General features: G+C 41.8%; 5 protein-coding genes across 15 annotated transcripts; 3 read left to right on the top strand and 2 right to left on the bottom strand.

The window, feature by feature from the left end:
* Positions 1–10,457: 10,457 nt before the first annotated feature.
* NPTN (neuroplastin) lies at positions 10,458–43,723 on the top strand. Of its 2 annotated transcripts, XR_011568746.1 has the most exons (10): positions 10,458–10,500; positions 11,050–11,397; positions 16,236–16,407; positions 19,665–19,759; positions 30,788–30,921; positions 34,015–34,288; positions 34,586–34,679; positions 41,284–41,305; positions 42,114–42,188; positions 42,716–43,723. XR_011568746.1 is itself a non-coding variant. In XM_019968245.2 (9 exons), exons 1-8 carry the CDS (start codon positions 10,473–10,475, stop codon positions 42,172–42,174), a joined length of 1,134 nt encoding a protein of 377 aa, XP_019823804.1. In that variant the 5' UTR covers positions 10,458–10,472; the 3' UTR covers positions 42,175–42,188; positions 42,716–43,723. The 2 variants fall into 2 exon arrangements, 1 of the variants encoding a protein (XP_019823804.1); XM_019968245.2 differs by lacking the exon at positions 34,586–34,679.
* REC114 (REC114 meiotic recombination protein) lies at positions 43,724–155,858 on the bottom strand. 2 transcript variants are annotated; one of them, XM_019968249.2, is made up of 6 exons: positions 155,685–155,858; positions 128,537–128,626; positions 61,835–61,918; positions 53,790–53,981; positions 46,588–46,665; positions 43,724–43,974 (listed from the first exon to the last, which is right to left on the bottom strand). In XM_019968249.2, the coding sequence occupies exons 1-6, from the start codon at positions 155,841–155,843 to the stop codon at positions 43,810–43,812; spliced, it is 768 nt and encodes a 255-aa protein (XP_019823808.1). In that variant the 5' UTR covers positions 155,844–155,858; the 3' UTR covers positions 43,724–43,809. The 2 variants fall into 2 exon arrangements, with proteins under 2 accessions (XP_019823808.1, XP_070653154.1); XM_070797053.1 differs by lacking the exon at positions 46,588–46,665.
* On the top strand, positions 134,540–135,014 carry LOC109564153 (small ubiquitin-related modifier 1-like). The gene is made up of 2 exons (XM_070796773.1): positions 134,540–134,726; positions 134,774–135,014. Exons 1-2 carry the CDS (start codon positions 134,540–134,542, stop codon positions 134,803–134,805), a joined length of 219 nt encoding a protein of 72 aa, XP_070652874.1. The 3' UTR covers positions 134,806–135,014.
* A 72,661-nt stretch (positions 155,859–228,519) lies between the features above and the next one.
* Positions 228,520–270,685, top strand: HCN4 (hyperpolarization activated cyclic nucleotide gated potassium channel 4). The gene is made up of 8 exons (XM_019968244.2): positions 228,520–229,545; positions 253,554–253,977; positions 263,494–263,655; positions 265,680–265,898; positions 267,835–267,981; positions 268,079–268,319; positions 268,746–268,910; positions 269,022–270,685. Exons 1-8 carry the CDS (start codon positions 228,755–228,757, stop codon positions 270,476–270,478), a joined length of 3,606 nt encoding a protein of 1,201 aa, XP_019823803.2. The 5' UTR covers positions 228,520–228,754; the 3' UTR covers positions 270,479–270,685.
* Positions 270,686–289,263: 18,578 nt separating this feature from the next.
* Positions 289,264–530,823, bottom strand: NEO1 (neogenin 1). 9 transcript variants are annotated; one of them, XM_070797044.1, is made up of 29 exons: positions 530,440–530,821; positions 457,607–457,924; positions 449,554–449,829; positions 445,510–445,663; positions 430,539–430,675; positions 386,571–386,725; positions 384,908–385,028; positions 353,737–353,956; positions 346,993–347,147; positions 342,514–342,662; positions 341,992–342,130; positions 339,083–339,132; positions 337,988–338,135; positions 334,848–334,958; positions 333,583–333,777; positions 326,333–326,428; positions 323,410–323,633; positions 323,189–323,327; positions 321,019–321,126; positions 315,707–315,901; positions 314,996–315,028; positions 311,734–311,802; positions 307,317–307,464; positions 303,502–303,740; positions 302,862–302,954; positions 298,696–298,854; positions 294,672–294,935; positions 292,528–292,664; positions 289,264–291,832 (listed from the first exon to the last, which is right to left on the bottom strand). In XM_070797044.1, the coding sequence occupies exons 1-29, from the start codon at positions 530,564–530,566 to the stop codon at positions 291,749–291,751; spliced, it is 4,443 nt and encodes a 1,480-aa protein (XP_070653145.1). In that variant the 5' UTR covers positions 530,567–530,821; the 3' UTR covers positions 289,264–291,748. The 9 variants fall into 9 exon arrangements, with proteins under 9 accessions (XP_070653145.1, XP_070653148.1, XP_070653147.1 ...); XM_070797047.1 differs by having other exon boundaries at positions 353,737–353,896; positions 530,440–530,820; XM_070797046.1 differs by having other exon boundaries at positions 323,410–323,585; positions 530,440–530,819.
* Positions 530,824–576,716: the final 45,893 nt, after the last annotated feature.

Raw genomic sequence — 576,716 nt, 5'->3', positions numbered from 1 at the left:
TATGAAGTATTGTCCAGATAACAGGAAGGGATTAATTCCTATTTTGGTGTATTTTATCCTAGTAAAAGTACATTACATTAAGTGGTGAATCATTGGAAAGAACTGTTCTGTAGAAAGTTCCATCCTCAGTTCCTTTTTCATCCTCTGAGTGATCTTATCTCTTTCCATGGCTCAACTTCCTCCTAAGCTGCTAATTCCCAAGTGTGTATTTCTAGCCTCTGATTCTCTCCTGAATACCAGATGCATGTATATGTTTTTTATTATAATATCTGAACATCTCACCAGCATAGCCCATCCTGTATGTGCCTCCAAAGCCAACTCTCAGCTTGCCTTCCTTTATTCCATTTATAGTATCACTCTCCACACCACAGTCAGTAGTTTCAGTTAATTCTATCCTGTAAACATATCTTACATCCATCATCTTCTCACCATTTCTACAGCTTCTCTAAACTAGTTCAGACTCATTTTTCATTTGGATTAGTGAATGAGTTTCCTAACTCCTTTCCCAGTTTGGATCCATTCGGCATACAGCCACCAGTCAGATCTGTCATATCACTTATTCTGTTGAAAGAAGTCCAAGCTCTTAGCCTGTAGGATGCTTGTCACTTTCCCTAAATTGTGGGGTCTTGAGGCTATAGATATCTTATTTTTATGAGTAGCATGAACATTTGACAAGTGCTTGGCATGTAAAATCACTCAAAAAATCTTGAATTTTTTTTAGCTTTGTTTAGAACTAATTATTTCTGCCACTTCTCAATACTGTATTCAAAACTATTTCCTTTTGGCTAGAGCAAGGCCATGTCCCCCAGCTGACAAGGCTACATTCAGATTTTATGCCTGAGGTTTCTATGCATATATCAGCCCTCTCCCCTCAGTAAAATTAGTAACTTCTTTTATGATTTTGTTGTCTTTCATATGTCTTTTATAAAAGTGGCCATTGCCAATTGTATTGTAATTGTTTTTCTGTCTCATGTTTTACAAAATTGAGTCCCTTTAGGAACAAGGTTTATTTTAGTTGTCCCTGTGTACAGTCCTTGCTAAGTAAGCCCTCAGTAACTTTCTCTCAGCTTACAGATAAGTTGAACAAATATTAGATAAAAGTCATTATTATGAAGTCACAGTGAGTGGCACCTTTTCACATTCCTTCTTTTGGTTATGAATCAGACTCATCACTAGGAGAGTCTTTATATGGTTTCAGAAACATCTGTGTGGTTCCTTTGCCCCTATTTTCTTATATCTGAAAAAGCTAAAAATCTAGCAGTTTCAGACTCTCTAAGACAGTAGTTGTTGATGTGTGGTCTGCGAATCAGCAATACCAGCATCATCTGAGAACTTGTTACAAATGCCTGTTCCTAAGCCCCTTTCCAGATCTACTGAATCAGAATTTCCAGGGATGGGGCACAGCAATCTGTGTTTTAACAGGTAATTCTGATGGCATGATAGTTTAAAAAATCACTGCTCTAGGATATTGCCATCTAAAGAAAGTGTTGCCTTTAATATATAATAACAAAGTTCCCAGTGTGATTTCCACTATAAACTGTCTATACTTTGGAAGTAATTCATCATCTGGGAAGACTGTAACTGACTGTATTACCTAACATCTTGGGATGTGATTCAAAGATTGAATTTTCCTGTGTGCAAAGTGTTTGATTCTGGCTTCTGGGAATGGCTATTTAAAAGAAGGTAAGAGAGGGACTTTTTACCTCTTCAGTCAAAATATCTTTTAGATTAAATTCACACTATCAGCTCCAACTACTTGTGTTTGCTGTCATTCTCATGGGCTATATGAGGATGAAAGAATGAGATAAATAGTATTATCCTCTGGAAGAATGTGCCGAATTGTGTTATTTTTAATATTTAAATCCCGGTTGTTGGATACGTTGTCAGGGACAAGAAAGTGAGCTCATTATCAAAAATTATATTGAATCTGTGATGGTGCTATGCATCCTCAGTCGTGTCTCACTCTTTTAAGACCTCCTGGACTGTAACCCACCAGGCTCCTCTGTCCATGGGATTTCCTAGGCAAGAATACTGGAGTGGCATTTTCTTCTCCAGGGGATCTTCCCCACCCAGGGATTGAACCGGTGTCTCCTGCATTGACAGGCAGATACTTTTACCACTGTGCCACCTGGGAAGAAAAAACTAGTAAACTAAAAGAAAAATAAATTGTGTTATCTTTACTTAATTACTTTGTCTGCAAATTTCACTTGTCTAATACAGAAATTTGCAAAGAAAGTAATTAGTGGAGATTACTAATTGCCCATGGCTTTTTGTGGTATAAGTAAGGATCACATAATGTATTTTTCTCTTAGTTTTACTAGTTTGTTTTTGTTTTTGGCAGTGGCTACAAGTCTTGTGGGATCTTAGTTCCTTGACCAGATATTGAAATCTTAGCAGTGAAAGCATGGAGTCCTAACCACTAGACTGTCAGGGAATTCCCCTCCACTCCCTCCTTGCTTTTGAGAACGGTTTATTTAACTGCAGTATTCGACCTTTCCAGAATATTGTTTTCATTTTGTCGTTAATAAATCCTAAATGAAGGGTCAGTTGAGGCATACTCTTCAAATACTCTGTTTCTGTGTCTCTTCTCCAAAAACATTGTTTCTGGCTTCAAAGTTCCATTTGGGTGTGTTTCTACTGGCCCACAGGTAGTTTTCACCATCTCTTGGGATAAGAGCTTTTGTTAGTGTTTGCTTAAATATGTAAGTAAGGGTTTCATTGTTTGAAACCAGACCTTTCATTAAGAATGTTTTTTGAGATACTGCTGGTTTGTATGCATTGTCTGTTTCCTTTGGATGAAACATCTGTGGTTTTTAATGGCTAGCAAAACTAGCTTTTTTCCTTTGTGTATTAACAGTTTGAGTACTGTTTGTAGAGTTAAAAAGTAGATTTTCTGCAGTTCCTGAAAAGATGAGCTTGACAGCAGTTTGTGGCTACTGAATTTTTCCCCCTTGGACACATCCTTAGTTGAAAACTAAGGTTATGGTCATTTTGATGTCACAGTCCAAATGGGTCCTTATCTATATTTAACTTCACTTTCTTTGCTCAAGATTAAGTTAAAATGCCTCTTTCCTCCCTGATGTGAGGAAGAAGTGTTGTTAGTCTCAAGGACTGTCTATAACAATGAAGCTGTTTACTACATTGTTAGTAAAGGCATTAGACTCAGTGGCTAAAATTTTATGATAGATAGCCTATAAGCAGAGTTTTCAATTTCTTATTGCCCATTTGAGGATATTCTGGGACATAGGTGAGTGTTACTGAGCCCCTTGCTGGAGCATGTTAGATATGCATGAAGAAATGCAGGAGGGGTGAGTTCTGAGCTGATTGTTCTCTCTGCTGTCAAAAATTTCCAGTCCTTCTTATTTCTTAGATTTGGTGTCAAGTTCTGTTTTTATAAGACCCTCTTTTTTTTTAAACTAGTATTCTAATTTTTAAAAATTTAATGCTGCAGTCTTACTTTATTTAATGCCCCTTTCTATTTAAAACATGTTGAAATTCTCTGGGTCATTGGTTTTCATACTTTTTTCATTTGGAAAATTGAAAAATTCAGAAAAAGTGTAATGAGCAACTCCCATTCCCCCTGGGTGAGTCTGAATTCTGTCCCCCCAACTTTTTCAACCCACAATGTTTTTGAGGTGCTTCAGTAATATCCAGAAATGATTTAGGTCAGCCTTTAAATTACAGAGTAGAATGCTTGCATAAAAGAGCCATCTTATATTATTATTACATTTTTAGCTCTATAGGTTACAAAGTAACTTTACTTACATTGTTCATATGAACCTCATCATGACCTTATGAAGAAGGTAGGAATTATTATCCCCATTTTTCAGATGAGGAGACTGAGTTTGAAGAAGTTGAAGAAACCAACCCAGATGTTGTAAACCATGGCATATATCCTTATAAGGTGAGCTCTCAATTTAAATAGAGAGACCCTTATCTCTCCACACATCCAGTAGCAAAATACAGTCAAAACTCAGTGTGCAACCTGGTGTCTGGGACATCTCTCCCTATATTATATGCAAATTTTTGTGTGTATTTTCTGGTAAGAGACAAGCCTGTGACTTTTTTTTTTTTAATCATTGTTGTTTAGTCGCTAAGTAATGTCTGATTCCCTGCGACCCCATGGACTGTGGCCCTCCAGACTCCTCTGTCCATGGGATTTCCCAGGCAAGAATACTGGAGTAGCTTGCCATTTCCTTTCTCTAGGATATCTTTCTGACTGAGGGATGTAACCCACGTCTCCTGCATTGCAGGCAGATTCTTTACTGCTGAGCCCCTAGGAAAGTCCCTTTTAATCATTCTATGCCTTCCTGTGTGTGTGTGTGTCACTGAGTTTTAGTCCCATGGACCTTGATAGGTCATGCTTGTTTAGCTTATGACAGGGAATTGACAGCAGGACTGAATGAAAATTTGTGTTGAATGAACATCAGTCATATTGAATGCCTATTTCTTGTCTATCCTAAAGTAACTTAACATTTGTAGAACCTACAGATCTCTTCCATATATGTCACATGTCTTTTACAACTACCTTAAGTGGCATCATTCCCACTTGAAGAAACTGCTCAAAGTTAAGAGAATTTAAGTTGTGGAGGTACTGACTCAAAAGCTGACTCTTCTTAGAAAAAAAAACCTGATATGATCAAAATCCTGTAACTACCATTTTATTTGACATTTTTGTGAATTTACAGTTTGGTCTGCCTGATATCCAGTATCTTTCCATATATCGTTGCCAAGCAGCTTAATTTATAATTAGTAGGCTAATTTACTTTTTGTTTTTTTAAAGGAGAATCTTGTACTGCCTCTTTTTATTCTCATTACTTTTGGGCTTTCCATATTGTTCACATTATCTTAGATTGAATGACTTGTAACTGTGTCATAACTGCTAATTCCCTGAGTCCACACTTCTGTTACCACTCCCCTTATTTTTAGTTTGCTCCGAGGATAGGAAGGAATGAAGAATACCCAACTTTTTCATTGCCTTCTGCAATTAATATTTCCATTCTGGTTCTTATTTTTAAGGTTAAAATTAATTTTTTGCGGTTTATTGATGAAGTTGGATTCTAAGTTGGAGCTCCTTTAAGAGAAAATTTCTACTTCCCAGACTGTTGTTGGAACAGTGCTGAAGGCTGCTGCATATGGCTTGTTCAGCATAATTTCTATGGAGACATAGAATAATGGCTAACATTATTGAGTGCTTACTAGGTGCCAGGTACTGTTTTAAGCTGTATGTCAATTTCAAGTAATCCTCACAATAACTCTTTGAGGTTGCTACTATTAGTCCAGCCTACAGATTAGGGAGAACCTCAGAGGTTAGGTCATTTGCCTAAGGTCATACAAGTGGTGACAACACTTCCAAGTAATCCAGATTTAGAGTTTGCTACTTTTATCCACTAAACTGCATAGTCTCCTATTTCTCAAAACAGAAGGCTGACTAAAATATGCCAAAACAGATTGTTTTAGCCATTTGGATGCTATAATTTCAGAATAAAGGATGGCCCTGGATTAGAAGCTGGTGAATGGAGAAGATCTTACTTTCTAAGCCTTTGTCATGACTCCCTGATAGAGGTAGCTGTGAAAGGAATAGGTGTGACTTTGGAAAATGCTTTGTAATTGTTGCTGTCTCTCACCTGCAGATCAGACTGGTCCATGAAATGAGACCCGTATACCTCCTTCCTGCTGTGGAGAATGAGGTTATCCCATTTTCATCCACTCTCAGGGCCTCAGGCCTGCCTTACACTTGGTTTTAACACACAGAATGAGTGCCTGTGGACTTAGGACCTATCTTTGGTGTTGAGGGATAGTGTGAAGGATTAAAATAAGCAGTAAGAACAGGCAGGCTTATTGCAGTTAAGAGTCACTTAGATTTGAAATACGATACCTATAACCAAAGCTAGATACCAGTCTGTCTTGCTCAGAGTCTGTCTGCTTTTTGGGGTGCATGGTATGAGTGAATGGGGGAAGGTGAGAGCAGCTCTCTTGTGTCCTTGGCTGTCATTTCCTCTTTATTATGAGGCACGAAGGAAAGAACAGCATGAGCCACCCACAGGGAATTAGTAGTGGAGAGGGGCTTGAAGGGAACAGCTGGTTTTTTTTTTTTTTTAAGAAAAAGGTGACAAAAACAGGCTAAATTTAAAGGCCCGGCCTTGGCAGTAGTCAGCTGAGAGAGGAATATAAGTGGGTCTTACTGTCTGTTCACTGATAGCCCTGGAGGAAAATGAGAATATTGGCTGTAAAAAAATCACTGATGGTCCCTCATGTATGGGGCTAGGATAGCATTTTTGCTTCCTTAGGGCATATGTAAAAGCAGTTTTCTTGGGATTGGGCTCAACTTGTTCCTCTGTGTTCCCTTCTTCTTCTCACCCTCTGCTACATATCTACACATTCAGTTTTCCCTGCCAGAGAGCTCCTCCTTTTCTCCGGCTGCTAGCCCCAGCTGTCATCTTCTCGTCCCATCCCCAGTTACAGTTTTACTTTAGGCTTTTCCTGGTTTTACTGTCTTCATTTTTTAATACTATGCCTGCCACCCTCCTCCACCCTCAGCTTCTAGTTCCTCCCTCCCACAAAGCTAGTGACCACTCTTTGGCTTCCCTCTTTATCATTATTGAACTGAAGGAACTGATATTAGTACTTTGTCAAACCTGTTTGAGTTCTGAGCCTAGTTACCTATTACAGTGGCTGGAGATGGTGGTGGAGAGGGGGCCAGAGGTTGTTTTTCTGAAATTAGGCTTTTTCCAAAATATTGGATGAGCTTTGACCTGGAAATCAAACAGATGCTTTTCCTGGTCTCCTGACTTTGAGCAGTGTGTGCTCTCATGTTGAGGGCATGTATTTGTTTGAAAGCCATTGGTAATGAAAGGCAGGGCAGTGAGTCACGCTGTGAGCTGCCTTGCCTCCTGCTGCTGCTGAGAGCTGGTTCTTCTCTTCTCCTGAATTGGAGCTAATTTTGGATGGATAATGAGGTAGATGGTTGCTAATAACTTTGCCTTGCCGTGATTCCACAGTACTGTATAGAGAGAGCATTGGTTTTGTTTTGTTTTGTTTTGTTTTTCCCTACTGCTAGGAGGAGAAATAGATTTGTTTTCATGATTTTTGATGAGTGTTCAGCTATCAAGGAATTCCCTACTTGTTTTATTTAGAGGCAGTGTGTTTTTTTTTGGAAAGAACGGTACACTAAAAGCTGAGGACCTCTGTTTTGATCCTCACTCCACTCAGGATTAGCTACCTAAGTGATCTTGATCAAATCATGAACCTATCTCTGCACTTGACCTATGAACCTTGTGAATTTATGTGAAGAAAATGAAATGTGATATGTGTGAAAGGACTTTGTAAGCTGTTTCATAAAATTTCAGGTGCTGCCTTTTAGTATTTTGGCCACTAACTACAACACTAGAGAAATGCCTTTAATGTCTTTTAAGCTCCTTCCTATGAAGCTAGGCTTCTTAAGAGCAGAGTGGTAGAATCATCAGAACTGTGGGGGAAGTCTTGCTTCTGAACCATCTTTTGTTTTCTCACTCTTCCCTACCCCTTCTCACCGTCGTCCCGTACCTCCCTCCCCCGCCCCCCGCTGTCCCCCACTCACTCACGTTCACATAATTGCTTCAGGATTTCTTTGATCCTTGTGCTGTTCTGTCTCCATTCTTTAATAGGATTATAATTTTAAGGAGGTAGTCATCATAGTGTGCTGCACATTCCAGTGGAGGAGTCTTGACTTTTCATACCCAGAATTAATTAATTATATTTAAGTGGTGACCAAAATATCTATAACTTTTCTGGCTCAGGGAGACACATTGACTGCAGTTGTGGTGTTAAGAGACCATACTTTGGCTTTGGACACACCTGAATTCCAGTCTACTCTTTCACTATTAGCTTGTAACTATGGGAAAAGTACTTAGCTTTTTTGGGCTTTGGTTTCCACATCTTCTAAGGGGATTATAATTGCATCTGTGCTATGTTGTGAAGATTAAATGAGATAATATAAAAGTGCTTAGCACATTGTCTAACACATAACACATACTTAAAAAATGTTATCTAATGATATACATGTCTAATAATAATAAAAAATAATAGCCTCAAAGAGCACAGATAGATGTCTGTTGTCATTGTTTTAAGGGATTTTTACTTTTGCTTTTAGATAAGTTTGCTTAAATATATATCATTGTTTTTGTTTAGCTGACTCTCTTGCAACCACATGTACTGTAGCCCTTCAGGCTCCTCTGTCCCTGGGATTTTCCAGTACTGGAGTGGGTTGCCACTCACTTCTCCAGGGGATCTTTCTGACCCAGGGATCAAACCCGTGTCTCCTGCATTGCAGGCAGATTCTCTGTCGCTGAGCCACAAGGGAAGCCCTGAATATATATAATATAATTTACTAGTCAATAATCAAGGAACATTATCGACTTGGTCCCCTTCCCTGTATACAAGTAGAAAACTAAATCAGATCAGCACTTCCTTAGAAGTAAGTCTTGTCCAGAAGTTGCAGTGTTGGTTTGAGTGACTTTCTTCGTTCTGGGCAGTGGAGAATTGTGTTCAGACTGTTTCTCCACTGTCTTTGAATTGTGGTGTCTTGGGATTTATGATTATTTTGAAATTGGATGGGTTCTTGGTGGTTCTGGACATACTTGCAGGTATTCCTTCTACATAGCATGGTCAATAAATTGAATAGGCTTAGATCTAAGCTTGTTTTGAAGTGCAATTCAGAAGAAGGGAGAAAAAAGACAGGAGAAATCCACTAACAACATATTTCTAGAGCATAATTAGGTACATTATCACATCATTCAAGTGGACATAAACTCCCCCAGTTCACAGAGAATGTGAGAATAAGAGCATTTGTGAATTCCACTTAATGATCAAGAGTATGATTAAAGGAGAATAATACTTTTTTCTGCTTTCTAGGGATTTACTGATAAACAGTTTTCTTTAGTGATTGAGCCAGTAGTAAAATGAATGAAAAGGTAGTGTGAAAGCTAAAGCATAGCTCCTTGGGTACCCTTTTTTTTTTTTTAATTTTATTTATTTATTTGGCTGCTCTTGGTCTTAGTTGTAGCATGTGGGATCTAGCTCCCTGACCAGGGATCGAACCTGGGCCCCCTGCACTGGGAGCTCAGAGTCTTAGCCACTGGACCACCAGGGAAGTCCCCTTGGGTACCCTTTTATGTGGAAGTGAGCTCAGCCTTTCATGCAGTGGCTTGGTGTCTTCTTTCCGGAATTCTGAAACTTCCCCTGCACTTGAGAATGATATATTTTTGGCTTCTTGGCACCTCATAACTAGTTCCTTTCAAGGAACTGATATCCGGTCTCAAAAGGTAGTTTAGGCATGTCATTTTGAAGGCAGAACAGTTAATCTGAGGCTATTAATGACTGCTTTCCTATCCTTCCCAGATTCTGAATCTTGTATCAGTTCAAAGACTAGTATGAATTTGGAGTTCTTGACCTCTAGTTGAGTAAGTGTAGTATTTCCCATAGGGTTCTGAGGTCCATTGTGTACAGTTTATCTCCAAAGGCAAATATGCTGTGGATATAAACAGAAAAATTTCCACTTAGCAACCTCCATGTTCAGCAATCCCATTATATCCTTGGCTTTTTGTCTATAGGGAAACTGTTCTATTTAATTCATACTTCTCCTCTGAAATGTTCTTAACCTGATGTTAGTAGATACTGGCTTTACTCTGCTCATTGCAGAGGATCTGGCTTGGGCCTAAGAGAAATTGCCCGGCGAATCAGAGTACCCTCTTTTAGCTTCTTGCCTGTACTTTAGATACTGAATTATTAGTACCTTTTAGCTTGAATTGGTAGAAATGCTGAATGGACCCTTGATGGAGTAAATGGGTGAGAGAGAGTATGCTTGCACTGTGATATGGACTCCATTCCAAGTTGTTCCAATAAGTCTGGATTTTTTTTTTTTTTTTGGCTCTCTCTTTGCCATTCTCACCTTATCTTATGCAAGTGTAACCTCAAATTATGGGCAAGTGAAAGCAGACATCAACTTTTAGTTCCTGTGCAATGCCTGGCAATGTTGGTGAGGCCTAGCCTTCACCGTAGAGTTTAGTTTAATACATCACTGTACAGTTTTCATTTTGAGCTGGCCTCTAGGAACCAGGCAGCTAAAGAATGTGAAGAGAGCCTGTCAGATGCCATGGATTTTTGTTGTTGTTGTTCTGGTTCGGTTTTTGTGTCATGATTATTTTTAAGACTGACTTTTCAGGAGATTTTTCTGGTTTATAAATTTATGGGATTGTGGAGGGAATAGTCCCTCCAGACACTGGCAATAAGTTGAGTTACTGTTGGTTCCACTCCTGAGCTGACCCTGATAGTAATTCTCACTCTGAAATACAGACTGTCTTGCTCTCCTGTACCAGAGGATTTGCTTTCAGATAGAGGCTGCTTCACAAACAACGGGGTTATTTGTTTGCCGTGGGCCCACGGAAGAAGAGGATGCGGGGAAAGTCTAACCTGAATTCAGGATAGGATCCTGCATGAGTGAGAAATTTGCTAGCCTTTCAGGTGAGATTTGGACTCTGACTCCCAAAAGAAGGTGTCAATAGGTCATTAACGCTTCTTGTTGTGACCCATAAAAGACATTGCATTTCTAACCAAGTGTTCACCCATCCAAAAGAGAGACCCTGACTTGGCATATAAACCTATTGCCAACTTCCAGTTATCTTTCATCACTTGCCTGAGTTTGAAAAGGTAATGGTTTGTGTTCTATGGAAAGAGACTTCCCTGAGACCTGAGGCTTTCTCATTCCTACTGGCTGGGCCCATTGCTAAAATGCTTTCCAGTGGGCTTGCTTCTGCCTGGCCAGCACCTGGGCTGCCCCAGCTTGTAATTAGCCTGCCTTTGCTTCATAAGCTTCTCAGGGTGGTTCTTCTTCTAAAGGCTTGTATGAAATGCTATTTACTGTCTCTTTATAGTTTAAAAATGAATTCTTTTTGTTCTTTGCAACTCATTTGCTTTTTTTCTTTTCTTTTCTTTAAATTACTATTAACACCTGTTGATTCTTCTTTTTTTCTGATTGGCCTGTCACTGCATTCCTGCTCCCCCTCCCTCTAGCTGGGTTTGTCAAGTCGCCCATGTCAGAAACTAAGCTCACTGGGGACGCCTTTGAGCTGTACTGTGACGTGGTCGGGAGCCCCACGCCAGAGATCCAGTGGTGGTACGCAGAAGTCAACCGGGCAGAGTCTTTCAGACAGCTGTGGGACGGTGCTCGGAAGCGCCGTGTCACCGTAAACACCGCCTACGGGGCAAACGGCGTGAGTGTGCTGAGAATAACCCGGCTCACCTTGGAGGACTCTGGGACTTACGAGTGCAGGGCCAGCAACGACCCCAAGAGGAATGACTTGAGGCAAAACCCTTCCATAACATGGATTCGAGCCCAGGCTACCATAAGCGTGCTTCAGAGTGAGTCCAGCACCCTACAGTAGTGGTACTGTAGTCACTAGAGGTGGCCCGCTGACCCTTCCCTCTGCTTCCTTCCCCTCTTCCCCAGTATGATCACTCACCCCACCCCTTGTCTTCGTTTTTTCAAACCCACGACCCTTCTGGTTGTAGTGTATGAAAATATCTGTGGCAACTTTTTTTTCTTTTGTATCTTTGCTGTCCTCTTTACCTCCCTTACCCCCAACCCTTCTCTGTGTCTCTCTCCTCAGGAACAAAGAACTTGGGAAAATCTGTGATTGTCCAAAATCACCTGCATTGGGAAGAGGTGGGGAGGGCGAACTGGGGAGGCTAACAACAACAACACAAACCCTCGAAACTCACGAAGCCAGGCAGTCGCACCAGGGCAGTGTCGGATCGCTTCCTTCCCTCCCCCTGAATTTTGTAGTAGGGTTCCTGCTATCCTTTGCTGATTTATTATGTGGTGCCTTTCTATTTTTATTTCTCTCCCCAATCTAACTATTTTTTATTTCTCTGTGCATCTGTTTGAAGCTCTCTGAGTAGCTGCCTTCACCTCTATGGTTTTAAGTTTGTGTCTGCCCAGCCTCTTCCCTCACTGTGACTTGGTGTCATCCTGTCTATGATGGGAATGTTGCCATGGGTGTGGTGTGGTGATGTGTTTTGGTTGTTGGGTAGCATGTAAGCTTGGATATTTCCATAGTTCTAGCTCTTTTTCTTTTCTAAAACAGTGGCATGTGCTTCTCTGATAACAGCCCCCCACTGCAGCAGTATATTCCTCATGGTCCTGCCCATCTAGTCTCCTGTTCTCTAAAGAGCAGTGGCCTTAGATTTCCTCCATATGTCTTGCTGTTAGGAACCAGGTGACACTAAGCTGCAAAGTATTTTTCTTTTAAATCCCATCATACTGTTTCAAAGTCAGAGTTGGATCTGTTGACAGTTTGATGACTGACTATTGGCACAGTAGTCAGTGCCACCCTATCATCCCAGAGGCTGGCAACCCCAGAAGTAGTTTGGAAGCCATTCATACTGGCCTTTTCTTATGTCTTGAAAAAAGAAAAAGAGGAAACTAAATTCTAACCGTGTTCCTCTGAGTGGTAAGAGTGAGCGGAGCAGTTGACTCAGAACCCTTCTCTTCATCCTGTAGTAGCAGGTACAAGTGAGACATCAGACACAGGAGCTTTTGTGGCCATCTCTTTCTGAATAGTTTACTGCTTGTGTGGTAGGGAGGAGAGGGAGGGAGAAGCTACCACAGAGCCAGTGCTTCTGGCCAGGAAGAGTTTTAACCCACATCTGTCCTGATTGTAATTGAGGAAAGATCCTCTGGGTTTTTCACCTTCTTTTCAGGGACTCAGAGCCCCTAGAGCCAATTCTGGTTTAAAGAACTGACTGACTTAGATTAAATAAAAACAGTAAAATACATTTATGAGGATATTGGCAATAACACAGGAGGTCATCTGAAATGGGTCTTGAATCTCCTTCTGTGGAAAATAGCAAGTTAGTTGTCTGTTCTTTATAGCAGCTCAGGAGATGCCTATGAAGAGGACTTCGAGGAGAGGTAGAAGAGGCTGCTGCAGTTGGCCCTGTTGAATCAGAGAACCTGCTTCTGGAAAGGGAAAAAGAAAACTTTGTCTATGTGAAAATGGGGAACATTAACCCAGTGATTTTTCTTTTATTTAATAATTTTTTTTCCCCTTGCACGCCTCCTTCTCCTGCCCCCATGCTCCTTTCCTTGTAAAAACAGAGTTACCCAAATGGCCACAAAGGTCTGCAGAAGTTTGTAGGCATGGACTGGGCTGGGCATTTGGTACTTGTACTTGTAGGAGCCTGACTCAGGTGGACTCATAGTTAAAAGGTCATACCTTGGGGCTGAAAGAAGATGAGTCTTTGGGGTACCTGCCTCTCATTCTGGAGAGTATATAGCAGTCTCCCAGTTTACTTAGAAATAAGTTTCCTAACTTAAGGGTATCTGCATGTGATTGAACCAAACCCTGGCTAGTTTAGATTCTCCCCAGACTTCCCTATAAATCAGTTAATCCTAGTTAACTGATTCAGAGAGCTAATCGTCTTCACTTTTTAAACACCCTGAATTCCACTCTAATTGGACTGTTTTATGATTCAGCATCCTCAATGACATTTGTCTCCAAGGGCAAGTTGAGATTTTCTAAGGATGACCTCCTGGCAGTAGAAGTGTGCCCAGTTTGTAGGTTCTCTCTCTGTCTGTAGCATGTTCTACATATGAATGATGACTAGGGTAAGGGTCTCTGAACCAGTGCTTCTAAATAGGAATAAGTGGCAGGTAAGAATTTTGAGCTTCTCCTAAATGTTCATCTCTCTTGGACTGTCATGAGTAATGCTCAACCACCAATGTTTGATCGGAAATAAAAGCCCCACCTTCATCCTGGTGCAGAATGCAGTTGTGGCACTGTGACCAAAGAACTTGGTCTAGTACCGGTTTCCATATATAGCAATTATAGGAGGGAGGTTATGCCACCCCACAACCCTCCTATGGTGCAGAATCATATTTAAACCTATTAAAATTATCGACTTGCTCCCTGCTGACTCTCTCCTGAATCTTTAACACCTAAGGGAAAATGTGCTTTCCTTTGCCTTTTGAGAATTCTTGGCAGAAAGTTCACCAGGTTGCTTTCATCAACTTCTTAATCTCCCTGAGCTGCGTGGTCATTTGCATCACCACAGGTAAGAGTAGCATTTACTTTGGCCTCCTTATAATTTAAACATCTTGAAGCTCTTGGCCTCAAAGTTTACCCTTTCTCAGTGCAGTCTGAGAGGAAGAACCAGAAGATGAGTCCCAAATGGGACAGAAAATAAAATTGGATAGTAAAAATTCAGCAAAAAACTAAAAGTGTGTTTGGGTTTTAATGTTGCCTTTATATTTTTTAATTTCTGTGGAGTACTGGTTCTCTTTATCTCTTTTGTTTTTGCTTGGTTTTGATTTTCCTGGAATTGTGATGCTTTCTGCTGATGGTGTATGTGCGCCTTCCATTGCAGGGTTTGCAGCTGTTCTGCTCGACTTAAGGCCCAGGGATTTGGCTTCTGTCCAGTGTGTTTTGGAAACCATGGGACACCACTGCGCTAATGTGTTTACATGCATCTGCTTCTGTCTTAGTGGCTGCTATGCCTCCATTATCTGTACATAGAGACCCTGTTTGGTGTTACCGATAAGGACCAGTGCTGATTGGAAGATAACCACTATCCTTTTGCCAAAGTTGTAAAATAATGAGAACCAATTTACTTGAGCAAACTTGAGGATTTGCTTTATTTATCACAAGTTTCTTTGACAATATGAGCTCTACAGTCAGAAATGTTACACTGATTAGGAGGTGCTTGGGCATTACACTTTTCAAGTGTCCCATGACTTCTCCGTCCTCTCCCCCTTCCTGCACAATGAACAAAGCTTGGCTCAAGTGAAGAGAGAGAGTTTTGTCTTTAAGAATTATAGAGTCAGCACTATACGTGTATAAAATGGTGTCAGGGAGCTGCTAGAGAGTTGTAGACAGGAAGTAGCCAGGTGCAGGAAAATGAAAAGTTAGTCAAGGATTTCTAGGAAATAATTGGGGAAAAAGTTAAAGTGCAAATATCTCTGATTGTGGATTGGAAAAGATTTTAACTGTACTTGAGAATGATTGACCTAAAGTAGAAAAAGAGCTAACCATGGGAAAGGATTAAAAATAGTAACAAGAAAAGACCACAGACTTCTTGACTTTAATATAGTGATGGAATTCAAAGTGCTGTAAAGATGAACCTTTCAGGAATGGTATTGATACAGTGTGCCTTAAAATATTTCTGCTCAGTGTATTATAACATTTGACACAGGTTATTTTTGTAGATACTAAATGAGTGATCCCAGGTTATGTAAGCCTAGGTAGAACCCGAGGATGAAGTATATAACTTTCTCTAGGGTGGAAAGTGTTATGGGGGTACTTTTGGCTTGGAGGGGGAGGGATAAAGAATTTGATCAGGTGTGTTTTCTAGGCCCAGCTTTGTCACTAACAATAATTATGGCCTTGCACAAGTCATTTTACCTTTTTAGCTCTTAAAGACTGGGATTCATTGAACCCTAAGAGCCTTTCAGCTCTAAAATTCTAGGAGCCCATAATACCAGCATATACTATATTCTAGTTATGATTATCTTAGAATGAAAAATATTTTAAAGTGCAATTCTGAAAATATTTTGTCTTTGGAGTATATGGGCTGGAGAGAAGAACTGCTGGTTCCTTAGGAATTTTCTCTCGGCAAAATTTGGAAAATGCAATAGACTTTCAGTAGGAAATTTGTCTTTAAGATCTATATTGTCTTTTTCTGCATAATTAATGGCCATGGCTGGTTTGCCATAGATTTATCAGATTTAAATGTGGGAAAGCCATACATGTATTGCCTAACTATAACTATTACTGTTTCAAGGCCTAGTGACTCCATAGGAAGTTTATTAGTTATCTAAATGATACTGCCTTTGTCTTCAGAATTGCAAGGTGGAGCCTGATTTTCTAATTGAAGTCGAATTGGTTGGTGGTTCTTATCTCAAAAAATGATGGTATTCAAACGCGTAAGTGAATTGTTGCCAGTACAAGCATCCATAATACTCCCATTCTTTTCACGTCTAGGCCAGCTGGTCTTCAGGCTGTTGTCTGCGCTAGTGATCATTTGCTTATAATCATTGTTTTTCCTTTATTGACTTCCTCCAAAGTGGTAAAGTGAAATTCCTTATGTGGTCCTGTCTGCCCTCCCTCTTCTAGTCTCCCCAACCTATCCCATCCTACTCTCAGGCCAGGGCTGCGGAGAATGGAACTATGGCTTCCTATCATTGTGCACTCTTATTACAGAACCAAGGATTGTCACCAGTGAAGAAGTCATTATTCGAGAAAGCCCTGCGCCCTCTGTTACCCTGCAGTGTAACCTCACCTCCAACTCTCACACCCTTACATACAGCTACTGGACAAAGAATGGGGTAGAACTGACTGCCACTCGTAAGAATGCCAGCAACATGGAATACAGGTGAGAGGGGCTAGCAGCTCCTGGGAAGATGAGATGGTACATGGTTGAATTTACTTTACATTCATAACCTGTAATTAAGCTATGTGGGAGAGCCATGATACACATGGTCCTCCTCTAGAGAGTCTAATACAGAGTATATCTGGGGTGAGGCTAGAATTTCCATGGATTTCCAAGTAATTTCTAATGAGCAACCAGGTTTGAGAGCCATATTTCTTCCTTATGATAACAGCAACTTGGGGTAGTAATGCTAGTCAGTAAAAAAGCCACAATTAGAATGCAGGTCTCTTGACTTAATCCAGTGGTTTGAAGAATCAGATTGAAATCTGATCTAGGATTCTTAGAGCAAGATCACCATAAGTATTCTTCCCACTGAGTAGATTTTCTGGTGAGTTAGCTTTTAGGAGTGCTTATTATGACCATAACCTGATCAGGCCCAGTGGATATAGGGCTCATTCAGTTCAGTTCAGTCTCTCAGTCGTGTCCGACTGTTTGCGAGTGATCTGGAAAAGGATGGTACCCTGTAATTACCCTTTGGTGAGAGGGGGATATTTGCTGGCTGAAGTTATCCAGCACCCGAGAATTTGGTACATTTTGAAATATCTAGAACACATGGCACCTCACCTTTCAGGATAGTTTGTTCCTAGTTGAAAAGGATCAGCTAATCCTATTTGGCAGGATGATGCAGTGCGACTGAATAGTGCACTGGAGTGAGACCAGGAAAACCTTTGTATTCAGTGATAGCAAGGACGTTCTGCAGTATTTTGCAGAATTGAGATCATTTCATATCCGTTAAATAATTGACTCACATTAATTTGTGGATCCTCTTCCTCTTTTTTCAGGTAAGAAAACTGAGACTCAAAGAGTAATAACACTTGACTCCTTGCAAGGCCACATACTGTATCTAATAAGTTGCAGAACCAAGCCTAGGTTCCAGGTCTTCTGACTCTTTTAGAATCTGGATCATTCGGGATTTTTGTTTGTTTTTCTGTTGTGCTATACCATTTTGTAACAAGGTAGTTAATCTGTTTCCACTGTAGTTTCTTCTGATATAAAATTGGAAATATAGCCTGAGATATGTCCTGATAGTTTGGAAAAGGTTAATTGAATAGCAATATTGGGTGGAATAAAAGGCATCTGTTCTTGATCTGTCCATTAATTTTGCAAGTTTGTTTTTTTTTATAATACCTCTTTAAAGATATCAGATATCCAATCATATTTCTCTTGGGTCTTGCCCTATGTTACCCCTAAAGCTTTGAGCTGTAACTTTATATAAAGTTTGAACCTGATTTTATAGAATGCCTCTTCTTTTTCCCTCAGCCTATTTGAGGCTTTCCAGGGTGTTCTGCATTGTCACAAGTGTTTTGGGAAATCTGTAGAGTAACAACTCACATTTTGTAGAGTAACAGTTGAGACCTTTGGGCCATCTCATAAGTCAGCCATGGAGCCTGTCACAAACTGTGCTTGTGCTTAGCCTGCAGGGGACATTTTTTATTTGCTTCAGTTGCTTCCCAAAAGCTAGTTGAAGGAAATGTTGTGGGGAGATTTTGAGCCCACTGGCATGGCCCCTAGTTTGGGAGTCATCTTCTCAACTTACTACAGTAAATCTAAACCCTGAAGATGCTGCTGCTGCTGCTTCTCCTCCTCCCCCTCCTAACTCTGGGAACATTACTAAGAGCAACTGACTTGTGTCTCTTTTCTTGTTGGGAGCATATTGATGTAAGAATAGTCATTTGTATCAATTTGAGAAGACTGTTGACGGTTCCTCTTAGAATCTTATGCTGCCATGGGTATGCTGAGACAGTCTTGTGAGAGTGGGGTGTGTCTTTCCTCATCCATAGTCTCTTGTTTCTTTTTTGAGATGAACGGTAAGATGAATAAATGCGTTTGGCCAGTGTTTTGAGGTTAGGAGTTTTTCTCAGACATTAACTAGTGCAGTGGAGATGGTCATCACAAGTATCATGTTTTAACTGTTAAGCAGAAGAGTAGGAGTAAAACAATTATTTATATTCTCATCTGGAAGCTGATGTTTCTCTGTTGTCTGTAATTACACACTAGCATTTTTGCACATGTTTGGGGCAGCGGTGTATGTAGGCCAGTGTGCAGTTAGCTGATAAGAAGCTGACCTTCAGGACCAAGAAAGCCTGTTTAGGATCACCCTTTAGAATTCAGAAGAAGTATTGTTCTCATCACACACACTTCTCACAGTCTTTCCTTTCACTCTGCTCAACTTGGTCTGGATCTGTGCGTAGTTGTTCACTCTTGTTTGTGTTTATTCATTTTTCTACTGTAGTCTAGGCACTGCGTTATGTGCTGGGTATAGAATTGTGCACCAAATTAACAATGCCTGTCCACATAGAACTTGGTCTATTGAGAAAACAGACATTCATCAAGCAATCACATAAATAATTAGACATTGTGATAAGTGCTGTGAAGGGTTACAGTGTAGTATGAGAGAATGTCAGGGAGAGGGATGTCATTTAGATTGGGGGTGAGAGGAAATGACATGTAAGCCGAGACTGATGGAAGAGGAGTTGGGGAGATGAAGAGTAAATGGGATGAGCATTCTATAGAACAGAGCATCTTTTGTCAGAGTTTTGAGCTAGGAACAAGTTCAGCACATTGAAAAACTGAAAAGAGACCTCCAGGGCTAGAAAGTGGCTGAGATGACACTAGGGAAGGGCCAGATCATGCAGAGCCCTGGAGTTCTAGCTGTACCTAGAAGAGTTGAGCTGCATCTCTGTGGCTGATGCTCTGATGGCATATTTTTTCCCCCCACTGATCCTATTCTGTTACTAGACTTACTGAAAAGCATGCTACTAAAATACAGGATAGGAAAACAAACTCTAAAACAAACTCTTCAGCAAAGTGCAGAAACAGATGCTTTCTTTCTGCTCGTATTTATTTGACTGGAACCACAAGGTGAGCAAGAACTTTTTGGTGATGGGCCCATCTTTTGTATCTAAGTGTAGATTTTAGTACTTTTTTACAGCTCTTTTGATTACTTTTTTTGTAGTGTATTTCTCCAATAGACTGAAATATCTTAAGGTTAGGGACCATCTCTGTATTCCTGGCACCTAGTAAGGAGTAAATCATTAATACACAGAGGGAGGTTTTTGCTTATAGTTAGGAGGAAGTGAGTTGCATGCAGGGGCACAATTTGGAGAGCAGGGTCCCTGGTTGCCCCTTTCATTCTCCTTTTATTGTGTATTTTGACTGTTCCCAGCTTCCTCACTTGATTTTTCTTCTCATCTCTGCAGGATCAATAAGCCGAGAGCTGAGGATTCAGGCGAATACCACTGTGTGTATCAGTTTCTCAGTGCTCCTAAAGCAAATGCCACCATTGAAGTAAAAGGTACAACCCAACAGAGGCTGCGGCGTGAGCCTCTCACTCTCCTTCTGAGACACTATCTTGGCTTGGGCTTCCAGTCTTCAAGCTTTCTTGTTTTCATTATGGGAGGCAGTATATAATGTTATGGTTAGGACTGAAGGCTCAGGAGCTCAACTGCCTGGGTTTAAATCCAAACCCCATCATCTAGCTGCATGACTGTGGCAAGTTATTTAACTTCTCTATGCTTCTGTTTTCCTCTCTTTTAAAACCTACCACATGGCACATGGGTTGGTTAGAGGGAATAAATAAGTTGAAGTTGCTGTTTTTGTAGTTCAAAAAATACTTCAGTGTTGGCAGCTTCATATGGTTCATTCTTAGGTAAAGCTCTTAGAATAGTGCCTTTTAAGTATATTGTGTAGTTATCTCCAGTGTGCCAGCAGGATTTGGCAAAGTACAGTGTGCAGGGTGAACATAAACTATTTGTAGATAATTCATTAGAATTTTAATAGAACCTCTGGGTGCATGGCATCTAAAGATGAGATTGTAGTTGGAAGTTGCACGGAAGGCCAGTAGAACTGTAAAAGAGTTAGAGCTAACTAACATTTAACCCAACTTTCTTGTATTATTTCAAAGAAGCAACTGAGACCCAGAAAAGTGACACTGGTTCTGTGTCATACCATCAGTTTGTGACAATGCTATGATAGCATGGAACCCAAGTCTTGACTCCCATCGTCACGTTTTTCCATTTTATAAAATGACCATGGAGAGGCAGGGCTACTGTTTGAGGTCAGACTGAAGAGATGAGGGTATTTTCCAGGGCTTTTCATTTTTGCTTAGAAAGGACCCAAACTTGTTGTCTAAATCTATAGGGTGATCTCTAGAAACTGGAAAGATAAATTTAGGAAATGGGAATGACCTATATGTAGCAGGTATTCAGCTTTTCCTTAATTTATAGCAGGTATTCAGATTTTCCTTAAAATATTTGGAAGACTAAAAATTTGGACTCAAAAAAAAAAGCTTGGACACAGTCAAAGTTTCTATTACATGGTGTTACTAAATGAAAGTAGTGTCTTGGTGACACTTGCCCTGACTTGTGTCCTTGTTGACGTAAGGATGGGCAGTGCCTCTAGTGGCTAGATTGAATTCTAAATGCCTGCAGGGATTGAGTCACAGTGGCATGGTTACAGCCCACACAGACCAGAGAATCTTGGATTAGATTAACTCCATGGCTTTTCTTTGAGAGATCTGGGTTTATCTTTGTTTTTAAAGAATGCCATATTTGTTCAACATAGGATGAAGGTGTGAGAAAACCGTTTTCTCTAAACCAGCCGAGGGCCCTTCCCCACCCAGATGAGCTACATGGGTAGATGTTTGACTCCTCCGTAAGAGAGTTAAGGCCCTGCAACATTCCAGACTGAGCCTTTGGCACAAAGTTCAAGTGCAGAGGAAACAAATCAGGACAGGTGAGGGAGGGAAAGTGGTGTGTCTAGTTAATCAAGCTCTCCAAGCCTAAAGAATAAATTACATACAATTGCAAGTCCTGACTAACTCTGATCATATTGATTAGGAGTTAATGATTTCTATGCAGCACTTTCAAGAGTGGAGAGAGGTTATTTTTCCGTTGGGTGGCTGCTTGAGAAGGTGGGGTTCAGATGCCCCAGAGGCATCTTTCCTCACATTCTGTTTGGCAGGGAAGTGGTCTTGAAGCTGCAGGCAGGAGTGTCTTCTGAGGAAGTTACAGCATACACAGTATCTCACCATAATGAAGGCATGTACTGTGCTCTGTTGCATTTGTACTGTACAATAGTCCTGTGAGGAGGATTGGGCGGGTGGTATTAACATCCTAATTTTAAAGAAGTAGACCTTAAGAGAATTCTGTTTTATATAATGCTAAAACATATTCTGTAACTAGCTTGGGCAGATACGTTAGTCTGTTAAGAAAATTCATATGGAATTCTAGTTATTCTCTCTTCCTACTCTCCCCTGACACCTGGATGGAAAACAGCTGAACACTTAATGTCTTTCGGGTTAGGGATAGTTTGGTCTGGTAAAGCCTGAACATTTAACTTTTCTTGTGTAAGTTTGAAAAGGTTTTCCATAGACCCAGGATCATATTTGAAACTAGCTCCTGATTGTGGTTGGGGTAGAAAATTGCCTTGAATTTAGAGCAGTGTGTGTTATTCCCAAAGCATTTTCATGTAAACTCGTGTTTTTTTTTTTTTTTTTTCTCAGTTCCACTAGGGTGGGATAAGTGACAGTTATCTTTTTATAGCTATAATGATTTATAAAAACTCTACTAAGTAGTAGGCAAGAGGTGGTGGTACTCAAGAACAGAGAAATTCAGGGGATTTTCAGGAAACGTAAGTGACCTCTGCCAAAAGGAGATTCATAATCTTGATTTGTGGTTTTAACTAAATTGGCATTTAAGGGCAATGTAATTCAGCCCATACGTATATATTTTGTTAGCACTTAGTCTACACTCAGACCCCTCTTCCCCATCTGGCTTTCCCTGCAGTTGAGAACTTCCCAAGGTGTTGTTTGGCCTCAGCCCTGTGGGGAGTTAAGGACTTTAGACTAGCCAGGGACAAGGCATTGTATGTCACATGACCAAATCATGAGTTACTTGTTATGTACAAAAGAAAAGGCTGAAGGAACCACAGGGAGGGACACATATTTGGAAACAGACCTGAGGTGGCAGTGCTTTTCTACCTTAATCTGTAGGTCCCTGTTGAGAAAGGAATTTTGGGGATGATTGTATATACATGTGTAGTAGGGAAGGCCTTGCAGCTGAAGTAGAGTTTGTTCTTTCTTTCTCTTTTTTCAAAGGACAAGCATGAGGCACAGTGTAAACAAGAAGATACTATTACTGTTGAGGATTACATTTCTTAGGTATTTGGCAGGTGACCCGAGCAGATGCTGGGGGAGGAAGATGGAGCAGGGCTGGCCAAGGGGAGAGGGAACAGTGATGACTAGACCTTATAGGATGACCTCTGTCCCATAAACAGCCTGTCTTGGGATCTTCTCCTTCCTTTTTGAGCCTTTCAACTCCTCAGAGTCTTCTGTCTTCCAGAGACTCCTTAGTCATACAACATTTGTGAATGAATAGATGTTGGATTTTCTGTCCCTGAAAATTTTCAGCTTTTCTAGTGCTTATTCCCTCTCTTTTCATCTTACTTTCTGTTCTGAAATTAAAAAATGTGCTTACAAAAACAAGTTAAAATTTTCTGTGTAGTTTACAAAGTTGAAAAAATACCTGTCATGACTCCCAGACCCTGTCCGCACCCTTTAATCATTTTGATTAATCCAACAAACAAGGAGTTTGAGTTTTATTGCTGTTTTTGGAAAAAGATTTTGGTGGTCTTCAAATCCTCTGCAACAGACATGCCATCACCTCTTGTGAAAGGTCCATCCCAGCACCAAGAAGGTTTGGGTCTGGTGTCTTATTAAGCCCATCATTGTGTCTTGCTGCTCATTGGGCATTTTAAATGAGTTCAATCTTTTGGTGACAATGAGAGCCAAGATTGATCTTGTTTTTCTTGTCCCTACTCATTAGCTTTCTTTCTGTTTGAATCTTATGACTAAATCTTAGGGTTTCTGTGAGTGACCTTGTCCTGACTCCCTGCTTCTTATGCCGTTTCATGGATTTATGACTGATAATATCAAAGTTCAAACTGGCTGAGGCAGACTGTATGGTGATGGTGACAAATATCATTATTAAGAGTAATAATACATCTCTCACATTTGTACAGCACTTACAGCATGCAGAGTGTTTTTGTGCTCATTTGTTTGTTTGATGGGCAGCTAGTTTGACAGGTGAAGATGCTTTGAGGTTGTGTCATGGTTAAGTTCAAGCTGATGTCAAAGCTGGTTGTCTCAGAATTGCCCTGACTTGAAAAGTCTCTGAAAGCAGAGCTGCTTGAACATTTTGGACATCAACCATAGCCCAAATAACCATACCTATTCGTTCTTTTCCTCTCTTCAGGGTGCTACCCTGACCTACTTTATTGTTAAAAGATTAAGAACAGCTAACGTTACTGCTTGCTTACTGTGTGCTAGGTACTGTGCCAAGTACATTACTTGTCCCGCTCCTCTCTTGTAGTCTTCACAACACTCTGAGGTAAATGCCATTATTCTCTCTACTTTCCAGGTGAGAAGATTGAGGCTCAAGGGCGTTGATTGACTTGCTCAATGTGACAGAGTCAACCAGTGGAGCCAGCGTCCTCACCCAAGCACTCTCATGCCACAGCACATGTTCCTAAGCGTTATGCCACACTGCTGTGTTCAGAGCATATTAAATAACAATGTAAAGGTGTTGACTGGGAGAAGAAATGGGTTCTAATCCTGACCCTGCTTTTAAAAACTTTCCATGACCCTGACTAGTCACATTCCTTTTTTGGGCCTCAGACTCTCCAAGTATATGATGAAGTAGGCTGAGGTAGATGATCTTGAAGGTTCTATAAGGCTCTAAAGGTCTGTGGTTTCCTTATATGGACACAGATGAGAAGCTGGGTTAGTGAAGGAAGTGATTTCTAAGCTTCTTTTCCTAATAGTGACCGTCAGGTTCTTAACCTTGCAGTCCAACTGTCACCCCAGTGCCCCCTGTACTTCCAAACATACATCTCCCTGCCTCAGACACTCCCTCTAATCCTCTCAGACACTGAGGCCAGGAAAGGTGTTAGAGCAGCGGTTCTCAAACTTGATTTTAAAGTTATGAAATGTGGCCTAGGCATCAGGCTTATTAAAAGCACTCCAGATGATTATAGTGTCTTAGTGGAGACTTCAGTGCCTGCTTACCCAGTGGTTTCACCTGCAGGAAAAAGAAAAGCCTCACCCGCAGAAGGCAGCACTAGTCCCAGACTGCTCTAGTCTTCACAGTCAGTGATGAATCTACTCTGCTATAATTATTGAGCCAAAAAGCCAACATCTTTCTTGCTTCTATCTCGGCCATCTTGTATTGCTTCTTGGGCTTGGCCCTTGGCTAGCAGTAAATCTTAACTCTCTGTCTACCTTCAGCCAAACTTCTATTTTTGCCTATAGAAAATTTGAGGTGTCTCTGGGATTTGATAGGTTGCCTGAAGGAAGCAGAGAGACCATCTCTACAGTATAGTGTGTTGTATGATGAGACACTGTACAGTATCTTTTAAGGATGGAGTTCTCTGAAAATGAGTTGCAAGATTATGAATTTGCTTTGGAAAATGAGCACTAAATGAGCAGTGCAGGTAAGGGGCCCCATACCTTGATCCCTATCTCAGCTCTGTTGTATTAACTTTATTTAACCTTCAGTTCAGTTCAGTCACTCGGTTGTGTCCGACTCTGCGACCCCATGGACTATAGCATGCCAGGCTTCCCTGTTCATCATCAACTCCCGGAGCTTACTCAAACTCATGTCCATCAAGTTGGTGATGCCATCCAACCATCTCATCCTCTGTCATCCCCTTCTCCTCCTGCCTTCAATCTTTCCCAGCATCAGGGTCTTTTCAGACGAGTCAGTTCTTCGCTTCAACTAAAAATACCTCCATTGCCTAAGTTGACACTCTGTACATCCACCAGCCTAGCAGAGAAGCTGATGTTTTTCTCTTAAGTGCCTGCAGCTTAGGCAACAGAACGTACTGAGGAGCATGCCTTTGTCCTCAGCCAAAGGCCCAGATAATGGGATTGGGTCAGGTATTGGTAGGTAACTTAAGACTTGGAACCCCAGTGTTGCCATTCATCAGGATCTGGAAGGGTCCATCCAGTAATTCATGGGATTTAGAGTGTGTAGCTAAAAAGGCCAGATCATGAGTTAATTTCCAAGTGGGTCTGTGATCTGTTTTAAAGATTCATTACTTCTTTGCTACCTAATCTGTGCCTTCCTGAAAAAGTAAAGTGAAGTAAGCAGTATTTGCTCTGTTCAACTCCTCAGACCTACCTGCAAACCAACAGGACCCGTTTAAGTAGTTCCTTATTAAATGGCAAGCCCATATAAGGCGAGGCACCATAATCAATATAAATATGCCATTATTCAATATAATTTGTCAGTATCTGACATGAGTAAACTTTATTAGAGCTATGAACAAGAGTCCTGTTTATATCAGCAAACAGGGAGAAGACGTAATATTCAGCATCTCTTTGATTTCTTAGGACTCATAACACCTGCTTTAGCCTAAATTTTCCCTGGCTGAAAATGAAATTTAAATATTTATTTTTGACACTGGGCTCCAATAGTGTGCTAGATTGATAGATGTAAATTAATCCTCCTAAGACCTCTGTGAATTGTATTTTATTCTCATTTTACAGAAGTAAATACTGAAACTCAAAGGATTTTAAATGACCCACCTTGGGTTACTCAGTAATAAAGCCTCAATAGAGCCAAATTTCTCTGAAGTCCAAGACGCTTTACGTTATACAGTAGTTAAATTATAGCAAATAGGTCAGTCCCTCTTTGGGTCTAGAGTGTTCTAATACATCTGCAAGCAAAGATAACATTTGAGCAGTTTGCTTTGCAGTTACCAGTAATACATGTTGTATATTTTTATTGTTTGTGGACTCTGTTCTAGTTTGGTTTATTTCCCATTCTGTTTGGTAAAGAACAAAGAACATGGCCTCTGGAATCAGACATCCCTGAATTTGGATTTTGGCTTTACTTTTTATTTTGGCTTTACTTTTACTTTTTATTTTACTTTACTTTTTGGCTTTACTTTTTATTAGCAGTATAATTTTAGATCTTAAATAACTTTACCAAACTTAAATTTTCTAATCTATAAAAATGGGGTAATATCTGCATCATTGGGTGATTATATTAATCTGTTGCTGCATAATACAGAGAAGGCAGTGGCACCCCACTCTAGTACTCTTGCCTGAAAATCCCATGGCAGCCCACTCCAGTGTTCTTGCCTGGAGAATCCCAGGGACAGTGGATCCTGGTGGGCTGCCGTCTATGAGGTCACACGGAGTCGGACACGATAAGCGACTTAGCAGCAGCAACGGCTGCATAAGTTATCCCCAAAATCAGTAGCTTAAAACAACAAATACTTATTACTTCACAGTTTATGTGGGTCAGGAATTCTGGAGCAGATTAGTGGGGTGGTTCTGACTCAGGGTCTCTCAAATTGTTGGCTGGGGCAGGAGGATCTGTTTCCTAGATGACTGCCTCAGTGACTGTGCAGAAGGCCTTAATCCCTCACTATGTGGGCCTCTCCATGGCCTGTTCGAGTGTCTTCCTAGTATGGCAGCTAACCTCCCCCAGAGTGTGTGACCAGGAGAAAGAGAGAAACAGCATATGTGTGCACAGAAAGCCACTTTGTATTTTGTGAACTAGTTTCCAAAGTTGTACACCTTTTTATATATATATACATATTTAAAAAACATTTTATAAATATATGTATGTATAACATATGCTATATTTTATTCTTTAGAATCAGGTCACTAAGTCCAGCCCACATTCAAGGGGAGGGAAATTAGGCTCCACCTCTTGAAGGGAAGAATATCAAATAATTTGTGAACTATTTAAGAGGTAGACTGTGTGCCCTAAGAGTCCCCTTCTTTGACCACTGCTGACATGTGTTCTGAGAGTTCAGTTACCTTACTTGCTGTTAGTCTGCCATCTAGCTCAGCTGGTGGGGCAAGAACAGGCTTTCTGATTGAGCAGCTCCCCTAAAGAACAGAGAGAAGTGACCTACTTCATTGACCCAAAGGCTGAAGTGATAGTTGTTACATTCATTCCTTATAAGAGTAAAGTGATGTAACCTGCGTTAATTTCCTGTCTGCGTAGTACACTAGTGATACTTCAACCAATCCAAGGGTGAATAATCAGGGCATTTTTCTTTTGAGTACATTAGGAAGAGGGGATATTATTCCTAAGCTTCACTCAGTATTCTTTGCTGAGTTGAGAAAGCAGCAGTAGATCTAACCATGAAAACTTGCAGGCTTTACTCTGTAAACAAGGCCAACAAAGGGTGGGGGCGGGGGGCCCGAATTCAGTTCCTATTGTCTCTGCATCTGATAGCCTTTAAGGCACCTTCCCATCCGTAAATAGAAGCCTCTGTAGAATCTGGAGTAGATGAATGAAAGGAGGGTGTGGTGTTTTCAACCTGAGCACCAAGGCAGGAGTGAAAGACCAAAATCCAGGTCTTGGTCTTCAAGAGTAGTAGCTTTTTAGACTGTATAGCCATAAACCAACTCAGGTTTTAGCCTTCTAAGTGGTTCTTATGTATAATCTTGGGGATGAGTCTCCAAGGCAAAATCTGAGGTTGCTGAATTCACAGCACTATTGGAATTAGTCAAGTAAGTGAAAGTGAAAGTCATTCAGTCGTGTCCGACTCTGTGACCCCATGGACTATTGAGTCCATGGAATTCTCCAGGCCAAAATACTGGAGTGGGTAGCCTATCCTTTCTCCAGCGACTCTTCCTGACCCAGGAATCGAACTGTGGTCTGTTGCATTGCAGGCAGATTCTTTATCAACTGACCTAACAGGGAAGCACTTAATTGGGCCAGAGTAAATAGAGTTGAGTATTCTCTCTGGGGCAAGGGAGAATGAAAGTGGGAAAAAAAATCACATGCAAGCTGATTTCTGAAAGTTATATCTCAACCATTTCCCTGAACTCTGGACTTGATATTCAGCTGCTTACTTGACAGCTTCACTTGGATGTTAAATAAGTCCTACACTTAACATTTCCTAAACTTTGAACTCCTGTTTTTTTTACTACCATCATTGCTCTATCCCTAAGCAAAACAAAATAAAAACAAACCAACAACAAAAAAATACCCATGCTAATTCTTCTGCAGTCTTCCTCATCTCAGTAACTGGCAGTTCCATTCTTGAAGTTACTCAGACCAGAAACACTGGGGTCATGCTTGGCTCCTTTTTCTCTCACTTTCTACATTCAGTCCGTTAACAAATGTATTAACCTATAAAATATCCAGAATTCCTCCCTTTTACTGCTGCTACCCTCATCCAAACCTCCCCCTCCCCCTTTCTGGATTGCTTTCAGAACCTCCTAATTGATCTTATTTCCACTATCCTCTCTCTACAATTGTTGTCCACATAGTAGCCAGAGGGAGCTTGTTAAAACACACAGATAATTTCATACCTACACTTAGTATTCACCAGTGGCTTCCCAGCTGACTTAGAGTAAATGCCAAAGTAATTTCATTGTCCTACAAAGTCCTATCCAATCTAGGCTCTATTCTCTGATTTAATCTCTTACCATCATCCCCTTGGTTATTGTTTCAGCCAAATTCCTCCATGCTGTTTGTTACACGTAACAAGCACACTTCTGCCCCAAAGCTTTTGCTTTTCCCTCTACTTGGAGTGTTCTTCCTGCAGATACATGTGGCTTACTCCTTTATTTTTTTCATGACTCTGCTAAAATTCACTTCATCAGAAAGGCCTTCCCTTGCCACTCTGTGACAAATCTGGCATATAATTGGTGCTCAACAAATGTTTGTCCAATGAATGAAACATACTAGAGGTACAGTGTGGTAGCTCTTCTGCTTATTGTGTCTCCCTGCTGCCCCATGATGGTGTGTTAGTATGCTGTGGAGCTTGATCCTTGGAGTGCTTAAGAGGTTCTTAATATTTACTGACTGCAGAAAGCTCTGAGGAAGAGTGATCAGGTTAAACATTAGGCCTGAGAGGTGACTGATTCACTGTGGGAGAGATTTGGGATGTTGAGAACTTGAGCCCGCCTGACTCATTCCCTTCTGTAGTGAGGAATTGTGCCTGGGAAAACAAAAAGACATTTCCTTTATAATATCCTGTCTGGAAAACACCTCACACTGAGTGGTAATGACCGGGCTTTCATTTGGCAGGTTGTAGAGGTGGCTTGGGGCCTTGCTCGTTCTTTTCCTATCCAGGTGCCTCAGGAGGTGGTCTAGGAAGCACAGTCTGAGAGGAGCAGGACATTGGATTATTTTTAAGCCAAGAAAAACCAAGCCAATCAGAAGGAAAACCTGGGATTCAGCCCGTGGTATAATTATACAGGCTTTTACAGTCTCAAAATGACATCTATCTGTCTATGCAAGACACTGAATGTAGGCAGGGGCTAGAAATAACTCCATCTGATAATGGGTATAAAATTCAAGCGTAGAATAAATAACTCACAAAACTGGAATTTGGACCAGGCCTATTGATTCTCTTTCCCATTTTGGCCAACAAAGTGATGTCTGGCCTACTTTGAGTTTTATTGCTTTCAGATTAGTAGAACTGATGTGGTAGGGTGGAAATTTATAGTTAAGATCAAAGAAGGCCAAATTCAAAGAATTAGCTCTCATCTCAGGCTTCTTGGGTCCTTGAACTTTATCTAATATTTAAACCACATATGCTGTTTATTTCTTCCTAAATGATCATGAAAAGCAGAGACCAACAGCTTCCAGCATGTCTAGAAATTTCCCCAAGATTTGGTTCATTGAGATAACTGCAAATCAGGTGTATAAATCAGATTCTTAAGTCGTTAAAACAACCTCATGAGACACTGGTTGACTTTCTTGTTCATTTCTTTCTTCTCTTGTGAAGACTAGTTTGCTAGATTTCCTCTTTTCTGGGAGAGCCTTGGCTATTGATATTCTTGGGTAGTTTCTCTAAGCATTCATCATTCGTTGCTTTTATATACCTTACAGTAGGACTTGATTTTAGGTGTTTGATTTCAAGGCTCTCTCATTGCCTTAACATAATGTATAGCATTTGATATAATACATAATTACTGCTCATGCAGGTGTTGTGAGAAAAAACCATGACTGGCAGAGAAGATAATAACTTCTGTTTGCATTTCTTTAAAGGATGGCTTAATTTATGTAGTGGCACCTGTGTTGTCTTCCAGTAGGTTGTAGAACCACCCATATTATTAGTAGAGCTTCACACATAGTAATCCTGGTACCTACTTTGGTGGGTGGGAGGTTAGGGCATGGGATTGGTTCCATTGCTCTGTTCTGACCTGAAATGCATGTTATCAAAGCTGAATATGAGGGTGGGTCTAAAGAGTGACTAAGAAGCAGGGCTCTGAGCCAGTAGTTGGGGCTTTGTATCCTGTTCAGCATAGGCTCCCATGGTAACTGCATTCAACACTTTCTCACAGCTGCTCCTGACATCACTGGCCATAAACGGAGTGAGAACAAGAATGAAGGGCAGGATGCCATGATGTACTGCAAGTCAGTTGGCTACCCCCACCCAGAGTGGACATGGCACAAGAAGGAGAATGGTATGCTCGTGGTGAGTAGGAGGCAGCCCTGGTCCTCTGTATGTGGGTGTCTGTGGTTGCTGGAGTTTCTCCTGGGGTGCTCCAGACATCTGGACAAGTTTCTGCAACCTGCCATACTAGCTGTCATGGCTTGGGTCACCCTTTCTGGGGTCATGGTTATATCATGAATTTGAAGGGCACTGATAGTCTCTGCTTAGCATGGAATCCCGACATATGAATTTATTAAAGCTGTCTGGTAAAAGGCTTGGCTCTTTGCCTTCAAGATAAGACACCAAGAAGAGCTAACCCCAGTCTTAAAATTTTACTATTATTCTAGTCCATTTATCCTAGAGAAAATATTGTTCTTGTGGTCTTAATGTATTTTTCTTGATTTTTGGGAAAGGCAAGGCAGTAAGAGCAGTTAATAGTATTATATATTCCCAAAACATATTAAATTACTGATTAGGAATTGAGACAATGTAAGGCAGCCTTAGACATTGGAAATCTGACAGTATCTGCTCCAGAAAAGGTCAGAGGAAACATCTTTTCCAATCTGTGGGATGACTCCTGATGGTATTGGGAGAGTCAAAACTTCAGACTCTTGATTAATGCTTGACCAATCTCCTGTTCTCTCAGATGGGATGTCATACCTTCCTCTCCAGGCTTTGTATGCCTAGAACTCTACTTTTCAGGCATCCTCTTTGATTGTCAGTCTCAGAATCAGAAGGGACCCTAGAGATCATGTAATCCAGGTTCTTTAGAAAGATTATAAATATTAACCAAGGTAAATTGGTGGTGGAACCACAAAAGTTTCTTCCATATGATAATACTTTAAAAATACCCTTTGAAATTATAAGCAAGGTGAAAAGACAGCTCTCAGAATGGGAGAAAATAGGAAATGAAACAACTAATAAAGATTAATAAATTAATCTCCAGAATATACACGGCAACTTACGCAGCTCAGTGTCAGAAAAACAACCCAGTCAAAAAGTGGGCAGAAGAACTAAACAGACATTTCTCCAAAGAAGACATAAAGATAGCTAAAGAACACATGAAAAGGTGCTCAACCTTGCTTATTACTAAAGAAATGCAAATCAAAACTACATTGAGGTATCATCTCACACTGGTCAGAATGACCATCATCAAAAAAGTCTACAAGCAGTAAATGCTGGCTGGAGAGGGTGTGGAGAAAAGAGAACCCTCTTGCATTGTTCATGGGGATGCAAACTGATACAGCCACTATGGAAAACAGTATGGAGATTCCTTAAAAAACTAGGAATAAAACTATCATATGACACAGCAATCCCACTACTGGGCATGTACCCTCAGGAAACTAATTGAAAAAGACACATGTACTCCAGTATTCACTGCAGCACTATTTACAATAGCTAAGACATGGAAGCAGCCTAGATGTCCATCAACAGATAATGGATAAAGGAACACATTTGAATCAGTTCTAATGAGGTGGATGAACCTAGAGCCTATTACACAGAGTGAAGTCAGTCAGAAAGACAAATATCATATATTAACACATATATGGAATCTAGAAAGATGATCCTGATGATCCTGTTTGCAGGACAGCAGTGGAAACACAGACATAAAGAACAGACTTATGGTCACAGAGAGGGAGGGAGAGGGTGGGATGACTTGAGAGAGTAGTATTGAAATATATACATTACGTGAAATAGATAGCCAGTGTTAATTTGCTGTATGATGCAGGAAATCCAAAGGCTGGTGCTCTGTGAAACCTAGAGGGGGTAGGATCCAGAGGGAGGTGGGAGGATGGTTTAGAGGGAGGGGACATGTGTATACCAATGACTGATTCATGTTGATGTATGGCAGAAACCATCACAATATTGTAAAGTAACTATCCTCCAGTTGAAAATAAAATTTTAAAAACCCTTTGAAGGCTTGTGGACCAAAGATCATAAGTGAGAAATGTGGAATTAGTGAATGAGTAGAGCAGGTGTTAGAGGAGTTGGCAACTTTTCAAATCCTAGGGTTGACGTTTCACAGAATAACTCTTAATTTTGAAGGCTATTAATTTCTCATTTTAGCAAAACCCATACTTAAATGTAGACATGATTTATGCTATAGCTAGACATCATTCTGGGGATTATATTTACCTTTCTTCTCTACTGTTTCTGGTTACCCTTTAGTTGCCTCATGTGAACTGACACAAGAGTCAGATTTTTCCCCTGCTAGTATGCCATGAGATCAGTGCTGCAAACCTGTTCCAGCTCCACCCAAGCCCCTGGTCATGCTCTCACCCCTGCCTTCCCACACATGCCTGGAGCATTCCTGTCTAGCTTGGTCAGCTCTCCTCTCCCACAATCTAGTTTAAATGTTAGCTCTTCTCCAACTTCCCTTGACTCTTTCCAGCAGTGTCCACTCACTCTGCAGTGTGGCTCTATACATACCCTCTGTTGGCACTTCTTACATGTTCCTGGCACCATCCCTTTGGAGGTCTGGTTCCCTCTGGAGGTCATTTTTATGTCATGCTCTCCCTTTCTCACCTTCCTCTTATGTTAGATATAAAACATGTAGCATATATTCGTAAATATCTCTTGACTAAACTTTCTTTTAACCTTGTAATTCTGAAAGGAAGTGGAAGTTATGAATTTCCTCCATTCTGACTAGTAGCAAGTTCTTAGCATTGTTTCTAGAGGAAGTTTAGGGAAACTTTCCAGAATTCACCAAGTGTGAAGTAGATGTGCTGAATCTGAAGTAATCAAATAGGCCTGATGTTACCGGATACATACCTGACCATGGAGCTCACACCCTTTCTCCATCCTCTTTCTAGTTATGGAGTTCTTATCTGGTGTTTGGAACAACATCCTAGATTAAGTCATGTTTTCTGGGTCTGCAGGGAAGGATGTCCCTTCACGCCATTAAAATTGGAGAAGTCCTGATTCTGCTAGAAGCTTACTGATTGGTTGTTGTTGAGATTGAAGGGAAGTCAGTGATCAAGTATTCAAAGTTCCTTGGACAAAAATGACCCTAGACACTGCTCCCTGATCCCGTTCAGTGTTTTGCTAAGGATGGAGAATAGTCTCACCCTGTGGTGGGCACTAATTCACCTACTCTGATCTTTGTGTGTTCTCACTTTTTCTGCTCCTGACTAGGATATTGTCAATACCTCTGGCCGCTTCATCATCATCAACAGGGAAAATTACACTGAGCTGAGCATCACTAACCTCCAGATCACAGAAGACCCTGGCGAGTATGAATGTAATGCTACCAACTCCATTGGCTCTGTCTCCGTTGTCACCATCCTCAGGGTACGGAGCCACCTGGCCCCACTCTGGCCTTTCTTGGGAATTCTGGCAGAAATCATCATCCTTGTGGTGATCATTGTTGTATATGAAAAGAGGAAGAGGCCAGATGAAGTTCCTGACGGTAAGAGCATCCCTACAAAATAGCTGTAATGTTGGGGCTGGTCCTTGGGGGTGGTTTCCAAGCACCCAAAGAGGACTATAAGGATGTTGGGATTTAGTCCCAAAAGGAGAGAAGGAAAAATTCTTATACTGGTTCCTCATTCCCTACCCCTAAGATTAGCCACTTTGAGCTATAATTACTAGCTCTGTCCTTCTATGTGGGTGTTCTTGAACCCCAGTCCCTTCTGCCCTTCAGGCCCCTTGTGGGGAATGGGCAGTTGTCAGTCTCTTTGTTCAGCTCTGTCCTCCTCCAATACAGATCATCAGGCAGATTGAGCTTGAGGAGAATCCAAGTCAAGCCTAGAAGCCACCCCAAGATCGCAGGCCACCTGGCCTTTTCAGGCAGATTTAAGGTATCTGATTGGTTGTCACATGGTTGCCTGGTATAGCCCCTATAGGTAACTGCACCAGTCCAGTCAAACTGTTCTTGGGAAAAGCCATGGGAACAGGTCACCCTTTGGTTCCCTTGGTTGGCCCCTTCAGAAGGTTTTCAAGGTTCCTGGTGAAGCAGGCCCCTGCCATTTGGCATTTTTGTCTGTCTCACAAAGAATGGTGGAGAGCATCTGACGCATCACCACCCCCAGTTAAACAAATAGCTAAGCAGTACTGCCTGGCGTCCTTGCCCAAGGTGGCACTCTCGGGCTGGCCCACGGTCAGAGAAGGGAGTGAACAATAGCAGCAGAACTACAGCCAATTGTTAGGCATTGGAAAGAACGAGAGTCTTAGATTGATAGACATACTTAGAGTCAGAAAAGGTTATGGAAGTTTTTATGTTTTTTGTTATGGATATTCCATTTCTAACTCTGTGATTGTAATTGGTGGGGGAGACTACTGATTAAGACTTGGACCCATAGTACTTCAGATTCCTAACTAGCTCCGCAGCTCCATCCTCCAGCCCTATAACATCACCAGCAAAAACAAATAATTGACCAGCCAACCATGATCACCACTTGCCTGTCACTGATTGGACTGAAAGAGTGTGCCCCTAGGCTCAGTGGAGGCCAGCTTTGGGTGACGGGGAGGATGTCAACCCCAGTCTGGCTCTTTTGGGCCCATGCTGTGTACTGGAGTGCTGTGCCCTGCCCTAGAGAGCTGTCTGTGTTCTTGTGGCTGGCCAGCAGGATGCACTGCCTGCCATGTGTGTTAGTGGAGAGTGCTAAGGGAGGTCTGGTGCTCCCTTAGAAAGAGTGCAGCCCTGAAGGCATGCCAGTGGCTTCAGGTTCTCTGGAAGGACATGTCTGAGAGCAGCAGCCACCTCTCCTTTTCCTCTTTGCTCAGCAGCTCCTCAGTCTCTTTGCTTGCACTCGGTAGAGGGAGGATTGTAGTGAGGTTGGTGACAAGGTGTTTTGTTGAAACTAACAGTGTATTTGGATTTCCATCCAAGTGTACATTTAGCAATGAACTAGATGGAGGAATGGGATGGACTCAGCTGGAAGCAGACGGGCCTTTGTAAATTCCTGGGCTTGTTTCTGTGTAACTAAGAGTTTCCTGGGATTTTTTACTTTCCTTCTCTTGGGTCCACAGAACTGCTATTCTGTGAAGTACAACTGCTTTCTTAGGCTTATCGTGTATGAGTAATGCTTGTTTCTCGAAATTTCTCTTTCTTATTACAAATTAGGACTTCCAAAGCAGAGTACCTATGTTTAGATCTGAGAGTAAAGGGAACGAGTTGGCTGTCAGTGTGTTTCCACTGTTGGCTTACTAGGAGTGGTTTTGTCTTACTCCTGAAAAGAGCCTTTTCATTCCCTCTGAATGGTTTTGCTTTGTTAAATATCACCTTTCTTGGCTTCTGTTTTGGAAAGGTTGAGATGCAAAAAGTCCGTAGAAAAAGGTAAAAATAGCTTAAAAACTTGATTTTTTGACTTTTAAGACAAGGCTGGCTGCCCCTCTATTGGCAGAGTGACACATTGGCTTAGCCTGTCCCTGTCAGAGATTCGAGTCATTTTTGCAGGAAGCCATTTCACTTAGCAGGTTGCTGTCCCAGCATGTATGGAAGACCTCAGTGCTAACCTGAGAATGGTTAGCATTAATTCTGACAGCTGCAAGCACCTGCCCAAGGCAGCAGCTATCTTTTTTGTAAGAGCTCTATGGCTGTTGAACACAAATGGGGATGAGTTTCTGATAAGAGACATCTGTGGCCAGCAAAACTCATGAACAGCTTCCTAAGGGGAAAATACTTCTTTTAAGATAATTATTATGGAGAGTGAATGAATCCTATGTAAGAGATGACTGCAGGGTAAGTGCAAAGTAAAACCTTCTTGCTCTAGTGTCTTAGAAAAATGCTGTAATGCAAGCAGCTTTTAACTTTGTTGTTGTTGAATTGGTGTGAAAAATCTGGGATACTGGGATTATTGCAGTGTTTGCCTTCTCTCCATTCCCCTCCTGATAGCCAGCACGGTCCAGGCTCCGTTCTCTGTCATGTCCCTTGCCCTTGCTTGAGCATTTCCATCCCATAGTTTTCTCCTTTGTCTTCCTCCCTCTTTTTCTCAGACTCCTCCCTATTCCTGCCCTCCCCTTTTTTCTTTTCTTCTGGAAGTAATTTTTTTAAAAAAGTTCCTCCATGACTTTTCCTTATGCTGTGTCTTTTTCTTCTTTAGCCAGTTTCCCCTCAACTCTGTGCAATTCACAAGAGCAAACTCACCTCATGTGCTTTCCTCCCATCTTCCCTGCCTCAGATTTACATACAGATATATGCATACACTCCTTTTGGGAATGAATGAAGAGGTACATTATACCTGATACAGATTTGGGATTTTAGAGGTGATAAATTTTTTACCTATCAAATGACCGTTCATAGCTCTGTGTATTTATACCATTGTGAAAAAAAATTTTTTTTTTTTTTTTTTAAGAGGCCTGACATGCTTTTTCTCTGCCAATGGGTATACTGTTATCAAGATACAGCAATAATGTATTTCTAACTCAGCCTTTTTTATGTGAAAAAAGTTTATATAAAGGTCATAGTATTCATATTTGGGCAGTTTGTGAGTTTTTAGTAACTCAGCACTATATTAGAAAAGCACTAAGGGAATAATACAAAAGTATAAAAACACACGAATTTCAACTTACATAGTTCAGGCTATGTTTCACTAGAAAAGCAAATACTGCTTTAGAAAATACTTAGGGTTAAGGTTTAGCTGCTTTCTAGGTAAAGAAAAAGGCCCATGACTTTTTGTCTACTAGAAAAAGTAGAGCATTTTTGGGACATTTTTTAAGTGAAACTTATATCTAAATCTCCTAGGTCCCTATTATAGTGTCTTTGAGGATTAGTGCCCCAGTAGGTTGTCTTGTACGTAGATTATCTGCTTGTCACCTTTTACTGTCAATATTTTTAGTAACAGATGAGTCATGGAGCCAGGTGAGGGCTTTGTTTTTTGTTTACACACCTCCTGACTACATTCTTTGAAAATGTTAGATGATATTTCTCTAAAAAGACTAAATACAACTAGCATCCCTCTAGTCTTCCATCCACCTTACTGCTGGACACATGTTTGAGCACACCTTGTGGGTTGGTTCCCTGCTGACTGAACCCAGAGGGTGATGAGAGTGTGCTTTCAGCTCTCTCCCCAGTACCCTGAGGAGATGGGGAGTGAGCCTGCTCAGTTGTTGGGGCCTTCAGTTCTACTGCACATTTTACTGACCTTTAATGAAAACAGAAGCTGATTTAAGAAAAGTGCTGGCATCAAAAAGAGTTTTCTACATTCACCATTAGGGAGATAACCTTTATAAGCAAGTATAGGCACTTTTCCTTTAAGTTACTGGTACAAAAAATATTTGCAGTTTTGTGGGAACCATTTTTAGTGGCTGTGATGTATCCAAACTCAGACACTTCAGAATTAAGAGCTAGTCTAATGTGCCAAAATCAGTTAGATGATCAAAACATTGATAGCATATGAAGTTTTACAAAGGCCAGGAATGTTGGGAAAGAAATACGAATTTTAAAAATGATATGCAAAACACATGTTGTCTCTTAACCAGGGGTCATCTGAGCCAGTCACAAGTTACCTTATGAAGAAAATATAATAAGACTGAACAAGGAAGCAAATTGGAAGTAATTGTTAATCTTCCTTGGATTTTGTGCTACTCTGCTGAGATCTGGCAAAATTTAAGTGGTTTTAGAAACCATAAAAACTCATCCTCAGTGAGATGAGGCAGTGAAAAAGCAGCCTTGACCAATCAACTCATTTTGACATTAAAGCCATCTTTTTTGAGATGGTGGTATATCAAGCAAGCTGCTATTTACTAGGCATCGCAGAGCACCCTTCCAGATTCTGGGGCAATGTAGGGGAAAGGGAGTGAGGGTTCTAGTGCATTCGATTGGGTAGACAGCACTCAGCAGAATCAGTGTGTGCAACAGCCCCACCAGGAACTTCACTCATAAGATGGATTCCAGAAGCATCTTGTTTCCATTATCCCCCAGCCCTCTTCCTCTCATCTAGTCAGTGGCTGTAATACCCAGCTGGAGAGAATAGTCATTGTTTAAGTGGCTGTCTTTTGGCCTGAGGGTTTGGGGGTATGTTGATACTTGTCGGTTACTATGACTTCTTTTTTTTCCCCCTCAATTGCATCAAACCCTTAAAACATGGTGGTAAGTGAGTGATATGCATGCTTTTGGAGTTTGTTTAATCTCCGCTTCAGTCTATACGATGCACAGTTCATAATGTTAACACTTTTCTTCAAGTTTACTTCATTCACTTTCACAACTAATTTGGATTTCAGTTTGCTGTTTAATCCTCATTTACTTTAATTTTCGTACCTTTTTTCTGTAGTTCTGTTCTTTCCCTCTCTTCCGATTTCCCTGTTAGAGGTCAAGTTGTTATTTTGTTTGACCTGTAAAGAGAGAGTGGTACTGCAGATAGTGGTTCAGGTTAGGGAAATGGGAGACTTGAGGCTCTTTGTTCCTTGTAAATGTGAAAGTGAATTTGGGGAGAGAGATGAAGGGGCTGTGAGATGTAGACACTGTTGTGAACAGCAGCTGCTCCCACTTGCAGGCATGGTGGCAGCTACACCAGAGCCACTCTTGCTAAAACCCCTTCATGCAGCCCTTTGCACGTTAATCGGCTTGTTGGGCTGGGAAATGACGTTATTAATCAGGCACCAGGGTGTACATACATCCGTATTACTGAAGAAAGAAAAGCTCATGGTGTGAAGTGCTTCGGTTGGTGCTGACAGCGTCACGCTTTGAAAAGATGAGCTTGGCGATCGCGATTCCCTCTCCCCTGCTTTTTTTCCTCTTAAAATTGGGAGTAGATTGGTGGTATTCTTGAATCAGCTATCTTGCTTTAGAATTCTGTGTTTTCGGGTACACAGCCAGAGCACTAAAAATACTTCTAAGTCTGCTCCTGCCAGTCCCTGCAGTGCTTCGTTCCTAGCATGTAGCTGAGCTGGCGTGGCCGGGACGCTGAGAGCATTGGGCGGTTGCGCTGAGGGAGGATCCAGGCCAGGCTCGTGTGTCTCAGTGCCCGATGCATCTCTGTACAACTTCACCGTATAACAGCGCACAGCTGTCTTGGGTGTCTAAGTCTTAGTTCGTTCTCTGTACTGTTCAATAGTGTGTTGTTTTTAGTAGTAGAATCCTGTGGACACTGGTGTGTCACTAGCCTATTGTTTTGGCTGATAAGTCATTGGTTTGTGGTTAGTTTTGTTTCCGTTTTTGTTATTTTTTGTTATTTTTTGTTATTTTTTTTTTGAAATCCTTTTTGCTCCAGTCACTGTGTGTGCTGGCGGTGGCTTTGCCTCTCCGTTGCCTCGAAGGAACAGGTGGAGCAATGTCTCCCTCTGACAGACATTACTCCTGACGTGTGCTCCTGCAGATGCCTACACTGAGACTGTAATCTCCATAACTGCTTCATGTGCACCAAGCCCCCTTGTGGAATCCTGCTGAGAGTTTTTCTAGAAGCCTTCAGTTCTGAATCATTTAGTCTCCCGGACTTTTGTAAAATAAAAAGAAACTAAGAGCACTTAACTTGTTCCCCCACCTTTATGGGCCTTTAAAAAAATCTTGTGTGTCTGTGTATATATATATATACACACACATACACGTATACACACACACATGTATAACCCTTACTAAAGGGGACCAAGTTGCCCTTAGTTGAAACAGGGAAGAAAAACTTGGTAAATCAGAATCAGAAAATACCAATTTAAGAAGGCACTTAAACTCAGAAAATGTAAGTGTTTTGATTAAAAAAAAAAAAAAAAAGAGATAACTCATGGCTCATCTGGGTTCAGGTTCTGGTTTTGGCCAGGGCACAAGAATGAGCCTGTTTTTCTGTCTGAAGTCTTTTCTAGAGGGATGTCAGCACTACTCAGCTTTCTCTGGTCTGTCACAGAACATCTTCTGGTCTGCATACACTTGCTGCTGGCACAGCCCAGCCTGACTGACCCACTATTAGGTTGAACTGTTGTGGCTTCCTCTATCTTATTCTCCAGACTACAGACTCTCGTAAAGATTACAGAACAGCAAGAACAGTGTCCTGTGGGGAAGAGAGGATGTGTGGCTAAACGTGTGGCACATACACATCCATCTTACATTGCAGGATTGAGTCAGAACTATGCATGCATTCACCACAAGAAAACAAACAGCAGGATTTTACAACTGAAATGTTGGTTTGTCTTCTCATCTATTTAAGAGTGAACCACTGGAACTTGGGGACAAGATGAGTATTATAATATTGCAGCCTATCTGTCCGCTACAGTTGCAGTTTTTCATGACAAGCATTCAAAGTGTTAACTAAAACCATTGAAACAACGTACCTGCCATTAAAAACCTGAATCTAGAAATAACAACTCCATGAGTGTTTTGCACCTCCAGATGGAATGGCCTTGAATAAATGCTATGAATAGCCATGTTTGCCACTTGCTGTTTGCTGTTTTATTAACCCTGATGCAGAGTCTCACAGTTTTCTCCCTTCTTCTCCTGTCTCTCAATGGATTATTAAAACCTGGATACCTGTGTAGACGATGAACCAGCTGGGCCAATGTAAGTACTTTGTTGGACTTTGGTTCAGTAGTTTCTGGTTGGGTTATTTTATATTTGCAGTTTAATTAAAGGGCATAGCTAACATTGTAGGGGAAGACAGTGAGTGGAAAGCAATGTTGCAGTGTAGACTTCTTAGCTGGACATGGAGCTGACTGATAGCCCTTTGATTCCCAGGACAGGCTGTACACTTTTGTTCTTAGTAGCAATATAAAGTGGAATACCATGCAAAAAAAATGTTTAAAATTTTGCACACCCCATATGTTTAAATTGATACTGTGGGGGAAATGACCATTGTATCTGAGGCTTCAGGTTTTGTTCAAGCTAGACTATAGCACGGATAAACTGCCTGGCTCCGTTAAATGGTGGGTATTCAAGAGAGACAAAACTACAAATTTCAAATCAGTCCAAGATTTGCACTCTTCCCTAGAGCTGGGGACTAAGAAGTCAGAGGCAGAAGTGTGCCCAAATTAGTTAAGTGCCAGAGAGCACAGCACTGCCTGTATATAATTAAGAGACGAGACAGTGGTGTTACGTAGAGAAAAAACTAATCACTCGCTTTTGTCATAGTTTATAAATCAAAGCCCATGTTACCTGGGTATTATCTGCCTTGGGAGTCAAAAGGATCAATTAAGGTTGTAGGCACTTTACACAGGGTGTATTAATTTTGTATTAATATCGTGCAGTAAAATTTCTTACTATACCAGGGATGGCAGTAAGTGAAAGAGTCCCTGTATTTCCATGTGTTGTACTTTGAAAAGTTGCTACTGAGCTTGAGTTTAACTCTTGTAATGCAATTTTTCCTCCAAAGGAAAACCAACTCTACCAACAATCACAAAGATAAAAACTTGCGCCAGAGAAACACAAATTAAATACTACTTATAATGTAAGTATGGACTTCTAACTTTAGAAGTTTTAAGTTAGATTCAAATGAATGTGCCTCTTTTGACTTTATCACAAAGTCTTCAATAGCTGATGTTATGTTTTATGTTGCAAGATTTTTCAGTTGATTTCAGAGCTTCCAATACTGATGGAACAAGTTGTCTGTCCAGTGAAGCAGCTGGAAAGGAACATTTTCAGCTGAGTTGTAAAACATAGATGCTTTTCAGAGTGTGTATGATGTTTCAAAGCATCACCTTACCACTTTACTTCTTTAAAAAGAGGTAAAAGTTAAATTGTCACCTTCTTAGGTGGATTATTCCTGAGGCCAGTTGGTCCCACTTTGCTTGTGGGGGCAAGGCAGAAATGGTGGCCAGGCCCAGCTGGGCCAGAGTGCCTGCTGCTTAGGCACATGGAGATCAGAATTTCACACCACATCCCTGAGCATGCTGTTTGAACCAAAGCTTTATGTGGTGCTTGGTGTCCTATTAAGTAATAGTGCATGTTCCCTTTTAATTTCTACTTTCTTCACAGATCTTTAGGTTCCTGAAACTGGTGGCAACATGACCTGCTAAATTTTCTGCTTGGACCTCTTTGGTTCTTTCCCCTTTCAAGTGAGCAGCACCATGACGACTGTCTAAAGCATGCCTTATTTAGCCTCTCCTGTAAGGGTGATCTAGCCAGGTACATTTTAAACAATGCTTCAGTGTAGAAGGTGTAAACTATTTTGGGCTTGATGTGCTGTGAATGTTGCTTTTATTTTATTTTTTTGTTAAAATATTTAAATAGAAGTGAAAAGGTGACCCCTGAGGGTCAGATCATGCATGCGCCATTTTTTACTTAATGCAGCTGTTAAATTGGCAAAGCTCTAAAATGCACTGCTGCCATCTAGTGATACATTTTTGTAAAGTTCCGCAAAACATACAGATATATACAGTATATAAATATATATATATATATTTATATTTTTTGGGGTGGGAGAAATCCAAAATAAATGCTTGTTTCATTTTTAAGCTGCTGATACTCATTCCTTATTGTATGTTGTCAGATGAGGAAACTGTTCAGTTCTGGTACATAAAGATGAGTAATATAAACTGAAATCTATAATTTTAAGGGCTTAACATGACTTTGATAAGAAGCTGGAACAATTCACTGAATGGATATAATGAATTACAGTATATATGTATGATTGCTTTTAAAATGATTATTTTTTTTCTTTTGTTAAATCATGTAAATTCCTAAATCCTTTTGCACTGATGTGTTAAAACCTAATTGTACATTGAGTTAAGGCAAACTTTTATAATTTACCTTTTGTTTTCAATGATCTTGAAATGTTAAAGCATGGTATTCTATGCAACTAGTTATTCTTTGAGGTTGACACTGTATTTTTTCATTGATTGAGTGTAGATTTTCACACCCAGCAGGGGTCTCACGCGGTGCGTAATTGGTAGATGCATGTACTTGTGTTTTGTGTAATTGCTGAAGTGCAATGATGTAAAAAGTGGATTCACCTGTTTTTAAAAATAAAACTGATAAAAGGTGTTGGAATAATACTCTTTATTCTCTATAATCTTAGGAGGAAGCATTTTTTTCCCCATTACTCCCAATTTCTGTAGATACACAGAATGTTAACCACTCAGCCCTGTCAGCTTTTTTAGTTCCTTTTCCACTTCTTCCACAAATGCCGGGAAGTTCTGATCCATGAGGCACAAGCGTAGAAAGGGGCCTAACCCTTCCGCATTCCATGCAGATCGTTCATAAACAAGTGGCAGCTCCTCTGATGCCATGAGAGACTGTGGGGATTCCAAAAGAGTAGTTTATTAGAGATTACAGGGGAAAGCAACAGCCTGAGTACTAGAACACAGAAAAACTGCCTTAAGGTAAGATTTGGGAAATAAGACACCAAAAATTAGTGTTAATTAGCTTTGCAAGTTCCTTTACATAATGTTTCTAAATATACATACAAAGTGAGGTAAACTTGTATCCTTAAGTATTTCAAGTATACTAATAAAGTGATTTGCAAAGATACTGACTGCTTTAATGAAGAGTACAGTGCTGATTAAGTTTGTAGATTGAGAAGTCTTATCAATGAATGAACTCCACTTAGTTCATCCATCCCACCTAATAGGTGGAAGAATGGGTGTGAGCTGTTCATCATATGGAAATTGGGTTCTGAATGTAATAAATAGGTTACAAACTGACTATCCCAAGGACACAGCTTGCTGTCTTTCTCTGGTTCTGTCCATGAGGCTTGACAAGTAGAGGCCTGTGTCCATTGCTACAATCACGGCAGAACATTTCCATCACCCCCAGAAATTCCCTCACTGCTATCTACTCTTAAGGTCAAACCCTCAACTCTTAGCAACTATGATCAGTCCTCCATACTGTATATAGTTTTGGCTTTTCCGGAATGTCATATAAACGATGTCATATACAACTGCACGTTTTTCACATCCTTATTTGTCATCTCTGTCTTCTTTGGTAACCTGTAGTATTTTAAAGTCAGTTGACTAAGCTGCCAATATTTAAACATTAGGAGAGTTCAAAAAAAAGCCTGACCATGCTTGGCAGTTTGGAAGATTAGGCAAAAGATGCACCGACCCAAGCAACGAAGACGGCTTCAGCTGTGTGTGTGGTCCACCTGCTTCTGAGCCTTGCCTTAGCCTTCTTACTCACTCCTCATGTTAATTCTGCTAGGTAGGTAGGTTTTCTACCCTTTCCATGGACTGCATGGTTTGGTGTATATGTATATAGTTGACATTTCTCAAGGAACTATCTATAATAGAAACTGACTTTTCTAAATTCAAACCAGCTTTTCAGACTATCTAAAGGTAGAAAGAAGGAAATGAAAGTCATATGAAGCCCTGTTCTCCAGCAAGAGCCACTATTAACATGGTAGTGTATCTCCTTTCAAACTTATTTTGTGTGTATGTCTTTACTACAAAAGTCAAATCATGTGTGCTGTTTTGTAGCCTTTAAAAAACAATGTACTATGAATATCTTCCAATGTCAACAGATTAAGACAGACATCACTTTTTATTGACTATATTTTATCTCATTTATGGTTATGGTACTTTTTAACCACTCAGTATCCCATTAGTGAATAATTGTTTCCTATTTTGTTACTATTAAAATTACTGAAAAACATCTTTGTATGTATATTTGTGTAGATGAAATGGTATTATAGGTAATAAGATATTAAATTTTATCTACATTGCTAAATTGCTTTCAAAGAATTTTACCAATTTATATTCAAAGAATGACTTGTTTAGAAGGTTATAGCAAACAAGTAACATATCTGAGCTTCTAGCCTGATGCTTTTTCTTTATACATGGTTCTTCTATATAATGTAAATAAACTCAGTCGAGGTTCATCTTTTATAGCAACTGATACTTCCCGAATAAGGATATCACACCCTGCTCTGCTCATGCTTTTCTGTGGCTTAGTCACTCTGATTCAGTTAACCTATAATCCTGGTGCAGATACAAGGCTACAGACTGGGAACTATGAAGTCTGTCCTGCTTCTGGACAATGAGGTTTCTAAATTTTTTCTGTCATAGTTGCTGACTTACTGAAAGACATGAATTCTTATTTAGTCTTCTTACTTTTCAGGTTTTAAAATCTGTGATTGCCCATTTATTTTGCGTGAGTGGTGTGCCAGGTGGAGAAAACACCCATATCTTCTTCTTACACCACTGTTAGCACAGTTTAATAGATAAAGTAGAAAGGAAATTTATTAAAATTGGATATTGATGAATTCCATGCAGAATTTTAGGGAAAGCCTAAACTGTTGGCTGAGAACCTGCTGTGTAAAAGCACAGCAGGGAATGCAGTGAGGAGGAGACCAGCCTCAGGAACCCTGAGCCTGAATGAATAGTTCTGCAGGAGTGTTTGGTAACAGCAAAATTCAAGTGGAGAGGCCACGTGCAAAAGCAGTTCTGTGGTAAGAGCAGAGTCTTCCTGGGGCTCCATACATCCTTAACCTGAGATCCTCACACTGAAGATCTGCCCCTACAGAAACTATGGTTGATCCAACTTAAAATTCGTATTGATATTTGTCTTAAAAGAGTTTCCAAATTTCATTTCCAAAGTTAAACTGAAATTCTTAGCTTCATTCCTCTTTTAGGAAGGTGGTGAATAAATTCTTTATCTCATGCATTTAAAGTCTAACATTATAGACCACTTTCTGTCTTTTATTTCCTCAGGAAGACAGTTCTTCAGTATGTGCCATCATGTCTAATCTCACAACAAGGATAGGTGGAAATGGCCTGTCTCTGTCTTTATCGTCTTCTATAGTAACATTTTAAGTTACTGTTCTAGAACAGTGGATTGAACAGAGGGATACAAAATTCTTCGGGATCACTGTTTTTCCTGACATGAAAACTGAATATGGAAATAGGCCCTACCTGAGCTAACCAGGCCACTGAGGTCCTTCCTCCTGGACTGCTTGTGCCAGCCGGTACCCACTGCTGCTGCTCTGAGTTCTGCAGTGAAACAACGTGCAATTAGGAGACTGGCTGAACATAGTCATAAATTCCGTAGGCCATTGAAAAAGTGGAACACATGCATTAATGTTAAAAGAAAGAAAATCAGTAAAGGTACTAAAGTCATTGTTGGTGTAGTCTGTCCTGGTTTAAGGTTGGCTGTTAACCTGATTTGCCACAGCAGAGATACAGAGATAAAATTTGAGGCGCCTGCTCTGTGCCTGGTGTTCCTTAGGTCTCACAGGCTGGTAGTGCCTTTTCCTGCCTGATGCCGTGGCATACTTCTGTCTTAAAAGGCCCAGCCCAGGACCGTGTGCTGGTACTGCAGGGCAGTGGACATTGCCCAGCTTCTGATGATCATGATTTGTCACCTTCTATAAATTATTACTCGGGTAATATACATGTTCCTTGTAGAAAAGCAAAATGGGGGCAGGGGGAACACTATAGTTGCAAGATAACAATATCTTGTAACTTTAAAAAAAAATCTCATTTTAGACATTCTGAGGTTATGAATAAGTTCTTCTGTTAGTAAATTCCTAGATATATTCATTCAACAATGTTTGTGTCTACTGTGCACTAGACATTGGGAGGAAAAAGGGAAGGGAGCCACAGAAAATAAGGTAGAGAGAGGTCTGGTCCGCAAGAACCAACAACCCAGTAAGAATCTAACAAGTAAAACAACTTGAATGCAACTGAGGAAGTGCTGGCATGGAGGGGAGTATAAGACTTCAGGCTTGCAGTAGAGGGCAGTACAGGAAGGGTGTGTGTGTTAATAAGCATGAGGGGTAGGAATGCTCCAGAGCCCGAGCTACTTCTTACGGGAGGGGCTGTTCTTGAGCAGAACTCAGGATGTTTTCTAGGCAAACAGAATGAACAAGGTGTAGGAGAAAGCCTGGAGGCATAAGAGGCTGCTTCTACCTAAAAACAAAAACTTCTCCAAGAGCCCCACCACTCTTCGTTCCTAGCCACATGTCTGCAGGCTTAGTTGTATTCTGGATAGCAGTGGTACTTATAGTACTAATAATCTCCAGACAGTTGAGCTGGTGGTATCACACGGAGAATCCAAGGCCCTCCCTGGAGGGTGTGTATCAGCAGTATGTTCTGACTGCTAAAGTAAATGTCCTGCTAATTTCAGTGGGTGTTAGAAGAAATGTGTATCTGGAGGCATCAAAAATGGGGTGGTGGGACAGAGAGGAAGAAAAGAACAAAGGAAAGAAAACTAGTCAGGAATACTAAATAAAAATGAGCTAAAAGGTAAGGAGCTTTACTGAATCTGGAATCCTTAGGCAAACCCCATTTTCCCTCATCCAGAAAAGTCCGATTCCACTGCCTGATATTTCTTCCAGCTCTAAGGTTTTCCTAGGAGACATCAGTTCAGCTCACACCATGTTTTTCAAACAACTAGGAAAGACTAAGCAAAATTCATATGCCACATACACTGATCTACAGCCAAGTGTGATGGAAGCAGTGGAAGTCAGCTGGACAGTCCTCCACCTAAGTGTACACAGATGGCAGGTTCTATGCACACAGGAACGAGCCCTTGGCTGCCACCTCCTGGACTTCTAGTGCTAACAGAGGAGGAGCTAGGAACTGTCATAGGCTGGATTGCCTCAGAAGCCCTCAGGTTGAAGAAACACCTGGTTAGGCCACAATTAGCAAAATTACAAGGCAGAGGCAAGACAGGAAGTGAATCAAGAACTTGAAATAAAAAGATATGGAAAAACCCCTAATTTGCAAAAAAAAAAAAAAAAAAAAAAAGGAACAACTATTTTAGACAAAAGTAATACAAGTACTGGGAAAAAGACACCTGAATGAGGAGACCAGCAAGATGACTAAAGCTTGGCCAGAGCTTGCACCTCTGGAGCTGGATTCTGAAAAAGGGAGCATGATACCAAATTTGAACAGCGGTAGCTGAGGACAAGCCTTAGGAGTTTTCGTCTCCTGCTCTGCAGCCTCAGACACTCCATCTCACTATGGCCTTGCTGATTGGTGAGTGCTAACCCTTGAGAATAAAAGACTGACTGGTATGCTTATTTGTTCACCTGCAAAGCAAAAGAGATCTGAAAAGGTAACATGACTGGCAGTAATAATGAATCATCTTACTTAAGTATTTGCCAGGGTGCTTTATAGACACAATTTCAGTCTCACCACGTGGTAAGTGACTTGCATGAGAACACATAGCTACTGACAGGGCAAGGATTCAAACCTAAATCCATTTGGATTCCAAAGCCTATGGTCTTTGGACATAGTGTAGAGCACAGCACTCTACATCTCATCTACCCAGAACACCAAACTACAGATCCAAGGAGGCCTTGAATACAGAATCAAGAAGAGACATGAACATTTTCTAGCCACTTTGGGGATATTTCTACCTAGGTGTTTGGGATGAGCTTAAATAGAGAGCCAGGGCCTTCATCTGCCACTGTAGTTAACGACCCACGGCCTACTTTAAGGTACTGTCTCAGTTTTTCTTTTCATATTTAGATAATAGTATTTAGGTTCTACCCTGATGTGTGTGTATCTTTACTATATGTATGTCATGTATATCATTACCTTTATAGCGCATTCTAGACCTAGTTCCCAAATTTGGGGACCCTGTTTGGTTCCTGTTGCACCCCATGCGTGCACTGGGTACTATAAGCTCAGTCTAATAGCTGGTCAGTGACACCTACAAAGAAAGGCGATCTATTTAAGGGGTAAAGGATCGTAAGCAACAAAGTATCTTATAATAAGCCATATCATTCCATTTTTAGAGAGGGGATTCTTAATAGAAGCTGATGAGGCAAAATGTTTTAAATTAGATCCAGTGTTTGTAAGAAAACCAGCTTTAGTGTTAAGACATGTTCACAAAAAGTCATGCAGGAACAAAGGGGAAGAATTCTAAAACATTAATATGGCAAACTAAATACAATCAAAGGGAAACCATACAGTACTTGTTTAAAGAAAAACATTTTATGATAAATAATATAAAATCTGTTTGCCCCAGATACGCTATGAAAAGAAAGTTGGTGATAAAACAGTAAAAATGAATTGTCTTGGCCCAGTTAGTTTAAGGGGAACTTACAGGATGAAGTAATGGAAAGCCAGGTTTGGAAAGTCATTGCTCAAAATAGAAAATAAAAAACCCAGCCTGAAACTGGAATTTCATCCTAAGAGCAGAGGTAGCTTATGCTAGCAGCATGTGGGACTCTGCCAATGAAATGCTTGAAGATGTACCTGCAGGAGAAATTCTGTAACTTATTCTCAAAAGTTTTATCACAAGACTTCTTTACATTCCTACAAACTACTGAGGCCCTCAGACAGCTTTTGAGTTACATCTATTTGATATTTATATGTTAGGAATTAAAACAAGTTTTAAATATTCATTTAAAATTATAAATCCATTATATGTTAGTATTAAAAACATTTTAATGAAAATAACTTTCCTAACAAAAATACAGTTTTTGCAATTCTCTTTTAATATCTAGCTGGACTCATATTTCTCAATCTGACAACATGTTGCTTTGGTTGAAATACATAAAATCTGGCTTCATACAGATATATAGATGGAAAAAGTTATTTTTTAAAAATGTTTTTCAGCTAATTGTGGATACTCTTTGGTCTCACATCAAAATTCAACAAATGATTAAAGGCTAATTTCAACACAGAATCTTAAATCATAGCAATGAGCTTTTTATACTCTTGTTATAAAACAACAAAATAAAGAAGATTCTTTGGTCTGCAGAATCTCTGGACTGGTTTCCATAGCAGTTGTGCCGGTTTACATTCCCACCAAGAGCACACCAAGGGTTCCCTTTTCTCCATGCCTTGTCTTTGACAACAGCCACTTTGATAGGTGTGAGGATATCTCATTGCGGTTTTGATTTGCATTTCCCTGATGATAAGTGACGCTAAGCATCTTTTCATGTGTCTGTTAGCTATCTGTTTTGTCTTTGGAAAAATGTCTATTCAAGGCCCTCCGTCCATTTTATAATTTTTTTTTAATGTTGATTTGTATGAGTTCTTTTGAATATTTTGAATAGTAACCCTTTATCAGATATACCATTTGCAAATATCTTCTCCCATTCAGTAAGCAGCCTTTTTTATTTTGTTAATAGCTTCCCTTGCTGTGCAACAGTGATCACAAAAAACAGTGACTTTTTTTTTTTAGTTTTGCTTTTATTTCCCTTGCTTGAGGAGATCCATAAAAATATTGCCAAGATGTCAAAAAGTGTACTGCCTATGTTTTCTTCTAGGAGTTTTGTGGTTTCAGGTCTTACATTTAAGTCTTTAATCCCTTTTGATTTTATTTTTGTATGATTTTATATGATATGAGAAAGTCCAGTTTTCCCCAACACTGTTTATTGAAGAGAAATTAAAAAAAAAAAAAAACAGGACTAGCATATGATACAGTAATCGCACTTCTGGGTACTTTTCCAAAGAAAATGAAAACATTCAAAAAGATATATGCACCCCTGTGTTCACTGCAGCAATATTCACAGTAGCCAGGATGTGGGAGCAGATTAACCCTAAGTGTCTATTGATAGATAACTGGATAAAGAGAATGTGGTATTATTCAGCCATAAAAAAGATCTTGTCACTTGTGACAAAATGGATGGACTTAGAAGGTATTACGCTAAGTGAAGTAAATCAGAGAAAGACAAGTACTGTATGATTTCACTTATATGGACATTAAAAGGCATGGATAAACAACTAGACTCATAGATACAGAGAATAAACAGATGGTTGCTAGAGGAGAGGGGAATGGGAACAGTAAAATAGAGAAACAGGTGAGGGAAGTTAACAGGTACAAAAACAAACCGAATCCAGTGATGTAGCGCACACTTTGGATCCTTCATCCGTGCATGGTTCTGCAGCACAGGTCTTCCACATGTTGAAAGATTTTGTGATGTACTTATTTAAAAATCATGTTCGTTACCAGTACCATCAAGAAAGTCTTCTGGGTTAGGAAGCTGTGAAGCTCAAGTGGCAGGTACAAGTTTTTCAAGATTCTAATTTTCACTTGGAAAGGTTATTTCATCATTGTCAATAAATACTATCAATTGTTTTCCTGAAGTACTTTTCTTGTAGTTACTTGAAGTAACTACATTCACTTGAGAAAATGTCCACCAGCCACCCAAATCTAATCATAGTTCGTCTGTTGTTAAGTAATAATGGTGTTCCATAAAGAGAAGCTGGTGCTGTCATACAGGTGCTTTCCTAGGAGAAAGCCATCGTGCTGCAGAACGCAGATGGTTTTGTTAGTTGGTTCTTACTGCAGTGACAGTGAAGAAAGAACATGACTATTGGTACGGCTAGATGACACTGCCTTGATCTATGCTAAGGTGACAGCAGCTTTGCTCACAATGTTTCTGTTCCATTAAATAACAAGTATCAATACAGGAAAAAGGACAAATAATATGTGAATGTTATTGCAAAAATAATGTGGCCTTTGTGGATTCCTGAAAAGGTCTCAGGGAAGGGTCCATGGATCATACTCTGAGAACCACGGTACTATAGTAACACCCATGATACACCTGAGACTCCCAGCTAATCTAATTTCTAGCCTTATACGTATCTACAGTGAGAATCAACCTTGAATTTAAAAAATAACTCAGTGTCTTCTTTGGAATAATGTCTATTCAAGTCCTCTGCCCATTTTTTAATCAGATTGTTTTATTTGATACTGAGTTGTATGAGTTCTTGTTATTTTGGGTATTAACTCTTTACTGGATGTATCATTTGCAAATACCTTCTCCCACTCAATAGGTTGTCTTTTTGTTCTGTTGATGATTTTCTTTACTATGCAAAGCTTTTTAGTTGGATTTAGTCCCATTTTGTTTATTTTTTGCTTTTGTTGCCCTTTCCTGAGGCAAATGAAAAGATGCTCAGCACCACTCATCATCAAGGAACTGCAAATCAAACCACAAAATAGTACCTCACAACTGTCAGAATGGCTGTCATCAGAAAGACAAGAAGTAAGTATTGGTGAGGATGTGGAGAAAAGGGACCCTTATGCACTGCTGGTGGCAATGTAAATTGATACCTACTATGGAAAACAGTATGGTGCTTTCTCTAAAAATTAAAAACAATTATCATATGATCTAGTAGTTCCACTTCTGGGTATTTATCCAAAGAAAACAAAAACTAATTCAAAAAGATATTTCCCCCTTATGTTTACTGCAGCGTTGTTTACAGTGGCCAAGCTATAGAAACAACTAAGTGTCTGTCAATAAATGACCGGATAAAGATGAGGTATGTGTGTGTATATGTATACACACACACACACTGGAATATATACAAAATGAGGTGTGTGTGTATATATATAGGGTGGGCCAAAAAGTTCGTTTGGGTTTTTCCCTATGATGTTACAGAAGAACCTGCATGAACTTTTTGGCCCACCCAATATATACACAATAAAATGTGTAGTATCTAAAAACAAATATAAAATGACTCATAAACACAGAGAACAAACATGGCTGCAGACCTGGGGGGATAGGCAAACCGGGTGAATGAGATTATGGAGCACGAACTTCCAGTTACAAATGAATGGGCTTCCCCAGTGGTCCAGTGGTTAAGAACCCCCCTCTGCCAATTCAAGGGACATGGGTTCGGTCCCTGGACTGGGGTCCCACATGCGGTGGAGCAGCTAAGCCCATGTGCCACAACTACTGAAGCCCACGCGCCTAGAGGCTGTGCTCTGCAACAAGAGAAGCTACTGCAGTGAGAGGCCCACACGCTGCAACTAGAGCAGCCCCCACTCCCTGCAACCAGAGAAAACAAAAGCCCGCACGGCAATGAAGACCCAGTGCAGCCAACAATAAATAAATCTTAAAAAAAAAAAAGAGTCATAGGGATATAATGTACAGCACAGGGAATACAGTCAATAATACTGTAATGCTTTTGTGTGGTGACAGATGGTAACTAGATGTTGTGATCATTTTGTAATGTATAAAAATATCAAATCACTATATTGTATACCTGAAACTAACACCATAATTATATATATGTCAATACAAGTAAGTCACTCAACATTAGATATCTTTAAGCTACAAATGTGGTGGACTCGGCAAATTCCACTGTGATTTTGGCCCCCCCAGAGCATTACCTTCTCAGGTTTCTCATCCACCTACTTGCCTACTTACGCCATGCTGTGGTGGGATGCTCTGCACACAGCCCTTCCCTTGGCCAGGACTTGGCCTGAACTCCTGGCTGATTCCGTCGGGTACCTGGACGGTGATGTACTGGGCTAGGTTCTGCACGCAGCTGTAGCAGTGTTCCAGTGCCTGCTCTCTGGAGCCTCCACTAAACTGTACCCGGAACATACGACTCTTGTTCTGTGTGACAAATCAAAAGTTATCCTCAGCAACCCTCGTCATATCACTTTACTTTTATTTACTGTGGGGTCTTCCCTTTGTTTGCAGGGGAAGGCGTGTCAATAAGGGAGCAGTTACCCTAGATTGTTGATGTGGGCATAGAAAAGCCAATAATTAGTTTTCTTTTCCCTTTTGGGAGCTGTGCCTCATAATATATTCATTTCCTTCAAGGGACTGACATCAGCAAAAAATGGAAAAGCCCATCATAAAGACTAGGAAGGTCACTATACTGACTGCAGTAAAAGATCCACGTTTTATCTTACTTTGGAACAAAGATTGCATACCGTCTAATTGCTTAGGTGGAGAATCAGTGAAGCTAACAGTCCTGGCTGAACAAAATTTTCCAAACCTGAGTATATAGAAGAGCTAGCCAGATAGATACCACATTAAACAAGCCAGTGAATCTGAAAAACAAAACGGGATCTGGGGACAGGCAAATGCTGACAGCCAGTGTATCTCATTAATTTGCAGTGCCCTTTTATCCTTAAAGAGGCCAGACTTACCTACAAATCACACAGACAAATCAATCACATGCTGCCTTTAATTAGCTGTATGATTTATATCCCCTGGCAAACCAGCAAATGTGGGAGAGATGCAATTAAAAATTTTAAGTGTGGCAACCACATCAAATTTATTTTACTGTAAGTTTAAAAATAGAACTAAATTGTAACAATAACAACAATAAACCTCTTATTTTAACAGAAGTAGCTGCCTTTTTTTCTAGTCTGATATCTTGTCTAGTTTTAGAAGACGCAGCTTACCCAAAAGCCACCCCAAATAGGTGATGTGTATTGTGTACCTTTATTCAATTTCTTCTGCAAAGAAATTCGGATGCTAACATCGTAATAGCATTTTGTATTTTTTAAATACACAAATCACATTGCTAACTGGAAAATGTTTCTAACTGTAGTTAACAAAATCCTGAAAGTTTCTATAAGCAGAAATCCTTGATTTTCTTGTTCACAATTTACATGATTTAAATTTCTAGATAAAACCATCAAACAAAGCCGTATCTTTAGGATACAGAAAACTGGGCATGGCTAGGTAGTGGTAAGGCGCCATGCCCACAGACACTGCTGCCCCTTTTCTGCCTCTCTCGGGTTCTCTTCATTTTTAAATTCATTAACTTTCTTCCCCTGAGTATAAAGGTTAATCCATTATCATTGCCCCCTCCAACAATGAAAAAATATGAATATTTTTGAGTATTGCCTATTCATTTCCTTAGTCATTTTTCTCTTGGATGAATAACCCCAAATTATCAAGAGTCTTCGAAAGCTAACCCCCTGAAGGAAAGGGAAAGAACTGATGAGAGAACTCCACATTCAGTTTTTGGTAATTCTATGAATCTTACGTGAAACTGAGCTTTCTTGTTTACAATTAATTAGCTATTTCCACCTCTCGCTAGTTGAGACTGTACAAATGGGACATCTATATGTAGCACCTTTGTATCAGCTATCTCCATGATGATTCTGTAATTAACCTTTTGAGAGTAATCACATAAAAAATTGCACCTCATCACTAGATGAAAACTATATAAAGGAACAGATAATTATTAAGTATATAAGCAGGGCAAAAATCTCAGACCACTTGTCTAGAGGTATCTACCTATCTATGTGAGTGTACACAACAATGAGTTTGGACAGTTAGTGTTTCTTTGGAATGTAGTTCCAGGAAATGACAGGGAAAGTTGTATGTCTGACAGCCTAACTGATGATTTGCTCCATGTTCCTTCTATAAAATTCTTAGACAGAATTTGAGCTTATCATCTGAAACCAGAAATACCACCTCAATACATGTGGACCCAAGATAAAGCCAAGGCACATCAGGAGAAATCTAAAATTGAGCTACATCTTCATCCCACATCCTCAGCATCAAAATACCATGACAGAAAACCTGCCACTTGGTTAACCAAAGGACTCCTAGGTTGAAAATCTTGAGGCGATTTCTTTTTATGCCAGAATTAAAAGTCAGAAAGAGCTCTTTGTTGTGAAATGAAAGTCTTTTATGCATATATAATAGCCACGAACTGTCCCAAATAGACTGTCTCTGGTGTCTATCATCTAAGGAAACTACTGGCCGTGCCACATGGCTTGTGAGATCTTTAGTTTCCCAGCCAGGGATTAAACCTGGGCCCTCAGCAGTGAAAGCACAGAGTCCTAACTACTGGGAAGCCAGGGAATCCCCCAAATTACTATATTTTAAGTGCCTTCAAGAAAATTATAGAGTTACCAAGGGAACATTTCCTGCAAAGATGGGCACAATAAAGGACAGAAATGGTATGGACCTAATAGAAGCAGAAGATATTAAGAGAGGTGGCAAGAACACACAGAACTGTACCAAAAAAAAGGCCTTAATGACCCAGATAACCGTGATGGTGTGGTCATTCACCTAGAGCCAGACTTCCTGGAATGTGAAGTCAAGTGGGGCTTAGGAAGCATTATTATGAATAAAGCTAATGGAAGTGATGGAATTCCAGCTGAGGTATTTCCAATACCAAAAGATGATGCTGTGAAACTGCTGCATTCAATATGCTAGCAAATTTGGAAAAGTGAGCAATGGCCACAGGACTGGAAAAGGTCAGTTTTCATTCCAATCATAAGAAGGGCTGTGCCAAAGAATGTTCAAACCACTGCACAATTGTGCTCATTTCCCATGCTAGCAAGGTAATGCTCAAAATCCTTCAAGTCTGGCTTCAGCAGTATTTGAACCAAGAACTCCCAGATGTACAAGCTGGATGTAGAAAAGGCAGAAGAACCAGAGATCAAATTGCCAACATCCACTACGTCATAGAAAAAGCAAGCTAATTCCAGAAAAACATCTGCTTCACTGACTACACTAAAGCTGTTGACTGTGGAATCAAACTGTGGAAAATTCTGAAAGAGTTGGGAATACCAGACCACGTTACCTGCCTCCTGAGAAACCTGTACACAGGTCAAGAGGCAACAGTTAGAACCAGACATGGAACAGCTGGTTCAAAATAGGGAAAGGAGTACACCAAGGCTGTATATTATCACCCTGCTTATTTAACTTATATGCAGAGTACATCATGTGAAATACTGGGCTGAATGAATCACAAGCTGGAATCAAGATTTCCAGGAGAAATATCAATAATCTCAGATATGCAGATGACACCACCTTAATGGCAGAAAGCAAAGAGGAACTAAAGAGCCACTTGAAGGTGAGAGAGGAGAGCAAAAAAGCTGGCTTGAAACTCAACATTCAAAAAACGAGGATCATGGCACCCAGTCCCATCACTTCACAGCAAACAGGTGCAGAAAAAATGCAAACAGTGATAGACTTAATTTTCTTGGGTTCCAAAATCACTGCAGATGGTGACTGCAGCCATGAAGTTAAAAGATACTTGTTCCTTGGAGGAAAAGCTATGACAGAACTAGACAGTGTATTAAAAAGTAGAGACATCAGACATCACTTTGCCGACACAGGCCCACATAGTTGAAGCTATGGTTTTTCCAATAGTCATGTACAGATGTGAGAGTTGGGCCATAAAGAATGCTGAGCACCAAAAAATTGATGCTTTCGAACTGTGGTGCTGGGGGAGACTCTTATGAGTCCCTTGGATAGCAAGCAGATCAAACCATCAATCCTAGAGGAAATCAACCCTGAATATTCATTTGAAGGGCTGATGTTGAAGCTGAATCTCAATACTTTGGCCACCTGATGAAAAGAGCCAACTCACTGGAAAAGACCCTAATGCTAGGAAAGATTGAGGGCATGAGGAAAAGGGTGTGAAAGAGGATGAGATAGATAGCTGGATGGCATCAACTCAATGGACATGAGTTTGGGCAAACTCCAGGAGATAGTAAAGGACAGGGAAGCCTGACGTCCATGGGGTCACAAAGAGTTGGACACAACTTAGTGACTGAAGAACAACAACAAAAGTGGTGACTTATATGTTAAAGTGTTCCCACTCTCCTTCAAAATACTTAATTTCAAGTTCTTACAACTAATAGAAAATTTCTTGAAGAAACAAACGTTAAGGATTAGTGTTTGTCTCTATACACTAATCTTCATGTACACACAAGAAAATGAGGCTTCACCTTCTGGGAAGCATTGGGCCCATTAAATACTGACTCACAAGTGTGAATGGCATCTCCATGCAGAGATCTTAAGCTGCAGGCTCTGTAGCTAATGTTACAGGGTATCAGCAACACGAAGACATGGGCCCAGTCGGTACCACGTAGGAAGACAGCCGAGGAGATGTGAGAATCCTCACAAACATGGCCATGTCTTCCTGCTGGTTTTAGATTCACCCAGATCTGTAAGAAGTTCCCCATCATCACTAGGACCCCAACTGGAGCAGTTTATCCCACCACTAGCAGTGAATTCCTCTAAGTAGAAATTGGAGGTGGGGGAGTACGGAAAAAGGACTTCAACATTTTCTTTGATCCTTTGCTTTGAAACCAAGGGGTGATACTTAAGGCTGAGGCCAGAGAAAACCATGAAAATATTCTTCAGTGAGTTATTGGAGGTGAGTCACAACAGTGGTTTACCATTATTCCTTTGAATCAGTCTTTTCACATAAGGAATTACATGTCGACTGTTAGCCAATCAGCCAAGATCATTTTGATTACAATTACTGAAAAAAAAAGAAGCCCATGTTACAAGTAGGCAGATCTTTTACAATCTACTTATTTCAGCCAAAGAGAAAAGAAACATCATCTTTATTGCCCCTTGAATTTAAGTTATGTTAAATTTCTGTTAAAGGAACAAACATTTTATTTCTAAATATTTCTATTTATCAATTTACAGAAAAATGTTTGTTTTGCAATACTTGTTTAACTACAAGTTATCCAAGTCAAGAAACAAAAAAGTTGTGTACCCTTTGCCAAATAAGGCAAAAATCACAGTGTGTTGGCTCAGTATTAATATATCAAAGGATTAAAAAAAGTGAAACAAATAATGATTTTGATAGGAGTTAAAATTTAATATGTAATCCTGATAAAAGTTTTAGTAAATAAACTATAGTTGAAGGAGTATCTCCCTAACATGGTAAAGAATATCCAGTCAACAGCCAGAAATGTTCTTAATGTCTACACACTTGTTCCCATTCAAGTCAGCAAGATGTCAAGGATGACTGTGTAACTGTCAAATTACAGTGTTCTGGAAGGTCTAGATAATCCAGTAAGGTGAGAAAAGTATGGGAAGAAAATTATCATTGTTTGCAGATTATAAAATTACTTTCCTAGAAATTAAATTACCAGAGCTAATAGCAGTTTAGTAAGGAGGCTAAATTTAAAATAATTCAGAAAAAATCTAGTACTAGGCAGCTAGAAATATCTTTGGATAAAGAATACCATTCCAATAACAACAGGCAAAAGGATCCTAAACTTGAATATTTAAAAATCTACATATAAAGTATATGGTATATACATCAATAATCACTTTTCAAATTATATAACTACACAAAATACATGCATTTAACATGTAATCTCTATACACAGAGAGTAAAGACTTTGAAGAGAAAAATGAGGCAAAAGCAGTAGACGGTGATTCACAGAAGGAATACAGATGGTTGGCTAACACACACACAAAAAAATATTCATTCTCACTAGTTAACAAAGAAATGAAAATTAAAGGAAGATGCTCATTTTTGCTTATCAAATTAGAAATTAGTTTTTAAATTTAAATTATATCACCCTGTTGGAGAGGATTTGGACAAATAGGCATTTTTACAGATGTCAGTGCTGTAGAAACAGGAACAACCTATTTGGAGGGCACATTTACGAAATACACATTCATACTTCTAGTACTTTTATCTCAAAAACTCTGTAAATAAATCCTAATGAAAATCAAAACATTTTTACAATAGTGAAAAATAAGGAATTTGTTAACCGATTCATGGTGCACCCAAACAATACAAATACTAGGTAGTCACGGAAAATCATGTTTCAAAGACTAAGAAATGCCTTGGTATAATGTTCCAGATACAATGTTAAGTGAGGAAAGCAGGATACAAAGCCCTCTGTATACCACAATCCCCAAATTATAAATTATCTATATGGCAGACACTGTTCACTGCCATGAGGCAATCCATACCAGAGGCTGGAAAAGCCAAACATTCATTGGCTAATCTTGGCAGATCGGGATGACCACATTACGCTGTTCTGGTCCCTGAGACAGAAGCAGACATCTTTCAGGGACCATGGGAGGTAGAGCGCCTTACAGGGAAGTCTATGCTTTCCTTATAAAGGGAAGAGATGAAGCTGGTTTCCCATGAATGAAATACGACAGCTCTAGTAGCCATTTTGAAAATGTGAAGGCAAGGCCAAGGGAGCTGCAAAGGCGTTGACTCTGGCACAGCAGAGCTGCTGAGCCAACTGCCAGCAACTGCCTGCTTCTGGCTTTTCTATTTAGTGAAAAAAATAACCCTTTATTTTGTGGGGTGGGGCCATTACACCTGGATTTTTGGTCACATGCATCTGAACATTATTCTTACTGATACAATATATATGCCTAGTAAAAACTTTAAAATGTTAATAATGATTATTTTTGAGCAGTCAAATTATTTTCCCCTTTACAGTTATTTTTTTAAAAATTAATAACAAAAAAATTAAAACTCAAATATCAGACACGTGGCATAATATAGCTTTTTAGAAGACACATACATTCATTCAACATGACACCATCGATAGGAGACCAACGCGGGGTCCAGTTTTCTGACAGCTAGTTGGCTACTGGCCTATGTTGCATTTAGTCCCCTCACGTAAAATGAAAACGGGCTCCTGCGTGTTTTGAGTACGTGCTTCGGACCCCTTTGGCCGTCAGATGAAGCCAGAGGACCCCTACTCAGAAAAATGTTTTTAATCACATAAAATATATAAGTTCAAAGGAAACCAATTATACTGAAGTATACTTAATGTATCACACTATTAACACTAATTTATACTCTAATAAGATATATGCTTCCTTATTAATATACTCAATAAAAAGATCCAGCAGCAGGACTAACCACCACCATAACACTGGGGTGTGATGAGCATAAATGACATTGAAGATTTCTGAAACAGCTAAAAAGTGATATGAAGACATTTGATTTCTACTGGTGCAAATGTGGTCTGATGCCAACAGGCATCGTTGAACGAAATTATAAATTTCAGTTAAAGGTCAGTGAAAATCCATGCAGTTCATGGACCCTCTGAATTCTCTGGGGATCCTCTGGAGTGGCTGGTGCTCTTGAAGACCTCTTTCAACTCTCAGTCTATGAGCCCAATAAAAATTAGGATCTTTTACCTGAACTTCAGTTATTATCTAGTCAGTGAATATTAACAGATTGGTTTTTACAGTTATTTCTGAAAGAAAATAATACAGGTGATTAGTTTTCATGTTGCTTTCATAAGGATCATTCTTTATGTTTAATACAACCAAGTAAGCAAATAAAAAGGAATTTTATTATTTAGTATTAAAGAGAGAAAAATGAAAAAACATTCAGTGAAGCATTTGAAAGCACACCCCCTTTGAAATCTAAATAGCAAGACAAACAATGATGTAACTCCACCTTCTCCCAATTTGTGCTGGGAGATGGAGAATGGTCGCAGAGCTCTGTCAGGCAGGTATTGACAGATCAATCACAGCCCTGGTTCTTCAGCAACATCCCCTTATGAACCATGCTTCTGCCTCTCGATAGTCCTTGTTTCATGTTTTGCTCAGAATGCAAACCTTTCTTAAACAAATGTGTTCTTCCCAGTACCATTTCACCTGCAAAGAGAAGCTCCTGCACCCACTCCGGTACTCACTTAGCAGATGAGAAGTGTATGAACAGTTGCTTAAAAACAGTTGGCCACACAGAATCTTACCTTTATGGTTGTTCCAAACAACAGACAATCCATGCGTCTTACAATCTTCAACCAGTTCTTGCTACCAATGAGTGAAAACCCCTCCTGAAACAAAATAATTAAGCAAAATTAGCAACAGAAGCAAAAGAGACATAAAGAATAGCTGTGATGCCGCTCCTTCGTATTAGAAAGTTATCTATCTAGTTATTCTATAACTTAAGCACAATAGAAATGACTCAATATCAACTGCCAAGGATGGCCCTTCCAATGAGTCCCAGTATCTCAGTCCTCTTCCTGAGTCATGATCAACATTAACAGTCTCAGCCTGTATTGCTTTTCTTAACCTTTTCATATTGAAAATCAACAAACCATTAAAGATATTTGCTATAAAATACAATGTTACGCCTCTAGGATTTGGCAAAATACAAGTTTATAATTCCTGGAAGCCAAAGGTTTCCATTATACTAACTCATTAAGTTATCTGCCACATCCCCAACTATACAGTGAGATTTCTCTTCATGAGAATCTTATTTTCAGATTCCTATGTATGGAAAAATGGAAGCAGTTTGGTTTGGGATGCTGAATGTCTAGTTCTTCATTTCAATCTGAAAAAAAACAAAAAAGGCAGAGAGAGCAGTAGAGGGAGGGCACATAAATCTCAAGGGAGGGACAACTGCTGGATCCTAACGGTGTAAAGATAGACTTTTCGGTAGCTTACTAATAATGTTGACTGTGGCCGCTCACGAGAAGTGCTTAGCGTTTAGTACTAACAACTCAGTCGGGGACGGGATAAACTGACAGCGTGCAGAATCGAGCAACTGCATCTGCCTCACGGTGTTGGTCCACCACAGCCAGAGGGGGCGCTGGAGGGACGTGGGAGGTCTACAGCTCTTTATAAAAAAGTTTTCTGAACTCTCATCAAATCTCTCTTCCTAGATTTGAATATGATGAAAGCTACAACCTGCAAAGAAATTTTTTGTTCAGGAAAACTGTGGGTTAATTCCTTGACTTTTTTTTTTTTTAAAGGAGAAAAAAAAAGACCATTCTAAAATGTTGATTCTAAGAATTCTATTATTAATAGGAGTCTTTTTTTTTTTTAATGAAAAAACAAGTCAGGCAAACCGTTTGTGATTTCTTTTTAAAACTCTCAGAAGCAGCAAAAAGAAACATATTCATTATTACCCCCAACATGTAGAAACTGCTGTTTAAAATGGAAGTATGTGGGAAACGTGCACACATGCATTGCTAGGAGGAGTGCAAACTGGTACAGCCTTATGGAGGGCAACATGGTGTTATCAGAACTATGGATGCTTTTACTCTTCAACTCAGCAACCTCTGCTGGACTGAGGATTCCCTTCACAGATCAACTTGCACATACGAAGTGATGCATGGATGGGGTTAAGCATCTCCATATTTTTAATGGTAAAAGATTGGAAACAACTCAAGTATACATCAACAGCAGACTGGTTAAAAAAAGTATGACACTCTATGCAATGAGATACTAAACAACTGTAAAAAACATGATGTCCTACATCAGTGCTGTCCAGTAGGAGTATAATTTGAACCACTTATGTAATTTTAAACTACTAGCTACATTTTAAAGGCATAAATAAACTGGTAAAATTTTAGTATTTAATTTAATACATCAAAATACAGTAGGAAGTGGCAACCTACTCCAGTACTCTTGGCTTGGAGAATCCCACGGACAGAGGAGCCTGGTGGGCTACAGTTCATGGGGTCATAAAAGAGTCAGACATGACTGAGCGACTAATATATCAAAACATGATCAAACACTGTAAAACATTATTAAGATAGTTTATGTTCTCTCTTTTTTTGGTACTAAGTCTCTGAAATCCAGTGGGGTCGCACAGAGTCGGACACGACCGAAACAACTTAGCAGTAGCAGCAGCAGCAACAGTGGGATTCACACTTATACCACAGCTCAGCTGAGATGCTGTATTTTAAATGGTTAACGTGAAATGCAGTCCTACCAAATCAACAGAGTTTAGTGGGATAATATTTTACAGTGCTTTAATTTTTAAACTTAAATTTTAAATAAAAGTTAAAATTCTGTTTTTCAGTTGCACCAGTCACATTTCAAGTGTTCAGTAGCCACAGATGGCTTACAGCTCCCTTCCCGGTCTTTATGTGTTGATCTGTGAGGTACACTGTTCTGCTGGAAGGCAAGCTACAGAACAGTGTCCATGATGTGATATCTTTGTATAAGGAAAGGAGGGAACATACAAGGTATACTCTTATTATTTGCGTGCATTTACATTTTAAAAGGGCTTCCCTGGTGACTCAGTGGTAAAGAATCTGCCTGCCTGCAGGAGTCTGGATCTGATCCCTGAGTCAGGGAGAAGGAAGTGGCAACCTACTGCAGTATTCTTACCTGGAAAACTCCAGGGGCAGCGAAGGCTAGCGAGCTACCATCCACGGGAACGCAAAAGAGTCAGTCACAGCTTAGCGATTGAACAATAACAATAACATTTTACAAACTGGAAGGAGGAGTACACAAGAGACTAATACAAATCATTATCTGTAGGGAGTGAGAGTGAACAGTACGGCCGGGGCAGAGGTTGAAGTGAGATTTTTTACTATTTATCTTTTTATACTGTTTTGATTTTTCAACCACATTAAGCCTCATATGCATGCATGTGGGAATATTTGGGTAAACAAGAATTCCCATTCCAATATGGCATAAACTCAAGGAAGAGAAGAAAGCAGGACCTAAATAAATCCATCTATGGGAACTCTGTACTATCTTTACAACTATTCTGCAAATCCAAAGCTATTCTAGAATAAAAAGTTTATTAGAAAATAAATGAGCGGGCCCTGGCCCCGGCCTGACTTCTAGTCCTCTGACTTCCTACCTCTAGTCCACTGTGGGTCCCCAGAGACTTCACTTGGCTAGCTCACACATCCCTCCATGTCAGCTCGGCCAGACTGGGAGAGTTTTCTCCACAGACACTGCCATTCCCATATGCGGCTGCCTCCACGTATGGCATCACACATCCCAGTCAGTCACCACCCCGAGTGATCACCTGGCATCCCACTGGGCTCCTTTCCTCACTGCTCCCTCAACACCAGTCAGTGCCCAGGTCTCGGAGAGCCAATCTCCAAACAGCCTTCTCATCCCACCACCCTCCCAACGTACACTGTCCCTGCTGCATCAGGCTGCTCCTCACACACTGATTTTGTTGTAGAGCTTGTTCCTGAAGTGGCCTTCCTTTTTCACTGGTCTTTCAAAACCCCACTTTATCCCAACCAAACCCCACAAGGCAAAGCTGGCTGACCTCTCAGAATTCTATGCTCTCTCAGGATCTTGTACTTACCATGCTATATTGTAATTAGTTACATTTCTTTGTCCCTGATAAGAATGAGGAGGAATCCCTAGGCAGTGCAAGGCAGGTTCTAGAATGTGTCTTATTACCCCTTGAATCCTTGGGAACTATCACAATGTTTAGCAAATGTCACTAGATTAGCTCCTGCAGCCCCTCAGTCCAGGACTCTGGAGTGGCTGTGCCAGAACAGGTATGGCCTTCCTCCCTGACAACACCTTTGAGATGAGCCATTTTATGGCTCTTACTCTTCCGCTTAGCCAAACCACCCTTCCACAGAACTTCACACACCTCTTCCCTCTGCCTCCTCTCCCTGACTTTTTACCTAGTTAACCTCTAACCACTGTTCACTTCACCCTAACCCAAATCTCGGCTGGGCAACCCTAGGACGCTTTCCAATAGCACCGTACTGTTTCTTTCATAGCATTTATCAGTTTGTGTGTGTGTGTGTTGATTGTTCGACATCTATTTTTTCACTAGACTATTAGCCCAGACAGGCAGGGGCTACGTTTGTTCCACTTACTATTATTCATACAATGGGCAACCTTGGTGGCTCAGTGGTAAAGAATATGCCTGCCAAGGCAGGAGACTTGTGTTCAATCCCTGGGTCGGGAAGATCCCCTGGAGAAGAAAATGGCAATCCACTCCAGTATTCCTGCCTGGAGAATCCCATGGACAGAGGAGCCTGGAGGGTCACAGTCCATGGGGTTGCAAAGAATCAGACATGACTTAGTAACTAAACAGTGACAACAACAAAACACGTAGAAGATGATTCAGCAAGTTTTAGTGAATGAAAGAATGAAATTTCATGAAAATCAACAAAATATTTCATGCCAATGTAATTTCTTGGGAATGAGATCCACAAATTTATTACCTGTCCAATGATGCAGAACATCTTGCTTTTTTTTTTAAACACTTCATCTTATTCAAGATTCAAAAAGAGCTTTTTCATTCTAATGTTTTGGGATTTAGTAAAAAGAAGTCTGTATACCTAATGACACTTGTCATTCATACATTCCTACATTTTAATAGTTGATCTCCTTATCTCTGAAAATCCCCCTCTTGGAATCTCCTTGAAGGAGACGGCTCCTCTGTGCCACCTCTTCTAACCTTCTCAGGTAAGTGACTTGCTCTGTGCTCCCGCAGCACACGGCACCTGCTGCTACTGAAACACACCCCGTGTCTGAGCTCCTGCTACGGCCAGCCACTGTGCTAGGGTTTAACAGAGACACAGAGGCTGCCCAAAAGGAAGGGAGAATGCATCACACTCACCCAGGGAGCTCGCCTGGGATGCTGTCCCCCCACCAGCCAAAGGAATCCACTGTTAACTGATGAGTCTGCCAAATGCCCTGCAAGTGCTGGGGTAGAAAAATGGTTTGGAATTGATAATGGGAAGGAAGAGAAGTGGAATACTCTAGGAAATACCAAATTTATTATAAGACAAAAAGAAGAGAAGCCAATATCAAGAACTTGAGTCTAGGATAGAGGAGTGTGGAAGCTTAGAGGAGTGAGACTTTCTAGTGAAGAATGGTCAGCAGTCAGGTGATGTCCAGGGATAGCATAAAAATAAGGGCTAAAAATCTGCACTGAAATCAGCGGTCAGGAGGTGCTGTGCAAGGTAATGTCTGTGTACCTGTCTGTCATTCTGTCCCTCCCCTTCTAGTTCCCCTTTTATCAAAAACTCCAAAGAACATTCATCTTTGTATCTTGCATATATGTTGAATAATAAAAGAATGCCAATCGCTGACACCCCCTATTTCCTCCAATCATACTTTGACCCATCCCCTCATGCTGTCCAGCTCTGCAGTCTCCTTGAGGTGCAGTGGCCAGAACACCACACGACTCCAAGGTGGGGGTTACACCACACTTTATATAAAGAGAGCCTCAGGCTTTGACTTTCACGTATTATAAATTAGGAACCTCATTTCCAGATTTTAGTTATCCATGTTCTCCTTGGTCCCTGTCATTATAAGTAAGAGTTACAAGTATTATAAAGATAAACCAAAATGATCACAATAAACTGTGGAAAATTCTGAAAGAAATGAGAATACCAGACCACCTGACCTGCCTCTTGAGAAACCTATATGCAATCAGGAAGCAACAATTAAAACTGGACATGGAACAACAGACTGGTTCCAAACAGGAAAAGGAGTACGTCAAGGCTGTATATTGTCTGTCACCCTGCTTATTTAACTTATATGCAGGGTACATCATGAGAACGCTGGGCTGGATGAAGCACAAGCTGGAATCAAGATTGCCAGGATTTCTCCTGGCAATAACCTCAGATATGCAGATGACACCACCCTTATGGCAGAAAGCAAAGAAGAACTAAAGAGCCTCTTGATGAAAGTGAAAGTGGAGAGTCAAAAAGTTGGCTTAAAGCTCAACATTCAGAAAACTAAGATCATGGCATCTGGTCCCATCACTTCATGGCAAATAGATGCGGAAACAGCGGAAACAGTAGCTGACTTTATTTTTATGGGCTCCAAAATCAATGCAGATGGTGATTGCAGCCATGGAATTAAAATACGCTTACTCCTTGGAAGGAAAGTTATGACCAACCTAGACAGCATATTAAAAAACAGAGATATTACTTTGCCAACAAAAGTCCGTCTAGTCAAGGCTATGGTTTTTCCAGTGGTCATGTATGGATGTGAGAGTTGGACTGTGAAGACGGCTGAGTGCCGAAAAATTGATGCTTTTGAACTGTGGTGTTGGAGAAGACTCTTGAGAGTCCCTTGGACTGCAAAGAGGTCCAACAAGTCCATTCTGAAGGAGATCAGCCCTGGGATTTTTTTGGAAGGAATGATGCTCAAGCTGAAACTCCAGTACTTTGGCCACCTCATGCGAAGAGTTGACTCATTGGAAAAGACTCTGATGTTGGGAGGGATTGGGGGCAGGAGGAGAAGGGGACGACAGAGGATGAGATGGCTGGATGGCATCACTGACTTGATGGACGTGAGTCTGAGTGATCTCCGGGAGTTGGTGATGGACAGGGAGGCCTGGAGTGCTGTGATTCATGGGGTCGCAAAGAGTCGGACACAACTGAGTGACTGAACTGAACTGAACTTAGAAACCTCTCAGGTCTGACTTCACCTACTAGTTTGAGCAAGCAAGTCAAGAGGGTACCACAGTGGGCACTGGCATTTAGCTAGGTAAATTAGCTTTAAAACCATGCTGCTGCTGCTGCTGGTGCTAAGTTGCTTCAGTCGTGTCCAACTCTGTGTGACCCCATAGATGGCAGCCCACCAGGCTCCCCCATCCCTGAGATTCTCCAGGCAAGAACACTGGAGTGGGCTGCCATTTCCTTCTCCAATGCATGAAAGTGAAAAGTGAAAGTGAAGTTGCTCAGTCCTGTCTGACTCTTAGCGACTCCATGGTAGATATGATTATAAGGGCTGGAAAGAAAATACAGCATTTAACTTTTATGGAAATAACAAGAGAAAGTCCTCACATTTGCTACAAATATCCTGACTGAGAGGAAAAGAGCACAGGAGAATACGGTTACAAAAATAACTTGATGACTAACCATTTGACAATTCACAATACAAGCGAGTGCCCAAGCCCAGGGTACCAAAAGGTACCATGAATGTGAAGCACTGAGGTGCCAGGTGACTTATTTGAAAAGGAGACTCTGACTTAACCATCATGATTGTTTTTCTGACTCACTTTCCTTGGAGCTCAGGGTTTGTGAGGTTCAAATTACACTGAAAGCAGGAAAGAAAATATCCATGATAAAGGAGCTGCTACAAAATATGAAGGTGATGTGCAGAATAAAGCAAGCAAGCAAAATAATTGGATTTTTTAATCTTAAAATGTCAATAATCACAACCAATAGCTATTTATTAAGCCAATAAAGAACAAAAAAGTAACAAAAAATAATTTATAGTTGGTATAAGGATAGATTTTGATCTTAGATTTGAATATGGACTTTTTTCACTACATTTAGAAATACACAATATTGTACTTGGAGAAGAAATACTGTCTTACTTGGAAAGAACTACACCACACTTACCATGAAGATAAACACCTATCTCAGTTGAAACTAACATACCCATTCAATAACCTGCCTCAATTTAGAGTTATATTTTCCTGCTTTGTAAGAGGTATTTAAACAATTTGGCTTTATGCTGAAATACAGGCTGTTTTGAAGGTGTAAGATAAATAAATATTAATGAATAATGTCAACAAAACAAAGACCACATTTTAGAATGTTTAACATCTAGAAATCACAATATGCCGTGAAAAGTCACAATTTGTCCCAAAAATATTTATTAAGGGTCTAATGTGCCAGTTACGTACCAGATTCTACGATTCAAAGTCAAATAACACATGGCCCCCACCCCCAGGGACCAACAGTTTGAGGAAATCAATCAACGAACCATTCAGCAGAAACAGCCAAAACAGACGCGGCAAGTTCATGTTTCTGCAGAAGCACAGAGAAGAGGCCTTAGATGATAAGGTCCAGTGGAGATAACCCCTTAAGCGATTCTTAAGAGACTTATATTTTGAAATAATTTATTTTTAAGTTTGCAAAATAGATTTTCCAACATTTATGACAGTACAGAAAACAGTATAATGAACCACCACGCACCCATCTTCCAGTCACAATTTTCATAATATGGTCAATCTTATTTCACAACTCCACAATATCATCAAATGTCTTTATCACTATTCATGTTTCTGACTTTATTTTATACTGCTTCATTTTTTTTGAATAGGGGTCCAATTATGATCTACATACTATGACGATTAATATGTCTTGTAAGTCTGGTAAACTACTGATTCTTTCTTTCATCTCTTTTTTCTCCTTACTTTTCTTTTTTTTGAAGAAACTGGGTCATTAATCCTCTAAATGAGAGATCAGCTGGGTTGTTTTATTTTTCTTACTGTAAAGGGCCAGTGAGTAAATATTTTAGGTTTTGTGGAATCTGTAGTCTCTGTTACAAGTATTTACGTCCACGGCTGCCCTCTGTAGCATGAGAACAGCCACAGCCGATGAGCATGACGGTGTTTCAACAAAACTTTATTTGTGGACATTGGGATTTGAATTTCATATAATTTTCACATCTTGCACGATATTATTGTTTTTTTCCAACCAGTTACATAATGTAAAAACTGTTATCTCACAAGTCTTACACACACACAAAAAAACCAGGCAGTGAGGCAGGTCTGTCCCATGGGCCATACTTTGCCGATCCCTACTCGAGAGTTATCCTTGCTAACTTTTGTAGTTGTATCCTTATTGTTTTTTAGTATATACCTCTGTCTCATAATTCTTATAGACTGGTAATCAGATCAAGAAGCTTGATCAGTTCAGGTTTGATATTTTTCCCTTAGATTTTGTACCTACTTCCTACGTGGTCATGAGTGATTCCACAGAAATGTCTTCTTGGCCTTTTTTGGTGAAGTTAGCAGCCATTGATCATTTCTGCCAAGACCCACTGATTTCATCAGTGGTGGCAAAACAATGTTTTAGTTTTTTCATTCTTTTCTTTTCTTTTTAAAATATCTTTATTTTTGGTTTTGGCTGTGCAGGGTCTTGGTGGCTACCTGCAGGCTTTCGCTAGTTGCAGTGAGCGGGGCTACTCTCTGGTTGCAGTGTGCGGGCTTCTCACTGCGGTGGCTCCTCTTGGTGCAGAACATAGGCTCTAGGGTGCACAGGCTCAGGAGTTGTTGCACACAGGCTCAGCTGCCTCATGGCATGTGGGATCCTTCAGGACCAGGGGTCAAACCGGTGTTCCCCTCCACTGCAAGGCAAATTCTTAACCACTGGACCACCAGGGAAGCCCCTCATTCATTCTTCATTTATGAGCTAAAATACATCTATAAAGAGAAAGTGTTTCATCAACTACTTTGTTTCTTTAGGTAAAAATAGGAAACAGGATAAATGCTTGATTTTTTTCTTATATTTGCCAGCTTTCAAAATAATGAGGTGGTTCCCTAGTACTTCCCTGGTGACTCAGACAGTAAAGCGTCTACCCACAACGTGGGAGACCTGGGTTCAAACCCTGTGTCGGGAAGATCCCCTGGAGAAGGCGATGGCACCTCACTCCAGTACTCTTGCCTGGAAAATCCCATGGATGGAGGAGCCTGGTAGGCTGCAGGCCATGGGGTCGCAAAGAGTCGGACGCGACTGAGCGACTTCACTTCGCTTCCCTAGTACACTCGAATGATGACAATGAGGTATTTTTTTTGAATTATCATTTGAAACTCACAAATTAAAATGTATTTGCTGTTTCAATCCATTGAAGTTATTGATCCTCTTTGGTTAGTGAGAACCTTCTCAAGTTGACTTCTGAATTCTGAAAAGCCTTTACTAATCTCAAGGCAGCAGAAGCTCAGCTGATTCCTTGTTTCTTCCTGTACGGAAGATGAAATCACACAGGTCTTCAGCTGTCTGTGATTTAGCCTCATATACTCATATTCTGAGGGTCAAAGAAATGCCTCATCTTCTGGTTGTGTTGTAGATGTCATGCATGGTAACTGGCTTTGTCTTCCTATTTCATTCATTTTTATGGAGAGATCTGAGAAGATTCAGGGCTTCCATGGTGGTTCAGGTGGTAAATAATCTGCTTGCAACGCAGGAGACCTAGGTTCGATCCCTGGGTTGGGAAGATTCCCCTGGAGAAGGGAATGGCTACCCACTCTAGTATTCTTGCCTGGAAAACGCCACGGACAGAAGAGCCTGGTGGGCTACACAGTCCATGGGGTCACAAAGAGTTGGACACAACTAAGCGACTAACACTTTGAGAAGATTCAAAAGCTATGATGCCATTTCTGGCCAAGAAGGAATATGAGAGTCAAAAATTATACTTCTGTCATAAACAACTAGAAAGCTGGACAAACTACTGGCAACAACTGTGGTCAGACGATGGAAAGCAGGGAGTGCAGGACTGTGATACTTGATAAAAAGGTAACAAATGAAGTCAGCCCTAAACAAAGGGAGGGATATACCTTTTCTTAGACTAGATTATGACAGTGTTAAGATTTAACTCTCTCCAAGGTGACATACAGACTCGAGGAAATGCCAGGTAAAACCTTGTAGAAATTTATAGATCTGACTCTAAAATTCACATGAACACGCAAAAGACCTAGAATAAGCTGGAAAATGGCAGAATTGAAAGATTTACACAACTAGTTTCAAGAGCAGTACAAAATTAGGGTAACCAAGACAGTATGGCTTTGGCATAAGAACAGGCATGTCATGTCACAGAGCAGACTCCAGAAACAGACCCTCACATACACGGGCAATTGATTTCAATAAAAGTACTACATTAGTTCAATGAAGAAAGTACAGTCTTTTAAACAAATGAAAATAAATAAATTCAAAAAAACCAAAAAATTAAAAATAGAACTCCCATATGATCCAGGAACCTCACTTCTGGGAAAAAAAAAAAAAAAAAAGTGGTATTGGGACAACAAAATTATTCATATGGGGGAAAAAACCCTTGACCCTTACCTCACACCATTTTAAAAAATTAACTGAAAATAAATTCAGGCCTAATAAATAAATGACAGGCAAAGATTTCTTTTATAGGACACAGAAAGTATGAACCATGAGGCAGCATTTCATAAACTGAACTGAAAAATTTAAATCTTTAGCTCTTCCAAAGACAATATTAAGAAGATGAAAAAGTAAGCCAAAAAGTAAGCCATAGTATGGGAGAAAATGTTCACAGTACATACATCAAATAAAGGTCTTGAAATTCAGAATATATATATTTTAAAAACCTCTGACAGAATATCCAGAGAAAAACCATAATTCAAAAAGACACCTACACCCCAGTTTTCACAGCAGCACTGTTCACAGTAGCCAGGACATGGAAGCAGCCTACATGTCCATCAGCAGAGGATACATACAGACACTGGGATATTACTCAGCCATAAAATGGTATGAAACTGGGCTATTTGTAGAGACATGAAGGAACCTAGAAAGTGTCATACAGAGTGAAGTAAGCCAGAAAGAGAAAAACAAATATATATTAACACATATATGTCAAATCTAGAAAAATGGTATGCTGCTGCTGCTGCTAAGTCGCTTCAGTCGTGTCCGACTCTGTGAGACCCCACAGACAGCAGCCCACCAGGCTTCCTGTCCCTGGGATTCTCCAGGCAAGAACATTGGAGTGGGTTGCCATTTCCTTTTCCAATGCATGAAAGTGAAAAGTGAAAGTGAAGTCGCTCAGTCGTGTCCGACTCTTAGCCGCCCCATGGACTGCAGCCTACCAGGCTCCTCTGTCCATGGGATTTTCCAGACAAGAGTACTGGAGTGGGGTGCCATTGCCTTCTCCGAGAAAAATGGTATAGATGATCTTATTTGCAAAGCAGAAACACAGACACAGACGTAGAGAACAAATATATGGATATCAAGGGGGAGGAGGGGGGTGGGAAGAACTGGGAGATTGAGACTTAACACGTATGCACTACTGATACTCTGTATAAAATAACCAGTGAGAACAGCCTGTCTAGCACAGGGAGCTCTACCTAATCTTCTGTGGGGGCCTGGATGGGAAGGAAGTCCAGCAGGGAGCAGATGCATGTATACCTACGGTTGGTTCATTCTGCTGTACAGTAGAAACTAACACACACTGTAAAGCAACTATACTCCAAAAAAATTAATTAAAAAAAAAAAACTTCTGACAACTCAATAGGTAAAAGGTAAAACTGATAAAAAGATAACAAATGAAGTGTTACCTTTTGATCATCCCAATACAAAAGAGGAGGTATTAATGGCTAATAAACACCTTAAAATATACTCAACATTCATTATCAGAGAAATGTCAATTAAAATCACAATGAGATACCATCACAAACCCAACAGGTAAGCTAAAATTAAAAAGATTAACAATACCAAGTGTTGCCTAGGATAAGAAGCAGCTGGAATACTCATGCATTACTGGTCAGTTTATACTGGTACACAACTACTTTGGAAAACAATTTGGCAGTTCCTTATAAAGTATAAAACATACTTACCATACTATCCAGCAATTTCACTCTTAGGAATTTTCCCAGGGAAAAAGAAAATACATATCTACACAAAACCTTATACACTAAAAAAAAAAAAAAAAAGGAAACTTGTGCAGTAATGTTCATGATAGCTTTATTCATAAAAGCCTCAAATTAGAAACAACTCAAATGTCCAAGAACACTTAATTGGATAATCTATAGAATATTCATAAGATGGAATAAAACTATGCAATAAGAGAGAATGAGCTACAATAACATGGGTGAATCTCAAAAACATACTAAGTAAAAAAAGCCAGACGCGTAAGAGTTCGTATTATACGATTCTGATTATGTGAAACTCTAGAAAATACAAATTTAATCTGTATTTTCTACAGAAAGCAGATAGGTCAGTAATTACCTAGGATTAGATGTAGGGGATATTTACAGAAAAGTTTTCTCCTTTTAAGGGTCATAAAAATGTTCTACATACTGACTGTAGAGGTAGAAGTTATCCAAAGGCCTTTTACTGTATATAAGGGGAGGGGAGTCTATGCCGCTAGCATCTTCCCAGGATCCTCGGCTGACTTCTGAAGGATAAGTCTAAATTACTGGATTAAGAAGAGGTAGTACAACACGAGCAAAGATAGAGGCAAGAAATAACTTAGGATTCAGCAAGTACAAACTGCTCCATGTATGGCTGAAGGGACGTGTGCATAGACAGCAACACTAGGAGAGGAGGCTGGGAAGACAGAGGCTTTGAAAGGGGCCTTTTCTGTTAGGTCAAAATGTTTATATCTACCAAAATGTCCACATAATTCTTCTAGTTTCTGTCAATGTGCTGAAATACACTGATTTTTTAAAATATTAAGCTATCCTTGCATTCTTGAAAAAACCTACTTTTGCCTGGTGCACTGGGATGACCCTGGGGGATGCGATGGGGAGGTGGGCGAGGGGTTCTGGATGGGGAACACATGTGCGCCCGTGGCTGATTCATGTTGATGTTTGGCAAAAACCACTACAATATTGTAAAGCAATTAGCCTCCAATTAAAATAAATTAATTTTAAAAAGAGAAAAAACCACTCCACTTTGTTGTAACATATTATCCTTTTTATGTATTCAATTTGCTGTTATATTAAAGACTTTTACATTCACAAAAAGGTCAGTAAGAGAGATTCTCCTATAATATATTTCTGTAAATTATTCTTCTGATATCTTTCTTATCAGAAAAATTAGGAACTTCTTTCTTCTTCTGTTGTCTGCAAGAGTTTGTACGAGACTAATATTGGTTCTTCCTTAAATGTCTGAAAGAATTCGCCAGACAAATTATGGACCTTGAGGTTTTCTTCATGGGAAGGTCTTAAATAATGGAATTTGTTTTCTTAATAAATATTGTATTACTTAAATTTTCTATTCTTTTTTCTATTCTATTCTGTTTTGGTAAGTTGTATTTTTCAAGAAATTTATACATTTCATCCAACCAACCAAACTGCATGATATAAAGATGTTAAAAGTGTCTTTTAATTTCTTTAATGTTTAATGCTCTTCAAGTGGTATCCCCCTTTTCATTCTTAATATTACATTTTCTCTAGTTTTTAAAAAATCAGTCTTTGTTATGGCTCATCAATTTTGTTAATCTTTTCAAAGCACTTAGTTTTGGCTTTGTTGGTTATTTTTCTATATTTGCTTTCTGATTCATTGATTTCTTTTTTGTTTCTTCCCTTCTGTTTTCTTTACATTTGATGTGCTATTTTTCCATCAATTTAAGCTCTAAGTTTAAATCACTGATTTTCAGTCTTTCATCTTTTCTTATCATGGAGATTAGATCAGATAAACAAAGTGCCTGAAGAACTATGGACAGAGGTTTGTGACATTGTACAGGAAGCAGTGATCAAGACGATCCCCGAGAAAAAGAAATGCAAAAAGGCAAAATGGTTGTCTGAGGAGGCCTCACAAATAGCTGAGAAAAGAAGAAAAGTGAAAGGCAAAGGAGAAAAGGAAAGATATACTCATTTGAATGCAGAGTTCCAAAGAATAGCAAGAAGAGATAAGAAAGTGATCCTCAGTGATCCTCAGTGATCAATGCAAACAAATAGAGGAAACCAATAGAATGGGAAAGACTAGAGATCTCCTCAAGAAAATTAGATACCAAGGGAACATTTCATGCAAAGATGGGTACAATAAATGACAGAAATGGTATGGAACTAACAGAAGCAGAAGATATGAAGAAGAGGTGGCAAGAATACACAGAAGAACTATACAAAAAAGATCTTCATGACCCAGATAACCACGATGGTGTGATCACTTACCTAGAGCCAGACATACTGGAATGTGAAGTCAAGTGGGCCTTAGGAAACATCACTATGAACAAAGCTAGTGGAGGTGATGGAATTCCAGTTGAGCTATTTCAAATCCTAAAAGATGATGCTGTGAAAATGCTGCACTCAATATGCCAGCAAATCTGGAAAACTCAGCAATGGCCACAGGACTGGAAAATGTCAGTTTTCATTCCAATCCCAGAGAAAGGCAATGCCAAAGAAGGTTCAAACTACCGCATAATTGCACTCATCTCATACACTAGTAATAATGCTCAAAATTCTTCAGACTGGGCTTCAGCAATATGTGAACCGTGAACTTGCAGATGTTCAAGCTGGATTTAGAAAAGGCAGAGGAACCAGAGATCAAATTGCCAACACCTGCTGGATCATTGAAAAAGAAAGAGGGTTCCAGAAAAATATCTATTTCTGCTGTCTTGACTGTGTCAAAGCCTTTGACTGTGTGGATCACAACAAACTGTGGAAAATTCTTGAGATAGGAATACCAGACTACCTGACCTTCCTCCTAAGAAATTTGTATGCAGGTCAAGAAGCAACAGTTAGAACCGGACATGGAACAATGGACTGGTTCCAAACTGGGAAAGGAGCACATCAAGGCTGTATATTGTCACTCTGCTTATTTAACTTATATGCAGAATACATCATGCAAAATGCCGAGCTGGATGAAGCACAAGCTGGAATCAAGATTTCTGGGAGAAATATCAACAACCTCAAATATGCAGCAGAGAAGGTGATGGCACCCCACTCCAGTACTCTTGCCTGGAAAATCTCATGGATGGAGGAGCATGGTGGGCTGCAGTTCATGGGGGTCGCGAAGAGTCGGACACAACTAAGCAACTTCACTTTCACTTTTCACTTTCATGCACTGGAGAAGGAAATGGCAACCTACTCCAATGTTCTTGCCTGGAGAATCCCAGGGACGGGGGAGCCTGGTGGGCTGCCATCTATGGGGTCACACAGAGTTGGACAGGACTGAAGCGACAGCAGCAGCAGCAGGAGATATGCAGATGACAGCACCCTTATGGCAGAAAGCAAAGAAGAACTAAAGAACCTCTTGATGAAATGAAAGAGGAGAGTGAAAAAGCTGGCTTAAAGCTCAACATTCAAAAAACAAAAATCATGGCATGTGGTTCCATCACTTCATGGCAAATAGATGAGGAAACAATGGAAACAGTGACAGACTTTATTTTCTTGGGCTCCAAAATGACTGCAGATGGTGACTGCAGCCATGAAATTAAAAGATGCTTGCTCCTTGGAAGAAAAGCTATGACCAACCAAGACAGCATAATAAAAAAGCAAAGATATTACCTTGCCAACAAAGGTCCATACAGTCAAAGCTATGGTTTCTCCAGTAGTCATGTATGGATGTGAGAGTTGGACTATATAGAAAGTTGAGCGCCGAAGAATTGATGTTTTTGAACTGTGGTGCTGGAGAAGACTCTTGAGAGTCCTTTGGACAGAAAGGAGATCAAACAAGTCAATCCTAAGGGAAACAAGTCCTGAATATTCATTGGAAGGACTGATGCTGAAGCTGCAGCTCCCATACTTTGGTCACCTGATGTGAAGAACTGATGCTGGGAAAGATTTAAGGCAGTAGGAGAAAGGGATGGCAGAGGATAAGATGGTTGGATGGCATCACTGAATCAGTGGACATGAGTCTGAGCAAGCTCCAGGTGTTGGTGATGGACAGGGAAGCCTGGCGTGCTGCAGTCCATGGGGTCACAGAGTTGCACAGGACTGAGCAACTGAACTAGCTGACTAATCATGGAGAGTGGGGCCATAAAGAAGGCTGAGCGCTGAAGAACTAATGCTTTCAAACTGTAGTGCTAGAGAAGACTCTTGAGAGTCCCTTGGACAGCAAGGAGATCAAACCAGTCAATCCTAAAGGAAATCAATCCTGAATATTCGAAAAGCCGACTCATTGGAAAAGACCCTGAGGCTGGGAAAGATTGAAAGCAGGAGGAGAAGGGGATGACAGAGGGTGAGATGGTTGGATGACATCATCGACTCAATGGACATGAGTTTGAGCAAGCTCCAGGAGATAGTGAAGGACAGGGAAGCATGGTGTGCTGCATTCTATGGCGTCACAGAATCGGACATAACTGAGCGACTGAACAGCAATATAGTTTTATAATGACTACAAAATGTCCTCTAAGCACTCCTTAGAATAACAAATACTTGACTTTGGCACTTACATTACACATACTTTAAAATGTGCACTCCATCATTTTGGGTACAGTGTTGTATGTATGTTGATTAGGCAAGACTGTTCATTGGTTTATACTCTAGTGCTTACTGACTTTTGTCTGCTCTACTATTTGCTATTAAGAGAAGTATATTAAAATTTCCCACCAAGACTGGATTTGTCTACTTTTTCTTAAGTATTTTTTTTTGTACGTTAAGAAATTTTTAAAGTTTATCCCAGTCATTTACCTCTGCTAAGAAGACTTTCTTTATGCCTCGGCCCATCCCCAAAGAAATACTGACCCTCTGGGTCCCTATACCTTGAGCACACTGTTGCTGCGGCACACACCACTCTGTCCTACGCAGCTTTCAGCAAGGCCCATATGCACACTTGTATCTCTTAGCTCAAGAATAACAATCAAATGCTTGAAGAAGGTCAAAAGGTACAAATTTCCAGCTATGAAACAAGTCATGAAGATGTAACATATACCACGGTAACCATAGTTAACAATATTCTATAGTATGTTTGAAAGTTGCTAAGACAGTAGATCTTGAAAGTTCGCATCAGAAGAAAAATAATTTAACTATGTAAGATGACAGATGCTTAACCAGATTTTTGTGGTGACCATTTCTCAGTGTATACAAACATCAAATCAGTACATCGTATACCTGAAACTAATAAAATGTTAATGCTGTTTATGCCTCAATAAAAGTAAAAATTTAAAAAGAGTGATATTCAGTAGGCATTTATCACTGAATGAATAAAAATGTCCAATGACATAAAAGAAGTCATGGATGGATTTCTTATAAAGAAATATAATGATGAATTACAAACTCCCAGGAACTAGATTTGAAGTACTCTTTTCAAAAAGGTAGTTACAGATAACACATAACACAACTGAACTATGTAAGGCCAGGAAAATGAGAGTAAGTGGGTCATACAAATCTACCAAAGCCATTGCAAAGTGAAACGACCATCTGGTTCAGAGGTGTATCCAGCACAAAGTGGAACGAGGTGGTGGTGGAGGCGTGCCACGTGCAGCTGCTGATGAATCGATCCCCTAACATTTCCATGGCTTTGGCTATGTGCACCAATCCTTACTGCAAAATGTCCTTAAGATTTCTTAAGGAAATCTATGTAATTTGCTCAAACAGTCGATATGTCTTTAAATTTTTTTAAATTGTGATAAAAAATACATAAAACCATCACAATCACTTTTAAGTGTGTGGTCAAGTGGTACCAAGCACACTCACACTGTTGTACAATGTATCCCCAGAACCGTCTCATCTTACAAAACTGAAATTCTGCACCCTTTAAACAATAGCTCCTCCTTTCCCCCTCCCCCGGAAAACCACCATTTCCCTTTCTGTCTCCATAAATTTGACTACCCTGAGGACCTCGCAGAAGTGGAGTCATATAGTGTTTGTCTTATTGGGACAGGCGTGTTTCACTTAGCATAATGTTTGAGATTCATTCCTGTTGTAGCATGTGCCAGACTTCCCTTCCTTTCTAAGGATGAATATTATTCCATTGTCAGATACACCACATTTTCGTTTATCCATTCATTTGTTGATGGATACATGGGTTGCTTCCACCTTCTGCCTATCTACTGTAAATAATGCTGATAAAACAGGGGTGCACAAATATCTCTGAGACTCCCTGCTCTCAATTCTTTCAGATATGTACCCAGAAGTGGAACTGCTGGGTCACGGGTTGTTGCTGTTGCTGCTGTTCAGTCGTTCAGTCCTGTCCGACTCTTGGCGACACCATGGGCTGCAGCACGCCAGGCTTCCCTGTCCTTCACCATCTCCCAGAGCTTGCTCAAACTCAACTCCATCAAGTCAGTAATATCATCCAACCACTTCATCCTCTGTCATCTCCTTCTCCTCAATCTTTCTCAGCATTAGGGTCTTTTCTAATGAGTCAGCTCTTCAAATTAGGTGGCCAAAGTATTAGAGGTTCAGCTTCAGCATCAGTCCTTCCAATGAATATTCAGGACTGATTTCCTTTAGGATTGACTGGTTTGATCTCCTTGCAGTCCAAGGGGACTCTCAAGAGTCTTCTCCAAAACCATAGTGCAAAGGCATGAATTCTTTGGCGTTCAACCTTCTTTATGGTCCAACTCTCACATTCAGAAACGACTACTGGAAAAACCATAGCTTTGAATATACATACAGACCTTTGTCGGCAAAGTAGTGTCTCTGCTTTTTAATATGCTGTCTAGGTTTGTCATAGCTTTTCTTCAAGGAGCAAGCGTCTTTTAATTTCATGGTTGCAGTCACCATTTTACAACCCTACTAACAGTGCACCAGGGTCCCAATTTCTCCAAATCCTCATAAACATTATTTTCTGTTTGTTGTTTTATAGTGGTCATCCTGACTTACGTGAGGTGATTGTCCTCGTGGTTTTGATCTGCATTTCTCTAATGACTGGTGATATTAAGCATCTACTCAAATACTTGCTGAAGATTAGTTATTATTCAGCTTCCCAAACGGGCAGCAGTACATGGAGCAAAAATAATTACCTTTCTCTAGCCATAAGAATCAGACCCAGGGGCCCTTTCTATAAGTTATAGTAGCAGAGAGATCTAGTCATCCTTTATGCCGAAAAGTTGCCTACAAAATACACTGCAGAAGCGGTCATTCCAATATATTGAGCCAAAGGCTTATTTTACAGTTGAAGTAGATGTCTATTGTTCCCACCTGCCCAGCATACCTTCTTCCTCCTTCAGGGAACAGATCTTGACCTTCCTTTGGGAAATCACTTTATAACCCATGTGATTCAGACAAGACTGACTTTCTTATCTGGCCCAGATCCAGGGGTGAGAGGTGACTCAGGCCTCACCTGTCAGCATATCTAATTGCTTCTGACCCAGGTGATTAGTTTATGGATAAGCCTGTGATATAAATGAGAAAAATCCAAGTAAACCCTGAAGTTGTTGCCAAAACTGGGAAGGAGGGATACTCTTTCCATTGGAATTGTAAGGGTTAAAAAAAGGCCTTACGTTGCCAGGGACCACCAGGAGAAATCCTTCCTTAGAGGAAAGCAGAGCTGAGAGATAAAGACAGAGACACAGAAACACGCATCTACACAGCTAATGATACTGTTGGAGCCCCTAGATTCAAGGTCCCAGGGGCTACTCCTATCCTTGGACATGAGAGCTCCACAGGGCAATAAGTCATTTGGTTTAAAGGAGATTGAGTTGGGTTTCTGTTATTTGCAACCCAAAGAATTTAATTAATACATGGATTAAAGCAAACATAATTTTCTTTTTAAGAGTTCAATTATCTATCCAGATTTCCCTGTCCAATTGTCACACCATTTTCAAAACTCCACATCTTCTTGTTTAACAACACACTAATTAACTCATTTTTAAAAATCTTACTCCTATTCAATGTCTTGGCAGTATTCACCATAGCTGACCCCCTCTTCCTTTTTGAAACACAACTGCCTTGGCTTCTATGACCCCACACTCTCCCAGCTTTCCTCCTATCCCTGACAGCTCCTTCTCTGCCACCTCCTTTGCTATCTTAATCTCCTCAACCTCCTCTTTCCATTGTTCATCTTTTTTTATCCCCTCCCCAGGATATTCTCACCACATCCACAGCCTCAATTACTATTTAAAAGTCTGTGATTCCCAAATCTTATCTCTAGTGCAGACCTCTCTATGACCTTCAAAGAACCCCTTTAACTGTTAAACAGCAAAGAGAATGTTTATGGAACTGACATCTCTGCTTGAGTGTCTCAAAGACACCTCAAATTCCGACTGTCCAGAACCAGAGCTGTAGTAATCACAAACACCCGCTGCCAGGCTGGCTCTCTTCTGGAGCCCCCTAACCAGAACGAAGGATGCCAGCTTCAGCTGAGCCAGAAACCTAGACGCTCCCCGTCACTCGCCTCTCTACCACTGCCATTTCCAACCTGCCACTAGTTACTGATTCTACTTTTAATATCTCCTTAATCAACCCACTGAATCAACTCCAATCATCTGAGTAAGGGCCACCATTTTCTTAATTTGTAACTAGCTTCCTAAAGTATCTTCTTGCCCATCCAGCCTTTTTGCTGCACAACTGTGAGATAATTTTCACTTAAAAAATCACAACTGTCACTCCCCTGTTTAAAATCCTTCAAAAATGTCCTCCTGTAACAGAGCAGGATGAGAACAGCCCTTAGCAGGCAGCCATTGCTGTGCCTCATTACTCTGCACCTGTTGCTAGGGAACAAGGTTTGCTCAGCCATTGCTCGGTGCCTCGGTGGGCCCCACCCACAAGCAACCAACCGTCAATGAGTACCTGTTAGTGTCCTGCTTGGCTACTGGTCAGCGCCAGAGAGGGCCCACAAGCAACCAATCGTCAATGAGTGCCTGTTAGTGTCCTGCTCGGCTACTGGTCAGCGCCACAGTGGGCCCCACCCACAAGCAACCAATCGTCAATGAGTGCCTGTTACTGTCCTGCTCGGCTACTGGTCAGCGCCACAGTGGGCCCCACCCACAAGCAACCAACCATCAATGAGTGCCTGTTAGTGTCCTGCTCGGCTACTGGTCAGCGACACAGTGGGCCCCACCCACAAGCAACCAACTGTCAATGAGTACCTGTTAGTGTCCTGCTCAGCTACTGGTCAGTGCCACAGTGGGCCCTGCCCACTGGCAACTGTCAATGAGGGACCACGGGGGAAGTGATTCAGTCAAGGCTTAGTGGTGTGGTGGTCATCAGGTGGAGAGTGAGGTAAGAGGCAGATTCCGGTCTTTTGCTGGAGGCCCCTACTGTTCACCCAGCCGTGGGCCAGTAGGTGAGTTGGAGGGCCCAGGGAACAGACTGGGACTATATCCTGCAGACCTCCAGAGCCCTCACTAAGGCCCTCCATTAGCCATGACCCAGGCCCTGAGGCAGAGAAGGCAATGGCACCCCACTCCAGTACTCTTGCTTGGAAAATCCCCTGGACGGAGGAGCCTGGTAGGCTGCAGTCCATGGGGTCGCTAAGAGTCAGACACGACTGAGCGACTTCACTTTCACTTTTCACTTTCATGCATTGGAGAAGGAAATGGCAACCTATTCCAGTGTTCTTGCCTGGAGAATCCCAGGGACGGGGGAGCCTGGTGGGCTGCCGTCTACGGGGTCTCACAGAGTCGAACACGACTGAAGTGACTTAGCATAGCATAGGCCCTGAGGAGCAGTGAACGTCTCATCTCTCTCTCTGCGACCTACCAGCAGTGGCCGTCTGCCTGGGCTGCAATCTATAATACCTGGGGTCTCCCATTTGTGCAGCCTGAGGAGAATGAGGGCCAGTCTGGGTTGGGTGCCTGGTTCCCTCAGGGACGACAGCTGGGCAGGATGTGGGAACCTGGACCTGAAGGAGCTGCCAACTGAGCTCTGCCTCCCCTTCGTCAGGACCAGGACCTTGGAGGGTGAAAGCTGTGCCTTGGGACTTTACCCTTTCTCGTCAGGACAGAGAATAACATTCATCTGGTAGAGGTTTACAGGAACATTGTTACCCGACCATGACCTGACCTCAAGAAGTCTGCAACAACCAATCACGCCTCTCTCTCACCTTTTGCTTTGAAAGGAGCTTGCTGAAAGCTTTCAGTAACTTTGGGGTTCTTAGGGCATGAGCACTCATCTCCTTGTAGGAATCTTCCTCTGTTCCAAACTCTAACGTTTAGTATTGATGGGCCTCACGGTGCGTCAGGCACACAGGCCGAATTTGGTAACACTATCTCAGGATAAAACCCAGCTCTTTTCTATGGTGTGCAAAGGAATAAGTGGGAAGGGTGAAGTATATAAACACCTACATATCTAGTTTATAAACAGAAGACTTTTGAAGATCATAAACTGCCAAGAAATCTTACGGACTATTAAGAACCTGAAATCTCTTAAGACGAAGGTCTAAAGACATAGAAGACACCTCTGCTCTGGTGAAGTTCTCTCAACCCCCGCCCCCAAAAAACTGCTGGGAGCAGTGGAATCCATAGGTGTGGTCTCAGAAAACTATAGCACCTTGGGGGCTTATACAAATCCTTCACAACATCTCTTTGAGTAAGCTTCAGCCCAGAATGCTGTCTCATTTCCACTGCATGGGGTACTTCATTCATCAATATATTCTCCAAAGTTTTGTTGGTCTACCTTAATTTACTTTTTCTTAGGACTCAGCCTGGTAGCAACCTTGTCTCCCTGGGAAATGTTTCTGTATCTCTATTTTAACATAAAAAATACACATATGCATATGTATACACACTGCTACTGCTAAGTCGCTTCAGTCGTGTCCTACTCTGTGCGACCCCATAGACGGCAGCCCACCAGGCTCCCCCGTCCCTGGGATTCTCCAGGCAAGAACACTGGAGTGGGCTGCCATTTCCTTCTCAAATGCATGAAAGTTAAAAGGGAAAGTGAAGTCACTCTGTCGTGCCTGACTCTTAGAGATCCCATGGACTGCAGCCTACCAGGCTCCTCCATCCATGGGATTTTCCAGGCAAGTGTACTGGAGTGGGGTGCCATTGCCTTCTCCGTGTATACACACAGATAGAGTAATATATAATGGAAAAAAGCCAAAATGTTAGAAAGCATTTCAAGTAAAGAGTAGATCCTCTTCGAAATGCAGATGGCCAACTGGCACGTGAGAAGAGGCTCAGCATTAATAACCAGCAGGGAAACACAAAACTACCACGAGATATCACCTCACACCTGTCAGAAGAGGTATCATCAAAAAGAACATACATAACAGATGTTGGTGAGATGTGGAGAAAAAGGAACCCTCATACACTTGGCGGGAATGTAAATTGGTGCAGCAACTGTAAAAAAAAGTATGGAGATTTCTCGAAATACTAAAAGAACTACCATAAGACCCAGCAATTCTACTCCTGGGTGCATATCTCAAAAAAACCCAACAACACGAATTCAAAAAGATACACGCTCCCCAATGTTCACAACAGCATTCTTTACAGTCACTAAGATATGGAAGCAATCTAAGTAGCCATCAAAAGACAAATGGATAAAGAGAATGTGGTGTATATATGCAACATATATACTACAATATCTGCTGCTGCTGCTGCTGCTAAGTCGCTTCAGTCGTGTCCGACTCTGTGCGACCCCACAGACAGCAGCCCACCAGGCTCCTCCGTCCCTGGGATTCTCCAGGCAAGAACACTGGAGTGGGTTGCCACTTCCTTCTCCAATGCATGCATGCGTGCTAAGTCGTTTCAATCGTGTCCGACTCTGTGCGACACTATGGACAGCAGCCCAACAGGCTCCTCCATCCACAGGATTCTCCAAGCAAGAAAACTGGAGTGGGTTGCCATTTCCTTCTCCAACAATATATACTACTCAGCCATAAAAAAGAATGAAATTCTGCCATCTGCAGCAACAAGGAAAGGATGGACTTGGACGGTATTATGCTAAGTGAAATAAAGTCAGAGAAAGACAAATACTGCATGATATCACTTACATGTGTGATCTAAAAAGTACAAGAAACTGGTGAACATAACAACAAATAGGCAGACTCTAAGATATGGAGAACAAACTAACGGTTCCCAGTAGGGAGGGGAGGAGGGGTTACACACGGCTTAGGGCAGGGAGTCACAAACTATCAAGTATAAGGTAAGCTACAAAGATACACTGTACAACACAGAACAGAGCCAATATTTTCTAATAGCTATAAATGGAGTATAACCTTTAAAAATTGTGAACCACTATATTGTATACCTGTATCATAATATAGTAACTCTAAAGGAAAAGGAAAGTGAAGTCATTCAGTTGTGTCTGACTCTCTACGACCCCATGGACTGTAGTCTACTAGGCTCCTCCATCTATGGGATTTTCCAGGCAAGAGTACTGGAGTGGGGTGCCATCTCCTTCTCCAGGGGATCCTCCCAACCCAGGGATCGAACCCAGGTGTCCTGCATTGCAGGCAGACACTTTACCCTCTAAGCCACCAGGGAAGCCCCTAAATTATAGTAACTATACTTCAATTAAAAGTAATAAACTTAATGAGATTAAAAACTCAGCTCCTCAGTTAAACTAACCACATTCCAAAAGCTGATTCCAAAGGCATATGTGGCTATTACCACACTGGACAGTAAGAATTTTCATCATCAGAAGTACTTCTATTGGACTGTGCTTATCTATGGTAATACTCATTTAAAACCAATTTTTTAAAATGGTAAATTAAAAATTAGTAAGTCCTCTTCTTTTCTCTGTCCTCAGCCACCCACTTCCCCTCCCTGAGCAACCACTGAAACCAAGTTTTTATAAAGCCTCTAGATAAATAAGCAGATACACATACATGATATATTTTATCTAAAGTGTACACATAGTCTCCATTTCTGTGGATAATCTTTTTATATCCTTTGCCCATTTCAAACAGGATTATAATTTATTATTAACTGAACTGTTCACATTCTTTATATAATCCAAGAAATGAACACTTGGTCTTAACTTGAAAATTTTTTATTTTTAGTTTGTCATTTTTCTTCTTCTTCTTCTTTTTTTTTTTTTTACAAAAAAAAACTTTATGGCCATTTTATCCATGCAGAAAATTTTTATTTTTTTAATACAGCAAAACTTTATCAATTTTTTATAGATTCTGGGTTTCTATATCTGATTTAGAGTGGCCTTCCTTACACCACTTTAAATTTTTTTTGATTTGCTTATGGATTTTATCCCCTTCATGGATCACTGCCTTGTCGTGGCGAAGGGGCTCGTATAACTCAGTGAACCTATGGCCCTGTAGGGCCACCCCAAGACGGACAGGTCACAGTAGAGAGGTCTGACAAAGTGTGATCCACTAGAGAAGTGAATGGCAAACCACCCCAGTATACTTGCTGTGAGAACAAGGAGATCTAACCAGTCAGTCTTAAAGGAAATCAACCCTGAATACTCATTGGAAGGATTGAGGCTGAAGCTGAAGCTCCAATATTTTGGTCACCTGATGTGAAGAGCAGACTCATTGGAAAAGACCCTGATGCTGAGAAAGATTGAGGGCAAGAGGAGAAGAGGATGTCAGAGAATGAGAGGACTGGATGACATCACCGATGCAAGGACATGAACTTGGGCAAACTCTGGCAGATGGTGAGGGACAGGAAGGCCTGGTGTGCTGCAGTCCATGAGGTCGCATAGAGCTGGACACGACTAGGAGACTGGGCAACAACAATGGATTTCACTGGACGTGCCAAAGTTTTCCACGTTTATACAGTCAGTATCTCTTGATCTTTTCCTTGGTAATTTAGAAAATCCTTTCTAAGTTTCTAACTTCAGAAATTTATATAAGTACCTTCTCTTAGACCTGTATCGCTTTTGATCTCCTAAGGGGCACCTAAGTTTGACACAGTCATTGGTTTCTCAGGCATGTAAGTAAGACAGGATTTACAAAACACCTTTAGTTATTCCCTGGGTTGGGAAGATCCCCTGGAGAAGGAAATGGCAACCCACTCCAGCACTGTTGCCTGGAAAACCCCATGGACAGAGGAGCCTGGTAGGCTACGGTCCATGAGGTCGCAGAGAGTTCAGACATAACTGAGCGACTTCACTTTCTTTCACTTTCATTCATTTACATTTATACCCTCAAAGATTTACTGCTACAACCATGATTCTACAAATGAATGGATTTAGTTTTGATAAAGAAATAAATATGGCTGAATTAAACTATAACCAAGTATATCCACATTATTCACTGCTGATATTAATTTCTGATCTAGTTCCTAAAGTATTAAATACAGCACTTCCGTTGAAATCATTCCTAGTGGCACTTAAGCCATGTTGTATCCACACCACAGGCATCTTTTTAAACTTTTAACTTTTAGATTTCACAAGTAGTAGTAATTACAACAGTGCAGTGAGCCACCTGAGCTAGGTATACCACCTCTTGCTATTTCAGTGCAGCTTAGATAATACTAAGTGACATTAAAAACAGAAACAAGACAATGTGGCAAAGCTTTTTCAAAAAGAGAAGGGTCACAATTCAGAGTCCTATTTCTCAGTTCTCTATCTTCCATTATTAGAAAATGTGTGTGACAAAAGACCAAATGCAAACAGGAAAGCTTTTAGCTTCTAAGAAATAACAAAGCTTTCCTTAACTTTAATTTATGGGCCTACTATAAGTTTTCTGCATAAAAAGACTAAATCAATGCAAAAACATTTATTTATGAAAAGAAAAAAAACAGCAGTCAGGCATTAATTCTTTTCAGTTTGGAAAGGATGTTCTCTATACAAACCACATTTCTCAGGCATGCCCTCCTCAAATGCTCCATCAGTAGGAATAAAAATAAAAAGAAAGCCTTTTCAAATTAAGGAGTACAATGTTAAAGAGCTACAATAAGCAAGATATAATCAGAATTTTTCTATGAACTATAACCAAGTTAAGACAGAACCAGAGCTGAACACTGGGTAAGAAATGGCTCTATTTAGGACAAAGGGCATTGGTTAAAAAATAATAATTGTAAAAGGATCCCAACCAGCTTGCACCAGAGAGATGGTCAGATAATGTATATACACAGCAACAGGAAGAAAAAAACTGTTTTCATAAGAATCTTGGTGGATCTAGCAAATTTGAGATAAACAGGTTAAGTATACATAGTAGGTCCTGACCAATAACACATACATATTTAACTGGTAAACAAACTGACCAAATGCCAAATCAAATTATAGAGAAATTTAAAACTTTGATACATGAAGAACACCACAAACGGTGAATGTAGGATCATTCACTCAGGGGCTCCTACGACATTGTAGGAACAGTGCAAGGTAAGTGCCATTAAAGGATAAGTATGACAATGAGAACTCACATCCTAGTGAGCGAGGGAACACGAAGCAGGGAAGGGGGCAAAGAGTCATCCTAGAAAATGAGGACAGCAGACACAAATGCACAGAGGAGTAAGGGACGTGGCACGACCGAGGAACACAATGTGACTGTTTGGCTACAGAAAAGAATGAAATTTTGTTGTAGAAATTTAGACAGCCCAAGGTCCAGGGTTTCTTAGTCCAAATTAAAATAGAATACAATAAAAGGCTTATATTCTCTAACAAAATCCATAAGTTTTTTTTATGCACCATATATGTATAATTAATGCTTAAATAAATAACAAAAAGCAATGTAAACAGATCATTCCAGGGCAGCCCAATGTGTAAAATAAGCAGTAATCTGCTCCTCTCCCTGCCTTCCTCCAAAAATATATTTCTGAGGAAGAATTTTAAATGACCAATTTCCAAACTTTGAGGGGAAACAAAGCTAAAGAGCATAAATCTCAAGCTATCTAAAGACACTCAAGGCGAGGGGAAACAACGGCTAGTTGTGAGTGGGAAGGTAAGGCAGGATTCTTCCTGCCAAGCAGGACCACAGCCAGGAAGGTAACCAACGTCAGCAGGCAGCCCAGGGATGGACAGTAAGAAAAGGACAGTATAAGGACAACTGGTTATCCATATAGAAAGAAAAAAAAAAAAAAAAAACAACTCTGTGTTCCTACAACACACTATACACAAAGAGAAATTCCAGGAAGACTGAAAAACAAATGGATATGAAAATATTTCTGCAGAAGCATTTCTGAAGCAAGATATAATAGCACAAAACACAAATACATTGATAAATCCACCTATGTAAAAACTAGAAACTTACGTGTAGGTAAAGCCACCATAAACTAATCAAAACACACCAGTGGCACACTTTTCCTGGGGATGGCCTTCATCACTGCCTCCTGTACAATGTCATGAACCTCCATCCATAGTTTTTCAGGCACTCTGTAATCAGATCTAATCCCTTGAATGTATTTGTCACTTTCATTGTATAATGTAAGGGATTTTATTTAGGTCATACATGAATGGTCTAGTGGTTTTCCCTATTTTCTTCAATTTAAGTCCGAATTTGGCAATAAGGAGTTCATGATCTGAGCCATAGTCAGCTCCGGGTCTTGTCTTTGCTGATTGTATACAGCTTCTCCATCTTCGGCTACAAAGAAAAACATCTACTTCTGCTTTATTGACCACGCCAAAGCCTTTGACTGTGTGGATCACAACAAACTGTGGATCACAACAAACTGTGGAAAATTCTTAAAGAGATGGGAATACCAGACCACCTGACCTGCCTTCTGAGAAGTCTGTATGCAGGTCAAGAAGCAACAGTTAGAACCGGACATGGAACAATGGACTGGTTCCAAATCGGGAAAGGAGTACATCAAGGCTGTATATTGTCACCCTGCTTATTTAACTTATATGCAGAGTACATCATGCAAAATGCCGGGCTGGACGAAGCACGAGCTGGAATCAAGACTGCCGGGAGAAATATCAACAAACTCAGATATGCAGATGACACCAGAAAGTGAAGAACTGAACAGGCTCTCTTGATGAAAGTGAAAGAGGAGACTGAAAAAGCTGGCTTAAAATCCAACATTCAAAAAATGAAGATCATGGCATCCAGTCCCATCACTTCATGGCAAATAGATGAGGAAACAATGGAAACAGTGACAGACTTTATTTTCTTGGGCTCCAAAATGACTGCACATGGTGACTGCAGCCATGAAATTAAGATGCTTGCTCCTTGGAAGAAAAGCTATGACCAACCTAGACAATGTATTGAAAAGCAGAGACATTACCTTGCCGACAAAGGTCGTCTAGTCAAAGCTATGGTTTTTCCAGTAGTCATGCATGGATGTAAGAGTTGGACTATAAAAAAGCTGAGTGCCAAAGAATTGATGCTTTTGAACTGTGGTTTTAGAGAAGACTATTGAGAGTCCTGTGGACTGCAAGATCAAACTGGTCAATCTTAAAGGAAATCAGTCCTGAATATTCATTGTAAGGACTGAGGCTGAAGCTGAAACTCCAATACTTTGGCCACCTGATGTGAAGAAATGACTCCTTAGAAAAGACCCTGATGCTGGGAAAGATTGAAGGCAGGAGAAGAAGGGGATGACAGAAGATGAGATGGTTGGATGGCATCACTGACTCAATGGATGGATATGAGTTTGGAGCAAGCTCTGGGAATTGGTGATGGACAGGGAAGCCTGGTGTGCTGCAGTCCAAAGGGTTGCAAACAGTTGGACACGACTGAGCAACGGACCTGAACTGAATGACACACAGGGAAAAGCAATCTGCAACCCATATACGAGTCCATGTTGAAGGACTACTATCCAGAATACGAACAGGTCTAACATTGATGAGTGAGAAACAAACAAGCTAATGTGAAAATGGGCATGGTACAAAAAAAAGGCAATTCACAGATGAGGAATCCTGAGTTGCTAATCTAAAAAATGCTAAAGCTCACTATAACTAGGAAAATAAATATTTTAAACATGAGATTCCATTCCACATCTATCAGATAAGCAACACTAAAAATTATTACAGGGCATTTCAAGCACATATAAAAGTAGAGAGAACAGTAAAACAAACAATTCATGCACTCATCCTTCAATCCAACAACAACTCACTCATAGCCAATTTTATTTAATCTATAGTTCAACTGCCAAATCTGAAGTGCATTCCAGGCATTATAGCACTTTATTCTATAAATGTTTTTGTTATACTGTTAAAAGATGGGAGAAAATTAAGTCATAACTATTAAGTTATAATTCACACACAGCAAAATCTACATTTTAAAATTTACAGTACTATGAGCTTGACAAACAACCACGGCAAAACGTCAGGTAGAGGGAACGGCACAGTAGGCCCTCTCCTTCGCTGGCTGCTTTTACTCGCCAAATGCGCTCGAGATTCACCTACGCTGCTGTGTGCATTAGCACACAGAGGACTGTGTGTGGACAGGGCTACCTGGATGTACCACAGTGTTGTTTATGCATTCAGTGACTGAGAGACTTTGTGTTCTTTCCAGCTTAGGGTGATAAATAAAGCTGCTGTAAGCACTTGTGAACCAATTTTCATGTGAAAATAGGTTTCCATTTCACTTGAGTAAATATCTAAGGGCCTTCAGTTAGGTCATACGGTAAGCATATATTTAACTTTATAAGAAACTGCCAAACTCTTCGCCTAAGCCCTTGCATGATTTTGAATTCCCAACAGCAAAGTGTGATAACTCCATCTACTCTGCATCTTTACAAATAGTTCCTATTGTAGTTTTTGTTTGATCTTGGCCATTCTAACAGACATATAATGGTATGTCACTGGTGTTTAAATTTGCATTTCTCTAGTCAATGTAATCGATTTCAGTAAGAATTGACGCAAATATAGAAAAACATTAGACTGGCTGAAGCTGGGTGCAAGGTGTTTTATTTTTTCCCTACATTTTTCTATTTGAACTATTTTAATATTCAAGTATCTTTAAATAACCCTTAAATCTTCTGTAATGACTTGTAAATAAAAAAACCAAAATTACTTAACTTCACTACCAACATATGCCTTGAAGGGATCATCCTTTTTCAAATAATAGTCTGCAAATAGTTTTGGGAGGGAGGGAATGGTAATGTAAAGAACTGGCTACAATTTCACAAAATCAACACAAAATTAACACAAAATTTTCAATATTTTTAATTCTCTGACAGATTTTCAGTACTAAAACTTTAAGTGGAATCTAGGCTGAGTGCCGAAGAATTGATGCTTTTGAAGTGTGGTGCTGGAGAAGACTCTTGAGAGTCCCTTGGACTGCAGGGAGATCCAACCAGTCCATTCTGAAGGAGATCAGCCCTGGGATTTCTTTGGAAGGAATGATGCTATAGCTGAAACTCCAGTACTTTGGCCACCTCATGCGAAGAGTTGACTCACTGGAAAAGACCCTGATGCTGGGAGGGATTGGGGGCAGGAGGAGAAGGGGACGACAGAGGATGAGATGGCTGGAGGGCATCACTGACTCGATGGACGTGAGTCTGGGTGAACTCCGGGAGTCAGTGATGGACAGGGAGGCCTGGCGTGCTACGATTCATGGGGTCGCAAAGAGTCGGACACGACTGAGCGACTGAACTGAACTGAACTGAACCCTAATTAGTGGGATAAAATGTTACTGTGGAAATTTAGTCTTCAGCTTGTTATTTTATTTTCATTTTTTCCATAATATTTGTTTCTTAATAACGACATGGAGTCCAGAAAGTATATAGAATGTTAACGGTCTGTATGGGCTTCCCAGGTGGCTCAGTGAGTAAAGAACCCACCTGCAGTGTGAGAGACACAGGACATGTGGGTTCAGTCCCTGGGTAGGGGAGATCCCCTGGAGGAGGGCATGCAACCCACCTCAGTATCCTGGCCTGGAGAATCCCATGGACAGAGGAGCCCATAGAGTGGCAAAGAGTCGGACACAGCTCAAGAGACTGAGCACACAAGCATGCAGCCCGCATAAATCAAAATTACCTTCTCTCCTCCCTAACATCACTCTTAGTGCAATACTTTTCACAGCAGAACTCTCTTGATCCTGAGGGTATTTACAGAATATGATCTTAACAAAACTCATTTCACAAGAAAATAAACTCTATTCCTGAATTGTATATATTTAAGTATTTACCGCTCCAATGATTACACTGCATCTTTGCATCTGCTCTCCATTAAATGAAACATTTATTTTGAAAAATAAACCATGAAATCAGCTTTCTTAAAAATGAATCAATGCTGTCCTTCCTCAATAAGACTGGAAAGACCCAGAGGATAAACTTTCATCATTTATTTTGGACCTTCCTATAAATTTTTATGCAGAGACATTACTTTACCAACAAAGGTCCAAATAGTCAAGGCTATGGTTTTTCCTGTGGTCATATATGGATTCGAGAGTTGGACTGTGAAAAAAGGTGAGCACCAAAGAATTGATGCTTTTGAACTGTGGTGTTGGAGAAGGCTCTAGAGAGTCCCTTGGACTACAAGGAGATCCAACCAGTCCATCCTAAAGGAGATCAGCCCTGGGATTTCTTTGGAAGGAATGAAGCTAAAGCTGAAACTCCACTACTTTGGCCACCTCATGCGAAGAGTTGACTCATTGGAAAAGACTCTGATGCTGGGAGGGATTGGGGGCAGGAGGAAAAGGGGACGACAGAGGATGAGATGGCTGGATGGCATCACCGACTCAATGGACGTGAGTTTGAGTGAACTCTGGGAGATGGTGTGGACAGGGAGGCCTGGCATGCTTCGATTCCTGGGGTCGCAAAGAGTCGGACATGACTGAGCAACTGATCTGATCTGATAAATTTTTATGCTTTTTACATTTTAAGCCATAATATGGAAACACAAGGGGTTTCTGCGATGCAGGAGACGCAAGTTCAGTCCCTGGGTTGGGAAGATCCCTTGGAGAAGGGAATGGCAACCCATTCCAGAATTCTTGCCTGGAGAATCCCATGGACAGAGAAACCTGGTGGGCTACAGTCCATGGGGTTGCAAAGAGATGAAGACAACTTAGGGACTGATTATGGCATGGCACAATTATATCAACTTAGAAGGCTTCTAAGAGCAGAATGGCCTTGGTACCAAGGAGAACACAGGACAGGAGCAGCTCATGTTGCCTAAGGAGGTCATGGAGACTTCAATAAAGACTGATTGGAAAAAAAAGTTGAAGGATTTGCTGTTAATCATCTGCAGTTGGGTGATGGATGCATGGGTGTTCATTATACCGTCCTCTTTACTTTCGTGTATGTTTGACAATATCTAGAATAAAAACTTTCGGAGAAGGCAATGGCACCCCACTCTAGTACTCTTGCCTGGAAAATCCCACAGACGGAGGAGCCTGGTGGGCTGCAGTCCATGGGGTCGCTAGGAGTCGGACATGACTGAGCGACTTCACTTTCACTTTTCACTTTCATGCACTGGAGAAGGAAATGGCAACCCACTCCAGTGTTCTTGCCTGGAGAATCCCAGGGACGGGAAAGCCTGGTAGGCTGCCATCTATGGGGTCGCAGAGAGTCGGACACGACTGAAGCAACTTAGCAGCAGCAGCAGAATAAAAAGTTTAACTTATATCTTGAAGCATGAATAAGAGCTAATCAGTGAGACAAACAAGAGCATGTCAGGCAGAGAAATTTAAAAGGCAAAAGACAAGTAAAACTACAGTTTCCATGGAATCACAAGGTAATTTGAGGAAGTGCAAGAGTTAAAGACAGAAAATTCAGGCAGGGTCCAGATCATTAAAGTCCTTGCATTCTACCCAAGAAGGTTTTATCCTAAGGCAACTGCAAGCCACTGAAGCAACCATAAGGAAGAGAATGATCTGATCAGACTTGGGTTTTAGAATGATTACTCAGATAACAGTACAGACACTAAATAAGAGATGAAAAGTGATCAGTGGAAGGCTACTGAAATAACCCCGGCAGAAGATAAGCAGGGCCTAAAATCTGTAATTATTTCAAAATAAACTTTTAATTAAAAAAGAAGAGCAATAATGAGGGCCTAAACTTGAGAGAGTGGTAATAAAGATGAAGGGAACACAAGTGTTAAAGATATTTTGTTTTTAAATATAATTTATGAAAAATTATCTGGTGATTCTTTGTCAATCAAGCCAAATGATTCAGCATGAAGGGCTGAATTTGACAGCAACAAACTGAATTTCTGTGTGAATATTTAACATTTCTATTTAAAAATTTTCCACATGGCCTTGCAGCAATTAAAAAATATTTTTCCACAGTACTTCCTCCTCCGAAGGGGTTTCTGTTCCACTAAATGAAAGGAATCGGAGTAAACTGACTTAGTGGTGTCAACACCTGAGCAGGTGTTCCACGAGAGAGCCTGATGTCCTCACTGTGCAGACCAGGTTAGAATGGCACTGCAACGGGGGGAGCTCAGCTGAGTGCCACCATGCAAACACGTAAACAGCCAAAAACCAATTTTCAAAAAAATAAAGATGAAAGTCCAAGCTAAAACCAAAAGCTAAGCTAAACCACAAAGTTTGAAGTTTATAGCATTTATTGCTGATTTTGAGGTCTCCGTGGATTTTATAAAACATCCATCCTACAAATAACTGGCACAAAACAGCAACCTTTGACAGCCTCTGTACTTCTTTCTAGCTCTCATAAACATACACATACAACAAGGTGGCAAGTCTAGTCTCCTGCACAAGAACACAGAAGATGGCAACCGAAATAGCCAATGCCCATCAATATAATCATTTCCTGTGATCTCTTCATTTCATTCTGGTTCCATGTCTTTATTTGGCCATATTTGTTAACATGAAATAGAAAAAAAAAACACTTCATGGTGTGAAATCTTCTGTTTCCTCAGTTACAAATGTTGAACAAAGTGGAAACTCATTTATCCTTCCTTGACTATTTGCAGTCCAAATACTGCTATTTCTACCCTCTGTTCCCAGCACTAGTAACTGCTGAAGTCAGGAAATCTCATTACAATTTGCCACCTCACCATGCTCAGGCAAGTTGACCTACTTAGCAGTTTTGTCTACTATTTTTTGCCTGATTGTTTTGACAGGAGGAAATAAAACCTTCATCCCCAAGACAAAAAAATAAATAAAATAAAATCTTAAACCACAAATTTAGCATTCAGTAGATCCTCCAAACACCTAGAGCAAACAGGATGGAGGAATAAATGATCCCGGGCATTGGACATATATATTGATTCAGAAACTAAATAAGAGAAAGTCACATCAAGGACTTCTGCACAAAGAATTGTCATCACTATCTAAAAAGACTCACACAACAAATTGGGGGAAAAAGCCGAAAGCAGCAGCATGCACAGCACCTTACGGCCCCGTGTGCTTCATGCGTCCATTAATAAAGTGCTTCAGAGACAAATAACATTTCCAAACCAAGCAACAGTTTGAGGTACAGGAAAAACCAAGTTAATGTTGTTTTTATAAGCCACGTTTAAGCTGGTGATATATTTTGTTATATGAAACAAGGGAGTTTTCAAAACTAATAGTCAAAGAAATACACTTACTATTGTGTAATATTCTAGGGAACTGAGAAGGTATTTACTGTATGGCAGAATGTGAGAATACATGCTGCTCTGTATTTCTATGATTTATTTTTGGCTTTCTTCTGGTCACCTTCATTCTTGGTGCTCCCTGTAGAAAACAGTGAACAGTCTAAAAGAATTAACTCTCAAGACTGCCCCTGAAAACAGCCTTTGATCTCTAAATAACCATAGGCATTTAAAATAATTGACACTATTACCATTTGTATCACATTTTATAGTTTGGAAAACTATTTTGTATACAGCAGAGCAGATAGTATTTCCATTTTATGACTGAAGGCAGTGAAGGTAAGAATAGTTGGATATTTTGCCTAAAGTTGAATTTTACGGTACATGAGGAAATTTAAAAATCCTGATAGTCTAACTCATAAAATGGTGTTCAGTTCAGTCCAGTTCAGTCTCTCAGTCATGTCTGACTCTTTGCGACCCCATGAATCACAGCACTCCAGGCCTCCCTGTCCATCACCAACTCCCGGAGTTCACTCAGACTCACGTCCATCAAGTCAGTGATGCCATCCAGCCATCTCATCCTCTGTCGTCCCCTTCTCCTCCTGCCCCCAATCCCTCCCAACATCAGAGTCTTTTCCAATGAGTCAACTCTTCGCATGAGGTGGCCAAAGTACTGGAGTTTCAGCTTTAGCATCATTCCTTCCAAAGAAATCCCAGGGCTGATCTCCTTCAGAATGGACTGGTTGGATCTCCCTGCAGTCCAAGGGACTCTCAAGAGTCTTCTCCAGCACCACACTTCAAAAGCATCAATTCTTTGGCGCTCAGCTTTCTTCACAGTCCAACTCTCACATCCATACATGACCACAGGAAAAACCATAGCCTTGACTAGAAGAACCTTTGTTGGCAAAGTAATGACTCTGCTTTTCAATATGCTGTCTAGGTTGGTCATAACTTTCCTTCTAAGGAGTAAGCGTCTTTTAATTTCATGGCTGCAGTCACCATCTGCAGTGATTTGGGAGCCCAGAAAAATAAAGTCTGACACTGTTTCCCCATCTATTTCCCATGAAGTGGTGGGACCAGATGCCATGATCTTCGTTTTCTGAATGTTGAGCTTTAAGCCAACTTTTTCACTCTCCTCTTTCACTTTCATCAAGAGGCTTTTTAGTTCGTCTTCACTTTCTGCCATAAGGGTGACAAAATAAACAGCAATCTATAGAATAAAGTGAATATCCACGAGTCCATACTGATATAATCAAATGAATAAATAAATAAGGGTAAACCTTTTTTAAAAATAAGGGAATTTCAACTACTAAGTGTAGAAAAAAATCATAAAGTTACCATTTGACAAACACCGAGGAATAACCATTGCAAGCAAGAATCACTGAAGGATGCTAAAATGAGTGGACAGAAGTACGATAAGAAACAGGAAACTTGGATACCTCAGAATGTCTCTCCAAAAGACATTTATTAATTCTAAAGGGAGAAACAATAATGTTACAATTACATAACAATGGAGAAAGCTGGTAGATACCACCTTAACCAAGTAATCAAGGTTCCCATCACTGGTAATGAGACATATCAACATCATGTACTGTCTAGGATGATGAACTGAGAAAGGCCAAACATCTCTGTCTTTCACAGACATTCAACAAAATAACTGTCCAGTAGAAGTCATAAATGACAAAGACTGTCCCAGACTAGAGGAGCTCAAGGAGACATGACAACTAAATGCAATGTAGGATCTTGGGTTAGACCCTGGGCCAATGAAAGGACGGTGGGACAGCTGGCGAAGTAAGAACGAGATCTGTTAATTAATGGTATTGTGTCAAGGTCAACTTCTGCTTTTGGTCACTGTCCTGTGTTAAATGTGGGCTTCCCAGGTGACTCAGAGGTAAAGAATCTGCCTGGCAATGCAGGAGATGCAGGCTCAATTCCTGGGTCATAAAAATCCCCTGGAGAAGGAAATGGCAACCCACTCCAGTATACTTGCCTAGCAACTCCCATGGACAGAGGGCTACAGTTCATGTGGTCGAAAAAGAGTTGGACATGACTTAGTGACTAAACAACACATGTTAAATGTTAAGGGGAAGCTGGGTGAAAGGTATACAGGAATTTCATGTAGTATTTCTGCAACTTTTTTGCAAGTCTGAAATTATTTCCAAATAAAAAGATTTTTTTTTAAGATTATGGTGCTGGTGCTTATAATCTAAACCTCACCATTTGGAACTAACTGCATTTTCTTGGCTTCAAGTATATAAATTTGTGCCTCCTTAACAAGTCCCACCATGAAATTAAAAGATGCTTACTCCTTGGAAGGAAAGTTATGACCAACCTAGATAGCATATTGAAAAGCAGAGACATTACTTTGCCAACAAAGGTCCGTCTAGTCAAGGCTATGGTTTTTCCAGTAGTCATGTGTGGATGTGAGAGTTGGACTGTAGAAAAAGGTTGAGCGCCAAAGAATTGATGCTTTGAAGTGTGGTGTTGGAGAAGACTCTTGAGAGTCCCTTGGACTGCAAGGAGATCCAACCAGTCCATTCTGAAGGAGATCAGCCCTGGGATTTCTTTGGAAGGAATGATGCTACAGCTGAAACTCCAGTACTTTGGCCACCTCATGCGAAGAGTTGACTCATTGGAAAAGACTCTGATGTTGGGAGGGATTGGGGGCAGGAGGAGAAGGGGACGACAGAGGATGAGATGGCTGGATGGCATCACTGACTTGATGGACATGAGTCTGAGTGAACTCCGGGAATTGGTGATGGACAGGGAGGCCTGGAGTGCTGTGATTCATGGGGTCGCAAAGAGTCAGACACGACTGAGCGACTGAACTGAACTGAACTGAACAAGTTCCACCAAAGTATTAAACATTCACAAGTATTAAACTGCTTTAAAGGTTTAAAAAGAAGAGTTTAAGTATTAACAGTAACAGTCAAAGTAAAATCTGCTCATTGTTTCTTTGCTAATATTGCTGTGTTTAGTCACTCAGTTGTGTCCGACTCTCTGTGACCCCATGGACTGCAGCCTGCCAGACTCCTCTGTCCATAGGATTTTCCAGGCGAGAATACTGCAGTGGGTTGCCATGCCCTCCTCCAGGGGATCTTCCCAACCCAAGAAGCAAACCAGGGTCTCCTGCACTGCAGGCAGATTCTTTACCAGCTGAACTACCAGGGAAACCCAGCTACTAGGGAAGGTAACATTAGTGATCTAAAAAATTACAACTGGTCTCCAATAATAATAATAAAAGATTTGCTATTTTAAAGGAATCCAAGTAAAGTTGATTCTATTGAAACTAGTGTAGACTTGATCAATGTGGGAAAAAAAAATTTATACCAAAGATGTGTTTTCAGAAAGACTAAATTCTATAATGTCTTAACAAGATAAGGAAATCCAAAAGCTTAGCTGAGAACTATGACCAAACTCATGCTATGTAATTTGATAGGAGGGTAACAGGGACATACAAGAATTATTTTGTTACATTCAAAAATGATAAGAAGAAAACTTTTTAAAGACTTTTTTTTTGTACTGTAAAAGAAAATTTAAGACCATGGTATTTACCATGTTCTGTTTGAAGTTATGACATTGATAGTAAAACATACCACAGATACCTGCAAGCTACACATTAATGGAGACTTTCAACATTATGCAATACAAATCGACCAGAATTTAGCCCCCAAGAGGCACTTTTCCTTCCAAACTACAAATCTTGTAAACTAAATGGGAGCTCTAAAAATAAAGACACAATCTATGAAATCTGGCAAATTTGACTCAGATATTAGGAAATGAAAAAAGGAGGAGAGGAAGGCACTCGGGTTTTAAGTGCCAAAATAACTTTGTGACTAGCTAGTGTTTTTCAAAAGTATTATTCCCAACTTATGACTCACTTTAGAGAAAAGATGAGAAAAAGAAGAAATGGTCAGTATTAGTGGCTTTGTACGCTTAGGATTTTCATACTAAATATAAAATAGAAGCACTTTTTTAAATTGTCAGTAATTAGTCTCTGAAGAAAGGATAAAAAATACATAGAAAGACCACAACGATGTGCTACAGAACAAAAGTATAATTATAGTTTTAAAAGCACAGCAGGCTAGATAAGGCCTTAAATTCCCTATCAGAGTCATTACCGTATCAGTGAAGCTAGAGATACACACTCACTTTCCACAAAACACTTAGTATAACAAAGTAGCTCAGGTTTAGGTCAAAGATCACCCAATTAGAGTGCCTCATTTGTCAGATCCACTATAGTAAGCGGATTACTTTTATCTACATAAATGTTCTTGATTTGTATTTGGATATTCTAGCCCACTGACAATAGATCACCCAACTACTAAGACATAAGCTCATCTGAAATACCATGAACAGCCAAATCTCGCAGAAAAATGCAAAGGAGAAAAGGCATACTTTGGCAGAATACTGTTTTAGTCGGAAAAAATTAGAAAAATAACCTAAAAGCTTTTATGCTTCTAGGGATGAGAACCTCTTGAATATGGGCATTTAACTCACACTTTCACCCCAGCACATTTAAAATGCCAAAACAAGTCTAAAATAGGAGAGAACATCAATACTGGAAGCTAGGAATGGATGCCATTCACATGACGAAACTGTTGAAGAATTTCTGTAAGACATGTTAGATAGATTTGGATGGAAGAACAATGTCAAGAGTCAACTAGTGACTTATCTTCCTGAAAAGAAGTGCTGTGACTCAGAGAGAAAGCAGAAGCAATACTGGCAAAAACACCAATAAGAAGGACAAGAGCTAGGGAAAAGGTGGTCCACAGGGAGAAAATAAGAATCCCTCCAGCTGGAATCCAGGTTACCACTACCAACCAAGGGCACTGGAAGCAACTGCCCAGGACGGGTACTGCAGCACACCAAATGGCCATCTAGGAAGTTTAAGAATGTCTCCCGTAAACAGTGGGCAGAAGTAGCAGGAAGGCGGATGAGTGACTACAGCATACCACGGCCTGTGGCTAGCGAAACACCCACTGAGGGGGAAAACAAATCGAGAAACAGAAGTAAGCTTTAATTAAAACTGCCTGTGTGAAATTTAACAAAATTCTTAAAAACTGTCCTTTTTTGAGACAAGAGATGAAAGATCTGATATTGGAATAACAAGCTAAAGTTTGGCTAAGAAAAAATCAGTGAGAGTTGGAAGAAATAAGTCATAATAAGAAGAAAAATGTGATCACAGAATCATAAAAAGCATAAAAGCGGAATAAAAACATAATAACAGAAGCAAGAACTGTATCAATGATAACCTAATAGAAAAATGAGAGGATTTCAACAGATACTTGACAAAAGATAATATCCAGATGACCAATTAATGTAAGAAAAAACATACAATTTCATTTGTAATAAGAAAAATACAAATTCAATCCAAAATGAGACATCACTACACACCTACTCAAACTGCCAAAATAAAAACAAATATCAAGTTTTGTCAAGAACGTGGAGTGCTTTCATTCATTATTAGTGGGAGTGTTAACTGGCACAGTCACCTTGGGAAGCTCTCTGGCAGTATCTACCAAGGCTTCATGTAGGCATGCTCTCTGAACTTTCCCTCTGAGGATATCCATGGACTAGTAGCAACACATCACCTAGGAATTTGTCAGAAATACCAAAATCTCAGACCATACCCCAACCCTGCTGATTCATATTCAGCATTTTACTAAGAGTCCAGGTAATTATTATCAACATTAAAGTTTGAGAAGTGTTCTGTAACTCATCCATTTTGCTTCAAACTCATCCATTTTGCTCCTGGTCATATATATCCTACAAAAATATACAGTCAGTCAGTCAGTCAGTTGAGTCGTTCAGTCGTGTCCCACTCTTTGCGACCCCATGAACCACAGCACGCCAGGCCTCCCTGTCCATCACCAACTCTTGGAGTTTACCCAGACTCATGTTCACTGAGGCAGTGACGCTATCTAACCATCTCATCCTCTGTCGTCCCCTTCTCCTCCTGCCTTCAATCTTTCCCAATATCAGGGTTTTTTCAAATGAGTCAGCTCTTTGCATCAGGTGGCCAAAATCAATACTGAAGTTTTAGCTTCAACATCAGTCCTTCCAATAAACACCGAGGACTGATTTCCTTTAGGATGGACTGGTTGGGTCTCTTTGCAGTCCAAGGGACTCTCAAGAGTGTTCTCCAACAAGTGTTCACCAAAAGAGATATACTAAGATGTTCACAGCAGTATACTTCTAATAGCTAAAAATTGGAAGTAACTCAAACATCATCAACAATACAACTTCTAAGCAAATTGTGATATATTCCAAAATGAGAACAGACAATCTACAAATGCAAACAATAATAAGGACAAGTCTCATATATATAATAAAGAGTGAAAGAACCCAGACAGAGGAGAGTCCTGTATTATTCACTTTATACAAAGTCCAAAAACAGGCAAAAGTAATCTGTTCTGTTAGAGGTCAGAATGGTGGTTAGCTTTTGGGAAAGTGGTGGTCTATAATAGTGACTGGAAGAGAACATAAGAGAGGTTTTGGGGTTTCTCAAAATGCTGTTTATTAGGTACAAATTTCCAGTTATAAAATAAATAAGTGATGGGCATGTAACATACAACATGACTACAGCTGAACAATACTGTATTGAGAATGTGAAAGTTGCTAAGAGTTGCTATCTTAGGAAAAAATTTTATAACCATGTAGAGTGAGAGATGTTACCTAGACTTACTGTGGTGATTATTAGACAATACATACCAATGTATGTATTGTATGTATGACAATACATACCAACATTGCATACCTGAAACTGATAGAATGTTACAACGTCAACTATACCTCAATAAAATGTTTGTTTCTTAACCTGGCAAACAAGCATATGAAAGATGTGCTTCATTAGTCATCCAGAAAATGAGAATTAAACCACAATGACATACCATTACCCAGACACTAGAATACCTAAAGCTATAAAAATTGAAATACAAAGTACTTGCTAGCAAGAGTACAGAATAACATGGACTATCAAACAGACTTGTTGGGAAAGCAAAACCATGCAATCACTTTGAGGAAGAGTAGAGCAGTTTCTTACGAAGTTAAATATTCACTTACCACGCAACCTAGCAATTTCATTCTCAGGTTTTACCCAAGGGAAATTAAAACATATGTCCACACAAAGACTTCAAGTACATAAATGTTCACTGCAGCTTTACTCATAATTGCCCCAAACAAGAAATAACCCAATATCCATCAACAGGTGAATGGATAAACAAATGTGATACCGCACATAAAATGACAGTCTAATCAGTGACAAGAGAGGACAAGATACACACAACAGCGTGGACAAGACTTGGAAACACTGTGATGTATAAAAGAAGCCAGACACAAAAGAGTACGTACTATATAGTTCTGTTTACAGCAATTGTTAGCAAAGGCAAAACCAATCTGTAGTGACAGAAAGCAGAGCAAAAAGACAAAACAGTTGCCTGGGGCGAGGGGTGACAGGGTATGAAAAAGTTTATGGCAATGAAAGAAATGTTTCCTATCATGACTCTGACGGTGGTTTATATTGTTGTATACATTGATCAATACTCAGTGAACTCAATCAGTACATTCAGTGTGTATAAGCTATATTCCAACAAAACCCATTTTCAAAAAAGCCAATGACAAATCAAGAAAAAACATCTCAACATACATTTAAAGATAGAATATTCTTACTCTAGAGAGATAATGACAATAATACCAACAAAACCCTAGTAACTCAATAAATAATATGAAGGACACTGGGTTTCCAGGATGCTGAAAAACTTACAGAAACACCTGAGGACTGACAGCTTTCAACTTCAGAAAATGATTTAGATGTGAACCCAATGCTTGTAAACATCCCTTTAGTCAGAAGCTAATGGATACATTTTTCTGGAATGGTAACAGGAATCCCTGCTTTTTTCAATTTAAGCCTGAATTTTGTAGAAAGGAGCTCATGAGATGAGCCACAGTCAGCTCCACCTCTTCTTTTTACTGAATAACTATGGGAAATAAATGGGGAAACAGTGGATACAGTGTCAGACTTTATTTTTTTGGGCTCCAAAATCACTGCAGATGGTGATCGCAGCCATGAAATTAAAAGACGCTTGCTCCTTGGAAGAAAAGTTATGACCAACCTAGATAGCATATTGAAAAGCAGAGACGTTACTTTGCCAACAAAGGTCCGTCTAGTCAAGGCTATGGTTTTTCCTGTGGTCACGTATGGATGTGAGAGTTGGACTGTGAAGAAAGCTGAGTGCCGAAGAATTGATGCTTTTGAACTGTGGTGTTGGAGAAGACTCTTGAGAGTCCCTTGGACTGCAAGGAGATCCAACCAGTCCATTCTGAAGGAGATCAGCCCTGGGTGTTCTTTGGAAGGAATGATGCTAAAGCTGAAACTCCAGTACTTTGGCCACCTCATGCGAAGAGTTGACTCGTTGGAAAAGACTCTGATGCTGGGAGGGATTGGGGGCAGGAGGAGAAGGGGACGACAGAGGATGAGATAGCTGGATGGCATCACTGACTCCATGGACGTGAGTTTGAGTGAATTCCAGGAGATGGTGATGGACAGGGAGGCCTGGCGTGCTGTGATTCATGGGGTCGCAAAGAGTCGGACACAACTGAGCGACTGAACTGAACTGATGGACAGAAGTTTGTAACACTGTATAGGAGGCAGGGACCAAAACCATCCCCCAAAAAAAGAAATGCAAGAAGGTAAATGACTGTCTGAGGAGGCTTTACAAATAACTGAGGAAGAAAAATGAAAGGCAAAGGAGAAAGGGAAAGACATACCCAACTGGATGCAGAGTTTCAGAGAAAAGCAAGAAGAGATAAGAAGTGTTCTTAAATGAACACTGCAAAGAAATAGCAGAAAACAACAGAATGGGAAAGACTAGTGGTCTCTCCAAGAAAATGGAATATCAAGCAAACAATTCATGTAAGGATGGATACAATAAAGGACAGAAATGGTAAGGACCTAACAGAAGCAGATGATATTAAGAAGAGGTGGCAAGAATACACAGAAGAACTATATAAAAATGTCTTAATGATCTAGATAACCATGATGGTATGGTCACTCAGCTAGAGTCAGACATCATGGAGTATGAAGTCAAGTAGGCCTTAGGAAGCGTTACTATGAACAAAGCTACTGGAGGTAATGGAATTCCAGTTGAGCTATTTAAAATCCTAAAAGATGATACTATTAAAGTGCTGCACTCAATATGCCAGCAAACTGGAAAAGTCAGCAGTGGCCACAGGACTGGAAAAGGTCAGTTTTCATTCCAATTCCAAAGAAGGGCAATGCCAAAGAATGTTTGAACTACTATACAATTGTTCTCATTTCACATGCTACCAAGGTTATACTCAAAATCCTTCAAGTTAGGCTTCAGCAGTATGTGAACTAAGAACTACCAGATGTACAAGCTGGGTTTCCAAGAGGCAGAGGAATTAAACTGCCAACATTCATTGGATCATGGAGAAAGCAAGAGTTCCACATAAATATCTACCTCTGCTTCATTGACTGCGGTAAGGCCTTTGTGTGGATCAAAACAAACATCAAAATCTGTTGGAAAAATTTTCAACAGATGGGAGTACTACTAGATAGACCACTTTTCCGGTCTTCCTGAGAAACCTGCACACAGGTCAAGAAACAACAGTTAGAAGTGGACATGAAACAACAGACTGGTTCCAAATCGGGAAAGGAGCACGTCAAGGCTGTATGATGTCACCCTGCTTATGTAACTTATATGCAGAGTACACCACGCAAAATGCTGGGCTGGATGAATCACAAGCTGGAATCAAGACTGCCAGGAGAAATATTAACAGCCTCAGATATGCAGATGATACCTCTTTAATGGAAGAAAGCAAAGAGGAACTAAAGAGTCTTTTGATAAGGGTGAAAGAAGAAAGTGAAAAAGCTGGCTTAAAACTCAACATTCAAAAAAGTAAGATCATGGCATCTGGTCCCATCACTTCATGGCAAATAGAAGGTGAAAAAACGGAAGGAGTGACAGGTTTTATTTTCTTGGGCTCCAAAATCACTGCAGATGGTGACTGCAGCCACGAAATTAAAAGATGCTTGCTCACTGGAAGGAGAGCTATGATGAACCTAGACAGGGTTATTAAAAATCAGAGGCATCACTTTGCCAACAAAGGTCTGTACAGTCAAAGCTATGGTTTTTCCAGTAGTCATGTACGGATGTAAGAGTTGGACCATAAAGAAGGCTGAGCGCCAAAGAACTGATGCTTTCAAACTGTGGTGTTAGAGAAGACTCTTGAGAGTCCCTTGGACTGCAGGAAGATCAAACCAGTCAATCCTAAAGGAAATCAACCCTGAATATTCACTGGAAGGACTGTTGCTGAAGCTCCAATACTTTGGCCACCTGATGGTTAGATTGCATCACTGACTCAATGGACATGAATTTGAACAAAATCCAAGAGATAGTGGAGGACAGAGGAGCCTGGAATGCTGTAGTCCATGGGGTTGCAAAGAGTTGATCATGACTTAGTGACTAAACATCAACAACATGAATCCCAAGTATAAAAAGGCTATGGCTAAGGAAAAAAGAGGTTTTTCTAGAGCCTGGCAAAAATGATGTCATCAGACAACAGGGTCAGGGAAAGCTCTGCTGAGATTCACTGTATCTACTGCTGCCATGAGTAGTCACCTTGCTTTTAATAAGATTCTACTGCCTCTGCCAATTAATTAAGGAAATTAATGTAACTCCACTCTGTATGAATGTGTTTTCTCCCTCCATTCATCTGAAATACATCAGTTGGCATCATAAGTGAGACTGGACTGGCACGGACATACCACCACCCTCGTTTAAAAGTTTGGAAGGAATATTGGGAAGACAAGTGAAGAAAATATGGGTGGAGACAAGAGAGATGAGAGCACTTACATGAATTTTTCCCTGGAGTAGTCACAGAGTGGACACAGTAGTAAGTAGTGACTCCTTACTACTGTAAGGAGAACTGTGACTGTTCTCCTTACCTCTGAAAAGTTGAGCCCAACGGATAATTGAAAAGAGGAAAGACAAGATAGCCTAAGGCCTAATTCACCTGGTACCTCACTAAGGTGGGGAAGATGATACAGATCCCCAAAGGAAGCTGAAAAGCCAGGGGAGGTGGAGGAGATTCGATGGGGGATGCTCTCACATGTCTCTGGGATGGGTAGTCAGCAACTCTTCAGACCAGGAATGCATAAGAGCTGAAATTTATTTAATGGGGGAAAGTATAAAATCGGAGCAGCAAAATGCTTTATTAACTCTTGCTAGCCCAACTCTTTCTGCAGGAGAAATAAAACACAAAAAAACTGGTATTAATTGATGCCAGTAGTTTTAAATGTGAGAAGTAGGTAACAATAAAGTTATGAAGGACTTTGTCTTCCTTGACCCTTCCTGAAGAAGTGACCAAAGACTGGTTCTAATTTAAAGAATTTACTTGATTTTAAAAGTTTGTGCCGAATTTTTCCTCTCAGGAAATTTTGAAATTGAGACTGTGATATGGACAAATTTTTAAAAATTAATTTATTTATCTTCATTGGAGGTTAATTACTTTACAGTATTGTAGTGGTTTCTGCCATACATTGATATGAATCAGCCATGGGTGTACATGTGTCCCCCATCCTGAAACCCCCTCCCATCTCCCTCCCCATCGCATCCCTCAGGGTCATCCCAGTGCACCGGCCCCGAGAACCCTGTCTCATGCATCGAACCTGGACTGGTGATCTATTTCCATATGGTAATATACATGTTTCAATGCTATTCTCTCAAATCATCCCACCCTCGCCTTCTCCTACAGAGTCTAAAAGTCTGTTCTTTACATCTGTGTCTCTTTTGCCATCTTGCATATAGGGTCATCGTTACCATCTTTCTAAATTCCATATATATGCAATAGAATACTGTTTTGGTGTTCTTCTTTCTGACTTACTTCATTCTGTATAATTGGCTCCAGTTTCATCCACCTCGTCAGAACTGATTCAAATGCCATTCTTTTAAATAGCTGAGTAATATTCCATTGTGTATATGTACCACAGCTTTCTTATCCATTCATCTGCCGATGGACATCTAGGTTGCTTCCATGTCCTGGCTATTGTAAACAGTGCTGTGATGAACACTGGGGTACATATGTCTCTTTCAATTCTGATTTCCTTGGTGTGTATGCCCAGTAGTGGGATTGCTGGGTCATATGGCAGTTCTATTTCCAGTTTTTTAAGGAATCTCCACACTGTTCTCCATAGTGGCTGTACTAGTTTGCATTCCCACCAACAGTGTAAGAAGGTTCCCTTTTCTCCACACCCTCTCCAGCATTTATTGCTTGTAGACTTTTGGATAGCAGCCATTCTGATCGGCATGAGATGGTACATCATTTTGGTTTTGATTTGCATTTCTCTGATAATGAGTGATGTTGAGCATCTTTTCATGTGTTTGTTAGCCATCTGTATGTCTTCTCTGGAGAAATGTCTGTTTAGTTCTTTGGCCCGTTTTTTGACTGGATTGTTTATTTTTCTGGAATTGAGCTGCATGAGCTGCTTGTATACTTTTGAGACTAATTCTTTGTCAGTTCCTTTGTTTGCTATTATTTTCTCCCATTCTGAAGGCTGTCTTTTCACCTTGCTTATAGTTTCCTTTGTTGTGCAAAAGCTTTCAAGTTTAATTAGGCCCCATTTGTTTATTTTTGCTTTTATTTCCAATATTCTGGGAGGTGGGTCATAGAGGATCCTGTTGTGATTTATGTCAGAGTGTTTTGTCTATGTTTTCCTCTAGGAGCTTTATAGTTTCTGGTCTTACATTTAGATCTTTAATTCATTTTGAGTTTATTTTTGTGTATGGTGTTAGAAAGTGTTCTAGTTTCATTCTTTTACAAGTGGTTGGCCAGTTTTCCCAGCACCATTTGTTAAAGAGATTGGACAAATATTTTGTAAAATTAACTGAGTTAAAATTAATGTTTGACAGTTCCAGAGCTCATTTAAATAGGAATATAACATTTTCACTGGTAAACAATCTATTCCTTTAGGAAGAATATTTGAGCTGAATGTGAAAAGTGAGACAAACCAAAAACTATGAACCCCATTTCCAGGATGACCTGTATTTCCCAAGAAAATAAAATTAAAATTGTCTTGGAGAAGGCAATGGCACCCCACTCCAGTACTCTTGCCTGGAAAATTCCATGGATGGAGGAGCCTGGTGGGCTGCAGTCCATGGGGTCACTAAGAGTCGGACACAACTGAGTGACTTCCTTTTCACTTTTCACTTTCATGCATTGGAGAAGGAAATGGCAACCCACTCCATCGTTCCTGCCTGGAGAATCCCAAGGATGGCGGAGCCTGGTGGGCTGCCGTCTATGGGGTCACACAGAGTTGGACACGACTGCAGTGACTTAGCAGCAGCAGCAGCAGCAGCAGCAAAGCCATTTAACTTCTTGTTACAGACATAATTTTGTTTAGGTGAAGACACTTGGGCTGGATCAGAACCCACTGAGATAAAAGGGAATGCCTAGAAACAGAGGCTAAAGTATTAGAGAATAATTTCCCCCATTTGGCTATCTTTGCTTCCCTGATAGCTCAGTTGATAAAGAATCAGCCTGCAATGCAGGAGACTCCAGTTCAATTCCCTGGTTGGGAAGATCCCCTGGAGAAGGGATAGGCTACCCACTCCAGTATTCCTGGGCTTCCCTTGTATCTCAGCTGGTAAAGAAACCGCCTGCAATGTAGGAGACCTGGATTCGATACCTGGGTTGGGAAGATCCCCTGGAGAAGGGAAAGGCTACCCACTCCAATATTCTGGCCTGGAGAATTCCACGGACTGTATGGTCCATGGCTCCGCAAAGAGTTGGACATGACTGAGTGACTTTCACTTTGGCTATCTTTAAGAACCTTGGAAAAGGAATACGTTAAGGCTGTATATTGTCACCCTGTTTATTTAACTTATATGCAGAGTACATCATGAGAAACGCTGGACTGGAAGAAACACAAGCTGGAATCAAGATTGCCGGGAGAAATATCAATAACCTCAGATATGCAGATGACACCACCCTTATGGCAGAAAGTGAAGAGGAACTAAAAAGCCTCTTGATGAAAGTGAAAGAGGAGAGTGAAAAAGTTGGCTTAAAGCTCAACATCCAGAAAACAAAGATCATGGCCTCCGGTCCCATCACTTCATGGGAAATAGATGGGCAAACAGTGGAAACAGTGTCAGACTTTATTTTCCTGGGCTCCAAAATCACTGCAGATGGTGACTGCAGCCATGAAATTAAAAGATGCTTACTCCTTGGAAGGAAAGTTATGACCAACCTAGATAGCATATTCAAAAGCAGAGACATCACTTTGCCAACAAAGGTTCGTCTAGTCAAGGCTATGGTTTTTCCTGTGGTCATGTATGGATGTGAGAGTTGGACTGTGAAGAAGGCTGAGTGCCGAAGAATTGCTGCTTTTGAACTGTGGTGTTGGAGAAGACTCTTGAGAGTCCCTTGGACTGCAAGGAGATCCAACCAGTCCATTCTGAAGGAGATCAGCCCTGGGTTTTCTTTGGAAGGAATGATGCTAAAGCTGAAACTCCAGTACTTTGTCTACCTCATACGAAGAGTTGACTCATTGGAAAAGACTCTGATGCTGGGAGGGATTGGGGGCAAGAGGAGAAGGGGACAATAGAGGATGAGATGGCTGGATGGAATCACTGACTTGATGGACGTGAGTCTGAGTGAACTCCGGGAGTTGGTGATGGACAGGGAGGCCTGGCGTGCTGCGATTCATGGGGTCGCAAAGAGTCGGACACGACTGAGCGACTGATCTGATCTGATCTGGTCTGAAGAACCTTAGCTTAAGACTCTGGATTCTGCAACTTTTGAGTTGAGAAGGGAGATGTTGACAAAAGGCAGATCTTTATAGATTTATAATTGTAAACAGAATAGATTTTTAAATTTTTTATTTATTTATTATTTATCTGTTCAGGTGTGCGGGGTCTTCGGGGCTGCGCGTGGGCTTTCTCTAGTTGCGGCGAGTGGAAACTACTCTCTGGTGGTGGTGCACAGGCTTTTCACTGGAGTGGCTTCTCTTGTTGCGGGGCATGGGCAACAGGGTGCACAGGCTTCAGTAGTTGTGCACGGGCTTAGCTGCCCCATGGTATGTGGGACCTTCCTGGACCAGGGATCGAACCCATGTCCCTCCATTGGCAGGTAAATTCTTTGCCACTGGACCATCAGGGAAGTCCAGAATATGTTTTTAAACTTAGAGAACTATTCCAAAAGAAGTTATGAAGTCCACATTTTAAAAAAGGGGTTTGAGAGAAAGGAAACAGATGGCAGCTCACTGAAGGGTAAGTTCACTATGATCAGTAACTCCAGCACCTGGACAGGAGGAGCCAAGCAGGACTGAGAGGGTAGCAAAGAAGCAGGTGGAGAGAGCAATCTTATACTTAAGGGTGGCTGCATGAGCACGGTACAGAACTCTGTGCCCCAGAAAAGCCACACCTCCATGTCCCTAGCCTTAAAAAGGCTCACAGGGCTCATCCTGCCCTTAATGCAAGCTGAAAGAAGAAGAAAATCATGTGGAACATAGCAAAAAACAAAAATAAAAAACACCTGCATTCACCAGCTTAACTGTATGTGTGTGTGTGTATATGTTTGGAGACGTATCATAGTTTTAAAAACTTAATCCCACAGTTAGTTCAACAATAATAAAAACCCAATCAGAAAACAGGCAAAGACCAGAATAAGCATTTCTCCCAAGAAGATAAATGAATTGCAAGCTAGCAAATGAAAAGATGTTCAATATCATCAATTATTAAGGAAATGCAATGAGGTATGACCTTACACCCATTATAATGGCTACTATTAAAAATAACTGAAAAAGGAGAGACTAAGAAGACAACAGGAAAAATATCAATGAAACTAAGAGCTGGTTCTTTGAAAAGACACACAAAATCAACAAACCTGTAGCTAGACTCAACAGTCAACAAGAAAAAGAAGACTCAAAGAAAATGAAAAATGAAAGAAGAGACAACTGACACCACAGAAATACAAAGGATCATTAAGAAGTACATTTGAGCAACGTAATGAACAATTATATGCCAACAAACTGGAAACCTAGACAAGAATTCCTAGACAAGCTACCAATACTGAGTCATGAAAAAATAGAAAATCTGAACAAATCAGCTACTAGTGAGATTAGATCAGTAATTAAAAACCTCTGAAAAAATAGGTACCATTTCACGCCAGTCAGAATGGCTGCTATCCAAAAGTCTACAAGCAATAAGTGCTGGAGAGGGTGTGGAGAAAAGGGAACCCTCTTACACTGTTGGTGGGAATGCAAACTAGTACAGCCACTATGGAGAACAGTGTGGAGATTCCTTAAAAAACTGGAAATAGAACTGCCATACGACCCAGCAATCCCACTGCTGGGCATACACACCGAAGAAACCAGAAGGGAAAGAGACACGTGTACCCCAATGTTCATTGCAGCACGGTCTATAATAGCCAGGACATGGAAGCAACCTAGATGTCCATCAGCAGATGAATGGATAAGAAAGCTGTGGTACATATACACAATGGAGTATTACTCAGCCATTAAAAAGAATACATTTGAATCAGTTCTAATGAGGTGGATGAAACTGGAGCCTATTTTACAGAGTGATGTAAGCCAGAAAGAAGAACACCAATACATATGCGTTAGTATACTAACACATATATGTGGAATTTAGAAAGATGGTAACGATAACCCTGTTTGTGAACAGCAAAAGAGACACAGATGTATAGAACAGTCTTATGGACTCTGTGGGAGAGGGTGAGGGTGGGATGATTTTGGAGAATGGCATTGAAACATGTATAATATCATATGTGAAACGAATCACCAGTCCAGGTTCAATGCATGATACAGGATGCTTGGGGCTGGTGCACTGGGATGACCCTGAGGGATGGTATGGGGAGGGAGGTGGGAGGGGGGTTCAGGATGGGGAGCACATGTATACCCGTGGTGGATTCATGTTGATGTATGGCAAAACCAATACAATATTGTAAAGTAATTAGCCTCCAATTAAAATAAATAAATTTATATTTTTAAAAAACCTCTTAAAAAATAATCCATCAGGATCAGATGGCTTTACTGGTGAATTCTATCAAACATTTAAAGAATTAATATCAAACCTTCTCAAACTCTTCCAGAAAATAGAAGAAGAGGTTCCAAAAATCAAAAAGGCAACGTTTGCAGACTCATTTTATGACGCTAGCATTATCCTGCGGCCAAAACCAGACAAGGATGCCACAAGAAAAGAAAATCACAGGCTACTATCCCCGATGAATGGAGATGTAAACATCCTCAACAAAACATCAGCATGCCTAATTCAGTAATACGTTAAAAGGGTCATACACCACGATCAAGAGGGATTTATTTTAGGGATGCAAGGATGGTTCAACATCTGCACAGCAATGTGATACACCACATTAAAATGAAGCATAAAAGTCAATAGATCATCTCAATATATCCAGAAAAAGCATTTGACAAAATTCAACATCCATTTATGACTTAAAAAAAAACTCTCAACAAAGTGGGTATAGAAAGAATATTCTTCAACATAATAAAGGGCAAATATAACAAACCCACAGCTAACATCATACTCAATGATAAAAGCTTCAGCTTTTATCTAAGGTTAGGAACAACACAAGGGTGCCTGCTCTGTAGCCACTTTTATTCAACATAGTATAGTAAGTCCTCTACTTATGAACACATTCTGTTCTGAGAGTACCTTTGTAAGTCCAATTTGTTTGTAAGTCCAACAAAGTTAGCCTAGATACCCAACTAACACAATCAGCTATATAGTATTGCACTGTAATAGGTTTAAAATACTTTTCACAGAAATAATACATAAAAAAACACAAAAATTAAAAAAAAATTTTAATCTTAGAGTACATTGAAAAGTACAGCAGTACAGTACAACAGCTGGCACAGGGGCAGCATCAAGTGAGCAGGCAAGAAGAGTTACTGACTGGAGGAATGAGAGGAGGTGGGAGATGGTAGAGCTGAAGGATCCTCAGCACTACGAGATGGGGGGGCAAGCTGCAATTTCACTCCTACCTGATGTTGATGGAACACACATGTGCATCTTTGCAAGTTCACAACTTCAAGGTTCATATGTAGGGGACTTATTGTAGTGGAAGTCCTAGCCAGATGAGTTAGGCAACAAAAAGAAAAAGGCATCCATCTTGGAAAGGAAGAAGTAAAATTATCTCTGTTTGCAGAGATAATATCAGAGACATGATATTGTACAGAAAACCCTCAAGACTCCACCAAAAAGCTGTTAGGACTAATAAATTAATCCAATAAAGCTAGGGGATACAATATCAGCGTATAAAAATCTGCTGCATTTCTATATGCTAATAATAAACTATCAGAAAGAGAAATTACAAAACTCATTTACAACTGCATCAAAAAGAATAAAATACCTAGGAATAAATTTAACTAAGGAGGTTAAAGACATGTATACTGAAAACTGTAAGTTAATTAATGAAAAAGAAGACACAAATAAATGGAAAGAGTCCACACTCATGGATTCAAAGAGCTAAAAGTGTTAAAATGTCCATAGTACCCAAAGCAATCTACATATTCAGTGCAATCCCTATCAAAATTCTAGTGGCATTTTTTTATGTAAGTAGAAAAAACAATCTCCAAATTTTAATTGAACCACAAAATACCCTGAATAGCTAAAGCAATCTTGAGAAAGAAGGTCAAAGCTAGAGGCACCATGCACCCTGATTTTGAACTATATTACCAAGTTATAATAATTAAACATATGATATTGGCATAAAAAAAGATACATAGATCAATGAAACAGAATAGTAAGCTCAGAAACAAACCCAGCATATATGATCAACTAATTTACCACAAATGAGCCAAGAATACACAATGGGGAAAGGACAGTCCCTTTAATAAATGGTGTTGGGAAAACTGGACAGCCACATGCAAAAGAATGAAACTGGACCACTATTTTACACCATAAACAAAGAATAACTTAAAATGGATTAAAGACTTGAATATAAGGCCTGACACCATAAAACTCTAAGAAAACAGATATTTATAGTAAGCTCCTTGACAAAGGTCTTGGTGATAAATTTTTGAATCTGACATCAAAAGCAAAAGCAACAAAAGTAAACATAAACAAGTAGGGCTACATCATCAAACTAAAAAGCTTCTTCACAACAAAGGAAACCATCAACAAAATGAAAAGGTAACATACTAAATAGGAGAAAACATTTGCAAATCATATATCTGATAAAGGTTAATACCCAAACATATAAAGAACTCCTACAACTCAATAGCAAAAAACCCCAAACAATCTAATTAAGAAATAAGCAGAGATCTGAACAGAAATATTTCCCAAGAGGACATACAGATGGCCAATGGGTATATTAAAAGATGCTCAACATCACTAGTCATTAGGAAAATGCAAACCAAAACCACAATGAGGTATCAACTCATACCTGTTAGAATGTCTATAATGAAAAAGCCAAGAAATAACAAGTGTTAGCAATGATGTGGAGAAAAGGAAACCTTTGTGCACTGTTGGTGGAAGTGTGAACTGATGAGGAAAACACTATGGAAGTTCCTCAAAAATCTAAAAATAGAACTTTTAAATTAAAGGTTAAAAATAGAACCATATGCTTCAGCAATCCCACAAAGTACTTATTTGAAGAAAATTAAAATCCTATCTTGAAAAAAATATATGTACCCCATGTTCACTGCAGCATTAATTTTAACAGCCAAGATATGGAAACAACGTCAAGTTCCATCAATGAATGAATAAAGAAGATGTGGTTTACATATACAACGGCCTATTATTCAGTCCATAAAAAAATGAAATCTTGTCATCTGCCAACGTGAAAGCACCTTGAGGGCATCATACTAAGTGAATTAATTCAGACCAAGACAAATACTGTATGATCTTACTTATACATGGAATCTAAAAATAAAAACAAAGAAACAAGCTTTTAGCTATAGAGACTAAATTAGCAATTGCCAGGGTTGGGGTCAGGAGTGGGAGAAATGGTGAAAGGGATCAAAAGACTCAAACTTCCAGTTATAAAATAAGTAAGTCCTGGGGATGCTGACTGATGGTGAAGCTGAAACTCCAATACTTTGGCCACCTGATGCAAAGAACTGACTCATCTGAAAAGACCCTGATGCTGGGAAAGATTGAAGGCAGGAGGAGAAGGGGACAACAGAGGATAAGATAGTTGGATGGCATCACCAACTCAATGGACATGAGTTTGAGTAAACTCTGGGAGTTGGTGATGGACAGGGAGGCCTGGTGTGCTACGGTTCATGGGGTCGCAAAGAGTCGGACACAACTGAGCGACTAAACTGAACTGAAGTCCTGGGGATGTAAAGTATACCAAGGTGACTATAGTTAATAATATAGACAGTTGCCAACTTATGGTGATTCAATTTAACAATTTGACTTTATGATGGTACAAAAGCAATATAAATCCAGTGAATCTGTACTTTGAATTTTGATCTTTCCCTCCATGCTATCAACATGCTGTACAGTACTCTCTCATGATCCCTGGCAGCAACAGTGAGCTGTAGCTCCCCCAAATACTACTTGATCATGAGGATAAACAACCACTACACTTAAAATCATTGTTTTTCACTTTCAGTGCAGAATTCAATAAATTACATGAGATATTCAACACTTTACAAAATATGCTTTGTGTTAGATGATTTTCCCAAGCTGTAGGCAAATGTAAATGTTCTGAGTGCATTTAAGATAGGCTAGGCTGCTGCTGCTGCTGCTGCAGCTTCAGTTGTGTCCGACTCTGTGCGACCCCATAGATGGCAGCCCAGCAGGCTTCCCCGTCCCTGGGATTCTCCAGGCAAGAACACTGGAGTGGGTTGCCATTTCCTTCTCCAATGCATGAAAGTGAAAAGTGAAAGCGAAGTCGCTCAGTCGTGTCCGACCCTCAGCAACCCCGTGGACTGCAGCCTTCCAGGCAGGAGTACTGGAGTGGGGTGCCATTGCCTTCTCCAGGCTAGGCTAAGCTACTGAAAGTAAAAGATGCTTGCTCCTTGGAAGAAAGCTATGACTCCTTGGAAGAAAAAATATGACAAACCTAGACAGCATATTAAAAAGCAGAGACATTACTTTGCTGACAAAGGTCCATCTAGTCAAAATTATGGCTTTTCCAGCAGTTGTATATGGATGTGAGAGTAGGACCGTAAAGAAGGCTGAGTGCCAAATAATCAATGCTTTCAAACTGTGTGTTGGAGAAGACTCTTGAGAGTCCCTTGTACAGCAAGGAGATCAAACCAGTCATTCCTAAACCCTGAATATTTATTGGAAGGACTGATGCTGAAGCTCCAATACTTTGGCCACCTGACGCGAAGAGCCAATTCACTGGGTAAGACCAATGCTGGGAAAGATTGAAGGCAGGAGAAGAGGCAACAGAGGATAAGATGGTTGGATGGCATCACTGACTCAATGGACGTGAGTTTAAGCAAGCTTCAGGAGATGGTGAAGGACAGGGAAGACTGGTGTGCTGCAGTCCATGGGGTCACAAAGAGTTGGAATGACTGAGCGACTGAACATCAACAAGGCTAAGCCATAATGTTTAGTAGGCTAAGTGATTAAATCAATTTTTGAATGAATATTTTAAATTTATGATGGGTTTATCAGGACATAATCACATATTAAGGAAGATCTGTGCATATTCAGACGTTGCTATAAGAGAACAGATCTTACAAGTTCTCATCATAAGAAAAAAAATTTGTTAACTATGGAAGGCGATGGATGTTAACTAGATAACTATGGTGATCATTTTGCAATGTACACAAATATCGAACCACTGTATGCCTGAAACTAATAATAGTATATGTCAATTATATACTACAATTAAAAAACCAAGAAAATAACAACCATAGTGAGGATGTAGAGATACTGGAATCTTTGTGCACTGTTGATGGGAGTGTAAAATAGGGTAGCCACTGTGGGAAAAAAGTATGGTAGTTCCTCAAAAAGTAGAATTACCCTATGTTCCATTAACTCTTCTGGGTATACACCCAAAAGAACTGAAATCAGTCTCAAAGAGACATTATACACCCATGTTCATAGCAGCATTACTCACAGCAGGCAAGAGGTGCAAACAAACCTGGTGTCCACAACAGAAGAATGGATAAACAACGCGTGGTGTATACATGCAACGGAAGATTATTCAGCCTTAAAAAAGAAGGAAATTCTGACACACACTGTAACTAAATGACTCTTGAGGACCCTGTACTCAGTGACACAAGCCAGTCACAGAAAGACAAACACTGTATGATTCTACTTACATGAGGTAACTAAAGCAGTCACATTCAGAGACAGAAAGTAGACTGTCTGTTGCCAGGGCTAAGCTGGGAGAGGGGCGATAAGGAGTTATTGAATGAGTAGAGTTTCAGTTTTTCAAGATGAATTCTGGAGATATGCTGAACTGGCAATGACTGCACAAAATGTCAATGTCCTTCATGTGTGCTTAAAAATGGTGAAGATGGTAAGTTTCATGTGTTTGTATTTTATCAGGATTAAAAACAAAGTTGAAAAGCCCACAATATATAAGAGAGAATCTGTTCAAAATCCAAGACTAGAAAGGGGAATCCAGTTGAACTTGGGCCACGGTAGACTGAAGATGGAGCCAAGGTCTCCCAGCCTTTTGGTTGTACCAACCCTTTGAAATAAGTAACAACAGAATGGCCTAGTGGTGGTTCTGCATGGAGCCTTTTGGCAACAATATTCTTACATGGATGCAGGTGCTAATTTAACAGGCAAAATGGAAACCTATGGTACTACTGTGCCAAGCTACAGTTTAATCTGAAGCATTAAGTTCCCATGGACCTCACAGTAGGTGGCAAAGAACTATGAAGTTTAAGGGAAATCAAATCTAAATAGCTGCCCAGGTCCAAGCAGAGAGCTCAAAGCCTGTTTGGATTTCGATAAAATAACATCACAGAGGGAGCTGTTACCAGGCCTGAGCAATTAATCTTTCTGAAAAAAGTGAGTTTGTACTTTTTCGGGGGGAGGAGTTGTGCAGCTTCTACAAAATTTGATAGTATAAATACAGTGCATTTTAATCCATGCCAATAATTAGATTCTCATACTAAAAAGGAAGTGGCTAAAACTTTCCATGGCTATCCTATCCCTACCTTTTATGGGAAAAATTCTAAAAATATATCACAATCCAGATTAGTATGAAGGGAGAGGGCATGTAAATGTAACACCAACCCAAAATTGCAAATGAAATGTGCTATAATCTAAAAATGTTTCCTCTTCTATGTGTTGGTTCCTGTGGAATCCAGAAAATACTGACTACACTACATACAAAACTATCCTTTGATTTAGGGGCAAAATGTTTATTAAATGTTGTGGTTCAGTTGCTAAGTTGTGTCTGACTCTGTGACCCCGCCCTCCATGGACTGCAGCACACCAGGCTTCCCTGTCCTTTACTGTCTCTCAGAGTTTGCTATAATTCATGTCCATTGAGTCGGTAATGCTATTTAACCATCTCATCCTCTGCTGCCCTCTTCTCCTTTTGCCTTTAATCTTTCAGAGCATCAAGATCTTTTCCAAAGTTTTTAAAAATGTGTTATTTTTATCACACACATATACATAATATAAAAATAAAATTTTTATAATAAACACTGATGTGTAAGAGCTGAATATTTTTAAAGTTTTTAACATCAACAGAACTAAAACAGGAAAAAAACTTCTCAATAGATACAGAAACATCATTCAGCAAAATTCAATGCCTATTCATGATTGAAAACTCTCAGCAACCTAAAATAGAAGGTAACTTCCCCAATCTCATAAAGGGTTACTGACAAAAACCCTACGGCTAACACTATACTTACTGGTGAAGACTGAATGCTTTTCTCCCAAGACCAGGAACAAGACAAGGGTATCAACTCTCACTATTTCCATTCAACATCATAAAGGCTATCCTAGCCAGTGCAATCTTGGGGGTAAACAGCAGGGAGTGGGCGGAGTATGTAGAGTGAAAAGAGGAATGTAAAACTGTCTATTTAGACAACAGATCACCTATGTAGAAAAAACTACAAAACATCTACAAAAAAGCTGAAGAATAAATGAATTCAGCAAGACCACAGGATATAAGGTGAACATGAAAAAATTCAAATATATTTTTACTCATTAGCAACAAATTATTAGATATTGAGATTTTTAAAAATTCTATTTTAACCTAACTATAAGTATTTGTGGACAAATTTAGCTAAGTATGTATAAGACCTATTGTGAAAACTATAAATTCACTGCTGAAAGAGTTTATGAATAAATGGAATAAATAGAAGATATAAATAAATGGAGAGTTATAACATGCTCATGGGTCAGAAGACTCTATTAAGATGTCAATTCTCTCCAAGATGATTTATAGATTCAAAGGAATTCCAATCAAAAACCCAGCAGGCTTTTTTGCAGGAAGGCTGACTCTAAAATTTAAACAGAAATGCAAATAACAGAACAACTTAGAGAAAGAACATGGAGGAATTACACTACCAATTTCAAAAATTACAACAAAGCTAAAGTAATCAAGACAGTATGTTATTGGAGTAAGAACAGACATTTAGGTCAATGGAAGAGAAAAGAGAGTCTAGAAATAGATCCAAACATACACAGAAAACTGATTTTTTAAAAAAGTGCCAAGGTAATTTCAATGACAAATAGACTCTGCAATAAATGATGCTGGGACAATTGTTATATATGTGTGAAAAAATTAACCCAGACCCTTATCCCTCACTATATATTAAAAATTAATTCAAAGGTTCCAGAAGTAGGTTCCCTAAGATCCATGATTATGTTCCATAACAGTAATGTTTTCAATACCATATTGCTTTAATTGAAGAGAAGAAAGGATACTATACAAAATAATAATAAACATTAATGTTATGCAATGTTACAAAAAATCATAATGGGCTATTGGCCTAAATGTAAGGGCTAAAATCATAAAATTTCCAGAAAAAAAAACATAGGAAAATATCATTACAATCTCAGAGTAGATGGAAATTTCTTACATAGCATACAAAGAGAATAAAACAGGACTTGATTAAAATTTTAGGCTTTAGCTCATCAAGAGACACTGTTAAGAAATGAAAAGGTAAGCCACAGACTGGATGAAATATTTGCAGAACACATTTCTGATAAAACAGCTATAATCAGAATAAGAACTGAGAAATGAAAATCAAAACTACCATGAGATATCACTTCACACCAGTCAGAATGGCCACTGTCAAAAAATCTACAAATAATAAATGCTGGAGAGGATGGGGAGAAAAGGGGACCCTCTGACACTGTTGGTGAGAACATATATTGGTATATCCACTATGGAGAGCAGTATGGAGGTTCCTCGGGAAACTAAAAATTGAGCTACCAAATGATCTAGCAATCCCACTCCTGAACACATATCCAGAGAACATGGTTTGAAAGGATCACATGCACCATAATGTTCACTGCAGCACAGATTACAATAGCCAAGACAGGGAAGCAACCCCTATGTCCACTGACAGATAAAGAGGATGTGGCACATACGCACAATGGAATAAAAGAATGAAAATCAGCCACTAAAAGAAGAAATCACACTATTTGCAGCTACATAGACGGTGGACCTGGAAATAATCATGCTAAGCGAAGTCAGACAGAGAAAGACAAATACCATATGATATCACTTACATGCAGACTGTAAAAGAAATGATACATGTGAACTTGTTTACAAAACATAAACATACTCACAGACTTGGGAACAAACTTACTGTTACCAGGGGCAACTGTGGCAGGGACAGACAGACTGGGAGTTTGGGATTGGCCTGTCCTCACTACTGCCTTTAGAACAGATAACCAACAAGGACCTACTGCACGGCCCAGGGGACGCTGCTCAATATTGTACAGCAACCTAAAATGGGAAAAGAATCTGAAAAAAGAATAGATAACATATATGTATAACTGAATAACTTTGCTGTACACCTGAAACTAACACAACACTGTTAATCAACTATCTCCAATATAAAAATTTTAAAAAAGAAATGCGAAAAAAGGAAAAAATAAAAACTTATTCAAATATGAAAAGGCAATTAAACATGGAATAAGATAGAAACAAGACACTTCAATAAAATACACAAATGGTAAATACACACAAAAAGATGGTCAATATCATTAGCCTTTAAGGAAATTAAAAATAAAACCATCATGAGATACCACTACATATGTACAAGAACAGTTACATAGTTAAACTTGACAATACCAAGTGTCAGTGAGGACATGGAATAACCAGAACCCTCATACACTGCTTGTAGGAATGCAACCCTGAAAAACAGCTTTGCAGTTTCTTATAAAGTTAAACACAGATGTACCATATGATCCAGCAACAGTTCCTGTCTTGGGAATTTACTAAAGAAAAATGAAACAAAAGGCTGTATGCAAATGTTTATACCAGCATCATTCATAACAGTAAAAAAATGGGACAACCCAATGTCTATCAAAAATTGAATGGATAAACAAATTAGGCTTATCCACATAACAGAATACTATTCAGTAATGAATGAACGCTATGGATGACTCTCAAAAGTATTACACTAAGTGGAAGAAGCTGGACACAAAAGGACTACATATTGTATGATTTTATTTATATGAAATTCTAGAAAAGGCAAATCTATAGTGACAGAAAGCAGATGATTGGTTTTGCTAGGTGCCAATGGTGGGCAGAGAGAATGAACTACAAAGAAGCGCAAGGAAACTTTTCATATTAATTGAAATGTCCTATATTATGATTGTGTGGTGGTTATACAAATACATATGTTCATCAAAACACATCAAACTGAACAGTTAAAATTAATTTTATTTTATGTAAATTATAACTTAATAAAGGTATCTTTTGAAAAAGTGTTTAAAGAAAGATTTTTACAAATATTAACCAAGTTATACACATATGTGCAACATGTACCAAATGGTAGACAACTCAACAGTGATGTCTTAGAATTTTATAAACTTGGTCTTGTCACTGCCATGCAAAAATCATTCCATGTATGATATAAAGTTTGTAACAACAACTACTACTGGTGCAAAAGAATGGAGCAGAGACAAGAATAGGATGGGACCCTATGTCTGAGGAGGTCAAACTGCATTACTGTCACCATCCAGCAAAGATCCATGACAGTGACAAGGAGAATTAGTTTGTGCTAGACATCCATCAGTTCACCATCTGGAATATCCTACTTTCGAAGTTAAACAAGAAATCTTGTCTCTTGGCAACTGATATAAGCCCTAATAGTGGCTTATAAAGCACAACTGTCCAAGTAGTGCTACAATTTTAAAAATAACAAGGAACACAAAGATGCCTTTGCAGGTCATATCACATTCAAAGATAAAGCTATCTTCCACTAGAGTGGAGAGATGAATTGTCACAGCATACAACTGTGGGATGCTGCCATATTATAACAGAACATGTAAGAGATTCACTAAAAATTCATATCTTTTAAATATATTTGACCTATTTATTACTGCTTGTCCCCACCAGAACGATGACACTCCATCATGACAGGGATTTTTGTTTTTGCTGTTCAATGCTGTATCCCTAGCACCTAGAACAATGCCAAGCATACAGTAATTGTTCAATAAACATTTGTTAAATGAATATATTATGTCTACATAGTCAGTAAATATCTATACAAATTTATTATGTCAATATAGATATCAATCACAGCTAAATGATGTAATAGCCTTTTCTTACATTTCTTTTCTTATACAATTTCCTTGACTGGAAATTACTATCTTGTTTCTCTACTCATTTTGTTTCTAAATATCAATTCAAATATAAACTTTTATTCTACAAATAATAAATGCTGTAGAGGATGTGGAGAAAAGGGAATACTCTTGCACTGTTGGTGAGAATGTAAAGTGGTACAGCCACTATAGAAAACAGTATAGAGATTCCTTAAAAAACTAAAAATAGTTACCATATGATCCAGCAATCACACTCCTGGGCATATATCCAGAAAAAATGAAAACTTTAATTTGAAAAGATGTATGTACACCAATAGTCATAGCAACACTATTTACAACAGCCAAGACATGGAAGCAACCTAAACGTCCGTCGACACATGAATGGATAAAGATCCGGTGTGCCCAATGGATATTACTTGGCCCATAAAAAGAATGAATTTTTGCCATTTGCAGCAATGTGAATAGACATAGAAGTTATCATACCAAGTGAAGTAAGTCAGATAGAGAAAGACAATTAAATGAATTTATTCATAGAACAGACACAGGCTAACAGACACAGAAAACAAACTTATGGTTACCAAAGGTGAAGGGGGAGAAAAGGATAAATTAGGATTAACATATACACATTAGCATATTTAAAGCAGAAAAGCAACAAGGATTTACTGTATAGCACAGGGAACTATATTCAATATCTTGTAATAACCTATAATGGGAAGATAATCTGAAAAATATATATATAACTGAATCACTTTGTCATATACCTGACACTAACATGATACTGTAAATCAACTGTACTTCAATTTACAAAAATGAACTTTCAAACAAGGAGATTTTTATTTTTCCTTTATATATTTCTTTATTCCATAAGTTTTCTATGATATATCTGTGTTTATGTGTATTCAGAATGAAAAACATTTTTAATGTTATGCATTTTTATAAAATTAGAGCTTTTGGAAAACAAGATTTAAAATGTTAATAAATACATATCTATCAATAATTACTTTAAATTTCAATGAACTAAGTGCTCCAATAAAAGATACAGAGTGGCAGGCTGGATATAAAATAAGAGCCTACAATATGTTGCCTACTGGCTTCTGGCAATGGCGATCTACTCCAGTACTCTTGCCTGGAAACTCCCATGGATGGAGGAGCCTGGTAGGCTGCAGTCCATGGGGTCCTGAAGAGTCAGACACGACTGAGCGACTTCACTTTCACTTTTCACTTTCACGCATTGGAGAAGGAAATGGCAACCCACTCCAGTGTTCTTGCCTGGAGAATCCCAGGGATGGAGGAGCCTGGTAGGCTGCCGTCTATGGGGTCACACAGAGTCGGACACGACTGAAGTGACTTAGCAGCAGCAGCAGCAGAGACCCATTTTAGGGTGAAATAAACCCATAGATTGAAAGTGAGGAATTAGAAAAAGATATATTTCATGCAAACAGAAATGACGGGAAAGCAGGGGTAGTGATATTCATATCAGACAAAAACAGACTTTAAAACAAAGGCCATTAAAAGACTTAAATATCAGATATGACACTATAAAAGTCCTAGAAGAGAACACAGGCAAAATATTCTTTGACATAAATTGTAGCAATGTTTTCTTAGGTCAGTCTCCTAAGGCAATAAAAATAAAAACAAACAAGTGGGACCGAATCAATGCATTAAAAAATGAAAATACAACCTATGGAATGGGAGAAAATATTTTCAAATGATGTGACCAACAAGGGTTTAATCTCCAAAATATACCAACAGATAATATAACTCAACAACAACAAAAAACCAAATGACCCAATTTAAAAACAGACATTTCTCCAAAGAAGATAGACAGATAGCCAGACACCTGAAAAAGATGCTCAGCATCACTACTTATTAGAGAAACACCAAAGCCAAACTACAATGAGGTATCACTTCACCCTGGTCAGAATGGCTATCATTAAAAAGTCAAGAAATAACAAATGCAAGAGAGAGTGTGGAGTAAAGGGTATCTTCCTACACTGCTGGTGGGAATGTAAGTTGGTGCAACTACCATGCAAAACAGTATGGAGGTTCCTCAGAAAACTAAAATATAGAACTACCATATGATCCAGCAATTCTACTAATGGGTACTTGCACCCCATGTTCATAGCAGCCAAGACATAAGAGAATATTACTCAGCCATAAGAAGAGTGAAATTACGCCATCTGCAGCAACATGGAGTAATCTAGAAATTATTATACTAAGTGAAGTAAATCAAATATCATAAATCACTTATATGTTGAATCTAAAATATGATATAAACGAACTTACTTACAAACAGACTCACAGACATAGAAAACAAACTCATGATTACCAAATGGGAAAGATGAGAGGATAAATTAGGAGTTTGGGATTAGCAGATAAAACTACAATATATAAAACAGATAAAGAACAAAGATTTATTGTATAGCACAGAGAATTATTAGGTTGGTGTAAAAGTAACTGCAGTTTTGCACTGTTGAACTTTGCTGTTTGATATTGGAATACATTCTTAAGTAAATGTGGTTATGTTATACACCATTTTAATGTGCATTTCTTGCTTTAAGTTTTTTGCTAATGATTTACTGAAGTGGAAGTGAAAGTGTCAGTCACTTGGTCATTTCTGACTCTTTGTGACTCCATAGAATGTAGCCTGCCAGGCTCCTCTGTCCAGGGAATTCTCCAGGCAAGAATGCTGGAGTGGGTGGCCTTTTCCTTCTTTAATCTTCCTGATCCAGGGATTGAACCTGGGTCTCCGCATTGTAAGCAGATTCCTTACTGTAAGCAGATTCCTTACTGTCTGAGCTACCAGGCAAGAATTCTTGCCTGGAGAATTCCCTGGACAGAGGAGTCTGGCGGGCTACAGCCATGGTGTTGCAGAGTTGGACACGACTGAGCAACTTTCACTTTCAGTTTTCAGTGACTTATTATTTGGGTTTTTTTTTTTTTTCTATTTATTTTAGACTATAGAAATGATATAAGACAAAAAGCAAATTTGAGCAAATTTTTCATTTGAGTTCAAAATGGGTTGTAAAGCAGTAGAGACAACTTGAAACATCAACAACCAACTGAGAGCAAGTCAGTTACTAAACAACAATTCCTCTGCACATGTTTTTTATCTGGAAAACTCTCCATCCATTTCTCTATAAATCTAACCTGTCTTCAACCCAATCTCCCCAATGAAGAATCCTTTATAATACTGATTCATCTTAACCCTCTGATCCATTTTGACTCCCAAGAAAACTCTAAAAATCCCTTTAATGGCAGGAAATACTATCTTTTTATTTCTATTATAGAACATTCAATAAATGCTTAATTTGTTGAACCTGATAAATTTCAATGAGACTGAAGAACCTTAAGGATACAAAATTAATGTAAAGCTTAAAAGAAATATATCCATATATGCATATTATATGCATAAAACCTACCAACAGTGTCTGTCCTTGGGAAATGAAGAAATGCCCCGATATAACTATGGTGAGAACAAGATGCCCAGATTCTTCACTGGAGTCAAAAACCTTGAAAAAGAAAGAGAAAAACGTATTTAAGATGTTTCTGTTAGTTAGTTTTGATAGTTAAAACCAAACTATCTTCTTACATTCATCTTCCAAACTAAATGTTCCCTTCCCCTCATTTAATCTGTAATCATTCCCCTATAGTTTCAAGTTTCTCCTCGTACAGGAGTTAAAAACCAAACTTTTTAAAAAATATAACTAAAACCAATATTTTAAAACAACAATACTAAATCAGGAATTGAGAGATATGGAGCCTGAGTCAACCACTTTTGAGTTACATTTTAATAAATCATTATCTCTGAGCCTGAATTTCCTTTCTGTAACATGGGAATAATACCTTACAAGTTGTTGTCAGACTACAGAGTCTATTTCTTAAGCCATATACTCCATTTTTATAACCCCTCAAAATCTGGTGTTTTTCTTGAGATGGGATTTAATTTGTAATGTCACTTGGCAAAACTCTGTTAGCCTTTGCCCTGCTTCATTTTGTATTCCAGGGTCAAATCTGCCCATTACTCCAGGTATCTCTTGACTTCCTACTTTTGCATTCCAGTCCCCAATAATGAAAAGAACATCTTTTTGGGTGTTAGTTCTAGAAGGTCATGTAGGTCTTCATAGAACCATTCATCTTCAGCTTCTTCAGCATTACTGTTCAGGGGATAGACTTGGATTACTGAGAAACTGAATGGTTTGCCTTGGAAATGAACAGAGATCTTCTGTCGCTTTTGAGATTGCATCCAAGTACTGCATTTTGGGCTCTTTTGTTTACTATGATGGCTACTCCATTTCTTCTAAGGGATTCTTGCCCACAGTAGTAGATATAATGGTCATCTGAGTTAAATTCATCCATTCCAGTCCATTTTAGTTCACTGATTCCTAAAACGTCGATGTTCCCTCTTCCCATCTGTTTGACCACTTCCAATCTGCCTTGATTCATGGACCTAACATTCCAGGTTCCTATGCAATATTGTTCTTTATAGCATCGGACTTTATTTCCATCACCAGTCACACCCACAACTGGGTGTTGTTTTTGCTTTGGCTCCATCTCTTCATTCTTTCTGGAGTTATTTCTCCACCGATCTCCAGTAGTATATTGGGCACCTACCAACCTGGGGAGTTCATCTTTCAGTGTCCTATTTTTTTGCCTTTTCATGCTGTTCATGGGTTCTCAAGGCAAGAATACTGAAGTGGTTTGCCATTTCCTTCTCCAGGGGACCACGTTTTGTCAGAACTCTCTACCATGACCTGTCCATCTTGGGTGGCCTTACCAGGTATGGCTCATAGTTTCATTGAATTAGACAAGGCTGTGATCCATGTGGTCAGTTTGGTTAGTTTTCTATGATTGTGATTTTAATTCTGTATACCCTCTGATGGATAAGGATAAGAGGCTTATGGAAACTTCCTGATGGGAGAGACTGAAGGGGAAAATCAGACTTTTCTCTAATTCACTTTAAATTCCAAATTAAAAATCGAGTAACATTCTGGATGCCAAAGAAGGTATGCTAAACCCTGCACTATTTCCCTCAGTGGTTGTTATTCAGCCTCTTTCCCAATATTAGGAATTCAGTTATCTGTACAATGCTCTTCCATCATAGTTTAAACAGACTACCTTGTAATTTTCATGAACACTTAAAACGGCAAGGATAGCTAGCAATCAAGCATAGCTATTGAAACTGGAGCCTGAAACAAATTCTTTGGGAGGCAATATTCTAATATGACAGTTAAACATTTTTTTTAAAGAACTATAACATATGTCCCAAAAAGTGCTCAACACTTAAATGAACAGTTCAATGACGGATGATAAAGAAAACACCATGTTGAGATGGTGGCTCAGATGGTAAAGTCTGCCTGCAATGCAGGAGATGTGGGTTTGATCCCTGGGTGGGGAAGATCCCCTGGAAAATCCCATGGAAGGAGGAGCCTTGCAGGCTACAGTCCACGGGATCACAAACAGTCGGACATGACTGAGCAACTAACACACACATACATCCAGAAATTACTCTAGTGCTATCTCCCAATCACTACCTTCTCCCTCCTCCCCCTAAGATAATATTTATCCTGACTTCTAACACCATGGTTTGATTTTATTTATACGAATAGAATCATAGAGAATTCTTTTATGTCTAGCTTCATCCATTTTGCATGTACCTGAGTTCATTATCATTACTGTAAAATACCATTCTATGACTATATCACAATTTATTTTTCTTTATTCTATTGATGAATATTGTTTTCCAGTGTAAATCTACTGCAAATAAGGCTGTTTAGAACATTTTTATATATCTTTCTTGTTGGACAGAAACACTCATTTATGGCGATGACAATTCTTTCCAAATAATTTTATCATTTTTTTCTCCCCTGACCTTCAAACTTTTACATCTTTTTTATTTGGCTGTGCCATGTGGCATGTAGGATCTTAGCTCCCCAAGCAGTAGGAATCACAGAGTCTTAACCACTGGATCACCAGGGATGTCTCCAAACTTTTACACGTAATTGGTACTTAACAGTCCGTCATCTCAAAATTAACAGCCCTTAACTTGACATCCAAATCTTCCCATTCATTCAATATTCACAAATTGTCAAGCAAGTGGCATCTGTTGCCTGTCACCAGAAGTAGAAGGCCAAACACTTCTGCTCACTGTATCGTGGTACTGGAGTCACAATGGAAAACAACAGTCAAGCAGTGGAGGAAACAGTATCTGATCAAGCTCAGTACTGGAGGCTGGTTCCCCCATGGCCAGCAAATCCCTCTAGGCGGCCATGGAGGGCAGCTGGCCGGTACCCGTCATGGCTGTAGCACAACGACTCCTCCTTCTCTCCCCAGGGGACAGATACAGCAGTGCAGCTAGTGCAGCTGGCCAGCTGCCATATGACGTTTAAGCAGAACTTAGAAGCACAGGCTGTGAGGACTCTATCTCTTGCTAAGTAAGTGTTCCAGGTCCAAGGCCCACTCTTTGTAGCCAAAAGGGGAGGTTGCAAGGCTGCAGGCACAAGACATCTACCATGGACCAGACTGCTGTAGGTTTCTGACTCCCACAGTTTTCCCACCTCCTACCTCAGAATATAATTCTATACTTCCATTTTGTTAGGTCAAACTGTGGAATCATTCTTGAATCCTGTACTTTTTGCATACCCACATCCAAGAACAAGTCCTTCAAAATATGCAGAATCTAACCACTTCTCACAAGTCTGGTCTGAGTTAGCATCATCTCTAGCTGGATTATTATAATAACCTCCTAACTGGCTTTCCAGTTTCTATTCTTGCTCTCCCCTTCCAACACATTTTATTCTCATTAAAGTAGCCAGAGTGGTCCTTTTTTTTGGCAAGGAATACAGACTTTATTCAGCAGGCCAGGGATCCAAGAAGATGGCGGACTAATGTCCTAAAGTACCATCTTCCAGAGTGATCCTTTTAAAACCTAAGTCAGGTCATGTCATTTCTAGCTCAAAACCCAATAGCAGCTTTCCATTTCTTTCAGAGACTCAGGCAAGGTGCTCCACAATCTAGCCCTCCATTACCTCACTGCTCTCATGTCACTTTGGCCATGCTGCTCTGGCTGCACTGGCCTCTTTGCTGCTTCTTGAACCTGCTAGACATATTAATGATTATAAAGCTCAGGGATTTTACAATTACTGTTCTATCTGAAATTGTCTCATCCTAGATCCACATGACTCATTCTTTGATCTTTTTCAGGCCTTTGCTTAAATATCATATTTCCAAGTAACATCTTTCCTGACCATCCTACCAAAAACTGCCAACAACTCCCGGCCCCATTATCCAAATCAGGTATTGCTGCTGCTGCTGCTAAGTCATGTCAGTCATGTCTGACTCTGTATGACCCCATAGATGGCAGCCCACCAGGCTCCCCCGTCCCTGGGATTCTCCAGGCAAGAACACTGGAGTGGGTTGCCATTTCCTTCTCCAATGCATGAAAGTGAAAAGTGAAAGTGAAGTCACTCAGTCCTGTCCAACTCTTAGCAACCCCATGGACTGCAGCCCACCAGGCTCCTCAGTCCATGGGATTTTCCAGGCAAGAGTACTGGAGTGGGGTGCCATTGCCTTCTCCAAAATCGGGTATTAGGTTGGTGCAAAAGTAATTGCAGTTTTGCACAGTTGAACTTTACCATTTGATACTGCAATACATTCGTAAATGTGATTATATTATACATCATTTTAATGCACATTTATCACTATGTTTTTTGCTAAAGACTTATTACTTACTGTTCATTTTATATTTATTTTAAAACTAAGGAAATGATGTTAGACAAAAAGTAAATTCAAGCGATTTTCTTATTTGCGCTCAAAATTGCTCATAAAGCAGTGGGGACAACTTACAACATCAACAAAGCATTTGGCCCAGGAACTGCTACAGAATGTACAGTGCAGTGGTGGTTCAAGAAGTTTTGCAAAGATGAGAGCCTTGAAGATCAGGAGTGCAGGGACCGGCCATCAGAAGTTGACAGTGACCAATTGAGAGAATCATAGAAGCTGATCCTCTTACAACTACACAAGAAGTTGCTGAAGAACTCAACGTCAACCATTCTCCAGTCATTAGACATTTGAAGCAAATTGGAAAGGTGAAAAAGCTTGGTAAGTGGGTGCCTCGTGAGCGCAGTGAAAACCAAAATAATCATCATTTTGAAGTGTCATCTTCTCTTATTCTACACAATAACAATGACCCATTTCTCAATTGGATTGTAATGTGTGATGAAAAGTAGATTTTATATGACAACCGGCGATGACCAGCTCAGTGGCTGGACTAAGTAGAAGTTCCAAAGTATTTCCCAAAGCCAAACTTGAACCACAAAAGACTGGGGTCACTGTTTGGTGGTCTGCTGCCAGTCTGATCTACTACAGACTGAATTCTGAATCCTGGCGAAACCATAATATCTGAGAGGTATGCTCAGCAAATTGATGAGATACACCGAAAACTGCAATGCCTGCAGCTGGCACTGGTCAACAGAACAAGTCCAATTCTTGTCCATGACTATGCCCAATCACACCAATTCTTAGCAATTCTGTTTTTTTTTTTTTTGTATTTACTTATTTATATCTACATATCTTCTTTAAAAGTAGATGGATATAAGGGATTAAAAACAATATTTAACGAATCCAAAATAAGAATATAAAAGGAAGAACAAGTGGGACAAAAACAAAGAAAATACCAAGACTACTTATACCTAACCCTCTCAATGACCACATTAAATGTAAATGGTTTAGACATTTCAATAAAAGACAATCTGACAACAGGATGAGAAGACAAGGCACAACTATATATGAATATAAACATATAAGAAACAAAAGGGTGAGAAAAATACACACTGCTAACACTGTGGTGTTGGGGAAGGCTCTTGAGAGTCCCTTGGACTGCAAGGAGATCCAACCAGTCCATCCTAAAGGAGATCAGTCCTGGGTGTTCACTGGAAGGACTGATGTTGAAGCTGAAACTCCAATACTTTGGCCACCTGATGCGAAGAGCTCACTCATTTGAAAAGACCCTGATGCTGGGAAAGATTGAGGGCAGGAGGAGAAAGGGACGACAGAGGATGAGATGGTTGGATGGCATCACCAACTCAATGGACATGAGTTTGGGTAGGCTCCGGGAGTTGGTGATGGACAGGGAGGCCTGGCGTGCTGCAGTTCATGGGGTTGCAAAGAGTCAGACACGACTGAGCTACTGAACTGAACTGAATACTAGTCAAAAGAAAGCAGGAATAGCTATATTAATTTCAGGCAAGATCATCAAAAGGTATAAAAAAGATCATCTCATAATGATAATGAGTCAATTAATCAAGAGACATAATTATCCTAAACATTTACATCACCAATAAGAACTTAAAAATACATGAAGCAGGCAAGGTTCTGCCTACACAGGCCATTGCTGTGCAGAGACAGCAAGGGATGCCACCATCATCATGTCTGACCAGAAGGCAAAATCTTCAATTGAGGACTTGGGGGATAAGAAGAGAGGAGAACATATTAAACTCAAAGTTACTGGACAGGATAGCAGTGAGATTCACTTCAAAGTGAAAAATGATGACATATCTCAAGAAACTCAAAGAAGCAACTGTCAAAGACAGGGAATTCACATAATTCAACCAGGTTTCTCTTTGAAGGCCAGAGCACTGGTAATAATCATACTCCAAAAGACCTGGGATTGAAGGGAGAAGATGTGATTTAAGTTTATCAGGAACAAACAGGGGGTCATTCAATGGTTTAGATATTCTTTTTATTTTTTTTCCCTTAATCCTTTATTTTTTAAAATAGTGCTTCTATAATGTGGTGTTTAAACCAGAATTGAAAACTGGCACCCCTTCTCTGTAAGGTATCTAGTAATTTGAATTCTAGTGCCTATTATTTGTTATTGCTTGTTTTCATTGTGTTGATCTGGTGATCAAACCTCATGCATGCATGCTCAGTCATGTCTAACTACTCTGCAACTCCATGGACCGTAGCCCCCCAGGCTCCTCTGTCCGTGGAATTTTCCAGGCAAGAATACTGGAATGGCTTGCCATTTCCCACTTCAGGGGATATTCCTGACCCAAGGACAGAACCAATGTCTCCTGCACTGGCAGGCGGATTCTTTACCACTGCACCACCGGGGAAGCCCGATCAAAGCTCAGCCCCCCTCACACTGCACTCTCCCTTTTAAAAACCGTATGTGTGCACAGAGGCCACCTTTCCCAGAACTGTGGATTTGCAGGCTTGTGATAAATAAGATCAACTATTGCAAGTGTTATATAATGACTTTCCAATCAGTCCTGCAGCATGTGACTGCTTCACTCCCAGTCTAAGACTTTCAGTGGGAGATGGAAGTCTTTCAGAGAACTGAACTGTGGAAAAATGACCTTTCCTTAACTTGAAGCTACCTTTAACATCTGAGAAAGAAAGAAAGTGAAGTCGCTCAGTCGTGTCCGACTCTTTGTGACCCCATGGACTGTAGCCTACCAGACTCCTCCGTCCATGGAATTTTCCAGGCAAAAATGTGGGTTACCATTTCCTTCTCCAAGGTAACATCTGAGGGTCTGGACCCAAAGAAGTGGAATACCAGGTTGGCATCAAGATGACAGAGGTGGTGAGAATAACGACTAACTCCAAAGATGGCTTCACTGAAAGAAAGCATCTTAAGATGAAAGAAAAATCTTGTCAAAAGATCCCAGAAAAGTTCTAATTTTCATTAGCAGTTAAAGTTATTCATGCAGAAGTATATACAACAGAACACTTTATTTATACTTTTTGGCCTGGGATACATAGGTTTTAAATGGACATCATCTGTACCAGCTTTATTAAAATAAAACAAAATATTTGTAAAAAACCATAAAAATACATGAAACAATAATTGATAGAACTGTAAGGAAAAGTAAACAAATCCACAATTACAGTCAGATTTCAACACCCACTCTCAATAACTGACAAGTACACAGAAAATTAGCAAGCATATTGTAGACTTGAACAACACTACCAACCAACATGACCTGACTGACATTTACACAACACTCCACTCAATACCAATAGGCTTGGCCTGGTAGCTCAGCTGATAAAGAATCTGCCTGCAATGCCAGAGACCCTGGTTCAATTCTTGGGTCGGGAAGATCCTGTGGAGAAGGGATAGGCTACCCACTCCAGTATTCTTGTACTTCTTTGGTGGCTCAAATAGTAAAGAATCCGCCTGCAATGTGGGAGACCTGGGTTTGATTCCTGGGTTGGGATGATCCCCCTGAAGAGGGCATGGCAACCCACTCCAATATTCTTACCTGGAGAATCTCCATGGGCAGAGGAGCCTGGCGGGCTACAGTCCATGGGGTTACAAAGAGTCAGACATGACAGTGACTAAGCACAGCAGCGCACCACTCAATATCAGCAAAATATATTTTCTTCTCAAGTGAACACAGAGCATTTATAACATAGACCAAACTCTGGGCCATAAGACAAGTCTTAGTAAATTTTAAAGTATGTTCTCTGAGCAAAAATTAAGTTAGAAATCAGAAACAGAAAGATCTCTGAAAAGGTTCCCAAATATTTTGGAACTAGACAATGTACTTCTAAATACTATAAAGTTGGACTATAAGCTGAGCGCCGAACAATTGATGCTTTTGAACTGTGGTGTTGGTGAAGACTCTTGAGAATCTCTTGGACTGCAAGGAGATCCAACCAGTCCATCCTAAAGGAAATCAGTTCTGTATATTCACTGGAAACACTGATGCTGAAGCTGAAACTCCAATACTTTGCCTACCTGATGTGAAGAACTGACTCATTGGAAAAGACCCTGATACTGGGATTGAAGGCAGGAGGAGAAGGGGACAACAGAGGATGAGATGGTTGGATGGCATCACTGACTTGATGGACATGAGTTTGAGCAAGCTCCGAGAGTTGGTGATGGACAGGGAAGCCTGGTGTGCTGCAGTCCATGGGGTCCCAAAGAGTGGGATACGACTGAGTGACTGAACTGAACTTCTAAACAACCCATGGGTAAATAAGAAATTAAGAGAGAAATTAGGAAGTATTCTGAACTGAATGTAATTCACCATGTTAATAAACTAAAAAAGAAAAATCATAGGATGACTGCTCAATAAATGAAAGAATGTACAAAAGACATTTGACAATATTCAGTATCCATTCGTGAATTAAAAAAAAAAAAAAATCAGCAAACCAGGAATAGAAGGAACTTCCTCAAGTTGATGAAGGGCATTTATGAAAAAACTACAGTTACCATCATGCTTAACAGTGAAGGACTAAAAGCTTTCTCTCTAAGATAAGGGACAAGAATATCACCACTTCTATTTGACACTATACTGGAAGTTCTAACCACTGAAATTAGGCAAGAAAAAGAAATAAAAAGCACTCAGACTAGAAAGAAAGATGAAAACTGTCTTTACTATCTTAATTCACAGATAACAAGATCATTTATATAGAAAATCCAATTCCCTAGAACTAACAAATGAATTTTAGAACAACTGCAGGATACAAGATCAATAAATGAAAACTAAATATATACAAACTAGTAAAGAACAACTGGAATCTGGGATTTTAAAACATCAAAATTTACAACAGCATGAAAAATATGAACTAGTTAGGTATTAATATAAATATTACAAAAGGAGTAAAAGATCTATAAGCTGAAAACTGACAGAAATTTAATATACAGTAAATATATGGAGAGAGACACTTTGTTTACAGGTAGGAAAATTTAATATTGTTAAATGCTGTCAAATGCTGACATAGGCAGAATAATAATCCCCACCAAAGCTTCCTGACATTATCTCTGGAATCTGTAAATATCTTATCTTACATGGCAAAGGGGACTTTGCAGATGTGATTAAGTTAAGGATCTAGAGACAAGAAAGTATTCTGGATTTTCCAGATGGGCCCAATGGAATCCTAACGGTCCCTATAAGGGAAAGAAGGAGGCAGAAGAGTCAAGAGTCAGAGAAGGAAACCTGTCTGCTGGCTTTGAAGATGGAAGGATAGTAGAAGTCAAGGAACTCAGGTGGCCTCTAGAAGCTGGAACAGGGAAGAAATAGTCTCCCCTAAAGCCTCCAGAAGAAATGCGGCCCTGCTGACACCCTAATTTTAACCTTTTAAGACCTGTTTTAGACTTCTGACCTCCAGAACTATAAGCAAAGCATTAGCAAACTAAGTTTGGGTTGTTTTTTTTTTTTAAGTCACTAAGTCTGTGGCAATTTGTTACAGCAATAATAAAATTTTAAATTCTTTTGAAGAAATTAACAAGCTGATTCTAGAATTCATGTGGAAACCCAAGGATCCAAAGAAGAGGCCATAAACCAAGTGTTTAGGTCAGTCAGCTAACATTAACAACGAACCCACTATGTATTGCTCTCTCTTATAAGTGTTTGGGAAAGAAAAAAAACATAGAAAGGAATGTCCTTGACCGCTTCATTGATTCATTTGCTCATTCAACAAATATTTACTGGGCACCTAACGGATGCTCAGAAGCATTTTTTTAGATGGGCTACATCACTGAACAAAACATTAGCTGCCCTCATGGATCTAATGCGGGATGAGATGCAAGACAAGGTACAGACAACAGTAAACAATAAATCAGTGGCATACCAAGAGCGGGATGGTGAGAGCAGTCACCCTGGTGCAGGCAATAAGGGAATGCTTTGTTGAGAATTTATAAACAATAGCTGAACTCACTAAAAAGCAGCTGCTCTTTATTACCACCCAGTGCTAGCAATTCTAATCAATGTCACTGATGAAATACCCTTCCCCGAAAAAAATCTTTTGTTGATCTAAGTTCTAAACAACTGCTGAGTTTAAATAATATATACTGCTGAGTTTAACCCTAAGATTCAAGTTTTCAGATTTTTATTATTTATTCTTTAATAAACTTTGTTTCCTACATAGACATTCACCTGGAAAACTCCCAATTATAAAGTTGGCACACATATATGCAGACTTAACCACATATATCTGCTTCAAGAGACTCTCACAAGGCTTTGATATACTTCAAGCTTGCTGCAAAGTTCTTGTCTCAAACGCTTTCTTAGGATGCACTTCATTTCAACCCTGTGGTACAACATTCTTCTACATTTAAATCATAGATTCAAACTAAACAATGACAGCACAGGGATTATAAAGACTAGGAAACAGAACTTGAGTTACTAGAAAGCTGTCATTTCATCTCTGGCATTTATATTTGTGTTTAAAATTTTAAAACAACCAAAGTGCAAGCAACAAGATGGAATGTTTTTGTTTGGCAACTGCAAATTTTAGTTCACACTCAAAATATTTTACTAAATTTGAATAATACTTTTAATATTAAAATACTATTCTTTTAAAACTGTTAAATGTTTCCAAACTAAATAACAAAAAGAGAATAAAACATATCAGCAATTTTATCATTAGTTGCCTAAATTGTACCTGTGGAGATTTTCAGTTTTACTTTTTAAATCACTTCTCAAAGAAATTAATTACATAAAATATCAGCCTCTAACCAAAGAAGCAAAGTTCAAACATTTAGCTGTTCAACAGATATAAAAACAAATGGCTAAGCATTTGTGCTTTTTTTTCCTGCCTTGTGCTATAGTGTGCATTTCCTTTTCCTTAGTTATCTTACTGCTATGCTTATCATAATGAATCTCAATCAAAGAATTTTTGCTGTTTGCATAATAATAAATTTTATTTATGAAATTTTTGTGAATATAATTTCATCATTTAGGAAAGTGTTAAAAATTATCCACTTTGGGCTTCAGATGTTCTAGACACACCACTGAACATAATAAGTAAATTATCCGGTATATAAGAAAGCGCTAGGCACTAGAGAACAAACAAAGCAGGGTATGAGGTGGGGGGTTGTAAAGACAGGGCATGGATGTTACAATATAAATAGGGTAGTCAATGTGGGCATCACTGAGGTGAAGCTTGAGCAAAGACTTGAAGGTTTCTGGGGATTCCACAGTTACTATTTTTCATACAATTTGCAATATTTCATCTAAAAGATATTTAGAGTATGCTGAGCTTAAAAATGTCTAATCTAAGACTTCTAAGAGGTTCAAGAAAAAAAATAATTTGATTGCATTCCTGCAGTCTTCCCTTCCCAAACCCAACCCAAACACCAATTACCTTTCCTTGAGCAGTTATTAAAATCGGCATCCAAGTGGGCTATAAGGGTGGGCTGAGGTCTCAGAATCCAGATGAAAGGAGCTGGTGTGTTTTCCCCCTTGTTGAGAGTGGAGACCCAAGCCTAAGCAAGCAGCCAGAGGGCAAAGGCAGGGATGCCCCAGTTCTTGGGAGACAGCTTAACCCATAGACATCGGTCGATTACGCCAGGAAGATCAGCTTGTGTATTCTGAAATTCCGAGTGCTCTCCCAGCCTTAAGGAGTCATAGTGGAGCTGGGCAACTTACTCAGCTGAGTCCTTTGTACTCCTCTACAGAAGACCTAGAAGGTGAGACTCATGCACTTTCCAACACTTAACATTTAAGGTATATTGGGCTTGAGCCCCAAAGGTAAGAAGAGGCATAAGTTAAGGAAAATAACAACATATCAAATAGGCTAAAGAGACAAAGAACAAACAGAAAACACAGAACATGTGGCTCCTAGCAGTTAAAAAAAAAAAAAAAAAAACCACAGGAGATCAACAACAACTTGAGCCAAAAAATAATTATTATTATAAATAACATTTAATGAGCCTTGGAGCCAAAAACATGCTTTACAAATATAAAAATTCAGTAGCTTAACTGAAGAACTGGATGGACACTGGTGAGACCAAATTAATGGTCTGAACGATCAAGTAGGAGAAATATTCAGAAACACAGAGCATAACTACAAAGAGGAAGAAATCACATGGACAAGATAATGTGGACCAAAGACTCAGCCACAGGAGAACAAATCTTAAAAACAGGAGCTAAAGTAGAAGAAGAGAAACAGATGGAGTAAATGCAATGATAGCAGAACAATTACTTACTTCTGTTTCATTGACTATGCTACAGCCTTTGACTGTATGGATCACAACAAACTGTGGAAAATTCTGAAAGAGATGGGAATACCAGACCACCTGACCTGCCTCCTAAGAAATGTATATGCAGGTCAAGAAGCACCAGAACTGGACATGGAACAACAGACTGGTTCCAAATTGGGAAAGCAGTACATCAGGGCTGTATACTGTCACCCTGCTTATTTAACTTATATGCAGAGTACATCATGAGAAACGCTGGGCTGGAGGAAGCACAAGCTGAAAACAAGACTGCAGGGAGAAATATCAATAACCAGAGATACAAAGATGACACCACCCTTATGGCAGAAAGTGAAGAGGAACTAAACAGCCTCTTGATAAAAGTGAGAGGAGAGTGAACAAGCTGGCTTAAAACTCAACATTGAGAAAACGAAGATCATGGCATCTGGTTCCATCACTTCATAGCAAATAGATGGGGAAACAACGGAAACAGTGACAGACTATTTTCTTGGGCTCCAAAATCACTGCAGATGGTGACTGCAGCCATGAAATTAAAAGACACTTGCTCCTTGAAAGAAAAGCCGTGACCAACCTAGATAGCATATTAAAAAGCAGAGATATTACTTTGCTGACAAAGGTCTTATAGTCAAAGCTATGGTTTTTCCAATAGTCAGGTATGGATGTGACATTTGAACCATAACGAAGGTTGAATGCCCAAGAATTCATGCCTTTGAACTGTGGTGTTTGAGAAGACTCTTGAGAGTCCCTTGGACAGTAAGATCAAACCAGTCAATCCTAAAGAAAATCAACCCTGAATATTCATTGGAAAGACTGATGCTGAAGCTCCAATACTCTGGCCACCTGATGTGAAGAGCCAATTCATCAGAAAAGACCCTGATGCTGGGAAAGATTGAAGGCAGGAGGAGAAGGGGACAACAGAGGACGAGATGGTTGGATGGCGTCACTGACTTAATGGACATGAGTTTGAGCAAGCTCCAGGAAATGGCAAAGGACAGGGAAGCCTAGTGTGCTGCAGTCCATGGGGTCGCAAAGAGTGGGCATGACTGAGACTGAACAACAAAAAAGACATTGTGCTGCAACAGCTGCAACTCCAGAGACATAAACAGGCATCACACACTTCCAATAGGTATGCCTACCGGTAGTCTAGCCATAAAACCCCCAGAACAAAAAAACTGAATCTGAATGTTATCAAGCCTCTGGATTCAGCTATCAATTCACAAGAAATACAGAGAACTAAGGATCACATTAATTGCACTCCAGAGATGCAGTCACAAAATCATAAAGTCAGAAACTCTTCAGAACTCTTCAGTTTCTTCAACAAATAAATTTCAAGGAAGGAAGAGAGGTAGATAAGGGAAACATAGGGAAGAGACCGCAAAGATTAAAACAAATACTAATCAATCACCATGTATGGTCCTGTTTAAAAGAATTATTAAACTTATGAGACTATTAGAAATTTGAGCACTGACTATTTGATAATATAAAGGAACTGTTTTGTGTTTTTTTAAGAGTAAAAAATGGTATTATTATTGTGGGGTTTTTTAAGTTTCTATCTTTTAGAGATACAAACTAAAATATTTGATGAAATGTTAAGATGGCTGAGATGTGCTTCAAAATAACATAATGGGGACTCCCTGGTGGTCCAGTGGCTAAGACTTCGTGCTCCCAGTGCAGAGGGCCCAGTTTCCATCTCTGGTCAGGGAACTAGATCCCATATGCTGCAACTAACACCAGGTACAGTCAAATAAATAAGTAAATATTAAAAAAAAATAACATGATGGACATGGAAAGAATATCAATGAAGCCAGATTGACCATGAGTTGGTAACTATTGAAGCTGTTAATACGGATGTGTGAGTCTACTATACTCTTCTATCTACCTTTATTAAAGAAATTCAAGCATAATCACAAGTTTTACGTAAGGATTTTTTGTTGATTAAGCAGAAGCAGGGGTAAGAAAAGCATTCAGCTTACATGTAGTAGGGTACTACATGAAGTATCCTAACCCATCCTAGAAATTCCAAATATTATAATGCCTAATACAATCCAGGAATCTGAGAAAAAATTTACTTATTTAAGGCTCTTGGGAAATATTTTTAATGGGTGATAATTTAGCATTTTGCTGGAATGTTCACATTAGCACAACAGAAAATTTTTTAAAAAGCTATTTTTAATGACAAAGTCTTCACAGAAAAAGATCATTTTAAGGTGTCAGAACATCACATTCATATCTTCTCTTTCTAGTGGCTTAAGATTTAGGTCATCAAAACAGTATTATGGTACAGGCAAAAAAAAAAAAAAAAAAAAAACCAGACACATAAACCAATGGAACACAATAGAGAACCCAGAAATAAACCCATTTATATACAAATCAACTAATATTTGACAAGGGAGCCAAGAATACTCAATGGAGAAAAGACAGTCTCTTCAATAAATGATACTGGGAAAATTGGATACTCACATGTAAAATAATGAAACTAGACCCCTATCTTACATCACTCACAAATTTAACTCAAAATGAGTTAAAGACTTCAATGTAAGACCTGATACCATAAAACTTCTAGAAGAAAAGAATGGGAAAAAGCTCCTTGACATTGGTCTCAGCAATGATTTTTTTTTGGATATTAAAAAAAAGCACAAGCAACAAAAGCAAAAATAAACAACTGAAACTGCATCAAACCAACAAACTTCTGTACATCAAAAAATGACCAACAAAATGAAAAGACAAGCTCTGGATGAAAGCATTTGCATACCACCTATCTTACATGGGGTTAATATTAAAAAATATACAAGGAGTTCATACCAATCAATAGCATAAAAGCAACTAATCCAATTTTAAAATGGGAAAAGGACCTGAAAAGACATTTTTCTAAAGAACTAGTTCAAGTCCAACAGATACAGGTGCTCAACATCACTAACCATCAGAGAAATAAAATCTAAACCACAATAAGATATCACCTCCCATTTGTCATCAAAAAGACAAAGAGGTAACGAGTGCTGGTAGGATGTAGAGAAAGGGAACCCTTGTGCACTGCTGGTGGGAGTGTAAACTGGGGCAGCCACCATGGAAAACGGTATTGAGCTTCCTAAAAAAAAAGTTAAAAGTAGAACTACCACGTGGTCTAGCAATTCCATTTCTGTGTAGAATACATCATAAAGAAACAAAATCATTATTTCAAAGAGGTATCTACCCCCAGGTTCACTGCAGCATTATTTAAGCGTCCACCAACAGATGAATGGATTAAAAAAACATGGTGTGGATACACACACACACACAGTAGAACATTATTAGGCCATTAAAAAACAGGAAACAAACCCTTCCATTTGTGACAACATGAATGAACCTTGAGAGTATTATGCTAAGTGAAATGAGTCAGAGAAAGACAAATACTAGATGATATCACAGTGGAATTAAAAAAGAAAAAAACAAATTCACAGCAACAGGACAGACTGGTGAAAAAAAAAAGAGGGTGGTGAGCAACATGGGTAGGGGTGGTCAAAAGGTACAAACTTCCAGTTATATGATAAACAAGTTCTAGAGATGTACAACATCATGACTACAGCTAGCAATACTGTTTTGTGTATTTGAAAGTTGCTGACAGATTTTAAAAGTTCTCATCACAAGGGAAAAACGTGTAACTATGTGAGGTGATGGAGGTTAACTAAACTTACTGTGGCAATCATTTCACAATATATACATATATCAAATCATCATTTTGTACATCTTAAGTGTTTATACACTATTAAATGTCAATTGTATCGCAATAAAACTGGGGAAAGAAAGACTTACATCAACCTGACCTCTGGCTATGCAGCATTTTGCCATCAACACAGTAGCACACACTGAGATACAGAGCGTGCCTATCACAAGCAGGCTTTTCAGGCACAGCTTATACTAATATATTGGTGAAGTGATCAGAGAGTCTTCTATTTTAAATTCATGTATTTGTGCAAGAATGTACTAAATGTAATCTAAAACTAGCAAAAAGATTCAAAGAAATATATGAAAATATAGAAAAGTACTTCAAATGTACTTAAATTATATTTACATGAAAGGCTAGCATTACCTGTCAGATGGGACAAACTAAATTATGAACTTGAGTTTCTTTCTGCTTTTAAGACCCCTTAGAAAGTGTCACAGCTCTATACACTGGCCCAAACTGCTGATTTATGCATCATAAAGTATGGAAATGTGTGAAATTGTTAAGCAGACTATTAGTTGCCTCCTTACTCTTGGAAGCTAAAGAGCCTCATAAATTATTTCAACAAATTGTAGGGTATATTATGCTAATAAAAGTGGTCCTGCTACACACTCATTACCAAACTGTAAAATTCAGTATTTTGCTTTTGATGTTTCACAGAAATGCAAAGTATTAACAGTAACAAACACACACACAATTATTAAGAGCATAACACCCAAACCAAAAAAATATACCTGGGGAATTTGTTTTTTCTTTAGAATCTAAAAATATAATCTCATGCATCAGAGCAAGAGATGTGATTCCCCTTCTTTTTACCACATATATGCAATAAAATTAACGATTGTAAAATTTTCAAGTGCTTTTAAACCTAGCTATTGAAGTTAACTTGTTCACCTTGATTACTAGCCATAAGTGGAATATATTTACTCAAAATACCTACCTTCCAACAGAGGAATAAGATCTTTATGTCCTGATTACTAATCAAGGTCCCTCTGGTTATTGATTTTTCTATAAAACATAGTTATAGGACATTTGTCCAATACATTTAGAAATCCTTGAAAATCTCCCAAACTAATAAATACTATAAAAATCACCAATTATACAGAAAGTAGGGTTTCCCAGGAGGCACTAGTGGTAAAGAACCTGCCTGCGCTAGTGGTAAAGAGATGCAGGTCCCATCCCTGGGTTGGGAAGATCCTCTGGAGGAGGGAATGGCAATCCATTCCAGTATTCTTCCCTGGAGAATCCCACAGACAGGTGGGCTATGGTCCATAAGGTTGCAAAGAGCTGGATACGACTAAAGCGTATACTAGAAAGTAGTATCTCCCTTTGGCACACCTACCCTAGGTCTCTGCACCTGCCTTGCTATCTTCATTTATTCACTAATTAGAAGTCACTATCTTCTATTTATTCACTAACAAGGTTCATTCATACCTCTAACAGTTCCAATATCCAAACTGTTTTTCTAAATCTGAGTTAAAGAAACACTTTATTTCTCAGATGCCATATTGTCATTTTTAGGTAAAAAGCACCCTATATTCCAAATAAGCAGGTACTTGAGCTTAACTGGCTAGATCTTCCAATGGTGATGCCTTAATCATCTCTAAACAGAGCCCTGAACAGTATCTGGCACACAGCAGGCAGGGAACAAATCCTAAACATAAATGAATTTTTATTTTCTCGGACCTTATTTTAAACTATAACTTCTGAGACTTCTTCAATCACTAAACTGAAAAACATTCTTCAAAATATTTGTCTAGATAAACTCTACCTTAAATCATGTTTGCAAACAAGCCATAGCCTCTATGAAAACTATGTCTGTTACACAATCAAATTAACTTTTTGTTTTTTAAGGAGAATAGAGTTGGAAATATGTATTTATAATCTGGTACTTTGGAACAAGTGATGATTTTGTCAAAAGGAAAAAAAAAATGTTAGAACATCTGTTAGAAAATCCTTCCACAAAAGCCTAAGCAATCTACAATGTACACTGTATGTGACATACAATTCAATTAAACAACCACAATTATAAAAATTATTTCTGTATCAGTCAGATGTAGGCTAGATTGTGCTGTAGAAATTAACAACTCCCCAAAGAAAAGGCTTTCTTTCTCACTCACACTACCCATGCATCCTTCTCCTCCCTGTCTTCCCGCCCTACCTCACACTGCCTATCATTCTCACTAGAGGACTTCCCCTGGCAGGGCAGCCAATACTTGCCATTCTGTAGCAAAGAGAAAGAAGATGAGGAATCATCCATAGGCACCTTCTGCTCATCTGCTCACCTTTCACTGGTCAAAACCAGTCACATGACACACAACGTCAAAGAGACTGGGGATATGCAATCTTAGTATAATCTGGTGAACAACACTAATGACTACTACTTTTTAAAAAGGCACTATCTGGAATAGAAAGATTTAGGATCAAATCCTTGTTCTGCAACTTACAAGTACACTTACTTCCCCATCTATAAAATACAAACAGTAATAACTACCTTATAGGGTCATCAGAAGATTAAATGATATAATGCAAGATCAGATATTTACCAGGATATCTGACCTTGATTCATTGATTCAATAAATATTTGGGAGGTGTCTGCCAATCACCTTTCTAGGTACTGACATACAGTAATTATGTACTAAATTAAGTTTTTTTGCTTGTTGTTGCTGTTATTAGAAATGCTTTTTGAGTTCCAACCAGGAATAAGTTGTCATTTCTTAGCTGAGACTTCCAGTTGTTTTCCAATAACCATTTTCTTCCTTATACGCTAAGAGAGCCCCTGATTTTCAGCTGGACACATGATCTCATGGAATTCAGACTACATATGCCAGCTGTTCATATAGTTAAGACAACCACAGGTCTAAGTTCTGGCTACAGCCAAAAGTGTCATGCGGCAACTAACCAGAAACTTCCTTACGGGACAGCAGGTATGAACCCTTTGTCTACTTCCTCATCCCTTCCTCCACCAAGCCATACAGAATATCAGTTCTGTTGTGGACTATGAGACCACAGCCATGCATGGCAGAGAACAAAATAGAAGGATTCTCATTTCCTGACACTGTGGAGTATCATACCAGCCCTGTGCTGTTATGTAAATAATAAACTTTCATTTTGTTTAATCCATTTAATTTTGCATTTTCTGTTATTCACAGCCAATCTTAATACTAATTAATAAAACAACATAATCTGTCAACTTTTTAAAAAAGCAACCTACATGAAAGAATAATAATTCTTGATGACCCCTCTACATCTTCATAAAAGGAGGTACCACTGGAGGAAGCAGCAGTGTACAGCAGAACGGCTTAAAGAAGACAAGAGTTTTAGAAGCAGTTCTCCACTCCTTTGTAAACCTTTGGCAAGCTATTTAACCTGGCCCAGCTCAGCTTCTTGTGTATAAAAGGGTACTAAGATTTAAATAGAGATCTTAAATGTGAGAATTAGTGGGAAGAGGTTTATGAAATTACTACATAAATTATAAATCATTAAACAATATCAGTATTACTTTATCAACTATTCCCTCTCCTTCACCTTTCCTTCAGAAGTGGGGCATGAAGACAGATCGCAGTACATAAGAATCACTTAGAGAGCCATCCTCAGAGATTTTGATTCATTAGGCCTAGTGCAGGAACCATGAATCTGCATCTTCAACCAGAACCTCGAGGGACTGGTGAAAACAGTCTGCCCACCGCACCTTGAGAAACACCACTTCAGTGACCAGACCCTACTCGTAATCCTGCACTCAAGTGATGAAACACAAAGGATAGTTCCATAGCTTCTCTAGTGCCTAAGTAAATGACAAGTACCCGGTAGATAATCCAGTAATTTCTGTTGAATTGATGAACTGAACTGGAAAATGACAAAATGGGCTGAATCGAATGACCCACTATGGACATGCACTTCTGGTCAAACTAATGTATATAACAGGGACCATCTGCCTTCCTGCCTGAAACAACTACAAAGCTGCATGAATTAGAGGAAACACCAGTTTTTAAGACACTGGATATCAAGTAATAAAGGACATGATTCCTGAGAAATAACAGAAAAAAGGAAGTGAGTCTTACCATTGACCTAGAATACTTCTTGGAGAAAGTTACCAGGCCAAACTACAAGAAGGAGCACAGGCAGAGCTTTGCTAGCTGTCCCTAAGTGGAGGGGACGGAGTCCAAGTCCAGGAAGGTCAGGGTGAGTTTGCAAGCTGGGATTCCGGAGAGTAGAGCGCCACACCGAGAGAGACCCCTCCTCAAATTTTCAGCATATACGTGTGTGGGAGCAGATGCCCAGAGCCTGGGCAAAGAACCACCTGAAAGCACTTCAGGAACAATCCTGAGTGCTCACACAGAGCAGGGAATAGGGTCTGTTCTTATCAGCCAGAGAGAGAAACCTCACAATGTAAGGGCATTGGGTAGAGCATGTATGTTGAAGAGTTTCGCCTCAGGAGGGGGAAAAAAAAAGACCTCCAGATCAAATGCTGCTCTGGTCACACCTGACAAAGCTTAAAAGCAAGACTTGAAAGGATCACACTGCCTCCAAATAACTTATCCCAGCAAAAAGCTCAAGAGTATTTATAGGAATCCAAAAATATCCTGCACCCAATACGACAAAATTCACATCAGGCATCCAATCAAAAATGACCAGGTAGGCAAAGAAGAACTACTACTTCACTATTTTCAAAAATAATTTTCTTGGGGTTTTACTGAATCTTAAATTTTCCTTAAAAAAAAAGTTACAATCATTTTTATCATTTTTCACCCTGTGTGTTAATCTCAAAATTCCTCATCTATATTACTGAACTGCTAGTTCCCATATGAAATATTAACAGTTCTAAGACAAACGGCATAGTGGTTAAAGGGACAAGTTTTAGAGGCATGAAAACCAGGGTATGAATTCTCTCTGAAGTTCTCTGTGTTCCTGGGAAGTCACTGAACCTCTCTGAATTTTAGTTCCCTTATCTATAAAATGGTACAATAATATTTGCTTCATAGGACTGCTGTAAGAAATATACCAAAATAAACAATAAATAGTAGCTATCACATCCTAGTAGAAATACCTTCCCAGGTGGATCAGTCGGTAAAGAATCTGCCTGCAATGCAGGAGACCACCAGCAATGTAGGAGATCCAGGTTCGATCCTGGGTCAGGAAGATACCCTAGAAAAGGAAATGGCAACCCACTCTGGTATTCTTGCCTAAAAAATTCCATGGACAGAGGAACCAGGCAGGCTACAGTCCATGGGGTCACAAGAGTCAGGTGCAACTGAGCAACTACATCATCACATCATAATTCTCACACTACCTTAAGAAAAGTAAGCCAACACACAAATATTTACTGAGCACCTATCATATGCTAGGTCATATGTAGGCACATGAAATACAAAGAAAAAAGGATACTGTTAAGAGGACCCAAAGTATATCTCATGTTGAATCTGCATTTAAAAGTTCATTTTAAGTACAAACTTCATTTTCTATTTCTTAACTTCTAAGTAGGGCAATTATTTTAAGTTCCTTCTATAAAAACTAAAGGATTTTCCCCCCTTTTGAAAGGAAAAAAATAAGACGGCGTCAGGTTCAACCAATTAGGGCATGTCTGAGAAATCCTTGGAGTGTGGAAAATGTGGTATAACTTTAATTTAAAAGCAACTTGCAATTAACATCACCTTTCAAAATTATTCTCAAATTAGTAGACAAATTACATTCAACCATAAAATACATAAAAAGGACCAATCTGTTATTATTTATGATAATTCTTTCAGAAAGCCTGGGCTAACAGATGTAAGGAATTAAAATCAAGTTCAAGATGTATTTCATTTGCTCATTCCACTTAAATGACAGATGGTTTAAATATTAACCCTATTAATACAACATTTGCATATTCATTATTAATCTTATTGCCTTACCTCATAACCCCACAAATTCATTTTTATTAATTTTACTATAGGGTTGCCATTTCAGTCAAGATCTTCTAAACTCTTGCTCTGCAAAGTATGGTCCTTGAAACAATAGCCCGTATCACCTGGAAGTTTGTTAGAACTACAGAATTTCACTGCCCACACCAGACCTACTAAGTCAGGATTTACAAAATGATGGATATGCACACTGACATCTGAGTACCACAGTCCTAAACTGCTGATTTTTTAAATATTTACTGATTTAACTGCACTGGGTCTTAGTTGTGGCATGCAGAACCTTCGATCTTTGGCATGTGAACTCTTAGTTGCGGCATGTGAGAGCTAGTTCTCTGACCGTGGCTTGAACCTGGGCTCCCTGCCTTGGGAGCGTGGAGACTTAGCCATTGGTCCACCAAGTAAGTCTCTAAATTGTTGATTTTTTGCACACTTTTTTCGCAGTATTACAAAAAGTTTATTTGCGCTCTTGCACTGTTGGTGGGAATGTAAATTGATACAGCCACTATGGAAGACAGTATAGAGACTCCTTAAAAAACCAGGAATAAAACCACCATATGACCCAGCAATCCTTCCCCTAGGCATATACCCTAAGGAAACCAGGATTGAAAAAGACACATGTGTCCCATTGTTCACTACAGCACTGTTTACAATAGCTAGAACATAGAAGCAACCTAGAGGCCCATCGACAGATGAATGGATAAAGAAGCTGTGGTACATATTCAGAACGGAATATTACTCAGCCATAAAAAGGAATGCATTTGAGTCAGTTCTGATGAGGTGGATGCACCTAGAACCTATTATACAGAGTGAAGTGAGTCAGAAAGAGAAAGATAAATATCATATTCTAATGCACATATATGTAATCTAGAAAAACGGTACTGAAGAATTTATTTACAGGGTAGCAATGGAGAATAGACATATGGACATGGGGAGAGGGGAGAAGAGGGTGAGATGTATGGAAAGAATAACATGGAAACTTACATTACCATATGAAAACAGATAGCCAACAGGAATTTGCTGTATGGCTCAGGAAAGATAAACAGGGGCTCTGAATCAACCTAGATGAGTGGGATGGGGAGGGAGATGGGAGGGAGGTTCAAAAGGGAGGGGATGTATGTATATCTATGGCTGATTCATGTTGAGTTTTGACAGAAAACAACAAAATTCTGTAAAGCAATTATCCTTCAATTTAAAAAAAGTTTATCTGCTTCCAAACTGTGGTTAACTTATCTATAGATAGTAACTTTTCATAAGAATAATTCAATTCAGACAAATAAATCAATATACATATACATCCCATAGTCTATACATAAGATGTCTCAGACTTGACCTTACCTCTCAACCATGACTCCAAGTCTTAGAAGTACTAGATTTGTTGTACTATTCATTTTTTTCTCTTAATCAACATTTTTGCCTTAGCATCATGCCCATTGTGATGAAAGTCTTCTTTGTCATTAAACAACTACATAGAACAGTATCAGAAAATCAGATTCTCCCCACAATTTTAGGAAAAAATGAAAAAACTCAAAATAGATTCAACCAAGGTTGAACTTAAAAAGTCCCCTAGAGAAAAAAAGACCAGAATGACTCTATTCTCCAAAATAATATATTTTTATGCTTTACCTAACACACATTTTTTTTTTCTTACTGCAGGTACCACATTTTTAAAATAAGAAATTCACATGGGACTTAGTGCAGTTCTTTAGATGGCTCATCTTTTATCATTACTATTGCACAATAGTCACAGAACACATAAAATAGAACAAATCTTGTTTTCTCTTTCGTTTTTCCCTCCCAAAATGACAGACCTAGGCTGAAACTGATCACAGCAGGTAGGATGGTTCGGCACAGATTCAAAGGAAAGTACAAATGTTCAGTTTTCAAAAGCACTGCAAAAGCAAACCTCATCTCTTGTCACTGTAGCTGTGGCTTTATGCCAAACATCTGAAAACTGTTGAAAAGTGCTGCTCCTTATAAGAAATTATGAACAGCCTTGCAAAGAAGAGGTAAGAAATGTAATAACTCCTTAGAATGGTCTAATGTCCCTGACCTCCAGGTTGCAAGATGGGAGTCTAACAGTTACCCAGTTGCATCTGAGGCTGTGCACCCAACAAAGATGCTTGAGGAGAAAGAATTATAAGGGTGTGAAGAGACAGTACTAAGGAACCTGTTGGGCAATTTCAACAATTAATTATGTCCTCAAACGTTTCCATTCTTTCAAGATCCTATTATAGATAAGTGATTCTTCGATTTAACACTATTCATTCAATTTTGCATTTGCAAGCTATACTACAACTTCCCCTTCATGGATCACAGCTTTGTTATGGAAAAGTGGCTTCCATAACTCAATGAAGATATGAGCCATGCCCTGCAGGACCACCCAAGACAAACAGGTCATAATGAGTTCTGACAAAACATGGTCCACTGGAGAAGGAAAAGGCAACCCATTCCAGTATTCTTGCCTGGAGAACCCCATAGTATTAAAGGCAAAAAGATATGCTGGAAGAAAAGACCCTGATGCTGGGAAAGACTGAAGGCAAAAGGAAAAGGGTGGTGGTGGGGGGCAGAGGATGAGATGGTTAGACGGCATCACCCACTCAATGGACATGAATCTGAACAAACTCTGGGAGAAAGTGGAGGACAAAGGAAACTGGAGTGCTACAGTCCATGAGGTTGTGAAGAGTCAGACATGACTTAGCGACTGAACAACAACTACTACAATTTCTCAGGATGTGCTCTACAGAATACAACTAAGTATTTAATGCCTTTTTTAGTGGTCTTAGCTCTGATAGTCTAGAAATTGGTGAACAATTCATTATGCCCCATCTCTACTCATATTTACAGCCAAATCTCTCCGAAGAATTGTCCACACACATTGGTCACATTTTCTCACTTACAGTTACTTTTCAGCCCACCTCTATCTGGCTTCCACCCCCTTCATTCTACTGAAACTTCTCTTGGTAAAAACCATTAAGGATCTTCATGTTGCTAAATCCAATGGACACACCTTAGTCATCATTATTCTTCACTCTGCAGCATCATTCAACAAAGTTAATTGTTTTCTCCCTCTTATAATAATCTTTTGTAGCTTTGATGGATCTGCCTTCTCCTGGTATCTCCCAACTCTCTGACCCTTGGCAATCTGCTTTAGGGATTCGGTCCCCTCTACCTGTCCTGACCTACCTTGAAGCTTGGTCCTGAAATCTTGTATCATCTCTTAACTATAAATGTCACCTTCATGTTGATGACACATTTACCTCTCCAGCCCAGATGTTCTTCCATTCAACATCTCCACTTGGATACTGCATAAATGCATTTAAACCCAATACATCTGAAACTGAAGTCTTGGATCTTTCCTTCACTGTTCTTCCTCCAATGTTTCCCAATCCAGTTGCTCCTGCCAGAAACCCAGGAGCTCTTTATTCTCACCACTCATATCCAGTCAATCTCCAAGTCCTATCATTTTGGCCTCCAAAACATAGCTTTAACATGCCTGGTCTCCCCATCTCTACTGCCATTCTCCCTCCCTATCCTCCCACCCTTGCCATCCTAAGTCATTATCAGCTATTGCCCACTACACTGCAAAATCATTTTAAGTGATCTTCCTGACTCTACCTGTTGTTGTTACTTAGTTGCTAAGTCATGTCAGACTCTTTGGAGACCCCCATGGACCCCGCCAGGCTCCTCTGTCCATGGGGATTCTCCAGGCAGGAATTCTGGAGAGGGCTGCCACGTCCTCCTCCAGGTGATCTTCCCAACCCAGGGATCAAACCCAGGTCTCCTGGATTGCAGGCGGATTCTTCACCATCTGAGCCACGAGGGAAGCCCAAGAATACTGGAATGGGTAACCTATCCCTTCTCCAGGGGAATCTTCTGAACTCTACTCGTATGCCTCTCCAATTCTGTCTCCACTCTTCAACCAGAGTGATCTTTCAAAGATGAAAATGCTCCAACTTAAAACCCTTTAGTGGCTCCCTATTGGTTTTAGGACATTGTTCATAAGGTACCCGCCTACCTATCTAGACAACCTCATCCCGTGTTATCTGACCCCTTGTTGTCTAAGCATCAGACTTGTTCTTTTTGTCTGTACATTACACTCTCTGAGGTTGTACAGGTGCAGGGCCTTTGCACATGTTGTATCCTCTACCTGAAATTTTCATTCCTTTTACTTTTCTCCTACCCACTGCTGCCCAAATCATATCAACACACATACACATGCACAATCCAAGACCTCAGGGTCCACAACCACCAGTGAAACCAGACCAAAAGGAAGTAAATGATCAGCAACCCGTGGCATTAAAACGTATCACCAGGACAAAATAAAACAATCATGATAGTATCAGTAAACACTTACATAACTTTATATGAAACACTGTTTGAGTGATTTATATATATATTAACTTAAAGCTCACAACCATACTACCCAGTGGGTACCATTATTATCTCTAATTTAAGATAAGGTAAACAAGGTATGAAGAAAGCTGAGCGCCGAAGAATTGATGCTTTTGAACTGTGGTGTTGGAGAAGACTCTTGAGAGTCCCTTGGACTGCAAGGAGATCCAACCAGTCCATTCTGAAGGAGATCAGTCCTGGGTGTTCCCTGGAGGGACTGATGCTGAAGCTGAAACTCCCAATACTTTGGCCACCTCACATGAAGAGTTGACTCATTGGAAAAGACCCTGATGCTGGGAGGGATTGGGGACAGGAGGAGAAGGGGATGACAGAGGATGAGATGGTTGGATGGCATCACCCACTCAATGGACATGAGTCTGAGTGAACTCCGGAAGTTGGTGATGGACAGGGAGGCCTGGCGTGCTGTGATTCATGGGGTCGCAAAGAGTCGGACACGACTGAGCGACTGAACTGAACTGAAACAAGGTAGGGGCTTCCTAGGTGGCTCAGTGGTTAAGAATCCACCTGCCAATGGAGGAGACACATTGCCTCAGGAACCAGGCTGCAGTCGTCCTTCCTTCCCTGCGCCGGGTGAGAGCCTCCCAACCCTTCCCGCCCTCAGGCCTCACCTTCCAAGTCGGGGAAGAAGCCATCCCAGCTTCCTGGCCAGGCCCAGGCGGCTCCCCAGTGCCTGAGGGCATGAAGCGGCCATACCGCTGCAAAGGCCACTGTGCTGCCTCTCCTACTGGTAACCCGAGACCCGCGTGCTCTTTTCCCGCCTCCGCCATGTTTCTCTTCCTGGCTTGGGCGGCCGCAGCACGCCTGTCAATCGCTGCAGCTAACCAATCAGAAAGCGAAGTGACCCAATGCCCACCCTCCCCCAGAGTGGAAGCCAATGGACAAGCCCCAGAGACTCGTGTGAGGGTGGGGCGGATGGGGAGTCGGGGTTGTCCTCTGGTTAAGGGCGTAGCTCTGGACCTTGAGCATCTTCTCATGGTGGTGGGCAAAGTGGTTTTGGTAACTTCCACCTTGAAGTGGAACTGTGACACTTATAAATGGTAGTTGGCTTTTCAGTAGTTCCGGCCCTCAACTTCCGTCAGGCAGCCCAGGACATCTTCTGCCGCTCTGATAACTGGCCTTGTGATTTCTACACAATGGGACTCTCTGCACTATGTGGACAAGTGTCGTTTCCTTTTTCACAGCAGCCTTTCAGATAACAACAGCCCTGCCCACTTCAACCCCACCAAAACACAGCCCCAATTCCACCCACCAGTCAGGAAACCCATCTTACTGCGGCCCCTATTCATATTTCCTCCAGACGGTCTGCTGCTGCTAAGTCACTTCAGTCGTGTCCGACTCTGTGCGGCCCCATAGACGGCAGGCCATCAGGCTCCCCCGTCCCTGGGATTCTCCAGGCAAGAACACTGGGGTGGGTTGCCATTTCCTCCTCCAATGCATGAAAGTGAAAAGTGAAAGTGAAGTCGCTCAGTCGTGTCCGACTCTTAGCGACCCCATGGACTGCAGCCTACCAGGCTCCTCCGTCCATGAGATTTTCCAGGCAAGAGTACTGGAGTGGGGTGCCATTGCCTTCTCCCCAGACAGTCTAGTTCTCTTTAAAAAAGAGAGGAGCAAATGGGTGGGATGTTGCCAACGATGAAAGGGGAGGCTCAAATAGCAGGTGCATCTCAGTAACAGGTCTGAATGATTTATAATCAACAAAGCACTTCTACATCTGTTATTTGTTCTCTCAACAACCTTGTGGTTAATTAAAGCAAAACAGAGATTATTACTCTCATGGAATAGATGGAGATGCAAAATAACGTCCTTAGAGTAGAAGCAATTTGTACAGCTGGTGTAGAACTGTGGACTCTGCAGTCTCTCCTTGAGGCCATCCCACTTGCGAAGAATTTGGGTATCTATGCAGGCTGGGTCCGGAGAAGGCACTGGAGATCCACTTCAGTACTCTTGCCTGGAAAATCCCATGGACGGAGGAGCCTGGTAGGCTACAGTCCATGGGGTCGCTAAGAGTCCGACACGACTGAGCGACTTCACTTTCACTTTTCACTTTCATGCATTGGAGAAGGAAATGGCAACCCGCTCCAGTGTTCTTGCCTGGAGAATCCCAGGGACAGGGGAGCCTGGTGGGCTGCCGTCTATGGGGTCGCAAGGAGTCGGACACGACTGACACGACTTAGCAGCAGGCTGGGTCAAATTGGAAGCATCGTGTATGGAAGATGGAAGCTGTGTTAATCCAATACATAAAGTTAAAATGCAGAAAAATTTTAAAACCGTGCATTTAAAAGGGTATTAAATGCATAGGCCATGGTTGGAGAAGTGGTCATTTATTCACTCAACAAAACACCTTTAAATGTCTACAGTATATAGCTATGTTAGTAACTACAGGGGTTATGGAAATAGGCATGAATCTAGCATTCTAGGACCTTAGGATCTAATAAAGAAGACAAAGTGAGGTACATGATGTCTGACGTTAATGCCAAGTGAAAGGTGCTTTAAGGATTCAGGTAATGTAAAACTCTACAATCTGGAATGGCAGTGGCATTTCAGTCCCAACTTGAAAGGTCAGTAAAAGCATCCCAAGGGAAGATGGATGAAACTGGTATTCCAGGTGGAGGGCGAGTTGAAGAGCAAAGTTGCAGAGATGAGGATAGTGACATAACCAGCCAGAATGCAAGGGGTTTTAAGGAAGATGAAGCCACAAAGATGAGTTAGGCAAAAGAGCACTGAACAGCAGCTAAGGAGAGTGAATTTTACTTGGTAGATGGTGAAGAGTATGGAAAATTGACATAGAGATGTGACACTATCACAGTGGTGGTCCAGGCAGGCTCATCTTTGAGGGGCATGTAGAATAACTTGCATTCAAGATAAGGGGTATTTGTTAGTTATCTTTCCATTAGTCCAGTAGAGCTTGAAGGGGTCAGATTTAAGAAATGGCTTCTGAAGGTCCTTAAATGACACAGCAGTACTGCATTTAATATAGTAGTAAATGGTTAGAAACTTGGTTTGAATCCCAATTCTACCACTTGCCAGCTGTGTGACCTTGGGATGTCACTTTACCTCTCTGTGAAACAGAGTTAGCCAATACCAATCTTCCAGGGTCTTAGGGAGTATAAAGTAAGATCATCTGTGGGAAAATTCTTGGCAAATTACAAAGCAGTACATGTGTGGGTACTTTCTGTTTGTGGGGTTAAAGTGACTTTCCATGCAGCCCCATAGGCAGGAGGATGGGGATGGGAGCCTGATATTCGATCTCAGAGGCACTCACCTTCCAGGTCCCTGGCTGCGGATGCTGTCAGACACCCTTCACAGGAGCAGATGGTGCTCACAGTTGGGACCCTGTCAGTGCCCAAGGACACCCAGGGCCCTGCTGGGCTCCCACCTGCAAGCTCCCTTCCTAGACAAAGCACCTGTGCTCGAGCTTCTGGGGCCACCAGCATCTGCCAAGAATGGATCATGTCTGCAGAGGGAGATACAAAGCCACAGCTCAATACAAAGCCACAGCTCAATGCACAGAGGCTTTTAAAAACCTCTGATATTAACAAATGTGACTTGAGCATTCACGAGATCCCAGACACAGTAGTAGGTGCTGGGAATACAGAAGATAAAACAGATGTTCTGTCCACCTGAAGCTTACGACCTAGAGGCTGAAGGGGTGGGGTAGACAGAACACAAATTAATCCATGTTTTTAATGGCCATTGTGTTTTCTTTTTTAAAGATATGTCTGTAATATTTATTAAGGTATAATTTTATACAATAAAAAACACAGATCTTATATATTCAATTAGGCAAGTTTTAACACCTGTATACATTCATGTAGGCACCATCCAAAAAAGATGCAGAACATTTCTGAACTTGGAACACCAAGTTCCCTTAGGAGCGCCTCCTTCCAGTCAGTCTCCAACTCCCAGGGACAACCATTGGTCTGATTTTTTTCCACTGGTCTGACTTTAATCACTGTAGATAAGCTTTTTTATTTCTGGACTTTATACATATATATCTATGTATATGCTCAGTCTCTCCATTGTGTCCAACTCTTTGCAACCCCATGGACTACAGTCTGCCAGGTTCCTCTGTCCATGGGATTTTCCAGGGAAGAATACTGGAGTGGGTTGCCATTTCCTCCTCCAAGGGATCTTCCCAACCCAGGGACTGAATCCACATCTCCTGGACCTCCTGTATTACCACTGAGCTACCTGGGAAGCCATATATATATATATATATATATAAACCACAGGATATATTTTTATATCTGCTTCTTTTGTTCAGTGTAATTTTGTCTTTTAGCTTCATCCATGTTGTATAAACCAGTAGCTCATTTCTTTTTAGTGATGAATAGCATTCTGTTGCATGATTATATCACGATTTGTTCCTCACTTGTTGATGGGCATTTGAATTGTTATCTGTTTGCTTGGCTTTTTCAGCTGTTGTAAACACTTTTTGTATTAGTCTTTTTTTGTAGATATGTGCTGTCATTTATCTTCATTAAACACCAAGAATGGAATTTCTAGTTTCTAGAAATAGATATGTTTAACCCCATAAAAACTGCCAGAGAGTTCTTCATAGTGGTTGTACCATTTTGTACTCCTACCAGCAAAATATGAAAGTTCTAGTTATCCATGCTGACATTTGCATGTCAAGTCCTTTCAGTTTTAGCAACTCTAGTGGACCTATAGTAACATCTCACTGTGGTTTTAATTTACATTTCCCTGATACCGAATGATGTTGAGCCCCATTTCAAACAGCGTACTGGCCATCTGTGTATTTTATTTCATGAAGTATGTGTTCAAATCTTTACCATTACCGATGTGTAGGGGGTTCTTTATATATTCTAGATACAAGTTTGTTGTTAGATATATGTATTGAAAATACTCTTCCCATTCTATTACTTGTCCTTTCATTTTCTTAACAATGTTTTCCAAAGAGCAGAAGTATTTAATTCTGAATGAAGTCAATTTTATTAATTTTTAAGGGTTTTTTTTTTAGTGCTTTTTGTGTCCTGCCTAAGAAATCTCTGACTACTCTGAGGTTGTACATATATTCTCCTATGTTTTCATCTGAAAACTTTATAGTTCTGTCTTTTACATCTAGACATATGATCCTCCTTGCATTAAATTGTTTGCATGAACTGAAGTGAGAATTAAGGTTCATCTTTTTTTGCATTGACATACAATTACTGTTATACAGGAACTGCCCTCAACCAGTGACTGATGGAAACTGGGATATAAATACCCCAATTTCCTCACTCCTCAGGTGGGACAACTCTGAGATTTGTGTAATATCCCATTCCCCAGGCTTCACCCGTGGGATCAGGTTCCAGTTACCCATGATATAACTTCTTGGTAATAATTCTTTTTTTGGCTTCCCTGCCTCCCTCTCCTACTAGCGTTTCCTGTAATCTCCTCTCAAATAAATTGCTTGCACTTAAATTTTGGTCCCAGCATCTGTTTCTCGGGGAAGCCAAACTAAGACAGTGACAAACAAGGCAGACAGTTCCCTGCTTTCATATATTTAGCAATAATTTAGGCATACATAAGAAGATGGTACAAAAGGCATTAAGAGGAGAGAGAAGTCACATCCAAAGCAGACCCTTCAATACCTTGCTGACCAACAGCAGTAGAACAACAGTATTTGTGATCAGGACTCGTGCATGACAGGTAACTATGAGCTACTCTGATCCCCTTAGAAGACTGTTACTAGCTTTTTTAAACATTATTTTTTTATCCCAAATCCTTTTACTGTGTAACTCTATTTTGTAGGTAGCACGATGACAGAGATGCTTGTCTCATGAGTAGTCAGCATCATATTGGAGGCAAGCTGCAGGGCTAGTTTCAGAATCCTAGCGAGTCTTTTTCAAAACAGGCTAGGGACCCCATGTATCCCCTCTTGCTAGGAGGATGAGACAGCAAAGAAAATGATGGCTTCAGTCTCCTAGATGACAGAGAAATAAACATCTTTACTCTGCCTGCTGTGTCCCTCAGCCACAGCTCCAGGAACCACACAGGGACTGGAAACTGCAGGCACTGCTGGTGTCTGTGGGGTTTCCCAGAAGAGCCCTGTTTGCATAAGTCAAGCCAGGTGAGGTGTCTCCATGATGTCAGACCTGGGGATGCTGTGTAAGAAGGGGATGCTTCCGTGGAACTCTACACACACTGGTAAAAAGCAATTATTTTCAGGTTTCTGCTCTGTTTCTTTCACAGGCAAAAACTAACTGCTCCATTTCAGGTAATTGAAGGGATTTCAACGTGACTGGGCACAGACAATCCCAACCTGTCCACAGGTTGCTGATCATTGGCACAACATGAAGAGAGATTAACACAGACTCTTTCCATTTATTAAACACACAGAGAATAATAATAAGCTAGTAAAATGTTTGCCTGCTGGTAGATTTAGGGGCACATTTTACCAAGTTGGATTAGAGTCAGAAAGAGGAACTTCAAGCAAACCCTAAAGAAAGACTATGAATTTCCACTTTGAAGGGCGGGTTTATATTTTACTTAGGTTGGAATCCAGAGTTCCTGGCACATGGTAGGTCCCCAATTATTTTTAACAAAAAGATTGCACATTTTAATATGGAAGAGTGAAAGGGATAATTTAAAAGTCATTTTGAGGCTATAAAGCACTGACGTGGGGGAGGTGGTTTATAACCCTTTCCTATCTTTGTCTCCACACAAGTTGGAACAAGAAGAAACATATCAGTGAAGCTAAAGTTGAGGAAGAAATTTTTGTACCTTAAAATCTCAGTCTCAGAGCTGTGTTTTCAGGAAATTTACAACCCCAAAGCCTACAAATATGTAATCATATATAGGAGCATAGACAGGAAGACCCCCTTGAAGTCTTTCCCAATTTGATGCATCACTTATTCCATCATTTGTTGCCTGACCCAGGAAAAGTCATTTAACGCACCTCTGAAGAGTGAGGCTGCGATATTTGCAATTTACGCCTCAGAGGACAGATGAGAGCCTCATAAAGAAAACGCTTTGTGCTGGAGAATGACTCAGCAGAAGCATTTCTGAGCTTCGTTATTGAGAATATTTTGAATATTCTGTAGCCATCGCAGTTGCACCTCCAGCAGATGGTAGGTTAGGGCTGGCAGAAGCCAGGAGGTCAACATTCTCAGGGGACCCCAGGGAACGGTCAGGGCCCCTTGCACTGTTTTCTCACACCGAAGGCTTCAGCCTTGAGAGTGTCACAATATGTTTCCAAATGAAAATCCTTTCCCCAGGGGAGCATTCTAACAATAAACTGAGAGACCCTGAGGAAGGGCGATTTTATTTTTTTTGAGTGCTTTTGTTTGAGTTCAGCTAATTTGTTCATTCATTGATTCAGCAAGCATTTGTTGGGCTTTCTCTGTGTCAGACACTAAGCAAGGTAACAGAGAAACAAATCTGAATTGGACACAGCTCTTCTACTGAAAATGCTTATAGTCTGACAGAGGGATAGACACAGGTAATTTGCAATGTAATGTGGAAGATACGCACTAAAGGGACAGACCAGGTATCGTGCTGGTGCAATTAAGGAGTGATGCATTCAAATGGGAGCAGTAGGAAAGGTGTGCCAAAGAATAGAGACTCTTTTTTCGTCTTGTGGTAAAATTCACATAACACAAAATTCATTATTTTAGCCATTATGAAGTGTGCAATTCACTGGCATTTAGTCCATTTACAATGTTGTGAAACCATCACCACTATCTAGTTCTGGGATATTCTCATCACCCCAAAAGGAAACACCATACCTCCTATCAGTCATTCCCCCTTTTCTGCTCCCCCAGTTCCTGGAAGCCATCAGTCTGCTTTCTGTCTCTATGGATTTGCCTGTTGTGGATATTTCATATAAATAGCATTATACAATAGACAGCCTTTCATGTTTGGCTTCTTTTACTTAGTATATTTTCAAGGTCCGTCCATGTAATTGCACGTATCATCAGTACTAAATTCTCTTTAACGGTTGACTAATACTCCATTATATAAGTATACCACATTTTGTTTACCATTTATCAGTTGATGGACATTTGGGGGTATATCCACCTCGATGGGGACTCTTGAACAGTGCTTTATTGATCTGAATAAAAATGGCTTTGCTATCCTTGTAAAGCAAAGCAACACGGACTTCCAGGCGCCATAGTATACAGTTGTTTACTGCTCTACAACTTCTTCCATCTCCAGAAACAGCAAGGACAGGTTGAATATTAAAAGATAACCAAAAAGAGATAACTGGGATCAAAGGCAAGGGAAGCATCTCTGGGACCAGAAATTTGCAACAGCAAGCAAGGGTGAAAGCCAAGGGCATGCTGGGCTCCAACTCTGGATCCAGAGAAACAGGAGCCAAACAGCTTCACGCAAGGCCGGAACAGAGTCAGGCTCCCTGCGTGAAGCCAGGAGTAGGAGTCAGTGCCCCTTTTTTGAGGGGGGCTTCGCAAGGCTGCCACCCTGCCTCTTAGTGTAACTGTTTCCAGGTCAATAGGAACCTGAGGAGACAGCAGAACAGACACAACATCACAACCAGAAACTGAGCCAAGTCTCCTGCAGGCTCTGAGATTGGATAGCCCCATGTTGCAGCAGGAGAGGGGTGCCGATACGTGCCTATATCGGTTCTGGACTGGGACTTGGGGAGTTAGAGGAAGGCACAAGCACACCCCTTCCACCTCTAGAAAGTAAAGGAAAGAGTGATATATAACTGATTCACTTTGAATGGCAGAAAGTAACACAACATTGTAAATCAACTGTGCTTCAATAAATCTTTTAATTAAAAAAAAAAAAGGAAAGATGAAGAAGCAGAGAATTTCTCTGTTTTAAGGTCACTTAAAATGACCTTAAAAATCAAAAGTCTAAAACACATGAGGAAATCTAATTCTAAGAAAGACAACAGAAGCAACAATAAGAATACAAACTCACTTCTGAAAAAATTTAATCAAATAACACAGACTGACAAAAATGTTTTAAAATGATAAATACAACATGGGTGAATATAATTCATAGATTATATTATAAATCATATATAACAATTAAAGTTGTATTGAAAGTGAAAGTTGCTCAGTTGTGTCCGACTCTTTGCTACCCCATGGACTATAGAGTCCATGGAATTCTCCAGGCCAGAATACTGAAGTGAGTAGCCTTTCCCATCTCCAGGGGATCTTCCCAACCCAGCGATCGAACCAATGCAGGGAACTCCTACTCCTGCATTGCAGGCGGATTCTTTACCAGCTAAGCCACCAGGGAAGCCTATATAATAATACAGATAATATAATACTGAAAAAAGCTGGACACAAGAGTATACAATACATGCTTACACTGACATAATGTGAAAGAAAAAAAACATACTACAAACTAATCTATGATGTTAGAAGTCAGGAGAGTGGTTATCCTTGAAACAGAGCCCAAAGGGGTGCTAGAAATCTTTCATTTCTTAACTTGGGTGCTTGTTACATAAATGTCTTCACTTCATGAAAAGCCACTGTTACATATATAGTCAATCCTTTTTATTTGCCGATTTTATATCTGCAAATTTGGCTACTCATTAAACTTTCCTTGTAACTCCCCCAATCAATATTTGCCTCCCCTTTATGGTCCTTCATAGACTTACACATTGAGGGGAAAATTCTGAGTCATCAGATCCTTGAAGTCCCACCAAAGATGGAACAAGGCAACACTCGGCCTTCTTGTTTCAACTCTCATATCATAAATTAGGGTACTTTTTGTAGTCTACCTACTGTAACGTTTTTCACATTTATATGCTTTTTGTTGGTGATTTCACTGTTTGAAATGATTCCCAAGCGTAACGCTGAAGTGCTGGCTGGTGTTCCTGAGCTCAGGCAGAGATGTGCCTTATGAAGAAAGTAAGTGTGTTGGGGCTTCCCTGGTGGCTTAGACAGTAAAGAATCTGCCTGCAATGCAGGAGACCTGGGTTGGGAAGATCCCCTGGAGGAGAGCATGGCAACCCACTCCAGTATTCTTACATGGACATAGGAGCCTGGCAGGCTACAGTCCATGGGGTTGCAAAGAGTCGGACACAGCCAAGCAACTAAGCACAGATAAGCATCCTTCAGACATGAGTTATAGTATTGTTGGCTTTGAGTTCTATGTTAATGAATCAACAAATTAAAAACTTGCAAGCAAGACATTTTCCTGGTCTCTGCTTTGTGGGTGAATCTACACGATGATGTGCTTCCCTGATGACTCAGAGGGTAAGGAATCTGCCTGTAATTCAGAGACTGAGATTTGATCCCTGGATTGGGAAGATCCCCTGGAGAAGGGAATGGCTACCCACTCCAGAATTCTGTCCTGGAGAATTCCTTGGACTATGCAGTCTATGAGATTGCAAAAAGTCATACACAACTATCAAAGATTCCCAAATTTATCATAATTACAAAAAAAAAACCCCTTCTTTATTCTTTTATGTGTTTCCACGTAACCATGTGTAATTTATTCTCTAGGGTGTAAACCTAAAAATATTATTGCTCAATCACATGTGTGCATTTCCAATTTTATTAGCAATCCTTAAGTTATTTTCTCATGTAGTTGTACTAATTTAAACCATTGTCCATACTGTTGAAAATTCACATTTCCCCACATCTTCAATATTGATATTGTCTGTTTTAATTTTTGCAAATAGTCATTATTGTTTAGATATCCATTTCCTTGATCACTAGTGAAATCAAGCAGCTCTTCATAAGCTCACTGCCCATTTTGTTTTCTTCTTATGTAAATTCCTTGTTCAGCTCCTTTGCCCATTTTATATTAAGTGTGTCTTTTTGTTATTAATTTATAGCAGTTCTTCATATATTCTAGATACTCTTCCTTTGTCTGTTAAATATATTGCGAATATTTTTACTGGTGTTTTAGTTGTGTTCTAAGTTTGTCTATGATAATTAGTTTTTATTTTTAATGGATTCAAATCAATTTTTTCCTTTATTGTTCATAATTTTTGTGCCTTATTTAAGAAATCCTTTTTTTTTAGAAGCTCATAATGATATTTACTTATTTTCCCTTCTCACAGTTTTACAGTTTGGTTTAACATTTAGGTTTAATACATCTGAAATTTGTTTTCATGCATGGTGTGAGGAATCAGTGTTTTTGAGCTAATAATCATTGAGAAGAAGCTTTTTTTTTTTCCAAAAACATCTTGGCATTTTGCATAATGCACATGTGTCAGACTAGAAATGGCAGAAAGTTTGCAAAGGAGGGAGGAAGCAGGAAGAAACTGGGGATAGTAGAGGAATTCCATGTATCGTTCAATTGTGAGTGCTGCGACCTTGTGTAGGCAAAGCAATCATACAACAACCACTCTGAAGAGGTTTACAGTGGGTCTCAGTAATTTACAATGGAACATTAACAAATATTTTTCCATCCCCTCACCCCCTCTAGTCAGTTGAAATATGTTCTGGGACATTGTGAAAACTATGAGAAAAGAAAATAAGTAGTTTTACTCTGAACTAAACACAACGAAAAAAAGGAGGTCTGCAGCAAGAAGATCCCATTTCAAAGACTAAGCTAGTGGGTTGGGAATTTTCTGCTATTTTGGAATAGCTTTGAAGCTTATATTCATTCATTCATTCAAAACACATGTATTGATAACCTGCTCTATTTTAGGAAGTAGCTTGGGTACATAAAATACTCCTGTGTATCTTGGGTACACAGGAGCTATAGATGAATAAGTCCCACTTCTTGCCCTCAGTGAGCTCCCTTCTAGGCAAAAACACAAATACAAGGAAATAAGTCTCCATCCTAGGTGATAAATGTGAAAAAACAAACAAACAAACAAACCAACTACAGGGTACCACACAAACTTAGCACAGAGCACAGAGGAATGATGTTTTCAGGTCCAGGAAGGCAGATCAAAGACATGTTCCTGGAGAAGCTAACACATGAGCAACAACTCATGAAGGGAACGAAACAAACATGGGCTGAAATTTACCTTCTTTTGCATAAATCCCTAAATTTCTTTCATTCACTAAGAAAGTTTTTAGTTAAGTGCCTACTGTGTGCCAGGTGGTAGAGACACAAGAGGAATACTTGTGAAAAGATGGTCATGCATACTTAAAACTAATACAATGTTACATATGAATTGTATCTGAGGGGAAAAAGGGCAGACAGGAGTACAGAGGTTGATAAGACAAATCCTCCAATGGAGAGTTGTACCCAGGTCCAGCACCCAATTCTGTCTGGGAGAATCAGAGAAGAGGGGCCCAAGAAATATGTGGTTCTTGGGTTCAAACTTGATAGGTGAATGGAAAGTTTGCCAGGCAGAAAGGTGGGAAGGTGTCCATTCCGTGGAGATTGTAGGATATAATGCAAGAAGCCTGATCACAACCTCCCTTCCAGCTGTGCTGCCTCATCCATAGATCTGACTCAGAGAAGAAAAGCAAAGCCATTCTCTGAAGTATTGTGGCCACTGATTGCACAAGAGATGACCTCCTGACAAGTAGATAAGGTCTAATGCAGTAACTGGGCACAAAGGGCTTTGCACAATTAGCAGGCACTGGAAACTGAATTCAGTCTGAATTCCTTAAGAATTTAGAGAATACAGAGTATTCTGTATTCACCTTATTAGCGAATGAAAGAAATTTAGGGATTTATGCAAAAGAAGGTAAATTTCAGCCCATGTTTGTTTCGTTTGCTTCATGTGTTGTTGCTCATGTGTTAGCTTCTCCAGGAACATGTCTTTGATCTCCTGCCTTCCTGGACCTGAAAACATCATTCCTCTGTGCTCTGTGCTAAGTTTGTGTGGTACCCTGTAGTTTGTTTGTTTGTTTGTTTGTTTTTTCACATTTATCACCTAGGATGGAGGCTGCGCTGTCCAGTCAGAGTAGAAGCCTGTGCTCAGAGATAAGAGGGCACCTGGTTAAAGCCTCTGGTGCCTGGAGTACCCTCAAGTCCTGGAGAGCTTTTGGATGCTAGATCAGTCCACTAGTAGCCTCATGACTCTAGGTCTTATAGTCAAGCCCTGCACAACTGCTCACACTCATATACAGTGTACAAAGTAATAGAGAGGGTAGCAAGACATTTTAGGGAACTTGTGAAAAATGGAAGTGTTAGTCACTCAGTCGTGTCCAACTGTTTGGGACCCCTAGCCCACCAGGCTCCTCTGTCCATAGAATTCTCCAGGCAAGAATACTGGAGTGGGTAGTCATTTCCTTCTGATCCAGGGATCAAACCCTGGTCTCCCCATTGCGGGCAAGTTCTTTACTGTCTGAGCCACCAGGGAACTTGGAATCTAGGGCAACTCTGGGTAAGATATAAGAAAGGTCAGGGACTTCCCCGGTGGGCCAGTAGCTAAGGCTCCACGCTCCAATGCAGAGGCCCTGGGTTTACTCCATGGCCAGGGCACTAGGTCCCACATGCCACAACTAAGAGTCTTCATGCTGCAACTGGAGATCCCCCACGTGCCACAACTAAAAGGTCCTGAATGGCAGAAAATAAGACCCACTGCACCAAATAAGTGCATGAAATTTTTTTTAATTAAAAGAAGAAAGTCATAAGAGTTCACGGTTACTGAGTGTTCACTATGTGCCAGGATTGTTTTAAGTGCTTCACAAATATACTCTTCTAATTCTTAAAAGAGCTCCATGAAGTGCTATTAGCGCGTTTACCAGTAAGGAAATGTAGGGACAGGGATGTAAAACAATACACAATGCACAGCTATTAAGTGGCAAAGAATTTGAACGTGGGTGGTTTGACTTAGCTACCAAACCACACCCATTCTAGAGAATTAAAAGATGTTGCTGTAGAGGCAAGCAGGGAACAGATCATGAAAGACCTTGTATGCCTTGCTAAGGAGTCTACATAATTCAACAGAGCAGTCCTGCATTTATCTGTTTTATATATTGCACTTCTGTTTGAAGATTTCATTTAGATACAGGGTCTGCTTCTAAAACTGCAAAGGCAGTGGCGGTGACTGAGGAATTTTGAGTTAGAGTGTGATGTGGTCTTTTGATTTGCCTTTTAGAAAGATCAAGCTGGCAGCAGTATGAAGAGTGAACAGGCGGTATCTACAACTAGAGGGAAGGCCATTGCAATGTTCCAGATGAGAGATGAACAGGCTTGATGAAGAGTAGGGTAGCAGGAATGTGTATGCAATGTATTTAGGAGGGGGACTCAATAGGACAGAAGAGACTGATTGAATGTGGAGGAAGAGAGTAAGGGGCCCGGGAGGCTAGGACTTCACACTCCATAGTCAAGGGCATGCTTCACACATGTGCACATTGGTTTGCATGCACACACTATGCCTAGAGGAGCATTACTGGCTCCAGGTAGGAAGACACACACTCAGATTCACAAATGTATTTCCACACGAGGTGTGGGAGTCTGCAGCTCTCCTCTCTCCTCTGACCCTCCGTCAGGATCCCATTCTGAAATCTGATGCTGTTCTATTACAGATAAACTTGCCATAAATCTATCTATCTGCATGGTTCTCAGCCTGGGGCATCCCACCCCTCCACAAAGGGAGGTTTGAAAACGTGTGGAGGCAATTTTAATTGTTACAATGACCTGGTCATGCTGGTGACCTTTAATGCCCAGGGAACAGAGTTGCTGAACAGTGTGCAAAACGAAACCGTACCCATAGCACAACCTCTGAGAAATACTTGAAGAACTTTGTACCCCCAAAAGTCCCAGACTTGAAACTTATCACCTCCCATTTACCAGATGGGGCAAATTATCATTTTTGAGCCTCAGTTTCCAGACCTGTAAGATAGGAATCTATTACCTGCTTCCCAGGATTCTTATGAGGATTCTGCAAGGGAACCTAATACTTAACATGGAGTTCTTGATAAGAATAGTTTCCTTTTCTTGTTTAGCATCACAGTCCTTTTCTCAACTTCCTTTTATGGGTCATGAACTAGTGTTCTAATTTCCAAGAAACAAATGTTGCTCCCGCCCCTCTTATGATCCTGGTTGCAGAGCAGGCTGTGCAGTCCACTTCAGGGGTAAGTGATTGACAGCAAAATGTCCCTTGAAATAACTCATGAACAGCTTGTGGAAGTTAGCTGTCAGAAATTCCAGTTCAGGAAGAGTTCTTTCCAGCACTAGTGGCTGTCAGCCCATTATATTTATAGAGACGGGGCAGCGTGGATGAGTGGATGGTTCAAGCCCAAAATGGGGGTGAAATGCTGGAGAGGTCTGTGCCTGAGTTTCCTTTACTTTAGAAATCAGAGGACTAATCCTACAATTAATCACTGAGTTGTCTGAAGTTTTCCAACCAGTCTCTTCGAGATGGTAATAACAGATACTTATGTTCGATTAACTCAGTGATTAACTAAAATGTCTAGCACTTAGCTAAACACTTTATTTGTGCATGTGTGTTTAGTTGCTAAGTCGTGTCTGATTCTTTTGTCATCCCACGGAGGCTGCCAGGCTCCTCTGTCCATGGGATTTCCCCAGCAAGAATACTGGAGTGGATTGCCATTTCCTTCTTCTCCAGGGGATCATTTTTATTTATATTACCTCTAAATGTTCATTAGATCATCACCAACTTGATGGACATGAGTTTGAGCAAGCTCCGGGAGCTGGTGATGGACAGGGAAGCCTGGCAGGCTGCAGTCCATGAGGCTGCAAAGAGTTGGACACGACTGAGTGACTGAACTGAACTGAAATGTTCATAACAATTTTCAAGGCAATTCTTGTATTACTTATAGATGTGAACATTGAAGCTTGGCAAAGCAGAGTAGCTTACCCAAGATGACACTGCTGCAAATGATCAGGTTCATTTTGACATTGGCTTTTCTTGACTGTGATGCTGTCTTTCTTCACTAAATGCAACAGAGGACCGGGAAGGCTTCTGCTGCGTTTTTTCATTCTTTTCAGCTCATACTTCCCTTTGTGTTTGACAATAACAGTCCTGATCTCTCTTGAAGTGTGTGTCTGGCTGTGGGGATCCTCTGTCCAAGTTCGGTGAAAGGCTGGGTGTCAGTAAGGATCCCTGGGCTATGGTGGGGTGCCCAGCACTGGAGACTGAAGGTAGACCAGATGGTTGGTTGTGGTACTCTGTGTTGACAGTGACTGCTAAGTGATAATGACTGTAATTGTTGCTGAGGTCACTGATGCAGTGTTAAGAGCCAATGATCCCCTGATTGGGTGACCACTCAGACTGATTTATATTTGTGCCATGCTGTTCATTGAATATTTTGAATATCACCTCTCATTGTATTATTAAGTGAAGTCTGACTTTAGAATGCTGGCCTCATTCTATACATTACTATGAAGAAGGCTAGTAAAAGGAGTTTGATATTTTTTGTTGCATAAAGAACAGTATTATTGTGAATATCAAAGAGCATTTATACATTTATGTTTTCTTCAGTTCCCAAAGAAATACAACTTCTTTGTAAAAATCTGGAATACACTTAACTATCTTTATCTGTTAGCTGCCTAGCCAGCAACTCTAGCAATACCCAGGATTTTTTTTTCAGACCTCTCCCGCTCCTGACCGTAGCCCATCTCCTTTGGGTGGGTCCTGATTATTTGGGGATAATCAGGATAATGACTCAGAAATGGAGATGGGACACAATATGACCAATGAGACTCAAGTGTCAACTATCTGGGCCATATGAGAAAGAAACTTCCTCTTGTTTTAAAAGCTCTGCCTGCAGAGGGATCATCTCCCTGGGACATTATGGTTCAGTTCGGTTCAGTTCAGTCACTCAGTCGTGTCCGACTCTTTGCGACCCCATGAATCACAGCACACCAGGCCTCCCTGTCCCTCACCAACTCCCAGAGTTCACTCAAACCCATGTCCATCGAGTCAGTGATGCCATCCAACCATCTCATCCTCTATAGTCCCCTTCTTCTCCTTCCCTCAATCTTTCCCAGCATCAGGGTCTTTTCCAATGAGTCAGCTCTTCGCATCAGGTGGCCAAAGTATTGGAGTTTCAGCTTCATCATCAGTCCAATGAACACCCAGGACTGATTTCCTTTAGGATGGACTGGTTGGATCTCCTTGCAGTCCAAGGGACTCTCAAGAATCTTCTCCAACACCACATTATGGTAAGCAGATGCAAACTTCTGCAACCACTTTGGCACCATGAAGGGAGCCAGCCTTGGGATAAAGCTGCAGCCTTGGAAGGCAGAACAGAAAGAGGGAAGGAAACCAGACTCTGAAGGGGAACAGCATCAATGAACCCCTGAACCAAATAAGCCCTGAAGCTCCACTCACCTCTGTCCTTTTCAGCTATATGAACCCATAGATCCCTTTATTTTTCAAGCCAGTTCAATTTGAGTTTTCCATTTCTTGCAATTAAAAGCAGAGGTGGTTGGTTAACTGCCATAGAAATCTAGAAGGAACATAAATAACAAGCTCATGACAGCCTACTATCAAATCAAGACACATTGTGAAGTCCATCAAGCCTGCATGGCAATATTTAAAGTGATTCTCATTACCTTTAGCTAGGGGACAGATTGTGCTAAAAATCAGACCAAGATCTGATTGTGAAGGAAGATGAATTCATAGCCCTAACAAATCTATGCTAAAATCAGGGTCCTGGTAAGATAAAATCAGGATCCTGACACATAGGATAGGCATATTTGGATAGATGCCTTTGAGAACCTGGAATCCTCTGGACCAGCAGAGGTGCCCCACACTTTTAGGAGAGTAGCTTTCCATTGCCAACCCTAGATTGATAACTGGGGTTGGGTTTCAGCATGGCTTTAGGGGGTAAATATTGTCTTTTTTGTGTAATAAAAGAGATTATTCCCCAAAAGAGCTTCAGATAGTGACAAATATATGACAAAATATATATATGGAAATGGATCTCAAGATTACTGTACAGAAAGATTTGATATGAGGCTGGTAATAGAAGATTTAATGATATGGAGACACTTCCATTGTGCCATGCTGTGCTAATTTGCTTCAGTTGTGTCTGGCTCTGTGTGACCCTGTGGACTGTAGCCTGCCAGGCTCCTCTGTCCATGGGATTTTCCAGGCAAGAATACTGGAGTGGGTTACCATTCCCTCCTCCAGGGGATCTTCCTGATTTAGGGATCAAACCCATCTATGTCTTTTATGTCTCTTGTATTGGCAGGTGGGTTCCTTACCACTAGTGCTACCTGGGAAGCCCTGACACTTCCATTACTTTGTCTTTGATATGACAAGGATGCCTGGAGCTGGCACTAATAAGCTGCTGGAATGGTTCCCTGAAGCTTGGAATCAATGATGGTCTACAGGAAATAAGGTAGAGATGCCTTGGCAGAGTGTTAAGGAGGAGGTCAAAACCCTCAAAGAGGTAAGCATTTGAATGGACTTCTTATGTAATGCCAGAGAGCTCTCCAGCTGACTGTGTTCCCTGGGAAGACCCAGAAGACACTTCCTTCATTAAGGCAACGAGGAACATGCTAGAGAGAGGGCTCAGTGCTGTCGGTCTTCTACAGGCCAGTGTTGATGCTAAGAGATGCTGCTGCAGAACTGGCATCCCTAGTGTCAATGAGATGATAGAATTCTGGAATAGGGAGGTCACAAGGCAACACTTAACTTCAGAGACAATGTGGGTGTAATAACCATAATGAACATCAAAGTCAGTTGGAAATCAAGGGCCTTGATCCATGGGGATCAGGGCAGTGGCTAATACACAATGATGTTTCTAAGGGCAGGAAGTGGACAGCCAATGAAGATGTGGCTTAACTACTGTGATCAAAATAAATCAGTAGAGGGTGAGCAGCAGGTTGATTGCAATGAAAAAGTCGTGATTTCTCACCTATTTTCCAAACCTGAGCCAGATTTTAGAGCACATGATTGAAGGGGCTGAGCTGTGTTGAAGAAGAACCCTGCAGTGCCGCATCAAGAGTATGTAGCAGATACTCTCCCAATCCTTCCTCCAAAGGGACCTACAGTCACTAGTGTAATTGCACACTGGGTGCAGTGAGAAGATCCAGATATTTGAAGGCTGCTGGACATAGGATTTTAGTTGACACTGCTATCATGGGGACCCAAAAAATGCCATTCTGGTCCCCATGTCTAGGGATGGAGTATGTGGAGGCCAGGCATTACTTGGAGTCCTGGCCCAAGTCCATTTTCTCAGTCTCTGATTGCATAATTGAGATGGATATACTTAGCGTCTTGTTCCCTGGCCTGCGGGGCAAGAGTCATTATAATAAGGAAGGTTTAAACCACCGCCCCTGGGCATGATAGTAAATCAGAAATAATACTTCATCCAGCATGGAAGAGCAGAGATTAGTGCCACCCTGAAGGACCTAAAAATCAAATGAATCAGGGCAAAGATGGTTCATTGCTTTTACCATAAGTCTAAACAAATCATAATCCCAATCCCAGCTGTTATGCCAGATATGGTATCTTTACTGAGAAGATCAATACAACCTGTGGTACTTGATAGGCATCTACTGAAATGGTGAAGGTGTTATTTTTAATCTCCATCAGAAAAGCAAATCAACAGCAGTTTGCATTAACCTCCAACAGAGAGAAGAACACATTCATAGTCTTGCCCTAGAGCTAGATTGCTTCTCCTACCGTCTGTCTCATTGTAGTCCAGAGGCACCTTGATAATCTCCACATTCCACAGAACCTCATGGTGGTTGGACCACTCTATTGACGAAATCATATTACTTAGAGCTGGTAAGTGGGAATGATAAGTATTCTAGAAGCTTTAGTAAGGCACCGGAATGCCAGAAGGTAGGAGATAAATCCTATAAACATTCAGGGGGCCTAACACACTGTGAAGTATTTGGGGGTCCAATAGTCTGGGGTGTGCTGGAATGCCCCCCTCCAAAATAAAGGAGAGACTATTGCACCTCATACCCCCAGCATTGAAAAGGGGCCACAGTGCCTGGTAGGTCTCTTTGGATTTTAGAGATAACACATACCATGGTTGGGAATATCATTCAGTCCCATTTATCAGATGAATCAGAAAACTGTGGATTTTGAGTGGAGCCTAGAGTCAGACAGGGTGCTTCAGTAGGTCCAGGCTGTCACAAAAGGCTCTGGGCTCATATAACCCACAGAAGTCAATGGGGCTAGAAGTATCTGTGGCAGATAAAGGTGCTGCATGGAATCTCGGGCAAGTTCTATTGGGAGACAGTAGCAGTACGAATTCTTGAGGTTCTGGACTACTCAAAGCTATGCTGTCTGCAGCAGAGAGATGTTCATCATTCAAGCAACAACTCCTGGCATGCCATTGAGCCCTGGCAGAAACGGAGTATATGACCATGGGGCACGAGATGACGATGTAACTTATGAAGGTGGGATCCCGTCACTTCCACTGAGTCACAAGCTTGAGAGGCACAGCAGTAATCAATCGTATGAGAGAACTGAGTTCAAACAAAACTGGAGAGTTCAAATAATTTACACTATCAGGTGTTCCAAATCCCCACGCCACCTCCTTATGTGGTACTAATACCTCTCCCTCAGCTCAGACCTAAGACCTCATGGGGAGTTCTATATGATCAGCTAATATAAAAAAATGTTAAAACCTGATTCTCATTCATGAATGATTTGTTGCTATGAGTCAAAGATATACTGCTGACCCATTATGGCTCTACTCAACGCCATAAACCTCCTAATAGACAGAACGCTATGCGGTACATCTGGTCATCGACTTTTGTGGAGGGAAAAAGCAACCTGAGGTAAAGTGTATTAGCATTTCATCGCATGATTATCCTTTGTTTATCCATTTGAGTTGATGGACATTTAGGTGCTTTCTACTTTGACTATTATGCATAATACTGTTATGAACATCTGTGCATAAGGTTTTGTTTGAACACATGTTTTCTAATCCTCTTGGGTGGAATTCCTGGGTAATATAATAATGCTATGTTTGACTTTTGGGGAAACTGCCAAACTTTCCCACAGAGGCTGCACCATTTTACACTCTCACCAGTTATGTATAAGGGTTCCAATTTCTCTACATCCCACCAGCGCTTGTTATTTTGTATTTGTTTTTTCAGTAGTCATCCTTGTGGGTGTGAAATGGTATCTCGTTGTGGTTTTAGTTTGAATTCCCCTGATGGCTAATGAAAGATTCACTTTTCTTTCTTGTAAGCTAGACCACACATTAAAAAATAATACGGGTTGTTATATTTCTTGTCAAAGTGTTTGTAGTGGACATACCCAAAATACTTTTCCCACCACAGAAGAGTCTTTCTCTGCAGTCAAGGATTATTAGGGTTAAAGGGAAAAACAGATTAGAGTTAAGTATACAGATGAACAGCTAGAGGGAACAATATGTTTTCAGATAGCTAGAATTGGTATCAGGAGAGGATTTCACATAAAAGATTTTGACATATGGAATAACTAGCATAGACATGAGATGGCTAATAGCAAGGCAAGAGTTTGTTGAGGAGATCGCCTCCCCCGTTACAACAGAATGCTCATTTTGGGACCATATTCATGTATTCAATATTTGGAGAGATATAGAAACTGTTCAAACCTAGTTTTTCCTATGTCCAGAACCTTCTCATGCTCTGGATCTGAAAATCATATCTTGAAATACGGGATTTAAACTATATCCAAGTGACTACCTAGACTACCCCACTGGATTGTTAATATGACAACACAGCTGCAAATCATTCATTCATTCATTTAAGAACTAGTTATCAATGGGACTTCCCTGGCAGTCCAATGGTTGGAACTCCATGCTTCCACAGCAGGGGACATAGGTTCAATCCCTGGCAGGGGAGCTAATATCCAGCATGCCATGCAGCATAACCAAAAATTAAAAATAAATAAAAATGGAAAAAAGAACTAGTTATCGAGCATCAAGAACCAGCATTGGGAACAGTGGCAGTCATTGTTCAAGGTACAGAATATATGGGATTCAACATGACAGAGCATGTCCCTGGTCTCCCAAGTCTTATATTATAGCAACACTGAATACACAGTTCTTGCCTGGAGAGTCCCAGGGATGGGGGAACCTGGTGGGCTGCCGTCTGTGGGGTCGCACAGAGTCAGACACGACTGAAGCGACGCAGCAGCAGCAGCAGCAGCAGCAGAGAGCCTCTAAGTGTTCCTGGACCTGCTCCTCTCCCTTTTAGAGTTTCTACCCTCACACAGGACAGTCACTTCTTCAGAGCCCCCATGGCACCCTCTCAGAATGCAATTAGAATGATCCAGATAGAGACTATCAAGTGTGCACTTTCACAAAGAGACAATCTCGATTTAATTAGACCGAGGATGCCATTAACCCATTATTCAATCAACTGAAAGGCCCTCTAACCTAAAAATTTGGAAATGCAAATGAAGGCAGACACAGTTGGAGAGATTTTTAATATCTAAGTGTCCAAGGGCCAGGTGACAGCTCACTCCGCATGCACAGTTCACACTCTCTGAGCCTTTTCCCAGTAATTACTGTAAAAAGCTTTGAGATACCTTGAGCATAATCACAGTTCTGGGAAAACAAATTAGACAGTACATTAATTATGTTGGTTGCTGAAAATATGGGGGGCCAGGGGACCAAATGCAGAAGGATTGGGGCCTTAGAGACAGCCAGGATGGAACTGTGTACTTCAACTTGTTAAAAACACAATCCAGGACATCTGGGAGAATTGTCATCTGGAATTCATATGGTCACAAGGAAAAACACTGCTGACAGAGAACTTGATGATCAAAGGCGGATTCGGCAAACCACCGAACTAGTTATTGAGCGTCAAGGACCAGCCCTGAGAATGGTGGCAGCCATTGTTCCAGGTACAGAGTATATGGGAATCAACAAGGGCTGGGCTGGACCCTATAGATGAAGCAAGGTGTGATGTGGGAGAGCCATGGGGCAAAACTCTCCTGAATGCCAAGTCAGAAAGGGCAGAGAGACACACTGAATTGATACTCTCCAACCTGAATGATTGCTGAGGGCAAACCAATCATCATTTCCAAAATTGGCTGGAGTTTCTGCACATCACCGCCATTGCCAATGCTATAATATCTTCCACTCTCTTTTGCCAATTATCAATTTCTGTTTATCTTTCAAGACAGTTCCAATGTGATTTCTTCAACCAGATAACCTACATTAATCTCTCCCTCCCCCAAGCACTGGTGGCTTACTTCCAAAGCCCATATACTGATCATGGACTGCCTTAGGCAAAGAATGGGACCTTTATTCAGCTCCCCATTTCACTCCCAGCTCCTTCTTGCCCAACAGCTATCCTAGGCTGGCCATTCAATTAATGACCACCCAACCCTCATTTAACAAATGACCAATCAGTATTGCTGGAGCTCTTTCTTTGTGCCAGTCCCTGTGCTGGACGCTGGGAATATAGTGCCTTTTGGACAAGTCTAATATGGTTCTTGTCCTCTCAGAGCTTATACTGTACATCTCTTAGGTTGTTCTCTTCTTGACTGAGAGGTAGTAAAACATATAATTCACAAGAGCTGATTACACCAGCCAGATCCTTTAGGTCCAAAAGGGACAACCAGGGAATGTGGAGCAGGGCAGGGAAATACAACTGCGTGGATCACAACAAACTGTGGAAAATTCTTAAAGAGATGGGAATACCAGACCACCTTACCTGCCTCCTGAGAAATCCATATGCAGGTAAAGAAGCAACAGTTAGAACCAGACATGGAACAACAGACTGGTTCCAAATAGGGAAAGGAGTATGTCAAGGCTGTATATTGTCACCTTGCTTATTTAACTTATATGCAGAGTACATCATGAAAAATGCCAGACTAGATGAAGCACAAGCTGGACTCTAGACTGCAGGGAGAAATAACCTCAGATATACAGGTGACACCACCCTTATAGCAGAAAGTGAAGAGGAACTGAAGAGCCTCTTGATGAAAATGAAAGAGGAGAGTGAACAAGTTGGCTTAAAACTCAACATTCAGAAAACTAAGATCATGGCATTCAGTCCCATCACTTCATGGCAAATAGATGGGAAAACAGTGACAGACTTTATTTTCTTGGGCTCCAAAATCACTGTGGATGGTGACTGCAGCCATGAAATTAAAAGGCATTTGCTCCTTGGAAGAAAAGTTATGACAAACCTAGACAGCATATTTAAAAAGCAGAGGCATTACTTTACTGACGAAGGACTGCATAGTCAAAGCTATGGTTTTTCCAGTAGTCATGGATGTGAGAGTTGGACCATAAAGAAAGCTGAGTGCTGAAGAATTGATGATTTTGAACTGTGATGTTGGAGAAGACTCTTGAGAGTCCCTTGGACTTCAAGGAGATCAAATCAGTCAATCTTAAAGGAAATCAGTCCTGAATATTCATTGGAAGGACTGATGCTGAAGCTGAAGCTCCAATACTTTGGCCACCTGATGCAAACTGACTTATTGGAAAAGACCTTGATGGGTCTTTTTTGCGAAAGACTGAAGGCAGGAGGAGAAGGGGACAACAGAGGATAAGATGGTTGGATGACTTCATCAACTTGATGAGTTTGAGCAAGCTCTGGGAGTTGATGATGGATAGGGAAGCCTGGCGTGATGCAGTTCATGGGGTCACAAACAGTTGAACACAACAGAATGATTGAACTGAACGGAATCCTTACGTACACCAGGGTGAAGCTTCCAGCTTAATACTGGAGTCCCAGCTTAATACTGCCTGGACCATCAGTATGGGGCTGGGACCCTCGGAGAAGAATGAGGCTTTTTTACCTGCCCTTGTGATGACCCAAGTCACCCAGAAATGCCCTTCTCTCAGCTGTATGGCTAACCCTTTCTGAACCGAACTACTGATGTTTGAGTTGAGACAAATGTAAAGTAGACGGAAAAGTCTTTACCCTGAAGACAAGAGGGTATTCCTGGTTCTGATGGTTACGAATTAATGGCCTTAGATGACTCATTTAAAGATCTCAGATTCAGTTGCCTCACCAGAAAATGGGGATGGGCTTAAATCAGAAGGTCTCTTAAAGTCTTTTCTGAGTATAATTCTGAAATGTAATACCCAGGGAAGTACATAAAACATGAATGTAGATTTTAATCATTTTCATGTAGTGACCACCCAGATAATCAACACAGGTCAAGAGAAACTATATCTAATACCATTGGAGCACCTTTACATGTCCCTTTCTAATTATCCCCCCTTTTTCCCCAAGAGGGGTACACTATCATGATATGTACAATAATCACATCCTACTACGCCAAAGCCTTTGACTGTGTGAATCACAATAAACTGTGGAAAATTCTGAAAGAGATGGGAATACCAGACCACCTGACCTGCCTCTTGAGAAACCTATATGCAGGTCAGGAAGCAACAGTTAGAAGTGGACATGGAACAACAGACTGGTTCCAAATAGGAAAAAGAGTACGTCAAGGCTCTGTATTGTCACCCTGCTTATTTAACTTCTATGCAGAGTACATCATGAGAAACGCTGGGCTGGATGAAGCACAAGCTGGAAACAAGATTGCCAGGAGAAATATCAATAACCTCAGATATGCAGATGACACCACCCTTATGGCAGAAAGTGAAGAGGAACTAAAAAGCCTCTTGATGAAAGTGAAAGTGGAGAGTGAAAAATTTGGCTTAAAACTCAACATTCAGAAAACAAAGATCATGGCATCTGGTCCCATCACTTCATGGGAAATAGATGGAGAAACAGTGGAAACAGTGTCAGACTTTATTTTGGGGGGCTCCAAAATCACTGCAGATGGTGATTGCAGCCATGAAATTAAAAGATGCTTACTCCTTGGAAGGAAAGTTATGACCAAGCTAGATAGCATATTGAAAAGCAGAGACATTACTTTGCCAACAAAGGTCCATCTAGTCAAGGCTATGGTTTTTCCTGTGGTCACGTATGGATGTGAGAGTTGGACTGTGAAGAAAGCTGAGCACCGAAGAATTGATGCTTTTGAACTGTGTTGTTGGAGAAGACTCTTGAGAGTCCCTTGGACTGCAAGGAGATCCAACCAATCCATTCTGAAGGAGATCAGCCCTGGGATTTCTTTGGAAGGGATGATGCCAAAGCTGATACTCCAGTACTTTGGCCACCTCATGCACAGAGTTGACTCACTGGAAAAGATTCTGATGCTGGGAGGGATTAGGGGCAGGAGGAGAAGGGGACGACAGAGGATGAGATGGCTGGATGGCATCACTGACTCAATGGATGTGAGTCTGAGTGAACTCTGGGAGTTGGTGATGGACAGGGAGGCCTGGCGTGCTGCGATTCATGGGGTCGCAAAGAGTCGGACATGACAGCGACTGAACTGAACTGAACCTAAGTATGCAAGCCTAGATTGAGGTAGTTTAGTTTTGCTGGTTTTTAAATGTCATATGGATGAAATCATGTAGTGTTTATTCCTTTGTTTCTGGCTTTTTTGGTCAAATTGTGTTCATGAGATTCATCTATGTTGTTGTGTATAATAGCTGGGTTCATTTTGTTGCTGTATAATATTCCATTGTATGCATTGAATATATAATACAGTTTATCCATTTCACTGTTGATGGACATGTGGGTTGTTTCCAGTTTGATACTTTTGAAAGCAACACTGCTACGAATATTCTTGCTCATGTACATTCTTATTTAGGAACTTCTGAGTCACAGGGTTAGCAAATCTTTAATGTTATTCAAATATGCCAGGTTTCCAAAGTGGTTACACCAGAATTATACTCTCTTATGTGGAATCTAGAAAAAGGTTACAGATGAACCTACTTGCAGGGCAGGAATAGAAACATAGAGAACAGACTTTTGGACATGGTGATGGGGGATGAATTGGGAGATTGGGACTGAGGCATGTGCACTGCCATATGTGAAACAGACAGCTGGTGGGAAGCTGCTGTGTGGCACAGGGAGCTCAGCTTGGTGCTCTCTGGTGATCTGGATGGGTAGGGTGGCTGAAGGGTGGGAAGGTGATCCAAGAGGCAGGGGATGTATGTATACATATAGCTCATTCACTTCGTTGTATAGCAGAAACTAACACAACATTGTAAAGCAACCATACCCCAGTGAAAATAAATAAATAAAAACAGTGTAAGAGCGTTCCCCACCCTAGCCATTACCTAGCACTGCCAGACTTGAGAATTTCTTTAACCCATCTAATGGATGTGTAACAGAATCTCACTGTGGCTTTAATTTGTATTTTTTGATTGCTAATAAGACTGAACTCCTTTCCTTAAGTGTATTCACCATTTTGACTTCCTTTTTACAACACGTCTGTTCGAGTACTTTCCCATTTTAAAATTGTGTTGTCTTTTCTTATTGATTTGTAGGTGTTCTTTATATAATGCCAGTTATAAGTCTGGAAAATATCTCTCTCCACTCTATGTCTTGTTTATTCACCCTCTTAATAGTGCTTTTGATAAACAAGTTTTTAATGTAGAATAATTTTCTCTTTTATGATTGGTACATTTTGTATCTCTTATGAAAATTTTTCCTTCTCTAAGGTCATGAAGGTATTCTCCCATATTATCTTTTAAATACATTATTATTCTATCTTTAATTTTTAGGACTCCAATCTATATAGAGTGTTCCAATTCATCAAAAAAAAATTTTTTATAGATGATATGGGAATAGTGTCAGATTTTTAACCACATGGATACCTATCTACATGATCACTTCTCATTTCTCATGTTTTCCCCAGTAATCTGCAATATTATTTTTCTCATATATTCATATCTCTACATGCAAAAGCTATTCCTGAGTTCTCTATTCTACTCCACTGGCTCAATTTTCTATCTTGGCACCAAGATCATACTGTCTTAATTGCTGTAACTTCTTAGTAAATCTTGATATCTGCTCAAACTATTTCCCTTATCTTGTTCTTTTATAAGAATGTCTTGGTTAATCTTCACTTTCTATATTTCCACATAAATTTTAGAATCATCTTGCCATGTTCCATAAAAGCATCTTGTGATTTTAATGGGGATTGCACTGAATCTAGTGATCAGTTTAGGGAGAGCATTTCTACTTTTACAATATTGGCTTCCAGTCTGTGACTATGGCATATAGCTCTTTTTATTTAGGCCTGCCTTAAGTCTCTCAAAAATTCATAGTTACCTTCCTTGAGGTCTTGTAGTGGACCATCCACAATAGCTACTGACCTCACAACTATCTCAGTGCTCCTCTCCAGCACTACCGTTCACCCCAGGTCTCTCTATCCACTCAAGCCCAAGCCAGTTCAACAGGGACAAAGACTCTTCTTCCAACTCTACCTCCTCAAGCCATCTCCTTTTCACCATTTCTCTTCTAAGTTATCCCAAATGCTGTAACCAATCTCTACACCAACTCGACCATGAGCAAAATTCTCTGTTAGCCCTGATGCTCCCTGCTGGTGCCACACAAATTTACTGGCATGTGGCCTCGGTCTGCTGGCAGCATACACCCCCATGGTAATGCTCCATCACCACCATCTGAAAAGTCAGTTTCTCAAGAGAGATGCAGTGGCCTCAAGAATTCTACAAGTCCACGGTGCTTGTCCAAGATCTGGGGATGACCGCAAGGGACAATGAACCAAGGAGGCTGGGGTAGACACTGATGAAGGGTACTCCTTCACCTCCCTCTGCACAACACACAAATTCTCTGCAGCACAGACTGACATATTGTCTGTGGTCCACATTCTCTTAGTTCACTCAGGCTTATCATGTGACTTCTTTCAGCCTTAGCTTCCTTATCTGGAAAATCTGGACAACACCTGCCCTGGCAGCTACCTGCCCTGCATCAGCCACCTGATTCAGCATTCGTTTCAACCATGTTATCTTCTGCCTTATTCTACTATAGAGACTCGTCAGTGAATTACTTACATTTTGGTTTCTTTTTCAGATAGAGGTGGCCATGACATGACATAGCTCTACTGATGAGATGCAGGCAGAGGACCCCAGGGAGGCCTTCCCTTCCGAAAAAAAGGCAATGTCTGACCAAGAGGAGGCTGTTGCTTTTTACCCGTTACAGTTTGTGTCACTCAATCCCCTTCCTCTCTGTCTGTAACATGGATGGGATGTCTGGAGGGGCAGCATCCATCCTATTCTATTCAAGAAACAAAAACACACTAATGGTGGCAAAACAGGTAGATAGAAGAAAATTGAGCTTCCTTGGTGGCTCAGACAGTAAAGAATCTGCCTGCTATGCAGGAGACCCAGGTTCAATCCGTCAGGAAGATCCCCTGAGGGAGGAAATGGCTACCCACTCCAGTATCCTTGCCTGGGAAATTTCATGGACAGAGGAGCCTGGGGGGCTACAGTCCATGAGGTCTTAAAGAGTCCGACACAGCTGAGTGACTAACACTTTCACTTTTCAGAAGAAAATTACTTCTTCATAATGACTTTAACCAGTCAGACAGTGCTGAGTTTCCTAACTTGAAAACCCATTCATGTGAGAAAAAATAAACTCCTTACTTGTCTGAGTAAGTGGAAGGGTTTTCTAATGCTTATGGCCAAAAGCATTCCTGATACACTTACATGACAAGGTTGTGATAAGAAATAAAGAAGAATGCATGGAAAAACTCAACAGTACCTTCAGCAGCTATTATTATAGACCGCTGTGTGTGAGCCTGTTGCTTCTTTAGACAGACTACTGCTGCTGCTACTGCTAAGTCACTTCAGTCGTGTCTGACTGTGCGACCCCATAGACAGCAGCCTACCAGGCTCTTCTGTCCCTAGGATTCTCCAGGCAAGCACACTGGAGTGGGTTGCCATTTCCTTCTCCAGCACATGAAAGTGAAAAGTGAAAGTGAAGTCGCTCAGTCGTGTCCGACTCCTAGCGCTCCCATGGACTGCAGCCCATCAGGCTCCTCCGTCCATGGGATTTTCCAGGCAAGAGTACTGGAGTGGGGTGCCATTGCCTTCTCCGCTTTAGACAGACTAGATACTTCCTAAAGACAAGGGCCAAGAAAATGGACTGAGCACAGAGAGGAGGTCAATACAGACTGAATTGAACTGAAATGAGATCTCTCCTGGGCAAAATGTTTCATACTGACATGCCTATTTTAGCCTTTGCTTTATTATATTTTTTACAAACTGAAGTTTTGTGGTAACTCTACATTGAGGAAATCCACTGGGACCATTTTTCTAACAGCATTTGCTCACTTAGTGTCTTCAGGGTCATATTTTGGTAATTCTTACAATATTTCAAAATTTTACACTATTATTATATTTTTTATGGTGATATGTGGTAAGTGATCTTTGAGTTACTATTGCAAAAGATTACAACTTGGAAGGCTAGATGATGGTTAGCATGTTTAGCAATAAAGTATTTTTTAAAATTTCTGTTTATTTACTTGTTTTGTTTTTGGCTGTGCTGAGTCTTCAGGGCTACACATAGGCTTTCTCTGGTTGTGTTGCATGGGCTTCTCATTGAGGTGGCTTCTCGTATCGCAGAGCATGGGCTCCAGACACATAGGCTTCAGCAACTGCAGCACAGAAGCTTAGTAGTTGTGGTGCACAGGCTTAGTTGCCCCATGGCATGTGGGATCTTCCCTGACCAGGGATCAAACTGGGGTCCCTTGCATTGAAAGGCAGACTCCTAACCACTGGACCATGAGGGAAACCCAGGTATTTTTGATTAAGGTATGTATATTTTTTTAAAAACATAATACTATTGTACACTTTATAGACAATAGTGTCAACATAACTTTTATGTGCACTGGGGAACCAAAAAATTGTTGTGACTCACTTTATTGCCATATTTGCTTTATTGCAGTAGTCTGGAACTGAACCTGCAGTATTTCTGAGGTCTGCCTATTCTTAGGGGATCTAGCAGAGGACAGATGCATCAGTCTGTTCAGTGTAATGAACAGAAATCACTCTAAGTATTTTGTCCAGAAGGAGACTTAATACAAGGAATTAGGTATGTCTGGGGAAGAGATTTGTGGTGTGGAAGTCAGGGTTCTGCCACCAGACTGCTGAATAAACGAACACATCACTGAAGTTATCAGCAACCCTCTATTGCTGCTCCCTCTACAGATACCACAACTGGACTTTAATCCCACAAATATGGACACTGGACACAAGAAGCCAGAGTCTGGCTGCTGCCATAGCAGAAAGAAGTCCCCCCCAGCCCCCCGCCCCCGTCACTTCTTATTTCCAAATGTAATTTGAGAGCATTTATTGGTGATAGCTACTTTGAATCCAGGAGCTTAGCTGCAAAGGAGTCTAAGAAACACAGCTTTTAGTTTTCTCATCAATCTAACTAGAAGGTAGAATGAAGTTAAGAGGCCAATCTTCCCCAGCAGGGACATGGAGAGGAGATGGGTAACAGGAGGGGAGGGAGGGAAAATTGTGATCCAGGTTTTCTTGCGGTTCTGTTGGAGGCACCAAGGAAAGGGGATCAGCCACGGTATTTTCTAATCACTGATGGTTTTGCAAGAATAAGTTCTGACAGGCAAGCTGACAGCTCCTGGGAAAGGAGAAAGCAGCCCACATGCTCGTATGCGTCTCATTTTCTTAGTGAAACAGAAATAAATAAGGATGAGGTGGGGGAAGCCAGACCGAGGAGAGCAGCCTCTGTGAATTGCTGGGCTCCTGTCACTTTCCTTTTGTCTGGCTCCACTGCACTTCAGAGGGCGTGCACAGGGAGGGGAGGGGAGAGAGGCTGGAGCTGCCCTTTCCCTGCGCTCGCTCATCCTGCGCTTGGTCAGGGAGACACTCTCGGTCTGAGACTTGGCTAGAAAGTCATTCAGGGTCTCTACTCACCTAGCAGCTCTCCAACCAGCACCCAGAGTTGCCATGATGGTTTCTACATCACTGTGTGCCAGGCCTTGTGCCGACCGCTTTGTGTACAGGTCTCACTCAACTGGCAATGAACATCCATTTAACAAATATTAGAAAGGTAGAATGCCTTTCGTGGAGTAGGTTCTGGTCTAGATGATCAAAGGAAACACAACTATCTGACCTTATGACAGATATAATTGAAAGTCATGACCTTCAGATGCAGGAATTTGCACATATATTTATTTTCACAGGCCAAAACAAAGCAACCTCTGAAGCACCTCAACCCTTTAACATATAAAAACGTGCTCACCATGTTGCCCCAATGCTTTGCCTCCTTCTCCCTCACTACTGGGCCATATTTGGATTCCAAGGTTTATCTGGAGTCCAGTCTTTAGCCCCATGTGGTTAACATGGTTCCTCTTGCATATTTTTCTGTTCCCCATCTCCTCCCCAGGGAAACCCGGTATGCTACAGTCCACGGGGTTGCGGAGAGTCGGACATGACTTAGACACTGAACAACAACAATCTCCTACACTTTTGGTCTTTATGGAATATTGGCTCACTCATTATAGCCATCTACCTACTGACCACCACGCCTGTGCCCTTCCTCCAACTCAGTCTGCCCTACTGCTCTGAAGGTGCATGTCTCCCATGACAGAGTGGGGCCTTCCACTTGTAGAAGGACCCCTGGAAAAGGGTTTTCTGCTTATGTGAGTGTTTCTCAGAGAAATTCTCCCATTATCTAAGTGAGAGGAAAAACGGTTCTTCAGAGAGGCATCTGTGAAGCCTGAGGACACTGCCTGAGTCAGTGAGGCCTGATCTATATTATCATGAATTCTAACTGGAACTGGAGAAAGAGGAAATGTACCCTGTTCTAATAGCGGCGGTCACCATCCTCCTGCATCCTTGCCAGATGAATCTAGCATGCGTACAAGCCCATGCTAAAATTCTGAAACTCAGAACCATCAACACATTAGGGGAGAAAATTCATATGACTCTCTTAAGAGATGCAGAAAAAGCAGTTGATTCAACACTCATTCATGATTTACAAAAAAAAAAAAAAAAAAAAAACAGAAACAAAACCAAAACCCTCTTAGCACAATAAGTCTAGGAGGGAGCATCATCAACCTGATAAAGGATATTAATCAAAAAACTAGAGCAAATGCACAAAAAGCATTCCTTTTAAAGTTAGGAATAAGACAAGCAGGGCCACCAATGCAACTTCTTTTCAATAAGGTACTGTGAGGTTCTAGCCAGTGCAAAAGAAAAAAAATCTTGGAAAGAAAAAAAAAATACCTTTAACAGAGCTGTCAAAATGTGTTAAAAATAAAGAAGCAAAACTATCATTATTTGGCAGAGAAATTTGCATTGAAAATCATTTTCATATAAAAATCTAAGACAATCTGCAGTTAAATTATTAGAACTAAGAATAGAAGAAAATGAAAATACTCAAGTATCAATTCCAGTCATATACAGTAGCATTAATATTTATAAAATATAGTTTAAAAATATAAGTAAAAGAGCAAAACAAAACAAAAACTAGTAATTAAGAATAAACTTAATCAAAACATTAAGGGCCTTTAATGGAGAAAATTATAAAACATTATTGGAAAGATTTTTAAAACAGACCTAAATAAGTGTGTGTATATATTTTTATATACAAATATATAATATTTATATTTGGATAATTATAATATTTGTTTAATTAATTTATTAATAATATTTATTATTAATATATTTGTATTTGGGTAAAATAAAAATTATAAAGATGGCAGTTATCTCAAATTTACTATCTATAATCAATATACTTTCAGGCAAAATTTCAATAAGGTTTTTAGTGAAACTAAACAATCTGATCCTAACATTTACATGGAATGTTGAAGGATAAAAAAAAAAAGCCGAGAAAAATTTGAAGGGGAGAACTCCCTAACTATATATCAATATTCAGTATAAAGCTATAGTAGTTAAGGGGCTTCCCCAATGACTCAGTGGTAAAGAATCTGCCAGCAATGCAGGAGCCACAGGAGATGCAAATTCGATCCCTGGTTCAAGAGGATCCCCTGGAGCAGGGCCAGGCAACCCACTCCAGTATTCTTGTCTGGAGAATCCCATGGAGAGAGGAGCTTGGTGGGCTACAGTCCATAGCGATTTGGCATGCACACATTGTGGTTAAGAGAGTGTATTATTGGAATAAACATTAACAAATTGAAAACCCTACATAATAGAGAGCCCATCAACATGTCTGTGCCTAAATGGATGTTTGATATATGATAGAAGTAGAATTTTGAATGAGAGTGCTGTTGAAAACATCGATCATATTCGTATAAAAGAACTCTAGCTCATACCACACACAAAAATAAATTCCAGATGGATTAAAGATCTAATTTTGAAAGTCAAAACCTCAAAACTTTCAGAGGAAAATATAAAAGAGTATCTATGTGACCTTGGAGTAGAAAAGCGTGTCTGAAGTTAGAGCGGGAAAAAAGCATTAACAATAATGGAAATCAGATAAATTCAACTACATTGTAAAATAGGAACTTTTGTACAAAAGAGCTGTGATGATTAAGAAGTCAAGTTATTGACTGGGAGAAGATCTGCACAACACATAAAACCAACCAAGGGTCAATGTATAGAATATACGAAGAACTTCTACAAATCAATGCAATGAAGGACGAATAATGCAATGGAGAAAAATTGACTGAACAGAGAAGTCACAGAATAGGAAGTTTCAGTTACCAATACATGGGGAAAGATGCACAACCAGGCAAATAATCAGTGACCCAAAACTGAAACAATATGGCATACCATGTCAAACTCAACAGAAGGGCAAAAACTAAGAAGTCTGATGCAACATGGACCCATACATCTACTTTGGAGAGAAGTTACTAAATATAAGATGTGTACACTCTAAAAATCAACAACTCTTTTACTACCAACGATATAAAATTCCAGCTGTATACAGGTACATGAGAAAACATGTACAACAACTTTCATTTTAGCATAGTTTGTGTTAGAGAAATGTTTGAGTTGACATAAATGCCCATCAACAGAAGAATAACTGAATAAATTGTGATATAATCAGGATCCACAGATAAATCTTGTAAAAATGTGAGTGGAAAAAAAGCGAATTGCCAAAAGATATTTGAGTGTGATACCATTTATATAAAATTTAAAAGTAGGCAATCCAGTGCTAATTATCATTTGCATCTAGATACATACCTAAATAGTTTAGGTGTGAAACGTTCATAGGAATGATGGACACCAAATTCAAGCTAGTGGTTACCTTGGAGGAGAAAGGGAAGAGAAGAGAATTGGAAACAATTCATAATGGCTTCAGCTGTATCCTTAATATTTTATTTCAATTTATTAAAAAGATATCAAGTAAAGAAGGCAAAATGTTAAGATTTGCCACGCTGAGTGGTAGGTGCATGGATGTTAATTCAAACTGTTTTATGTTCTTTCTTTGGTTCCCGAACTGTCTCCTATTTTCTTTTTTTGGCTGCATCGGGTCTTGTGGCATGTGGGATCTTTCGTTGCAGTGCGCAGACTCTCTAGTTGTGGTATTCAGGCTTAGTTGCTGCACAGCATCTTAGTTTCCTGACCAGGGATCAAAACTGCGTTCCCAACATTGCAAAGTGGATTCTCAACCACTGGACCACCAGAGGAGTCCTCTAATTTTTAAAATTATATGGAAAAGAGCTACCAAGGCGGTCAATCCCTAAGTTCTCAGGAACTCTTCTGTCATCTGTCACTCCAGGCACGCTTGGTCTCCTAATCCTCAGTCTTCTTGGTGTAGAAAATGAAAGTTCTAGTCCCTCAGTCATGTCTGACTCTCTGCGACCCCATAGACTATAGCCTGCCAGGATCCTCTGTCCATGGAATTCTCCAGGCAAGAAAACTGGAATAGGTAGCCATTCCTTTCTCCAGGGGATCTTCCCCAACTCAGGGATCAAACCAAAGTCTCCTGCATTGCAGGAAGGTTCTTTACCATCTGAGCCATCTGGGAAGCCCCTTCTTGGTGTAACCTGATCCTAAATAGAACCTTCGTTGTGGAAGGGAGGGTTAGAACAGCGTACATCAAAATCGCCATACCATCAGTCAGGTGGTGGCGTGCACCACTGGAATACTGGAAAGGATTAATCAGTCCTTTACTGGATTCAAGTGCTATCATCCCGCTTTTATGAAGCTGGTTGTTAGGAAAGGTACTTGGATCTGGGCCCCTTCCTGGGTGACCTTGCTGCCTTCCTCCTCTACTCTGGGGAGAAGTGTGTGACCCAGGAGGCAGGAACCTCTCTGCACCCTCCCCTCTCCCCCACAATCCTCCTGTCCTTATTTTAACTTTGTATCAGGAAAGATTTCAAACATATAAAAGTAGAGTGAATGGTAAAATGAACCCTCACATTATCACCCAGTTTCAACAATGATTAATATTAATACTTGGCCAATCTTATTTCCTCTATCTCCCTGATTTTTTTTTTTGCTGCAGTATTATACAGCAAATCCAAGACATCATTTCATTTCATCCATAAATACTTGTGTTAGCAGATGACTTTTAAAAATTACCATAAGATCCTTATCACATCTAGCCAAATTAATAATAATACCTCAATATCTTCTGATATAATAATACAATATTACTTTCAGATCTGAACTAGTCCCTATTCTTTAGAGGTTTCCACATATTTCAAACACACAGAACATAAATTCATTAAGGAATGCATGGGCACCTCTACCCCTGTAGACACTGTGGTCTGGCACAAGTAACCCAAAACCCTAACATCCACGCTTATAACTAACACATTTTAAGCCCCAGGGAATAACTTATCCACACTTTTTGCCCTAGAACCTCTAGGTAAAAGGTTCGCATTTGAATACTCAGTAGACATCCAAACTCTACTGCTCTTAAGGTTGGAGATGCGTCCACTGCTGAAAGCCCACAGGATTTTAGCAGCAGAAGCACTTAAGTAAAGACAAATTAATTAATCCTTCCTCTGAGACAGCATGAATGTGGTAGATTTTACACAATGAACATCCATCCTAGTAGTGCCAAGAGATCATTTTCTTGCTTCTCTTTATATTCTAGTTCACAGTTCTGGAGTCATTCATGAATTTGCACAGTAGTTGCAATAATTGTACATGGTGACTGAGGAACGTTTTGCAAAATTAAATAATTTGTATTACTCTTAAATTTTTATGTTAGGTCTAGATGTGATATCCCTGAAATATGATGCTGATTCTTAACTTTAGCAAATAGAAAAACAAGGAATGCTGAAATTGTGATTTTTTTTTTTTTTTTTTTGGCTGTACATTGCAGCTTGAGAGATCTTAGTTCCCTGGACCAGGGATCAAGCCCAGGCCCCAGCAGTGAGAGCACTGAGTCCTAAGCACTAGATCACCAGGGAATTCTCATGAATATTTTTTTGAAAAAAATGTTTATTAAAGTATAGTACAATATTGTTTTTAATTTCTGCTGTATAAAATTATGAATATTTTATAAAAATACTTAAGATAGAATATTTAAAATAAAATTTCAAGTTTAGCTAAATAATTTAGATTTAAATTCCTGATATTTTTACTTTTTCCTTTTAAATTCAATAGATAATTTAGAATATTTCATATGAAGGGTGTGGAACCCTTTTCTGTAAAAATCTAGATAAAAAATGGCCTAATACAGCATACAGTTTCTGTTCTATAGTCTTTGCTTTTGTTTGTTGCTTGCTTTTGAAAGTGAAAGTGTTAGTCAATCAGTTGTGTCTGACTCTTTGCAACCTCATGGACTGTAGCTGGCTGGGTTCCTCTGTCCATGGAATTCTCCAGGCAAGAATACTGGAGTGGGTTGCCATTTCCTTCTCCAAGGGATCCTCCTGACCCAGGGATCAAACCCGGCTCTCCCACATTGTAGACAGATTATTTACCAACTGAACCACTATGGTTGTAGCTTTTACAACCCTTTAAAAATTTAAAAGCCAACCACAAAGAGATACCACTTTATAGCCACTGGGATAGCTAAAATAAGAAAGACAATAATACGTGTTGACACAGATGTGGAGAATTTGGAACCATCACACATTGCTGGTTGGAATGTAAAAGGTACAAACTCTTTGGAAAACAATCTGGCAGTCCCTCAAAAAGTGAAACATGACCCAGCAGTTCTATTCCTTGATGTGTACCTAAGAAAATGGAAAACATATGTTCCCACAAAAACTTGTGTGTGAATATTTACAGCAGCATTATTCATAATAGTCAGAAGGCAGAAATAATCCAAGCAGTCCCTCTGCTGATGAATGGATAATCAAAACATGATATGTTGTGGTATGATAAAAAATGCATTTGGTCTTTGTCCCCTGTTCCTGGCACCAAGCTCCTATAACTCTTGGAATGTCCTGAGTGATAGAAGTTTGTTGTTCTTTATAGACCTTTCAGACCACGCATGATTTTATGCTAATGAGGTGACTCAAAGTGGGAATCCCTAGATAGCTTCAAGATGGGGTTAGTCATCAAAGAGTCCTAACACATGGTTAGAGAGGGAAAACTTTCAGCCCCATCCTCTGACCGCTGGGGAGGAGAGAAGCTAGAGATCTCAGTGTAAAAATTGTTGAGCCAGAAGATTCAGAGAGCTTCTGGGTTGGTGAATACAATGACCTGCTGGGAAGATGGTGCCCCATAGAGAGGGCATGGAAGCTCTGTGCCTCACTGCCTATACTCTATACTTTGCTCTATGCATTTTTTCCAATTGGCTGTTCATTTGCAGCCTTTATAATAAGCCAGTCATTATAAGTAAAGCATTTTCCTGACTTCTATGAGTTGTTCTGGTGACTTGCCAAACCTGAGGGAGGTCAGCTCCTGAATTTGTAGTCAGAAGTGTTGGTAACCCGGGCACTTCATTTGTGGTTGGCATCTAAAATGCAGGCAGTCTTCAGGAGCAACTAAGTCCACCAGCAGCAGCGCCTAGAGCCCGTGCTCTACAACGAGAGAAGCCGCTACAATGAGAGGCCTGCTCACGGCAGCTAGAGAAAGCCCGAATGCAGCAACGAAGTACCAGCGCAGCCAAAAATAAACAAATCTTTAAAAATAAAGTAGTATAACATGGGGGCGGTCTTGTGGGACTGAGACCTTAAACTGTGAGGTCTGTGCTAACTCTAGATAGCTAGCATCAGAACTGAATTGAAGTTTGGACCTGCAGTTGGTATCTAAGAATGGTTTGTTGTTGGTGTGGGAAAGTGACATGTATTTGGTATCTGAGAAAAAAACCACACATGCGGTGTCAGAAGTGATTTCAGAAAACATGACATCTATATCCATAGAATGGAATACTATTCATATGCACTACTTATATGGCACATGCTACAGCATGGATTAATCTTAAAGACATTATATTCTAGATCATCACAGAGGACGAGGCTGGGCCCCCTACGTTATACAGCAACTTCTCACCAGTTATCTATTTTACACGTGGTAGTGTATGCTACTTTCTATACTAGTCTATGCTACTTTCTCCATTCCTCCCACTCAGGGAGGTGAGGGGGGCTCAAGAGGGAAGTGACGTATATATAATTACAGCTAATATATATAGCTGTTTATATATTATATTTAATGTATATATTATATAGCTGTATATAATAAAACATATATAATTACAGTTAATTTGCTTTGTTATACAGCAGAAACCATCACAAAACTGTAAAGCAATTTTCCTCCAAATAAAAAAAAACATTCAGTTCATTTCAGTTCAGTCGCTCAGTCGTGTCCGACTCTTTGCGACCCCATGATTGCAGCACGCCAGGCCTCCCTGTCCATCACCAACTCCCGGAGTTCACTCAGACTCACGTCCATTGAGTCAGTGATGCCATCCAGCCATCTCATCCTCTATTGTCCCCTTCTCCTCCTGCCCCCAATCCCTCCCAGCATCAGAGTCTTTTCCAATGAGTCAACTCTTCGCATGAGGTGGCCAAAGTACTGGAGTTTCAGCTTTAGCATCATTCCTTCCAAAGAAATCCCAGGGCTGAAAACATTATGCTAAGTAAAAGAATTCAGGTAGAACAGGTCACATAGTGTGTGATTCCATTTAGATGAAATGTCAAGAATAAGTAAATTCATAGAGACAGAAAGTAGATAACTGGTTGTCAGGGACTGGTGGTATAGGGGGATGGGAAGTGACTGTTAATAGATACAGATTTCTTTTGGGGGTGATAAAATATTCTGTAATTAAATAGTGGTCATGATTGTATACTTCTGTGACTATACTGAAAACCACTGAACTGTACACTCCAAGAAGGTGAACTTTATGGTGTGTGAATTATATCTCAACAGAGCTGTTATTTAAAAATGTAAAAGGACTCAAGTGAAAGTGGCTCAGTCGTGTCCAACTCTTTGTGACCCCATGGTCTATACAGTCCAGGGAATTCTCCAGGCCAGAATACTGGAGTGGGTAGCCTTTCCCTTCTCCAGGGGACCTTCCCAACCCAGGGATCAAACCTGGGTCTCCGGAATTGCGGGTGGATTCTTTACCAGCTGAGCCACCAGGGAAGTCCAAGGGCCATAAAAAAGCAGGCCAAGAGCTGAATCTGACCTGCAGACTGCAGATTCCTTTTTAGAGGACAAAACTTTTTTTTGAAACGTATGAAAAAAATAACTGATATTTCTGGTCTTAGTCTGACCTGTGTAAATGTAAGTGATGTTCCTGATCTAATATCTAATCTATTTTTAAACCGTCTTGATTTTTTTCAAAATGTCTTTAACACATTCATTTTCTCCTCCCAAGGTTCTGTCCTCTCTTGTGTTTCCCTCTAAAGCCAATAGTTGGTCCTTCCCTATCTGTTGTTTCATCTGGTTCCATATCAATGGGGGGAGAAGCGAAGTGGGGAGAGGTCCTGGATCAGATATCTAAACGACAAGCAGATTTTTCACACTGTGGAGATTCAAGAGCACCAGTCCTCTGTATTTTATGGAATGCTGTAATTACGGCGATGATGCGAACAGACTGAGGGTGCTCATGCGTGCTGACGGTGGGGGGAGCGTGTTGATGGTGCTGGTGGCAGGGGAGGACAGGCTTCTGATGCAGATAACAGCAGTCCATAATGGGATGATTACCAGATAGGAGATGTTTTGAGAAGAGCCCCCCCTTTTTTTTCCAGGCAATTCTGCTATTTTCTCTTATTCTTTAGTTGGCCTGGAAAATGAGTCTTTGCCAGGGTCTGGGCAAGTAGGAGTCTGCAGTAATATTTAGAGTTCTATTTTGTGATTTTATGGAACTGCTGAAAAGGTCAAGAACATTTCTTTAAATGTCAATGGCCTGAGGGTCCAATTACCCAGGGGAGGACATTCTTGGAAGAGTTGCTTTGTGAGTCTAGCAGAATGGTGTGGGAGGAGCTCAGTATGGAGGGATCCACGGAATGGCCCCAGGCTTCCCAGGGAGAGGGTCCTGGGAAGAGAAGCAGAGGAGGATGGGCTTCTGCAGAAGCTGCTACTGCTTCCCCCTCATAGACAGGGAAGCCCAGCTGGGCTGCCTTTTCTAAGCAGAGCTCACTACTCTCTCTGCTCCTCTTGTACTCCTGGGTCTACAGTGCCTATTCATTGGAAAAGACCCTGATGCTGGGCAAGACTGAAGGCAAAAGGAGAAGGGGACAGCGGAGGGTGAGATGATGAGATAGCATCATCAACTCAATAGACATGAATCTGAGCAAACTCCATGAGATAGTGGAAGACAGAGAAGCCTGGTGGGCTATAGTCCATGGGTCACAAAGAGTCGGACACGACTTAGTGACTGGAGAACAGCAACAACCGTGTCTACTGGAGCTTGAGGAGCACCCTCCTCCCAAATTTCAAACTGTAGAGATCCCTGGGACTGATGTAAGAAAGGCCACGTGTTCAAATCCCTGAACAAGTGTTTTCAAAGTTTTAGTGAACATAGGTCTCTCCTGGAGCATGTATTCCAAACGCAGAGTCCTGAGCCCCACATGGACTCAGAGATCTTACAATGAGCAGTATCACTATTTTATAATGAGACAGGAAGATATTTTTGTGGGAGTTGGCAGCTTGCTAAAATTCATATTCCCAGGCCCCCAACTGCATTGAGTCAATTCCCAGAGAAAGTGGGTGCCTGGAGGGAGGGGATGGGACACCAAAATTTGCATTTTCAGCAACTTCCTCCAAGGATTTTGAAGCTGCTGCTGCTGCTGCTGCTAAGTCCTATCAGTCGTGTCCGACTCTCTGCAACCCCATAGACGGCAGCCCACCAGGCTCCCCCATCCCTGGGATTCTCCAGGCAAGAACACTGGAGTGGGTTGCCATTTCCTTCTCCAATGCATGAAAGTGAAAAGTGAAAGTGAAGTCATTCAGTCGTGTCTGACTCTTCCCGACCCCATGGACTGCAGCCTACCAGGCTCCTCCATCCATGGGATTTTCCAGGCAAGAGTACTGGAGTGGGGTGCCATTGATCTCCCTCTAAGAACCATGCATTTGACCTAAGGATGTTCTGACCCCTCTGAATCTCTCCTTTGGAAAACTGTGTCTGTTGAAATACAGAGTGGGCAGTAAGATAACAGAGCTATGAAATCAGAAAGATCTGAGGTTGAAAGCTGGCCCTGCCACATTCCATATGACCTTGGGCAAGTTACTCAACCCTTGAGCCTCTATTCCTCCATCTGTAAAACAGAGATATTAATGCCCACTTCTAGGGGTCATGGAAAGTATTCACGGAAATCATGAAGGCGAAGAGGTTATCCCAGAGCCTTGTACATGGTGAGCGCCCTGTAAATACAGCTCAATTACTATTATTAGGCATCTGGGAGGCTTCAGGTAGGGCTCTGGTCCTGGCCATCTGTTTCCCTCTGCACACAGGGCCAGCAGTGTGTGGGTGCCTGTGTGTGCTCATGTCTTTGATCCTCCTAGCTGTACCCCACCCACCCGTCACTTCTATGCCTACCATCCAGAAGCTCAAGGATGCTGCCCCAAAGAAGAGGGGGTGATGTGCTTTGCCAATACCCCATACCTGGTCAGGGCCAGCTCCTCAGAAGTGGCAGCCAGTGTTGATGGACAAGGCTGCTTTGAACACAGAAGCAGACCATGGTCCCATGGGACCCTGTGTTCAGGGTTTTCTCTGTGGCCTGAAGCAGATGTAAGAGACACGGGTCAGGAAGATCCTCTGGAGGAGGGTATGGCAACCCACTCCAGTATTCTTGCCTGGAGAATCCCATGGACAGAGGAGTGTAGCAGGCTACGGTCCATAGGGTTGCAAAGAGTTGGACCTGACTGAAGCAACTTGGCGTGCTCACCCACTGTGGCCTGAAACATTTGGAAGTTGAAGCTTACTCTGGACAGAGGTGTGAGGCCACTGGCAGGCCTCAGAGCTCTGAGGCTGCTGGCAGGCCTGAGAGCTATCAGCTTGGCTTTGGCCTTCTCTCAGCAAACAAGGGGCTCCCCAGGGTTGGCCTGAAAGGATGTGTGTGGACTCAGTTAGGGAAGTGGATCGAAGTTCCCTCCCCTAGCCTGCTTCCAGGAGCCTGGAACTGGAAGATAATTCTGCCAGCCTTACCACCAGCCACAAATTGCTCCTACTCTGGTACAGTGGTCTTGCTGCTTAAAAAATGAGCTGAGAAGACTCTACACCTTGGCATGGCTTTTCTTCAGGCTACCACTTATGAAGTGCCTACTTGGTTCCCAGAGCCTACATCCACTACCTCTTATAACCTGTACCATAACCCCGTTGATTAGGTACTATTATCTTCTTCATTTTAAAGGTGAGAAATCAGGACCTCATGGAAATTAAGATCTAATAGGTAGGGAATTCCCTGGTGGTCTAGTGGTTAGTATTCTGCCTTTCTACCACAGGGACCCAGGTTCATTCCCTGGTCAGAAAACTAGGATCCCACAAGCCATGCGGCACTGCCAAAAAAAAAAATCCAACAGGTAGTAAATGGTGACACTTAATTCAAACTCAGGTCTGCTGCTGCTGCTAAGTCGCTTCAGTCGTGTCTGACTCTGTGCAACCCCATAGACAGAAGCCCACCAGGCTCCCCCGTCCCTGGGATTCTCCAGGCAAGAACACTGGAGTGGGTTGCCATTTCCTTCTCCAATGCATGAAAGTTAAAAGTGAAAGGGAAGTCGTTCAGTCATGTCCGACTCTTAGCGACCCCATGGACTGCAACCTACCAGGCTCCTCCATCCATGGGATTTTCCAGGCAAGAGTACTGGAGTGGGGTGCCATTGCCATCTCTGAAACTCACGTATAGCAAACTTCAAATCCCAGGCTTTTATCTTCGAATTTTATCCCAACTGCTGGTGGCTCAGTTGGTAAAGAATCTGCCTACAATGCAGAAGACCCAGTTTCTATCCCTTGGTTGGGAAGATCCCCTGGAGAAGGGACTGGCAGCTCACTTCAGTATTCCTGCCTGGAGAATTTCATGGACCATGGGGTCACAAAGTCCGTGGGGTCACAAAGTCCGTGGGGTCGCAAAGAGTCAGACACAACTAAGCAACTAAGCAACTACTGAGCAACGACTTTCACTTTCAAGTAAAGCTGACTAAGACGAGAGGATGCCAGGGCAAGATGGCAGGTGTGGGGCACCAGGGCCAACATGTGGGGTGACAGGTGAGAGCAGTCCATGAGGCAGGTTGACAAGTTAGGAGTTGTAAAGGAGGGAAGGGAATACATCCAGCTTGTCTGTGGCCCTAACAAACCAGAGCTGGTGACAGTAATATTCACAAAACTTCTATAGTAGGAACTGCAAATATATTCCAAAGGCCCGCTAGTGACAGGGCAGGTGAAGTAGGTACCTACTCTCCATTCCTCCTCTCAGTGTCTGGGCAGAGCCCCACCTCTTCTAGTAAATTGCTCCTTCTCCCTTTCCACCATAGGGTTCCCGTGGGAGCTGCCATTTTGTTACTTGGTCCACTGGCCATAGCTGAGAGCTCCAGAGACAGTCTGATGTCTTTTCTGGGACTTTTTGAACTGGTACTGAGATAAAGACCTCATCTCTTTCAAGGAGGTAAGGCTGTTAGGGATGAAGCTCAGGAGGTGTAGGAAGTTGATCTATAGTCAGATCGGAGCAGAGACAGGAATGCAGATGTAAGGCCCCCGATTCCTGGCAGCATTCAAGACTTGAGCTCAGTGTTCCTGAGGCCCAGTGGTATTCCTGCTCCCTCTAGGTTGACTGTTCAATGCTTCTTCGGGTTGGAATGTTTTGCCAGTATCCCATATATGACTCCAGCCAGCTTTTCATGAGGGACAACCTGGGACCAGCCCATCTACCAGCAAAATCTCTTTTGTGCCCAAGGCGGTATGACCTGGGTTCCCTTGCCACCAGAGACCTGACCAATCCATCCCCTCATCCATCACTACTTGCATGAGGAGGACAGAGCCAGCATGTTCCAGAAAGCTGGGGCAGTGAAGCCAACCAGAGAGGCTCAGGTGCTCAGTGGTGACACAGGGCCAAGTCCAGAGAAATCTCAGACCTGGAACAGCCGGCCCCAGTTCCAGGCTGCAGAGCCCTGGTCGGAAGCCAAACTTCTGGGCTAGGCTGGCTCCTGGTACCCAAGATGGAAGCCAAAGGGGCTGGGCTTAAAGGTGGCCACTCTAAGTTTGTCATCACTCCAATACCTGAGCCAGAAATGATGCCTTTCCTCTGACCTGGGCAGCAGGGCTGACTTTCAGGGAATCGCTGTGAGATTCACTAGACTTTCCCTGGGAGTCCAGGGCCTGCTCACATCCCTTAGAACTCCTCATCCAGTCGTCCCTCAAAGCCAACGTGGCTGGGGAACAAAGAAAGGATGGGAGAGAGAGAGGCAGAGAGGAAAGGAAGAGGAGAGAGAGGTACTCTGAGAAGTGAGAGGAAAAGGGAGATAGGGAAGAGGAATCCGCACAAAAATCCATCTTTATTTCTTTTGTCAGCAGCTCCCAGGAGGTTCTTCCCCCTTTCCTTCCTTCAGCAGACACCATGGACTTAATTCACCCTTTAAGAAAGAGCTTTTCTGCTCGGCTCGAAGGAGTGGTCAGGAGTGTGGGGCTGAACAGGTAGGCTCAGCAAGGCTCCTGAGCACCCCTCTGGGTCTCAGCTACCCGCAGGGGCTTTAGGTTCTAGGGGAGGATCCTAGAGCAGGGGTCCCCAACCTCTGGGATCTAATGCCTGATGACCTGAGGTGGAGCTGATGTAATAATGATAGAAAGAAAGTGTACAATACGTGTAATGTGCTTAACTCATCCTGAAACCATCCTCCTCTCCCTGGTCCATGGAAAAATTGTCTTCCACAAAACTGATCCCTGGTGCCAAAAAGATTGGGGATGACTGTCCTAGAGGATACCCATTTTTGGATGGAGAGAGCTAGACCCTGAGACTCTGCAGCCAGCTCTCCTGCGCACTGAAGACAGAACTGCGTATTTGGGCCTCAGTTTGCTGCCTGTGTGTAACTGAATAGGGTCCAACAGATGCTGTCCTGGGGGTCCTCCTGCTAAGGGTTCAGGGCAGAAAAGAAGAAATGCCCCGCCATCTCCCACATCCTCACTACCCTACCCCAGTATCCTTTTGGCTTACACTAAACTTTCCATTGGGTTTTCTCATGGGAAGGTCACAGGAGTCCCCAAGGGAAAGCCAAGCAATAGCCAGCATCTCCACATCTCTACATTTCCAGAAGGATAAGCAACCAGAATGGGAGGTTCCCTTGTTCAGAGATGCTCAGCATGTCCCCATGGAACTGAGTTCTGCCCACTGCACCACTCTGCCCTCTCCTGCAGCCCCAGCCCCACCTCTGTGCCACTCCACAGCTTGGTGCTCCCCACCTTGTCACACGCCTTTCACAGGGTGCTTCTAGCTTTTGTCCTGGGCTAGCTTTTCACATGTTGTGCTCAGTCTCTGACTAGAGTGAGCTGCAGACGTTCAAGGCTGTATCTTACCATCTCTCTATTCCACTGTCTCTCGGTGCCCCCCTCACACCCGTTGCCCCTTCCCCTCTGAGAGCAGCCCCGGCCTTAGGACACAGTGGAGCTCTGAGATGTTAGGGGAATGGCGGGCTGACTGTCGGAGGAGCATGCTGTGCTGTGAAAAACTGTTTGGATCCCATCCTAGCCCCTCTTCCTTCCTCTTTAGCCTTTCCAGACACCGCTGAGGGCTCTTCAAGGCAGACCAAAGGCTGGTTAACCCCCAGGGTGCTTGGGAGGGAGGGAGGGGAAAGAAGATGCTTCATTAAAATTCACATCAAGAGAAATAACTAATCAGAAGACGTTTGTTGCTTAATTGGTTTTAAACTTCAGGAAGATTTCTCATTAGCCTAGGGGTGACCTCTGCAGAGCAGCCCAATTGGGAATGGGAGAACAACAGGCGGCGGGGAGAGGGCAATGAGAAGGAAGCCCTTTCCCCTCCTGCCACCTGCCCCCTTCTCTCTAGCTGGGCCATCAGAGGTGGTTCCCAGAGCCAGGCTCGGGCTTGGAAGTTTTTCTTTCTTCAAGGCTCCCTCTTCCAGGAAGCCTCCTCTGAATTGTCAGGGGAATGCCTCCCAGCCTTCTGCATGTCCAGTCTGTGCCGTACAGGCTGGGTGCCTTTGACAGGAATTGATGGTCCTTTCCAGCCTGAGAGCTGCTAGAGTGCTGAAGCTTCCTCCCCATCACCACCCCCCACACCCCTGCCCCGCTCCTTTCCTTCTCCTTCCTCTGTCTTCCTTCCTCTCTCCTCTCCTCTCTTTTCTCCTGTTCACCCTCCTCCCTCTGCTCACTCACTTTCTCTGTCTTCATTGTCCTTCCTCCCCTTGTGCGGCTAAAGAAAACATCATGCTAGTGACCTGCACAAAGCGATAGTAAAGTCCTCATTATTTTCACCAGTATTCCAAAAGCTACTTCTCAAGCCTGGCCCCCATTCTACCAGACTGTTGCCTTCTGCCCAGGAGTGGAGGAGGAAGGGGGTTGGAAACCCATTGTACTCAGAGAGATGGAGGAGCTAGAACAACTATGCTTGGAGAAAAGAAGATTGGGCAGGCCATAATGACCCTTCATGTCTCTGAGGAACTGGTTCTGCAGAGTGAACAGCCTTGTCTTATGCAGGACAAGAGGACAGAGCTAAGGCTGGTGCTGAACAGAAGGCTCTCAGAAGGACACAGATCAAGCCTGATGTAAGGAAGAGTAGTGAGCATCCACTGATTTTCCCAGGTTTCTAGAAACAGCATTCCTCCCTTTGGGGACCCTCTCCTCCCACATTCCACATGGTTCCAACATGGCTACCACACAGAGTACACTGTCTCCCATCCTTCAGTCACATGATAGGGCCTGTCCAATCATAACTGTCCATGGCCCTGCCCACAGGGGCTTCCCTGGTGGCTCAGATGGTAAAGAATCTGTCTGCTATACAGGAGACCCAGGTTCAGTCCTTGAGTTTGGAAGAACCCCTGGAGAAAGAAATGGCTACCTACTCCAGTATTCTTGCCTGGAGAATTCCATGGACAAAGAAACCTGGTGGGCTACAGTCCGTGGGGTCCCAAAGAGTTGGCCATGACTGAGCAACCAGCACACACACTGCTCACAGTGATTGGAGGTTGATATGTGACTCAAGGCTGGTCTGTGTTAATCATTCCCTATGAGTCGATGTGTGGTCACTGGGAGAAAGAAGCTGTCTTCTGGTTCACAAAGACGTGATGATATATGCTGAGAGCTGTTGACTGCCTTCTCCCTAGTTACACAGAAAAACAGAGTCAAGAGCTGCAAAGGGAGAGAAGGAACGTCCTGACAACATTATTCGGCTCTCTAGAGCCCTTGAGGTCACCTCCATTCCTATCCTTCCCAATTTCTTAAAACAATAATTCCCTTTTTTGGTGAGCCATTTGAGTTGAATTTCTGTCACTTCAACTCAAAGAGTTCCTGACTGACGTAAGGACTTTCTCACAGTCAGAGCTGTCCAAATGGGCCCTGGGCTGCCGCAGGACTCGGCAGCTCCCTGGGCAGAGCTGGACAGCCTCTTGCCAGGAATACTGTGGAGAAAATTTCTGGATCCAGTTGTGCCAGATAACAGCTAACATTTATCGAGTGCCTGGCGCTATGGAACCATTACCTCAGCTAATTCTCACAATGCCCCCTGTAGGAAGGCATTATTCCCCCCATTTTATAGATGAGGAAACAGAGTTTTGGGGGAGGTTCATCAACTTGTCAGTCAAGGAGGCGCAGATCCAGGGTGAAGTGCAATTCTTTTTTTGACTCTAGGACTCAGGCTTCTTCCTATAAGCCCAGAGATTCAGAGGACTTTTGCTCACACCCCACCTCAAAGCCTGGCCACCTCTGGAGGGGGCGGATGCAGACCTGGTTTCTGCAGTCAGCTCAGCAGCTCCTAAATAGGGCAGTCGATAGAGGCGCAGCACTGTGTCCAGGTGAGCAGAGAGGCACACGGCCCCAGCTGGCTCTGGGGACAGGCTGCCAGTGGAGCCACAGGAGTGGAAGAAACACAGAGGGGAGGGCGGGCCTCGAGGGAAGTGGCCGGCCAGCAGGGGGCACGTCTCCCTGCAAAGATCTGGATGAGGGGCTCCACACCTATCTGTGTGTCTCAGATGCCTTTGGGAATCCAATGAACCTGTGGGCCTTCTCCTAGAGACAAAGATACATGTGCAAGTCTGAATCTTTGAACACAATTTCAGGAGACTCCCCTGGTGAGTCTCCCAATGTGTGAGACCCTAGAAGCCTAGTTAAGAAGTCCTGATCAAGAAGCATGAAAAGGGCTCAGGGGCCTGCCTCAGGCCAAGTGGCAGTAGCAGTAAAATCTCAGAATAGCGACCGACCACAGCCAGCGTGTCTACCTGAGGAAGGTGACCAGATGTCTCTGTCCCCTTTCCTTAGTACCCTGCCTCCCAGTGTCTTGCTGACCCACAGTTGTCTTGTCTCCAAGAGTGTTCCGGTCCAAGTGAAGGTGGAGGGATGTATCTGATGAGTTTCTTCAGCTTGAGATGGGGAAGGGCAGCTGAATGCCTCCTCATCTTTTCTTGGTCCACATCTACCCCAACCTGCAGCACCATGACTTTGACAATCAATCCACCCTCCCCCAAATTTTATGAGCTGCATAGTGACATGGGGAGCAATTCTTCCCTTCAGGATCCAACAGCCAAAGGTCCACAGAGTAAGGTTTGGTCCAACATGGTAGCCACACGTGGCCATGTAAACAAAAATGAATTAAAGTGAAATGAAATTTAAAACTCAGGTTCTCACTTAGTCACATAGCCACATTTCACATGCTTAAGAGCCATATGTGGCTACTGGCTACTACATTGGGTAGTGTGGTTATAGAATATTCCCATCACTGCAGAAAATTCTATCTGTCTGGTTTCAACAGATTCTGAGCACAGACATAGACAGAACAACAATCTAGGTGCCAAGCTGCCTTGGTTCAAATCTATATTCTAGCTGAGGATTAGGGTAAGTTCCTTAATTTCTCTGACCTTCAGATTCCTTCTCTCTAAAATGGGGATAATGCATAGCTCAGAGCACTGTCATGGCCATTAAATGAGATGACCCACGTGGCACTGTGCGCCCTGCACATAGTCAGATGAACCGGAGACCTTCAGTTGGTCCCTGCAGACCCACTCTCTGCACTTTTCCACCCTACTGTGGCATGTCTGAGAAGCTGACCTCGTGGGACTGCATCAGGGGATCTCCTTGCACTCTGGCCTCTGGTTGGATTTGTTCACTGGAGGGGACCACAGAAGACCAGAGGGCAGGTTAGGGCATTTGTTCCAGGGCATCCTCCCTGCCAGGCCACTGTGGGTGGGCTCTGTGAGGGGCCACAGCTCCTGTCAAGTGGCCCTCTTTGGACACATCCTCACTCCAGGCTCAGTAGCTGCTCCTTCCATTTGCCCCTTCCGGCCAGGGGCGGAAGCTGCTTCATGCTGTTTCTCAATGTCCCTTGTTGGTTTCCCTTTATAAATATAAATGTATATATACATATTTGACTGCACTCCAAGACAGGGATTGAACCCACACCTCCTGCAATGGAAGTGCAGTCTTAACCACTGGACCACCAGGGAAGTCCCTATAAATGTTCTTTATTAACCTCTAATCCATGACCTTCCCTGGTGGCTCTGTGGTAAAGAATCCGCCTGCCAATACAGGAGGGGTCAGGAAGATCCCTTGGAGAAGGAAATGGCAACCCAATCCAGTACTCTTGCCTGGGAAATCCCATGGACGGAGGAGCCTGGTGGGCTACAGTTCTTGGGGTTGCAAAGAGTCGGACACGACTTAATGACTCAACAACAACAAACCATGACTTAGTGTGAATATGTCTTCCTTGTCCTGTGGGGACGCAGCTGACACAAAGGCCCCTGCCTTGGTTAGCCCTCCTGTTAGGGCTGGGAAGAGGAGGAGGATCATGGGTGTTCCTCTTTTTCCATCTCTGCCTCTGCCTCCAAACCTCCCCAGAAGAGAATGAGTTTCAGGAGTGATCCAAACGAAGAAGGCTGAGAAGGCTGGAGGGAACAACTCAGGATGAGCTGATAAGGCAGGAGCAGGTAAGTTGATAAGAGAGAGGGAGAGGCAGAAAATAGGAGGATGGAGGTGAAAAAGGAGAGCAGAAAGATGAGGAGACATCTAGGACCTCCTAGAGAAGCTTATCCCAGGGACGGGGGAGCCTGGTGGGCTGCTGTCTATGGGGTCGCACAGAGTCGGACACGACTGAAGTGACTTAGCAGCAGCAGTAGCAGAGAAGTTTTGGCTTCGAAACAAAACAGACTAGAGGTTGAAGAGCATAACCCAGTTTGACTGCCTGTGGGAAGAGGCTGCTGAGAGGGCCATGGAGCTCAGGCCTCCACTGTGGGGTCCACACCTCCCCCGCCACACCCCCTCAAACAGGACAGCAGGTCCTTTCCTTTTCAGGAGCCTGACACCCCTGCCTGAGGCACCCGCCATCTGAGCAGCTTGCCCCACTTATCTGTCCCCTTAGACTCCAAGCTGTGACTCTTATCAGGGTGCCTGGGCTCGTGGAGCCAGGCTTCTCAGAGAAGATGGAGACAGAGTGATGCTGGATTGCTAAGGAGGTGGCCCTAAACAGGCTCCATCTAACAGGACTGTCTGCTCCCCACCCCAAGCTCCCCAACCCAAACAATCACCCCATGTCTATGCTCCCCTTGCTGGGTACAAATTCCTTATCATAACTGCCTGTCTCTTCTCTTATCAAGGCACTATCTAGTTACTGTTATATCACATCACTAGCATCTAGTGACTTGCTTGACACACAGTAGGTATGCAACATCTGGTAAGGGTTCAACCAACATTTATTCATAAGAGAAACTGCCTTCCCGGAGCAGAAGACTCTAATCCCACAGGCATTGAGGGTGGGAAGAACCCTGCAGGGTGGGAGCCAAAAGGCCTGAATCACACTTCATTCCATCAGCCTGGTGGCTTTGGACATTCTCTTCTCTTTCTGGACCTCAGTTTTCTTATCTGAGACTTAGACGTGATTGGATGTGATAATCTGTGGTTCTACTGCCAAGGAAAGATTATTTAAAGTACCATGATTAATACATACAAATGACTAATACAGGAAAGTTTTGAATCACAGTCACAAACCTTATCTGAGTCTCTCTTTTTAATTCTGGCCAAAAAGCATAGGTATTTTTATATACTGTTCCCATCCTAAAAAGAATACATCTCCTTGGCCATCCACGTAAGGCCTCTGTGCCCACAAAATTAGGTAATTGATTAATTCACTACCATACTCATTTATTTATTCAACAAATATTTATGGAATGCTTGTCGTGAGTCAGGGATGCATCGCCCATTTCCTTCGCTGCCTTTGTGGGAAGACCAGAGAGAGCTAGCGGTAACAAAGATGACAAAGAATTTCACATTGGCATGGAGGTGGCTTGGTCTTCCCAGGTGTCACAGATTAAAGAATCTGCCTGCCAACGCAGGAGATGCAAGAGACTTGGGTTCGATCCTTGGGTCAGGAAGACCCCCTGAAGTAGGAAATGGCACCCCATTCCAGTATTCTTGCCTGGGAAATCCCATGGACAGAGGAGACCGGTAGGCTACAGTCCATGGGATTGCAGAGAGTTGGACGTGAATGAGCACGTGCGTGCACACACACACACACACACACACACACACACACGGAGTGGGTCAGGGGAGGCCCCTCCCTCATCACTTGCCCATTTCACTCCTCCTATTATTCAGCAAAGGTGCTTTTCCTGGGAGACAAACCCTGTTGCACCAAGCAGAGGTCTGTGGCTGCTTCACAGGCTTCCTAAGGGACATGTGATGACATCTGATTGTGTTCTAAAGCTCAGAAGTCTGGAAAGAACAGGGGGCCAGGTAACCCGCAGGCCTTTCCATATGGCCCAGTAGAGTCCCACTCATACCCATCAACTATGCCCTGACACACACCAGCCAGATAGAGGTAGGAAGTGCCTCCAATGAGGCTGACCTGGAAGAAAGCCTCTGAACCCAGCAAGGGCCCAAAGGCTTTTCCTGAGTCACAGTCATTGATCTGTGGAGGATGGCCAACACCCCAAGGCAGAATAAGCATGCTCACCATCCAACTCAAGGATGGATGCTGAATAGGACCCGCCAAGGACTCTGGCTAGAACTGAAAGGGTGTTTCCTCTGAGTGCTGGGTTCTGGTCTGCCCATGTGACTCTTTCCCACATAGCTGTGGAAGCTATCTGACTGTAACAGAGTTCTTGCTCCTCTGTCCAGTCCGTCAGTACAACCATAGCTTCGTACAATGGGGCAAACACAGCATTCACGTAATCAGAGTCACAGCCACAGCAAACAGCAGTCTATTCCTTCCAGCAATCCCTTGGATATTTCAGCCTTCCTAAAACCTCCTCTCTCTTTGGTCTTGGGCTAAGCATAGTCATCTGCAGGGGTGGGAGGAGGGAGAAAATTTCATTTATGGCATCTGGATTGAAGATGCTGGCTCAAGGATGGTGGGCTGTCTGTGGAGCCCCAGATGGGCAATGTGGGACAGCTCCTCTAGGACGTGTCCCATGGGTGGCACCCAGCAGCACTGGGCTGGGTACAGTGCTAAATTTAGCCAGGTTGTTTCCCCTTTGGAAAGAGGAGCTGCTGAGGGCAGCTGGAGAGAGTGCATCCAACAGCATCCACCAGCCCCTCAACAGATTCCTCCCTCAGGCTCAGGTGGGGCCCTATTGCTGCTCGGCAATTTTTTCACAAAATAACCGTGGTATTTAACTTACCAAAAAAAAAAAACAAAACCGCAATACAAGCACATCATAGGAAATTTAGAAAATAAAGGTAAATACAAAGAAAAATCACCCTTGATTCCACACCCAGAAATACACACTGCTACCTGGTATATATTCCTACAGTCTTACATCTGTCCATAGTTAGACCTATTACATATTCTTCTCAAAAATCAGATTGTCGTGTTTATACTAGTTTCTCAATGAACACATCCTGAATATTTTTTCATTTTATCAAATACATTTTTTTTCCTAATATCATTTTGAATGGCTGCATACCATTCTATTACATGAACCTGCTTTATCAAGTTGGGGTATAAATTAGATGAACATTTCATAAGCATTTTTCATTAACCACTTAAGCCCATCTGAAGTAAAAAGAAATACAGTATCTCTCTTGAGTTCATCCTCCACCCTGAATTGCTCAAGCAAATTCCTTGAAAGGGTGGTACATCCAAGGCCAGGTGATAAGAGCACTGGAGCCTCTGATTGCGTGACTTCTGTTGCTACTCCCAACCTGTCCCTGTATAACGTGGTCCTGTACAGTCTCAGCATCTTTGTCCACCAATGCAGTGACATCCTCACTGTCCAGATTTCTAAGAGATCTCTAAGGTAATTCTCCAATGGAGGTAGGCACTCTGTGTGCCAAAGCGCCTAGGAGGGAGGGGCTTCCAGCTCTATACACACACAAGCCAGAACCCTGACAACTTAGCACTTGGCTCTGAGTTTGGACAGCCTATCAATTCCCACCAGCAGTGGACCTCATTCAGAACAATCCTTATCTAGTAGAGAGAGTCTGACCATGTTGATCTCGAAAGGGAAGAAGTTAGATGTTTCCAGTCCTTTCCTTTTGGAGGCTTTTGCATGTATGCTCGCATGCTAAGTCACTTCAGTCATGTCCAGCTATTTGCAACCCTATGGACTCTAGCCCACCAGGTTCCTCTGTCCATGGGGACTCTCCAGGCAAGAATGCTGGAGTGGGTTGTCATGCCCTTCTCTAGGGGATCTTCCCCAGTCAGGGATCAAACCCGAGTCTCTTACATCTCCTGCTCTGGCAGGCGGGTTCTTACTAATAGTGCCACCTTGGAGGCTTTTGGCCTGATATCAATTTGCCTCCTTCTCAGCCACTACTCTTAGAAGTTAAATGAATTCCTTCAAATTCTCTCTCCGCACCTCAACTTTTCACTGGTTTGTCATGCGTTATTTTATTTGCCTCTCATATAACAGAACTGTCTTCTCTTCCAAGTCCAACTCATGTCTTGCATGGGCTGTTAATATTCCTTCCATCCCCTCCTGTATGTCTTCTCTTTATTATTTATCATGTCTATATCTTGCATCTTCAATCTCTCCCTCTTTACTAAGTTCTTTTCCTACCCAGACAGACAAATTCCTCAAGACTCCAAAACCAACAAGCAAATGAACCCTCTTCCAATCTTAATTTCTTTGCAGCTATGACCCAACTCTCTTTTCTGGCCAAACTTTAAAAAAAATTTATTGGAGTACAGTTGATTTACAATGTTGTGTTAATTTCAGGTGTGCAGCAAAGTGACTCAGTTATACATATACATGTATTCATTCATTTTCAGATTCTTTTCCATATAGCGTATAAGTCATTACCCAAACCTCTGAAAAGAAGAAGTGAGAATCTACTCTTACTGTCTTGACTCTTCAACCCATGCACCTGGGCACCTTAGCTATCATCAACTAAGACCACTTTCTCAGAGGTCACCACCAACCAGGGTCACCGTGTGTTCCAGTTTGCCAGGAATAATCCTGGTTTATTCCTGTTGTTCAAGAGTCTTCTCCAAGTGTTCCAGTTTAAATACTAAATGATAAGGTTACCTTACCAGTAACCAACTACAACCGACACAGCTCACGGCTCCACCGCAGTCATTCTCCACCATCTGCCAGAACACTGGCCTTTACTGACTGTGCCATTCTTGAAATGTTCCCTTCCTCTGACTTACTTGACACCTCTCTGCTGGTTTCTCACCTCTCCTTTCCACATGCCTGCTCTCATTCACATCCACCGCTTTCACTTTCCCCATAAATGCTGGAGCCTTGCAAGCTTCTGTTGCTCTCATTTAACATTTACTCTCCTTCTGAATTTCACCCACACCCACAGCTTCAGCTCATCATCCCCGCCTTCGCCCTCAATTCAGTGCAAATCTAAAGACTTCTGGAATCATGGTAGCTTAAATGCAGGTTTACAAAACTACCCTCCCCAAACTTGACAGAAATGAACAAAAAGAAACAAAAATGAGAGAAAGGGCTGCACCAGGGCTGAAACCATGGCAGGATGCTCCTCAGATACAAAAAAGATTTAAATAGAGACAGATCTTCCTCTTGCCTTGATATAAAGATACATATATATACATATATCCCTCCTACATTAATTTATAAATTTAACACAGTTCTAATCAAAGTACCAGCATGGTTTTTAATATAATCAAATAATTTTATGGTTAATCTGGTAAAAGAAATAGGAGAATTCTAAAAGAGATGAGGAGTAGGGGATAGAGATTCCTTTTTTAAACAAAAAAAGAGAGAGAGAATAGTACATTACAGTAATGGGGTGGGCAAGAAATGATATAGGAATAGCACAAGGAAAGGAAATCATGGAGCATATATAGACTCCAGAAATGTGTGTAGAAATGCAGTATATGAGAAAAGAGGCATTGCTAATTAATGGAGGAAGATGGATTATATGTGTATATGAAAATGCATTTACAGACAAGAAAATGTAAGTGAGTACTTCTTGAGGTGGGGAGGAGCTCTTTAAGCATGTTATCTAGGTCAGAGATCATAAAAGCAAAGTCTGATATGCTTCACTTCATAAAAATGAAGATTTCTGCATGACAAACCCTCCATAACAAAAGTTAAATAACAAACAGGGTGAGGGGGAATAAGTATTTGTAGCAATAAATGATAGAAAAAGGGAGTATTCTCCCCAATATAGAAAGCATTTCTTCAACTCTATAAAGAAAAGATGAAAACTAAATAGAAAGAAGGGGAAAGGGATGAGAAGGGTTTGCAAGTCATTATTTGCTTAATCAGCTACCTTGGATAAAGGCAGGGAGGGTGTAGTCAGTTGGAAGAGCGACAGAACACAAATGTTATCAAACCCTCCCGTCTGGGACTATAAATAAAGTTCCATTAACATCCATCACCCAGAGTTCCTGCTGTTTCTCTTCTGGCACCTACAGGACCTCTGCCCTCTTCCTCCTCTGCCACAAGTATTTCTGGGAGTTCCAAAAAGGGAGCCCACATATGCTGAAGCATCACCCCAGCAGCCACAATCCCCATATGGCTTCTTCAGAATTCTTCCTCTCCTGTCCTAGATCAGTGCCTGCTGCCAGCAAAGCCATTCCGACAGTGACCTGTGTGTGATTACCGCTCTGAGGAGGCATCTCCCTTCCCAAGTTCCCAAAGCCACCATTCCCTGGAGCCAGAGTCCACTGGGCTTCCTTTACCACCCAGTATCTGGCCTCCCAGCTAACACCAAGGGGATTAGCCCAACTTTAGAGGAAGACGTGGGGGAGGGGTCCAGCGACAGAGAGGGAGGGTGAAAGGGACTGCATTCGTTTCCCATCACCGCTGGAACAAATGACCACAAACCTGCTGGCTTGAAATAATACGTCTTTGGTCTCCCACAGCTCTGGAGGCCAGAAGTCCGAAATCAGTTTCCCTGGGCTGACGTTGGCAGGGCCACACTCCCTCCAGAGGCTCTAGTGGAGAATCCTTGCCTTTTCCAACTTCTAGTGCCACACCGTGTTTCTTGGTTCATGGGCCCTTCCTCCACAGTCAAAGCCAGCAGCATAGATCATACTTCAGGGGTCATGTTGTCTTTTTGTTCTGCGTCAATCCCCTTCTGCCTCTCTCTTATATAAGGACACTATAAGAGGTGCTTTTAGGGCCTGCCCAGAAAATAAAAAACAATCTCCCCACATTCGAGATCCTTAATCACATCTCCCAAATGTGTTTTATCATGTAAGGTAACATTCACAAGGTTCCAGGGATTAGGACGTGATTATCTCTGGGGACCGTTATTCAGACCATCACAGGGGCAGATGCCTTTTCATCATCTCCTTTCTTCCTAACCCCAACCACCTTCCCCACTTTAGGAAAATCACCTTCATGCATATTTAGAGATGCAAAGAAATGGTAATGTTGTCAATACCAGGAGTATCAGATCCCTAGCCTGACAAACCAAGTGCCCCGTGAAGTGGGTTAGGCCACCAGTCCTGAACGTATATGGAGGGTAGTCAGCTAGTCAGGGCTACCGAGTGAAGCCTCTGAGGACAAAGCACCCCGCAGGCTGATCACAGAGAGTCACCGCAGAGAGAGGGCTTGGGGCACCAGCTGGCTGGAGCCCTTTCCTGCAGTCCCCTGGCAGGTCTTGTCTGTCTCCCCACCAAGTCCTGACAGCAGCCGCATCTTTACATCTACCACCTTGCTCCTCTACCATCATTGTTACTGCTGCTCCTTCAACAACATGCGGAGCCCAACTCAAGGCTGGAAAGAGATGCACATTGGATGTAGGTTAGGGCTGATATCTAAGAGTCAACATGGGACAACAGTCCTGACCAGAGACTCTGAAAATAATCCCCAGGGGAGATGGTCCTGAGACAGGCACCCATAAACAAATAGGAGATAGGAGCAAGGGAGCACATGGAATGGGGTCTGCCTCCAAAAATTGCTTTAAAGTGAGGTGGGCAATGTTTTAAAGTTATCACCATAATCATCAACAACTGACATCTTCATAATCACCAGCTCAGCCATTAACAACAGAGTCCCCATCATCACAAGCTGAAAGCCTATGAGTGTGCGTGGGTGGAGGGTACCAGGGTAAGGAGGGCATTACTGAGAGGGAAGTCTGGGGAATTACTGTCAGCCAGGCTGGCACCCCACTCCGGTACTCTTGCCTGGAAAATCCCATGAACGGAGGAGCCTGGTGGGCTGCAGTCCATGGGGTCGTTAAGGGTTGGACACGACTTAGAGACTTCACTTTCACTTTTCACTTTCCTGCACTCGAGAAGGAAATGGCAACCCACTCCAGTATTCTTGCCTGGAGAATCCCAGGGACGGGGAAGCCTGGTGGGCTGCCGTCTATGGGGTCGCACAGAGTCAGACACGACTGAAGCGACTTAGCAGCAGCAGCAGCAGCAGCAGCAGGCTAAAAAGCAGCTTGCTTACCAAGTTAGAGACTTTGGGTTTTATCCTAATTCCAGAGGAAGTCACTGAAGAGTCTTCAGTAAACATGGCCATTTTTACATTTTGGAAAACCACTCTGGCAGCACTGTGGATAATGGATTCTAATAACACAAGGCTGGATGCGGGGAGAACAGTTATGAGGCTGCTGCCACAGCCTAGGAAAGAAATAATCTGAAGCTGTGTCATTGGGCATGGGAAGAAGTAGATATATTTGAGAGATACTTCTAACAGAAAAATAGCAAGATTTTTGAATTGATTGGATGTGGGAAGTAGGAGGTGGAGGAAGACATTAGGAATGATGCCCAGGTTTCTGGCTTTACCCCTGGAAAGATGTTGGCATCATTCACTGAGTGGGAAGAACAGGGGGTCTTTGGAGAAGAGCAGGTGGAGGGGTACTTGTGAGACATCCAAGAGGCCATTGGTCAAACAGGTCTGGAGTCCAGGGGAGCAACCTGGGCTGAAGGCAAGGATGGGAAGGCCTGGATGTGAGGGTCCAGGGACACAGATCACACAAGAGAAGAAAGGGCTGGCAACAGACTCAGGAACAACGCCAACAGGTGAAGAGCCAGAAAAAGAGGCCTTCTTCCCCCACAAGGGAAATCAAGGACTGGCCAGAGGTATAGAAAGAAAATCAGAAGAATATGTATTTCTGAAGTCAACAGAGGAGAATGGGGGAGGACGTGTGGTCAGCAGCATCACACGATGCTCAGGGGCCACATAGGAACAGGAATGAAAGGTGGATTTGGCCTTGCTGAAGACACAATGTGTAGTGAAGCCCAGTCTGTGGGCTAAGGAAAGAGTAGTAGTTGCTGTTGTTGAGTCGCTCAGTCCTTTCTGACTCTTTGTGACCCCGTTGACTGCAGCATGTCAGGCTCCCCAGTCCCTCACTATCTCCTGGAGTTTGCAAAACTTCACATCCATTGAGTCGGTGATGTTTTCTAACCAGCTCATCCTCTATCACTCCCTTCTCCTCCTGCCCTCAATCTTTCCCAGCATCAGGGTCTTTTCTAATGAGTCAGCTCTTCATATCAGGTGGCCAAATATTGGAGCTTCAGCATCAGTCCTCCTAATGAATACTCAGGGTTGATTTCCTTTAGGACTAACTGGTTTGATTTTCTTGCAGCCCAAGGGACTCTCAAGAGTCTTCTCCAGCACCACAAATCAAAAGTATCAATTCTTCAGTTCTCCAACTCTCACATCTGTACATGACTGCTGGAAAAACCATAGCTTTGACTATATGGACCTTTATCAGCCAAGAGACGTCTCTGCTTTTTCATATGCGTCTAGGTTTGTCATAGCTTTCCTTCCAAGGAACAAGCGCCTTTTAATTTCGAGGTTGCAGTGATTTTGGAGCACAAGCAAATAAAATTTGTCACTGCTTCCACTTTTTCCCCTTCTATTTGCCATGAAGTGATGGGACCAGATGCCATGATCTTAGTGTTTTTGAATGTTGAGTTTTAAGCCAGCTTTTTCACTCTTCTCTTTCATCTTCATCAAGAGGCTCTTTAGTTTCTCTTCACTTTCTGCCTTTAGGGTAGTGTCATCGGTCTATCTGAGGTTGTTGATATTTCTCCCAGGAATCTTGATTCTAGCTTGTGCTTCATCCAGCCCAGCATTTCTCATGATGCAGTCCACATAGAAGTTAAATAAGCAGGGTGACAATACACAGCTTTAACATACTCCTTTGGAGAAGGCAATGGCACCCCACTCCAGGACTCTTGCCTGGAAAATCCCATGGATGGAGGAGCCTGGTAGGCTGCAGGCTATGGGGTCGCTGAGGGTCGGACTTGACTGAGCGACTTCACTTTCACTTTTCACTTTCATGCATTGGAGAAGGAAATGGCAACCCACTCCAGTGTTCTTGTCTGGAGAATCCCAGGGATGGGGGAGCTTGGTGGGCTGCCGTCTATGGGGTCGCACAGAGTCGGACACAACTGAAGGGACTTAGCAGCAGCAGCAACACACTCCTTTCCCAGTTTGGAACCAGTCAGTTGTTCAATGTAAGGTTCTAACTGTTACTTTTTGGCCTGCATTCAGGTTTTTCAGGAGACACGTAAGGTGGTCTGGTATTTCCATCTCTTTAAGAATTTTCCACAGTTTCTCATGATCCACACAGTCAAAGGCTTTAGTATAGTCAATGAAGCAGAAGTAGATGCTTATCTGAAATTCCTTTGCTTCCTCTATGATCCAGGGGATGTTGGCAATTTGATCTCTGGTTCCTCTGCCTCTTTGAAACCCAGCTTGTACATGTGGAAGTTCTCGGTTCGTTAACTGCTGAAGCCTAGTTTGAAAGATTTTGAGCATTACTTTGCTAGCATGTGAAATGAGCACAATTGTATGGTAGTTCGAACATTCTTTGGCATTGCTCTTCTTTGGGATTGGAATAAAAACTGACCTTTTCCAGCCCTGTGGCCACTGCTGAGGTTTCCAAATTTTCTGGCATATTGAGTGCAACACTCTAACAGCACTTTTTAGGATTGGAAATACCTCAGCTAGAATTCTATCACTTCCACTAGGCTTGTTCGTAGTGATACTTCTTAAGCCTCATTTGACTTCATATTCCAGGATGTCTGGCTCTAGGTAAGTGACCACACCATTGTGGTTATCCAGGTCATTAAGATCTTTTTCGTATAGTTCTTTTGTGCATTCTTGCCACCTCTTCTTAATCTCTTCTGCTTCTCTTAGGTCCTTACCACTTCTGTTCTTTATTGTGCACATCCTTGCATGAAATTCTTCCTTGATATCTCCAATTTTATTGAAGAGACCTCTAGTCTCTTGCTATTCTCCGGAACTCTGCATTCAGATGGGTATATCTTTCCCTTTCTCCCTTCCCTTTTGCTTCTCTTCTTCCCTCAGCAATTTGTAAAGCTTCCTCAGACAACCACTTTGCCTTCTTGCATTTATTTCTCTTTGGAATAATTTTGGTCACTGCCTCCTGTACAATGTTATGAATCTCCGTCCATAGCTCTTCAGGCATTCTGTCTACCAGATCTAATCCCCTGAATCTATTCATCACCTCCACTATATAGACGTAAGGGATTTGGCTTAGGTCTACCTGAATAGCCTAGTGGTTTTTCCTACTTTCTTCAATTTATGCCTGAATTTTGCAATATGGAGCTCATGATCTGAGCTACTGCCAGATCCAAGTCTTGGTTTTGCTGGCTGTATAGAGCTTCTCCATCTTTGGCTACAAAGAATATAATCAATCTGATTTCAGTATTGACCATTTGGTGATGTCCATGTGTAGAGTCATCTCTTATGTTGTTGGAAAAGAATGTTTGCTATGACCAATGCACATTCTCTTGACCAAACTCTGTTAGCCTTTGCCCTGCTTAATTTTGTACTCCAAGGCCAAACTTGCCTGGCATGAGTGGCAGTTGAGAAAGGAAGGCAAGTGAAGATCACCCTTTAAGAAGATTAGGGACAGGACAGAAAGTGACAGTGGAGTTCAGGGAGGACCTTTTTTGGAAAGAAAAGATGTGCTTAGGTTTAAATGTGGGTGGGAAGGATCCTGCAGGAAGAGGTTGAACACTGTGGGGAACTAGTAACTGATGGATGAAGACAAGGCAGATAGGAAAACACAATGGGGTTGCCAGGCGCATCGAACTGAGGCAACTAGACAATGAACTTGAGCAAGAACAAAGTTGGGTGGCTGTGGGGCTTTTTCCCTGGCCATCTTGGCAGGGCTGCTGTAGCCCAGAACCTCAGAGAAGGTGGGTGGCTGCACTGACCCAGGGCTGGTGTTTCCAATTTGACAATCAAAAAAGATTGTGAGGCTGGAACAAGAGAGCAGAGGGCACTGGAGGTGAAGGCTGAGGTGGTTGGTGGGTCTTGAAGTCAAAGCTGGGGAAGGAAGGGATGAGGCTTCCTTCACGTGGGATGTGGACAGAGCTCACTGTACCATCAAAGAGCAGGTGTAAAGGGAAGATCCAGAGAAGGTGGAAGGAGCGGAGGCTGAGGTCAGACCGGGGAGCCTGAACTTCAGATTGCAGAAGGTGGAGCAGTGCTAAGTGATAGCATGGAGTGGGTGACTGAAATTGAGAAGGGCTCTGAACATCCAGAGTCAGGGCCATGGTTCATGTGGAGCCCTCTCCAGGTGGGTAGGAAGCCAGGTGGGAATGACCCTGGTGACAGCCATGAGAGCTTGCGGCTTGCAAGCTTCAGAGGAGCAGGCGGGTAGAGTGTTATGGATGGTAGAGATGCAGTGGTCCGGGAGAAGCAAAAGGGACTAGCCATGTCACCACCCCTGACCTCGGGCTGGGGGCGGTCTGTGATCCATCCCTCAAGGACAGCAGAGTAGGGTGGTCTCTGTGAAAAGATCTGTATTCTCAAGGGACCTGGCCGAGAATTCCCTTCTGAACATGACTCCAGAAGGGTGTTGAGACAAGGGGCCATCAGAACAGACTGCAGAGTTAGCACAGCAAGACAGGACAGTGACTCCTTGTCTAGAAATGTATGACCCACGTTGGTCAGTGAGAGCCTGACCAAGAGCTGCAATGACCACCACAGCCTGGGAAGCGTTATTCTGTGCTCTCCTTGAGCAGAAAATCATGTCCTGCTCATCACCAATCCCCTGCAATGCTGCAGACCTGGGTTCAATTCCTGGTTCAGGAAGATCCCCTAGAGAAGAAAATGGCAAGCCACTCCAGTATTCTTGCCTGAGAAATCTCAGGGACAGAGGAGCCTGATGGTCTGCAGTGCATGGAGTCACAATTGTTGGACATGACTTAGCGACTAAACCACCGTCACAAGGAGTGGCAGAGAGGAGATGAGTCCCCGAAATGCCCATGGACTGGAGGAATGCTTCCCAGTAGGTCCAGTTGGAGTACAGGGGCCTCTTTTTCACTGAAAAAAAATTCTGACTTTGAAACCTCAAAATATATCTGACACGGGAACAGCTGCAATGGAGAACACTGGCAGTGGTAGGCGAGGGTAAGAGACTGGGTCAGACGTAACTGCCTGCAAACCCTGGCTCTTCCTCCATCCATGGGAATGTGGGCAACTCAGTCATCCTCTCCAGCCTCAGTTTAATCATCTGTAAAATGGGGATAATTCACCTTACCTGGCAGGGATCTAGCAAGGATTACACAAGCTAATCCATGCTAAGTATTTGGCGCAGCGCCTGGCACTCCTTAAATGTTAGTTATCATGACTATGAATTCAGTTATGCTTTAAAACACATTTCTGTTTTACTCATCACACTAGCACCCACACACGGGAGAAATGGTTGTTCATATCCATGGAAGGCACATTTCTTATTCAGTCAGCAGGCTGTGCCTGGAGAGGCCATGGAGATTCAGGGACCCCTTGCACTAACTCGAAGTCTCGCAGGGCCCAGCGGTCAGTCCACATTATCCCCTGTCTCACCCTGTGATCTGACTCTCCCCAAGGCAGGCGTAGTAAGGAAACTGCAACCCAGAAACTTGCCCCTGGAAGGACGAACAGGAATGCTCAGAAGAGTTGGTGGAAATCGGCCTGGCTCACCTCCCTCTCGCGCTCTTCCTGTGGCAGCTTCAGCCTGTCGGCGGCTCCACAGACGCCCGGGCCTGGCTGGGCCTGTGTGTTTGCAGTGTTGCTGCTGTCACCGCCAACTGCGCCGTCGGCCGTGGGAGTGTGGGCCTGGGCTCCAGGAACTGTTGTCCCAACTCTGACTGTGGCTCCAGACTTAGTCACACTTCCGTCTCAGCCCCGGCCCAGTCCCTGTCACAGTTCCTGTGTCAGACCCTGTCACAACATCTGTCACGGTGTCACAGCCTTTGACACAGTCTCCATCACAGTCCTGTCACAGCCTCTACCACAGCATCTGTCATAGTTCCTGTCAGCCTCACAGCCTCCGTCATAGTTTCCGTTACAGTGTCTATCACAGCCCCGACGCAATCTCTATCACAGCCTCTCTCATAGCTCCTGTTACAGTCCCTTGTCAGGGCCTCTGTTACTGCCTCTGTCACAGCCTCTGACACAGCCCATTACAATCCCTGTCCAACTTCTGTCACAGCCTCTGTGACAGCCCTTGCACAGCCCATCAAAGTCCCTGTCACAAAGTCTCTATCACAGGTCCTGGCACAACTCCTATCATAGACTTGGTCATAGTCTCTGTCACAGCTCCTGTCACAGCCCTGCCACAGTCTCTATTACAGCCTTTGTCATAGTTTCTGTCACAGCCCCATCAGTCTCTGTCACAGCTTCTGTCATAGCCCCTGTCACAGTCCCTTCATAATCTCTATTACACCTTGTGTCATAGCCTCTGTCACAGCCTCTGTCATTGTCTCTATTACACCTTGTGTCGTAGTCTCTGTCACAGCCCTGTCATAGTCTCTACTACACCTTGTGTCATAGTCTCTGTCACAGCCCTGTCATAGTCTCTATTACACCTTGTGTCATAGCCTCTGTCACAGCCCTGTCATTGTCTCTATTACACTTTGTGTCATAGTCTCTGTCACAGCCCTGTCATAGTCTCTACTACGCCTTGTGTCGTAGTCTCTGTCACAGCCCTGTCATTGTCCCTACTACACCTTGTGTCATAGCCTCTGTCACAGCCCTGTCATTGTCCCTTCTACACCTTGTGTCATAGCCTCTGTCACAGCCCTGTCATTGTCTCTATTACATCTTGTGTCATAGCCTCTGTCACAGCCCTGTCATAGTCTCTATTACACCTTGTGTCATAGTCTCTGTCACAGCCCTGTCATAGTCTCTACTACACCTTGTGTCGTAGCCTCTGTCACAGCCCTGTCATAGTCTCTATTACCCCTTGTGTCATAGCCTCTGTCACAGCCCTGTCATTGTCTCTACTACACCTTGTGTCATAGTCTCTGTCACAGCCCTGTCATTGTCTCTATTACATCTTGTGTCATACCTCTGTCAGTCTCTATTACACTTTATGTCATAGCCCCTGTCACAGCCCGTCATAGTCTCTATTACACCTTTTGTCATAGTCTCTGTCACGGCCGCTGTCATAGTCTCTATTACAGCCTCTGTCACAACCCCAGTCACAGCCGCTGTCATAGTCTCTGTCGTAGTCTTCTCACAGTGTCTATGATAGCCCCCATCAGTCTCTGTCACAGTCTCCATCACCCTCTCCCTGACTCTGACTCCGCTCTAGACCCTGCAGGGTAGTCTGTGGGGCACAGCTTTCATTACACAGCGGAACTGTCTCTCCCTGGAAGGCGTCCAGCAGAAGGCTCATGTAATAGCAGGTTATCCTGATGTGCAGGGTTTGTGGGAGGGAGGTTGGGCCGTGGGGCTCATACAAAAGATGTGCTTTGCAGGAAGCTGGAGAGCAGATCTCCCCACCAGCCTCCTGGCCCTGGCTGTGGCACATTCCCCGCACCCAGGGGTGGGAGGGGGGTCCATGACTCTGTCTCTGGGAAGATGACTAAATGGTTTTGTGGTTTTCCTTCAGTCTCTGCAATCCCACTATGAGCTTCCAAGAGCAAAGACTGTGTCTGATTCTTTTCTCATTCCCTCACTGCAGAGCTGAGCACACGGCTGGGCTCCCAGGCACAACTTGAAGGTCACACCCAAAGTCCTGGCTTGTCTTGAACTGGTTCCAGTCGCTTCCGTTTGCCTCCAGAATGAACCCACCGTGGCTGCTCACTGCTCCCCGACGCCAGGGCTGAGGTCTTCCAGACCCAGCCCAGTGCACTGGGTCCAGTGCCTGGTGCGCCCACCACTCTGCCTCCACTCTTCCAAACCACACATGCCTTCTTCAGAGACCAATTCAAACCTGACTGCCTGCCCTGTTCCCCTCCTCTATGCCCTTCCCCCTCCTTCCTCTGCTCTCCAGCCACTTGTCCACATCACATGACCCCCGTCCCTGGCTTCCAGGTGGGAGTTTCTGTATCTGTCTTATTCCTTCCACAGCTGAGGTGCCTGGAGTTCAGGCGCTGGACCTTCTAGCATCACGTAGGAAGTTCTCTACATTGGGCTAGATAAATAAACCGGCGGGTGACCGAACAAATGAAAGGAGTGACGTGAAATTGGGAGGAGAACATGCAGAGGCATGGGGAGGGGATAGAGGGCATGTCAGGGAGGACGGCACGAGCAGAGCTTGGCAGTGGGGAGCCCAGTGCTTGTGGGGGGCGATGGGCCCACTCCCTGGGCCACCTCATGTTCCCGGGTGAGCGCCACCTTCCCAGCTCTCCTCACTACCCCTTCCATCTTTCCCCATTTGCCCATACTCTTCCCCCTCTCCCAGGCCATCCTGTCTCTTCCTTCCCTCCCTGACACCTCCTGCCCGGGCTGCTGAAACCACCCCCATGGCTCCTGTCTAAACTCACTTCAGCCCTGATAGATTGTGAATTCCAGACATAGGGCAGAGGAGTCTCTAGTACTTACTTCTTGGCAGCTCGGCTCCGCCGGCACCTCGGGGGCCTCCCCCCACCCCAAATGCCTCACTTTCCAGCCTGGCTCTGAGTCCAGGTGGCCCAGACGCCCTGGAGCCCCAGCAGGACACAGAGACACAGTCCAGGCCTGGCTGAGCTGTCAGCACATCTTTCTTCTGCCTCCCTGGGAGCAGAGGGGCCTGGTGTCCCGGCCAGGGCTCTGGCAGAGTACTGGGGGAACAGCTGGGAGTGCAGGATAAGGAGCTGGGGCTGGCCTGCAGATGAAAGGCCTCTGGGCTCAGCTGGGCACCGGGCACTCCCAGGTGGTGTCCTGCACAGAGGCGGGGGTGGAGAAGAGGACAATTGAATAGTCCACACTCCCAGATCCTACAGAAAGCAGGCAGAGTAGAGAAGAAAGCAGTTGGCAAGGCCAATATGAAGTTGAACTTGGCAGGAGGCTATCTTTCACTAGTGCCTTAACATCACTGAGAAAGGGTGGGCATGGGGGCTCCTGGGGGAGGTTGTTGGGAAGAGGGGATTGGAAGGACTAATACCCTTTTTCTATGGGGACAGCAGACTTTCTTCTAAGACAAGCTTAGGATAACAGGTAGTGACCCCTTAAACTAGATCTTTAGCCCTGCCTCGTTTACCCCACTGAGAGAGGCCTCACCCCTACCAGGCTGCTCCACATACTATTTCCCCCTTTCTTAGGGGAAATACACCAGTAGAAAATCCTACTAGAAAACTTGGTTTACTTTCCACCTCCTCCAGGAAGCCTACCTGGACCATACATGCTCAGGAGCACCATTGCTCTGAGCTTCTGAACCACTTACTCTGATCCTTGATTGCAAACCTCTGGGGGTGATAGCCTTTCTCTGCTTCAACCAGACTAGGAACTGCCTAAGCTAGAGAATCTTTCTGCCTTCTTGGCCTCCATCCATGTTGTGGCTGTGGTCAGGGGTGGACACCCAAGGGCTTGGTCAAGACTGAGTGATTGACTTGTTCTCTCCATACATGTACAACCTATTGGCCAGCTCCCTGTGTGTCCTATCCCCCCGCCCAACCCCTTCCCATTTCTTTATCAGGAAGCCTGAAGATAGGAAACCTGAAGGAATATATGGGTTCTTGGGGGCCTAGTCCCCAGATCAGGACTCTCAGTAGGAAGTGGATACATCTCTGATCCAGCCCACAGTGCAGACCTGCTTCAGAGGAGAGCAGAAGGGGCACAGGCAGAATGGTATCTATGATAAACAGAAAGATGAAGTTGTACATGTATTGGGGGCATGGTCTCGAGCACTGGCTCAAGGGTGTGACCTCTGAGTCAGTTCCCTCTGATCCCACTTAAAAAAGTGCCTACCCCAGAGAGAAGGAAGCCTGCCTTCTGGACACCTGGCCAGGATATATCAAGGATGGAGAATTCGGAAAAAGCAATCTGTATAGCAAGACATCCCTTTCATCCCAATAGCAATTTTTAAGATGACCTAAATTGAATTCCAAAGGCCAAGTGTCTCCCCCTCTGTTGGCTAACACAGGTTTCATTCAACATTCCATCACTCAGTGTTTATTAAGAACAGACCACACTTGAGAAGCCATGCCCACTGCATTTGTTTTCTTATGTAGTCTTCAAAATAATTTAGGAGAGTCACATCATTTTTTTCCCTCCTTTTTGGCCATGCCATGCAGCATGCAGGATCGTAATTCCCTGACCAGACACTGAACCTGTGCCCTCTGCCGTGGAAGTGCAGAGTCTTAACCACTGAACCACCAGGGAAGTCCCAGGTGGTACAGATCATTAAACCCATCTTACACACAAGGAAGACTGAGGAGTACAGGGCAGTAAATGACAGTCTTTCATTCCACAGCTTCTGTTTTCCGGTCTCACGCTCTATTGTTTATAGCAGGGGCTCCCAGACTTTTGGAATCCACAGACGAATAACATTTCAAAAATGATTCCGGGGAACAAACACAAAATCCTATGCCAACTTTTTATTTAGCCAAGGACATGAAAAATACCCTCTCTCAGCACTATGATTTCATAAAAGGGCATTTTAACACAGAAGATGCAACAAGGATATAACAGTAGGATAAAGACAGCTTTCTAAGAAAGGACGTTGGCAACCTTACCCTAAAAATCCTACATTGTTCTCTCTTTTTCTGGTTAAATTTCAAGCAGAACTGGCCAAAACCTTGGCATTACACAGTGTGGGAGCCACTGCCCTATCCCAGACTTGCCCCTTTAAGCAAGAGCAATGCCCTCAGACCGTGAGCAAATAAACTTCCGGAATTTTCCATTCCCCTCTGCCCATGCAGATTGCCACTGCTGTGGCAGTGATCTGAGATTGGTATGTAATAGTCAGCTATATCCCCACCCTATCACCAGCAGGTCTTCTGATATTCAGCATTCCCCCCAGGGAAGGAAGTCTATTCTCCCCAGCCCATGCTTTCTTGGACCCACATCTTTTCTGGATTTGCATTCCGGGAATACCCAGGCCCCCTGCAGCCTGGCAGGGTACACATCTGTTTCCCAGAGGTACTCAGTTCTCCACTGCAGCGGAGAGTCACAGATCTCCTCCTTATTTCAGTCCAGAGTAGGGCCTTCCCCTTGCTGGGGTCCCCAGATCTTGTGTATTATGTTACCAGATCAGTGCAGAGCAGATGTCAGGCTTTCTAGGCAGTGCTGGAAAGGAGAGTGTGTGAGACCTGAGTGAAGCAGGGGGGAGACTACAGACGTGGGGGCTCCATTCTTCACTTGCTCTCTGCTTTAGCCACACTAGACTCAGAACTGCCTCTCCCTCCTGTACCTGGGCCTGCCCCCACCCCATCTGTGTGAGTCACCTGGTCAGCAGAGAAGAGGCTGACCTGTAGAGCCCTAGGTGGGGCTCCAGTTCCATCATATTCTTGCTGTGGGATGTTTAGCAAGTCACTTAAGTCTCTGTGGTTTAGTTTTCTGGGTTGCAAATGGGAGTACGAATGTTAGGCTGAGCTTTGTGAAACTGGAAAGTTTTGACCATATTTGGCCCACAAAAATTTCATATGGTTTAATAAATGAAGTGTAAGCTGTAAAGCGCTGGATACATAGTCTCTCACCAAATCTGACACCTCCTCCAGGAAGTGCTCCCTAGCTACCCCCAAGCCTCAGTGAAGTACCCCTCCTCAAATCTCATTGGTCAAGGCATGATTTAGCACACACTTCTTTTCTGTCTTGCGTTTTCTCCTCTTTCTTGAACATGAATGTAGATTCTCCCCAACATTGAGCCCATCAAGGGCAAGACCTGGGTCTCCCCTCCTAATTCCCTCAGATTGCTGGCATGCCACAGCTATCCTCTATAACAGTTTTCACAGACAGGAGACCAGGCTTCACAAGGGTTTTCCATGAACCTGCTTTAATAAACAGTCATTTCTTCACCCAAGGGTGGTCCTGCTGCTAAGTCACTTCAGTCGTGTCCAACTCTGTGCAACCCCATAGACGGCAGCCCACCAGGCTTCCCTGTCCCTGGGATTCTCCAGGCAAGAACACTGGAGTGGGTTGCCATTTCCTTCTCCAATGCATGAAAGTGAAAAGTCGGACCATGTATCTGACTCTTAGCGACCCCATGAACTGCAGCCTACCAGGCTCCTCCATCCATGGGATTTTCCAGGCAAGAGTACTGGAGTGGGGTGCCATAGGGTGGTCCTAGATAGTCCTGAATGGGTGGTATTAATTAAATTGAGGGGAGGGGAGGTGCTAGATGGGGAGGAATTAAGGGGCCCTGACTCCTGGCCAGCCTGTGACACCAGTGTGCCAGGAAGCAGAACCCTGATTGAATCCACCATGTACTACACAGAGCCCCTTCAGTGACATTAACTAACTTCCAGGGTCCCTCACTCATGTGTTGAGTTGATATTATGGATCTGTTCTCTGCCCCCTCCACCACCACCACCACTCTGAATTGGTGCTGAGTTCCCTGAGATGAGTCTGACCTGTCCTCCCCCTAGGGAGCTCAGTCCTGAAGGGGACACGGACTGCACTGTGTAATCAATAGTCAGGCTGATGGGAGCTCCTGGGCCATGGGACCCCAAAGCAGGGACATGGCCAAGATTTGGGTGGTCAGGAAGGGGATTCCTAGATGAGGAGATGTCCCTGCCATGGGTCACTGGGGAGCTGGTTTGGGTTGACTTCCTAAAGCTGGGGTAAGGCAGCCTAACTCCTGGCTGACACAGATACCCAAAGAAGTGAGTTAAATGGCACACCAGGGCAGGCAGGGCTCACCACTGGATAAAAACACTCCTCCTCAAGGAGACCCAAGGACATTCAGGGATTAGGCCTCCCAGCATCTGTGCAGAGAACTGTCAGCTCAGAACCGCTCAAAAGTAGAAATGCCAGCAAGCAGTGATGTCATCACCCTAGTCATTCCCTCTCCCCCTGGGAAGTCCTGTAGTCCAGTGGGTGGAGAGCAGAAAAGCTTCTGCAAGATTGCAGAAAATTTCTGCTCTGAATGGGGTGCGAGAGATGGTCACAAGTGGGCTAAGAATGAGAATTAAAAATTCTTTGAAGAAAACCTTGCTGTTATTCTTTAGAGAGGTGGCAGGGCTGGGGGACCTTTTTGTCTTCCCCCTGTCAGTGCTGAGAATCCACTTCAGCATTAACACGAACTCCAGCCTTCTCCAGCCAACCCCTTCCCATCTCATCTCTGAGCTAATCTGGCGCGTTGGCCCTGACAGGGTCTAAGTAACCCCTGGGCCATCTCGGCAGCCCCCAACCCCGGGGGGAGGGTCTGGCCAGCCCGGCTTGTGAGGATGGGGGTCAGGGTGTCTCTTAGAGTGCTGGAGAGGAGTACCGCTGTATCTCTGGCAGAGCTAGTGGGATTTGTCCATAAGCCCGGAGACTGCACGGAGAGAGATAAGCAGGGAGAGACTGCACAGCTGGATCGCCGGCGGGCCTGGGGGTGGGGGTGGGGAGCGGACTCAAAGGGAGTGGGGCTGTGCAGCTGCTCAGGGGTAGGGGGCCTGGGTGGAGAAGGAACTCCCCTAGCGTTGGGGTGCCACAATTTGCAGGAGAACCCAGGGAGAAGGAGGTCCACAGCTAGTCCCGGAATGCCAGGTCGCCCAGGAGAGCCCGCTTGCTGGCTCCCCGCTGCAGCCAGCTAGTCTCGGAAACCCGCATCGGAAGCACCCCGGAGTGCGTGATCCGACCCCGCATCCGTGACTGCTGCAGGCGCATTTCCTCGAAGTCTTACCTCGAAGGGTTTGGGTCGCACCCGCGCGCCCTGTGCCTCCTGGAGTTTCCCCCACGCCCTCCTGGCCGGGTCGCCGCGAGGTTCCGCAGGGGAAAGACCAGCGGGGGATTCGCCCCCGCCCGTGTCACAGGAAAACCCCGGGAGCAGCCCCGACGCAGTGCATTTCCCGGAAACCCCCTCTCCAGGCGCGCTGCGGGAAGGCCCGGGACTCCGCAAACAGACGGCCCGCCTCCCCGGAGGAGGGTCGGAGACCCAGCTGAAAAGCAAAACCGCGGGGGAGAGGCGAGCCCGGAGCTCAGAGAAGGAGAGACCGGGAAACCCGGCCCCACCCCCCTATTTTGGGGTGGGGAATTAGCAACCCAAGCCCGAGCCCTGGGCTTGGGCGCGCTCCCAGCCTTAGGCCAAGGAAAGATACTCGAGGGCTGAGGATTAAGGTCGTCTCTCACCTCAGCCCCTAAGGTCCGGCAAGGGTCCACCCTGCTCCCCCCGCCGGGCCCGCCTCCGCCCCCCTCCCGGCCCCTGGCCCGCGCGCCACTGCCCCTTTAAGAAGCCCAGGTAGGCAGGCCGGGCTGCGGGAGCCGCTCCTATGGCAACCCGCGAGCTGCGGCGGCTTCATGAATATTCCGGGGCGCGGGAGCCGAGGGCTGCCGGAGGGCGCTCCGGGGGAGGCGGCCGCTGATGTAAGCCCGGCGGGCCGCTGGGCTCCGCTTGGCTGCAGCGGGAGCCCCGGGACGTGCTGGCCGGGCTCGGCCAGAGGAAGCGAGGCGAGCTCGCGAGCAGCAGCTGGCCACAAAGCCCGGGCGGCGGAACAGACAGACAGCCCGCCTGCCCGCGGGACACACGCCCCAGAGGAGCGCTGGCCGTGCGCTCTGCGCTCCGGAGCGGTTTTCCGAGCGCCGCGGCTGCAGCGCCGTTTCAACCCGCGCCCATTGTTCCCCGCGGGGGCGGGGCGCCTGGAGCCCGGCCGCGCGCCGCGCCCCTGACCGCGGGAGTGAGGGAGGGAGGGAGGGAGAGCGGGGTCCCCGCGCTCAGCCGGTCCCGGGAGGAGGCGCAGCGCGGAGAGCCCCGGGACCCGAAGCCGGACAGGGAGCCTCCCCGCTGCTCACAGCCTGCCTAGCATGGGCGCCTGAGGCGGCTGGCGCCGGCGACGAAGGACGCGTCCCTGCGGGCGGACTGACCGGCGGGAGGAGCTGGAGCCGGTCCGCGGCACCGCACCCGCGCCCCTGCCCCCGGCCCGGTTCGCGCCCCGGCCCCTGGAGCCATGGACAAGCTGCCGCCGTCCATGCGCAAGCGACTCTACAGCCTTCCGCAGCAGGTGGGGGCCAAGGCGTGGATCATGGACGAGGAAGAGGACGCCGAGGAGGAGGGGGCTGGGGGCCGCCAGGACCCCAGCCGCAGGAGCATCCGGCTGCGGCCGCTGCCTTCGCCTTCACCCTCGGCTGCCGCGGGCGGCACGGAGCCCCGGGGCGCGGCCCACGGGGCGGCAGACGGCGAGGGGTCAGCCCGCGGCGCGGGCAAGTCCAGCACGAACGGCGACTGCAGGCGCTTCCGCGGGAGCCTGGCATCGCTCGGCAGCCGGGGCGGCGGCGGCGCGGGAGCGGGGGGCGGCAGCAGTCACGGGCACCTGCATGACTCCGCGGAGGAGCGGCGGCTCATCGCCGAGGGCGACGCGTCCCCCGGTGAGGACAGGACGCCCCCAGGCCTGGCGGCCGAACCCGAGCGCTCCGGCGCCTCGGCGCAACCTGCAGCCTCGCCGCCGCCGCCGCCGCCCCAGCAGCCGCCGCAGCCGGTCCCCGCCTCCTGCGAGCAGACCTCGGTGGACACCGCGATCAAAGTGGAGGGAGGCGCGGCCGCTGGAGACCAGATCCTCCCTGAGGCCGAGGTGCGCCTGGGCCAGGCCGGCTTTATGCAGCGCCAGTTCGGGGCCATGCTCCAGCCCGGGGTCAACAAATTCTCCCTGAGAATGTTCGGCAGCCAGAAGGCGGTAGAACGCGAGCAGGAGAGGGTTAAGTCGGCCGGGTTTTGGATTATCCACCCCTACAGCGACTTCAGGTAAGGGGCCCCGGCGACGGTCCGATGGGTTCTCTGAGCGGTCGCAGGCATGCTTGTCTTCTCGGCCCTGCCTCTCAGCCGGAGTTAACTTTCCTTTCTCGCGCTGGGAGCTTGGGGCGCCTCGAGGCTCCGAGACACCCCCAGACCTCCTCTTGCACCGCGCTGAGAACTTTCCTCTGTGCTCCAGCCTCCCAACCTCATCCTTTCCCGGTCTCGGCCGCATTAGAGGCAAGCTGAAAAGGTGTTCTGAGCCTGGCCTAGCCCTGCCCGCAGCCACGATGAGGCTCTGCCACCTTAAGCCCCACATCCCGCCTCCCTCTTCTGGGCTGCAGAGTCGGGGTGGACATCCCCAAGGCTGCTCCAGGTCTTTCAGCCTGCAGAGCAGGGCCCGGAAGACAGAGACTGACCTTTTGGCAGCTGGGCCAGCTCCTTGGGCGCTGACCCCAGGCATTATTATCTGCCTTCTGTTGTCCTGGGAAGCTGCAACTGGGGAGGAGCTCCAGGGAGACTGAGGTCACTGGGGCCTCAGGTCCAGGGTAAAAGCCTTCTGCACCCACCTTAGCCCTGAGCCCAGCCCCCCATGCCAAGTAGTGGGCCAGGAACAGGCACCCTGGGCAGCTGGCATCCAGATGAGCAGGGCAGCATGACCTTGCTTGTCGTGGTCAGTGAAGATGCCTGGTGCCCTGACTGATGAGCAGTTGCCCCGTGCCCCATTCTCACCCCAGTGGTCCAAGCACCAGCATCTGCTAGGTCTTTCATGGGTCAGCTCTGGTTCCCCAAACGGTCTAACTACCAGTCAGGGAGAGGAACCCCGCCCCCTCCTCATCACCAGAGTAGATGCCACTCTGGGCCTGAGGGGGTACTGTGCAAAAAGAGAGATTGATGATTTTCTCTGAAGTTAGAATCAGCGATGCCCCTACCCTCATCAAGATGTTGGGGCCTCCCTGGGCTTTCCTGATGCACAGCATTGAAGTGAGTGTCGAAAACGTTCACTCTTTTGAGGTGGGTTTAATTCATTCTCTCCCTCTCTCCCTCCCTCCCTCCCTCTCTCCCTCTCTCCCTCTCTCTCTCTCTCTCTCTCTCTCTCTCTCTCTCTCTCTCTCTCTCTCTCGGGGCCCTGCCCCCTATTTAGCTCTCTTCCCTGCCTTCCCTGCTCGTCTGCCAATATAAATGAACATTTTGCCAACGCAGAGCCCTCTTTGCAAACTCCAGGGAAGCTAGGTTTGTAATGAGAGCAAAGCCGTTTTCCATCCAATGAGAGAGATTTCTTATGCTAGGAATGACCAGTCAGGCAACACTCAACGGCTTAAAATAGGTGGTGAATGGAGGGCCCCTACCTTTTCCTATTTTGAGGGATCGCTCTACCTAACTCTAATATCCAAGATTCCTGTTCCCAGAGGGCATGGGCATCCAGAGGACAGACTAAACAAACAGCTACAGTCCTCAATGAGCTGATTTGTGAGCTGATGGGAGACCCTCCCATGAGGAACTGTGGCTGCTTCCCTATACCAGTTTCCTAAAGTGTGGCCTCCCCTCAGGTCAGTACTGGAGCCTGAGGATCCCAGCCTGAGCTAGGGGAGGTGTGGGAAGGTGCTGTTGTCTCCTGCATTCCCCCTTAAGGCGGGGCTTGGGGGGTGGTATCCTGGGCTCCTCCTGTCTCTGAACTCCCTGGTGGTGCTGGCAGGTAGGCCATGTCAATATCAACCTCCCTTCCCTTGCTTGGCTCCCTGCTGGCTTTGTTGTCTGAAAGCCTCTGTTCAGAGTTCTCACCACCAGCCTCATTGCCTGGGATGGGAGACTGCTAGGGACCAACCCCAGGTATGCCTAGCTTCTGCTTACAACAGGCATTAATGGAGCACCTTCTGGGAGCTGACTTTTACCCTCCCAGTTGCCCCTTACCCGGGATGCTGAAGGGGTGGGGCCGGGCTGACTGCATCTATCCAACCTCCCCTGCCTTCCTGATCGAACTCTGCCTATCTTGGCATGTCTGTCTGCAGTCCCCTTGCTGCAGAATCTCCTACTAACCACAGGCCACCTGGGACATGGCGGAGAAGAGGGTGGTAGGGATAGGGAGGTGTGGCTGCAATGGGATTGATAAATGGCCAACCAAAGAAGGGTCAGACTGGGCTTTGAATTTGGGTTTGTGCAACAAGCTACAGGAATTGGGAGCAGCAAGCATACACCTTCTGTGTGCAGCCTGATGCTAGGTGCGGCGCAAGAGAAGAAATCCAAGAAAAACTATCTGTGTGTGTGTGTGGAAGGGTTGTGATCATGCCTCTAGACCAAAGCACTGGTCTCATCTTCACAAGGTCAAAGAGACAAGGACTATGGCCAAGTCTTCCAGGCTGAGAACACCCACCAACTCAACCCAGCCTCACTCACCACCCTGCCCCACCCGCCCCAGCCAACCCAGCACCCTAAGCCTCAGTCCCTTGAGTTTCAGCCACTGGCCTTGGGCCTCTATGTGGAGCCAATCCCCAGTGTCCAGCTCAGGCTTCACAAGAGCTTCTATGAGCATTGTTCAGGCCCGTTGAGGATTTATTGATCATTTTGACGGGCAGGAAGCATTGATCCAACAGAATTGGTTTAATAAAGAATCTCCAGCAAACCACGATAGATTGAGTTTGTGGTTTGGAGTTCAGGGCTTGCTGTCACAGTCTGCTTCCGGCATCTCCTCTTCCTGGGGGAGAAAAGTTGGGTGCCTTTTCCAGGGGCTGGACTTGGCTACGCTCTGAAGGGCCTACATAACTTGGGGCCTGTAGATAACAGGCTTTTCTTGGTTGCCTCTGCTTCTGCACATCACCCACTACACGCACACATACCGTGTCCTGGCTACCCGCATGACTCCTCCAGTCTCTACACGCTTGTCTCACTTCCTCTCCCCTTCTACTCCGCATTTGCCTTTTGAACCCATATTTAGGGTTTGGTAAGGGAAGAGACCAGAACATGCAGCCCCTCAGGACTTTGCTCCCCAGGCTCCTGCCTAAGGCTGGTTGGCCCTTGGGTCCTGGGTGGGTCCTTCCTTCCACGTGAACCATGTCTTGGAAGCTGAGCTTGGTGGTGGGAAACTGGAACAAATAAAAAATAGTATCTGTGTGATCTTGTTTTCCCAAGAGGAGAGGAAAGGAGTGGGGAGACAGCCCCCCTTGCCCCAGTGAAGATGTACCTGGTTTTGTTCCCAGAAACTAGTCAGGCTTTCAAGTGTCAGTCTCAGGGGGTTGTCCTGAGTATGTGACCTCTAGGTGTCTGAGCAGATATCTTGGGGCTGTGCGTGTGGCCTTGGGGACTGGAGGGAAGTCCCTATGTAGGACGTCAGTTCTAGGGCTACTCCTATGCCCCAGACTCCAGCTTGGCCTTGAGAGTGGAGACAGGCAGAAGCTTGACTCTTCTCATCCCCCTGCCCATTCCATCTCCTCGCCTAAGCTTTCTGAAGCTATAAAGAAACGAAGGAAAGAGCAGGCTCTGGAGGGTCCTTCTGCCAGGGGCAGAAACAGCTGGGTCCAAAATCACATAAACTGGGCCAATGGCTGGTAGGTCCCCGGGTTGGCCTAAAACTGACTTTCTGTGCTGCTCCATGGCCCAGGAACTGCCACCGCCCACCTCATGTCACTTCCTAGCCTTGTCTGCTAGGGGCGCCTGCTTGGGAAATGAGCCTTCCCTGCAGCTCAGTTTTCCCATCCAGAAAATTGGTGTCTGCCAAGCCAGACACCCATTGTCCAGCTGTGGTCACCCGGTGGAGGTAAGGTGAACTGTGAGAGAACAGAAATGTGGAAGTGACCCCCGCCACCCTGGCCACACTGCTTCCTTCCCTTAGATCTGAGCAGACCAGATGGGCCTCTGTCCTTGGTTCAGGCCAGTGGTTCTGGATCTGCATCAGAGAACTGAGAACCTGCTGGAAACTATAGAGTTTCTATCCAGAAAGACACACGTATCCAGACGCACTTGATATGCACACTCTGAATTTCTGGGGTCTGTGGACCCCTCCTAAGTTGAAAACCATCTAGGTTGTGAGCCTCACTCTGGGCCAGCCCCAAAGAGAGTCTTGGCCTGGGAGGGGCAGAGGCTGGCCTCCCAGAGCCTTCACTGGGGCCCTCTGTAACCTGAGGCTTGGGCTGCCCGTGGCCTGCAGCATGCAAATGAAAACGGGGCAGACGAGATGCTTTAGGAGGAAAGGTGCCCTGCTGGGGGACGAGTGATTTGTCTGCCTCCTCAGTGCTCTGCCTGTCTCTCTCCCTTTCACCATGGGAAGGGTTGTTCAGGTCAGTAGTGAGGAGGAAGCAGGCAGAAGCAGGATGCTGGGCCTGGGGCGTTCTGGGGCCTTCCTGGGGGGTCTTGTCCAGGACTGTGCTTCTGCTATCAGTGTGGAAAGCCAGGAAAGACACTGCAGGCTGCTGTGGCGCTAGGGGAGGGGGAAGGGCGTTGGTGCAGAGGGGAATTCCAAGGTGAGCTGCCTGGGTGGTGCTGTCAGCTGGCTCAGTGGGCAGCAGGATTCTCCAGTGACGAGGACGTGCTCCACCTGCTAAGACTCGGGCAGGTGGAGGATGTGCTGCAAAGGCCAGCATCCAGCGCAGGGCCAAGGTGCTCCCGGGATGTCGGGTGCACAGAAACCCAATGGGGCCGGGGGACCAGGACCCTCTGGGTTCTCCCCATTGCAAGGCTTCAATTCCCTGTCCAGCTGCTGCAAGATGAGGCCGGGGGCCTTTCTCCTGCCTGGCCCCGCCCCATTTGTTCCCTTGGCTGCTGTGAGCGCCAGGCTTTGGGGCAGTCAAGTGGGCTGTCTCACACAATGCTGGGCCCCCTGCCTTCCATGTGCCCTCTTCTCCCAGGCTGAGGGCCCTGGGGTCTCCTGGGATGCCTTCTCAGCCCAGTGTGGCCACCCTCATCCATCTCCCCCTCCTTGCCCATCACATGGCATTTGCATAGAGCTCTGTGTCGGTCACAGTGCAGCGCTTCTCATGCCATCCTGGCATCCTACTCACCAAGGGCCTGTTAAAATGCAAATTCTGACTCTTTAGGTCTGGGATGGGTCTGAGCTTCTGCATCCTGATAAGTGCGCAGGTGAACCGAGGCTGCTGGTACCCCGCCTAGAACCATGCTGAGAGTACTGAGGTTCAGAGCGTGTGTTCCACGCATAACCTGGGCTCCCTGACTGAGTTTCTTGAGACCAGAGACTCTCCTCCTCTTGGCCTTGAGGACACACAGCAGGGTGAGTTCTGTGAACTGAGTTGAGTGGCCCTCAGCCACAGAGGTCGGCACAGGCTTGGGGATGTCAGATCCACGGCCTCCCTCCCTTCCTGCATCACTGCCTGGACACTGCCGGCCCCGGATAGTGGCTGTTGGGATGGGGCGAGCAGGAGGAGGCCAGGTGGCCCGAGGGCCCTCATTAATCCGTCCTGTCCCACTGTTTTCACAGCTTCTTGCCCCTTCAAAGGGCCGGAGGGGTGGCTGGCTAGAGAAGGGGCGGGGAGTATGGTGACTGCTGTGTTGTAATGAGATTTCTGGGAAGGAACAGATGTTGTCAGTGAGGGAGTCCAGAGGTGCCAGGCAGGCGAGCTGGTGTGAGGGGAAGCTGATGGTGGCTGGCTGGGAGGAGGACAGACACATTCAGTGACAGCAGTGGCCTTGGCACCTTCGGAGGGGGGGTCTCAAGCTTAATGCCCCTTCCCCCACCCCAGACCATGCCTAGCGGCCCCACTGGGCTGGACTTGCCTGTCACTTCTTGCTGCCACTGCCCAGCCTGGTAAGCATCCATCTACATCTAGATGACAGGGCTGACAAGTGTCATCGCAGCCTGAGTGGCCCTTGTGCCTGTCACAACACTGGCCACCGTGGGGGAATTCACCCACAGCAGAAGGTCTGGCCCCAGTCCCCCGGGGGACTTGTCATGTAACTGAGGAGGCAGCCGGCTCCAGCACACATACCCCTTGGCTCAAGGGCTCTCACAGAGCTGCTGCTGCCAGCTGCTAATTAATAGAAGGGCTACTGAGGCCGGCCAGGCGGTCCTGCTTGGGCCCAGGGGATGTTGAAGAATCCACATTTCCCAGCCAGAGCGGGCCACAGGGAGGCCAGGGGCACTGCCTTGGCTTCAGAGAGGATGTTCTCTGCCAGCCAGGCTTTACCAAGAAAGCATTGCCAGGGCCGTGGAAATCTGTGATCCTGGAGCCTAGGCGGCCACTCAGAGACACTCTGTATCATCATCACTTACCCAGAGCCGGGGCGAGAGTCTGCCCAGTGAGGTAGTGAGCTCCCTGTCACCGAGGCTGCTCAAAATGAGACAGCAGTACTTACACCAGAGGTTGCTAAGCAGCATCCTGTGGACCAAATACAGTGCCCAGATGTGTTCTGTTTGGCCAGCACAGCGTGTCATAACAAGTCTGAGACAATGTTTAAAACGGAAGGATGTCAGACAAAGATTTGGCTTCCCAGCTTCTCTTGAAAAATTGGAAACTGGCAATGCCGGCCCCACGTTCCCACCCCACGGCAGGGAACTGGCGCTCAGCAGAGGCCTTAACCTGGCTTTTGGTCTCCAGGTGCCCACAGTCCCCTCCGGTCCTGCGGTCTCTGGCCTGCACCCAGCCATATCACTTGTGCGCGCTGCCTGACCCCGCGGGCTTCTGAGTTTACAACTCTGGACTCCAACCAATACAGACCGAAGGCAGGTGGACTCACAGACCAATAACCACCACTTACGAACCACAGCCACGTGCCAGACTGTGCTAGGAGCTCCATTTCTCATGTTTCACTTATTCTTCACCGTGGCCCGAAAAATAGGTTCTATTGTCCGCAGCTTACAGATATGGGAACCGAGGCTCTGATGGGGGGAAAAAAAAAAAAGATTTGCTTGAAATCACACAGCTCTGAAGCACCAGAATTTTTAATAGAATTTGAACCTGTTCTCTAGGACTCAAAACTTGTACTTGTCCCTTTTCTCTCTCCCTTCTTTTCTGTGTGTGTGTGTATGTTAGCTTTTAAAAGCTAAATTACAAAAGTAGTTCAAGAAAACATTCTCCTAAGGATGAAAACATGGCAGATAATACTGAGCACACATTATCTGTGTGGAGGAGCTCAGCTGGCATGGGAAATTGAACAGGCCTCAGAGTACCAGATCTGGACAGGGCTTAGCAAGCTCCTGGCCTAAAGCCTTTATGTTATAGGTAGGGAGCAGAGGGCCAGAGACGGACAGTGACTGGCCCAAGGTCATAGAGTAAGTCCAAGTCAGAGATGAAACCATAACCCAAGAAGGGTTTTGGCTCAGAGGTCTTAGGGCTCCACAGCCTACCCCACCCCCAGCCAGAGAGGGGTCCAGGGAAGAGTTCTGAATGGTCTCATCACTGGGACGCTTTTTTTGTCTCCCCAGCCTCATGCCTGAATTTTGGACTGTTGAGTATGTTCAGGATCCATCTTAATTTAAGCTCATGCCTATCCTAATCCCCCACCCTGGGGCTGCTGCCCCTGGGGATCTGGACTGGGACACTTGCCCACCTGCTCCCCCTGCACAGCCTGACATGGAGACCTTTGGGATTTTGGAACTACATCTGGATGCCACTGATGTGTTTGGGGTTCAAAGGGGAAGGGGACAAGTAGCCAGTGGTGTCTGTGTCTTCTCCACCAGAGAAATATATGGTCACGGGGTCTGTGAAGAGTGGAGTCAGTCTGTGGCTTAAGGCTCAGTGTGCGACCAGGATCAGGGCTCAGCCTGGGACCAAGATAAGGCCTTGGTCTGAAGTGAGGAATTGGAGTCCTTGAACAGAGTCTTGGAGCCAACCTCAGTGCCTCCCTGAAACACTGGGGCTGGGGACAGGGTGGGCAGGTTGTCCATTCCATTCTCTGCCCTGCCAACCCCACCCCCAAAATCCCCCCTTCTTTTAAGCTCCCAGAGCTCCTACACCTCTTAGCATCTGAGCCAGCTGCCTGTGGTCTTCTCAGGGAGGTAAAGTACGAATTATAAATACTCAAAGGTTCTACCGCTGCCAAAGCCAGAGCCACCAAACCTCACACGTGCCCACTCCTGCCATGCTGTGGTCTCTCATTGTTTGGAACTGTATCTATCTTCCCAGCCAGGCAGCCAGCTAGTGGCTCCTGCAGAGTAGTGCTCGGGCTGGGCAGAGAGATGTGCTGGCTTGGTAGAGGCACTCCCTATTTCCCACTGCATCCCCACCTCTGGCTCCCACAAATAGCCGAGCAAGCCGTGGGACCTCCAGGTCTGCTCTCGGCAGCTGCGGGGGCCTGATAATTGGCTGATGATGATTTTGTGTCTGTCTAAGCATTTACCCATGTGGGTGGATATGTTATGTCTGCACAAACGAGGCTTTCAGAAATTAATACATAACACAGGACTGGCTAATACCTTGTCTTCTGGGCTTGGAAAGGGGTGAGTGAAGGGAGGTTGTGCCCACTGGGAGATCAGATGCTCCAGTCCAAGATTGTTTTCACCCATCATGGAGAATGGGGATCTCTACCCGTCTGGCAAATAGGAGGGTAGTATTTCAGCTCCTCTTAGCTGAAATAACCCTGGTCGGCTTTGCAGGAGGGCAGATAAGAGATAGACCAATTTGGACTGATGGTCGGGGAAGGCTTCCTGGAGGAAGCAGAGCTGAGCTGGATCTGAAGGAGAGAGAGACCCATTATGCACACTTTCTTGGAGGCGAGTGCCTGGGACCTTGAGACGCCTGACTGGGTATTGTCAGACAAGGGGGCAGATTACTCCAAACCTGCCCTTTTGGACCTCCACTCCTGAAGCTTAGTCCTTGAGGACTCTGACCCCATGACCCCGGGTCTTGCCCCCCAATGCTGCCTGAGTATGTGTGTGTGTGCATTTGCAGGTAAGTTTGTCTGTGTCTCTCTGGCCTCTGACCCTGGGTCCTTGCAGCCCAGGCCAGCTCTCCCAGGCCTCAGTCCCAGCTGCACAGCCTCTGAGAAGACTGCTTTCTTCTGCCATCCTAGACCCGGAAGGCAGATGTTACCACTGTAATAATGTCACTGAGTGTGTGGCCTGGAGCCCAGAAGTAATTACCCTGCGGTTCCCCATCACAGGCTGGAGCAGCCCCTGTCAATGATTAACCTGAGTCCCCGGCCACTTGACGCCAAAGCCAGCCATGGGCTTCTCCTACCTACGATTTGTCAGAGGATACTAGGCGATATCCCCTTCCCCACGGACAGGAAAGACCCTCCCCCTCAAGCCCACAAGGCTCCTAAATGCCACTGGCAGCTTTTTGAAGAAATATGGTCCAGGAGGAGGGACTCTGCAGCTGTGGCCTGTCCTCATGTAACATCAGGGCCAGCCCAGCCCGGAACCCTGGGCCTCTCATCCCAAGCTTCCCCGGCTTGTAACTGTCCACCCTCTCACGCTGGGTTTGCCTTCCTGACCCTCATCCTGTTCTGCCGGGTGACCTCAGCAAAGTCCTTTCCTCTCTCAGAGTCCAGCGTCATAGCTCAGTCTGAGGCTGAGAAGGGAGCAGAGCTAATTGGCCAAATAGGTATTGAACCCGTAATCCTGACCCCATTAGTGCAAATTGAGCCGGCAAAGCAGGGACCGCGCTGCTGACAAGTAGAGCTGATGAGAATCTCCTGCCCTGTTTCCTGAGACTCTGAGAGGCCCATCCAGGCGTGATCTTGGATTTACATGGCCCCTGTGCTCCCGGAGTGTGTGTGGGGTTCCTCTTTCTGTGGCGTCTCCACCAGCCCCTATCCTGGGGATCAGGGCCGGGGCTCCCTAGCACATTGTTCGGTTATGCTGTGTCTGTTGCCTTCCACCCCCCCAGCCATTAGATCACAGCCCCTGTGGGGGTGGAGATCAGGCTTTTCTCTGGGCAGAGGCCCCCACCCACCCCTTCCTCCCAGTCACCTCTTCTCTGGGGCCGGGGCTGCTGTCTCCTCCTGGAACTTTCAACATGGTCTCAGTTCAGATAGGAGGATCCACGGAGACCAGGTCACATGGACAGCTAAGGCTGGAAGAGTCCTGCAGGGCAGAGCAGTAGGACCATTGGCTTTGGAATTGGCAGGGGAAGGAAATGCGACAATGTCCATCCTGTCCCAGAGGCTCTGGGGAATCATCTTCCTGCCGTGTTGCTCCAGGGCTTCTGTGGACAGAACTGAGGGGGCCAGCTGGAAGAAGAGGCCAGGTGAGACCAGGCTGTGCCCCATGTAGCTGGGTGGGCTGAGCCATGCCCTTACCACCTTGGCTTTGCTCTCCTCATCTGAAAATGGAGCTGGAGAGGGGTTGGGTTTTAGCATGACCCCCAATCTGAAACTGGTGGTTGTAGAGTCACCTGGGAGCTTTCTGCAATTATGGATGCCTGGGTCTCCATGCATGAGGCCTGGGCAGGTAGAAGTTTGGGAAGCACCCAAGTGAGCTGGGCACCCCGAGTGCCCTTTCTGCGCTAACCGTCTGCCAGTCTCCCACTGCAGTGTGTTCACCACAGCCCTCCAGTGCTTCCCAGAACCTGGTAGTGAATACCTCCAAGCCATTCATGACGTTCTACTCCCCAGGGAGTCATTCCCTTTCCTTCCTCACGGCAGGAGCAAAGAGAATCATAAAACTCTGGGCCTATTGGGACCCCAGGGAACATGGCCCTTGCTCTGTGTCCTTGTCAAACTGTGTTTTCCTGGAGGGAAGGCAGAGTCCCATCCAGCTCATGTCCCCAGAGCCCAGGCACTCCCGGGAGAACCCCATCCTAACAAGAAGAGGGGTCCGTAGAGAGAGTCAACGTTTAGCCACGGCCCTCCCCCCATCCCCGCCGGTGCCCTTATTCACCGTGTCTGCCACCTGCTTGGCCTCAGGAAGTTCTGCTCTGAGTGCATCCCATCTCCTCCTTGATGAGGTGTGCCTTCCTGCAGAAGCCGGTGAGCCCTCCTACCTGATCTCCCTTGAGCTTGTGCTCACGTGCGACTCCACAGCAATATTCTATTTTTACTTCATTCTCCTAAGTGGGAAGAGCTGTGCTGGGGCCTTTTTTGTTTCTTGTAAGCCAGCTGAAGAAGTTCTCCATTGCTGGCCCCCTCTACAATTTCCCCCAAATGGTCTTAGTGACGCTCAGAGAGGTTGGACCACTAGCCTTAAGGAACACAGCATCCTGGCAGTTCAGGGCCATTGTAGAGTAGGTGACCCCTGCTGTATAGTTTGGTGTGTGTGTGTGTGTGTGTGTGTGTGTGCACGCGTGCACGTGCATGCTTTTATGCTACTGTGTGTCTGATGAGTGCACAGATTTAGAGTCTCCAGTACAGGGCTGGGGCCTTCAGAGAAGCAACGGGTTGATGTCTTGGGTGCTCCTCATGGCCAGGGCTGGGCTTGGCTGTGCCGTTGAGAAGGTGCAATAACAATTCTTTCCCCGAAGAACTCTTTCCTCTGCACCTTCATGGCTCCCCATGTCCCCAGAAGAGTCCTGACTACTCAGTCTGACATTCAGCATGCCCCCATCCTTTCTTTGGGTCAGGATTGAGTTCAGGGAGGGAGTGTCATGGATTTCTGAGATGGGTGCTTTTCTCTCAGCAAGCTTTCCCCCTGGCCAGCTGCCCTTGGCTAGCCTCTGCACTGCAGAGATCCATGGAATCAGCATGTCTTTAGAGAGTGTCTGGCTCCATCCTCTCATTGTACCACTGTGGACACTGAGGCAGGGATCGTGGGAGGCAGGGACTCCTTCAAGGGCACACAGCAAGTAAGAGACTGAAATGGGTAGAACCCAAGACTCTTGGCCCCTGGTCTAGCTTCCTTCTGCTGGATAGCACACACCTCCTTCTTGCAACCACAAGGCCAGCCTTCCTGACCAGTGGGCACTCTCAGGTCCCATCCATTTTGGGGTTTTTGTGCCCAACAAGCCATGCTGCTCCCCCCTAGACTGAGGGCTTCTCGAAGAGGGACTGAAACCGCTAGGTGGCATTCTGGGGGGCCCTGAGGAGCTCCAGTCCTTTATGTCTCAGCTCAGAAAGATTTCAGCAAGAGGCAAGTGATAGATAAGAAGTGATTTATTAGAATAGGATGCTTGTGAGGCTTACAAGTGGGTGGGTGAGAGGGTACCATGCCAAGAACTTAGTGGGCTACAGTTTTATAATCAAAGGAGACTAAAACCACCTTATTCCTCATTCTTGAGTAGACATCACACTTCCATCATCAGTTCCTCCTCTCTGTTGTGTGGGGGAATTTTCTTGTCCCTATATGGTCAAGCCAGGACTGTCATGGCACTATGGAAAAATTATCTCAGGTCTCAGTACAGTGAGGGTCTTACACTTTGAAATGTTCCCTTTCCACACACCTCTGGATCCCCTTAGTCCTGAGGCCAGGACCTGCATCTAAGTGGTTGTAAGAATAATAATGATGATGGTAACAGCCAGCATATGCTGATTACTTGCACTGTGTAGTACATTATTAATGTTATCTCATTGAATCATCTTGGAATCCTGTGAGATGGGATTAAAGGTCTCATTTTGTACATAAGAAAACAGACTCAGAGAGGTTGAGGGATTTGTCCAAGGCCACACCGCCAGGTATCCGGACACTAGAGAGCGTCTCTGCTGCACTGTCTGCTGTGACCTAGCTGCTCCACGTGTGGCCCCTGGACCAGTGGCCTCAACATTGCCTGGGATCCTGTAAGCAATACAGGTGTCGGCCCTCACCCCACACCCAGTGAATCCGAATTCCCCAGGTAATTTAGGCACTGTGCAGTGTGATTAAAAGATCACAGAAGGGGAAGGGAAGGTTCTAGCAGTTTCAGCCCTCACACAGCTCACCTTCTCCTTGCGGAATGGCTGCAACTAGCCCTCATTGTTTGCTGAGGGACTAGGAACTCAGCCCAAGACTGAGAGGGACCAGGGAAGAGTTACCAGGGAAGAGGCAGGGGTAAAATGCCATTTTGTCTGGGTCTTCAAAAAAACAGAAACAAAGCCAAATTATGTTCTTCAGGTAACAGCGCATCCTCACAGGAAAGCGAGTTCCCAAAAACACTCCAGAATCTGGATAACCCACCATAAGCCCAGCGTTAGCTGGATGCCCTTGTCTGAATCGCATTGGTTGGGAGGCAGCCTCAGGCGGCCGAGGGAGCAGCTACCTGGGAGCCCTGTGATTCTGAGTCAGAGAGTTTGAGGTGGGTTAAAAATAGAGCCCTAGTGGCCAGGCGGGGTTGGAAGACAGCAATTCATCTGCTGTAGGGGAAGACCCCAGGCTGGGTCAGGGGACGGTGGACCAGAGGAGGGGGGTAGGGGAGGCGTTTATTCCTCTCAGAGGCCGGAGTTGAGGGCGATGGGAGGCAGAGCTTTCCGGTGTGAGAGGGGCGGGGAGGCAAAAAAATACCCGACTCCTGCGCCGCGTCCCCTTCGGGTGGGTGGAGCGTGGTGAGGGGGGCTGGGCCGCAGCTCTGCCTCGGAGAGCCTGTGATGGGGAGGGGCTGGTCCCTGCTTCCCAACAGTTGTTATTGGTTGTGGGAGAGGGAAGGCAGGGAAGGTGTCCCACGTGTGTGCGTTCCCGCGCGGGGCGTGCGTACGTGTGTGTATGTGTGAGTTGTGGGCAGGCACGTGGTCTCCTTTGCCGGTTACACCTGCCCTTCAAACGGCCTCCCTCTGTCTCCTCATCCTTAACCGCCTCCAGAAAATCTGCTCCTCCTGCCGTTGCGTTAAGACAACACCTTTGTCTCAGCGCCTAGGAGTTCCCCGCGGACCCGTGTGTCTTACATCAGCGGACTCTTCACCGCATGGGTCACTGGTCCGTGATTAATTTTGGGGGGGATTATTTTTCTGATTAAAAGGTAATATTTGCCCATTATGGGGAATTTAGAAAATAAAGAAAGCTATAATATAGAAAACAAAAATCACCCATAATCCACTACTTAGAAATAGCCATGTGACTTCATTTTAAAAATTTTTGACAGTCACCCTCTCTCCCCACCGCAATAGTCTTTAATACACGCATTTATTGAACAATAAGACAATTTTACTGAGACCTCACTCCCCCCACCCTTCTCCTTCTGGGTGCCGCTATTGTGGCTACATCTGGGAAAAGGAAGAGGTGTCATTTCTGCTCTTGGTTAGCACACAGCAGGTGTGGGGAGACGAGACTAATCCTGGGTCTTCAAAGCGGGGACGACGTAGGGGAATTCAAGGGAAGAAATGGAGTTGCCTCTTCCGTGCCCCCCCCCACACCCCACCTTCTGGATCTCTGTGCAAGCCTATCAGGTAGATGGGAGAATCTGCCAAGTCCCCACCAAGGGGGCGTGCCTGAAAGGAGGGGGCGTGTCTGTAATGAAGGGGCATGCCTGAAAGGAGGGGGCTTGGTGTGTTCTGCCTTGCCAGGCTTGTGCTGGTCAGGATGGAAACACAGTCGTGGCCTTGGTTGACATCTTTAGCCTCAGTCACCCCCCACCAGCCCCTGTCATCCCTGTGTTAGAACCCCGACCCCACATTCTCCTGGCCCGTCTCTTATTCATCTACCTTCCCCCACCCCAGCTCCCACTCCTCCTCCGTTACTTTTCTGCCATCATCTTCACTAGGTGGGAGCCATTTGCTAGTGGATGTTGTTGGGAGTTTTCGGGTCTTGGCGCGGGGGGGCAGCGGTTTGCATGGGATAAGTTCTCCCTGCTCTTGGAGGAGGCCTGTGAAGGCTTCGTGGGAAGGAGTCAGGGTCTCAGAGGGCTGCCCATTTTGTGTAGCTTCTGCCGGGCCTCCTGCCACTCAGTCTCTGGCTCCCAAGGGACTCATTCAGTCATTCATTTATTCACTCATCCACCCATTCCCAGGCTTTTTTTTGGACCTACCTCATAAAAGGAACTGCACTAAGTTCAGAGAGTCAAGTGACTACAATTACATCCTAGTGTGATAAACTGCTCAGTTCAGTTCAGTCCTTCAGTGGTGTCCAACTCTGCGACCCCATGGACTGCAGCACGCCAGGCTTCCCTGTCCATCACCAACTCTCAGAGCTTGCTCAAACTCATGTTCATCAAGTTGGTGATGCCATCCAACCATCTCATTCTCTGTCATCCCCTTCTCCTCCTGCCTTCAATCTTTCCAAGGGGTACCTCGCCAGATTTCCTGGGAGAAAAAGAAGACCTCCCAGGAAAAATGACAGCTCCTCTGAACCAAGTGGCCTGGAGTGGGCAAGGCTAGGGAGGGTATCTCCAGGCAGAGGACAATATGTAGGAAAGCCTAGAGGAGAAGAAAAGTCCTGGGTGCCTGGGACACGGAAAGCTGCTGAGTGTGTCTGGAGCAGAACACCCAGGACAGGGCTAGAGGAGGCTGAGTCAGATCAGGAAGTGCCCCCAAATGACAGCAAGGAGCTTAGATTTTAGCTGGGCGCCTGGAAGGACTTTGGGTTTGGCAAAGCATGGAGAGGATGCAGACCCTGAGGTCTGTGGGGTCCTGGGAAAGGCAGGAGCCCAGGTAAGAAGATGCTGAAGTGGGCCAGGTGGTGGGTTGATGAGCCGTGCTGGATCCCACATGATTGAGTGTTGGAAGGTAAGCAAGATGGGAGAGTCGAGGATAATTCCCAGGTTTCCAGGCTAAGTGTCTGGATGAATGGTAGTATCACATGCTGGGAGCACAGGTTTGTGCAGGGAGCTGCTAAGTTATATCTGGCTCTGTCAAGAATGAAGTTCCCATTGGACATCCAGGTGTAGGTGTGTAGTCAGCAAGAGAGCACATGGCTGTGGGCTCAGGACAGAGAGGTATGGTTTGGAAGCCAGCCGAATAATTTTGAGACCTTGGGAGTTGGTGAGGTCACCCCAGGAGAGTGTAAAGAGGGAGAGGAGGTGGGGGCCCCAAGAAACAAAAACATTTAAAGGTCACGGAGGGAAAGAGGAGCTCCTGCAATGGGAGGGAAAGGAGAACCAGAGAGAACAGAGAAGAGCCAGTGGAGCAGAGTGTCTCAGCGGAAATGGTGCACAGTGTCAGATGATACAGAGGGTCAAGATGGAATGGACCGGAAATTGTGGGATTTGGCAGCAGGATGTGTGCCTCGGCAGTGTTGCTGCAGGATTGAGAGGCATGCTGGGGAAATGGACGTGGAAGTGAGAGAGTGGGGACGGCCACACGTCTTTCAGGAAGCTTGGTTCTGAGGGGAGAAAAGATAAGATAGTGGGGGTTCGGGAGTGATTTTATTAAGTGCGAGATCTTAAAAGCTGATCAGAAGGGCCTGAAGATATGGGCGAGAGAGGGGATAACCTGTAATGTTCCTGGGGAGGAAAAAGGGAACAGTGTTGAGAGAGCAGATAGTAGAGTCATCAACTGATTCCTTGTGACTGGGGGGTGGAGGGGGAAAGCGGGGAGGGAGAGAGACAAGCAAGGGAGTAGTCAGATGGCAGGAAAAGAAGGGGGCATTTTGCAGGCTTCTGTTTCCTCTGTGAAGAAGTGCTGTTATCTGCTGGGAGGGAGGGGGAAAGTGGTGGTTTCAGAGCTTTGAGGAGAGAGGAGATAATTTGGAAAGGCCGCTGTGGGAAATGGGTGGGAAAGGCTGTTAGGGTCTCCTGGAGGATAGGCTGGCAGAGGTGAGGACCCTGCTGAGTACAGAAACACTGATGAGGAAATAGAGACACAAGGAACTAAGGCACTTGGTATTTAGTAGGACTGGTCTGAGGTTGTGAGGTTTTCTGTACAGCCCATCCCCTTCCATGGAAACAGGGGAAGAGCTGATGATGGCTCTGAGTTACAGTTATGATCTAGTGAAGTCGGGGCCAGAGGACGGGGCAAGAGAGGTTGATGAGCAGAACCACTATGTGTGGGGGGAATGGGAGGAGGCAGGAGGGTTCTCACAGGATAATTAGAGGGCCAGTGACTGCAAGCTCCTGGGACACCAAAGAACAGACTTAGCATGATTGGATAAGAGAACTGGCAGAAAAGGAGGTTAGGGTGGGAGAGAGCACTGCTTATCTGAGATTAAAGATGGACCAACTGCAGACAGTGACCCAGTCCAGGATGTGCTGTTGGAAGGGACTGGAGCGAAGACTTTAGAGGCAGGACTTCAAGCCAGTGGGAGGCTGGGTGTTATTGCTGGTTGATGAGGGGAAGTAGAAGTCACCCAGGATGAAGGCAGGATTCGCAATGGAATAGAAGATTGTGAACCAGGTGCCAGCCTCACCACGGTCCCCAAGAGTGGCGAGTGGATGCTGTAAAGAAGGCCAGCAAATGACAGGATGCTCAAGAGATCTTGTAGACATTCCTACCACAGGCAGGAAGAGGCATTAGCGTGGACAAAGCTGCTCACTCCACCCTAACCTTGAGGTCTGTGGGGTTTGGGAGAGTGACGTCCTTAGGACACAACTAAAGTTCAGGTAAGGGAAAAAGCAGGTGGGTTAGAGGATGAAGAAGTTGAGAGTGAAGGTACTGTGGAAGAGAGCACAGGGGACAGGTTTGGGAGGGAGAGAGGGAATAGGAGGAGGCACAGAGTTTAGGAAAGGGAAAATACTATCGACTGGGTTTATATTTGTATAGAGCGATAACAAGTGGGACTCTGGAGTCAAGCTATTTGGGTGTGAAATCCCGATCTACCATATACAGCAAATTTCCCAACTTCTTGAGCCTCAGTTATCTCAACTGTAAAATGGGCGTATTCATAGTATCTACTTCATAGGATTAGATGAGATAGTCTATATAAGGGTCTCAGATGAGTACCTGGCAAACAGTAAGTTGTTGATGGCTGTCCTGAATTCTCATGAGCTTCATGGTCAGCTTGTGCAGTTATCTGTGCTGGGCCTAGAATGGAGGGGGAAGCTCTTAGCTCCCATCTAGTTCTCAGACATGAAGATGCCTGGCTTCTTTGTTTCGGGGCTGGAAGGAGAGTTAGGTAGTACCTGGTGAAACGGGCAGAATGTGACGACTGCTATCGCAGACACACTGCACAGTCAGGTGAAGTTCATGGAGGAGGAGGCAGTTGAACTGCCTCCTTTTGGATGAGAGAAGGGACTTCAAAAGACGGGGGTTCAAGAGATAGGGGCAGTTCTCAGAAGGAGGAGGAACCACAAAGTGGACGGACATGAGGCCACAAGTTGGGTGTCCCGTTGGCTCCTGTGAACGAAGTGGAAGGGAGAAGAAGGAAGAGGAGTCATGGGTGCGGATCAAGGAGCTTGAACCTTCCTCTATAGCCACTGGGGTCTCCAGAGTGGAGTTCAAGCATGGAGTGACATAATCATAATGTGGTTTGGCTAGATAACCCAGAGAGCATGTGACATGGAGGGAAAGAAAGAGGAGGCAGGGGATGAGGTGGGTGGCAGGGACAAAGTCTGCATGAGGAGTAGTGAGGAACTGATCTAGGACAGAGCTTTGGGGACAGATTCAGAAGCTGTCATTGAAGGGGCCAGACAAGACTTGATTGCTGCTAGGGGGACCTGCAGGGGCAGGTGGGAGGACAGAGAAAGCAGCTGAAGGTGGCTGTGAGGTTTCCAGCCCAGGTGATTGAAATGCTGACTGTGCCCTTCAGCTTTGAGGAGGAAGATGCTGAGCTCAGCCTTGGACTTGTTGGGTGGAGGAGCCAGCAGGCCCTCCAGGTGGCAGGCGGGAATGCAGTCTGGTGCTAGGAGTGGTGTCTGAGCCAACTGCGTGGGGGGCAGGGGGAGGGGTACAAGATGGAGCTGTGGGTGTGCTGCTTATCTGAGAGAAAGCACGGGAATACCTCCCCCTGCTGCTGCCAGCCCTGCAGGGGCACAAGCATGTCTGCAACAAGGCCCCTGCACTCAAGAAACCCACAGCATTCTAGGAGATCCAGGGCCAGACCTTGGGCTGGGCTTCAGTGAGAGGCTGAGAAGGCTCAGAAGTGGTAGCATTTCAGATGAATGTTGAAGATGGAAAAGATCTTAGCAGGCAAAAACCCAACATTCTCTTCCTTGCAGCCGACAGGATTCCCAGTGGCTACCATTTGTGTCAAAATGTATGCAAATGGATGTGCAAGAATATGTATGTGTGAAAATGGATATGTGTACAAAGGCAGAATTGCCAGATGACCCTCCCCATCCCATTGTTCCCTATGAACAGTGGTACAAAGATGAGAGCGTGTGTACAAAAATGTTTTTGTGTCTGTGTGTGTGTGAGAAAACATATGTGCTCAGAGGCAAGCGTGGGCAGGTGTGGACAAGAAGAAACTAAAGGAGGTCATCCCTGCTCTGGGACTTCCACTTCTGCCTCTGTTTTATCACCCTTCACATCCTCTTCAGCCTCCAGGGAAGAAGAGGGCCCTTGGTCTGGCCCTTGAGTTTCTGAGTTCAGGGTCAGGAGCCTCCTGTCTTCTCTTCCCTCAGCTCCCCTGAGGCCATAACCTTCCTCTCAGACTGTGAACTGTTCCAGGTATTAATGGAGTGGGCTGTTGGGCTTTGTGCCACCCCCTTCCTTCTGCATGTGCCCCCGACCACCACTCCACTCCACCAAAGCCGACCCACAGGCCATTCCCTCCCTTGCTGGCTCTGACTTCCTCTTAACTTAGAGAACACTGGGATGGGGAAGGTCGTCTGGCTTTGGGGAGACCAAGTCTTCTAATTCAGGTTTGTGCCAACTCCAGCATGCCTGAGTCTGGCTATCCATTGCCTCCCTGCCAGGGCCTGCCACCCGCCACCATGGATGTATAGAGTCTGGATTGTGAGATTTATTCATGAATGATTCTACACCCAGTGGGAGTGGGCAGGGGAGCATTGGGCATAAAGCTTGAGGCTTTGGAATGTTACTATTCCTTCCTTTGTGAACCTCAGTTTTCCTTTTTACAGGTTGGGTACAACTTGCCCTACTGGCTGCTGATGACTGGGGTGCTTTTAATACTCAAAAGTTGTGTTGGTTTGCTCATCCAGGAAGTACCTCAGGAGTCCTGGTGTCAGGAGGATGAGTCCCCTTGAAACCTCTTTGCAACCTTCTTGTCTCTGGGGTGGGGGCTGTACCTGCTGTGGCAGGCTTACCTCCCCAGTGTGATGCAAAGATGCCAGAAAGGTTTGTCCACCTCCCCACATTCTGCTGAGGTGCCTAAACTCGCAAGAGGTCTGACTCAGGAGTTCCACTGACCTCTCTGAATTTGGGGTCTGCTCCTTCCTAACTGTGTGGACTTGGGGAGATACTGCTCTCTTGAGTCTCAGTGTCATCATCTATAAAATACAGATAATAGCAGCCACATTAGTCCTGGTGTGAGGAATAAATTAAGTAATGCATTGAAAGCACCAAATATTAGCAAGTGCTTGATATACAAGTTTTGGGGTCTTTTTGAATAGAGTGTTGTCAGTCACCAAGGAGTCCCCAATGAAAATGCCCAGGGACATTAAGGAATCACTTGAGATGCTTCTGATCACTAAGACTGGAGGAGAAGAGGGGCCAGAGAGGTGTGGAGGCTGTTGCCAACTTCCCCTGGCTGGACCAGTGCGGTTGGGCTGGCAGGCACACCGGGAGCTGTCCGTGGTGCTGAACATCAAAAAAAAAATTTTTTTTTTTTTTTTTTTTTTTGCTCTTACCCGGCCCAGCCTTCAGAAATCTGTGCAATCGTCTGGCAAAGAGTAAGGAACATAGTGTACACGGCCAAGGTCAGCTCCCAAAGCCCAACTCCGATTACCTCTTCCAGGAGCACTTTATGACCTCATCCGTCTAGGCCCCCAGGAGCCCACCTTTTCAGATGCCTGGGCTGCCTGAGATGGTTTCTTACATCATTGCCCAACATGTCTTCTGTCTAAACCTTGTCCTCTGATTGGACCATGAGCTCCCTGAGATCAGGGCATCTCTCTGCTGAGTTAAATAGATTCTGCCATCCAGTTGTCCAGGGAATATTTTGGGCCCTGACTTCCACCACTGGCTACTTGAACCATTATAAGTTCCCTTTCACCACCCCAGCAGATGCTTTGCTTTGACTCTTCCCTGGAAGATTTCACTTACCTTCCTCACCTCTTTCCTGTTGACTTGAATTACTTATTTACTCATTTAAAAATATGGGCTAGGCATAGGTCAGAGCATTTTACAAATATCAATTCATTTCACTCTTTAAAAAGTTCCACTAGTTCGTTAATATTATCCTCATGCAGCAGATGAGGAAACTGAGGCTTAGAGAGATTAAATGACATACTAGTAAATGATGGAACCAGGAATCAAGTTCAAGTTGGTTGGCCTAAGAGCCTGTACTTCTTTCTTCTTACCACATTATGCTGCCCTTTGAGTTTCTCTTTGATGCTCCAGAACAGTGGTGTGTGGGAAGAAGTGCTCTAGTATTCTGACCCCAGCCCAGATCAGGCACCAGAAATATCCCTTAGCATCTGGAAACTCATGATTGAAACAATTAGTCAGAATGCAAGGAAATGGGTGTTTTTGCCTCGTGTAATTTGGTTTTATGAAGATCACTAAATGCAAACATTCTCCTGTTAATTACTGCCTCAAATTTGGGCTGTAATTGAGAGAACTAGAGCTTGGAGAGTGTAGAAACTGCTGGAGTGGCAGGCCTACCCGAGTCAGCATTCCCAGCCGCCTTGCACCCGCTCTGTTAATTTTAGAAACTCTTCCAGTCTGGGTATATTATTAGCTTTATGTACAGAGGGCCACAGGGCCCTCCATGGCCTCTATGTCACAATTTTTTGTTTTGTTTTTCCCAAGAGATTAAGTAAAAGGAACAATGACCATGTGTATATAGGGGTGTTTGCACACTGCCTGTGTGAAAGGGGATACCTGTGTATGGCACTAATGAGTTGTCAGCAGCTGTTTTTGAATGAGTTCACGAGGCTGAATGAAGCATGTACACAGCTTGAAAGCAGCATAGAAGCTGAAACCACTCTTGCAGGGCCCACGAGTCATTAGCAGGATGCTCCGTGTGCTGTGGAGTGGGTGTGAAGGCTGGGGTGGGTTTTCGCAGGTGGCATAAGGGAGTGGGGCTGATGAAAGGGTGGTGGGCTAAGGGGCAGGGAAGGAGACAAAGTTGACCTCTTGGCACCAGACTTAGAATGAAAAGCCTTAGCCCAGTGAAGCTCTGACTTGAAGTCTCATCTTGAGCCCCTGAAGAACATGGCTTTCAAAGGAGCGGCCAGAAGCTGTCTTTTGGGAAGCCGCACTTGCCTGGGCTGTGTGACATGGGACAGCCGCCTTGCCCTTCTTCCCTGAAGCAGGCCCTGCCCTCTTCTTGACTCATAGCATCATTTTGAGTCTGACAAAGAAAACAAGTTGCTGTGGAGTAATTTTTTTTCAAACTTTGACCTCATTAGGCAGGGACACTTTGGTTTTGTCCTGCTGTCTCCACTCTCTTCCTCCTGGCTTCCCTGTGGTAGAGAATTAAAGATGGCTGAACTGTTATTTCTCTTGGGAGAAGATAGGCTATGTCTGCCCAACATAATACCTTTATCTGTCATTGTGTAACTGTCTAAATTACTAGCAGAGAGAAAAGCTCTGCAGTGCAAGTCTTTTGTTTTAGGGCAGCTCTGGAGTGGCCGGTGGTTGGGCATATCACGCCTCTAGACACAGGGTCTACGCTTTCCTATGCTGTCTTCATACTCCCTGCTGCTGCTGCTGTGAAGTCGCTTCAGTCGTGTCCACCTCTGTGCGACCCCATAGACGGCAGCTAACCAGGCTCCCTTGTCCCTGGGATTCTCCAGGCAAGAACACTGGAGTGGGTTGCCATTTCCTTCTCCAATGCATGAAAGTGAAAAGTGAAAGTCAAGTCACTCAGTCGTGTCTGACTCTTCTCGACCCCATGACCTGCAGCCTACCAGGCTCCTCCGCCCATGGGATTTTCCAGGCAAGAGTACTGGAGTGGGGTGCCATTGCCTTCTCCACTTCATACTCTCTAGGGGCCCTTTTTGGGCCAGGTAGGAGACCTGTGAGTTAGTTTTTACCTCCTCATATTGCTTAACCTTTCAGAGGCTTCACCCTGAGGGTCCCTCCCCACCTCCCCCGGGAAGTATTAGCAGTTGCTTTGAGGCCTTGGGAGAAGTGATGCTGGAAGCCCCCTGGTCTCATTCCATCGCATTGAGTAGTGCTTGAAATCCCCCGTTAACACTGCCTATCACTTTGCTGTACACCTGAAAGGAACACAACATCAACTCTCATAAAAGTTTAAAAAAGTTTTTTATCACAAAAACTTCCAGTTAACTGAAACAGTGTATGTACCTTCTACCAAATAATGTTTAAAGGAAACTTTTTAAGAAAAAAAATGAGAAAATATTTCTAATAGTTTATTGTGATTAATGTATTGATTGTGCAATCTGTGTTTATGTAAATGTGTACTTGAACATGAAAAATATCTACTTTGCTAAGTATAAATTATTTGTTGGAAAAAATGAAATTGTTGAAGTATATTAGAAAAAAAAAAACAACAACCCTGCCTGCATTTGAAGATATCACTGACTTTCCTGACCACTGTGTTAGAAGCAAACCTCTAGGGGAGAGACATGGTCAGAGGTTTTCTGACTGTAGGGAATAGACTAACAGGAGACCTGCTCCCCAGCACCAACCCTGAGAGCCAGTGTGGGAGAAGGCCAGATCCGAATTATAGGACTGAGTGTGCAGACCTCATTGCACAGTGGGGAAACTCAGGCCCAGATGGGGAGGGCACCGGCCTGATGTCACACAATGTTAGTGACAGAGCTGGGACTGGATCCCACGCCCACAGTCTCCCAGACTCCCGCTGTGCGTCTGATCCTGCCCTGTTCTCTGGTCACGGTCTGTGGCATGTCTGACTGCCAGCCTGTCTCAAGCCACAGTTGACCATCAGGGAGGATGGAGCAGCCTGGCCTGAGCCTGGGGGTGGTGTGGGGTAAACTACTTCTGCTGCTAAAACAGCCTCTCACCTCTCTCTGGATGTCATTATTTAGTTTGCTTCTCAGCCTCTCACTGGGGTATAGGGATTGGAGTAGGAGGCTTGTCATCGGGGAGTTCATGGAGAGGCAGGCAGAAAGCATCCCTAAGGATGACTAAGGAAGAGCCTCTCGCTATGCCAGTCACTACATCTTGCCCCGGTACCCACGTGCCTATCTCCTGCAGGACTTTGGAAGCTCTCAAGACTTCTCTCTCCACCCTTGCTCTCTTTGAGCTTTCTTTTGGGGTCTGTCATTCATTCCCTCTCTCCTCCTATGACTGACCGGTGTGTCTCTGGGCAGATTTTACTGGGACCTGACCATGCTGCTGCTGATGGTAGGAAACCTGATCATCATTCCCGTGGGCATCACCTTCTTCAAGGATGAGAACACCACACCATGGATTGTCTTCAACGTGGTGTCGGACACGTTCTTCCTCATCGACTTGGTCCTCAACTTCCGCACAGGGATCGTGGTGGAGGACAACACAGAGATCATCCTTGACCCACAGCGGATTAAGATGAAGTACCTAAAGAGCTGGTTCGTGGTGGATTTCATCTCCTCCATTCCTGTGGACTACATCTTCCTCATTGTGGAGACACGCATCGACTCGGAGGTCTACAAGACTGCCCGGGCCCTGCGCATTGTCCGGTTCACCAAGATCCTCAGCCTCCTGCGCCTCTTGCGTCTCTCCCGCCTCATTCGATATATTCACCAGTGGGAAGAGGTGAGTGTTCAGATCCAAACCTCTTCAGGGGAGAGGTACCTCCCCACCCCGAGGGGAGTGATGGGTCAGCAAATAGTTGGATATGGGCTGTCGGATTGTAGTAGGCACATCTCCTCCAAGAGGACAAATATTAGTAATTTCTTGACTTCTTACCATGTGCTAGATACTACACAAATCACTTTACAGGCAGTATCCCATTTAAGTTTCAAGCATGGAAGGTACCAAATAGGTACATGTAAGTACTCATTTTTCACATGAGGAAATATAGAAAGATGAAGGGATTTAGATAAGGGATTTATGAAGGGATTTATATAATGTCACAGAATTATTAATTGGTAAATCTAGACTCCATAGCTTGTACTGTTAATCACTGCACTTTATTGTGGGGTCTGAAAACTCATAAGTCTGGCAGAACATATGAAAATGGCCATTTGAAGGATGATAGGGAGTGTGGTGGACTGGGGAAAACTGGAGAGCATATCTTCCATCTGTATCAGGCACTTCTGCTCATCTCTGGCCACTGCAGCCAAATGGTATGGGCCCAGGTTTCTAGATCTATAGATCTATCATAAGAAGCAGAAATGGGGATTTTGGTGCAAATTTTGTTGACAACTATCTTAGATTGGGCTCTTCTGGTGCAGACCTTCAGGTGAGGATTTGTATAAGGTGATTTGAGTGTGTGTGTGGGGGGAGAAAGTCTGGTAGGAAAATCTGGTAAGAGATTGGAGAAGAGGGACAGGGGAAGGAAGGAAAGGAATAGAGAGGAAAGAAGGAAGCCAAACAAGGCTGACACCAAGCTAAGTCTCAGGGGACACTCTCTGACAGGACACAGCACACCTCAAGACCTCAACTTGCAGGCAGCAGAAGCGGTGGCAGAGGATGAGGGGGTTGGATGGCATCATCGACTCGATGGACATGCATTTGAGCAAACTTTGGGACATGACGAAGGACAGGGAAGCCTGGCATGCTGCAGTCCGTGGGGTCCCAGAATCAGTCGTGACTTAGTGACTGAACAACCACAGCAGCAGCAGCTCGCCTGGACTTGTCTCAATCAGGGCAAAGGAGGTGGGCGTTTTATATCCCTTCACCAGTCAGTCACAGGTTCAGGGCACTGACAGCCCTCAGCGCTAGCAGGCAAAGTGGTTTCCTGGAGCCAGACCTCTGATAAAGAGCTTTGAGTGCTGGCTGTAGGGAATGCAGGCCTGGTGCGTTTCTGGAGACGTGTGAGCACAAGCTGTAAAGGGCTGCTAGGGGCCCTGGGCAGAGCACTGGCTATAGAGACTAAATAAAAATTGTAAAAGAGCGAAGTGGCCAAAACCATCCCGAACAAACCTAACTCATCTGTGGGCTGAATGCAGCCATCTATGGGAGCAAGAGAGGGCTATAGGCTGGCAGCAGCAGGCAGGCCAGCCTGGAGGTACCAGGCTCAGGGTCCAGCGTGGGCCCCCACCTGGGGAAGCTTCTGCAGAGGGCCATGTCTTGCCATGGCTCACTGTTAGGCTCCTGTTCTTTGGAACCTCTGTGTGATTGGACGTAAGTGCCATGCCCAGGACAGCAAGCCCCGCCCCCTGCCCACTCCCTGCAGCAGCCTGGGCTGTGGGCAGCAGTGCCCATGGCTGATAGTCAGGGCACTGGCAGATTGAGGTCAGAGGTGTCATGAACACCTGTGCTGCAGAAGTGCCTACACCAGCCTGGCAGAATCCCTTCATGACAGGAATTCTCTTTGGGCTGAAAAGTTTGCATGATTTCTGCTGATAGAAGAAGCAATGGCTTGTCCAAGGTCACACAGCAGACCTCTAGCAGAGCCGGATCAGGTCCAGTTAGCGCTTTTGACTCCCAGCAGTGTGGTCCACATCCCTGCAGAGCGTGGTGAAATGCGTGTGGGCTTTGGGGTTAGGATTAATTAGACCTGAATTAAAATCCTGGCTGATTGACTAAGAGGCAGCCTTAACCCCAAGCCTCAGTCTCTTATCTGCAAAGTGGGAGTAAGTCATCCCTTCCTCAGTGGATTGTTGCGAGGATTAAAAGAGATAACGTTTGCAAAACCCTTGGTGTGAAGCCCGGTGCAGAGAACTGTTTAATAGACGCCCCTCCCCACTCAATTTTCTTGTAACCCCCCTGCTTCTATAGGGTCTTTATTTTTCTTAAAGACTTTCTGTCCATGGTTTCTTTGGTTCCTCACACCTTGCTGACGAGCTCAGCAGGGCGGGATTTATTATCCATATTTGTCAGAGGAAACCGAGAGTGAGGGGGTCAGCTGCCCAGTGGCAGGATTTTGACCCAGGTCTCCCGACTCCGGTTTCCTGCCCTTCCCACGTTCTCAGGCAGCCTGAAAGGAGGCTGGCTGGGTCTATTACCACTCCCTCTGTTGGGAGAGACTCCCCGCTCAGACTGGGGAGGCAGGCAGTGGAGGGGAGGAGCGTGGGGTGAGTTCTTTGGGAAGTTTGGGTTTGAGGAACCTGGGGGACTTGGTGCAGAGAGGGGTTAGCATCTGGGTCTGAACTCAGGGCTAAGAGGGGACAGTGCCTGGGGGGGCTCAGGGTAGTGGTGGCCAGGGCAGCTCTGAGTGGCTGCCGAGGGAAGATGGAGGTGAACCTCCTGGAATGCCCTGATGGGCTTATCTCTTGGTTTCTGTCCCAGGTGGAAATTCAGAACCATTTGGGGCCCCTCAGTCCCCAAGAAACCCCAGAAGCTCTGTGTGTCTTGAAATTACTGCTAGTCTGCGGATTAAAAGCAAAGGAGTCAGGACTTCCCCGGCGGCCCAGTAGTTAAAATTCTACACTCCCAGTGCAGAGATGCAGGGGGTGTGGTTCGACTCTGGTCAGGGAACTAAGATTCCACATGTTGTGGAATATGGGGGAAAACAAAGCAGAGGCGTCGCTCTTTCCCTTCTCTGACATCAGTGCATGTCTCCAGGCCCCAGACCCCTGGGGGCGAACCTTGCTCCTCACCTATGCCTGGGCCCTGGGGACCATGTATTCTGGGGAGAGCTGGCTGAGTTGCCAGTGGCTGGGCAGGGTGGGCCCGTGGCCTGTTTCCCCTCTGGGCTACCCAAAACTGGCCAGGCAGGCTCTCACCCTGAACAAAGGCCCCAGGTCGGGGCTGGAACTGGACAACATTACCTGCTCTCATGGGCAGGAAGGGAGATCCTGGGAGGCCAGATGGAAGACTCCCTGCACCCCCCCCCCCATCCACACACACACCCTTATCTTGCCGACCAGCTGGGAAGGAAATTACTTTGAGTTGGTGGCTGCCAGGCACACTGTCTAGCCAAGGGCTCCCACTAAACCCCTGGGATTGGATTGGGGTTTCCCAGCTGGCCCCGGGAGCCCTGATTCCAGATTCTCAGTAGCCTACCCAAGTCCTGGGGCTGTTCCCAGTTTCACTTTGGCTGGGAGGAAGCAGCAGGGAGACCCTCTGAGGCCTCCAATCTCAGGCTGAGCTGAGGAAGGAGGTATTTCACAGGGAAGACTCGGCTCTGTCTCCTCCACTGACTGTGACTCACACGCATCTCTTCCCTTCTTTGGACTTCAGTTTCCCTACCTGTCACATGTGCTCCGATGTTCCCGGAGGCTGGGCCTCAGGCCCCCTCCAACCTCCCTGGGCGAGGATCACGTTAGCTGGTCGTCCTGAGGACACAGTCATGGCCCTGGATGGGGGCTGGGGAGCTGGCCTCCTGTGGGGAAGGAAAAGCTTCTGAGAGGCTGGGGTCCCGACCCTCAGCCTTCAGACCCTCCCCGAGCCCAGCCCAGCCCAGCCCAGTGCAGGCCAACCTCCCGTCCAGAGGTCCTGAATGTTAGTATAGCTGCTCTTAGGAGTCAGGGCAGGTGGAGGGGCTTGGCAGGCGCAGGCGATTGTCTCTGAGGATGCCAGCCTCTGCCTCCATCCTGGGTGGCTCTTAGGAGTCAGGGCAGGTGGAGGGGCTTGGCAGGCGTGGGCGATTGTCTCCGAGGATGCCAGCCTCTGCCTCCATCCTGGGTGGCTCTTAGGAGTCAGGGCAGGTGGAGGGGCTTGGCAGGCGTGGGCGATTGTCTCCGAGGATGCCAGCCTCTGCCTCCATCCTGGGTGATCTAGGTCAGCATCTTCCTCCCAAACCTCTTCCAGCCAAGCCTCTTCCCTCCCTCTGAGGTGAGAGCTTGTTATAGGCACAGAGGCTATTGTTAGAAACCATGGTTACCCCCCTTCAGATGTTCCCCTGCAGGGCCCAGCACCCCAGTGACCCATCCCAGAAGCCTCTTCTTTCCCTCGGCAGCATCTTGGAGTGGTGGGAGGGGCTGGAGGCAGAAGGTCAGGCCGGGGCGTGTAAACCCTGATAAATATCTTCTCCTTTTGGGGCTCAATTTTTCTACCTCTCTCAGAATTGGGAGTTCAGGATGACCCAGAGGCATGGTCCTGGGCGGTGGGAGTGGGTCTTCTCTACAAGCCCCAGGAAGGGACCTAGCATGATGCTCAGCTCAGCCACCTCTATTTGGTACCCAGGAAACACACACACACACACACACCATCCACTCTCTCCGGCCCTGGACTGCTGTCCTTAATGTGGTCACTTGTTCCAGAGACACAGGGAGAAGGTTTTCCCTCTTCCCTAGGAGGAAATGAGTCTCAGGAGGGAACTCAACCAAGAAGAGGCCTTGGCAGAAACTCCAGTTTCTGGTCTCTCCCCAGGACTGAGGAAATCAGCTCTTTGTTTTGAGGGCTGGGAAAAAGATGGAAGGAAAGGAACTACCATGTGCTGAGTACCTCCTGTGTGCCAGCTGATCCCCAGGACAGCCCTGGGAGCTGGCATGAGGAAACTGAGGCTCAGAGCAGAGAAGGCACTTGCCCACTGTGGGAGGCAGTGGGAGACACATGCTGCCCTGTGGTCCAGAAGATGCAGAAGGGAGCAGGAGTAGGAGCATCCCTTGAGTGCCATGCTAGGCTTGGAGAGGGAATTGCCCAGGCCACCTGCCTAGCAAGCCTTGTGGGGCCCTCAAAATGAAGACACTCAATCCCTGGAGTCAGAACTAACATCATAAAAGGGGGTTTTAATGAGGTATAAAGAGCAAGACAAATATTTGCACAGTGCAGCTGACTTGCAGGTGGCCTGTGGCCCCAGCTCACAGTGGGGACACACGAGTGTTTAGCAACCTCTCCCAGCAACGTTCAGCCTTGCTCTCAGGAACCACACCTGGGTGCTGTGGAGTGTTGGGGGAGGGGTGAGTGTCCACTATCTGGGGTCTCCTCTTAGACTGAATGGAAATGCCCCCCCAGCTCTTTGCAGAAAGCTCAGACTTTGCATGTTGGTGCCCCTAGCTTAGTGTGTGAGAGCCATCCACGGTACCCCTCACACCACCAAAACTCCCACTACCCACCCCTGCTGGACCTCCTAGCACCTGCACCCTTCAGCCAATACGAGGCACACTGCCACCACCACCACCACCACCACACTCTTGTATGAGGATACGTGAGTCTGTGCCACGTGAAGGGAAAAGCACCTTTTTCCTTCCTGCAAAGCCAAGTGTGTGCATGCTCAGCTGCTCAGTCATGTCTGACTCTTTGCGACCCCATGGACTGCAGCCCGCCAGGTTCCTTTGTCCATGGGATTCTCCAGGCAAGAATACTGGAGTGGGTAGCCATTCCTTCTCCAGGGGATCTTCGCAACCCAGGGATCAAACCTGGGTCTCCTGCATTGCAGGCAGATTCTTTACTGTCTGAGCCACCAGAGAAGCCCAGAGTGGGGCCTTTTTCAAATGCCACCGTGCACCCTCATGGCACCTCTGGCCCCTATCATCCCCATCACTGTCTTCCTCACCTTTGCCTTTGTCACTTAAGCACGTCTCAGTTCCGGAGACCCTGCCACTTGTCCTGCATACTCGTTGCTGAGATCCTGATAAAGGCAAGATTAGACAGGGACCTGATCTTGGAAGAAAATTAGTTACAAAGAAAAGAAAAACAAGGATGATAGAAAAAGGAAAGACATTGCATTAAAATGTGCCAAGCTTGATCTGGTCTTTAAGACCCAAAGTAAGACATAGGAAGGAGCCATTATCATAGGCTGTAGAGTCTGGGATGTTTTCTAAAATTGGTCCAAGGCTTTCTTCAGTGCAGTATATGGTTCAGGCTATTAGAACAAGATACCACAGGTTGATGGGCTTAGACAACAAATATTTATTTTTCACAGTTCTGGAGGCTGAAAGGATATTAGAATGCTGTTGTGGTCAAGTTGTGGTAAGGGCCCACTTCCTGGTTTATAGATAACCATGCTCTTTCTGTGTCCTCAGGTGGCCATATATTGTTTCATATGTCTCTTCTTAAAAAGGCACTAACTCCATTCATGGGGATCCCACCCTTATGACCAAATCCTCTCCCAAAGGCTCCACTTCCTAATACCATCACATTGAGGTTTAGGGCTTCAGTGTATGGATTTTGGAGAGACAAATATTCAGTTCATAAGAGTCGGAAATGAAGGAACTTAATAATAATGATTCTCTCCCCACTCCACCTCCTATGTATTTCTGTATGGCCCAGAGCACTTTCTTAGCCAGTTTAATTTCTTGAACAACCCTGAGAAGTGAGGGCAGATATATAGCTTTATTGTAGTTGAGGGGTGGTGGGTGGTGAGAACAGATGCTAGCCATCTCTGAGACTAGGTGGTTCCATGTCACTCCCCCTCCCCCTCCCCCCAGAGTAGGGGAGCTGGTGTCACCCTTATCGACCAAGACTGTGAAAGGTTAGTGAGTCGAAGGTCATGGAGCTACTGAGTTTACCTAAGCAGGTACTGAAGAGACATAAGTGGAATATTCCCTTGGAGCTGCATCTGGGGCGCTGGTCCTCAGGAGCTGCCTGCCCTGCCTGGTCTCTAGTACCCACCTCTCCTTACACAGGGATATGTCAGCTTAGTCAGGCAACGGCATGCTGACAACCCTGGGGCTGGGATATGGGCCCCACTGGGGCTAGGCTGCTGGGCACACAGCTCTGTCTATGGTATTACACTGTGTGCCAGGCTTCCAGGATGAAACACCTGAGGTCCAGCTTGCAGTGTGGATCGGGCCACATCACTTGGTCACTTTGGGTTTGAATTGTAGGGCTTCCCTGGTGGCTCAGATGGTTAAGAATCTTCTTACAATGCAGGAGACCTGAGTTCAATCCCCTGACTCAGGAAGATCCGCTGGAGAATGGAATGGCAACCCACTCCGGTATTCTTGCCGGGGAAATCCCATGGACAGAGGAGTCTGGGGGGCTACAGTCCATGGGGTCACAAAGAGTCATACACAACTGAGCAACTAACATTTTCACTTTATTTACAAAATGGAGTTACTGAAAACCACCCTTTCTGCCCTGGACCAGTCTAAGAATTTTCAGGTAGCCCTGGGTTCCAATCTGCCTCTTCTGTTGCCACCATGACTGAGGGCAAGTCCCTTTACTTCTCTGAGCCTGGGTGTAAATGGGTTAACATCTTCAGCAAAGTGTTGTTGTGAGTTTGAAAGAGATGATGAATGAGGGACTGGGTGCCTCCCGGCAGGTACAGTGTTACTGTCCCTCTGTCCCAGGGATGTAAGGGGCGATGGGACAAGCTAGAGCTGCCATGGTTCATGAAACTGTCCAAGGTCTGTTTCGTCTTTTCAGCTGGTACATCCAGAGTCATGCTACTAAGGGGGCCACAGGTGGGCACAACCCAGGGGGTGATGGACAAGACGTATTCATCTTCGGTTTTTCCAGACCAAGACCCAGGCTAAGCCCACATTTCAGAAGGGGAAACTAAGAGGCTTCCCTGGTAGCTCAGTGGTAAAGAATCCACCTGCCAATGCAGTAGACACAGGTTTGATCCCTGGTCTGGAAAGATACCACATGCTGTGGAGCCACTAAGGCCATGCACCGCAACTCTATGAGCCTGTGCTCTAGAGCCCGGGAGCCACAACCACTGAGCCTGTGCACTGTAGCTACCGAAGCCCGTGCGCCTGGAGCCTGCGCTCCGCAACAAGAGAAGCCACTGCAGCAAGAAGTCCGAGTGCCACAACTGGAGAGGAGCCCCCGCTCGTCACAACTGGAGAGAAAAGCCCACACAGCAACGAAGACCCACCACGGCCGAAAAGAATAATAATTTTTTAAAAAAAAAGAAAGCAAAACTAAGGTCTCAAGTATCAGAATATCCTACCACCAGCTACGGGGCTGTTACTAAAAGACCACTAGCCAGGGGTTGAAATATCTAGAGTCTGTTTCTTGAGGTCTCAGTTTCCCCCATCTGAAATGGACTTGAACTAGCTCTCTGTGGCATTTGACAAGTCTCCAGGTTTTGCCCAAAGCCCCTCTCCAGGAAGGCTGTCTACCTGGGAGTCACATGGAGGGACCAGAACTCTGGGTGGGGCACCCCCAAAGTCTCCCAGGCCAGAGGCAAGGTCAGAACTTCCAGAAGCTTCCCTCTAGACTTCTTTCCACCTCTGTCCCCTCACCATCCTGTCTCCAGGATGACCCCTGCTGAAACTGGGCCAAGAGGCAGCTCTGGGAGGAGGGGATGGGGCAGGGGTGCTGGAATGTGCCCCTCGGGCCTGCCCAGCCACACTTCAGCCCCTCACTTTGGAGCCACAGGAATAGAGATGGATGGGTGGCCATCCACCTGGGGATGGCCTGGGGCCCCTCTGGGGGCTAGGTGGGCTGGCGTTGAGGCTGACGTGGGCTGGGGTTGAGGCTGCTGTATTTTATTAAACTGTACAGGAAAGTATTACTTCTCATACATATTAACTCATCAGAAGGATTAATTATTAACAACTTATCAATTAATAATGCTTTGCAATTTATTGAATACTTCCATACCTAGTACTAAGCACTTTATATGTATAATTTAATCTTTTTGACAACCCACTCAAAGTTAAGAAGTTATATTGCATTTTCCAGATGAGGCAAAAAAGGATCAGAGAGGTTCAGGGACTTTCTCAAGGTCACACAGCTAGGAAGCGGGCAGGAGTGGGGTCTGGGATCAAGGACTGTGGGAACTTGGAGCCTGTGTGTCGATATGGCTCCCCCTCAGTTCCGTGGCTGCCTTAGGCAGAGCCCGCTTTCCCTGGGGTCTATCGAGAGACCAGTGACGGATTTAGGGAAATACCATTCGCCTGGCCTGACCACGCACGGTGGTCCCCTGGGAAGCCTCTGGCGGGCTGGCTCTTCTGCGTGTTGGCCTCACAGCCCATGCAAGCTGAGGAAGCAGTTTCTCTGCCCACTTTGGGTCTCATGGACCCCGCAGGCCCTCCCTTCATGTGTCTGGCCTGGGCAGCTGGACGCCCCATGGGAGGTACTCGGCATCCATGCGGATCCCAGATGGCATCCCTCTGGGGCCCCACTGCCTGCAGGCTGCTTCTCCCAGTGTCTGGCCTGATGCCTTCTCTCCTCGTCACGGCTGAGGTATGCACCAAGCTGGGCGCACCGCCCCATGTGTGCAGAGCAGCGGGGGGCTGCAAACAGCTGCGGGATCTGCCAGGTCTGGGACCAGGCCAGCCCCCCCACCCACTGCCCAGTGGGCCACTCTCTCCCCTCTGCCCGCAGATCTTTCACATGACCTACGACCTGGCGAGTGCTGTGGTGCGCATCGTCAACCTCATTGGCATGATGCTGCTGCTCTGCCACTGGGACGGCTGTCTGCAGTTCCTGGTGCCCATGCTGCAGGACTTCCCCGACGACTGCTGGGTGTCCATCAACAATATGGTGGTGAGCACCGGCCCGGCTGTGGGGGGGTACTGAGGACGGTGCCCCGGCCAGAGCAGACCGCATGTGGGGCCCTTGAGTCGTGGCATGCAGGACCTTCCACCGAGTGCTGGTTAGGGCGGCGCCCCCGCCTCCCTGCTGCTGCTGCTGCCACCTTAGAGCCTCCACCAAGCTTCCTCAGGGCCCCAACAGCACCAGGGAGACTAAGACCTGATCTCCCTCAGATTATACCAGGTGCGAGAAGGCCGGGCTGGTGGCTCCTGCCCTCTTACACGTCTGCTCCCAGGGGCAGAACAACCTTTAACAGCCTAGGAAAGAGAAGCCGGGGAGGGGCGCTGTGGGCAGCCCACACAGACCCCAGATCTCATGTGGCTGCCGCTTTCTGCTCCAGCAGCAGCCCAGGGCTGCCTTTCTGCCTCCTTGCCCCTTCTCACCCCCCTCCTTTCCCTGCCCCATAGACGCACACTCTGGTCACGCGTGGGGGTCCTGAGCAGAGAAGGCCGGTTAGATGGAGCCTGATCTCCCTCCCCCTCCAACCCTGTGGGTGGGTGAGAAGAGCCATGGGGCAGGGTCCCCCAGCCTCCCAGGGACAGGGTGAGCTCCAGGCAGGATGGAGGATCCCCTGGACCTGTGAGCCTTTCTCTGGCTCTGGGAACCCTCGCCTCCTCCTCTCAATCCATTAGTTTGGTTTGGTCTCTAGGGACCCCAGGGGTGGGAAAACTGGCTTTGAAAGAGGTGAAAGAGACCCTGAGGCATCTTTCAGCATTTTGTTGAGTTAAGTGTAAATGAATTGGCCAAATGGATCGAATTTCCGGGTCCCCAGAGGCTCAGCAGTAAGGCCGGAAGCCCTGGTTGGAGGCAAGTGGGGGCTGCCCCCCCCAACCCTGTCCCCCAGGCCGGGAGCCCAGGGCCCCTCCACCCCTGAAGATCATCAGCCCTGCAGACCTCCCACCCTTGTCTGAACTGAGAACCCCAAGACTAGCTCAGCTCTATCCAGGATGGTCAAAGTGACCTTGAACTTGGCAGCTCCTGTGCCTCCCTCCAGGTGCTGGAAACAATCTTGGTTACCTCTGTAGTGCTTAGGGCTCTGGGCAAGAGTCTGGGGGTCATGCGTGAGGGTTGATTTCCACATCAATGCTAATGCACCCGCCTTGTGGGCAGAGAGCACTGGGGAGGTGGGGTGTCACCACCTGGTGGCCCCCTCATTTGGGGCACTTAACTCTGCTCTGTGTGTGGGTGACAGGCCCACACAGGCACTAAATTTAGGAGGTGGCCCTTCCAAGCCCAGTGTTCCCACAGTGAGCCTTCCTTGAGACAGGGACTGGCTTTGCAGACAAAAATAGCCAGGAGCCTCGCTCCCTTTCTCTGTCCTCCCGCCCCCAGCATTGTGTGGGTTTCCGACCATCCACCTTTGGGGTAGGGGAGGGTAACAAGCGGCGCAGCCCTGGCTGGATGCAGGCTGGGTTCACACAGGAGGCACCTTAGCTCGGCAGCTCTTTAACTTTGCTCACCCAAAATGAGGACAGCGTTTTTGGCTCAGTCTGCCTGAGCTTGTCCCCCCAGGGGAAGCATATCTGGTTTTATAATTGAGGTCAGTGGGGAAATGGGCTTCACTTGGCAGTAGCTTGGTGGGAGGGATGGAGCTGCTTCAGCAAGTGCAGGACAGCGGGGTGGCCCAGCCGGGAGCCCTGGCTACTGGGGAGACTCCAGACTGCCCCAGGGGCTGAGACGTCAGCCAGGGGCTAGGCTGGGCCCATTCCTTTGCTGGGACTCCCGGTCTGAGCCCTGCCCTCCCTGCCTTGCCAGAGAATGGCCTAGGTGAGGGATTCATTTGGTCACCCCGGGCTGCCGAGCCTCCTCGCTCCTCAACCAAGGTTTTCAGCTGACAGCAAGGTTGGGAGCCTGGGCCCCAGCTACTGGGAGTTAGGCTGGGGGAGGGGTGTGGCTTTTCTAGGTGCTGGAGAGAAGGGCCTGCCTCTCCTTGGCCTACCCCTTCCCCATCTGCCCACCTGTGCATCTGTCCACAGAACAACTCCTGGGGAAAGCAGTACTCCTACGCCCTCTTCAAGGCCATGAGCCATATGCTGTGCATCGGGTATGGCCGGCAGGCCCCGGTGGGCATGTCGGACGTCTGGCTCACCATGCTCAGCATGATTGTGGGTGCCACCTGCTATGCCATGTTCATCGGCCATGCCACCGCCCTCATCCAGTCCCTGGACTCCTCCCGGCGCCAGTACCAGGAGAAGGTAGGGCGGAACGCCGGGGTCAACCCTGGGCTCTCTTAGGAGAACCTGCCCATCGCTCCTTCCCACAGGGAGCACAGGCTGACAGGCACGGGGCTTCCATGGGTCCAGCCCCTTCTGATGGGGGCTCCCTGGGTGGGCGACAGAGTGGGGGACTCCTCTTAGGGGACGCTCAGCTCCCAGCCTTAAAACACCTCTAATGTCTTTTATCTGTACCCTCTTTCCTCCTGCTGTAATGGGGGCCTGTGTCTCTTGCCTGAGGGCCCCTTTCCCACCTGGCCCCCTATGCTGTGTCCACAGTCCCCTCAGGCCTCCTCCTCTCCAGGGCCCTCACACCAGCACTGACACTTGCCCCATCTCTCCCTTCTTAAAAATGTCTGTCCATCCACCATCATTCGGCTTCGGCTGCTATCTTTTCTGCTCTCTGCCTCTTTCTCATGGACAAATTCCTAAAACCAACCAATGCACCATGCAACCAACCCAACTTGCATTGTTTGCGGATGCTGAATCTGCCCTTCTCTCAGCCTGCTGAGTCTGAGGTCATCTGTGCCCTCTGTGTTGCTAAAGCCAGCGGGTCCTGTGGGGTCCTTGTCTTGCTTGGCCCCTGACAGTTATGACTCCCTGCTGGGCTTCGTACTTGTTTGCACAACCGCGTGCTCTCTGCTCGTTTCCCCACTCTCCTTGGCTGGCTCATCTTCTCAGTCATCCCACGCTGGGCGCCTGGTGGCGTGGGCCCAAATCTCTGCTTCTCTCTCTCCAGTTTTCTTAGGGGCTGCTGTCTTCCCACCCCACCCCATGTTCTGTGTCCATCTCACTGCAGTGGGACCCAAATAGTATAATCAGCCCCCAGCTCCTTCTTAAGCCCCACACTACTTGATGCCTCTTTGGACCTCACCCTCATCACGTCCAAGATGAGAACATTCTCCAGCCTTCTCCACTCCAACCTCCCCTCATGCCTGTCTTCTTAGTGGATACAGTAGTGCAGACGCCCAGGCCAGAATCCGGGAGCCATCTTTGGTGCCTGGTAGCGGCTGCCCTGTCATCAGCTCCTTCTCCTTCATCCCAGCTGGCTCCCGCCTGGGTCACGGCACTTGGAAGAACCTTAGGGAACATCACCTCCTTCTTGTCATTGCTCTGTCACAGCACTGTGTCCCCACCTCTTTGAAGCGCTAGTACATCCTATTTCTGATGGTTCCTGGGGTACAGGGACTTCCCTTACATCCCCCTGTGGGAACATCTGTTTCTTGCCTAATTGTGCCTCCTATCCCAGCTATGCACCTGAGGATCCCCACTCTCCACCCACAATCCAGGGGTGGCTGGAGCGGCACCCACCCATCACCCCGAGGGGCCAGGGGCAGGAGCGTTTCTTAGTTGGTTAAGTCCTGGGCACTTAGGTTCACAATCTTTTGTCCCTAAACCTTTACTTAACATCCCTTCTCTACCCAGTCCCTCCCTCCAGCTGGTAGGCCTAGCTGGAGTTGCTCTTTAAGCAAAGACTCAGCCTCACCGGAGCCCATGGTTGGACACATGCCCCACCTGATGCGTCAGGCATCCTGCCTTCAGTCTCCAACCCCTCCAAACCTCTAATGCAGCCCATTCCGCTGCCTCTGCCAGTTTGTTACAACTGCTGGGAAACAGCTCCTTCTAGAGTCTGTGAGCGAGGCCGCGCTGGTCCACAGTGTGACATAGAGACTGACCTTTAGAGGAATCATTGTATTGAACATGGTGAAGACTGGGTGCTCTAGTGCCCCTCCTCTACCCCAAGTGGCTGGGAGTCAGGGCCACATCCACGCTGAGGCCCTCACTCTCAAAGGTCAGCCAAAAAGGCCCACGGGAGCCATGCTGGCTCTAGTCACCAGCAGCCAAGACAGCGTGGTGCCAGCTGGGGCAGTCAGACTGGCTGGCTAGGAGGTGACACGCTCTCTCTCCTGGCACTCAGTACAAGCAGGTGGAGCAGTACATGTCCTTCCACAAGCTCCCGCCCGACACCCGCCAGCGCATCCATGACTACTACGAGCACCGCTACCAGGGCAAGATGTTCGACGAGGAGAGCATCCTGGGCGAGCTGAGCGAGCCACTGCGGGAGGTGAGCTTGGTGGCTCGGGAGGGGAACCAGGCCTTCCTGCTGGGCGGTTCCCCTCACCTCCGCCTCCCTTTCTCAATTCACCCCATCTTGGGAGCAGGAGATCATCAACTTTAACTGCAGAAAGCTGGTGGCCTCCATGCCACTGTTTGCCAACGCGGATCCCAACTTTGTGACCTCCATGCTGACCAAGCTGCGCTTCGAGGTCTTCCAGCCTGGGGACTACATCATCCGCGAAGGCACCATTGGCAAGAAGATGTACTTCATTCAGCACGGGGTGGTCAGCGTGCTCACCAAGGGCAACAAGGAGACCAAGCTGGCAGATGGCTCTTATTTTGGAGGTGAAGCAGCTAAGGGGTCCTGGGGGGACAGGGGAATGGGTTGGGGAGTCACCAAGAATGACATCACAGACCCTCACGCCACTGCCTGGGAGTGGGTGTCTGTGAGGCTGGCGCATGCTATCTGACTCTTTTCAACCCATGGACTGTAGCCTGACAGGCTCCTCTGTCCATGATGGGATTTCCCAGGCAAGAAAACTGGAGTGGGTTGCCCTTTCCTCATACAGGGGTGGTTCCAGCGATGGGAGTTAGTCTGGTACCCATTTGGTTGCAGGCTGGCATCCGAAGGGGTCACAGCCTGGGGACGGGGCCTTGTGAGCCTGTCAAGCTTCTGTCCCAGACCGCAGGGCCCAGGTCAGGGTGGGACGGGGTGGTGGTGGGGTTCTGTGGAATCTGCTGGGAGGCCACTGACTCCTGATATCCTGGCAGAAATCTGCCTGCTGACGCGGGGCCGACGCACAGCTAGCGTGAGGGCTGACACCTACTGCCGCCTCTACTCGCTGAGCGTGGACAACTTCAATGAGGTGCTGGAGGAGTACCCCATGATGCGGCGGGCCTTCGAGACGGTGGCGCTGGACCGCCTGGACCGCATCGGTGAGCTGCCTGCCGGGAGGGAGGTGGCGGCGGGGCGGGGGCGGGGGCGGGGTACAGGCTTCTGTCTGCTCCCACCCCGGCCTAAGTGCCTGATCTTGTTCGGTGGTCCAGGCAAGAAAAACTCCATCCTCCTCCACAAAGTCCAGCACGACCTCAACTCAGGCGTCTTCAACTACCAGGAAAACGAGATCATCCAGCAGATCGTGCAGCACGACAGGGAGATGGCGCACTGCGCGCATCGCGTCCAGGCCGCCGCCTCCGCCACGCCGACCCCCACGCCGGTCATCTGGACCCCGCTGATCCAGGCGCCGCTGCAGGCCGCCGCCGCCACCACCTCCGTGGCCATCGCCCTCACTCACCACCCGCGCCTGCCGGCTGCCATCTTCCGGCCTCCCCCGGGGTCCGGGCTCGGCGGCCTCGGGGCCGGGCAGACGCCCCGGCACCTGAAGCGGCTGCAGTCTCTGATCCCATCGGCGCTGGGCTCCGCCTCGCCCGCCAGCAGCCCGTCCCAGGTGGACACGCCGTCTTCCTCCTCCTTTCACATCCAACAACTGGCTGGATTCTCCGCGCCGGCCGGTCTGAGCCCGCTCCTCCCCTCGTCCAGCTCCTCCCCGCCGCCAGGGGTCGGCGGCTCCTCCCCAGCGCCCACGCCTTCCACCGCCGCCGCCGCCGCCACCGCCGGGTTCGGCCACTTCCACAAGGCGCTGGGGGGCTCCCTGTCCTCGTCCGACTCGCCCCTGCTCACCCCGCTGCAGCCGGGCGCCCGCTCCCCGCAGGCCAGCCAGCCGCCGCCCCCGCTGCCGGGGGCCCGGGGAGGCCTGGGACTCGCGGAGCCCTTCCTGCCGCCCCCGCCGTCGGCCAGGTCCCCGTCGTCCAGCCCCGGGCAGCTGGGCCAGCCTCCCGGGGAGCTGTCCCCCGGGCTGGCCGCCGGCCCGCCGAGTACGCCAGAGACACCCCCGCGGCAGCCTGAGCGGCTGTCCTTGGTGGCAGGGGCCTCAGGGGGGGCTTCTCCTGTCGCCTTCACCCCCCGAGGAGGGCCCAGCCCTCCTGGCCACAGCCCGGGCCCTCCAAGAACTTTCCCAAGTGCCCCGCCCCGGGCCTCTGGCTCCCACGGATCCCTGCTCCTGCCCCCTGCATCCAGCCCCCCGCCGCCCCAGGTCCCCCAGCGCCGGGGCACGCCGCCCCTCACCCCTGGTCGCCTGACCCAGGACCTCAAGCTCATCTCAGCCTCTCAGCCGGCCCTCCCCCAGGACGGGGCGCAGACTCTCCGCAGAGCCTCCCCGCACTCCTCTGGGGAGTCGGTGGCAGCCTTCCCGCTCTTTCCCAGAGGCGGGGGCGGCAGCGGGGGCAGCGGGGGCCTCGGTCTCCCCGGGAGGCCCTATGGTGCCGTCCCTGGCCAGCACGTCACTCTGCCTCGGAAGACATCCTCAGGTTCTTTGCCACCCCCTCTTTCTTTATTTGGGGCAAGAGCCACTTCTTCTGGGGGGCCCCCTCTGACTGCTGCTCCCCAGAGGGAACCTGGGGCCAGGTCTGAGCCGGTGCGCTCCAAACTGCCGTCCAACCTATGAGCTGCGTCCCCTCCCTCCTCCTCTCCTCTATTTTTTCTTTTTCTCCCTTCTTTTTTCCTTCAGGTTTAACTGTGATTAGGAGATATACCAATAATAATAATTATCATTAAAAAAATCCACACCAGAAAAACAAAAGACAGCAGAAAATAACCAGGTATTCTTAGAGCTATAGATTTTTGGTCACTTGCTTTTATAGACTATTTTAATACTCAGCACTAGAGGGAGGGAGGGGGGAGGGGAGCAGGCAGGGCCCAAGTATAAAAGCCAGAGGAAGGCAGGTGGGGTCTCTGGGGCTTGGCAGGGGTGGGGATGACCCATGTTTGGGGTTCCTAGCGCAGACCGGTCATTGTATTCATTTTAGGGCAGTAGCCACCACTAGGCCCTTAGCTGTGAACCTGGAGCCCCACTCTGCTGGGAGTCATCTCCGTTCCTCCAGGAAGGGCTGCCCATGAGTTTGTTCCTAGGGAGCCTCAGTTGCCTGAGTCCTGGGGACAAATGGGTCAGGGTCCTGAGAGTCTTGCATTTTTTTCTACTGCAAATTTAGCAAGATGTATATGTATATGTATGTAAGATGTGTATATGTATAGCTATGTAGCGCTCTGTAGAGCCATGTAGATAGCCACTCACACATGTGCACATGTGTGTGCAATCTAGTTTAACCCCATGTTGCCAGGACACCCAGGTCACCTTCCATCCAGTAACCTGCTTTGGCCCGCAGGCTGGGCACCACAGGGCCTGGGGGAAGTATCTTCTCCAGTCCTCAGGGAAGAAGACCCCAGGGCCTCTCGGCAGGCCTCCTCTCTCCCCATCTCTGGTCTCAAATTCAGCCCCAGCCCGACCTCCCCTCATGGAAGCGGAAAATTCCAGGCCGTGCCTCTCCTACCCTGCAGGGCCTCAAGCACATCCCATCACCTCTGCGGCCCTCAGTTTTCCCATCTGTAGAATGGGAGGGGAGGGAAGCTTCTATTTATTGAGTCTGCTCTGTGCCAAGCACTGGTTTAGCACTTTACACATATTAACTGCTTCAATTTTACAAATTGAAGGAGGTGTAGCTACTTTGATTCTTCCCATTTCACAGACGAGGAAACCGAGTATTAATCATTGTTCCAGAATCGGATAATTACAAGTGGCAGAGCTGGGACTGATCTGAGATTGTAATCTAGGCCTATCTTAGGCTAAAGCTGATGTTCCTTTCATTAGAAAATTGTGTTGACAGGAGCTGAATTTGACACCCATTCAGGGTATAGAGGGAAGAAACCACATTTTGGAGGTAATCAGACCTGGATTTCAATCCCAGACCTACCACTTCTTAGCTTTCTGAGCTTTCTTAGCTCATCTGAGCTTTCTGTTAACCGTCTGTAAAATGGGAGTACTCGTGGTACACCTCACAAGGACCTATGAGGACCAGATGAGAACTGTAGCACACGTGACATGCCCAGCCCAGCACCTGGCACATAGCATAGGAGGTGCTCAATAAATCATGTTTCTTCTGCTCCTCATGTGCCCAGCACCTTGCCCCAGTGAGCTATGGTGAGATCCCGAGGAGCTTTGGCTGCTGCTCCAGGACTTACAATCTCAGGACACAGGAGGTAGCTGGAATTTTCTAAGGGTCTAAGGAAGGTGTGTGGCCAGGGGTGGGCTTGAGTCAGGCCTCCAGGTGTGGGAAAGTTAGAGGGAGGGAAGGAGGGGGCAAGGAGTCAGATGGTGTGCACAGTGGGGAAATGACTGAGGTGGATGTGGAGTTGTGGAGTCAGGGGGTTTGGGAAGAGATCTAGAAGCTGTGGTCAGAAGGAAGCCTTGTGTGATAGGCTAAGGGAACTGACTTGGATTCTGAAGGCAACCAGGAGCCAGAAGCAGGTCCAAAGTGGAGGCCATTGTGCAAACAGCTCAGAGCCACGGTTAGCGGTACCTCCACTGCCTAAAGCGGGAGAAGAGGTTCGGCTGCCAAGGCCTGAATAATAAGAGGGGCTGATGTTGCCTTGTCCATCTGAAACACTCCTCCACATTCTTAAGCCAGAATGTTGGCGAGATCAGGCTTTGTCCTGGGATGTGGACAAAATTTCTCTATAGATGGGTCACGGGGTGTGAGGCAATAATCCAGGAAAGAAAAGGGGGAAGGATCCTGGGGTCTTCAGAAGAGCCACCTAGCCTTGGTCTCTACTGGGCAGAAGAAGGCCCCCTGAGTTTTCAGAGCTGCACATAGCAGCACCTTCTATGAGTGCTGCTCATAGAAGTTTGGCACCTGCCTATGCCCCACAAGGAGGGCAGGACTGGATCCAAACTCGGCCTAGACCTGGAGGTGGCAGGGGGTGGGGAGGGGATAGGGATAGTGGGGGTGCAGGGCCATGAGTAGTGAGGACCCTCCTAGCCACCAGGACTTGGTCTCACCACCCTCCACACACATACAGAGACACAGATACACACGCAGTTTATGAAAGCTCTGACTCAGCCCAGCCACTCCAGAGAGTGGGAAAGCCAGGTCTGGTCAGTGGACCCTTCCATCCCCCATCTCTCACAAGCAATTTTCAAATCTTCCACTTTTAAAACAGAAAACGGTAAATGCACCGAGTTGTATATTTTATTTAAATAAAAAAATTCCAGCAGATGCTGCCTTCTTCTAGGGGCAAGGGATGGGGGGTGCAGCGTGGATTCTGAAGCCTCAGGAGCCTGGCCGTGGAGGGCAGTGGGACACTGTCCCTAGAGCAAGGTGTGCTTGTACGCACAAGACTGTGCCCCCAAGATCAGGGGGCGGGGAGCAGAGCTGTGAGAGAGTGTGAGGTCTGGCTATGGACAGAAGTGTGCACTGTTGGTGGGCTGGTGAGAGAGAAATCGTGTGTCCTTGGCTAGTGTAGGCATGAGACCCTGACTGAGGTCCTTCCCACCCCAGCTGTGGGGGCTGTCCTGGGCCTCCTTGGTGCTGCCTGGAGAAGGATAGTGTGCACATGAACTCCAGTGAGATCCTGAAGAGGGAGATGCCATCTCAGCCTGATCAGATGGGTCACAAAATGTTACCAGGCTGGGAGGAGGGTGTCATGGCCAGGGCAGAAGGTTGCATGTTAGAGTAGCCAAGGAGGCAACACAGCTGCTGGGTTCTTGCGGGAGTTGGGGAACCAGAGAGGCCTCACTGTAAGGAGGTGTGACATGGCACTCCCGACTGTGGGTGCTGGAGGGGGTGCCTGACTCCAGACCCTCTGAGAAGACCCTCAGGGCTGCTTCCTCCACCCCTTGCTGAAGAGGGTCCCAAGGGCCCTCAGAGTTGTACCTTGTGGTGTAGGAGAGAGGCAGCGATCTGAGTCTGGAAAGCAAATTCCCCAGGGCCACATGGTGGTGGCGGAGGATTGCCGTGTTGCCCGCACTCCAGAGGGGAAAGTCCTCAGAAAAGGGCAGGGAATCCGTTCCCATCCCCATCAGTGATCGCCTAGTAGATGTTGTTGCCATGGTAACTGGCCTGGGAGTCCCGTTGCTAAGCAGGCAGCTGCAGCAGGCCCTGCATCCCCATGACAACTGCCCCCTGCGGCCCAGGAGGCCACGGGTCCTCAGGGACCCACCAGGAGGGCAGGGCAAAATGCAGGCCTGGCATCTGGGGCTATGGGGAGGCCTTTGCAGACAGCCAGCCACTGGGGGGTGGGACGAATTAGCTACACACCCAGCCAACTTGCAAGGGGTAGATCCAGGCTACTTGCCTCCACTCAGCCCCTCAAGGATCCACCACAGGCTTGCACTGGGCCTTGCTCCTCCACTGAGGGCTGGAGCAATACCAATCACTATCTTCTCTGTTCCCTGACTACAAAAGGACACTTAGTAAGCACCCACTGTGTGCTGGGCACTTGGTGCTTTCCTGTTCTCTCATTCCATCCTCAAAAATACCCTAAGGGAGGGCCTCAATACAGTAAGCCCAGGGGCTCAAAGAGGGAACCTGCCTAGACCAGTTGGCTGGAATGTGAAGGAGCCAGGGTGTGCACCTGGGGTCTGGAGACTCAAACCTGATCACTCCCATTGGTGGCACGTACCAAGGGCTGAGTGCCAGGAGCAGTCTGTAGAAAGGTAGGGGTGCACAGTCTGTAGAAAATTTTTAAAACCGCATATAAATGACTAAATGTGGTTTGCTTTCTCTTACCTTTCACCATCTCCAGCTAGCAGCAATTCTGAACAGTCAGTAATGATACACTTCTCCCCACCAGGGCAGTCAGCCGGCCCCTCCTCGAAATGCCACTGAACCCCCTGCTTCGACTCCAGCGGACACCTGCCGGGCTTACAGCTGCCAGTTGCCCAAAGACACTCTCTGCCCTAGTGGGGTTAAACCAGACTGGGAGTTTTTTTAAACAAACATTTTAAAAATTGAATAAAATCCCTCCTTGACTCCGAGTCTCTTCCCAGCTGCCGCTCCTCATCTGTCAGCCAAACTTCTTGAGAGCTGTCTGGATGCCCCACCCTCATTTCCCTTCCTCTGAGTCACTTCCTCCTCCACAGCGATCTGGTGCTGCCGCTTCTGCACAGAATGCGGTGGACGAGGTCCTCCCTGGCCCCCTGGTAAACCTAAGGCGGATCTCCGCAGGTTTTGTCCTGCTGCCCAGCCCACCCCAGCTTTTAGGACCTGCTTTCCTCTCACTGCTCTTTCTGTTCAAAGAAAGAGCTCTTCTTTCTCCTGAGGCTCAGTGCTTTGGGCCCTTGGCCATGACCCCACCGTCTTCTCTCTGCCCACCTGCTTCCTGGAAGCCTCACCCGTACTCATGGCTTTCCCCTCAATTCAACCCCCCCCCCCCAACATGGCTCCTCATCGTTTTCTGGTCAACCGTGGTCCTTTTATTCTTTCTTGAGTTCGCAGTTTCCAGTGCATCCAGTGGAGAAGGCAATGGCACCCCACTCCAGTACTCTTGCCTGGAAAATCCCCTGGACGGAGGAGCCTGGTAGGCTGCAGTCCATGGGGTCTAGAAGAGTCGGACACGACTTCACTTTCACGTTTCACTTTCATGCATTGGAGAAGGAAATGGCAACCTACTCCAGTGTTCTTGCCTGGAGAATCCCAGGGACGGGGGAGCCTGGTGGGCTGCCGTCTATGGGGTCGCACAGAGTCGGACACGACTGAAGCAACTTAGCAGCAGCAGCCGCAGCAGCAGTGCATCCAGAGTGAGTCTTCTCCAATCCCGGCCCTCCCCCTGATGTGGCATTTTCAATTTTCTCTCGAGGGTGGAATATTTCATAACACAGAGCAGAAGATATAACCATAACAAATACTTAATATTAAAAATGTGATAAGTAGCCATACACCAATCATTTGGTTTTAAAAATAGAATGTAAGGCATACCTTTGGAAGCATCTGCTGGTCCCCAACTGTATCCTTGTCTCGCTCTCCAAGATAAACCACTCAGATGAACTTTAGTCATCCCATTGCTACTCATGATACTTTTTTTTACTGCAAAAATAAAATGTCTCTAAACAGTGTGCTCAGTTGTGTACCAAGACGGAAGTGTGGGGACTGGAAGTAGTTGTCTTTGTGGGGAGGAGGGTTTCATCAATAATATTGTTCAGAATCGCTGATGCATAAGGATAAGCAGCAGCAGATTGAGTCTGTTTTTATTATTGCTTAAAATTTCTTTACAAATATCTCACCTTTTCATTGCCTGCACCAGGAGTGGACCATACCGCTTCCACTTACATACACCACTGAATGTATCTGTAAAATTTTGAACTTTATATAAGTGGCACCCTGCTGTATGTATTCTTTAGTAATTTGCTTTTTTTTTTCCATTCAGTATTGTAATTTTGAGATCTTGTTGATGCCCCGAGCATAGTTCACTCACCTTCACCACTGTATAGCGTTCCAGTATCTGAATATGTCACCATAGACATATGTGTTCTTCTGGAGACAGATATTTCAGTCATTTCCAGTTCTCTCTATTACCAACACTGTTGCTACAAATGTTCTTATTTGTGGCTCCTGATACAGATATGTCAAAGCATCTCTAGGCTCTGCATCTGGGAGAGGAAGAACTGAGTCATAGGGGGACTTAACCTTCACTTTACGAGATAATGCCAAGCGGTTTTAACTAGTTCTAACAATGTACACTCCCACCTGCAGGGTATGAGTTACTCTTAATCCACATTCTTGCTAATGATTGCAATCATCAGACTTTCTTATTTTTCCCAATCTAGTGACATCCAATTGTGTTTTAGTGTGCAAGTCCCTAATTACCCGTAAGGTTGGCATTTTTTTGAATATTCATTTGCCATTTGTTTCCTCTTCTGAGCAATATTTTTTCATGTATTTTTCCTGATTTCCTATTGTCTTTTGTTGAGTCATAAGAGTTTTACATACATACATATATTTGTTCATTGTATGTGTTATAAATATCTTCTTCCAGTATATGGCTTATATTTTCTTTCTTTCTTTTCTCAGTGTTCTTTGGTGAACAGAAATTTTACATTTTAATGAGATCAATATTAGCAATATTTTTTCAAAAAGTCTAGTACTTCCTTAGTGCCTTCTTTGTTGGTTTAAGAAACCTATTTTACTCTGTTGTTATAAATATATTCTGTGTTAATTTTTAAACTGTGAAGTGTTGCTTTTCACATTTACTTAACCTAACTGACCCAGACTTTGGGTATGATGTCAGGACACAGTTTGATTTCATTTTTGTCTTATACAGACAACCAATTGTTCCTACTAATTTAAATGTCACTTATATGTCACATCTGGGTTTATGTCAAAGCTCTCTATTCAGTAACATTAGCTCGTCCATCCTGTTCCAACCATCTTAGTTACTGTACCTTTATAAAGTGTGTAGATCTTAGTAGAGCCTGTGCTCTCACCTCCTTCTTAAACAATGTCTTGGCTACTCTAGTCTCTGTGATATCATATACTTTGTACAGTTTGTTAAGATGCATGAAGAACTCAGTGGACTTCTGCTTTGAAATTACATGAACATTATTATTAAAATTTGTATTTCTATGGATAAATGAGACCCACATTTGGGTCTTCTTTACTGTTTCTTTTGTATTAGGACAGTTAGCACTAATGACCCCAACAGAAAAACCCCAATCTTTCAATGGTTTAACACAGTGAAGATTTATTCCAGCTCAGGTTAAGTCCCCAGCAGGCCAGGCAGCCACTCTCCTTACTGACAGCAGCTGGAACCCATGGTCTCCAAGATCACGTGGAAGGAGAAGAGAGACCTGGAAGAGACCACGGATTCTGAACGACTCTTCTCCGGCAGTCTCCGGCAGTGACACACCTCACTCCTTCTCATCCTGGCCCCAAAGTAACGGCAAAGGAGGCTGCTCAATGTGGGCGGGCAAGTGGAGTATTTACTGGGCATTAACTGTCTCTGCCAAGTCTTCACATGGCTTTCCAGTTTTCTTCATGAAGGTTTGTGCATTTGGCTAGTTTTATTCCTAATACCTTTAATTTTTGTTGCTATTGCTAATTGTATCTATTTTTTAAATTGAGATATGATTTATAGATAACAAAATTCACCAATTTTCAGTGCACAGTTCACTGAGTTTTGACACATTTTCCCAGTCCTAGAACCACCTTGATAATGAGGATAATCAACATTTCGCTCATGCCTGCAGATCCTCCTCCACCTCTCTGAAGTCAGCCTCCTGCTCCTGGCTCCTGGCAATCTGCTTTCTATCACTAAAGTTTTGCCTTTCTGGCAAAATATAGGTAGAATTTCATATAAATGGAACCACGAAGTGTGTCAGCCCTTGTGTCTAATTTCTTTCCTTTAGTCAAAAGCCTTTAAGGCCTGTCCATTTTGTTCTATGTTCTGTGGAGCAAGTGTCCCTGGCTGAATATGCCAGGATTTGTTATTCCTTCACCCACTGGTGAGCAATTGGGCTGTTTCCAGTTGGGCTACTAAGAATAAAGCTCCTATGAACATTCATGATCAAGTCTTCATGTGAGCCTGGATTTTCATTTTTCCTGAGTGGCACTGTTGAGTCATTTGGTGAGTATAGATTTAACTTGATCAGACACCACTAGATTATTTTCTGAGGTTGGAATACTCCTTTGTATTCCCACCAGCAACTGAATCAGAGTTCCAGGTACCGCAGATCTTTGCAATATTTGATCGTGTCTTTTATTTCTACCATTCAAGACAGTGCGTTATATTAACTCCTGGTTTAAATTTCCATCGCCATAATGACTAAAGATGCTGAGCATCTTTTTGAGTGTTTATTTGCTATCTATATGGGTTCTTTGATAAAGTGTTCAAATCTTTATTCATTTGTTTGAGTCATTTGTTTCTTATTATTAAATTATAAATAATATATTCAGGAGACAAGTCCTTTATAAGATGTATATTTTGCAAATATTTTCTCTCAGTTTATGGTTTACCTTGCCATTTCCTCAACCATGTCTTTCAAAGAGTAAATATTTTTAACTTTGAGGATGTTCAACTCATCAAATTTTTCTTTTATAATTTGTGCCTTTTGACAAGGGCATTAAAATGGTACACGGAAAAATGGACACAACACAAAGGACAGTAACAAAGTAACAGAGGGACAAAAACCCAGCAATCCCACTGCTGGGCATACACACCGAGGAAACCAGAATTGAAAGAGACACGTGTACCCCAATGTTCATCGCAGCACTGTTTACAATAGCCAGGACATGGAAGCAACCTAGATGTCCATCAGCAGATGAATGGATAAGAAAGCTGTGGTACATATACACAATGGAATATTACTCAGCCATTAAAAAGAATAAATTTGAATCAGTTCTAATGAGGTGGATGAAACTGGAGCCTATTATACAGAGTGAAGTAAGCCAGAAAGAAAAACACCAAATACAGTATACTAATGCATATATATGGAATTTAGAAAGATGGTAACAATAACCCTGTATACGAGACAGCAAAAGAGACACTGATGTATAGAACAGTCTTTTGGACGCTGTGGGAGAGGGAGAGGGTGGGATGATTTGGGAGAATGGCATTGAAACATGTATAATATCATATATGAAATGAGTCGCCAGTCCAGGTTCGATGCACGATACTGGGTGCATGGGGCTGGTGCACTGGGACGACCCAGAGGGATGGTACAGGGAGGGAGGAGGGAGGAGGGTTCAGGATGGGGAACACATGTATACCTGTGGCGGATTCATTTTGATATATGGCAAAACCAATACAATATTGTAAAGTTAAAAAAAATTAAAAAAAAAAATTGAAGACATAGAAAACAAATAACAAAACTGCAAGTGTAAATACTACCTTATCAGTAATTAACATAAAATGTAAATAGATCAAGTACTTGAAAGGAAGAAATTGGCAGGATGGATTTTAAAAAACGATATCATTTTGAGATATACCTCTCTCAAAATTATATTACATAGCTTTAATATATAAATATATAATTTATATATTACTAATAGCCATCAATATAATATTAATAATAAAGAATACTACTTGTTGATATTATATTATTTAACATGTATATTTTGGGCTTCCTAGGTGGCGCCGGAGAAGGCAACGGTACCCCACTCCAGTACTCTTGCCTGGAAAATCCCATGGATGGAGGAGCCTGGTGGGCTGCCGTCCATGGGGTCGCTAAGAGTTGGACACGACTGAGCGACTTCACTTTCACTTTTCACTTTCATGCGCTGGAGAAGAAAATGGCAACCCACTCCAGTGTTCTTGCCTGGAGAATCCTAGGGACGGGGGAGCCTGGTGGGCTGCCGTCTATGGGGTCACAGAGAGTCGGACATGACTGAAGCGACTTAACAGCAGGTGGCGCTAGTGGTAAAGAACCTGCCTGTCAGTGCAGGAGATGGAAGAGACGTGGGTTCCATCCCTGGGTCAGGAAGATCCCCTGGAGGTGGACATAGCAACCCTCTCCAGTATTCTTGCCTGGAGAATCCCATGGACAGAGAAGCCTGGTGGGCTACAGTCCATGGGGTCTCAGATAGCTGGACACGACTGAGGTGACTTAGAATGCACACAGGCATTATATATTTTATGGGCTTCTTTTTGAGACAAAATTGTTGCTAAAGATGAAGTCTACTTTAAAGTGATAAAAGGATCAAAAAATGATAAAAGGAGCAATCTGTCAGGAACAATTAACTATTTAAACATATATGCACCTAACAGCAGAACCCCAAAATTCATGAAGCAAACTTGACATAATGGAAGGAAGGGATAGACAGTGCAACAGTAATAGCTATAGACGTCATGCCCATTTTCAATAATGGATAGATGAACAGGATAGAAGATCAGCAAGGAAGTGGAAAATTTGAGCAATATAATCAGGGCATCTAGAACCCTCTACTTAACAACAGCAAAATTCATATTCTTTTCAAGTGCACATGAAATATTCTCCAAGATAGACTCTGTGTTAAGTCACAAAACAAGTCTCAAGAAATTTAAAAGGATTGTAATCGTATGACATGTGTTCTTTGACCATCATACAATGGTTTTAGAAATCAATAACAGAAGGAATTTTGGTTGCAAATATATGGAAATTAATGCATTTTTACTGAACCAGTGGATCAAAGAAGAAAGCACAAGAAAACATTAGAAAGTAAATTAAGATGAATAGAAACAAAAACACAACATACCAAAACTTATGGGGTATAGCAAAAGCAGTATTCTGAGAGAAATTTATAGGAGCTTACTGCTATCTAACGGAGAAGGCAATGGCACCCCACTCCAGGACTCTTGCCTGGAAAATCCCATGTACGGAGGAGCCTGGTGGGCTGCAGTCCATGGGGTCGCACAGAGTCGGACACGAATGAAGCAACTTAGCAGCAGCAGCAGCAGCAGCTCTCTAAAGATCTTAGATCAATAACATAAGAAACTAAGGAAAAGAGCAAACTAAACAAAGCAGGTGGCAGGAAGGAAGTCATAAACATCAAAGAAGAAATAAATGCAATCGAGAATAGACAATCAGAAAATTGGCAAAATCAAAAGTTGGTTCTTTGACAAGATGAACAAAACTAACAAATTTTAACAATTTGATCACTGACCCTGTTGGAGACAGTAAGGCAATTGAGAACATTTTTCAAAAATGATGTCATAGAAATACGAACTCTCTTTGCAAAATGCACATTCTTTTGTATAAAAGGATGGACGTGGTATTACAGAGCTGTCAGAACTCTTACTTAGAGAACATTTTTTCCCCTGGTAATTATGACTCTGGGATAGAACTGCTGTTACTGAACCAAAACCTGGATCCCCTTGCTCACAGGGCACAGTAAAGCCAATCTACAGACACCAGGTTGTGGTGAAGGAAAGTGTAGCATTTATTGTAAGGTGCCTTACAGGGAGTCCAGGACATCAGTGCTCAAAAAGCCCAAACTCCCTGATGGCTTTGAGCAAAGCGTTTGGTGTCCCAGGGTATGTGATCAGTTCAGTTCAGTTCAGTTGCTCAGTCGTGTCCGACTCTTGGCGACCCCATGAATCGCAGAACGCCAGGCGTCCCTGTCCATTACCATCTCCTGGAGTTCACTCAAACTCACGTCCATCGAGTTGGTAATGCCATCCAGCCTCATGACAGTTCTCTGCCTGGTTGATGGTAACGTAACAGGGCAGTGTCACGGGGTGAACATCACCAGTCCTTCAGTGCCAGGAGGTGCACATGGAGTATTTGGTCATCAAGTAGTTAATTTCTTCCATTTGGTGGGGGTTTTGACATCTATGAAACAACTCAGGAATTGTACATCAGATACCATAATCAGGCACTTCAGAGAGGAGTTAAAACTATGGGAGGGAGAGGTGTCTGTCCTGGGAAGGGCCCCATAGCATCCTGCTCAGTTTCACTGCCATTTTGAAACTTCCCAAATTAACAAATTACTTCCCAAAGTAACAAATTTTTTATTTATGTGAACAAACTTGAAATTTAAGTTTCTTTGATCTGACAAGCCATAACAAATCTGAATAAGTGTTTGAAGGAAAGTTTTCGTATGCAAACGTTGCAGCATTACCTCATTTGAGGGGCATCAAATTAACTCTGTTAATTCTTTTTTTTTTTTTTTTTTTTGGTTGCACCAAGGCATAGGGGGTCCTAATTCCCCAACCAGGGATCGAACTTGAACCCCTTGCATTGGAAGCACAGAGTCCTAACCACTGGACCACCAGGGAAGTCCCAACTCTGTTAATTCTTTATCTAATAAAATAAACCTGCTGCTTGAAAGTTTAAAGAGAGAGAGAGATTTACTGCCAAAAAAGAAAGGAGAAAGAGAGAGACAGACGCGGAGACAGATATATTGGGTTGTCCAAAAAGTTCATTTAGATTTTTCCATTACATCTTACGGAAAAACCCAAATGAACTTTCTGGCCAATCCAATACTAACAGGAATGAAAGATGGGATGATACCACCAACTTTTAAGAAATGAAAAGGGACATAAGGGAACCCTATGAACAATAGTATGCTGAAAAGTCAGATAACCTAGGTAAAATGGACAAATTCTTAGAAACACACAAACTACCAAAAGTGAATGAAGAAGAAATAGGGAATCTGAATAGACCTATCGTAAGTGGAGAGATGCAAATAGGAATAACACTTCTCATAATGAAAAGCCCAGGATCAGATGGCCTCACTGGTGAATTCCACCAAACGTTTAGAACCATGGACACCAATCCTTCACAAACTCCCAAAAAGTAGAGAGGAGGGAGCACTTTCCTTACTCTGCTGCTAAGTCGCTTCAGTCGTGTCCGACTCTGTGCGACCCCATAGACGGCAGCCCACCAGGCTTCCCTGTCCCTGGGATTCTCCAGGTAAGAACACTGGAGTGGGTTGCCATTTCCTTCTCCAATGCATGAAAGTGAAAAGTGGAAAGTGAAGTCGCTCAGTTGTCTCCGACTCTTCGCGATCCCATGGACTGCAGCCTACCAGGCTCCTCCATCCATGGGATTTTCCAGGCAAGAGTACTGCAGTGGGGTGCCATTGCCTTCTCCTTCCTTACTCTAGGAAGCCAGTATTACACGGATACCAAAACCAGATTAAAAAAAATTACAAAAGAAGAAAACTACAGACTGATATCCCTTATGAATATTGACACAATAATCTTCAACAAATTCTTAAGGGAGATGAGAAATTTCACCTATTTTTTAAAAATACAGTGGTGCCAGTCAGACTTTCTTGGTCTCCTTTCCTGACAGGCTTTGGCTCCCAGCTCCCAGTGCTCCTCTCCCTGCTTCCACATTCCTGTTTATTTGGCTTTTCCTTAGGGAAGCACCAGTTCCTCTTTCTGCTTGACACTTGTGTTCAGGTTTCGGGTCCTCTGTTAGGGAAATCGCTTACTTTCTTTTGAACAAATAATTCACAAGTTTCTCTGTTGTTATTTGGACTTCACAGATGGCGCTAGTGGTAAAGAACCCCATTGCCAATGCAGGAGACTTAAGAGATGTGGATTCGATCCCTGGGTCGGGAAGATGCCCTGGAGAAGGGAATGGTAACCCACTGCAGTATTCTTGCCTGGAGAACCCCACGGACAGAGGAGCCTGGTGGGCTACAGTCCATGGGGTCGCAAAGGGCTGGACACGACTGAAGCAACTTAGCACTGTTGTTATTTAGCCAGTTTCCAGATCTAGTATGAGCAGTGCTGGAAGAAACACCATTTCCTCTCTCCAGTGCATCCCCCAGCATTCTCACCGTCCTCAGTGGTACTTCCTCGGTATCTGGCAGATGCTGTAGTCCGGGTTGGAAGCTCCTTCCTGGCCTTGCCAGATCACATGGTCAGGCCTCTTAGGACTATTCATCCTGGACGGTAGCTTCTGTCCGTTCCATGTCTGAGTCCTCCTCCAGACTGTGAACACACCAGCAGAGATGGTCGTACTCATTCCATCCTCACTGCCTCACCTGTAGTTGGTCCCTGTAATAGGGACAGAGTCGGAACCAAATAGCTCAGAAATCCCATTAGGAGTGTGGCTAGACAGGGAACGTTAGGGGGATTTGGGAGATCCCTGTAAGTTAATGATCACTCAAGAAAACAGGTTTGCTTGACCACAAAACCAAGCAGGCCTGCTAAGCAGCAAAACCATACCACAGAAGCCTGAGACACGCCCCAACTCAATAAAACAATGGTGGCTGAGACCCACATCCTGCCCAGAGAGCTCAGCAAGTTAATGACCCTTAGGACATGCTCTCTGCACACATAAAAAACAATAATTTATGGGAGAGGGACATTTCAAAGTGAAAGACCCTCCTTGTACTAAGACCTGAAATAATTTTCCCGTAGTGCCATGACAGTTCTTGTTTGACCATTTAGGAACAAGAAAACTCCCCTGTCTCACCTGGAGGAGGAGATGATGATGGAAGCAAGGCGTCTACTCAAGAATAAGGAAGAAGATGGTCTTTTCCATCTCCCCACTTTTCCTTTGATTACAAAACTCTAGCCCATAATGCTTGCCCACCCACTTGTAAGCCTCTCAAGGACCCTGTTCTAATAAATCACTTCTTATCTATCACTTCGCCTCTCACTGAATTCTTTCTGTGCTGAGAGAGACATCAAGGACTGGAGCCCTTCAGAGCCCTGCAAAAAGCCACGTAGTGCTTTCATTAGGAAACACTCGTGAAACCAGGAACGATTCCCAGCTTCTCCAGGGAGGAGGGCTTTTCTGACTGGCCCATGAAATTCCTTTTCTCATACTACCTACCCACACTGAGATCTCTTTGGTTTCAGTTCCAGTTTCCCTCCTGTGTGTTGGTCTGGAATGCTCATCAGCTGGTTTTCTTGAGCGTGATCCATCATTTTGCCTTCAAGAATAGATCCCAGCTCTTTATGTCCTCTTACAGGAAGCTGCCCAGAATTCTCTGTTAGACCCCGGGGTTTGAGTTTATGGAAGAAACTCCCCTTATTCTTAACTCACTAGGATTGACTCCACCAAACCCAGCTCAACCAGGCCAGCATCACCCTTGCAGTGTTCAGGGCTTTGGGGAGCAGAGCACTAGCTCTGCGTGTTCACCATATCCAGGGCTCCCAGCACTTTATCTAGTGCCAGGAGCCCCATACGGTCCTAGAAGTCCCAGTGCCGTGCAGGATGGCTGGATCCTCAAGGTATCTCATGGCCATGTGGAGCAGGTTAGATTCCCAGCTCTGCATTGGCCGCCTCCTCCCTCCAGACAGAAAGCCTCATTAATTCCTAAACTCAGCTCAGCCTTACCTCTGCTCCAAAACCTTTCTGAATATATCCTCTCCAGCATAATTAGGATTTTGTCCAATTACCCCAGCACTGGCCCACAGTGACTGCAAGTCCATCTTCCTCACGAGGCAAGTTCATCAAGTGAACACCTCTAATGTGCTAGGCGATGGAAGGGAGGATACAAACGCAAGCCTGTTTTCCTGAAGGAGTTCACAGTGTATTGGAAGAGACAGAGACCAGGAACAAGAACCATCAGGGGACTGAATGGTTAGGCTGGGTGTTTAAAAATAAATAGAAATTTATGAGGCAGAGAAAGCCAGCAGTGAGGGTAGGTAGGGGTTAGGGAGACAGTTTGAGCAAAGGGAACAGTACAGAGGTCAGATACCAGGGTTTATTCTGTAAGTGCAAATTGCTCGGTATTGCTAGGGCCAAATTTGGGTCAAAAGCAGACTAAGGGGCAAACAAAAGCCAAGAGGCAGCAGGGCCACACCGGATTCTATTTTGCAGGGCAGGTGACAGGGGAGCCACCGCATGATGTTGAGCAGGGGAGGGAGGCCAGATGTTAGAAAAATCAAATCCTTTTGTGGAGGCTGGACTGCCAGTGAGGCTGAGGTGGGGGGATGGGTCGAGGAGGCGTTTGCACAGTGGATGACAAAGAAGCTGTTTGGGGACATTATGATAGCTGTAGGGGTTGGTGAGTCACGTGCTAGCATGTTGAGGGGAGAGTTTAGAAAGGCTCCCAGAATTCTCAAAAGGCAGGGACAGTAACGAGAGGCAGGCACCTGTGTGTACCAGGACGGGTGATGGGGCTTTGCTCCAGGCCACTGAGTTGGAGGGTGTGGAAATGCAGAATGGTGGCAACCCAGACACCTCCTGAGGTCAGTCTGCCTCTTCAAACCTGGATAAGGCTGGCTGGGATTCTCATTTCTTGACCTGGGAAAGGCCTCGTGCCTTCTCCTGTGTCCCCTGATTTCCACGAACTTTCGGGTTTTAAACTCTCTTGGTCACTTCTGGCTCATGCCAATCCCATGTTTGGTCACCCTCACTCACCATGCCACACTCGTGGTCTCTCACCGTGGTGACTCAGATGCTCCTTCCTTGGAAGGGGGAAAGTCAATAATTTGTGCAAGGCCTGTGCACATGGAAGATGTTATGTAAGACGAGGGGAGTTGATGGGGTTCAGGTCACGGAGGTGCAGTGAGCACACGACATTGAATTCCCTCTCAGATCTCATTTCTAAACCTTCTTTGGAGTGCCTCAAGAGAAGCCCCTTCCCACTGCAGTCATCCTCCCGCTGGCCCTCATTCTCTCATCTTCTTGTTGATATACCTGCTGCTTCCCCTCTCCCGATTATTTCAGGCAATTCCAAATTCTTCTCACTACAGCACAGCAAGAGCTCCTATCTTGAGCTTAGTCTAGGCCCATGTTTTCATTTCTCTAATCCACAGTCAAGTAAGAGAGTGTCTTGAGATGAACATCATCCACTGTGCTTGGAGGGTAATTGTAGTTGTATCATTTTTCAACATTACACACTTTTACAAGATTATGAAAAATGTAAAGGACTATTTCCTTGAACTATTCTCTCCCACGTCTCCCCCTTCCCATCCTCACCTGTGGAGACCCAAGGTGAAGAGTCAGGCACCGAGATCCTTTGTATGGGGTAGGGCTGGCCTGGCTTGTCCATCCCTGCCCATGTCCTCTCCCCATCAATTTGATGGCTGAGGCTTCCCTGGGGCTCAGATGGTAAAGAATTCACCTGCAATGCAGGAGATCCAGGTGTGCTCTGTGGCTCCGGAAGATCCCTTGAAGGAGGGCATGGCAAGCCACTCCAGTATTCTTGCTTGGAGAATCCCATGGACAGAGGAGCCTGGTGGGCTACGGTTCATGGGATCGCAAAGACTTGGACACGACTGAGTGACTTAACACTTTCAGCACGGTTACCGTCTTTCCTGATGGCTCCACACCCCTGACCGGCAAGTGGCTAAATTCAGGAGGAGCTGATGGACTGGGAAAGGAGGGCATTTCTTCTTCATATAGAGCACTGTTCAGTGTTCGTCTTAGAACCAGTTGGAGGATATCCTTTTCCTAGTTCCCAGCACCCAGTCCATCATTGTGGCATCAGCTTCATTTCTTATGACCGTGCCAGGCAGACAGGTCTTTGTTACCACTGAAGTTCACTGCCGGATACCAAAGGGCCAGTAACAGTAACACTAGGGACCTACAAGGGTCCCTCTGAGGGAATGGGAGGGGGTGCATATGTGGGAAGCCTTCTCACACACTCCAGGCCTTGGGTTCCTGAGCCTGTCTGTCCATCCACCTGGGCAACAAGCATCTGCTATGTTAGAATCTGCCTCTGGCGTTAGGCCTTTGGAGAAGAGTGAGAACTTCTGTCCCCACTGAGTCAAGTGGGAAAAGACTGAAGACAGATAAACCACTATGAAATGTGCCAAGAGCTCCATCTAGGGATGCAGAGGACGGCCGGGACGGCTTCTCTGGCTGTTCGAACAAAGCGGTAGTGGTGTTCCGTGTGAAAACACTGAGAAGCGTGTCCCAGGCTGCCTTCCTCTCAGCCGGATGCTGGGTGCACAAGGCTATCTGGACTGGGGGGCTGTGGCAGACGGGCACAGGCTCTGGCACTGGGAGCTCTGACTCCACGGCTAACGGGAGTGATGGGATCCGGGTTTCCTACTGATCACTCGGCTGCAGAGCAGATGGAGTCCCAGACCCAAAGGGGCAGTGAATAGGGATGCTGGGCTCCATATCCAGCCCTCGCCCTCCTCCACATCCAGGCAGGGCAGGGCCTGTGGCTGCTGTGCTCACCTGAGCCCAGACACTCACCCTGTGAGAAAACTTTCAGTGCTACAGACTGAATGTGTGTCTCCCCAAATTCACATGTTGAAATCCTAATCCCCAACATGTGAAGGTGATAAGGCTGTGAGGGTGGGTGCCCAGGATGGGATTAGTGCCCTTATAGTAATAAAAGAGACCCCGGAGAGCTCTCTCTCCCTTCTGCCAGGTGAGACACAGTGAGAAGATGCGAACCAGGAGGCGGGTCCTCACCAGACACCCCGTCTGCCCATTCCTTGATACTGAACTTCCAAACCTCCAGAACTGTGAGAAAATAAATGTTTGGTGTGTAAGCCTCCCAAGTCTATGGTATTTTTGTAATAGCAGCCCAAGCTAAGATGCAGTGAACATAGTCAGCTTGTGAGGCATCCAGGACAGGCAGGGCTCCTTGCAGACACCTGCTCTAGGGCTCAGCCATCACACACTGGTGTGAGGTGTGGGTGGGGTCAGGAAGGCCCAGGCTGGGTGTGGGTCCAGTCTGTGCACCAACACAAACCAAGCTGCTTCCCCAGACATTGCCACATCAGGGACATGGCCTACACACCATTTAGGAACGGCTGTGTTTTCCTGCTGGGGTCACCTGTCTCTTTCTGACAGGTGTGGCCTTCAATCCCTCAGACTCTCAGTCCCTGCAGGGGAATATCGGGGGTGGGAACAGGACTCATCTCCGGGGCTGGTGGACCCCTGGATCACCACCTTGCTTCCCCCGCTGCACCACCCTGTGTGCCTCTGGCACTCCTGCCTTTACGGTGACGAGGGCAATGGTGTCTGCTTGAGGCTGGGAAATGGGATTCCCCACCCCCGCAAGTTCTGTTTCCCTAAGGAAAAAGGAAAATAACTCTTTGTCCAGACCACAGTTTGATTGAATTAAAAAAAGTGTATTGGATTTCCAATACTAAATAAAAACATGAAACTGTTTTTCAAAAAGCCATAGAGTTTACAGCATCAACTACAGAAAAGGCCAAACAAGAGTGTACAGAAACTAGTTCCCAGCAGCCCTCCAGGCCCCCCTCCAGCAGGCAACAAGGCAACAGACACGTTCGTTCCAGATCTTCCTGAAGGAAGCTGCTGGCCAGCAGCTCAACTAGGACATGACAAGACACACAATGGTTTAATTTCAAAAATCACAGGAAAATGTAAGAAAATGTATTAAATTGTGAAAAGGTGCAATACAGAATAGCTTTCCTATTTCTTACTTTTAAAAAAGTCCCCCAACTTTGAACAGTTATTTAAAAATAGGTCCCTCCCCCCGCCCCAGTTCTGTGGCAGTATGCAGGTACCAAGGCCCTGAGGTAACAGAAGTATCAGGGTTCATGGGAGGGAATGCCCCGAATACCGAGCATGTGTCTTTGGGCAAAAGGTAAGACAGTTTCTGGGGAATCTCGAGCTCCTGGTGTCCAGAGTGCTCTTCTCAGGATCAGCTGAAGTGCACTGCATTTCCAGAATCCTGCCTGGCACTATCCTCCATGACCAGCTAGCAGGGCAGCAGGAGGTCCCGCACTGCTCTTTTCACTGCCCCCAAATAAGAAACAGAGAGTTTATCTCCTAGAAGAGCCAGTGTGCCATGAGACCTAAATGGGGGAAATGACCAGCACAGAAAGGCAAGCGGGGCTCCTGCCTGCTGCAGGCTGAGCGCCCCCTGCTGGTCCCAGCCAGTAAGATGCTAGTTCTTGGCTACATCTCCATCTGCCTTACACAGCTCCCTCAGCCTTACACACTCTCTTCTAGGATTTGCTGGGGAGTCAGGGAAGATGCCTGAGGGTCAGTCCTGTATTTTTTCTTAGTATATTCTTAATATATATTAAAAAAACTCAGCTTCTTTCCTTTTAAAGAAGCACACGAGAACCACCTGTAAAAGCCAAAGGTTTCTTGTATGGCTGGCCTCCCAGAGCCCCTCAGAGACCTCCTGCTGCCTTCTTGGAATCAGGGGCTTAGCTGAGCTGCTTGGAGGGTGCGGGGGGGAGCGCTCTCCTGGTCCCCTGCTACTTATGGGACAGTGTTCAGAAAGAACTGCGAGCCTCACTGGTGCTGCTTCATTCTTGCTAACGCCGTCTCCACAGGGGCTCTGAGACGTAGAAACGAGGGCTGGACTGACCGAGGACAGGAACTAGGGAGAAGCAAGGAGTCTTGTGTGGGAACAAAATCCCCACCTTAACATCCGACTTCCCCAACATCAGAGGGTTAACAGCAGGACAGGGGGTCCATCCTCTTCTCTGATTTCCTAGGAATGTGCCAGGCTTGTGCCCTGAACTCCATCACTCCTGTAATATGATGTCTGACTCCTCAGCGTGGATGTTATTATCAGGATATTACCAAGACACCAGGGCAGCTACATCCTTGAACCCACCTATTGCACAGAAGAACTTTTTTTTTTACTAGATCCAAATGAAACTCCAGTTGCAACTTAGTGACAATAGAGATGGACATGCCAGGACAATAAAGAAGATGCTTCCGTTCTCTGCAGGCTTCTGGAAGAAAGTACAATGACTGAAACATTCACAGGATCTCAGCAGCCCCTCCATTTCCAATTCCCAACCCTCCCAGCCCGCCCCCACCCCAATACTGAAACTGCACAGAAACCAACAAACAAGTCTTTTCAATGTTACATTTCATTCAGATAGATCTGTAATCTCACAGTGATGAGAGGAGAAAGTCAGGCCTTTAATAATTATAAAAAAATAATAAAAAAGCTTACAAACAGCAATGCAGTATTTCCTCCCCCCTTCAAAGTGATGGATTAACAGCTGGTAGAGGATGCAATGACTCAGAATCAAAAATAAAAACAAAAACAACAACAAAAAAAAACCAAACCAACCCCTGGAAGAACCCACACTGTCAATGACTTTCCATACATAATTCAAACAAGTAGTCAAATGTCAACCACTTGTGGAGAACACCACGGACTTCCTTGGTTTTGATAGTGTTTTTCTTTTGAAGGTAAAATAAAATAGAACACAAATAAAATTGTACAGAAATGCCAATGTCTACACTCCATAAAGGCGATGCTGTCGCAGCATGAAGACACGGCCTGTCCACCAAGTGAAACATAGGTTGCACTTCTTGCCTCTTCCCTGGACACAACATTCTGGCCCATGGTGCCCAGTCCTGCAGGGTATCGGCAGGCAAAGGGAAGCTGCCTCAACACGGGCGTCTTCCAGGCTGACTGGGAGAAGGCAGGTGGCCAGGCCTGGAGCCAGCCCCACGCCGGGGCACTGGCCGGGCGGCCTGCTGACTCTGTGTTCTCAAGTGCTGTCCTCTGGTGCTCTGTACAACTCCTTGATTTCAAGGCTAAGTCCCAAGACTTCTGGACTCGGGCCGGGAGTCACGTCCCGGTCAAGGTGGTCATGCTGTCGTGATGGCGTTTAGGTCCTTCATCAGTCCTTCCAGGTGGGCCATCTCTTTGGTCAGCTCATCTGGTTCATAGCTCTACGGAAAAGAGAACAGTGTTACTGGGCACGATCCAAATAGCCGTCCAGAAGCAGGGCCCACAGAAAGAGGTCACAGTGTCGAGGGATGAGTGAGAAAACTGCTGGACAGCCTGGACTGCCCACGCCCCTACCAGCCCGGCAGAGTCAGAGGCTGCAGGATGCGCCCAAGCCTGCAAGCATGCATTTCTTTCCATCGCAAAATACCTTTCCTCCAACTTGTGCTGCCAGGGTCACAAGGACCTCACAGGCCCCACCGCTTGCCCCTTCTAGTCTCTGTTGGAGCCAACACAGTTGGTACAACCCCTTGATCTCTGCGCCCCAAGCTCTCCTCCTGAGAGAGTCCTGTACCAGGAAATGCAGAGGTAGGGCATATTTATTGGAATGCGGGAGTGAAAGATCAAGGAGAGACTCTGTTGATGTTGTTTTGAGAGCAACCACTCAGGCAACTTCCTCTATAGCATCCTGCTCAGGAAAGATCATAAACAGGGGCTGGGGGGTAAAAGAACATGTGGACAGTTCAAACCAAGACAAGAGGATCAGAGAGACAGGCCAGAATTGAAAGGGAGGCAGGTGTGATAAGCTAATCCAAGCAGATCGAGCCTGCGGCACAGCCCAGGCTCAGGGGAGCAGATGAGTGCTCGCCTGTGGAATGAGCGAGCCTGCCCCACACTCTGGGCCAACACGGGAACTCACACTCTCGGAGTCTTCCAGCATCCTTGTGGTCTCCTGCACTTCAGGGGCACTGGGAACCACCACTGGCATAGGAGGCCGGCTCCTTCCTAAAGTCCCGATGGAGGCCGTCTTCACGGCGTGGATGTGATGATTCAGAGCTGCAGGGGGAAAGGGCACCATCAGGGGTGTGTCTGAGCCTGCTCCCCTGGTCCTCACAAAGGTATCTGAGGTCCAGATGCTGCTCAGGGTGAGGGATGCACACACACCCAGCACAGAGCTCCTGCTCTGAAAAGGGACTGAAACAGGATGGAAGGAGGGAGAGAGCAGGGCATCCAAGAGCCAGAGAAGATGTTCCGCTTGGCTTTAAAAACTCACCTCTTGGACCAGTGGTTCTCACAGTGCAGAGGTTCCAGGGCCCCTCGCAAAATGTCTGGGAGGGCAAAACTCCTTTCATAATGATACCCAGACACATTTTGCCCTTCCACTGATGGTACAAAAGCAATAGTGGGAAAAACTGCTGGAGCCTTAGCACAAATGAAGGTATTGGCACCATGTTGTAAAGTCATTCATGAACACACACACGTGACAAGTTTAAAAAAGAGCCAGTGTAATTAACGCAGAAAAAGTTATGTTATGAAATTGATTACCCATCTTTTAAATATTCTAAAATGGAAATACGGGTAAAATACTACTGCACACCAAAGCATGATGGCTGTCTGCAATAAAGGCACTGGTAATTGAGTTGTGAGCTGAACTGTTGCTTTCATTACGAAACACCAATGTTATTAATAGTTCAAAGAAAGACCAACGCACAAACAGGTTATTTAGACTTGAGCATTTGGCAGACATTTTCTAGAAAGTGAAAGAAGTCCGTAGGGAAGACAATGGACAGCATTTATTTCCAATGATAAAATTTAAGTTTAAAGTGAAAAATCAGAATTTTGAAAAACTTGTATCTGCTACCATGATCTTGAGGGCTTCCCAATATTTAGACCTTGATGATATTAATGAATGACTTTTAGATACTGTTTAACAAAATGTATCAAGATGTGGAGGGTCTGTATAACTTAGTGAATCAGTACTTTCCAAATGACTGACATGTGGTGTTCAGTACCATGCATTCAAAGTGCAGGCTAGACGGATTTAGGGGACAGAGTACAAATAATTATATGGTTTTGGATTCCACATGACAAAGAAATCAATAAAAAAAATCACAGTTTGCTGAGTTTTGCTGTAGTGTCAAAGAAGAATACCCACAGCAGTCTGAAAAGTTTATATAAATAATCTTTCCTTTCCAGCTACATGTCTGTGAGGCCAGACTTTCTTTGACCAAAACCACACACTGCTTGGTTTAAATGCAGAAGCAGGTGATGACAATCCGGCTGTCTTCTATGAAGCTAGAAACTAAAGAGATCTGCAAAAATGTAAGGCTGCTACTCTTCTCACTATATTTTTATTTTGAAAGTTATTTCTCATGAAAATATGTTATTTACCTCAACGTGACAGATTTATTGCTATTTTTATATGAATACAATAGTTTTAAAATGTTTTGATTCCTAACATAGTGAATAATGACAGGTATAACTCGTGTGAAGAAAAAGTTCCTTTGCAGCTTCAGTAGCTTTTAAGAGTTAAAAAGGGTCCTGAGACCAAAAGCTTGACAACGAGCGACTTATTCTGAAACAAATCATCATAAGAGAGAAATTTGTGTCAAAGAGTAGGAGGCAGAAAGCATGCCTTTGAGGCGAGAGGACCTTTGTTGAGCTGTGTGAACTCAAAGAGTTAACAAGCCTTCTGCAGGGTTATTCCTGCAACCTTGGTTTTTTCCTTGCTTCCAAGTCTTGAACTCCCTAATCCTTCTCTAGCTGGCAGGAATCCTACGGAGGCAGGCAGTTCTGGGAGGCCCAGATCGGTTGTTCATACTCATGCCACTGGATTCTACCACCAAGGGTCCTGCACACAAAACATACTTCAGAAAGTCAGCCTTTGCTTCCTGCTGAATTATTCTCTTGTTTATGTATGCTCCCAAAGGAGGAGCCCATATCCTCTCCGAGAGGATAAGGACAGGCTTGGAGGACATGAGCTTTGTTATTCTGCAAAGACGTGGCGACCGGTGTCTTGAGCCAGAGCCACGGGGCCCCTCCGATGCTGCTCTCCTTGCTCACCTTGCTGGGAGAGTAACGGTGTGCTTGGCAACGCTGGATCGTAGGTGGGAGGCCCGGTGGGTGGGATTGCCGGCACAGCAAAGCTCTTCAGTGGGTGGGAAGGGCGAACGTGGGCTGTAGGGAGACTCTGGCCCGAATCTTCCTCTTGGGAGCTGGCCAAGTAAGAAGAGCTGGTAGCACCTTCAGGATCCTGATGATCGGTACAGCATGTTTGAGACGAGGAGGCTGGCATGGTGTCAGTGCTGGGGGTGTTTCGAACAGATTCTACAGCAGGAAAGTCTAAATGTTAGCATTTATTTTACCACTGAACGTATGCACATTCTGGGGTTCTGGCTACCTACCTCTGAGGGCCCCTGAAACTGGCTCAATAAGCACTTCGGGTCAATGCTAGTTCAAGGGAACACAGATTGGCACCACTGCCAAGGCTAAGTAAGAATGGTCTAATTTCAGAGTCCCCCCAGAATCTGTCCACCAGATGCTGGACTTTTTTCACCCATACAGCTAAGTGGTCACAATTTTACAGATTTAAAGCTCTTCTCAGTACTCACTATGGAACACACATAAAGGTTCCTGATATGTTGTCTGTTAAGATGTAAACAAGAAAATTTAAAATTTTATTCACTGACTGACAGCCTCTGAGACTAGCCTTTCTCAGACAACACATCACCAAGGCCTCCTGGGTGCCTGACAAGGAGCAGCTCTGCCCCGAGGCCTGGTGGTCCCTGCAGGAGAGGCCGTGCCACAGGCCCCGCATGCGCGCTGGCAACTGCGCAGCCTCCCCAGAGCCAGAGCCCCATAGCTCAGGTGAGGCCTGGACAGCCAAAAAGTCCAAAGGTCTGCCGACGGCTTTAAGATAATGCCACGAGGTGTTTGGGCGTCCAGAGGAAAAAACAGGGGCACAATAGCCTGAAGAAGGGGCAGCTCGGGAAAAACATGACAAAAATCTCAAAATAAGTGAAGAGGCGTCAGAGCTGTTCTGGAAGGCAGCATGCTGGGGTACAAAAAGCACTGGCTCTGGAGTCAGATAGACCTGAATCCTAATCTCTTCCTATGAGCTGAGTGAACTTGGCGGTAACCAAATCTGTTTCTTCACCTACAAAAATAGGAACAATAACACATAATTTACTGAGGATTAATTAAGAAGATGAATAAAAAGTGCTGAACACGGGGCTTGAATGACTGATAAGACTTTTTTCTTTGTAGATTACCAGGTGCTTACTCTGAGCTAGGCACCACACTAAGTGCTTTATTATTCATTAGCTCATTCAATCCTCATAGTAACACATCAGACGCTGGGAGCCTAAGCATGGCCCAAGGACACAGACCTGATGGGCGGAATTCCGAATCCTGGCCCGAGTCCCAAGCCCAGGCTCCATCCACTGAACACTACCTGCTCTTCCAAGCCCAGTCCACACGGCCCCGATGCTGCACGGGCAGAAGCAGCACCAGTTCCCAGGGCGACCACATGAGGAAGGCTTTTCACACAGTGTGAGCTGGTGCAGACCACCATCCGCACCCTGAGGAGGGGCCTGGAGGACACCAGGTAACCTGAAGGAAGACCTCCTTTGACTCCTAGAGTCCTCAACCTTATCAAGGAAAATTAACCCTTTTAAGTAGTAATCCATGAACAACCTGCTGAAATCCAACCTCTCCCAGCCTTTGTTGCTGAGGCAGCCATGAATCTGTTCCCTTGGGCTCTCGGGAGATGGGCCATGGTGGTCAAGAGTGCTACTCAAAGATCTGGCCTTGGGTTCCAGCAATAAGGGACTCATACACCCTCCCCGAGTGGTGAAAGCCTGGCTATCTTAACCTCCCAGGCCTAGGTCACTTCTTGTCCTTTCCAGGGCTGTGCTGAAGGTCTCATTTCTCTTGCCTGCTCAGGTCAGCTGTCACCTCACCTGGGGAGCTGCTGGTCCTGCTCTGTGTGATCCTGGGCTGGGTAGAAGCTGATTAGTGAGGGTAACAAGGATGAGGAGAGAGAAAGCACGAGGCTCTAGCCCTGACCATGTACTGGCAGATATGTTAGGACAGCTCTACCACAGCTGCCTCGACTGCCTTACTTAGACGTATAAGCTTCCGAGGGCCAGAGATGGCAGGAAAGGTGAAAAAGGAGAAGAGGCCTGCTTACGCGGAGCAGAGTGCAGTGCAACCCCAGAGGGCATGGTACACTGTATTCTCTGTGCAGGGTGCGCCCTGAAATTGCGCAACACCCCCGGCTCACAAGGGAAACAACGCTGTAACTAGAATTTCTACCTCCTGACTGATCTCTCCGAGTTGTCTAAGACACCAAGTGCACAGCGGCTGGGTACCTGGGCACATGGACAGTGTGTTTTCTGCATCAGGTGGTAGTGACAACAGTAAACGTCCAAGGAAAAGACAGAAAACACCCTCTAGGCAAGGACGGCCTGACCCACGATGGGCTCTGCAACACTGGGGTCTAGAGACACAGGGAAATATGATAGTAGCAGAGCTCTGGTCACTCTAGACACCTGCTCTACATTTCAAATCCATCTTCAGAGGCTCTGTTAGTTTTACCTGCTTTTAACCCCTCTGGTTATTAAAACAAGGAACCGTTTAGTGGAGGAAATCATTACTTTCTCCTCTTTTTGCTTTCTGCCTAAATACATACAGAACCAAACTTGTATCAACACTGACCCTTTGGGTGAGGGGTGGGTGGGAGCTCTATGCTTCCTGCCCAAACTTCAACCTCCTTCTCGTCCAGGAGGGAGGAGGCAGGGGGCTGACCTGACTGGGAAGACCCTGCCATGCACTTAGGTATGCTCATATCCCAGTGGGGGAGATTTTTCTGCCTTAAAAATGGAGAAATATAGTCAGGGCACAAAAACCTCTTTCTAAGAGCAGGCCTGGAGGGCTGTTTCTGGTCTGTTCTGAGATTATGTCTGCGAGGCAGAGTCTGGTTCTCCATACAGCCTCCCTCAGGCTGTCTTTCCCTAAAGGCAGGAACCCACACCTGGACTGGAGGGAGGGAAAGGCCAATTTCAGACATGAGTTCAAGCAGCATTCTCCAAACAAAGTAAGAGTTTGGGAGCAGGTAACTTTGGGAGTTATCAGGCATGTCTTAGTAAGCTTGGATCTCCATCTGATGCTTTGCGTATGTTTATAACTGACCAAAACTTAAAGGAGGAAGGGATGTTACTGTCAACCCAAGCTTCTAAGCATGAAGTTTTGAAGTTCTTTTAAAAAATGGGATTCACATGAAACTCCCTTATTTTCTAGAACTACCAAAACTCAGCTCTACTACTAACATCTGTAACTATTAAAAGACAAGTTTCAAGTTTCAAATGATGGAAAAAGAGTAAACTGTATATATGAGACGTTTTTTTTAGCACCTTAAAACTGATAAAGCTGTTTCTTAAGATTTTCAAACTGAGACACGGTGGTCTAGAACGGTGTATCTTTACATACACTGCAGATTGTTAGGCTAATGTCCCATCTATTTTCAGAGATGATCTATGCTTGGGAGCCCTTTTTAATTTCACTCCACTAGGCAATCTGAGGTTTACAATCTGCATAACTCCAGCGTGGCAGCTGGCCCTGCTGCCCCCAGGTTGTTGCTCTTACTTTGATTCCCGGCAGATATATGTAATTAAGAGCTCACATTAGAAGTACCTTACGGTTGCCCTAAGAATTCTCCCACCATTAGGCAAAGGCAACCTCTAGTGTTTAAAAATCATCCAGATTACATTTTCCTTTCAAAGTGAAGGATTAAACAAACTGAAAATAGGATGGAATTAAGATGCAAGTTGATGGAACAAGACATGGCTGTGTGATTACAATTATGTTTCTTACTAAAACAACACCTTGCCCTGAGTACTTAAAACTCTGGGAGAAACATGAAGTGAATTTTATACAAAAAAACTTGAGTCAGTAACAGAAATGTTATGATAGACAGATAACACTGACAAAAACTCCAAATCCTTCTAAGTGGGGCAGGTCCTCCCCCTTGCAGCTTGCCGACTCTTTCAGAATGCTTTCAACCTGGCGCTCCATCCTCATCTCTCACCTGTGGAATTGGCCCTGTCTGAAAGGGACATGGATGTGCCAATGGGCCATGGGCTGCCCGGGTGGTAGAGATGACTGCGAGCTGGAGAAGCGAGGCTGCTGGAGTGGAAATGATGGTGAGGGTTATCGAGGGAATGGATGGGATGGGCACTAATCACAGCTGTGAATGAACACAAGACAGAGAAATGCTTAGCATGCTTGCACGGACACACACACGTCACAGTCAAGAGCAGTGACCCCGCACCCCCTGCCCCTGCAGTACCACCATTCCCTGGTTTTGCGGTGGCAGCTTAGGCAATTAGCCACGGGTTTGGGCCATTAGCCGTGGGTTTTACATTTGTCTTTAAAAAAAAATCAACACACTCTTATGCATATGTCTCTATATATACACAGAAAGAAAAAAGCCTGATAATTTTTACTAAAATGTTAACACATTATCTTGTAGGGAAGAGTGGTGAAGATTTTTTTTTTAATTTCTTTTGGTTTATCTTTATTTTCCAATTCTTCTACAGTAAACATGGATTACATGAGTTATTAAAAATACCTACTTGAATATGTCACAAAGTATAAACCCATAAGCCAACAAATGATGGTTTTGGTATCTATAATTTTTTTTCTCCTGCTTATAAAGATAGAAGTCCCTTTTCCTTAGAGTATATTCCTAATTCATTCTGTCTTTTCTTACTTGCTGAGTGAAGCATGAAATAGGTATTTAGGCTGAATGAATAAGTGGCTGTTTAATCAGTTTTCATATCTTAAAAGGAATGCAAATGGAAATGAACTGTTAAGGTCCAATCTAGTAGTAGAAGCATGAAATACAGGCCTAGGGCACCATCTCTTCCTGCTTCCAGTCTGCGACCTTAGCCATATCTACTCACATTTTAAAATATAAATGGATTTTTTTCTAAATTCTCTCTTTCCTTCCCACACTGGCTAAGGAATTCAATTTGCTGCATTTAGCAAATGAATCCACATTTTCACACAGATATTCCACATACAACTTTCTAAGAATACAAAGTGCTTCTTTAATGAGCTTCCTTATCGATCCCAGAGATGGAAAAACAAAATCAGAAGCACAGCCGAGGTACAAACTTTTCTTAGGTACTCCCTTAGAGTAGCTGTGGAAACACTAAGTTTAACATCAAGATGGTGGTGGTGTAATTGCTAAGTCATGTCTGACTCTTGCAACTCCATGAACTCTAGCCCGCCATCAAGATAACCAGTTCTAGATTCTCGAAATAGGCAAACAGGTAGGGTTGATCAGAAACAAGTGGGATCTTTCCCACCCACCCTCCCCTTCCCTTTAGCAAGGACTTCACAAACTTTGTGATAAAACTCAGTTAGCCCTTGGATTCTATTAAAATGTCAGGTCACCAAGAGTCTCCCTGATCTTTGGCAGCAGGGGGGGGGCACTCAACATTACTTAGGTGAGGAAAATCCCAGGCAATACAATAGAGGGCCTTTGTTCTGCAGCATTCTCCTCACCACGTTCAAGCAAGCAGGTGGCACAGCCAGCCAGGGACCCTGGAGCAGGGCCACCCTCTCCCCTCCTCAAGGCCTGGGAAACTAATCAGGGGCTTTCCTTGCTCTCAGGGACCAGAAAGTGAAGGCGGGCCCCTGGAATAAGATACAATGTGGTAAAGCTGGCTGAGGAGAGGTCTCAGGGTAGCTGGGCAGTCAGCATCTCCTCCATGGGAAGACAGTAAGTTTTCAGAAGTGGGGTGTTTCAGAATCAGTGTTTTTCACAATTAAGGCCAGGGTGGGGGGAAAGACGCCTGACGTTTTACCTAGGAAGTGCAACTTGAAAGTGTTTTAGGTATAGAGACTCTCACAAAAGTAAAACAAAGCTGATTTTTGTTAAGGCTTTGTCAGTTTTTCCAAATTTAGTAAACCAAAAAATAAATAAAAGAATGTGACAGTGCCTGTCCGGAATATAGTTGGCAAGCATCAGCTATTAGTTGAATCAGAATCCACTGCTTCTGTGCAAGGCCTTTGATGGAACCTCATCCCACCACCACTAAGCCATCCCCAGCAGTGCTCAGACATTTATAGCCACGGTAGGTGGATGGGGGATGCAGCCTCCAGGGAATCCTGGCTTGTAAAAAAGGACTGAAGCCATGTGGGGAAAAGCATATCTCAAGCCCGATCCCAAGTATATCTGGGCACTTGGTATCAGATTCTTGAATTAAAGAATCCACTCACTCAGCTGCTGGGGCACAAATGAAATAACACTGTATATTTATACGTACTCCTTCCCATCACCAAAAAAAGAAAAGGAAAAAAAAACAAAAACAAAAACCAGGAATGCTGTCAACTAGTACAGCTTATCTTTTCTCTGTAACATATTTAAAAGTAACAACTCTAGGAATAGGGTAGTCAAATTTTACAAGTTTTAAAAATAAGCTAGTTCAGGCAAGAACTAAAGCCTTATATAAAACAACTAGTTAAGCTACCATCTTCTTATAAATCATAAGTAACTAGAATGAACTAATCTACTCTTTTTGGAGGTTCCCCTGGTGGCTCAGATGGTGAAGAATCTGCCTTCAATGTGGGTGACCCAGGTTCAATTCCTGGGTTGGGAAGATCCCCTGGAGAAAGAAATGGCAACCCACTCCAGTATTCTTGCCTAGAAAATCCCACGGACAGAGAAGCCTGGGAGACTCCAGTCCATGGGGTTGCAGAGTCGCACACGACTGAGTGACTAACACTCTCACTCTTTTTGGACATTGCTAAACCTGGGGACCTTGTCCAGGGAATGTCTGAGGAGAGGAAAACCTGTTTTCCTTGCACACATCCAAGTACAGGCCCCTCTTCTTATCATGGACCCTAAGCAAAAGGTACTTTGTGCAGAAATGAACTATTAGTAAATGAGTCTTTAGTCTTCCAAGGCTGATTTTTAGACTCTTGCGCGAGCGACAGCGTGTGTGCAGACAGGACGTTCTCAGGGATCCCACTGGTTTCCAAGTTTACAGCGCCATCTTCTGTGTGTAGGATATCTGTGATTATTTAAAATCTCTGTCACTTGTGGACAGACATGGCCGACAGTCCTGAAATGGGACATCTTTTAAGAAATGAATAAAAAAATCCCAAAGCTCATTTAGGTTAAACTGAAAAGTGATTTTTCAGGATTTAAATCTAGGTCTGACACTCAAATGGTGAAGAATCTGCCTGCAATGCAGGAGACCAGGGTTCGATCCCTGGGTCAGGAAGATCCTCTGGAGAAGGGAATGGCAATGCACTCCAGTATCCTTGCCTGGAGAATCCCACGGACAGAGAAGCTTGGCGGGCTACAGTCTGTGCGGCTGCAAAGAGTTGGACACGACTGAGCAACTAGCACAATGACTGACAGTATTAATGTTTGCTGACCTACTGTGCAGCCCAGAGCAAATTTCAAGATTAAATAGTTTCTTACACTTGGATTTGGTATTGGTAGGCAGGTGGCTGCTTATCTCTTTAGAATGGCTCAGAGGACCCTCAGCTGGAAGCCCCAATGTGCCAGTTCATCTGAAAGGCTTCCTCATCTTGAAAACAGTAACAAGGGAGAAGAAACACTAGTGGAAAACGTAATTGGTTTGTCCCATTGCATTTTGGTTTTTAATCATGATTATATACTTGAGTTTCAAATACTGCAGGAGGCTGGGCAACTTTTATGCTTATCAAAGTGAGGCACAGGTCAAGCAAGGTTGAAAAATATTGCTATAAAAACAGAAACTCCATGCTATCTACCTCAAACTCCTCTAAAATATACAGTCTATTGATTAAAAAATATTCTGCAATGCCTATCAACACTGATCATGTATCAGAAAGCCTAAGGAACACTGTGACATCTGGCCATCCTTAGCCCCAGCCTAGAGTGATGACGCCCCATCTCTCCTGAAGAGACTTGACCTACTTTTAAAGAGACTGGTTACTTCCCTAATGCCTGGGAGACTTGTGGAAGTTGGCCTTGCAGTTTATTTACACTGAAATTAAAGAAGCTACTAGTAAGAATAAACACTAATCACAAAATATGGCAAACGTTTGATTCTTCTTCTCTCAAGGTGCCAAAGCTTTGGTAGATCAATTTTTGCATTAGGATCAAGTGAAGTCAAAGAGATCATTTGTAGCTGTTCCCCAATATGACTGGATAATTGGCAGCACTTGGGAAAAGAGACGCTTTTAACTTACGCTGGGGTGGCTGGGAGTCAAAGGGCATCATCATTTTTGGTCTCATTCCCCGCCTTCCTGCCAGTGTAGACATGCTGTCCTCTGATTCATGCCCTAGACATCAAATATGGAGGTTGGTTACAAACATGCATCTAGGCCAGTGAGCAGCCTCAGCAGTAAAACATTTCAAGTGAAGGAGATTCAGGACTCACAGACACAGAGTAGGGACAAGGTGTTTTCGCAGGAAGTGAAATAAAGAGGAAAATGAGCATCATCACATTACAGGAACCCCTGCTGAGTCAATAAAGTTGACACGATGCTGCCTATCATGTTTCAGTGCAGGTCTGTGAGGAAGAGCAGGGAGACCAAGAATATGCCAGACACGACAATGAGAGCTGGGCTCCAAGTGAAGGGATGGAAATGCGCAGACATGTGCTAGGCTGTCTCAAATCTTGAGCTGATGAAGTGTGATGAGAGACCTGAGAGAGCTAGAAGGCTGTTTCGTCTGCGTACAGAACCTCTCTCTCTCAATAGGCCAGCTATTCTGCATCAGAAGTTGCTGCTGCAACACACGTTTCTCTAAACCTAACGTCTCATACAAATTACCAAATTAAGGCAACTTTACAAAATGGAAAATGGTTTAAATGAAAAAAACCTGTACCTCTATATGAATTCCGCCTTTGATGGATGTTGCTGTCCATGGAATTGTCAACTGGTGTGATATCTTGAGAATTACGAGGAATTGGTGTATCAGTCATGATGGGGTTTGGGTCTGGAGACTTATCAATGGGTTTGAGCTCCAGTCTCTCGTGATGGATCCAGAGGTCTGGGGGTTTGACATCTTTGGAGTTCCCTTTATACTTGTGGGAGCCATTCACTGATTTGCAAGCAGCTCGTTTCCTAGGTACGAAATTAAGAGGATTTTAAAAAGTAACTTGTGAATATTATTGGTCAAAAAAGCTTTAAGGTTTAAAACAGTCCTTCTGAGAGATGCTTCAGGCAAAATCAGAAACTACAAACAAATAAGAAAAACAGGCAAGAAGTTTTACCCTGAGGAGAACGATGTGAAATGATGCTGGCAAGATGGGCTGGGGTCAGATCATTAAGGAATTTTAGAGCCAAGACCAGAGTCTGAACTTGCCTCTGTGAGTAAAGAGAAATCCCTAAATGGTTTTAAGCAGGAGAGTAAGGAGATCAGTTTTGAGTTAAAAGTTTAAACCAACTGGGATGTGAAGAATGGATTTGAGGAGTAGGGGACAAAGCAAGGGGGCCGTTAGGATGCAGCTGCAACAATGGCAGCCTGGTTGACAGTGGCCTGGGGCAGGGAGAATGGAGGGGAAAGGGAGGTCTGATGGTTATTAAGGACCCAGAAATGACAAGCCTTGCTGAAAAAAATGGATGTGGGAGAAGACAGAAATAAAGACACAAGAGGAATAAAGGATATTGCCAAGGTCTCTGGCTTAAGCCATTTACTAACACTGGGGAGAAGTAGGTTTGACAGAAAGAATTATAAATTGTTTTGAACATACTAAGTGTCCATCTGAGACATTAAATATAAAACATAAAACAGGCAATTGGGTCTGAGACTGAAGCAAGCCTGAGATTCAGAAGAGAGAAGTCTTGGCTAGAGATAGAAATATGGTAGTAGTTGAAATTCAGAAGTAAATGAAGCCACAGGAGCAGGTAACTCCAGGACCAGGCCCTGAGGAACGTCTATCTGATGGCAGAGTAGACTGGAGAAGCTGTGAAAAAGAACACACAATCATGCAATACGAGAAGAGAGTGTTTTAAGAAGGAAGGAGTAGTTGACTGTGTTAAGTGTTAAGAGAGTAAGATGAGGACTGAAAAATTCCCTTTGGCTTTCGCAACACAGAGGTCAGTAGTAACCTTAGCAAAAGCAATTTTGGTGAAGCAGTGGGAGCAGAATTCGGATTAGAAAGGACTGAAGCATGAGTGGGCAGCAAGTAGAGGAAAGGCTATAATTCTTTCTTAGGATGGAAGAAGTCTGAGCACACTTGAATGTGAGAGGGACGGAGCCAACGGAGAGTGAGAGGTCAGTTGTACTGACAGAAGGACAACCACAAGGACAAGGTCTTTGAAAGCAGGAGGCACTGGGATATGTCAGGTAAGTGGAGAGCAGGTTTCAGATGGGAGGAGGGGGAGAAAATGACTGCTGCCGACATGGAAGGGCTTTAGACCTAACGGTGGTACACTGAGGTAGGAAGTTCTCGTCTGTTGAGTGAGGGGGCTCTAGAGCGACCTGCGAAGAAACTCTGAGGGGCTAGACTCTAAACGCTCTGTCGGCTTTGAGGCTGTGAGAGTCTATACACAGCTACAATTGAAATGGGAGGTGCCTCAGATGTGAGAGAAGACGAAAAGTACTAAGAAAAGCTCACATTTTTCCACAGTCAATGGAACACTTGGAAAGTAGGTCACTCGGGGAGGAGGAGGGGAAAACTCCATAAAGACTTGATGCAACTCTTTTAAACAAAGGGACCCGAACTGTAGGACCTGCAGATTCAAATACAGAGTCCAGAACCTATGACAAACTCATTTTCCTGCCTCTTAATCTGAAGACTTAAGTATTTTAGGACTTTATTTTTTATTTACTTTGGATTTTAGATTCCCCCAAATAAGAAGGAATTCTGTCATTTTGTTTATTCAGATTCTTTTAAATAAAGATCTCAAGGTCTTTGATTAAAACTAGATGTAAAATCAAGTTCATAAAGATAGATAAATGGGAAATGCTGAAAAAGAAGCTTGTAGAAAAGTTCTAGCATAGAAAAATATGATTTTAGAGGTTTTAGGGAGAAACGGTTTTCTACAATCAAAGGCAGGGGAAGCCGTAGGAGGCAGTGATCAAGAGGCAGTGATACAATGTAAGCTGCTGAAAGCTATTTTACTTGGGCAAAAGAAAGATTAAAACCATCACATAACCTATAAACAATAACAAAGTCATTACTAGCAGCAGTTAGAATGTAGCTTGTACTTGACCTCTATACTGAAAACAAACAGATTTATGGTTATTAAATACATGCATCCTTGCCTTGGGCAGAGTTCTGAGGATAATCACATAGACAAGAATTTCTTTCTTTATGGAGCAATACCTCCATCTTATGATCTTTTAGGATACTGCAGCTAAAGTTGTTCTATTACTCATATTGTGTTTTTGCTATTAGGGGTAACTCAAGAATCTTCTTTTTTTAAATGGCACTGTCTTGCTGGCCAGAGATATGAATAGAATGTGACCTAGGGTCAAGGATTCCCTCAGTTTCAGGAGTGAAGGCTATTATCAACCACCACATAATGGTGATCACCTTGCTATCTGCTCTAAACAATTAGCCACAAGCCTCAAAATCCCAGGTGAGTTCAGGGCTAGCAGCCACCTTACCTCTCTGCTAATATGATACAGTGATTATAAATAATCCTTTCTCATTCATTCAATCAATACATCTCCCCATCACACCCCCAACCAGCTCTGCCTCCTGTGGTCCCAACCTCAACTGCTACTTTTGGTGAGTGAAAGTCGCTCAGTCATGTCTGACTCTTTGCGACCCCATGGACTTATACAGTCCATGGAATTCTCCAGGCCAGAATACTAGAGTGGGTAGCCTTTCCCTTCTCCAGGGAATCTTCCTAACCCAGGGATCAAACCCAGGTCTCCTGTACTGCAGGCGGATTCTTTACCAGCTGAGCCTTTGGGAGCACTTCTTTAAAAATACTCTTAAACTTAGAACTAGAGGTCTATGGTGTCCTTCCATCTCAGCTGGCATTTGTGCCATGAAATTCCACAGACTCCTGTGTATCTGGTTCGGTGAGTGCCCAGAGACAGTCAGTCCTCCAAAGGGGCTCCCAACAAGGCTGGACATCATCTACTTTCCTCTCCTAGACTGATTCTGTACACTTGGCTCTTGTGACTTCAGAGGCTGAGTTAAATGAACTATATCTGCTTGGTAACTCTGCCCTGGCTTCCAGTTCAGTGTGGCCAGTAGAAGGCACAGACAAGAGACTGGAGGGCGGGAGGTTATTTCCTCTTCTGCCCCATCCCTGCTGGGCTAGAGGGTGGCAGTCGTTACATTCCTACCACCATACGTGGTTCCTGTTGCAAGTCCTCTCCTGCTGCTTCAGAGCTCTGGAAACAGCTCTGTTTTCTTCAGAAAAAGCTCTCACCTTTCTAAGGATGACAGGGGCCTGTCACCACTGCTGCCTAATGCTAACTTCACCTTGGACGTTGTAAATGGTCCCTTCACTAAAGCCCCCTTCACCCACCTTCAGTGTGCCCCTCTTCCCCTCCCGAACCCAGAAGGACACATATTTAGCAAGAGGAATCATTCTGCATTTTCTTTAAAAATATTTAAAACATTGCTTTTCACGTATTTTATATTTTAACTCTGTGTACAACTCCAGACACAGAGGTCACACAGAAGCAAAAGAATACATACAAAAAATGTATGGGCTACATCTGGGGCTCCTTACTTTTTCTGGTGAGAGGTAGTCCGCCGGGTGCAGAAAACAGCAATGATCACGACCACCACGATGGTGATGACACCAACGGAAACGATGATGACCAGCAGCATGTTACTGTCCAGAGGAGAGGTGGGGCTTCCATGAGGGCTGTTACTGCCTGGGAAGGGAAAGACCGTACGCTTGTGAGTGTTCCAGAATTCTAAAGACGCATACGATCAGGCTGCAGAACCTTCACGTGAGTATAGATAACTTCTGTGAGCTTCTGTATGAAAGTAGTCATTACTGTGCATTCTATAAAAATGCCTTATGAATATGGCCATCTCCTCCAGATGATGAAATCTAGAGAGCTGAGTTTCTGCCCTGGGTGTACCTGGCACAAAGTCAGTGATCCATAAAAGTTTCTCAGATTGTACTGAACTCTAAGCTTGGACCAGTAAGGGAGTCTGTCCCTTGGTGTCTTATATATAAGCTCATCTTATAAAGCACCATTTGTAAATCACTTAAGTTTTCTGACTTTGAAAACCTTTAAAATATGCATACTCATAGAAAACAAAAGTTCCCCCCCCCCACCAACATAGAGCATTGGGATGCGGTCAACTTGAATCATAAAGTCTATTTTTATAAATACACATTCTGTGCAGAGTTAATTTTCTTATTCAGTTTCAGGAAAACAAAGGTCTGTACATATGCACTAATTTGACAAATATTTACCGAGTGGTTACCATGTGCCAGGCATGTTCTAGGAACCAAGGATGCAACAGTGAGCAACAAAGATGTGAATGCTGGGACAGGAATGGGGGCAGACAATACACAAATCATTAGTTTGTAGTTAAGTGCCATGAAAATATAAAAGGGGATATGGTACAGAATGACTGTAGATTAAGTGGTTGGGAAAAGCTTCTCTGAGGAAATGGCATTTGGGCTGAGATTTGAATGATCCTACCATACAAAGACCCAGAGGAAGAACTTTTCAGAGAAGGGGGAACAGCTAGTGGAAGGCTCCTGAGACAGGAATGAGCTTGCATGTTCAAGGGAGAGAAAGGCAGCTAGTGTTGCTGAAACAAAGAGAGATATGCAAAGTTGGAGGGAAGGACGTGAGCAGAAAAAAAAGATGAATATGAGGCTGGAGAGATGTGCAGAGGCGAGATCATTTAGGACCCTGAGGAAACAGATCTTCTTCCTATTACCGTTCCTCTGTGCTCATTGGGTGTGGTTCAGCTTTTTTTTTTACGAGGCCATTTGTAATCCTGCTCTATTCTCAGTCTTGCTCTTCCATTTTCTGAAACACTGTACTTTGCTTCTCACCTTGTTACAAAAGTTATGCATGTTCATATTATAAAATATGGAAAATCCTACAACACAGATTTAACCACCATGGATGTCTGCCATCTTTTCTTCCAGCTACTCTCTCTTATTGCCCTAATAATCAAAGCTGTACCATAATGGGATGAGCTTAGATTTGCTAAGTAATGAGTGTTCAGTCACTAGAAGTACTTAAGAAGAGTCATCCTACATGTCTGGAATGCTGTGGAAATTTCTACCAGGAAGGTGTGGCCTGGGAACTGATGTTCTTAGGAAGGCTCCTAAAGTGATTTTCATATACAACCTGGTTTATAAACTCATGATCTAACTCAAACTACATTTACTGTGGGACTCCCATAACAGTGGATTAGCTGACCTTCTGCTTCTTATTCTATGATTTTATAGGCTACATCCAAGCACAGTGCTAAAGCTGGGCTAATTTTGAAAGCTTAAGAGCTTATTCTTCTACATTTGGTTGAATCACTTCTATCCATTTTGGAGAAGGAGATCAGCAGACAGACAACTTAAAATGGATATAATGACCTTCAATAAAATAACATTTTTATATTTGGGAAAGACTATGGAACTGGGGGCCAGTACAATGAGACCAAATGAGGGCTTTCCATAAAACCATTATAAACAGCAGTACTGAGCTATTGGGTGGGGCAAGCGGTAGAGCAGGCGCTGTGAATCAAAGGCAGGGAATCTGGGCTTCGGGAAGCAGTTCTTTCCTGCATTCCCCAGAGATAAATTCTCATTTAACTGCAAAGGGCCTCTACCTTCTGAGTTGGCCAAAGGCTGTCTTCTAAACTAGAGTAAGAGTGAGCTGCAAATGGGACCCTAGACCCTCCTACTAGGGATATTTATTAAGCCTCACTTTTTCCAGTGGTCATGTATGGATGTGAGAGTTGGACTGTGAAGAAAGCTGAGCACTGAAGAATTGATGCTTTTGAACTGTGGTGTTGGAGAAGACTCTTGAGAGTCCGTTGGGCTTCAAGGAGATCCAACCAGTCCATTCTAAAGGAGATCAGTCCTGGGTGTTCATTGGAGGGACTGATGCTGAAGCTGAAACGCCAATATTTTGGCCACCTGATGCGAAGTATTGACTCATTGGAAAAGACTCTGATGCTGGGAAGGATTGGGGGCAGGAGGAGAAGGGGCTGACAGAGGACGAGATGGCTGGATGGCATCACCGACTGGATGGATGTGAGTCTGAGTGAACTCCGGGAGTTGGTGATGGACAGGGAGGCCTGGCGTGCTGCGATTCATGGGGTCGCAAAGAGTCGGACATGAGTGAGCAAGTGAACTGAACTGGACTGGACTGGACTATTGCGACAGTCTCCTAACCACTCTGTTTTGACTTTGTACTCTTGGCACCCAACTCGTTCTCTACTGTCATCAGGGTAACAATAGATACTCAATAAGTGGGACGTCATAGTTCACCAGTAGTATCAGACATCTTACATTTGTTACTCACATGAGGAAGCTCACATTTCTTAGCATCAGCACCTGAGCTTTTGACAAGTTGGTTTTAACCTACCTTCTCTAACCTGAGCCTATCCTGTTTCTAAGCAGTGTGGTTCCTGGAGAAAGCAGGCTGTTTTAAACTTTTTTTTTTTTTTTTAATTTGGACCATTTTTAAAGTCTTTATTGAACTTGTTACAATACTGCTTCTGTTTCATGCTTTGTTGTTGTGTTTTTTTTTTTTTTTGGTTGTGAGGAATGTGGGATCTTAGTTCCCCGACCAGGAATCAAAACTGCATCCCTGAATTGGAAGGTGCAGTCTTAACCACTGGACCGCCAAGGAAGTCCCAAGCAGGCTGTTTTAAATTGCCACACTTCACACATGTTCTTACTGCACTGCATCCTAGAAATGTTTGACCCCCTCCTAGATATTCAATAATTTTCTCTGTGCCTTTTAAAATCTGGGTCAGAGATCTCTTCCAGAAAGCTTTCTCTTCTCTCTGTCAAATAGCTTGTTACATACTCCCCCTGCTTCTACAGTCTGTTACAGCACCTGAACCTTTAGAAATACGTGTGAATAAATGAATGAATACATAAGCAAAAGAAAAGACAGAGAAGTAACTGCTTTTCTCACAGTCTTGTGGACAGCACATAAATGTAACATATGCATTCCAGGAGGAGAAACTCATAAAGTCCTAGAAATCACAGCCTAAAAATTTCTTGAAGCAAGAAAGTCTGTCTGGCTCTCCAAAGAAGTGGCCGATTTCACTCAAGTCTGGGCAATACTTTTTATTTAAATTGATAGCTGGAGATTAAGAGACCATTTTATTTCTATAATTAGACCAGGAGTTTCTGGAGGACTAGAAACTCTTTTTCCCTTCTCTTCCACGTGTTTCTCATGAAACAGTAAGGTTCATGTGGACATTTTACCATCCTGGATCCCCACGTCTGATCTAGAAGGCTGCGAGCGACAGCAGAAAAGGCACAATATGAAGTCGGAAGCCCTGGGTTTTGGTTCTAGGGCTCCTATAATAAGTGGGTAGGTCCGGGCACATTACTTCTCCCGAGTCTCTTAATGTAAAACCTGGGAATAATGATACCTGTTCTCCCTCCCTCACAATGTTATGACAATAAAATATGATTTCACGTGCAAAAGTAACTTACATATGGTGACGCTGTACAGAGAAGCAGGTGCCACCATTTAAGCTCTTAGGATGGCTAGGAGAGAGGGAATAATTTTTCAGAATTCCCAAACTAAGAACACCACAGTAAGCAGAGTGGAGAGAAATGAATGATTCCAAAGCACCTCTCAGGCTCATTTTAGATGATAGCTAATTCCACCAGAGGGTTTATTTTTGAAAGTAAGGTTCTAATTGTTTTGAAAAGAGGCAGTGGGCAATGACAAGACTGTTTGTTTAGAATCATTTTAAGTTGTATACGCAAATTGAAACAATTTTATTTGTGAATCTATAATAAATGGGTTTACAGTAATTCGGCAAATATTTGTCAGAAAATGCCTAAAGCCAGCTCTGTCGAATAAAAAGAAATAGGTAATAGGCTACAATTCACAAGACAGGAGCTACAAGAAACATTTCAAGATTTCAAGCAGAACTGCATTGTGCCCACAGGAAGCCAAATAAAGCCAGAGGAAGGGCTTTACCGCTCATTGGAGGTTTGTAGTCGGATCCCAGGTCTGGCAGTCGGCTTCCTTTCCCTGCAGACCCCGAGGCTGAAGAAGAAGAAATCATGTCAGTAACAACCCACTCCATTGGTGTGACAAGTCTACTTCACAGCTAGTGAGTGTTTTCTAAAAAAAAAAAAAAAAAAAATTTTCAGTCTACGCTGTCCATAAGAAAAGAAGTAGCACGTACACACGACAGGGGAAAATACAGCCTATTTATGCAAAACAAACTATGCACTGAGGCATCTGAAAGGCTGACACTCCTGTTCCATGGCCGTGTCCAGGGTGTTACAAGGCTGCCCCTTGCTGTTAAGGTTTCTCTAGGCCAAGAAACAGTTGCTGAAAAACTGCTCAGAGCACGTACGGCCAAAGCAGCTTCTGGTGGAAAAGGAACCAAGGGGACCGTTAAAGAAATGGGTTCTTCCAAGGGACTGGCTTGATCTGGCTGAGCAGGTGTCAGTAGTGTTTGGATTCTTTTCTCCAAATAGGAAGCTGCCTTTCTAAATATAAAGTTACCTTAAGTGGGAGCAGGAAGGCAAGCAGAGGTTCAGATTAGGTTCTCAGTTTCTGCTCAGTCAACCTAAATACCCAAAGATAAAAAATAAAAGTCTCCCCTCTGGTTGCTCACAAAGACACTGTCTCCTACTCCATCATCATGGAACATAAGAAGTGAGGCTGCTGACCTTGAGCTTGGGGCCACCTCATATGCTGGACTTCCCTGGTGGCTCAGATGGTAAAGCATCTGCCTACAATGCGGGAGACCTGGGTTCAATCCCTGGTTTGGGAAGATCTCCTGGAGAAGGAAATGGCAACCTGCTCCAATACTTTTGCCTGGAAAATCCCACGGATGGAGGAACCTGGTAGGCTACAGTTCACGGGGTTACAAAGAGTTGGACACGTCTGAGCAACTTCACTCATATGCAGGCCTCAGAAGACCCCTGGGGCTGGAAGGCAGCCTCAGACTTCTCTTGAAGAGGTCTGCAGGAACTGCAAGGTAAGGCTGATCCTTGGCTCATCCAGCTCAACAGACTGCCTGTGCTGGCAAACCAGCACCATCAGGCACTAACCACTGGACTTCTGGCCAGTTATTTAGCTACTATTCTGGGGCCTTGGTTTCCTCATTGTAAAGCAGTGATGATAATGGCACCTGCTGCACGAAAGGGTTGTGAGGATTAAATAGAAATTTAATCCCATAAAATATTTTGAATCCTGCCTGACACACCTAAATGTTTTATAAATATTAACTACTAAATAAATCTTAAGGGAAGAATCTCATCTTACACTCCGCAGAGAGCATGAAGCTTCGGAAAATGCTTATAAATTAGAGTTATTTCTACAAATAAAGCTAGACTAGAAATGCATAAACAAGATGTGTTGCTGTAAAACATTACAGCTAATATCAAGTACCTCTATTAAATTATCAGACATGGAGGAAATGGAAGGAATTAAAGTCTGAAGGTTCCTATGCGTAGTTCATTTAACAGAATGAATCTAGAAATGAAAACAAAAACAAACCTACTTTCTATGTTTCCAGAAGCTCAGTGTCCCCAAAGGCAACAGAAGTTCCTGGGTATCTATGGGGCATATTCCAGAATTTTAAACTCACAGTCCTCAAACCTTTTCCACTGTCCACACCTATGACTTTACTTCACTTCTACTGTCACCATTCCTCCCCAATGACACACACCACATGTCACGATTCCATTTTTCTTTTCACTATGATAAGCTGGCAGAGATGACACAGCCCGTGTAAGGCTCTTCATAGTTGAGGTACTTCTTCGTCAGGTGGCCCATATTTAAGTCAAACTACTCAGAGTAACACGTTATATAAATAGTTACCAATGAACACTTTTGCCAATAAACCAATTGGTTTAACGCCTATATTTCTTAATGTTTTCCTTTTATATTTAACTTATGAACAAGAAATCCAAGGATTAGCCAAATACCAAAATAAATATGGGCAAAGAATTTTAAATACCAAAGGGGTGGTGTAGCTGAGAACTGCAGCCTGGCTTATGGGGTGAAGTGAGGGAAGAAAATGAGCACATATATACTCTGTACACATTCAGTGTTGTTACTGTTCTAGTCTCGTGCTTAAGGTTAAGGTTCTACCATGATCAGGGTGCTTTACACACACACACACACACACACACACACACACACACACGGGCATGTTTGCAGTTTTCCCAACATACAACAAAAGACTCATTGAATGCAAACACATTTCCCAAACCCTGAAACTTGAAACCTCACACACACACACACACACACACACACACACACACACACACACACACACACAGGCATGTTTGCAGTTTTCCCAACACACAACAAAAGACTCATTGAATGCAAACACATTTCCAAAGCCCTAAAGTTTGAAACCTCAAACTCTGAATCTTCCTTGCCATTAACCAAGATCCAAAGACTTTGTATTTCTAAAAACTACTCTTAAAGAATAAAAGAAACCAATTTACTTTAACTGCTCCTGCTACAGAAAACAGATAACCAACTTTAGCCGACTTTCCAGAGATGAAAATCACAAAGTATAGTTCTCTCTCACCACAGCAACTGCAGTGAGGAGACTATGCTGACAGATAATTCCAGAATGGTGACACTGAGGCCCGTACTTCCTAAACTTCCATTGTACACTGTCTCTATCCTCTTATAAAATAAGCAAATATATTTAAGAGAAGAAATGGAAAAAGAGCCCTGAATTAAGCTTGCAACAAGAGAATGGAGAGCAGTAATTTTGTGAAAGATAATCATACAATTCAGTAGGATACATTTGTATATTCTCTGTTGAGGGAGGAAAAAAGGGTATTCAATTGAATTTGATTAAACTTTTCATTTAGAGACATCAATAAAACTCTAGATGCTACAAATATGACAAATTGGTGTACTTGTTCTCATTATGGCCCAAATCCCTATCTGTATCACAGAATTTTAGTATCTTAGCACAAAGGATAATCTGACCCACATTTAAGGATTATCTCCTCACATCTGTAGAAGTCCAACCCAGTTTTTTTTTTCCTGCCAGTCTGTTTAGCTCCTAAGTAGATTCTCCAGCTTTTCAGATACCCCAGGTGCCACAAACATGGACTCAACTCTACTTTGGCCAATAAATACGTGATTTTTAACACACAGTACTGGTACTGATTTTCAGGAAAAAACAAAAACAACAAAAAGCTAATAATAGGTCACAAAAGAGAGGAAAGGAAAGAGAGGCCAGCTACTCATTTACCTTGATCATTAGCCATTTTATCAGAGGAGTCCGCTAACAGGCCAAGCACAGGGGAAGAAAAAGACAAGAGCAAGGATCACAAGCTTTGAAGATGGGACAGGCAGAATTTTTAAAGGAAAAAAATTAAAACCCCGCAAACTTCCAAGCACCTTGAGTCTTCTTTTTCGTGCTAACAGAAAAGAAATCCATGTATGTTTTCCATATTTCCACAGACTCAGTCCCCAACTTACTGTTATTTCCTAAGCTCACCTGGTTCAATATTTTACTGTCACTTTCTTATCTAGAGTTTTCTTTAAAGGGCCCCTTTTGTCTCTTTCTCTCTACAAAGGTCAGTGAACAAGCCTTTCACCGTTAAGAGCCTGCATGTGTTGAAAGAGAATCATCCATCACAATAACATGCTACTACTCTATCTAGGAACCAAGAGAATCCCATCTGATCTGACTGGCTTAGATCACTGCAGTTCATCTGCCTCGAGCAGCCCGGAGTCAAAGTTCCCCTGTCAATGATAGGTTTAGGTCAGTAACCTAGGGAGCACTGATCTGGTGGTCAGGGGGTAGGATCATTTTCAGATAAATGCCCACACGGTAGCTTGTAAGCACATCATCAGGATTTTCTGTATCATCCACAGTCTCTACATGCTAAAGTGACATGTACACGCATAATCCCACTCAAGAGACACACAATGGAACACTCTGTTTGGGGGCCTTTACCTTTGGGTGTTCTGAACTGGACAGCTTCAGACATGGGCCCCATGCCCTTTGAGTTCCGGGCTTGGATTTTGAAGTAGTATGGTGTGTCAAGTGTTAATTCCTGTATCTGGTGAGTCAGCCTGTTTCCCACAACAGGCTCGATAACCCAGTCATGTATCTCTGCATTCACATCCGTGCTGTAATATATGATGTAACCTATCCAAAGGGATTAATGGAAAAAGAAACCTTATTCCTGCTCTTTCTTTTGCGATCAGTAAGTCTATAAAAGATATATGTCACAGCATACACAAATAGAGAACTAGTTACAGATTAAATTAACAATAGTAACAAGTATTTTAAATGCTACACTAAATATAATACAGAGAAAACCACAATTTCAACAGTGCCAGACTATAAATTATTATCTGTATCAGCAGCTGAAGTAATAAAAGTAGTTAAGGTAAAAATATAGGGTTAACTACTCTCAAAAGCTAGGAAATTATATAAGGAAACCATACTAATCAACATTCCAACATTCTGTACTTCAACGGTCTACTTCAGTTAAGTTAATGCAGTTTTGAAAAAACTTAATGGCCATTACCATCAGTAATGGCCTGACAGTGCTATTTGAACTGTCACTAATGTGATTTCCCAGGAGAAAAACTCCGAGGAGATGGGCAGCCACCTTTGCTAGATTCTCCCAAACGTGAGGTAGGTGAAGTCACAGTGAAACGTCACCTGATCGCATCCACCAGAGGGCGCTCTATATCCACGGTTGAGGAAGGAAGAACTACACCCACAAGCGTACACAGTGCAAAAAGGCACTGACAGCATCATTTCTGGTTTTTAAACACAAAATGTAATGTAATCCATGTCAAGTCACACTTAATTCCTTTAAGGAAGAAGCAAATTACAAAACCTAAATTAAAAATGACATAACGACTGGGGATTTAAGGAAAGGGATTCCTAAAGAAAGCTGAATGCTCAGTTCAGTTCAGTCGCTCCGTTGTGTAAAACCCTTTGTGACCCCATGGACTGCAGCACGCTGGGCCTCCCTGTCCATCACCAACTCCCAGAGCTTACTCAAACTCATGTCCACAGAGTCGGTGATGCCATCCAGCCACCTCATCCTCTGTTGTCCCCTTCTCCTACTGCCTTCAATCTTTCCCAGCATCAGGGTCTTTTCAAATAGGTCAGTTCTTCACATCAGGTGGCCAAAGTATTGGAGTTTCGTCTTTAGCATCAGTCCCTCTAATGAATATTCAGGACTGATTTCCTTTAGGATGGACTGGTTGGATCTCCTTGAAGCCCAACGGACTCTCAAGAGTCTTCTCCAACACCACAGTTCAAAAGCATCAATTCTTCAGTGCTCAGCTTTCTTTACAGTCCAACTCTCACATCCATACATGACTACTGGAAAAACCATAGCTTTGACTAGATTGACCTTTGTTGGCAAAGTAATGCCTCTGCTTTTTAATATGTTGTCTAGGGTGGTCATAACTTTTCTTCCAAGGAGTAAGCGTCTTTTAATTTCATGGCTGCAGTCACCATCTGCAGTGATTTTGGAGCCCCCCAAAATAAAGTCTGTCACTGTTTCCTCTGTTTCCCCATCTATTTCCCATGAAGTGATGGGACCAGATGCCATGATCTTCATTTTCTGAATGTTGAGTTTTAAGCCAACTTTTTCACTCTCCTCTTTCACTTTCATCAAGAGGCTCTTTAGTTCTTTGCTTTCTGCCACAAGGGTAGTGTCATCTGCATATCTGAGGTTATTGATATTTCTCCCGGCAATGATTCCAGCTTGTGCTTCATCCAGCCCAGCGTTTCTCATGATGTACTCGGATAGAAGTTAAATAAGCAGGGTGACAATACACAGCCTTGACTCCTTTTCCAATTTGGAACCAGTCTGTTGTTCCATGTCCAGTTCTAACTGTTGCTTCCTGACCTGCATATAGATTTCTCAAGAGGCAGGTCAGGTGGTCTGATGTTCCCATCTCTTGAAGAATTTTCCACAGTTTGTTGTGATCCAAACAGTCAAGGGCTTTGGCATAGTGAATAAAGCAGAAGTAGATGTTTTTCTGGAACTCTCTTGCTTTTTTGATGATCCAACAGATGTTGGCAATTTGATCTCTGGTTTCTCTGCCTTTTCTAAAACCAGCTTGAATATCTGGAAGTTCACGGTTCACATGCTGTTGAAGCCTGGCTTGGAGAATTTTGAGCATTACTTTACTAGTGTGTGAGATGAGTGTAATTGTGCAGTTGTTTGAGCATTCTTTGGCATTACCTTTCTTTGAGATTGGAATGAAAACTGACCTTTTCCAGTCCTGTAGCCACTGCTGAGTTTTCCAAATTTGCTGGCATATTGAGTGCAGCACTTTCACAGAATCGTCTTTTATGATTTGAAATAGCTCAACTGGAATTCCATCACCTCCACTAGCTTTGTTCATAGTGATGCTTCCTAAGGCCCACTTGACTTTGCATTCCAGGATGTCTGGCTCTAGGTGAGTGATCATGTCATCTTGATTATCTGGGTTGTGAAGATCTTTTTTGTATAGTTCTTCTGTGTATTCTTGCCACCTCTTCTTAATATCTTCTGCTTCTGTTAGGTCCATGTCATTTCTGTCCTTTATCGAGCCCATCTTTGCATGAAATGTTCCCTTGGTATCTCTGATTTTCTTGAAGAGATCTCTAGTCTTTCCCATTCTGTTATTTTCCTCTATTTCTTTGCATTGATCACTGAGGAAGGCCTTCTTATCTCTTCTTGCTATTCTTTGGAACTCTGCATTCAGATGGGAATATCTTTCCTTTTCTCCTTTGCTTTTCACCTCTCTTCTTTTCTCAGCTATTTGTAAGGCCCCCTCAGACAATCATTTTGCCTTTCTTTTTCTTGGGGATGGTCTTGATCCCTCCTGTACAATGTCACGAACCTCTGTCCATAGTTCTTCAGGCACTCTGTCTATCAGATCTAGTCCCTTAAATCTATTTCTCACTTACACTGTATAACTGTAAGGGATTCGATTTAGGTCATATCCAAATGGTCTAGTGGTTTTCCCTACCTTCTTCAATTTAAGTCTGAATTTGGCAATAAGGAACTCATGATCTGAGCCACAGTCAGCTCCCGGTCTTGTTTTTGCTGACTGTATAGAGCGTCTCCATCTTTGGCTGCAAAGAATATAATCAATCTGATTTTGGTATTGACCATCTGGTGTTGTCCATGTGTAGAGTCTTCTCTTGTGTTGTTGGAAGAGGGTGTTTGCTATAGCTAGTGCGTTCTCTTGGCAAAACTCTGTTAGCCTTTGCCCTGCTTCATTCTGTACTCCAAGGCCAAATCTGCCTGTTACTCCAGGTATTTCTTCACTTCCTACTTTTGCATTCCAGTCCCCTATACTGAAAAGGATGAAAAGGACATCTTTTTTGGGTGTTAGTTCTAGAAGGTCTTGTAGGTCTTCATAGAAATATTCAGCTTCTTCAGCATTACTGGTTGGGGCATAGACTTGGATTACTGTGATACTGAATGGTTTGCCTTGGAAATGAAGAGAGATCATTCTGTCGTTTTTGAGATTGCATCCAAGTACTACATTTTGGACTCTTTTGTTGACTATGACGGCTACTCCATTTCTTCTAAGGGATTCTTGCCCACAGTAGTAGATATGATGGTCATCTGAGTTAAATTCACCCATACCAGTCCATTTTAGTTCACTGATTCCTAAAATGTCGACGTTCACTCTTTCCATCTCCTGTTTGACCACTTCCCATTTGCCTTGATTCATGGACCTAACATTCCAGGTTCCTATGCAATATTGCTCTTTACAGCATCAGACTTTACTTCCATCACCAGTCACATCCACAACTGGGTGATGTTTTTGCTTTGGCTCCATCCCTTCATTCTTTCTGGAGTTATTTCTCCACTGATCTCCAGTAGCATCATGGGCACCTACCAACCTGGGGAGTTCATCCTTCAGTGTCCTATCTTTCTGCCTTCTCATACTATCCACGGGGTTCTCAAGGCAAGCATACTGAAGTGGTCTGCCGCTCCCTTCTCCAGGGGACCACGTTGTCAGACAATGCTAAGAGATGCTTCTCAGTTTCCTTTGTTGTTCAGTTGCTCAGTTGTGTCCGACTCTTTGCGACCCCCATGAACTACAGCACACCAGGCTCCCCTGTCCTTCACTGTCTCCCTCAGTTTGCTCAAACTCATGTCTATTGAGTTGGTGATGCCACCCAACCATCTCATTCTCAGTCACCTCCTTCTCCTCCTGTCCTCAATGTTTCCCAGCATCAGGGTCTTTTCCAGTGAGTCGGCTCTTCACATCAGGTGGCCAAAGTTTTGGAGCTTCAGCTTCAGCATCTGTCCTTCCAATGAATATTCAGGGTTGATTTCCTTTAGGACTGGATGGTTTGATCTAGTTGCATCCAAGGGACTCTCAAGAGTCTTCTCTAGCACCACTGCTCAAAAGCATGAATTCTTCGACATTCAGCCTTCTTTATGGTCCAACTCTTAACATCCATATATGACTACTGGAAAAACCACAGCTATGACTATATGGACCTTTGTCAGCAAAATGACAAAGGTCACTCTGCTTTTTAATGTACTGTCTAGGTTTATTACAGCTTTTCTTCCAAGGAGCAAGCATCTTTTAATTTCACGGCTGCAGTCACCTTAGGCCACCTTTTCATACAAAGGAACTTCAGGAGGCGAATTCTGGCTCCACAGCATACATTATCTGGATCAGAGGCAGGTTTTTCTCCCTGATAAAGATGAGGAAGGCATAGTGCCTTCTACTCTGGAAGTCCAAGGGAAAATTCAAGGTCCTGTCAGAGGTCCAGGCCAACTCAGACTTTTAACTTGAGTTGTAAGAGCACAGGAAGCTGAAGTAGCAATTCTGGATGAAAAAAGAAACTATAAGCCTAACGGATATTTTTGAGCTCTGGGGTAAAAGAGGTGAATTTATATTTATTGGGTATCACCCTGTAGAATTAGGCAGCGTCTTCAACCCCAAGACCCTGGTCATGTAGTCAAAGACAGAGAAGAATAGCTCTCTTGAGGACAATAAATAAGTCTGTATGTTCTACCATAACCAAAGACCGTCTAGTGCAACCCACACCATTGGAGGTTTCATGAAATATGGGTCAGAACAACCAGCTGGCGACTCCTTTTTATGTCACTAAACAGCACCCCTTGCTTCAATTTCCAGGACCATCATGTCACATAGCACCCCAAAAAATGGTCAGGTCAAGTCTTGAGACCCCCATTCCTCCCAAGAACAAGGCATTCTCCTAGAATGCAGGAACAGGGAACAGCCACACACTCACAGGCATCTCTGGCCTCTTACCTGTAATCTTGCCATTGGCTTCAGAGGGAGGCTGCCAATTTACAATTATGGTCCTAGGTTTCCCCTCTTTACTCACAACTGTCACATCCTTGGGCGGAGAAGTAGGAACTACAAAAGAATAACACTTTTAGTAATTCCTGTTCATTTCAACTGAATTCACCATTTCCTCAACTGTCTCCATTTAGAAGGCACAATAAAGGGTACAGCCTCTTGGCTTCAAAGAACTCACTGTCTGTCTATAAATAGCCCCAAGAAAAAGAAGAATATGCAAAGTACCAAAGAGGAAATACCATATTGAGAGGACAAAGGACAGGCATCCCAGACGGGGAGGTCAGGCAGGATGGTTAGGTAAAATTAAAAGCCACCTGCAGTCCCTGCTTGGTAGATCAGGAGACAGAAAATGAGAAAAGTCATGTAATGTGCCCAAGACTACGTTTTCTCCCCTAATTTGGATTATTTTGTTAGAAAATTTTTAAGTGTAAAGTAACTTTGTCTCTACCTATATATAGTTGGCTTTCCAAACCAAATATGATATTTGAAAACCACCATTCCCCTAAAGAATAAATGATTTACAAATTAATGTTTTATTATGTTAAATTTGCACCGAAAAGATAGTCAACCATTAAAGGTTATTGCTCTGAAATGTAAAGCTGTTTACGGAACAGAAAAGCCAATTAAACAAAAACGACAGTGAGTCTGGGTTTCGATGGTAGTGGTGGTGAAGTTTCTAGGTCGTGTCTGGACCTTGCGACCCCATGGACTGTAGCCCCACCAGGCTCCTCTGTCCATGGGATATTCTCAGGCAAGAATACTGAAGTGGGTAGCCATTTCTTCCTCCAGGGGATCTTCTGACCCAGAGATCAAACCCACATTTCCTGCATTGCAGAAGCCCCTTATGTTTCCATATTATGGCTGAAAACTTTTAATGTATTAATACTAGTTGGGAAATCAGCATATTAAGTATATCCTTACATTTACTCTTTTCCTAAAATACTAGAAATCTCCTGGTATGAAATGGAAGGAAGCCAAGCCCAGTGAAATGTAAACTCCTAATGGAATATCATTTATTACCTAATGGGCTGGAATGAAAGCACAAAGGTATTTTTAAAACTGGCAAAGAAAGCAAACTCAAGTTCTGTTTACATTTTTGTGCACTGCATTTCTTTCTCTCCGAATCTATCCCTTTTTTTTTCTCTGTAGGAAATTCAACCAACTGTGCCAAAGATAAGACATCAGGGCCAAACCCAGTCTGGAGAGACTTTATAGCTCCGTTTTTTTCATTATTCACATAAAGGAGAGAAAGAAATAGGAAGGTGGAATAGACAGAGCCTCCCAATGGTTACACATATCCCCATGCCAGGGAAGTATAAGGGGCAGAAGGGCAGGCCTCCAAGTGAGCAAAAAGCAAGCAAAACTTTCAAATTAGATGGCTTGCTTTCCCCTTTATTTACTTAGCTGTATTTTTTCTTTCATGTTTACTTACAGACAAAAACCCTAAGAATACTCCAGTAGGAGACTTGATAAGACACTAACCAGTTTGCAAGAAAGCTTCCAGGGAAGTTTAGGAGCGCTCTGGTAAAGTGCTGAGGCTCTAGCAAGCATGGTATTGGTAAAGGGCAGGCTACTTCATCTTTTCCATCTCAATTTTCCAGAAGGCAAGGTTAAAAACCGTAATTCCTTACATCTACACAGTGCTTTATTACTTACCATTTGCTTTATTTATTGGGTAATTTGTTTTACCCTATCAAGTAGAAAAGACAGCAATTACCCCTCTTTTATAGATGGAAGAAACAGCTTCAGAGAGGCTGGATGACTTGCTTATATAGTCAGTAGGTGGCTGACCTTGGAATTGAACTCATGTCTCATGATTCCTAAACTCTAGTACATTCTGCATTATTTCTTTCTGCTATTTGCTAATGTTCTTGAACAATGATGAAAAAACCAAAATTCTTCAGCTGGGAAAGCAAATACTGAACTCCAGCTGTAGTTGCTCTCACTGTGTTCTGTAAATATGTCAATTCACACACTTAGTTCTTTCCTTGGGTAGTTAGGAGAGGTGATGAGGCGCCTCATGACTTCGGATGTGGTACAACATTAGCACGGACTTTCCTGGCTTTCACATCTAGTGAAGAGAAGAAATGCCATGTGACAAAGTTCTGACAACACATACCTAATTCAAAAGTAGTCCCGTGGGCTGTCATGCTCCATGTGCTTGATCTTCGACCTTTGGTCACCATCACAGAGAATTCATAGAGTGTATTTGGTTTTAAACCAGTCACCAAATAACTCAAAGTCGTTGCATTAGCATTCTGGAAACATATGAATCAAGAGCTTCAGAATCAGAAAGTATGAATAATTAGCTCTTCTTACCCAGAGTGAATGTGCCAGTACCTTGTACTTGGTGTTTGCTGGGATGTTGGTTTTCCATCGGACTGTGTAGTATCGGGAGTCTGTGATCTTCTGGTGTTTGGGCAGGGAGTTGTCCGCCCAGGTGATCCTTATGGTGTCATGGCTCAGAATGGAAGCCTGAACTCCCACTGGTGGCATCATGGGAGTGGGATCTGGCACTGGAGTGTATGGAGCATTAATAACAAACAAATCAACTTCAGAAGTGTCTGGGGTAAAAAGTAATTAAAAATGGAAGTGGCATTTTAACATAAACAAAAACAAAAGGGAAATGCAAGGTAATATAATGGAATGAAAGGTGAGAAATGGAGAAAGAGAAAGAGAATCCAGAGTTAATATATAACCATCATTCATTTAAAATAATATTTCCACTTGTGTTTTTTCAGGAAACACTTGCAGGAAAGCACCTAGAGAAATAGTACTTAACTATTTTCTACTACTGTAAACTGCGTGTATATTGAATAGGTAAATAAAATTTGGTAATCCAGTGTTCCCCAGTGGCTCAGACGGTAAAGAATCTGCCTGCAATGTGGGAGACCTGGGTTCGATCCCTGGGATGGCAGGATCCCCTGGAGGAGGGCATGACACCCACTCCAGTATGCTTGCCTGGAGAATTCCCACTGACAAAGGAGCCTAGTGGGCTACAGTCCACGGGGTCGAAAAGAGTCGGACACGACCGAGTGACTAAGCACAGCACACATCATTCAAACTTGACTTTTCTTTGTCTTAAAATTTTTTCTTTAAATAACTTGAAAATTCTACCTTGGATCCAAAAAGGATCACTAAAAGAAGAAAACTGCTTCTAAAATCAAGGGTATTTTTCCTAAATAAGTAACACAAAGCTCATGATCTATTTTGGTATTTCAGTGAATGTGGTTGAATTTTTGGGGATGTTGCTTATCACACTGGACATGTAAGGGCCTCTCCTCTAAAATCTGAATTTGAATATCAGCCAGTGGAAACTCAGCCTGGTCTTGGAACTGGGTGTATCTGAAACCCACACAGGGTCCAATTCAGATCTGCTGATGCCCAGGGTCTAAAAGCAGTACCACAACATGGCTTACATTCAAGTAAAGCAAAGGGAATCCAAGGGCATTACTCTTCATGAAGGAAAGGTAAGCTGATAACATGCGGGAGTATTTTATACTTTTCCCAGTAGACTCAGAAAACAACCCACTGATTAATCCCAATCAGTTTTGGGGAAATGCCCCAGCTATTAAGGATTTAAGTGACACAGCTTTATGAACTTAAGAAATCAGAGCACTTTTTGATAGAAGGAAAAGTCTGTACTCATGTGCTGTCCTGAACCATATGCAACAGACATATTCTCTAAGCAGCACCGTCAAAACAAGGCCGGAACGAGCCCAAAGGCACCACGATGCGCGGTAATAGGGAAGCATCCAACGCACTTGCCCAGCTCTCGGTCAGGTACTTAAGTACACACACACTGATTTATTTTAAGTGAAGGTCTTAAAATGGGTATCCCATTTAGCTATGGTGACTAGTCCTTCCTATAACCTAAAATCTGAGACAGCAGGGGCCTTATTTATGAATAATTGCCAAGCTAAAGCAATAATCTCCATCTGTGTATTTCCTACCCAATGAACACTGAAAATAACAGAACAGCACACATAATAATCAAGGGCTTTGTTCAAAGATCAGGACACATACCAATTAGCTAAAGAAAATGCACCTTCAGGTGCAAAAGTCACTAAGACTGCGAGATTTTTTCTTATTGTAACAACTCTTAGAAAAGACAGCTAGGTAACATGACTTATGAACGTTTCCTCTTGTGTACTTCTAGCCACGCTATATTTTTAAATCACATAAGAGAAAATAATTCCAAATTTGTTTTTTCCCTATTACAGACTGATTTAAGAAAGTAGCAAACCCTTTATTTAAATATTCTCTTTCATCTTATGTTTTTTCTTTTCTGACATACCAAAGCTATTTTTAAAAGAACTTATAAATTGTAAGCACGCAGGAGCAGAAGACAGAACTATCAAATATGCAGTAATGGTATTGATCTTGGTAAGTAAAAGCATAAAAACAGGCGACAGAGATTATCTTTTTAAAATGAATAATGCCAAATCCGTACTGTATGCAAAGCATCCAGAATACACAGCAGGCAATACAGAGTCACAATTTTGTTTTGAGAAACAAAAGAATATTACTGAAAGCGATACATTCTTTGATTTCCAGTACCATTTAGAAAAATTTACAATTCTAATATATTCACTTCAGTAAATTTTCTCATTCAGATCTAGATCTACATCATGTTTTACATATCTACAGAAATTTTACATCATTCTTTTAAAGATATTTTAATAGATAAATTACAAAGAAAAGTAATAAATATTTGGTCTCTTTAGTAATAAATTTACAGTTTATCAAATGGATGGTACATATAGCTTTATGCTGTCTATATAAATAAATCTTATAAAAAGCACATAGAAAAATACTTTCCCAACTAATTCAAGTACTAATAAAGAAAATGTTGGATTTATCAATCTAATACATTTATTCCATTAATAACCTATATATTTTCTCAGAGATATGGAGATCCTTTAACTTTTTTCTCCTTTTAGTTATAACTCACATGACTAAAGATGAAAAATCACTTTTAACTCTCTCATGACTACGCTTTCTAGATCCCAACATATTAAAAACATGTGCTATACAATTACATAGATGTGTTTACATGACAGGATTAATATTTTCTAAAAAGCAAAGCAGGATTTAACAGAACTTTCCGTGGTGAAAGCCCATTTACCCTCCTATGAGGCCTCACCCTAAACTGCCATATCCTTTTCCTTCCACTGACACCCACGGGGCAGGCCTCATGCTAACATTCTACTTAAGCTGCAGGAAAATACGCGGACAACCAGGGATGGACAGGATACCTTACCTGTGTGAGGTCTGGTCACAGCACTCTCGTACAAGGGGATGCCTTCACCTACGTTGTTAAATGCTTTCAGGGTAATCACATAGTGAGAGCTGGGATCTGAAGGAAAGAAACAAGTGGAGACACGTAAAAAACTCTCACTACAGAATTTTAAACATTCACAGATGACTGTGTGTAATCTTAATTGTAATAAAAGCCGAGTCAAGTGAAGTCGCTCAGTCGTGTCTGACTCTTGGCGACCCCATGGACCGTAGCCTACCAGGCTCCTCTGTCCATGGGATTTTCCAGGCAAGAATACTGGAGTGGGTTGCCATTTCCTTCTCCAGAGGATCTTCCCGACCCAGGGATTGAACCTGGGTATCCCGCATTGTAGGCAGATGCTCTTACCATCTGAGCCACCAGGGAAGTCTCAAAAAAAAACCAGGTCATACTTTAAAATTTTTTTATGTGGGATTATTCTGAGGGGTGGGGAGGAATGGAAATGGGAGCATACAGGTTATAGAAAAACTGGCTGGGATCAACTTCCTGTAGTCCCAGAAGCAAGGGAGACTGTTCCTGAATCTTCTCTTGGCTTCAAGTCATCAGTGGTTTAGTGATGTTACTGTATAGAGAAGAGTCTGGATTAAAAAGAATACGTAGGATTTCCATGTGTTGGAATCCCACAGGTGCAGGTTGGACTTAAACAAACCCCACTCCTTCTCAGAAGGAGGCAGCGATTGGAACAGCCAAGCTAGAGAAGTAGGAGAGAAACTGTTAAACCAGTTAACCGTTGACGGTCCTTAACTCTCTGGGATGCCAACCTCATCTAGCTTTCTTGCAGACTTCTTGGTTGGAGAAGACATGGCCCAGGCTTTCAACTGGCTAAGATGATGATCATGTAAAATGCTGCTAGTTAGATTTGGTGAAAAAGAGGGATATTATATAGTTGGAATAGCATTCATTCTCCTATTGGCTAAGGCAAATCTGGAAGACTCCGCTTTATCACATTCCTGATCCAGGCAAGGTTTAGTACAGGTACTTCAAGAGTCTAGTCTCAAAATGAAGACTGGGGTTCCACTGAAGCGTTGTAGGGTGGGGAGTTGACCCACACCACTCCACACCACTCACTTCTGGTAAAGCTGGGCAGTTTTTCAAGGTGGCCACACCTCAAGTGGCCTTCATTTCTTCAAAAGCTGCTTGGTGGCCCATTTTCTAGATACCATTGAGCAATATATAAAGGTACCTGGTCTTCCAGTGTGAGAAAGAACTGACAACAAATGGAATAAATAAGAGTTAGTACTTGACTGGCAGGAAAAGGTGCTGATATGGACAACATGGTAGAAGGTGATGCCATTCATTGAGACTGGGGACAGAAGAATCACAATACACATTTTCCAGACTTGATTCTAGGCCCCCTTCTAGTCCTACTCTTCACTATCTGCCCATGTGCTTCCATTCATTTCCTTGGTTGGATTAGCATACATGTGTGATCCAATGCAAATTAGTCCTGACTTTTCTTCTGAGCACCAGACCTGTTCAACTGTCTATTGGGCATCTCCATCTCTTGGATGTCTCAAATCTCTCTTTCTCTCCCCTTGCTCCGCCCCTTCAGATCTGCTCCAGTTTTCCCTAGAGTTCATAAATGGCATGACTATGCATGCTGTTGTTCAAGCCAGAAACATGGGAGTCGTTAAGACCTCTCTCTCCCTCCTTCCTTACATAAGTGATCAAGTCTTGTTGATGCTACCTACACACCTCCCACCACTCTGCCTCATTCCCTGTGCTCACTCTTTATTGGCCACCTCTCAGTCCACCGAGCGGTGTGTGCTCTCCTACGACTGGGTTGTAACCTGTGCAGCAGATTGTAACCTGTGTAATCTGTCCCCTATGCTGCAGACATACAACACTCTTATTTACTCAGACACTGCCCGTGCATCTGAAAGGGGCCATCCCAGACTGGATGACCTCTTTAAATACATAGCCTGTAGCATCTCAATTCTCCTCCTCAGCATTCTAAAAATTTAAATTATTTAAAAATTATATTATCTCTAATCATTGGAATCACATCTGCTTGATTCTCTATTTCTATTGTGCTCTATTTCTAGCACAGTGTCTGGGGTATTTGCTGATTGAGTGAAAGTCTGCAGAAGATACTAACTTTAATTTTGATTAAATTATGATAGACTATAAGATATTCTATCATGATTTATCATATTCCAGTATAGATACCCAGCAAGCAGATGTTTATATAGATTTGAAGCTCAGAGAGAGCTCTAGTTTGATTAATAAATGCATTCCTATGTGTATTTCTCCACTCCACTGACTTTTCTTTTGTTCAACATTATATGTATCTTAAATCTATCTGATAAATACTGCAAGTTTATTTTACTTTATGCCACATCAATTTTTTTTGCTGCTTCTCAATGTGCACCTTCTTTACTACTAAAGTATGTCTACTGCCTTCAGCACACGCAGGGCTCCTTCTCAGCTCTTGTTTCCAATCACTATTCTCCCTCAGTCTTTCAAGTACAAGTCAGGCTTCTTCCCTGCCTGCTCCACTGTGCCTTACCACCTCCTCCTCCTCTGAACACACTTCACTTCAACGCTTCTGTTTCCTGTGTTTTACTTTCCTTCTCCTGTTAGACTGAAAGAGGATTTTCATTTCAGTAGTTTTGTAAAGGAAACAGTAGGAGTGGGTGACCACAGAAGTATTTTTATCCTAGCCTATTCCTTTGCTCTCCTACAACTGCCTTATAAGACTGTTCATGTGGGGAACACTTCCCAGGTTAGCTGTGCTGTTTCTTCTTGAAAGGAAAAAGAAAAAGGCTACTCTGTTTTTGACTAAAGCATTAAATTGCTGCTTATCTTCTACCAGAAAAGATGACCCTAAGTAATTTATCGCTTGTTCTTGTGCTTAGTCGCTCAGCTGTGTCCAACTCTTTGTGACCCCATGGATTATAGCCCACCAGACTCCTCTGTTCATGGGGATTCTCCCAGCAAGAATACTGGAGTGGGTAGCTAGCCACTTCCTTCTCCAGGGGATCATCCCAACCCAGGGATCAAACCCAGGTCTCCCACGTTGCAAGTGGATTCTTTACTGTCTAAGTCACAAGGGAAGCCCTAAGTAATTTATCAGACACTTAAAACTGTCCTTAGGAAAGATATTTACAAATAAATTTGAATAAAAAAGGTTGGTCAGGGAAGATTCTAAATTAAAAGGCAAGCCTTTCAAAGAAAGATCTCAATAATGATATCTAATTTGGAAAAATATGCCTATCTAAATCAGTTCATTTTCTATTATAAAATATTACTGTTTCTCAAAATGTTGGCTTTGTAACTCACCTTTGAGGTAATAATTTATATATAACACAATATACCCATTTATATGTACCTTTTTGGCTTTGACAAATACATATACCTGTTTAAGAGTCTACTACTTAGCACTAAACAACAAAAACAAATCACGACCACATATTCCCAACACTCTGAAGAGTCCTCCTATTGCCAGTCAACTGCAATCAATCCCACCTCCTCGCTTTCTAGTCACCCACTCATCTTGCTGTGTCACTATAAGGGCCACACATGCTGCAATTTCATGAAAATGTATTAACACAGTACGTACTCTCTTGTGTTTTGCTTCTTTTGCTCTGCATAATGTTTGTGAGATTTGTTATGTCGTTGAGTGTACCTGTAACCCATTTCTTTTAATTGCTGACTAGTATTCTGTTGTCAGAGAAGGCAATGGCAACCCACTCCAGTACTCTTGCCTGGAAAATCCCATGGATGGAGGAGCCTGGTAGGCTGCAGTCCATGGGGTTGCTAAGAGTCAGACACGACTGAGCGACTTCACTTTCACTTTTCACTTTCATGCATTGGAGGAGGAAATGGCAACCCACTCCAGTGTTCTTGCCTGGAGAATCCCAGGGACAGGGGAGCCTAGTGGGCTGCTGTCTATGGAGTCGCAGAGAGTCGGACACGACTGAAGCGACTTAGCAGAGGCAGCAGCAGTATTCCATTGTATGGATATAGTACAATTCATCACTTAACTTGTTTACCCCCTTTAGATTATTATAAATCAATTATGAACATCTGTGTAGAAATCTTTGTGAAGATATGCGTCTTTATTTCTCTTGGTTAAGTAACTATGAGTGGGAATGTTGGATTGTATAGTCAACTTTTTCAGAAACCTCCAATCTGTTTTCTAGAGCAGTTGTACCTTCATACGTGTCTACCAGCAAGTATGAGTTCCAGTTCTGCATCCTTGCTGATATCTGGTATTATCAGTCTATTAAATTTTGGCAGTTTTAGAGGTTGTGTAGTGATATTTTATTGTGGCTTTATCTGCATTTCTCTGATAATTAATGAAGTTGAGAATCTTTTCATGTGCTTACTGTCCACTCATATATCATCTTCTTTGGTATACTGTCCATCCAAATCTTTTTCCTACCTTTTTATTGGACTATTATCTTCTGAGTTTTTAAAGAAATTTTTAGAACATATTCCAGACTCAAATTCTTTGTCAGATACTTGAATGATGAGTGTTTTCTCTTGGTCTGTGGTTTACCTTTTCATCTCACAGGTCTCTTTCCAAGTAGAAGTTTTAAATTTTGATGAAGCCCAATTTATTCATTTTTCATTTTTTTAATTTGTACTTCTTTGTATCCTAAGAGATCCCTGTGTACCCCAAAGTCACATAGATTTTTTTTCTGTATTCTACTAGACAGCATATTAAAAAACAGAGATATAACTTTGCTGACAAAGGTCTGTATAGTCAAAGCTATGGGTTTTCCAGTTGTCATGTGTGCATGTGAGAGTTGGACCACAAAGAAGGCAGAGCACTGAAGAACTGATGCTTTCAAACTGTGGTGTTGAAGAAGACTCTTGAGTCCCTTGGACAACAAGAAGATCAAACCAGCCAATCCTAAAGGAAATCAACCCTGAATATTTATTGGAAGGACTGATGCTGAAGCTGAAGCTCCAATACTCTGGCCACCTGATGCGAAGAACTGACTCACTGGAAAAGACCCTAATGCTGGGAAAGATTGAGGGCAGGAGGAGAAGGGGATGACAGATGACAAGATGGTTGGACGGTATCCCGACTCAATGGACATGAGTTTGAGTAAGCTATGGGAGATGGTGAAGGACAGGGAAGCCTGGTGTGCTGCAGTCCATGGGGTCGCAAAGAGTCAGACACAACCAAGCGACTGAACAACAACAACCAGAAGTTTTAGTTATTTGTTTAGGTCTGTTTCTGTGTATGCTGTAAGAGTCAATGAAGGCTCCTTTTCCTTCTCACAGAATTATCCAATTACTCACGCACCTTTTGCTGAGAAGACTATCTTCTTTTCCACTGAATTATGTCAGTATTTTTGTCAAAAATCAATTGAGCATGTATCTATCTCTGAACTCTATTCTGTTCCATTGATCTGTAACACCTAACCTTTACACCAACATTACCACAATGTCTCAGTTATTGCAGCTTTATAATATGTCCTGAAATCACATAGTATGGGTCTTCTAAACTTTATTCTTTTTTAAAAAATGTCTGCTCCTTCACTTTTTTCATGTAAACTTTAGAATAAGTTTATGAATGTCCAGGAAAAAAGTCTACTGGGATTTTACTTGAGATTGCATTAGAGAGGACTGTCATAATAATATACTGTCCTCTAATCCATAAACATGGTATCTCCATTTATTTAAGTCTTAATTTTTCTCAGCAATCATTTTCCACTCTTCAGTGTACAGATTTCCTATACATACACATACACACACACACATAAATAGCTTACTGTTAGTATGTAGAAATACAACTCTTTCTGTGTATTGACTTTATACCTTGTGCCCTTTTAAACTCAGTTATAGTTTTAGTAGTATTTTTTAATAGATTTCTCAGGCTTTCTACCCTAGTAACAATGAGCATGAATAGTGCTCAAATACTGGTTTCCAAATATCATTTGCTATAAAAGAAACAAGGAGCAATGGCTGATTCAAGGGCAAAAGCTAGGAAAATACCAGATAAGCCTGAAACATCTTACTGAATCAAAAAGGAAGAAAGTGCTCAAATAAAGACAGGAGATGTCAAAAGGACAGAGAAACTAGTTATAGAGAGATTCCCATTGGCCATTCCTTCAATATGGAAGAGAAGCAAAGCTCTTCTTTATCAAAGAATGCTAATAAATGCAGAAGAAATAATGGAATTAGAAAATCACCACTTGAGAAACACCATAATAATGATACTGAAGATGATAAAACTACTGAGTAAAAGTTTGACAAGAAACCAGATATTTACAAAGACTCAAGGTATTTCCCTACAAGGTACTTTTGAGTTATGAAGGAAAAAAAAAATAACATTATAGAAGAGAAATGTTGAAGATATCATTTTAACCAAGTGGTTAAAGTTAATGTCACTAGCATTAGGCTCTCATCTGCCTCCTGATATGGTGTACTGACAAGAATACACACATCTATGCTATTCCTTCCAAAAATGTGTAAGCTGAATATAATGATGAAATAGTACATAGGTCTAAGGGTCATTCTATAAGGCATAAATGTACTTTTCAAAAATGTCATAGTCATAAAAGAGAAAATAAAGGAACTGTTCCATATGAAAGAAAACTAATGAAACACACTAAGTAGATACATGAGATCCTGCACCAGAAAACAGTGTTTTTCTTTCATTACAAAGGACACTGATGAGACAACTAGCAAAATATAAATGAAGTCTATAGATAGTGTCTCACAGTTAATTTGCTGATTTTGATAACTGCACTGTGATTATATTAGAAAATGCCCTCATTTTAAGGAAAGGGACATTAAAGCATTAGTGGGTGGAGGGGCATCATTACTCTCAAATGGTTCTGAGAGAGATAAAACAAAATCAGGTACAAATAGCAGACAAAACGCGTTTCCCCAGTGGCTCAGTGGTAAGAGTATGCCTGCAAGGCAGGAGACACGGGTTCAATTCCAGGGTCAGGAAGATCCCCTGGAGAAGGAAATGGCAACCCACTCGAAGTGTTCTTTCCTGGAAAACCCCATGGACAGAGGAGCTACAGTGGGCTACAGTCCATGGGGTTGCAAAGATTCAGACACGACTGAGCACACACATTGGGTACACAGCAGATAAAGCACGTGTGATAAAACGTTAACCTCTGGGGAACCTGGGTGAAGAATAAAAATTGTACTATTTTTGAAAGCTTTCTATAAAAATAAAATATACAATAAAAAGTTAGAAACAAATCACACCCGCAGTTACTTCCTTTACTTAGCATACATACCCAGATTTTCGATGGTGTAATAGCGTTGTTTATAGTCTACCTTTATGGTCTGGGCATGAGGGCTGCCAATGCCATAACCAATGGCATAACCTCTGACCACAATGTTTTGATTCTCTGGAGGCGTCCAGCTTACTACGATGCTAGTGACCAGTGGGCGGACGTGAAGAGAACTAGGCACTTCTGGAACACGAGTTTCTGCGAAGGAGAGGAGAGCAAGATGAGATTCAGATGCACCTTCCTTTGTAATATTTCATTGTCCTTGGGGCAAGGTGTTTAGGCTTCTGCCAAATCATCTGGGGCTAAGTTTTTTTTTCCATTATGGCCAAGAATTCTCAAAGAGAATCTGCATGTATAGTGAAGTACGGCCACAGTTTAACTGCAGCCTAACTCAACCTGAAACACAAGACACTGCAGGATTATTATAATTTGGAAGGAAAGACAAAGAGGTCCAAGAGCCTTCCCAATGGAGAAAAATAAACTGTCTTTCCACTGCTGCCCACTCCTCTTGGTCCCACAGCTGATTACCACACTCCATCAGGTGGAATGAGAAAGGAACAGCACACTAAATAGAAGCCTGCTGTCAACAGGTGATCACGTTTCACATGACAGTGATGATATCAGTTATTTACTCCCCAAACTAATACGGTAAGTCAGAAAATACGAAACTCAGAACCATAAACTGATTTAAATGGTGGGAGACTAAGAGGCTTTAAAAGGTGGCAATTTGCAGTATCGTTCACACACATTATCTCAAGGCATAAATTCCTACCTCTATTTAAAAATCAGTAAACAAAGAATTACATTAAGTACTCAGGTCTTTTGCCTTTTAAGCGGAGCACTTGTCTCTGATAAAGGCAACATACACACACTCATATGGAGTCACTGAATAAACTGGTGAGAAAAACGGCGAGGTTTCTAGGACTAAGGGAAAAGGGAAACGTAACTAAAACAAAGGCCAGTCTACAGGGTGCAGCCTTAAATTTTAGATCATCTGCCTACTTAATGGCCTTGGTAAAAAAGCCAGACTTAAAGCACCTGCACATTTTTACTTGTTCTGGTTCTACTTACAGGGACAGTTCTCAAAAGGCCACTATAAAAAATACATTTCAGGAGACTTGCTATATTACAGGAACGACAGCAGTATAATCCACAAAAATTCATAGGTTTTAGCCACATACACCCCAAAATCTATGCCTTTATAGTTTGACTCATTTGACTTCAGTTAGTACCCAGACTGTTCCAATCCTGCTGATTGTTGCTCTTACCATCTAAGTCACTTTCAAAAGTTTCAGCTGACAGCCAGTCAGTAGCTGGGCCTGTACCATTGACTGTTAGAGCAGCCACTCGGAAATTATATTCAGTTCCCCGATCAAGACCTGCGATGCGAACAATTTAAAAAAAACAGATGAAACAAGAGTTTTGGAAAAACGAAAGATTAAAACCTCCCATTAAAGCCAGTATCTCACTTACCATCTTAGTACAAAGCTACTACCCTGGTGGCTTAGTCGGTAAAGAACCTGCCTGCTATGCAGGAGACCCAGGGTCGATCCCTGGGTCAGGAAGACCCCCTAGAGAAGGGAACGGCTACCCACTCCAGTATTCTTTCTTGGAAAATCCCAGGGACAGAGGAACCTGTTGGCTACAGTCCATGGGGTCACAAGAGTCAGACATGACTTAGTGACTGAACTACCACCACCACCACCACCTCTTCCTGGTAACATTTCAGTTAAAGTTAATACAGAACAAGCAATACATAAATATACCACAGAGGAGCTCCTATCTCTGGATAGGAAGCCCAAGAATCCAAGAGCAAAACAAAATAAAGCAAGCTCCCAGGAGACTTTAGACCTTTGAAAAGAGCTTGAAGGCACCTTAGAAATGAGGGCTTTCCAGGAGGTGCTAGCGGTAAACAACCCGCCAGCCAATGCAGAGACATAAGAGATGCGTGTTCCATCCCCAGGTCGGGAAGATCCCCTGGAGGAGAGCGTGGCAAAATGGGCTTCTTGGTGGATCAGATGGTAAAGAATCTGCCTGCAATCCAGGAGACCTGGGTTTAATCCCTGGGTAGCGAAGATCCCCTTCTTGCCTAGAGAATTCCATGGACAGAGGAGGTGGCGGGCTACAGTCCATGGGGTCACAAAGAGTCTCACACGACTGAGCAACTAATACTTTCACTTTTTCACTTTATTTTGTTACTAAGGAGGCTAAGACCAAAAACAGCCCAAAGGAATGAGAGTTACAACAAAGGAACAAAGTCAGTTGGTCTCAGAACCAAGATCAGAAAATAATGCAGAGGTGTAACTCCTACCACTTTACCTCTGTTCTCTGGGTCACCCCATAACCACAAAAGAAACATTTTAAGCATCAAATATGGCCTAGAAATCTATTTCTCAACAACCTACTTGCTCATAAGTATTACAATAAGTAAAAGAGGAATAAAGCCTTTTTACAGTGCAATCTTTCATATTTACTATTAGCTAATGAAGTACACGATATAAGAATGTATCAAAGGTAACAAAGATATACATGTAAAAGTCTACAAAGTGGAGTAACAGTCAACTTTTTTCTTTTTGTGTTAAAATACATATAATATAAAATTTATCATCTAAGCCATTTTTGAGTGTACAGTTCACATTCATACATTTTGATACCAGATATTGTGAGAGGTCTTATAAAGGTTATGAAAAATTATCCTACACCTCCCATTATTCAAATAACAGGATCACTGGCCAGAAACTAGTACAAAAATTCCTAAGGGAGAGCTACTGAGAGAGAGGTTGGCCAGGATGCAGGACGAGCCCTGGCTCAGCTAATTCTGTCACATGGTATGAGGAGAGGTGGGCCTGTTCTCTGTACGCCCATCCTGATTGGTGTTGGTCCACAAGCAAGCAAGCAAGCAGCAAGACAGGAAGAGAAACAGAATAGCTGGGCCCTAGTCAGTTTACCCCTCTCTCCTTCCTGCACACACTGAACAGAAAGTGCCAGAGTGGGCCACACAGGCATCTGTAACTGTTAACAGATAACAGTCTGGACTATTAACAAACAGGTTCTAGAAGAATTCAACCAATCAGGTTATCATTCCCTCTCCTCTGAGGAATTGGAATGTAAGAGTGAGGGCAAGTGGGAGAGAGTGCACACGAGTAGGTAAAGTGAGAGTAAGTACAGAGGCTAAACTCCTCTCCCTCAAGATGACCTACAAAGCTCGCAGGTTAAAACCAAGGCACTCGATCCATATTATAAAGATACAGCAGAATGTGTTAAATGCTGTAAGTAGTACAAAAGAAACAACAATTACTGGCTAAACCTTAAAATCCTGTAATTTGTTGTTCAATACAAGATCTTGGGACCCCATACTATTCCCCTTATCAGCTTCAACTTAATGCTCAAGAGAATAACAACCTTCCTTTCTCAGGTTCGATATCTGGGTTGGGAAGATCCCTTGGAGTAGGAAATGGCACCCTACTCCAGTACTCTTCCCTGGAAAACTCCATGGGCAAAGGAGCCTGACAGGCTACAGTCCACGGGGCCACAAAGAATCAGACACGACTGAGAGACTAAGTGCACATACACCTTTTGCTCATCATTATATAAAAGTTCAATAAAGTCTATTAAATGAATGAATCTAAATATAATTTTAAAATGCAAGACTTTTCTTGATAAACAAAAGGCTCTTTTTATTAAGAAAGTGGTATTTTGCTTATACATCAAATGTTTCATTGAGAAAATGAATAGTCTCCTCAGGGGCAAGGACTGTATCTATTTTTATTTATTAGAAACAAGAACCGCAACTGGTATATAATAAGTACCTACTATTAAATATTCAAAATAAAAGCCTCATCTTTGGGAAATGTTATTCACCTGGGTCTGGAGTATAATCAGACTGACTTTTAAAAACATCCATGACCAGTTCTGCAGTAATGCTCCTTTGGTGAGATTTCTCAGCAACACTCCTGCAGTCGTATTTATCTCCTGCAGCTTAGAGCTGCGGGGTTCAAGTGAGGAAATAAGAAAATGGAAAGATACCCTTGAGGACAAACGTTCTCCTTGCATGGCTGTGGCCATTCACAACTGTTTCAGGTCACAGATACCCAAGTGGTGTCAGTGTTAGAAGAAATCATTTTGTAGGCCTCTGCTACCACCTAGACTGAGTAAGATTCTTTGCTTATGTAGCTTTGTTTACGTGGATAATACATTAAAATAATTTCACCACAGAACAGGCAAAATCTGTAAGAGTATATTTTACAATTTTTATCAGGTCAGAAGTTGACTGAACTATTACAAATTCTTTTAAACCATTTTTGATTTGTGTAAGTCAACAGCCTGGAGCAGTCATTAGACTAGCGTTAATTCAAAGTTTGAGAGAGACACTATCTTTGAGCTTTTGCCTACATGCAAAGCAGCTTACCTTCAATCAGCTGTGACAGCTGTGTCCCAGACACCAAGGTCTCAGTGACATCACTCTTTCGGGAAGCCTTTCGGTAGCGAACCTTGTAGCCAGTGATCTCTCCATTTTGTGCGGCTGGAGGAGGTGGCTGCCAGTGAATCACAATACTCTAGGAAACACAAGATTAGAGGGAAAGACAATATATCAAATCTTGGTCCTGTTTTACGTATTACTACCCTGAATTCACTGTGTAAGAGAAGGAATACAAAGGCAACAGAGTGTTCAGAGTTTTATTACTAAGCTATTTGATAATCACTCAAAGATAGTTTTAAATTTTAAAACCCTCAAAGATGGAATGGGGAGACTGTATTTGTGGGGAGTGCACTCTGGCACCTGATCTATTTTGCTAGTGAAGATACCGGGCAAAAGTCTCAGGAAAGTTTCCGAAGGAAACCATGAGGCCAGAGGCATGTGGATGAGGAAGTAAATCAGTGTTAGGTTCTCTTCTACCTCTACTGTAAGAAGAGTGAAATTAGATAGTTTCTGTCTAAAACTTTTCAAAGAGGGGACTGTTAATTATCAGCTGATTGTTTCTTAAAAGAAAAGGAGTCCCAGATTACTTTTTGAAAGGATTGCCTGTCTCAGTTGTCTATGCAGCCCAGGAGGGGCTCTGGGCATCTGAGAGGCACACGTGGTCTTCAGGGCACAGTGAACTTGCCCAGGAGAGCTGGCTACAGCAGTGCAACCATAGGACAGATGTCTGCCTTTGACTCACTCTGGGTTCACCTCACAGGACTAAATGGCTCCAGTATCATAAACTGCATCACCAAGGTTCTGGATGTTGAAGGTCTATAACACCACGGTTTACATAGTAACAGCAGTATACTTGCAGAAAGGCTAAAGTAATTTTGGCATTAGAGAAAGGCAGTAAAATTAAACATAATAAACCAAAGTTGGCGTCTAAGTCCAGCTTTAAACTGGCAAGTGTAATATCTATGTCACTTTCTTTCTCTGCTTGATTATGATTGTTTTGATAGAGAATCTCCCTCTTTATAAGCCCTCCTGAGGCCTAACAGGCTACCAGTAAAAATGAACAACAGCAAGATAAAGTTTTACCTTTGAATTTCTTACTTCTAAAGACAGATTCTGAGGAGCAGCACTGGGAACTGCACAAACCAAAAAAAAAAACAGAAAGGAAATGAAAAAAAATTTTTAATTTCAATTACATCATGTGACTGTTCTTGGCCAGACCTTATACAAATGAGCATCTCAAACACAGATACGCAACCTGAAAGACTAACCCAGGAGCCAGTGTCCTCATGTTGACAGCAGTATTTGGATAAGGTGTGGCCATATATAAGTCATTTAAAATGAGACACATTCACATATACACACATCCATACCCAAGTCAGGATATACCTTTGGGAAGTCAGATACTTATTTCAAGGATTATGATGATGACTCTAAACTTTTCTAGAGCCCAATTATATTCTGAACCTTTAATGTATTCTTCTGAATATTCTTGGGAATAGCTATCTTTATTTTGGGGTACAATTTCTGGAAATGAGCCTAATGAATATGGGAAGTGAATCGGCTGGGTATCATTACAAGTCCAAAGTGTGATGTACACAAATCAACGACCTTGGCTTTCTTGTGGGGTTCCTAAACTGGTTTTGAAGGCAGTTTCGAGGAGAGCCAAGAGTTGTTAAACAATGGAAGTCCAGTTAAGTAACCATTTGGCTTCTGAAGGCAACTATATAGCAGGAAATACTCATTCAGATGTGAGAGGTTTGGGACTATTAGTTACAAAACAGCTGTATAACTAGTTTCTCACATATTAGAACATAAGACAGGGTATCTCAAAGTTTATTGTACATATGCCCTCCAGTGTCTTCTTTTGTAGTAACTATAGAAAGAAAAAAATTTTAAGCAAACCTAATTAGTTTCTTCTCCAACCACAAAATGCTGACTTTAGCTTTTCTCTCCTAATCCATACATGGAAATTTCTCCCTTCCATTCTGATACCTGGTGACCAGACACATAACTCAGTGCCCACTGTGGTGTAGTCTTCTGGAGGATAGAGAGGATAGAGATCTCTCAACCCAGAGATTCAGAGGGTCTGGAGAAGGACTTCTCCATTTGTGTTCTGAAAAAAGTCCGTGGATGGTTTCAGTCATCTCCTTTTTAAGAACCTCTGACTCAGCTGCAGAGGCACCAACATAATTGTTGTTGCTGTCTTCTTCTCTTTCATCATCACCACCACCATCACGGCTAAGATCTGCTTCATGCTCCTACATGGCAGGTAGTTTAATCCTCACAACAATCCTACAAAGGAGTTTCTATTATTATCTCACTTTACAGATGACAAACTACAGCTGCAGCTCAGGGGAGTTAACTTGCTCAAGGTATTTGTTTCAACTGGTGTAAGAACCAAGATTTCTCTTCCTCTGAAGTGCTGCCCTTAACCAACCACGCTGAGACATATTCAGTTCCTGCAATAGGCACTGCAGTCAGCATGCCAACCCACTTGATGCACTTAGAAGTGGCTCATGGGTAGATTTAAAAGCCTATGTTAAACACAGGCTAACCAAAATACAGTCCGCATTAACTTTTTATCCTGAAAAATGTCAAGTGCAAAGAGTGGCAAGAAGAATACAATGAACACCATACACTCTTTTCCTGCATTTACCACTTGTTAATATTCTGCTGCATCTGCTTTATTTCTCTCATTATATTTATACATATTTATCTATCTACATATTGTTTCTGGAGAGCTGAGAGACAGTTACAGTCATTATGATACTTCACCCCTAAATACTACAGTATGTATCTCCTAAGAAAACATTCTCCAACAAAATTATAATACAATGATCACATTAAAATCTAATCAGCACAAAACTACTATCTAATATACCTACAAACGTATCTAAGTTTTAATACTGACTGATACTATACCCACCTAATTATTAAGTAATTGTACCAAGAGTGTCTTTATACTGGTTTTATTCCCAGATTCAGGAATCAAAGATTATACATATTTTATTTTATTCTATATGTCTTTACTTTTCTTTAATCCTATAATGACTCCCCTTTTTCGTTTCTTTCATGAGACTAATATTTTCCAAGAATTCAAGCTAGTCTATTTTTTTGCAGAATGCCCACCAATTTGGATGTATGTCTAGCTGTTCCATCATGATCACACTTAAAACGTTTTTGGCAGGGACACAGCACAGGTGAGACAGACGAAGCTACGTCTTTCTTGATGCAGCACATTACATGATGCCAGTCTCCTCCTTTAATGGTGATGTGATGTCTCACCCCTTGTTTAAAAGAGTCAAACTACAGCTCTTAAAACTTGTTTAGACATTCAGTGTAAAGGCTATAACATGTACACACATTTTTAAGAAAAAGACATTTTTGAAATATTTGGATTTAGCTGAGTTTCAGGATACAATATATACATTAAGTGCAATGAACTGTTATTTTCTGTTCTACTCTAAAAATATCTTTTAAAAAAATGTGGGTCTTGACCTACTCAGTTTCACTGGTAAGCTGTACTTTGAAAACCACTGCTTTAGGTCATGGGTCTAAGCAAATAACAGTGAGATATAAACTGTCACAAAATATTGAGGAGTTAAAAGACCTATTTGGCATGGAAATATAATTGCTATGTAGAGTAAGGGCAGCCCTCCAATAGCCTTGGATGATCTGTTCTATGAACAAGCAATAATACTCACTTATACAAAAAAATCTACTAAAAATAAAATACCAAGGAGCTATCCAAGTACCAGGTACTACATGTCCTATGACCTCTCAATGGATTTTTATAGCCACCCAATGAAGCTGGTATTATCTAAATTTCACATGTAAGGAACCATGCTCAGACATGTAAAGTGACTTGACTGAAGTCACACTACCAGAACTGGTATGTGAACCAAATCTTCTTGATATTGAAGCCCTGATCTTGTTACTATGCCACCAGGGCCCCCAAGCTCGGTATTCTGTTCCAGAGGAAGCAAACTCACCATCTGAAAAAGTTCGAACAGCAACATCTTGTGTGGAGACTCCAGGACCATGTTTATTGTAGGCCACCACTCGGAAACTATACTCCGTGTATTTTTTCAATCCGTTAATGGTGTGGGAGTGACTCGAAACATCAACATCCTTGAGTAAAATAAAACATATATATGTATGTGTATATATATATATAAGCCAAAAGAAATGAAGCAAATAATTAACTATACAAATTCTATATTTGACATAATGCAGATTTTTGTCCCTCTTATAGAACGTTATTTCAATAGTCAAAGCAAATTTATCATAAACACTGGCAATTTGCTGAGAAATACTTCTTAATAATGTTTAGTGACCGTTGATGGCAAAAACTGCAGAATGAACCTTGGTACTAAGAAACAGAATTTATCAACTCATCATTTCTTATGCATATTTTTTCCTCAGATTTCTAGACAAGCAGGTATTGAGTTTTTGAAATATACTTCAAATCTACTACTCCAATCAATGCATTAAAAAAGGGCTTCATATTATACCTGTTCTTTATCAGTCCCCTTTTCCATGTAGTACAGTTTGTAATTCTGAATTTCCCCATTTCCAGACAACGGTGTTTCCCAGGTGACAGTGATAGAAGTCGGTGAAGTTGCACAGGCTCGGATGTTAGGTGCTGGGCCAGGGAGCTGAACTAGAAGGAAGATTTCAAGATGGCAAGATATAAATAAAATTTATTGTACCCCTCAAGACCACTCTCAGCAATAACGGCACCCTGGCTATGTTTTCAAAACGATAAAAACAGTTAAACTAAGAAAACAAGTGATTTGATTCAAGAGGTTTCAGGATAATATATAATTAAACGATTTCCCTCTTTATGACCGCAAAACCAAAAATTATCTGTGAAATATCTCCAATTTATTCAAAGAAAAAAGTGAACACTGAAGAATTCTTGTGGTTTATAAAATCCTATTTTGCAGCAGGACTGCAGCACATATAGGCAGACATCACAGAAAGGGGCCCTCTCTTGACAGGCTATGGGGATACAATGAATGGTGGACAGAGGCCCTGCCCACAGAGAACTCCAGTTTAGAGTGAAGTCAGACATACAGTTACAAAGAAGATCATAAAAGTGCTGGCAGATTAGGCAACAACTGTAAAGAAAATGGAAAGGAGATAGTACATAATTTTGCTCTGGGCAGGGTCGTTAGGAAAGGGAAGGACTGAAGTAGACTTTTAGGGAGCAGAAAGAATTAACAGTTTTCTGAGACATCAAGGGAGATAGTACTCTGGTCAATGGGGGTGACAGGTGAGAAGACAGTGTTACATGGTTCAGGCTGAAACAGGGAATAGATATAGGATACAGAATGCTATAAAGGATAACAAGAGCCAGATAAGGCCCTGCTCTGAGTCTGGATTATTTCTTGTAGGTGTTAGATAATTACTGAAAAATTACGAGCGGGAATATAACAAGACATGACCAGATTTGCCTTTAGAATGAGCATATGAACACATGCACAGAAGAAAAACAGCAAGGGAATAAGACTAGATAAACACTCATTTTAAAAAGAGCTACCATTTATTGAATGTTTGCTATCAGTCCAGCATTAAGTGCTTTACATTTAAATGTTTTACATTTAAATTATATTTACGTAATCTTCACACAAACCCAAATGAGACAGATACTATTATCATCCCTACTTATGGATGAGGCTGAGAAGTTAAGAACCATTCTCAAATGATGGAAAAATTGGTGAGTGGTGGAGCTGCGAACCAAGCCCTTCCTGGTTCTAAAATGTGGACTCAGGAAGATCAGGTAGGGAATTATGACAAGACCTTCTGAAGGAAGATGTGACTAGAAGACCCCATGAGTGAGTGACTGACCGATCGTCTGCCCAGTTCACATCCTTTTTTACTATATTCTTTTCGTCTGACTGTCAGGTTCCAGTCCCAATTTATATACAAATCCTGGGCAGCTGCCTGTGTCTACACTCTGGTGGACACTCTGCATCTGAAAATCATTTCTCTGGTGCCAGTGTTTTTGTAACAGACATCCATTAGACTTAAGGAAAGGGAGGGTGGGGCGCGGAAACTAACAAAATGTAAAACAAACTGGCTTTCTTAAATAACAGCATGACAGCTTAAGATTAGTTTAGCTACCAAAGTAGAGAAACCTGAATATGGTTATTCTGACAGTTGTTTGCTTTATTTAGTCATGAATCATGTTATTCACTTAATGTTAAGAGCATATTTTGCACAGCCTGACAGGTGGGATTTGTCACACTTCTGCTGCTATGGAAAACTTTCCTCTAACTTTTTAAAAGGGAAGGAAAACAGAACAAATTCCCTTGAAATCACTTTCAGTATATTCACTGGTTAAAGTTAGGCAAATATGATCCTAAAAAAGGCACTAATAAATTCTTTTGTCTGTACAGTGGCATTAAAACATGTGAAAAAATTTAAGTTGGCTTGAAAAGCTAAAAATGTAAAATATTTTCCAAGGGCTGACTCTAACACTTTGGCTCTCCCCACCCCCGCCTGAACACATCCAGATGAAATCTCTTTCCACTGACTCCTCTTTTGCCAAAACATGTTAATAGTCACTCTGCATCCCCAAAACAGTCTCCCCAGAAGCTGTTGCTCCTTCCATCTATATTCTTCAGTTCAGTCGTTCAGTCACGTAAAACTCTTTGTGACGCCACAGACTGCAGCACGCTAGGCTTCCCTGTCCATCACCAACTTCCAGAGCTTACTCAAACTCATGTCCATTGAGTTGGTGCTGCCATCCTACCATCTCATCCTCTGTCGTCCCCTTCTCCTCCTGCCTTCAATCTTTCTCAGCATTAGGGTCTTTTCTAATGAGTCAGTTCTTTGCATCAGGTGGCCAAAGTATTGGAGCTTCAGCTTCAGCATCAGTTCTTCCAATGAATATTCAGGACTGATTTCCTTTACCTCTGACTGGTTTGATCTCCTTGCAGTTCAAGGGACTCTCAAGAGTCTTCTCCAACACCATAATTCAAAAGCATCAATTCTTCGGCTCTCAGCTTTCTTCATGGTCCCACTCTCATATCTATACTCTTAGCTACTTTCTTTTAATCAAACTCCCTTGAATAAATGATCACAATACTGCCCATTTACCAGTCCTTGTCTGGTACCAGACTATTGTATGAACAGAAGTCTTACTCATCTTTACATCTTGCTGCCTAGCACAGTGCCTGGCACATGACAGGCACTCAATAAATCTCTTCTTTCATCTCTAACTTGACAGTGCCCCTTTTTAGTTCTGTAATTCTCAGTAGTCTGACTTTAGGTTCTGAAGTGATCAAGAAAACCACAGGTTCTTTCCAAAGGCAAACGTGAATATGTACAGACACACAAATATTTTCATGTACGGCCCCAGGATGGAACCCTTGCACTGAATCGAATTCAGTGGTCTCTTTCATTTTCATCATGACTCACCCTGCGTGTATACTGCTAATCCTAGTTTTGGGATTGGGTCAAGCGGTTTCCTTCCCCAAGAATGTTTGCTCTAAGCCAAATGCTTTAAGGCCAGCCTGGGGTTTCATGTTTTCCTAGGAACCAGATTTGATTTACCTAACTTTACAGTAACCGTTCCTTGTTCTGTATTTCATTATCTCTCATGAATGATGCCTGTACGTGAGAATTAATGAAGGAAAATTGAGTCCGAAATCTAACAGATTGTCCCTGCTCTTATCCGAACGCAGTAATTGTGAAACTCAACATCCTTTCCCTGTAGCGAGAACACATTCTTTCCTTAAGTCAACACCCCACCCCCCACCCAGCTCTCTTTGGGTCTTCTCCTTGTTGCCTGGGTTTGATTCCTGACCTTTAATGCTCTATTACAGAGATGATGAATGGCCTCCTATCTTGACTGCTCATTCTTTAAGGGGAGGATTCCTGTCCTGTCCCCTGCATCTCCGATAGCTTGTGCAGGGCCTGGTAGAGGAAGTCCTCAGTAACTGTTTGATGGGTGAACGACTTACTGCAGCATTAGAAAGCGAAATTCCACAGCTTCTTGACTTTACTTATTCCACCCATCAGGCAGAGTCCTTGAATTATTTCCATAGTTTCAGTGGTAAATACATTTAATCTGTTTAGTACCCTAGTCAGCAGCTTCCTCAAATTTATCGCCCATGCCCCTCAGCTGCAGTAGAATTTTTGTTGCTGCAAATTTGTTAACACAGAAACACTAGTGCAGTTAATAGGAAAAGAAAACTGGAGAAGGCGCCCAAGAAAAACAATGGCTTGTGTTAAAAGAAGGTACAAGTGTAGAAGAAAGCCTCATGAGAAAAGCATTAATTCTAAATTTGACTGCTTCTCATAATTTCTGACCTATAGTTTGAAAAACCAAACCTTAAGACATAGAAGACATTTATAAAGTAAACCCCCTTGACACTAATTTCAGTTGGAAAAATCTTAAGAAATGTAACTGGAAGTAACATTATTTGGCACAAAAGACAACAGGTCCAAGGTAAAGCCTTGAAGAGATTTTGAAGAGTATGGTATGTATAAAGACCAGGGCAATTCCACTGACAATAACTATTAAATACCTACTTCCTGTGTGAGGTACTGCATTAGACATGGTGGGAAATAAAAGGACAATAAATACTCTGTCTTTGCCATAAAATTAATGAAATATATTCATAACCATAATTCAAGGAAGATGTACAATAATACATCTCGTAACTTAAATAATACATAATGTAACTCAGGACTGTAGAAAACAATATTAGATAAGATCAGAGGAAGATTTTAGAACGGCATCTGAACTGGGTCCAAAGAATCGGTAAAATCTGGGTGTCTTCCAGCAGAATTATACTGTCGTATACTATGTGCTGCTGTGTGATGCAGTTAACTTGATCTCCTGTAACTAATTCACTAAGATCCCTAAAAGTGAGGCACTGTTATCTCCTGCACACCTATGGTACGCCAGGCTATACATAAGATAGCCCTTCATACAGGCCTTGCTTCAGGTGGGGCTGACAGACAGGTGGGAGACTTACCCTCAGGCTGTGTTTCTACCCGCAGTGGAGCTGAACTCTCTCCAGGGCCATGCTTATTTTGAGCCATAACTCTAAAGATGTACACTGTTGCTGGCATTAGGTTTTGAATGGTCACCTGCATTTCTCCTGGGCGACTGGTATTCTCAACACGTTCCCTTTGGATAAACAGGGATTTGGAAAGAAATAACATTGATTATGGAAATTTCTAGAATGTGCAGTTTCATTTTCATTGCAATATCTATAGACACCACACTGCATCAAAATCTTAATAAATTTAAGTCAAATTAACTCTCAAAAAAGGAAAGTTTTGGGGGTGGAATGGTGCATGGAATATGGACACTGGTTAAGACCAATGTCACAGATATCTGAGAAGTCGCTGATGTTCTTGCTTAAACATCACTGGTATCGCTGGTCATAATCACAACTTCCTTTCAAGAGTCTTCTCAGTGCCATCTCAAATAGGGTAACTAGTCACAAATTTTGTACACTAGAATCACTGAGTTTTAAGGGGTTATGTTTAGGGAGACAAACAGAAGGTGATTATAGGTATGATCCGATTTTCACAGAAAATATCAAAGAATGTTACGTATCTTTTGGATACTAAAATCTTAATAAAAGGAAAATTAGAGATTATCACTTAAAACTGGGAACAAAACATTAAAAATTTAAATGAATTTAATCTATAAGATAAGCTAATAACTACTCTGATTTTTACAATCTATTTCTTACTTTTTAAAAAATTATTTTCAAACTGATCTAAAATATTTAGCAAATCTTATCACAAATGGTGCAAATGGCTAGTGGTCTGGTGTTATGAGATGAAAACATAAAAGTAGTTACCAGGTTCTTTAAAACAGGTGGCTTCCAGGCTCTATTTTTGGGGTCTGTGTGTCTACAATAATTATGCTCAGTGTTCTATGCTTACTATAACAAAGACTGTATTTGCTTTCAATGGATACTGTGAAAGAAAATACTTGTTTTAGACAAATAGCTTTTTTTTTTTTTTTTAAGAATTACTGATTATGTGAGGAAAGATCTGTGTCTATCTTGAGAGAGTAATAAAAGGGCCCAAAACTACTTTGTGGGAGAAATTATTTGAAATTGCCTAAAAATCTATTGAATTAAATTCTTACTTTAAAATATTGATAATTTCCTCTGAAATTTGTTTAAATAAATGGTTAAACAAACATTAAAATTTGTTAAGTTCTACACAACCATATGCCAATTTGTCTGATTGTATGTGAATATCTGCATTTCAGAGATTCAAGTGTTTTTCAATAGTTTTCTATGGTTCTTTAAACTACCTTATGTTAATTAAAACAAACAGTACCCACCCACATCATACTTATAGAGGCTGCTTGTCTACAGTCAGGTCCATTGGAAAATATCATGGTAACAAAAGTTACTGCTCAGAGACTCTTGAGATATCTATTGATATTTTCTCTTCAGCTAAACCTCTCAATCATAAGATTTAGGAGAGTATCAATTGATTTCCTATGATGTGAGGTTTCTGGCATTCAATCCAATCACAAATGACTGCTGTCTAAGACAAAGTATGGTATGTGACACTTCACTAAACTAAAAGCTCAGTGCCAGAGCACAGATTAGTTTGTTTTGCTCACTGCGCATCAAAGTTTAAACAAGACCTTTCCGAGAAAGACAGTGAAAGGGGCACTATTTTACTTTAAATTGAAGTGAGAGTGTTTCATCCACGTTCACATACTCCAGAAGCACTAGCAGAAGGTTCATACACCGAAGCAGCATCACATGTATGTGGAATGAATGAATGGAAATTTGCCTTCTAATGTGTAAATTTTATATAGTAATGACATCATCTTTATCTTTTTGTTTGTTCCTATGTAAAATGGGGGCTTCCCTGGTGGCTCAGTGGTAAAGAATTCACCTATCAATGCAGGAAATGAGGGTTTGATCCCTGGGTTGGGAAGATCTTCTGAAGAAGGAAATGCCAACCCACTCCAGTATTCTTGTCTGGGAAATTCCATGGACAGAGGAGCCTGATGGACTACAGTCCACGAGATCACAAAAGAGTCGAATATGAACGACTTAGCAGCTAACCAACAACAATGTAAAAGGGGAAAAAAACCTAGAACAAATTTCTACAGAAGCATTATGATAAGAAAAAATCAATAGTTGATATGATTCCCTAAGATCAAACATCTAACACTCAAAAAAACTTCTAACAGTAGACTGATCTGAGGTCACAGAACCAAGTCTGTCTGGAAATAAAACTGACTTCAGGGAAGATTTGGGGTGAGTTATGAAGGACAATTTTCATAAATGTGTGAGGTTACAATGGGAGTTAGGTTAGAATGTCTTAGCTAAGAGTCAAAAGAGAAAGAAAAAGGTACATTTTGTACCAAGACAGTGCTGGGTCAGAACTTAGGAGCTCCAATTCTAGTTCTGGCAACACTGCTGGCTTGCAAAGTCACTAATTCTTTCTGGGCTTCAGTTTCTTCATGTATTAAATGAAAGAATGAGCCCAGGGTGGTGAATTTTTTCTTAAAGGGCTTGATAGTAAGTATCTATAGGCCAAGACACAAAATGAAAAATATTACTGACCATCTCCACAGTTAAAAATCTAAGTATAACTTTACAGCTGGCCCTCACTATCCACAATTCTGTATCTGGGGATTCAACCAACTGTGGATCCTGTAGTACTATACTACAAATTTACTGAGAAAAATCCACATGTAAGTGAACAAGTACAATTCAAACCCATGTTGTTCAAGGGTCAACTGTAATTATTTATATAACCTATTAAAGTGTAACCACTTGAAAAATGTAAAATTTATTCTTAGGTCTTGGGCCATAAAAACAAGTTTGATTTGGCCCATGGTACATAGTTTGATGATCCTGGAGCAGACTAACAGATTTGTAAGGCTGTGTGCTAAGTTGATTCAGTCATGTCGGACTCTATGCACCCTACGGACTGTGGCCTACCAGGCTCCTCTGTCCATGGGGATTCTCTAGGCAAGAATACTGGAGTGGGTTGCCCTGCCCTCCTCTAGGGGATCTTCCCGACCCAGGGATTGAACCTGCGTCTCTTACGTCTCCTGCACTGGCAGGCCAGTGCTTTACCACTAGCACCACCTGGGAAGCCCTTATCCAATTCTGAAAGTGAAAGTTGCTCCATCTTGTCCAACTCTTTGCAACCCCAAGGACTACACAGTCCATGGAATTCTCCAGGGCAGAATACTGGAGTGGGTAGCCCTTCCTTTCTCCAGGGGATCTTCCCAACCCAGGGATCCAACCCAGGTCTTCCGTGTTGCAGGCGGATTCTTTACCAGCTAAGTCATGAGGGAAGCCCAATTCTAAATGCTATTAATTTCTGAAATAACTTACTCTGTACTTCCGCTTAGTGGCTAATAGAAAATACTGCTGTTTAAAGGCATTGAAAACAAAAGTGAATATTTCACAGGTAAAATGGCAGAGGAAGGGCCCTTTGAAATTTCAGGAAGCTAGAGTACCCAATCGGAGAAGGCAATGGCACCCACTCCAGTACTCTTGCCTGGAAAATCCCATGGACGGAGGAGCCTGGTGGGCTGCAGTCCATGGGGTTGCTAAGAGTCGGACACGACTGAAGCGACTTAGCAGCAGAGTACCCAACAGAATCATACAGCTCATTACCAAGGCACACAGTGCCCCCTGGTGGTTAAATTATCAGATGCAAGAAGTAGGGGAATTTGTAAATGCAGGCAGTGGCATATACCCTCACATCGAAAGGTTGTCTATGAAAATAATACATTACCTTCAATTTTTAGATGAAAAAATGTAAACTTATAAAGATTAAATAAATTTTGTTTATAAAACAATTAATAGAATCTAGTCTCTGACTTGGTGTTATTTCTATTCCTTCACTGCTTCTATTCAGAAATCATGATCTTAATGAAATAGCAAAAATTATTACTACAATCTCCAAGAATCTTCCATTGAAATATTCCCCAGATTTACTGTTGCAAGTCACTGCTCTCATCTCCATCCAGGCCTACCATATGCTTGTGTGTGTGTGTTTAATTGCTCAGTTATGTCTAATTCTTCACGACCCCATGGACTGTAACCCACCAGGCTCCTCTGTCCGTGGAATTCTCCAGGCAATAATACTAGAGTTGGTTGCTATTCCCTTTTCCAGGGGATCTTCTCAACCCAGGGATCGAATCTGGGTTTCATGCATTGTAGGCAGATTCTTTACTGACTTCCCACCACGGAAGAAGCCCCACATGTTTAGATCAACCTAACTACTGCTGATCTGTCTCCCTGACTCCACCACTCTTCTTCTCTAATCTTGTGTAGAACCTGCCAAGGACTGCTAATAAAAGCTGTTTAATAAACCATGTGCACACTTGCTCAGGAGTCTGAAATGGTCCCTTCTTAATTGATCATGTCCAGATTCTTACTTGCATTTTAACACTTGGCTCCAAACTTCCTTACACTTTATTATAATCTCTTACTAATTCTGACCAAAAACTCTAGGCCAGAGCTTTCTTACTTTTCCATCTTTTCAACAAGACACACAAATTGGATCCTCTTCCTTTATGTATATTGCTACTTGCCTTGTCCTCCTGCTCCGGCTAATTGATAAAAATGATTTCTATACTTTTTTCTAATATACTTAACAAGTCTTAAAAAATATGTTTTGATACATTTATAACATTGTTATACACAAAGATATAACTTGTATTCCTTCTACAAAATGGGGGTTAACTATCAACATTATTTTTTGAATAATTATTATTTCTCCACTGTCTGAAATTACTCACTCAACAAATATTTATTAAGTGCTACTGATAAGCCAGGCTCTGTTCTAGCTGATGGTGATACTCTACTGAACAAGACAAATGCAACGAATGTGTTAATAAAAAGAGAACATTTCTGAGTGTTAAGTGTTCTGGAAAAAAAAAAAAAAACACACAAAAGCTAAAAAACAAGACACGGTGGTATGTTACACTGATGTTCCGGAACATGTTTAACAACTGGCTCTGCTTTGTAGCACTTGTTGCTGTTAATACTCCCCCACGCCCAACTTCGAGCTACCAGGTCATCACTGGGTTTGCAAAATTTCTTGAAAACTTAACAACTGGCTTGGGAACAAGCCACCAAGTGCCCCAGTGTGTGACAGTGACCAAGAAGCTGTGTTGGGTGGGTAGTCACGGAAGACCCGAGAAGAGACCTTCTGAGGATGGTGGACAAGAAGCCAGACAGTTGTTTGCGAAGGAAATGCAATCCTGGTAGAAGGAACAAGAAGGCCTTCTACTAGAAGCAAAGACTCTGTGATGTATGTAAGATTGCTTCTGAGGAATTACTAAAAGCTTCTGTCCTTCTGTGAAACCCCATGGACTTTGCAATGGGATTTGAAAGTCTACTGGAAACATTTCAAGACAGGTGCTGTTTGGCAGTCATGCCTTGCCTTTCTGTGACCAGCAGGATGTTTCCTTATCGCTGTTAACTGCAAAACATCCACCGCAGTGTTCAGATGAACACTCCATCACCCTGTGAGCAGCGCGATCCTTCTGACTCAGATTATGTCACTCACTTAGGCATCTCCAGAGTCTTAACCCAAGGGGCACTGACTTGACTAAGGTTCCTGTACCTTCTGAACTTGCCAGTTTGGTATTAAATACAATATATATCAAATGTAAGCACCCTAGTAGAAATACAAGCTTAACTGCATGGACCAGAGCCCTAACCCAAACAGGTATTTCAGCTTTCTTATTTTGGTGTGAAGTAACAGCACAATGAAGGGTTCTACTCAGCAATGTTAAGAATACACAGTCAGCATGTGGCGTGGGACCTCCCAAAGAGCCTATGACTGCCTGGGAAAACAACATAAACACACATAAAATAACAGAAGAGTAACAACTATGGCAGTATCAGATGTGTTATCATAACTAAGTGCCAATATCAGTGGCACAAATATACATAGAAGAGAAAAGCTACATGTGCTGAAAAAGTACAGGGAGATTTATGAGGGCTCCACTGGGCTTAATCTGAGCCAAGAAAGATTAACTGAATTTTATAGTGGTAGTTGAGAAACGGGAAAGGGGGAACGTGACCAAAGAGAAAATGGGGGGTAAAAAGGCTGCAGAGTGACAGGAATTAGACTGGTTTCATTAGAAAGTGAGTTAACTAGGGTTAAAGGAAAATAAGGTTGGATAGATAAAATACAGGTAGACTGTGCAGTGAAGTAGCCTGGTGATTCTGGAAAATCTCCAAAAGCAATGGAGAGGCAATGTGAGTTCCTGAAAGAAGTGGGGATGGAGAGGAATGTAATGAAAATACTGTTTTAGGAAAATGGGTCACTTAGTAACCTCATGTCATCAAGCAGACCCCTTGAGCTCAACAGCCCACACCTGCTTAAGGGTGCAGGCAGATGTAACACCCTTAATTTCTAGAATCTGAAAGTTCTAAGTAAGACATAGCCTATAGGTTGTACTTGACTGAATCATATTAAAAAGGGTATTCTTGGTTACATTTTAATATTTCTACTTAAATACCTTTATTTACCCTCTCCCCAGTCATCCCAGAAAGGCAGGAAAGAACACCAGGACCTTCTCTGTTTAGGGATTTACTTTTCATGACCTACGACTACAAACAACGTATCTCTGTGACCACATTTTCTGGACTGAAAGCTGGTACAGATTCTGCACAGCAGAGAGTCAGGGTGGGCACAAATGGTCTTGGGAGGACAAAATGCAGCCAACTGGCTCCAGACATACAGGCACTTACCTAGCAATCCCCTCCTTGGTGTAGAAGACAGAGTAGGTAAGGTTGTCCCCATGAGGATCGGATGCAGGTGTCCGCCACGTCAGTTTGATGAAGCGGGTAGAGACCAGGGAGGCCACGACATCCCGTGGGGCTGAAGGCAGTGGTCCAGCTGTGGCTGGTGCTAGATGGTCAGTAGTGGCACTGGTCAGTGAAGTGGGAGGTAATGTTGGGATGGCAACATCTTGTCATGTGCAAATATTGGGGAATATGAAGGGCAAACCACGACGGTTTTAAAAAAGAGAACAGAAAAAACAAAAAACAAAAAAGAAATAAACAAAACCACGATGGGAAATAAAATAAAATGAATGAACATAAAAAAGGCCATTAAACTGAAGGCTAACATGCAGGCCAAGGGTAACTACTGAAAACTAATGGGCACTAGTCAAGACACACCACCGCAGAGCAAGCAGGCTTTCTGGTCACTATGATGGCTGTGGGTGAGGGAAAGGGAGGTGACAGCTGAGGACAGGACATCTCACAGAAGCACATCAGTGCCCAAGGCATTTTCTTTAGTTCTGAAGGCAGCATGCAACATCTGTCAAATTTTGCATGTGTAAGTCTTATACGTGATAAGAACCTCAGTATTTTTTCCCACTTTATCAAATATTGAACAATGTGTGTAGTATGGCTGAGCCTAGTTACACTTACCTTGGGCCCCAGACTATCGTGACCTCACTGCAGAGCTGTGTATGCCTCTAGCTCTGCAGGAGTTCAAAAGTCACATCTTCAAGTGAAATCTAACATTAAAGTCTGCTCTCTGTGGTTGGCAATACCCAGGGAAGTTTGATAACCTTCCTCAATTCACTCAGTTAGTTCATTTGCCATCTTATCAATTCATTTAATTACAACAGTATAGTATCATGAATCACAAATCCCAAAGCCACACAAACACAATATGTATTGTTTTGTGCTTACACAAAATACATTGTTCCATCTGTTTGGTACAGTCCTCACTACCAAGTAACAGATTACAACTGCTAGCAGACTTCAGGGACTCAATGGGACAGATGAAGCAGTGGCAAATCAGAGCTCTGCTGTTCAAATGCTTGTCTGTATGTCCCTTCTGTTGCAGGACACTTCTGATTTTAGAAGCCCATTCCTAATATACATCTAAAATATCCTTCACCTTGCAGTACACATTTAATCTCACAATTTTAATTTTAATCTCACAATTTTCAAATGAAGGAATTCATTAGAAATGTGTCATAACCTTAATGGGGAAGTTAGAAGAGAGGCAGACAGGAAAATATGAAAATTCTGGACCTCATTTCAATGAAATAGTAGGAAAACCACCTCCTGAAAATGAGGGAATCTTTTAAACTGAGGCAGTCTAAATGAATATGCCGGTGAGAATAAATACTCCAAGGGAAGGGACAGAGGAAGACCAATGTAAAGTCTCCCTACAGCTACCATTTATTGAGCACTTCCTACATGGCACTCTGGCTCTTTGTATGAAAGTCACTCAGTCGTGTCTGACTCTTTGTCACCCCATGGACTATATCCCTCCAAGCGCCTCTGTCCATGGAATTCTCCAGGCAAGAATACTGGAGTGGGTTGCCATTTCCTTCTCCAGAGGGTATTCCTGACCCAGAGATCGCATCCGGGTCTCCTACATTGCAGGTGGATTCTTTACCATCCAAGCTATCAGGATTCTTTATGTGGACTCATGTAGTCTTTACAACTCTATGAAATAGGTACTATTGCTGTATCTCTGTATTATATATGGAGAATACATTTAAAAGGGCTAAATCACCCTTCCTAGGAATAGGAAGTAGTGGAGTGTTAAAACCAACCATAGTTTTTAGCTTAAGAGACCTCTGGGTTTAATAGGAGTTTTTAGCTGTGGTCATGCCATTCAGGGTAATGGCAGTGGTCAGGGGCTCCTGCTTCTTTTTGTCAGTCCCCTCCCCCCCCCCCCCCCCCCCCCCCCCCGCCTGCAAATCCCATGAAGGTAATACAAAGGCCCAGGACAAATGGCTGCATATGCACTAGGTGTTATAAGAGAAAAATCACTGAGTTTCTGAGATTTACCACTTTTATAGCAAGGGAAAGCAAGCTCTAGACAAAGAATAGACCTGCTGTGGATATCTAATTTAATTCTGTTGTGCCTTTTATGGCTTCAGTCTTTAAAAAGACACTGAAACTTGTTTTGTGTCCCAACACGTGGATTATCCTAACAATTGTCCCATATATGCTCAAAAAGAATCTGTATCTGCAGTCATTGGGTGGAAAGTCTATGTTAGCTAGGCCAAGATGACTGAGAGGATCCTTTAAGTTCTCTATATTCTTTTTAACTTTTTCTAATTGTTATCAGTTTTTGAGAGCAAGATATTGAAATCTCCCACTATTATCACTGATTTACATATTTCTTTTTTTGAAAATAACAACTACAAATGCATATACAACAACAAAGCCCCCAAATATATGAATCCAAAGAAATCTGGGAAAATCTCAAATATTTGGAAATGAAGCAATCCATGAGTCAAAGAAGAAACCACAAGAAATAAAAAATTTAACAAATAATAAAAAATTAATAAAAAATTTTAAACTGAATGAAATGAAAATACAACATATTAAAAATGGAGACATGCAATTAAAGCAGTGCTTAGAGGGAAATTAAGATGTCTTTATCAGAAGAAAAGTCTATGTGAATTATCTAAGCTTTCACCTTACTGAAGAGTATAGATCTTAAGCATTTTTACATACAAAAAGGTAACCATATGAGTTAAAGGATGTGTTAACTAATTTAACTGTTGGAATGTTTTCACAGTGTATATGTATCAAATAATTATATTGCACACTTCAAATATATTATCATTTATTTGTCAACTGAAGTGAAGTGAAAGTCACTCAGTCGTGTCCGACTCTTAGCGACCCCATTGACTGTTCATGGAATTCTCCAGGCCAGAATACTGGAGTGGGTAGCCTATCCCTTCTCCAGCAGATCTTCTCAATTCAGGAATCAAATCAGGTCTCCTTCACTGCAGGCGGATTCTTTACCAACTGAGCTCTCAGGGGAGCCAATTTGTCAATTATACCTCAACACAAATGAAAAAATTTAATTTTATCCACATTCTTAAAAAAACACAAGGTTAATAAATTAAGGGAAGATGTTGTTGTTGTCGTTCAGTTGCTCAGTTGTGTCCAACTCTTTGCAACCCCATAGACTGCAGCATGCCAAGCTTCCCTATCCATCACCAACTCCCGGAGCTTGCTCAAACTCATGTCCCTCGAGTCAGTGATTCCATCCAGCCATCTCATCCTCTGTCGCTCCCTTCTCCTCCTGCCTTAGATCTTTCCCGGCACCAAGGTCTTCTCCAATGAGTTGGCTCTTCCTATCATGTGGCCAAAGTACTGGAGCTTCAGCTTCAGCATCAGTCCTTCCAATGAATATTCAGGACTGATTTCCTTTAGGATGGACTGGTCTGTTCTCCCTGCTGTCCAAGGGACTCTCAAGAGTCTTCTCCAACACCACAGTTCAAAAGCATCAATTCTTCAGTGCTCAGCCTTCTTTATGCTCCAGCTTTCACATCTGTACATGACTACTGGGAAAACTATAGCTTTGACTTGACTATACAGACTTTTTGTTGGCAAAGTGATACCTCTGCTTTTTAATACACTGTCTAGGTTTGTCACAGCTTTTCTTTCAAGAGCAAGCATCTTTTAATTTCATGGCTGCTAGTCACTGTCCATAGTGATTTTGGAGCCCAAGAAAATAAGTCTGTCACTGTTTCCATTTTTTCCCCATCTATCTGCCATGAAGTGATAAGACCAGATGCCATGATCTTAGTTTTTTGAATGCTGAGTTTTAAGCCATGTTTTTCACTCTCCTCTTTCACCTTCATCAAGAGGCTCTTTAGTTCCTCTTCAGTTTCTGCCAAAGGGTGGTGTCATCTGCATATCTGAGGTTATTGATATTTCTCCCAGTAATCTTGATACCAGCTTGTGATTCATCCAGCTCAGCATTTCGCATGATATACTCTGCATATAAGTTAAATAAGTTGGGTGATAATATATAGCCTTGATATACTCCTTTCTCAATTTTGCATCAGTTTGTTATTCCATGTCTGATTTTAACTGTTGCTTACAGACCTGCATACAGGCTTCTCAGGAGGCAGGTAAGGTGGTCTGGTATTTCCAACTCTAAGAAAATTCCAAAAAAAGAAAATTCCACAGTCTGTTGTGATCCACACAGTCAAAGGCTTTGGCATAGTTAATGAAGCAGATGTTTTTCTGTAATTTCCTTGCTTTTTAAATGATAATCCAACGGATGTTGGCGGTTTGATCTCTGGTTTCTCTGCCTTTTCTAAATCCAGCTTGTACATCTGGAAGTTCTCAATTCACGTACTGTTGAAGCTTAGCTTGAAGGATTTTGAGCACTGCCTTACTAGCATGTGAAATGAGTGCAACTGTGCGATAGTTTGAACATTCTTTGGCATCGCGCTTCTTTGGGATTGGAATGAAGACTGATCTTTTCCAGTCCTGTGGCCACTTCTGAGTTTTCCAAATTTGTTGGCATTCTGAGTGCATCACTTTAAGAGCATAATCTTTTAGAATTTGAAACAGCTCAGATGAAATGCCATCATCTCCACTAACTTTGTAGTAATACTTCTTAAGACCCACTTGCCTTACACTCCAGGATGCTGAAATGCCATTATCTCCACCAACTTTGTAGTAATGCTTCTTAAGACCCACTTGCCTTACACTCCAGGATGTTTGGCTCTAGGTGAGTGACCACACCATCATGGTTGTCCGGGTTTGCATAGTTCTTCTGTGTATTCTTGCCACCTCTTCTTAGTATCTTCTGCTTCTGTTAGGTCCATGCCATTTCTGTCCTTTATTGTGCCCATCTTTACATGAAATGTACCCTTGGTATCTCTAATGTTCTTGAAGAGACCTCTAGTCTTTCCCATTGTATTATTTTCCTCTATTTCTTTGCATTGATCTCTGAGGAAGGCTTTTTTATCTCTCTTTGCTACTCTTTGGAACTGTGCATTCAAATGGGTATATCTTTCCTTTTCTCCTTTGCCTTTAGCGTCTCTTCTTTTCTCAGCTATTTGTAAGGCCTCTTCAGACAACCATTTTGCCTTATTGCATTTCTTTTTCTTGGGGATGATTTTGATCACTGCCTCCTGTACAATGTTATGAACCTCTGTCCATAGTTCTTCAGGCACTCTGTCTACCAGATCTAATCCCTTAATTCTTGTTCACTGATTCCTAAAATGTCAATTTTCACTCTTGCCATCTCCTGTTTCACCACTTCTGATTTACACTGATTAATGGACCTAACGTTCTAGGTTCCTATGTAATATTATTCTTTACAGCACTGTACTTTAATTTTACCACCAGACACATCCACAACTGGGCAGCGCCATGGATGCCCAGCCTCTTCATTCCTTCTGAGAGCTATTTCTCTGCTCTTCTCTAGTAGCATACTGGACACCTACCAACCTGGGTGGGGTTCATCTTTCAGTGTCGCATCTTTTTGCCCCTTTGTACTGTTGATGAGGTTCTCAAGACAAGAATGCTGAAGCAGTTTGTCATTCTCTTCTCCAGTGGACCATGTTGTGTCAGAATTCTTCACCATGACCCAGCTTTCTTCGGTGATGTAAGTTACCAAAATAAAAAATCAAAGAGGGAATAAGGCTACCAACCATACAGGTACTAAAAATCACAAGGGAATATGTGGCTTCCCTGGTGGCTCAGATAGTAAAGAATCTGCCTGCAATGCAGGAGACCCAGGTTCAATTTCTGGGTCGGGAAGATCCCCTGGAGAAGGGAACGGCTCCCCACTCCTGTATTCTTGCCTGGAGAATTCTATAGGCAGAGGTGCCTGGTGGGCTACAGTCCATGGGGTCACAGAGTCGGACACAACTGAGGGACTAGAGAGAGAGATTGTGAACAAATTTATGTCAATAAATTAGACAACTTAAAGGAAGTACAAAAGTACAAAAGTTTCCAGAAAGACAGTAATTATCAAAGCTACTCAAGAGGAAACACAAAATCTGGACAGAGTTATGTAATAAACTTAGTTAGTAAATAATAATCTTCCCACAGAGAAAAGCCCAAGTCCAGATGATTTTGCTGGTGAATGTTATCAAATATTTAAAAGAAGACTTGGTACTAATCCTTCACCACTCTTTCAGAAATAGAAGCACTTTCAACTCATTCTGTGAAGTTAGTATTACTCTGATATAAAAGCCAGACAAAGATACCACATGAAAAGAAAACTACAGAGCAACATCCCCCATTGTCACAGATACAAAATATTAGCAACCCATTTTTGGGAACATAGCAAGAGGTTTTTTCTGGGCTCCAAAATCACTGCAGATGGTGATTGCAGCCATGAAATTGAAAGACGTTCATTCCTTGGAAGGAAAGCTATGACCAACCTAGATAGCATATTCAAAAGCACAGACATTACTTTGCCAACAAAGGTCTGTCTAGTCAAGGGTGTGGTTTTTCCAGTGGTCATGTATGGATGTGAGAGTTGGACTGTGAAGAAAGCTGAGCGCCGAAGAATTGATGCTTTTGAGCTGTGGTGTTGGAGAAGACTCTGAGAGTCCCTTGGACTGCAAGGAGATCCAACCAGTCCATCCTAAAGGAGACCAGTCCTGCATGTTCACTGGAAGGACTGATGCTAAAGCTGAAACTCCAATACTTTGGCCACCTCATTCAAAGAGCTGACTCATTGGAAAAGACTCTGATGCTGGGAGGGATTGGAGGCAGGAGGAGAAGGGGACAACAGAGGATGAGATGGCTGGATGGCATCACTGACTCGACGGACGTGAGTTTGGGTGAACTCAGGGAGTTGGTGATGGACAGGGAGGCCTGGCGTGCTGCAATTCATGGGGTTGCAAAGAGTCGGACACGACTGAGCGACTAAACTGAACTGAACTGAAGTAAGAGGTTTATAAGTCACAATCAAGTAGAATTTATCACAGGAACTGAAGACTAGTTTAATATACAGAAATGAATGTAATACACCATATTAAGAGGAAGAAAACCCAGTTCCACTATGGTTATTGGTTCCAGTTTAATGACACACTAGACCTTGACAAAGTATCACTTTTAGTAGATTATAATTATGAGCTTTGCCTATAGGTCTATGCACTTAACTGTTTCTAGGTAGAGATCATTAAATTCAGTGCTGGGCATGTTGCTTTCAGTTAAGTGGATGCAGTTATTTTAATCTGACACCCACTTATACCAGCCAAGCGAACTATCTGCAGCAGGCACGTTTAAGTTTTCTTTGGAAATTCCACTTTGTAAAAATTTGTTTTAAAAATTTGTTCCTTTTGCATAATCTTTCTCTGAAAATAGATTAGGTTTAGAACTTCTTTAAAAATCTTCTGAACCTCCTTCCAAAGTTAAGAACGTATTGGGGAAAATGTCTGTTTTGCCAGCCCTGCATTTCCATATGTAAAGGAATAACTTAATTTGTATTTCCCAGGAACATTCATAGCAGCATTATTCAGAATTCAGTGAACACTGAACAGAACTGAGTCAGATTTACATGGTGCTTATTGCTCCAAACATAACAGCAATGTGAACGAAAGTACAGTTCCAGAGTTGGGGGAGTGTTAACAAGTATGCCACAGAAAAAGAAAATAATCATATTTGGTCATGCTTATCACATGTTAAAGACTCAGCAATTTTGTAGCAAAGAAACATGTTCAGTTTGTTAACCTAGCATTTCTTATTCGACCATGAAATCTCTTTTTCCACAAACAGAGATCTCGGTTGGGCAATCCTGAACTAAATGAAACCCAAGTGATACCTGAGATACTATTGAGCAGCGAGAGCCTTTACAAGAGCCCCTGTCTGAAAACCTCCAGTCATGGTTCAACTACTTCAGTAGATAATCTATTTCACATTTTCAGATTCATTTTGATATTTGGCAAAACTAATACAATTATGTAAAGTTTAAAAATAAAATAAAATTGGAAGAATAAAAAAAAAATTAAAAAAAAAAAAAATGAATAAGCTTGTTGTAAAAGTTACTTGTATAATACATAAATATACAAAGTATCTTAAGAATCAAAGTTTCGCTTTGCATTATCTCCAAAATACCACCCTTATTTTGGTCCATGTTCTTCCAAAAATCTTCCTTTTCATAATACACTTACATGTACACATAAGTATGAGAATGAAATTATACCAACCACGTTACTTTCCAATCTACTCTATGTTATAATATATCTTTAAGAGCTTCCCGTCAGTATAATAAAGAGGCCTCATTATTCTCAATTGCTGCATATTACTCTTTAATACAAATATATCACAATTTTATTCATTTCTTTATACTGTTTGCATTTATGTTGGTTAATTATTTAAGGCTCCTATAGATAATGTTTTTGTAAACTTTCCTATACACATATCTTTGTGCACATGTATAAACATTTCTGTAACATAAATTCCTATAAGTGAAAATGCCGAGCCAAAGGTTTGTAAATTTGAAAGTTGACAGAAGATGGTTATTTTGGCTTCAGTTTAAGGACAGAGAGTTGAATACATCTTTGTGTCTACCACTTTATTAAAAAACAACAGCAGCAAATAGGACAAGAAATAGACACACAAACTCCACTTTGGATAAAACTCAGAGATATGTGCAATCTGAACCCAAAATATACGAAAAACAAAACAAAACCAAAAATGGAGAGAGAAGTAAATTAATTAATGGAGCAAAGTCAATCTAAGTGCCTCCAGAGGGACAGATTGATAAGACTCAAACCAACTGACTTTGAGGAACTAGCAGCACTTCAGAAGACAGTGGTGAAATAGGGGGCAGAGGCCTTAGGAGCTATAAAATCTCCAACTCACCCATAAAAATGGAGCTTTACATTCAGGAGAAACCAAACCAAAGAGGCTCTGGGCTCACAGGAGACCATCAGAAGGATTAAGACCACATACTAAAAAGTTTGGAACTGCCTATCTCCCTGGCTCAACAAGTTCCAGTAGGTTGGCAACCAGGCAGGCTTACTATCACTCTGCAGGAGATTGAAGTGAAGATGTGAAGTGAAGATCTGAAGATTTATCCAGATCATTCTCTGGATAAACTGAAGCAGAGAAGACTTACAAATACTGCTACCTGGTGAGTTCTCAGCAACAGTTACAGAACACATGGCTACCTAATTATTCTATACTAAAGCTCAGCAGTTAAAAAACTTTACCCTCAAAAAACTTTATCGTTTTTTTATCCTGAGAAACAGGATATTTGCACAAAAAATTTAATGGAAAACAGGGTCAGACCTGTGTCTCCTGAATTGGCAGGATGAAATCTGTGTAGAGTTTACGTTAATAGTGATTATATTGGTATTAACTTATGTCAGCCTTTAGGCATAGTTCAACAAGACAGTCGAAAAGATAAATTTATACTTGTAAGCATCATTGGTTTTCCTTAATTCTGGCAAACTTCTGCTCCTCCAAGGGTTAGTGCAGATGTCATATTTTTCCACAGAATTTTCATTTAGTTCTTTTACACATTTCCATTTCTTTACTGAACTACCATTTGTTCCCTCATGATGTTCCTGTTTTCCTTTATATCTGAATACATTTATAATAGCTGCTTTAAATTCCTTGTCTGCTAATTTCACCATGTTTTCCATTTCTGGGTTTGTTTTCTACCAATTGACTTTTCTCCAAATTGTGGTTCACATTTTCTTTATGGCATGTGTAGTAATTTTGATTCTATGTCAGATACTGTGTACGCTACCTGCTGCTTGTTTAAATTTGGTCATTTTTTTAAGTAGAGTGTTGAATTTTGTTCTGGCAGGCAGTTAACCCAACTTGTTCTATCAAGGTGTGTTTTAAGCTTTTAGTATGGTTCTACAGAGGCCTTGAATTTAGAGCTGTATTTGCCTTATTCTCAAAATACAGCCTTTTTATAGTATCTGCTGAGTGCCTGGAATGTTTTATGAGGTCTCTCTCTACTCTGGTTGAATAGAATGTGAACATTTCTCACCTCTGTGTATACTCTAGTAACTTTTCAGCTTTCCAGTAGCTATTCTTTTTTAAAAAAATTATTATTTTTAATTGGAGGATAATTGCTTTACAAACTTTTGTTAGTTTCTGACATATATCAAGATGAATCAGCCATAGGTATACATATGTTCCCTCTCTCCTGAACCTCCCTTTCACCTCTTACCCCTTCCCACCCTTCTAGGTTGTCACAGAGCACCAGGTTGAGCTCCCTGTTATAAAGCAACTTCCCATTAGCTATTTATTTTACATATGGTAAAGTATATATTTCAGTGCTACTCTCTCAATTCAACCCACTCTCTCTTGCCCCCACTGTGTCCAAAGTCTGTTCTCTATGTCTGAGTCTCTACTCCTGGCCCTGCAAATAGATTCATCAGTATCATTTTCTAGATTCCAGATATATACATTAATATATGATATTTGTCACTTTCCTACTTACTTGACTCTGTATAACAGGCTCTAGTTCATCCACCTCACTACAGCTGATTCAAATGTGTTCTTTTTTATGGCTGAGTAACACTCCATTGTTTATATGTACCACAATTTCTTTATCCATTCACCTGTCAGTGGACATCTAGCTTGTTTCCACATCCTGGCTACTATAAGTAGTGCTGCAATGAACATCAGGGTACACGTATCTTTTTCAGTTACGGTTTTCTCAGGGTATGTGCCCAGTAGTGGGATTGCTGGAGTCATATGGTAGTTTTATTCCTAGTCACTATTTTTTCCTTAGAGGCGTTCTTTGCCTGGACCATGGAGAATTTGGTCTGTTTTGTGCAGCTTAGTGTTTAGTAGAAGACTCATGGGGACCCTGTACAGCTTTCCTGAGCTTCTTTGCACATCTCTCTTCTCTCCAGCAGCCTGCCCCACAAAGTCCACTATCATTCTAGCCCTAAACTCTGATCTCTGTCTCCTTAGCTCTCTGAGACTGCACTCCAGCCTGGAAGTGCTTCCAGGAAGAAAGCTGGGTGTCATCTCTTAGAGATTATTGTCCTGCATATTTTCAGATGTCTAGAAACATTTATTTCATATAATTAGTCCAATTTTCTTGCTGCTTACATGAGGAAAGCCAGTCCAATACTAGCTACCCTGGCATGGCCAGAAGTATAACTTCCAAGTACTTTAAGTTTTTACAATAAATATCTCTTTCAAAGAAGTACTGCTATAATAAAAAGCATTGTATTAAAAATATTTCTAAGCTCTTATCATTATAAGAAACATTTATGTACTTTTACATTAATTGTTGTATTCATTTGTTTCCTTTGCAGGAACTAATATCTACTACACATTCAATAAATATTTGTTCAGTGATTGAATAAATAAAAACTTTAAGTCTGGTTTGCCAAAAGAAATAAAATAAAAGACTTAGTGAAATTATCCTGGCATTTCAGATACTATCTATAAGGTAATGTCACCATAAAACCAGTGGGCCAAAGAGGTAAGTTATTTTTATAACTGCTGTTGGAAAGCCAATCAAAATTGCCATAAGTACTTGTCCCATTCTGAAATTACCATAAAAATGTATACATGAATGTTCAAGTATCTCAGGGTTCACCCTTAAAATTTCTCTACTGGGTCCTACTTCACAATTCAAATAGAGAGGTTCATTTTCCCTCACTGTAGATACCTCAAACAAAGCAATCAAAAAATCTTGAGAAGCACAGAAAAACAACAAGAGTCCAATAAAACAACTGTTCCTTCAGATTAAAGACATTCATATGAGGCATTTACACTCAATGGGGAAACAGCAGTTACACTAAGGCTATTAATCACAACATTTCATTAAAAATAAAAACACTTACACAATGTGAAAAGAGCTGCAAATTATTTGCTCTTGAGAGTAATCTGTCATACAAAGGAGCCAATGAAAAACATGTGGCAGTTGCAATGAGTTCAAGGCTGTACACTGGTTGTTTTCCCAATGGTATCTCTCAACAGAGTAGGCATATTTCATGGAAGCTCGTTAGAGAGACGCGTAAGAAAAAGATGTCTTTTTGCTTTCTCAAACTAAGAGGATTCATCACTATTTCCAAATTTAAAATGGAATGATACTGAATTAAAGAAAACTAAAGCGGAGGAGTAATGCTACACAATGGTGATGGCTTAGGCTTAGCAATGTCACAGTCTGATTTATAAACATCTGCTTTCAGGAGACTTGTATAAAGAGCAGCTGTAGCCCTACTACCTATGCCCTATCCCATTCTGCTGGATGCCCGACATGGGAGTTACTGTTAAAAAAACTTAAGTTATTTTTATAACTGCTTAACTTCTGCATTGGCCACAATACCAGAAGTTATAGGTAACATTGGGAACACAGAAGCTTTAGAAAATAGGAGCAGATTTTAGTTTAAAGCAAGGAATAATTTCTTAAACCATAAAGTTCCATTCAACAGTAGAATGGGATGGATGTCTTGTGAGAAAGAATGTCCTATCACTGGAAAATACTAAGGGTGGATGACTGTGAAGACAATAATTGTACAGGTAAAATTTGTAACTCTAAAATTCTATAATTTTCTGAAACAGAAAAAAATGGTCTTTCCAATAAATCTCAAGGATTCTACGCTTAACGTATCACTTGTTTGAAATGGCACAAATCTGACTGTTAACATACTATTAAAAAGATACTTTATATAATCAAACTGCTTTGTGAAATTGTGACATAGATTTTAAGACTTGACAGATACATACTATTCTCCTTGTAGGTTTACTGTGACAGAACAATGATTTATTTGATGCCTATTTTTGATCTATGAATCATCTTCCATATTATGATTCATGTTATTTAACTTCTAGAAGCAGAAATCAAAATGCTTATTTCACATGCAAATAACTTCCAAATATCTTGAATCTCCTTGGAATATTTATGCAAATTCAGATACCTTTATCCATACCAGTATAATGAGGAGCCTCTAATCAACTCTAAAACTATTTGTTATTTCCCAAATATTCATAAATATTAATCCCAACAGCAGGATTAAAACAGATGTGCTCAAGACCTCTACTCATATTTAAATAAAATCCACACAAATATTTATAAGTCAACATGATGAAGGAGTTGATTTAGAAGGATCCACTTTTAAATTAAAGACAAAATGAAGCAGAATAAATATAAATTATTTATTAATAATACTTACCAAAATGGTACATGTTAGGCAATGCTGGGAATCATAAAGATAAATGACAAAAATGATGGAAGGCACAAATCCTTTTCACAGTGACCTTTCAGTTTAGTAGGGAAGAAATTACATGCATCATGGGGTCGTAAAGGGTCAGACACGACTTAGCAGCTGAACAGCAATGACAATGACAACAATAACAAAACTGAAAACCAGAACGGCTATATGGATAGCAGAACGCTTGTAAACGTTATTGGTTGTTTACCCTTGAGACTATATGACTGACTGGGAGCTCTGGCTTGCTGCTGCCCAGTACCATAAAGATATTGTGTGACATGCCAACACTCACAATTCGAAGTACAGTTACTACTCAATGTGTATTGCTTCTGTACCACCGTAAAGGTTGTCTGTACTTCAAACTCTATGCCCATATAATTTGATAACTTAATGAAATACATTTCTTGAAAAATATAAATTATGAAGACACACACAATAAGAAACGTACAACCTTAAAAGCCCCGTATCTATTAAAGAAACTAAGTCAATACTTAAAAACCTTCTATAAAGAAAGCACAAGTCCCAGATGATTTCACTGGTGAATTCTACCAGCCAAAGGATAAACAATACCAATTCTCTACAGTTTCTTTGAGAAAACAGAAAACTTCTAAGCATCCTATAGAGTAAGCATTATCCTAATATCAACACCACATAGATACTGCCAGAAAACTCTAGGCCAGTATACCTCATGAACACAGGTGCAAAAATCCTTGAAAAAATATTAGCAAATTAAATAAATAAGTAGGGGAGAATAGACAAATCTTCTGTGCAGAAGAACTGCAAGCAGCTTATGTACTCTGCCTATGAGGAGATGCAGCACAGCTCACTACTCCGTGAGTGCAGGCTGTGCACTGGGGCTTCCTTCCTAAATGTACAGTATGGAGAAGGGGAAAAGGTGTCACTTCCCAGTGACAGACCTGACAAACGCTACCTCCGCAGGTGAGCAGCGTCCACACCCAGCGGTCAGCCATGCTGACAGTATATACCTTGACATGATGCGATGAGAACACAAATGTATTTCTTCGATCCTCCTCCCCAAAACACATATTCCCAGTAAAAGGACAAGAAAAATAATAGACAAATCCTAATTGAAGGACATTCTACAAAATACTTGACCAGGGCTCCTCAAAACTTGTTATCAAAAACAAGTAAAAGCTGAGGAACTGTCACAGCCAAGACAAGTCTAATGAGATATGCTGACTAAATGTAATGTGGTATTCTGGACACACACCGGAACAGAAAAAGGACATTAGATAAAGATTAAGCAACTACGAATAAAGTATCATCTTCAGTTAACAAGACAAAGTATCAGTGTTGTTTAATTACTTGCAACAACTGACTCTTACTAATGTAAGACATTAACAATAGGGGAAATTGCATGGGATATAGGGCAACTCCTTACAGTATCTTCATAACTTTTCTATAAATCTAAAACTAATATCTAAAATAAAAAGCTTACTAACATGTAGGCAGAAAACCAAACTGTATTCAAAGATAAAATTAGTGGGCTAGAAAATAATTCTAAGGATTTTTCCAGAAAAAAAAAAAAAAAAAAAAAACCACTTAAGGACAAGAAGCGGCATGTAAAGCAAAAGTTTAAGAGGACTTAACAGAATAAGCAGCAAAAGCAATAAATGTCAAATACATAAAGTCATAAAAATTTTCTGAACCTAAACAGATGTCTGTTCTAAAGGGATCACTCAACACTGGATAGTATGAATTGGGAGTGGAGGAAGAAATCCACATCTTACAATTGCAGAATTCAAAGGATAAAGATAAAAATTCCAGAAGCTTATAGAAAATAAAACAAGTGACTATTATCTAAAGATGAAAAAGATTTTCAACACTATTCCAAAAGACAATGAAACCTTAAAAGAGAACAAATAATGTATTTTCAAATATTTAGTCTTGAAAATTTATTTTTCACACATCCTTTCTAAAAAATGTATGATGGCATAGCAAAATAAATTAAAAATGACAATTCCAAGAAAGCAGAAATTGTAATCCAAAGAATGTATTTGGGAGGAAGGTACAATATGTGACCAAGAAAGCAGTGAAAGCATGGTTAAGTTTTGTAATTATCTGGTGAGGGGAAAGAGATCATGATTAACCCTAAGTGCTGCTGGGAGAAAATACAGGTGGATATGTATGTCAAATTTCAAGGATAACTATTTGATAAACAGAAATAAGTTAAGGTGGATTGGCAGGACTTATAAGGACATAAAGACAATAAGTGTAAAGCTAGGTCTATAGTCAGTAACCATAAAATTAAAAAAAAGGGGGGGCTTCCCTTGGGGCTCAGCTGGTAAAGAATCCGCCTGCAATGCAGGAGACGTGGGTTTGATCCCTGGGTGGGGAAGATCCCCTGGGAAAGGGCAAGGCTACAGACTCCAGTATTCTGACCTAGAGAATTCCATGGGGGAGTTGGATACAACTGAGTAAATTTCACTTCACTTCACTATAAGATAAATAAGAACAAAAGTATGAAAATGAAAAGCTAGAAAATATACTTATCAGGCAATGCTGTTAAGAAGAAAGCTGCTGCTGCTTAGTCGCTTCAGTTGTGTCGGACTCTGTGCGACCCCATAGACGGCAGCCCATTAGGCTCCCCGGTCCCTGGGATTCTCCAGGCAAGAGTACTGGAGTGGGTTGCCATTTCCTTCTCCAATGCATGAAAGTGAAAAGTGAAAGTGAAGTCGCTCAGTCGTATCCGACTCTTCGAGACCCCATGGACTGCAGCCTATCAGGCTCCTCCGTCCATGGGATTTTCCAGGCAAGAGTACTGGAGTGGGGTGCCATCGCCTTCTCCGTAGGAAGAAAGCAGGCATAGTAAAGTCAACAGTGGACAAAACATAATTGAAGGTAATAAGAAATAGGGCAAAATGAACATTTCCTGCTGATAAAATAAATACCCTAATTTTTAAATTCTAAGATGCTTTCTAAATTCTAAGTTTTTTTTTTTTTTTACATTTTAATGTCTCTGAAGTCTGGATGCATCTTATAACCCATGGTGTCTTACACTGCATGAAACATAGTAATCCACCAGGAAGCGAAGCCATGATTCCTAATGTATTAACAACATAGTTCCTAAATATATAATGCAATAATAGAAACACTGCTGCTGCTGCTGCTAAGTCACTTCAGTCATGTCCGACTGTGGAACCCCATAGACAGAAGCCCACCAGGCTCCCCCGTCCCTGGGATTCTCCAGGCAACAACACGGGAGTGGGTTGCCATTTCCTTCTCCAATGCAGGAAAGTGAAAAGTGAATGTGAAGTCGCTCAGTCGTATCCGACTCTTCGCGACCCCATGGACTGCAGCCTACCAGGCTTCTCCGTCCATGGGATTTTCCAGGCAAGAGTACTGGAGTGGGGTGCCATTGCCTTCTCTAGAGTTGAACAAATCCATAATCACACTTTTCTTAGAAATTGGCAGATTTAGTAGACAAAAATTAGGTGAGGCTCTAAAGAATTTTACAAGCATACTTAATAGATTTAATCTAATATTTATAAACCATAACATCCAGTAAACGTAACACCCATAGAACTGTCACCAAAAAACCAACCATGAATTATATCAGAAAAGGAATCTCAAATTCCAGTGAATTGAGAAATGCAGTCATCTGCTAACAGTAAGGGAACAGTAGATGTAATAGAATTGCTATACAGGGAAGGTGAAGGGAACAGAATAGAAAACCCTAAAAGGAGTTCCCAACAGTCTGAAGCCCAAATGAAGTTGTATTAATTCAGTACTTGTCTTCCTGGTTGTGAGAGAAGAGTAACACGCTCCAAAAGGAAATAATTAAAAACTACCCAAATACCTGAAATGTCCACTGGCACAGCTGCTGAATAGCTAAGAGACTGGTTCGGGGCACAATGCAAATGTGAACATATACTCAAAAAAATGGTTGGCTAAGGCTACTTATTTTGAGTGTTCAGTTTCAAAGAAAGGGAATAGAGCTGCATGTGAATGCTTCCACAGACTTCAAAGCTCCTCCTCTGAGGAACTAAGTCCCAAAAGCAGAGCAGAACTAACCTGATACCAGAGGAAGGCACTCTGTTGGAAATTTTAGTAGGTATATGTTCTGTTAAGCAGCCCTGGCAGTGAACTGCTGGTTTAAACAAATGACTTATATAAACAATTGAAGGAAGTTATAAAACAAAATGAACACTAAACACTCCTCCCATTCTTGTGTGTGGGAGAGATTTTTCAATTTTAAGGAAATCATCTGACATTTTCCTGACATCAAAAGCAATCATTAAAAAAGGTGTGCCAGCCGCTAATGACGCACCAATCACAGCAGTGAGCCCAGAAAAAAGATAGCCTTCTCTCCTTTCATCCTAAATCAAAATGCTGTTTCCTAAATAAGATTCCAAAACCCAAGAGGAAAGGGAAGACAAAACGTGTAAGGTATTTCTGTTCATTACCAATTTAGACTAAACAAAAAGGGAAAACTGACTTTGTTCCAGTGTGCTTAATGATTTACATTAACATCTAATCACAATTTCCCAAGACAGCATAGCATTTTTAAAAATTCAAAAGTCCAAACTCTTGACAGTTTTTATTTCCTCAGATTGTATGAAATGTTAACAGAGTGCAAGAAGTACCTAATCCGAATCTTTAACAAGAAACTGCAAGAAACTGTCAAGAAACTACAACTACTAAAATTTGTAAAGGAGTGTAAACTGAAGAGGAGCTCTAAATATTAGGAGAAAATTGTCGTCAAACTAGAAGCCAGCTAAGATGTCTTTCACATTCTTTCTTTCTATAACTGTAAGAGGAATTTCGGAGAGTAATGCTGGTGGTGAACAGTTTTGTTTTTTTTTTTAATATGCATACAGCTAAAATATTAGGACATTATAGTAGTTATGAGGCAGTAGTAACATTTAAAATGCTAACATTATAGAAAAACATTTCTCAAAATGCATATCAAATTAGACTATACTTTTTATGTCTAATTCTCTCTTAAGGATGCATCAACAGGGAGATATTCTCAACAACACTAAAATCTGAAATGAAATATACTCTGATCCATCACTGAAATTATATGAAATCAAGCAGCCAGATTGTCAGTGATGTCTTTTAGACCCAAATGATATTCTGCCAACTATGACATTATTGTATAATTTAGCATCTTTTAAATATAGCTACCAATTAAAAGATATTCAAACATACTATCTTCCTTCTGGTGTTTTAGCACTGCATAATGGATTCTTTCTTTATAACAAAATAATAGCATCAATTGAAATTCAAATCTACTCTCTGATAATCTCTAAATCCATTTCTGTGTCCAGGAAGGTCACCTGCAAAGCTTCTATTTAATTGTTAAATGCCAAAAATTATAATTAAGGCACTAAGTTATTACCTTGACCTCACAAGTCCTGGTCTTAAATTCATGATTTTTGACACAGATGAAATGTCATGTTTGTTTAAATGTTAAACAAACTAATCATACTTTAATTCTATTTCTATCCCCCCAGAGCTATCTAAGGGCTTCCCAGGTGGCTCAGTGGGTAAAGAATCCATCTGCAATGCAGGTGAAGCAGGAGATACTGGCTGGATCCCTAGGTTAGGAAGCTCCCTTGAAGGAGGGCATGGCAATCCAATCGACTCCAGTATTCTTGCCTGGAGAATCCCATGGACAGAGGAGCCTGGCGGGCTACAGTCCATAGGGTAGCAAAGAGTCTAGAACAACTCAACAGAAATGCTGACAAACTTCCTAAGTAAACTAAGCTCATAACCTTGGATTTATACAGAGACTCTCTCTACCTGTATTCAGTGCAAAACTTCAATCTTTTCAGCTCCCTTAAATATAAAAAAAAAAAAAAAATCACAAATCATGTCCTATCTTCCTTGTAGAAATATCTACCTGCCATTTAATAAGCATTTCCCATATATGAGCCATGGAGGGATAAAAAGAATTTCTTTTTCCACTGTCAGCACCTAGTTGAGGGTCTCAAACATGATATCTGATTTGGTAGAAAATTCTCCTAATCAGTATCACAGATACCATTATTTTCTTCTCTAAACTCATTCAACGTATTTCTAATATCCAAATCCTCTTAAAGTGCTATTGTTTCATCATGTACTTTTGAAAATTGCTAGGGTATAACAGCTAATCAAAAGATCCCAACCTTTTAATCTGGTATTAAATAATCTGGCTTGTACACATCTTCTACGATGTACAATCTTATATTTCTGAGAATGCTAAACTACGCTGCTTTCTACTGTTCAAATGCAGTTTGAGCCTTCTTACTTATACACCTGAAATGTCATCCTTTTTTTCCACTTTGTGTAATGTGACCAATTTAAAATTCCATTCATCCCTCTATGCTAAGTTTAAATGCCATAGTCTCCAAGAAGCCTTCCTTGTTTGTCAAATCCAGCAGATGGCACTTATTCCCATTCAGAATTACAAACCTCTACCCTAGTAACTGTTCAGAACCTTTTAGATTCAATACGCTAGAAATATTGGAATGATTAGAGAATATATCGTCCATACTCAGATAACTTTGAGAGTGAACAAAAGGCACTTTTGATGATTATGCTAGGATAACAGACATAAACTAGAATGTCTCTGGCAAACTAGATTCATGGCCATCCTTGCAAAATGATAAACCTGACCAACCCTGTCAATAACTGTAACCGCAATAGACTGCAGAATTAAAAGACAAACTTGAAATTAAAAGAATGTAAATGATCCGTGTCTTAAAACATTAAGCTTTGTTAAAAGATAAAAGTGAATTTGAAACTGAAAACCTAGTTATCAGTCCTAACTTGATGCCAGCTAGCTCTGTGACACAAGGTGAGTCACTTAACTGAAACTCCAGCTCAGCTAGACTGGATACTCAGGTCTCCAAGGTCCATCCCAGCTCAGCTCTCCATGAGTGTACATTCTTTTTCTGATGGACTACATAGTAGCATTAGTAACTATGAATTTTGATTTACACAGTATGTGTATTCAATAAAATACCTGGCTTACCAAAACAAAATTGCTTTCAATATTTTAATGAATTACACTGACTGTCTTAGTATTTATATGACATGATTCACCTTCCAAGGGAAAAATGCTGTAATAGAAGATGTTATATTTGGAGATAAGAAGATAAGCTACTTGGAGGTAGTTGCCAAATAACTGTTAAAAACCTACGTTTTTCTCACACAGCATTTTCTTTCAAGAAATAAAAACTCAGAAAGTTTTAAACTACCCTGAACACTAAGCACTTTTTTTTTGACTTAAAAATAGTCAAAATCACTATGTATAGACCTGATTGCAATACTCCAAGCTTAATTTCTAATAGTTTTTACTTGGCTTTTCAAAAACTTACAACAGTACATTGTTCTCGCCTCATGTTTAGGTTTTTCCAGTCCTACTCCTCATATATAATCACAGTTAACAGATTCTTGTGTAGATTTTTAAAACTTTCTTACACCACCACCATTACCTATCTATTGGGGCTTCCCTGGTGGCTCAGCGGTAAAGAATCCCACTGCATGCAGGAGATGTGGGTTCAATTCCTGGGTAGGGATGATCCCCTGGAGAAGGAAATGTCAACCCACCGCAGTATTCTTGCCTGGGAAATCTCCTGGACAGAGGAGCCTGGCCGGCTACTGTCCACAGGGTTGTAAGAGTCACACATGACTTAGCAACTAAACCACTACCACCACACATACAAGCATACATAAATCCAAAGCCTTCTCTCCTATCACTTCCACAAATCTTTTCTGCAACTTGCTTTATTGGTAATATAACTTGAGTATTTCCCCATATCTACCTCATTTACCTTATATAGATCTACATTATTAACAGGTATCTGGTATTACATTATATTCATGTATTTGTTAATAATCAGCCTCCTTATTGGCTGCATGATTGAACTGTTTCCAGATTTATGCTAGTCTAACACAAATATCTTTAAATATTTAGTAACTATTTCCCCAAGACAAATTATAAAGAGGATTATATGATGAAAGGGTATGTGAATTCTAAATTATTATTAAATTACATTTCAAAAAAATTTATATTGTCATCAAGAATGCAAAACACTAGCCTCCTCATACTCAAGTCTGATGAGAATAGAGAAGTTAAAACAAAAAAGGTAAACCTTTAAGTACTGACATGTACATAAAATACTATTTGGTAAAATCACAAAACATGATTTCATATCTGCAAATAAAAAGATATAAAGCTTTTACATGAATGTGTATCTATATACATATACATACACACACATATATACATATATATAGAGAGAGAGAAGATTACTATAATGCTCAGGTCCCAACTTGCACAGCCCATCAGAAAGGCCTCTCTGTGTATCCTATTTAAAGGAACTCTCAATATACCTTCAATAACTCTTAATCAGAGCATTCTTTTTATTTTCCTTAAGTACACACAAGACTGAATTAATTTTGTTTATTTATTTGCTTAAGGTCTGTCTCCGTTAATACAACAGAAGCACTATGAGGGCAAAGAATCATATCTGCTTGTTGATTATTTAATCCCCACCATGTAGTGCAATGCATACAGAATTTTATATCACAGAATTCTGTTCAACAAATATTTACTGAATGAATAAACACATATACGATGTCTGTTAACGAGGGCTATCTCTAGAAAGTGAGCTTGGGGAAGGATGAAAAGAAAAGTCCATTTACTTTTATTTCAGTCAATTATGCATTCTAAGTTTTGACCATGAACATATATTATGTTCATCTACTTTCATGCCAAGCTTAGTTTTATTTCAAATACCTTGCAATCTGGTCACACAGATCTTTTCTCCTATTTTACAGATTTTAATGATTTAACTGAATATTGAATGGATTTTTGTTGTCTCTTTAAAAATCCTCAAAATTTGCTTCATGAAGTTAGCCTTTTATGTGCACTTTGATTTGCTTTAGTAACAACTGAATTCACATTCAGTAGTTTTGCCTTTGCATACTCTTTCAAATTACTACTACCTTAGAGTACTTACCTGAGAAGGCAATGGCACCCCACTCCAGTACTCTTGCCTGGAAAATCCCATGGACGGAGGAGCCTGGTAGGCTGCAGTCCATGGGGCTGACGAGGGTAGGACACGACTGAGCGACTTCACTTTCACTTTTCACTTTCATGCACTGGAGAAGGAAATGGCAACCCACTCCAGTGTTCTTGCCTGGAGAATCCCAGGGACGGGGCAGCCTGGTGGGCTGCCGTCTATGGGGTCGCACAGAGCCGGACTCGACTGAAGACTTAGCAGCAGCAGAGTACTTACAATGTACAAAATACTTAACATATATTGTTCCATTTGCCCCTGAGAGGTGTACTGTGGAAAGGTTATTGCTTATACTATTGATTATTGTTCATACTATTATTATTATTTCTTATCTATAAAGATAAGAAAACTGATACTCAGAGATTACCTCACCTTAGTAGGGCTAAGACATGAAGCATTCAGATTTTGAGCTCCAGGTTTGTTTCATTATACACACTGTAGCAGGTAACATAAAATTATTAACTGGGAATGCCTTAATCTTTCTACAAATAATGTATCTATCTATTTTAATACCTAGACAGAAAGGGTATCTTGAAAAGCACCTTATATTTAATGCATCTATTTCTAAAACTACATTTAATAGATTATTTGAGTGATGCAGGACCTCAGATCATTTAATTCCTTAATTACATATAAAATTTAAAAATCACAGAATTTCAGTACCTGATCCAATCACTCAGCAAGTTAATGCCAGATAAAAACTAGAACCCAGGGATTGACATTAGATGCATTTTCAATATTTGAAAGCTCCTAGACATGGAATTCATGTTAAGAAGTCAAATTTCAACACAACTATCTTGAGTTTAGACTTTTCTTATAGTTATAATTACTAGTTGTTGCTGTTGTTTAGTCACTAAGTTGTGTCCAACTCTTTTGTGATCCCATGGACAGCAGCCCTCCAGGCTCCTCTGTCCATGGGATTTCCCAGGCCACTAATATTGGAGTGGGTTGCCATTTCCTTCTCCAGGGGATTTTCCTGACCCGTGGATCAAACCCATGTCTCCTGCATTGGCAGGCAGAATCTTAACCACTGAGCCACTAGGGAAGCCCATAATTACTAGTACAAAAAAGCAAAAAACTAACTGGAATTTATGTTTTAATTAAAATCAATACCAACTATTATACATTCTAGTGCATCAGATTTAAAATATTCCACTAATGACTAACAATTTCCTGCTATCTAGCCAACTTTTAATCCTGCCAGGTCATTAGTCACTTATTCCAGAACTTCTACTACTCAATATTTACCTCAGATACAAAATGGAATTTTTTACAAATGCTTCTGTTAAAAAAAAAAAGTAAAATTCAGTATATGTATCCTTATCTCCCATGGCCATAATATCCTAGAAGTCATTTAATGAGTTGGTAAAGTATGAATTTCCTTTACTAAAAACAAGTTCACATTACTCCCTTTTCATCAATCCTCTTTCCCTTACTGGAACGAAAAACCTGCCAATTATCAGACTTGACATGAATGAATGTACAGAGAAAAATTACATTTGTGTTTTTATATTTTAGCCTTACATGATAGTTTTAGAATCTATTTTTAAATTCCAACTGACAGGAAGAAAGGGTAATAAAAAGTTAACAGACAAAAACACATTTTACCTTATTTCTTACTACTCATACTTGCAATAATTTATATGCTAATACTTAAAAAAATTCAAACATGATTATAAAACAAAGTATTTAGCATAAAATGCAATAATTTGAACTAGCAGCAAATAATACTGCCGTGTTAAATAGCTTTAAAGCCATAATCTTCTAAAATCAAGAATTACTGTTCCAAAAATGCATGTGTAAACATTAAAAATTACATTTTAAATGTTTAATATTAAGGAAGTATGTTTGACATGAAACTCAGAGAAACAAGAGAATGGTATGGTGGTTGCCAGGGGTTGAGGGATGGAAGAAATGGGGAGATGTTGGGAGACGGGGAAATGGGGAGAAGTCCAAGAGTATAAACTAGTTTAAGAGTTGTAAGTTCTAGGGATGTAATGTACAACATGTTGGCTATAGTTAACAATCTGTAGTGGATACTTGAAAGTTAGTATGAATATTGAACTTTAATGTTTGCACCATAACAACAAAAGGATGTGTTAACTAACCTTACTGTGGTAAACATTTTGCAATATACATACATATACATCTATATACACACACACACACACATACATCAAACCATCACATTGTACACACAGTGTTCACCTTAAACTTACACAATGTTTTATATGTTAATTATGTCTCAATAAAGCTGCAGGGGTGGAAAGGAAGTATGTCTGAGACATACTCATTCTCAAATAATACTTCCCAATTTGATTAGAAACCGTTTCCTAGTGTTGTTGCACAGATGTTTCATATATTTTAACTATAATTATGAAATTTCATTTAATGTTCATAGGTGATAATTTACTTAAAAATCATGCTATCAGTTATATCACAGCCCAACTGTGGGTGCTTGAAAGTACCTTCCTGAATCCAAACACTAGCCAACATCTTGATGGTCAGGATTTACAGCTACACACTTCCAAGGAGAATCGGAAAATTCCTTTTACAAAAATAAGACTTTGTGTCAAAGATGCTCAAATACTTTCACGTTACTTTTAAACAAGGTATAGGAAGATAAGCACCATCACAACAAGTTTCTTTCCACTTTCCATAATTTACCCCGTGGTGTTTCTAGTGCTCAAGTGTCTCAGAGGTAGCAATGAAGATGTGCTACCTGACTCTGTAGTTCGTAGATCTCCATCACAGGTCCTCCTTGGAGTTAGTCACCATTGTGCTTCTTCTAGTTATCCACATACCAAGTCTGACTTTTTCTCTTGTCCTTTTATCCTCAACCTCCTGCCCCTCTTCTGCTTTTCCCCACCTACCCAAACTTCTTTAAATTAAAAAAAAATGTAAGTGACACAGACTTTCACTGACTCTCACAAACTATCAGGGCTAAAAGATATGTACCAGAGTAGAGTGCCTGGCAAATTTTTTTTTATAAAGAGCCAGAGAGTTAATGTTTTAGGCTTGTGGGACATATAGTCTCAGACTAAACTACTCACTTCTGTCATTATAGAGTCAAAATTTTTTACAGACTGGACAGAGACAATCTGTGAACAAACATCTGTGGCTGTGTCCAATAAAACTTTATACACAAAACCAGGAGGCTGGCTGGATATGGCCTGTGGGCCACTATTTGCCAACTTTAATCTTGTCCATCCTCCTTTGAATACCTCTACATCGACGATTCCCAAATTGCACCTTTTAAGATATTCATGGGTCTACTTAAAAAAAAAAAATCCATGGCCAAATAGATTTGGGAAATGCTATATATGCTCATGGAGATTTACAATGCTATGAACACAAAGGAAAAAGTTCCAAGTGGGTCAGACTCTACCCTTCTCCCGCAGGCTACTTGAGTCTCTGGTCCTTGTTCCACTAAATCAAAGGATATCAATGAGGTTTATCAGAATTTGCTCTGTTTACTTCCTGATACACAGCCCAGCTCTCTTGTGAAGGGTGTTATTTGTAACTCTTAACTGCTATCCATGATGTTTTTGGTAAAGTTCTCAAAATTATGTATTTGGTATCTTTTCTAAACTGTAGCACTGACTAAAAGATGGCTTTGCTTATTAATTAAAAAAAACTTACTAATTATAAAAGTAATATAGAGCTATTTTAGAAAACTGAGAAAATATCACTACCCAAAGATAACCCGTTAACATTTTGGTGTGGGAATGTCTCAGTGTGTAACATATTAATCTTTTCAACTAAATTTGGATTATTTGATACATATTATTTTGTACTTTACCACTTGACCAAGATTTCCCTGGTACCAGTAAAGACTGTTCAAAGGCATGGTTTTTAATGGCCAAATAACTTTGCCATCATAAGTTTGTACTATACTTATTTTAACTATTTCCTCTATTTGGGGATATGCAAGTCATTTCCTAACTCTTCTCTCTGTATCCCTACCTTTTTTCTCTTTTAATTACCAGTGATGATATTAATAGTTTTTGTCCTAATCTCTGATTCCTTCCTTAGGGAAAAATCCTAAAATAACAATTAATGGGTTGAGTCAGTAATGTTTAAGATAATTGTCCAAATGGATTTAATAAATGATGTAACAGTTTACATTTTCACTGAGGGTGAAAGACATAAACATAATCACCCTAACCAGTCATAATAAATGAACATTATAGTGAATGTTCATTAAAACATATAAAATCTTTATTAGGTAAAAATGGCATATCACCAAAAGTGATTTAATTTTATATCTTTAAGTAAGGTGAAACATTTGTCATGTTTAGAAACTATCTTTATCTTTGCCATATCGTGAATTATATGCTTATGCCAGTCACTTTATCCTATCCATTTGTGTGCATTCCTGTTACATTCACAACACTCAGTTCAGTTCAGTCACTCAGTCATGTCCAACTCTTTGCGACCCCATAAACTGCAGCACGCCAGGCCTCCCTGTCCATCACCAACTCCCGGAGTCACCCAGACCCATGTCCATTGAGTCGGTGATACCATCCAAACAAATTTCTGTAATTCTTATATTCTTCCCTAGCTTGTCCTCTTTAGTTAGTTAAAGTATTTCTCATACTTTACATATAAAGCATTTACATTTTTATATCCTGAGACACCAAATTTTTCATCTGTGTTCCTTCATTTCTTTTATAAATTAAATTATGATAGATTGGAAATAATCTAAATGCTTATTAAATGGTGAATGAATTAATAAATCCTGGTGTACTGTAAATGGTGAGACTCTTCTATCATCTTTCAACATTTTTATGGATTTAAATTTTAACTCTTAAATCAACTCTTCATTGATATAAGGTAAATATATAGTTTAATTCTTTCCAAATCACTAACAAATTGTTTATTCCATATAATGTATGATCCTTTCAACCTACACTGATTTCATATTTCACTTTTTCATACATTCAAGAATTGTGAAGTGTTATTTTTTCTATATAAGTTCCCTTTCCCAGATTCTTTTAGTTAGACTATCATATTTTTTAAATGATATACATAAGCTTGAGATTAGAGAGAAGTGTTTTAAAAATCAGCAGGATAGATGCAGGTTCTATTAGAAATAACTTAAGTAACTGGAATTGGTAAGAAGGAAAAACCAGTAAGGGGATAAATCCTATCTTTAAGTAGATAAAATAAGACACAGAAAATAGTGGTGGTTTAAGGCAGAAATAAGAATGAGCTCCTGACCAGTATATATTTGTTACTTGGTGATAAGGTCATGGTTGGGGAAGGTGGGATTTTCAGTTGTCCTAATACAATTTTAGCTAAGATCAAGTATAATATGGGTGCTTCCCAGGTGGCAAAATGGTAAAGAATCCACCTGACAAGCAGAAGACGTGGATTCAATCCCTGGGTTGGGAAGATTCCCTGGAGGAGGGCATGGCAACCCACTCCAGTATTCTTGCCTGGAGAATCCCATGGACAGAGGAGCCTGGTGGGCTAGAGAGAGTCCGTGGGGTTGCAGAGAGTCAGAGACAACTCAGCAACTGAGCACACAATACAGCCTCAGTATTAGATAGCACTGGTGCCTCTTCTTTCATGGCAGCCAGAATCTGCTTTGTATTTGTGTTGGTCTTTAGTGGTAGTTCCCTATTCTTCCTAGTAAAGACCTCTCTTAGCTATTGGTGTAGGATCACAGGGCCCATGGCAGTTTTATGCACTTCTTTCAGAGGTAAAGAGTTTTCTCTTCTACCCTTCCACAGCAGCAGTGGGTCTTTGCCTGTGTCCTAGAGACCAGATGGTCCTCCCCCAAGAAGCAGAGTAGCTTTGCTTCTAATGTCCTGCCAGTGATTTATGAAGTAAGTTTTTCTGCCCCTCCCCTACTTGTTGGAGGCTGAAGGGAGTCTGAGTAAACGGGAGGGGCTTCGTACCTCTCCCAGCATCCACAGAGCACCTCCTTCACCTTTACTCCACCAAAACGACTTTTTTCGAGTCTCTACCTTGTCCCCAGTCTTAACACTGAACATCCTCTGAAGCCCCAGGGAAATATATTTGCAAGCAAGTGTGAACTCCCCTTTTATCTGAGGCCCCCAGTGATTCCAAACTAGGCCATACTTAGTCTTCAAAATTCTGTTAAAATTTTAGTTAATTTCTTCTTATGCATTTCTATGGCAGCCATCTCTTTCTCTCGTGTTCTACCAAAGGTCAAACAATTCATGACCCATTCTTGGGGAGAGGAGGGTTGTCTAATTCTTTGCCATTTAGGTTACTTGGTTGTTTTGCAAGCTCAGCTCTCTGATGGGCTCACAGAAATTATGGTTTTGTAGATGATCCAGCTTTTGATCATAGGTGAGGGTGGTATGTTCTATGTACATTCTTTACAGCTTGAGTAGAAGTTTCCTTCCACTTCAATTAAATTTCTTCTTCTATTTTTGTAAAGGCATCATCATTTTTTCCATCATCCAAATAAAACCTTAGAAGTATATCTGATTCCTCTATAATAATGTTTTACACCCAATCAGTTGATAAAGTCTGAATTAGATACTACCATCTCTTTTTAGGATTCTATTTCTCTAGTACAAGTACTTATTATTTCCTCATGGTCTTATAACAATATTTCTTCAGCCACTGTCTTCTAATTAAATCTGACTTTGTTATTAGACTCCCTTACTACAGAATTGCTTTGATTGCTTGTAACTAAGGCCATGATTAATCTGATCCTGTTTTGCCTCAACACGCCACCTTTCCATAGGAACAGATACTCTAATTATTCTGTTTCCATACTGAGCCAGGTCCTCTTTTTAACATCTGGTCCTATCATTTGAAGTCTATTACAAAGGGAACACATTGCATGAAAAACTTCCCTGTTCACATAGAATTCCTCTCTCCTAAACTGTATGCTGCCTTATTTGAATTATTATGGACTGGGTATTCAAGTCATGCACATCTCTCACATCCCTTACAATATCAAAAACTTCAGAAAGGCAGAGATAAGATTTTATAAATTGTTATAATTTCTTTTAGTTTTCTGCAGAAATATTTATCTCGCAAATTAAAATACCAAAAATAATAACAAGACATTTACTCTCCTTCTTGGAATCCATGCATCCTTAATGCATACCTGACAAGGTCACTAAAAATTTTCAGTAGCTCACAAAATGTCTGTTTTTGAAAGCTTGTTTCAAAAAGGATAAAACACAGGTCAGTTCAGTTCAGCTGCTCAATCATGTCTGACTTTTTGCGACTCCATGGGCTGCAGCATGCCAGGCTTCCCTGTTCATCACCAACTCCGGGAGCTTGCTCAAACTCATGTCTATTGAGTTGGTGATGCCATCCAACCATCTCATCCTCTGTTGTCCCCATCTCAAACCAGTATATAAAAATCCTATATGCTATTTGAGTGAAAAGCCAGAGTGGATGCCATCTTTGCCAATGAGCTTTCCTGACCACAATGGAACCTGAACTTAAATTTGACTCAGATATCAAATCAGATGTCTAAAGCAGCTCTTCCTTATGCATTCTTGAGAAATGCACAAAATGAAAAACACTTTTCCTGCTAAAACAAATAGTATACCCAACAGCTACCCTTATCAATTTCACATAAAAGTGTCATCCAACAATTCAACTTTTAATAATTTAGTATGAGAAAATAATCATATAAGGAAGTTCAGCATAGCCTTGTTCATCATAATAAAAAACAGGAAACAATTTAAATATTAACCAATAGGGAATCACTTATATAAAACAAAGTGCATACATACTATTCAACAATGAAAAATGTTTATGCAGATGTATATTCAATGATATGGAAACATGTCCAAAGCATGCTGTTGCAAGAAAACAGGTTATAAAACCATATACACATCTATGCATGCTTATACCCAGTACTCCTAGATGGCAGGGATTAAAGCATGTGCCTGTAATCAATTTACTATTTAAGCTCCACATTCATACTTCATTGCCTGCTCTGCAAAAATGAAGCTGAGCCCTTTACATTATTTCTCCTTTTGCCAGCTGCCATGTGTTAAAACCTTATCAGTACAGAGTGCTGGTGAGTAGCTTCCTTCAGTACCCCAACTCTGCTGGTGTATTCTTTTTTTTTTTAAGGCAGAATGCCTTCACTGAGACATCTCCTTGTGAACAACTTTTCCTCAGCACACTAGACAGCAGGTTTTTAGCAAGCTTCTGTGGGATGGGAGCATGGCTGCTTCTCCATCACCCATTAAACCATGGCCACATCCTCTCCAACATGGTCTGGATCAGTCCAGAGAGAGGCCTCTTCCTGAACATTCTCAGACCTATGGGTTGTGGCTGCTCCTATGTCTGCCATTCTTTTATATTCACTAGAATTCTTTTTACTTCTTACTAGCCAATTCCTTGGTACTTCAATCCCCTGTTATAGTTAATAGATTTTTACCAAACAATATTCAATTTTTTAATTTGGTTTTAAGTGAAATTACTTTGCGGTTTCCTTAGAACTGACCCTGACTGATAAAAAATGAGTTTTTTCTCCCCTTTTTACTTCTCAATGTTGTCTGAATTTTTAGTAAGTATTTTTTGGGTGTGTGAAAATCAGAAAAGGCAAGTTAATTTTTACTTTGGAAAAATTAAAGAAAAAATTCACTGCAAAATAAACATTAAAGTTTTTCTACTTTAACAGATTAGAAATATATTTGTAAGATTAAATAAGATTAAATCGGAAGAGTATCCATTTATTGTCTAAGACTATAAATGTTCAGTTTTTCCTTTCTTAATACCAATTTCTCTGCAACAGTATCCAAAACTGTGTTTCTCAGTCACTTAAAAAAAGATAATTTAGATGGCTATTTTTTCTCTCTTAGTTATGCCATATATTAGCCTTTATAAACAGTTTATTAATCACTAGGTATCCTGGAGTGATAGGTCCTCTGATAGGTATGAGCTCTTCACACACAGTCTTTCTCAGCTTACTATTTCAGTCCCTCTTACCATGTTCAAGGATTATCAGCTGGGCTCCAGCTTGTGCATTTCCAACATCATTTTCAGCAATGCATTGATAGAACCCTTCATCTGATTTCACCAGACCCAAAACTTGAAGATTATGTTCCTTCTGAGGAAGAAAAAAACAAAATTTTATGATTCAACTGATGAACATTAGTTCAAATCTCAAGGATATGCTCTTTCTGGAGAGAAAAAAAACAAGTACAATTATATGATTCATATAATGAATATTATTTACCTATGAACATGTTGACTCAGTTTTAATGACAAGGTACTGACTTAACTAGCAAAGGAAGCACTATCATCAACAATTAAGAATTCAATCCTTATAGGAAGGCATGTCTGCAATGCATGCAAACTTATACTTTTGCTTGGTGGGAATATCTGGCATGAAATACTAAGTCACCATAGTGAAAGTCTGAATTTGTGAATTCAAGGCACTTTCTTAAAATTATTTCTAATATCTATTGTTATAGCAGATTAGAACCCCCCTATATAAAAGTTTTTCCTAAACTATCAAGTACGATATGAATGTCAACTATCATTATTGCTATTGATATAATACAACATAAGTTTAAGATTTTTTATAATAGGATGAAAATAATGATAGAGAGTAAAATGCTAAGTTAACTGTAACATGCTGCTTTTTAATTAGGATTAAATACTTGTGAATTACTTTTTTGTAACATATAACATTATGCATTTTAAAAATAGAAAACTGTATTCCTATGAAGAATGAATTACTTATGTGAGAAATTTGTAATTAGACATTAAGTCTTCAACAACTATAATTACTTCTGATTATGTCTATGAATGTCATATATGCATCTTAAGATATATCACTTTTTTAAAACCTAGATAATGCTATTATAAGGATATTAGATGATAATAATAGTAACAGTGGATAACATTTACTAAAGTGAAAGTGAGAGTCACTCAGTTGTGTCCAACTTTTTGTGATCCCAGGACTATACAGTCCATGGAATTCTCCAGGCCAGAATATTGGATTGGGTAGCTGGTCCCTTCTCCAGGGGATCTTCCCAACCCAAGGATTGAACCCAGGTCTCCCGGATTGCAGGTGTTCTTTACTAGCATTTACTATATATCTATGAAGTAAAAAGCAGAAATGGCTGAGTCTTCTTAATAGATTAAGGCTAATTAATTACTTTTGCTTTACTTTTTAAAAGAATCTTTATGTCTATTTTCACAACAACTGCCCAACACTGGGTATTCTTATTTTGAAGGGCTTGAGCATCAGTATAACAAGGACAGATTTCTGCTCCTTGACTACAGAGCTATGAAGACGACGGGGGCATGTGAATACACACACAGGATAATCATTACCCAGAAAGTGGTGCAGGCTGTATTTAAAAATGCTAGTATGTCTGAGTAGGAGGACAAGACTGTTGATCAGGGAACGTGAATTTCAGGCTGAGTTTGAACACTGGTTTCCTCTGTGATCGTATATGAGCTACCAAAACATTTCTGGGCTAGCCTTCTCATCAGCCAATGAAAAGATTATATTCTAAGTGCATTTTTCTATGTTCATCCTAATACACCAGTTCATGTACTATGGATAACAGATCTCTTGGTGACTACATTTAAAGGGACTTAAAGGTTTCAGAGCTAAGTTTCTTTGAAAGATACTTACTACAATCTTAAAGTAATCACTTGGGATAACCATATCCCCATTCTTGACCCACTTCACAGTTGGAGTTGGCTTTCCAGTGACTTCACATTCAAACACAATATCCATAGATTCATGAGCATATATATTAGTAGGCTGCTTCAGGAATTCAGGTTGGGCTTTAAAATAGAAAGGAAATTAAGATATTAATAAAAGTAAAAATAGCTATTTGTATTTCAAACAATTAAAAAGTCACAGAATTCAGAAAGTTTTTAATTATTTGAGACTTTCACATTTTTTAGAAAAACGTAACATATATTTTTAAACATATGTTAGGAACATATGTTTAAAAATTGATATTCTGGTCTACTTAACTGGCAGAATAATTATAATGATAATTCTGAGTTTCTCTGTTGAGAAATATTTACTAAGTTGACTGTACTGAAAAATTGGAAAGTTCTAAGCTGTCTTTAAAAATGAATATGAAAGTCTATTTCCCTAAGATTTAAACCATTTTGGAAGAGCCACGATTACAATTCAAAAAGAGTTGATAAAACCGACATTATCTTCCTTTTCAGTCAAGATTGATGAGTAACCCACCCTCCAAAGAAATACAAATGTCACATTCAGTTCACTTCAGTTGTTCAGTCGTGTCCAACTCTTTGCAACCCCATGAACTGCAGTATGCCAGGCCTCCCTGTCCATCACCAGCTCCCAGAGCTTACTCAAACTCATTTCCATCGAGTCGGTGATGCCACCCAACCATCTCATCCTCTGTTGTTCCTTTATCCTCCTGCTTTCAATCCTTCCCAGAATCAGGGTCTTTTCCAAGCAATCAGTTCTTCACATCAGGTGGCCAAAGTATTGGAGTTTCAGCTTCAGCATCAGTCATTCCAATGAATATTCAGGACTGATTTCCTTTACGATTGACTGGTTTGATCTCCTTGCAGTCCAAGGGACTCTCAAGAGTCTTATCCAACACAACAGTTCAAAAGCATCAATTCTTCAGCACTCAGCTTTCTTCACAGTCCAACTCTCACATCCATATATGACTGCTGGAAAAACCACAGCTTTGACTGACAGACCTTTGTTGGCAAAGTAATGTCTCTGCTTTTTAATATGCTGTCTTGGTTGGTCAAAACTTTTCTTCCAAGAAGCAAGTATCTTTTAATTTCATGGCTGCAGTCACCATCTGCAGTGATTTTGGAGTCCCCAAAATAAAGTCTCTCACTGTTTCCATTGTTTCCTCATCTATTTGCCATGAAGTGATGGGACCAGATTCTATGATCTTAGTTTCTGAATGCTGAGTTTTAACCCAGATTTTACACTCTCCTCTTTCACTTTCATCAAGAGGCTCCTTAGTTCTTCTTCACTTTCTGCCATACTGCTGTCATCTGCATATCCGAGGTTATTGATATTTCTCCCAGCAATCTTGATTCCAGCTTGTGCTTCATCCAGCCTGGCATCTCGCATGATGTACTCTGCTGCTGCTGCTGCTGCTAAGTCACTTCAGTCGTGTCCGACTCTGTGCAACTCCATAGACGGCAGCCTACCAGGCTCTCCCGTCCCTGGGATTCTCCAGGCAGGAACACTGGAGTGGGTTGCCATTTCCTTCTCCAATGCATGAAAGTGAAAAGTGAAAGGGAAGTCGCTCAGTTGTGTCTGACTCCTAGCGACCCCATGGACTGCAGCCCACCAGGCTCCTCCGCCCATGGGATTCTCCAGGCAAGAGTACTGGAGTGGGGTGCCATTGCCTTCTCCGGATGTACTCTGCATATACGTTAAATAAGCAGGGTAACAATATACAGCCTTGATGTACTCATCTCCCAATTTGGAACCAGTCTGCTATTCCATGTCTGGTTCTAACTGTTGCTTCTTGACCTGCATACAGATTTCTCAGGAGGCAGGTCAGGTGGTCTGGTATTCCCATCTCTTTAAGAATTTTCCACAGTTTGTTGTGATCCACACAGTCAAAGGCTTTGGTATAGTCAATAAAGCAGAAGTAGATGTTTTTCTCTAATGTCACATTAGAGGCCTTAAATAGTTCACTCACTGCAACACACACACTTCCATTAGTAACACTCTTCATTACATGAAATGCTTTTTAAGGATGGGAGGTAGAGACAGAATCTTTGGGGACGAGTTAGATATATCTGGAAAAGCTTGGCAATTCCAGTATCTCCCTTTCCCCTTAACCCAAAGTTGTAAATTATTGGCTTAAAAATAACAAGATTCAAGAAGATTTTGAATTTAAAGGGTAAAAGTACATCTAGTCCAGCTTCCCACATAATGCCGTAATTTCCTATTCCTACAACATACATGACAAGTGGAACTTATAAACTTCTGTTTGAAGTTCCAAATGACAAGGAATTCCCTATATCAAATAATGACAAGAGAGGCATTAAAAAAAAAACAAAAACAAAAAAACAGCTGGGCTAAAATGTGCTCAGCCTGCTGGAATTCTGATTGTGATTGGGCTGAATCTGCAGCAATTTAACACCTTAACAACGCTGAGTGTTCCTTCTATGAACATGGTTTCTCACTCTATTATTTAGAGCTTTGGTTTCTCTCATCAATGCTTTATATATTTCAATATACAAATTTTGTTCACACTTTGTTACGTGTACCCCTAAGTACTTCAAAAACTTTGATGTTACTATAAGTGGCATGTACTTTTTTTTTTTAGTTTCTAATTGTTCACTTAGTATTGAGAGATGAAACTGATTTATGCATATTGACCTTTTATCCCATGGTTATGCCTAACATATTCATTAGTTTCAGCAACTTTTTATAGATAATTCTGGGATTATCTACATAGGCCATGTTGCCTGGAACTAGAGACAGTTTTCGGAGAAGGCAATGGCACCCCACTCCAGTACTCTTGCCTGGAAAATCCCATGGATGGAGGAGCCTGGTAGGCTGCAGTCCATGGGGTCACTAAGAGTCAGGCAAGACTGAGCAACTTCACTTTCACTTTTCACTTTCATGCATTGGAGAAGGAAATGGCAACCCACTCCAGTGTTCTTGCCTAGAGAATCCCAGGGACGGGGGAGCCTGGTGGGCTGCCGTCTACAGGATCACACAGAGTTGGACACGACTGAAGCGACTTAGCGGCAGCAGAGACAGCTTTCTTTCTTTCTTTCTGATCTTCTTTCCTCTTTTTTCACTTTTTTAATCTATAGCACTGACTAGATGGGTTCAGGTCCTGGGAAGAAGTCCAGACTAACTTTATAATTTGAGTAAATGAAGAGTAAGAGTATAGAGAGCAGGCAGAATCCCAAGTAAGCAGTAGAAGCCAAGGAAGATAAGAATGTATATAATATTAAGAAGTAACATAATAACACAATCAAGAAAATAAAGTCTGCACAACTAGATGAAGTCAGGGAAACTTATTAATAGTGAATTTAACTCTTTTCAAACATTGGTTATTGTTGTTCAGTAATCCAGTTGTGTCTGACTGTTTGTGACCCCATGGACTGCAGCACACCAGGCCTCCCTGTCTCTCAACACCTCCCGGAATTTGCCCAAGTTCATTTTTATTGCATTGGTGATGCTGTCCAGCCATCTCATCCTCTGACACCCTCTTCTCCTTCTGCCCTCAATAACTCCCAGCATCAGGGACTTTTCCAATCAGTTGTCTGTTTGCATCAGTTCAGTTCAGTTGCTCAGTCATGTCCGACACTTTACAACCCCATGGACGGCAGCACATCAGGCTTACCTGTCCATCACCAACTCCTGGAGCTTGCTCAAACTCATGTCCATCAAGTCGGTGATACCATCCAACCATCTCATCCTCTGTCATCCTCTTCTCCTCCTGCCTTCAATCTTTACCAGCATCAGGGTCTTTTCCAAGGAGTCAGTTTTTCACATCAGGTGACCAAAGTATTGGAGTTTCAGCTTCAGCATCAGTCCTTCCAATGAATTTTCAGGAATGATTTCCTTTACGATTGACCGGTTTGATCTCCTTGCAGTCCAAGGGACTCTCAAGAGTCTTATCCAACACAACAGTTCAAAAGCATCAATTCTTTGGCACTCAGCTTTCTTTATAGTCCAACTCTCACATCCATACATGACTGCTGGAAAAACCACAGCTTTGACTAGACAGACCTTTGTTGGCAAAGTAATGTCTCTGCTTTTTAACATGCTGTCTAGGTTGGTCATACCTTTTCTTCTAAGGAGCAAGTGTCTTTTAATTTCATGGCTGCAGTCACCATCTGCAATGATTTTGGAGCCCCAAACTAAAGTCTCTCATTGTTTCCCCATCTATTGGCCATGAAGTGACGGGACTGGATGCTATGATCTTAGTTTTTTGAATGTTGAGTTTTAAGCCAACTTCTCGCATCAGATGACCAAGTGTTCGCATAAGATGACCAAAATTCAGCTTCAGCATCAGTCCTTTCAGTGAATATTTAGGGTTGACCTCTAAACATTGGTTAGTCACCTATATTTATCCTTCTATGAATTATCTACACATGTACTCTGCTATTTTTTCAGTTAGAGTATTCACAATTTTCTTATCTATTCATAAGAGCTTTTCACATCATGCCAGTTATCAATTCATGGTCTTTCAGCTCCAAATCCATTCTTCTTTGTAAGAGACCACTTCACAGGCAGTGCCCTGTCCTTCCATCAGGAGGGTTCATAATGTGTGACTGCGTCTCTCGTGATGTTAAAAGCCTTTGATAATCACAAAAGGAGTTGCAAAACAGTATTACTCATTCTATCTTCTACAAAGAAATTGGGCTGAATTTGCAGCAACTCAACCCCTGTACAATGTGGAATCTTCCTTTCTATGATTCTCCTCATCAACTATTTTGTTACCCTTAAGTATAACACTTATAGAAAGAACAGGATAATGCTTGATTCTTTTCTTGGGCTTACCAATTTTCAAAACAATGATCTGGTTCTCTAATATCACATCCCAAATGTGATCAGTGAAGGCTTTTTAAAAGTATTATTATGAGTTCGTGGATTAAAATATATTTGGTTTGTTTCAATCCACTAAAGTTAACCCTCTTTTCATTTTCATACTATCCCATCTTTGACCAAAAGAAGCCTAGATCCACTGGAATTTCCTGAGTCCTTTTTGACATGACCCAAGTGGTCTTTAGTATCTTCTGGTCACTGATTTTAGGCCCTACTGTGGATAAAGCCAGGAAATCTGTACTTTTTAAATATAAAATTATGATTTCATTTTAGTATCTCCAATTAAGTTTGGGACTATAGGTTTTAACTGGAACCTATTCATTTTACATCTCTATTTCCTTTCTCTCAAGCAAAAAATTTCTGTTCTCAGTGATGCCAACTTAATTCCTTATACGCTTTATCTTACACCTAGTAGACTCAGAATAACAGTACCCACATTTCCATCAAGAGAAAAAAGTTGAGGATTTTGGGAGTTCGGCCTTGTGCATATTCTACTAGGTGTTTATTGTCCAATTACTATGTGACATTTATTTGAAATGGAATTTCACTTGGAATTTTAACTCTCTGTGTGGCTATACTACCAAGTAGTTACACATTTAGAGTCATTTGTTTCATTTTGCTTCTCCTTTCTGGCAATTTTAAATAAATTTTTTAAAAAAAGGTATATTCCAAAACTTCCAAAACTATGTTGAATAGTAATGGTGAAAGTGGGCACCCTTGTCTTGTTCCTGACTTTAGAGGAAATGCTTTCAATTTTTCACCATTGAGGATAATGTTTGCTGTAGGTTTGTCATATATAGCTTTATTATGTTGAGGTATGTTCCTTCTATTCCTGCTTTCTGGAGAGTTTTTATCATAAATGGGTGTTGAATTTTGTCAAAGGCCTTCTCTGCATCTATTGAGATAATCATATGGTTTTTATTTTTCAATTTGTTAATGTGGTGTATTACATTGATTGATTTGCGGATATTGAAGAATCCTTGCATCCCTGGGATAAAGCCCACTTGGTCATGGTGTATGATCTTTTTAATGTGTTGTTGGATTCTGGTTGCTAGAATTTTGTTAAGGATTTTTGCATCTATGTTCATCAGTGATATTGGCCTGTAGTTTTCTTTTTTTGTGGGATCTTTGTCAGGTTTTGGTATTAGGGTGATGGTGGCCTCATAGAATGAGTTTGGAAGTTTACCTTCCTCTGCAATTTTCTGGAAGAGTTTGAGCAGGATAGGTGTTAGCTCTTCTCTAAATTTTTGGTAGAATTCAGCTGTGAAGCCATCTGGACCTGGGCTTTTGTTTGCTGGAAGATTTTTGATTACAGTTTCAATTTCTGTGCTTGTGATGGGTCTGTTAAGATTTTCTATTTCTTCCTGGTCCAGTTTTGGAAAGTTGTATTTTTCTAAGAATTTGTCCATTTCTTCCACGTTGTCCATTTTATTGGCATATAATTGTTGATAGTAGTCTCTTATGGTCCTTTGTATTTCTGTGTTGTCTGTTGTGATCTCTCCATTTTCATTTCTAATTTTATTGATTTGATTTTTCTCCCTTTGTTTCTTGATGAGTCTGGCTAATGGTTTGTCAATTTTATTTATCCTTTCAAAGAACCAGCTTTTGGTTTTGTTGATTTTTGCTATGCCCACTTTCACCATTACTATTCAACATAGTTTTGGAAGTTTTGGCCACAGCAATCAGAGCAGAAAAAGAAATAAAAGGAATCCAAATTGGAAAAGAAGAAGTAAAACTCTCACTATTTGCAGATGACATGATCCTCTACATAGAAAACCCTAAAGACTCCACCAGAAAATTACTAGAACTAATCAATGACTATAGTAAAGTTGCAGGATATAAAATCAACACACAGAAATCCCTTGCATTCCTATACACTAATAATGAGAAAACAGAAAGAGAAATTAAGGAAACAATTCCATTCACCATTGCAACGGAAAGAATAAAATACTTAGGAATATATCTACCTAAAGAAACTAAAGACCTATATATAGAAAACTATAAAACACTGGTGAAAGAAATCAAAGAGGACACTAATAGATGGAGAAATATACCATGCTCATGGATTGGAAGAATCAATATAGTGAAAATGAGTATACTACCCAAAGCAATCTGTAGATTCAATGCAATCCCTATCAAGCTACCAACAGTATTCTTCACAGAGCTAGAACAAATAATTTCACAATTTGTATGGAAATACAGAAAACCTCGAATAGCCAAAGCAATCTTGAGAAAGAAGAATGGAACTGGAGGAATCAACCTACCTGACTTCAGGCTCTACTACAAAGCCACAGTTATCAAGACAGTATGGTACTGGCACAAAGACAGAAATATAGATCAATGGAACAAAATAGAAAGCCCAGAGATAAATCCACGCACATATGGACACCTTATCTTTGACAAAGGAGGCAAGAATATACAATGGATTAAAGACCATCTCTTTAACAAGTGGTGCTGGGAAAACTGGTCAACCACTTGTAAAAGAATGAAACTAGAACACTTTCTAACACCATACACAAAAATAAACTCAAAATGGATTAAAGATCTAAACGTAAGACCAGAAACTATAAAACTGCTAGAGGAGAACATAGGCAAAACACTCTCTGACATACATAACAGCAGGATCTTCTATGACCCACCTCCCAGAATATCGGAAATAAAAGCAAAGATAAACAAATGGGACCTAATTAACCTTAAAAGCTTCTGCACATCAAAGGAAACTATCAGCAAGGTGAAAAGACAGCCTTCAGAATGGGAGAAAATAATAGCAAATGAAGCAACGGACAAACAACTAATCTCAAAAATATACAAGCAACTCTTACAGCTCAACTCCAGAAAAATAAATGACCCAATCAAAAAATGGGCCAAAGAACTAAATAGACATTTCTCCAAAGAAGACATACAGATGGCTAACAAACACATGAAAAGATGCTCAACATCACTCATTATCAGAGAAATGCAAATCAAGACCACTATGAGGTACCATTTCACACCAGTCAGAATGGCTGCGATCCAAAAGTCTACAAATAATAAATGTTGGAGAGGGTGTGGAGAAAAGGGAACCCTCTTACACTGTTGGTGGGAATGCAAACTAGTACAGCCACGATGGAGAACAGTGTGGAGATTCCTTAAAAATCTGGAAATAGAACTGCCTTATGATCCAGCAATCCCACTGCTGGGCATACACACTGAAGAAACCAGAAGGGAAAGAGACACGTGTACCCCAATGTTCATCGCAGCACTGTTTATAATAGCCAGGACATGGAAGCAACCTAGATGTCCATCAGCAGATGAATGGATAAGAAAGCTGTGGTACATATACACAATGGAGTATTACTCAGCCATTAAAAAGAATACATTTGAATCAGTTCTAATGAGGTGGATAAAACTGGAGCCTATTATACAGAGTGAAGTAAGCCAGAAGGAAAAACACCAATACAGTATACTAACGCATACACATGGAATTTAGAAAGATGGTAACAATAACCCTGTGGACGAGACAGCAAAAGTGACGCTGATGTATGGAACAGTCTTATGGACTCTGTGGGAGAGGGAGAGGGTGGGATGATTTGGGAGAATGGCATTGAAACATGTAGAATATCATGTACGAAACGAGATGCTAGTCCAGGTTCAATGCACGATACTGGATGCTTGGGGCTGGTGCACTGGGACGACCTGGAGGGATGGTATGGGGAGGGAGGAGGGAGGAGGGTTCAGGAGGGGGAGCACATGTATACCTGTGATGGATTCATTTTGATATTTGGCAAAACTAATACAATTACGTAAAGTTTAAAAATAAAATAAAATTAAAAAATAAAATAAAATAAAATAAAATAAAAGATGATTGGATATGACAGGAAAAAAAAAAAAAAGGTATATTCCAAGAGGTCTTGCTTCTACCCTATTTTCTCTATGCTCTTCCCTCTCTTCACCTATAGGTAACCATGAACATTTTAAAAAATGATTTACCCTTCCACTTAAAAAATTGTAAGCAAATAGTCACATACAATTTGTACCCATCCCTCTTTATTGGATTAAATAAATACACACGAAATGATCTTTCCCACGTTTGAAGCCTTCAGTCTTTAACCCCTATGGTACCTTGTTTCTGAGGAACTGACATATTCCTTAAGTCTAAAGGACTGCTGCTACTGCTGCTAAGTCGCTTCAGTCATGTCCGACTCTGTGCGACCGCATAGATGGCAGCCCACCAGGCTCCCCCGTCCCTGGGATTCTCCAGGCAAGAACACTGGAGTGGGTTGCCATTTCCTTCCCCAATGCATGAAAGTGAAAAGTAAAAGTGAAGTCGCTCAGTCGTGTCTGACTCTTAGCAACACCATGGACTGTAGCCCACCAGGCTCCTCCATCCATGGGATTTTCCAGGCAAGAGTACTGGAGTGGGGTGCCATTGCCTTTTCCATCTAAAGGACTGAGACTCCCCTTAAGGCAGAGTACATAATTCTGAAAAATAGCAACATTCTCTTCAAAAGAAAATCCAATTATAATTTTAGTATGCATTTTTAGTAAGCAGACTTTCAAAGACTATTAGAAAAAAATCATCACAATGTTCCATTCATCATTTACTTTTCCCTTTCATGAATCATAAAATAATACCTTTAAAATGTTCTTTGGATCTTAACTTCTCTGTAGATAGAATTCACCCCAATTAAACACAATGTAAGAGCAGATGTTTGTGGCTGGGAAGTTAAATTGATAACCAGAGAGCAAATGAGTCAATTACCATAAGAAAATAAGCATCCCAATGGAAGATTATGCATTTCGTTACCAACAAGATAATTAACCTTCAAATTCTCTTTGACAGTTCCCTATCCCTTCTAATGCCATAATCATTACACAAATAATTTTAATTGCTAAATGCACAAGTAGAACCTAATACTAAAACATATTATACTTGCAAAATTCCCTTACTGGGAACATCAGTGAATCACATCAGTGTTATACAATGCTGGAAATTGCCACTCAATTCAAAAACAATACACCAACACCAATGTTTCAAGGTTACTTGACTATGCTGCTATTTAGAAGATATACCAGTTTTCGTTTACATTAGCTCTGAAATGTTGGAGTTTCTATTGTTTGATTTGAAACATTTAAGCACTGAAATTCTTAAAAAAGTACTTTAAATAGAGAAACAAAGCAATTTTGCCCATTTTATGTTAAGCTTCACACTTGCTGTTTTTAAGTTTCTTTTCAATAATTCACAAGATTACATGTAAGTCCTTAAAGAAAACCCAACAAAATAAAGCCCAAGCATTTTTAACAACCTGAAATTCCTTCATGGATGTTGTCTGACAGTCTAATCATAAATATGCTATAAGTACTGGCTCAACTAATGGAACAAAAATACATTGGAACCCTTAATACTTCTTGAGAAAGCTTCTTGTTCCAAGGAAGGTAAATGTTTCCCTTAATCTCCAGGTGAAACAGGTGAAACCAGTTATGAAGCAACAGAAAGACAGAGTTGTCACATGACCTTGAAATTATATTTCTATCCTCTCCCTGCACCTCCACACCCAGGTGCATTGCATTTCCTTAACCCTACTTCTCAACTTAGCTAACAGGTACTCATCCTTCAGATATGGGGAGGGAGGAGGGAGGAGGATTCAGGATGGGGAACACATGTATACCTGTGGTGGATTCATTTCGATATTTGGCAAAACACAATACTGTAAAGTTTAAAAATAAAATAAAATTAAAAAAAAAAAACAAAAAAACCCCCAATCCCTTAAAGAAGCTTTTCCTAATCCACAGCATCCCACACCCTGCCCTTTCTTTCTCATTCCTAGGCCATCACTGCCCTATTTACTACTGAAACCTCAGTGGCCTAAACCATAACAGGTGTTCAGTGCTGTTGTTCAATAGTTGTTGACATCAATGGTTACCTGAATTGTAAAAATCCTACTAGTCAGCACTATCAGAAAATTACATGTTGAGAACAAGAATTTTTCAAGCATTCTCAAGTTTCTCAAGGATTTAATATTTTATACCACTGCTTCGCCAATAGAAATTAATAAATCTATCTTTGCTGTGAATTTTCTGCATACATTTTAAAATGTGCTTTTAAATGTTTATGATAATATAAAATCTTTATAATCATATAACTTCAGTGCTCACATTTATGTTTATAAACTGGCTTATATGATTGTAGAATTTATTCCTAGTGCAATGTTTCTCAAACTTGGAGTCTTAGGGTTCTTAAAGCTCTTAAATTGGACAAACACCTATAAACATGATTTTTTATGTGTGAAGAAGTCACAAAAATCTTTATTAAATATAGGTTCCTCTTCCCTGACAAGACTGAACCGCATTTTTTGAATGATGCCCCTCTATTATCATGAGGACCATTAACTGTGCCATGTTTACACAGAGAAGGCATGGAGGCCTCAAGGTTGATTATTTTCACTTTGTATTATACATACATTAGACATGCTCCCCAAATAGCTAAACTCAATCTGTAAGCTCTCTCCTTTCAGCACTGTAGAAGTGCACAAATGACTGAGGACAATGTTTCTCCAAGAGAAAATCATAGACTACGTGCAGAGAAATGCAAAGATCTTAGAAAAGTGTTGGTTGTTGGGTTTCACCACACATGCTTGAGAATTCCAAACAGCTACAGAATCATCATCTTAACAAGTTTTCCCAGATTACTCTACCGTGCTGAGGTGTGAGAACCTCACATGAGAGGTCACTAAAGGAGAACACTGTACACATCACCACCTTTCTATATACACAGAAACTCCCCAATTCTTGTGCCTTCCAGGACCATAAAATTCATTTCTTTGCTCAATTATTAAACAGGTATTTAAATGAGCAACTACTAAGCTACAAAGACATTTCACTGTATGCTGTGAGTGAGATAATAAAAACGTGTTTAACAAACTGTTAAGAAAAAGGTATGACATTTTAAGAGAAGAAGACCAAGTGTTATACAGATGTGAATTCAAAGGGAAGAGATGTAACTACCAGTGATGCATAGAAGGATACACAGAAAACTGGTCTAGTGGCTATCTCATAGGAGGATAACTGGGAAACAAGCAGAGTGACTTGTTACCACATACTTTCCCCCTCAAATTTAAAAAAAAAGGGTAAAATAAGCAAAATATGAAATTTACTATCCTAATCATTTTTAAGTGCACAAATCAGTGGTATTAAGCACATTCATAAGTTGAGGCAACGATTACCACAATCCATCTCCAGAACTCTTCATTTTGTAAAACTGAAAACGCTATACCTATTAAACAGTAACACCCCACTCTGCGGCCTCCCACAAGTCCCTGGCAACCACCATTCTAATTTCCATCTCTATGATTTGACTACTCTAAGTACCTCATATAAGTGGACTCACTTATTTGTCTTTTTTGTGGTATCTGTCATTACAGATAATATGCATCTCTGTATACAGATCTTTGTACACATGTGTAAGATCTTCAGGAGAACAGAATCCTAGCAGGAATAGCTAGTCAAGGTGATTTCATATATAAAAATTTTATAAATATTACCACGGGCTATACAAGTTTTATGTTCCCATCAAAGAACCATTATCAGTAAGAGTAATTAACATTCTACTAGAGGGCCTAGTTAGTACAATTTAAAAAAAGAAAAATATAGATAAGCGGGGGGAGGTTGGAAAAATCTGTTCCCCCAAACAAGTACACCATGGCAATGACTACTAGAACATTCAAGTAACCTTTCATGGAAAAATTCCAGTGTGTACTGTTATACTATTTGTGGTCAAGGGGAAACTTCAATGTTTTAATCAACCAGATAATAACTAAACTACGGTACACCTGGCTGAAGGATATGTTATAGCCTTCCCATTCAAAATGTAGGACCAACGACAGCATTGGCATCATCTGGGAGCTTGTTAGCAACACAGGATTTGTGTCCTCCACCCTAAACCCTCTGATTCTCTATCAGCATTCTTACAAAATCTCTAACATTTTAACTGTATGTTAAAAGTTTAATAAATAAGCACTGCTTTGAGCATTTAAACACTGAGCAGTCTGACATGTATAAACATGGAATAATCTAAGGACTGTCAAAAGCAATGTCAAAAAGCAGTTTGTAGAGCAACACATATGGATGGGATGGTCCTATTTATTCACAAAAACTATATATTTCTAGATGTACACATCTGCAAATGCTTTTTAAAGGCAGTTGAGAGGTATATACACTAAACTGATGATGGAGGTTACTTCTGAGGAAGAGGGTGGGAATGAGGATGGGACAATGAAGATTTATGTTGTTAACACGGTTTGACTCTTTAACAGTGGTACTGTATTTCTTAGAAAATTTAAAAAGGGAAAAATTAAATCCAAAACAGTAAACTGAAAAGCTATTAGAATTAATATAAAATTTTCACCTAGCAGTATAAATGCTTAACATCCTTTTCTATGTCACTCATATACAATAAGATATATGTATAAATTTAAAAATATAATTCACAATAATGACAAAAACAATTAAATAGGTATGCACCTAATGAGGAAAGTAAAAAACCTATAAGAAGATAACTATAAAATTTTACTAAAGGACATAAAAGAAAGTGCAAACGAATGGAGCCACCAATAAAGACCCAGGCATATATGAAATTCTCATGATAAAAGTGATGCATTAAATCAGGAGGAAAAGATGCCTAACTCAGTAAATAACCCTAGAAATGATGTAGCTATTCAGAAAAGAATAATGCTGGGTTCAGGCCTTATTTCTTATACCAAAATAAAGCCCATATCTAAGATTTAATGGTTAAAAACAAACAGACCCATAAACAGACTAGAAAGAAAACATGAGATTTTTAAAAATAATCTTGGAAGAAGGACTAAGTGTGACACAAACCAAGAAACCATAAAAGGTAAACATACTGTGCTACATAAAATCGTGCGTCATTAGTAACTATCATAAATTAAAAGATGGGGGAGAGGGCACACAAAGGTCTAATTTCTTTAACATATAAAAGTTCTAATAAATTAAAGTAAAACGCTCTCAGTCTTGTTAAAAAATGAGAAAAGGATATGAATGGACAGTGTATAATAAAGAAATACACAATTTCTAAATATATGAAAAGATGTTAAACCTCATTTGTATAAAAATAAGCAAATAAAAATGTCAAGATACTATTTTTTTACCTCTTAGGTTGATATGAGTAGAAGAAATGGACATTCTCTCATATATCTTGGAATTAATACAAACTGATACAAAGCATAGAGAGAAAGTATAGTAAAGCAAAATATAAGCTGCTTATACTCTTTAAAATCCAGCATTTCACCTTGGGAGATACATCTAACAGACAGACTCACATATTTACATAGACATGAGGGTATTCTCTGCTTGCTGTTTTTAGCAGTAAAAGATTGGAACCATTAACTAGTAAGCTATTTTAACTACAAACCATTAAGACGCTACTGAAATGGTATGGACCTAATAGAAGCAGAAGATACTAGAAAGAGGTGGCAAGAATACAGAGAAAAACTACACAAAAAAGATCTTCATGACCCAGATAACCACGATGGTGTGATCACTCACCTAGAGTCAAACATCTTGGAGTGAAAGTCAAGTGGGCCTTAGGAAGCATCACTACGAACAAAGTTAGTGGAGGTGATGGAATTAAAGCTGACCTATTTCAAATCCTAAAAGATGATGCTATGAAAGTGCTGCATTTAATATGCCAGCAAATTTGGAAAACTCAGTAGTTACCACAGGACTGGAAAAGGTCAGTTTTCAGTTCAGTCCCAAAAAACAGCAATGCCAAAGAATGTTTAAACTACTGCACAAATGCAGACATTCACATGCTAGCAAACTAACGCTCAAAATTCTCCAAGCCAGGCTTCAACAGTACATGAACTGAGAACTTCGAGATGCTCAAGCTGGATTTAGAACCAGAGATCAAATTGCCAACATCCAATGGATCACAAAAAAGCAAAAGAATTCCAGAAAAACATCTACTTCTTCATCTGTGACTACGTTAAAGCCTTTGACTGTATGGATCACAGCAAACTGTGGAAAATTCTAAAGAGATGGGAATACCAGACCACCTCACCTACCTCCTGAGACACCTGTATGCAGGTCAAGAAGCAACAATTAGAACTGGACATGGAAAAACAGACTGGTTCCAAATTGGGAAAGGAGTACCAAGGCTGTATATTGTCACCTTGCTTATTTAAGTTATATGCAGAGTACATCATGCAAAATGCTGGACTGTATGTAGCACAAGCTAGAAACAAGATTGCCAGGAGAAATACCAATAACCTCAGACATGCAGATGACACCACCCTTATGGCAGAAATGAAGAGGAACTAAAGAGCCTCTTGATGAAGGTAAAAAAGGAGAGTGAAAAAGCTGGCTTAAAACTCAACATTCAAAAAACTTAAGATCATGGCATCTGGTCCCATCACTTCATGACAAGTAGATGGGGGAAACAGTAGAAACAGTAAGATACTTTATTTTCTTGGGCTCCCAAATCACTGCAGATGGTGACTGCAGCCATGAAATTAAAAGACACTTGTTCCTTGGAAGAAAAGCTATGACCAACCTAGACAGCATGTTAAAAAGCAGAGACATTACTTCGCCAACTAAGGTCCATCTAATCAAGGCTATGGTTTTTCCAGTAGTCACATATGGATGTGAGAGCTGGACCACAAAGAAGGCTGAGCGCTGAAGAACTGATGCTTTTGAACTGTGGTGTTGGAGAAGACTCTTGAGAGTCCCTTGGACAGCAAGGAGATCGAACCAGCTAATTCTAGGAGAAATCAACCCTGAATATTCACTGGAAGGACTGATGCTGATGCTGAAGCTCTAATACTTTGGCCACGTGATGTCAAGAGCTGACTCCTTGGAAAAGACCCTGATGCTGGGAAAGATTGAAAGCGGAAGGAGAAGGGGATGACAGAGGATGAGATGGCTGGATGGCATCCCAACTCAATGGACCTGAGTTTGAGCAAGCTCCGGGAGATAGTGAAGGACGGGGAAGCCTGGCGTGCTGCAGTCCACCGGGTTGCAAAGAGTTGAATACGACTGAGCAACTGAACAAAACTACACATGTTGGGTAATGGTGGAGTGGCTGATGGCACCTTTGAACTCAAGGGAAGCCAAGAGGAAACTGAACTACATACACCTTTGGCTGGCTTAGTGGGATGATGTATTTATGTGATTTGCCAAAACATCCATGTAAACATAAGTCGTCTCAGTATAGAATGGATTCCAGAATACTCCTTCTGCCCAGTATACTAACATGACCCAACAAAGACACAAAGGTTCAGAGTCATATTCATGTTACACATCCTAAACACTGGAGCAAAAAAACCCTACTTAACTTTCTATTCTCATAGAAAATGACCTTAAAAAAAAAAATCACTGTTAAGAAGAGACAAATAAAATGCAGCCAAAATAAATATGACATAAGTGTAATAGTCAAAAAGTAGTGCTATTTTTCTGGAATTTTGTGCGGTTTACAGCATTTATTTTTTTTTTTAAACTATAATTTGTTCTGTTTAATCTTCTCATTGTAAATGACTATTCATTTTCTTACACAAGGCTTCCAAAATAATTTTCACTCCAAGCCCCACAAAAGCTGAATCTGCTTTAATGACAATAATCTCTGACCACTGATTATACTTAACGTGATTTTTACACATAAAATTTTTGCTTGACTAGGCAAAGAATCTCTCTTAGTGAGTCAGTTCAGTCACTCAGTCGTGTCTGACTCTTTGCGACCCCATGGACAGCAGAATATCTCTAGAAAGATATAAAAGAAATTAATGGCAGTGGTTGCTTCTGTGGAGGGGGTTGGGACAGAGTTATATTTCATTATATATATATTTTATCTCGTGCATATATCACCTATTTAAAACATTTAGCTAAAAATAATAAAAGTGGAGAGACATATATATACCTGGCTGGCCAGATTTGATTTTGTAAAAATATTTTGAAGTTAGTCTATAAATTCAATGAAATGTCATTTACTATTCCAAGAAAATTTGAAAGATAACTTGACATGCTGATCTCCTGGTCTTTTTTTAAAAATGTGGGAAGCTATATATATAAAACAGAAACAGACTCACAGACATAGAAAACAAACTTACAGTTACCAAAGGGGAAAGGGAGGGGGCGGGATAAATTAGAAGTTTGGGATTAACAGACAGAAACTACTGCATGCAAAAAAGATAAACAACAAGGATTTACTGGATAGCACAGGGGACTATATTCAATATCTTGTAACTTATAATGGAAAATAATCTGAAAAAATATATACATGACTGAATCACCTTGTTGTATACCCTGAAACTAACATAAATCAACTATATTTCAATTCAAAAATTTTCTGACCAAATTTTTAAATTAAAAACAATGAGGAATTCTTAAAAAAAAATATCAAAACTAACTCAAACAGTATTGATGTAGGAACAGAAAAAATGACTGACAAAATGGAGTCTAGAAATAAGACCATATAATTTTAGAAATTGAGATTATATAGGGGTGATATTTCTTTTTTTAAAATTTGTTATTTATTTATTTTGGCCATACCACACTGCATGTAGATCTTAGTTCCTTGAACAGGGATTGAAGCTGTGCCCTCTGTAGTGGAAGCATGGAGTCTTAACCACTAAACCACCAGGGAAGTCCCAGTGATGATATTTCAAATAACTGTAGGGCAAGAATAGTGTTGGTCAACAATCCATTTGGGAAAATGTCTGATCTCTACTTGTTACTATATATTTAAAAAACTCTAGATGTTTCTATATATAGGTCTTTAGTTTCTTTAGGTAGATATATTCCTAAGTATTTTATTCTTTCCGTTGCAATGGTGAATGGAATTGTTTCCTTAATTTCTCTTTCTGTTTTCTCATTATTAGTGTATAGGAATGCAAGGGATTTCTGTGTGTTGATTTTATATCCTGCAACTTTACTGTAGTCATTGATTATTTCTAGTAATTTTCTGGTGGAGATTCCTTAAAAAACTGGAAATAGAACTGCCTTATGATCCAGCAACCCCACTGCTGGGCATACACACTGAGGAAACCAGAAGGGAAAGAGACACGTGTACCCCAATGTTCATCGCAGCACTGTTTATAATAGCCAAGACATGGAAGCAACCTAGATGTCCATCAGCAGATGAATGGATAAGAAAGCTGTGGTACATATACACAATGGAGTATTACTCAGCCATTAAAAAGAATACATTTGAATCAGTTCTAATGAGGTGGATGAAACTGGAGCCTATTATACAGAGTGAAGTAAGCCAGAAGGAAAAACATAAATACAGTATTCTAACGCATATATATGGAACTTAGAAAGATGGTAACAATAACCCTGTGTACGAGACAGCAAAAGAGACACTGATGTATAGAACAGTCTTATGGACTCTGTGGGAGAGGGAGAGGGTGGGAAGATTTGGGAGAATGACATTGTAACATGTAAAATATCATGTAAGAAACGAGTTGCCAGTCCAGGTTCGATCCACGATACTGGATGCTTGGGGCTAGTGCACTGGGACGACCCAGAGGGATGGTATGGGGAGGGAGGAGGGAGGAGGGTTCAGGATGGGGAACACATGTATACCTGTGATGGATTCATTTTGATATTTGGCAAAACTAATACAATTATGTAAAGTTTAAAAATAAAATAAAATTTAAAAAATGAAAAAAAAAAAAAAAAAAAACTCTAGATGAACCAAAGATTAAAAAGTAAAAATAAACTACAAAAGTATTAGAAGAACACAGGAAAGAATATTTTCAGTTGAGGAGAGGGGGAAATCTGCAGCCTAAGCAAGATCTAATTCCAAGAGGAGAAATCTCAACATAGTTGATACATAGAAATGAAAATTTTCTGTATGATAAAATACACCTTAAAATTAAATGATAAATTACAAGAATGTTCATAGTAGCTTTAAGTAGACAAAATGTGGAAACAACCAAAACGTCCATCAAAGATAAATGAACAACATTTATACACTAGAATACTACTCAGCAAAAAAAAAAAAAAGGAACTACATGCAATAGTGTGGCTGAGCCTCACATAGGTTGAATGAAGACAAAAAAAGAACATATGTAACACTTGTGTAACTGCATGTATATAAAACTCCAGAAAACTCAAACTAACCTACAGTGACAGAATGCACATCTGTGGCTACTTGGAAATAAGGAGTGTGACGGGCAGGTAGGAGGGATACCAAGATATGAGCACGATACCCAGTGAAGCCACAGAAACAAAACTAGAATAAATGGCATAACTTCATTTGAAAAACTCATGAATTTGTTCATGAAATAGCTTGAAATATATAAACTAAAAGGTTAACAGCAATGATATTTATGGGTGATGAGATTAGAGGTGACTTTAATTTTTCTTCTTTCCAGATTCCTTTTGCTTTTGTGGAGGGAATATAAAATATCAATTATTCTTATAATGTAAAAAAGCAATAAAATTATTTATGCAGTATCAATCTACAGTCTGGAGAAATAATTTTGTAATCTCATTATGAAAATCTTGAATGAATATAGTTCCCTTAACTATAATTCAATCAAAATGATTAAATAATCATTAAGCTTCTTCTGAACTAATTCCGCATCTCCAAAGATGAAAAGCTTGTTCTTAAAAATGTTCTTTATTTATCAGACTGTTACTGGCATATTTATTTTTCACTCCTTACCACTCATGAAAATTCTCCAAATTGGCCTAGCAGAGAAAAATCTCTATATACTTTTTCCAAATGCAAATTACAGTATGTATGTTTGAAAATTCCACACAACAGCTGAAAATGAGCATGTTAGCTCTGAGTAGAAGTTTAATAAGTCTCCGAATGTGCTGCTCAATACATGCTCCAGCAGTTCAGTACAAAGCAGAATACTTCTTTTCCAAACTGTTCCCCCACTGGTATACCAAGGGCAGCCCAGTGGGCACAGCCAATTCTGGTGCAGGCACTGATGAAGTACATTGTCCACAGAAGGTAAAAACAATAACTTCAAAATTTAAACATTAATATCTTTAACTCTAGCAATAGTAGTCTTAGAAATTACCATAAAAAGATAACTAAATAAGTTACACACTGATGAAAAAAAACATCAGTATGTACCAGCAATTCTCAACAATATCAGTGATTAGATACTCCATCAGGGCAGACTACTCCCACACCCTTGTAGTGTTTCTTGAAATCAATTTTTTAAAACATGAAATAGGAAAAGACAGGATGGCGTGGATTAAAAAACAATGTTTATCTCACACAGTATGGGTATATATTGCTTTGTAAAGCTTATTTCAGAGACAGACATATATATGTATATTAGGCTACAGCTTAAAATGTATTTCTTACTATTTACAGTAGTTAAAAATGTTTTAAAACCACTGAGAGAGAATAAAGACTCTAATGAACTGGTAAACACTGATTCAGGAGTACTAGTCTAGGAATCAGAAGTTCTAAGTTTTGCCTTCAAATGTGTTTTGTGATCTTAGGGAATTATTTTTCCTTATAAGGATATAAGAAATATATATGTGAAAATAGCTTCTTTGTTAATTCAAAAGATAATTTAAAGAATTTTCCAGTACTCAGCCATTAAAAAGAATACATTTGAATCAGTTCTAATGAGGTGGATGAAACTGGAGCCTATTATACAGAGTGAAGTAAGCCAGAAAGAAAAACACCAATACAGTATACTAACGCATACACATGGAATTTAGAAAGATGGTAACAATAACCCTGTGGACGAGACAGCAAGAGAGACACTGATGTATAGAACAGACTTTTGGACTCTGTGGGAGAGGGAGAGGGTGGGAAGATTTGGGAGAATGGCAGTGAAACATGTAAAATATCATGTATGAAACGAGATGCCAGTCCAGGTTCGATGCATGATACTGGATGCTTGGGGCTAGTGCACTGGGACGACCCAGAAGGATGGTATGGGGAGGAAGGAGGGAGGAGGGTTCAGGATGGGGAACACATGTATACCTGTGGTGGATTCATTTTGATATTTGGCAAAACTAATACAATTATGTAAAGTTTAAAAACAAAAAAAAAAAAAAAAAAAATTTTCCAGGTAGATCCGTGTAACATAAATGTGATAAAGTATACAGATTACACTTTGTGAAGAAAATAAAAGTTACCTGAGACTATTCTACTATAATAAAATTTCTTGGCAAATCAAAATGGCTCATAATTTCACTGTCCACACTACTGCAATTTTTAAAAATGCATTGGCCAACTATTTTCAGCATACCAAGGAAAAGGTTTAAGTGGAAATATACTTTGGGGGCTTTCAGAAGCTTTATCAATCAGTAGATTAGTAACAACATCTCTTAAGGGTTTTACAAGAGAAAAGGGAACTAAAATCTACGGAGTGTCAGCTATTAAATCTCTTTAAAGTCTCAAAATGTAAAGCATATATATGTAAGCTATAATTCTGCTACACAATCACTGAAAATCAATTATTATGCTCCCACTACAAAGGGCTGAGGATGACAACTCTGGCCAATGTGACAGTTTGCTTACATATTATTTTCTCATTTTAACACACTAGTGATTTGATCTAGATTCTCTAGTTCTCTTTGACTAGACATCATGGCCAATGAATCATAAATAATTTACCTACAAGCATAAAATGCCAAAATAAAGGGGTTTTGCCAAAAACGTGTTTTACCACTGTCAATGCAATGACTAGATTTTATAATCAGATTTTAAAAATACTTGTACCACAATTAGATGAAGCCTAATTTATTACAGGTACCGATATTATCAAAGAACAATATATGGAGGCAAATATATTTGGGATCAATTTGTAAATTACTGACATTTCATAGCACATTTAACATTACTCCTTTGCTTCTTCAAGAGAAATTAAAATAGGTATCCTGAGAAAAATTTCAAATACCAAAATAATAAAAGTAGAAGTGATGGAGAACTAAGATTCAATTATTCCTAAAGACATGACAACGGAAGGCCTGAAATTATATTAATATTTTAATTTTTCTATTGCCCATTTCTTTCAGGAACCAATAAACAGATAATTGCCTAACATTCTCTTTATAAGGAAATCTATGTTTAGAAAATCTAGAAAATAACCTCAAAAAGATACAGGAATGACCAATAAGTAGATGGTAAAGTATTCAACATTATTAATCACCAGGGAAATGCAAATTAAAGCCATGGAGAGGTACTACTACATACTCACAAGGATGACTGCAATTAAAGAGACTGACAACACCAAATGCAGCCAGTGTGGAGAAAGAGAACATTGTTGGTAGAAAGTTACATTGGTACCAACAAACTTTCTACATTGTTGGTAGAAAGGTACCAAAAATACATTGTTGGTAGATAGGTAAATTGGTACAACCACTTTGGGAGATCTACTATAATACACTCAGAAATACTACTCAGCGATATAAAGGAATAGACTGCTAATATATGCAACACCATGGCTGAATTGAAAATGTTATACTTTGTGGAAGAATCCCTATATAACAGCTACACATGACATGATTACATTTAAATGACACTTTAGAAGAAGCAAAACTAAGACAGTGTGAAAACACCTGAAGAGTAGATGGCTCTGGGGCAGTAAGGAGAGGATTTCCTGGGAAGGGAACTTTCTGCAGTGATGGCAATAGTCTGTATCTTGATAACAGTTTTGGTTGTACAGTAACACGTTCTGTTGGAACACAGTCAGGGCACCCAAGACGGCTGTTCTCTTCCTCTCTGTACATCCCCTGCATGACCAGTATCTGCTTCACCTATACCCTACTCACATGACTGACCTTCCCTACAGACATGCCCCAGGCCCTAGCTAATGATGTTCAATGATGTTCTAGCTTTAGAACAGAGCTCTCTACTCTACTTATCAAAGGGGCGGTGAGGGTTCTGTCCCTCTGTGATTTCCCTGGTAACTGATGAGCCATCAATTCCTCTACAACTGGTAGTCCTCCTATTCCCCCCATCTCTGGGAATGAAGACTGCCACCATATCCTGCCTCGCCATCTGCTGCACACAGCGGTGAGTCACTTCAGGATCTTGTTTCAGACATGTAATATCCCCCCATTCATAAAACCACTGATATCTCTGTTGCTGACTCTGGGCTCTTTTTTCAGTCCTGAAGCTGGGCAAGACCATACAGACCTGCATGGTGTAGCCCAACAAACACATTCACAACGCACTTAAGATCTGTGCATTTCACTGTATATAAATCTTTACCGGAAAAGAATTAAAATCCCACAAACAAAATATTATGTCTAGCTAATGATATGAACACTGAAGTATTCATTGATGTCTACCACTTACTCTGAAATGTATCAAAAAGTTGAGACGACTAGATATAGCGATATACATGTGATACGAGCAATTACAATAAAATGTCAATTGCAGACTCTTAGGTGGTGGGTGTTTGCTGTAAAATCTTTCAACATTTTATTATGAGATTTTCCCAACACAGAGAAATGTTGAAAAAAAACAGAAAAGATTTTTTTTTCCTTAGGAAAAAAATAACTCTTCAGCACTCCATCATTCTTATTACTAGAAAATTACTATGATTAAGGGTTTAAAATCAAGGAAGTACTACCATTTGAAAAATAGTTGAGAAAAAAGAATATTACCATATAAGACAGAAGCAGAAATGGATGGTAAAGATCAGCATCTTCCCAAATGATCTGGTTTTGACAATGACACAGAACACCTAACTGACCCTAGTCGTTTCTCAGTATTCCAAAGTTCACATGCCAAATTCTGTCCATTTTGTTTCTTCAAAACTATAGAAGAAAATAATTTAGTCCTGTGATCACTACTGAATTTTATCTTTCACACAAATATTCCTTTCTTAAACTTTTACTGAGAAATAATTCACATATAACGTTATACTACTTTCAGATGTACAATGTAATGATTCAATATATTAATACTGCAAAAAGAACACAATTAAGTCTAGTTAACATAAAAAAATGTCAACACAAATATCTTTCTTATGAGAAATGTTAAGATTCACTCTGTGAGCAACTTTCAAATATATAACCCAGTACTGCTTACTACAGTCACCATGTTACACATACTATATTCCCAGGGCTTGTTTATTTTATAACAGGAAGGTTGTACCTTCTGATCTCCTTCATCCATTTCACCCACCCTCCACTGCCAATGATCACCAATGTTTTCTGTTGTCTTTGTCTTTAAGATCCCATCTATCAGTGAGATCAAATGGTATTTGTCTTTCTCTAACATTTCAGCAGTGGCCACAGGACTGGAAAACGTCAGTTTTCATTCCAATCCCAAAGAAAGGCAATGCCAAAGAATGCTCAAACTACTGCACAATTACACTCATCTCACACGCTAGTAAAGTAATGCTCAAAATTCTCCAAGTCAGGCTTCAGCAGTACGTGAACCATGAACTTCCAGATGTTCAAGCTGGTTTTAGAAAAGGCAGAGGAACCAGAGATCAAACTGCCAACATCCGCTGGATCATGGAAAAAGCAAGAGAGTTCCAGAAAAACATTTATTTCTGCTTTATTGACTATGCCAAAGCCTTTGACTGTGTGGATCACAATAAACTGTGGAAAATTCTGAAAGAGATGGGAATACCAGATCACCTGACCTGCCTCTTGAGAAACCTATATGCAGGTCAGGAAGCAACAGTTAGAACTGGACATGGAACAACAGACTGGTTCCAGATAGCAAAGGAGTACGTCAAGGCTGTATATTATCACGCTGCTTATTTAACTTATATGCAGGCTACATCATGAGAAATGCTGGGCTGGAAGAAACACAAGCTGGAAGCAAGATTGCCGGGAGAAATATCAATAATCTCAGATATGCAGATGACACCACCCTTATGGCAGAAAGTGAAGAGGAATTAAAAAGCCTCTTGATGAAAGTGAAAGTGGAGAGTGAAAAGGTTGGCTTAAAGCTCAACATTCAGAAAACGAAGATCATGGCATTTGGTCCCATCACTTCATGGGAAATAGATGGGGAAACAGTGTCAGACTTTATTTTTGGGGGCTCCAAAATCACTGCAGATGGTGACTGCAGCCGTGAAATTAAAAGACGCTTACTCCTTGGAAGGAAAGTTATGACCAACCTAGATAGCATATTGAAAAGCAGAGATATTACTTTGCCAACAAAGGTTCATCTAGTCAAGGCTATGTTTTTCCAGTGGTCATGATTGGATGCAAGAGTTGGACTGTGAAGAAAGCTGAGCACCGAAGAATTGATGCTTTTGAACTGTGTTGTTGGATAAGACTCTTGAGAGTCCCTTGGACTGCAAGGAGATCCAACAAGTCCATCCTAAAGATCAGTCCTGGGTGTTCATTGGAAGGATGGATACTAAAGCTGAAACTCCAATACTTTGGCCACCTCATGCGAAGAGTTGACTCATTGGAAAAGACTCTGATGCTGGAAGGGACTGGGGGCAGGAGGAGAAAGGGACGACAGAGGATGAGATGGCTGGATGGCATCACCGACTCGATGGACCTGAGTTTGAGTGAACTCCGAGTGTTGGTGATGGGACAGGGAGGCCTGTGGCATGCTGTGATTCATGGGGTCTCAAAGAGTCAGACAGGACTGAGCAATAGAACTGAACATTTCATTTAGTATAATGTCCTTGAGGTCCACCCATGTTATGGCAAATGGCAAAGAACAACTGAAAAAAGAGCCTGGACTCATTATCCTTTTCTGACTTACAATATGATGTCAAGAATTCGGGGAAGAAATTTATCTATTAAAAATATGTAATTTTTTTCCTTCTACTTTCTTAATAGGAATCACTGAGATCAACTGAATAAGAATGAATCTCAAAGACATCTGACACATTACATTGCAGCTTTTGTCATTGTAGAGGAGAAATGCTTAATTACTCTGGTGTTGCCTACTGTATCCTTGAGGAAGAGGACTTCACCCTATTTGATTCTATCTCCAGTGATATTGGATTCTGCCTACTGCCTAATTTACAGTAGATTCTGAATAAATATTGCTTGAAAAATATCTTTGATACTACTTTTAATATAGTTACTGAAATTCTGTATTTGTAATCACAGACAAGAAAGAAAATCTAAAAAGCAGTGGAGGGGTGGGGCGAGGAAAACTCCACCCCCACCCTGCCTAACTTACAGTAGAGCGCATGCTTGCTGTCACTTTATTCATGTACAGCTCTTTGCAACCCCATGGACTGCAGCCTGCCAGACTCCTCTGTCCATGGGATTCTCAGGCAAGAACACTCAAGCGGGAGGCCATGCCCTCCTGCAGGGGCTCTCTCTACTTGCACTGGCAGGTGGATTCTTTACCACTAGCACCACCTGGGAAGCCCTACGGCAGAGCAGTTCCATGTTTACCTGTTTTAAGTTTCTGGCTTTCAAAGTGAGATTTTACTGTAGTTCCTTGCCCCAACCTCCAAAGAATTTTGAAAATCTCTGATGTGATCTCAGTCTAAGAAATCTTTCTGGACCAAAAGGACCAGTAAAATGTTGATTATCATTACAGTGAAGATTGGGGAAAAGCAGAATAGATTTAGATTCATTTAGCTTTTCAGCAATTATCCTAAAATGTAGATAACTATTCAAAGCAGTTATAGTTCAGATAAGTTGAGGGTAACTGTACTGTGATAAGATGCTCCTGTTGGGGCAAAATCTCATTCCTGTGTATAAACTGGGTTTACCTGAAAGTGTCATCAATAAACACTTAATGGTAGAGGGTGGGACCGTGTAAATGGGGAAGAAATCTGCAATGAAGAAGAAATACTGAATATTTTCTAGATATTCTCACTAGGAGATTTTTTTTTTCTTCCCATTATGGAGCTTCTTAGTTCAATTTTTAGTAAGATAGCGATAAAACTGCTCAACTTTTCCTGCTGTTCCCAATTCTGGCTATCATTTCTTTTATGAAGAAAGTGGAATATAACTAAAATTAAAGAAGAGAATGGAAAGTTTAAGATGTGTAATATATTTAATATGAGAAACTTACTGACAATATGATTAAAACTACTAACACTATTCCTAGCACGGATCTCTTCAACAAATTTGGTAAATTTGATGACACCCCTTAAAGTAAAAGAAAGAAATATTGTTCAATCAGTTCAGTCGCTCAGTCCTGTCCGACTCTTTGCGAACCCATGAAGTGCAGCACTCCGGGCCTCCCTGTCATCACCAACTCCCGGAGTTCACTCAGACTCACGTCCATCGAGTCAGTGATGCCATCTAGCCATCTCATCCTCTGTCGTTCCCTTCTCCTCCTGCCCCCAATCCCTCCCAGCATCAGAGTCTTTTCCAATGAGTCAACTCTTCACATGAGGTGGCCAAAGTACTGGAGTTTCAGCTTTAGCATCATTCCTTCCAAAGAAATCCCAGGGCTGATCTTCAGAATGGACTGGTTGGATCTCCTTGCAGTCCAACGGACTCTCAAGAGTCTTCTCCAACACCACAGTTCAAAAGCATCAATTCTTCGGTGCTCAGCCTTCTGCACAGTCCAACTCTCACATCCATATATCACCACTGGAAAAACCATAGCCTTGACTAGATGAACCTTTGTTGGCAAAGTAATGTCTCTGCTTTTGAATATGCTATCTAGGTTGGTCATAACTTTTCTTCCAAGGAGTAAGCATCTTTTAATTTCATGGCTGCAGTCACCATCTGCAGTGATTTTGGAGCCCCCAAAAATAAAGTCTGACATTGTTTCCACTGTTTCCCCATCTATTTCCCATGAAGTGATGGGACCAGATGCCATGATCTTCGTTTTCTGAATGTTGAGCTTGAAGCCAACTTTTTTACTCTCCACTTTCACTTTCATCAAGAGGCTTTTTAGTTCCTCTTCACTTTCTGCCATAAGGGTGGTGTCATCTGCATATCTGAGGTTATTGATATTTCTCCCGGCAATCTTGATTCCAGCTTGTGCTTTTTCCAGCCCAGCGTTTTTGCATGATGTACTCTGCATATAAGTTAAATATTGTTCAATAAAAGATAGTAAATACTATATAGAACACATTCCCTCAGAAAGATGGAATATATATCAGATTCAAGACAAGATAGCTAAAATCAATGAATAAGAGACCCAGAGTGGGCTAAGCTTAAAATTCTGAGGTCAAGACATATAATTTATTAGGTTGGTGCAAACATGATTGCGGTTTCAGATGGTGAATTTTAAATCATTATAACTAGGCTCAAACACATCTTTTTAATCAAAACAGGAACCATTACAATCAACACATTTTTGCCCATAAGACATAGGTTTATTATTGTAGCATAAAAATCTGTGCTTCATGGTTCAAAGAACTCTTGGAAGCATTTTCTGCTGCTGGTTGTGGAAGCATTTTCCCTGCAAAACGTTGTCGTGATGCTCGAAGAAGTGGTTGGCTAGAGATGAGGTGAATATGCTGCATGAAGCAAAACTTCATAGACCAATTCGTTCAACTTTTGAAGTGCTGGTTGTCCGAAGTGCAGTCAGGTATTATCGTGCAGAAGAATTGGGCTTATCCTGTTGCAGTTTTCAGTGCGTCTCATCTATCTGCTGAGCATACTTCTCAGATGTAATGGTTTCGCCGGGATTCAGAAAGCTGGAGTGAATCAGATGGGCAGCATGCCACCAAACAGGGACCATGACCTTTTTTTGGTCCAAGTTTGGCTTTGGGAAGTGTTTTGGAGCTTCTTCTCAGTCCAGCCACTGAGCTGGTCATCACCAGCTGTCGTATAAGATCCATTTTGTGTTGTATATCACAATGTGATGGAGAAACGGTTTGTGTTTTTGCATAGAAAAAGAAAAGCTGACATTCAAAATGACAATGTTTTTTATTTTCAGTCAACTCATGAGGCACCCACTTATGGAGCTTTTTCACCTTTCCAATTCGCGTCAAATGCTGAATGACTGTAGAATAGTCAACGTTGAGTTCTTCGGCAGCTTCTCGTGTAGTTGTAAGAGGATCAGCTTTGATAAGCTTTTAATTGGTCATTGCCAACTTCCGATGGTCGGCCACCCCACTTCTCATCTTCAAGGCTCTCATCTTCTTTTCAAAACTTTTTGAACCACCACTGCATTGTACATTCGTTAGTCCAAATGTGTTGTTGATCTTGCGAGTTGTCGTCATTGCTTTACAACCCATTTTGAACTCAAATAAGAAAATCGCTTGAATTTGCTTTTTGTTTAACATCATTTCCCTAGTCTAAAATAAATATAAAATAAACAGCAAGTAATAAGTCACAATAAACTGTGGAAAATTCTGAAAGAGATGGGAATACCAGATAACCTGACCTGCCTCTTGAGAAACCTGTATGCAGGTGAGGAAGCAACAGTTAGAACTGGATACAGAATAACAGACTGGTTCCAAACAGGAAAAGGAGTACGTCAAGGCTGTATACGGTCACCCTGCTTATTTAACTTATATGCAGAGTACATCATGAGAAACGCTGGGCTGGAAGAAGCACAAGCTGGAATCAAGATTGCCAGAAGAAATATCAATAACCTCAGATATGCAGATGACACCACCCTTATGGCAGAAAGTGAAGAGGAACTAAAAAGCCTCTTGATGACAGTGAAAGTGGAGAGTGAAAAGGTTGGCTTAAAGCTCAACATTCAGAAAACAAAGATCATGGCATCCGGTCCCATCACTTCATGGGAAACAGATGGGGAAACAGTGGAAACAGTGTCAGACTTTATTTTTTGGGGCTCCAAAATCACTGCAGATGGTGACTGCAGCCATGAAATTAAAAGACGCTTACTCCTTGGAAGGAAAGTTATGACCAACCTAGATAGCATATTCAAAAGCAGAGACATTACTTTGCCAACAAAGGTCCGTCTAGTCAAGGCTATGGTTTTTCCAGTAGTCATGTATGGATGTGAGAGTTGGACTGTGAAGAAAGCTGAGTGCTGAAGAATTGATGCTTTTGAACTGTGGTGTTGGAGAAGACTCTTGAGAGTCCATTGGACTGCAAGGAGATCCAACCAGTCCATCCTAAAGGAGATCAGTCCTGAGTGTTCATTGGAAGGACTGATGTTGAAGCTGAAACTCCAATACTTTGGCCACCTGATGCAAAGAACTGACTCATTTGAAAAGACCCTGATGCTGGGAAAGATTGAGGGCAGGAGGAGAAGGGGACGACAGAGGATAAGGTGGTTGGATGGTGTCACCGACTCAATGGACACGGGTATGGGTGGACTCTGGGAGTTGGTGATGGACAGGGAGGCCTGGCATGCTGCGGATCATGGGGTCACAAAGAGTTGGACACGACTGAGCAACTGAACTGAACTGAACAAGTCACTATCAAAAAAACAGACAGAAATGCTCATTAAAATGATGTACAACATAACCACATTTATTTAGGAATACAGTCCAATATCAAATGGCAAAGTTCAACAATGCAAAATCACAGTTACTTATGCACCAACCTAAGAGGAAGTAAGGCCAAAGATGACAGTCAAACCTCTTCACTTATTTCTATGCTGGAAGGCACATGAATTTGCCCTAATATTGCAATTCTTATGTTCTTTAAGTAAAGACTGAAGAATACTTACTAATATTTTGTTCAATCTTCTCATCTAGACAAGCAAAGTCCAGCACACATAGCTAGACTGGGCACAAGAGTGAGTATGACTGGCCTGGCTCACAGACCACAAAACATGGGGCCAAGGTCATGTGACAGTTGGTGGCATGGGACAAAACTAAAACAGAAAGTCATCTGAGATGTCAATCTCCACGTCCCAAGGAAGAAGCAGGATCTAGGTAAGTAGGCAAAAAAGAACCAAAGGAAGTAGGATCAAGGGAAGAGGGCCCAAGGACATTAGCTGAGGCACATTTATTAAATGCCTGTAATGAGTCAGGTGCTATATTAGGCATCTTCTTTACACCATCACAACAAAGAAGTCTGTTCTCATTTTATAAGTTAGAAAAATGAAGATGAAGTAAACTGATTAATTTGCCAAGATCACATGGACATGCCTCCAAAAACTTCTCTCTCTTCATCATACCATATTCCTTCCATGAGGTGCTCTTAGTGGCTTTATAGAAACCAGGGATCCATTTCCATACCGCAATTCTGGCTTATTAATTCTACAAAGCTTCGTCCTGATTAGGGTCATTTGTTAACATAAAATCACATAAGAGGTGAGTTCTTCTCATGCTGTATTTTGACTAATGCATGAACAGCAAGTAAACAAAATCTTTAGGCTTATTGGTGGCTCTTCTATTCTGTAACATTTTCATGGTCAAAAATCGTGCATCTGTATTCCACATAAATCTAGGTTCTAACCGTACATCACATTTCATTTTAGTTCACTGGATATTCTTTGTCTTTTCTAAAATACCTTCAGGTTCTCTCCTGAAGGTGATTAGTTACCATGGAAATGAGGCTACCATAGTTCAGAATAAATTTACATAACTAGTAGAAAATTATTTCAAGCTTGTAAAATATGAGCTTTATCTGAAAGTTAACATGACCACTGATATGATAAAAAAATAAGAACTGAAAATCAATTCAAAGTGATTTAGTTCCCAATGTAGGATTATAAAACAACTGTAAAGCATTCTTAATTTATAGAGATAACATCAAAAATGTAAGTTTATAAAGTGAAATAGTGAAACAGTCTGGATACAGACAGCAAACTGTAAAAATGTCCCAACATCTTATCCATTAGTTGTCAAATATGTAATATCACGCACTATGTAAGGTGCCAAGGATCTAACAGTTGACAAAACCTAGTCCTGTCCTCAAGGAACTCAAGTCTGGAAGGAGAGAAAGATACACAAAATGAAAAGAAATTTAAATGTGACAGGTAAAGCAAGAAAGATATGTATAAGGCATATGTGGAAACGTAGAGTACCCAACAGAAGGTAGTGGGAAGAGAATGGATAAAAAGGATGGGAGTGAGCAGGGCCCAGAGTATCAAGAGATTTCAGAAGAAAGCCAGGCAAGAGTGTGAAAAGAGAAAGATTCGACACAGAAGGGACAGTACTACAAAACAACCATATGGGGTTTAAGCAGCTAGCTGTTGTCCTTGAAATTAAAATACCTTGAGAAGCAATAACAATACTGCTCAGACTTAAGCTCTAGTTCTCGCTCAGCTGGGCTTTTATAAGAAAAATGACTCCCTTTAAGACATGTAAATATCTAGCATTCTGAAAATTACAGGGACGAGACCTTAGGGGAAGAAACTTAAGGTTTCTTGCTAATTCATTTGAAGTAATTTTTTAAAGAAAGTCAAAGAATATGATAATTTTATGACATAAATCATATCTCTTACATATTATTTTGGAAATTTATTTTTCTTTAATAGTCAAAGCATCTTGTCATTTAATAGTTCTTCTAAAATATGATTTTTGCTGGATGCACAGTATTCTGACACATTTAGTTTAGTTGCTAAGTTGTGTCCGACTCTTTTGCAACTCCATAAATTGCAGCCTGCCAGGCTCCTCTGTCCATGGGATTTCCCAGGAAAGAATACTGGAGTGGGTTGTCCTTTCCTTCTCCAGGAGATCTTCCCAACCCAGGGATCGACCCCACATCTCCTGCATTCCAGGCCTTTTCTTTACCACTGAGTCACCTGGGAAGCGATATGTGAGTAGACCATTATTTATTTAATCAATCATGTAGTACTGGCCCTTTAGGTGGTTTGGAATTTTTCTTTAATTCCAACTAATATATATCATCACAACTTTTATGCCTAAATCTTTATACACATCAAGGATTATTTCATTAAAGCAAATTATTAGAGGAAAAACTGCTTGTCAAAGTAGGTCTAAGTTTTAAGGGTTTTGATTATATCATCAAACTGCCCTCCAAAAAAGGTTAAATTTGCACTGCTACTACCAGCAATGTGGGGTTCCCTGTTGACTCTGATGGTAAAGAATCTGCCTGCAATGCAGGAGACCTGGGTTCAATCCCTGGGTCGGGAATATCTCCCAAAATTCCATGGACAGAGGAGCCTGGAGGGCCACAGTCCATGGGGTTGCAGAGTCGGAGACGACTGGGCAACTAACACTTTCAAAAACTTTCACACTTACCAGCAATGTATGAGAATCCCCATTTCACTGTAATTTTGCCCAAAAAGGGGCTACATTAACCTGCACTTATGCTTCTACTATCAAGAGTGAACTCTTTTCAGGTCAATGGATAATTTTCAACCCATTTTTGTAAACAGACTATTTTATCTATCCCCTTTTTCCAGGTAGCACAGTGGTAAAGAATCCTCCTGCCAATGCTGGAAACACAAGAGATGGGGGTTCGATCCCTAGGTCAGGAAGATCCCCTGGAGTAGGAAATGGCAACCTGCTCCAGTATTCTTATCTGGAAAATTCCATGGTCAGAGGAGCCTGGTGGGCTACAGTACATGGGGGTCACAAAGAGTCAGACAGAACTGAATGATTACGCACATTCACCTGGTTCCTGTAGATTTATAACTGCTGCTTGTATCTGCTGAAATTATTTTTCCAAATTTTTAATGAAAGGATTTTGATCACTTTAGCCACTGTGAAGAATGGAATTGAAGAGGAAACAGGTTAGAACAAGAGAGACAAGTTACCATACTACTGCAGTTATCAAGTAGTAGTAGTGGTAGTAGTTAGCTGCTCAGTAGTGTCGGACTCTTTGCGACCCCATGGAGCCCGCGAGGCTCCTCTGTCCAAGGGATTCTCCAGGCAAGAATACTGGAGTGGGCTGCCATTCCCTTCTCCAGGGGACCTAGGAAACAGATTAACTGAACTTAAACTTGGGAGTAAAAGCAAGGAGAAAAACCCCTAAAGAACTGGATATGGGAATAAATAAAAAAGATCAGAATGATCAAGAATGCTTCCCAGGTTTCTACCACAAGAGAATAGGTGGGCAGATATTTAGGGGATATTTAGGGGAAAATGTTAAGTTCAATTTTGGACATGTGAAGTTGGAGGTAACTGTAGGCACCTAATTATAAAAGTCTGAAACTCAGCAGAGGGTCTGGTCTAGGAATTTGGAAGTTATTGTTATGTAAGTTATATCTAAAACCATGAGCATGAAGAGTAATAAGCTGAAGTCAAAACTTGTGGAACTAATATTAATAACTAATAAAATACTAATATTTTAATGAGCAAGACAAAGAAATGATGCTCATGAAAGAAAAAGAGAAGAAACAGAGAAATAAAAGGAGAAATAGGATACAGACGGTGTTATCAAGCCAAAGGTGTGGAGCATTTCATGAGGTTGTAATTAAAATGGAGGGATTCAATGTACACAGTCTTGAACAAGATGAAAATATGGATTATGAGAATTTTTAAGCAGCCATTTGGAAGAAAGTTCCTCTATTAATGGTTTTTATTTTATGTTGACTTATTGAAGGCCTTAAAAGGTCAAGAATGGGAACTTAAAAGATAAAGTACTGTTTATAAACATATGTGTTTATGAAGATGGTAATTATAACTTCAATTATATAAATGAGGGCAATAATTCATCTCCTTCCAGAATAACTTTTGAGTGTTTTTTTAAAATCCCAGTTGCTTTTCATTCCCTCATGCCATACACAAAAATAAACTCAGAATGGCTTAACAACTTAAATATAAGACATGACACTAGAAAACTCCTAGAAGAAAACACAGGCAAAACGCTCACTGACATAGATCATACCAGTGTTTTCTTAGGTTAGTCTCCAAAGGCAACTGAAGTAAAAGCAAAAATAAGCAAATGGGATCTAAGCAAACTTAAAAGTTTTTGCATAGCAAGGGAAACCATAAACAAAATGAAAAGACAACCTACAGAATGGGAGAAATACTCTGTTATGTGACTGAAAAATATTTATTTTCCAAAATAAACAAATAGCTCATACCACTCAACAACAAAAAGCAAACAATCCAATAAATAAATGGGCAGAAGACCTAAATAGACATTTCTCCAAAGACATACAGATGGCTAACAGGCACATGAAAAGGTGCTCAACATCACTAATTATTAGAGAAATGTAAATTAAAACTACAATGAAGTATCTATCAGCTCACACTGGTCAGAATGGCTGTCATTAAAGTCTACAAACAATAAATGCTGGAAAGGGTGTGCAGAAAAGGGAACTCTCTTATTCTGTTGGTGGGATGATGCAGCCACTAAGGAAAACAGCATGGACATTCCTCCAAATACTAGAACTACCATATGATCCAGCTATCTCCCTCTTGCGCATATATCTGGACAAAATCATAATTCCAAGAGATATATATGCCCCAATGTTCATAGCAGTATTATTTACAATAGCCAAGACATGAAAGGAACCTAACTATCCATCAACAGACAAATGGATAAAGAAGATGTGATGTGCGTTTGTGTGCATTTATACATACATACAATGGAATACTACTCAGCCACAAAAAACGAATGAAATAATGCCATTTGCAGCAACATGGATGGACCCAGATACTGTGATCCTAAATGAAGTAAATTAGCTAAATATCATATGATACCACTTACATGTGGAAGCTAAAATATGATACAAATGAACTCATTTACAAAACAGACTTACACACACAGCAAACAAACTTACGGTTACCAAAGGGAAAAGATGGGGGGAGGATAATTAGGAGATGGGATTAGTGAATACAAACCAATATATGTAAAATAGATAAACAAGTCCTACTGTACAGCATGGGGAATTATATTTAATATATAACTTGTTATGGAAAAGAATATATAGATTACGTATGTATAACTGAATCACTTTGCTGTACCCCAGAAACACAACATTGTAAATCAAACATACTTCAATTAAAAAATAAAAAATAATTAAAGAAAATAATTCCACTTGCTTTAAAAATATTAGAAGTTGGGACTTCCTTGGTGGTCCAGTGGTTAAGACACTGCAGGGGGCTCAAGTTCGATCCCGAGTTCGGGAACTAAGATTCTACATACGGTGTGGCAAGGCTAAAAAAAAAAAAACTAAAATCTATTTGGAGAAGCAAATGGCAACCCACTCCAGTATTCTTGCCTGGAGAATTCCATGGACAGAGGTGTCTGGCAGGCTATAGTCTATGGGATTGCGAAGAGTCAGACATGATTGAGCGACCAGCACTCACACTCACTCAGAAATCTATTAAAAGCAAGCTGTAAAGGAAAACATGAAAATAAAGTAACCACAAACATGAAATTATTCTAGCTGTCACATTTCAAAATTTCAACACAGAGTTTTATTCACTTATTCAATAATTAATTGCTGATAATCTGCAATGACAATGGCTTCCCAGGTGGTGCTAGTGGTAAAGAACCTGCTTCCAATGCAGGAGACTTAAGAGACTCGGTTCAATCCCTGGGTTGGGAAGTCCCCTGGAGGAGGAAATGGCAAACCATTCCAAAATTCTTGCCTGGAAAATCCCATGGACAGAGGAGCCTGGAGGGCTACAGTCCATGGGGTTGCAAAGAGTCAGCCACAACTGAAGCAACTTAGCACAATGACAAAAAATTATTATGACCAGTCCTTGTTGATAAGAACCTCAGTCTAGTAGTAGTGGGGAAAGGCACATAAACAAATCAGTGAGAGACACTACTGGTAAAAAGAAAGTTATTTTAAGAGATATAATAATTACCTGAGGGTGAGAAGATGATTATGAAAAGCTTCAAAGAGAAATCAGGAAAAGAACTATCTGGAAATTTGGAAATTTTAGCTGAGGGTGAGAGGCTACGGGGCTTCCCAAGTGGCTCCAGTGGTAAACAATCTGCCTGCAATGCAGGAGATGTGGGTTCCAGGAAGATCCTTTGGAGAAGGAAATGTCAACCCACTCCAGTATTCTTGCCCAAACAATTCCATGGACAGATGAACCTGGCAGGCTACAGTCCATGGGGTCACAAAGAGTCGGACATGACTGAGTGACTGAGCACATGGTCATGAGAGGATACAGGGGAATAGAGCCCCATCCAATCACGTAGTATGTCCAGGACACTAAACACAGTTTGATAAAGACGAGTTCCATTTCCACCCCAGGTTCTGGTGGAAGAGTGCCAGAAGTTTCTTTAAGCCTTATAACAACTCATTTAACTGATAAAAGAAACTAAGACACAGGTAAGTTAAATAACTTCGCAAGTTCACATAGCTAAGAAGTGATAGATGTAAGACTGGAACCCAGGTATGCTGGGTCCAGAGACTGCTCTTAACTGCTTCTCTGTGATCTCTCTCCGTTAACACATGAAGGGTCGGCTTGTGTTCTGTACATACGCCATAAGCAGTTTGCTTTTACCCTAAGCCAAGAGAACCCAGAGTTCTAATAAATGAGGGCAGACTATTGTAAATTATCATGAAGTAAAGGGGAATGAGATCATGAAGATGACTAGGAGAAGAGGGGCGATGAGTGTCTTAATGTGGACAGAGATCAGAGAGTAGAAGGGCAGGAAAAGTAGATGATGTTACCATATGACTTCAGAGAAAGACTGTGGAATTCTAAATTTTTTTAATCAATTTAGAATATATCAATTTACCTCACAAAAATACATATGGAAAATTTTCTTCTTTTGTGGGGAGGGAAGATGTGTATCATAGACTATAAAGAGTGTTTTAAGAGAAAAGGAAAAATTCCTGTTTAAAAAAAAAAAAAACTCATGACCCATTTTAAGTGTTATCAACAATCTAAGATGACAGGAAATACACGGTGGGCTAATTCACGTCACAGCATGTGTAGAAATCCCAGGAGTTAACGATAAAACAATAAATTTGAAATATTTAACAGATGAAGACTGAACTTATAACCCTTTCTGCATTAACACTCACTATGGCATTTCCTGTAGCTATAACCTTTTAAAAAACAACAGAAATCAGACAGGTATGACTATAAATACAAAATTAACTATATAAATAAATATTTATATATATATAACCCAAAACCATTTCGCATAATTGCTTTCCCATCAGAAAAAGAAACAAATATTTTCAGCTATGGGACAAGATTCAAAATTAAATTTTCCAAAAAATTTTTGTACGTGACTTTTTATCTGTAAACAACAAAAAAGATCTCATGTGACATACATTAACATTACAGCCTGAATTACTGTAACTACCACCTACATTAAAAAACAGAATATTAACACACTAGAAATTCCACTGTACAAGAGTCACTACCCTACCCCTGTCCAAAAATAATCACTATTTTCACTTCTAAAATGACAGATAAGTTCTACCTATTTTCGAACTTTATAAAAATGGAATCATAAAGTATGCATTATTTCATGCCTGGTTTTTTCTTCTTTCAATGATATTTGTAGATTTATCAATCTGCTGAGCACCGGACTCCCAATTTTCATTGCTGGCAACATGCCATCATATGATTAGAGCACTATTTTCCTATTCTAGTGTTGTTTCTGGTTTTGATTCACTGTGAATAAAGTTGATGTGAACAACACTGTCCATGTTTTTAGATGCATATATTTATATACTTCTGATGAGTATACTCCTAGGAATACAACCACTGTATCCTGAAACAAGTCTGTCTGCAGTTTTAAGTAGAGTCTGCCAAATAGCATTAGAGCTAAAGTGATTAAATCAAGGTACTGTCCTAACAGCAGTATATTAGCATCCCAACTGTTCCTCATCCTAGCCAATACCCAGTATTGTTCAGTCAGTTCAGTTCAGTCACTCAGTCATGTCCGACTCTTTGTGACCCCATGAATTGTGCACAGCACGCCAGGCCTCCCGGAGTTCACTCAAACTCACGTCCATCGAGTCAGTGATGCCATCCAGCCATCTCATCCTCTGTCGTCCCCTTTTCCCCAATCCCTCCCAGCATCAGAGTCTTTGCCAATGAGTCAACTCTTTGCATGAGGTGGCCAAAGTACTGGAGTTTCAGCTTTAGCATCATTCCTTCCAAAGAACGCCCAGGGCTGATCTCCTTCAGAATGGACTGGTTGGATCTCCTTGCAGTCCAAGGGACTCTCAGAGTCTTCTCCAACACCACAGTTCAAAAGCATCAATTCTTCAGCGCTCAGCCTTCTTCACAGTCCAACTCTCACATCCATACATGACCACAGGAAAAACCATAGCCTTGACTAGACGAACCTTTGTTGGCAAAGTAATGTCTCTGCTTTTCAATATGCTACCTAGGTTGGTCATAACTTTTCTTCCAAGGAGTAAGCGTCTTTTAATTTTTGTTTGCATTCCTCTGAAAACCAAAACCAACAACCTCTTTTTCAAATGTTTAGTAGCCACCTGGTGAGGGCTTCCCAGGTGGCTCAGTGGTAAAGAATTAAACTGCTAATGCAAGAGACCTTGGTGGGGAGATCCCCTGGAGTGGGAAACCTAATCCAGTATTCTTGCCTGGAAAATTCTGTGGACAGAGGAGCCAGGGGCTACAGCACATGGGGTCACAAAGAGTCCACAGGACTGAGTGACTGAGCATGCAAGGCATGGAGATCTGTGAGGTTCAAGTCTTGCCCATTTTCTACTGGTTTATCTGTCTTTGTTTACCTATTAATCTATAGTTCTTTATAGAGTTTATCAGAAGTCGAAGGTTTTTCTGAAAAGGACCAGTGAGAATCTTTGGCTCCGTGGGCCTACTCAAATCCTCTGCTATAGCATGAAAGCACCCATAGTCAATACATGAGTGTTACTTTGTGCCAATAAAATTTTATTTATGGACAGTATAATCTGAATTTCATAAAATTTTAGGTATCATTAAATATTATTCTTCTGATATTTTTCAACCATTAAAACCATATAAACTATTTTTAGTTCACAGGCTATGCAAAAAATAAGGAGTTAGCAGATCTGGTCCATAGCGTGTAGTTTGCTGACTCTTGGTCTAAATAAAGATCTTGTCAATTTATATATAAGTCTTCTCACAGTTTATCAAAGTTGTTATTCTCTACATGCACCAACTTTTGCCTTTGTGGAAACACCTTATTTTGAACGTCTGCTTTCTATTGCATTAATTTTTGTTATGATTACTTTCTTTTTTCTGTTTTCTTTGGGTTATATTTGCTATTCTTTTCTCTTTTAGCTTTTTTTGAGTTAGATATTTATTTATGCATGCATTCTATTAAAATATAGCTGATTTACAATGTTGTATTAGTTTCTGGTGTACAGCAAAGTGATTCAGTTATATATATATACACTTTTCATATTCTCTTCCCTTATGGTTTATTACAAGATATTGAATATAGTTCCCTGTGTTATACCATAGGACCCTGTTGTTTTATGTATAGTACATTTGTATCTGCTAATCCCAAACTCCTGATTTATCATTCACCCCTCTTTTCTCCTTTTGTAACCATAAGTTTGTTTTCTATATCTGTTGAGTCTTTTGTAAGTTCATTTTTATCATTTTAGCTTCCACATATAAGTGATATATGATATTTGTCTTTCTCTGACTGATTGATTTCACCATTTTACCATTAGTACGATAACCTCTAGGTTCATCCGTGTTGCTGCAAATGGTATTATTTCATACTTTTATGGCTGAGTGTGTACACATATACACATATATATTAATACATATACATATCATATCTTTTTTATCCATTCATTGAGATGAATATTTAAATTACTAAACTTTCAGCCTTTCTTCCCTTCTAATATATGTACTAAGTAAGAGCTTCATAGGTGGCTCAGTAGTAAAAGAATCTGCCTGCCAAAGCAGGAGACACAAGAGACGCGGGTTGGATCTCTGGGTCTGGAAGACCCCCTGGAGTAGAAAATGGCAACCTGTTCTAGTATTCTTGCCTGGAAAATTCCATGGACAGAGAGCCTGGCCAACTACAGTCCATGAGGTCGTAAAGAACAGAACACAACTGAACACACACAAGACTGTACATTTCCTCTAAGCATCCCCTGCGTGCTGCATACTTAGTCGCTTCAGTTGTGTCCGACACTTTGCAACCCTATGGTTGGTAGCCTGCCAGTCCATGGGGTTCTCCTGGCAAGAATACTGGAGTGGGTTGCCATGCCCTCCTCCAGGGGATCTTATTGACCTAGGGCTCAAAACCAGGTCTCCTGCATTGCAGGCAAATTCTTTACTGTCTGAGCCACCAGGGAAGCCCCTAGTTCTGTAATTAATTTCAATCTTAATTCCACGGAGGTCAAATCCATAGAATTTCCATTTTCTTAAATTTGTTAAGATTTGTTCTATGATCAGTATATGGCATATTTTAATAACAGTTTCATAGGCACTTATAAAAATAGTTTATTCATTTGTTTGGTGCAATATTTAAAAAATGTCAATTAAGTCAACTTTGTTAATTGTGTTGTTCAGTTTTGTATTATGACGGTTTGAAGTTTTTATTTTGTTTGTATTTACTTGCTTTGTTCTACATATCCTATCTACTACTGAAGTGTATTAAAATCTACCACTTAGGACTGTGGGTTTGTTTAGTCTACTTCTTGTAGTTCTATTAGTTTCTGCCTTTCCTATTTTGAGATTATGTTATGAGGTAATATATATTTGGGCTTCCCTGGTGACTCAAACAGTAAAGAGTTGCCTGCAATGCAGGAGACCTGGTTTCAATCCCTGGGTCGGGAAGATACCATGGAGAAGGAAATGGCAACCCACTCCAGTATTCTTGCCTGGACACGACCCTAATGGCAGAAAGTGAAGAGAAACTAAAGAGCCTCTTGATGAAGGTGAAACAGGACAGTGAAAAAGCTGACTCAACATTTAAAAAATTAAGATCATGGCATCTGGTCTCATCACTTCATAGCAAATAGATGGGGAAAAAGTAGACACAATGACAGATTTTATTTTCTTGGGCTCCAAAATAATGCTGATGGTGACTGCAGCCATGAAATGAAAAGACACTTGCTGCTTGGAAGAAAAGCTGTGACAAACCTGGACAGCATATATTAAAAAGCATCACTTTGCCAACAAAGGTCCGTCTAGTCAAAGCTATGGTTTTTCCAGTAGTCGTGTATGGGATGTCAGAGTTGGATCATAAAAAAGGGTGAGTGCCAAAGAATTGATGCTTTTGAACTGTGGTGCTAGAGAAGACTAGCAAATCAGTCCATCCTAAAGAAAATCAACCCTGAATATTCATTGGAAGGACTGATGCAGAAGTTGAAGCTGTAATATTTTGGCAACCTAATGCAAAGAGCCAACTCACTGGAAAAAGACCTTGATGCAGTGAGATTGAGGTCAGGAGGAGAAGGGGGTGACAAAGGATGAGATGGTTGGATGGCATCATTGACTCAATGAACACGAGTTTTAACAAACTCTGGGAGATAGTGAAGGACAGAGAAGCTGGGCATGCTGCAGTCCGTGGGGTCACAAAGAGTCAGACATGACTGAACAACTGAACAACAACAATACATATTTAGAATCGTTTTATTTTCCTTCTATATTAACTCTTAATAATATGAAAAGTCTACCATTTCACTGTTTGCTTTCTCTTAGTCCACCTTATTCTATGTTCCTTTTCCTTTCCTTTCTTATCTTTTTTTGGAGAACTTTTTATTTCTACTTTCTTCTTCTATTATCTTGTTATAGTTAGATTTTTCTATTGTTCTTTCAAAGCCTCCCACAAAGATTGCAGGACACATCCCTGCCTTATTTTTTTTTTCTTTTTTTCTTTTTTTTTTTAAATTTTATTTTATTTTTAAACTTTACATAATTGTATTAGTTTTGCCAAATATCAAACCTCTAATATAACATAGTACTTTTACCACTTCCTGGACATTTTAAGAATCTTAGAAGACTAACTCCACATCCTTACTCCCGACTTACATGTGTGTGTATTCTATTTTAAATCCCATTTAACATTATCATTCTACATAGTCAACATCCACTTAGATTTACCCAAATATTTAACCCATCCTTTGCTCCTCATTTCTTCTTCATCATCTGAATGTTTAAAATATGCTTTATCTGACATGATCCAAGCCATCAATGTCTTGCCTCATGATTTCTGCATCCAAAATTTTATTTAAAATAATCTTTTCCTGCTCCTGGGTGACAAAGTTATCCTCCTATACTTTCTTCTACTAACTTTATAGTCTGTAGAGTAAATGAGATGGAGTTCCAAATAAGATGGAGTTCACTAATATTTTATTTGTCCAGTACCATCCATATAGAGGCAAAGAAATAAAGTGGTCATTCTACGATTGGTCTAAACCTACTTTCCATCTAGCCAGAGCAACGGCTGAGCTCAAGTGAGGTAATAGTTACATGAACTCTAAGAATTGCTCTTTTGGTTTTCAGAGGTTATAAGTCCACCCACAGATGGCAGTAGAGAATATAAACATTCTATGCCTCTGCCAGCATAGAGCCCCAGTGTGCTCCTCAATTCCTATCAATCAGAGTAGGAATGTGACTACTTCCCACTCTGAAACCCACAAAATGTACCAAGAGAAAGACTTTTATATAAACCATGAAACTACCCTAAACCACACAGCAGGGAGCATTCTATCAAATATAATACACTTGGAGACAACTTGAATGTCATGAGCTAACGTATACTTCCATGAATCCAAGCAGTGTTGGATTTCCCTAATAGTAACAGAGGTCTTCAAGACTTTTATTTGAAAAAAATATGTGCAGACAAATCATAGGAGAGCAAATGTTCCTCTGACAGTACATTTCCAGATGGAGGAAGAGCAAGGAAGATGGTGAGGTTATGTGTATATGCCATGGTCATTTTCTTTGACTTCCGAATCACAGAACCTATAAGGGAGATGCTCTGATGGTCAGCATTAGTTGAAAAGAAAAAAAAAATCATAAAATCAAACGCGTTACATTCAAAACCACAGCAGACTCCTTACTGGATGATCTATTCACCTGAAAGGTGGGAACACCAATGCTTAGGATATGTGGTTCTTGGTCAGAGAAAGATAAAGCATTCTGAGACAAGAAAAGTAATCTTCTAGATGCCCCAGACTGCACCCTTCTCTTCCTTATACTACAGATAACAACAACTAATTTTGAGCTTATACCATGTTCTAGTCACCATTCTGGGAGTTTTATAAGTGTTACTCTTCTGATCCTGAAAACAACTCTCATTATAGAGCAGTAAATCTCCTATAGTTCTACAGCTAGGAAATACAAGACCCAGCATTTGAGCCCAAGCAGCCTGGTTTAAAGCTTAGACTTTTAACTATTATGCTGTATTTGCTTCTTCTACATTAATGTTTAACAATTAGCAAAACCATAAAGTACAACAGTATTTTTAAAATTTATACAAGAAATATTTGCGTACCTTGTACTGTAAGCTCTGCTTGAGCTTCAATGGTCTCATTTCCATTATCGGCTATACAAAAATAAGTCCCAGCATCATCCTCGGTGACATCATTGATCTCCAGACTACCACCTGCCAGCAATACCAACCTTCCAGAGCTGCATTAGAAATATTGATATGTTTCAGAACGAGAAATATGATACCTGAAAAACTCTCGAAATAAAACAGATAAAACACTTATATTATTTATACAGCTACAGAAGGACTGAGACCAATGTAAAATAGCAGAATTTAATTTAGTCCAATTTACTTTGCTCATATTTTACATGCATAAGTATCATAAATACAAATCAAAATGTTACAATAAATTATCTCTGACACTAATTATTCCCAAAGGGATACCACTGTTGTGACCAATTCCACTCCCCACAATCCATCCCTGCTTACCCACTCCACCTAGTTTTTTTTTTTTCCAAATTGTGTCATTCTGAAGTCTGGTTTCACACTGTGAGTCACACCAGCACAGTGATGCCACACTCAAATGACTAACAGAGAGGGCAACATGTCAGATTAGAAACAGTAAGTCACGGGGTCACAGAGCCTACTGAAAGTTTCCAATGATAGCTTGTCTAGGAAAGGAAGGAAAAGAGGAAGGGAAGGGAGAGAGAAGAATGGTTGACAGCAATTTCCTGGGTGTGGCAACTGGGCACAAACTAGCCACCATCACATCAGTATCAGCAAGGATGCTAAACATTACTGACCCAACTCTACATGACTTAAGTCTATTTAAAGAGAATATATATTTTTTAAATTTTTGTACAGGTAAAGTATTTTTATAAAGGAATTTTTCTATCTGTAACAGTGTAGTATGTTATATACACATTATTTGAAGTAATCCCTGGAAAGTGAAATAGCTACCACAAGAAAATCTCATTTCCTGTCCCACTCCCTCCCTCCCTTTCTCTCTCTCTCAAAAAGAATATTTAAAAGGAAAGCTGAATCATTCTGTAACATCAAGGAAGAAATCACAAATCAATATTCTGATGAAAATTTTATAAAGCTAGTAAGTTTAGTTAAATTTGAAGATTTTGGAGAGTTACAATTTTACTTTTAAGGTTTTGTAACTAACTGGCTTTCACAGGCAGATTTTTCTCATAGATCTTAATACTGTTATAGTTCCTGTCTGTATTTATGCTCAACAAAATAGTTCTGATTACAATTTGGCTTTTCATATGAATTCCTGATGGGGAAGAAAAATCAGAGGAAATCACTATTCAGTCTGGGCCATGCTTAAAACAATTCTCATTGTAAGTAAAGCACTGTACTGGCTTAAGTTTTAGTACACTGTGAATTTGAGTAATTAGTCTTCCTGAATCCAACAGGCAAGATTAAGTTTCTGTACCACGACGGGAAAACCAGAATCAGATGTGGTGACTTCTCTAAGAAATACTCTGAAAGATCATGACTAAATTTATCAAGTGGCCTTCCAATGTGAACTATTAATTACACCCTCTAATTACAACTTCATGTGATAGAGAAGCTACACAACATATAACGGAAGAAAGCAAGAAAGAGTGACTAGGATAAAAGAAACAGAGATAAAACAAGGTTTGGGTATCTCACAAAACAAGACAAATTTACAAAAACTAATATCCTATATTTTACTTGGAGAAGGCAATGGCACCCCATTCCAGTACTCTTGCCTGGAACATCCCATGGACGGAGGAGCCTGGTAGGCTGCAGTCCATGGGGTCGCTAAGAGTTGGACACAACTAGGCGACTTTGCTTTCACTTCTCACTTTCATGCATTGGAGAAGGAAATGGCAACCCACTCCAGTGTTCTTGCCTGGAGAATTCCAGGGACGGGGGAGCCTGCTAGGCTCCCGTCTGTGGGGTCACACAGAGTCGGACACGACTGAAGTGACTTAGCATAGCATAGCCTATTTTACTGGTCAAATTCACTACTATGTTTCATAAATGGAAAACAATATTCATAAAGGGGAAATCAGCCCTACACACATATGATACCCAGCTGAGTGGAACATAATTTGAAACACTAGTTAGTACTTTTGAAACTGAGGTATAGTAATTTATATCTAATAATTATACTAAGAAACATTCCTGGTACTTGCTATGCCTCATATTTGCCATGAGTACAAGAACAGTGGAAGTCAGTCTTTCTTAACGCAGCTGATTTTACTTTCCTTAAAAGAAGTCTGGGAGGAAGAATGTCCAACAGCTTCTCAGAAATGATTTAAGTTGTTCATGTAACATATGTGGCTTACAGTACAAAGGAAATCAAGCTCCAAAATTCAAAGATGCAGTCAACAGAAACAGTAAGTGGAGAAGTATTCATGGTCAACGGACCCAAACTGAGCACTGCTAGACATAAGGAGTGTATTACATATGTGTCTCTGAGTAACCAGGGGTCAGTTGAGGAGAACATGGTGTGCTAAGACCTATGTCTTTGGCCAAAGGGAAAGGCTTTTGAGCAGATTAATAACATGGTCAGATTTAGTGAAGGAACAAGTGGAAGTTGTAAAGTCATTGTAATGGAATTAAAGAGAAAAGGATGAATCACGGCAGTAACAACAGGGGTAAAGAGAAGGCATGAAATAATGGCCACTCTTTTGAAAAGTTGGATGATGAAGTTAAAGAAAGGGATTTATTCATTCATTCATTCATTATTTACTGGTGTCCCTATGTATGTCAGGTAACAGCTGGTATACTGAAGCAAGCAAAAACAAAATCAGTGCTGTCATGCAATTTAGAGGGAAAGACGGACATAAAAAATGGTAACTCTACACAACGTAGAGTTATGGGCTTCCCTGGTGGCTCAGACAGTAAAGGATCTGCCTGTAATGCAGGAGACCTGGGTTTGATCCCTGGGTCGGGTAGTTACCCTGGAGAAGGAAATGGTGACCCACTCCAGTATTCCTGCCTGGAGAATTCCATGGACAGAGGAGCCTGATGGGCTATAGTCCATGGGGTCACAAAGAGTTGGACACTACTGAGCGACTTTCACGACACAATGGTATACCAGAAGAATCTGTCAGAAAATCAGAAAGAAATTTCACTGATAAAAATAACCTTTGAGCTGAGATCTGAAGAATGAATAGGAACTAACTAATGATGAAGGGGAGGAAAAGATTTCAAAAAGAAAGTCTAGCACATGCAAAGGATTGTGAAAGAAAGGATCACAGTGTGGGGATCCAAAAACCACCAATGTGGCCAGATATAAGAATTAAAAAAGCAAAAATATGAGGATGGAGCCAGACCACACAAGGCTCTGAAAGCCATTTTAAGAATCTGAATACTAAAAAAAAAAAAAAAAAAAGAATCTGAATCCTTAACTTGAAAAAAATGGAAGTCCATTAAACATCTTTAAAAGTGGGTGGGAAGTTGACAATGATGTAGTTAAGACTTGGGCTTTGAAAAGACTGCTATGGCAAGGGCATTTGGAATGAGGCCAGAGTATACGTGGGGTTAAAAGGAGGCTACTGAAGTAAATGATGTGACAGTCAACAGCACCTTGGAATAAGGTGTTAGCAACAGGCATGAATTTCAGAGATGTTTAGGAGGTAAAATGACAGACGGACTGGACAGAAAAGCTGAGGAAGAAACACAAGTCAAAAAAGACTCTGAAGTGTGATGGGGAATGCAGAAGGAAAATGACTTGTTTAATGTAGGTTTTTCTGTATTGTTATTTGAGTGAGAGAGAGGTGAGCTTTTTTAAAGACAAAAGACAGGTAACCATCGGAGAGGAAAACATCTGAAAAGAGGATTTACAAAAGTACTGGAGAGAATGGAAAATAATATCCAGAGCACAAAAGAACTTCTTAGACACCTCTTCCTCTAAAACAGCAGTTGAGGAAGGGTAGGAGAAAGCTAATCTTACATACACACTCATTTGCTTTTTTTCTTTAAACTTTTGAGAGATACCTGTAGATTCACATGCAGGTCCAAGGAATGATACGGAGAGATCTCACGGACCCTTTACTTAGTTTTCCTCAACAGTAAGATCTTGTGGAACTGTAACTAGGAGACTGATATTCCCACCATCACAAAGATCCCTCCTGCTGCTCTTTTATAGCCATATCCACCTCCCTCCCTCGCCCACCTCCTCATTAACCCCTGGCAACCACTAACCTGTTCTCCACTTCAATAATTTTTGCATTTCATGAAGAATGTTACATAGATAGTCACATGGTATGCAACCTCTGGGGATTGGCTTTTTTCACTCAGCATAATTCTCTGGAGATTCATCCAGGTTGTTGCAATTGTCAAAAGTTTATTCCTTTTATTGCTGAACAGTAATTTCAGAGTATGAATAGACATTGTTTATTTAATCCTTCACTCAATGAAAGACAGCTGAGTTGTTCCTAGTTTGGGGGTATTATGAATAAAGCTGCTATAAATATACACGTGCAGGTTTCTGTCTGAACGTAAGTTCGTTTCGATGGGATAAATGCCCAAGAATGTAAATGTTAGGTGATATGGCAGTTGCAACAAATTTCTTCAGAAACTGTCAAACAGCTCTTCTGAGTGGCTGCACCACTTCACATTCCTACCAGCAATGCCAGAGTGATCTCGTTTCTCCACATACCTGACAACATTTGGCACTGTCACTCTTGAAGTATGCAGTGATAAGTTGTGGTTTTAATTTGCACTTCCTAATGGCTAATGATATTAAGCAATTTTTCCTGTGCTTATCTACCATCTGTACATCTTGTTTGGTGAACCATCTATCTAAGATGACAGAGGATGAGATGGTTGGATGGTATCACCAACTCAAAGGACATGAGTTTGAGTAAGCTCCGGGAGTTGGTGATGGACAGGAAAGTCTGGCATGCTGCAGTCCACAGGGTCGCAAAGAGTCAGACACCACTGAGTGACTGAACTGAACTAACTCTTCTGTCTACATTCTAACTGAATTATATACTTTTTAAATACTGAGTTTTGTTTTGTTTTGTTTTGTTTTTGAGATACCTTTACACATTTTAGATACTCCTCCTTTGTTTGATACATGGTTGGCAAATATTTTGTCCCCACAAAAAATCTGTAGCTTTATCTTTTCATCCTCTTAACATGGTCTTTCACAGAGCAAAAGTTTTTAATTTTATTGTTAAGTTGCTAAGTCATGTCCCATTCTTTCGTGACCTCGTGGACTGTAGCCCTCCAGGTTCCTCTGTTCAGTGTTTCCCAGGTAAGATAACACAGAATTTACATGCACCCAAAATGTGAGGCATAATAAAATTCTCACTAGATAATATTAGCTCCAATTCTTTCCATTTTCCAGAAAGACTGTGTAGAATTGGTTCTAACTCTTTAAACACTGATAGAATTCTCCAGTGAAGCTATGTGGACTTGCAGACTTTTGGGGAGAGTTTAAAAATTACAAATTTAATCTCCTTAAGAGTTAAGAGGACTACTTATTTCATATTGAGTTAGATATGGTAGTTTGCGTTTTAGAGGAAATGGTTTGTCTCAATCAAACTTATGTGATGTACAATTGTTTATGTCGTTGTTCAGTCACCAAGCCGTGTCTGACTCTTTGCGACCCCATGGACTGCAGCACGCCAGGCCTCCATGTCCTTCACCACCTCCTGAAATTTGCCCAAGTTCATGTCCATTAAATTAGTGATGCCATACAACCGTCTTATCCTCTGTCACCCTCTTCTCCTTCTGCCATCAATCTTTCCCAGCATCAGGATCTTTTCTAAAAGATCCTGGCATCAGGCGGCCAAAGTATTGCAGCTTCAGCATCAGTCCTTCCAATAAGTATTCAGGGTTGATTTCCTTTAGGATGGACTGGTTTAATCTCCTTGTTGTCCAAGAGACTGTCAAGAGTCTTCTCCAGCATCACAGATCAAAAGCATCAACTCTTCGGCATTCTGCCTGCTTTGTGGTCCAATCTCACATCCATACATGACTACTGGACTACATGACTAGTAGTTGTTTATAGTATTCTCCTATTATCCTTTCGATGTTTGCTGGGTCTGTAGTGGCAACCCCGGCTCAGTCCTAATATCGATCATCTTGTGTCGTCTCCTTTTTTTTCCAGTCTACTAATTCTTTCCTTTATCCCATCCAGTCTCTTGTTAGCCCATCTAATGAGCTGGGTTTTTTTTTGTTGTAGTTTTTATTGTCTTAGTTCAAAATTTCCTGTTTAGTTCTTCTTTAAATCTTCTATTCCTTAGAAGAGACTATTTATCTCTTGAGATATTCTGTTTTTTGTTTATTTCAAATGTATTCATAATTCCTTGTTGAAGCATTTTAATGATAACTGCTTTAAAAATCTTTCTTACATAATTCAAAGACCTGTAATCTCAGTTTTAGCATAAATTGTCTTTTCTCATTTGAGATTTTCCTCATTCTTGGTTTGATGAGCAATTTTCCATTGACATCTGGATATTTGAGGCATTATGTTATAAGATTCTGGATCTTACTAAACCTTTTGCTTGCAGGTGGCTGCTTCTGACACCCAGTGGAAAGGGGAGGTGCTACCTCATGAAGTCCAGGTTCCACTCTCAGTCTTGACTGACACCTGAGAGGGAAGGGGGACTCCACATCATGCCTTAGCAGGACTGAGAGTCCTGGCTCCTCATTACGCTGCCACTGAGCCTGCTCTCTGGCTGGGTGCAGTAAGAGTGCCTCATTACTGTTCCCCACGTGGCGTCCAGTAACACCATGAAGAGAGAGGGTTCGACATTACAAGGTACTGCAAGTCCTGACTCCCCACAGGCCTCCTTCGATACCACCCTGGTGGAGAAGGGAAGCTGGCAAAGAGTGTCTCTATTGCCAGGTGGGATAAAAGTCCAGGCTCCCCAGGCGCCTCCACTGACACAGCAGGGGTGGGGGCCTCAATACTGCTTGGTTGGGATGAAAGTCCTGGCTCTCTACTTAGCCTCTGACACCATAGAGCAAGGAGGATGGTTCATCACAACCTGGTGAAGGCAGAAGTCTCGGCATCCCACTAGGCCTTTGCTGGCATTGGAGAGGACGGGGTCACAGTTCTTTATGTGGTATTTGGCTGGAGTAGGACTGATTAGAGTAGTTGAAGTAGTTTTTATCTTGCTGCCCCTCTCTGGTCCTTTGCCTAGAGAAAACACACTTTGGTGGTGCATTTTTGTTTGTGCCTAGTGGTGTTTGCAGGTTACCAGCTTCTTCAGCTCAAGCTGGGATATACAAGGTAAAAACAAAACCCATGGAACTTAAAACATCATGTTGTTTCTTAGGTCTAAGGTCCCTTCCTCTCTCCACCTTTCAGAGTCTTACATGTGTTCTACCTGTAATGTCCAGAGTTTTCAGTTGTATGCAACAGGAAGATCAGTGGAAAATACTACTCAATCTTCCCAGAAATGGAAGTCTTCCACTTGTCCTTTAAACAATCTAATTTTTCTACTACTGTCAATTGTAATCTAACATTAAGCATTTTATAACTATAACCTGTTTCTTTTGCAGCTGAGTTCTAATCTATCATTCCACTAAAACATAACATTATTTAATTACTAAATTACATTTTGCTGTCAGTCACCGTGCACTTCAGCATTTGTATTTTCTGAATTCTCTCCCTTTCAAATAAAACTACTCAATGAATGGGATACATTTCTACCACCACCCCCACTTCAATAGCTATGTTTGGTTTGGATCCAAACAAATGTGATCAAAAGATTAACCAAATATATCAATTCTTAACACACTTATAAAAGTCATGGACATGTTTTGAAATATTCTTAACTAGTTCTTAAGATGAATAATTGAGAAGGATGTCTAATAATTTGTTTGGTTTTTCCTTTTCACTAGAGCCAGCCCGGTTACTATCTAGATTTCTAGTCACATTTTTCTTTCAATTTCTAAATTTCTTTCTAATTTGAGGTCTACATAATTTATTAACTAAGATCCATCTACATATCTCATAAGACTGGCAGAAACAAGGATACTTTGAATAATCACTTGTATCTAACCTGAAGCACGGTGTTCCATTCACCTACTTACATTTTCCTATACTACATTCAGAAATTCAACCAAAATACATTGGTCGCCCTCTTCCTACCCAATTATATGCCAAGTACTGTGCCTGGGTCTGGAAACACCAGTGTGAAGAACACCAGCACTGTCTTGCTCTTATATTCTTCTGAAGCTTCCTGAGACAGTGGTATGGCAAAGCAATGCTTCTCAGACTTTTCTACCACATAACTGAAGCATTGAGAAGCCTACAGAACTCAAGATGGGAAAGTCTACTCAATCTTCTATTTATCCTTAAAATTCAAAGTAATGTAACTAGGAAATTACTAAATTGTCTTAATTTTCTTCACAGCACTTATTATAAACTGAAATTTTATGTTCATATGATTATTGCCTGACTCTTGTCCACTAGAATATGAACTAAGAGCAAAAATCTACTTGGTTCACTACTCTATTTCCTGTACCTTGAATAGGGCCGAACATAAAGAGCATTTAATAAATATTTGTTGAATAATTATTGAATAAACAAATGAGAATCATGGAAATTCTCACTTTTATTTCTTATATAAGAAATCAAACTCTTATTGTTTGTCTTCAGAATGTACTTCTACGAAGATAAAATATAAAAGCTTTAAAAATAACCTATCTCAGCTGTCCTATTCCTGATACTTTGTTCTAACATGTAGCCAATTAAAATTTCTACTCTAAGAGCTTAACATTTACATACCCTTTTTTTTAATATAAATTTATTTTAATTGGAGGTTAATTACTTTACAATACTGTATTGGTTTTGCCATACATCAACATGAATCCGCCACGGGTATACACGTGTTCCCCATCCCGAACCCCCCCTCCCACCTCCCTCCCCGTACCATCCCTCTGGGTCGTCCCATTGCACCAGCCCCAAGCAACCAGTATCATGCATCGAACTTGGACTGGCGATTCGTTTCATATATGATATACATATTTCAATGCCATTCTCCCAAATCTTCCCACCCTCTCCCTCTCCCACAGAGTCCAAAAGACTGTTCTATACATCAGTGTCTCTTCTGCTGTCTTGTATACAGGGTTATTGTTACCATCTTTCGAAATTCCATATATATGCGTTAGTATACTGTATTGGTGTTTTTCTTTCTGGCTTACTTCACTCTGTATAATAGGCTCCAGTTTCATCCACCTCCGTAGAACTGATTCAAATGTATTCTTTTTAATGGCTGAGTAATACTCCATTGTGTATATGTACCACTGCTTTCTTATCTATTCATCTGCTGATGGACATCTAGGTTGCTACCATGTCCTGGCTATTATAAACAGTGCTGCGATGAACATTGGGGTACACGTGTCTCTTTCAATTCTGGTTTCCTCAGTGTGTATGCCCAGCAGTGGGATTGCTGGGTCATAAGGCAGTTCTATTTCCAGTTTTTTAAGGAATCTCCACACTGTTCTCCATAGTGGCTGTACTAGTTTGCATTCCCAACAACAGTGTAAGAGAGTTCCCTTTTCTCCACACCCTCTCCAGCATTTATTGCTTGTAGACTTTTGGATTGCAGCCATTCTGACTGGTGTGAAATGGTACCTCATTGTGGTTTTGATTTGCATTTCTCTGATAATGAGTGATGTTGAGCATCTTTTCATGTGTTTGTTAGTCACCTGTATGTCTTCTTTGGAGAAATGTCTGTTTAGTTCTTTGGCCCATTTTTTGACTGGGTCATTTATTTTTCTGGAATTGAGCTGCAGGAGTTTCTTGTATATTTTTGAGATTAGTTGTTTGTCAGTTGCTTCATTTGCTATTATTTTCTCCCATTCTGAAGGCTGTCTTTTCATCTTGCTTAGACTTTCCTTTGTTGTGCAGAAGCTTTTAAGTTTAATTAGGTCCCATTTGTTTATTTTTGCTTTTATTTCCAATATTCTGGGAGGTGGGTCATAGAGGATCCTGCTGTGATTTATGTCAGCGAGTGTTTTGCCTATGTTCTCCTCTAGGAGTTTTATAGTTTCTGGTTTAAGTTTAGATCTTTAATCCATTTTGAGTTTATTTTTGTGTATGATGTTAGAAAGTGTTCTAGTTTCATTCTTTTACAAGTGGTTGACCAGTTTTCCCAGCACCACTTGTTAAAGAGATGGTCTTTAATCCATTGCATATTCTTGCCTCCTTTGTCAAAGATAAGGTGTCCATAGGTGCATGGATTTATCTCTTGGCTTTCTATTTTGTTCCATTGATCTATATTTCTGTCTTTGTGCCAGTATATACCCTATCTTAAGGTTCCTCATGTTTTCAGTTAGTGTAGGTTTAAAAAAATTCCCTTAAAGTCTTAGGAATTCTTTGTATAATATTTAGCTGGAAAAAAGAGTGGGGGAAAAGGGAGTAAAATATAGGCAGAAGTTGGTGACTGGACAGGTGTTCAGTAAGAAATCAGGTGACACTGAAGATGGTGCTATCAGTTTGGCTAATGGAACATGTGAGGAACAATCTGATTGCATTCTAGCATCCCCACTGATCAGTAAAGGTTGATCACCAAGCTGACTAGACAGATACTCCTTTCCGTATCTTGTTTACTGAACTACACAAATTAAGATTACCTGCTTACGCTAAATTAGTCAACTGGGAAGCTCTAAACTTGCTCTATCCAAACAACAGCCACCAGCCACATGTGGCTCCTGACACTTGAAATGTGGCTAGACCGACTGAGGAAATGTAAATGTAGGATATGAAGCAGGACTAAACACAAACTTTATTGTTTTGGTAGAACTAAATTTCACTTTAACCAGTACATTGTATAAATTATTGTATTTAGTAGTGCCATGTGTTCCAGAAAATTTTTAATTATTTTTGTGGCTTTCATCATGTTCCCATTGCACAGCACTGCTCCGGGAAAATGGTCCTCAACTGGGGATAATTTTGTCTCCTGAGAGGTATCTGGCAATATCTAGAAACATTTTTGGTTGTCACAACTTGGGAGTGCTACTGCATCTCATGGGCAGAGGCCAGGGATGTTACTGTACATTCTACAATGCACAAGATGACTTTGTTATGGAAATAAATCATATGGAACTACCACCACCTCCATCACCACCACCCAGTTCTCTTACCAGAATACAACTGAAAAAAAAAAATCTATTACCTAAGGAAGTAAATGGCCCTTCATGGATCACAGCATTCTTGGGGTGAAGGGGCTTGCATAACTCAATGAAGCTATGAGCCATGCCATGCAGAGTCACACAAGAAGGACAGATCATATTGAAGAGTTCTGACAAAACATGGTCCACTGGAGAGGGGAATAACAAACCACTCCAGTATTCTTGCCACAAGAAGCCCATGAACAGGATGATAAGGAACCCCATCAACAGTATGAAAAGGCAACATGACATGACACCAGAAGACAAGCCCCTAGGTCAGAAGGTATCCACTATGCTACTGGGGAAGAGCAAAGGGCAATTACTAATAGCTCCAGAAAGAATGAAGCAGCTGGGCCAAAGTGGGAACGACACTCAGTTGTGGATGTGTCTGGTGGTGAAAGTAAAGTACGATGCTGTAAGGAACAATATTACATAGGAATTTGGAATGTTAGGTCCATAAATCTAGGTAAACTGGACATGATCAAGGAGGACATGTTAAGAGTGAACATCAACATCTTAGAAATCAGTGAACTAACATGGATAGGAATGGGTAAACTTAATTCAGAAGACTATTATATCTACTACTCTAGGCAAGAGTTCCTTAGAAGAAATGGAGTGGCTCTCATAGTCAACAAAACAGTCCAAAATGCAGTGCGTGCATGGGAATTCACTTCAGTTGTGTCCAACTCTTTGTGACACTATGAACCATAATCCACCAGGCTCCTCTGTCCATGGAATTCTCCAGGCAAGAATACTAGAGTGGTTTGCCATTTCCTTCTCCAAGGGATCTTCCTGACTCAGGGATAGAACCTATGTCTCTTATGTCTCCTGCATCGGCAGATGGTTTCTTTACCACTAGCACCACCTGGGACTTGCTTGAAATCTCAAAAATGATAGAATGATTTCAGCTCATTTCCAAGGGAAATCATTCAACATCACAGTAACCAAAGCCTATGCCCCAACCACTAATGCTGAAGAAGCTGAAATTGGCCAGTTCTGTGAAGATCTACTAGATCTAAGACCTTCTAGAACTAACACCAAAAAAGATGTCCTTTTCATCACAGGGGATTGGAATGCAGAAGTAGAAAGTCAAGAGATACATGGAATAACAGGCATGTTTGGTTCTGGAGTACAAAATGAAGCAGAGCAAATGCTAACAGAGTTGTGTCAAGAGTACACACTGGTCATGGCAAACACCCTCATCCAACAACACAACAGACGACTCTACACATGGATATCACCAGATAGTACCAAAATTCAGATTGATTATATTCTTTGTAGCCAAAGATGGAAAAGCTCTATACAGTCAGCAAACACAAGACTGGACTGACTGTGGCTCAAATCATGAGCTCCTTATTGCTAAATTCAGACTTATATTGAAGAAGGTTGGGAAGACCACTAGGCCATTCAGGTATGACCTAAATCAAATCCCTTATGATTATACAGCAGAGGTGAAGAATAGATTCGAGGGATTAGATCTAGTAGACAGAGTGCCAGAAGAACTATGGATGGAAGTTCATAACACTGTACAGGAGGCGGTGACCAAAATTATCCCAAAGGGGAAAAAAAAATGCAAGAAGGCAAAGTGGCTGTCTGAGGAGACTTTACAAATAGCTGAGAAAAGAAAAGAAGTGAAAGGCAAGGAAAAAAGAAAAGATGTATCCAACTGAATGCAGAGTTCCAGAGCATAGCAAGTAGAGATAAGGCCTTCTTCAATGAACTATGCACAGAAATAGAGGAAAACAACAGAATGAGAAAGACTAGAGATCTCTGCAAGAAAAGTGGAGATATCAAGGGACTATTTCATGCAACGATGTGTACAATAAAGGACAGAAATGATAAGGATCTAACAAAAGCAGAAGAGATTAAGAAGAAATGGCAAGAATACACAGAAGAACTGTACAAAAAAGATCTTAACGACTTGAATAAACATGATGGTGTGGCGACTCACCCGGAGCCAGACATCCTGGAATGTGAAGTCAAGTGGGCCTTAGGAAGCATTAGTATGAACACAGTTAGTGCAAGTGATGGAATTCCAGCTGAGCTATCTAAAATCTAAAGTACTGCACTCAATAGATCAGCAAATTTGGAAAACTCAGCAGTGGCCGCAGGACTGGAAAAGGTCAGTTTTCACTCCAATCCCAAAGAAAGGCAATGCCAAAGAATGTTCAAACTACCCTACAATTGTGCTTATTTTATGTGCTAGCAAGGTTATGCTCTAAATCCTTCAATCTAGGCTTCAGCAATATATGAACTGAGAACTTCCAGATATACAACCTGGATTTAGAAAAGGCAGAGGAACCAGAGATCAAATTGCCAACATTCGTTGGATCATAGAGGAAGCAAGGGAATTCCAGAAAAACATCTACTTCTGCTTCACTGACTATGCTAAAGCCTGTGACTGTGTGGACCACAAGAAACTGTGAAAAATTCTTAAAGAGATGGGAATATCACCATACCTATCTTCAGATAAACCTGTATGCAGGTCAAGAAGCAACAGTTAGAACTGGACAAGGAACAATGAACTGGTTCAAAATTGGGAAAAGAGTATGTTAAGGTTGCATATTGTCACCCTCCTTATGCAACTTCTGTGCAGAGTACATCATGTGAAATGGCAGGCTGGATGAATCACAAGCTGGCATCAAGACTGCCAGGAGAAATATCAACAACCTCAGATATGCAGAGGACACCACCTAATGGGAGAAAGTGAAGAGGAACTAAAGAGCGTCTTGAAGAAGGTGAGAGAGTGAAAAAGCTGGCCTGATCATGGCAAATAGAAGGGGAAAAAGTAGAAGTAGTGACAGATTTTATTTCCTTGGACACCAAAATCACTGCTGATGGTGACTGTAGCCATGAAATTAGAAGACACTTGCTTCCTGGAAGACATTTATCCATGACAACTCTAGATAGCATATTAAAAAGCAGAGACATCACTTTGCTGATGAAGGTCCATATAGTCAAAAGCTATGGTTTTTCCAGTAATCATGTACGAATGTGAGAGTTGGACCATAGAGAAGGCAGAGAGTCGAAGAATTGATGCTTTTGAATTGTGGTGCTGGAGAAGCTTCTTGAGAGTTTCTTGGACAGCAAGGAGATCAAAACACTCAATGCTAAAGGAAATCAACCCTGAATGTTCAGTGGAAGGACTGATGCTGAAGCTCTAATACTCTGGCCCCATGATACGAAGAGCCGACTTACTGGGAAAAAAAAACCCTGATGCTGGGAAAGATTGAAGAAAAAAGGAGACGGGGGCAGGAGAGGATGAGAGGGTTAGATAGCATCACCAACTCAATGGACACAATCTAAGCAAACTCCAGGAGACAGTGAAGGACAGGGAGCCTGGCATGCCGCAGTTCATGGGGTTGCAGAGTCAGACGTGACTGAGCAACTGAACAACAACAAAAGGAAGTAATGACAGTGTTTGGGAGGGAAAATAGGGTGATGGTCGATGTCAACAGAAAAGGCTTATGTGTAAGATGAAAAATCTGAGGTCATAGAAGGAAGCTGGTATGACCCTGAAAGTCAAAAACAAAAAAATGAGGAATACATTTTCTTTTACTGTTTAAGTAAAGGAAAAAACTATCATCGACAAAATGCATATGAGAGTAAGTTAGACATCTCAGGTAGTCAGCATTAGAAACTCTTGCAACAATTTAAGGAAGGAAATCCTAGGGCCTTAAGCTAAGAAGAACCAATGGAATAATTATCCCTTAATATCTTAAAAGCATTCTTTAAACATCCTAATCATATATAGCATATAAACATATTTCAAGAATGATAAATAAGCGTCATGATGTGTTTAAATAAAAATAAAAGAGATAACCTTTTTAAAATTAATCAATAGTCTCAAATAAGATTAGACCAAGTCACAAGCCAAGGCTGAAAAAGGCTTTTAGGCAGACAATGTTACCTTTCTGTGTCAACTGTCTCCTGGTTTTTCACCCATCTAATGCTTGGAGTAGGAAGTCCTGAAGCAACACATGGCAACACTGCACTCTGACCAATGACTCTGATTAAGGAAGAAGGTTGTTTCAAAAATACCAAGTTTGATGTGGCACCAGGATCTGAAAACAAAATTAAAACAAAAGAAAATGTTTAAGAGTCTGTGTGGCTTTATACAACGAAATAGTTTAAGCAAAAATGACAGGAAAATTCCATTTAAATTAGCAAGCATTTCTTAATAATTCCCGTGTACACAACTTTGTCCAAGGCTCTCTGGGAGGCTTAAACATGTTTAAGTCATAGCTCCTGCTTTCAGTGTCCTTACTAGTTACCTAAGTGAAATCTGACTTGAACCCCCTTCATTTTAAAAGATAACATAAGGAAAATACTTCATAAGTGGTACAAATATGAAAAAGACTGAGCAAGCTCAGGACCTTAGTATCCTCATCACTCACAGAGATATTGTAAGAGGTTTCCTTTCTTTTCCTTCCCTATACCTATATGCTACCTCTAAAAATCTTTGAGCTTCATCTATTTAACTTGCTCACTGAGACAGTCACTCCTTTAATTTCTACAATGGTGCAACTATCAAGCTACCACTATATGTGTATTCACACTTTAGAGAGTCACCCTCTTACAGGCATATGAAAAGATCATACTCCTGGGGTAGAAGATAGGGTTATCTGTTAGATGGGGTGATAGTTCTAGTTTTTTTTTAAATTGGAAGATAATTTTTCACAATATTGTGTTGGTTTCTGCCACACATTAACATGAATAAGCCATAGGTATACACATGTCCCCAGCCTCTTGAATCTTCCTCCCAACTCCCACCCTTCTAGGTATCACAGAGCACCAGCCTAAGCGCCCAGCATCAGAAAGCAATTTCCCACTGGTTGTTTTACATATGGTAATGTGGGAGTTGGTGATGGACAGGGAGGCCTGGCGTGCTGCGATTCATGGGGTCGCAAAGATTCGGACACGACTGAGCGACTGAACTGAACTGCATGAATATGTTTTCACGCTACTGTCTGAATTCATCCCACCCTCTCCTTCCCCCACTGTGTCCATAAGTCTGTTATCCACGTCTGAGTCTCCACTGCTGCCCTGAAAACAGGTTCATCAGTACCATCTTTCTACTGTTAAGTTTTTTTTTTTTAATTTTATTTTATTTTTAAACTTTACATAATTGTATTAGTTTTGCCAAATATCGAAATGAATCCGCCACAGGTATACATGTGTTCCCCATCCTGAACCCTCCTCCCTCCTCCCTCCCCATACCATCCCTCTGGGTCGTCCCAGTGCACTAGCCCCAAGCATCCAGTATCGTGCATCGAACCTTGAAAAGAAAGACTGTTCTCAGGCAGAGATGAGATTCTTTGCTCCAAACTCTTAGGAAAACATGTTCTATAACCATTTTGACAACCACCAGAGCTGGCTTTAAACTTGTGTAACTAATCAATGACAGTTCTGTAGTCATGGTAACAAAACACTGTCTAATAGTTCAGCACAACTCTTCAGTGAACATGCTTTGAAAGCCAACCAATGAGTTTATCCAATGCCTCTAAAAGTTATTAGCCATTCAGTGGTGGAATCCCTTGCTTCTAAGGCTGACATTGTTCTCATCTCTGTAACCAATGATAAAACATGTTTCTATTACTGACATCAACCCATCCCAGTCTCCTAACCAACACACTAAGAACAATGTCTTTCAAAAAATTTTATAGGAGACTGTTGGTTTAGTCGCTAAGTCATGTCTGACTCTTGTGGCCCCATGGACTGTAGCCTGCCAGGATCCTCTGCCTATGGGATCCTCCAGGCAAGAATATTGGAGTTGGTTGCCATTTCCTTCTCCACAGGATCTTCCTGACCCAGTCTCCTAACCAAGAACAATGCTTTTCAAAAAATTTCACAGGATATTAGCAGTCTGCATTATTCAAGATGACTATGCTTTACAAACATAGCTCTCCCTTAGGTAAACAAAACAATCTGTATTTTTTGTTTCAGATATTTCATGGTGGTTCATCTTTTGACACCAAGAATCTTATTTACCTCAACCTGGTTTGGAGGATTTGTGATTGATAACACAGATTCAGAGAAAAAATATCACCTCTGTCTGCCATGAAATAAGACCTCTTCTATATAAAAGCAAGTCAGAAAGTAGGTTGGAAGACATTGCTATAGAGCACTAGTTCTTTCTTTTCCTACCTTGAACTAGGACTTCCCTGGTGGCTCAGACAGTAAAGCATCTGCTTATAATGCGGGAGACCGGGATTCAATCCCTGGGTCAGGAAGATCCTCTAGAGAAGGAAATGGCAACCCACTCCAGTACTCTTGCCTGGAAAGTCCCATGGACGGAGGAGCCTGGTAGTCTACAGTCCATAGGGTTGCAAAGAGTCGGACACGACTGAGTGACTTCACTTTCACTTTCAAGTTTTTATTGAAACAAACAAATCTGTATATTTATTGGCTTCTGTGTGCCAATTACCATTCTTAGTAGCAGACAAAATTCTCTGCCCTAGTTGAGCTTACATACTAATAAGGGGAGAGAGACAACAAATAAAAGATATAGTGTGTCAGATGGTGATATATTCTCAAGTGAAATGCAGGGGGAGAAAGCACTGGGGCAGAAATGGAAGACTGTTGTCTTGAACAGTGGTCAAGGAAGGCTTCACTGATAAATGATATCTGAGCAGAGAGGTACGACAGTGAGTCAAGCAGAGCTATCTGAGGGAAGAGGATCCAGGCAGAGAAAACGATAAGCAGAAAGACCCTAAAGCAAGAGCATGTTTGCAGTGTTCTAAAAATGTCAGATGCCAACAGTCACACAGTGAGGGAGAGATGGGTATGAGATGTAAGAAGATAGATGGGGAGGGAAGTGGCATTAGGATTATACAAAACCTTACAGTCCAAGGGCTTTTAACATTTACTCTGAGATGGGAAACTATTAGGAGGCTTTGAGCAAACATGTGACATGATCTAATAAACATCTTAAAAGAGAACTGTGGCTGCTGAGCTGAAAATACACTGAGGAACAATAAGGACAAGAATGATGATGACAAAGAAAGAAACTGCATTAAATAAAAAATCGGTTCAAGGGCCATCAGGAATACTCTCAAGAGTGGTTGCTCATAATGTTGGCCTCCCTTTGCAAGCCAATCCATGGGCTAAAAAAAACTGTACACAATCATTATATATTTATATATATATATATATATATATATATATATATATATATATATATAAACTGTCCAAACAAGGTAGGAATGGTCCAATTATATTCATAAACTCAGATTTGAAATATAAGAAATATGAAATACAGCAGTTGGAACAGAAGGTAAAAGGTCATGAAACACCAAGAAGGTACAGGAACTATGATGAGCCACAAATGAGAGGATGGCATGAGAAAGCAGAAGTTACACATTTGAGAAAAGACACACAGAACAGATTATGAGGAAAGCCAGTAAGGGCAGCAAGAATGAGATCCCAGAAAAAGAAGGAAAGACAGAGAGAAGAGCTAAGTTGACATAAAACGAGGGAGCATTATGAAGACCTCTGACTCACCAGTATCTCTAGAGCTGCTATATTAACAGTTACTATTCTGCCCATCCCTTATATGAACTAGCCTTAGTAAGTCTGTGATTCTTATAACTAAAAAGACTTAACTATCACAAGGAGGTATGAGAACTGTAAAAAGTGTATTACTGGAGGAGACAGAAAAAGACAGAGCTTTGACAAAAGACACAGAGCTAATGTTTGTTTAGCCAAGAAGAATGCCAAAGATACTGACTGTACTTTATTGCTTCGTAAATATTTACTGACCAATCTATTCACTAGAGACGATCTTTCCGGTATGTTTTCTTCTTCTCTCTCCCTGCAAGAAACTGAAACTCTTTACGCTGGCATTAATATGTCATACCACACCTGTAACCATGTTTATTTAAAAAAATTCTAACAGGACAATTTTTACCCATTAACAAATATAAAACCATCAATCCTGATAATGAATTAATACCTGGAAGAACTTTTAATTCAGCTTCCTCACTATACTTTGGTGGCCCTCCACTTTCAACCATGCATCGATAGAGTCCCCCATCTCCTTCAGTTGCGTTGCTGATAACTAGCGTTCCGCTTGGAAGTTTGATAACTCTATCATCCAGAAGAAGAGGCTGTTTGTTCTGTTCCCATCTCACAAATGGGACCAAATCTGCATTAACTTCACAATTCAGAACCGCACTGTTCCCAACGTAAACTGAAGAAGGCTCTGGTTGGCTGGCAAATCTTGGAAGACCTGGACAATGAAGAAAAGGAAAAAAAATAAAATGTAGTTAAATATTACTTTAGTCATGAAACCAGGAGCAAGTTAGCCTGTTTGGCCACAAGTATAGTGGAACCAGGTTTAAAAAGAAGGTCCATGGGTCAGGAAATTGGCTACATACAGGGATACAGATCAAGTGAATAATGTACTAGGAATTACTGGAGTCAGATTCCTCATGGTTGAAAAAACAAGGTACAAATATCTATATATATACATTTCACCTATAGTTATTACAAATATGTACGCACACACACACATCCTAGCTCTGTCCAGAAAGAGCCCAGAATCAATCTTACTCCAGTAACAATGAATATATATGGTGACCTGATCATGATTTCTAAAATACTATTCTCCACCTAAAGGAACTAATGCTTCTTGGATAAATGGCTGATTCTAGGACTACAGTATGGAAATATAAGTCTGGAACACATTGTGACAGAAAGTAAGGAAGTACCCAAAGACTAAAACGGACATAGCCAAAGGACACAGAAGTCAGACAAAAGGAGTTCCCTCTGGCTAACTCTGGGATAATGATGATTAATGCAGCAAAGAATGAAGAATGGATGCTAAAACTACTAAGTGAGAGTTGGAAGAGGAATAGGGATGTTGATAGAGTATCAAATTATATCTTCTCCAAATACTTAAAAGTACAAAATATTTATTAACTTTTGAGTAGAGAGACATAGTACAGACAATCTTAACCAAGTAACAGAAGCTAACACTACCAGTAATGGAACAAAACACCACATGCTTTCTGATATGATGCACTAAGAATACAGCATCACTTCTGTGACATTCCTCCCCAAAATGCAAAACCTGAATCCATTCATGGAGGAAAACTAGAAAATTCAAAAGAGACAAGGATGAACTGAATAATGATATGAGATTGTCAAAATCTAAAGAGAGAACGACTAAGTACTAAACTTGTAATCCAGGACTGGAAAGGAAGAGGGATGCTGGGGCAGAGTTTTCGCTTTTGTTTTTTCTGCTATTAAGAACATTACTGAGATAACCAGTGAAATCTGAATTGTACCTATCAATTAAATGATAGTATTTTTTATTAAGGTTAATTTCCTAATATCAATGGATGTTTACTAAGGTTCTTGTTTTTAGGAAATATAAACAAAAGAATTCAGGCTGGGGTAACATTTGCAAATCACCCTGAATGAGTCAGAAAAAATTTTATGTGGGTATGCAGATATTAGATGATAAGGCAAATTTGGTAACATGTTAACAATTGGGTAATAAGAGTTTAGAATATATGAGATTTCTTGGTTTTGTTCTTGCAACAATTCCACAAATTAGTAATTATTTCAAAATAAAATATTAACCAAAAAAATAGTCATAAATACTCTGCAGATGCCACAGAATGTAACGGTTAGGAACAGATATAGAGAACAAATTAGTGGTTATGGGAGGCAAATATGGGGTGTGATACAACGGAGGGGGAGGTACAAATTACTGAGTGTAAGACAGGCTCCAGGATGTACCGCACCACACGGGGAATACAGACAATCATTTTTATAATAACTGTAAATGGAAGTGAAAGTGCAAGTCACTCAGTTGATCTGACTCTTTGCGACTCCATGGACTATACAGCCCATAGAATTCTCCAGGCCAGAATACTGGAGAGGGTAGCCTTTCCCTTCCCCAGGGGATCTTCCCAACCCAGGGATCGAACCCAGGTCTCCAGCATTGTAGGTGGATTCTTTAACAGCTGAGCCACAAGGGGAGCCCAAGAATACAGGCATGGGTAGCCTATCCCTTCTCCAGCAGATCTTCCTGATGCAGGAATTGAACTGGGTTCTCCTGCACTGCAGGCGGGTTCTTTACCAACTAAGCTATCAGGGAAAGTAACCTCTAAAAATTATATAAAAATGAGGCCAGAGCCTCTCTTGGCTTGGTCCACCTCTTCCTTAAGGTGTTCTTTCCATTCTTTCTTCAATAATCTTGTTTTTGCCAAGGGGAAAAAAAAATTGAATAAAAATTAAAAAAAAATTAAGTGACTTTAACATGCTCAGACTGCAACAAAATGTTTCTTTAAAGAAACATTTCCTTAAAGAAACAAATTAAATTATCAGAAACATAATTTCAGGTTTTCCAGTTCTATGATGGTCAATTACTCCATATGGAAATAATACTCTTAAAAGTGTCTAACCCTGCTACAATTTTTTATCTTTTTATTTTAAGAGGACTTTTGAAGGAAAAAAATAGACATAATTAGCCAAATATCTACTTTTCAGAAATTAGGAAATTTGAAGAATTAACAAAGATAAACACAGAAACTAATAAAACAGGAAAAAGGAATCAAATAAAACCAAGAACCAGTTCTATTTTTAAAAAGTCAAAATATTCTCCCTCCTGTGCTCTCATGAAAATGAGTAATTTTTAAAAATACAAACCCACAACAACATATGTGGAGTTGGCAGACAAGAGATTTCAAAAAGTTTCTGGATAGGGAAAGCAGATGGAGAAACTCGTAACTGACATATCAAGGCAGAAAATGCTGCGGCTTCCTGTGCTCACAAGTGGGAGACCAGTTTGTCCTACTGCCTCTGGAGAACTGCAGAAGGAGAGTGGGAGTGAGATATGAGGTTGACACGATGGGATTAACAGTGTCTGTATTTAGACTACCCAGTCATCCCACCTTCGGGCACAAAATACCCACAGCTAGAGTACTGCCCAGACAGTCAAAGAAAAATTTCTGGTGTGCAGAGATGAGACAGCCCAGGGAAAATGACCTCTCACATTTAATTCTATGAGCTATCAACTTAGTAGGTTTTCAAAAGTTCGTCTTCTTTATTTGACTTGGCCAGTTTCTATTCCTTGCAAACAAAGAACTCTAATCAATAATCTTTCAAAATGGCAATGCAGCAGCATCCTTTTTTTTTTTTTTGCAACATTTAAAAAAAGTTTAATTGAGCTACAATTTATATACCTTAAAAGGTACCATTTAAAGTACACAATTCAATTGTTTTTAGTAATATGCCCAGTTTTGCAACTATCACTATAATCTAATTTTCAAACACTTTCATCATCCCCAAAGAAACTTGGTATTCGCTTGCAGGCATTCCCATTTCTTACACTCACCCCTTTCCCACCCACTCCATGCCCTTATTCCTCCCATCTCCAGTCCTAGAAAACCACCAATCTACCTTTTGTTTGGTTCTATATATTTGCCTATTCTGGACATTTCATATATATAAAGTCATATGATATGTGGTCTTCTGTGAGTGACTTATTTCACTTATCACACTGCTTTTAAGGTTTATTCATGTTATTATATACAGTGACTGACTTTATTTTTTGGGGCTCCAAAATCACTGCAGATGGTGATTGCAGCCATGAAATTAAAAGATGCTTGCTCCTTGGAAGGAAAGTTAGGACCAACCTGGACAGCATATTAAAAAGTAGAGACATTACTTTGTCAACAAAGGTCCATCTAGTCAAGGCTATGGTTTTTCCAGTAGTCACGTATGGATATGAGAGTTGGACTATAAAGAAAGCTGAGCACCAAAGAATTGATGCTTCTGAACTGTTGTGTTGGATAAGACTCTTGAGAGTCCCTTGGACTGCAAGGAGATCCAACCAGTCCATCCTAAAGGAGAGTCCATCCTGGGTGTTCATTGGAAGGACGGATGTTGAAGCTGAAACTCCAATATTTGGCCACCTGATGTGAAGAGCTGACTCATTTGAAAAGACCCTGATGCTGGGAAAGATTGAAGGCAGGAGGAAAAGGGGACGACAGAGGATGAGATGGTTAGATGGCATCACTGACTCAATGGACATGGGTTTGGGTGAACTCCGCAAGTTGGTGATAGACAGGGAGGCCTGGCGTGCTATGGTTCATGGGGTCACAAAGAGTCGGACACGACTGAGCAACTGAACATATATATATATATATATATATATATCAGCACTTCATTCCTCATTATTGCTGAATAATATTCCATATATGAATAAACTATATTGTAGTTATCCATTCATCACTTGATAGACATGTAAGCTATTTCTACTTTCTGGCTATTACAAAAAATGCTGCTCTGAATATTCATGTACAAACTGCTATGTGGACATATCTTTTCATGTCTCTTAATGCCTAGGAGTAGAACTGCTCAGTCATATGGTAATTCTATGGTTAACACTCTGAGAAACTGCCAAACAGTTCAGTGCTATCTTTTTAAATGACATATACACACAAAGTATACCCTATGATCCAGCTATTAGTAGAATTACAAATTCTAACAGTCTATACTACAGAAATAAAGACTAACAAAATTTGTTCACTATGTTACAGTATTCGACAAAAAGGGAATGTTTAGATAAAGCACAATATATACAAACATAAGGGATACTATGCAACTATTAAAAAGAACTTCTATTCATCTCTTAGCTTAGATATTATTTCCTCCTGATATCCAGACCAAAAGCATATTAAACTCTCCTACAGAATCCTGTTTGCAGCAAAAGAATTTTGGTTTTGTATTAAAATAACCTGTTTACTTAAATATTGAGTCAAAAATGCTTCCTAGAGATGGGAATACCAGACCACCTGACCTGCCTCTTGAGAAATGTGTATGCAGGTCAGGAATCAACAGTTAGAACTGGACATGGAACAACAGACTGGTTCCAAATAGGAAAAGGAGTACGTCAAGGCTGTATATTGTCACCCTACTTATTTAACTTATATGCAGAGTACATCATGAGAAATGCTGGGCTGGAAGCAGCACAAGCTGGAATCAAGATTGCCAGGAGAAATATCAATAACCTCAGATATGCAGATGACACCACCCTTATGGCAGAAGTGAAGAGGAACTCAAAAGCCTCTTGATGAAAGTGAAAGTGGAGAGTAAACAAGTTGGCTTCAAGCTCAACATTCAGAAAATGAAGATCATGGCATCCGGTCCCATCACTTCATGGGAAATAGATGGGGAAACATTGGAAACAGTGTCAGACTTTATTTTGGGGGGCTCCAAAATCACTGCAGATGGTGACTGCAGTCATGAAATTAAAAGACTCTTACTCTTTGGAAGGAAAGTTATGACCAACCTAGATAGCATATTCGAAAGCAGAGACATTACTTTGACAACAAAGGTCTGTCTAGTCAAGGCTATGGTTTTTCCAGTGGTCATGTATGGATGTGAGAGTTGGACTGTGAAGAAAGCTGAGTGCCGAAGAAGTGATGCTTTTGAACTGTGGTGTTGGAGAAGACTCTTGAGAGTCCCTTGGACTGCAAGGAGATCCAACCAGTCCATTCTGAAGGAGATCAACCCCGGGATTTCTTTGGAAGGAATGATGTTAAAGCTGAAACTCCAATACTTTGGCCATCTCATGCAAAGAGTTGACTCGTTGGAAAAGACTCTGATGCTGGGAGGGATTGGAGGCAGGAGGAAAAGGGGACGACGGAGGATGAGATGACTGGATGGCATCACCGACTCGATGGACATGAGTTTAAGTGAACTCCGGGAGATGGTGATAGACAGGGACTCCTGGTGTGCTGCGATTCATGGGGTCACAAAGAGTTGGACACAACTGAGTGACTGAACCGAACTGAACTGAAAGGATATGAAAGCTAAAAGGAAGAATGAACCAGAGGAGAAGAAAGAGAAGAAAAGGTAGAGGACAGGATTAATAGGCAGTGAGGAAGCCATAAGCAAAGGCCAGAGGCAGAGAATGAAAGGGAAGTGAATATGCTAGAGCCTAAACGAGGGGAGGGTGGTGATGGTGGGGGCGGAGTGCTAAGAAATCAAGTTGGAGAAGTGGAGGCCAGCTCATGAAAGGACTCAAGAAGCCTGTTAAAGAGTCCAGCCATTAACTTGATGCAGTTTACATTAGAGTCACTGAAGGGTGAGAAAGAGTCCTCTGACCACAGAGTGGAGATGGGTAAGACAAGGGAAAAAACAAGATGTCAGGTAGTTACTAGGCTGTGCTGAGGGATGACCAGGAGTAGCCTCAGGAAGGAGCCTGTGAATCAAATACAGAGAAATTAGGAAGCAGAATTCAGTGGATTTGGTGACTGGATGTGGGGGACAGCTGAGAGGAATGAGTCAAGATTAAAAGCCCAGTTCAAGAACGTGAGTTATACAGTCAGTCAGTCATAATGCTAACTTATTTATCAACAACTGGAAAGAGCCTGGCAAAAAAAGATTTTTAAAAGAAAGAAGAAAAAAAGGAAAAGGCAAATTGTCAAGAGGCCTGATTCTTTTTTTTCCCCCAATCCTCAATCTGTGATTATGAAATAACTACAGTGGCTATACATCACACTCAAATTCAACTTTGAGTATTTGGCTCCAAAGAAGAAAAGAGCCATCATATACTGAGTGAATGAGCAAATATTAATACAACCTGGAGTGAGCAGGGGATGGGGGACCATGACTCTGGAATGGGAATAAGATAGGAAACTACTGTCTCAGACATACTCTTTTTTCACATGTTCACATTTCACCAAGGTGAGAATATAAGCCAAAGATAAAACAATTTTTGTACAATGTGACCCTTTACAAGAACTTACTTCATCCGATTCTCAAGTGTAGAAACAATGATCTGATTGTTTGTCCACTACAACTCTTTAGGAAACATAGCTTACTCTTCTAGATCTTTAATTGCTATTACACTTTCCAACATTCTTCAAATAGGAATGCTCTAAAAGAGAGTGACCTTTTTCTCTTTACAACTTTTCTACTCTTCATTCATACATACACATACAGGCATACATGCGTGCGTGCGTGCATGCTTCAGTTCAGTTGCTCAGTCGTGTCCGACTCTTTGTGACCCCATGAACCACAGCACGTCAGGCCTCCCTGTCCATCACCAACTCCCAGAGTCCACCCAAACCCATGTCCATTGTGTTGGTGATGCCATCCAGCCATCTCATCCTCTGTCGTCCCCTCCTCCTCCTGCCCTCAATCTTTCCCAGCATCAGGGTCTTTTCAAATGAGTCAGCTCTCCGCATCAGGTGGCCAAAGTATTGGAGTTTCAGCTTCAACATCAGTCCTTCCAATGAACACCCATAGTCATGTCTAATTCTCTGCGACCCCATGGACTACAGGACTGTAGACTGCCAGGTTCTTCTGCCCATGGAATTTTACAGGCAAGAATACTGCAGTAGGTTGCCACTTCCTACTCCAGGCGATCTTCCTGACCCAGGAATCTAACCTACATCTCCTGCATTAGCAGGAGGATTCTTTACCACTGAGTCATCTGGGAATCCTATACACACACACACACGTTTATATGTGTGTATATATATGTGTGTTTATATATGTGTATACACACACACATGTATACACACACAAACACACATATATACATCCTACAGATTTTTAAAAATCCAATTAAATATCATTTCCCTGGTTAAGGCATAAAGAACAAAGTCTCTGGCTATACTACAAGCTTTACAGAATCACACTAAATGGTTATGCGGGGTAGGATAAAAGTTCGTAATCAAAGTGGCTCAACTTTCCTACACAACTTTTGTCATTTCCAGGTTAAAAAGATTAAAAGAGCTGGTTCAGTACTTCTGATAACACCTTGAAACCATTAGAAAGTGAAAAAGTGCTCCAGTTTTCTCCCTACAGAGTGAGCAAATCCAAGCATAATCCTATACACATTATATGCTCAATTGATACTTGTTAAATGAGTGTATTTGCTGTAACCAGTTTAATGAAAACTCTAGGATAATACCACTTTTATCAAGATTCACTCTTTATGAAAACTTGAAAATACAAATAAATTATTCAACGAAACTTACCTGCTACTGTGAGCTTGGCCGTTCTGCTGACAATAGTTCCAAGACTCTCAACAGTGGCTACACACTGATAATAACCTTCATCAGGTTTATTGTGTTTGGAATGCACCACACTGCTGATAAACAAAGACCCATCTGGGAGAAGCTGGCGTCGATCATCTGACACTAAGTTTAAAAGAGTTCCATCTTTTTTCCATTCAATTTTTGGAGATGGCTCAGAATATGCTGAACAGTTTAGTATAACAGAAGAGCCTCTAACTGAGAGTGTATCCACTGGTTCCACCAAAAAGTAAAATGGAGTGAATGTCCGAATGCTGGATCCTATAGAAATAATAAAGAAAAAGAACAAAGGTAAACAAAACTTTTCTCCTTTATTTCTGTAAGAAGATATAACATGTCCAAAAATTATTTTCAAGTGGCTTCTCCTTTAGGTATGATACAAAAATACAGTCATTTTACTATGAATATCCAATAAATTCATATTCATATCTAATAAATAAAACCTATTTTTTATTAGGAAATAAAAATTTGACCCATTTAGGAAAAAAGACCCTGCTACTGGAAATAACCCAGCCTTGCTAGATGATATGAATATTTAGTAGAAGTTTTATTATAAACCCTATAATGAGATTTAGAAATATTTAAAATTCTAGTATTCAAAAAGTGAAATTTTCTACAGAATGTAAAAGAGAAAATTGAGATGATTCTTTGGTAATAAGGTATTTCTTCTATGTTAACTGGCTGTATTTCTTTCATAAAGTCACTATACAGACACTCTGTCCATTTTTCTAATGGATTATTCATCCTAGTGACTAAAAGCAATCTTTGGGCATAGATAACCATGTTTTGTAAATGTTCTTTTTTCTACTTTGATTTTTAGTTAATACATTTTAACTACCTAAAAGTAAACCTGTTATATTTTAAAAGGTTTTCTTTGTCCTAAGATTATTTTTAAAAATTTAGCTTTGTTTTGTGCTACTACTTTTGTGGTTTCGTTATTTCTTTAAGCAGAAATAAAGCTACTTTCATCTCTCTATATATAGTGTGCCCAGAAGGGAACAATATGAAAAGTCTAGGGTATATTCATATACTGAGACTTAATGATTATCAAAATGCATATATTTGCTAAATAAAAAAATTTAAGTTTTAAAATGTGTACAGGATGATCCCACTTATATTAAAATATATGTGCTGCTACTGCTAAGTCACTTCAGTTGTGTCTAACTCTGTGCGACCCCAGGGATGGCAGCCCACCAGGCTCCCCCGTCCCTGGGATTCTCTAGGCAAGAATGCTGGAGTGGGTTGCCATTTCCTTCTCCAGTGCATGAAAGTGAAAAGTGAAAGTGAAGTCGCTCAGTCGTGTCCGACCCTCAGCGACCCCATGGACTGCAGCCTACCAGGCTTCTCCATCCATGGGATTTTCCAGGCAAGAGTACTGGAGTGGGGTGCCATTGCCTTCTACACAGGAGTATATATGTGCATGTGCATATATTTAAATGTAAATATAGAGGAAGAAGTCTGGAAGAATAAACACTAAACAGTCAACAGAGTTTTCTCTCGGGGAGAGTAGTGGGATTGAGCTGCTGATGGAGAGCATATAGGGAGAAGGGTTTTAACTTCATGGATTTCTGTATTATTTACTTTAAAAAATATGAACAATTGCTTACGCATCCTTGTCATCCTTTTAATAATAAATTTTCTGTTGTTGGTGGTGATTAATCCTTTGTTGAGGACAGAGGATTATTTTTCAAAAGATCCATCACCACTGTATTTAACCACTCTTCCTTTGTCACAGTAGAAGTGTTATCAGACACCCACTTCTCAGCTGACTTTGTATAAAAACTGTCCTATACTTCTCACCAGGGTTCTGATTCCCTATCCACTTGTTTGTTTAATTTTAGTTTACTATAACCAGAGTCACCATACAAATTATTCTGAAATAGGTTTAATGATCCTATCTGATCTCTTCTATGCTCCCAAGTCTCTGCAAATTTCTCACTTCTTAATGGAATAGCTCTCACTTCTTGATAGACTATTCCTCACTTTTTGATAGAATATTTCACACTTCTTGATGGAATTCCATCTTATGAAAGGAAAATATCCACAAGAAACTCATTTCAGCTGAAATGCCCCTACCCCCAAATATCAACAAATCATAACACTCACTGCATACTTTAATTATGCAGCCAATAATTATTTTTAAATTGTACTGGACCCAGAGTAAAAAAAAAACACACACAGACACATAGGATACGAATACTGGCAGAAATAAAAAGATATCTAGCTGTCTTACTGCCTAAAGAGGTTCAAAGTTATTGATAGCAGCAGGAATATGGAACAGAAGGATAAGCAAACTTTTTTATACACCTACAAATATAAGTGCTCTGTACAGTGTTACTCATCCTAGGAAAATTATCTCTTCACTCTAAGCTAAGACACTAATGTCGATGGACTTCATATTTCTTTTACTCTTTAACATTACTTTTGATCATCCTATTCCATCTAGTCAGTCTTTAATCCCATATTTCATCCATCCTGAGGTCTCAGAGTTCACTATCACCATTCAGGAACCTGAACTCTTGTTCCTGAGAGTTCAGGTTCTCTTGTTTCTGGTTCTCAATTTATAATTAAAACATTTAAAAGTCAGTTCAAGTAATTCAACATTCTAAGGGCTCAACCAAATACATCAATGTTATCTATTAAGAACAGGCAACACTCAAGCATTAACAAATGTTTTCTATCTTGTTTTCCTATACAACAATCAATGTCCCCTCTCTGCCCTGTACAGCTAACTCCTCCAAAAACTGAATCTATTAAGCATGCAGAACTCCTTTCCTGGGAATTTCAAGTTAGATAAGTGGCTAGCTGTTAATATTACATGGATGATTTTAACTCATAAACACATGTTTTGAAAAACTTTTACGGCACAGATATATCATTTAAAAAAACAAATGTCCACTTATAATCAAACCTGGATCAGAAATTCTTTTTCAAGTTCATAATGTCCTAATACAGAAATTCAATTTGATGGTTCTAATTTATAGCATCTACCTTTCCAATCACACTTCAAAATGAAAAATATGTGAATTTATTCAATAAAAATTTATTATAGTAAGAGCACTTTCCTTTTCTTCAGTCTTCAATGTTCTTCCTTTCTCCTTCCCCTAGCAAAAACAGCCAAGTGGGAAAAAACTTCAGTAAAATGCAGTCAGGTAGACATGGTAGCAAATCCTAGCTCTGATGGGGCTAGTTAATTTCTTTCTGTATTCAAAACTTTCTCCCTTATAAAATAATTGCTTCTCCCCTCAGTCCAGGTCAGTTGCTCAGTTGTGTCCGACTCTTTGCAACCCCATAGACTGCAGTGCACCAGGATTCCCTGTCCGTCATCAACTCCTGAAGCCTGCTCAAACTCATGTCCATCGAGTTGGTGATGCCATCCAACCATCTCCTCTGTCATCCCCTTCTCCTCCTGCCTACAATCTTTCCCAGCATCAGGGTCTTTTCCAATGAGTCAGTTCTTCACATCTGGTAGCCAAAGTATTGGCGCTTCAGCATCAGTCCTTCCAATGATTATTCAGGACTGATTCCCCTAGAAAACAATTTTCTCCCCTATAAAATAATGGCTTCCTTTTAAGGAGATTTCTGTGAAGATGTGTAAAAGCACCCACCTCACTGCTTGGCAGGTAAGTGAAGTGAAGTGAAAGTCGCTCAGTCATGTCTGACCCTTTGCGGCCCCATGGACTATACAGTCTATGGAATTCTCCAGACCACAATACCGGAGTGGGTAGTCTTTCCCTTCTCCGGGGAATCTTCCCAACCAAGGGACTGAACCCAGGTCTCCCACATTGCGGGCAGATTCTTTACTGGATTCTTTACCAGCTGAGCCACAAGGGAAGCCCAAAAATACTGGAGTGGGTAGCCTATCCCTTCTCCAGCAGATCTTCCTGCCTCAGGAATCGAACTGGAGTCTCCTGCATTGCAGGCGGATTCTTTAACTAACTGAGCTATGAGGGACGTTCTGCTTGGCAGGTAACAGGTCCTCAATTAACAGTAACTATTCATAGTCCAAAAGCCTACACTATTTTCCCCCAAACTGCTAACATTTACAAACTCTGTGTTTACCAGTCGCATTTTAGAAATTGTAATGCATAAAATATGGACTTTATTTTTTATTTTTAATTACATTTTGATAATTATGTATAAAATAACATGAAGAGATCTTAAAACTCAAATTTGGTCATCTTTCTTCTCTGCCTAATCTTTCAACAGCTCCCTATTACAGCTAATATAAAATCCAAATTCATTACCAAGGCATTCAAAAAGTCTACAGGATCTGCTTCCTGCCTCTCTGCAACCTAATCTTATATCACACTCTAACTCAGTAAACTCTGGCCACATAATTTAGTTTCCTGAACAAGCCATTTTCTTTCCCGTACTAAAGTCTTTGCACTTCCTCTTCCCTCTGCCTGAACACTTGCTCCACAACCACTCATATCACAGGTCTAGCTCCTTCTCATTCTTCATGTTTCAACCCAACTGTCACTTCTACAGAGGCCTTCCCTGACGACTCTCTCTGAAAAAGTCTTTTACCCCGCCCTGTATGTGCTCTTCTCAGCAATTAACTTTGTTTTTAAGGCCTATCCAAGGCATCGACCAAATATTTCCTAACCCAATCTACAGCTTCAATATTACTAATAATAGCCGTTATCATTAATTTAATGTTCTCAGGCCAATGGACCGTAATAAAATTATTCAACCCAACAGCATCTATACTTATAACAATAGCTCTCACCATAAAACTAGGAATAGCCCCATTCCACGTCTAAGTCCCAGAAGTAACACAAGGCATCTCCCTGTCATCTGGCCTAATCCTGCTTACATGACAAAAATTAGCACCTATATCCGTACTCTACCAAATTTCTCCATCCATCAACCTAAACCTAATCCTTATTCTATCAATTTTATCAATTATGATCGGAGGCTGAGGAAGACTAAACCAAACCCAACTATGAGAAATTATAGCCTACTCATCAATTGCCCACATAGGCTGAGTAACAGCAATCCTACTATACAACCCACTATAATATTACTAAACCTAGTCATCTACATCATAACTTCTACCATATTTACACTATTTATAGCCAACACAACCACTAGTCTAGAAGGCTAGACTACAGAAGAGGATTAAAATGACCTCTGGTTTGTCAATGCTTCTTGCCCTTTGTACCTTGGTTTGTTTCGTGTTTTGTGTACTTTTCAGAATTCTACAGGTTTGAAGGGTGGGTGGGCCAAGATGAAATTAAGTATTAGTGATCCTTAGTGGCTTTGCATAACATCAGATTTCCACTGTTTAAGATCAGCTTCATTCTTGAAAATTTGATATTCAGATGATTTCAAATCTGTCCTTTGTAAAATGTTTTATTATCACTTTTCAAAGTGTCATAAATAAAGAACATTAATATTTCATAACTTTCTATGTGATCAGCAAGAAGACTATCTGATAACCTGCAAACAATATCACCAATGCTTTGAACAATTACCTGAAAATCCTCTAATTCTTAGGAAAGGTACATTAATAATAGCTAACAGGCCAACAATATTAGCAATACTTGTATTTCAGCTGAAAATTAAGGGAAAATCTGAATTTTTCATTCTACTAGATGAGAAAGATATAAAAATTTTTACACTAAGTAGAACTTCTATACCCACTTCAGTATTTTTGCCTGGAGAATCCCGGGGACGGGGGAGCCTGACGGACTGGTATCTATGGGGTCACACAGAGTTGGACACGACTGAAGCGACTTAGCAGCAGCAGCAGCAGCAGAACTTCTATTAACTATATAAATCTTCATGTTTAGATAGTTATCTAAACATCTTATGCTGTTAAGTCTGGTAAGTCGCTGCAGTCGTGTCCGACTGTGAGACCCCATAGACGGCAGCCCACCAGGCTCCCCCGTCCCTGGGATTCTCCAGGCAAGAACACTGGAGTGGGTTGTCATTTCCTTCTCCAATGAATGAAACTGAAAAGTGACAGTGAAGTTGCTCAGTCATGTCCGACTCTTGGCGACCCCATGGACTGCACCCTACCAGGCTCCTCCATCCATGGGATTTTCCAGGCAAGAGCACTGGAGTGGGGTGCCACTGCCTTCTCCAAACATCTTATAAGCAACTTTTGTTATTTGTGGCCAGAAGATTGTCCTGAGAGTAATATATCTCACCCAAAACCTGATGCAAGGTCTTCTGAATTTCCGAAACAAGAATTTTTTAGTTCCATTTTTGTATATTATACAAGAAAATATAAGCTCAATGATAATAATATAATGCAAATATTAACATTGAGGTGTAACCCAAAGATGTGAATGGTGACACTGTTTTATCAATACACTGTAATTCTATACTACTTTGTTAAATGTTTCACACTTTTCTACCATGACTAGTATTTAAAAACTTACTAGTATTCTGACTGCAAAATGTTTTATCACAGTACATTGTCAAAAAAAAAATGACACAGTACATTTTTTAAAAATGATGTGTCCTTTGTAAAATTTCATTAACTACTGCCCGTGCAATCATCTACAGTTACTCTGATCTAATGCAAAAATGGATAATCTAAAACACATTCTAAATAACTCTGAACTGGATACAACTATCATGAATATTCAAGATCACCTCCACTCCATATGTTAACATTTTATCTCATTGCTACAACTACACAGGCTTTTGTAATAGAGGGGAATTTTAGGATTTTACAAAGAGAAATACATCAACCCAGTGTTACTATAGCTGTCAATCTTTTGTGGGTTTTTTAAAAATCACAACAATAAGTCTTTTATTAACTCATTGCGATTTGCAGAGTTGGATTTCCCCACTCATTTCAATGAATTATAGTAACTAGAGGAGTAAACACTAGAAAGCAGAAGTGTCCTGGAAAATCTAGTTCATCTTACTGAAGTCACCACACAGGAGGTAAAGGAGACTGGGGGCAACAAACATCCTGATACAGAAGTGAAGTCAAGGGATCCAAGATCTAGTCCTATTTCTAAAAAATATAATGATACTTCTATGAAAAAAATGGTAATTACGGGACCAAGTCTAAAGGTACAATAATAATAGTTAACATTTACTGAATATTTACTATGTACCAGCCATTACTCTAATGCTTTGTTTGTATTCTTTCAATTCTCCAAAACGAGTATTAGTAATTATCATTCTCATTTACAAAGAGAAAACCGAGCCACAAAGAGAATGAATAATGTCCAAAGTCATGAAGCTACCTATTCTGTTTGTTAATTAGTTGCTCAGTCATGTTCGACTCTTTTGCGATCCCATGGACTGTGGCCCACCGGGCTCCTCTGTCCATAAGGGTTTCTCAGGCAAGAATACTGGGGTGGGTTGCCATTTCCTTCTCCAGGGGATCGTCCCAACCCAGGGATTGAACCCGTCTCCTGCACTGGCAAGTGGATTCTTTATCACTGAGCCACCTGGAAACAAGCGACTAACACTTTTAGAAGCTACCTATGAAGAAAGCAAAATTTGAATCAAGTTAGTCTGGCTTTCCTGTGACCAAGATCATAACCACTAAACTAATATCCAGTTGGATATTGGCACTGCCCAGTAGTCACTTAGTGACATGCGGCTATTGGGAATGTGAAATGTGACATTCTAAATACATAAAATACACACCAATATTAGAAGACTTATTGTGCACACACACACACAAAGAACGCAAAATAACTTTCTACTGATTACATGTTTAAATATTTTGGATATATTGAAATAAAATATCTTAAAATTAATTTCACTTGTTTCTTTTTGGTTTTCTAATGTGGTATGGTACATGGAAATTGGCACATTAAAATTTTTAATTATGTACATGGCTTACACTGCATTTCTACTGGTCAGTACTGCAATGGACTATGCTACTGTTCATTAATATTCTTTTTAGCAAACAAGAAAGTTCTTTCTTAAAAAAAAGTTGCACTGTTTCTGCAAAGAGTAAAAGATTATGAATTGTGACAGTAGATGTGAGGAATCAAAGCAAAGCTCTTTCTGGCTGTAAAATACAAACAACCAGTCTACCATATCCAAATAGTAAAAATTATGGAATTTAAACTATCAACATCTTCTCTTTAACACTTACTCAGAAACTCCTATTTAAAAACAAAATTTTTTAGAAACTTAATCTAAAATTGTAGTAATAATTAATTCATTATTGATTATTGCTCAAACTACTAGGTGAAGGTTTCTGGAAAAAAGGATAGTCACACAATTTCAGAGTGTCATCCACAAATTACTCATTAACTATAAGGAACGAAAAGTACTTTCATAACGAACATAATGATCACCACCTTAACTGAGGGATCAAATTCAGTATTAAGGGTGGTATGAAAAATGACTAAAGAGACAAAAATACAATGAGTGAACTTTTACTGAGTCCTGGTTTACAAATAGCATATACGGAATAGTGAATTAAACTTTTTAGTATATTAGATAATATTCATTTTAATTTTTTTTTTAATTTTATTTTTAAACTTTACGTAATTTTTTAGTTTTGCCAAACATCAAAATGAATCCATCACAGGTATACATGTGCTCTTAGATGTGATTAATGGTACTGTTATATACAAAAATGTCCTTATCAAAAAAAAAAAAGTCCTTACTCCTAGATGCTTTTGCAATGTTAAAACATTGAGAGCAAAGCAGTCCACTGGATTGTGGATTGTCCAGGCAATTACAGCATATCAGACACTGTACAACATGCGACATATATATCCTTAGGCATGAGGTCTCAAGAAAATTCAAACAGAATTAATTATATAACTGAGAAGAATGATAATTTATAGAAAAATAACCTTTTTTATCTAAATGATATAGTAGACACTTTGGTTCTTTAGTTTTTCCATTGATCCTTTAAGCTGTCCAACATCATTCTAATAAACTTTCTTCTTTGCTCAAGTTAGTTAAAATCTGTAATGCTCGGAATAAAACACCTTAATTGATACTCTGGGTAGGAAAGACTTTAAAGTTATAGGAGTCACTGTTAATTGCTCATACAGTCTCTTAAGCATAAGGAGAGAACAACTGCTGATGGTGTGAGTAGGCTGGAGATGTGAAGAAGGCATCTGCACGTAGTGGTGAACACCTGAAGTAGCTTCAGTCAGGAAGAGGGCACAAAGAGAGGGGAGACTGGATTACTCAGCTGCACTGAGAGCCCAGTTAAGGTTGGTAACTGTATTTAAAGAGGTTCAAATAAAAGAACATGACTTTGTGGAGAATAAAGGGAAGAAAAAGTTTAGACATTTAAAACTGATTTCTTTCTAGGCACATGAGTAGAAAGTGACAATGAAATAGGAGAGTTGAAGGTATCAGCAACTGGTTGTCAATGGAATCTAAAGATAGGAAAGGAAATAAACAGGAGTGACCGGATATGGGCAAAAATGGTGCCAGTTTAATGTGAGAAACCTGGAAAGACAGGAGACTATACTGAGACTGTTATATAATTTCAGTATTTCAGCACTGCTGAGTGGTGACAAGGGTAGGATGCAGTTATGGAAGCTGATATTTGAAGTGGCATAAAAGAGAAGTCATTGGAGATAAGGAAGTTAAAGTACTGAAAGTACTGAAGATGGTATTAAAAAGATAATAAGCAAAGTAGACATACAAGTTATCCAGAACTTGGAATGGAGAGGAAGATGGTAAAACAAGGCCTAAAGTTCTCAATGAACCAAAGAGAATAGTAAGTACACAAGTGGAAGTAAACAAAACAGATAAAATCCAGTGGCCCACATCTTTAAAGAGCAGAAATTTCTCTGACATTTAATTACTTCACATTTTTTAAAGCTTTTTTCTATTATTCTTCAGTAATCAGCTATGTTCTGGAGAGTTGATGTTGCTCTAAGGATCACTAATAGACTACTTTTCTCGTACTGAAAACAAGCATTACAATTTGTATTCAAGTGTACTGTACACCATATGTCTACAAATTGTTATCAAGTTCAGCTAAAAAAATTCCTGCATAAAGATGCATTAATTCTTGAACACAGAAAACAAACAGATTATGAATAATTTATTGAAAGCTTTTGCTGTCAGCAGCTTTACTAACAAAAGCAATATTTATGAAATCCCACAGGACAATCTAACAACTTAAATATATACAAAAAAGAATAACCTAAGACTACAAATCCTTAATAATGAGTCTTACAATATCAAAACTATTTTCTGCAAAGAACTTGATGCATGTAAAGCTCTTGTTGCAAAATAAGCAGATGTTTCAGAAAACTCATGTGATAGTTTTACAAGGTCTGTAGACGAGGTTCTAGAATCTTTCTGTTCAACTGTATTATTTACTGATGAAAAATAAACTGAGTTTAGACTTGTTGACTCAAGCCTGCATTAGTAAGCTGTAATGTTGTCATAGACAAATTCATATTTCATTCACTGGTCTATTAATCTCTTGGTGACATATTTATGATTGAAATAACCAAGGGGAGGAAAAAGAGAAGACTTCTAAAATCTAAGAGAGATGCCAACAGTATCAGAAAGATAAGTATCAGAAAGATAAGAATGAGCCCCAAAATACACACAGTGAAGCCACATATATGCATGTATATAATAACCAAGTAGTTGTAAATACATTTGTGGAAGTAAAATATGACTTTCTATACTACTATAATTACATGCCGTTTTCACACAGATGTAGAATTAGACTGAAATGGTCCTTTTATCATTTTAAAAGATACTTAACCTCATTCATAATAAGGATGCAAATTAAAACTACACTCAGATACAACTTCTCACCTATCATAATGGCAAAACCCCAAATGTTTTCAACATACTCTATAGGCAATGAGACAGGCTGATGGGAATGCAAAATGGCATGGCCACTAGAGAAGGGGGTTTGCAATATCTAGCACCCTTTGATTCAGCAATCCCCTGTCTCTGAATCTACTCCTTCCACAGACCGGCCAAAATACGAAAACAGGTACAAGCAAGACTCATCACTGCAGCACTACCTGCAGTAACAGCATGGAAACAATCCTGATACCAGCAATGGACACACTGAACAAACCGTGGTACACGGACACGGTGGGATACTATGCAGTGGTGAATAGGTAAAATGACAGAATATATTCTACCATGGAGTGATCTCTAGGATAAATTAAGTGAAAAAGCAAGGTTGAAGAAAGTAGATATATTTATCTAAGAAAGGTGAGATACTAATACATATCCACATAGTTTTTAATGCAGCTAAGAAGGAAAAAATATGATTACAGGAGACTGGAACTGAAGTTGGATGTCACTGAATAGATCTTCTTCATAGATTTGACATTGCTGCTGCTAAGTCACTTCAGTCGTGTCCGACTCTGTGTGACCCCATAGACAGCAGCCCACCAGGCTTCCCCGTCCCTGGGATTCTCCAGGCAAGAACACTGGAGTGGGTTGCCATTTCCTTCTCCAATGCATGAAAGTGAAAAGTGAAAGTGAAGTCGCTCAGTCGTGTCCAACCCTCAGCGACCCCATGGACTGCAGCCCACCAGGCTCCTCTGCCCATGGGATTCTCCAGGCAAGAGTACTGGAGTGGGGTGCCATTGCCTTCTCCGAGATTTGACATTAGGACCATGTAAATATTTTACACAGTTAAAAAACAAAAAAATGAAATTTCAAAGTCTCTAAAAATTAAAATCAGAAACGAAACAAACCTAAATATCCAGTTATCCTTTTAACCACACAAAAAGAAACTAGTCAAGAATTTAGGACACAATTTAAACTGTTTTAGTAACCATTTTATTGCAGTTGCTATTGATACTGAGACTGGGAACGGGGCTGGAGAGTTGGGGGGTGGGTGGTGTCTGTGTGTGTGTGTGTTGGAATAAAGCAAATGAGTAAATTCACTGAGTTACAAAAAACAAGATTCTCATCTCAGTGTGGAAGCAATACAGATGTAAAATCAGTAAGATTAAGTAAAAGCCATGTACTCCTCTGTTTTGTGTGCAACATGAATTTGTATTTTATTTATTTAAAAAATATGTTATTTCCTAATAACACTTCACATGAAAAGGACTGGTGACAATGCTCAGCTCAGTAGCAATAAATACTTTCCATACACAGATGTGGCCTCTAAATTCCATTTTTTCACACAAAACATTTAAAAAAAAACTGGTTAATTCCAGGTTTGCAACTGGCACATGAGATGAATCTGCAACATCTAGTCACACCAGAAAACACAAAAGCGATTGATCATCCCCAAAGACTCAAGACTGGCCAAACATGGGACACTTAAGCATCAGTCACTATAATTACATAAAAAGTTGAAACACTAAGATATGCTGGGTACCAATGGCTCAGATGGTAAAGAATCTGCCTGCAACCCAGGAGACCTGGGTTCAATCCCTGGGTTGGGAAGATCCCTTGGAGAAGGAAATGGGTACCCACTCCGGTATTCTTGCCTGGAGAATCCCATGGACTGAGAAGCCTGGTGGGGAACAGTCCATGGGGTCACAGAGTTGGACATGACTGAAGGACTAAGCATATTACTTTATAATACCAACAAACAAAAGCACTAATTGGTCAACTTTGGAGAACATTACAGAATCAAACCATTATTTTTAAAAAGTGGCATGTAATTTAGTGTTTTTCCTGATCAAATTGTTCTGATGGGAATCAAATTCACCAAATAAGTTTCTGTTTATGGAGGCAGTCCACCTAATAATTAAATAATGAGATGGTATCACAATTTTGCAAACCCTAATAAATTAACCACTCTGGGAAATAAACACCATTGACCCGGGAGTCAGCAAACTTTTTTGTGAAAAGGGTGAGACAGTACGTTAGGATTTGCAGGCTACATACAGTTTCGGTCACATATTCTTTCTTTGTTTTTCATTTTTTTAATGCTTTAAAAATATAAAACCCAACTTTGGCTACTACTATGTAAAAAAACTTCCAGATGTTCCAGATGTTCAAGCTGGTTTTAGGAAAGGCAGAGGAAGCAGAGATCAAATTGCCAACATCCGCTGGATAATCAAAAAGGCAAGAGAGTTCCAGAAAAACATCTATTCCAGCTTTATTGACTATGCCAAAGCCTTTGACTGTGTGGATCACAAGAAACTGTGGAAAATTCTTCAAGAGATGGGAATACCAGACCACCTGACCTGCCTCTTGAGAAACCTATATGCAGGTCAGGAAGCAACAGTTAGAACTGGATACGGAATAACTGATTCCAGACTGATTCCAGATAGGAAAAGGAGTACGTCAAGGCTGTATATTGTCACCCTGTTTATTTAACTTATATGCAGAGTACATCATGAGAAACGCTGGGCTGGAAGAAGCACAAGCTGGAATCAAGATTGCTGGGAGAAATATAAATAACCTTAGATATGCAGATGACACCACCCTTATGGCAGAAAGTGAAGAACTAAAAAGCCTCTTGATCAAAGTGAAAGAGGAGAGTGAAAAGGCTGGCTTAAAGCTCAACATTCAGAAAACGAAGACCATGGCATCCGGTCCCATCACTTCATGGGAAATAGATGGGGAAACATTGCAAACAGTGTCAGACTTTATTTTGGGGGGCTCCAAAATCACTGCAGATGGTGATGGCAACCACGAAATTAAAAGACGCTTACTCCTTGGAAGGAAAGTTATGACCAACCTAGACAGCATATTCAAAAGCAGAGACATTACTTTGCCAACAAAGGTCTGTCTAGTCAAGGCTATGGTTTTTCCAGTGAGAATGTGAGATGTGAGAGTTGGACTGTGAAGAAAGCTGAGTGCCGAAGAGTTGATGCTTTTGAACTGTGGTGCTGGAGAAGACTCTTGAGAGTCCGTTGGACTGCAAGGAGATCCAACCAGTCCATCCTAAAGGATGGTGTTCTTTGGAAGGAGTGATGCTAAAGCTGAAACTCCAGTTCTTTGGCCACCTCATTCGAAGAGCTGACTCACTGGAAAAGACTCTGATGCTGGGAGGGATTGGGGGCAGGAGAAGAAGGGGACGACAGAGGATGAGATGGCTGGATGGCATCACTGACTCGATGGATGTGAATCTGAGTGAACCCCGGGAGTTGGCGATGCACCAGGAGGCCTGGCGTGCTGCGATTCATGGGGTTGCAAAGAGTCGGACACGACTGAGTGACTGAACTGAACTGACGTACAAAAAGAGGCCACAAACCAGACGTGACTCATGGCCACAGTATGTTGAACTCTGGCGGCTGACAGCAACAGGGAAACACACACGATATGCCTCTTGATGAAAGCATACACCACCACCACCTATGTGGTAGTCTCAGCAAAACAACAGCAAAACCCTGAATCAAGCTCTAGATCCAATGACAAATTAAGAAAAAATAAAAGGACAGGGTAATGTGGTAATAGACCCCATGGGGTTGCAATCAACATCATCCCCATTGAGAGAAAATTCTTGGTGACAAATGACCCAGTTACTTCAACAAATAAATTACAAGGAATAAAGGAAGGTATAGGGGGATACTTTTAGCTTAAAGGAAACTTAAAATGCATACAAACTAATAGTGTAAACAGATCCAAACAAAAAAACTTCAAAAAATTTTTGTACACAAATGTACACAGCATTATTCATAACAGCCAAAAAGTAGAAACATGAAAATGACCCAATATCCATCAAACAATGAATGGATAAACACAATGTGATCTATCAGTATAACTGATTATTATTCAACAGTAAAAGTAAATGAAGTACTGATAGAAGCTACAACATAGATAAACCTTGAAAACATTATGCTAAGTAAAAGTAGTGTGCAAAAAGCTACATACTGTACAATGTCATTTACATGAAATGTCCACAACAGATAAATCCAGAAACAGAGTGTTATCCTGGTGGGGAGTTGGGGGGAGAAACAGGAAATGCAAAGTGAGTGCTAACAGGGTACAGTGTTTCTTTTCATGGGGACACCTGTGTGTGTGTGTGTGTGTGTGTGTGTGTGTGTGTGTATGTGTGTGTGTGTGTGTGCTTAGTTACGTCTGACTCTTTTGTACTCTGCCAGGCCCTCAGAGGTGGGGGCACAAGCTCAGGTTCGGTTGCATGGAAACAGGAGCTGAGGTGTCGAGGCCAGGTTGTCTGGGCCGCACTGCCCTCCCTCTAAGCCCCCTGTCCGCTCGGAACTGTGCATCTTTATTTTAAGACCTGGGAGCAGCCGTGAAGAGATACCCGAGTCCAAGGTAAGAGAAACCCAAGTAAGACCGTAGGTGTTGCGAGAGGGCATCAGAGGGCAGACACACTGAAACCATAATCACAGAAAACTAGCCAATCTAATCACACTAGAACCACAGCCTTGTCTAATTCAATGAAACTAAGCCATGCCCTCTGGGGCCACCCAAGATGGGTGGGTCATGGAGGAGAGGTCTGACAGAATGTGGTCCACTGGAGAAGGGAATGGCAAGCCACTTCAGTATTCTTGCCGTGAGAACCCCATGAACAGTATGAAAAGGCAAAAGGATAGGACACTGAAAGGGGAACTCCCCAGGTCAGTAGCTGCCCAATATGCTACTGGAGATCAGTGGAGAAATAACTCCAGAAAGAATGAAGGGATGGAACCAAAGCAAAAACAATACCCAGTTGTGGATGTGACTGGTGATAGAAGCAAGGTCCGATGCTGTAAACAGCAATATTACATAGGAACCTGGAATATCAGGTCCATGAATCAAGGCAAATTGGAAGTGGTCAAACAAGAGATGGCAGAGTGAATGTTGACATTCTAGGAATCAGCAAACTAAAATGGACTGGAATGGGTGAATTTAACTCAGATGACCATTATATCTACTACTGTGGGCAGGAATGCCTTAGAAGAAATGGAATAGCCATCATGGTCAACAAAAGAGTCTGAAATGCAGCATTTGCATGCAATTTCAAAAACGACAGAATGATCTCTGTTCATTTCCAAGGCAAATCATTCAATATCACGGTAATCCAAGCCTATGCCCCAACCAGTAATGCTCAAGAAGCTGAAGTTGAATGGTTCTATGAAGACCTACAAGATCTTTTAAAACTAACACCCAAAAAAGATGTCTTTTTCATTATAGGGGACTGGAATGCCAAAGTAGGAAATCAATAAACACATGGAGTAACAGGCAAATTTGGCCTTGGAGTATGGAAGGAAGCAAGGCAAAGGCTAATAGAGCTTTGCCAAGAGAACGCACTGCTCATAGCAAACACCCTCTTCCAACAACACAAGACAAGACTCTACACATGGACATCACCAGATGGTCAATACTGAAATCAGATTGATTATATATATTCTTTGCAGCCAAAGATGGAGAAGCTCTATACAGTCAGCAAAAACAAGACCGGGAGCTAACTGTGGCTCAGATCATGAACTCCTTATTGCCAAATTCAGACTTAAATTGAAGAAAGTAGGGAAAACCACTAGACCATTCAGGTATGACCTAAGTGAAATCCCTTATGATTATATAGTGGAAGTGAGAAATAGATTTAAGGGCCTAGATCTGATAGATAGAGTGCCTGATGAACTATGGATGGAGGTTTGCGACACTGTAGAGGAGACAGGGATCAAGACCATCCCCATGGAAAAGAAATGCAAAAAAGCAAAATGGCTGCCTGAGGAGGTCTTACAAATAGCTGTGAAAAGAAGAGAAGCAAAAAGCAAAGGAGAAAAGGAAAGATATAAGCATCTGAATGCAGAGTTCCAAAGAGTTCCAAGGAGAGATAAGAAAGCCTTCCTCAGCGATCAATGCAAAGAAATAGAGGAAAACAACAGAATGGGAAAGACTAGAAATCTCTTCAAGAAAATTAGATACCAAGGAAACATTTCATGCAAAGATGGGCTAGATAAAGGACAGAAATGGTATGGACCTAACAGAAGCAGAAGGTATTAAGAAGAAGTGGAAGGATACACAGAAGAACTGTACAAAAAAGATCTTCACGACCCAGATAATCACGATGGTGTGATCACTCACCTAGAGCCGGACATCCTGGAATGTGAAGTCAAGTGGGCCTTAGAAAGCATCACTACGAACAAAGCTAGTGGAGGTGATGGAATTCCAGTTGAGCTATTTCAAATCCTAAAAGATGATGCTGTGAAAGTGCTGCACTCAATATGCCAGCAAATTTGGAAAACTCAGCAGTGGCCACAGGACTGGAAAAGGTCAGTTTTCATTCCAATCCCAAAGAAAGGCAATGCCAAAGAATGCTCGAACTACCACAAAATTGCACTCATCTCACACGCTAGTAAAGTAATGCTCAAAATTCTCCAAGACAGGCTTCAGCAATACGTGAACTGTGAACTTCCAGATGTTCCAGCTGGTTTTAGAAAAGGCAGAGGAACCAGAGATCAAATTGCCAACATCCGCTGGATCGTCGAAAAAGGAACAGAGTTCCAGAAAAAACATCTATTTCTGCTTTATTGACTATCCCAAAGCCACTGACTGTGTGGATCACAAGAAACTGTGGAAAATTCTTCAAGAGATTGGAATACCAGACCACCTGACCTGCCTCTTGAGAAACCTATATGCAGGTCAGGAAGCAACAGTTAGAACTGGACATGGAACAACAGACTGGTTCCAAATAGAAAAAGGAGTACGTCAAGGCTGTATATTGTCACCCTGCTTATTTAACTTATATGCACAGTACATCATGAGAAACGCTGGGCTGGAAGAAGCACAAGCTGGAATCAAGATTGCTGGGAGAAATACCAATAACCTCAGATATGCAGATGACACCACCCTTATGGCAGAAAGTGAAGAGGAACTAAAAAGCCTCTTGATGAAAGTGAAAGAGGAGAGTGAAAAAGTTGGCTTAAAGCTCAACATTCAGAAAACTAAGATCGTGGCATCTGGTCCCATCACTTCATGAGAAATAGCTGGGGAAACAGTGGAAACAGTGTCACACTTTATTTTTTGGGGCTCCAAAATCACTGCAGATGGTGACTGCAGCCATGAAATTAAAAGACGCTTACTCCTTGGAAGGAAAGTTATGACCAACCTAGATAGCATACTGAAAAGCAGATATTACTCAGCCAACAAAGGTCCATCTAGTCAAGGCTATGGTTTTTCCAGTGGTCATATATGGATATGAGAGTTGGACTGTGAAGAAAGCTGAGCGCTGAAGAATTGATGCTTTTGAAGTGTGGTGTTGGAGAAGACTCTTGAGAGTCCCTTGGACTGCAAGGAGATCTGACCAGTCATCCTAAAGGAGATAAGTCCTGGGTATTCATTGGAAGGACTAATGCTGAAGCTGAAACTCCAATACTTTGGCCACCTCATGCAAAGAGCTGACTCACTGGAAAAGACTCTGATGCTGGGAGGGATTGGGGGCAGGAGGAGAAGGGGACAACAGAGGATGAGATGGCTGGATGGAATCACCGACTCGATGGACATGAGTTTGAGTGAACTCCGGGAGTTGGTGATGGACAGGGAGGCCTGGCGTGCTGTGATTCATGGTGTCATAAAGAGTTGGACACAACTGAGCGACTGAACTGAACTGAGGCTCCTCTGTCCATGAATTTTTGAGGCAAGAATACTGGAGTGGGTTGCCATTTCCTACTTCATTTTGCAGGGATAAAATGCTCTAAAATTGATTGTTAAAACTACACATTTCTGTGAATATCTGAAAAAGTCACTGAACTTTACATTTTAAACAGGTAATTGATATGCCAATTATATCTCAATAAACTGTTATTAAAAAATTATATTATGAAAGCAATCAGGGCTCAGTGGAGAAATGGCTAATTCTAGGAACAGGGCAGAAAAGTCTGGAACATCTTGTAGTGATGGAAAGTACAAAAGGAAAAAACAAAACAAAACAAAGCCAATATGGCACTATATCAAAGGGACAAATGAACAAATGAAAGGTCTTCCAAAGCTAGAACACTTTGAGCAGCAAAATGAAGTGGTATTATTTGTTGTTGTTCAGTTGCTCAGTCATGTCTGACTCTTTGCAACCCCAAGGACTGCAGGACGCCAGGCTTCCCTGTCCTTCTTCATCCTCCGGAGCTTGCTGAAACTCATGTCCATTGAGTCGGTGAAGCCATCCAACCATCTTGCCCTGTGTCATCCCTTTCTCCTCCTGCCTTCAATTTTTCCCAACATCAGGGTCTTTTCCGATTAGCTTGCTCTTTGCATCAGGTGGCCAAAGTATTGGAGGTTCGTCTTCAGCATCAGTCCTTCCAATGAATATTTAGGGCTCATTTCCTTTAGGATTGACTGGTTTGATCTCCTTGTAGTCCAAGGGACTCTCAAGAGTCTTCTCCAACACCACAATACAAAAGTATCAATTCTTCAATGCTAAGCCTTCTTTATGGTCCAACTCTCACATCCATACATAGCTACCAGAAAAACCATAGCTTTGACTATATGGACCTTTGCTGGCAAAGTGATGTCTCTGCTTTTTGATATGGAGTCTAGGTTGGTCACAGCTTTTCTTCCAAGGAGCAAACTTTTCTTAATTTCGTGGCTACAGTCACCAAATGCAGTGATTTTGGAGCCCCCCAAAATAAAGTCTGTCACTGTTTCCATATTTCTCCATCTATTTGCCATGAAATGATGGGAGCAGATGCCAAGATCTTTGTTTTTTGAATGTTGAGTATTAAGCCAGCTTTTTCACTCTCCTCTTTCACCTTCATCAAGAAGCTCTTTAGTTCCTCTTAACTTTCTGCTATAAGGGTGGTATCATCTGCGTATCTGAGGCTACTGTATTTCTCCCGGCAATCTTGATTCCAGCTTGGGCTTCATCCAGTCTGGCATTTCACATGATGTACTCTGCATATAAGTTAAATAAGCAGGGTGACATATACAGCCTTGATGTACTCCTTTCCTGATTTGGAACCAGTTCATTGTTCCATGACCAGTTCTAACTGTTGCTTCTTGACCTGCATTCAGGTTTCTCAGGAGGCAGGTGAGGTGGTCTGGTATTCCCATTTTTTAAAAGAATTTTCTATAGTTCGTTGTGATCTACACAGTCAAAGGCTTTAATGTAGTCAATGAAGCAAAAGTACATGTTTTTCTGGAATTTTGTAGCTTTCTCTATGATCCAACGGATGTTGGCAATGTGATCTCTAGTTCCTCTGCCTTTTCTAAATCCAGCTTAAACATCTGGAAGTTCTCAATTCATGTACTGATGAAGCCTAGCTTGGAGAACTTTGGGCATTACTTGGCTAGCATGTGAGATGAGTGCAACTGTGCAGTAGTTTGAACATTCTCTGGCATTGTGCTTCTTTGGGATTGGAATGAAAACTGAACTTTTCCAGTCCTTTGGCCACTTATGAGTTTTCCAAATTTCCTGGCATATTGAGTACAGCACTTTCACAGCATCATCTTTTAGGATTTGAAATAGCTCAGCTGGAATTCTATCCCCTCTACTACCTTTGTTCGTAGTGATGCTTCCTAAGGCCCACTTGACTTCACACTCCAAGACGTCTTGCTTTAGGTGAGTGATCACACCATTGTGGTTATACGTGTCATTAAGATCTTTTTTGTACAGCTCTTCTGTGTATTCTTGCCACCTCTTCTTAATATCTTCTGCTTCTGTTAGGTTCATACCATTTCTGTCCTTTATTGTACCCATCTTTGCATGATATATTCCCTTGGTATCTCTAATTTTCTTGATGAGATCTCTAGTCTTTCCCGTTCTGTTGTTTTCCTCTATTTCTTTGCATAAGAAAGGCTTTCTTATTTCTCCTTGCCATTCTCTAGAACTCTGCATTCAGATGTGTATATCTTTCCTTTTCTCATTTACCTTTTGCTTCTTTTTCTCAGCTATTTGTATGGCCTCCCCAGACAACCATTTTTCCTTGTTGCCTTTCTTTTATGTGGAACAATTTTGATCACCACCTCCTGTACAATGTCACGAACCTTTGTCCATAGTTCTTCAGGCACTCTATCAGATTCAATTCCTTGAATCTATTTGTCATTTCCACTGTATAATCATAAAGGTTTTGTTTTAGGTCATACCTGAATGGTCTACTGCTTTTCCCTACTTTCTTCAATCGACATCTGAATTTTGCAATAAGGAGTTTATGATCTGAGCCACAGTCAACTCCCAGTTTTGTTTTTGCTGACTGTATAGAGCTTCTCCATCGTCAGCTGCAAAGAATCTAATCAATCTAATTTTGGTATTGACCATCTGGTGATGTCCACGTGTAGAGTCATCTCTTGTGTTGTTGGAAGAAGATCTTCGCTATGACCAGTGTGTTCTCTTGCCAAAACTCTGTTAGCCTTCGCTCTGCTTCATTTTTTACTCCAAGGCCAACCCAAAGTATAAAACAAATATCCATGAATCATACTGATACAAATAAATGGTTGAATACATGTAACAGTAGAGAAGAAATACCTCCCATGTACAAGAATTTCAAATAATTTAAACAGATACTCTACTCTGAAGGAGGAGGAGCATAATCACCTATCTTTAACAATAGGCTGTGTACAGATCTTCTTCCCAAAAGAGTATGGTATTGCAGCAGGAAGCAGAGGATGAGAAGATGGTGCTAACTTTACAGTGGAGAAATTTAACATTAACTATCTTAGGCAGGTGATCAAGGTAGACATCAACAGTGATAAGCTATATTACAAAAAGTGAAAGTGAAAGTCGCTCAGTATTGTCCGACTCTTTGGCACTCCATGAACTGCAGCCTGCCAGGCTCCTCTGTCCATAGAATTCTCCAGGCAAGAATATTGGAATGGGTAGCCATTCCCTTCTCCAGGGGATCTTCCCAACCCAGGAATGGAACCCAGGTCTCCTGCACTGCAGGCAGATTCTTTACTGTTGGAGGCACCAGGGAAACCCAGGTCGTATTATATACCCTGGAAATGATATGATGACAACAGTTAGCAGTTTACCTCTAAGGTCTTCCTATTAAAAACCATAAACCCAGTCAACTCATGAGAAAAACACCAGAAAATCCTATCAGGAACACTGTAAAATACCTGATCAGTACCTGATCGCAAAAGTACCAATGTGATAAAAAAAAAAAAAAGTCTGAGAAATCCTCACAGTCAAGAGGGACTAAGAAAATACGACAACTAAATGTAGTATAGTATGCTTGCTAAGATTCTGGAACAGAAAAAAAAGACATTAGGTAAAAACTAAAGAAATCTGAATAAAGTACGGACTTTAACAATAATGTATCAATATAGGCTCACTAATTGTAATAAATGTTTCATTCTAATATAAGATGTTCATAATCGGGGAAACTGTGTGGAGTATGACAACTCTGTACTATGTCTGCAATAATCCTGTAAATCTAAAACTAATTTTAAAAATAAAGTTTATTAAAAAGTAATAATTATATCACTCAAAACAACTGGAAATATAATTAAGTGGGTATTATATAACATAACTATTATTTTCACCTTTTTTGTTTCATGTGTGAAAATTTTTATGACTAACATAAAATACAAACACAAGATAACTTAAAAAGAACAGGTACACAAGCTACATACTGTAACCATTCAAGATCAAGGGACTAATGAACATTTCCAATGAAACTGTCATCAAATAAATGCTATATTGAATGCAAAATTTTTTAGAAAGATTAGCAGAAGTGCCATCAAAAATACTGACAAATGACATAATTCAACAAAGAGGACTCTAAATTACTTGTTAGATAAAATAAGAACAAAGCACATTGTTAACAAGTATCTAGAACTCCAACAGGTGAGCTTTAGAATAAAGCTCTTAATTATCTCCCTCAGACCAAAGACAGCAGCTGACACTTACCTAGCTAGCACTTAAGGAGTTCTCTACTAAATTGATGCTCTATTATCACCCAAAGATAAAAGAGCAGTAACTAACCTAGATCCAGGGAACAGAGTCAAAAAGCTATCTAACCCCTCCTACATTATAAATCTGACTTCTCTATAGGAATCCTGTAATTTTACCCTATTTCAACACAGGCATAAATGTATATTCTAAAGGCAAACAAAAGATGTGAGAATTAACCATATAATCTCTCCATGGGAACAGACAGTTCAACTTTACACGCTATTATTGAGTAACCACAAATCATTTTAAGTTGTTTACTTAATAACTTTTCTTACAGGTGTCATGTGAAAGAATATAATAAAACACAAAAGTAGAATCTGTGAAGGCACCAAACACAGTGCTGAGTTCACTGCTGATTTTTATTAAATACTTTTATTATTTGAGAGAAAAAAGTACTGTTTTCCAGAGAACTAATTCTTTAGAATAGTGAAACTAATAAAAAAAAAAAAAGTAGTTATATTAACAAATTTTCACCTCATATCTTTTCAGGAATGTAATGAATAAGGAAAGGTCAAATAATACTAAACCATAACTGCATGTATACATACCCATACCCATAAAGGTTTCCGAAGAGGAGGCACCAGATTGTTTAATTTAAAACTTCTGAGGATCAAATTTTAAGGCCTATTAACCAGCTATATAACTAGAATGGCTAAATAAATTATAGCACATTGATATTATAAAGTCACTAAAAAAAAATGATGAAGGGAGGGAACAAGAGTAGTGGGTAACAGTATGTGTTCAAGAGTCAAGCTATATGAATTCAGATCCCATTTCTATCATTTGCTAATTATGTGACCTTAGGCAAATTATCTAGTCTCTGTTTACTCATCTATAAAATGGAAATAAAGGGGTCATAGCCTCATAATGCAGTTGAGAGGGGTAAATCATGTAATACATGGAGAACATTTAGCACAATATGTAGCTAAGCATTCACAAATGCCAAGTACTAGACTGTAACAAAAAACATACTACAGAGTGTGCCTTTAAAAAATATGAAATTAACTCTGAGCTCTGACAACAACTATCTAAAACTATGTATATACAGAGACAAGGAATAGGAAGGAAGTAATATGAAAACGTTATTTATTTGTAAAGGTGGAATTATAGTGATAAATTTATGATTTCCATCACTACATTTTTAAAATATGACACTTATATGTAGAGTACATCATGAGAAAAGCTGGGCTAGAAGCAGCACAAGCTGGAATCAAGATTGCAGGGAGAAATATCAGTAACCTCAGATATGTCGATGACACCACCCTTATGGCAGAAAGTGAAGAGGAACTAAAAAGCCTCTTGATGAAAGTGAAAGAGGAGAGTGAAAAAGTTGGCTTAAAGCTCAACATTCAGAAAATGAAGATCACGGCATCTGGTCCCATCACTTCATGGCAGATAGATGGGGAAACAGTGGAAACAGTGGCTGACTTTATTTTTAGGGGCTCCAAAATCACTGCAGATGGTGACTGCAGCCATGAAATTAAAAGACGCTTACTCCTTGGAAGGAAAGTTATGACCAACCTAGATAACATATTGAAAAGCAGAGACATTACTTTGCCAACAAAGGTCCGTCTAGTCAAGGCTATGGTTTTCCCAGTGGTCACGTATGGATGAGAGAGTTGGACTGTGAAGAAAGCTGAGCGCTGAAGAATTGATGCTTTTGAACTGTGGTGTTGGAGAAGACTCTTGAGAGTCCCTTGGACTGCAAGGAGATCCAACCAGTCCATCCTAAAAGAGATCAGTCCTGGGTGTTCACTGGAAGGACTGATGCTGAAGCTGAAACTCCAATATTTTGGCCACCTCATGCGAAGAGTTGACTAATTTGAAAAGACCCTGATGCTGGGAGGGATTGGGGGCAGGAGAAGAGGACGACAAAGGATGAGATGGTTGGATGGCATCACTGACTGGATGGACATGGGTTTGCGTGAACTCCGGGAGTTGGTGATGGACAGCGAGGCCTGCTGCTGCTGCTGCTGCTGCTAAGTCGCTTCAGTCATGTCCGACTCTGTGCGACCCCACAGACGGAGCCCACTAGGCTCCTCTGTCCCTGGGAGGCCTGGCGTGCTGCAATTCATGGGGTCGCAAAGAGTCAGACACGACTGAGCGACTGAACTAATAGTTATAATTTTTATGTTAATACTTTCTTAATGATTTCTAGTTAAAAATTATTGAATCTGCTGGCAATCAACAGTTCCTTCTGTTTTGTTGCTTTTATTTAAAAAAAAAATCAATCAACATACGCCCATTCATGGGGTCACCATCTCTCTCTAGAGGTTACTTTTTAACAAATTAGTGTGACTTCTTCCACATCCACATCTTCCACTATACAGATGCATAGTAATCCATGCTACTAGTGTGCATATGTAACATCTAAATTACCTTCCAAATTAGGATACTATTGAGAGGGAAAGAGAGCACTCTTAAAATTATGCTGGTACTGCAGGTATAAATAAGACTCATCCCAAGCTCACTGGGACATAGGGCCACCTTTCACAGGAGAGTTATACCTACTGGTTAGCATTTAAGCCATCTCCAATTTTTTGCTAGTAGCAATAGTAGCATAGGAGAATTTTTTTGCTGCTATGAACAATGCCTTGATGAGCATCCTTGTACCTACAACTCTTTGCACATGTAAGAGATATCTGTAGAAGAGATTTCTAGAAGCAGAATTACTAAGTCAAAAATATCTATCTTAAAATTTGATAAATATCACCTACAAAAATGATGTATCAATTTATAATTAACATCTATATAAGATCTCATTCTTTGTATGGTGACATAGGTGTCTAAAAAGTCAAGTGACTGGTCCATTAGTTGATACTATACCATATTTTGATGGAAGTGAGAGAGGAAAGTGAAAAAGTTGGCTTAAAACTCAACATTCAGAAAACAAAGATCATGGCATTTGGTTCCATCACTTTATGGCAAATAGATGGGGAAACAGTGACAGACTTTATTTTGGGGGGTTCCAAAATCACTGCAGATGGTGACTGCAGCCATGAAATTAAAAGACGCTTGCTCCTTGGAAGAAAAACTATGACCAACCTAGACAGCATATTAAAAAGCAGAACTTTGCCAACAAAGGTCTGTCTAGTCAAGGCTATGGTTTTTCCAGTAGCCATGTATGAATGTGAGAGCAGGACTATAAAGAAAGCTAAGTGCCAAGAATTGATGCTTTTGAACTGTGGTGTTGGAGAAGACTCGTGAGAGTCCCTTGGACAGCAAGGAGATCTGAACAGTCCATCCTGAAGAAGATCAGTCCTGGGTGTTCATTGGAAGGACTGATTTGAAGCTAAAACTCCAATACTTTGGCCACCTGATGCAAAGAGCTGACTCAATGGAAAAGACCTTGATGCTGGGAAAGACTGAACGTGGGAGGAGAAGGGGATGACAGAGGATGAGATGGTTGGAGGGCATCACTGACTCAATGGACATGAGTTTGGGTAAACCCCAGCAGTTGGAGATGGACAGGGAGGCCTGGCGTGCTGCAGTCCATGGGGTTGCAAAGAGTCAGACATGACTGAGCAGCTGAACTGAACTGAGCAAATTAATTCTAATCTGTACTCCCACTTCTTTTACTTCATATAAATATGCCCAGTCTTAAAAAGGCAAAATTTCCTACTTAACAGGGTAGGAAGGGACAAAAGAAATTTGCTTGTAACGCAACAAAATTTAGTTTCATAACTATAATCAAGAAACAATGACACAAGAACATGGATGGACCTGGAGGGTGTTATACTCAGTAAAGTCAAGTCAGAGAGAGAAAAACAAATACTGTCTGTTAGAATTTTATGTGGACTATAAAAAATAAAAGAAAGTATAACAAAACAGAAATAGACTCACAGATAAATGAACTAGTGGTGACCAGGGAGGAGAGGGAAGAGAGGAGGAGCAAGATAGGGGTAGGGGATTAAGAAGTACAAACTACTATGTATAAAATAAGCTATGAGGATATATAGTATAGTACAGGGAACATAAATATTTTATATTAATTTTAAATGGAGCATAATTTATAAAACTTTTGAATCACTGCTATACACATGGAACTAATATAACATTGTAAATCAACTATACCTTGAATAAAAAATATTTTAATACATATGGAGAAAATTAAATAATGACACCAAAAGCAAAGGCAAAAATATGGAAGTGGGACTACATTAAACTAAAAAGCTCTGTACAACAGAATAAAAGGGCAACCCATGGAATAGGAGAAAATATTTGCAAATCATATATCTGGTAAGGGATTAATACATAAAATATACAAATAACTCATACAATTCAACAGCAAACAAACAACAGAAACAAAACAAATCCAGTTAAAAAATGGGCAGAGGATTTGAATAGACAGTTTTCCAAAAAAAGACATACAGATAACCAACAAGTACATGAAAAGGTGCTCAACATCAGTAATCAACAGGGAAAAGCAAATCAAAACCACCATGAGATCAGCTCACACTTGTTACAATGGTGATTATCAAAAAGACAAACAAGTGTTGGAGAGAGGCTGTGGGAAAAAACCCTTTGTGCACTGCTAGTGGAAATGTTAATTGGTACAACAAACTATGGGAAATAGTACAAAGTTTCCTCAAATAATTAAAAATGGAACTACCATATGCCCCAGTAATTCTCCTTCTGGACTGAAATGAAGGAAATGAAAGCACTATCTCAAAAAGATATCTGTATCCCCATTTTCACTTCAGCACTGTTTACAAAGGCCAAGTCACAGAAACGATCCAAGTGTTCAATGATGGATAAATGGATAAAGAAAATGTGGGATAGACATACAACGTAACAGTATTTGGTCATGAAAAAGAAGGAAATCCTGCCACTTGCAAGGATGGACTTGAGGGCATTATGCTAAGTGAAATTAGTCAGACAGAGAAAAATACTGTAGGATTTCACCTATACATGGAATTTGAAAAAAAAAAAAAACTGAACTCATAGAATCAGAGAACAGGCTGCTGGTTAACAGAAACAAGGGTGGAGAGGAGGTGAAATGATGAAGGTAGTCAAAAGGTACAAACTTCCAGTTATTAGATAAACAGGTCATGGGTAACAAATAGCATAATGACTGTAATTGCTGCTGCTGCTGTTTAGTTGCTAACACATGGTCTCATTCTTTGTGATGCCAAGGACTGTATAGTCCGCCAGGCTCCTCTGTCCATGGGATTTCCCAGGCAAGAATACTGCAGTGAGTAGCCATTTCCTTCTGCAGGGAATCTTCCTGACCCAGGGATCTCTTGTACTGGCAGGCAGATTCTTTGCCACTGAGCCACCAGTGTAGCCCAATGACTATAGTTATCAATATAGTGTTGTATATTTGAAAGCTGCAAAGACAGCAAAGCTTAAAAATTCTCATCCAATGAAAATAAATGTAAGTATGTATACATTAAGTAAACTTATTCTGGTAATCATTTTATAATACATACATATATCAAATATGTCATACTCCTAAAACTAATACAAAGCTATGTCAATTATATCTCAAAAAAAGAAACAGATGTAGTAAGATAAGTGGTTTGAAAATCTAGGACACTGTTGAATTATTAACCAAAAAATAATAATAATAAAATGATCTTTTCTCTGTATTTATTTTCTCATTTTACTCATTTTCCAAATTTCAACCTTCAGTTGAAACAACAGTACACAAATTTGAATTTCTTCATGTCGACTCAAGCCCAACAAGGTAAAACCTAACACCTCTCCCTCCTTTCCAAATCTTCTTGGGAAGAAACATTTTTTCACTCTTGTATCTCACCCAATTCCATCCTGGATTAACTGGGAATGATCTCTCTCCAGTGTGCCCACCCTCTCCATTCCTAGTGCCTCTCTTTTTTGTTAAGACCATGCCTCTTGATTTATCGATGTCTTGGACTCCCCAGCCTACCATTCCACACAGTATATATCCAAACCCTTTTCCCTGTTTCATGAACTGAGCCCATTATATTAAGTGACTCTGCATCCTATTTGAGAAAATGTAATCGCTTTTATATAAATTAGACATATCTTTGTACTTCAGAATTTCTTTATTCCCATCTTTTACATTCTGTCACTAACATCAAGCGAAACCATTCAAAATTACAAACTTTTTAGGTAAAAACTGGTCAGGTATCAGCAATCTCATATGGTTTAACTAAAGTGAAAGTGAAGTCACTCAGTCACGTCCAACTCTTTGTGACCCCATGGACTGTAGCCTGCCAGACTCCTCCATCCATGGGATTTTCCAGGCAAGAGTACTGGAGTGGGTTTGCCATTTCCTTCTCCAGGGGATCTTCCCAACCCAGGGATTGAATCCAGCTCTCCCACATTGCAGGGAGACTCTTTACAGTCTGAGCCACCAAGGAATCCCAGTTTAACCCTAAAAGAGGCATAATTCCTTTGCTCCCATTTTTCTCCCTGGTATCATTTTTTTCCCTCACATTTTCATCTATATCTTATTTCATCATTTGGAACAACGCTCTTGCTCCCTTGTTCCTGTTCAATCTCTTTCTACTAGATCTTTGCCTTGATCCCAAAAAATGCCCCGTTTGTCAGATGAAAAAAAAAAAAAAAAAAAGTCTTCTTTACCTTTCCCTTATGCTTATCAAGGCCCTGAGATACTCTCTTCTCTCACTCTTTCCCTTCCACTGTCAAACTTCCTGAAACAGCAGTCTGTACTCCTGCCTTCATCTTCCTCACTTTTCATTCCTTAACATTTTACAACCTGGCTTATGCACTCATTGGCTGTACTGAAATTCTTTCCAGGAACCAACAATCTCTGTTTTATCAAAAATCAAGGCCTTTAGCTTCTAGAGCCTTCAGGAGTTTCATGTTGGCCACGTCAGCCCCTCATCCTTCGGGCTCTCTCCTGTCACAGTGCACTTTCAAAGTTCTTTCTTTTATCTCGACTTCCCTGCCACCTTCTATGATTCTCTAAATGAAAGGATTTCACAAAGATCAGTCCTCTTTTCTTTTCCTATGTTCTTGTCCTTTGGTAACTTTATGCAAATTTTCTGGTTTCGTGATAGCTGAAATTTGGATTAATGCTTTGGAAATATCGGTAGAATGATGTCAGGACAGTGCTGAAGTCACTTGCTGTTCTTTGGTCCTCGGGATACAGAGAAATGACCAGGACTGTCCATGGGAAGTCAGGTTTCAGTTAGGACAGGTGAATTACGAAAATTTCAGACTAGACTGAAGAGTTGTTTACAAAAAGAGGAATTTGATAGAATACTACAGTATCCTCTCAGAAATGATAATAATGAGAGGTTTTGTGTAAAATCCCTTCTCCTCTGATGCTTGAGCCAGTTATTAACTTATTGCCTCTCAGCTTTAAATCCACTTTCATTGCCCTACTTTTACCTACTGGAACTGGATTCTTCAGATAACATGCTTCCTCTGTCAGTGACCCAATACCAGGCTCAGCCAAGACAAGGGTGCTAAAGAGATGTACCTACCTCTATACACCTTAAATAGTTCTCTTTTACTCCTGTTAGTAGTAAAGGAGTTATTACTACAAAGGCAGTTACTCCTGCCTTTGACCTGAGTAACAATTATTTTTATTAACATTTCCTTGCCGAAATTACTGGCGTGGTTTCTATCTCCTCATTGATTTTGATTGATCTGGGCTTATGCCCTTTGGCTATAACACTCTTACTACCCTCTTATTGCTTGTCCCTCCTTCCCCCTTCTCCTAGTTTCTTTAAAGTCATAATTCAAGCTTTTAAATGATATTGAGACAACTTTGACCTCACATAAATCTAAACTGGATGCCTTATGCATCCAGATTAACTCACTTTCGTGCAGGCCCAGAATAAAGTGTATATTAAACTAGACTTAGAACCGAACATTTTCTAAATTTGTCATTGATAAGAAAAGTTCTTACTACATCATTGTCCTTACTGTATTTTTTATATATATATATATATATATAAAATCTTACTGAGATTTTGATTAAATTTAAGCCTGCATAAAAACTCACATAAAATGTGTACACAAGAACAACAGAAAAGATGCACCTAGCTTGATTAAATTCCAAGCAAGATCTGGGCACATCTATTCTATGTGGCAAATTTGGCCTTGGAATACGGAATGAAGCAGGGCAAAGACTAATAGAGTTTTGCCAAGAAAATGCACTGGTCATAGCAAACACCCTCTTCCAACAACACAAGAGAAGACTCTACACATGGACATCACCAGATGGTCAACACTGAAATCAGACTGATTATGTTCTTTGCAGCCAAAAATGGAGAAGCTCTATACAGTCAGCAAAAATAAGACCAGGAGCTGACTGTGGCTCAGATCATGAACTCCTTATTGCCAAATTCAGACTTAAATTGAAGAAAGTAGGGAAATCCACTAGACCATTCAGGTATGACCTATGTCAAATCCCTTATGATTATACAGAGGAAGTGAGAAACAGATTTAAGGGCCTAGATCTGATAGATAGAGTGCCTGATGAACTATGGACGGAGGTTCGTGACATTGTACAGGAGACAGGATCAAGACCATCCCCATGGAAAAGAAATGCAAAAAAGCAAAATGGCTGTCTGGGGAGGCCTTACAAATAGCTGTGAAAAGAAGAGAAGCAAAAAGCAAAGGAGAAAAGGAAAGATATAAGCATATGAATGCTGAGTTCCAAAGAATAGCAAGGAGAGATAAGAAAGCCTTCCTCAGCGATCAATGCAAAGAAATAGAGGGAAACAACAGAATGGGAAAGACTAGAGATCTCTTCAAGAAAATTAGAGATACCAAGGGAACATTTCATGCAAAGATGGGCTCGATAAAGGACAGAAATGGTATGGACCTAACAGAAGCAGAAGATATTTAGAAGAGGTGGCAAGAATACACAGAAGAACTGTACAAAAAAGATCTTCACGACCCAGATAATCACAATGGTGTGATCACTGACCTAGAGCCAGACATCCTGGAATGTGAAGTCAAGTGGGCTTTAGAAAGCATCACTATGAACAAAGCTAGTGGAGGTGATGGAATTCCAGTTGAGCTCTTTCAAATCCTGAAAGATGATGCTGTGAAAGTGCTGCACTCAATATGCCAGCAAATTTGGAAAACTCAGCAGTGGGCACAGGACTGGAAAAGGTCAGTTTTTATTCCAATCCCAAAGAAAGGCAATGTCAAAGAATGCTCAAACTACCGCACAATTGTACTCATCTCACATGCTAGTAAAGTAATGCTCAAAATTCTCCAAGACAGGCTTCAGCAATTCGTGAACCATGAACTTCCAGTTGTTCAAGCTGGTTTTAGAAAAGGCAGAGGAACCAGAGACCAAATTGCCAACATCCGCTGGATCATCGAAAAAGCAAGAGAGTTCCAGAAAAACATCTATTTCTGCTTTATTGACTATGCCAAAGCCTTTGACTGTGTGGATCATAAGAAACTGTGGGAAATTCTGAAAGAGATTGGAATACCAGACCACCTGACCTGCCTCTTGAGAAACCTATATGCAGGTCAGGAAGCAACAGTTAGAACTGGACATGGAACAACAGTCTGGTTCCAAATAGGAAAAGGAGTATGTCAAGGCTGTATATTGTCACCCTGCTTATTTAACTTATATGCAGAGTACATCATGAGAAACGCTGGGCTGGAAGAAGCACAAGCTGGAATCAAGATTGCCGGGAGAAATATCAATAACCTCAGATATGCAGATGACACCATCCTTATGGCAGAAACTGAAAAGGAACTAAAAAGCCTCTTGATGAAAGTGAAAGTGGAGAATGAAAAAGTTGGTTTAAAGCTCAACATTCAGAAAACTGAGATTATGGTATCCGGTCCCATCACTTCATGGGAAATAGATGGGGAAATAGTGGAAACAGTGTCAGACTTTATTTTGGGGGGCTCCAAAATCACTGCAGATGGTGACTGCAGCCATGAAATTAAAAGATGCTTACTCCTTGGAAGGAAAGTTATGACCAACCTAGATAGCATATTGAAAAGCAGAGACATTACTTTGACAACAAAGGTCCGTCTAGTCAAGGCTATGGTTCTTCCAGTGGTCATGTATGGATGTGAGAGTTGGACTGTGAAGAAGGCTGAGCGCCGAAGAATTGATGCTTTTGAAGTGTGGTGTTGGAGAAGACTCTTGAGAGTCCCTTGGACTGCAAGGAGATCCAATCAGTCCATTCTGAAGGAGATCAGCCCTGGGATTTCTTTGAAAGGAATGATGCTAAAGCTGAAACTCCAGTACTTTGGCCACCTCATGCGAAGAGTTGACTCATTGGAAAAGACTCTGATGCTGGGATGGATTAGGGGCAGGAGGAGAAGGGGACGACAGAGGATGAGATGGCTGAATGACATCACTGACTCGATGGACATGAATCTCAGTGAACTCTGGGAGTTGGTGATGGACAGGGAGGCCTGGCGTGCTACGATTCATGGGGTCGCAAAGAGTCGGACACAACTGAGTGACTGAACTGAACTGATTCTATGTAAATTGTGTAAATTTATATAGGAAATAGTGGATTCCTAACACATCGCACCATGATACTGCAGTTTTAAAGTTCAGAACTGTGTATGTGTGTTAGTTGCTCAGTCGTATCTGACCCTTTGCCACCCTATGGACTGTAGCCTGCCAGGCTCCTCTAACCATGGAATTCTCTAGGTGAGAATACTGGAATGGGTTGCCATTCCCTTCTCCAGAGGATCTTTCCAACCCAGGAATCAAAACTGAGTCTCCCACATTGCAGGCAGATTCTTTACTGACTGAGCTGCCAGGGAAGCCTTCAAGTTCAGGATAACCAATGCCTATTTTTAGTAAAATGTATGTTTAAACACTCTGTCTTCCCCACTAAACTATATGCTCCATAAGGACACAAACTGTTTATCTTATTTAGTGCTCATCCCCTGAATGTAGAATAGTACCCAGAACATAGTATGCATAAAATAAACTTTCTGCTTCCCACAGTTTCGTGCTTTGCAGGTTGTATTTCTTCTCTAGTTGCCCTGAAATAGAGTATTCTTTGCATTTGAATTCATTTTTCATTTTGTGAATCTTGGCAGAACACTCGTCACAAATTAAGCATGGATAAAGTTTATTTTTTGAGTTCAGGCTTCTATCTATACATACCAAGACATGGAAAAAAAAAATTCTGTTCTTCACACTATCTCAAAGACCTGAAAACGTAGTCTACAGTGGGAGGAAGCAATAATTGTTGTCCTGTTACTCTGTTAAAGGGAACTGAATAAAACTGAACATACATTGAAATGGTGAATTTTAAAATGTTGGTACACAAATACAAAATCAGTTCTTTTCAAAACTGCCACTGGAAAACCATATTTGACAAAGGATTACCAGATGTAAAAAAATGCTGTTTTTCCTGAGCACACATAATTTCCTAAATACCAATCTGAAAGTTCCCTAGTTGGTTAAACTTGGTTCAGAGATTTTGGTAAGTTTATATTCTGAAAAGGTCCAATACAGAGTGATTTATATAAATTTATTATCCAAATTGGAGAAGGCAATGGCACCCCACTCCAGTACTCTTGCCTGGAAAATCCCATGGATGGAGGAGCCTGGTGGGCTGTAGTCCATGGGGTCGCTAAGAGTCGGACACGACTGAGCGACTTCCCTTTCACTTTTCACTTTCATGCATTGGAGAAGGACATGGCAACCCACTCCAGTGTTCTTGCCTGGAGAATCCCAGCGACAGGGGAGCCTGGTGGGCTTCCGTCTATGGGGTCGCACAGAGTCGTACACGACTGAAGCGACTTAGCAGTAGCAGCAGTATTATCCAAACCAGGACATTTCTGAGAGTAAGAGAGGACGGCAAAAATAATTACACCTGGAGCAACAGGTAAAAACTTCCCCAAGCAAACCAGGACTTATGGTAACTGTTTATATGTAATGTTGCCCAAACTTCCCTGGTAGCTCAGATGGTAAAGCATCTGTCTACAATGCAGGAGACCGGGTTCAGTCCCTGGGTTGGGAAGATCCCCTGGAGAAGGAAATGGCAATCCACTCCAGTACTACTGCCCAGAAAATCCCATGGACAGAGGAGCCTGGTAGGCTACAGTCCATGGGGTCGCAAAGAGTGGGACATGACTGAGCGACTTCACCTCACTTGCTAAAATACACCAACAAACAGGTTCCTGACTACTATTTTTGGGTGTTTTACCTATTTTTATACCAAAGGAATATGTTTCCCTAACTGTGTAAATCAAAATATCTATTTGACACAAATGACATAAGCATTTCCTACAAAAAATTTAAAGAACACGTTTTCAAAAACAATTTTATTAAAGGTATACTGTGTAAAATAAACTCAATGATAAAATCAATAGAGAGTAATATTATGGAAATTGTGTGCTAGCAACTAAACATATATTTTTATAATCAGAAATTAAACAATGTAATCCACCACACTAAATGTAATCTACCAAACCAAAAAGGAAAACTGAATGATCTCACCAAGGTGCAGAAAAATCCTTGACAAAATTCAAGTCTTACTCATGATAAAAGAAGTCTCAGCAAACTAGGACAGAAACTTAACTTGATAAATGACATCCACAAAAGTCCTAAAGCTAACATCACTAATGGTGAAGAACTGAACTGCTTTCCTCCTAAGATCAGGAACAAGTTAAGGATGTCTACACTTAAATCATTACTATATCACACTTTACTGGAAATCCTACCAAGTGTAACAAGGCAAGAAAAGTTAATAAAAGGTCAACATACCAAAAAAATCAATCATATTTCTATATACTGGTAATCAACAATCAGAAATCAAAATTAGAAAACAAAACCATTCACAATAGTTCCCCACACAAGAAATACTTAAGTATCTGAGAACTACAAAATGCTGATGAAAGAAATCAAAGGTAACCTAAATAAATGAAAAGACATTTTGTTTCTGGACTGAAAGTCTCACACAGTTAAAATGTCAATTCTTCCTCAGATTGTTCTATGGATTTAACACAATTCTAATCGTAATTCCAACTAGCTTTTTTGTAGATAAAGAAAAGATGACTCAAATGTATGTAGAAAAGCAAGCAAAGTAGAGTAAAGAATTTTAAAAATGAGAAACAAAGTTGGAGAATTCAAGTCACTATAAGACTTACTACAAAGCTAAGGACATCAACCCTGAATATTCATTGGAAGGAGTGACACTGAAGCTCCAATACTCTGGCCACCTAATGCGAACAGCTGACTCATTGGAAGCTGGGAAAGACTGAGGGCAAGAGGAGAAGGGGGCAACAGAGGATGAAATGGATGAAACAGAGGATGGTTTCACCAACTCAATGCACATGAGTTTGAGCAAACTCCTGGAGATAGTGAAGGGCAGGGAAGCCTGGCGTGCAGCAGTCCATGGGGTTGCAAAGAGTTGGACACAACTTAGAGACTGAACAACAACGACCAAGATACAGTAATAAAGACATTGTGCTATTAGCAGAAAGACAGTCATACAGATCACTAGAACCCAAAAGAGAATCCAGTATAACTCACACAATTATGGTAACTGATTTCCAAAACAGATGAAAATACAATTCAATGGAGAATGGACAATCTTTTTAGCAAATATAGTTGGAACAACTTAACATCCATATGCCAAAAAAAAGGAGCAAAAACCGTGACTTTACATGAAAAATAACTCAACATGAATTATAAATCTAAATACTAAATGTAAACTATAAAATTCCTAAAAGAAATCAGAAGAGAAAAATTTTTATAAACCTAAGTTGGACAAATTCTTAGACCTAATACTAAAATCATAATTCACAAAGGAAAAAAAAAAAAAAACTGATAGGGCTTGCTTGGTGGCTCAGTAGTAAGGAATCCTGCTGCTAATGCAGGATACGTGAGTGTGATCCCTGCTCTGGGAAGATCCCACATGCTGTGGAACAACTAAGTCCATTCGCCACCAACTATTTAGCCTGTGCTCTAGAGCCTGGGAACCCCAACTACTGAGCCCATGCACTGAACTACTGAAACCCAAGCACCCTAGGGCCTGTGCTCAGCAACGAGAGAAGCCACCGCTATGAAAAGCCCATGCACCGCAACAACAGAAAGTCCACATGCAGCCACGAAGACACAGCACAGCCAAAAGTAAATAAAGAGGATAAAGGGATTTTATATTTTAAAACTAATAATTCAAACATCATTAAAATTTAAAACTTTTTTGCTCTGTGAAAGATTGAGAGTGTGAAAAGACAGGCTGGGAGAAAATGTTTGCAACCAGTAACAGAGGAAATTGTGTATATATTATATAAAGAACTAAAAACTGAATACTCAACCATCAGAAAACAACCTAATCTGGGCAAAAGGCTTAAATGAATATTTCACCAATAATGGCAAGTAAGCACAGAAAAAGATGCTCAACAACACTAGTAGTGGTAGTTCAGTCACTAAGTCGTGTCTGACTCTTGCGACCCCACAGACTATAGCCTGCCAGACTCCTCTGTCCATGGGAGTCCTTTATTCAACTGATGAAGGCCAACCAGATTGTCTTCAGTTTATAGGGTTTATGAATAAAACAGTCATTAGCATTTATGTATGGGTTTTTGTGTCGACATGTTTTCATTTCTCTAGAGTAAATATCCCAATCACTGGGCCATGTAGATAGCTCGGCAACATTAGTCATTAGAGAAATGCAAATTTAAACTTCAAGATACCCCTAGAACGGCAATAAACAAAACAAAAACTGACAATAACAAGTACTGGTAAGGATACCAATGAGAACTCTCACATACTGTTGAAGGGAGTAGAAAAAAGTACAACCACTTTGGAGAAGAAGTTGGCAGCTTCTTATAAAGTTAAACACCTACTGCATGGCCCAGCAATCTCACTCTGGGATATTTACTCTAGAGAAATGAAAACATGTTGACACAAAAACCCATACATAGATGCTAATAAGAGTTTTATTACAAACTGTTTTATTACAAACCCTACAAACTGAAGACAATCTGGTTGCCCTTCATCAGGTAAATAAAAGAATCCACCATATACTGATAAAATTCCTATAACTACATGTACATGCACAGTTAATTTTATGTTAATTTAAAAATTTAACTAATTATCTTTACTCAACCCCTAGCTTTTGCCCCAAACTTTCTCATCACCTATGTTTCCTAAATCAGTAAATAATACCACCATCCACCTGGTTGCTCTGATGCACTTCTTTAAGCTTCATGCTTCAGCTAAGTACTTAGTATATCTAGTTGACAATTCTATACTCATTGTCTAGAATATCACAGGTACTCAATAGATATGTTATCTAAGTATGGAATCTAATACTATTAAAGAAGCAGAGAATGTAGGAGACCAAGAGTCACTAACACAAAAATGCACAGAGTAAAGTGATTTTTTTTTTTTAAATCAATAGATTTAACATTAAAATTAATGATTTCTATTCAAAGGACACCACAGGCAAAGTAAACAGAGGACAGAAAAAAATGATTTGTAACGTCTAGAATCAACAAAAATGGTATCAGGAATGTACAAAGAACTGCAAATTAACACTAAAAACTAATAACCTGACACAAAAATGAATACAGAATGTAAACAGGAAAGTTACAGAAGCAGAGAGTTGAAAGGCTGCAATCACTGCAAAACACTCATCAGGTATCAGGAATGTACAAAGAACTGCTGATCAACACGACGGACGAAACACCTGACATAAAAATGAATACGGGATGCAAATAAGAAAGTTTCAGAAGCTGACAGCTACAAGGCTGCAATCATCGCAAAACTCGTCAGTAATCAGAAAAATGCAAATTTAACCGACACTGAAATAACATTATACCTGTGACAAAACAACAGGCTAGAAAGGTAAGTCCTATCAAATACTGGCAAGGATAAAGGAGATGGCAATTCACGTGTATTGCTGGTGGGAGTATAAACTAGCACAAACATTCTGGAAAACAATCAGGCCACACTGAATGAAACTAAATTATAAGTATGCTGTAAGTATGTCTCCCTTGCTAGATTATAAACTCCACAGGGTTAAAAAACATTTGGGTTTTTATTCACTGCTTTTTCTTCTATACTTAACACAGTTCCCAGTATATAATAAATAAATGTTTGTGTTAATAATCTAATTGAGGGCCATAAAATACTGCTAATCTATTTGCTAAAAAAAAAAAAAAAGCTTTAAAATGCTTGCAGCTGTTTTTCAAAGTGAATAAACAGTACGCTTTATTTCTCTCTCCAAAAAATTGTCCTATGATTTCTTTTTCTGAGTCAATGACTATTCATATTAAAATTTTAAAATAATTAACAAACTTCTCAAAAAGCTCATCTTTTTCAATTTAAGGGGAGTACATTCTCATATTGATTGGAGTAACTATTCAATTCAGTAATATATAAATTTCATTAGCCAGGAAGAGTTCTATACAATGTAGACAACAGAAATACATTAATTGAAATTTCCCTATTCTGTCCTGTTTAAGTAACATTTTCTCAGTCAAAAAAATTAGGAGAGGAAAACGTCATATCTAAAGAGCTTAAGTAGACTTTAAATCTTAACGCTTATCAAATATTTAGGGCTTGCTGTAATACTTCACCACCAGGTGGCAGATCCATACAACTTTCTAGAAATGCTCTTATCGGTCCTGAAAAGTTAGTCCAATTAATTTTCGGAACAGTGAAATTTTTTTTATAACTTTTTTAAAAGATTTTTTTAATGTGGGCAATTTGTAAAGTCTTTACTGAATTCATTACAAAATTACTTCCGTTTTACACTTTGGTTTTTTGCTGCGACATATGTGGGATCTTAGCTTCCCAACCAAGGATTGAACCCATGCTCCCTGCATTGGAAGGCAAAGTCTTAACCAATGAACTGCCAGGGAAGTCCCGGAAAAGTGAAATAATTTTAAGCATATCTGAACCTGAGTCAGTTAACCACAGGCTAGATACAATTGCTCCTTAGAACATTACATTCTATTTAACTGTAAATTTGTCTCCAGGCTATGCAGAGCACACAATTATCTTTAAAGAAAGCAGAATACTAAAATACAATTTTAAAATGTGGTTACCCACAGTCCAGTCATTCAAAATCCTCGGAAGTGTAAGAAAGAGCTTTGAATCCAAACATAAGGAAAGCAAGAGATGAAAAGAAATTGTGGAAAAAGAAATGAAGAGTAAAGAAGAAAGGACAAAGAGAAGAACACCTACCAAAACCAAGAAGCTATCAAAACTCAATCTATAGCAACCCAAAAAAAGAAAAACCAGTGACATTTCAGTGTTTTCAGAAACATTCGCATCAATAAAGACTAATCTCAAGTGTATCAGTTAACTAAGAAATTGACTTCTCAAAATTTTTCAAAAAAGTGATTCTTAAATTCTAAAAATACATTAGATTTCAAGATGAAGTATGTTATCTTGGAATGGATTCTCAGTTACAAGATGCTATTAGAAGCACTTCTTGCAAACGCTTATTTTCTAAGGAGAACATCCTCACCTGGTCACCACCCAGGCACACTGTCCCTTCCACCTCTCCTCCAGCCCGAATTCAACTCCTCCTGCCTCCTCCTGACCCATGTTTGCAGAAGCAGATAGCTCCCGACACTCAGAAATAAACCCCTGGCCACTGCAAATTTCAGGAAATAGCTCAGCTTCCTCACTAATATTTATCCTTCCTGGTATCCTCCTTCAAATCTACCTCAGCCACAATTAGAAATCAATACTCAAGCTGCCTGATGAACTAGGGCTGATCTGAACTTTGCAGGGTTTGAAAAATGTATAATATGGGGGTCTTCTGTAAGAAAAAGAATAGGGAAGAAAGTCTCAATTTTGCAGACTTTACAAAAATATATATATAAGCACTGAACACGTTGTCAGAGACTCTCCAGACCCTAAAAGGGGTCCCTGAAAGTGAGGGGATCCAGAACTCATAAAACTTAAGGGTGAATCGCCCTGCCATGAACACATGCTAAGGAAAAACAAGCCCCTAAATACAGTTCGCTAAATACAACAGCTGATACATTAATTCCAGTCAATAAAAGGAAAAATACTGCTTAGAGAGTGAGTGTTCTTAGTTACTTTGGAACAAAATGGCTACAATTAAGGACAGAGCCAAACAGTCTAATGATGACAAGAGAACAAAGCAGAGGAAGAAAAACTGTTAGAATCGAGGAAGGGAGCATAGGGAACAATTCCCACCATGGGCTCTTGTTTACAGAACCCAGCTTCAGAAAGCTCTCACTTTTCTTCCTTGACAGAAACGCTCAAGTAGAGACAAAACAATTCTCAAACAACTTTGCTTTGGGAAATTTTTCTTTCAACCTTGCACCATACACTCCATCATTCTAGAGTCCACAGCCCCTAACGCTATAAGAAGAAAGTTGCCAAACCTCTCATTTCTTCCTCTAATACAAACTGTTCTAATATACACAAAGGTTTCAGCAGCTTATCTAAGTGAACAAGAACACAAGTTCTCATTTCCTAATAACTTCCTGAATATTTTATTATCGTTTCCTCCCAGGAAATTTATTCACTCTGTGTAGATCCAACACTAACAGTCCGTTTTTGAAGGGAAACTATTCAAGTATATCAAAGTTCATACAAAAGATCACCTCAACTACCAGATTACTGTTTGACATATGCCTGCGTAGAAAAGATATGAGTTGAAAATACATATGAATTTCGTAACATACATAGAAAACAAAGAGAGACTATTTAAATCAGAATATATTTTCACAAACCAATTGAAAAAATGCAAAAAAATTAAAACTACATATATTCAAGCTAACTGAATAGTACACTTAAAATCTACATCTACCTTTCAACTATATCTACATTTCAATTATACCTCAATAAAAATTAAAATTAAAAAAAAAGGTCAAGACTAAGATTGGGTAATTTCACCCATCAACAAGAAAAATTATTGGCACTTTTTACTAACTCTGGTTTCAGGGGAAATGATTTCTAAAAATTACCGTGTATGTCTTAACATGAGGATACTTTTAATACAAAATTTGTATTCCTAGGGTCACAAATTCGGGACCCTATCATAACAGCATATGATACAATACATACCAAACTTTTTACAGCAAAACCTCTGCTCTTTGGAGCAAAGGATTTGGGTCAGTAAATAACCAGTAACAATAAGACTCCAATACTGTAATGGGCCTTATCTGCACCATATATATTCCCAAACAATTTAAAAAGAACTTCTTTCCTTTCTCAGCAGAAGTAGGTACGACTAAACAAAGGGAATGGGAATGAGTGCATGCCAAACAGGGGAAAAGCCTGCATTGCAGGAGGGAAATCTACACTGTTCATTATTTTGCAGTATAGCCAGCTGGTTAACAGTCTTGCCTAAATTCAAATTCCTGCTTGTCACTTACTAGGAATAAAACCACAGAGTAAATGACTTGTTAGGTGGAACATACTTCTTAAGTCTCCAACATATAGAGCCTTTCACAAGAAAACTGAGGCACAGAGAGGTTAACCAACTTGTCCAAAGTTCCCCAAACCTTAGAAACACCCAGCGCTGCTAGTGAATAGGCATAAGAAGAGATTTGCAGAAAGACACAAGGAAAATATAACCAACTGTATGTTCCACAGCAGAAGCACAGGGCACCTCCTATAGCTGTGTAGCCAAAGATTGCCTACACTATGCCCTACTCCACAGGGCCCCTAAAACTTTCTAAGAACGTTTTACTGTGCACTGGACTTCTTACAGAGTAGGAAGGTAGCAAGCACTACCATTATCTAAATTACACAGAACCTTCTGTGGAATGAGGAGAGGGGAGTGAGGTCAGCCCAATCACCTACACTGCTGCTCTTCAATCATCCTTGAAGACATCATCATGAAAAACTGCAACAAATTCAAATGATAAAATCTATAGAACACTGGAACAGCCACTATTTTTAACACAGAAACAAAACTGAATACAGTGTATCACAGAAGTCATTCTAACATATCAGTATCAATTTTTCCAAGGAATTCTATAACTTATTTTAGTAGGGAATACTTTTCCCCCCACAATAAAACCAATAACTTGACTAGAGCAACAATGGTCCAAGAAACACCAATTTTTGTTAAACAGCCTAGACTCACAACCTATTCCTTCAATTCACAGCACACTCCATTGCCAGATCAAGCATCCATCCCTATCTTTTGCTTCACATTAACACTCTAAGTTGCAAAGTATTTTCTGTCAGTTCAGTTCAGTTCAGTCGCTCAGAGGTGTCCAACTCTCTGCGACCCCACAAATTGTAGCATGTCAGGCCTCCCTGTCCATCACCAACTCCCGGAGTTCACTCAGACTCACGTCCATCAAGTCGGTGATGCCATCCAGCCATCTCATCCTCTGTCGTCCCCTTCTCCTCCTGCCCTCAATCCCTCCCAGCATCAGAGTCTTTTCCAATGAGTCAACACTTCACATGAGGTGGCCAAAGTATTGGAGTTTCAGCTTTAGCATCATTCCTTCCAAAGAAATCCCAGGGCTGATCTCCTTCAGAATGGACTGGTTGGATCTCCTTGCAGTCCAAGGGACTCTCAAGAGTCTTCTCCAACACCACAGTTCAAAAGCATCAATTCTTTGGTGCTCAGCTTTCTTCACAGTCCAACTCTCACATCCATACATGACCACTGGAAAAACCATAGCCTTGACTAGACGGACCTTTGTTGGCAAAGTAATGTCTCTGCTTTTCAATATGCTATCTAGGTTGGTCATAATTTTCCTTCCAAGGAGTAAGCGTCTTTTAATTTCATGGCTGCAATCACCATCTGCAGTGCCTATACACAAATGCTTTCCTACTCACAGATGTTTGCTCATTGTATTTCCTGTCCCCCTTCCCATCTCCACATCCTCTATTCAACAACAGGCCAACAGCCTGTGCTCCAACACAGCCCTTCCCCATCCAGTTCAAATTCTACCATCCCTATAAACTGTACCCTGAGTCACTCAGGGTAACTGAGTAACCTTCTAGAAGTAATCACTCCATCTTTAGAACTCCCAAAGCACTCTGAACCCTTTTTATAGCATCCATCACTTTCTACACAGCATTATGACTATTTTTATGCATGCCATGCCCTATATTAGACTGATAACATTTCTTCCATCTCCCAATACCTAGCACGGCGCCTCACGTGTGTTAGCTACTCAATGCAAATGTTTGTTGAATGAATAAATGAGTCTAAGAGTCTGTTTCCCATTGGAGAATCATAATTAAGTCTTTACTAAACAGAGTTAAATAGACTGGACTTCTCCCTCAGAGAACACAAACTATCTGAACGTGCCAAGAGCTACATCTTAAATCAGAGAGTCACTGAGCTATAGCGCACAACCTCATCCACACAAGCTTCCTTGTACTTACTTGTTTACGTGTTCTTCTCTGTGAAACAGGCCTTTATACTGCCAAAACTGAGGAGGGTGGAGAACATAACTAGTTTAATTTGTGTTTAAAAAAATGCAGCCAATTAAAATGTAGTTACAACAGCCTGAAAATGTGGCTCAAAAACTGCTATATGTGTCACCTATCCTACAGGATTTTCCTCTTAATCATAGATGTTTCGAAACTTTCTCTGATAACTCAGGTCTTTCCCAGATAATGCCTCACCTCCCCCTCAGGGGAAGAGGGAACTAGGACCTAAGGAAACACAGTCATCTTATAAACCAAAACATGACCCCTGTAAATCCAAAGAGATAAACAGCCAAGACTTTGGGAGAGAAGAAGAAAGGAAGAGTTAAGGAGATAAACAAAGCAGTGGCAAAACCAAAGTGAGAGAATCAGGTTTGCTTCAGAAGAAGTAATCAGTTATCAGAAGGAAGAAGCAAGAGGTGGGAGGAGTGGGAGTGCTGAGGTCAGGAACAATCGGAAACACAAAATCAGACAGAAAAAAGTTACTTACCCTTTGCACTGGTCAAGATCTCGGGCCTTCTCCACCTGCCACGGCCCTCAGAGGCTCTCGCATGTTTACTATCAGTACCTTCTATTTATCCATCGATCAATAGTAGTAACAATAGTAGTGTTAGCCACTCAATCATGTCCGACACTTCTGCGACCCCATGGACTGTAGCCCGCCAGGTTCCTCTGTCCATGGGATTCTCCAGGCCAGAATATTGGAGTGGGTTGCCATTTCCTTCTCCAGGGGATCTTCCCAACCCAAGAATCAAACCCAGGTCTCTTGCATTGCAGGCAGACTCTTTATCGTCTGAGCTACAGGGAAGATCCCAATCGATCAATGCTTACTGAAAATCAACTACCTGGCCCTTTTCTAGACCCTGCGGAAACAGTAATGAGCATTCATCTGGCACAAAGGACAAGATATATGCCACAGTGATTTAACTTTTTCAGGTCCTTTACCCCTCAATCAGACCACAAACCTTTTGAAGGCAGTACATCTCAACTAGATTACAAACACTTGAGAGTAAATAGTATACACTAAATGTCATTATCTTCATAGCTTCTTGTATCTCTATATGTCACAGGATCCCCATATTGCTATTGATAAAAAGGAAAATACTCATCATGACTGTCTGCAGGTGAAGTTATGCCATGACAAACCAAAAGAAGCCAGAAGCAAGACCAGAACTGCACCTACGTTCCAGGTACTTCTGATAAATTCACTGAAGTCAACATTTCACCATTTCCCTCCCAAATTTCTACCCTCTCTTTCCACACTCAATTCTTCCCTAAATAGTGAAAATATGAGAAAGTTATGTTATATGTGGAGAATATTTTGCTAAATTTAGCAAGAAAGGAAATTCAGCAGAGGAAAAATAAGCTACAATTTACAAGAGAAAGAGTCATAGTGTCAGTTAAAGCTCAAGTAATGTTCCAGCTAATCAAGTGGACCAGAGAGAAAGGAAGGGGTGAAGCAGTTGAAGATCCTCTTTCAGCGGGGAAAAAAAAAATTCATGAGTTTTTTCACACATGCACACACATGCGGATAAAACAATTTTACAATAGGCCAGCACTGTTCAACTGAAATGAGTGGGTTTGAATTCCTCAGCTGGTGACAAAGCATCATATGACACAAAAGACTCCATCAACCAGCCTAATCTCCACACGGACAGTTTACATCGAGCAACACCCATCCATCATCTCCATCAAGGAGGTAAGAATCAACAACATGTACTTCCAGACACAGAATTCTCCCAATTCAAATTTGTTTTCACTTCTAGAAAAGCAACTGAAAATGCATGTCCTCCTAATGACGGATCATTAGCATTCTTTTCATTTTATAAAGCTGTCTTATATAAAGGTATACCACTTACCTGGCATTTAATCATATATCGCTTTAAGACATACTGATTCTTATGTTGTCTCATGATACATTAGACAAGTTCCTTTAGGGCAACAGCTATATCTTCTGCAACTCTGCACCCACCGTATCATAGTATCCCAAAAATACCGGCACCAGAAAAAAAAATGAAAACAAAAACCACTACCATCAAACACTATCCCACTATCCCACCTAACACACACACACACAGAGGAAAGCTGCTAGATAACTGGCTTACTGACATCCTACTTAACTTGGGGTTCCTGGAAGGGCGCGGTTATATATTATATTCACTTACCTTTTTGTAGGGTTTAAAATATAATTAGCTCCATCAGAGGAATATAAACAATTACTACTGAATCTAAGCCTCATGTTTTTCATCTATAAAATCAGAAAGATAAATAATGTCTCCTATACTTTAATTCTGAAACAGTCTTTCATTCAAAAATAAAACATTTCTGGAGACATCATATATGCCAGATACCGGATTAGGCCCTGAGGATACAGAGATAAAAATTAAGGCCACTACTTAGACGGGGCATGGTCTAGGGATCATAATCAGAATTCCATTTGGCCTCTGCACCCTGCCTGACCTAGGTCACACTCTGCTCAGGTCACGAAATGACACCATTTCATACTCTTGCACAGCAATCAATGGAAGCAGGGAAGAGGAGGAGGCTGGGCATGCCAGGGGCTATGGGTTAAGATGACAGTTACAGTGGGGAGGGGTGTGAAGACAGACACAGAGAAAAGGGCTACTCCCCATCCATTAAAAGCCATATGCCTATATGGAAACATAAGGAAATAATTCTATCTGCCTGGAACTGTTCATTATCTCTATCATCTAAACAACACACACTGAAAACCAATTTTATTACACTAAATATTATAACATATCTGACAGATTCCAATGGACTACAGAAATAAGAAAGCAGCAGCAAGAAACTAGCCAGCAAGAGTTTCATTTTAGTCATTAATTTATCTCCTTTCTATGCTTTTCTTCTCCTTACCTTACCCATGAGGAACAAAATGCCCAAAGCCAGGGATAGGTTAGAAAGGGAGAAACAAGGAGGCTGCCTAATCTTGAGACAAATAAACTACATAATTAGCCTCTAAACAGGGTGGGGGCGGGGGGGAACAGGTTACAAAAGTCCCCATTTTTACACACCACAGGTTTTTAGAGATGGATGTGTCCAAGTGAATTGCCCTGAGGTCAAATTTCAAATCTATTTACAATGTATATTAACTATGCCTGAGCTGTTGTTACCTCTATCTGTTTAGACATGGATTGAGTCCTCAAATGAGCAAAATCTGCTGTAAATCAGATAGTTAATTAAAGAGAAAAGCTTATTAGTAGGCTGCAGGGAGAGATTTGATGAAATGGTGAATTAAACACAGAGAAGAGGCCTCCTTCACTTATTAATTCTATCATTAGTCTACAAAATTTAAGACAGTCAAGATGTTGATGCATTTTTCTTTTAAAGAGCCTCGTTTAGGGTAAATATTTACGAGAACCTACTACCCCGAAGGTGCCGCCTCATGGGCCTCTGGCCCGTGAGGGGGAAAAGGGACAGAAAACCACGCTATTCCCACAGAATTCAAATTCATGGTTTATCTAGTACGGTATATTCTTGTATTAGTACTTTTTAAAAGTATTGATAATAGTAACTCTGTGATCAACTCATTCCCCAACTCTCCTGAAAACTGGTTCTTGCTTTTCAACTCTACAGGCACAGCAGAAGACCTCACTTCCACATGAAGAATGACCACATCTTCTGCACTCCTTCCCTCCCGCTGAAGAGTACCTTCTCTCTCCTCCCCTGTTGCTGCTGTTTAGTCACTCAGTCATGTCCAACTCTTGTGACGCTATGGACTGCAGCGCGCCAGGATCCTCTGTCCATGGGATTTCCCAGGGAAGAATACTGCAGTGGGTTGCCATTTTCTCCTCCAGGGCATCTTCCTGACCCAAGGATCAAACCCGCATCTCCTGCATTGCAGGCATATTCTTTACCGCTGAGCCACTGGGGAAGCCCCTCTCTCTGTGACCTACTGTAAATCTTTCTACTTGGGCTGAGAACCAACTCCATATTCTCCCAACCTTCCCAGGAAATATATTATTGATTATTTCATTTTTCTTGTATATTCAAACTGCTGCTGCTAAGTCACTTCAGTCGTGTCCGACTCTGTGAGACCCCATAGACGGCAGTCCATCAGGCTCCCCCGTCCCTGGGATTCTCCAGGCAAGAACACTGGAGTGGGTCGCCATTTCCTTCTCCAACGCATGAAAGTGAAAAGTGAAAGTGAAGTCACTCAGTCGTGTCCGACTCTTCGCGACCCCATGGACTGCAGCCTACCAGGCTCCTCGGTCCATGGGATTTTCCAAGCAAGAGTACTGGAGAGGGGTGCCATCGCCTTCTCCAACTATCCCCTCTCAAACAGTCTTCTAATGCCTTTTAAACATGCTCAAGAGTCTCGCCCATTAAACACACATACCATTCTTATTAGACCTCAACCACTACATTCAGTCATCACAGCTAAATTTCTGGAACTTCTCAGTCTTCGTTTTCTCCCTTCCCACTTGTCCCTCAACCTGCTTTCAAATTCCACTTAAAACTCTTAGGTAACGTCACCAATGACTCATGGGTAGCCTAATGCAAAAGATATCCTTCGCGTCTCACCATACTTAATCTGTCAGCAAGTCTGATGCTCCTTTCTTGATGTCTCTGATACAAGCCTCTCCTGGTTTTCCTCCTACTCCTCCACTCACTTCTCTGCCCTCTAACAGCCCACCCTCTTCACTTGACCATACTCTAAACAGATGGTTCACAAACCTACAGTCCACATCTTTCACTGCACTCTGGACAGTAACAAACTGCCCCCCTGGACAACTCTAAGGCATATAAAATTCATTATGTCCAAAATTAAACTCAGGTTCTTCTTGTTCCCCATAAACTTCCTTCTTTCCCCTCAAAAGGTAACACCATCCATCCTACTATACAAATCCTAAAGAACCGTAGGAGTCATCTTGGACGTATTTCTCATCACAAAGTCCAACCTACCACCAAAATCTATTTTATCACTTAAATGTCTTCCTACTCCATAAGCTCTTCTCCACTTCCATCACCCTAATCCAAGAAATCAGTGTAGACTGTGCAGACTATCACACAGCCTAACTGTGAGGCAACACCAGCACCACCACACACGGATACACACTACAGGCGTTTTTGTTGCATGTATTATAATGGTCGTTTAAATACCTTTTAGTGGAATTTCAAATTCTTTAAAGTTAGGCCATGCACAGATCACCTTTCCTATCTCATTCCCATTAAAGTGAACTTGACTAAAGCAAGGTATAAGTCTGAATCATCCTCAACGCTTCCAACGTAAAGTTTAGTATACAGCATGTACTCAATAAAGGTTTACTGAATGAATCAGTCTGAAATTCACTGTTTTGGAGAAAGAATTTTTCAAGTTTATATACATAAGACTTTCAGTCAACACTTAGAAAATATTTCTCAAGCTTTTGAATAAGAAATCTTGCTGTTTCTCAAAACGCAAATTTCCAGGACTCTGGAGTACAGATTCTATGTTAGTATGTGTACAATAATGCTCTGAAAAATAGAGACTATACTTCAAAAATTACTTAAGCATGTTGTCCTTGGCTAAAGCAACCAGACCCTATGAAGACCTCAACTAATCTTAAAAGATACTGTAAACCACTGATGTCATTGGGGAGGCATGGAAGAATCTTACTTCTGCTTTTTTCTACCTCTTCCATAACTCATTTTCATCATGAAATTATCTTGTGTTACAGTGCACAACAAATATTCATTAAACATTTCCTCAAGGCTTCCCTGGTGGTCCAGTGATTGAGAATCTACCTGTCAGTGCAGGGGAAAAGGTTCAATACCTAATCCAGGAAGATTTCACAGGCCACACCGCGAGCAGGCCTGTGTGCAGTGATTTCTGAACCTACGTGCTGCGACTACAGAAGCCCATGAGCCCCAAAGCCTGTGCTCCGCACCGAGAGAGGCCAGCACACCGAGAAGCCTGCACACAGCTAGAGAGCAGCCCCGGCTTGCTGCAACGGGAGAAAGCTCTCACACAGCAACGAAGACCCAGCACAGCCAAAAATAAATAAATATACAACATAAATTTTATTTTAAAAAATATTTATTCCACTGAACTCCTGAACTGCACTTACATGTCATATTTACAGTTTGTAGAATAATACTTCATTTGTTTCATGTAATTAAAAGTATTAATACTTCTCAATATCTCACAAAGCACACCACTACTTCCAGATGTTGTAACACTTAAGTGTGAAAGCCACTGCATTAAAAACAGAAGATCTGGCATCAAGTATACTTTGTCGTATCAAGTCCATAACATAACATACATAAAATAATGTATTTAACCTAAGAACAACATATGAGGAAAACAACTTACATCATAACAAAACATTACTCAGGAAGACTCAATTTAAACAGCATCTCCTGAATTGTACCATTCTTACTGGATATAAAGTGAAGATGGCCAACTTTCCTTACAGTGTATTTAATGTCTGTGACAGATAAAACCTTGTTCTTCTGAAACAGCATAATGAAGCGGGCCATGTTCTTTTCCAATCCACCCTGTGGCCTCAGCTATCTACTTTCCTAATTCCTGTTACTATGCCTAATCATTCAAAACATTTTCAAAGAATGATTCTCAGACTGGCAAACTCTAGATTTAAGGCTAAAGCGGATTCCTAATTTTTCTTCCTGTAAGTAAAAGGTTGTATAATGAATATATAATACTTCTACTTTTCTGTTTCATGTCCTACCCATCTTACTGGACTCTGAATTCCTTATTAAAAAAAGAAGTCATGCCATCCTACTTTTCATAATACATATGCAATCATATGTAAAACATGAACCCTTATCATTTGATATGGTCACCTGGTCGACGACAAACTGAAATTTACTATATATGGGGGAAAATGAGTAACACAACCAAAATTATAAATAAGGCTTTAACTGGAATATTTTCTACATAAAGAACTATTATCAATACTTTATACACATGAATAATTAACAATAGGTAAAAAAAAAAAAAAGTCAACATTTTAAGAACACTGTTGTTTTCATCCTCCCAAAGAAAAGTCTTTCAACCTCAAGAACAGATACACAGGATCGAGAGACTTGCTCAAATCTATAATCCCAAAACCTGGCACAGCCCTGGAAATATACCCAACATTTGCAAAAAATGTCTGTGGAATAAAAAATACTCCATTCTATAAGAGTTCCTGGGCTTCCCAAGTGGTGCTAGGTGGTAAAGAACTCACCTGCCAAAGAAGAAGATGTAGTAGGCACAGGTGCCATCCCTGAGTCGGGAAGATCGCCTGGAGGAGGACAGGGCAACCGATTCCAGTATTCTTGCCTAGAGACTCCCATGGACAAAGGAGCCTGGCAGGCAAGAGTCCGTACGGTCGCAAAGAGTCGGATACAACTAAAGCAACTTAGCATGCATGCATAAGAGTTCCTATCAGGCAAGGGTTAATTGGCCTATTAGAGTCGTTCAGAAATTTCATTATAATCTATATGTACGTAAAAGTAAAAAGAAAATAATAAGAACTATTCTTTTTTAATTGCGTCAGACACCAAACTAAACCCAACTGAAAAAGAGAAAACATACACAGTGTAGATTATCAGTTCAAGATGGCAAAACTGGGCTCATAAATGTAATCAATGCCTACCCAACACTCCACCACCGATATACACTGAAATAATCAAAGGATTACATTTTTTAAAAACACCTGGGAGAAAAATCTGTAGCCCAGTGAAAATCACAGAAGAGTGCCAACCATATGTGGGCCTAGGGTTGCCTCCAAGAAAGAAGCCTGGCAAAGCATTTGGCAAAGCACTCACACTGCAGATCATGTGCTAAACAAAGTTTTGAGACAAGGGGTAGAAAGAGAAGAGGCTGCTACTGCTATCTCCACAACCAACTGCCAGCATTTAAATTGCAAATTTTTTAATTCCAGCACTGAAAACAAACACTGTAGCAATAAACCTCCAGATTTCACAACAGACTAACTATACCTTGCCCTTAATCCCTGCAAACCACCAAACCAATGATCTAGCAACATAAAATTACTGAAATTTTCTCTTCTTTCATCTAGACCTGAAGCATTAGAACATAAGCCCATAGAAGTATAAAAGTCCATATCAACCAGCAATACTGAGCAGACACAGACACCCACTCCAGTACTCTTGCCTGGAAAATCCCACAGACAGAGGAGCCTGGCAGGGCTACAGTCCAGAGGGTTGCAAAGAGTCAGACATGACTGAGCAACTTGTCAAGAGACCTAGGAACTAAAGAAGTAATTGTTCTATCAACTGAAGCAAAATATAACAGGGGCAATAAATGCAAACTGCACATGATGAAAAATGAGACAAGTGTGAAATTTTCTCATAGAACACTAATAAGAATGATGATGAAACGGGTATTGCAAGACCCCAGCTTCCAGGAATGACAAAGTAGATGATTCGTATCAACTCTTCCACTAAAAAGAAATAAAAAGCTAGACAAAATACAAAAGATCTGTGTGAGGGCAATCAAGGTCATGAGGAATTATGGGACCAAGATCCAGAAAACGAGAAAATCCAAATAAATAAATCTGGTATTTGACGCTGTATTTTTTTTACCTAGAGGTATCTGTGGATTCTAAAGGCCACCACTGCTGAAGAGACTGAGAGGATGAGTGAAGCTTTGGACAGACGTAAGCCCTGAGGGGACAAACTGGAGTGAGGGGCTGCCAAGGAGGAGGGTCAACTCCTTAAACTGTCAATTAGGACCTCAAAGGGCCACATACAAGAAATAAAGGTTAACCCAAAATATTTCAGCTCATAAATTCTGAAGCCCAATTTTAAATCATCTCAATCCCTGAATGGATTACAGTGATCTGAGATTGTTAGTGACTTCATATAACCACATACCAGAAGAGAAGCAAAGGTACATCCTTTCTGGGAGAAGATAGTAGCATTCAGATTTTTCATACACAATCCCTGACACTCAATCACAATAAACAAGCACATAAAAACACGCAAAAATCCCTAAACCAGAAGAAATAACAAATACAAAAGCAAATCCTCATGGGAACACATGTGACAGGATGGATTAAAGGAAGAACAATAAAATATGGAGAATTTCAGCAGGGCCCTAGAAACTATAAGACAAAATAGACAGTCTAGATTTGAAAAATGCAATAAATGAAATTAAGAAATCAATAAATAGAGAGCTGTCTCTGTTTAGAATGTAGAAAGTCGTAAGAGACTTGCTCTTACCCAACAGCCAAAATAGGACAGACCAGCTACAAAAACCATAGTTGTTCTCAACCCATCAGAATGATGAGGACTCAAAAAAGCCAAACTAGACTAGACTACAGTGGGGAAGAAATATTTGAAGAGATAATGGCCAAGAACTTTACAGAAGTGATTAAAGTAATCATTCCACAGATACAAGAAACTCTGAAAGGATGAAAAATACAAAGAAACTGACAATGAGGCTCATCGCAGTCAGATTTCTGAAAGTCACAGATAGAAAGCAAATTTTAAAACTGGCAGCCAAAGGGGCAAAGAAGGAGGGAAGCACATTCTCCACAAGAGGAAAAATAAGACTTACGGCTGATTTCTCATCAGAAATAGAGTTCAGTGCACAGTGAAATGACATTCTTAAAGGGCTGAAAGAAAAAACCGTCCACATAGAATTATACATCCACCATCCCCCACCAAAAAAATATTAAAGCTGAACATGAAACAAAGGTTTTCAAACAGACAAAAGCTGGATGAATTCATGTCCAGCAGACCTAAACACTAAAGAATATTCTTCAGGCAGAAGGAAATAATTCCAGATAGAAGCTCAGAGATGTAGAAAGAAAGAGTAACTGATAAATAAAAACAACATGAGTAAATCTAAACCAGTAATGACATAAAAGAATAATGTCTTGTGGATATCAAATATAAACATAACTAAAATATGTAACAATGGCAACATAAAAATTAAAAGAAAAGGAAAAATAGGTGTTCTAAAGGCCTTGTGCTGCTGCTGCTGCAGCAGTCGTGTCCGACTCTGTGCGACCCCAGAGACAGCAGCCCAGCAGGCTCCCCCGTCCCTGGGATTCTCCAGGCAAGAACACTGGAGTGGGTTGCCATTTCCTTCTCCAATGCATGAAAGTGAAAAGTGAAAGGGAAGTCGCTCAGTCGTGTCCGACTCTTAGTGATCCCATGGACTGCAGCCTACCAGGCTCCTCCGTCCATGGGATTTTCCAGGCAAGAGTACTGGAGTGGGGTGCCATTGCCTTCTCTGAAAGGCCTTGTATTACCCAATAAATGGTAAAAGTAATGAGTCAAGGGTATATTTAAGAAGCACAAGATGAAGAGTAAAAGAATATGCAACTGGTAAACTAAAAGAAAAAACTGCAACCAAAAAGAAGCAAGGAAAAAAAAGAGAAAAGAGAACACAGAACAGGTAAAGAAAAAATAAATAAAATGGGAGATTTAAAGCCAAGTATATCAGCTATTACATTACATGTAGATAGACAAAGAGCCCTAGAAAAAAGGCAAAAACTGTCAGTGTAAATAAAAAAGAAAACCTAACAATTTACTACATATAAAACATAAATATAAGACTACAAAACAGGCTGAAAATAAAAGGGTGAAAATTTTTCAACACTAATCAAAAGACAGCTGATACTACTATATTAATATCAGAAAAAGTAGACTTTAATCACCAGAAAGATAACAATCTAAATCTGTATGTATATAATAACACAGTCTCAAAACCATAAAGCAAAAATTAACACACCAAACAAAGAGAAATAAAGCATCATAGAGAAAAGAGAAAGAGCAAATACACCTATCTGGAATTCCAGAAAGAGTTAACAGAGTATAGGTAGTAAAGTAACAGAAGAAATTTTCCTACCTTGAAAAAGATAAACATGTTCAGAACAACAATAAAAACTACACACATTTTAAGTTAAATGAGTTCAACCATACATGAAAGAATAGGGAATACTTTAAACAGAACAAGCCCTTCTACCTGCCGTTCCATATAAGCACGCAACATGAGATGCGAACTTGTTCTCCTACTTGAGCACAGCTCCAGTGTGCCACTCTTAGTATGAATATCTCATTACACTTTTAATTATAGAGTTTAAAAAATGGTTTCGAACAAGGCAAATCTTCCTCTTTATTTAGTGATCAACAACAAAAAAATTTTGTTTCAATGCTAAGAAGAGAAGCTATCTAAGCCCAACTTATTGAGAGATGAAATATCAGCCTCCAAAGTAGGGTTCCCCTGGAGAAGGAAATGGCAACCCACTCCAGTATTCTTGCCTAAAGAATCCCATGGACAGAGGAGCCTGCCAGGCTACAATCTATGGCGTCACAAGAGTCAGACACGACTGAGTGACTAAGCACAATGTAGGGCTTCGTAAGGAATGTTAAATGGGAAAATAATAATATGCAGTCTTCGTATTACCGGCTGAATTTAAATCTAATGCCTAACCAAAATGCAACTCCATGTACCTACTTTCTAAAAAGGAAAAAAAAATTAATGAATAAACTTCCATCTAATCATATTCTGGTGAAATTTCTAAATCTCAAAGTTCACACACACACACAATTCTACAAGTATACAGAGGTTTTTAAAAAAGATGAGGGTATGAGGGTACCTAGTAGACATTACTATTATATAGAATATTGAACTGGAGCGGCCAAGGGGCTGTCCAGTGAATTCTGAAGAAAAAGACTGTAACATGAGAACTTTATATCAAAGGAAAAATATTATGCATATGCAGAGGCAAATTTAAAACACTCTTAAAGTGGAACTACGTATCGAGTCATTACCGCATTATCTGATATTTGTACCCACAAATTTTAATGGCTGATAGATAAGACTGATTCTGAAACTGCAAAATCTCTTACATAAATACACCTACTCTGAAGTACACTATTTCACAAAGCTTCCACAATTTTTTTTAAAAATAAGGATCTCTTCAGTTCAGTTCAGTCACTCAGGCGTGTCCAACTCTTTGCGACCCCATGGACTGCAGCACACCAGGCTTCCCTCTCCATCACCAACTCCCAGAGTTTACTCAAATTCATGTCCATTAAGTCGGTGATGCCATCCAACCATCTCATTCTCTGTCATCCCCTTCTCCTCCAGCCTTCAATCCTTCCCAGCATCAGGGTCTTTTCAAATGAGTCAGTTCTCTGCATCAAGTAGCCAAAGTATTAGAGTTTCACTTCAGCATAAGTCCTGCCAAAGAATATTCAGGACGGATTTCCTTTAGAATGGACTGGTTGGATCTCCTTGCAGTGCAAGGAACTCTCAACAGTCTTCAACACAACAGTTCAAAAGCATCAAATCTTTGATGCTCAGCTTTCTTTATAGTCCAACTCTCACATCAATACATGACTACTGGAAAAACCATAACTTTGACTAGATGAACTTTGTTGGCAAACTAATGCGTTGTTTTTTTTTTTAATATGCTGTCTAGGTTAGTCATAACTTTTCTTCCAAGGAGCAAAAGTCTTTTAATTTCATGCCGGAAGTCACCATCTGCAGTCATTTTGGAGCTCAAAAAATAAAGTCTGTCACTGTTTCCACTGTCTCCCCAATTATTTGCCATGAAGTGATGGGACCAGATGCCATGATCTTCGTTTTCTGAATATTGAGTTTTAAGCCAACTTTTCCACTCTCCTCTTTCACTTTCATCAAGAGGCTCTTTAGTTCTTCACTTTCTGCCATAAGGGTGATGTCATCTGCATATCTGAGGTTATCGATATTTCTCCTCGCAATCTTGATTCCAGCTTGTGCTTCATCCAGTCCAGCACTTCTCATGATGTATTCTGCATATAAGTTAAATAAGCAGGGTGACAATATACAGCCTTGACATACTCCTTTCCTGATTTGGAACCAGTCTGTTGTTCCATGTCTAGTTCTAACTGTTGCTTCTTGACCTGCATACAGATTTCTTGGGAGGCAGAAAAGGTGGTCTGGTATACCCATCTCTTTCAGAATTTTCCAGTTTGTTGTGATCCACACAGTCAAAAGCTTTGGCATAGTGAATAAAGCAGAAGTAGATGTTTTTCTGGAACTCGCTTGGTTTTTCAATGATCCAACAGATGTTGACAATTTGATCTCTGGTTCCTCCGCCATTTCTAAATCCAGCTTGAACATCTGGAAGTTCATGGCTCATGTACTGTTGAAACCTGGCTTGGAGAATTTTGAGCATTACTTTGCTAGTGTGTGAGATGAGTGCAATTGTGCAGTAGCTTGAGCATTCTTTGGCATTGCCTTTCTTTGGGATTGGAATGAAAACTGACCTTTTCTGGTCCTGTGGCCACTGATGAGTGTTCCAAGTTTGCTGGCATATTTAGTGCAGCACTTTCACAGCATCATCTTTTAGAATTTGAAACAGCTCAACTGGAATTCCATCACCTCCACTAGCTTTGTTCACAGTCATGCTTCCTAAGGCCCACTTGACTTCACATTCCAGGATGTCTGGCTCTACATGAGTGATCACACCATTGTGATTATCTGGGTCATGAAGATCTTTTTTGTATAGTTCTTCTGTTTATTCTTGCCACATCTTCTTAATATCTTCTGCTTCTGTTAGGTCCATTCCACTTCGGTCCTTTATTGTGCCCATCTTTGCATAATATGCTCCCTTGTTATTTCTAATTTTCTTCAAGAGATCTCTAGTCTTTCCTAATCTATTGCTTTCCTCTATTTCTTTGTACTGATCACTGAGGAAGGCTTTCTTATCTCTCCTTGCTATTCTTTGGAACTCTGCATTCAAATGGGTGTATTTTTCCTTTTCTCCTTTGCCTTTCGCTTCTCTTCTTTTCACAGCTATTTGTAAGGCCTCCTCAGACAACCAATGTGCCTTTTTGCATTTCTTTTCCTTGGGGATGTTCTTGATCACTGCCTCCTGTACAATGTCACGAACCTCCATTCATAGTTCTTCAGGCACTCTGTCAGATCTAATCCCTTGAATCTATTTGTCACTTCCACTGTATAATCATAAGAGATTTGATTTACATCATACCTGAATGGTCTATTGGTATTCCCTCTTTCTTCAATTTAAGTCTTAATTTGGCAGTAAGGAGTCCATGATCTGAGCCAGTCAGCTCCTGGTCTTGTTTTTGCTGACTGTATAGAGCTTCTCTATCTTTGGCTGCAAAGAATATAATCAATCTGATTTCAGTACTGACCATCTGGTGATGTCCATGTGTAGAGTCTTGTCTTGTGTTGTTGGAAGAGGGTGTTTGCTATGACCAGTGCGTTCTCTTGACAAAACTCTATTAGCCTTTGCCCTGCTTCATTCTGTACTCCAAGGCCCAATTTGCCTATTACTCCATGTATTTCTTGACTTCCTACTTTTGCACTCCAATCCCCTACAATGTATAAAAAGACATCTTTTTTGGGAGTTAGTTCTAGAAGGTCTGTTGGTCTTCATAGAACCATTCAACTTCAGCTTCTTCAGCATTACTGATCAGGACACAGACTTGGATTACTGTGATATTGAATGGTTTGCCTTGGAAACAAACAGAGATCATTCTGTTGTTTTTGAGATTGCATCTAAGTACTGCCTTTCAGACTCTTTTGTTGTCTATGATGGCTATTCCATCTCTTCTAAGGGATTCTTGCCCACAGTAGTAGATTAATCATGGTCATCTGAGTTAAATTCACCCACACCAGTCCATTTTAGTTCACTGATTCCTAAAATGTCAATGTGCATTCTTGCCATCTCCTGTTTGACCACTTCCCATTTGCCTTGATTCATGGACCTAACATTCCAGATACCTATGCAATATTGCTCTTTTACAACATCAAACTTTACTTCCATCACCAGTCACATCCATAACTGGGTGTTGTTTTTGCTTTGGTTCCATCTCTTCATTCTTTCTGGAGTTATTTCTCCACTGATCTCCAGTAGCATATTGGGCACCTACTGACCTGGGGAGTTTCTCTTTCAGTGTCCTATCTTTTTGCCTTTACATACTGTTCATGGGGTTCTCAAGGCAAGAATATTGAAGTGGTTTGCCATTCCCTTCTCCAGTGGACCATGTTTTGTCAGAACTCTCTACCATGACCCATCCGTCTTGGGTGGCCCTACACTGCCTGGCTCATAGTTTCACTGAGTGAGACGAGGCTGTGGTCCATGTGATCAGACCGGTTAGTTTTCTGTGATTGTGATTTTCATTCTGTCTGCCCTCTGATGGAGATGGATAAGAGGCTTATGAAAGCTTCCTTATGGGAAAGACTGACTGAGGGGGAACTGGGTCTTGTTCTGATGGGCATGGCTATCAGTAAATCTTTAATCCAACTTTTTGTTGATGGGTGGGGCTGTGTTCCCACCCTGTTATTTGACCTGAGGCCAAACTATGGTGGAGTTAATGAAGATAACCGCACTGGAGTGACTTTGAGGAGATACCCCAAGTCGAAGGGCAAAGGAGAAGCCCCAGCAAAATGGTAGGAGGGGCAAAATCGTGAAATCACATTTAGAATCAAACCCCATACCTGCCAGAGATGCTCAGAGGGCTCAAACAAACCTTGGGTCCACCAGAGACCCCACAGAGACTGAGACAGAGCTGTGTTTGAGTGTCTTCTGTGGGGTACGGGTCAGCAGGGGACTGCTGCAAGGGCAAGAGCTGTGGGCGCAGTAGACCTACGTATGGCATAAGCCCTCTGGGAGGAGGTTGCCATTAACCCCACCACAGAGCCACCAGAACTTACACAGGACTGGGGAAACAGACTCTTGGAGGCACAAACAAAACTCTGTGTGCACCAGGACCCAGGATAAAGGAGCAGTGACCCCACAAGAGACTGATCCAGACTTGCCCGTGAGTGTCCAGGAGTCTCTGGTGGAGGCAAGGGCCTGCTGCAGGGCTGGGGGCACTGAGCGCAGCAATCCGTGCTTGGACCTTTCGAAGGAGGTCCAACTCATTATGTTCAATAACTCCACCACAGTTTGGCCTCAGGTCAAATAGCAGGGAGGGAACACAACCCCACCCATCAACAGGATCTCTTCTTAAAGTAGCAAAAATTTAATTCCTTAGTACTTCCCAATACACATCATCCTGAAGCTTATTTCTGGAGTTTTGAATAAAATCCAGAGAAATCAAATGTTTCAGAAAAGATACTCACAATGCCTAGCAGATTTTAGGTAACAAATATGTCATGATAAGGTCAATTTTCAGGCATTAAAAACTGGAACAAGCACTACCTCCAGCTTCCTTTCTAGCATCAGAATCTTTAAAAGATTATCTGGCCTATGATTTCATCATCTAATAATCACCCCTCCGTTTCATAACAAATGATAAACTTCAGAGTAACAGAAGTGAGCTTTTTCAAGAAACAGTTTACTGATCAAGAACATTCTGCCTCAATTCATACTGCTCTTCCTTATACTCTCCTTGCCAGAAGAGCCTGCCCATATAAAAAGCTTACTCATGCCTTCAAAACCAGCTCAAGTCTTACCTCCTCCAAGAAACTTATTAACCAGATACTCCAAATGAAACAAATTCTTATCCTTCCCTACATAAATTCACTCATTTAACAATCTAGTAATACATAGTCATCAGATAATATAAACCAAATTATATGTATCTTTAGCTAGCCTCTCCAATTCAGTTTATAAAAATAATAAAAAACAAGAGTTTATGTTTAATGAGTAATTAAGATAAACCAGGTTCTGTTCTAAGCATGAACACACAACTCATTTACTGCCTACCTCAGTTCAGTAGAGTGGTAAGTTATTACATGTTATTTATAGTAAAGAATTGCTCAGAATTTTTTGTAAGCCTCCCCTCTCCCTGCCTAGCACTCTAACCTAGGGCCACGACATGCACGTAGAGGTAAGGGAAAATAACAAAGATGACTTTATCACTATCCCATTTATTCACACAAATGTTTCTAAATAAGGCATCCAGGAGCTAAATGAATTTTATCATTTTGCATAGCTCTGATTCTAGGTACTTACCTTGTTCTGCAGACACAGCACTACTTCCTTCCTTTGGACACCCAATGAAGGCTATACTTTGACGTCTTTGCCCTAGGTTTTCTTCTTCCTTCCTCAAGGAAATGATTTAGTTTCTGTAGCTCAGTGGGTAAAGAACCTGCCTGCAATGCAGGAGACCCAGGTTTGATCCCTGAGTCAGGAAGATCCCCTGGAGAAGGAAATGGCAGCCCACTCCAGTATTCTTGCCTAGAGAATCCCATGGACAGAGGAGCCTGGCAGGCTACAGTACGTGAGGTCGCAAGAGTTTGACACCACTTAGCAACTAAACCACCACCACCATGGCTTGAAGTATCACCTCTATTAGACAATTCTTGAACCTACATTTCTAGCCAGACCTCCCAATTCTGTAATACCTTTACAGAGACGTTATGCTGGCATCTCCGTCTCAGGGTATTCAAAAATGGAAATCAGATCCTGTCCCTTGTCTTTCCTGTTGCATCCTTAATCCATTTTCCACTTTAAACCACCTTGGTATCTTGAGACAAACCAGCCTTCAAATATTTGATTAATTGAACTTATTCTAAACTAAAAGTAGTCATCCTGTCTTAAAAGAGGTAATATCATTTTCAACTCCTATTTTTCACTCAAATCAATGATTAAGATTTTTTTCCTTCAAAATAGAACTGTTTGAAAGTTCTGAATACACATCAAGCAAATAGCAGTGGCTAGCAGAAGCCAGGTAAGCAGACTGACTCAACTACTCTGTATGCTTCTCATTTTGTGAAAAACCACAAGTAGCCATGGGAGTTTTGACAGTAGTTTTAAATTGTTCCTATTCTTAAGTATATTATCTAATTTATATTTATAAGTGAACCATCAATTTGAGAAAGGATAGGTGGCTCAGAGGTTAAAGCATCTGCCTGCAATGCGGGAGACCTGGGTTTGATCCCTGAGTTGGGAAGATCCCCTGGAGAAGGAAATGGCAACCCACTCCAGTATTCTTGCCTGGAGAATCCCATGGATGGAGGAGCCTGGTGGGCTACAGTCCATGGGGTCACAAAGAGTTGGACACGACTGAGCAACTTTAACTAACTAACTAAAGGAATATGAACAAAAGTCAGACAATTCTCAGAAATAATATAAACCATTAATAAAAATCTGAAAGATGCTCAACTCCATTAATCATTTTAAACTATAAAATTTAAAGAAATATACTTTATTCATCTATCAGACTGACACAGCCTGAGGTCTGAAAATATAATTTGGCAAGTGTGTGGATAAACAGGCTGTTGATAGAGAAAAATCAGCGTTTTGAAAAACTTGGAAATAGCAAAAATTTTAACACACGCAGTTTTATCCTACAATTCCAACATTTACAAACTTGTTCTATAGTATATTCGGACATGTGCACAAAGACATTTGTTAAAGTGGGTTCCCTGCATATGACTGCAATAAATAATTTGAGAACATTAAATGGAATTGGTTAAATAAATTATGATATATCTATAAAATACCATGTGACTATCAAAATAGCTGTGATAAATTATATGTACTCACAATGGAAAGATGTCCCAAAACAAGCTGGAAAACAGAACGCACAGCACAATCCCACTTGTATATGTATATATTATATATTTTAAAGATTTATTGTATACATAAAACAGAAAGTCCATAACTATTAAAAGTGATTATCTCTGGGGAGTGGGTTGAAATGTATGATCTCACTGTATTTTACATATTGTTTGAAATTTTTAAAATATTTTTTATTTTCTTAAAATCAAATCAACAATTAATGTCACTCCCCAAATTTAAATTCATATGAATATTTGAGCCATCAGGGTTTAAAATGTTGCTAATAGAGAAATTCTACAGCTTGAGGGGCAGGGACCAGCAGAGAAGGAACCCTGCCCTGTCACCTCACCTCCCTTTCTATTCACATTTCCTTTTCTCCCACCTCCAGAGCCGACCTGGACTCATGCTAATACTCTGAAATGAGATGGGACTCCAGAGATTTCTGAGGGAAGATATTTCTTCCCAGACAGTGACTGTATCTATAGAACGAGGGGCAAAAGAAATAAATGGCCAAGGGCAGGAAATATCCATTAGCAGTGATGGAAAGGAAAAGAAACTCCTCAATCTGGCTGAGACAACCGCTTCTGTTTAAGAGAACATCTTTGTGTTCTTATACTTATTTTACATCTTCTTCGTTACAAAGGTGACCAATTGCTGTTGTTAAAGGTCGTTTCCAAAATAAGTCTTCCAACCAGTTCTGATCAACCATGGACTCAGAAATCAGATAACATAGTTTGTTAGAACTACATGTGAATTAAAGATAAACAGGCTCTAAACAAAGACTTCAGGGACTCTGAGAAACTTATTTACTTTGATATACAGATTTTGATTATTTCTTTTATCCTCTAGTCTTCAGCTGTGTTTTGGAAGTGAGGGTTCAAGACAGTTGACTTCTGTGTAGTTGGGGTGTTATTAATAAAGCGGGTTTCCCTTGAGGCTCAGCTGGTAACCAATCCACCTGCAGTACGGGAGACCTGGGTTCAATCCTGGGTTGGGAAGATCTCCTGGAGAAGGGAAAGGCTACCCATTCCAGTATTCTGGCCTAGAGTCAGACACGACTGAGCGACTTTCACTTTCACTTCACTAATCACCACAATACACACAATCTCCTGGATATACAACACTGTGTAACTTTGAAACAACTAACAACATCCTTCAAACCAAAAGCTTTCAAGAATTAACCAAAAAGATCCTCAAATTTTAGTTTTTACATGAAAAGTCATGCTACGAATAAAAAATTATGAATAAAACTTGTAATTTGTTATTGTATTCCCTGAATTTGTATAAGATAGTGTTATCATCTTAATTAGACCTTAACATAAAGATGTATCTTGGTAATTTTTTTACTCACTCACTTTGCAGCTGAAAAACAAATATTCTGTATTCAGCTTCCATGCGGTTATCATTTTAAAAATTCACTCTGCTTAGGGCTCCTCTGTAAGCTTTATTGGCTATTACTGACCAGTAATAAATAAATCCTGAAAACCTGTACGATCAATCTCCGGATTTCCCGAAGACATGGAAGTAGCTGTACCCCTAGATGGTTCCGTTATTAGCATTCTCATGTATTCAAACATTCCAGTAATCATTTCACCCAGAGGACATGAAAAATAACTCCCTTTGAGAGTTCTAGTCTACTGACTTGTTAAAACTAAGTTGGGACTACTCTAAACACACCGAACCAAAACTATGAGAAAAGCAGTAGTATTATTTTGATTAATAGAAACACAATAATTCCAGAATTTGTTTTTCCACCTACAGCAGTAATTATACCTTCTCTCTCCAAATTAAGTTATTATCTCTGCTATTAGACCAAGGTTTCCTAAGGATAGAAAACATGTCCAATGAATCTTAGTAACTCTACAGTGCATGGCTTTGGCATAATTATACCTCCAAGATAACATGTTTGCAACTAGTCAAAACTACCTCGATTTTTAGTTTTGGCTATACAACAACTACCCAACTGACTACAAAATTAAATTGAAAAATTCCTGCCATAAAACGAGTTTAAAGGAAGTTATTTTTTAATGTCATTTGCAACAACAGGTGGAGAAGGCAATGGCAACCCGCTCCAGTACTCTTGCCTGGAAAATCCCATGGACGGAGGAGCCTGGTAGGCTGCAGTCCATGGGGTCGCTGAGTCAGACATGACTGAGCGACTTCACTTTCACTTTTCACTTTCATGCATTGGAGAAGGAAATGGCAGCCCACTTCAGTGTTCTTGCCTGGAGAACCCCAGGGACGGCGGAGCCTGATGGGCTGCCGTCTATGGGCTCGCACAGAGTCGGTACGACTGAAGCGACTTAGCAGCAGCAACAACATGAATGGACCTAGAGATTATCATACTAAGTGTAGTCAATCAGAAAGACAAATAGCATATACGTCACTTACATGCAGAATTTAAATATGACACAAATGAAACTATTTACAAAACAGAAACAGACCGACAGACATAGAAAACAAACTATGGTTGTTATCAAAGGGGTAAGGGGATGGGGAAGGATAAACTAGGAGTTGGGGATTAACAAGCTACTATACATAGGAAATGGCAACCCACTCCAGTATTCTTGCCTGGAGAATCCCGTGGACAGAGGAGTCTGGTGGGCTGCTGTCCATAGGGTCGCACAGAGTCGGACATGACTGAAGCGACTTAGCACGCATGCACTGGAGAAGGAAATGGCAACCGATTCCAGTATTCTTGCCTAGAGAATCCCAGGGACGAGAATCCCAGGGACGTCTATGGGGTCACACAGAGTCGGGCACGACTGAAGTGACTTATCATATCATACATGAAATGGATGAACAGGTCCTACTCTATAGCACAGGGATTTGTATTCAATATCCTATAATAAACTATAATGGAAAAGAATATGAAAAAGTATATATATATAAATGAATCACTTTTTAATAACAGCATTGTAAATCAACTATACTTCAATAAAATGTTTTTTTCAAAAAAAGAGGTTGTTTCTCATGATTCTTTTTAATAGGAAAAGCAAAGACACAATGTGCATCTCCAACTGTCCAACTGGTAACTCCTTAAAAAGAACCCAAGTACTGATTTTAGTGAAATAAGACATAAAAACCACTACCTCTCTCTCTCCCCTTTCTTTACAAAAGCAAGTCAAAGGGAGAATCAAAATCTGATCCTTTCAGCTACATCAGTAACCTTGCCAGTTTAGTTTACATCCCTTATAAGCCTAAAATTATCTAATATTTCAAGTAATACTGCAACTTAAAACATGTTACAATTGCTTAACATTGAAACTTTATTTCTTGAAATCAGCCCTAAAGTTATCTTTACACACATGAAGTAAAATCATATATGACCATTAACAGGCAACTTAAAAGATTCTCCCAATCATATCCAACTTCACATTAGGGGGAAAAAAAGATGTACAGTAACTTGGGCTTTCAAGAATGACAAAAGGTAATTCTTGAATCAAAGAACAGAACTGATCAGTGCTCAAACACATGAACAGAATAGAAATCATTTAGCTGAGGTAAACCTACCACTTAGTTTTATAGACTTCAGAGTTATAGAAACTTGGAGATAGAAGTGACCTTTGAAATTACTTATTAATTAAGTAATTAATTAATCTCTTCAGTTTTGAGTCGAAACAGAGAAGCTATGGGACCTGCATTTTAAAATATTGGCCTTAAGTTCACAATTAAAGATGAAAATGTCTTGAAGAATCATAAAAGTACAGGTCAATGATATTATTCTTAATGATCTCATTACTCTTTCAAAAGTAATGGAACCCTGATTCCCACATACACACAAAAATTACCTTTTCACCAATAATCCCATATGAGGGAATCCAAAATATAGAGAGAAAGACTGTATGTTCATTACAGCATTTTCTATTAGAGCAAAATATTGAAAACAACATCAACATCCATAAAAGGAGAATAATCATTAGCAGCACTATGCAGTATACTAAAGATCAGTATACTGATCAGTCTTTGGACCTGTAAAGAACTGGATCTGAATGCCAACTTTTCCACATGACAGCTGTGAGTCCTATGACAATTCACTTAATATTTCAGACTCAGTTACCTTAACTATAGAATGGGGAGATACTACAATCTTCCTCACCAGGTTGTATACTGGATTTAACACATGTATTAGAGCACGGCACAGCACTTATAGCTCAGTGAGTACTCAATAAATAGTACTTTTATTGGCCACTATTAATATTGAACTGATTCACTGGAATATTATACAGACATTTTAAATATTATAGGAAAATCTGTAGGTAGTGGCATGAAAAGATTGCCAACACACTGTTAACCAAAAACAAATTGAAAAACAGTAAGTAGCATGTACTGGAGTGGGCAATGGCACCCCACTCCAGTACTCTTGCCCGGAAAATCCCATGGACAGAGGGGCCTGGTGGGCTGCAGTCCATGGGGTCGCTAGGAGTCGGACACGACTGAGCGACTTCACTTTCACTTTTCACTTTCATGCATTGGAGAAGGAAATGGCAACCCACTCCAGTGTTCTTGCCTGGAGAATCCCAGGGACGGGGGAGCTTGGTGGGCTGCCGTCTATAGGGTCGCACAGAGTTGGACACGACTGAAGTGACTTAGCAGCAGCAGCAGCAGCATGATCTTGCTTATGTGTAAAAAATAAAACCATACACATATATAAATACAGAAGGAAAAGTATTAGAAGTGGTTATTTATGGGTTAAAAAAAGGAATTTGTTGGTGGAAGATTTACTTTAGGTACTTTTTCTTTTCCTTCAAACAAACATGTATTTAAGCATTTTTAAAATTTTTAATTGATTTAAAGATAGTGTGGCAACAAAGAAAAATGGCATAATGTACATAAAAGGTTGTACATATACCACTATTACAACATAAAAATTATGTGCCATATAGACAGTGACTAGAAAGAAAAATACCAAAATTATACCAGGGGGTCTATATGAAATGTTTTGTCTCTATTTCCAAAAATTTTCAGTCAAAAAACTCATTTGATTCTGAACAAATCCCAAAATTGGGGCTATATTTTAATATCATCTTTCACTGCTTGTGTCCCATGATAAAAGTCAATTTTGAAAAAGTCATAAACATAAGATTTTTTTCTCACCTCATTAGCTCTCTGATCGATAAGATCTTAACTATAGTCATTTCCCCTGACTACTTTCTTATTGTTGATGTAATTTTACCCAGAAGTCAAAACACCACCAATTGCCTGGTAAACATCTCCCAATCACACACAAGTCAGTAAAAAAAAAAATGAAGGGTCTGGCAAGAAAGACTACTAAATAGATAAACAGAGCTTCCACATAATGAGATTAATATTATCCCTATATTTTATATTAGCAAGAAGTAATAAAGAAACCAACAATTATCAATGCTGGAAAAAAAACTACACTTTCAAAAAATTTAATAGAATTATACTACGCTTTTAAGTTCATAAAAAGCATTAAAACCATTCTTTCTACACAGACACTGTACTTAGCAGTTTATCAGCAATTTTATCAAGACACCGTATTCTTCTGACAACTCAGATAAGCAAGGTATTATTCTTGCCTGCCTATAGCCCCCAACAGATGAGTCATGTTCAAATTCTCAGCCTCTATATGGTAAGTCTTTTTTCACCATTCACATATTAATTTTCATATGGTTTACTAAAAGCAGTCACATTTCTAATCTCCTTTGAGCACTCACCCTGCAAATCTACAAACCCTCTTATCCTTCATTCTATTATGCAGGCAAAGCAGGGCATTAGCTTCTGTTTACAGATCAATTAGTATGATCACTGATCTTTCCAAAGATGAGTAAACTACTAAACACTAAAACTGCAGCATATCCAGAAAAAGATGACCAAACTCACAAAAGGTGAAAAACTAAGTAATATGAAGAGTGGCTGAAGGAATTAGGACGATTAATTTAGAAAGAAGAAAGAGAAAGCAACACATACCCACACACAAAATTTTTGTCATCAGACATGTGAAGGACCATCATAGAAAGGAATCAGATTTGTGCTATAAGGCCCAGGAGTTAAAAATAAAAGAGATTCAGTATTCAATAAATAAACAATTAATGGTAATCAATTCTGTGCCAGATGCTTGTTTTATACCAGGTAAGAAAATCCAAACCCTCAAGAGGTTCAGACTAGTAGAGAAGATAAGAAATAAGTAACACTACATGAAAAGGACTCAAAGAGCTATGGGGACACAGAAAGTGACTCTAAGTCTCTTTGGGGGTACAGGAGAGTAGAGAAAAATTCACTGAACAAATGAGTATGAGTTTCAAAAGTAGATAAGATGGGAAGTGGCATTACCAGGAAGAAAGAACAGCATGAACAAAGGCCTGGAGGCCTGAAGTTAACCTGGAGAGGTGGACCACCAGGTACACGTTAGAAGAAATGAGGCTTTAAACTGGGAGTGCGGGAGCCTGTGGTAAAAGTCACAAATGCCTCACCATTTCCATGCCGAGAAGTTGATACTTTAACATGCAAGCTATGGAACACTACTATGAGACTATAAGTAGCAGAGTGGCACGCTCAGAAAACCATACAAGAAAGCTCATTTGGGCAGGACGACAGATTTCTAGAGGCTAACTGTGGAGATAAAGAGATTAATTACAGAGCCACTGTTGTTACTCTCGGTGAGGTGGTGATGATTCAAGAAATATTTAGGAGGTAAAAATCAAGAACTATTGGCTATAGTTGGGGTTGCTTCCCAGGGGCACAGTGGTAAAGAATCCGCCTGCCAATGCAAGAGACACAGGAGACTAGTGTTCAGTCCCTGGGTTGGGAAGATCCCCTGTAGGAGGAAATGGCAACCCATTCCAGCAACCCATCTTGCCTGGAGAATTCCATAGACAGAGGAGCCTGGCAGGCCACAGTCCATGGGCTGGCAAAGAGTTAGATACGACTGAGAACGCACACACAGACTGGCTAGGGGAAAGAGGGAGCAGCAAGAGTCCAGGGTGACTTCTAAATCTCAACTTCGTTGAGTAATGAACAGTGATGTCCAAGGCAGGTAACAAAGGAAGACAAGTACATGTAATCAATCAATCAGTGTAAGAGTCCCAGACCAGAAATTGGGTTGTTACTGTCTGGGGAGAGGGGATGAGAGAAGAGGAGCAAAGATAAGTTCACCTTTGGTCTTGTGTAACGTACGGTACCTCTTCAGTGAAGCTAGAGAGTGATACATGAAGAGGGGACCAGGAGAGTCATTAGCTTAAATCAGCAACTGAAGACAAGTAAAATGTACAGAATAAGATCGAACTTAGACACCAATATGTAATGAGAAGATGAAAGAAAAACCTGAAAACAAACGAAGAACTGATTACAGGAGTACCAGATGAATCAAGAGATAGGGTGACACCAAAAAAATGGCAACAGAAGAGAAAAAAATTCAAGAAGGGTGGGGAGGGTGAAAATTAAAGTTAAATGTACTGCATAAAACAAAGTTTATGCTCTGTTAGTTTAAATAACTAACAGAAGTTATTTGAAACGGCAACAGACTACCTTGTGAGGTAATGAATCACATCACCAAATTAATGACTCAGGCTGACAGTCACCTACGCAGGACGTTAACAAGAGGAGTCTTTCCTTAAATGAGAAGTATAGCTACATGGCCTCTATAGTACACCTCTGAAGTCTAGGTCAAGGCTAGCCTCAGCATCATTATGACATTTTATCAAATATTCTTCTGCAATTTGATCAGAAAATTGAATATTTGATTATTTTAATAAAAGCTTAAAAAAAACAATTTCTACGTTTCATGTAACTCAGAAGTAATCAATACTGGATTAAAACTTCTCACTAATTCTGCTCTTGGGATACAAAAAGTTGCCACTGAAAGTGCAGACAGCTGATCGAGTCTCTTGAAACTGGAACTTCAGATTTCAAATGAGCTCTCACGTTGTTTTCCGACCAGTCTCCATCCTGGCACCCTAATTCCACCTGTGCACCATTCCTCATCACTCTCATCAGAGAAGACACGCACTGCACAGGCAGCTCTGTCCTGTCCTCTTTCTCTTGGTCCCTGCACATCTTTTCAGTAATCTGCTTCTCCTTCCTTCCCGAAGACCGTGTACCGAATCACTTCCAACCCTCTTCCACTGCTGACCATTTTCTCTCCCCAGTCCTCCCCTCTTTCCTCTACCACCTCTTGTCTACCCAATGTTGGAAAAACACCCCATTTATCCTGCAGCCCCACACTCTATTGTTCTTTTACTATCAAGTATCTCCATATCCCACCACCTATTTGCTATAGTTCCCTACAGAAAGGTGTCTAAGTCTACCCCTTAATGGAAATAAAAAATTTAAGCCACTGACAAAAGACATATGATTTACTGAAACAGCTTGTTCAGTCACTGCTGACTCCCTTTTCAATTCCCTTAATGTCTTTGCAGCCTGCGACTGAACTGACCAACCCTTCCTAGCTGCAGTTACTCCTTTTCCTTTTGCAGTGAGGCTGGATGGATTGTGGAAAGCACTCTGCAGAGAATCAGAAGATTCACGCTTTAGACCCAACTATCCCACTAATTATCTGTGCATCTCCCCACCTCTGCTCCTACTCAGATCTCACTGCTGACATGCTGACACCCAGTCTAGGTTAGGTCCCTGCAGTCTAAGCTTTCTCAAAACCTAGTCTTCTCAGTAGTGCTTATCAGAACAACTTAATTACTATATAATTAGTATTTAAATGGCTGTCTTTCCTACACAGGACTGCAAACCCCATGAAGGCAAAGTGCACGTTTCAGTCATACTTCTCACCTCTTAACAGCACAAAATAAAAGTCCATCAAATGAATTAATGGTGAAATAGTTGCCATGACTTCCTAAGAGACTTCTTGTTTTTATTAATCTAAAATTACTAGCACTTTACTTACAAAATTACTGACAAAATTTTAAACAGAAACTCCACCAATTACCTACCACAAACATGATGAACTATATATAAAATTTTACATGTAAAATTAAATAAGTCTTCTATGATAGCTATATTTTTCTTGCTTATCCACAAGAATAGAAAGGGGTGGATCAGGTACTTACGTTTCAGGACCAACATGTGTATTCCAGGTTGAATGTACAAGTGTAAGCTTGATACTAAAAACCGATTGTTTATGTAGCTGATTTGATAGTACTTTGGGTTTAAAACTTTTTAACACTGGTGAAACCTATGTGTTACATATACTCTGAGGAAATCAAAAAAGAAAGCTTTTATCAGACAAGTTACATTGCAGTGTGATTTTAAATATAAACCAGGGAAAAATAATAGTTTAGTTGAATAGAAGCTGCCACTGTGCCTGATAAAATGACTTTCAAATATAAAAATTTCAGATCTCATGTAACTAGGTGAAAGTTGTCGTTTTATGATACACCGCCTTGGTCAAACAATTGAAACAGATTACATGCATGCTAATTTGCCCTTCTGGTGAGTGTGTCCCGCTCCTCAATTATACAGTAAGGTCCTTAGGGGCAGTTTGGCGTTTTGTTCATTGGTCCCCTTAAATAAATAGGAATGCAGGTGATTTCAATAATCTATGATCTACAAAGCCTGAAAATAGCTTTTGTGGATAAATATATTTAAATATTGCCACTTGAAAACAACGTGCAAGTACTTAACATCCGATACTTAGACAATTCCCTAGGTTAACAGCCCGATAACAGGCTATAAATATTGTTGTAATCCCCAGGAAAGACGAGGTATTTTCATAACGGAAACACTAACAGATATAATCACTTGGAGCTGTTCTCCAAGGCGCTCTCATCGTTAAGTCAACACCACCAGTTACGGAGGGTCAGTCGTGTCCCTCGGACAGCCTCGCTCTTCCGCTGCCTCGGGGCTACAAATCCCGCACGAGGAGTCCCTGGAGATCAACCAGCGCTTCCCTGGGACTTCAGCTGGGAAATCCCTGGCCAGGGAATGCCGAGTTCAGGCCCCCCCTTTCCTGAAATTAATGAATTGGCCATACGATTGTTTATTTAATGAGGTGTGTAGTGGCCTCTACTGGTGCTTGTGTGAGCACAAGAATGTCCCACTCTTACAAGTGGGATGAGCCTTGGGGGAGGGGAGGGAGGCGAGGGGTGAACCTGCCTCCGGGTACAAAGCGCACAACTAGACCCAGGAGCCCCCGATGCGCCCCCACCGCCGCCTCTCTCCTGGCGGCGCCCCAGCCTGCCCACTTCACTCTCCACCCTGCGCGATCCCCTTTCTCCTCCGCAACCCGAGACGAGACAGAGAAGTTCCTGCACGTTTCCTCCTGGATCCTAAACAAAAACACCGCAGCCGCCGCCGGTGCCGGTACCGCGCCCCCGCCCCCACCCCGAGCCTCCCGGGTCGGCGCCCCGCGGCCGCCGCTTACCTGAGGACTGCGGCGGGGAGCCGCTCCTGGCGGCCGCGACGCCAGGCGCCCGGCGCCCGAGCAGCAGCAGGCAGCAGAGCCAGAAGGAAGTGCTGAGGAGTCGCCAGGCTCCCGGCTCCGCCGCCATCTCTTCCCGGCAAGCGGCAGCGGCGGCGGCAGCACCGCGGAGCCCTCGCCTCCTTCCCTCCCGCGCGCCTCAGCCGGTCCCTCGCTGCAGGCTTGGCTCCCGCGGCGGCCGCCGCCGCTGCTCCAGCCCGACCCGGCCCGGCCCGCGCGGCCCCTCTCGCGGGAGGGGAGACTCGGGGGCGCCTCCCTCCTGCAGGGAGGCGGAGAGGGGAGGAGAGCGGAGAGGGGGGAGTCAGTACATTCCGGGGCTGGGGGGCGGGGGGGCTGGGTCCGTCTCTAGGTTCCAGGCGCCGCCACCCGCCGCCGACTCCGGCTCCACACACACCAGCGCGAGGGGGGCGGAGACCGCGGGCGGCAGGGGTGGGGGTTGGGGGGCGGGGACCCCGGGCGCGCACCCCCGCGCACGCGCAGGCGCGCGTCTCTCTCGCCCGTACCCTCTCGGCTCCGCGCGCGGCCCGCCCCCGCTGCAATCCCGGCTGCCGCCTCGCGGCCGCGGCGACGGACCCATTCCCCTCCCCCTTCTCCCCGGAGCCGCGGACGGGCGCGGGGAGCGCGCGCCGAGAGCTGCTGCTGGCGTCAGGGAAACCCCGGAGAAGCGGATCCTCCTCCTCCTCCTCCTCTTGGCCTCCTCGCACCCGGGAGAAACACACCCCTTCTCTCCTCGCCGCCCGCCTCACCTCCCCCAGACGCCTCTGGCTGCGGAGACCAGAGGATGAGAGGCGCTCCGAGCCCGGGCTTGTCCGGGAGGCCGGAGCGGGTGCGCACCTCTTTCAGCCTGGGCCCGGTGCCTCTATATAGGGCCTCAGAGGAAACCAAATGGCCTCCGGGAGGAAACCTGGGTGCGCAGAGGGTCGGCGCGGGGATTTATGTGCCAGCCAAAAACAATAGCGATCCCGCCCGGCTCTTGCTGGGACCTGGCGCGGCTCCCGTGGGAGGGGGCCCACCGCGCCGCCGCTGACCTCCAGCTTCCCGGCCGGGCCGCCCTCGCCGCGAGCTTCCCCGGGACAGTGCCAGGTCCGCGGGGCCCGCGCCCCCACCCGCGGCTCTCGGCCGGGGTCCAGGGAAGCGGAGCGCAAACAAAGGTGCCGGTGTCCGCTCCACCAGCCGGTGCGGGGGCCTGGGCGGAACCCCATGACCCGCTTTGGGCCGATCCGCGGGCTGTAACTGAGACCTTTTACCTCTGCGTTTGCGGGCCACCTCGCGTTTTCGTACCAGGAAATCACATCTCTTCGCTGGTGAACCGGGAGCTGGAGGTTGTGATTGTAAACCACTTAGTAATCGTGAGGTAGAACCAGGCCACCCAAACTTAGGAGAAAGCAGTTTGTCCTTACACGGCTGCTGAGAATACTGAAAATCGTACAGGTTGCACCCATGGAAAATATTTTGAGAAAAAACCATGTTGTGTGGTTATGCACTTGGAGAGTCATGTTTGATTGTTAATATGAGTTAACAATTATTCTGTATACTGTATACTCAGTAATCAAAATGTGTTGCTTTCCACAAGTAGATGGCTAGTTCTCTGACTTCCGTAGCCCTCTGTGCCATCTCGTAATTACTTTCTTCAGTTCTTTTATTCTGAAGTGACAGAAAGCGGTGTAAGGTTTGTGGTAACATTGGGAGGGATAAGCTCAGAATCCTCGTAAAACCTCTCAAATCATCAAAACAGTGGAATCAGAAACCCTTCGAAACAATTGACTCTTAAAAGAGCTAACACAGGCTTATTGTTTTCCACTAGGGAAACAATCTAAATATCTTTTTGTTTTGGTTAGACTTGTTAACCAGCAAAAATATTTCCTAAATACTCCTGATTGACCTGTTAAATTAGAAATACATTACTTCCCAATTACTTCCCAACTATTTGCTTAATTAACCTTTAATAATCACATCATGATTCAGTTTTCTGAGATAATTAATGAGAAAGCTCTTTGGAAACTATAAATTGCCTGGCAAATGTTAATATTCAGACATTATTTCTAAGTCTGGGAAATTTTCGTTGTAAGTATAAAATGCGTGATGTGGGTTCTAAAACGAAATTTGCATTTATCTCCCAAGTTCGAAAAATATATGATTTGTGACTAATCAGATTGATTTTCATGTATGACCTTTGTGAACTGTCTAGTTAATTGATCAGTCCACTGTATCAGGGTTAAATCAAAACTTTAAAGCACTTTGTGTAAAATAGGGTGACTGAATTGTGTATTGCTGGCTTGTGCTTAAATCACAGTTTTAACAAAACCCACTCTAATTACTAATAAATGGAGCCCCAGATTAAAAGTTACAAATTTTGTAACTATTCAAGAGTAAGATTGTAAAGTAAACCAGACACACTTGAATTCAGATCCTTCACCTTGTTTCAGTGTAAATGACTTTGTAGAGGTTCCCTTTAAAAATCATCACTTGGGGTAATTAATCTCTCTTTTCTTTAGTAAGGCATCTCAGAAAAGATTTTCTTAGGCATCTTATCATTTTCATTCTCCAAACAAGATTTTCAACTAATATCTCAATCCGCATTTAAACGACTAGTCATCATATTTTATGTAGTCTAAACTATATTAACCTATGAAGTGATATTAAACCATTCATGAAATTAACACTTTTTTTTTCATCTAAGTAAAGTTAGAACGTGAGGCCCATGTTCAAGGAATAGTGCACAAAGACTTTTACAGCAAAGAAAACAGACTGGCCATTGTGTTAGTATAAGTTATCCAAGTACAGGCCAAAAATAATTAGAGAAAATATTCTTGTGAAATTTAAGTGTACGTTGATAGAAAAATTAAATGAAAAATTAATAAAGCCTATGAATATAAAACTTAGTAAGAATCTTATTCTCTATAGGATTACTTTTCAACTTTAGAGAGGCAATATAGTTCAGTGTTTAATTGTTGGCAGTAATTAGGTGCTGCAGCTGATTTCCTGGCTGAAAACCAGTATCCAAGGTAGGAAAGAAAGCTAGCTCCCTGACAAGTAGGTCCCAGTATAGAACATTTCCTAGTCACAGCACTTTTTAACTAGGAGTTACTCATCTCTTAAGAACATGGTTTTTCTTCTGCGTAGATGTTGACATTTTTACATTTGCACTTTACACTCCACTAGGTAAGAATTTCTATTTCCTTTCTGTTCCAAAAGCCACCTGTTCTAGGGAACCGTCTCTGATTAAACCCAGTTCAGAAGAATATGTGCTCCTTAAGGACAAAGGCTTCATAGTATTAATTTTGCTTCTTACACATTTCTTTAATCACATATCTTTAGTTCAATGACAGACTATGAATTCAACAACTATTATTGAGGACCTCTTATTTGCCAGATGTGCTGGAATAATAAAATTATTGGTCCTTTCATTTTAATGTCTACAATGCCTATGTCTCAGGTCCTTCCAGGTGTTAGGAGAACGCAACGGTGAGCCAGATAGACAAGGTTCCCAGCCTAGCAGGAAAGATAAACAATTACAACAAAGAAGTGTGAAGAGTGTTATGGTAAGGAAAGATAAGAGGTGTGGGAAAACATAGTAAGTGCATCTAATCTGACTAAATTGTGTGTGGGGGCGGGGGAGGAGAAGGGAGGAGGGATGAAGAATTAGAGGAGCACCAGGAGTCTCTAAACTGAGGCGAATATAGAAGAAGGAGGGTAGGACTTGACTCCCCGTGCAGTGGGAATTGACATCAGATTTGCATTTTAGAAAGATTACTCAGGCTGCTTCATGGAGTGCAAGTTAAAAAGAGACAAGACCAAGAAAACCAGTTCAGATTTTTGTTAACAGTAGTCTGGGAAGGAAATACCAGTGGCCTGGAGTAAAGCAGAGGGAATTAAGAGAAGCAACAGATAAGAGAGAGATTTAAGAGACAGAAACCACAGGGGTGTGTGGGGGAGAGGAGACATGGATGACAGATTTCAGCTTGGGCCACTGAATGAAGGTGGTGACATTCACTGAGAAGGGATCAAGGAAGAGGAGTAATGGGAGACAGTGTGAGTTTAACTTTGGACAAGTTTAAAGTGTCTATGTGACATTTGGATAGAAACAGTGAACTGTTTGTTATTTACCTCTAGAGTTTCACAGGGAGACCTGGGCCACAGAGAGGTGGCCATATATATCCAAGTGTAAAGTGCTTCTGAATATAAGGTGAGGCCCCATTTTCCCAATTAAAATCCATCCACTTAATAAAATTGTGGTCAACTTGAATGTATAAATTTTTAGAGACATAGGTGAAATAATAAGAATCTGCTTATAATGCTCAGTGTATTAATTGAATTATACTTATTTTAAATTACATATTTAAAGTAAAATGTAAAATGTAATTTTTAAAATAAAACATTTTATTTCTATAAAATGTAATTTTAAAATTAATTTTATTGAAATGCCTGGTACAGATTTATGATCACCAAGGTCACATTTTGAATCTCTGATATCGCTTTAAAAAAAAAAAGTACTTTTTTTTCAGGTGCAGGCAGATTTTTTAAATTATTTATTCATTCAGTTTTTTTGGCTGCGCTGGGTCTTCATTGCTTTGCTTGGGCTTTCTCTAGTTGCAGCTATTGAGGGCTACTCTTCGTTGCAGTGCACGGGCTTCTCGTTGTGGGGACTTTTCTTCTGGCAGGACATGGGTGCTAGGGTGCCTGGGCTTCAGTAGTTGCAGCACACAGGCTCAGTCGCCGCAGCTCCCAGGCTCTAGAGCACAGGCTCAGTAGTTGTGGTGCATCAGCTTAGTTGCTCGTGGCATGTGGAATCTTCCTGGACCAGGGATGGAACCCATGTCCCCTGCATTGGCAGGCAGATTCTTATCCACTGTGCCACCAGGGAGGTCCCTCTGACATAGTTTTAAAAGACACTCATCTCCCCTTCCATCTAAGTTTTTGACCCTATAGATGATACTGTCACTGGGGATTTTATTCAAGACCACTATATCTAATCACATTATGTCATTCGTTCTGTAATCATATTCACTAGCATATCCTCTTCTATATCATCTTTCAAAGACTTGTTTACAAGGACATCCAATATTTGCAAACATGAAGGAATTTTTTAGAAATAATTTCTAAATCTGTGTTAAATTTCCTTGTTTCCTTTCTTACCAATTGCGTCAGGTGGCTTCTAGATGAACATTGAATGAGATCATTGTGTACTAATGAGTATTCCCCCAAAGAGCATTTTGTTGTTCAAGGACATTTTAAGGGTCAGAATGAATATAAAGTGACTCCCTCTTTTCTGAGAGATTATTGTATGCTGAAAGAGGGAGGGTGTTTGTCTTATACTCAGGCATATATGGTAATGACAAGAAAGCACTTCAATTGTCCCAGGAAAGTTGAGGACTGAAAGGAAGGTTGAGGACTAGGTGAAAAGCCAAGGAACACCAGTATGTTTAAAGCATAGAACAGAAAGAGGAACTTGCAAAGAAACAAGCAGACTTGTGAAAGAAAACTAGAGGCATATGGTACCACAGAAGCCAAGGAAAGAAAGTGTTTCAGGACTATAGGAGTGATCAGTACTGTCCTGTTCTCCTGAAAGGTCAGGTAAGGTAAGACCTGAAAAACATCCGTTGAATCTGGTGATAAGGTAGTCATTACAACCTTAGTAAGTGCATTTATAGCAGAGAGTAAGGCCACCTGAGGGCTAAGGCTTGTCACTGAGTCTGAACAGCTTTTTCAAGGAAGAAGAAGGAAGAAAGAGTTGGGAAGTCTCGAATGGACTTTGTTGAGAGGGGAGTGGACTTAAATGCTGATAAGAGAAGCAAATATAGAGGGACGTGTTGAAGATTCAAGAGAGAAAGGGGATAATTGATAGCTGTAGCAACAGCGTAGTAGATAATTTGGCAGCTGTAATTCAGTAAAGCCCATGATTATCTGACCTCAGTCGTCTCAGGCAACTGGCAACAGGCGAAAAGGACTTGACAGAACAGAGTTACACCCTGGCCTTGTGGTTTCCAGGCAGCTTTCAGCTGTATTTGAGCATGTTCCATTCTTGTGACACCTTAATGAAGACTGAAAGTAAGAGGCAGTATTCTGACATTTGCTGCCCAGCAGTCCTATAAAATTTTATCCTCAAAGACACATGAATGGGTCCCAACAGATAGCACTCACGAAACAAGGCAGTCCAGCTTTTCAGTAAGAATGATAGAATCTTGCTTTTTGATTGCAAGTAACAAAAACCTAAACAAAATACTATCATAAGCAGAAAGAAATTTTAATGGAAGAACCCTGGAATCTTAGAACAAAGATGAAACCTGACTTCAGAAATAGAACCAGAGGCTAGAACACCTTAAAGAATTCAGAAAACCTCTTTTGGAAAATGTCTTGTCTCTGTACGTTTCTCTGAGTCTGCCTCAGCTTCACTCTTGTTGCAGAATGGCTTTCTGTGTGTCTTGGTCCATATCACAGAAAATGCCCACTCTTATCAGCTTCCTAGTTACTCTGTTTCCTTGTGATTCTGTCAGTCCCAGTTGCAAATTTCCCAGTGAAAGGACTGATTGCCAGCCTTGATTTAGATGCCCACTGCAAACCATCCAGGGAATAATATGACAGGGAATAATATAACCAAATAAATAAAGGAGGAATGTGCAATTCATAGAGAAGAGGTGCCAAACAATTCAATAGGCATTGCGGCTGTGTTCTGTTTGTTATTGTATCTCAATTGTCCGGCCTGGTACCTGGTGTTTAGTAATCATTTGTCTAAGGAATACATATTTGATGTGGATACAAAGATTTTTAAATTATGGAAGGGAATTTAGATATAAGTCAAGGGTTTTGCCTGGATGGGAAGAGCCAGAAAAGGAGGCAAAGATGTGTGTGTGTATTAATCAGTCAAATCTGACTCTTTGTGACTCCATGGACTGAAGCCCACCAGGCTCCTCTGTCCATGGAATTCACAGGCAGGAATACTGGAGTGGGTTGCCATGCCCTTCTCCAGTGGATCTTCCCGACCCAGGGATCGAACCTGGGTCTTCTGCAGTGCAGGCAGATCCTTTACCATCTGAAACACCAAGGCTGATGGGTATAGGCAAATAGGATTGTGAGAGGATACATTGTGAGATGCTACCCTAGAGCATCTTGATATTCTGCATGATGTAGGCAACATGGCCATCAGTACAAGAAAAGAGGGGATGTGGTAGGGTATTTAAGGAGGGTAGTAAAGGTTTGCATCACAGAAGGGCTTGTGGGAAAGAACTATAGATGGATTCAGCTGAAATTAGTAATGATACATTGGTTATTCTTCTCCATCAGGCAATGCATGGTAGGAAGAGAGATGGTAGATAGTTCCCCTGACCTAGAGTTTCTAGATGTAGGTGAAGAAGTAGAAGGACAAGGAACTGAGGCACTCAAAGATTCTGAAAAGTTAATTTATTGAGGTGATAAATCATTTAGTCTATATAGGGAAGGAAATAAATCCAGAATGGACAGAATGACTAAGATAAAACGATAGTGTCAAAGAATTGGAGCACTCAGGAAAACCAAGGAGTAAAGGTGCCATGTGTGAGTAAGGGGTCAGGAGCACAAAAGAGAAGACTATGTATTCAAGACTAGAAGTTCACTGTTTCAGTAGAGTTAAGGAAACCATAAAACTTTTAGGTAGTAGTCTTCAGTGCTTTCCCTTGTGTGGACTACTTGTGTGTTTTGGAAATGTTGGGAGTTCCCCTCTTACTGCTCTGAACTCAACTCTATCTGGTTTCCCACCACTGAGCTTTCATATCTCATATAACCCCCCCCCCCACACACACACACACACGCACACACACCCCAAGCTGCTTTGCACAAAGGATTTGAAGTGACAAAAAATAAAAGAGATTACCAGAGGTGGTGATGTAATTAGATAACAGAAGTAAGCAGTGACTCAGGCAGAGATTATCAGGCTCCTTATTCCAAGTTATAACGCCTCCCCCAGCACATATACAGACAGTTCTCCAACCCTAGGAAGCTGATTGCTGTTGCTGCTGCTGCTAAGTCGCTTCAGTCGTGTCCAACTCTGTGCGACCCCATAGACGGCAGCCCATCGGGCTCCCCCGTCCCTGGGATTCTCCAGGCAAGAACACTGGAGTGGGTTGCCATTTCCTTCTCCAATGCAGGAAAGTGAAAAGTGAAAGTGAAGTCGCTTAGTCGTGTCTGACTCTTAGCGACCCCATGGACTGCAGCCCACCAGGCCCCTCCATCCATGGGATTTTCCAGGCAAGAGTACTGGAGAGGGGTGCCATTGCCTTCTCTGAGGAAGCTGACTAGACAACATTAAAAACCACAAGAAGCTTATTTATTCCATTAGCTTATGTCCTTTATAAGGGCCACTTGTGTTTTGGTCCCTTTTTCTCAGCCCTTCCTGGCCCATCCTGAGCTGAGAAACTCCCACACAAAAGGCACCCCACAACTGCTACCCCCACAACCTCACTACTAATGGAAAACAAAAAGAGACTTGCCTCTTTCCAGGTTTTGCTATAGAAAGAATCAACAGGAATGCTATTTTTGTTTTGGACTTTTCCTACCATGCACATTGCCATGCAATCTCTTCCTAGGTGTTGAAGGTGGTGGAGAGGGAGAAGAAAGGGAGCAGGCAGAGGCAGTGTAGTGCAAGCCACTTTAGACTTAAGATATCTGAGAAGTGACTCAGATGTCCAACATTAGATAATCAACAAAGAAACGAAAAAAGACACTGAACAGGTTGCCTGGATGCCATGTTTCTCAAAATTGAACAGAATTTTTGTTTTGCTTGGGATTTTTCATTTTTGCCCCAAAATATAAGCAAAATATTGAGAAATGACAGTGGGGGCCCAGGTGAATATTAATACCTGCTCCTGGTCACTTGAGATCACCCTGAACAAACAGGGTCCACAGAAGTGGCCTCAGGAAAGAGCCAGCTTTCAAATAAAGCAGGAGATAGAGGGAGTGCATGTTCAGAGACTTGGGAAATGGAGGCATTTGTTTCCTGTCCAGTAGGACTTCCAGGGGAACAGAGGAAATGGTTGGGAAGAGGGGTCAGCATTGAGAGCTTGCATCATTGGGGAGGATGTACAGAATGTTTTAAAATGGGCAGGCAGGACAATGACATTGGGTGAGGGGTTCTGACTCAGTGGGAACACTAAGCCCATATATCACGTTGACATCTGTGGAAGGTAAGGAGCCCTGCCCAGCCTGGCACAGCCTATGGTGTTTGGGTCAGTACATAGAGGTCCAAGGACCAGAGGAGGGCCAGTCTGTTGGCTCCTCCAGTGAGGGTTCTAGATCCCTCACACATGCCCTCAGCTGGACGGCCAAGAACTGCACCAGCAGGGGCAACACTGCAGGAACGGTGGTGACCCAAGGGCGAATGTAAGAGGGGTTTCTCTACCCCAGAGCCACAGGGTGCTCCTCCTAGGGGGGAAAGTCTTCCTGTCGCTTAACCCAGAGATTTCCAAACACAGAGCACCTAGGGACTGTGTTTAAAACGTACACAGAGGACTTCCAGTGGCTAAGACTCCGTGTTCTGAATGCAGGGGGCTCAGGTTCCATCCCTGATCAGGGAACTGGATCTCACATGCCCCAAGTAAAGATCCACATTCTGCAATGAAGATTGAGGATCCCACTCACAACTAAGACCAAGTTAATAAATAAATAAATATTAAAACACAGATTCCCAGACCTCATGCCAATCCTCTTGAATTAGAGACTCCCAGGTGGGCCCCAGGAATTTGCATTTTTGAGAAGTCACTCAGTGATTTCAGAATTTCTACGGAGGAGGAACTTAAGGGTGGTGATCAAATTAGATAACAGAAGCAAGCCGTGACTCAAAAAATAATCAGATTTATAGATTTTCATATGCTAAGCCCAAACTTATCTAATTATACAAAAATAAATCAAAGCATGGGCTTTCCTGGTGGCTCAGCAGTAAAGAATCTGCCTGCAATTCAGATGACCTGGGTTCAACTCCTGGGTTAGGAAGATCTGCTGGAGTAGGGCATGGCAACCCACTCTCGTACTCTTGCCTAGAGAATCCCATGGACAGAGGAGCCTGGCAGGCTGCAGTCCATAGGGTTGCACAGAGTCGAACATGACTGAAGTGACTAAGCAGCAGCAGCAGCAAATCAAAGCATTCGCTTGTAATTTCCTAGTTTTAGCACTTTTGTTTTTTCTCCTCTCTTTTTCCTGCTTATCATTGTTTTAATTTGAAATCATATCCTCTTATCATTGGTGATTTTTACAAAACTGTCCCATTTGGTGTTGTATTTATCAGATTTTCCAATATTAAAGAAATGCATTTTTGGAACACCTGGAAAATGCCCAAAAGTAAATTGAAGATGAAAATCACCTGTGTTTAGCTGTACCTCCTTCCATTTTTATTTCTCTCCACAAGTTTCTTTCTCTATATTTGTAATTATAATGTATATAGAAAAGGGAACTTTGAAATTTTTGTGTGTACTAACTTTGTAGGAAACTAGTGTAGAAGAATTCATAATCATTACACACATGCACACACACACCAAAGCTAGTGGAGGTGATGGAATTGCAGCTAAACTACTTCAAATCCTAAAAGATGATGCTGTGAAAGTGCTGCACTCAATATGCCAGCAAACTTGGAAGACTCAGCAGTAGCCATAGGACTGGAAAAGGTCAGTTTTCATTCCAATCCCAAAGAAAGGCAATGCCAAAGAATACTCAAACTACTGCACAATTGCACTCATCTCACATGCTAGCAAAGTAATGCTCAAAATTCTCCAAGCCAGGCTTCAACAGTACGTGAACAAAGAAATTCCAGATGTTCAAGCTGGATTTAGAAATGACAGAGGAATCAGAGATCAAATTGCCAACATCCTTTGCATCATATAAAAAGCAAGAGAGTTCCAGAAAAACATCTACTTCTGCTTTATTGACTACGCCAAAGCCTTTGATTGTGTGGATCACAAGAAGATGGAAAATTCTTCAAGACATGGGAATACCAAACCATCATACCTGTCTCCTTGAGAAACCTATATACCTGTCTCCTTGAGCAACAGTTAGAACCGGACATGGAACAATGGGCTGGTTCCAAATTGGGAAAGGAGTACATCAAAGCTGTATATTGTCACCCTGCTTATTTAACTTATAAGCAGAGTACATCATGCGAAATACCAGGCTGGATGAAACACAGCTGGAATCAAGATTGCAGGGAGAATTATCAACTTCAGCTGTGCAGATGACACCACATTTTGGCAGAAAAAGTGAAGAGGAACTAAAGAATCTCTCAATGAAAGTGAAAGAGGAGAGTGAAAAAGCTGGCTTAAAACTCAACATTCAAAACACCAAGATCATGGCATCCGGTCCCATCACTTCATGGCAAATAGATGGGGAAATAATGGAAACAGTGACAGACTTTCTTTTCTTGGGCTCCAAAATCACTACAGATGGTGACTGCAGTCATGAAATTGAAAGATGCTTGCTCCTTGGAAGAAAAGCTATGACCAACCTAGACAGCATTTTAAAAAGCAGAGACGTTACATTACCGACAAAGGTCCATCTAGTCAAAGCTATGGTTTTTCCAGTAGTCACGTATGGATGTGAGAGTTGGACTATAAAGAAAGCTGAGCACCGATGATGCTTTTTAATTGTGTTAGAAAAGAATCTTGAGAGTCCCTTGGACAGCAAGGAGATCAAACCCGTCAATCCTAAGGGAAATCAGTCCTGAATATTCATTGGAAGGACTGATGCTGAAGCTGAAGCTCCAGTACTTTGACCACCTGATGTGAAGAACTGACTCATTGGAAAAGACCCTGACGCTGGAAAAGATTTGAAGGCAGGAGGAGAAGGGGACGACAGAGGGTGTGATGGTTGGATGGCATCATCAACTCGATGGACATGAGTTTGAGCAGGTTATGGGAGTTGGTGATGGACAGGGAAGTCTGGTGTGCTACAGTCCATGGGAGTCACAAAAAGTTGGACATGACTAAGCGACTGAACTGAATATCCTGCTTTCTCTTTTTTTTTTAATTTTAATTTTTTTGGCTGCACCATAAGGCATATAGGATCTTAGTTCCCCAACCAGGGATCAAACCCATGCCCCCAGCAGTGGAAGCAGAGTGTTAACCACTGGTAACCACTGGATCAGCAGGGAAGTCCCCTATCCTTATTATTTCATCATAAATTTATTATTTCTTAAACTTTCTATTTCATCATAAATACTTCCGCATGTAATAAATTATTATTCTTAAAAATGTATAGAATAGCTTCACAATATTAAGTAAGTGAATCATGATTATGCAAACCATTTCTTATTGTTGGACATTTGGATTTGTTCATTCATTCTACAAACATTTGTCAACTTCCTAATATGTGCTGGGTAGGGTTCTAGAGCCTAGAAATATAGTAGGGAACAAAGTAGGCAAATTCTCCTGGGGTTACATTCCAGTGGGGAAAGACTGGCAATATACAATCATCATATGATAATAAATGCCATAAAAATAAAACAAGGAAAGGGGGCTGGAAGATGACAGAACTCCTATTTTATAGAGTATGAAGTAAAGTGAAGTTGCTCAGTCATGTCCGACTCTTTGCAACCCCTTGGACTGTAGCCTACCAGGCTCATCGGTCCATGGGATTTTCCAGGCAAGAGTACTGGAATGGGTTGTCACTTCTTTCTCCAGGGGATCTTTCCAACCCAGGGATTGAACCTGGGTCTCCTGCATTGTAGGCAGATGCTTTACCGTCTGAGCTACCAGGGAAGCCCCCAATGCTTCAGTGAGTAGATTGGTTCACAGGACTTTCTACTCTTTAAAATTATTTTGTCAGGATAATTTACCAGTGAAAGATTTACAGAGTCAAGAAGTGTGAATATTTTTCATGTTCTTGATACATATGTACTCTTAATTACATTCCAAAGGTTATAGCAATCTGTACTTCCAGCTTTGCGGTGGGATCATTGTGTTTTGACACTATTTTGTAATCTTTACTTATTTGTATTTATTATTAATCTGAATGAGTTTTTAAAGAGCACAAAATTAACTTTTACCACATTTGCTGCAAATTTCCAAATTCTTGTTTGACTCTTAAAATCACTTACTTTTTGGCTGCATTGGGTCATAGTTGCTGCATAAGGGCTCTCTCCAGTCGCGATGAGTGAGGGCTGCTCTCTAGTTGCAGTGTTTGGGTTTCTTCTTGTGGTAGCTTCTCTTGTTGTAAAGCACATACAGGCTCAGTAGTTGTGGCCTATGGGTTTAGTTGGCCCTCAGCCTGTGAAATCTCCCTGGACCAGGGATCGAACTGGTGTCCCCTGCATTGGCAGAAAGATTCTTAACCACTGGACCACCACGGAAGTCCTTGATTGACTCAGTTTTAGTAGTGTGCGGCTTTCTCTTTCCATAACCACCATTTGTCCCAATGCTCTTTGCTGACTACATTGTCCTCATACATTGATTTCTGCAATTATACTTATCATATATGGTATTAATATTTTAAGTACATCAGGATCTGTTTCAAGGTTATTTATCTTGTTCACTTATCTATTTTGTATTAAAACCACAGTGTTTTAATTATTCAAGTTAAGGCATTCTAATATTTGGCAGGGCTAATTCTCCTTCATTATGCTTACCATTAATATATATTCTTTGTCATTCTCTATGATTTATTCTTCTAAATAAATTTTATTCTAAGGATCAAATATTCATCCCAGTCTGCTCCCTACCATTTTTGCATTTTTGATGCCATTAGAAATGATGTTTCCTTTTTCATCACATTTTTAACACATTATTGCTGTTACAAGGCTGTCTATTGATTTTTGTGTATTTATCTAATCCTACCATTTTATTGAACTCTTTTTAACATTTCAAATAGCTTTTTGATGGAATCTCTTTGGTTTTATACATATACAATTTATTTTCCCTTTTATTTCTAATAGGTTTTACTCTGTGTTCTTGATATTACTTGATATTTTAGGATTTATTCCTATTGTGTTTTTATTTTGAAATATACCTCTTATCAAAATAAAATTAGTCTCTTTACTGAATGGTTTTGGCTTTGAATTTTACTTTCTTTATGTTTATTTGTGCCTAAGATTGCCTTGCTTTGCTAGTATGTTTAAATGTTTTCCTTCTTGCTCTAGCTTTATGTAGTGGACACCTGTGGGAGTGCTTGTCACTCACCCATTCTCTTCCAAGCACTTGGTGCTACCATGTTAGTTCAGGGTGATCCTATTTCCTGGCCACAGTTGATTGGGCTTGATATAGACACCTGACCTGAAACTGTCCAGTCATGGTACCCTAACGCACTAGCCATAATTGATTGGTTTATGTATGTGTATCTGACTTAAAGTGAAAGTGAAGTTGCTCAGTCGCATCCGACTCTATGTGACCCTGTGGACTGTAGCCCACCAGGCTCCTCCGCCCATGGGATTCTCCAGGCAAGTGAGTTGCCATTTCCTTCTCCAGGGTATCTTCCAGACCCAGGGATCGAACCCAGGTCTCCCACATTGCAGGCAGACGCTTTAACCTCTGAGCCAACAGGGAAGCTTGGAGTCCCAAATCAAAGGGACTCTTTGATTTGAATCCTGAAAGAATGAGTCCAGTTTCTGGTGATTTAAAGCCTAAAATTCTAAAACAAAAACTAAGGCCATGTTTTTCAGCATGTGGAGAAAACTCGTGTCTGGCAAGGGAGAATTAAGCTGACATACAGGATTTCAGCAACAATAAATAGGACACTTGAGTGTTGTCTGAATCCTCAGTTTCTGGTGTTTCTGAGTTATAGCTGCATCTCTGCACTAGACTGGTTCAACCATACTTTGGGTTTTGTGAAACGCTTTGGTCTTGGTCCAAAAAGTTCTCCTCTTTGCTCAGGCTAATTTGGTTTTCTGTCACTTGCAATCAAAAGATTCCCAGCTAATAGAATATATATCTTTGTAACCCACTGAGATTTACTGTTGAGGAAGGAATGCAAGTGAGATAGCTTTCTAATTTCTCAAGGTGATTAATAATTATTTTTAATGTTCTGTTAGCCAGATCAGTTCATCAGGAACCTAAGAGAGGGAAGAATACAATACATTGCTTTAGGTTATCTTAGTCCCTTTCACCCGATCTCTTATGCCATCAATTCTCCACTGGATTAAGGTCGTGGGTGGTCTGGTCATTATGTGAGTGCTTTTCCAGAGCCCATATCTGAGCAGCAATTAATTTCATGGCCTCTCAATGAAGCTAAGGGGAAAAGAGACCAGACTGATAGCCTTTGAGAATAACCTGTTCCCTTTCTAAAACATGCCCTGTGGTGCTGTCTTGAGGGCTGTCAGCTTGTACCTTTTGCCAGCTAAAGGTAGTTAGAGAAGAAAAAGAATCACTTCAGGGAACTGGCTTTCTGAAAGGAACATCCATCCTGTGCCCTCCCAACATTCTTAGGGAATTGATGGTCAAAGTCAGACTCTTCAGGCATGTGACACTGAGAGACGCTGAAATGAATCAGTAGATGAAACGTAATCAAAGCCTACCACGTTTCCCTGACAGTTACGCCACCAAGGATGTCAAGATCTGTACTTGCTTTCAGGACACGGAGTCATCGTTTTGGACGGTTCTTAGTCCCTTACTAGCAGCTTAGAAATCAAATTTCTTTACTCAGTGCCAGAGGCTGTAGCTCACCGACTAAACCACTAAATCAGACTAATTGAGGTAACAAATATGCCTGAATAGTGCTTCCTTGAGAAAATGCACCCTTCAGAAGACATGACATTTACTTCTGACTTAGCTGGATATATTGACAACTAGGCATTTCTAAGGCTGCCCTTGATTTCTATCTATTAAAAGAAATATAGAATGAATTTTAACAGTCCAAATGTAACTTTGCCCTGATTCAAACACAAGTGGAAATACAAGGTGGAAAATTGTGAGTAGAATGCAAACCTAGCCCAAGTCAGTAACAACTGAGAGCTCTTATCACCCGACAGCCGCTTTCACTCCTATGAAATGATTTGAGGGGTTTGGTGTAGTTCATAATAAGCCAAGTGTCAATGGCACAAATGCCTTCTAGAAATTATTACAGTAGTTTGGCTACTGTGTTGGCAGTCTCAGCAAGACAAATAAGAAGTATTAGGTTACCAACAGCTTACATTCCTTTCTCAGTTCTAGATGTGGTGCTCTGAAGACAAAAATGGGGTGAGGACAAATAACTTTTACTATTTCTGTCCACTTGACAGATATCTTCAAAAGGTTCAGTTTAGCTCTTTTAATCATAGTGAAGCAAACATTAAGGGAAAAACATCAGAGGATTCCTTTAATAATTGGATTGTAGAGTTAACAGCAAGAAGGAAATGCTGTAATATAATATAACGCGATAAAAGAAATCCCCCAGAAGTGTGTGACCGTACAAGGAAGGAAGATATTTTTCTGAGGATTGCCACGTGCTGATATCGTCGTCAATGCTTAGAACCCTATAATAACCTCAAAGATCCTGAGATTTTACTTTAAATGGATTATCCATAGACCAAATAGCAAATTAAAAGTAGTATTATTTGGACTTCCCTCGTGTAGTGGCTAAGACGCAATGCTTGCAGTACAGGGGGCCTGGGTTCAATCCCTGATCAGGGAACTAAATCCCACATGCCTTAACTTAGAGTTCACATGCCACAACTAAAGATCCCACGTGCTGTAACTAAGACCGGTGCTGCCAAATAAATAAAAATAAAATTTTTTTAAAAATAGCATTATTGCACAATCCCTTTTCACCCACACACAGCTCTAAGAGAAAGAAAGGGTAAACACGGTAAGTAGAATAATTAAAGCCATAAATCAAAAGAATTGGACTTTTTGTGTGCCTCGCTTTACCCCTCATTAGCTTACTTTCATAGATTACCCAAATTCCTTCTATCTACATGTACCAGATTCCAGAGATACTTCAACAGCTATGAGCCATAATGTGGACCATATCAACGTAGATAATAACCCACAAACCACGTGGTTTAGTTTTCTTCCTCTGATTTTGATACTGAAAGATATTTCATGAGGAAACATGATTTTCTTCCAGGGGGTCAGCCCTGAATATCCGCAGCTTCCTTGATTGGCCATTGTGAACCATTTGCCCATTTCAGAGTAATTCTCCTAAAGCACAGGCTCCAGGAGGTAGTGTGGCTGGATCAGAGGAGAAAGAAGGTGTAACAGGAATCGGGAGGCCAAAACTTAGTGTCCTGCTCGGCTCTGGTGGAACTTGTTTGCTTTTACTCCATCTGGTTCCAATACAGGTAGACGCTGAGTGCAGCCGAGGTCGCAGGTGAAGTTGAACTGCTAATTCCCTCAGTCCTGGCTGAGTGATCACAAACAGATTCAGCAGTATGTTCAACCCCAGCTTCTGTAAACATGTTATCAGTTTCTATAAGATCCAAGATATTAAAAACACTGGGTTGGCTAATATTGACATTTCTTGGTCTAGAAATACAAAGGCTGAAATAGGACTGTAGCTTTATTATTTTTAAATTTACCATTTATTTATTTTTGGCTGCACTGGGTCTTCGTTGCTGCCCACGGGCTTGTCTCTAGTTGCAGTACCGGGGCTTCTCATTAAGGTGGCTTCTCTAGTTGCAGAGGATGGGCCCTAGAATGCAGGCTCAGTGGTTGTGGTACTTGGGCTTAGTTGCCCTGTAACATGTGGGATCTTTCCAGACCAGGGATAGAACCTCTGTGCCCTGCAATGGCAGGGGGATTCTTAACCACTGGACCACAGGGAAGTCCTTATCCCATATTTTTCATGCCTCCATGCCTTTGCTCAAGCTGTGCCCTCTGGTTAAAGTGTGTATGCCTGGTAAATTCCAAGTCTTCTTTCATGTTTCAACTCATGAAGGAAGCTCTCCTTGCTCCAAACCCCATATTCTTACAATCCCTCCATCACACAGTCATCGGCTCCCTTCTTTTTAGTTACCATCTCGAGCACCCTTCTGTGATTACACTATTTGCCATATTATAACTTGCAGGTCTGGCTCTCCCACTCAGGCAGGGACCACACCTTGTTTGTCTCATTAATTCTGAGAGCTGGCACAGTAGGCACTGGGGTAGTGTTTGTTGGGCAGATGGACATACTGACAGATGGTTGAATGGATGAATGAATTCAAGTTAATGTGACCTTGTTCACCAAATCTCAAAACTCTGGTACAACAGCTTTATGAATAAAAAGAAGTAAAATTTTATGTAATGTAGACTCATTTGGTACTTAGCATGACACAGTTTATCCTCTTACATTAATCTCCTGTTTCTCCCAGGAGATCATAACTTACCAACATACATATCAGTGAGGTATACTATCGGTAGCAAGGGACTTGATTCTTCCTAGATTGTGTATTGCAAGTGTCTTGTCTCCAAGACAAGTCCAGTCACTGTTGTTCCAGGGATCCTCCTGGGAGCAGCATTATTTAATGGGCAACCAGTTAGAACTGTGTGGGGCTTAAGATTTGTTGCCAAAGCCAAAGGCCTGCCCTCTCTCTAATCTCTGGAGGTGTTCCTATGAACCAGGAAGAACCCTCCCTTATCTTTACTTCTGAGCACAGAGCTTAGCTGACTAAAGTCAATAGAGCTAGAATCAAATGGCTGTTTTCTCTCTAATTCAAAGCATCATCTCTGAATTGAATAATGAAGTTGAATTAGGGATTTTGATTTTTTTAAGTGATTTTTTTTTTTTTTAAAGGTGGTTGCTACAGCAAAGAAAAATATCTGAAACAAAATAGGACGCTTCGATGGAGTGAGAATTAACCTTTTATTTCATTCTCTTCCTCTCAGTGCTGGGATTCAAGAACTGTGGGGATTATGTAGATTAGCAGTATCTATAGTTATTCTTTTCATCTAAATCAGAGGCCCTGAATCATGGAAATGCAATTTGCTAGGGAAACAGGACTTTTTGCTGTTAAAGCCTCTGTGATGTCCCTGTAAGAAAGCCCTTATTAGGTTGGCCCTTGCAATGTCGAGTTTCAGGAAATACTCGACTCTTCTGAGTTTATGGAGTTACTGCTTTCAGGAAGCATTTTTTGCTGCATAACTGGAGAGTGTCTTTTTGAGTTTGGACTTCCTAACCTTGAGAAGGAGTTGACGTGCTTCTTCAGAGTGTGAAATGAGCAGATGGTGTTGTTTCACTCCAATTTGTTTTGCATGGACTGAGGAGAAGGCGGTGGGGGGAGGGATACATGTGTTCTTTTCCTGATGGCTAAAACACAACATATTGGCACAAAAAAGCCACTTCACTAACATTGGATCGTCTACATCTTAATAAGGACTGGCGTTTTACTTACTCCACCTCAGTCTGGAAGTTATTTTCACCATGTTTTTCACTTTCTCCAGAAAGGATTATGCTCTCATTACAGCAAAACCCAACATATTTGGACTCCCCAAGCCAATAACTGAAGGAGCCTACTGTGAGCCTTTTGAAGTAATGAAGTCGCTCAATGCACTTTCTTTTTCAGTATTAGTTGTCCCTCTCCAGCTGTGTTCACCTCATTTTCAACTCTACATTCAGCTCACCAACACCCAAAAATGTCTCCAGCGAACCAAGACAAGGAGCCTGAACACACTCATGGAAAAGCTGCAGAGTTTCCAATGACCCTCAGCTATCTATTTATCTATCTGAATGAATACAGTCCAGAAAAGTTGTGAGACCTCATTTTCCACCTTATGCTAGAGAACATTTGAACCTTCTCCTAGACAAGTAGGTAGAAACTCTATTCCAACCTCATCCAAGGAAAAGGGTTTAAAGGGCTAGCTGCTTTGGCGGCTGTCTCACTGTGTAAGTTCTGTTTCTACTACACCTGCTTTGATACAGCTAAGGCAGACTCTTATGCCCCTGCCCACCCCACCACTCACCCTGTTTCATCTACTGGCAGAAGAAAAATCAGCAATTAATGTAGACTTTGCTGAAGATTTCACTGGGGAGAGAGAAGGAATAGACAAGAGAGTTAATGTTCATACCACCCAGAAATGCCCCCCAGACACCATCATCCGTGGGTGCACTGTGTTTCTGTCTACTCCTTCATCCATTCAGCTCTAAATTCAGCTCTGTCCCCAGATTTGCATAGTTCTCTCAGTAAAAGCTTTGCAGTTATTGGACCTCTCACTCACTTTAGAAGGCAAGTTAGTAACCATTTATTATTATGTAAACTTACCCCCTGGGAGGTTTCACCTTCACTCCAGGAGACATTGAACACCACCAATAGTCTTCCCAAGAAGTAATCTTGTATATATAATCTTTTTCACCTCCTTGTACCAGCTCCAACCCAGTCTCCAAATTTTACTGAGGCTACTTGCCACTTTGCTTATTTAACCCACTACTCCCCACTGTCGTCTTCTGTCTCTTTGACCTCCTTTGGTCTCTGCCCCTTGGCAATCAAGACTCATCTTAGCCCTTCCTTGCTTTGCTGACCTGTTTTGTATATCCTTCTTCAACCAGGTCCACCCATCTCCCTAGAACAAGACACCCCACTGCTTCCATCCTGCCTGGACCACTTGCTGAGGGAGGTGAACTAGGTAATACCAAATCCCTGTCCTTAAATGAGACCCCGACATAGCACACAGATAATTTACAAATGTGTTCATCTGCCACTAACACCCTTCACTCTGAGGATCAGGATACTAGTAGCCGCAGAGACTGACCATAAGTTGGAGATGACTGATCAGAGTGCAGCTCTGGAATTCTTCCCGGTCTCTGCTCTGTCCACTGTTCGTTGAATTTAACGCTTATGACCACCTAGCTGGTTTTGACAGCCGTCCATTTGGGCCTGGGTCTGCCTTTGGAACACTTACCCTCAAAATTAGAGCCTTGCCTCTGCATGTCAAGGGCTTCCCTGGTGGCAAATCTGCCTGCAATGTGGAGGTCCTGGGTTTGATCCCTGGGTTAGGAAGATCCCCTGGAGAAGGGAACCCACTCCAGTATCCTTGCCTGAAGAATTCCATGGACTGAGGAGCCTGGCAGGCTGCCGTCCATGGCGTCCCAAAGAGTTGGACATGACTGAGTGACTTTCACTTTTCACTATTTTCTGCATGTCACTGTCAGGTTTGATACTGCCTGGAGGCTCCCGCTTTTATCTTTGGTGGCCCTGCCTCACCACAGGTGTGGGAAGACCCCCTACCTGGGGACCTGCCTGGTGGGCATCTCCCACCACCCACTCTAGTCACGAAGGTGGCACGAAACACAGCAAAGTTCCCAGGGAAAGAGCTACATGAACTTGCAAAGTTATAGTAGGTTTGCCTGGTGTCTGGTACTGAACCAGACAATCTGGTATTTTCACTTCCTATCTAGTTAAAACCAAAAAAAAATTTTTTTAAAGAAAACACATACTTCTGAATACTTATGAGATAAAAGAACCATTTCTAAAATGTTATGTATATAATATATATAATTATATATATATATATATATAATGCTACCAAAGGATAAATACAAACATTTGAAATAGGCAAATAAATTACTTAAATCAACTTCTACATCATTCCCTCTTCCCTCCAAGTTCCATTCCAAATGCAGGTTTGGCACTTTTGTAGGAAAAAAAACCTAGAAGCCTAAATTATTATTGTTGAATGGCAAACCTCTTTTTTTTAATTTAAAATATACTGCTAAAAAAAAAAAGGTACAGCAACTTGCTCGGTCATTTTCCAAAACAAACCATGTATGTTAGGAAGATATACAGATAACAAAAGTATGTGTTCGATCAACTATCAACTATTTAGAATTATTTTCTGTGGAATTGTTATCAAATGTTTGGTTTTCAACAGAATACAGAATGTGGTCTCCCTGGAATCTGTCTCCTAATCTTTAAAATACAGATGGATTTCAAAGGATATTTAATCATGATTTTCATTCCTTTTCATTTAATGATATATTTTGAAAGTGCTATTTGATATCTAAGAGAACCTCATGAATTCTTTTAATAATTTCCTCTCCTTTGAGCTAAGGAGCATTTTGCCAAAAAGAATTGGAACCTACAAAGCTTTGGGACTATATTAAACTGTACTGGTTTTTCATTTTTCTGAGAGCTTGCCAGAATGTTATCTCCTCCAGTTTATAATTTTTCCCCCTTTTCCCCTCACGTACCAGTTGAATAAAAGTTAAAAGGTCACATCTTTCTCATTCTATCACCAAAGTAAACATTTCTCCAATTACCCATAAAGGGCAGATGCTTCCAAGAAATTATTTATTGTATATTAGCAAAAAGGCCCAGGCTGTAATAGAAGGCTCAGTGTCACAGATATAAGTTCTCAGCCATAATAATGAAGTATCCCTAAGCCTAGGGAAAAAACAAAGAAATCCTGCCACATTGACTGTATTCCTAAGAACGTGTTAACCAACTGGCTGCTAAAATTCAACTCTATTGTGGATTTGAGGAATGGCTTCTTGTAAGTATCACCTTCACAATTCATTTGTTTCACAAATGTTTATTGCCTGGCCCTGTTACAGACACCGGAAATACAGCAGCAAACAAAATACAGGCGAATCCCTGTACTTTACAGCTGTGAGAAGAAAGTCTCAGTTTCTTTAACAGCACTAGCTCACTAAAAGTAAATAGAGGACATAAAAGATGACTCGAATCCAAAGAAATCCAGGCTGCCACAGTCAGACTGTAAATTTCTTTTTGCTTGGTACCCTCCTGGAAGGAAGGGCTGAGAAGTATGCATCTCCAGACTTCTCCTCTGCCCAGATTAAGTGTTTTTAAACACTTCGATAATTTGTTTAAACCATGGATGGTCCATTCCTGGATCAAAAACTTCTGCATCCCTAGAAGGATTTCTTTTTAATATTTATTTGTTAATTTTTAGCTGTATCAGGTCTTAGTTGCACACGGGCTCCAGAGCACATGGGCTCTGTAGTTTGCATTAATAGTTTGGTCTGTAGTCTGTAGTCAGTGGCACGTTGGCTCTCTACTTGAGGGGTGTGGGCTCAGTCGTTGCAGCTCGCAGGCTTTGCTGCCCCATGGCATGTAGGATCTTAGTTCTCTGACCAGGGATCGAACCTGTGTCCCCTGCATTGCAAAATGGATTCTTAACCACTGGGCCACCAAGGAAGTCCCCCATGGAAGAATTTTTTTATGTAAATGACCAACTTTTTTTTTCAGGTTTACCTGATTGTCCACATGCAACAACCATTCTTTAAACATCTCTCGTGTAAGAAAAGGAGAAGACAATGGCAACCCACTCCAGTACTCTTGCCTGGAAAATCCCATGGATGGAGGAGTCTGGTAGGCTGCAGTCCATGGGGTCGCTAAGAGTTGGACACGACTGGGCTAACTTCACTTTCACTTTTCACTTTCCTGCATTGGAGAAGGAAATGGCAAGCCACTCCAGTGTTCTTGCCTGGAGAATCCCAGGGATGGGGGAGCCTGGTGGGCTGCTGTCTATGGGGTCGCACAGAGTTGGACCTGACTGAAGTGACTTAGCAGCAGTAGCAGCAGCAGCAGTATAAGAAAAAGTAGTTTTGGTCATTGAAATGTAATCAAATCAAATAAGGAATTATTCTCACATCGTTGCAGGTAGGTTTGCGTTACAAGTACAATGCTGCAAAATGGCATGTGTTATGGAATCAATTGGAAGAAACCAGGGAAGTCCCATCCACCCATACTCCCCTCTCTCTACCCCAACTTATCTCTTCTACCCAGATGTCTCCCTGCAGGAAAAAAAGAGAAATCCACTTGGGACTGTGCTGAATTGCCTTCTCTAGGTATCATTTTTTAAAAATATGCAGATACCTCTTGGAGGTCACCACATCCGGAAGACTGAAGGGAACTAACACTGAAAGGGTTCAAGCTGCGTTCCAGGCACTTCACATGTCACATTGGTTAATTCCTATGACAACCCCTAAAAGTAGGTTTTCTCAGCTTACTGATGAGGAATCTGGGGTCCAGACAGGTTAAATGACAAACTGCCAGATCACACAGCCCACAGTTCAGGAGCGAAGAGTCAAATGTGACCTTTCCCTGCCTCCGTCTGAATTCATTTATCAAATCCCTTTCCTCTGTGGCACAGAAAACCTACAGATAGCCTTGAGAGTGATGACTGCCTGGCAAGAGGCTTGAAAGTGAGGGGAAAGAACAAAGAAATGAAAATAGAGACAAAAAGGGAAACATTTTGCTGACTTCTCAGTTTTCTCGGAGGTCAGATTCAGCACAGAGCTCCATGCGTATTGCTTTGATAAAATTCCTGATTCTCAGAAATACTGACTTGGCAGGACCTTAGAGGTCATGTAGCCCAACCCACCATTAAAAGCTTGATTCAGTCATTAACTCACTTTATTACTGTTGGTGTGATCTGGGAAGGAGTGTCATTGACTTGGCAAGTGAGAGAATTTCTTTGAACCACATTTTTCCACTATCTCACTGTGGGCTTGTCTGGAGAGATTTGACTTTAAATAATAAGAATTCCTTACATCTGCTGAGCTTTTCACAATTGTCAGAAAGCCTTCACATACACCATGCTCTTTAAACCCTCATTTTGTTTGATATAGGGAGACGGGGTTGTTTTACAGGGGTGAGAGCCCAGAGCTCGGCTGGGTAATCAGGGTTCAAATTCTCAGGAGCATCATACTAGCCATGGGAACTCGGGGAGATCATTTAATCTCTATAAGCTTCCTTGGAAAAGTTGCCTTTTCCTTTAAGGCTCCGAGTCCTCATCTGTAAAATGGGAATAATCATATGCCTCTCGTGAGGTTGACCTTAAGTGAGGTGTGTATGTAAAGTGTTTGCTCATGGCAAGTGCTTAGGGTTGGTTGCTTTTTCCCCTTCCCTCTCTTCTTTTTACAGCCAAAAAGCTGGTGAGGAGAAGAGATCAAACAACTTTCCCAAGATGAAAGAGCCAAAAATTGATGAATAGAAGATAAGCCCTTTTGCTACAATTATAGGGCCCTTGGTTCTATATCATCCTGCCTGGAATCACTTTGTCTTTCTTCTCTGCCCTATGGATTTGTACACACCTGACTCTTTTCTCTCTTTTTCTTTTTTTAGTTTATTTATTTAGCTGCACTGGATCTTAGTTGCATCACATGGGATCTTCAATCTTCGTTAAGGCATATGAATCTTTAGTAGTGGCATATGGGATCTAGATCCCTGACCAGCGATTGAATCTGTTCCCCTGCATTGGGAATACAAAGTCTCAGCCACTGGATCACCAAGGAAGTCCTTACACCTGACTCTTCTTACCTAACTCCTGATTTCTTTGTAGTGGATTTCTTCCACTCCCTTCCTTTACACAAGACCTTCTGTTTTGCTGTTTTTGAAAGCTTGCCAATTTTTGTGCCTGTCGCCTCTTTCTAGTTTCCTGTGTGTTTTATATGCTCTTTGGAAGTTCAGGACAAATGGACAGGGTACTTTCAGCCATGTCCCTCAGACACAAAATCTGCTTCTCCTACAGGTGACAGCGCAGCTGGGACAGCATTTGGGCAGATGGGCTCTGAGTCACCTGGCTCTGGTGCCCGCGTGTGATGTGTTCCCAGCTGCCTTCTGGAGTTTGATACTGCTCCCAGGGCACTGCAGCTTCCCAACACTCCTCCAACAAACTCTGATTCAAACAGCCCCACGCTCAGCCTTCCACCTACCCCTGACACATGTGCAGCCCATTGGGAGCCCCTTAAATGAATCGCTGCCAAAGGAATGGGTGTTTTCAAAGAGGTCATGCTTCCATGGCTACACAGAAATACATGCAAGCCTTAAACACTATCTTTATTTAGGTAGTTTTCAAAATGCATGGTCACAGTGTTGCATTGGAGTGTGAAATAAATGTGTAGGCAAGCAGATTTATGATACAGCCTGCATACAAAATGTGGGTGTTTATGCAGAAGACATAATAAAAAGGTACTTGTCACTCATTTCCTTTGTCATAAATTCTAGTACAACTGGAATATTACCTAACCCAGAGGAAATACAGTATCAGAGATCTGAGAGAATTCTCAGGAGATCATCCGGTCGACCTACCCATCTATCTGTAAGCAGAGGAAATGACTAGACTAATCCGAATTGAGAGTTAATGCTTCCTTATTGTATATTTCTATTCTGCTATGAAGCCTAATTCCATATCTAAAATTGTTTTCTTCCTACAAACAACCCTTTGGGAATTGCCGCAAACCAGGAGGATCATATCTGTGTTCCTCCCCAGGGAAGGCCCTCCGGAGATGATCTTAGGAAATTTGTCAAGAAATTCAAGGTCACACACCCCTCAAGTCCGCGGAGGACTCTGTTCCCGCCAGGTTCTCTCTCGCCATGCCCTGAAGGGTCCTCCGGTGCTGGCCCACCACCGCCCAACTTGGGTAAGGCCTATTGCCTACTTGATGCCTCTGGTCTATAGGATTGCTGGGTGGGCTGAACAAAAGTAAATTTAGCTGTTGGCTGGAGTTCTGTGCCCTTCTGGGGCCCCAATAAAACTAAAGATTCTTGTAGTCCATTACAAACCAGCTTCACTTTTTAAAAACATGTATTTAGCTACACTGGGTCTTAGTTGCAGCACTTGGGATCGTCTTTCCTGCACATGGCATCTTTAGTTGTGACATGTGGACTCTCTTTCTTTTAAACTTATTTTTAATTGGAGGATAATTGCTTTACAAAATTGTGTTGTTTTCTGCCACACATAACATGAATCAGCCATAGGTATACATATGTCTCCTCCCTCTTGAACCTTTCCCTCCCACCCTGTCCCACCTCTCTAGGTTGTCACAGAGCACCAGCTTGAGCTCCCTGCTTCATACAGCAATTTCCCACCGGCTATCTGTTTTACATATGGTAATCTAGACATGTGAACTCTTAGTTGCAGCACGTGGGATCTAGTTCACTGACCAGGGATGGAACCCCGGGCCCCTGGCATTGGGAGTGTGGAGTCTTAGCCAGAGAACCAGCAGGGAAGTCCCCAAACCAGCTTCACTCTTTTGCTGCTCCCCACCCCTGAGCACCAGCATGCCCCTCAAGGGATGAGAGAAGGGGAGGGACAAACTACATGGCAAGCAGTGCAGATGGTCTTGATTCACGTGTCCAGTCCAGCGAGCCCTTCCCCATACCTTCTGCCTTTCCTCCACTGGTCCCTCCTCCCATGGAGCAAAGCAAGCAAAGCAAAGCAGATAAAGCACAACCGTAGACCACGCATAGGCTCCTGCAGGACGCAGCAGCCTCTTCTGCACCCTGCCTGACCATCCACCATGCTCAGCACGCTCTTAAACTTCTTTATACAGTTGCCAGAATTCATTTGAAAGGGCAACTTTAAGGGAGTTTATCTCCCTTTCCCTGGATTCCCATCTCTCCAGAAAAATCCAGTTTTGTGGAGTAATAAAATAACGCTGTGTCCCCACACAGTTTTAAAATATGCTTATAAACAATATTGTAAGAAAGAGGGGAAAATAAAGTATACACAAGAGCTGGCTTAACTGTATTATGAGTCAATTATTAAAAGAAATCTAATTTAAAAATTTTAATTAATTTATTTTTTTTTTTTGGATTTTCACAGCTGCATGAGGGCTTTCTCTAGATGCAGTGAGCAGGGGCTACTCTTCCTTGCTGTGTTCAGGCTTCTCACTGCAGTGGCTTCTCTTGTTGTGAGCAAGAGCTCAGTAGCCGTGGCGCACGGGCTTAGTTGCCCCGTAGCATGTGGGATCTTCCTGGGCCAGGGACCAAACCTGTGTTCCCTACATTGGCAGGTGGATTTTTAACCACTGGACCACCAAGGAAGTCCAAGAAATCTCATTTTTTTCTGTGAGAAGACAGGGGAAGCAAATAGGTCCCATTCAGCCTCAGGAGTCAAAATCTACAACCACACCTGGGAAAATCCTGTCCATACCAGGAGTGATCCAGTTCCATTGGATATACAATTTCCACCCCCAGCAACTCTCCCAGGGCCACAAGATTCTAACATCCACTCTCTCTGGACCCTGACGCTGGCTCAGAGCTAATTTGGGATACAACTACTTACTCAGTCTGTAAGTCTGGGCTTTCCTGGTGGCTCAGTGTAAAGTATCTGCCTGCAACGCAGGAGACCTGAATTTGATTCCTGGGTCGGGAAGATCCCCTGGAGGAGGGCATGGCAATCCACTCTGGAAATCTTTCCTAGAGAATCCCATGGACAGAGGAGCCTGGCAGGCTGCAGCCCATAGGATCACACAGAGTTGGACGCAACTGATGCGCCTGAGCAGCAGCAGCAGCAGTCTGTAAGTCTAGTTAGAGCCTCATTCACAACTACTGTTTCTTATAAACATGAACATACATTTTCAGTCTTTTACCATCTCTTGATTTTCTTTTCTAGAGTACTTCCTGTTCCAGGTCAGGGCCTGGGACTTTGTGAGCTTCTTTCTGGCCCAGCCCAACTCTGCACCACCAAGCTCCACCCAGCCTCGGTGCTCACACTAAGCCCATCACCTGCATTCTTGGTCCTGCCCTTCAACAGCTTCCTGTGCATTAACTGGGCTCCATAATGTTTCAAGCAAAAGATCCTTGTGGGTGAGGATTGACTGCCAGCAAAGTTCAGAATGTGGGATCATAAGTGTCTTCTTGGCTGGATTGTCTCTGCTCCAGTGCTCTCAGTTGCACCGTGACTGGCCCACACCTTGCTCTTAGTTTCTCCCAAAGGGAGAAGTGAGTTGGGTATTTATATTAACCTATCAGGGCTGCCATAACAAATTACCCCAGACTGGATGGCTTTCACAGCAGGAATGTGTTTCCACAGCGTTCTGGAGACTGGCAGTTGAAGATAGAGGTGTCCGCAGGCCTGGTTTCTTCTGAAGCCTCCCTTCCTGGCTTGCAGACAGCTGCCTTTTGCTGTCCTCACATGCTCTTTCATCCTCTGTGCACGCCCATGGTGTCTGTGCGTATCCTAATTTTCTCTCCTTAGAAGAACACGAGTCAGATTGGATTAAGGCCCACTCTAATGACCTCATTTTCTTCCCTCATTACTTAAAAAAAGAGTTTATTTGGCTGCACTGGGTCTTAGTTGCAGCACATGGGATCTTTTTTAGTTGTGGCATGTGGGATTTGGTTCCCTGACCAGGGATTGAACTCAGGTCCCTGCACTGGGAGTGCAGAAAATTAGCCACTGGACCACCAGGGAAGTCCCAGGGCCTCATTTTAATGTAATCACCTCTTTAAAGGATCTGTCTCCAAGTGCAGCCACATTCTAAGGCCCTGGGGGTTAAGGCTTCAACATACAGATTTGGGGGAGGAACATAGCCTCTAACAGGTGGGTTTGCACCTTCCCATATAAAGTGCTCTCTCTGGACAGATTTTATGCCACACTACATTGGAGGCAGTTACCATGTCCAGCTCATGGGAGGGTGCCTTTGGCTTGGCATTAGTGTCTGGTGAAGCCAGTTACAGTGAGGGTAATGAATTGGTTTCACTCAAAACATGGCATAAGCAATAGCAATTGCCACAGGAAAGAACCGGTTTGGGCCACTTGCCTTGAAAGGTAACTTCAGGTGTGGCAGGTGTTCTGAGACTCCGGTAGCACAGGCTGAGAATCCATGAGGCTGCCAGCTGCTGGCAGCACATCAGGTGCTTCCTCCTCCCTCCCCACCAGCCCAGGCCTCAGCCTCTGGGATCCGAAACCCAGGATTGTGTCCTCCCCACCCGACCTCACCTAGGCCCTCTCCAGCCTCAAGCCAGTTTCTGTACCTGGTTTGACTCTTCTACACAAACACACACACCCCTCCTCTGGAAAAATGCCTCTCTCTCTAGTTTCTTGGTTACTACCCCTAGATTCATCTTTCACTAGCGCTTCCCACAAATCACTTAGTTCTCTTGGCTTCTAACCTTTGTACAACTTCCTCACTATTGCTTTCAAATCTCTCTGGTCTTGCTTTCCGGGTCACACTTGACTTGGCCTCCAGTACTCCTCCACCAGTCTGCTCCCCTGAGGCAGCCCCTTCTGATCCTTTTAGGATGTGGACACAGACCTGCACATAATACCTTGGACACAAAGGTGTGATGGACTTGGTAGGTCAGGGTCAAGGTTTTGGCTTTGGGGGAACATAGCGCTGAAGCTTCTGACATGGCTGAAAGATTTATCACCCTATATACTTTGCAATTCTCAGGGTAATTGAGAGAATGGCTCTATTAGTCAGGGTTCTCCGGAGGAACAGAACGTATATACTCACATCTAAAATAAGAAATTGGCATATAAGATTACAGAGGCTGAGAAGTGCCATGCTCTGTCATCTTCAAGCTGGAGACCTGGGAACGTGAGTGGTGTAACACAGTCTAAGTCAAAAGGCCTGCAAACCAAGGGAGCCAATGATGTAAATCCTAGTGCATAGGCAGGAGAAGATGAGATGAGATGTCTCAGCTCAAGCAGTGAGGCAGGAAAAAGAGAGAACAAATTCCTCCTTCCTCTGCTTTTCATTCAATGAATTGGATGATGCCCACCCACATTGGAGAGGGTTATTACCGAGTTCATTGATTCAAAGGCTAATCCCATTCAGAAACACCCTCACAGACACACTCAGAATTAATATTAACACTGGGCACTCCATGGCCAGTCAAGTTGACATATAAAATTAACCATCACAGGGGGCTTTTGGGGTTTTTACCTGCTGCGGGGAGGGTAAGAAGTGAGTCATCCTCATGAGCAGCTAGACACATAAGCACAAATAGTTTATTTGGCAGTCTGCCCCCTTAGGCATGGCAAGAGCTATTCAGGCCCATGCTGGAGAGGGGGGAGATTGAGGAACAAATGAGACTCTTCCCAGAAGCACCTCCAGCCATGGACCAGGTGGCTAGGTCATGCCTAAATTGAGACGCTTGAGCCAGAAAAGACCTGGACTTCTGCCATAGTAACCCACACCTGGGCAGGCAGTTGCCTTCCTCCTGGGGGCCATCTTACCCTTCTCCTCTTCTCATGCCAGGATGACTCAGGACATACAGACTGCCCCCCAGGGAGCAGAAAGTTGAGGGACTGCCCCCTTCTTTGGTTTTCAATTAGAGCCTTACTGCAGACCCAGCCCGAGGGTCCCTTCTGGCCTAAACTCAGCTGCTTCTGCTAAGTTCTAGTGCTATTTGAATGGAAAAAACAACAATCAGTGAGCTGAAGTTCCACCTGTTCACCAGGCCTAAATGCAGCATTTGCTGAGCGCTGATACCTGCTCTTACTCATCCATCTGGTGAGGGGACCCAGTGTTCCCAAAGCTGAATCTTTGAGGGGAGCAACCAGGTGTGCAGAATCATGTTCATTCATGGAGGAAGCGGGAGAAAGCATCTCCCAGAAACACTTGACTCTGTGGATTCCACTGCCCAGCATAATGCATTAAGCTTGCCCTTCGGGACCTAGGGGTGATGAAGGTATTCAGGTCTTCAGGCTATCTATGAGAAAACCTGGAGAACTGCCTACTGACAAATCCCTGGATCTCCTGTTAGATGTGGCCAATGCTGTCAGAGCAATCCAAATCCCAGAGTGATGTTTCTTTGTAGTTATGAAGCTAACACCACTTTATTATAAACTTCTGAAGAAGTACCTTATCACCTGGCCTTTGAACTAAAGTGTTCAAAGATTCCTTTTACCTTATTTAAGTTTGGACTATGTTTTTGTCTGCCAGGCCTCTTTCCTTTTGGACAAATGTCCCTCCTTCCAACATGTGATTCCAGGAAAGCTACAGATCAAGGGGACCTCCCCCTTCCCTCACAATCCCTAGTCGGACCCTTTCTCCCAGGTGTTTGAACCTGCAGTGGGAACACAGAGAATCATAAGACAGGGGCAACTGGGCTTTCACCAAAAACTGTTGCACTGGAGGAAGGCAGCATCTCCCTTGTGGTAAAGATGGGAAAACTGAGAAGATTAAATATCTTCGATTGACACATACACTCTATTAGTACTATATACAAAACAGATAACTAATGAGAACATACTGTACATAATGTGCTGTGGTAACCTGAGTGGGTAGAAAGTACAAAAGCAAGGGGATATATGTATGCATGGCTGATTCATTTTGCTGAATGGTTGAAAATCACACAACATTGTAAAGAAGCTATACCTCAATAAAAATTAATTTTAAAAAGATTAAATATCTCGTCCAAGGTTCCACAGTAGTAGATGGCAGAACCGGATATGAACTTGGGTCTGTGTGACCTCAAAGCCCATGATCGTCCTGCTCATCCAAAGAGTCTCCATATACAAAGTACTCACTTTTTGCAATGGTGTCATTAGGGGGAACTGGTCTAGTGCTTAGCCCTTTCATTCAGTGAGTTTGATGTAGAAACATACACGAGGTTCAGCTATTCCTCATTTATTGCACAGTAGCATGGTATTTCACCTCCCCACCTTGCTGCAGTGTCCACGTCTGATGACCCTTGTGTTTCTCACACCTCCTACTATTAGCCAGTAAGGGGTTTGCAGTCTTTTTTGATGCACACTGTTCTCAGATTTCAGATCTGCCCTCATCTTCACCTCCATTAAACAGGCACTGTCCTATGCATGTGCTCTATTTTCCTGAATCTTTCTTTTCTCGCCCAATTACTGTGCCCTGCTGGAGTCCCTCTACCCCACCCCAACTGCCTGTAAAAGCAGGCTGGAAGCCAGCATGTCCCAGTAAATGCCGAAATTGTTCTTGTGTTTTGTCATTAGACATTACGCTTTAACCGAATAAAGCATGTCTGTGGAGGGCACTGGAACCTCTTCAGAGATGGTTTATTTTCATATGACCTGGAGCTTCTTTCTTGCTGATGAATCAGCACTGCCACTCTGCTCTCAATGCTCCAGCAACAAAGACGGTGAAGCTTCAGCCCATAAGTGACTCTAAATGCACTTATTATTCCACTGTTTTTCCAGTTGATTCCTCCTGAGTTCAATACTCTGTTCTAGACAGTTGTAAGCACCCCTATATCTTGTTGAAGGCTCCCAGGGTTCGAAAAAGCACTTGATTTCTTGGGTGTGCTGGACACTTTGGGAAAATCAAACCAAACAAACAACTCTTATTTGAAAATCACAGTCTTTTCATAATTCTCAAAGGGAAAACTTAAATACAGTGTCAACCTCTCCCAATTAGCCCTGAAGCACATGTCAGCCTGTTTCTGTGAAGATAAACTCCATAAAAAAGGACCTGCTTGACACGCCCCTCATGGACTTGAAAAACGCTTTCAGTGCTATCTTGCCTCTGGCCTGCATGTACTTAGAAGCAATGGAAGGTGCACTGTAATTTAACTTAGCTCGAGCACAATTATTTCCTTTCAGGTCTAAGGGTCACGATCAGATGTGCTTGGGTTAATTCTTACCGTCACTTCTCTGCTTTTGCTGTGGACTACATCAACTCTTGCCTCCCCCTCCCCAACCCCAGCCTCCATCCCCCTTTTATTTAAAGTGCCTGCCTTTCTAGGCACTGTGGGAGGGAGACACAAGATATGACCAAATAATTTCCTTTCAAGGGCCTCTCAATACCAGTAGTGTAAGCAGATTGTATCACTGGTGGCCGGACCCTGAAAAGAATTTCAATTCTAGCAGAAGCAGACAGAAATAGGCTTTTAAAATCCTTTGCCGAATTCTAACCTGCTTGGGAGCTGGCTGCCCACTTTTGCTGGTCTCCTAGCAACCGAGCCCCTTCCTCTGCAGGCGCTGCTGCTGTCCAACAAGCCAGACTTGGGAGAGACGGCTCTCCCCAGCACAGGGCAAGGATGTCACCGAGGGAACGGGTGTGAGCACTTGGAGAAATTGCTAAATGGTCTGTAAATTCACGAGGAGGACGACGATCTAAACGGGGCCACCTTTCACAGTATTTCAGGGGATCTTGCGATTTAAATTCATCCTTCTGCTTCTTCCAATAATAGCTTGCACGGGGGGAATGCTTTGTATTTTACAAAGCACTTTTGCATCCATTACCTCATGCAGTTCCCCCCAAGAGCTTTCAGAGACCTCTACAGGAGGAGAAAGCAGAGGGAAACTGTAATAGTTCACTTTTAGATGCTTTTAAAGGACCCAAGAAGACCCACCAGGTCATTAGATTAGTAGGGTTAAAAAAAAGTGGGGAAAATTCCAGAGACAAGTCTTCATTATTATTATTGTTGTTGTAGTAGTAGTGCTACACTACTAGTAGCAGTAGCAGCAGCAGCTGTAGTAGCAGCAATAGTAGCAGTAGTAATAGGAGCAGCAGCAGTAGTAGTATCAGAAATAGTAGAAGGAGTAATAGTAGTGGTAGCAGCAGCAGCAGTAGTAGCAATAGTAATAGCAGCTGCAGTAGTAGTAGCCAACAAAAGTCCATCTAACCAAAGCTATGGTTTTTCCAGTGGTCATGTATGGATGTGAAAGTTGGACTACAAAGAAAGCTGAGGGCCGAAGAATTGATGCTTTTGAACTGAGGTGTTGCAGAAAACTCTTGAGAGTCCCTTGGACTGCAAGGAGATCCAACCAGTCCACCCTAAAGGAAATCAGTCCTGGATATTCACTGGAAGGCCTGATGCTGAACTGAAACTCTAATACTTTGGCCACCTGTTGTGAAGAGCTGACTCATTTGAACAGACTCTGATGCTGGGAAGGATTGAAGGTGGGAGGAGAAGGGGACAACAGAGGATGAGATGGTTGGATGGCATCACCGACTCAATGGACATGAGTTTGAGTAAACTCCAGGAGTTGATGATGGACAGGGAAGCCTGGTGTGCTGCAGTCCATGGGGTCTCAAAGAGTCAGACAAGACTGAGCAACTGAACTGAACTGAACTGAACTGAAGTAGTAGTAGTAGTAGCAGCAATAGTAGCAGTAGTAGCAGTAGCAATAGTAGCAGAAGTAATAGCAGTAGTGGCAGCAGCAGCAGTAATAAAATAGTGTTCCTGCCGCTAAGCTTTGCCTTGTGCCTAGGAGTTTGAGTTGAGCCCAGGAAAGGTGATGTATTCTCTACCATTCTTGTCCTTTCCTCAGTAGTCACTGTTGGATAAAAGTGCTAGAAGTCTCTTTGTTTATAACTACCTTATTCTGAGTTTTGCCTGCAATATTCTTCCCTTTTGGTGAAAAGAAAAGTGAAAATGAAAGTCATTCAGTTGTGTCTGACTCTTTGTGACCCCATGGACTATACAGTCCATGGAATTCTCCAGGCTGGAGTACTGGAGTGGGAAGCCTTTCCCTTCTCCAAGGGATCCTCCCAATCAAGAGTGAAACCGGGGTCTCCTGCATTGCAGGCAGATTCTCTACCAACAGAGCTATCAGGGAAGAAGAGGAAAAGCATAATGGAGAAAAAGCTCTATACCAGTGTTCTCAGGCTTCCATAACAAAATACCACAGATTGGATGGTTTGACCAACAAAACTTATTGCTCATGGTTGTGGAGCTGGGAAGTCCCAGATCAAGGTCTGGCTGGGTTGGGTTCTGGTGAGGCCTCTCTTCCTGGCTTACAGACAGCTGCCTTCTCACTGTGTCGTCACATGGTGGAGAGAGCTCTGGTTCTCTTTCTGTTCTTATAAGGACACTAGTTCTATCAGATCAGGGCTGCACCCTTATGATCTCTAACAAAAATCATCTCTTGAAGGGCCCCATCTCCAGTATAGTCACATGAGGGGTTGGGGTTTCAACATATGAATTTAGGAAGAAAACAACTCCTTCATTCAAGCTCCTTCATTCTTTGCAGGGTGGAGGGAAGAGGAGTCTTCTCATCTACTCAGAAACCAGGCAAAATCTCCCTTAGGTGGAGATGTAGGCAAGTCTTTAACCTGTGGGTCAGGAAGTTTGGCCCAGTGATAATATTTATTTGTGTTTCCCTGACTCTTATGTGGATTGAAACTCTTTGAAAGAAGTTATTGATTCTCTGTGGTTACAGTTTCTTTGTCATTTTAATGGTGTTCAAACAACTAGCATAATTGTTCTAAAAGACACTGCTATTAAAGATGGAATCTAAGAATGCCATTGAGGAAGATGCTCCTGCTGTCTCCCTTACATTGGGAAAGATGACAGCAGCTGGAGATCTCAGAGTCACCCCTTCAACAGCACCTGCAGTGATGGTGGTACCCTAGGTGCCAGGAAGACCAAATACAGTGGTCTTCCAGGAAACACACACTCCTTCACACTTGCCCTGGCTGTTGATGTCATCTTTTCACCAGTGTTTCTGATTATCACACTTGAAGGAAAGTTACACAGCTCAAAATAGCCTGGAGTTAAAACTCCCCTCGGGGTCCTCCCCGCCATTCTATGCAAAACAAAGAACTCTCTCACCTGAAGGGAAAAAATGGACATTAAGGTTGATTTGCCCAGCTCCCAGCCAGTCCAGCCTCTGGCTGATCTTCAGAATTCCTTGCCCCAGCCATTTAAGAGATAACTACTCTGAACAACCTTGGAAAAGAACAGGCCCCCTTAAGACAGTAGATTTCTACATATATTCCTATATATACATACTCTTTTCTTGGGTTAGTGCAGCAGCTCACTAATCTGACTGCTACCCCTTCTCTCCTCATTAAAGGTGATCTGTTCCTATAAAGTGCCAGTCTTGTTCTTTTTCCAAATCCAATTCTCTAACTCCCTTACCCTACAACCCTGAAAGGAAAAATAAGAACTCTGTGTTGTAGCCACAAGAGCAGATTCTTCATCATATCACAGAAGGCTCTGAATAAAAAGCAATCAGGCTAAACAAAGTCCTAACTTCACTGGTTCACAATATAGAAAAGAGACAAAGCAAATATAAAATTTTAATATAAATTTTACATTTTGGAATACTTTCAGATTTATAGAAAAGTTGCAAAGATAGTACAGAGAGTCCCCGTATAGCCCTCAGCTATTTTCAGTGTCCCCTAATATTATCTCATATTACTAAGGTACATTTGTCAAATTGAGAAACTAACTTTGGGACATTACTATTAACTATAGTCTAACTCTACCCAGATTTCACCAGGTTTTCCATTAATGTCTTCTTTCTGCTCTGGAATCCAGTTTTTGGTTTCACATTGCATTGAATTGTCATGTCTCCTTAGTCTCTTAATCTGTTACAGTTCCTTAGACTTTCCCTGTCTTTCGTGCCCTTGATATTTTTGAAAAATACTGGTCAGGTATTTTGTAGAATGTTCCTCATTTTGGGTTTGTTCTGATGTATGATGATCAGACTGAGGTTACGATCAGACGGAAATTATGGCTCTTTTTTTGGAAAGAATACCACTGAGGTCATTCGCCCTTCTCATCACACCATATCAGAGGGTACCTGATGTCTGCATGACATCACTGATGACGCCGACCTTGAACATTTAAACAAGGTGGTGTTTGCCAAGTTTTTTCATTTTCATACTCTATTCTTTGCAAGTGATTCACTAAATCCAGCTAATCCTGGATGGTTGGGAATGAGAGGAGAGAGTTTCTATGTATATTATATTGGAAGATTTGTCTCTTACCCCCTTATTTATGAAATATATATTTTTAAAAAATCATAATACAATCTCTGGAAGTTCAGTGTTTTTGGTCTGAAACAAAGTCAAGTACTCTAAGGCAGGAATACCAAAAAGAAAATAAAAAATAGGAGGTTTAGATCCCATTTCAAAATCATGGAATTTTGAAATTGTTAATAGAAACTTTTATTTTTAAAAATGCTTTAGAATACACCATACCTACAGAAGAACAGATTCTTTAACCACTTCCTAATACACACTCATTGTTAGAAAAGGTATCAAACCACAATATTTCCAGGCCTTGCAAAGGACTGGCAATTACTTCTAAAAATTGAGGCCATAGAGAAAAGCTTTCAGGGCAAAAACGATATTGTCATTTGTGATATGTGAATGTTAATTTTCAAGACTGAAAAGAGAAGTAAAGGAAGGGTACATCCTTCACAAACCAGACAGCAGAAGCCTGACAGAGGAGTGGAGGCCAGAGGTTGCACCTCTCCTGTCTGGAATTGCAGAAAAAATGGCAATATTGGTAGCAAAAACAGTCTGGGGGTCTCTTGAAGAAAGAGTGCCTTTTTCCAACTTGGGGTTGGGAGAGATCATTCAGCTGGATTTGCAGAAACTACTTGTCTTTTGGAAAAGTCCAACAAGGCCAAGAGAGAACCAAGCAATAGAGAACCAGAGGCTTCCCAGGTCAAAGAAGCATCAGTGAGGAGACCTAAACCCAACATTTATTCTAAAACCAAGGCAAGAATGTCAACCACCTGGCAAAACAAAACCAGGGAAACCTTTTTTTAATGTTTACTCTTAAATTTTAAAATAAAAAACATCTTGTGAAAATAAAATAATCAAAAGTGTATACAATGAAAAAGAAATCTCGTTTGTTTTTTGTTTTTTTTTTTAGAAATCTCCTTCTTATTCCAAACCTATGGGCCTGTTCTTAAAAGGCAACCTTGGACTGGAGCTCTGTGACAACCTAGAGGGGTGGCAAAGGGTGGGAGGTGGGAGGGACGTTCAAGAGGGAGGGGACATACGTACACCTATGGCTAACTCATGACAGAAATCAAATATTGTAAAGCAATCATCAATCAATTAAAAATAAATTAATTAAAAGAATTTAACCTTGGGTGCTTCCCTGGAGGTCCAGTGGTTAAGATTCCAGCTTCCAGTGCAGAAGGTGCACCTTCAATCCCTGATCAGGGAATTAAAATCCTGAACGCTGAGCAGTGGAGCCAAAAATTAAAAAAAAAAAAAAGGCGCAATCTCTATTAATGATTTCTTATGTTTTCAATGATGCCCACTGCAGCATTATTTATCACAATAAAAAGACTAGAAGTTAGCGGGTGTTCTCAGGCAGTGACTAGTAAAATAAATTATGGTTCATCCATACAATGGGATGCTATGGAGATATTACAAAGAATGAATTCATTATAAGCACTTATATGAGAAGGTCTGCAGAACATATTATTATGTGAAGCAAAGCAAGGTATGTAGAGCATGACTTGCCTTTCTGAGGATTTAGATCACACGAGCTTTATTCAAAAATAATTGACCTGACATCACCACTAAGGTTAGTCTTATCAGAATATGGGAGAGAAGTCACAGACTTGGCAGCAGGATATTGGAAATATTGTACCAACTAAAATGATGTTACTACTGCTTTGTCTTGAATCTAAATGTCACCAGAAATTTTGCCCTTGACATTAGCATGGCACTTCCCCTTATAACTCATGGCTTACTGCAATAACCCGTTATAAATACTATGTTTCAGTTGTTCTAAAACACTCTTACACATTTTAACAACTCTGAAATCAGGATGTGTCTTAAACATTTCTATCTTCCAGAAAGCAGTTGGTGAAGAGGCTGTCATTGCCTGCCCCTGCACAGCAAAATTAGGTGAGGGGCTTGGAAGAAAATCTAAGAGATACTAATGAAGAATTCTGAAAGAAATGTTGCATCAGTGAGGATGATACTCTGTGTGTGTGTGAGAGAGAGAGAGAGAGAGAGAGAGAAAGGAGAAAGGAACACTCTTAAAAAACACTAATTCAAGAAGTAACTTACCAGAGCCAACTTCTGCGTGTGCAAAGTTTTAAGAACACTGTGGCCAATTTATTTTGCTTAGATTTTTCCTTTTTATGTACACACAAGAGTAATGTAGGGTGAAAAACCTATGTTTAAATAAGTTTAAAAGAATTCTTTCAACAAGCACAAAAAATTTCAAGTGATAAAACAGCATGATATCAGAGTTTAATCAGCAGTCTTTATTATTTCTTGGCAGAGCATAAAACAATGGCAAGTCTTACAAACAATGGTATTTTCGATTCAGTGAAACATGGAGTGTGTTTCTTATTTAAAAAGATAACCTGCTGAGGGATTCAGAATACACAGCTCATATCTTTGGTAGACTCCGCTCTTAAATAAACTGGCTGATTTTCAGGCACCCTTCTGTACCTATGAAAGGAAAGGTTTAGATTTGAAAAACGTTTGGGAAATGACAAGAGAGAGGTGCTTAGTGAAAGTGTTCTTTCCTTACCTATAAATTGTCTTTTACATCAAACAAGTGTATGTCAACAATCATTCATTTGTTCACTCTTTCCTTTTGTAGATATGTTCTCTGATGCCATTCCAGTTTGTGATTTATATAGGTCACTTTGATGATGATAAACTGTATTTTTCTAATTTGTCCCAACTGCAACTCAGGAACTAACTACAAAGTTGCTTCCCAATTAGCAACTATTTCTGGATTTACCTGGAGTATCTCTCATGCACCTAAAGAGTATGTAGGTCCATTGCATGAGGCTCTGTTATTTTTGTCTTCTCCTTTGGTCTGCTCCCCTTCCCTTGAGAGAGCTCAAGTCCACTCAAGTCCACTAAAGTCCACTTAGCCAGGCACTGCTGCTGCTTCCTCTGGCTGATGCTGGTACATGGTTTCCCCCATGTTCTATTGCAAACTAGAGAGAATAACTACTGCATCTCCCTTTTTGGCTCACACTATTGCTTACCAGATAGGAATGGACGAGTGACAACTGAGCCAATAAAGCCTCTTGCCTGGTATTTTTGAACTTGAAGCACTCTAGCCTCTAAAGTGGTAAATCTAATGTGAACTTTGGGAGTTGCTGGCACAAGTTCTGAGACCCAGGTGGCTCAGGGGTAAAGAATCTGCCTGCCAATACAGGAGATGCAGGTTCCATCCCTGGCACAGGAAGATCCCCTGGAGGAGGAAATGGCAGCCCACTCAGTATTCTTACCTGGAAAATTCCATGGACAGAGAACTTGGCGGGCTAGAGTCCATGGGGTCGCAAAGAGTCGGACATAACTGAGTGACCTAGCACACGCTGTGGGCCCAGCATACAATGTGGGCCAGACACACAAGTTTCTGGAACTGGTTTGAGTCAAGAAAGACAGCAAGCAGAGAAAAGCAGAGATCTGGATTTCAGGTCAGGCCCAGCTGATCCTTTGCTCTTCTTGTGATCTCGTTACATCAGTCAAATTTGCTTAAGCTGGGACTTCCCTGGTGGCCCAGTGGTTAAGAATCTGCCTTGCAATGCAGGTGATGTGGGTTCAATTCCCGGTTGGGAAACTAAGATCCCACACGCCTCGGACCAACTAAGCCCGCTCGCCACAGCTATTGAGCCCGGGTGCCACAACTAGAGAGTCCATGAGCCACAATGAAAGATCCTGTATGACCCAACAAAGATCCCACATGCTGCAACTAAGACCTGATGCAGCCAAATAAACACATTTTAAAAAATTGCTTAAGTTAATTTAATTTGGGTCCTGTGACTTGTCCTTGTGTACTTGTGTTTATCACTCAGTCATGTCCTACTCTTTGCGATCCCATGGACTATATCCCACCAGGCTCCTCTGTCGATGGAATTCTCCAGACAAGATTATTGGAGTGGTTTGCCATTCCCTTCTCCAGGGAAACTTCCCAACCCAGGGACTGAACCCAGGTCTCCTGCATTGCAGGCGAATTCTTTACCATCTGAGCCACCTTGGAAATCAAGGTGACTTGTAAACCAAAGTACATTAACCAACACCGTGACACTCATTGTTCACTATTTATACCTACTCCTCTTCATATTTGAAGCCATGATAGGCCACAGTGGAAAATAAACTCAGGTGAGAAGCCCTACACTGAGCCATCACTCACTGTCTCCATCAGTCAAAGCTGTGGTCTTGGGCTAAACTTTCTTCTTACTCTCTCCTATGATAAGTTTTCTACCAGATCATTCATTTCTACACAGCTCAGCACTTCTCCCTTACTCAAACTCTGGTTTTTCCCTGCTTCCCAAACCCCATCTCTTTTCCTGTTTAAGGAATCATGCTCGCATTCCTTAAGCACCAAATTCCTTTATATCTTCAGTATTTTCATCAAACATTTTCTTCCTTTTCGGTCTTCATTAGTACCAGACTTTCTCCCAGAGACATCACTTTCTTTGCTCTCCTCTTGAAAAGAGGCTGCTTGTTTTTGTATGCTTCATGTTCTTCAGCCTCAGAAATCGACTTCTTGTCCCCCTTGTTCCAAAAGGCTGATTCTAGAACATTGTCTTCCTACTCTGTTTTGAAACTAAGAAGCCCACTTTCAGCCCTACCACCTCTCCTCACCTTGATGCCCACATTGACTGCCCTCTTAGTATCTCCCCTTAGTTCACTGGTGGCATTGTCCTTGATTCACAAGCTATCTTTCTATCCCACCATACTCAATCATGTTGGGTGACCCAAGGTCTCCAGAGGAACAGCCACCCAAAATCTCAGTCTCCCAGTCACTGACTTTTTCATTGCCAAAGGCCTTCTCTCTGACACCACCCCAGACATCTCCTCCCACTGCTTCTGTTTGATCTTGTCATTCCCCTAAAAGTGTACCAGTTTTGAACCAGAAATTGCCTTTTCTTCACATCCTGTAAGGAATGTTCCATTTGCTTGAATATCTGTGGTAATTTATAATTCACAATTTTTATTTAAACCATTATGCTAATGCCTTTCGGCTTAGAAAAGTAATCCTTAAATCTTTATTTCTTTGTCAATGGCAAGAACATAAATCTTTTCATAAAGCTCATGTTATTATTATTTTTTTTCTGTTTAGTCATCAATGAATGAAGCAAATAGATTCAAACTCAGGGTTTTCCAACTGACAAGATATCAGAAATTTGCTTGACCCCTTCTTTTCAAAACCCATAGACTGAGTTGATAAAGAGCTCCCAGTTGACATTCATGGGTACCTTTCTGCCGAACCCAGAAATATACGCCAATCAACCTGCCTTCTATTTCAACCTGTAAATATTCTAAACAAGAAGTCAGATGCGGTTGGCAGCATTTCTCTAACCAGTGTCAGAGTGAGGGCCATGGAACTCCGGCAGCCTTCCTGTTTCCACTCCTGCTCACACTGCGGAGGTGACTCTATCCAGGATGCAGGGCTTCTCCACTTGCCTCCTACTATTTCCTGTAACTTGCTGGGAGTCACAGCCTACAAATACCTGGAGAGCAATGCTAATGCTGGTAGAATGAGAGGAGGCTGAGCCCAGCTCTTTCAGACTCCAGCATGGTTAGGAAATGGCAATTTGTTTTTCTGGGTTGTCTGGTCTGCACCTGAATTATGTTTAGATAATGAAGTAAGACTAAATAATTCCTTCTTTCTCTAGGGCCATCTGCCCCTTTCTCCTTCAGAGGGTAGAGCACGCAGGATGCAAATCAAATAATATGCTTCTTAACCCTTCTTCTTGTCTGTCCCACCGCAGGCCTGTGACCCTGCTTTATTTACAGTTTACAGGGCTGTCGCTAGTTTTTTCCTGTGGTCTGTCCTCCTGGCATCTAATGGGAAGGCGGGGCGACTGTATTAGGAAGAGCACTCTGCTGCCATGCTAACCCAGAAGCCATCTATATATCTTTTTTTCACAGTAAATGATGTAACTTAAAACCTACCCAATTCAGGAAATGCAAAATTTGCAGTTCTTGTGGGAATATTATATCACCATCTTTGCATTCACTTAGGATATTTCACTTAAGATGCAGAGTAGTAATCCAAGATACTTCCCACTTTATATGTATTAATGCAATAGTCACAGGTTAATATTTCATTAGTATTGAATTAACTGTTTACAGATGTGCATATTAAGGGTGACTATCTTAATATTGTATTGATGGGGGCAGGTTGATAAATCTATCCATTTCAAAATGATTCATACTAACCATAATGATGTCTCCTTGTAAGAAAGTATAGTACTGCATTGACACGTTTTTCCCAGTGGGACATTAGTAAGTTTATTTTCTAAGATGTCCTGCATAGTGCCTGCTGCTGCTGCTGCTAAGTCGCTTCAGTCGTGTCCGACTCTGTGTGACCCCATAGATGGAAGCCCACCAGGCTCCCCCGTCCCTGGGATTCTCCAGGCAAGAACACTGGAGTGGGTTGCCATTTCCTTCTCCAATGCATGAAAGTGAAAAGTGAAAGTGAATTCGCTCAGTCGTTTCTTGGACTGCAGCCTACCAGGCTCCTCCGTCCATGGGATTTCCCAGGCAAGAGTACTGGAGTGGGGTGCCATTGCCTTCTCCACATAGTGCCTAACAATTGTGAAAAGAGATTTTTTTGAGCTGAGGGCAGGTAGGAGGGCAAATGAGTTCTTGGGACAACAAAGAAAAAGGAGAAGATAAAAATTTTAATTTTTTTCTTAGCCTCTCCACCCCCAAATTGTTATTTCTTTGCTATGAAGTGCAGCAGCCCTAACTTTATTATTTTAACATTTGCTCTTATAACTCTGCCTCTATTAACTTTATGAGTCTGGGCAAGTCCTGCACCTGATTTTCTATAAACTATAGAGCGAGGCAGGGAACCATGGGGCAAAGGAGGTAGGTTACATGACAGCTGGTGTAGCTGGAATTTTTCAGTGAAGCATGGGTCTCACGGATAGAGAGTGGAAAGTAAACATTTATTAATCTCTGTTAATAGGCTCTGGCACAAGAAACCTGTGACCCAGATCATTCTGAACTCAGGACCACAATGGAGGCATCGTGTTCACATCCAGGCCTCTCGTTTCAAGAGAGACACAACTGAGAGAGTGCAATGTGCCTGAGAAAGAGTATCCAGGTGGCAGAAATTAAAATGAAAGAAAACAAACACCCCCGCACCATGGATGGTAGAAGAATAGATTGAGAAAGGGGCAGAATATTTTAGAATTAGAATATTTTAAGTAGCACTATGGAGAAAAGATGTTACCATTTGCCTCTGTAGCTCCAGGAGGCAGAACCAGGAATAATGCCTGGAAGTCTCAAGGGGACAAATTTGATTCGACGATGTGAGGCAGGATTTTCTCACAGTGGGCGTTATTTAGCTCTGAGAGAGGCTACCTGCCGAGTCGTTGCATTTCCTTAGTACTTAGAGTTTTATTATGTTAAGTCAGAGGCTCAAGATACAGGCCAGGATTCCTACTTGGAGGAACAAATAATTAGATGATCCATGTTCCTTCTGACTCCAAGATTTCTATTCCACTTTCCTATTATAGCCTGGGATTATAATTGAAACATTATAATATTTAAATTCAGATAATACTTTTATACACCATCAGACCATGCAGCAATAGAAATGCAGGAGAAGGATTTGAAACACAAGGAAATCACAAAAAGCCTTCTTTGTTCCAGAATTTCAGAGCTAAATTTTTATGACCCAATCTTTAGACAGTTAAAAAAATCCTAGTTCTTTTTCAATGTATGACAGTATTTTCAAAATACCTCTCGATTTAGGTTAAATTATTTTTAAGCCTCTCTCTCTCCTGCCCTCCTCACTGACTATTAAGGATTAGCCATAAGGCTGAGTCAAGGAGGAGGAGGAAAAGTAGGGAGGAAGAGGGCGCCCACCTCTTTTGGCCAAGGTAACTGAGAAGGAGTCCTGGGCAAACAGGAAGAGGAAGGAAGAGAAACATCCCTTCCTCTGGCCTAGGAGACTGAACTAAGAAAGCGGAGAAAAGCAGGAGAATGAGAACGTGCCCAGAACTCTTCATGAAAGCATCAGCGCAGAGTAGGGAGGAGGGTTAGTCAGGTTATGGAGAATCTTAGGGGGAGGCCGCTCTTTGTTTTGGGTTTGGCACTCTGCAAGGAGCTCATCTCAAAGGTTGCGCTGCCCCAGTTTTGTGGGGGGTGGGTCACCTTGGAGTACGATTTGATGGGACAGCATGATTTGCAGAAGGAGTTTGGTTTTTCTGAGTGGCTGCTGGGTTTGGTGTGACTTGGGTAAGACCTAGAAGTTTCCATATGCCCCTGAGTGGGGCTGCATGTCCGAGACACAGCTGAGTCGAAGGCTGGTGGGCCTGCAAGAGGGTCTGTGATAGTGAGGAGCTGAGTCAGACCTGTCCAGGGTTTGGGTAGAAGACAAGGCAGAACCTCAGAGGGGTCTGTGATGCTCACAAGAGCTGAGGAGCCAATTGGCCAGGGAACTTCACTGTGGCTTGGTCAGGCTGAAAGACCAAACCACAGGCAACGGCAGAGGAGACTCACCGAGCAAACAGAGGTGAGTCAGAAAGAGACACTATTGCCACAGAGGCCAGTGAGAACATGGTGAGCCACATAGGAGCATAATCCAGAACTAAGACCTTCTTTCCTGCTGCCAAGGGCACTGAGCCATACCCCTTTCTCACCCACCTAGGCGCCATCTTTCAGAGGAGCAGCAAAAACAGCTGGATATCTGAGAGGCAGAGCATTTTTACCTAAAGGGATTGAGAACTTTCTTAAAAACATCATTTAATTTCTTTTTTGATTTCTTCTGTGATTTGTTGGTTATTCAGCAGGGTGTTGTTCAGCCTCCATATGTTGGAATTTTTAATAGTTTTTCTCCTGTAATTGAGATCTAATCTTACTGCATTGTGGTCAGAAAAGATGCTTGGAATGATTTCTATTTTTTTGAATTTACCAAGGCTAGATTTATGGCCCAGGATGTGATCTATCCTGGAGAAGGTTCCATGTGCGCTTGAGAAAAAGGTGTAATTCATTGTTTTGGGATGAAATGTCCTATA

The sequence above is a fragment of the Bos indicus genome, chromosome 10 (assembly GCF_029378745.1).
Source record: "Bos indicus isolate NIAB-ARS_2022 breed Sahiwal x Tharparkar chromosome 10, NIAB-ARS_B.indTharparkar_mat_pri_1.0, whole genome shotgun sequence".
Taxonomy (NCBI): Eukaryota; Metazoa; Chordata; class Mammalia; order Artiodactyla; family Bovidae; genus Bos; species Bos indicus.
This window is presented reverse-complemented; position numbering and strand designations above follow the sequence as displayed.

What these genes read in the sequence shown, in the direction of transcription:
- HCN4 (XM_019968244.2), top strand. Translation starts at nt 228,755, where the DNA reads ATGGACAAGCTGCCGCCGTCCATGCGCAAGCGACTCTACAGCCTTCCG. An exon ending in ATATTCACCAGTGGGAAGAG is followed by an intron (nt 253,978 to 263,493) that starts GTGAGTGTTCAG and finishes CTCTGCCCGCAG; the next exon opens with ATCTTTCACATGACCTACGA. An exon ending in GGACCGCCTGGACCGCATCG is followed by an intron (nt 268,911 to 269,021) that starts GTGAGCTGCCTG and finishes TCGGTGGTCCAG; the next exon opens with GCAAGAAAAACTCCATCCTC.
- NEO1 (XM_070797044.1), bottom strand. Translation starts at nt 530,566, where the DNA reads ATGGCGGCGGAGCCGGGAGCCTGGCGACTCCTCAGCACTTCCTTCTGG. An exon ending in CTCCCCGCCGCAGTCCTCAG is followed by an intron (nt 457,925 to 530,439) that starts GTAAGCGGCGGC and finishes TTATTTCTATAG; the next exon opens with GATCCAGCATTCGGACATTC. An exon ending in ACCAAGGAGGGGATTGCTAG is followed by an intron (nt 347,148 to 353,736) that starts GTAAGTGCCTGT and finishes GTTTATCCAAAG; the next exon opens with GGAACGTGTTGAGAATACCA.
- LOC109564153 (XM_070796773.1), top strand. Translation starts at nt 134,540, where the DNA reads ATGTCTGACCAGAAGGCAAAATCTTCAATTGAGGACTTGGGGGATAAG. An exon ending in AATTCACATAATTCAACCAG is followed by an intron (nt 134,727 to 134,773) that starts GTTTCTCTTTGA and finishes ATACTCCAAAAG; the next exon opens with ACCTGGGATTGAAGGGAGAA.
- NPTN (XM_019968245.2), top strand. Translation starts at nt 10,473, where the DNA reads ATGAGTGAGAAATTTGCTAGCCTTTCAG. An exon ending in TGCCACCATTGAAGTAAAAG is followed by an intron (nt 19,760 to 30,787) that starts GTACAACCCAAC and finishes ACTTTCTCACAG; the next exon opens with CTGCTCCTGACATCACTGGC. An exon ending in GCCAGATGAAGTTCCTGACG is followed by an intron (nt 34,289 to 41,283) that starts GTAAGAGCATCC and finishes ATACCTGTGTAG; the next exon opens with ACGATGAACCAGCTGGGCCA.
- REC114 (XM_019968249.2), bottom strand. Translation starts at nt 155,843, where the DNA reads ATGGCGGAGGCGGGAAAAGAGCACGCGGGTCTCGGGTTACCAGTAGGA. An exon ending in CCCAAGGACAGACACTGTTG is followed by an intron (nt 61,919 to 128,536) that starts GTAGGTTTTATG and finishes ATTTTGTTTCAG; the next exon opens with GAGGGGTTTTCACTCATTGG. An exon ending in CAGTGGCCTGGTTAGCTCAG is followed by an intron (nt 43,975 to 46,587) that starts GTAGGGCCTATT and finishes GAATCCCCACAG; the next exon opens with TCTCTCATGGCATCAGAGGA.